Below are 576716 nucleotides of genomic sequence, written 5' to 3'. Positions count from 1 at the left end.
TATAATCAACACCCCATTTTCATATTTAAGTAAAAAAATATTGTTTTTTTTTCGAGAGGCGATTTCTCTTTGAAAGGAAACCTCTAAAATTGAATTAATTGCCTATTGTCCAATACATATATGCCTGGATTTTAAAAGTTAATTAAAACAAAATACCTTAATCTTATTTAGTCACTGCAGATCTGATCTTCTTGATAATGAAGGTGTTCTTGACAAACTGAACAGTCATGACAACCAGATCATGAAGTCCTAGGATAGATAGACCCAACCAGAGCCCCAAGCTACTGCCAACATCAATGATGTACTTGAACATATCATAGTTAGCCACCTTCTCTGTTACCAAAACTTTCTGATTGAAGGTCACAGAAGCCTGACTAATATAATAATTCTTTGCTCCTTTTTCATTTACTATATAAGTTTTTTCTTTGCAAGATTGTCTGCATTCCTCTTCAAATCTAATATTACTCATTATACCCACCATATCTATATAGTTGGGATAAAAAAGTTTTTGCAAAAATTGACCAAAAAATTTGATAACATCAGGGTAAGTTTGATTACATTGATTATTATCTGACAGCCAAGGAGGAACACAACTTATATTATTTCTTTCAAATTCCTCTTGAATCTTTTCGTCAACACATTTCTTAAAATCCTTCTCTGACATTTGTTTATCATCCTTCTTACAATTATATCTTTCTTGAATCTTAACATTTATGAAATGCTTTGTTCTTGGTCTTAAAAGTATTTCCTTTCCTACATGGGATGAAATATCAGGCATGAAATAGCTTCTGTAGCTTCTGTCTGTTATCCACACTCTGGTATCATCTAAATTGCCACTATACAATATCAATTTTTGATCATAATCAATGAGTGAGGTTTCTTTACAAAGGCCGAATCCTGGTATAAAAACTGAACTGTTTTTAAATTCTCCTCCTTCAATATATAATCTGTCAACTCTGGATGAATTAAGTATTTGGCCTTTGAGCTTATCAAAAGTAAGATTCTCATGAGCTCCCCAGGATGTACACAAAGTTGTTAAATTGCAAAAAGCATTTCCCAACAGAACACTTTCAAGATCATAAACATAACCAAGTTCCTTCAACCTATTGTAATTGGTCTGATTTGTGGGACAGATTGTAACAATTGGCAAATCATCTACAGTGATACTTCTTTCATTTGTAGAATCTACTGTTGGAGGGTTCATCAAGTTTAGGGTGGCAATGTTCAACTGGTAACAGAACATTGCAAATGAAACAAGAAAAACATTACACTTTATTATCTTTAGAAGATCCATTGCAATATTTCTAAATTTGAAATTAAGGCAATAAACTAGAGATTAATATCAGCTGATTTTAGGGACAGCAACTTAAAACTTGGTAAGGAAAGATTCTCAACTATTACTATGTTTTGTGACTGGTTATTATCCTTACTCTAGCAAGGCTAAAGGTTAAATGTACCAGATATAAGTTAGGTGTTGTGTTTATGAAAGTATTTACCATAGAAACATAAATGTTTATAGTTACATACATACCTTAGTAACATCAGGGTTATGGCAGAATATTTTTTAAAAAATTTTTTATATAAATTTAATTAAAATATCTTGTTTAATATTTTTTTAAGATATTATTATATCTTTTAGTGTATTAGAAGCCCAACTAACAGGAGGGAGTAACTCTAAGTATTCTTATCCTTCCTTAATCCTTAACCTTACCATTTGCAATTAGTTTTTAAAATAAAAGTAAAATATAATTTTTTGGGGAGATATATTTATTACTAGGGCCTATCACTAAAAAGGAGAGCTTCACTATAAAGAGAAACATATTGGTCCAGCATTTACCAATATCCTTTGGACCAAACACACAAACAGACGGACATCTTGTTATATTAGGTTATACATAGGTAGTAGCTACGAATCTAGAGGACTTTAGCTGCATGTGGGAGAAGTATAGAGGTTTGCGAGATATTTTGGTACAAGACAGACAGACATCCTGTTACTTATATATAAAAGGATAAGATTTTCTCTTAATGCCATCATTAGAGCAAACATAGTAAGGGGAAGCTTATCAAAATCTTGATAGAATTAAAACCTATTTGTGTAGGGTTGGGAAATTATAAAGTTTTTAAATAACTTAACTTAGTCTATAGAAAAATTTATTGTCTTTAAAAATCTTAAATTATTCAATAATTAGAAAAGTAAAAACCTTCACAACCCTAAATATGTTTTTGTAAAAATTAATTTGATTATGACTAACACTTAAAAATTTGTTTAACTAGATGTTGGGTTACTGAAAAATCTTTTTCTTTATAAAATCATAACAATGCTATTTAAATTGTTTTTTAATGGATTAATTAAACACACATTGCAAAAAAAAATTACGTACAGGTTCCCCTGGTAGGCCATTTAGATAAAATATTTTGTTTTTAGTCCATGTGCTTAGGGTATTAAAATAAGTCTTATTTATCCAGTTACTAAAAGTTAAAGGAAATAGCTGAAGATAGATTTTAATAACTTAATTGTACAATCTTAGTCACATGTACATATATATTAGCTATGCACTTTTCATATGTAAATATTTTATTGTCCAAAACTGTTTTGACTTTTTCTGACACTTTATTTATTTAATAATTATATCAATTGAACAACAAGTTGGCCCGGGAGGGATGGAATAAAGGGGGGATTAAGAAAGCTTTGTACCAATTTAACAAGGATTACATAAGTATTAAGTGAAAATTATATGAATATTTGAGAAACTTTAAATCACATTTTCACACAGGGTGCTTGAGTTAAAAAAATCACCCTTTTGGTGAAAATTGATTTCATGTCTTAATTAGTCTCTAGAATAAATATTTTAATTACGATCAATCTTCAAAATGAAGCAAACAAATGAACTGATACACTTCTTATAGAAAAGTTTTAAAAAGTATTGAGTCAACAAATTAAAAGCTTTCATAAGTCAAATAGTTTTTCACGTGGCTCAAACTTTAAACATAGTAAGGTCACATGTTTTATGAAAAACGCATAAGCATTGTTGTAACTTGTAAGGTATTGACTTGACAAATAAAATGTTTAACTAATGGGCGGGTAGAAGCAACCATCTATTGTTAATAAATTAATTTAATAAAATTCGTCATAAAAATTCCCCTTTAGGTTAAATTAAAAATATTTTTCTTCATGATATTGTTAATATTATGGAAAACTTTATAATGATTTTAGCTGAATTAGATTGCTGAAAATGTATGTTATTTGTCTGTATAAAAGCTCAACAGAGGACTGTAAAAATCCAAATAATTTGTTTTTAATCCAGAAGTACATAGTAGTCATAGAAGGATTATTAGTTATAAACCATACTTGGCTAAACCTTGCAGGTTCTAACATTTCCCTATAACCTTTTTGCATTATGACACAGCTTAGGCTAAACTACTGATATGACTCCTTTTGCCTTGCATTGTTTTTAAAAAGTTGGGAGCTTTAGAGGATTGTTTGCAAAAACACATTAAAAAAAATTTACTTCGGAAAGAGAATGGTTTGAAATTATTATTTTCTTATCGCTTTATATCCTTGAGTTTCCACAAGTATCAAATAAAAAAATTGCTAACCAAAATTCATTAAAAAATACTACTTGAAAATTGCAACCATTTTTTAAACCTTAATCCCCTTGGGCAAGCGAGACGTGATCTTTTTAGTGTTCATTCTATTAAACATTGTTAAAAAATTAGCAAAGATAAAATTTTGCTTAGTTGGTCTGTAAGTCTTTTTATTGGTCAGTAGTGCTATTGTTAAGCACTATTCCTTCTCTTTAACTTACTTTGTCTGTCCGTCGTTCCAGACGAAGCTCAATCTGTACCACTTTTGCACTACTTTTGATTCCTGTGACGTCATAAAATGAGAGGAGAAGTGGGAAAGGAAATCCCTAAAAAAGAGAAAGAGATGGTACAGATTGGGCTTCCTCTCGTTCCGGAGATATATAATATACTCTGCTGCTATCATAATTAGACGTCTTTTACAAGTTATTGATTGTTTAGTTCAAAGTATCTGTGTCCAAACTTTTCGATCAATAATTTTGATCCACATAATTTTATTGATCATCATTAAGAATGTACATATTATTTTATCCATTAATAATTCCTTGATAAAGTCTAAAAAGATTTTAAGCCAACGAATGAGAAACGTGTTTATTTCTACCGTATTTAGAGTACTTAAGTAACACACAAAAACACACATATACCTCCAATTACTTTGTACTTATTTTAATGGATTTATTATTACTTGGATCTTACACCAGATTATCATGTACTTAAATAATATATAAAATAAAACTTGTAGCGGGCTAAAATAATAATCCAACCCCCCCCCCCCTTTTATCCCATACTCTCCTCTCCTACTTGATGAACAAACTGACAAATAAATGACGAGGGAAATAGCAATATAAAATTTTCCTGTCATAATATCCACGTATATTCTACATCATTTTTCATTTTACTTATTTTTGCTTCAATGTGTAAATATGAAAATGTGGCCACTTGACATATAACCAAGAATAGATTTATAACCTTAGATTGTCAATCAGATACTAAAGTTCGTCAAACCTAAACAAAAATTAACAATTTTTTTGTATGTTTTTTGATGATTTTTAACATCAGCTTTATCAAAAAAAATAAAATATACTTCTTACAGCTGTCTTATCATATGTACCAAAATATGTAAGTTTTCTAACCTATAATGTGGACGGATTAATCCTACATTGTGTTTCAATTGGTCCAGTTATGAGATTGTTCATCTAGACTTTTTATATTTATATGACGAAGTTTATCACTTACACACCAATTATCAAAGATTATCAGATATACAGGGATGTGCCAATGAAGGAAAATTAATCTTCCTTCATATGTTTGCGTTTCTAATTCAGATTTTGCGTATTTGCAATTGTGATTATTGCATAATAGACTGATGTGTAGAATATTTTTTATCATTATTCTGTTTTATTATATCTATAAAATTTGTATTTATTACTAATTCACTTGCAAGATATTTATAAACTTTAAATTAACAACCCTCCCCCCCTTCCCACCCCAAACTTATGTAACCCTGGCATCCTTCTAATCCCACCCAGCCCCCTAAAAAAGCTTGGACATCCTTGGCAAATCTTATCTTGTCCCCTTGCTTCAAGAATTATAATCCAAAGTTCTTCATATATAGAGGGTTAAAATATGTTATATCAAAACAATATCCTCTACAAAGGGTTAAATGTATTTAAAATAAATCATCACCCTCAAAGGGTTAAATATTCATAAATTCATATGGTAAATTATAAAAGGTAGAGCGTTTCAAATATATCATGAAATTGTTACCTAGTTCATATAATTGGTTACACTAAATTTCAGCAAATTATTCTTCCTCTTAATAGCAAAACTACCGTAATAATTATTTTGACTGACTTTCATATCATCCTTTTACATAACGTTGTTAGTGTTTTTTTTGTCTAAAGCGTAAGATATCATTATCTACTGAATCGAGTGAGTTCTCTGTTTTAGTTAAACCGTACATAGATCCTGTGATGGTTTTAGGCTATTTTGTTTAAAGATTTAAGTCTGGTAATGGTTTTAAGCTATTCTAGAATACCGAGCCCCTAGAAGCTAAGGGCGTAGCAAATAGTAAGCACTAAAGTAACAGGATATTTTTGTGTTAGGTGACACTATTTTACAATTTTCAGAGAAGCCTTTAGGCTATTAACAGGGGGGGGGGGGGGGGGTACATCTTAGCTCCCCACTCTTGAAAGATCTTGAAAGATTTGTTAGAGGCGATTTTTGATTGAAACTTTCAGATCAGACAATTTTCTAGATCTTTACCTTCAGACAAAAAAAAGGATTAAAGTATAAAGTAATTTTACAAGAAGGCCTTTATAATCAAGCTTAACTAATTTATGTAGCTTAAGTGCTTATGTTATCTATTAAAAATGATTGTCCTTTAATACCCTATAAATGGCTTCTTCTTTAAACTTTTATAAAAGTAAATATTATCTTAATTTCATTATCAGAGTTAAAGTTTTTTTTTGCTTATTATGCTTACATAAATTTATATAAATAGGAAGCAAGATGTCTGTCTGTAATATGGGAGGGAGGGGACATTGGACTGTTTGTTACACTAGTCCCCAAAGTCCTATAATAACGCTTGGCTGTTGTTGGTTTAACAACCTTGGAAACTTTGATTGTATTTTGATTGGTTGGTTCATTTATTTGAATGTCCAAACGTTTTAACCACTAATTTCAATCTACAGAAAGTAGAATTTTGTGTACCATCATTGGGGATGTACATTAATTCATCGGCCATTGTCTTTTCCCTTTAATTATCCTCATATTTTGCTAGGTTGATATAACCACCCCCTTCTGCACGCCCCTGCATAGGTACTCAAATTCAAAACATAAAATAAGTACAATTTAAAATACCTTTTTGATGAAAATTATACTATCAAAATTCATTAGTTTTTTTGGGTTCTGTATGTTTGAAATAATAGGTGCATAGTTTCAAGTCATTCTACTTTGTGTATTTTTAGTCAGGGATCTTAATGGATAAGATAATGGCCTATAAATTAATGTAAAATAAGCTTACTGTTTGTCTTGAAAAGGTTTTAACCTATTTTGACATTTGTAAGATAATTAGATAGAAAAATCGATTATTTAGAAAATAGAAAAAAAATATTAACAAAGTATGTATAATTAATAACATTTATTCAAGACTGACAAAAACATAACAGGACAGACAGACAAAGGGACAGTATGAGAGACAAACAGACAGACGGACAGACAAGCAAATATGTAGACAGACTGACGGATAGGCAAGCAGACAGACAAACAGAAGAACAGACAGGTAAACAGTCAAACGGACAGACAGACATATGGACATACAGATAGACGGACAGACAAGCAATTAGAAAGACAGACAAGCAATTAGAAAGACAGACAAGCATACAGACAAACGAACAGACAGACAGACGGACAGACAAGCAAACAGATAGACTGACGGACTTACTAGCAAACAAAAAGACAGACAAGCCTACAGACAAACGGACAGACAGACAGACGAAAAGATAGGCAAATATATAGACTGACAGACATACAAGCAAACAGACACACAAACCTAAATACCAAAATTTTTCGATTTATTGATGAAAAGATCATGACTTTTAGTTTAGATAAAAATCACCGATTTTTCTTTATAAATTATATCAAAAGTAAATCATGGGGAGAAAAGTCAATGGAAAATTAATTGTTTTTCATTGAATCTGCCCCCCAATTTTCCATGTAACTAAAAAATGGATGTAAATACTTTTCGAAACCGATTAATATCCGCTGGATTAGAACCAGTTCTTAGTCATAACAAATCATCTGATTTTAAAATAATAATCCTCTGATTGCATTGATTACGTGGATCTTATTGTTTGCTTGGAAACTAATCAAATCAGGAATCTTAAAGGATAAGACAATGGCCGAGCATTGATGTATGTCCCTAGTGATGATACATAAAATTACCCTTCTGCAGATTGCAACTAGTGGTTGAAACTTTTTGACACTCAACTTAATAAACCAACCAATACAAATTTGATAAGGTTCAAAAAGTTGTTGAGACAATGAATAAGCAAAAGGTATTAAAACTTTTGGGACTAGTATAATAAACTGCGGTTTGTCCCCTTCCTCTCTGAATTTAATTCTATGCTTCTCTTCTGACCTTTTTATATTCATGTAAAAAAATCCATAATCATTAAAACTTTGAGGTTAATTACGTAAAGCGTAAAAACCCAAAATAGTTTATTTTATACACTGTATTTACTTAGAAAGTTCAATATTCAAATATTTGTGTTTTTTTTAAGTGCTCGGTAGAGTTATGACGTAAAAATATAGGAATGAAAAGGGATAAGACAATAGCCGATAAATTGATGTAGATCCCTAACGATGACACATAAAATTACCCCTTCTGTAAATTACAAGTAGTGGTTGAAATGTTTGGGCACTCAACTTAATGAGTCCACCAATCAAAATTCAATAAAAAGTCCCAAAAGTTGTTTAAGCATTCTCAGTATTTTCTTAGAAAGTTCAATATTCAAATATTTGTTTTTTTTGCAGGGCTCGGCAGGGCTATGACGTGTAAGTCAGAAATCGATAAATTGATTTAAATCCCCAATGATGACACACAAAATTACCCATTCTGTACATTACTATTTGAGGTTGAAACTGAATGAGTCAACCAGTCATAATTCAGTAAAGTCCCCAAAGTTGTTAAGCCAACGAATAAGAAAACGTTATTTTTAAACTTAAGGGACTAGTGAAATAAATATCCCATTGTCTCAACTCTCTGGTAAACTACACTCAACTAAAATTCACGGCTGACACCATTACTTATAGAGTAGCTTCACAATTAATATTAAAACAAGACTTATTCTCAGATATAATATTTATTTATTAAAAATACATGACAAAAAAAAATTATATGAGGCATTTAAAAACAGTATATTTGACTACATAACATACATATATGACAAAAAAAGGTTTAATTTGAAATTTTCGATAAAACTCGATAGTAAAGTTTTTAAATTACAAATAATAGACAAAGAATTTTATGATTTTGAAAAAAAAATAAATATAATTTCTGAATTTATAAAAGTTATTGATATATAAAAATCATGAATTTAGTTTTTAATAAAATATAATTAAAAACCTATAAGTTAAAAAGAAATAATGTATTGAAAAGATAAATTGATAATAGAGTAGTTATTTATCACATCGTATTATAGACAGCTTTCCGCGGATGTTAAAATGAAAAATAAAATTAAAACCAAGCTTACAACACAAGTTTAATTCTTATGATTTTGAATTTTACTATTCGCGAAAATTGTCTGTAACACGCATGCTATGCATGATTTTTCAGTACAGCTGAGAACCTGTTCTAATCCAGCAGATATTAATCGATTTCGAAGCCATACTGGAAAAAAACCGATAAGCAAATAGTGGAACAGAACATAAAAAGATTTAATTCATATAATATAATATTTGTATTTTTGTTGTCTTAATTTTCAATATTTTATTTATTACCCAATTTCGCCCACTTCTAGGATTTGGTTGACAATGGCTGAATAATTTATGTACATTCCCAATGATGATAAACAAAACTACCCATTTTGTAGATTAAAATTATCAGTTAAAGAGTTTAGTTGGACAATGCTAGTTTAATGTTTAAACCAACCAATCAAAATTTAATAAAGGTACTGAAAGTTTTTAAGCCATCATATAAAAAATAGGGTGTATAACTTTGTGTTTGAAAATATCGAATCGGTGGAAAAATGTCTCCAAGCCTTAAATGTTATTGAAATAAAATTGATTGAAATATAGCATTTTTTAATCACATACTTTCTTATATGGGGGTGGGGGGTAGGGATTGGACAATTATAATGTATTTTTCCAGCATGGCTTCGAAACCGATTAATATCCACTGGATAAGAACCGGTTCTTAAGCATACTGAAAAATAATGTATAGCATCGAATTACAGACAGAAATTCCACGAATAATAAAATAAAAATCATAAAATTAATAACATTTTTGATAGCCCGATCCTTCGGCCCCCATGGGATATTAATACTGGTTTTTAATTATAATATCCGTGGAAAGCTGCCTATATTACTATGCGATAAATAACTATTATTACATGGAAAGTTGCCTCTGGACAGATGAATAAAATTATTGAGAATGATATTTAAAAATTTCTTGATGTTTGTCCCTAATCCCCGAAGGACTGATAGATTCCTTTGCTAAAAGATAAATCAGGAATAAAATTGGGTCTTTTAAGAATTGCTTATTATTGAATACTATGCAGCATACTGAAGTAAATGGATGAGTGTGTGTCCTTCTGTCCGTGTGTATGTTACTTAAAATAAATGGCAGAAATATAATAAGACTTTAGTAATAACGACATTTTGATAAAACGTGAATTATTAATTCTTTTAAATTACGACAAAAATAATCAGGAAGGTATGGGAGAATTGAGTGTTTATTACAAAGTTTCATATCAATGTTTTCTTATTCGTTGAATTAACAACTTTAGGGATTTTTATTAGTTGGTTCATTAAGTTGAGTGTCCAAACGGTTCAATCCCTTATAGTAATCTACAGACGGGGTAATTTTGTATAACACCATTTGGGATATATATCAGTTTATAGGCCATTGTCTAATCCCTCTAGAATAATGGCATGTCGATAAAATGTTAGACATGACAACTTTTGTCTTATAAATCATAGCCTAACAAATTTCATTTTATACGTCAGCTAAGGCCGCAAACAATGTACATATTATTAGCTGGATCTTGCACCAGATTTTTATGTTCACCAATAAAATGAAAATTGTAGCGGGCTAAAATAACGATTCCCCCTTCCACTTCCTTCACCAATTCCCCCCCCCCCCTCACCTCATAATAGATGAACGAACTGACCATTAAGATATGTCTATATAAGTAAGTAAGTTAAATTGACGACAATTTTCCCCCTGTAATGGTATCCACGTTTATTCTACATCCATTCCGCCAATTTATTTCTTACCTATGGACATTATCGTTCTTGTCTTTAGAAAAAATTGCAAATCTTAAAAGATCTCCCTTATGGTAAAATCACGAAGCATCAACAAAAATTGAATGATTGACTTTCAGGCTTCAGGATATGGACCAGGGATTCGTCAATAGAAAATAAATTAGACCATCCGATATTTTTTTCAAATCAGAGGAGACATAGAAAGGCTACAATAACTTAATTGCTTCCAACTTCCGCAATGCAAAGGTGTTATTAAAGACATTACAATATATTAGTTTTAGATGTTTTCATAAAAAATAATACAATAAAAAAATTCACTAGCAGAAATGCTGGAGGCAATAAAGTTTTTCTTTGAGCGCATTATTTCATTCCCTATCAACACTGATCTTATTTTGCCTTTGGTAGTTGGTTAAACCTACAAAAGAAAATCCTCCTTTAAAAAAGAAGGTTAAGATGTTCTCAAAATACAATTGAAAATTTACTAAAATAATACTTAAATCTTTTGCTGCTCTGTTCTAAAATATGTTTTCAGAATATGTACTATTTTTGGAACAAGAAAATTTGTCTTGTTTTTCTTCTTAAATATTTTTTAAAAAATATTAAAAGATTTTCATTATTATTCATTAAATCTTAATTATGCTTAGTTGTAAGCCCTTTAATATTGACTATTTTTATGACTTATACATACATCTTTAAATGCTTTTTATATACTATGATAAATTTCATGACACAAAACCCTGTATATAAAAATCCTCATAATACATAGGTACTATAAAATAAAAATCACATAATACTTATTGTTCAACTTCTTTGATTTTCACTGTATATATAAATAGTTTTTATCACTTTAATTGTTTAATTTTGAGCATTAGATTAAAACTTACTATTAGTTTATGATGACAAAAAATACACAACATACTTTTTCATAAATGAACTTATAAAGTCATTTTAGACTTGTGTCACTTAAATAATATTTCATTTTTCTGAAAAGTCATGAGTTTTGACTCAAAGAAGTTTAAGTCAAACTATTAAAGTTTTGAGTTTTTACTCATAAATGTTTAAGTAATTGTTCATTTATTCATCAGTAAACAGATAATTAGACTTTTGTCAAAACTGAATTTGTTTTGAGTTTAGTACACAATATTATGAGTTCTACTCATATTCTTCAATTAAAATACAAAATTGAGTTTCTACTTAAAATTAGACTCATGAAGTTAAAGTCAATATCAAAACTAATTGAGTCATTACTCAAAATATCTGAGACAAAGCTCACTAATGATTGAGCCTAAACTCTTGATGCAGGGAATGAATCTAACAGGTTGCAGGATCCAGATTTGGCCTTCAAAGCATCCTTGTCACCTGAAATTATCATTTATTCAAATTTTGAGTAAGATTTTGAAATTATGCAACATAAATTGTTCAGAACTGTTCATTGTAGTAAATAAACGTCCAGGAAGTTTTGTAGACAAACACACGCTAAAAACAATACTGTATGCAAACAGGTTGTTTTGTCTTTAAATGGTCGTTTGAAAAATATTGAATAATTTAAAGAAATAGATACCTTTGAATCTGCTGGTAGAGTTAGCCCACAAGCCAGACTTCTCTGAATCACTTGAGCTTTCTGAAATAAAAAAATGTTTATTAGATATTTATATACATAAAGAATTAAATAATAGTTATTTATCTCGTCATATTATAAACAGCTTTCCGCAGATAGTAAAATGTACAGTTATAAGATTAAAATAAAAATGTACAATTATAAGATTAAAATAAAAATGTACAGTTATAAGATTAAAATGGTATATTTTTAAATTTGTAGAAAACTGATATAATATGATGCAATACATGATTTTTCAGTATGTCTTAAAACCAGTTCTAATCATTCAATTCAATCACTAATTCAGTTCAGTTTATCTAGTTTTAATTTTATTATATTCCACCTAATTATTGTATGGGATAAAATTTAAATTAACTCAATTAGGGAAATTGCTTAACTTAAAAGAGAGAGTTTATGAATTTAGTCATGATTAGATTAACCTCGATTTTTTATTTATTAATTTATTAAATGATTTTGTCGAAATTAAACTTTGATAAAAGAGGTAATATTGCTATTTTTCTTGCAAAGCTAAAGACATTTAAAAAAAAAAAAAAGAATGTAGGTCCAGGAGGAAGTTGTTGATGGGTGTTAGTTAACACCCTTAAATGGGCTGTTATTCCCTTTTTTAACCCCTTCTAGACCCACACCTATTGGGGCAAATTGGAGTGTAATTCCTTAAAAATGTTAAGGAAAGTAATTATGTATCAATTTAACCTTCATTGTGCTCTCCATTCCTTATTTGTATGTAGATCTTTGCTGATAGGAAATTGCTCTGGTTTTAACATACTACCAAAACTTTTAGGCTGTTTTTCACATCTGCAAAAGGACCTCTTTTTAGATCAAACAGAATTTCAAATATGCAAGACCAAGTTTCATGTGACAATGGATCTATTATTGGTTGGATCTTACACCAGATAATCATGCACTCTAATAATGTAAACCTTGTATTTGGCTAAACTATCGACCCCCCTCCCATTCACCCCCTTTACCCTTCCCCTCCCCTACCTCCTACTAGATGAATAAGTGATGTCGATGTTAGCAAGCTAAATTAACGACAATGTTTTCCCTGTCATAATATCCACGTATATTCTACATCCATTCTTAATATCGATAGTGTATTATAAAGTCATAACTTAATATATATTAACAGCACAAAAGAGCTGTTTTAAAAAAACATCTAACTTTTTTATACTCTTTCCACGAAAAATCATTAACAACAAATCATCAAATTGTCAGAGCAAAAGAGATAAAAACAATGTATAATAAATCTTTCCTTAAAATTTTGATGATTGAAATTCTGCCTTTATTGCCCTTCCAATATTGAAGCAAGAAAGGAATATAGATAAATTTTATCATAATTTTTTCCTTCCTCCCTGTATAAAGTAGGAACATGGATATTTTTTCAAGAATTTTATTATGCTAGTTGTCTGTTATTAGTTTGTCCAAAATCGCATCATCAGAGCTTTATTAACTTAATATAAAGTGGAATGCATTATCAAAAAAATATGAAACCCACTATAAATGGATTTACAGACAAAGGCTATGCCATTAAAAGGGGTTAACATCTATTTTTATAAACTAACGAAATATATCAATATATCATTGAAACCTCCTTAATTTGATGGATATAATTAAAACACATATTCAAGTGTTTTATTTTATTAAAGTATTACAAGCTTTAATTCGATTAAAAATTCATCATCATTTTTTATAGTGGTATAAAGTTTCTTGTTATCATTATTGGTAGGAAGAAAGGGCTGTAGATTTATTTCAAATTAATTATCCTTTTTACTCCAGACAAACTCTTACTTTCCAAACTTTTTTTAATTTTACAAAAAGAAAACATTGCTTGATTTAATCAGAAACAAATTGCCGAACACAAGTCCCCATCCTTTGGTATGTGGGTGTTTTATTTACCCTTATTAGTTTTTTCCTTAATCTACATCTACACGGGGCAGGAATGTGGTATCTATAAAGAAAACTGTCAGTCAAAATAAAGCTAGTTTGTAAATAGCTGTGTATTTGTTTCTTTAGTAATAGGGGGGGGGGGGGGGGTGTCATTTTATTTTGTAATTCTAAAGATTTGTCTCCAAAACCCCCCAAAATTGGCAAGACTTCAAATCTTTAAATTCAAGCTACAAAAAAATGGCTAGGGTTTAACCCTTTAACTTCCATTGCAGAACTTCAAACTACAAAAAAAAATGTTAGGACTCAAACCTTTAACTTCGAGATTAAAAGCTAATTTAAATAAATTAACTTTAACTTAATCTATTCATTTAAGTATTGACTTTTAATGTATTATGGACATGGGTTTATTAAATAGCAATATTGTAAAATGAAGAAATGTTTACTTTACTCAAAATAAGACCGCAAACAGTCGTAGATACTGTAGTGAATAGTGATAGAGTGTGAATGTCCGTCAGTAGATTAAAGGTTGCTTATAGAGTAGCTTCTCTGGTAAAAAATTAAGAATACACATTTCCTTAAACTATATAAGCGGATATTAATGTTAATAATCCATACAAAAGCAATGTTTAAACTATTTTACACCAAAATTAATATCCTTAAATGGTAAAAATTAATACATGTAAACTTATGACTTACAAATTTAATTTTTAAATCATACAATCTTGAATGTACATGTGAATGCAGATTACGTTCAACTGCTTTAGATTTTTGTTAGAATACCATTGGGTTTACTGGCGTGCACAGAGTTTTGCCATTGAGATATTACCCTTAAGTGGGTGAACAAATACAGGTCTTTCCAATTTCAATTTTAAGGGTGCCCCCTCCCCCCCCCCCCCCCACCTTACCCCCCAAAGAATATCGAAACTATGAATGAAAAATTAATGTTATTCCTCTTTCAAGATTAACAAAACTATCCCTTCTGTAGATTAAAGTTATTGGGGGAAAATTTGGAATACCAAAACAGAAATTATTTTTTTTATTTAAAAGCTAACTATCGATAGAAATTTTTGGAACCATTATGCAGTCCAATATCCCTTCACTCTCTAAAGACATCCTCCAAAAAGCAGAACGCAATCGGTTTAGTAATTGCTGATTCTTTATCGAAAGACAAACAAACGAACGTTGTTGTAATTTTTGCGAGTTATTTAATAAAATAAAGACAAGCGTATAGACATACATTCAAAGACTAGTCATGAGTAGCTTCGCAATTATAAATCAGTGTATCTGTATAACATATCAACTTAATCAACAAATTAAAGTTACTACTTCCTTTTATTTTAATTTTTATTTCTTGATTATTTCTTTATTTGTTGAACACTTTTTGTTTTCTGCTATGAATTAATTCTTTAATATGATGCCCTTATCGTCAAACCTAAGTGTGTGTAAAGAACAGAATTGCTCACAGGTTTAGCCATAGGGGGGGAGAAAATATCTAAGGAAGGTTACTGATTAAATATGTAAAAAACCATGTTTGAAAACATATTAAGGGGAACACAAAATTGAATTATTACCTGTAGTGTTCATGGACCCTTGGCCAGAATCATGGCCACTATCCTCGGGAGAGTCTTTCTTCTGGGTCATAGAGGTTATAGCCTCGCTCATCAGCAGGTCTGATACAACTAGATAGATAGATAGATAGATAGATAGATAGATAGATAGATAGATAGATAGATAGATTTGTGCGTTGCCCTAATCTCGCTGGCTTCCCAGTAGCCAATAAAACCTAACTAAATAGGGCCTAAATACAGTAATGATTTTCAATTTATCGACAAGACTCTTATAAGAAATTGCTTATGGATGTAATGTAGATAAATAGAATAAAAATCTAAACTTACGTGATAATCTATTGATGCCTTTTGGTATAATTTGATTGGAGCTATTCTGAGCAGATTTCTCACTAAAAAAAATATAAATACTTAAAGATTTACACAATTAATCACGAAACCTCTCATTGTAAAAAATAACAGATGACAAATTTTATATTCATTAATAGCGCAGCCAAAATAAGTAAACAATTATTTAATAATAAAAATAGTAGACCTAAATACAGCTATTTTTTCAGCAAGGTTGTTCTTTTTTGTAATTAAATTGTTGCAAATCTAAACTTGGTAAACCACCTTGGTAAGATAATTTAAGGTATCTTGGGGTTGAGCTAAAAAATACTGCAGATTGTATTTATTGGTTGAAAACTTACGACATTGCTAGTCTGAACCAGCAAATCAAGTTTTAAAAAGATATTCGTAATTTTGTATTTTAATTTATCGTTCATTGTCTTATCCCTTAAGATCCCTGGATTTATAAAACTATCCAAAAATCTTAGCAAAATCATTTTTCTAAAAAAAAAATAGTGTCTTTCTTTAAGAGATGGACATTTAAATATAATAGCTGCGCTACCATTAATTCAAACTTACTTTTCTTGTTCTTGAACACGAAGTCTTTTCCAATTATCTTCCCTGAAAAGTAAAGGAATAGTTACAGCATGCTATAGTATAATAAGTTGCAAAAGTCGATAAATTTTAAAATTTGTCTTGAACTTGTAAAAAATAATAATTTTTATTACTTTTTTCTGTTTAAAACAAAAGAAAATTCAGTAGAGGTTCAACTTACCCTCCCCCTCCCCCCCCCCCCCCTCTTTTACTCCAAGTTTCCCTAAAGGCCTCTAAGGGCATGGAATCTCGTATAAAGTTACCTCTTCTCCTTTGGATCCTGGTTATTCTGTTGCTGGCCGCGCCAGGTAGTGGCCGTCAGCAGGTCGGGATCCTTCACTAGGAACTGGCGGCGCCTCCGGCTTTCACTCAGCATCATCTAAATTAAGTTTAGGTTAAATACCAGAAAAATATAGAGATGGATGATTATTACACTAGTCCCCAAAGTTTTATCATAACGTTTTCTTATTTGTTGGCTTAACAAATTTAGGGACTTTTATTGAATTTTGATTGGTTAGTTCATTAAGTTGAGTTTCCAAATGTTTCAACAATTAATTGTAATCTAGAAAAGGGGTATATATGGGAGTTATATATCAATTCATGGGCCATTGTCTTATCCCTTTAGATCTCTGTAAATAAATAAATAAAGAGAGATCTATAGATAGACATATAGATAGGTAAATTGGTATTCATGTTCAACATAATTAAAGTTAGGTACTTGGAGCTCTTTTATAATTCATACTTAAAATGGATATGGATAAGTAAAATATAACTCATTAGAGATTTCAATATTTTACTAATTACAAATATATAATAATGGTTTTGGCAGTTTAAAGATCTTAAGGGATACGACAATGGATGTTGATTAAAGTACATTCCCAATGATAATAGAAAATTATTGGTTTAAAAGTTAGGACACTGCATAATTGAACCAACCAATAAAAGTACAATCGAATGAGGTGTTTGAACAAAGTGTCTCAAAAATCAGCCATGTGACGTCATAAAAATGAGGGAGATTAGACGAGAAAACTTCTAAAAAAAAAGATGGATAATCCCTCATTTTTTTTACGTCACAAGGATGATTTTTGAGACACTTTGTCCAGCTACTCGAATGAGAGTTAGTGTTCCTAAAACCAATATAATACATAGTCAAAATTAAATGTCCCCTTCCTCCAAATGAAAACTGCAGCCGAATCCGTGTCTAGAACTCCTATCAACTATTTTGCAGAAAACGTATGCCTTCCATTGATAAAATGTATGTTGATTAGTTTTAAATGACTTTGAAATGGTGCATACAACAAATCAGGGAAAAAGGGAGAGATAGACGATAAATTTAGTGTAGATTACTACTAGTGGTTGAAAAGTTTGGACACTCAATCAATCAAAGTCCCCAAAGATGTTAAGCCATCGAATAAGAAAACGTTATAATAAAACTTTGGAGACTAGTGTTATAAACAGCCCACTGTTCCCTCCCTCCCTGCATTTCTTCAGTGGTGTTGTTATGTTTAATTGGCATTACCGTTTATTCATTCGTGTTATGTTCTTAAGTTTTAGTAGCGGAGCTACTCTATAATTAGAGTTTATCTGTCCGTCTATATTCATACGTGTGATATACTTATCATATTTAGTAGCGCTGCTTCTCTATAACTAGGATATTTCCGTATATCCTTAAAGCTAGTGTTAACTTCCAATGTAGCGCTACTTATCTTTCAACAGCAAAGTTACTCTAAAATACTAAAATTGCCACTAAAAACTGCTTTTAAAATATTAGTTAATATTTGAAGAATATCTTTATTTGTGCTTTCAAACAAAGTGACTGAATTTTTGAAATACTTAAAAGTGTACTGAAAGACTAAGTTAATTGTGAAGTAGCTATGCTACCACTGGTCCTAATGATATGGGGCCTACCTGCCCTTAAAACATTGAAAATAATTACCCGTTTCAAAGCATTATTCATTTTACATGGGAAAATTGCTTAAATCGACAGTAGACAAATGATATCATACCTCCCTTTCATTTTTTTATTATTTAATTTACTCTATATGGTAATGTATTTTCTTATTTTTCTATTTGATATCTTTATATATATCTAGCCCCATTTTTTCTCTCTCTCTCTCTTTCTTTCTTTCTCTTTCACTTTCTCTCTTTAATTTTTTCTTTCCCTCCTTCTTTTTTTTCTTTATTTGCTACTAAAGAATATAATTGTTCTTGTTAAAACAATAAACAGCTCTAACCCTGCGGACCACCTTTAAATTTATAAAATCTAACATTGATTAAAAGAACACACCACAAAAAATATTGTTTTTTTTTGGGGGGGGGGGGGAGATAGGGACTGTTTACTATTAAAATGTGAGTTTTTGCTTTTTCAGCAGCCCAGCTTCTATACAATATAATTATAGCAAGTAGCACGTATGTTCAGACAATTATACAAACTCTAAAACAAGAAAATTTATGTGTATTCGAAGGGACTCCAGCGTAAGTATTATTTTTAAAATCTTAAAAGGTTAGCATTATTTGAAGTTCTAATTCTCTTAAATCTTAATTTCACTTTTGAAGTGTGATTCAGGAAGGGAAAGGAAAATTGGGCTGGTTATTACACTAGTCTCAGAAGTTGTATGATAACGTTTTCTTATTCGTTGCCTCAATAACTTTAGGGACTAATATTGATTTTGATTGGTTGGTTGAAACAGCTATTTTTAATCTACAAAAGGATTATTTTTGTGCTTCATCATTGGGGATGGACATTAATTTATCAGCCATATTGCCTTATCCCTATAAATCTCTGAGTGTGGCTCCTCTTTAATTATGATAAGACCGTAATTTAATCAACTAACCGTCACTTAATGATATTTATATAGCATTCTACAATCGACAAAACATTTTCTATTTTATTGTAGTATTAAGGATTCTTTTTTATCTTAATAATGCTGCGTTTTTACTGATATAATTATCCTTGTTTATGTCTTTATACAATACCTAAAAGAGGTTTTTAAAAACATATATTTGGCTTAATTAAAAATATGTAACAAGCACATGAGTATTTTTATTGTTGTTCTTAATTATGGAGGAAAAAAGTATATATTATACAAAGTAGAGTTATGTCTGTCTGTCCGTCTGTCTAGATGAGGTTTTATTTTTCTGTAACTACTAGACTTGATTGGGATGCTGTCTAAAATGGTGCAAAAAATGGGGACAAATTTCAAATTGATTTGACGGGGCTGTTTATTTACGTCACAAGTGAGGGGAAAGAAAAGGGAAGGAGGAAAGAAACCCCCTAGAAAAGAGATGGGGGTATGACGTCACACGCCAAAACAATTTGAAATTTGTCCCCATTTTTTGCACCATTTTAGACAGCATCTTGATTGGGTACACTACCTTTTAAAGAATATACCTATTGGCCATACCATGGTTTTAAGCTATTTTATGTGGCAGTTAGAACAATCCCTCCTGATAAAGATTCACCCTTCTATCACCACCCCCATCCCCACAAAAATAATTAATTAGGGTTTATAATATATTTAATATTTACCTAGACGTTACTGTTAAATAATCTGTTATTTGTTTCCCGAATAAAATTAGGCATAAAACATCCAATTAAGCCTATGGTAGATGATATAATATATTGGCAGTTGAAAGGGTTTAGAATCAATTCAACTATCCCTCTTCCTTAAAAAAAAAGTCGCCTAACAAATCCTTGGGTTAAAAAATTTTCACGCATGAAGGGACATAATATCTTAAATAAAGTTTTCCTGTTAGAAGTAATAGGACAGTATCCTTTCAAATTTTCAAGGTTTGCTAAAGCTAGAAGTTATAAAACTGGTGCACGAAAGGACCGAAATAATTATTTATGGGTATCTTCGCTACTAAAAATTCTTTAATGCCCTTCTCCAATGGATCTAAAGGAAAAGGACAATGGACGATAAGTTGATGTATATCCCCAATGATGAACACAAAATTACCCCTTTTGTAGATTGCCACACAACTTATTGAACTAACCAATCCAAAATAAGATAAAAGTCCCTTAAGTTGTTAAGCTAATGAATAAGAAAACATTATTTTAAAAATTTGGGGCCTAATGTATAAATCAACAGACCAATGTCCTACTCCCCATCCCTGAATATTTCCATTTAAATGAGATACCATAGTCATTTCCTTAGATCTGGTTGTTGCCACAGGATACAGGAATAGGACAATGTGTTAAACAACCCCCCCCCCCTCCCTTAAAAAATACAAGCTAAAGAACATGACAGTACTTTCAAATAAATCTAGGAATGTCTTTGATTGCATGACCTTGTTACAGAAATCCAAATAGGCATGGTAATATTAAGCTACTCACATAAAGATTGTACGCTAACGAAAATTCAGCAGTAATAAATTGGTAGAAGTAATATTCCAGTAGGGCCTCAAACCGATTTAATATATGCTTTATTTGAACTTGTGCTCGGCCATACTAAAAAATCATGTATACCATCGTATTATAGACAATTTTCATCAAACATTGAAATAAAAATCATTAGGTTAATACCCGTTTTGCCAGCAAAGGCAATTTATCTTATAATTTTTTATTTAATATCCGCGGAAAGCTGTCTATAATACAATGCTATAAATAACTATTAATTGATCACATTGGCCTATCCCTACGTCCCTGAGTTTTCCAAATCTTTTGCCTGTTTTCGGTTTTGTTGTTGAGCGCGCACAATTAATCCTAATGCCGCGTATCAATTTATGCAACTAACAAGATCAATTTTGTCCATTAGTGGCAGCACGTCTCATTTTTTTTAGATATATACTTTTCTACAAATAAGGTTGGTCCGTAACGGATAGCTCATGGGCATCAATTTAGGATTGTACATGACGATTCCTAGAACCTTTTGGTACAATTTAGACTTTGGAATTAAATTAAATCCTATTGATGTATTTTTTTAAATAGTGATTTCTATGACAATTAGGCACCAGGTTATACGAAGCATATCTATGTTTAAGTCTTTAAAAAGTTGGATTTTCAATATCAAATTTCCTGTATCTAATACAAATTATTTTTAAGTCAATTCATATTCCGTTAGCTGGGAAAGAGTATTGGAGATATTGACTTGCTTATATTAAAGAAAAGCTTCATATTTTTAACCCTGCGGACAAAATACACACACACATACAAACAAATGCATATTACGCTTTTGATTACAACGTAAGTTAGGCCAAAAAAATGGCGAATCCCCTCAGGGGTAAAGGAATATGTTAATGAAGAACAATTAAAGTACAACTCAATTAAATCTTTTTGTTGCTATATTTATTTATAAGATTTATGTGAATATGTCGACATATACAGGGTGGGGCAAATAAGACCTGACAAACTTTAAACGGCCATAGCGCTAAAACTACTTGACCAATCAGGACGTTTGACCCCACTATACAAAGCTTAGGTAATTACCTTTTAGCCAAAAAAAATCTTTGGACGAAGATGGGCTCGTACTCCGAGCTCGCCGCGCTTATGTTCAACAAGGCAGATTCGAAATGCGCCGGTGGAATAATCTGGATCCTCGATTAGGGCCCACTAAATCGGATCTCAGCCTATCTGTAGATGAGGTAGAGTTATGCAACTTGCTGGGGATACTGTTAGATACATAAATAAGACACTAGAAAAGACTAGAGCTCTCTATCTAAAGTGGCTTGGCTGTAGTACTCCGGCAAAGTGAAACGTGGTAGATTTTAAGATGTCAAAAATTGTGTGAAATCGTGAAAATTTCTCAGTTCTCGACGTTAGAGACCCATATGGAACTTAAAAACTCATTTAAGACTATGGATTGCGCTGACAACCCTAGCTGAATCTTAATGCCATTTCCAAAAATGTATAGAACGTCGTTCCAGCTCAACTGTGGTCCAAATAAGAGCCTCCGTATCAAAGGGTAGCTTTAAAGTTGGGTGAATTTGGATCCTGCGGTTACTCACGTTTCTTGGGAAATGGGGCCTCCCAGCAGCCCGATCTTAATTCAATGAACTTTTGGGCCTGGGGCTACTTTGAAGCATGCACCAATAGACGTGCCTATACAACAAAGACCTCCCTCATTGCCACCATCAAGGAGAAAATCGCCAGCTTGGACAGGGACATGGTGACCAGGGCCTGCGGGCGGTTCAGGGGGTGGGTGAAGGCGTTGATTGAGGCTGGCAGCGATTTTATTGAATAATCTAGTAGTTATATACCTATTATGCTTGCCAGTTTTTAAAATTCAATAAAATCTTTAAAATTGACGATTTTATGTTCATTTGTTTAGAAGTTAGAAGTTGTCCGGTCTTATTTGCCCCACCCTGTACATTATAAGGGTATGTCAGTCATGAATTCTTCATGTAAACTTAAAATTTTGAAAGGCATATTATTTATCTACTATTGCCCTATCCCTGTACTTCAGCAATCTTTTGGACACTAGGAAATGTAAATTTTTTCATAACCCTTTAAATTGGGGAGTAGGTTGTATTTTTCTCTAATAAATAAATATTTTTTTGGTGGCAGGAGATATTAATCCCCAAAGTTTTAAAAATACATTCTCTCGTTTATTATTTTAATAACTTTGGTGACTTTATTTAATCTTGATTAGATGAAACAAACTTGTTGTGTACAAACTTTTCCGCCAATAATCTTTATCAACAGAAAGGGAATTGTTGTTTATTAATGTACATCAATTTATCATCCATTATCTATTCCCTATTATAATCCTTGTTAAGGGAAGTAAAATATTGTTATTCTCCCAACTTGAAGTTTGCTGCTTTCATTCAACCCATTTCAAAGAATACAATTCCTTCTGGCCATTTCTAGCTAATAACTTCCCCTTATATGTAGTAAAGCTTCTCTTCAATAAGGTTATGTCCATAAGTTTACATAAAATGACTATATTTTTAAGGACTAATTTCTACAACAAGTGTACAAATGATTAAAATATAATTTAAGAACAAAAGAAAGATATAATCTTATATAAACAAATTGATTTAAAAAAAACATTTTGGGTAGCTTTTAATTCATAATTGTTTGGAATGTTTGTTTTTATGCAATTCCTTCTTATGTAGGGTCCCTGATGCTCGGCGCACAGCTACTAGTTCTATATGATATTTTATTTTATGATGTTTATTATACATTCACGTATCCTGGAATCTGGAATGACATGCATCATTTTGCAGGGATCTAAAGGGATAAGGTAATTGCCTATCAATTGATGTTCATCCCCAATAATAATACACAAAATTACCACCATTGTTGATTATAATAAGCGGTTGAAACATTTGATCATTCAACTAAATGAACTAACCAATCTAAGTTCAATAAAAGACCTCAAAGTTGCTAAGCCAACGAATAAGAAAACTTTATTATAAAACTTTGGGGACTAGTGTATTATACAGCATCAATGTCCCCATCCTCCCTGATAATTTTGTGTCGATAATGAAAAGTTTTTATTTCTCTGCGCGGGCACAATCAATTTTTTGTTGAATTTCTGGGGTGTTATTATCCTGATTAGTTTATTACTACCAGGGATCTTAAGGGATAAGACAATGAAGGATAAATAAAGTCCATCCCCAATGATGACAAACCTATAGTTTAATGGTTGAAAAGTTAGGCACTTCTATTTTGGACCAGGCTGTCAATGATTCATGAAGTAACCAACGTTTTAAGCCAACAAATTAGAGAGAGTTTATATCCCCAATGATGATACACAAATTCCTCCTTTAGTAGATTACAAATAGTGGTTAAAACGATTGGACACTTCAAATCAAAATTCAATAAAAGTCCAAAAAGTTGTTAAGCCAATGAATAAGAAAACTTTATTTTAAGACTTAGGGGACTAGTGTAATAAACAGCACAATGTCTTCTACCTTTCTCATTAAATTGGGTTGACAAAAAATCAAGTTATTATTCGTTCGTTATGTGCCTTAGCCTTGCCACTTTTTTCATGTTTTTATAAAAAAAAATTATGTATTACATAATATAATTTTAATCTAATTCCAAAATAAGATTAACTTCTTTGTATGTATGTAATTTATGCTTACAAACATGGATTGCAAAGGGGCATAGACATTCATTCTTAAAATTGACTGCCGCACTTTTAATATTTGAAAATGCTATATTTAAGCTGCGTGGCTAAGACTGCAGCTGACAAAGCCCTGCTTTCTATATTTTAATTATTGAAATAATTTAAGTCATAGTATCAATGATTTGTTTAGATAACAAAAGTTGGGAAGCTTTTCTCTTAATGTTTGTGTCTGTCTGTTTGTCTGTCTGTCCTTCTGTCTATCTGTAATACCAAACAAAAACCACTAACAGATAACAATCCTACTTATTTTTTAATTCTGATACATTTTTATATTCATTTTTAGATTAAGTAATCCCTCCCTCTGTTACAAATTTTGCTTTTTTTGTACGCATTTTGGTAGTCTGTTCTTTTTATGGTAATATGACACAATTACTTTTTATTTCCATTTACTGAGATGGACAATGGAAAATTAAATTTACACCCCAAAAAAAGTACAAAAATGTGTATTTCTGTGAGGATAGGAAATATTAGACTGTATTAAATAATACTAGTACCCAAAGTTTTAAAAGCTTTCTCTTTCATTTGTTGGTTAACAAATCTTGAGTACTTTCATTAATCTTGATTGGATGGTTCAAACTTTTTAACCAACAATGTTAGCTTTAAAAGAGGTAACTATGTTAATCATCATTGGGGATGTTCATCAATTCATTATCCACTGGCTTATCCCCTAAGACACAAGAAATAAAACAATCAAAAATATTTCCCTAAATTAAAACTATAACTTAGTAGACAGACAGACAGGTAAAAGGAGTTAAAGAGTAGATGCTAATTTGTCAGAGTATAATTCACAAAAACCCGTATTCTATCTTGAATAGCAGGCGAGCAAATAACATAGAGTTATGAGTCAATGTAGAGTAAAACGGACTGTTGGTCATATATTGTGAATTATATAGAGTAGCTTCGCTACTAAAACAAAGGAACATATTTTTTAATTGATGTAGAATACGTGGATATAATGACAGCAGAAATTTGATGTTAATTTAGGTTGCATAAGTGGACCTCATAGGCTCATTTATTTATCATTTGTTCATCAAGTAGGAGGGAAGTAAATGGTGTATCGTTATTTTAGCCAGCTGCGAGTATTACTTTATTAGTGTTCATGAAAATCTAGTGCAACATCCAAGTAATAATATATCCATTATTTTTTTCTAAATATTTTCCAAAGTGTGAATAAATAAAGAAGAATTTATACACAAATTTGATTTTGACATGATACGTGGAAAAGGGATCATTTTTTTCAACAAAAAGACAATTATATCCATAACAAGTCTCAAGGGATAAGACAATGGACGATGAATTAATGTACGACCTCAATGATAATAAATAAATTAACCCCTTTTAAAGATTGGTTGCACATTCAACTTTGTGAACAAATTACTATAAATAGAAGTGCCAAAAGTTGTTGCGATTTTTATGTTAATATCTGTAGAAAATTGTCTGTAATACGATGCTATACATGATTTTTCTGTAAGGCTGAGAACTTGTTCTAATCCAGCAGATATTTATCGATTTCGAAATTGTTTTAGGAATATGTATATCTCATCTCTGACGACAACTAAATATTTGATTGTCGATACAATGATAGATCATTCTATGTCTTTAGGCATTTGGTGATATTTTAAAAATTTAATTTCCTTTTAGGTTTGTTTTGGCTTCATTAAAACCCCCCTAAAAACTTTTAAGCTGCTATTATACAGGGAGACGAGACAATGGCCGATACATTGTACAATTACATCCCCATAGTGGATACATAAAATTATATCTTCTGTAGATTACAATTAGTGGTTGAAACGTTTACACACTTTATCAACCATCCAATCAGAATTCAATAAAAAGTCCCCAAAGTTGTTAGTTCAATGAATAAGAACGCGTTATTATAAAATTATGGGACCCAAAGTTTTGTAATCACTTTAGGTTCAAACTAGCAGTGTTCAAGCTATCCAACCAATAATAATAAGGCAGCATGGGTTATTTTGTTTAACTTCATTAGCCACTAAAATCCTAGGATAGTAAATACAATTTTTATGGGAGGGGGGGATGGTCGGTTCTTTTTCACATTAAAGGATATTTAAATATGTGAGATATTATGAATATTTTATAATAAAATCAAATACATATTGCATCGATTCAAATATTTTTTTGTCTTTGCATTTTTTATTATGGCTTAGAACCGGTTTTAAACTCAATGAAATTTTTTGTTGTTGTTTTGAGTAATGATTACAAGGACAACCATGTATACTCTTATAAGCGAAGAATCTCCATAGTAAAGTCATAAAAATGTAAGTATGTCCTTTAGCAGAATTCTGTAATTTGGCAATTTTGCAACAAAAATAAATGCACTTTTGTTTACATTTATAAATTTACATTATGCTTATAAAGTTCTAACACTATACTTTCAAGCGTTAATGTCCGTTTGTCATACCGTCTTCGCTTTAATGGATGTTGTCATTCTGATTAGATTATGAATTTTTTTGTATGTATTGTAATGACCTTTCTCAACTTGTATTGACATATCTCTCTCACTCAACAAAGAGCTCTTCATCTTAATATGGATAAACGGCCGTGGGGAAAAATTTTAAAAATCTGGGTTTCAAAAAAATGAAGCAAAAAAAATATGTTTTAATTGTTAATTAGGTTTTTATGGATTTTATAAAGGTTTCGAAAATTGAATTATTGATTAAAAACTTTTGTGTGCACTTTGCACACTCTCAGGCAAAACCCGATGCATGTGATGTAGTAAGTTTTTTTGTCTTGTATAGTTTAAAAACGATTGTTTTCTCCATTTCAAGGAAGCTTTACATAGGTTAAGGGAAGGTTCTACACAATTTGATTCTTAATCTAAGTCTTAGGTTGGTTTCATTCGCTAATATCATTAATTTGATGTTTTTAAGAAATATTGTTTGAAAACTTTTATGTAATCGAATTAGGCATTTTGACATTTATAAATAAAACCCAATCATTCAAATCAAACTTTTCAGGGGGCGGGATATATTTTCTGCTGTTCTTTTTAGGGGACAGGATTTCTGATGTAATCTTTGTGCTGGTATAATATCAACAAAGAAATGTATCCTATTACATAAAGTAGTAAGGTTTTTTTTATGCCAGAAGCTTAAGATTTCAATAACTACAGAACCGATATCTCCACTTTAGGAAAGCTTCATTTAGCTCCTCTGATTTGTTCTCTGTTTGTGCGTGTGTTTGTTCCAAGGATCTTGTTAACCCCTAAACCGATATGGTACTCCTTTACAGAGAAGCTTCTGATAGGTCCAGGGAAGGTATGTAAAGGTTTTAGGAAGGGTTACCACCTCCCAGAAAAAAAAAATATTCCCTAATCGCTCTTAGTTGGCAATGTAACTTTTTCTTATGAATGTTGTTCACAAAATTTTCCTGAACACACTTAAATTTTTGAATATCAATATTGAAATTTTTAAAGATTGATTTTAATCATTTAATGGTCCCCAGTTTAACTGTGGTCATGTGATTGTATCAACAGAATAATGTTACAAAAGTGTATACCTGGGTAGATTTATGTTTCTTAGTAGTAATTATTCATTAAGTATCAAAAGTGTCAAACAAATAGGTTTTTTTATGGCTTATTTTTAAATGCATTTTTTTCGACGTAAGATGCTAGGTTAGGTTTGGCTTCAGAAATTATTTTATAAAGAAAAAACTGTCTTTTATTTCTCAACTAGGAAATCAACTCTTCTAAAAATCTAAAATCTCTGTTTTCATTTTTTTCAGATTCTCTTTATTAATTTTAATTTATTGAAGGTGTAATCCTATTTATTACTCTAGTCCCCAAAGTTTTACAATAAATAATGTTTTCTATTTGTTGGCTTAACAATTATGAGGACTTTTATAAAATTTTGATTGGTTGGACTTTAGGTTGAGTGTTCAATTGTTTCAACCACTAATTGTAATCTACAGAAGGTGTAATTTTGTGTATCATCATTGGGAATGTACATCAATTTATCGCCCATTGTCCTATTGCGTATCTCATAATGCAAAATGCTTGACAAATGTATATATTTTACAGAACATATGTGAATTTGTTTTTTTTTTCTCTGTGCTGCATGTTTCTTTACATATTTGTAGAGGCTTCAACTACAAAAAAAATAGGGACATTTATTCTTAAAAAGAATAGTTTTTGCCATTTTTAGGGAAAGTTCTGGTTCCGAAGTCTTTAACAGCCTTAACCTGTAAAAATTTAACCCTTAACTCTCCACCAAATAGCCTAAATCCTGCCCCAGGCCAATATAAAACTTTCCTTAAAAAAACGAACTTTAAATTAAAGACAAACAGTTTTTTTAAAAGTTATAATAAGATGGAATGCTTTGATCTAAAACTATAAATATAGTTTTTTTTTCATAATACATGTTTCTATTCGAATTGAACCTAGTTGCATATGGAGAAAAAACAAGAATAAACGATTGCTTTAAAGCTGAGAAAACAAATTTAATTTTTTAGAAATATTTGTATATGTGGGCTAATTATACAATTTTATATAATTTTAACTATCATAAAATATAGAGGCAAAATGTTTTTTTTCTCTTGTCGAATTGTTCTAAACAGAAAATCAACCTGTTTTAAACGACCATTGTCCACAAGTCAAAACCCTGCAGATCTTTAAAATTCATCTGTTTACATATCCAGGCATTCCGTCAACACCTACTTTCAATGTCACGCGCCTTACATATTTCTACTCTGTGATAAATAAATACGGATATATAACGGATGTATTACCAGACATAGATACTTGCCCCCCTTTTCCAAAGACCTTTTTCGTCTGATATCAAATTGCTTTCTGCTTTTTTTTGTAGCGACTTGGATGTGTTAATATTTTCGACGCTCTTCGTTGAATTTCAAACTCCCAATTGAAAGTCGACACAAGGTTGACATACAGTTATTCCCCGTCTAGTTTTTTTACTTTAATCTGTGCTATGCCAAACAACCAAATAGTTGTAGAGTAGGTGGGCCCCTTTAAAAAGGTAGGAAAAATATGTTGTATCCTTTACACGACCAATATTAGTCAGGAATACAGGGGAATATACACAGAAAAAATCATAAAAGTTAGGGCTCTTATGTCCTTTAAGATCTCGATAACCACTGATACGATTGAGTCCTCCGTTTTAAGTAAGCTTCACAAAGCTCTTAGGATGGTTTAAAGGTTTTTTCATTACTAAATTCTAAATCTTTTAGACTAATTTTCTGACCCCCTAACCCTCACATTGAAACCAGAGCCCCGTAATGCTATGGGCGAAGCCACTATAGTTACCATAGTTCATTAATATAGTTTATTAATTGTAAAAAAGATTATGAAAATAATCTTGTGATACCAACTCTCTGCTTCTGTGAATATTATGATGTTTAGTTGTGAGTGTGTATATAACGGTAATGGATATAGAATAGGTGGATATATTGACAGGGGGAAATTTTGTCGTCAATTTAAGTTACTTATATGTTCCTCATTTCTAAGTCAGTTCGTTCTTCCAGTATGAAAAGGTTGGAATGAAATAAGGTACTGGATGGGAGTATCATTATTTTAGCCAGCTGTGAGTATCACTTTATTAAAGTACATGAAAATCTGATGCAACATCCATGAATAATATTTTGATGATAACGGTGAATAGTTCATCTTGCATTTTCTTCAATTGGTATATCCAACTGCGAGGCCACCAAATACGTCGCCACCAAATAAAAAATATTTTAATAACGTAATTTTTTTCCAGTATGGCTTTGAAACAGATTCATATCCGTTAAATTAGAACCGGTTCTCAGCCATGCCAAAAATCATGTTTTACGGGCAATTTTCCACGGATAGTAAAATAAAAATGATAAAATTTATACCAATTTTGATAGTCCGGATCTTCGGAAAGAAACTGGTTTTGATCTTGAACTTTTTCATTTATATATCAGCGGAAGGAAAGCTGTCCATAATACAATAATACAATTTTAGGTATTGATATCAATTAAGCATATTGTCGAAGGCAATTGGACTGAAGATTAAATTAGTACCCATAGATTTAATAATACGTTCTATTATTAGCTAAAACTATTGGGACTTTTATCAGAGGTGGGCTCTTAAAAAAAGGAATTACTGAATTGGCTATCGTACCCAAATCACTTAAATTATATACGTAAAATTTTTCTAAAATATTTTTTAAAATCTTCAAAAATTGGATAAAATTTGTTGATCTGGCTACCATCGCTGATTATGTTTTTAAGCTGCAGAAAAAGGAAAGGGAAGGAAAAACAAATGGATAGTCTCTGAGAAGGATAGGGGATGTTTTGTAAGGGAAGGGAATCTGAAGGGAAGACAAAGTTAAGGGAAGTGATGGGAAAGACTCTAACATTACGGAAAGAAATACATACAGACTTAAATATTTGTAGAGTAGCTTCGCACCAAAAATAAAATTTGTGTATATCACAAGCAAATAACTATAAATCCTATTGAACTAGCTAGTTTTTCAATTCAAATCTTAACAAGTTTGTCGTGAAATTTTTTATACATGACAGAAGGAAGGATGGTAGTTCAATCCAGGGCTCAATTTTGTACAGTACAATAAACAGAGTTGTACAATTATCAATTTACTAAGATAAAATAAGTGGCTTTAAAACAAATATTAATTCCGAAGCAGTATTTAACATCTGGAATCTAAAGGGATAAGACAATGGCCTATAAATTAATGTAATGTCCAATGATAAAACACAAAGTTACCGTTTCAGTAGATTAAAATTAGTAGTTAAAACGTTTGAACACTCAACTTAATTACCCAACCAAATAAAATTAACTGAAGTCCCCCCTAGCTGTTGAGCCAAGAAATAGGAAAACGTTATTTTAAAACTTTGGAGCTTGTGTAATAAACAGCCCATTGTCCCCTTACTCTCTGATTTTACATAGTGTTATTTGACTTTGTACTTTAGAAACTTGCGTACATTCTAGGCATACTGGGTGTATGTAATAAAGAGAAGATTTGCAATGTATTTTTAGCTGTGCAGATTTTCTACAATTCATAAGACATTGTAGTATAAATAGTAAAAGATCCCATACTTTATTTCACAGTACTGCTTAAAAACCGATTGATATCCGCTGGATTGGAACTGGTTATCAGCACCGTATGGGGTTATCCTCTTAGAAATTTTTTTTTCAATATTGAAAATTTGAGTACCTCCCCCCCCCGACAGCGAACTATGAACTCTGGCCGCAGCGCTCGGCTCCCTAGCCTGCCTAGCTGCAGCGCTCGGCCCCCTTGCCTGCCTAGCCGCAGCGCTCGGCCCCCTTGCCTGTCTAGCCGCAGCGCTCGGCTCCCTAGCCTAAAACCTAACCTAACCTAAAATAGTTGTTCGTCGGTAGTCGGGGGGTACAAAATTGAAAAAAAAATTTAAACAAATTTCTTAGAGGATAACGCCCACCGTATAGCAGAAAATTTTTCATCAATATTAAAATAAAAATCATAAAATTAAAATTCAATAAGTAAATCTGTCCTTTCGTGCGATCGTTATTAAGTTAGTTTAACTCAATTACAAATTAAATATGACTTTCTTTGAAAATATAATTTCTTGTGGATTAGCTATACTGAAAAATTATGTATAGCATCGTATTATATCCAGTTTTCCACGAATATAAAATGTACAATCATAATAATCAATATTAAAACCAGTTTTGTTAGCTCGTGCCTTCGGTATCTCGGGGCGAACAAAACTAGATTTCATCTTATAATGGTATATTTTTATATCCGCGGAAAGCTGTTTATAATACATTGCTATAAATAACTTATCCTTGTTATTTCTGCGCTTCCCATGGAATAATTTTTCTGTTACTTATCTCAAATTGAATTATATCATTAAACAAGCTTCGCTTATATTGCAACTATTTTATGCTTTTTTTTATATTTCTAGACATCTATAGAGATACGAACTTGGCAAATTACTTGTAAGTTGGTTTTGTCTGTCTATTCTTCATTAACGCACAACTTATTCTACACAACTTTAATCCTTTCAAAATCATTTTTTCTTCGATAATATGTCATTAGTAACTACTTTACTCAGGAATCTAAAGGGATAAGACAATGTACGATAAATTCATGAACACCCACAAGATTATTGGTTGAAAATATTGGAAACTCTGAAAGTTTGAACCATTTAATTAAAATCTGATGAGAGTCTCCAAAGTTTTTAGGCCAACGGAGATTGTGTTTATATAATTTGGGTACCAGTATAATTTACAGTTCTTAATAGAATAATAATCAAATTTATATAGTATAAGATATTTATGTTTAGGACTAAAATTCCAAAAAAAAGCCTTTCAAACCTTCTTCCTCGAAAAAAATGTTGAATTAAAATAAAATATTATTATGTTATTATAGCCCGTTTCATTTTTTTCTTGGGGTTATGTTTTAGGCTATTTTCTGGATAGGAAGGTATGCGATTCAACAAGATCTTCTACCCATTAGGTAAGAAAATTGGATTCCCCACTTCCATATTAAAATTGATGGAGGTAGCTTTTATTCTGCTTAAACTTAACCGCGAAAAATAGACTAAAACCTGATTTGAATCCATTTTAAGATTATTTCTAAGTGTGATTATAATTAAATCTGTCAAAGAGTTTCCGAGATCTTACATGCAGGGAGGGAGGAGACTTTGGGCTGTTAATTACACTAGTCCCCACCGACGTTTTTTTATTCGTTGGCTCAACAACTTTGGGGATTTTTGTTAAAATTTTTGATTTGTAGGTTCATTAAGTTGAGTGTCCAAACGTTTCGACCACCAATTTTAGTATACAGAAGTTGTAAATTTATAAGTTTGCAATTTATCGGGCATTGTCTTATCCCTTAGTCCCTGTCCTATAGGACAAACATACATACATCATACTACTTCATTATTTATTAAAATATTTTGTTTGGAACAGAAATTTCTGGTACAGGCTAATGTATATGATATCTTACTGCATTGAATCGCATGTTACATTTTATTCAAAATTCATTTTCTCCCAGTGGGGTTTAATATTATATTAGTTATTCATTGCATCGTATTATAGACAGCTTTCTGCGGATATTAAAATAGAAATTTTAAGAATAACAAAAATGGTATCTTATGCTTTTTATTTTAATATTCGTGGAAAATTGTCTGTAACACGATGTTATACATGATTTTGTTTCATATGGCTGAGAGTAGGTTCTAATCCAGTTTTAAAAACAGGATCTATCATTCGTTGCTTTAAAAAAATGGATATTTCAATCACATTCGGAAAAGATTTTTTTGCTGTTTTAAGTCAAAAATAATATAATACTTCATTTGTTATTGATGCTCCTACAATCGTTGTCTGGAAGTAATAACTTTGCATTTGAATGGATTGCACCTGTTAAGGGCCATTTTTGTACCCGATGATGTATGTCATATTGGTTTTAGGCAATTTTTAAATATGAAAACTAAATGCTATTTTATTTTTATCTAATCCATTTGTTTTAGAATAGTACAGTATTTTTAAAAAGCCCAAAAAGAGATAGCGACTTCTAGTGAAACATTACTTTTAATCTGTGCATTGTTCTTATATTAGATTTTATAAAGTGGATAAATGGTTTTTGGAAATATATATGTATTAAAACAAATAAAGCAAACAATCAGACAAAGGTCTTTAGGATAAAATGGACGATAAATTGATTTTTATCCCCAATGATGTTTAATATTTTACCTGTCGTAGATAAAATTATTAGTTGAAAAGTATCGATACTAGTTGTTTAACAACCAATCAAGAGATAGCCAACGAATAAGAGAACGTGTTAATATTAATTTAGTTCTATTTTGTTTATTATTTCACTAATACGTCAGGGAGGAACATACATAATTCTGTTATTCGTTGGCTTTAATATTGTACTAACAAATGATGATTGTGTAGTGTCCACTTTTCAGCTAAAGATTGTAATCTGAAGAAGAGGTTTTTCTGTTTATCATGATTGGGTAGTTTTTAAAATTTGTTTTAAGACACCAATAGCCACTGTGATGCAAAAATGATATCTCCATGGATTTAAAATATCCATTATAATAATCCTTAACTCGTGGAATGTCAACAGCTACTTTTCAAACCTATTATGGAGCGAAGCTTCTCTTTACAATATTTTTCTTTGCATTTTAGTCGTTTGAACAAAGAAAGATGAGTGTTTCAGAGAGGAAAGGGACATTGGGCTGGTTATTACACTAGTCCCCAAAGTTTTATATTAACATTTTTTAATTCGCTGGCCTATCAACATTCGGGATATTTATTGAGTTTTAATTGGTTGGTACATTAAATTGAGTGTATAAACGTTTCAATGATAAATGGGAATGTACAATGCACATCAATTTATCCCATCATATCACTGATATTAAACAGTACACTATATGTATGGTAACTAGGGATAAGACAATGGTCGTAATAGTTATTTCTTTCATCGTATTATAAACCGCTTTCCGCGGATATGGAATGTACAATTATAAGATTAAAACTAGTTTTTTAGCCCCGAGTTGCCGTAGTTTTAATCTTATGATTGTAAATTTCTATATTCGTAGAAAGCTGGATATAATACGATGCTAGACATAGTTTTTTCGTATGGATGAGAACCGGTTCCTATCCACCGGATTCGAATGAATACGAGAAATCGATATACATCCCCGATGATTTTTAAAAAATTACCCATTATGTAGATTAAAATTACTAAAACATTTTGGATACCAGTCTGAACAAACCAGTAATAAAGGTTTTTAAGTCAATTTACCAACAATTTAACACTTCTTCCTTTTAAAACCAGAACATATAGACCTACAACCCTTGCTATGAGTAGAGTAGCTTCACTTCTATCAATATGGCTGAAAAAAATGGCCAAAAAATCCGTTAACAACATGGAAATAAATCCATCAAAATTTGTCCAGAATTATAGAATTAATTTATAGTATTTCTTAATTTATAATTTAACTAGGGGCAGTGAATTTTAATTTTACATCTTAATTCTAAATTTATTTGGCTCCTACAAATTAAATTTTGATTTCAGATATACATTATTCAAAATTATGTTAAAACAAATACGATTACGCGCATTTGTTGCAAAGATTCCCAAAGAATTAGAGGGGAAAGAAACACCGGGGGGGGGGGGTTTACTGAAGATAAAAGAAGGATAGCGAGTAATGGATATCTGAAAATACGCATTGACGCCAAAGAGTACAAATGTTACGCCAATTGTGATCACAACTCTCACGTTTATATAAAAATGCAACATATAATAATAGCTATTAAAACAATTTTCAAGCATAACTTTTATCTTTTTAGGATAACAATTAAATAAGAAAAATATTTTTACCATATGAAATTCGTGATCAAACACCTAATTGAAAAAAAATGCAAGACATAGCTCTTATTTTAAGAAAGACTAGGGGCAACGAACGCCCCCAAGAAGCCTCTAAGTGTTCTTAAGGTGGGAGGGGTATAAGTCAACCGCCCTTCTACTTTTTAATTTGAGTTTTAATAAGAAATATTCAGAAAAAAAATTTTGTGGGGGATTTTAAATTGGGAGGGTGGAGATACGCTCTCCCAAAATAGTTAAAAACCTTCCCTGTACCTAAAAAAAAGCTTAATTGCAAAGGAAAACCAAACAGATGTTATTTTCAAAAAAATTTTATAAAACAAAAATTGGCGCATTTGTATGAACACCAGAATTATAGGTTTGAAAGGGGAAGGAAAAAAAGAGAGGGGGAAGAGAGGGGGTAAACTAGTTTGAAGATATCTGAGAATAGTTATGATCGCCATCTTCCACTATCAAAAGAAGGGGTGGATGGAGATAGGGTAAGGTGTTTTACCAAGAAAAAAAGGGGGCAGGGGGCATAAAAAAAGAAAAAAAGACTAACAGACAAACTTACACATTACACTTATAAAATAGAAATAAATTTAATGATTAGTGAAATTTAAGCCCTATTACAGCTTGAGCCAAAAGATATCTTTGATACTGTCCATAAAATCTTCTAAACAGCAATTTAACATTACAATTAAACGCTAAACAGACTACAATTACTGAAAATAAATCCTTTAAAAAATTTCCAAGGAAATCGTCGCTTTATTTGTAATCATAACCCAACCTAAAAGCATACTAAAACATTTTCTGGTCGATCCTTAAAAAATGTTAGACGTTAAAGCTTATACTACGTCATATCTAAGAAAGTAAAAAGGATAACTCTAAAAAACAACTTGGCATGCAATAAGTGGGGAAGTTTTTTTTAAGGGAGTGAAAAAAGGAAGGCATGCCCTAACAATTTCTATATTAAAAACTAGTTGCCTCTCTGTGGTTCTATATTAGGGCGAAGAGTGTCAAGAAAATAGCTTAAAACCACCAAATGACATTTATAAAGCTTCCCTGAAAAGTACAATAAATTGGTACTTCCATTATCGGAGATCTTTAGAATTGAGTAAAAATTATTTTTTCTTACAGATGTTTTTAGGTTGGAGCCCTAGACCCAATGCCAATACAGACAATACTTTAATTTAGATAAGAAAACTAAACGGTGTCTCATCACGGACAAGGATAGGACATCTGAGAATTAATTTACATTATGTAGGGATTAGCCCCCACAAAAAATTTGAATAAAAAAACGTTATAATTTGAATGATTCGAAGGGATATAAAAGGGTAGCAAATAACCTAAAACCATTCCAGACTTATTTTCAGAAAATATATAGCATTAAACTCATGATCTATGAGAAGCTTCACTGTAAAGGAGAACCATGTAGGTTCATTGGTTAACAAGATCCATCGCTAAAGACAAAAAAGCTTTCTACTTTATATAGAAAAGATATTAACAAACAGACATTTTTCCATAGTATAGGTTACTTAATAATACTTAATAAGTATAATAATCTTTTTAACTGACTGAAAAGTTAGATGCAATGTGGTTTTTATTCAGGTAAAATAGCTCTCATCCTTGCCTTTAAAGAACTTTAAAAAATTTTTAGGCGTTTTTGCCGTAATCTTCAATCGTTTTTTTTCGTGATAGGTATTAAAATGGATATAGAATATAAGTGGATATTATGGCAGGGCAAAAATTGTTGTCAATTTAGGTTTCTAACATTTTGGCCAGTTCATAAAGTAGGAATGGAGGGGAAAGGTAAATGTTTTAGAAGCTACAAGTTTCCCTTTATCAGAGTACATGATAATCTGGTGTAAGATCCAAGTAATATTAAGCCAGGTGGCATTAAAAAGAATACATGACATCTTTTGTTTGCAATTAGCGTAGCAACTCTATGCTTATGTTAGTTCGTTATACATTTTTATGTTTTAATCGCGTTCGTTTAAGTAACATAGTAACTTATTATTTATCGCATCGTATTAAAGACAGCGTTCCGCGAATATTTAAATAAAAAAATTGAAAGCAGTCTTGTTAGTCCAGAGGGGTCGAATGCTCAAACTACTTAAGGCCTAGTCTAAAATTAAACATCCATTGTCGTACCCCCGTTATTCATGGCTATGGCCTTTTTAAAAGCGAAGCTTTTCTATAATTAGGGTAGGTCCATCCATCCGTACGTCTTTTTTCATTAATTTAGGCATGTTAGAATTTTCCTATTGATTTTAAACTTTGCATGGTGATTACTGTAGTAGTTAGGTACGATTTAGCAAGCGTAGCAACTCTATAATCATTACCAAAATGTCCGTATTCCATTTTATCCGATTGTTCTGATTTTTGGTTTACTGATTCCTAGGACAACAAAGTTCATTATTATAAGCATAGCAACTCTATAATCAAGTCCTAAAAATGTAAGTATGTCCATAAACATTATCCTGTATCCTGAAGTTTTTCAACAAATTTACTCACAATTATGCTTTGACTCTTATTCATTTATATTCTTATTTTTCAGTTCTGACACTATACAAGTGTTAATGTCCGTTTGTCCTACCGTTTCAGAGCTTCGCTTTTATGGATGTTGTCATCCTTGTTTGTAATGGATTTCCTTAAGTTAATTTTTGTAAATATTTCATAAGGACGTTTACGTCCAATAATAGCATAGCTATTTGAGTAAATTAGGTAAAAAAAACAAATTAAATTCAAAATCAAAATTTTCTAGCTCTAGGAAATCTGTGAAATATATATTTACATAAGTAACAGATGATAGATTAGGAGAATAACTATCAAACGAACATACATTACCTTTACAGTATCTTAGCATCGAAAGAAATCATTCAATTTTCGTGTTAGGTATCATTTGAAACTTTGTATGTGGATAATGGATATAGAAATATGTCAGTCGAAATTAACTATAATGATTTCCTTTGCAGAACTTTATTCAACTTGAAAATAATTGATTCATTGAAGATTAATTTATCTGTAAGTAACCTAAACCTGTATCCTTCACAATAAAAGAACAAATTTATTTTCAATTACTTTACCTTTTAAGCTATGTTTTCAAAGGACGTCTAATCATTTTATTTTTGGTAGTTGAAGTTTACAAATCTGGAAAAAGGAAAGGGGTAAATTGGCACACACAGCCCGCCGAAATTTTTCTTTCACCTTTCCCCCAAATAAATAATCACCCCTGGGGTAAAATTTGCATGAGGGGAGTGGTAGCATTCATAAATCCTTTTTTGCCTTGCTTTTTCCACATTATTGGGGACGAAAGGGGGGGGGGGTGATTAAATTTATTTTACTATCCCTATATCGCTGGCTAATTAGGACAGAAAACAGAGCACAGTCGGTAATGCTGCGCATTCTTTATGCGCACTCAACTATCCGTACAATCCTGGTTAATTAGGACAGAAAACAGAGCACAGTCGGTAATGGTGCGCATTTTTTATGCGCGCTCAACCATCTCTAAATCCCTGGTTAATTAGGATAGAAAACAGAGCACAGTTGATAATACTACACATTTTTTAAGCGCACTCAACTATCACTTTACCCCTGGTTAATTAGAACAGAATATAGAGCACATTCGGCAATGCGCCTTCTTTATGCACGCTTAACTATCCCTATAACTCTGGCTAATTAGGACAGAAACAGAGCACAGTCGGTAATGCTGCACATTCTTTATGCGCGCTCAACAGAAACCCTTTAATGATCCGTATGAATACAGGGAGAGGAAAACGAAATATAAAATTAAAAGGACATCTATCTGCCTTTTCTTATTTTATATCAGAATTGAAAAAGTCATAACATTATGATCCTATAATATTAGTTAAGTTATATGATTATAGTATATCAAACTAATTTTGGTCTTAGTAACTAAGTTAATATCCAGGCAAATCTGCGCAACTACTCTACATAATTGTTAAGAGTCTTTCCGTAGGTCCTTCCATCATAAATTATCACTAATTTAACATTATATTTTAAGCATATTAAAATCATATAATCTCTCTCTCTCTATCTCTCTCTCTCTCTCACCTCTGTAATTATCTTCTCTATTACTTTTTCTCTAAATACTATGCCATTTCTGGATATAATTGTCCTAGTTAATTTAGAAGAGAAATTCCCATCCGTGTATAATGATTTAAAACATTCAATTTCTCATTTAGACATAGAAAAATGCGCATAGTAGGTTTACATATTCCCTCATTAGACCAACATTTAACACCCCCCCCCCCCCCAGTGTTTGTATTTCTTTAAATAAAATACCCCAAAATTATCCCGAGACCTATGTAAAGCTTTTCTAAAATGGAGAACTCAAATGGATTAGTATTATCGACATTTTAACGGACTAATAAAACTTACACTCTACTTTAGGTAAGCTTCACATAGAGTCCGCAATGGTTTTGGGCTATTTTATTTTTAGATTTAAATCTTGGGATGGTTTTAAGCGTAGTTTCTGTAGCCCCTAGATGCTAGGGGCACAGATGCCAGTGTTATTATAGGAAAAATTCTGCTGTAACCCACAAATGAATAAATTCGAAAAATATATAATGGAATTTCAGCTGGTTTTTTTTCGTGATTTTGGATGGAAGGCTTTGTAGTAAAGACGAACTTTTTATCTGCTTCCCAATTTTTATTTCAGAATTATTTCGTTTGTTGGCTATACCTTATTCCTGGCGATAAATTATATTGATATGTAATATATCATATGGACAAAAAAGGGGGAGGGTTATAATTAGACTATTGTTGAAATATTGGATTTAACTAAATGCATTACAGGGGCAAAAATCAAGGTCAATGTGTAATGGAAAAGAAACCAGTGTATCTTGTTACTTGTAATACATTTTAGCAAGGATATGCCACCATGATTAAAATTCATTTCACAATACATTTTCCACAAATCATAAATATAATGTTCAACAGTAAGATATTGATTATTATGATTTAATAAAAAAAATATTTGATCTCATCATAAGACATAATTTGATAAGACATAATACTAATGATAATTGATGAACAATTACAATCATTTCCTGAAAAATTATTAGTTGAAAAGTTTAAACTCTTCTAGTTTATAATAAAAAAATCAAGATTTGAGAAAAGTCCCTACAAATTTTAAGCCAACTAACATGAAACAAACTTTAAACTAATGTCCCCTCTCTCTCCAATAGATATAGGTTTCATGTTGGAATTACTAGTTTATATTTTAATTATTAAATATTATGTCACTTAGAACAAATGATAAAACTTATTTATAGAAGGGCTTTTCTATTAAAATTTAAATGTCTTCATTTGAAATACTAAAATTTAAGCAATTTAAAATTTTACTTTTGCAAATATCATTTAAATACTATTTTCATTTCATTTAAACAAAAAAAGTTGAATTAAAACAAAATTGTCCAAAAATCTCCTACGGGAAAGGGAAAATGCAACGAATAAAAAAATATAGTTTACTCCAACTATTGTCCCCAACTTATGACAAAAAAAAATTTTTCTCAAAAAAATAATATTTGTTATGAATTTTTGTTTCTTTCAATGCATTATCTATGGTCCATGGTTTTTGTTTTTTAGGGTAATCAAAAGTTCATGCAATTTTTACTAGCGCAGCTACTTAAGAAATAAACGTCTGTTCGTCTGTCTTAAAAATATTAAGTAATATTCTATTCCAGTTTTAGTTGGATTATTATTACTGCGCTAATTATGAACATTATTATCCTTATAATTGTCAAACGCTGAACTCAGCTGGAGTAGCTTTGCTGAAAACGGTAAAACTATGAAATTTATCCATTTTAAAAATCTTAAGTAACAAATGTACAATTAACACTACAAAAGGAATCATTTAAAACAGCACAGCTACTTTATAACTTCTAATATCTGCATTTTTAATGTTGAGTAGCTTAACCGTCTTGAACCTTAACTTTTTTGACATAATTGTCTCTAATGACTAATTATTTGTAAAAACGTAGCAACACTTTTATTCTTAAATGAGCCAAAGGGCTTTGAAACAAAATAATGCCTAATGAGTGTAGTGCAGATTAGTATGACTCAAAATGTTGAAAATAGTTTAGAGGCGTCTCACTTTTTCTATCTATAGACCCTTCTTAAAAGAGTAAACAAACAAGCGCAAAAATATTTCCCTCTCTTCTTATGTGTATTTACCTAAAAAGGGACAGTCTCTGGGCTCGACAATGCACTTTGAGGGAAACTACCTATAGATAAACAGAAGTAGATAAATGGAAATAAAACACAATTTTGTCAATATTAGCCCAAACTTTACCTAACCTAAAAGAAGCACAAAAAAAAATATCCGTGGGGTTAACAACCGTTTGAAATCTTTTTCAACCCAGTAGGGTTAACAACCCCACACACCTACCCCTAATAAATTTTGTGCAGACTACTGGAGGATTTATATTTCTTTTCATTTTGTGCCAGTCTAATGCACAATATTTTGGCATCCAACCAATCTACCATTCATTTTAAATGAATAACACTGGGATATGAATCTTTATTCTGTTTGAAAAAGTATCCTAATTTAAAGCAAGTATATTACTTGATACTTAACTTTATGTTTTTTTTTATTTTTAGAAAAAAATCTTTATGAAGAAAATTGACTAATTTCTGTGTATCTAAAGTGTTGTATTATACCTAATCAATATCTTTGATTAAATTTCTGAAGATTAAAGGTTCAAATGCTATTTTTGCAGTTGTTTTTTTAGACTTGGTCATCATCGTTTTTCAATTAGCATAAAAAAAGTTCAAAACAGTGTCGTGCAGAGGATTTTGCAATGTAGGTAAAAACCTTCAGGCCGTCTTTCCAAATTTATATTTTAGTGTTCCTAGATTTTTAAAAGCGAAGCTTTTCTATAATTAGGGTAGGTCCGTCCGTCCGTCCGTCCGTCCGTCCGTCCGTACGTCCGTCCGTCCGAGATAGATAGCTTTTATTCGTTAATTTAGGCATGTTAGAATTGTCCTATCGATTTCAAACTTTGCATGATTATTCCTGTAGAAGTTAGGTACGATTTAGAAAGCGTAGCAACTCTATAATCATTACCAGAATGGCCGTATGTCCATTTTAAACATGTTGATTTTTCTACTTTTTTAACAACAAATTTTTATGTGATCTAATTATCCGTTTGATCTGATTTTTGGTATATTGATTCCTGAGACAACTAAAAACAATATCATAAGCGAAGCAACTCTATAATCAAGTCTTAAAAATGTAAGTATGTCCATAAAAATTATCCTGTATCAAGCAGTTTTTCAACAAATTTACTTAGTATTTTGCTTCGACTTATACTTTTATATTCTGATTATTCAGTTTAGACACTATACAAGTATTAATGTCCGTTTGTCCTAACGTTCCAGTGCTTCGCTTTTATGGATGTTGTCATCCTTGTTACATATTGTATTACTAAATAAATGATAGTGTTCTTTAATTCTTTTATTAAAATTATTACAAGCTTTAATTATATAAGCTCTGTACAGACAATTGACATATTGGACTGTAAATTACACTAGTACCCAAAGTTTTATTATCACGATATCTTATCGTTGGCACAAAAACTTTGGGTACTTTTATTGTTTACACATTTTTAGTATCCAAACTGTAAACCAATAATTTTAATCTACAGAAGGAGTAATTTTGTTTATCCTTATTGAGAATGTATACTAAATTATCGTTGATTGTCTTATCAATTAAGATCATTGCGAATATAAAACAATATGCAGAAATGTGAAAATGAGCGCACACCTTTATTTTGTACCTAGTTATAATTTGTTCTAAAAATTGTATTGAAACAATTTAAGTATAATAAGATTAGCGTGAAACATTATGGAGTAATGGATGTAGAATACGTGGATATTGTGAAAGGGAAATTTTTGTCGCCATTCTAGGATGCTAATATGGTCCTCAATACGTTCCTTCGTGGTTAGGGGGGGGGATAAGGAAGAAGCATCAATGGTGGGCACGGGTAACGTTAAATTTGCCAGCTGGAGAATGATTTTATAAGGATATGCTAGAATCTCTTACAATATCCACGTATTCTATATCCATTGGCGTCCGTATATATTACAAAGAAATAGACATAAGTATACTGGGATCTAAAGGGATAAGATAATGAACGATAAATCAATGTACATACTCAATTATGATAAAAAATTATCTCTTCAGTAGATTAAAGTTATTTGTATAAAGAATTTAAGCCAACTAATAAAAAAAACATGTTTATAAAATTTGGGGACCAGTTTACTTTACAGACCAGTAACCCCTTCCTCCCTAAAAATAGCAACAACAAAAATGTTTAAAAATGTATGAAGGCAAATTTTTGTGATGACATATTTTTGACGTTTTAGCCACATTTATTAAAAATGTGCCAACGCCCCATAAATGGGTGTAGAATATATGTGGATATTATGACAATGGAAAAATCGTCGTCAATTTAGCTTGCTAATATGGGCTTCATTTGTTGGTTGGTTCGTTCATCCAGTAGGAGGGGTATATGGGTGGATGGGATAAAAAGGGGGAAGGAATAAAATAAAAGTATTACAAAGTAAATGATTTTAAAACAGGTTAATTAACAAAGTAACAGAAAATTATATTTAAAAAAAAAGAAATTAAACTTTTTTTGAAAATGAACAAGGACATTTTTAATTAGATTTACGACGCACAAGCACACCCTTGTTACAAAGTTGTTGAACCGCTAACATTGAATAAAAGGGGGGGGTATAGATATACCGGTGGTATAGTATAATTATCTAATTAAAGCGCCAAAAATTCGGGCATAATTATACACATCTATTATTACCTAAAATCATTAAAAGGTCTCGTATTCACGGACGTATGGATAGAAAATGTAGTATCAAAAGTTTAATAAACAACTTCTCTTATGCGGCTTTAGACTTTGGTGACTTTTCTTTAACCAAAATTTATTGGTTCAAACCTAAAATGTCCAAACATTTTCATCAATGATTTTAATCTACCGAAGAGATAATTTTGTTTATCATAATTGGAACCAATTATCTTACTACTTTTTATCCGATAGGGATCATATACTACGAGTCAAATGTCTCCGTGGGCCGTGGAAGGAGGGGACTTCGGGCTGTTTATCATAATGTTGACTTTGATTGGTTTATTAAGTTAAATGTCCAAACGTTTCAACAACTAATTATAATCTACATATGGAGTAATTTGGTGTATCATCATTGGGGATTGACACCAATCTATCAGCCATTGTCTTATCCCTGTAGATCCCTGCCTCTCTGGGCCCCTCCTAATATATCTTGAAAGTCAGACATATGTGTCATAACAAAAATTATAAAAACACTTAATTACGGTTTTTACACGTTGCCTGTACTAAAAAATGTATTTTTCCTTCGCAACTAGCAACTAGGGGACTTTGTATTTATGGGTTAAAAGGGTAAAAAAAGGCCTGAAATCATCTCAAGACTGAAAACCATTCATTTTCTATGTAAAGCAAAATCTTGTGTAAAAAGATACAATAGTTGAACTATTTTAAATAGTTGAAAAATGTAAGGCAAAAAAGTGCTCTTGAAGTGCAATATCCATATCCCTAAATAGGCCTATTTTTTTTAAAAGCGAAGCTTTTCTATAATTAGGGTCGGTCCGTCCGTACGTCACAGTTAGCTTTTTTCGTTCATTTAAACAAGTTAGAATTGTTCTATCGATTCCAAAATTTGCATGATGATTCCTGTAGTAGTTAGGTACAATTCAGAAAGCGTAGCCACTCTATAATCAATACCAGAATGTCCGTATTCATTTTAAACATGTCGATTTTTAACTTTTTTGACAAAATATAATTGTAAGTTAAAATTATCCAATTTTTCTAATTTTTAAAAAAATTATTCCTATTAAAACAAGGTACATTATGCGAAGCATCTCTAAAACAAGTCCCAAAAATGTAAGTATGTTCTTAACAGTATCATCTATTTATGCAGTTTTGCAACAAATTTACTTACAATATTGTTTGTACTGATGCATTAATATTCTGCTAATTCAGTTCTGACAATATACAAGTGTTAATGTTCGTTTGTCCTTCCATTTCAGAGCTTCGCTTTTATAGATGTTGTCATCCTTGTTAACATATGCCCTTATATACTATTTTACCCAACACTAATTTATATTTGGCTACAAGAATGTATACAAACTTTTAGGGTATATAGGGTATATAGTATAGGTAATCTATAAAAAAAACTCTTTTTATGGGATAAGACAGTGAAAGATAGAACCTAGTAATAGTGTCTAACTTTTTACCTTTGTGACGTAACAAAAATCCATCTCTTTTTTAGGGGTTTCCTTTTCCCACCTCCCCTCTTATCCTTCGATTTTTGTTACGTCACAAAGATAAAAAGTTAGACACTATTACTAGGTTCTGAAAGATGAAGTGATGAACAACCCCTTTGATGATAAGAAAACCAATCCTTTCTGTAATTTTAAATTATTGGTTGAAAAGTTTTAACACTTCTAGTCTAATCTAACCAATAAAGATTTAATAGATTCTTAAGTACCCAAAAGAGTGAAACGGTGATTATTTACTGTACCAATTACTTTGTCCGTCTGTCAATCATAGTTGAATAGAATAATTGTATAATTGACATAAAGGTTTCTCTCTTTTTTAAAATTCTATCTCTCTTCTTATGATCACTAAACATCTGCTCTACATCCTACTCTGTTCGTTTACCAGTCCATTATTTTTGTGCTTGTCTACTAATGGATATTGTTATCTTTGTTTTAGTATTTCCTACCCTATTCCTGTAACGGATAGCATAAATAAAAGTGGCGAAAGGTTTTTTTTAGCAGATGTGCAACCACTACCACAAAATATAAACTCGCAAAATTAATCGAAATATTATTTCTTGGATGTTGCACCAAATTTTCATGCACCCCCCCCCCCTTCCCCCTATTCACCCTCTTTACCCCGTCCCCTCCCCCGCCTATTAAATGATCGAACTGACCAATAAATGAGGTCCATATTAGAAACCTGAATTGACGACAAATTTTTGCCTGTCAAGTCAATATATCCACACGTATTCTATATCCATTGATAAATTTGATATAAAATATAAACGAAAGGGGATGTTTTAATAATAAGAATGAAGCAAATAAGTCATTTTGTGCTGTTTTAATAATTTGCATATTTTCTAGGTGATATGATACTTTTTGTGGATGTGAACGTGCATCTTTTTAGCATCCTTTTTCATTGTATACATGAACTTTAATAATTTATGACTGATAAAACCACATATTTAGGAAAATGGATATATTATTACTTGGATCTTACACCAGATTATCATGTTGTCTAATGAGTGAAACTTGCAGCGGTCTAAAATAACGATTCCCACCATCCTGGCCATATACTATCCCCCCTCCCCCCATCTGGATGCACGAACTGACCAATAAAAGAGTTCTATGTTAGCAGGCTAAATTGAGACAATTTTTCCCCCTGTCATAATATCCACGTATATTCTACATCCATTTTTAGGAAGGATGACACAACTTTAAATTTCCGAACTTCTTAATTTAAGCTAAAATGAACCAATCGGGTCACAGTTCGTATGAAGGTGCTTTGACTTTTGTGTCAGAACCTAAATTGGGACAGAGTCCACTAGGAGTTACAGCATAATCATGACAAGATGACAATCAATTTTGAACAACTTTGCTTTCATAAGGTCTGTCATAAAACCTCTCTATATATGATTTATTTAAGGCTGAATTTTCGTGACCTTAGCAAAGCAACTGATAAAAATGGCCATGAATCAACTCACTTAAGGAGTGGTTTTATGAAGAACTTTACAAAAGCAAACTTGTTCAAAATTTTAAATAAATAATCTTTGCTTTTCTTGTCATGATTATGCGGTAACTCCTAGTGGATGAAAATAGAACTTGAAATTTTCAAATCTAATTTTCTCAAAAACGCCTGCATTTTAGATTTTATAGAAAAGTGAAATGAAGTTACCTAACCTAGGGTAATGAAATGCACTATGTCCCAATTTAGGTTCTGACGCAAAAGTCAAAGCACCTTCAAACGCACTGTGGGGTATCTTCCATTGCCATGAAAATATCCAATGATTTAATGGAATATACATACATGATTGGTTGATTTTAGTGGAAATTTTAAAAATTCTGAAATTCAAAGTTGTGTCATCTTAGGAACAGGAAAGTCAAGGATAACAACAACCAAAACAATTAATCCTGATAAAAAAGTAATAGGGTGTCTACGTGTGTATGTGCACCGTTGGACCGATATGGTTCTCCTTTACATTGAAGCTTTGTTTAGGGCCTGGGAAGGTTTAAAACTATTTTAGGGGAGGGTACCATCAACCTCCCAAGAGAAACACACAAAGAAAAAATGATTCCTCCCGAAATTTTTTTTGAAATTAAAATTGAAAGAGGAAAGGTCGACTAAATTGCCCCTCGAGGCCTCTAGAGGCGTAGCCGCCAGTAATTTAAAGAGCTGACATGCTGATATAAATCAAGGTTATATCTTGTCATATTGTTGTTGCATAGGTGTGTAGTACTGGACATATGATTTACATTGTTCACACAAATGGATTTATGGAAAATTTGTCGTAAATTTAGGTTGCTAATATGGGTCTCATTCATTGGTCAGTACGTTCATATAGTAGGATAGGAGAGGGTGGAGAAAAGGGGTGGTTATGGGGTATTATTATTTTAGCCAGCTTGAGTATCACTTTAAAATCTGGTGTAACATCCAAGTAATTATATATTGATTTTTACTCAAAATACGATCAACATAAAAAGTTTGATATAATGCAGAGATGAAGGTAACATTTTACAGTAAATTATATTGAAACTATTTTTTATAAGTACGTTCCCATATTTGTTGCTAAAAAATTTATATGATCTTTATTAATCTTAATAATATCTATAAATATATTTATAACTAACAATTTTAAATTTATAACATATGATTCTCAAATTTCATATCAAAATGTTGCACAATTTATATCTTTATTCAATTACTAGCGGCTTCGACCCTAGAGGTTTGAACAAACCAATTTTCGTATTTTAGATTTAAAAGAAAAAGAAAAAAAAAATTTGGGGGGGGGGAATTATTTTTTTTTGGGAGGGGGGTGAGGTTAGTCGACCCTACTATTTTATTTTTAGTTTTAAAAAGAATTTTTTTTTTTTGGAGGGGGGGAATATTTTTCATTTTTGGGGGGGTTTGGGTTGTCCCAACCCCCAAGAAAATAGTTATAAACCTTCCCGGGACCTATGAGAAGCTACCCTGTAAAGGAGAACCCGATCGGTTCAGCGGCTAGCGAGATCCTTCGCTACAAACAAACAGACACACAGACAAATAAACAGACAGACATCGTTCTACTTTGTATTATAGATTGTTTATTGGTTTTGCTGCGCTATACATATATTGACACAATTGTCCTTGTTTCCCGGAGTAATAGACGTAGAATATACATGGATAATGATATTGACAGGGGAAAATTTATTGTCAATTTAGCTTGTTAATATGAACTTTATTTAATGGTCAGTTTCTTCTTCCAGTATTAAGGGAGGGTATGTGGTAAAAGAGGGTGGATGGGGGTAACGTTATTTTAGCCAGCTGCGAGTATTAATTTACCAGGGTACATGAAAATTTGGTACAACATCCAAGTAATAATACATCGATTCACGTAGTGTCACCATGAAATATCATAATGCTTACATTTCAAGAATAAACAAAGCTACTGTCAAAATCAACGTTTATAAAATACAGCTAAAGACCGTCGAATAAATACTTGTTTTAGTTAATCAAAACTTTGCAAATATTCGACTTAATTTTCCAGTATGCCTTAGGTCCATCGGGGTTAACATAACTGGTATTAATTTCAAGATTTTTATTTTCATATTCGTTTAAAACTGTATTTAATATGATGATATGCATGATTTTTCAGTATGGCTGAGAACCGGTTCTTATACATCGGATAATAATCAGTTTCGAAACTATCCTGGAAATAGCTTTTCCATTTTTTAGAAATTGACATTGCAGGAATACCGAAATGTTCCAAGTCAAAGTGAAACTGCAACACAATAGAAAATGAAAAAAAATTCTCGCACAGAGTGTAACACACAATTTTTAATAACATGATTTATTCAGGGTTGACGGGGATAGGGCAATAGAAAAAAAATCTTCTCGCAATAAAGGGAAAAGTCAATTATTTTAAATCTAATCTAGAATTAGGTACTATTTAGGCTAAGAGCAGGAATAAACATCTATTGGCTATCTATATAGTATATATGTATGTAATGGCTTGAATATAGAGTATATTCTTCGTTTCAGAGATCTTCAAGAATAAGTTTAGATGAATAAAACAAAACAAAAATATTGGGGGGAGTTGAACCCAACACGATCTTTCTGAATTAAAAAAGTATTTTGATGCTTTTTTATGTTAGGATAGGTATAGGAAAAAATGAAAAAGCCTCGTAGGCATAACAACCTCTAGGGAAAAGATCGTGAAGGGTCAAAGTCACTTCACGCGCCCTATACATAGACTTCCCAGTGATGGGGTAAAAGAGTTTTTTCCCCATTCAAACTTTGAAGCCACCTATTCTACCCCCCTCAAAATTAATAGAAATACATTATATGATCCCACTCAAAAAAAATAACGAGAGATGCGTTTTGGTCGTCCAAATTAGATTTGGGGGAAAGTACCAAAACAACACATACTAAGGGACAAACGTGGGACATCTCTTAAGTTAAATTTTTAAATCTTCCAAAATTTAAAAAAAACTTACTTTAGTACCTTTGTCTCTTAGTAGGTTTGTAGGTGTACCTATAATTCACATACATACAAATTACGGTGAGCCTTACCTGAATTGCCTGAAACCATTCCCTAATTCCGTGGGTACTTCGTAGGTAAATCCGTCCTTCCCTGAAAAAATAAAAGAAATGATTAGTCGGTGCTATCACACAAAGTACCCTCTTGATTATTGATTCTCCACTCTCATCCTATTTTGAAATATATTGAAAATAAGGTGAGACAGCGCAAAATGGCACCAAAAAAATTACGTCATATGATAAAATAACCAATGAGAGGCGTGTATTAATTTTACCATTTGTAAATTATGTATACTGGCCTCTCATTGGACAAATTGATTTTATGGCGTCATTTTTTGGTGCCATTTTGTGCTGTCTCAAATAAGGTTAGTTTTTTTCGTTAAAAGAAAAATATTTTAGGTTAGGTTTAAACACCGAAGGTTTAAGCACCTAAAGTTAGGAATAGATTAGACATAGAAAAAAAACTACCCCCTCCACTTATTTTAAATATGTATTTTTTTAAATAAAGAAGGGGGAGTAATCACTGAACAACCGACCACTTGTGGAAAAGCTCCTATAGTTAAAGAGATTCCATTTCATGAAAGTTTAATAATGTTAAAATCGTTTTATTAACCCTTACAGATCGGGCCCCAATTCCCACCTTAATAGATCGGGGGGGGGGGGGGGGGCTCAAAGAGCCCCCCCTCTATCTCGGCTCCTGGTACAGATAAAGACGTAAAATTTTTCTGGTGGTTCATGTGTATTTTTAGAGAAAATTACTTTTTCTTGTCATAGCGGCCAGACCGCTCCTTAGCCGCTTTTTAGCGGCCAGCCGCTAAATTTTTAAACAGCTGTAGAGCGGCCAATTTTGCAGCTAGGATGACCAAATTTTAGGACGAACTTTTATTTTTCATAACAAAAAAAATATTTTTTCTGATCATCGCCGAAAAACGGAAAATAACGGAAACCGCCATTTTCGGCGGTTTCGGCGGTAAAACGGCGGTTGGCGGCGCAAATTAATATTTTATCTATTTATTATTGCTCAAGGATTTACCAAAAAAAAATATAGGTCTCTAGCTGTAATAGAAGCCACGATATTCATGATTTATGTCTGTAGTAAAAGCCGGACAAAAATCGGTCATAAAGTCGGTCAGGGAGCGGTCAAACGGTCATAACACCACTTTTCTCAGAAGGTCATTGATATCTAAGTATTCACCAAAAAAATTTTAGGTTTCTACCTTATACACAAAAGTCATAATGTAGAAATTAAGATTTTTTGCTACCCAACCGACTTTGACCGGACACCACGACCGACACAGACCAGATATCCTAATAAAATCAACTCTTGCCGACGTATAATTACTAAACTTAAAAAGTCATGAAGTTACAGCTCTCCAACTTACCTACAAAAAAAATGAGATTGAAAAAACTAGAGTGGGGGGCTCTTTGAGCCCCCCCCCCCCCCGATCTGTAAGGGTTAATCTTTGTCTATGACAATAAGACGCAATGTCATTTAAAAGTGCTGAATTTGAGTTATTTTGAATATTAAGATTTATAATTATATTTTATTTGTAAAAAAAAACTAAAAGCCTAGATGATTCCTCCTCCCCCCAAACAACAAAAAAAATTTGGGGGATGAAATATTTAAAATTCCATTTATCTATCTCTCTAATGTCATTTTTAACATTTTAAGACATTTGACATAGATAATAGCAAGTGCTCCAATAGAACAACATGAGTTATCTTAAATAGCAAATATATCAATAGAATAGCCTTACATGGTAGTTATAGGCTACTGATATGACATAAAAATTGGTATTATTTAAATGTAAGTATAAGGCAAATAAACTAATATAAATTATGAAAAATAATAAGTCAGCAAAGACCAATTATAATTTATCACATTATATAAAATAGGCCAAAAATTTAACATAAAGTGTTATAACGTCATTTAGATTTGTAGTAATAATGTTTTTTTACCCTTTTTTACAGACAATCCATACTATAAGAGTAACTCTGCTTCAATAAAAAAATTAGAGCACACTGCTTTTTAGCTATTATATTTTACTAACTGTTTAGTTAAAACATCATTAATAAGACCCATAATATAACCTATAATATTGAATTATGCTTTTGGCATATTAGAGCGCAGCTACTCTAAAAACTCTATGAAATGTACGTCCGTGCTTAACGGTTACCTTCAGCAATTTTTCTATACACGTTTTTTAATGGTGATTTCTATGACGATTTTGTACAAATAGTTATACCATTAATGGAAGCTGTTTAATAGTGAATATAAAAAAATGACATTATAAAATACAAATGATAAATGATAGGCCAATACACAGACTAAATTAATAATGGTAGGCCAGTTTATATTTTAGTTGTCCAATGGTAGGCCAGTATGACGTCATTTTTATAGGAAATATAAAAAGCTTCCCATTAATGTCCGATTGTCTTTATGTTGAGCTTCATTTTTATGGATGTTTACATTCTTTTCTTAAGGTTATCATATAAAACAACCAATAGAAATAAAAAACGCATTAGGTTAATGGCGAAAATGCACCATACTAAAATGTTTAAAAAGATGACTATTGCTTACATGCTAAACGAGAGATGCTTATTATAAAAGTTTTGCTACTGTGTTAATAAACAAGCGGCTACGCTTATGCAGGCCTCTAGGAGCATTTGAGGAGAGGTTGGGGAGTCGACACTCCACTTTACATTGTACTTGTGAAAAACGAAGGTGTAATAAATTAGGAGGGTTGATTTTATTAGAAGGGTTGCGGTACCCTCAAACAAAATGGCTACAAACCTTACCAGGACCTATGAGAAGCTTCACCCTAAAGGAGAACCATATCGGTTAGCGGTTATCGGATCCTTCGCTAAACACAGACAAACTGTCAGACATTTTGTAACTTTTATATAAGGATTAGAAAGCTTTTACTGCATTGATCGAACGTCATTTGTGGCAGATTATAATTGAAATTAATATATTTTCTTGTCCGTCCAAATCAAATTTATATCTGTCAATCATTCCTTGGACAATTCTATCAATTTTATTTATTTCGGGGGTTTGCATTTATTAGTATGAGCGAATATATTCTACATATATACTGTCAATAGGTCATTTGGGTACGAAGTAAAGTTTAGCTCTAACTAAACATAATAATTGAAACCTTGTTAGAGTCAGTTAATAATTTTGATAACTAAGATTTCGCTAACTGCTAAATAATTGTACAGCTAACTTCTTATAGGTCCTGGGAGGGGTCTGAACTATTTTAAATATTAAATGTTTTAGTACAATTTTCAGAGAAAGAGGGAACAATGGACTGTTTATTACACTAGTCCTAAAAGTTTTAGAATAATATTTTCTTATTCGTTGGCTTAACAACTTTGGGAACTTCAAAGAATTTTGATTGGTTCATTCATTAAGTTGAGTGTTATAACGTATCAACCACTAATGGTAATCTAGAGAAGGTGTTATTTTGTGTATCGTCATTGGGGATTTACATAAATTTATCGCTTTAAAACTTTGCTTTTATGGCTGTTGTCAGCCTTTTTAGTTTACAAATACTATCTACTTAATTTAATTGCTAAAGCAATAATATTTAAATGCTGCGACTATTAAACACAAAGACCAATTTTTTGCTACAAAAATGGGGTTGCTAATTTGCTGGAAAAACAATAATGGGATCTACTGCAGTTCACGGTAAAATATTGCTGGTAACGAATATTGCTAAAAAATTATTAATTTTAAAGGCTGCTAGCTGCCAAACGGCTGAACGTACAGATCATGCCCGCACAAAGTTTTAAGCGGCATAAAAAGGCCTACAAATAATCTGGAATAGCCATTAATCAATAATGCATAATTATCTTGCAGTGCAGAGAAATGCGCGAAAAAGACCTATTTTATGCGGTTTTTCTTCATTGAAGCTTTCCCTGTGCATCATTGGATCTAGTCTATTCCAGATTATTTGTAGGCCTCCTTATGCCGCTTAAAATGGTGTGCGGGTATGATCTGTACGTTCAGCCGTTTGGCAGCTAGCAGCCTTTAAAATTCATAAATTTTTAGCAATATTCGTTACCAGCAATATTTTACCGTGAACTGCAGTAGATCCCAATAATGTGTACACTGGTAACGAAGCCTTATGAAAAGATGAGATAAACCATTATAATATTTTTTCGTTTTATTAACATTAATTGGCCCCATTATCGTAGTTATTTATTGCATCGTTTTAAAGACAGCTTTCCTCAGATATTAAAAGAAAAGTTAAAAGTTAAAAACCGTTTGTGTTTGCCCCGAGAGGCCGAAGGCCAGGTCTGACAAAACTGGTATTAATATCATTATTTTAATTTTAATGTTAGTAGAATATTGTCTGATATACGATACTATACATTATTTTTTCACTATAGCTGAGAACCGGTTCTAATCCAGCGGGTATAAATCGGTTTCGAAGCCATAATGGAAAAAAAATTGACCCAACCTAATTGAATGATCTAATGTGTGAACACTAAAAACGGACCAGTCTATTTGGCCCACTAAAAAAAGCAAAAAAATATGTGGGGAAAAACTAATGATTTGACCCAACCTAATCTAAAGTTAAAATTAAAAATGGCCCAGTCTAATTGGCCCAATAATACAGCTAAAAAAACTAATAAATCGATCCAACCTAATCAGATGGGTAACTATATTGTAAACCCTTAAAGTGGTCCGACCTAATTGGCCCCTTAATAGAGCACATAATATGAGAAAAAAAATAATATTTTGAACCAACTTAATCGGATGAAAAACTATGTGAACACTCAAATTGGTCCGACCTAATTGGCCCCCGTAATAGAGCAAACAAATCATTTGATACACAATAAAAACTAATAAATTAAACCCTGTAATTATCTGTTACAAAATGGCCGTTTTAATACTGGGTAAAAATATGAAAAATAGGGGGATGGGGCAATGAACGATAATAGTTATTTCGTTCATCGTATTATAAACAGCTTTCCACCTTCGGCACCTCGGGGCAAAAAAACTGGTTTTAATCTTATGATTGTACATTTTTTATTCGTAGAAAGCTGGATATAATACGATGCTAGACATAGGTTTTTCGTATGGATGATAACCGGTTCCTATCTACCGGATTCGAATGAATACGAGAAATTAATTTACTCACCTCAAAATTGTCAGACAGACAGTTAGATATCCTCTTTTATCCAGTAGAGATACTCCTTCCAAATGTAACAGTTTTATCTAAATAATAATAAATATAGTAAGCGTTACAGACAAATAAACAGACAGACAGAAAGACAGACAGACATCCTCTTTCATCCAGTAGAGATACTCCCTCAAATGTAACAGATTTATCTAAATAATAACAAATATAATGCAAGCGTTACAGACAAATAAACAGAAAGAAATACAGATAGACATCCTCTTTTATACAGTAGAGATACTCCCTCAAATGTAACAGTTTTATCTAAATAATAGATTAATCAAGCGTTACGGATAAATAAATAAAAAGACAGACATATGGCAGACAGACTGACAGACAGAGACAGATATCCTTTTTTGTCCAGTAGAGATACTTTTAGTTATATAGACAAATTAATAGAAGGACAGACATACAAGTAACTTCAACGATGTGTAAAGAAAGGTATCGTAAATTTACATTTTTTTTAAATAAGCAAAACTGACTTATAGTTTAATGGTGTTTTAACCAATCTTATTTTGAATGGTTTTAGGCTATTTACAGCACTTAAAAGCTATGAGCACAACCGTTGGTATCTTAAAAAGCCTGTCGACAATATGTAAACCATTACCCCTCATATTATATGTCAACATAATTCTTCAAGATTTAATAGGGAAGATTCTGTCGAAGGTTATTTTTGAAGGTGTTGGAAAAAATGCCATTAAAGTTTTAATTCATGTTTCGCCTGTTTTTTTTGTAATTTATTATCGACGACAGCGTACGGCGATTAAAAGACCAATAAAGACACCAACTGTATGCATTTTAAACCATAAAAGTCGATCAGAGATCTAAAGGGATAATTAAAGGAAAGATAAATTGATGTACATCCCCAATGATGATAAGTACAATTCTCCCCATTTCTGATGTTAAAAATTATTGAATAAAAAGTTTTAAAAATGCTAGTTTGAACCTGTCAATCAAGATTTTAAAAAGTACCCAAAGTAAAGAAATGGGATAACCTGCAACTAAAACTTTGGGTACTAGTACAATCTTAAGTCCATTGCCCCTACCTCCCAAAAAATTGAGCACAATTGGAGAGAACTACAGACTAACATACTTTTAGAGAGGCTTCACTGCTAAAAAAAATGTACAAAAACACAGTCTAGACATTGTTCCTCGTTTTATCAGCCCATATTTCAAAATTTCAATTTTCTATATCCTGTAATACGTCTTTTTTATGTCGTCAGCCACAGCTTAGCATGCTTACATACAGGGATATGACAAATAAATATTTTCCTCAAATTTAAAACTCTAGCTCAATAATTAAACAAGAAAACAAGGATGACAACATCCAAAACGTTCAAAAATAAAGTAGTACTATCGAACATTAACACGTGTAGAGTGAAAGAACTTAATAACAGAATATAGTAATAAAAGCAAAAGTATTTATTCTTTATAATTATGAATTTATTATGATAGAGGACTCTATTGGCTAAGCTTTAGATGCCTCTAGGGGCCCTTGGAGGTTGGAGAAAGTCGACCATCTCACACTTTCTTGTAGTTATAAACGTTCCCAGGTTCTATGAGAAGCTTCCCTGTAAAGGACAACCTAATTGGTTCAGTGGCGAGATCCTTCGGTACAGACACACTTTATTACTTTATTTTAAGGATACGTCGTTAAAGTCTTCCTTAATGGCACTCTGACGTCGTGAACGTACACACCCAAACTATAAATATCTTCGCTTTTCAAACTAAATCTTATACGAGATAAAAAAAATTCACGAAATTCTGTCTAAAAATCCTCAAAAATCTTAACAAAAACCAAATTAAAGGAGTTTCCCTTTTGAAAATAGAGAAAAGAACCTTTACGCTTAAATTTTTAATTCTAAAGATTGAATTTTTTATTTGGGGGGTATGATAAACGAAAGTTGACAAGTTTTCTAATAAATAAATATTAAGGCGAAGTATAATCGACGACAAATGATGTACATCCCCAATGATGATAAACAGAATTATCCCTTCTGTAGAATAAAATCCAAGGTTTTTTGCGCTATCCCTTTTTCAGCCAACGAATGATTATAAAATTTTGGGTACCAGTATAATTTACGATCCAATGTCCCATCCCTTCCTTATTTTATCAAATAGAGATCACAGTTTAAAGAAATGTATTGTAGATTATAATTTTATAATAAATTTTCATGAAAAATGTACTTTTTTTAATAGTGGAAAAGTTGTATGCAAACTTTATCTTTATCCAAGAAATATGATAAAAAAGGGACAAAAATTCCTCCTTAAATTTTTTTTATGAAAAAAGCTATCCGTCATTTCTAAAATTAAATAGGATATAAATGTCTTAATAAATCATCACGTTTGGGGGGGGGGGGGTTTCCATAAAATCTACAAAAGAACTTTTTATTAGTAGCGCAGCCACTATATAATTTAAGTACGTCCGCACATCTGTACGTAACTCCTATTATCAATAGCAAATCTACTATATAATTTAAGTATGTCCGAGCGTCCTTAGTTTACTCTATCAAAACTAAGAGTTACCAAATCAATTGAAATTTAGTTAGGGATGGGAAAATTGCATTAAAATAGATGTATTTCTCTCTTTCCCCAAAATGATAAAGATTTCAAATAATAGTAAGAATTAATCGATTTAAGGCTACTGTGCTCTCTGCTATTATTACTATTTCAACATTTAAAAATCATGTTATTTGTAATGAACACCTTCTAGGTTTTGAGCATTTTTCAGGGATACAAGGAGTTGGTCCTTTACAGCCTTGTAACTTTATAGACAGCCTTCCGCGGACTTTAAAATGAAAAATTATAACTTTCAGTTTAGCTGAGGAGCGGTTCTCATCTAGCGGATATTAATCGGTTTCGAAGTCATACTGGAATAAATCTATAATGATAACTTCAGATCTGGCATCATAAAATTCTGGCTTTAAGAGCAAAGGTCGTCCAAGCTTTTTTTTTGGGGGGGGGAGGGGCGAATCTCAAAAAACTGTAAAATTTAGGTTTGGATTTTTAACTGCCCCCCCCCCCCTTCTAAATAAATTCCATGAAAATTTATGTTGAATTAGAATTTAATAAACATATATCAGTTCAACCGTTTAAGATATCGTATAGGACATACACAAAATTGCGAATTTTTTTTGTTTTATTCAGATACCATCTGCATTCGTGAAATGTAAAAAAAAACATTAAAAAGCTCATAAGTTTAGGTTCAGAAATGTCGCTTTGACACCATCGCGGGTGGGGGTTATGTATGGGGAAAGGAATACGTGTTCGCTCAGTATCCAAAGTTTTATACTACGTTATCTCATAAAAACTTTGGGTACTCTGATTGAATTTTTATTGGTAAGTTCCAAAAAAGTTGTGTTTAAACGTTGCAACCGATAATTAAGAAGGGGTTTAGTTTATCTTATCTATCATCATTTGGGATATGTGCTAAATTAATTTATCGTCCTTTGTTTTATCCCTTAAGATCCTTGAGTATTCGAGGCTTTTTATGTTTGTGTAAAGTATACCTTAAATCTATTATTGTTAGAAAATTATCCAAAAATGTTAATAACCTTGGAATTAAGTGATGAAATAATGAACATTAGGCCTTAAGTAGAAATCAGCCTTTGGTTGCTAATATAATTTTGGTTGAAAAGAGATAAATGATTAATTCAAACATTCCTTTTGAACACTCTTTTTAAGATGGCAATTCTAATAAAGCCATAAAGGTATTTATAAGTCAATAAAAAAAAATTTTGAATTTGATCCAAACAGGTTTTACGCTATTTTTGAAGACGAAAACAGCCCTCAAAGAGTTAAGAGTCAATTGTGAAGAAACTTAAAAAGATATTTCAATCTTGCTACAATTTTGCGGATTTTTAAAGATCTTGAAACAGATTGCAAATGTTCACTTATTTAGGTCTATTTTTACCATAACAAAGATGTAATTTTGCAAGAGTTACGAATCTTTTTAAAATTATGTTACGTACATGAAACTCGCAAATAGATATTTCTAATTACTACACAGATCTATAGTATAGATGTATAAACAGATAACTACCTTCCCCCTTTTTAAAATGACCTTTTTCGTCTGCTAGCAAATTGTTTTCTGCTACTTGGCTGTGCAAATATTCCCGACCAAATTGGTTGATTTTCATTTTTGTAATTTGTAAATAAATTAATGTCTTTCAAATGTATTACAGACAGACGGAGAGTCTCAATATGAATTTTAGAGAAGCTTTGCAGCCGAAAATATCCACTTTTCTCCTAAAAATTATTATTGCAGTACTCTTATTGCACAAAATTGAGCACATTTTTAAAAGAAGGTTTTTTTCATAAAAGTTTGAACAAATTATTGGATTTTTGGTTGTTCCCTCTGTCCTCCATTTTTTTTGTTTTTCAGCTTACTTTTTTTGGTTTTCGGGGCTAATTATTATAAGGGTTTTAGTTGTTTCACCCCCCCCCCCCCCGAAAAACAGCTTTGAACCTTTCCAAGACCTAACAATGTTTGCAGAGCCAAAGGTTCAATGTTTTTGTTCTATCTAATTATATCACAAGATTATATTCCCAATTTTGCAACTTTTAAGAATGTTATTCTTGATTTTCGCCATCTGTTATATACAGGAAAAGGGGAATGGAAGATTTTACTACTATTAAAAACAACATTTGTTTAGAATTGAAGTGAGAATAAATAACCTTTCATTGTCCTTTCCCTTAATCCCTTTTTACAGGGAGGGATGGGACATTGTTGACTATTTATTACACTCTTCTCCAAAGTTTTATAATAACGTTTTCTTATTCGTTGGCTTACCAAATTTGGGAACTTTTACTGAGTTTTGATTGGTTGGTTCATTCAGTTGAGTTTCCAAATATTTCAACCATTAATTGAACTCTATAGAAGGGGTAATTTTATGTATCATCATTGGGGATGAACAACAATTTATGCACCATTGTCTTATCCTTTTAGATCCATGCTTTTTATCTACTAAAATCTTAAATAACTTTGCCTTCAGGGGAAAAACTAGTTCTAAAATTATCCCTTGAAAATAAGAAAAACCATTATATATTGACAGCACAGTACTATGCGTGCAGATACCTACATTATACTGTAATCTTTTGAAATTAATTGATCTAGGAACCATGCTTAAAATGCATTTTTCGACATATGTAAATTTCTTTGGGCTTCTCAATATCTTTTTCCTTCACACTTAAAGTGTGTTCTTAAATGCTTTGATTCCCTGCCTTCAGTATTACTGTTATTAATGTTAATTTTGCTTGTATTTTGACAAGCCTTTGTTCTTTAAAGCTTTTTTACAATTATGGTCAGTCCATCTATCGATTCAAAAAGATATTTTTATGTGTCAATTTAGGCATTTTAGAATCGTCTGGTTGATTTTAAACTAAGCATGATAATTCCTGTAAGAGTTAGATAAATTTTTAGAAAAATGATTCCTATGACAATTAGGTACACAGTTATAGTAAACATCTTTATACACATGACTTAAAATGTAAGTGTGTCAATAGAGTTTCCATCTATAAGTAAGTTTTTTGTTTTACTTTACATCTACTGCTATGGAATTTAAAACGCAGTTTATTTATATTTTTTTGTGTTTGTTTTTCTAATTTGTTAAGCTTTGCTTTAATGGATTTTTGTTATCTTTGTATAGAAGCGTATATTCAATTTACATATACTATAACATAAAGTGGTAATTTTTTTTTGTCTGAAGCTAAAGATCTTGGAAACTGTTTTTTAAACATTTAAACGTATTGGGCTAATTTTCTGAAATCTTCGCTCTTCCGCAGATGCTAGGGGCGAAGCTACTTGTAACTAATATAATACTTACCTTAAAAATAAAATCCCCCATTTCAGTGTGGGACGTAGTTGTTGACCCCTTCTTGAAACAATGAATATAATCTCGGGTCAAAATTACAAATCTCTCCTAAAATAAAAGTATAGTTATTTATCGCATCGTATTATAGACAGATAGAAAAATTAAATGATTGACATTATGTTTTTTCAATTTAATTTTCGTAGAAAATTGTCTATATTACTAACATACGATACATGATTTTTCAGAATGGCTGAGAACCGGTTCTAATCCAGAGGGTATTAATCGGTTTCGAAGCCATACGAGAAAACTTTTTGTTATTTTCTATTTTCCAGCTGTATTTTTATTTTTATTTCGACCCAACCTTACCTAAAGTGATATACAAATAAACGAAAAACTAACTATTCATTTTTAATATATTTTAAAGAAAGGAGGGGGGAGGGTATATCAGAGCTCAAGAGGGTACTTTTGTGATAGAAATGGATATATTAATACTTGGATCTTACACCAGATTTTCATGTTCTCTAATAAAGTAAAACACGCAGCGGGCTAAAATAACGATTCCCCTTGGGCCCTTTATCCCATCCCTTCCTTTTGAATAAACAAACTGACCAAAAAATTAGTTCCATGTCAGTGCGGAAGAGGGTACTTTGTGTAATAGCGTTCTTTGTTGTTTCGCTAATTAGGGTCATGATCAACCTTGTTTAATTTATATCAACATTTGCCCAGAAAATCATAATTTCACAGGGGCAAAAAAAATGCTATTGTGCTATCATTTCTGCATTATTAAATATCCACGTAAGTTTATATAGAATATCAAAGTCACAGTAGCGCATAATTAATAATTAATAATTAGATTTCTCGTATTCATTCGAATCCGGTGGACAGGAACCGGTTCTCATCCATACGAAAAAACTATGTCTAGCATCGTATTATATCCAGTTTTCTACGAATATAGAAATGTACAATCACAAGATTAAAACTAGTTTTTTTAGCCGGTGCCTTGGGCACCACGGGGCTAAAAAAACTAGTTTTAATCTTATAATTGTACATTCTATATCCGCGGAAAGCCGTTTATAATACGATACAAGAAATAACAATTGATATTAAAAACAATTTGTGTTATAGTAATAAGTTGCGGTTTTGATGATTTGATAATGGGATACAATTGGCGGAAGTGATAATACACTAAAATATGTTTAATTACCAATGACCAACACATTGAACTAATAATCCATATTGGTGAACAAGCACAATTATGTCTATAAGTAGCGTATCATAACAAAGCCATAACAAATTAATTTTCTTCAAAGAGCAGCAAAAAAAGGTAATAATAAATTTTCATCTACATGAAGCAAACTATATTTTAGATTTAAAAGAACAGTAAACTATATTACATAATTAATATAGAAAAATATGGATGAAACATTCAGAATATTGTTTTTATAAAACACTCTTTTAAATATTAGAATACTTTGTTTTCTTTCGCATCGTATTTTAGACAGCTTTCCGCGGTTAATAAAATGAAAATTATAAAATTTAAACCAGTTTTGTTAGACCTTGAGACTTTGCATATGATCAAGACTGTGTATAATATACTGTTGTCTGAGGAATCCTTTAGTAAGATACCGTCGAAATTAGTTATTAGCTAAACTAATAAAATATTAAATATACATAATTACTGGCTTAATAACGATCATTTAACATCTTGGAATAGTTTTTGGGCTTTGGGACATATATTTAATTTTATAGGGAGGGCAGGGGGTCATTAGAAGGGTGTGCATTCGATTCCATAATTGTAGGGATAGTTATTTATCGCATCGTATTATAGACAGATTTCGCGGATATCAAAATGAAAAATTATAAAATACACCCAGTTTTGTTAGTTTTCAAAGATTTTTTATTCAAAAATTTGAGGAAAATTGTCTGCAATACGATATTTTACATAATTTTTCGGTGAATTGGTTTGGAAGCAATAATAAAATTATAATTTTTACCTTCCAGCGGCTAAAAAGTTTATCCCGTTGTTGCCACAGAACTCCTTTCCTCACCGCGTGATTGGTGTCCGTCTCCAATTCACCCTCTCTCTGAAAAATAGATTCATACATATATGAATACATTTCTGTCTGTTTGTCTGTCTGAATAAATGGGGCATGAGCTATATGTAACTCTGCCCTACTGGCGGTACCCTGTCATGATTTTGTGTTCGATATTTGAAAGCAGTTGATAGCGTCAGAAATACCAACACAGCCAAGTCCCTATAAAAAGAACAGAAAGCAGACGAAAATGATCCCCATCTGGATTATTCATTTATACTTATACATTTTTTATATATAATGCATCTATCTCTTTTAATCTGTGTATATTGTCATACCTTTTGTGTTAAACTATTATCCTTCTCTTGTACTTGCTGTAATGGAACATCACGTCGCAGCAAACCTAAAATAAAAAATGCATACAAATCTGTATATTTAAGAGAATATTATATTATAATGATAACCAAAGTTTTACAACCAAGCTCTCTCATTAACTGGCTTACAACATTGGGTGCTTAATTAAGGCGTGATCGGCTGGGTCAAACTTTTCAATTAATAATTATAATATACAAAAGGGATAATATTATTCATCATCATTGGGGATGTACATCAATTTATCGTTCTTTGTCTGGTTTAGCTTTGGTCCAGGGCAGGTTTCAGGCTACTAAGATTTTGGTACGCCCCTACCCCCTTACTTCAAAGATAATATAAGAGATAGGTTAGGATATTAATTTTTTTCTTTTTTAAGAATAAAACTTCCTTTAAATATTTCTAAAACGTATCATCAATCATTATCATTTCTTTTTATCATAATAATAAAAAAAAACATGAAAAATATTACAAAAATTAATGTGCTGAATTTTTAAAGAAGCAAAAAAAGTCTGTGCTTAGAAAATCAAAAATAAATCTGAAACAATTAAGTTAAAAAAGAACAGTAAAATATAATGCAGTACAACAATAAAAAAATCTTGAATTTCCTATCTTTTCCTTACAATGACAGTGTGTGAAATCAAAGAAAACTACTTAGGGTGAAAAGCAATCATGAAAAATGTGCCATTTTCCTATCAAATTTCATTTGTGCATTCCCAAACCCCCCCCCCCCCCACCAACATGTAAAAATATTTTTTTTATTTTATTAATGTAAATTTTTGTACCTCGTTTTTAAAGTTAGAATTATTGGTAGAAAAGTTTGGACATGATAAGGTTTTGATAGTATCCCAAAGTTTTTAAGCTAGTGGGGGGGGGGGGGGTGAACCTGAGATCTTTTGTTTCAAACATATATACAAAAGGGGTGGGGGCTTATATAAATTTCTAAGGATTTTATTCCTCTAAAGTTTGAAATCAATTTTTCACAGATTTACTTTTTGTCGAGTCACATTGTTGACATGGATACAGAGATGTAACTTTGAAAGATACATTTATATTCTCCCAATAATTTCAATGTTAAGGATATAACACTTTTGCAAAATCCTTATTGCTTTAACTTTTACCAATATTCTTACAATTTAGTTTAGTTTATGGATATCGAACAGACTTGGATATTATGACAAGGTAAAAATTGTCATCAGTTTAGCTTCCTAACATGAAACTCGTTTATTGGTCAGTTAGTGCATCCAGTTGGAGGAAAGGGGGTGGAAGGAAGGAATCATTATTTTAGCCAATTGCAAGTTTTATTTTATTAGAGATAACATAAAAATCTGATGCAAGATCCATGTAATAATATATTCATTATGTAGCTATTATATCACTAAAAGTTCGTTAATTATGTTAATTATTTGTCAGTCATGAACACTTTTCATTACGTTCATTTTCGACATTAACCATTACATTGCATATTGACAGTTCCTTCAGAAATGTTCCTTTATTGAAAAAATTACAGCATGCTTGTATACAATAAAATACAATTATGTTTTATAAAAAGCAGTTATGTGCATTCCTATACAAATTCTCCTCCCTTAGTTTCCTATAATTTATAAGGTGGATTGGAGATCAATTTATCTTCTATTTCCCTATACCTTTATCCCTGGTTTGGCGCGGTTTTTCATTGATAAATTAGTTCTAGTGTTAACGAAAAATGAGCATATTCCTAAAGGAAAGAAGCTACTCTATAAGTTTTATTATGTCCAGGTACTAGGTACCAAAACATTATACAGTTTAACTGCAAAAAAGTAAATTTGATTTTAAAAATTATTTAGATAATCTTATAGTGTTGTAAGCAGAAACTTAAGTTTATAAAACAAATACTCATATAATATCAAAGGTGCTGAAAGTACCACAAGAGACCTCTAGGGGTACTTGAGAGAAGGGGGCACAGTGGGATTTTTGGTCATTTTTTAAATTTCCTCAATTTTGAGTTAAATGTCCCAGGGGCTAGTATTACCATTCAAAAGTTGCCATGCAACAGATTTTTTTATATACTACAAAATTAGGCAAAATACAGCCGTTTTGCTGAACGTGGTCAAAGGAATATTTTTAAAAAGTGAATTTTTTCATTAAAATCATCATACATTGCTTTTCCTACTATTTCCTAGAGTAAATTGGTGTAAAAATCTGATTAAATGATATGTAACAATATTTCATTGATATATACAGATGTTTCTACTTTAAAATGCAAAGAAAAATAAGAAAAGTTGTCATAAATCTGTAATTTAAAATCCAAGAACACCTAATATTGCATCTTAAAATAACATGTATTTTTTACGTTTAAAGGTATTTCTCACTTGGGGCTACGAGGTGCCAAAAGTTATTTAGGCCCTGATTAAATTCAAGTCTTCATAATTCATGATTAGTTCATAACTCTTGGCACCTCGTAGCCCCAAATGAGAAATCCAGCTTAGAAAATAGATACTGTGAAGTTGTATTAATACAAATTAAATACCATTATGAAGTCAAACTACTAAAAATTTATATAATTTAATAACACACATATTTAATCTTTAAAGGTTACCTTTCCGTTTTTAATAGCGAAGCTATTCTGTAAATGATACGTCTGTCTGTCGGTACATCTGTCCGTTAGAAACAGTATTAGGGAACGTGAATTTCTCGGCTGCTATTTAAAAGACTTTATTACCATACTAAGAAGCATCCAGATTATAATTTACTAAGTCCTTCAGTCTATCGGTAATGGTCTGACAACCAGTTGATTTATATTTGAACAAGGATGACAACATTTATAAAAGCAAAGCTCTGAAACGGGGTGACAGACAAACATTAACTCTTGTAGAGCGTGAATATGTAAAATATATATATAAATAAGTCTTGTCAAAATTTTTCATAAATTTGTTGCAAAAGTTCTTAAATATAAATTACTGTTTAAGGGTATACGGACATTGTTAGGAATTGATTATAGAGATGCTTCGCTTATAATATTGTACTTATAATATAAGGTAAAAATCAACATAAACGTATGGACATTATGGTTATGATTATAGGGTTGATACGCTTTACAGAACTAATACAGGAATCAATAGAAGAATTCTAACATGCCTAAGTTAACGAAAAAGCTAACGTTACGGACGCAGGGACGTACGGACTGACCCTAATTATAGAAAAGCTTCGCTGTAATTTTAGATAGACAGCTTTTTTTTTTGGGGGGGGGGGTAAAGATTTACCTCATTGATGGTAATCTACTCTATATAAAACTAACGTCTGCGCCCCTAGCATCTAGGGTATTCGCAGGGATATAGAAGGGCAGAAAAATAGCTTAAAACAATACCCAGGCTTATTTATAAAAATGAAATAGCCTAAAACCATCCTATAAGAAGCTTCCCTCCAAAGAAGAACCATATCGGTTCAGTGGTGAGTGAGATCCTTCGCTACACACAAAAAAAGCTTAGTACTTTATATTATAGGATATACTGAAAACATATATATAATGATTATTATGAAGTAGTTTTAGTAACAAAGGTGCTCAATTTTTATAAATGTGCGTATGTCTTCCTTTCTGTATTTCTGAAACATTTAAATTAAATTTGATTTCTAAGCCACTATTTTTTTTGTCTGTCCTTTAACTTTGTTTGAAATACTTAATTTATTTTGTTCTTTCCTTTCAATGGCCTTGGTTTCTAAATTTATAGTAGTCCCTAAATCCACTTTTATTTACTGTATTACTAAAATTTTCCATCCAACTATTAAAATTTGAAAATTGTAAGGATGACAACATCCATTAAAGCGAAGCTCTGAGACGGTGTGAAAAACGAACATTAACACTTATAGATTGTCATAAATAATCAGAGCATAAATGTATAAAAGTTGAACATAAATGTAAGTAAATTTGTTGAAAAACTTAATAATTACAGGATAGTTTTTAAGGACATACTTACATTTTTAGGACTTGATTATAGAGATGCTTTGCTTATAACATTGTACTTTGTTGTCCTAGAAATCAGTATTCCAAAAATGAGATCAATCTGATAATTATATCATATAAAAACTTGTTGTTAAAAACAGTTAAAAATTGCCATGTTAAAAGTGGACATTCTGGTTATTATTATAGAGTTGCTACACATTATAATTCGTGCGTAACTACTACAGGAATCACCATGCAAAATATGATAAGTTTGATAAGACAATTCTAACATGCTTATATTAACGAAAAAAGTTATCCGTTCCAAACAGATTGACAGACGTACGGACGGACCCTAATTATAGAAAAGCTTCACTTTTAAAAATGATTTTACAATATAATAAGGATGACAACATCCATAAGTAATAAAGCACCAAAAAACTTAGCATAAACAAAAAGGCAAATTGAGTTATAGAGCAGTTGTTTAACATAAAAAGAGAGAGATAATATGCAAAAACTCCTTTGAAGCATGACAGATAAACGGACAAGATAATGTATAGATTAGATGCACATATATTTTAGCTGTGAAAATTACATTTCCCCCATATAATTACGGACTGATATCATATGTTATATTTTTTTTAATGTTTAAAAAGTCATATTTGATAAGTAATAGCAGATAATGAAAAGAAAACGATCAACAAGGAAGTTAAAAAAAACTTTTGTAAAAGTAATACCACGATACATTAAAAAAAACTCTTAGATATCCTATAATATAAAGTGGTATGCTTTTTTTGTCCAAAGATTAAGATCTCAGTGAATACTGAACCGATTGGATTCTCTAAATTAATCCTGTGTTGGTTTTATGCTAATTTATTCTCAAATTTAAGACTTGGGATGGGTTTAGGCTATTTTTCTAGCGCTTCGCTGTCCCTTTTAATAAAAGCCTCTGGACTCCAGAAGAATAGAAGAATATATTTACTATAAACATCATTACTTAAAATCAGTATCGAATTGAGAATGCATATAAAATCTTGAAGAACATCACATTTTTTTCCTATTTTGTATGGTGTATGTTTGCAGGGCTCGGCAGCCTGTATACCTCAGGGAAACCATTTACAATTTTAAATATCAACTGAAAGTTCGAACCTGACCCAAGTATAACAATCCCTTTTATCAAAAATCTTTTAAAGCATCAAAATGGGTTTAAATTTACGGCTTAGTCACAGCTGATGCGCAGCTGCCGAGCCCTGTATACTATTTATTGATAACTTAGAATAATATATTATGTATATTAATCATATACACCTTAAAAACTCTCCAAAAGTTTTAATTGAGGTCTCAGTCGATGTTAAAATAATTTTTTTTTAATATGAATAATATCAGAAATTTCGAACTTTTAACTATATGAGTAGATTAGTTCTAGGGACATTTTTCTTATATAAAATCACAATAATATGTATATAATATGTTATATTACATAAGCTATAACCTGTATATGAAAGGTTTTAACTTTTTTTTTAGATAAAATAAGCTTTTGTTGGTATTTGTGACTCATAAAGTTAAAAAATCCCCAAAACATCCAAAAAACCCACTGTGGGGGGGGGGGATGTCGACCCTCTACTTTAAAATTTAGTTTTTAAAAGTTAAAGAACAAAAAGAGGAAGACATTTTTTATAGGTGTAATTTCTCTTAGGGGTTGGGGGTTAGTTGAAGGTACCCTCTCCTAAAAACGTTTCAATTTTTCCTAGAACTCTTAAGAAGAGTCTTCATTAAAACATACAGACACACACACTGACAGCCTGTTATCTTTAAAAATTATAACAAAAAACAAATTAGCAAATTATTACAAACTTAAGAATAACAACCTGACTTTTCATCTATTGTTATCTGTGTAATTATCAAACTTTTTGACCAATTAAGTATACCGTTTCCTAATTGTTTACTTTTTATTAAATGCAATTGAAGCTGCTTATGTTTCTTAAAAGCCACAAAACTGCTGAAAAAAATCATCAAACGTACAAGCTTGATATTTTTAGGCATCCTGAACATATTTTTGTTTAAATAAACTACAACGCCATGAAATCCTAATGTATAAAGTAGGTTTTAAGTCTAAAGCTTAAAGTTTTAGACTATTTCATTTATAAATTTGAGCATAGGAATGGTTATATGCAATTTTTCTTTCCCCTTCAAACCCATTGAAAACAGAGCCCCTAGATGATAGGGACGTAACCGCCAGTGTTGGTATATCATTTATTTTCGAAAAATATAAGTTTTTTTGCTTTTAGTAAATTTTGTTAAATTGGTAGAACATACTCTGTTGCATTACAGAATTAATTGTCAGATGTACATTAAGCTTACTAGCAAACAAATTGTTCTTACAATGAAACAAATTAAAAATCATACATTTGAACAATATTTTACTTCAATTTTTTGTTGAAGATTCTTCTGAATCATTGGCATCTACTTTTATATTTTTAATTCTTATGCTGTGCTTTGCTACTTATCAATCGTGTCAACCTTGTTTTACATCTGGATGAGATATCTAAAGAGTTGATAAAATATCAACAGACCAGATAATAGGGATTGTAGAATAGATTAGCTTATCCAGTATGGCTTCGAAACCGATTGATATCCGCTGGATTAGAACCGGTTCTAAGCATTACTGAAAAATCGAGTATTGTATAGTATTGAAGACAATTTTCTTTAGTACTAAAATATGAAATTAATCTTTTAACTTTTCATTTTTTATCTATTCTACAATTTTTGTAGGTTTATCTAGTGGCTGTAAGTAAAATAAGATGAAAATTGCATATCCCATGATTTGTGGGTCATTAGCTACCTTATTAGCCATCTCTAGCGACCTTATATTTAAACTTTAAACAATAGTTTTTCTTGTATTTTGTAGTATAATGTCAGCTTAATTGTATTAGTTTTGATATAAAAACCTTATATAAAAGTAAAAGGATCTTTGGCTGTTTGAACGAAAGAATCTTGCTAACCGCTGAAACGATATGGTTCTCCTTTACAATTTAGCTTCCCATAGGTTCTGTGAAGGTTTATAGCTATTTTTTTAGAGGTTTGTGGAATTTAACTTATTGTTATGAACCTAATAAGGGGTCGAATTTAACTCCCAAGTACCTTAAGTGCCTCTAAAAGCCTAGAGGGGCGTATGCTATAAAATTACGTCTATGTAGTGTATAACAAAACGAATCGAATGTTGAAAAATTAAAAAGCCTATTACAAATATGAATATTTTACACTAGAAACTTCATTTGAGGACATTTAAAAAATAAAATAACAAAAGTTGGTGTTTATAAAATCTTCGAAAAATATTGTTTGCTAGAATACTGGACTCTTCTTCCTAAGAATCATTAGATTTCTGCTAAATTATTTTTTAAAAATTTGTTTTTTTGTATGAAAATTGACACATCTTATATTCCTTGAATTCAACTCATTATTTCAATTTCATCCACTCTCTGTTATATACAGGTGGAGGGAGGGGGCAATAGTCTGTAAATTACGCTGGTACCCAAAGTTTTAAAACAATTTGACCTTATTTGTTGGTTCAACTGACGCGCAACCGTAAATAATTTAATGGCTTTCTAGATAATAAGGTCCCTTTTCTTTAAATTATATTTAGCCTGCTGTGCTACTTATGTATTTGTTCTTGTTTCATAAATTTAATGATAATTTGAAATATTAAAGACAAAGTAGTAATAAACTTAATGAGCAAAGAGACAGAGAAGCTTTAAACTGTCAAAAAAAAAACAAGGATGACAACATAAAGAAAGCAAAGCTTAACAAGTTGGATCTCCTAAAGATGTTTATCTGACTTTTATTGCTTTAACCCAATGTTATGCCTAGTCATCCCAAGAATCATAATTTAAAAATCACGTAAGAAAATTAAACGTATAGACTTTCTGTTTATTTATTATATATTTGCTAAGGTTTCTAACTTATGTTATATTATTACCAGAATCATTATGCAAAGTGAGCAATGAAAATGATAATTAAAAAAGACGTTATGGATGAACATACCGACCCAAACATGTAGACAAGCTTCGCTACTTAAAAAACTGCATTGATTAGATCCAAGAGGAGATTCGTGTTCAGATGCCTATCTTTAGGTCTTGGTGCAGCACATAACCTACTCTATGTAACTATACAGGGAATCAGGGGTAAGACAATGAAATTTAAAGTTGTTTCCAGCACTTTAAGGGAGCTGTAACCCTGTGGGTCCCTATCCATGTAGGTATCTATAACCTCTACATGACCCAATCTTACCTAAACAGTTTTTTTATGGTTCAATAATAGTTGTCGGGAAAACGCTCATCTATTTCCAGTTAAACAAGGATAACAACATCCCTGAAAGAGAGGCTCTAAAATGATAGAAAAGATGAACATTAACACTTGCTTATGAAATTTTTCTTTGTTGTTCTAGGAATCCGAATTAAAACAATTAGATCAATCAGATTATACGATTATAGAGTTGCTACGCTTTTGAAATAGTACCGATCTACTACAGGATTCATCATGCAAAGTTTGAAATCGATAGAACAATTCTAACATGTCTAAACCAATTAAAGTTACTGGCAGACTGACCATAATTATAGAAAAGCTACGCCTTTAAAAAAATAGCTGAACTTATTAATGTATATTAAAGTGCATTTAGAGAATGTGCAGTCCGTGTTAATCTATGGTGCAGTGCTCTTAGTATATCAACAATAAATAATATTAACAATGTTATAACTAAAATATACATAGTTTACATGGTAGATATAGGTTTTTAGAAAGAGTATAGGGATATGGAACGATAAGTCAATCGCTCATCAATTTAATGTTTGGATGAAAGAATTATTTACAGTCCATATTTCATTTTTCTGTCTCTATCCCTCTTTCTCTCTTTTCCCTCTTTCTATCTTTATCTCTCTTTCTTTCGCCCTATCTATTTATCTCCTTCTCTTTCTATCTCCCTCTCTCCCTTTCTCTCTCTCTCTCTCTCTCTCTCTCTCTCTCTCTCGAACACAGTAATAGTGTCTCACTGATTATGACGTAACAAAAAAAATTAGCCAATGAGAGGCCGTTATTGACCAATGGTAAAATTTATAGTGGCCTCTCATTGGCTAATTTGTTTTGTTACGTCATAATCAGTCAGACACTATTACTGTGTTCCTCTCTCTCTCTCTCTCTCTCTCTCTCTCTCTCTCTCTCTCTCTCTCTCTCTCTCTCTCTCTCTCTCTCTCTCTCTCTCTCTCTCTCTCTCTCTCTCTCTCTCTCTCTCTCTCTCTCTGTCTCTGTCTCTGTCTCTGTCTCTTTGTCTCTCTGTCTCTCTGTCTCTCTGTCTCTCTGTCTCTCTCTCTCTCTCTCGCTCTCTCTCTCTCTCTCTCTCTGTCTCTCTGTTTCTCTCTCTGTCTCTCTCTCTCTCTCTGTCTCCCTGTCTCTCTGTCTCTTTCTCTCTCTCTCTGTCTGTTTTTTGTTTTCTCTTTTTCTCTTTCTGTCTCCATCCCTCTATCTTTTTTCTTTCTCTCTCATTTTTGCCCACTCCGACCACTCTCATATGTCGACAAAAAAACATAAGAAACTTTATGTCAATCTAATACTCCTTGGTATAACAGGGAAGGAAAAGAAAACAATTTAAAAGCAACCTAGCTGGGTTTTTCTATTTTTCTAATTCTGACCCCCTAGAAAGAAAAGTAATGAATGCCTCAGGAAGTACAGGGATATTACAATGGAAGATAATTAAATCCTCCCCCAAAACTAACTTTAAAAAGAGTTAGTTTCTATATTTGGGGAAGAAAGAGTCGTAGATTTGTGTACTTTATAGTTAAGAGTGCATTATTAAACATTGGGATCTTGAGGGATAAAACAATGGACGATAAATTCATGTAAATTGTATATCCCCAATGATGGTTAACAAAATATTCACATAGTTGAAAACTTTAAACACTGCTAGTTTGTACTCACCAATCAAGAATAGTAAAAGCACGAATGTAAGTTATAAATCTTTTGGTACCAATATAATTTACATACCAATGTCCACTCCCTGCCTGATTTTACATAGTTTTTTTAAAAGGATGAAACAATATTATCTAGAAGTTGTGAAATAAAATAAAGAAAAACAATAAAATATAAAATACAATACAGTAAAAATAAAGAAAATTTCAAAGGTAACTATCAATAGTTTTAATATCTTGTGTTAATTTCCAAAAACATATTAGAAATGTATACTTTTGTCATAGACGTCCAAGGGTGAGGGTAAAGGGTTTTTAATCCACTCAAAATTTGAAACCTCTCATTTTACCCCCCTCAAAATTAAAAAAATACATTAAAATACCTCAGGAAACCTTTAAAACTCCTCATATTACAAACCTATAAAAAAAAAACCGCTTGGACGTCCCTGACAAATGTACAAATTGTACCACCCTTATTAGAATGCTATTTAGAATAAGGTCAAAACGTTCATTGAAATTCTTTAACGTGCTTTAAAAATATTAAACGTGCACTGGAAAAAAAAATTTAATTTAATAATTTTTTTTGCTATATGTAGATTTCTCCAGGGCCACCAAAGTAAATCTTACCTATCCCAAAGGTGGGGGTAAAGGTATGTTTAGCTCCCTAACACTTTAAAAACCCTCATTTAACCCCCCGTAAAATTTTAATAATACATACGTTTACAACCCTCAAACTTATGAAACACATCATTTTACCCCCCCCCCCCCCATAAAAGAAAAAGCTTGGATGTCCCTTATTCCTCTCTCCACTCTAAAAAAATTAAATTGCATGAAACTATTAGCTGCGCTGATAAAAATGTTTGGAAAGTTTTAATCAACAGTTGAAGAATCACTACTCAAAGTGTTTAGCCAACAAATGAGAGAACGTTTACATGGTTCTATGACAAACGCAGGAGTCCCAAACGTCGGAGTGGACACCTAACCTATTTTAGACCATCTTATAGGTTTTTTAAATGCCTAACCCCTGCGAGGGCTTTTTTGTTTATTCATATCTTAACCTAACCTAATCTGTATAGAAATACTTAATAAAATCAATATTTTAACACTACTGCGTTTGTCCACTCCGACGTTTGAAACTCCTGCGTTTTTCCTGGAACCTTTTACATTACCAATATCATTTACAATACAATTTAACTTTGGATAGATGATTTTTACAGAGCTAGGTAGTAAATAGTATTCTAGCAGAATTTACATCTATAGTGATTCATAATACTAGGGCGCGTCAGCCACGACTAAGCCTCAAATTTAAACCCGTTTGGAAGGTTCGAAAATTATTGTGAAAATTTGAATTGCCACATTTAGGTCAGTTTTAGACTTCCAGCTGATTTTAAAAATTGTAAATTGGTAAATGACGCGCTGCTGCCGAGCCCTGCATAATAAAGATAAATTTTGGTAGAAAATTTTACAAGGTAAATTTGGCAAAATTCACATTAAAACCGCCCAAAATTTTTTAAAATATTTTTGTAAATTTCTTTTTTTTTTGTTGTTGTTTGACAATCTTAACATATGTACAAGCAATGTATATTTTGAATATGGTTTCTATATTTTGACACACCCAACATTAGAAAGCTAATGGATATATTATTACTTGGATGTTGCACCAGATTTTATGTACTCTAATAAATTGATACTCGCAGCTGGCTAAAATAACGACACTCTCAATCCCAATCCCCCCTTCTACTTAACGAACGAACTGACTTATAAATGAGGTACATATTAGCAACCAAAATGACGACAAAGTTTACCCTGTCAATATATCCACGTATTATATATTCATTAGAAAGCTACAAACTACAACCAATGATGAATACGTTCTTTAGTAGCGCAGCAAAAACAAGAAAACATTTTAGGCAAAACTATTTTCCAAGTATGAGCAAGATGTAGTTTACTTGAAATTTTAATTGTTTAGAAGTCAACCCCCCAACCCACTCCCCTTACTGTCAATTTTAGTTTTTTATGAAAGAGAGTGTTGTTGTACCCACCCAAAAAATAGTTATAAACCTACCCAGGACCTATAAGAAGGAGAATGATATCGGTTCAGTGGTTATCGAAATCTTTCTGTAAAGACAGACACACTAAAGTACTAAAGCTTAAAAGGCATTAATCAAAAATAAATTATTAGACTTTAATTTGACTCAAAATTATAGGGTTTTTTACACTTAAATTTATAGTGTTGTTTTTAATTCTAGTTAATTGCTTTATTTATAAATCATTGGATTTAATAATACTGAATAAGATATTTTGGGTATATTCCCTGTCGTGGCAACGCCTCTTAAGAGACATTTCGTCGTATTTTTCACAGAAGCTTTTGATAGGTCATTTTAGGTTAGGTTAGGTGATTGCCCCGCAGGGGCTAGAAATAATGGAAAAGCAACTGTGAAAATACGACAAAACGCCCCTTAAGAGGAGTTGCCACGAAAGGAACTATACCCTATATTTTTAATCAGTTATTCTATAAACTTTTGAGCTGTTATTTCAACAATTATAACATAATCCGTTTGCTCTGTGAAAGAAATTGAGGAGAAAGGGTTGTAAATAATTTTGATTTATTCATGTTTTAAAAATCCAAAGTGTTTACATCTATATTAAAAGTTTGATCCAAAAATGAAATAGATTAAATGACCATAAACGGCTTCTTTTGTAGTAGTTTTACAGGAATTTAAATATAGGAGTATGGAAAAAAAAATTAATGTTCCTTTTTATTAAAAAGTATCAGATAATTGAAATTTGATTTTATTTTTAAAAAGAAAAATGGAAGAAAAAAAAAACATTTTGTTAGGGGGGGATGGGTTTCATTTTTTTCTTAGATCCTTAATACAAATTTTTATGATATTTAAGTCGATAATAAGTGCCAATTTCTAAAATATAATCCACAGAACGATATACTTACTATTTTATAAGTATACTAGCGGCTTCGCCCCTAGCCTCTAGGGGCTTTGCCCCAAGAGGTTTGATCAAACCGATTTTTCGTATTTTAGATTTAAAAGAAAAATAAAATATTTTTTTTTTTGGGGGGGGGCGGGGGTAGTCGACTTCACTATTTTAATTTTAGTTTTAAAAAGAAATTATTTTTTTAGGGGGGGGGATTTCATTTTTTGGGTGGGTTGGGGGTGTCCCACCCCCCAAGAAAATAGCTTAAAACCATCACATGACCAGTAGGTATAATCCCTGAAAAGTAGAGCCCAATCGGTTACTGAGATCTTAAGCTTCAGACGGACAGACAGACGGACAGACAGACAGACGGACAGACAGACAGACATCGTTCTACTTTGTATTATAAATTGTTGGAAAATATACAATAATATTCCATTTACCAATTCCTAAATCTCTGGTTTTATTTTTTAAGATTTCATTTCCTACTTTAAGATGGTTAGTTTCATAGGCGGCCATATTAATATATCTAAATCCTGTAATGTTTGTGTGAAAGAACGTTATTTTTTCTATTAAACTACAAATTCCTGGAATGGTTTGGGGTTATTTTTCTTCCTTCTTCTTCCCCCTCCGAATTCAGAGCCCCAGGCGCGCTAAGGTAATAACAATCCCTTCCCCCTGACCCCAATAGTAATTATGATAAAAAATAAGACTTCAGTAGATCAAAACTATTTGAAGAAAAGTTAAAGTTTCTTACTAACCAATGCCAGATTGTGTTCACTATTAAGATTGTATGTCAATATTGTGTCAAGGTTTGAAAAGAAATGGACAAAAAGGAAGGGGGGGGGGTTATATCCTGAAAATTCTCCCAAAAACGTTTTTGAATTGTGTTTTATGTTTGAAAATTTAATGAAGATTTTACCCAAAAAACTCATTTATAATGTTAAACAGGAAAAATCAGGGCAATTTTTATGCTTAAGTATTAAATATTTTCATTAAGGCATCAATCATTATTAACCAGTGTTTTCACTAAACAACAATTGAAAAGTTCAATAATCTATAGAAACTGATTTTAATTCTGTGAATGAATCTAGTCAAAGCTTTGGTAGGTTTTTAGTAGCGAAGATTTTCTTTTATTAACTTTGTCTCTCATTCTGTCCGTCAGTCTGTAAAGCTAGATCTCTGATTTTTTCTTCTCAACATTCCTATTTTAATGAGCCATATTTAAGTATATTAAATCCATACTACTTCAAAGCAGATTTTAGCCTCCTCTTATTTAAAGTAGTGCTAAATTACTTTTGAAAAATGAAGAAAATCTATGCTATTGAAAATGTTAATAGAAAACTATTGATGAATAAAACTACTTTAGTGAAATTGTGGTAAGACGGCAGCATACGGACATGCATTCTACAGAGTTGCTACGCAGCAGCTTATCAAATCAAGCCTTCAGCACTAATCCTATTATCACCATTTCACCCCTGCCCCTCCGGGGCCTTGCCGATACATCACAAGCAGCGGTCAAATTGGACATCTCTGATAGTGGGAGGAGCGTTGCCCCTCTACAACCCCAAGCCCCAGTTACCTGCCTTGCCGGGAGATGTCTACACCCCCTTGCCGCAGCCGGACCTTCCCCTTTCTCTGCCATCACCTGCCTACCCCAAGGAGGCAGCCTTCCCTCCTACCTTTGCGCCTGTGGACACAGCCCCCAGCTCAAAGGTACCCATCACCAGCTACCCCTCATCATCTATTATTATACTTCTATTTGCTATATAAACCTGTATATCTTTTGTAATGAATCAGTTCCAAATATATCCTTTAATCAGTAACTCCTTGCAGTTATTTATTGGTAGAATCTTTAAGGCTAGGGGCTCGTTTGAATCGAACTCGCTCAGTAGGGTTGAACTGCTTCACCCCTACCACAAAATATTTGTGGATACTAAACTACAAAATGGGGAAATCATGGATATTCAAGTAAATTTGAGCAAAATTATATTTATTTAAAACTATGTTATTATATACACTTGGAACACAATTAGAACACCTTATTGAGCTACAATGGTTTGAAATATCATTAAAAACAAAACCTAAAATTAACCTAAAATTGACCTAAAATGCCTAAAATGAAGATATCGTGAATCATTTAGTAACTTATTAAAAGTAGAGTCTTAGTTTTTAATTAACCAGCAGTTGCGCTTCTAGCTTTCAAGGGCTTTGTATGGAAGGTAAGAAAAATAGCATAAAACCATTCCAAGACTTTAATGTAAAAAATAAAACAGCCAAAAACCATCCCCAGACCTACGTGAAGTTTCCCTTAAAATGGAGAACTCAATCGGTTCAAAAGTAATCAAATTCTTAGGCTTCATACAAAAACCAAGACATTTGAATGAACAATTAACCCTTTCCTACCCTCTCAGGGCTTTGCACACACCTGATGAATCTCTGTGCACGCTATTGTAAATGTGTTTTGCTTAATTTAACCGAAACAAAACTGGCCATAAATATACGATTAAAACCATTTTGAAGGCCTGGTCAAAACCTGCTAAGGTTATTTACAATACAATATGATACAAGATTTTTCAGTATGGCTCGGTACCGGTTCTAATCCAGCGGATATTTATCGGTTTCGAAGCCATACTGGAAAAAAAATTTAAAAGCCCAAAAAACAGGAGTCTACTTTTAAGGAGGAAGATATATTTTTTCTGGAAATAATGAAAGGATAAAGATGGACGGACCTTTTTTTCACTCAACATTTTTCTGCCTACTTAATATTGAAGTGCATCGAAGAACATCTTTTTTAGCATGGCTGCATGGATTGATAACTTGAAGATATATGTCAATTCTATTTACTGCCATATAGGACAATGGATGATAAATTCATTCCCCCCCCCCCCTCCCTCCCCCAAATTACAGTGTATATATTTTCACCTTTGGTATATAAGAATAATTTTAGGTTATTGCTTAGAGAATGTCTTTTCTCGTATTCATTCGAATCCGGTGGTTAGTAACCGGTTCTCATCCATAAGAAAAAACTATGTCTAGCATCGTATTATATCCAGTTTTCTACGAATATAGAAATGTACAATCATAAGATTAAAACTAGTTTTTTTAGCCGGTGCCTTCGGCACCACGGGGCTAAAAAAACTAGTTTTAATCTTATATTTGTACATTCTATATCCGCGGAAAGCCGTTTATAATACGATACGAGAAATAACTATTCTAGTATTGCTTCGAAACTGATTAATATCCTTCTTAAAAATCATGTATAGCATCGTATCTCAGAAAATTCATACCAGTTTTGTTAGACCGGGCCTTCGACCTCCCACGGCTTGGTTTTAATCTTATAATTTTTTATTTTAATATCCGCGGAAAGTTGTCTATAATAATAACTGTAAAATAAACTATTTTTCCATTTTTTTTAGCTAGTTCTTATATCGGAATGTGTTTATAAAGTTTTAGGGGAAAGAATCAAATACAGTCCATTGTACCCTATCTCTCTCTTCTAGTTAATATATATATCATATATTAGATCCTAATGGCTACGATGACAGCAAAATTTGGCAATATAGCCTTAAATGTTTTGGCCATTAATTAATAGTTTATAATGGCAATTACTTACAGGTTTATATTGGGCCTTTTCAACCCCTCCATTTCATTGGTCAATTCTAGTAGTTGAATATTTGAATTTTTTTCTCAAGATATCTGAAATGGCTATAGATTAGCAGCACCACAAAAAAAATATTTGTAAAAAAATTCTTAGATTTTATTTAAAACACATTTAAAAATTATGTTTTTTTCTTTATCTAATATCTACTTTAAGTGTCTAAGTGCAATTTAAAGGCAAAAAGGGCACTAAATTATTTCAAAAGTTTTTAATATAAAAGTTCACTTTTAAAGTGAACTTAAATTCGTTTTAGAAGGCTGATTTTTATATTAAATTGTTCTATCGTATTATCTATTTATAAGCAAAAGTAACTGATAAACTGGATAATTTGAGAAGGGGAATTAAAAAACCTCAAATCAAATGAAAAGGAAACTACGGGGATAAATTAAGGCTATTTATATCCTAAAATGGTATATAAACGTCTTCATTTATTTTCTAAAGGCGTTTCTATATATTCATTTTAAAAGAAAAATCATTTTAGAATTTAATAGCTTTTTTAGAGGATTTTTGAGGAAATTTTTCGAAGGTCTTTTGATTAAAAATAAAAACCTTTAAAGCTTTATGGGACAATTGTTTTCAGAGGAACCATAGCTGTAATATAATATATTTTGATCAAACTTTGCAAAGGGAAAAAGAGTAATTTTTAGGGGTAAATCCCCCCCTTGAGCAGTTTAAGGGGGTACCCAATACAGTATGCAAGGTTTAAAACTATTTGGATTACTCTTTCACCGCATGTGCATAATATAGGGTTAATAATTAAATATTTTTGACCATCTAATATTTTCTTGCACTTTATGTTTGCATTAGATCCTGCCTCTAGCAACATATTCTTTTGTTGATTAACTAGTATCAATGATTTAACTAAAACTTTGCTATATGAAAATATTAATCTGTCATTATCACTATTTTTTTAATATTTTGACTAAAATAAATATTTGATGTTTACCTATTTGATTGATCTAATTGCTTTAAATAAAGATAGTAATAATGATTTTTATTTTCGTAGCTAAATAGGATCGAGAGAAGTAAAGTCAAGAATAGTAAAAGACGTACATACAAACAACGTTGCAAATGCAGCTTCGCTAAATTAAAACATGTTTTTATTATTTCAAGTTCTTTTTGATGGAGGCCTTACTTTGAAATAAATTTTAACATCTTTTTAATCTTATACAACATGGTTTGGTACATTTGTATGTCTTTAAAAAATGCTTAAATTTAACTTTTTAGCAATATGATATTTGCTAAAGTATGCTCTACTATTTTTCTGTATGAAAAGCTTAGACTTTCTTAATGACCAATCTTATTTATTGCTATAATGGCGGGGAGGGAGGGGACATTGGGCTGTTTATTACACTAGCCCCCAAAGTTCTATTATAACGTATATTCTTATTTGTGGCTTAATAACTTTGAGGACCTTATTAAATTTTGATTGGTTTGTTCAATAAATGAATGTCCAAACGTTTCAGCCACTAATTGTTATCTATAGAAGGGGTAATTTTGTGTATTATAATTGAGGATGTACATCAATTTATCGCTCATTGGTTTATCCTTGCTATGATAGACAAAGTTCAACATTCTATTGTGTTTTTTAATGACAAAAAATAGTTAAATTGGGTTATTTCTAGCTGGTTTGACAAAACACCCCCTTCTGGCTTGCGTATTTTTTTCCCTCACCTCTCATTTTCTGTGAATTTATGTAGCCCCAAACCAAACATCTGCAAATTTTGGACAATTTACTTTTCACGACCAAAGCTTTTTGTACAAGGAATTGAATTGCAGGTCAACTTTTTGACCGACTTCCTTGACAAAAAAAAACATACTATACTAACACAGTTTAAATATGACAACATCCATAAGAAGTTAAGAATAAAAAAATCATGGGCGAACAAAAGGACCGAGTAAGTGACACAACCCAATCTTTCCCGATTTTGTATAATTTTTACGGAACACGATTCCAGTTACGTCATATTTTTCTTTCCCGAAAAAGGGAAGGGGGGAAGAAAATCTCTTCAAAAGAGATGGGAAAACCCCCTTTTCTCCCATCTCTTTTTTTCCCCCCTTCCCTTTTTCGGGAAAAAAATATGACGTCACTGGAATCTTGTTCCGTAAAAATTATACAAAATCGGGAAAGATTGGGTTGTGTCGAGTAAGTTGTTGAGTAGATGTTCAGTGTCCATAAAAAGGAATAATTAGAAGAATATGTTAAAAATAGAAAATCACCAAACCTCTTAATGCAAATAAATGCATATGTCTTTTGAATCATTAATGACAGTAAGTTGTATGTATACTGGATGCTTTTTTGATTATTTACGCAAAAAATAAGCAGTCTATAATTAATAAGGCCAATAAAATCACATTTTTGGCTGTTATGGAATGCAAGACTGACTGGCGAACAGACTTACAGATGTACAGACAAAGTGATGTATACAGTATCTTCGATCCAAAAAGCTGCCCACTGTACAATACAATAAGGGTATAACTTTTTTTTTAAATTTCATTTTAATACTTAAACATTTTTCTTTGCTAAAGTCTTATAAAAAAAACTAGAAAGGCTTACCTCTCCTGTCAGTTTGGTGTTGCGAGGCCCTAATGGCGCCAAATAATCTTCTAGAATAGGGCCCCGCACTACTCGTTGGCTCTTCTGTCAGTGGGGTGGGGGTGTAGGGTTTCCTTAAAAGATAGATAGATTGATAGATGGATAGATAGATAAACAGATAGAGGTGTAAGAAAGGGTGGATGGATGGATGGATGGATGGATGGATGGATGGATGGATGGATGGATGGATGGATGGATGGATGGATGGATGGATGAATGAATGGATGAATGGTTGGATGTATGAATAAATGGATAAATGGATAGATTGGTGGATGGCTGGATGGATAGATAGACTGACATTCATAATATACAGACATACAAACTATTAGATGGATATATGGATAGATTTATGTTTAAAAAGGCAGACAAATTCATAGACATCAGAACATTTGAACATATAAATAAATGAATGATATATAGATACACAGACAAACAATAAGACAAATGTTACTAAAATGACAGACAGATAAAAAGATGAATACCTAGTAAAACCCTCCTCAATAAGGGGCGTGGGTGTATGCGCCCCCTTCCTGGAGTGAAACAGACTAGTGGATGGTGTCGAACTTGTATCCTCCTGGCCAGATCATGTTCATTATATTATACCATATTGGACTGGGTTGGTTTGTATTGACATTAATTCCAAGTTTTCATGATAATGTTATGCATTTAAAAAACGTATTAATGACCTTCATGTATGCTAAATTAATCTTGCCCCCATTTGCTATTTGTGCAAAAATATATCTTAATCATTTCTTTTAATATGAGCTTTTCCTTATTATTAGATTGAACAGGACCATACAACTTTCTAGAATATGGCCCATCATCTTCTAGAAACATCTCAAATGGGGTTTTTCTGGGCGGTGTATCCTAAAAAATATAAAGAATGAGTTTTTGTCATTTTTTTGGTTTCACTAAATTTTCTCATTTATGTAAAAACTTATATTTATATATATTAATTTATACCTCACAGTGATTTTAAGAGATAAACCAATTGGTGATAAATTAATGCACATTTTATATTTATGATAAACAAAATTATCCTGTGTAAAGATTAAAATTACCATTGGAAGAAGCTAGTAAAAGTAGGTGACTCAGATTATGACGTAAAAAATAACCAATGAGAGGCCACCAGGGGCGTCCAAGCTTTTTTTTTGGGGGGGGTTAAATTTTTTTTAAGGGGGGGATAATTCGGTTTTGGGGGGGTAAAATGGCGCGCGAAGCACGCCGCAAATTTTTTTTACCCCCCCCAAAATTTTTACCCGGGGGGTAATCGCCCCATTACCCCCCCCCCCCCCTTGGACGCCTATGGAGGCCACTATAGATTTTACCATTGGTATATTCAGTGTATACTGGCCTCTCATTGGTTAATTTTTTTTGACATCATAATCTAAGTCAGCCACTTTTACAAGCTTCCCATTGGAAAAGTTTGAAAAGGGATAGTTTGTACAGACCTATCAATATTTAGTAAAATACTTCAAAGCTTGAAAGAAGATGATTATAAAAAACCAAATAATATTTACAGTCCTATCCCATTGTAAAGATACACTTACACAAAATACAAAATTTTGTCCATAAGAAAAGTTGATATAAGAATTTGATTAGCTGAATAAAATACCTCACTCTCAGAGAAGTGACTTCAACTAAAGTATGAAACAGTATCGTAATGACAAATGCCATAAATTATAGCTACTATGTAAATTAGGGTATTACTATATAGTTATGTCTTTTAAAATCATTGATCAAATTAAATTAAAGTAATAGGTATAAAGATAGTTCATTCATTTTCAAGTACTAATGCTTATACATTTTATTAATTATCTATATATAATTACTTGAATGTTGCACCATATTTTCACCTACTCTAATAAAATGGCCTCTCCAGCTGGCTAATATAATCCCACTATCCATCCCTTTTACCCCATCACTTTCGCTCCTACTGTAGGAAATAACTGACCTGTAAATGAGGACTAAAATAGCAACCTAAATTGACGACAAAATTTCCCCTGTCAGAAAATCCATGTATGTTATATCCATTTTTATTAATAATAAGCTATGCTACTTTCATTAATAAACTTACTTGTTGCTGTTTTGTTTCAGGGAAAAAATATTGATTTTTACTGTATTCCGCTCCTTTGTATTTGAACACAACATCATTGCTGTTATAGTCAGTAGCCCTGAAATAATTGATATATAATTACTTGGATGTTGCACCAGATTTTTATGTGCTCTGAGTCTGATAAAGTGATATTCACAGCTGACTTTACCCATCCCCCCCTCTGCTACTGAAGAAACGAACTGACCAATAACTGAGGTCCAAATTATCTACCAGAATTTTCTCCTTTCAATATTCTATTCACATATCAACAAACAATACACCAAAATTAACCACTAAAGTAATTGATTTCTTTCTTTAAAGGAATAATTATAAAGAACCCAGGATGATTTTAAGCTATTTAAGCTAAGTTACACCCCCTTGGAAATAGAACCCCTAATTGCTATGGGTGCATTGGCTAGTATCCTATCCAGTAGTAAGTTATAAATGTGTACATGTTTTGTAAGATCTAGTAAACAGTTGAACCAATTATTCCAATATTCAGAGAAAGTTTTAGGCTAGATTGCATAGCCCCTGCCAAGAAATTTTCTAAAACAAATCATACTCAAACTAAAAATATTTTTTTTTATCTTAAATAGGTCCTATGAGTTGTGAAATTCAATTTGAAAACAATTTACTATTTTCTATATTTTTTCTTCTGCAAATAATTAGATTAACACTGAAATTCTTTTCGGATGTCAAACTAAGATTTTATTTAGATATCTTTTGTTTTGGTTTAGGTTAAATATTGATTTTCTAAAAAACTAATTAAAAGAAAATTTTTATTTAATGAAGTCAAAATAAAATTTGGTCTCCCTAATGGCCTTTATTTCTTTTTATCTTTTAACATTCTTTTATAATAACACAAAATGCCTTTCTGTTTTAAACTTTAATAATTTTTTATTCTTATCCATGTATTTTTTTGTTGCAACTTAAGTTGCATGTCTTTTTATATGCATTTTTGTTCATTTTTTATTACTTAACCAAGAGATAAATGTTCCAAAAATAAAGATGAAAAAAGAAAATCTACTAAAAACTGATATCCTTCTCTTCAGTAGAATTTGAAAATGACTATCTTTTATAAATCATTATAAATTTATTGAATTTAAGTGTGACTAATATAATCATTATTTCTAATGCCAAAATAAAAGATTAACTTATGTCGGATTTTTTTATTTAAATTAATTTCAGAATACTGGTCCTTTTTTTAGAAACCTTTTTGTTTATGTTTTATTTGTGTGCAAGTTAACAATAAAAATTGTCGGTTTTAAAGCCTTTTAAATAGCGAAGCTACTCTGCAATGTTTGGCATCACTATTCACTTTATTACCCTTTCTTGTTGTCTGTGAATCAAAATGATTGTATTGGGTTGGGTTGCTTGAGAATGGACTCTACACCCCTCTAAAATATCTTCGCTTGTATAAAGCATTAATTGTCTTGTTAATGAAAACAAGGATGACAATATTCATAAGTAGCGAAGCACAAAGACATCATGACAGGACATACGGATAAAGTGAGTTATTGAGCATATGTTCAGTGTTCATAAAAAAGGTAGGGAGATAATTAATATAAAAATTTTTATATTAAAATATATTTTTATCCTTTCCAGCGCGCGCATGAACGAGACATCAACATTCTAAGCAAATTAAAGATATACAAAAAATAGTCGTCTATCTTAAATAGGAGCCAATAAAATCAAGTAAATAGGTAGACATTAAGATAAGCATACAGGCTGATATGTTAAATTATAGAGAAGAATTAATCAGCTATCCAAGACAGAAACTATACTGTTACATTATAGCTTCAATAAAGTTAAAACCCGTCTTTAAAAAAGTAGAGGATGTTATAACTTATTTACATTACCAAGAACGATTAATGAGCAAAGCAGCTGAAAATATGGGTTTAAATTATTTCATTTTCATTATTGGAAACAAATCTAATACATAAGTTATGTTTCTTTGGCTATTTGTCTTAAAAAAAAATTTTAAAATCAAAATTGTAATGTACTATATTTTATTTGTTCATGGTCGAACTTAATGAAAATTAAATTTCCCAAAAAACATAATAGAATTACCCCAAAAAATATTTAATCTTTGTTTTTGGATTACGAGTGGTCAGAGATGACAAAATGAGAAAGAGAAATCGAAGCGAGCGATGTACTTGAAAATTAATTGCTTTTAATATAAGAAGTTACTTGCGGTCTAATAAAAGATACTCTAACTAAATCTTTTCTTAATTAGGAATGATGAAATCTTTGCATCATAGAGTATCTTTGCTATCAAAAATAAATACTGTATCATTACGTAAAAAGGGTAAAATTATAGAAACCTCATTTTTCCTGTCCTTTATTTTCTTTGAAACAAGGACAATTTTGTCCAATATTAGCGCAGCAGCAACCATATAATATTATCCTATTCTATAAAGTAGAACGGCATTTGTATGTGGCTTAAGATTTCGAGAACTACTGAACCGATTGAGTTCTCAATTTTTTGATGGTTTTAGGCTATTTTATTATAATATCACTCCTAGCAGATCTCCTAGATGCGAGGGCACCTATCAATAGTTTTTAAAGAAAAGAAAAAACATTAATCTCAATTGATTAGTTAGACTCCGATAAACGTACAAACGGACAAATATATTTATAGAGCAACTGCGCTACTAAACAAATTTCGCCAGTTTAAACGAACACACTGATTTTCGCCAATTTTACGCAACACGAAAATGAGTGTTTTTAAAAATAAACGTTCAACTTGGGGTCTTTAATTTGCTTATTTTAGCCGCAATATTGGCTTGTCTGTCGTTTATATATACAGGGATCTTAAGGGATAAGACAATGGACGATAAATTGCAGTACATCCCTCATGATACTAAACATACTTTATTATTATTTGTTTGAAATTTCAGACACTGCTAGTTTGAACAAACCAATCAAAAAAGTACCCAAAGTTTTTAAGCCAGAGAATAAGTAAGCATTAAAATAAAACTTTGGAGTCAAGTATAATTCACAATCCTATTTTCTCTTCCTCCCTGTATTGAAAGGAAAGACAAATTATTACCTTTAAAGAAAATAATACATACAGGGCAAGCAAAAAATTATGTATATGTTTATCTTATGTTACTATAGATACTTGTCCGCAGATTCTATAGGAATATTTATCTCATAGTAATATGGAAACTTGTCTGCGGGTAGGAAAATAAAAATGATTAATTTCTGTTTGTAGGCTCTACAAGATTGAATACCTTTACTTACAAAATAGGGAGAGATCCTATGATTTTTCTTTTCTTTTTCGTAGACAATTGTCTATAAAACAGTAATCTTTTTTTGCCTCTTTCTATAGTTTTAACTTCTTTGGTATGATGATGCTTTAAATAAAAAAGAATAATATACCTTAATAGTTTATGGCTTGATCTGAATCTTGGCAATTCGCGTCGATCCCTGAAAGCAAAAAGATCTCAGTAACGGCTGTTATTTATTTTTTTATAAAATTTTGTTCGCAGCAATATAAAAAAAGGCCTCAGTAGGTATTATAAGAGTGTACAAAACTTATTAATCTAAAAATGTCTTCTTTTTGCATTAAAGATTTATTGTTCTTTTTTTATTAACACAGTAATAAATATAAGATTGGGGTGATTCAGTATCCGATTTTATACAGCACAAAACATGCATAATAAAATAATATTTGTTTGCTTTTAGTTTTTAAGGCCTACTAAAACATTTAAAGGCAGCTAGTCAAACGGACAAACGCAAAACCCCAAAATATAGAGTAGCTCCACCACTCCAAATATTAATGATAAGTTTAATAAGGTTAACTAAGAGGTCAACCTTTTTTTTGGATGCTGCCAATTAATTTAGCTTTTTTGTATCGCTTTAATAGAAAACAAGGATGACAACATCAAGAAGTGTCGAAGCCATAAAACTCATAGATGAACCAACGGACAATGTGTATTATGGAGCAAACGTTCAATAGTCATAAAAGAAAGATATAAGAATATTTAAAAGAAAATCACGAAACCTTCAATAAAAATATGTATTCACAGTTTTTTTTTGACCATACTGTAAAAATGTGTTTTGTGTTGTTTTATAAAAAAAAACAATCTGCTGAGCCCCTAGCATATAAGGGCTCTGTAATCGAAGGAAGAGCGACTGGCTAAACCACTCCATGAAATTAATAAAATAGCATAAAACCAGAACGAGACCTATGTAAAGCCTTCCAAAGAGGGAGAACTTAATCGGGTATAATGTGTATAATGAGATCTTAATGGACAAATAAACGGAAGACGTACTACAAATAACATTTATTACATTTATATAAATTGTAATCGTAATTTTTAAACAAAATTGTTGGCAAATTCTCAAAGCTTACCAAAGACAGACATGTAGAGTTAGACAGATAATTTTATGTGAATTCGTGAATAACCCCAAAAAACACAAAAGTATATGTATCACTTGATTTATTTATTATTTGTTCACATTATGCTTTTTTCAGGAAATAAAGAATAGTTATTTGTCTCATCGTATTATAGACAGCTTTCTGTGGATATTAAAATGGAAAGATTAATACCAGTTTTGTTAGCCCCGAGTTGCCGAATGCCTGGGATAACCAAACTTGTATTTATTTTTTAGGTTTTTTAGTTAAGTTCCGTGGAAATTGTCTGTAATACGATGCTATACACGATTTACAGTATGGCTGAGAACCGGCTCTAATAAAGAATATTAATTGGTTTCGAAGCCATACTGGAAAGAATTTATACATGAAAATTAGTGGGAAATAACATTTTTTCATCTATTGTCCTATCCATTGATCCATAAAAAACGAGAGTACTTGTTTGCGTGTTTTATACCATCCGCCAAAAGAAGTCATTCTACAAAGAAGTTTTTTTGGAAAATCCGCAAATCTTCAAAATTAGCTAAAATTAATAGATCTTAATATTAGAGACGTTTATAAATGTACCTATTCCCCGTTGAATGACATTAGAAGTGGGAGTTTGTAAATCTTTTGGTCATTCGACTAATTTCACAATTCACTAAAAGGTTGGTTGTCTGTTTGGTGTTAACTAACCAAATTTTGAAATTCAAGTTTCATTAGTAACATTATTTTTGTTTAAACTTGCTCTTTAGCTTAAAGACAAAAAACCTTGTGTGGAAGTGCTACTGACTGAAATACGACAAGTTGAACCTGTTTATTGACTAAGGCATTGCCTATTGCCATAATAATTATATAAGAGGTGAGGGGATGGTGTAAAGGGGTATGGAAGAGGAAAATCGTTTTATTTTAGCCCGTTGCGTGTTTCACTATATTAGAGAACATGAAAAGCTGGTGAAAATTTTCATTGCATACATTTATCTTATATTTCTTTACTAACTCTGACATATAGACGGATAATTTAGCGTAAGTGTATAAACGTTGTCGCATGTTTATTGTGCTTGAAATCAAAGATCTATGGGTACTTGCTCTTTGGATTGGGATAAGGTATAGCAAAAACAAAAAGCACAACCAGGGATATTAAGGAATAAGACAATGAACAATGAATTTATGTATATCCAATTTTCTCCTCCTTCTCTGTGGTACAACATGGTTTGCTTCAAATCCTTATTACGGTAAAAGCCCCCCCAACCCCTGTAGGGGAAATGTAGGAGAATTCCTCTGTCTATAAACAGGTACAACATATTAGCATTTATAGAATTTTTAGCAGAGATCTTGAAATCAAGTGGTTGGTTGTGACTTGTCTATTGGGTGTTTCATTTAATTTTTTTATGCCTATGGAATAAACTTTGGATTTTTGCCATTGTCCTCTCCACGTCTTGAATATTTATTTTTTAGAACGCTCATCCGTTTGTCTTTTGTTGTACTTCTTTTACAATTATCCTATATGCTCATTAACATTAACCAGGTGTTATTAATGTTCCATTTCCATAAATTTAACATGAACTGATAATCACTAAATTATAAATATCACTAAGAGCACTTGAGGTATGGAGGGGGGGGGGGGGGGAGGGCATATCGATCCGGATTGTTTTAATTCTAGTTTGAAAATAAAAAGTAAACTTAATTTATTTGGGGGATTGGTCGTCATTTTTTTTTTGGGGGGGGGGCGATTTCTCTTAGGAGGTAAGTGATGCCTGTAAAGGAGAATAGTTACCCGTCTGCAGTCAGCGAGATTCTTCAGTACAGACAGACACAATGAGATCCTGTTGCTTTTATATAATGACTTGAAGCCTATAGGGGCCTAGGTTGGAGGTGTGTTAGTCGACCCCCCCCCCCTTCCAATTTTAAAAGGAAAAAGAAAGAATTTTTTGTTTGTGTGGGGGGTGTTTTTTTCTAGGGGCAATTTATTTTGGGGGGTTGTGGTGCCCATCCTTAAAATAGTTATAAACCTTACCAGGAGAAGCTACACTATAAGGCGAGATTGTTAGGTACAAACAGACAGACAGACATCCTGTTACTTTTAATTCATGATTAAAAGAAAAAAAATCCACTTGATTATTAAGAAGTATCTAGGGGAAGTAAAAGAAAACTAGGAAGAGCGAATATGAACATGTAATCTACAATTATTGGATTTAATAAACCATGGATAAGATTTAGATCATTTTATTTCCATTATCTTTTTGTTTGCATTCCTTTTTATATTCTACTTTATTCCACTTTTTCTGTCTGTCTGTCTGTCTGTCTGTCTCTATCTCTCTCTGTCTCTGTCTCTCTCTCTCTCCCCCTCTCCCTCTATCTCTTTGTCTCTACATATTTACATCTATCTATCCATCTCACGAACTCTTAATTTTTAAAGAAAAAACTAAATTCATATCCATCAATTTATAAATATTTTATATGATTAGACTCTTTGTGTGTGTTTGTGTGTCTGTATGTGTATGTGTGTGTGTGTGTCTGTATGCGTGTATGTCTGTCTGTCTGTAATGTTTGTTAGCAAATTTTTCCTGAGGAAAGCAGGAAAAAATGGTTCCTGTAAAAAAATACTTGGCCCAACAACTTTTTCCCAGTTGTTAATTTTTGCGGAAGGAAAAAATATGTTTTACATCATTCCAAGGTTGTTATAACTTCCAGGGAGGGAGGAGACATTGGACTGTTTATTATTTTAGTCCCCAAAGTTGTATTATAACACTTTCTGATTCGTTGGCTTTTTATTGAGTTTTGATTGATTTGTTAATTAAGTTGAGTGTTCCTCCAAACTGTCTTTCTATAGATATTTTACTGGTTATGCATCTAGATCTTTTATATTTATTAGCTTAGCCTCGTCGGTTATCCTTGAGGACGGAACTTGATTAATGATTGATCTGACAGCCAAGCCTTCGATTGTACGATCCTTGTCTTACAAGGCTTAACTGTGCAGTGTGCATGGTAAAGAGTTGCGCCTGTTTTGGTCCAAGTCATTCTCCCTACTTTAACTATGTATTTATGTGGTGCACATGAAATAGCAACATTATGAACCATTTTTAACATCTTTAGGTGAGATTCAAACCTACCACATCCCCGACGACAAGCGGGTCTATCTATCTACCTGAGTGTATCTAGCTGATCAATGCTGGCAGAAATTCTCTTGTCCAGTGTCTGCATGGTGCTGCGACCTGAGGCCCCAGTGTGGAAATCTTTCAATGGCCTAAAATTAAAGAAATTCAGTTAGTTTTAAGTTTGAGAGTGTGGGAGAAGTTGTTTTATAGAACATATTTTGAGTGAAAGAAACCAGGGCTTGGCAGCCGCGCGTCAGCCACGACTTAGCCTCAAATTTAAATCAATTCGGATGCTTTAAAAATATTTTTTGAAAGAGGGATTGCCATATTTGGGTTAGGTTTAAACTTCAGCTAATTTTTAAAATTGTAAAAGCTTGACTTCCATATGGGTTACAGGAGGCCAACATGAAGCTGACTAGCCGTAATAGAAATTTATATTGATATAGTTATTCATAACAAATTACAATAGGCAGTTTTCCGCAAAAGATGAAATAAAAAATATTGTCACCCTAGGAATATTTATGCAGTAATTTCAATTTCATATTTTTATATGACACTTTTTGAGTCGTATTCAAATTAACTAGCGGATAAGTTCTATTCAATTTGTGAGAACTTTCATACAATTTTATTTTCAAAAAAACAAAGATAACAACAACCATGAAAACGAAGCTAATCGAGTAAGACAGACATTCGAATATCAACAAGAACATACTTCCATTCTAAGTATTATTGAAAAGCAACTTTACTCTTTATATCATGTCCAATCGTCCTTTGAATCCGTATTTCAAAAATCATATTAATATATTTCATATAAAAAGTTTATATTTATTTTTAAAAGCGAAGCTTTTCTATAATTAGGTTCGGTCCGTCCGTACGTCCGTCCGTCCGTACGTCCGTCCGTCCGAGATAGATAGCTTTTATTCGTTTATTTAGGCATGTTAGAATTGTCCTATCGATTTCAAACTTTGCATGATGATTCCTGTAGTAGTTAGGTACGATTTAGAGAGCGTAGCAACTCTATAATCATTACCAGAATGTCCGTACGTCCATTTTAAACATGTTGATTTTTCTACTTTTTTAAAAGCAAATTTTTATGTGAACTAATTATCCGTTTGATCTGATTTTTGGTATATTGATTCCTGTGACAAAAAAGAACAATATTATAAGCGAAGCAACTCTATAATCAAGTCCTAAAAATGTAAGTATGTCCATAAACATTATCCTGTATCAAGCAGTTTTCAACAAATTTACATACAATTTTGCGTCGACTCTTATACTTTTATATTCTGATTATTCAGTTCAGACACTATACAGGTGTTAATGTCCGTTTGTCCTACCGTTTCAGTGCTTCGCTTTTATGGATGTTGTCATCCTTGTTTAAAATAGACATATGGAACTTTTGGTAAAGATTATTGAGTTACTAAATTGTACCTAACTGTCTCAGGAAACATTTCACAAAGTTCCATAGGACAATTTTATGTTCATAAAATCGAAAGAATGCAAACAGTTTTCACAGGGAAATTGTGGGGGAAAAATATATAGAGTAGGTTCACTCCTAAAAATCATGTAAACCTACTTTTTCTAAATTGGTGTATATTTATAAAGCACATAAGTGTTTCAAAAATACTGCGAAAATTATTTTTAGCAAAGACAATAATGTTCATTGCAACAACAAAAATTATTTAAATTAACAAAAAAAAACTTTTTCTTTGTTATAAAAAATGTTGTTTTTGACAGTTGACCGTGGATAAGAAAATGAATCTAAAAGTATTTTTGTTTACACAAAATCAATATTTCTTTTTAGTTATCCTTCACAGTTTAGAGCCGATTTGCAAGCGATTTTTATAAGAAATAGCCTTAAACCATATTATTAAACTCTATATTAATGCACAATTCATTTGATTCAGTGGTAAATACTAAATACCCATGTTTTATAGCTACTTTTCTGACAAAAAATATGGCTATTTTTATTAATTTTTGCTGAACAACAAGGACGTCTGTATATATGAAATTATTATAAGCGCAATTTCTTTTCACTTTTGACAACAAAATAACAGGAACTTTATAAAGGCAAACAAGGACACACTATCTACACAAGTAGCGCAACAATAACAAGCTAACCATAGCTTGTATGAATAAAAAAGAGCAGACTTCTCTACAGTATTGTAAATAAATCACTGAATATGATATCTGTCTTTAGAAATATAGCCTACCATACTAGGACTTAAATTTTACTATAAGATATCCTAAATAAAGGACCTATATAAAGATTTCCTAGAATGGAAACCTCAATCAGATTAGACGTTAGCGAGATTTAAACTGACAAACAAATAACTGATATATATGGTAGCTGCGGTGTTGAAAATTATGTATAAACAGAGATGATTTCGTTTGATAGTAGCGAAGCTAAAAACACATAAAATTTGAGTTATTACTTGGATCTTACACTAGATTATCATGCACTCTAATAGAGTGAAACTTGTAGCTGGCCAAAATAACGATCCCTCTTATCCACCACCTTTACCCTGTCGCCCCTCTTACTATATGAACGAAATGACCTAATTAGCAACCTAAATTGACAATTTTCCCTGTCAATACAGCTAAGTATATTATCTTCCACTTTAATCAATATGTGTAAAATTCTGTCTTTGGTAGTTAGGAGAGAAAATTTAATACAATTGTCCTCTCCCTACTTGAAACAAGATCAGTTATAGAGTAGCTGTGGTAAAGATTTTGTAAAAATTGTGAGGGTGAATTATTTTTTATAGAAAGTAATTTTATTATTATGTTATCCTTCCCATAGGCTATATACGCTTTATTTTATGTAATTGGATGTAGAATATACGTGGATATTATGACAGGGGAAAAATTTGTCGGTTATTTTGTTGCTAACATGCACATCGTTTATTGGTCAGTCCGTTCATCCAGCAGGAGGGGTGGGGATGGGGTATAGGAGGAAGATTGTTATTTTAGCCCGCTACATGTTTAACTTTATTAGAGTACATGATAATCTGGTGTGAAATCCAAGTAATAATACATCTATTGCTATATACGCTTTATTTTATACATGTTAATAGGATGGGGGGTTAATTTAGGGTCCAATTTGTAATGTACATATTTGTAAAAAATTTTATACTAAAACGTAAAAAAAACATTTCGTAAAACCAAACATAATGTAGACTTTTAGATGCAGTATTTTAGTTGGTTTTTTCTTGTACTTTTAAAACGTACATTTTTAGTCTTTTGGGTATCTTGTCATCATAAGTAAATTTTAAAAAAATAGAGAATGCTATAAATCGATCAAAATCGTTTAACATATGTCCCCTATCCCTTTGAAGAAGCAGATTTAAAAAGCCACCCTTGACCCCTTTTTGTAAATAAACCACTTTTTATAGCCTTTTATTGCAGATGTATACTCTCTGTTAAGTTTGATATTGTCATTATTTCGACATGAGTCTTTCCATTTATTGTAGGAATGGATGTGAATATACATGGATATTTTGACAGGGGAATAATTGTCTACAATTTAACTCGTTTATTGGTCAGTTCGTTCATTTAGTAAGGGGGAGGGGATGGGGTAAAGGGGGTGGATGAGTGGTATCGTTATTTTAGGTAGCTAGGAGTAAAACTTTATTAGTGCAGCATCATATATCAAATATTGTAGAATTAGGTTTTCGGTAGTATTGCTAAAATTGTCGTTTAAATTATCAGATAAATTAGCATTTCTAATATAACTTCGATATTATGTCATTTATTAACACTTTATTAACAGAAACTATGTAAAGTAAGACAATATTAGAATGTTCAGCAAGATATTATCGATAACATGTCAACTATGAAAGCTGAAGCTTTTTATAGTGCTTACAAAAAATTTACATAATACTGGCCTATCATTTGTCAATTAAAATGTATCTATCATTGGTCATTTGTATTGTATGGCGTCATTTTTATAGGCACAATAAAGAGCTTTAGAAAAAAAATTCTTAAGGGTCGATATATTACATAGTAAGTCAATACAATGCATCTTGATTAACAGGGTAGTAAAAGAAGGGAGTTTCAACGAAAATATTTTTTATAATTCTTTATTTAAATCATATGAACCGCCTTTTATCGCGTTAGTATTGCATTTAAAATCACATAAACGTCCTAGAAAGCGAAAAAATTAAGAAGCAAAGCTACTCTATAAATGATATGCTATAATTGTTGTCCTTCAGAAGTAAATCTCCGTCTGCAGAATAACTATTTTGCATACATAAATATGTTTATGTTTATGTTTAAAGGCAAACACATTTATATATCATTATTATTGGAAAAACCCGTCTTGTTTCTTTACATTTTACTGTTTAATACTTTACTGTTATCATATCAACATAGGATTTTGTCGTTTTTACTATTTTGTCACTTTTGCAGCCACTTTTTATGTCATGAAGTCTCATATTGTGGATAATATGTCAGCCGTGGCCATTTTTATTAAATGCTATACAGTCGACATAAAACATGAAAGTGTATGATAAATAAATCTTCAACAATAGTTATGTATAGCATCGTATTATAACAGCTTTCCATGGATATAAAAATGTACAATTATAAGATTAAAACCAGTTTTGTTAGCCCCTAGAAGCCGAATATACTGGATATGATACAATATGGTAAATGATTTTTCAGTATGGCTAGAAACCGGTTTAAATTGTTGATCTATCATAGCCAGAATTTTGATAATCAAGATTAATCTATCGTCCATTGTCTTATCCCTAAACCCTTAGAACTTGAATCTCGTTTGAATATCTTAAATATCATCTTTTTTTCACGGATTAACCTTTTATGAATTTACTTACAGTATAACATCCTATTTGCTTGGTTTGTTCCCCAATATAAACCACCTTTTTCAGGGATATTAGAGGATAGGACAATGAACGATTAATTGAAATGAGGATTCACTGTATTGGTTGAAAAGTTTGGACACTTCTAGTTTTGACCCAACCATCAAAATTCAACGACAGTACCCAACGTTCACGGCATTTCATAGAATACTACAACAAAGCATAGCCAGATAGACAAACTTATAAAATAGAGGTCCATTAAAAGAAGCTAAGAAATTATTTATAAAACCAGACCATCTTTCTTTTCTAAGCTGTTTCTATATCGTATTACTTCAGTGATACTGCAATGGATTTATTATTAATTGGATCCTACACCAGATTTTTATGTTCTCTGAAAAAGTAAAACTTTAAGCGGGCTAATATCACCATACCCCCAACCACCACCTTTACTTCATCCCCTCCCCTCTTACTGGATGAGCAAACTTACCAATAAACAAGCTTAACTGACGAAAAACTTTCCTTTTCATAATATCCACGTATATTCTACATCCATTAATAGTGCTAAATTGTTATTAGCGAATCTTCTAAAAAAGTTTAAATTGTTGGTTGGTTTTGTCTGTAATATCAGAGTCTTGTACTCATAAACGTCCATGGGTGGGGGTAAAGGAGTGTTTACCACACTCAAACCTTGAAACCCTTCATTTTACCCCCCTCAAATTTTAAAAACACAAAAGATCACCACCCTCACCACCTTAGATTATCCCCCGATCAAATCTTTGAAGCCTCTATGTAAATGTAAATTGATTTTGTATGTCTTAAAGGCTACGCCACAATAAAATAAACTCATTCTAGAGGGCAATTTGTATTCATAACTATGTTATTTGATATATTATAATGCCTAAAGAGTTTTAGTAGACTATAAAATATAATTTTAGCTTTATATTTTTATCGAAGTGTCTTTTAAGATGTTTTGCCTTTCCGCTATCTTTTCCAACTTTTAAGGTTAAAGGTTTTTAGGTTAAAGGCTTTCATAAAGACATACAAACAGACATAGGCAACTTTTAGAATAACTTTACATCTCATTACAAAGTGCATTGTAATAAGCAGTTGTTTATTGAATAGAGCCAAATGGACGTACAGACATATCCTTTTTATAGAGTTTCTTTGCTACTTCTTTAAACGTATGTCTTACCTTGAATCCCATTCAGAACTGAGGGCACGGTGAAATCTGGAACCATCTGAAATAGATAGATAGATAGATAGATAGATAGATAGATAGATAGATAGATAGATAGATAGATAGATAGATAGATAGATAGATAGATAGATAGATAGATAGATAGATAGATAGATAGATAGATAGATAGATAGATAGATAGATAGATAGATAGATAGATGGATAGATAGATAGATAGATAGATAGATAGATAGACAATTTGATCTTTTATTGTTTAAGAATTAAATTTATTAAACATTATCTGTAACACAGTAGGCTAACGCCAGGGAATAATGACCCCAATAAAAAAAAAACCTGCAGCCCTTCTTTCGTTATCAAAGGAAGTTTCACTCAAAAGATTTGGGGGGAGTAGATAATCGTTCATTGTTCTATATCTGTATTACAGAAGTGTTTTAAGACTATTCTAAAGACCAAAAATCCTCGTAATAAAAAGACTGATACTGGATATAGCTTAGCTTTTTTGGAGTGGGGACAAAACACCTAATTTAAAAATACCTAATTTAAAAATGCCTAATTTTATAAATGTCTAATGTGACAAAACACCTAATTTATAAATACCTAATTTAAAAATGTCTAATTTAAAAATACCTAATTTTAAAAACGCCTAATGTGACAAAACACCTAACTTTAAAAATGCCTAATTTTATAAACACCTAACTATAAATACCTAAGTTTAAAAATACCTAATTTTAAAATACCTAATCTAAAAAAACCTAATTTTAAGTATATCTTAAAACTGTTGTTAAATATATTAAACCGGTGGCTATGCCTCCTAGAGGCCTCTAGGGGCGATTGCAGTGCAGAGGGGAATTCAATTAAGTCTTTGGGGGGAGGGGGGGATTGAGTGTTCATGACCCCCCCTCCCCACCAGAATTTCAAAGGTTTAAGGACAAGGAAACAAATGAATTTTGATTTTTTTTGGTTTCTTCCCTAACCTAAGTAGCCGTAGCATCCCTTTTTTTTGCTTGGGGGGTGATAGTTAATCATCCCCCATTTTTGTTCTAGTTTGATAAAGAAAGATTAAAGAAATATTAAAAAACAGAGGGGGGGGGGGGGGATTTTTTCAAAGGGTGATTTCTCATTGGAAGGTGTTGGTAACCTCCCTAAAACCTTCCCAACCTTACATAAACCATCCCATGACATACAGGAAGCTTCATTGTAAAAATGCAGGGGCGTCCAAGCTTTTTTTTGGGGGGGGGGGATAAAATTTTTTAAGGGGGGGGATAATTCGTTTTTGGGGGTTAAAATGGCGTGCGAAGCGTGCTGCAAATTTTTTTTACCCACCCCAAAATTTTTACCCCGGGGGTAAAATTAGCTTGGGGGGGGGGGTAATTACCCCCCCTGAAATCTGGGAAAAATTTCTGGGGGGGGTAATTTAAATTTTATTAAATATTTAGTATTAAAAATGCAAGCGAAGCGCACAAACATTTTTTTTGTTAGAGATTTTTTTTTTTTTTTGGGAGGGTTTTTACCCCCCCAAAATTGATTGTGGGGGGTAAATACCCCCTCCTAAATGGTTGGGGTAAATTTTAAATGGGGGGGGGGAGGTTATCCCCACTTTCCCCCCCACCCTTGGACCTCTATGTAAAAATGAACCATATTGGTTCATCGACTAGCAAGATCATTTAGCAATAACAATCAGCCAATTGGATTAATGTTATTAAAATTTTAGGTATTTTAGTGAAAATATTTAATATTTTAGAATTAGGCATTTCTAAATTAGGCGTTTAGATAGTTTAAAATTAGGTATTTTTAAATTAGGCATTTTTAAAATTAGGTATTTTTAGTTAGGCATTTTTAGTTAGGCGTTTTTAAATTAGGCATTTATAAATTAGGTGTTTTTAAATTAGGTGTTTTTAACGTAGATGTTTTTAACATTAGGTATTTTTAAACTTAGGTGTTTTTAGTTAGGCATTTTTAGTTAGGCATTTTTAAATTAGGTGTTTTGTCCCCACTCCGCTTTTTTAATATGTTAGCTTTGAAACAATTTATACTTGTTAATGTGTATCTTCAGTGTCTTAAGAGTCTTATTTTTCACTTAAATTCCGAAAAACAAATTTTTCTGTATATAGCTAATTTTAGCTTATTTGGTTTAAAAGCTTCGCTGCTATCAAACCATCCTTGCTTTGGTACTTTTTAGAATAACCATTCTTTTGTTGTTTTGACATTAGGGCTTAATGCAATGCAATGTAAAAGAAAGGGTTTACAAATAATAAGATTATAAATTATTTCAAATGATTTCTTTCAAAATTTTATTCAAACAAGGATGACAACATCCAAATCAGACGTACAAATGAACATAGAGTGACTGAACCTGATCATATGGATGCTTTGCTTATTCCCTTTTGCTTATATATTACCTAACAATCTTAGGAATCGCAATCTTTAAATATCAAGGTTTGTGTTTGAGCTATGGATGTAGAATATATTTTGATTTTATGACAGGGGAAAATTTGTCGTCAATTTAGCTTCTTAACAAGGAACTCGTTTATTTGACAGTTCGTTCATTAAGTAGAAGGGAAAAGAATGGGGTAAAGGGAGAAGGGGAGTAATCGTTATGTAAGTTTCACTTTATTAGAAAACATGAAAATCAGGTGTAAGATCCAAGTTATAATATATCCATTAATAGTCGATAAAAAGCCATTGATATTGTATGTCAACGCTATCCTTCCACGTTAAATATGTTTGATTATGAATGGTTATATGGTTTTGATTATTATATGATCTGATTTCAACATCCTTTTTTTTGGCGTATTTATTCCATCCTTGTAGAATTACAGTATAATTTCAGGCTAGATGGCACAGAGAATGTACTGTCATACTTGGATTTTATTTTTTTATAGACCCCATCGCTAACAATAAAAGCAGAGATCCCTTTCACGATCTATTTATATTACGGGAGGGTTTTTATATTTACTTCCTTTTAGAACTACCTTATTTATTTAATTCGCATGGATCTAAAGGTATAAAACAATGGCCGATAAATTGATGTACATCCCTATTGATGATACACAAATTACCCCTTCTGTAGATTGCATTTATTTGTTGATACGTTTTGACACACTACTTAATAAACCAAACATTCAGAATTTAATAAAAGTTCCCAAAGATGTTTCGCCAACGAATAGAAAACTTTATTTTAAGACTTTGGGACTAGTAAAATAAACAGCCCAATTGTATTTTTATTTTTATGAATTTTAAAACTGGACTTTTAAGTTCATGAGTATACGGAATCTTTACATACTCTGCCAACGGTAATAGAGATAGTAAATAAAATAGATAAATAAACAGAGAGCATTGTCTGAGTCCCAAACGTCGGGTTGGACAAATGTAGGAGTGTTATTATATTAATTTTATCAAGTATTTCTATACAGATAAAGGTTAGGTTAAAATATGAATATACAAATAAGCAGCCCCCAGGGGTAGGCATTTGGAAAACCTAAAAGATGGTTTAAAATAGGTTAGGTTAAGATTTCACTCCTGCGTTTGTCCTCTCCGACGTTTGGGACTCCTGCGTTTGTCCTAGGACCCAATACCGGATCAATCTTAAGCTTACAATCTTATATAAAAGTAACAGGATGTTCATGTGTCTTACTATGTATCTGTCTGTAGATTAAAATCTCTCTAAACGCTAGACAGATATGGTTCTATTCTTACAGGGAAGCTTCTAATAGGTCATGGGTGAATTAAACTATTTTGGGGGAGAGTTACATCATACCTCCCAAGAGAAAAAAATTACCTCTTGAAAAATATACCTCAATTAGCTACAAAAGTTAAAATTTTAAAAATAGAACTTTGGGGGGAATTATTTTCTTGTCCCTTATTTAATCTAGTGGCGTACCAAGTGATTCACCAAGGTGGAGGGGAGGTGGAAAATTTCGAAGGTGAACAATAGAAGAGAAGGATCATCCAAATATGTATATAGATATAGGTGGTGTTGAACCCCCCCCCCCCCTCCTTCAACCATCCTACTCATACATATATTTAATGATAAAGATTTTAGAGAAAGAAATTTTAATTTTTGATTCTCTATATTTTTTACTATATCAATTTTATAATTTTGCCTTTTTTATTCATGTATAGTATATATGTATTTGCTTTTTTTATTATATTTATATATCCGGATTATGAAATAGTGTTAAAGAATGGGGATATATGGTTGTTTATTACACTAGTCCCCAAAGTTTATAATAACGTTTTCTTATTTGTTAACAAATTTTAGGACTTTTATTGAATTTTGATTGGTTGGTTCATTAAGGTGAGTGTCCAAACGGTTTCACCACTAATTGTAATGTACAGAAGGGTTATTTATGTCTACAATCATTGGGGATGTACATCAATTTATCGGCCATTGTCCTATCCCTTTATATCCCTGTTATGAAATAGTAGTAGAGAGAGGTAGATGGATATATCAATATTTCTTTCCAATTCTTATGTAAGGTTCTGCTTTTTGTGACTTTTTTAGAATCTAGATTAACTTTTTATGCCATTGCCATCCCCCTATCTGTTGTATTTTAAAAAGCGAAGCCTATCTACATTTACAGTCAAACCGCGACGGTCAGCTCTTATTGTTGAGTCATGTTAGTACAGTCCTATCGATTTCAAATTTGCATGATGATTCCTATAACGGTTAGTTACAGTATCAAGTCATTAACAGAAAGTAAGTATGACCGTCTCATTTCTTGTGTTTCGCTTATGTGGATGTTGTCATTCATTTTAATATTATACTACAAAACTACTAAAGCTTCTATTAATCGATATGTTATTACTTGGATGTTGTACTAGATTTTGTACTATAATAAAGTCATACTCTACAGCTGGCTAAAATAACGATACCCCACTTTACCTCATTCCTTTTCGTCCTTTTGGATGAATGCAATGAACAATATATGAGGTCCATATTAGCAACCTAAAATGACTACAAAACCTGTCAATATATCCACATATTGTAAATCCATTATTCCTATTAAACAGACCTATATAATATCCAAATTATAGAGTACCTGTGCAACTAATAACACACCTTTGACTACGGGGATAACAAATAGTTTGGACACCCAACCAACTCCCAGGGAGGGAAGGGACATTGGACTGTAAATTTCTCTGGTACTCACAGTTTAATAGCCACGTTATTTTGATGGTGGTTTTTCAACTAGTAGTGTCCCAACTTTTCAACATATAATTTTAATGTAAAGGAGTGTTAGTTTTGTTTCACATCATTGTGGATAAACATAAATTTATTAGCTATTGTCTTATCCCTTAAGATCTCTGCAAAAAACCTACTAGCTCGCAGCTATTTAACATCCAATTAAAGATAAATATAAATATGGAGTAGTTTTAATGCTTTTTGTCATGATATATATTTTTTAACAAGGAGAATTATATCCAGTAATGTGAAATGCGCATGACCTGACAGACAAAATCTAGGTTGAGAGTTACTGCACTATTAAAAAGCAAACTTATGTCTTAAAGAATATTTTTTTGATTAGGGGATAATTCAGGGTCCTATTTTGTGAACAGATATATTGCCTGAGTTTTTTATCAATATACTACAATGTACAGAACAGAAAGATTCTCAGAACCATACATAAATTAAACTTTTAAATCATTTTAAACCATCCCAGGACCTATGTGAAACTTCCCTAAAAAGAAGATTTCAATCAGTATATTAGGAATGAAAAGCTAAAGCTTTGGCTAAATAAACCTTTTTACTATAACTCAGAAATAGGACAATGGAAAATTATTTAGTTCTCTTGTAAAACAAATTATGCATTTTATAGTTTAAAAATTAAGGGTTAAATAATATATAATTTATCTTACATTAACCTATCTCTACATGACAAGTCTTGTATTAAATATGAATGTCAAAATTATATTGTTCTTTTTTTCAACGTTGAAAAGCACTTTAAAAACGTCTTTTTGTGGAACTTTTTTTGTTCACCATATATGGAATTTTTATTGTAATAAAATATCTAATATTAGATTTTAGAAAGAGGTTTTTATTTTTTACCTCTTTTAATGGTATATTATATTTACAAGGACGACTTTAACCTAAATAGCGCAGAATTTAGATAAGTTTTTTGGTCGAAGATAAGTTATAGAGTAGAAAAGCTATCATCCAAATTTATTTAAGCTTATATTAATGGTAAATATAAAAACGTTTTCTTGAAAAGAAATTGCATAGGAACATATCATATTTTTTACAGTTTTGTATACCTTTTTTATACCTAATTATTTGACCTAAATTTTGAAAAGATGATAATTTTACTGACTGTCAGATGAACACTTACCTATGAACCATAGTTATAGAGTTTATTCCAAATATCAAAAGCTTATTTTTTAACTTTTTGAACATCTAAATCCATTCTAATATATAATTTAGAAATAGCTAGCAAGCAAGTCTTTAAATCATTTTTTGTATATACAATTTTTAGATAAAAAAAACTGTCTCTTAATGTATAGATGTACAAATCCATTGGATGACCATTAATCAAATTTGTTACACAAATCTAAAATTTGTTATAAAACTAAAATTGACAACGGTTAAATCTTAAATCTGACAAAAAGATAGTGAAAAATCTGCCATTTTAAGCAACACCTTGCAGCACGCTCATGTGCGTGGATGCCGCTACACATATTTTACATATGTATTAGTAATTTGATATGTTAGATGCGCACGTATTAGTTCGTTAACTGTACAAGGATAAACATTCTCTATATCAATTGGAATACAATTTTTAAGAGCGAAAAAATATGGCCTGTAAAAATGAATAATTTTCTGTCGGACAGTTCAAAATAAGTATGCCTGTTTAACATTTATTGTCCAGAGTTTTTTCTCTAAAATGCCTTGCTGAGCAAAGAACTCACTTTATTTTTTAAAGGGAGTGTGAACGTAAATATTTCTCATCTGATTATCAAATCTTAACATTTTCTAAGCACATTTTACTACACTGATCAACCAAAAACGTCCTATTGTGGTAATACGACACCCATACGGACAGGCCCAATACAGAGTTGCTTCGCTGTGACTTATGATAACAAACCCACCGCACTAATCCTATTATATCACTATCCATCTCATGACCGCTGTTAACCCCGCACCCGGCGGTCAAACTAAGCCTGCCTAAATGTGGGGAGGGGACTTGAACATGCAATTATCACGAGTCCATCATGCACTTATATAATCGGGAGGCACTGCCTCCCCTTTTACCACCGCTGCCCCCACAGCCTGTCTACCGTCGGGCGCTAAGCCCTAGCGCCCCACACCCCCTTCAAACCTAACTATTGTCATATTTTTGTTGTATATATATAGTAAACCTAACTTGTAAATATTATTCAGTTTAAATATATAATTCTGTATGATTGAATCCTGCTTGTTTGTTTGGTAGAATACTTAAAGGCTAGGGCCCGTTGAATCCGAACTCGTTACCCCGTGGGCCGAGTACGCTCGGCTTACCAGAACTTGGTGTCAGCGTGTTTCAATCGAGCCTTACAGAACTAGCCTATTCTACCTCTGATTGGACCCTTTGGCAAGTAAGGGGACAATCAGCCGCCAACTGAGAAGCCAACTGACCCGTGAGACGGCCTTTTTAGGTCGAATTTCCATCATTTTGAACGCAATATGTGGGCCTCTGGCCTACGGCAAGCAGATTTAGCCTGCTAAAAGCGCCAGTTAAGACGCTTGGTCCGTGTCGTGTAGGAGTAGCGCTAGGTGCGCAGCCACGGCAACCGGATAATTTAGCTCAGACGGCTACAAAACTGAGTCTAAATTGGCAAGTGTAGCTGGGACAAGCCCCAGGACACCCAGGCCAAACCTACGAGACAGACAGCTGTGTGCTGGTCTCCCTAAGAAGGCAATGTGTGGCTGCGAAGCTTCAGCACACAAGTAAGCCCTACCACTGCGACGGATAGCAGATTTTGAGCCACAGGCACGGCAGGACGGGACATTCCCTGCCGCTGTCTCCCAGGATTCGAACCCGAGGCGCTGTAGGACGGGCCATTCCCTGCCGCCATTTGTCGGGATTCGAACCAGCGGCGCTGTAGGACGGGTCATTCCCTACCGCCGTCACCCCTCTGAACCTTGCAGGACGGACATTCCCTGCTGCCAGTGCTTCCAGAATCACACCTAGAGCTCCTAGTGATAACAACACATCATTGTGTATAGAAAGTCAACCAAGTGATAAAAATAAATATAAAATTGTTGACCAAGTGATAATTAATAAGCTCTAGTGATTCGAAGCTACAGTCTAAGCCACCATGGTAAGCGATACCACCATAGCTGCGGTGCGGCCACCACCAAAGTTTCTGCCAACCCCAGCCGAACGAGAGGCCCCCTTGTCTCAAGGGCAGGACCTCCACTTCCCCTGCCATATCAGGGTGAGGTTTCCTACTCCTGACCCTGCCCAGCATGTACAGGTTGATGCCATGGTTGATTCTGGCAACCGTGTACCAGGGTCTGCTGTAATTTCTGAGCACCTCATGCACGCAATGGGTGTGCAACGCATGTTGATTCCGGACAACACCCAGATCCTGACTGCTAATGAGGAAGGCCAGCCCCTCCAGGTAATTGGGAAATTAAAAGAGTTATATATGGCAGTTTCACACACTCTTATACTCCATCTATACCACGTGACTGTGGTCCGGAATCTCTCCCACCCTCTTAACTTGGGTGGGTATTTTCTCAAGGAGTTCGGAACTAGGCTCTGTTTCGACATGCAACCACCTTGCTTGTGGGCGCGTGGGGAGTTTATCCCACTCCGTGGCGTCCCCATTGACCGGGAGACAGCCGAGAGAGAGCTAAGCTATGAGGGGCCTCTGCCAGGCCCCCTGCCTGAGCAGCCGCGTGTGGTCGAGAAAGGCACACACTGGGTGGACGCTGAGCTCAACGCACACAAGGGCGCTAACCTGCTAGCCATGGGGTTGCCCCCAGTGCCCAAGGTGCCAAGGGAGAGCCTGCCAACAACGTTTCCTGAGATTGCCAGCCCTCCAGAACCAATCTTCTCCTCCGACATTTTTATCAACGGCCAGCCATGTCCACCTGGCCCCCTCTACCTGGGACCTCCAGCCAGTCCACCAGCCAAGCCCGAGTCCAGACCCGTCAAGTCGCGGTCTGATGTACCCGGAGCCACACTCAACTCTCAGGCCCCAGCCTCTCCCGGCGCCGTGCCCGTCAAGTCGCGGCCGGACGCCCACGGAGCCAAAGCTGGACCCAGCATTTTGGCCTCTCCCAACACCGAGCCCGTCAAATCGTGGCCGGACGCCCCCGGAGCCAAGCCTGGCTCCGACATGTCAGCCTCTCCAGAAGCCGAGCCCGTCAAGTCGCGGCCGGTGGGTCCCGGAGCCAAGGCTGACCCCTCACCAGCCACGTATAGGCTGAGCGCTGTCGCTCCAACTGACGGTCAACCACCCCAGCTCCGCACAGCCAAGCGGGTGGTCCTGCCTGGCCGCGGGGTTATGGCAGTCCCTGTTGAGCTAGTAGGCCATCGCACCAAGGATGCCATCCAACTAGCTGCCCCAGAACAGAGGTTTGGGGAGGACCTTGTTATTCCAGAGGGCCTGTATGCCCACAGGCCTGGCTCTGCCACTGTGTTTAGAGTACTGGTGGTCAATGAGGGGGAGGTGCCCCTCTTGCTGGATGCTGGCCTCCCAGTGGCAGGGGAGCTGGTCAAACCTGACATTCTGGAAGTCTCTGATACGCCTCCCCCGCGTCTCCACTCGGTCCAAGAACCTGCTGAGCCTATAGACATGCAAGAGTTGTGGGAGGCCTTGGAGATGGAAGACAATGAGTTCCTACGCAAGGACCCCTTACTCAAGAAGGAGGTCTGGACTACGTTGTCAGAGTACAGGGACGTCTTCTCCAATTCTACCCCCGGCTGCACAGATGTGGTTGAATTGCAGCTGCGCCTCAAGCCAGGGACCCAGCCGATCCGCCAGAGATTTAGGGATCTGAACCCGCGGCAAGAGGCTGAACTGGAGAAACAACTGGACACTTGGCTGCAGGAAGGAGTCATAGAGCCGTCGGACTCCGCCTGGAGCAGCCCCCTGGTGCCCATCAAGAAGAAGGACGGGAGCACCCGCTGGGCCGTCGACTACAGGGCCCTCAACAAGTGTCTGGAGCTGGACAGCTACCCCCTGCCTAGGATCCAGCAATTGGTGGAACGAGCTGGCGGGCACCGTGTCTACAGTGCTCTAGACGCGGTGGCCGCATACTACACCATCCGTGTGTCTGAGGATAGCCGGCCCTGCACCGCCTTCACCACCCCCAGGGGCTTGTATCAATGGAAAAGGATGCCCTTTGGCCTGGCTACGGCACCGTCTGTCTATTCCAGGTTTATTGCAGGGGTCCTAAATCCACTAGGCACAGCCAACCTCCAGTCATACCTTGACGACGTCCTGACCTTCCACCAGGATACCTGGGCCCACCTGGCCAGGCTCCGAGAAGTCTTGGAAGCCCACCGCAGGGGAGGGATCCGCCTCAAGCCAGCCAAGACCAAGTTGTTCCGGTCCAAGGTGGATTATCTGGGTCACACCCTCAGCCGAGAGGGGATAGCCATGCAAGAGGACTATATTGACCGCATCTTGGACTGGCCAGCCCCTAGCACCCCCAAGGATTTGCTGGCGTTGCTGGGCTTCTTTGGATACTACCGCCTGTTCATCCCAGAGTATGCAGACCTCACATACGAGATGAATCGGCAGAAGACGGCCAAGGCCCTAACCTGGACGCCTGAGATGGAAGCCCAGCTGCTGCAACTCAAGGACAAGTTCCGACAGGCCCCCATCCGAGCGCCGCCCAGGTTTGATTTACCAGCAGTGTTCCAGCTCACCACAGATTTCAGCAGCCGCGCCATCTCTGCCATACTGAGTCAATGCCAGGAGGGCAAGGAGAGGCTGATTGCCGCCGTGGGGCGCAAGACAACCGACCCTGAGACGCGCTACCCATCCTGGAAGGGAGAGATGGCCGCCATTATCTATGGGATCCGAAAATTCCACGGCATCTTGTCCTACCGCAGCTTCCAGATCAACACTGATTCCTCTGCCCTGCTACAGATGAAATCACTGAACACATCCACAGGGATGGTGGCCCGCTGGCAGGAGGAGCTAGCGGCCTTAGACTTTACCGTCTGCCACAGGCCTGGCACCCAGAATACCAACGCCGACGCCCTCAGCCGCCGGGAAGATGCCAACATGCCAACGGCTAGCGCCGAAGAATTAGCAGAGCAGGCTGAGTATATCCATAACCTGGCCCAGCTAGGGGAGCCCGCAGCTAGCCGGCCTCCTGCCGCCCGACTGGACTCAGCTAGAGTATTGGAAGCCCAGACACAGGACCCCCTCCTGCTCCGTGTCCGCCAATGGGTGGCTGATGGCAAGGCCCCAACCAAGGCTGAGCTGCGTGGCAAGGAACGAGACGAGCAGCAGTACGCCAGCCGCTTCTCAGCCCTGGGCCTTGACGAACATGGCTGCCTCACCACCACTGACCAGACTCTGACGGGAGAGAGGACAAGATACCTGCTGCCTTCGGCCCTCCAGCAGGATGCGTTCTTTCTAGCCCATGGGACCCCCATGGCTGGGCACTTTGGGATGGACGCAACTATCGCCCGCGTTGCCATGCACTTCTGGTGGCCCAACCTAGCCCGTGACGTCCGCCTGATGGTACAAACCTGCCCTGAGTGTGTCCAGAAAGTTACCAAGGAGAGGCTGAAGCAGGGGATCCACGTGCCCTCCCGCCAGGGGTATCCACAGCAAGTCCTATTCATCGACCTGGTGGGGCCACTGCCAGAGACTCCAGCTGGGAACCGCTACATCCTCACCTGCCAAGATGGATTTAGCCGGTTTGTCAGCCTCTACGCCATCCCCAACAAGCGCACCCTCACGGTGGCTGAAGCCCTGTTGCACCGCCACCTGGCCACGTTCGGATGCCCCCTGAAGATCCATTCCGACAATGGAATGGAATTTACCGGCCAGGTATTCCAGGAACTGGCCTCCCGGCTTGAGATTGGCCTGACACATCCACCACCCTACAATCCGCAGTCCAACCGAGTGGAGAGGTTTCATAGGACGCTCAACACAGGCATGCGCCTGTTCCTAGACAGAGACGATAACAACTGGGAGCCCCACCTGCCTGCCATCGCCTTTGCCTACAACACCAAGGCCTGTAGGTCCACTGGTGTGACCCCGTTCCTGGCCTTCTTTGGGAGAGAGGCCAAACTTCCGGTGGACATGGTGCTACGGCTGCCAGAGACCGAGTATGCTTCAGTTCCAGCCAACGTCCAAGCTCTGTTGCAGCGCTACTATGCAGTTTATGATGCCATCCAGCAGAAGGAGGAGGGAGCCATCAGGAGGAGCGCGGCAGCTTACGAAGGCACGGCCAAGTATGAGGTTGGAGACTTGGTCTGGTACCTGGCCCCTCGCCTGGTGCCAGGGAAGGCAGCCAAGATTACCAAGAGATGGACTGGCCCCTGGAAAGTAGTGAGGAAAGCGACAGAAGTCCATTATGTCATCAAACCTGCCTCTCCAGTAGCCAGGATCTCAGAAGTTACCGCGCATGTAGGCCGACTGCGCAAATACACTGGAGATGTGACTGCCCACCAGATCCCAGAGGACATCCAAGTTGACGTGGACGGCGACGAGGATGCCACCGAGCTGCCAGTTGGAGCGGCGGCGCCCGCAGCTAGCAACCCAGGAGAGTTCCCAGTGCACCAGCCAGCCGCAGCCGCCCCACAGCCTAGCGGCCAAGATCGTGACCCAGTGGAGGAAAACCTGCAGGAGCAACCCAACGAACCACCGCCGCCGCCGCCTGCTCCAGAGCCACTCAGAGATGCCATCTGGAACCCTGACGCAGACATGGCGAGCCTGCCAGCCAGCAGCGGACCTGTAGGAGAAGAGCCAGCCACTGCAATGGAAGAAGCCGCCCCAGAAGAAGAAGAAGAAGCCATGTGCCCCCTGCTGATGACAGCCATCCCCATCCGGGTAGGAGCTAGGAGGCCAAGCAACCTGACTCAAGCAGGCGCCCCCATGGAGTTCTATGCGCCCTTTGCCATCACCATTCCACCCTTAGGAACCACCAGAATCTGCCTAGGCCTCCGTGTCCAGTTACCAGCCGAGACAGAACTGATCCTGCAGACGAGGCAAAATTTCCAGCGGCGAGGCCTGGCCGTGGCCAACCCACGCCTAGAAGCCAACCAGGAGTTGACAATGCTGATCACCAACCACAGTCAGACCGAGCAACGAGTGTCCCGAGGAGCCTGTGTAGCCCGAGCTGTCCTCCATCGAGCTGTGCCCCAGGAACTGCCTGTCCGGCGCAGGAGCCGGCTGTCGTATCCCCAGGTTCAAGGCCTGGTGTCTCAAGAGCCACGCAACCCTTGAAGGGGAGGTTGTGGTAATACGACACCCATACGGACAGGCCCAATACAGAGTTGCTTCGCTGTGACTTATGATAACAAACCCACCGCACTAATCCTATTATATCACTATCCATCTCATGACCGCTGTTAACCCCGCACCCGGCGGTCAAACTAAGCCTGCCTAAATGTGGGGAGGGGACTTGAACATGCAATTATCACGAGTCCATCATGCACTTATATAATCGGGAGGCACTGCCTCCCCTTTTACCACCGCTGCCCCCACAGCCTGTCTACCGTCGGGCGCTAAGCCCTAGCGCCCCACACCCCCTTCAAACCTAACTATTGTCATATTTTTGTTGTATATATATAGTAAACCTAACTTGTAAATATTATTCAGTTTAAATATATAATTCTGTATGATTGAATCCTGCTTGTTTGTTTGGTAGAATACTTAAAGGCTAGGGCCCGTTGAATCCGAACTCGTTACCCCGTGGGCCGAGTACGCTCGGCTTACCAGACTATTAACAAAAATATCCAGAAATAAAGCCTTGATTTTATGGTATTTTGGAAGGGAAAAAGGAAAAAACAGGGAAAATCTGAACGTTTCTGTTTCTTATAATGTTTGTAGGAATATTTAACTTGTCATATATAGTTGAAACAATTTACTTACTGTTAAGGATTTATTTTATGATATAAAATTGCCAATTAGATTTTTTATAACGTAGTAATTAGGTAATAAAGACCTATTTTAAATTCGTATTATTGACAAAAAAAATACCTCACTGTCTACAAAGGGTTGAATCTCAAAGGTTATTTAAAATAAGAATATTCCTTTTTATTGTGTTGGACAATAAATAACCCACTTTCGAGAATTAGTTTACACTTTTATCAGACTGTTTATAAAGAAATATTGCGTCTTTATTATTTACAAATTTGTAATTAAAGGTGGGCGAGAGATGGGCCATCTAAAGTTAATTGGATACTAATAAAATAACCTGTTTCTAGATTTGTTATTGTATTTGGTTTTCAATAAAAAATATTGCTTATTTTTTCAATTTCTAAGTAACTATACATTGGTTTAAAGCAAGGATTATGTTAAAAGTCAGCTTAACCGTTAGGAAAAATCCAGAACTATGTGAAAAAGTTTAATTTTAGCTATAATGGGAGAAAAAAGCAATTTAATGCACATTTTATATAATACGGAAAATTTCTTCCTTTCCCTTTACCTTATAAAAATCGTCGGAAAAAGCCGTTTTTTAAGCAAACAAAAGCGCGTTTTGCTCTATCTGTGAGATAATATGAATGAGGTAATGTTAAGATATGATATTAAGATGAGAAAAATTTACGTTCACAGTCCCTTTAATGAATTAAATTGTTTGTTTGTTTTTTTACTTTATGTAAGGTTAGGTTAGGCTAGATTTTTGCAGTACTGGTTAGCCTTGCAGGGTTATAGGCCCGCTGCAAAGGTTAGGCATAGAAAACAACCCCCTCCCCCCACCTAATTTCTTTGATTTATATAAATAAAAGGGTGGGTTTTATTGCTCGACAAGCACTTAGAGTAAAACACGAATAACTTTTAATAATCTATAATCAAACTTTTCAATAAATATGTTTTTTCTTCATATATTTGTTCCTATTCTTTGAAGTTCTTTGGTGTTGATAGTTACAACATTAGCTGTATTTTTTGGACTTAAAGTCATCAAGTCGATTTTAGGGTCAATAGAAGTGAATAAAAACAGCAGAAAATGAGAAGAAAAAAAATTTAATCATTTTCAGCGTTACATTCATGTGTTGTAAAATTGTTTTTTTTATATCTGCAAGTGATATCAGTTTTTCAAAGACCAAATGTCATTAAATTATTTCCTGTTTCTTTGTTTAAAACTAGTGGCTTTGCCCAACCCCCTTAATATTTTGTTTTTTTAGAGGGGTATTTTTGAGACGAAGTACCACTACTAATCAGTGGCAAATAGTCTAAACCCTGCAATACATTGGTTCTCGAAAGTTGTGGGTTGACCGTTTACAAGATATCAGTGAGCATACACACAACTAACTACTTTACAAAATAGGATTGTGTTATTGTTATTGTAGTTATTAATACTATGCTACTTTTAGACTTTTTATTTGCATTATTGTTAGAACATTAAATTCAAGAATTTGGAATTTGTGGATGGATTTATCATGAAGAAACGGTAGAAATACTTAAGAATATTAAATTACAAATGTATTACCCCAATATAAAGTGGCGCAGCTACTCTATGATTAAATTATTAATGTCTATATGTACATGTATTATATAAAAATCTGTTTACTCTGTAATTTAATTTCAGTTTATGCAGTTCAAAAACATTTTATTTTACTATATTACAACTGGTGGCTTCGACATAGCATCTAGAAGTAGATGGGAAAGAAACCAGGATTGAAGGAAGGAGACAACGAATTGTTTATTACACTAGTCCCCAAAGTTTTATAATAAAATTTTCTTATTCGTTGGTTTAATATCTTTGGGGACTTTTATTGGGTTTACTGTCCAAACATTTCAACCATTCATTGTAATCAATAGAGGTGGTAATTTTGTGTATTATCATTGAGGATTATAGTTATACATCCATTTATCGCCTATTGTCTTATCCCTGTAGATCCATGGAGGAAACACAAATTGAAAACAATATAGCCTAAAACAATGCTGCATTATATTTTTAAGAACGGCAATAAGACGGACGAACGGCAAGAAATACACTAACTATGAAGAAGCCCTCGCTACTAATTTCTATTCACTTGACATAATAGATGCACCATTGCATTTTTAACTCTCATGTACTGTAAAAAAAAAATTCAAAAAATGTTGTTGTTTCTGAAAGCATATTAGGTAACAAACGTATTATCAAAATATTAAAAATAATTGAGCATTAACCAAAAAGTGATATTTACTTTTTGGAAAAACAAACAAGCATTTATATAATTAGTATAGGTCTTTTAAAAACATTTTTAAATATGTTAAGAGTACACAGTCTACATTATTTAGTGATTCTCCAATAATAAATGTTGTCAATCTTTTTTTTACAGTGGAAACTAGACTTTTAACCCCCCACTAAAAAGACTGAGCAGATAACAATCATCAGAATATTTTATTGCTAAATAAACTCAATGTATGCAAAAAAAATACTCTACCCTAGGAGGAAAATATTAAAGAGAGCTGGACATTGCGCGATGAATTAATCAACCCCCCCCCCCTCCCCTCTTTAAAAAATATTTATTATTTATTACACAGCATTTATTGGATAAAATAGTTATTTACTGGTTTCAAGGTTTGATTTTAGGTAAAGGTACCAGAAAAATCGCCCTTAGAAAAAAGGCTCCCCCCCCAAAAAAAAAAATGTTTAACTCTTATATTATATTATGGTTTTAACAAGTATATTAGACGTGCACATAACAGATCTTTAGTATAAATGTATATACAGACAACTACCTCCCTTCATTTTTCAAAGACCTCTTTCGTCTGCTTCTAAATAATTTTCTTCTACTTAATTGTGTTGATATAAGCGATACCATTGGTTGATTTTCAATGACCCAATAGGAAGGTTGCACAAGACGATTGCGATGGTGAGATACAGTTATTTTTCTCCCTCTAGTGTTTTACTCTAATGTGCACATTGTCAATAGAGGGTCCGATCTCCCTCTCCTCCCTTCTATCTATATTTGGATACTTCCACTTTGAGGAGGTGGGTGGGAAGGAAAATAACCTTCTCCCAGACCTCCAGACTAAATCATGTGTACACCCTTACTAATTAGAAACAGGTGTAGGGGGAAAATATTAATTTATTCAGAATTGTTTCAGTAGTACTAGAAAGAAGCTTTACTCTGAAATATTTATATAAAATCACAGACGAAGATTTAAGTTTTACATTGAAAAAAACTCAATATATCAGTTATTTATATCATAGTATTATAGACAGCTTTCCGCAGATATTAAAATAAAAAATTTGTAAGATCAAAACTAGTTCTAATCAAGCATATACTATTCAATAGTGGAAAAGCATTAAATATAATAAATATAACTATTATATACAGAGTGATTAGATATAGGCAGGGATGGAGGTGAAATTGGGCTGTTTATTACACTAGTCCCCAAAGTTTTATAATAAAGTTTTCATATTCGTCGGCTCAAAAACTTTTGATTGATAGGTTCATTTAGTTAAGTGTCCAAACGTTTCAACCTCTAATTATAATCTACAGATCATCATTGGATATGTACATCAATTTAACAGCCATTGTCTTATCTCTTATCTCTATGTCCCTTGATTATAAGTCTATTGCTAAGGTATAAGAAATTCAAGTTTCAAGAATTAACCCCCCCACTATTGGAATATAAATATTTTGGGTTAAGTTACAGTAATTCTGAATTAATTTACTAAATTTGCTGAATTAAGGGATGGGTGAATAGGATCTAATTATATCTCCTTAGTTATGATGAGATGTAAAAAATAATTATTTGTAGTTCACTTGGTTAAATGACATTCACTCGACTGCTATTAGAGATAAAAAGTTAAAATTTTGTGAGCATTTACTATATAACTAATTTTTTCGTTTGTCTTTACATAAATCCGGAGGAATCGAACATTACACATTTAGGGACACACTCCCTTTACTCAAAATACCAAAATCAGATTCCGTAGGAATCGCATATGACCTATATTTTATTTTATTTTGTACATTAGTGGATTATTATATCCCTTCTCAAGAAATAAAAATCAGATTCCGTAGGAATCGAAACCAATCATTACACCTTGTTCACTTAGGTACCTAAATACGTTATATAGGTACGGTTTATTATCTATAGACACATCATTAGAGTATCTTATTCTATTTTTTCTATTGGATTGGACCAGCGTTGTCGCGATATTTATCGTTACCCTGTAATTATTAGTGTGGAGATGTCCTTATACACGGACAAAACTCCACTCTGTAATGAGAATAATTTGTTACAAAGGAAACTGTCTAGGTAGAGCTGAAAAGGGATCACAACGGGAATAGCGACTTCTTTTGAAGGTTTTGGTTCCTTAATTGTTCCGAATTTATGCTTGGAGAAGTTGCAACTGATAGTAGGAGGATGTCTGAAATACACAGCAAGATATTGTATTTTATTATCATTATTGTTAAGATTATTTATTTGCACATATAACATTGTATCGGCTTGGCAAGCGTCAAAGTACACCAGTGGCTCCACAACCCTTAAAGGGTTATGCCAACTATCTGGTACAATGTTGCATGGAATTTTTCTGGTAAAATGTTATCTTTATCCTATTCGAACTGGCCTGGCAACTAGGTGGAGACGAAGTTCGGCCAATTCCATGCTAGGTACTTAATAATAGTTATTATGTAAATTGTTCTCAAACCTGCATCAAACATAACAAACCAGAATAATCAAACCAATCAAAGCATAGTAACTTAATGTATGATATATATCTAATAAAATATGTTGTACCTTTGAGGAAAATAAATCTTATCTTATCTTATCTTATCTAAGTCCATGAAAAAATAAATGTGATTTTCACTACTGCTCTTAGTGAAAGGCTTCAGATAAGCATCTACTCAATAAATAACTTTGTCTGTCTGTCTGTTTGATTGTCTTTTTACTTGAAATTTGATCTTATTTTTATGCTTAGATACTTTTAAATATTGCAATATTTGTTGTGATTTTAGAAATAAAATCAACAATTAAGAAATATTTAAGAATTTAAGTAGGAGTAAAATATCGAAAGAAAAATTTGATGATTTTATAAAACTTAAATTGGCAAAAAAGACAACTGACATCTGAATTTTTTTTTGTCAGATTGTTGGCATTTTTAAATTTAGTAAACTTTCTGCAAAACTTTGTCAGATAAAGGTCTTGATTTTTTTAGCAGAAATGTTTCTTGATAGCTTCGGTATTATTACAAAAACGTCTTTGGTTCGGCATGAAATGAATTCTAATTAACTTTTAATTCAAAAACGCGCCGACGAAATCGCTCATTTTTTCAAGATGTCTTTTTTTCCTTTTTTGGGGAGGGGGGGGGGTTCTTAAATTGGAATAATTTCCTTTGGACATCTTTATCTTGAATTTAATCTTGCTTTTTAATTCGAATAAAATTGGGAAAGAAAAATTATGTTTAAAAACGGTTTATTCATAATCTAATATCCTTAACAGGAGCAAAAAATCTTTAAGCTTTTGAAAGAATAAAAGTATGATTTTGAAACTTATGGAGTAAAACATAAGCGTTACGGACCGACCTACAATCAGAATGACACGAAAAATTTCTAGAATAGCTTCACTATTAAAAATCAAGGTCTGTCCTTAATAATTAATTATGTTCATTATTAAAATCGCAGCAACGTTTTTGTGTTATATGTCAGTCTGTTAGTAATTTCTATTGATTTCAAGTCCACATTGATTTTATGATTTTTATTTTAATCATTTCTAATCCAGCGGATATTAAACTGTTTCGAAGCCATACTGGCAAATAAATTAGCTTAATTAACAATGTTCCCAGCAGATCTATTTGACTTTTTTCACTCTTCTTGAATAATATACATTTTAAATTCAAAATTCCAACGAGAGTGTTATTTTGTATAAATATTTTCAACTTGTGTTTACTGCACTACCTATAACCATAATTGTTCTTGTTAAAAGCGAAGCTTTTCTTTCAATAAGTTTGGTTCATCCGTACGTCCTTCCATCCGTAACAGTTAGCTCTTTGCGTTATTATTTTCCTATCGATTTCAAACTTTTCATGATAATTCCTATAACAGTTGGGTACGATTAAAAAAGCTTAGCATCTCCATAATCGTTCTCTGATTTTTTATCTTTTTGGCAACAACTTTTTGTATAAGTTATTATTCTTTTGTCCTTCCTTCTGATTTAAGAGCCTTGGTTTTATGGATGTTGTCATCCTTGTTAAATAATAATCAGCCCCAGATTTTAATCATCCTATGAACCATTACTACTTAATTAAAACTATTTATTTCACCCGGCCAGTAAAACAGTTGTTTTAAAAACCAGTTCATGGCCGTAGAATTTATTGTTATTTATCGCATCGTATTACAGACAGCTTTCTGCGGATACTAAAATGAAATTCCCGGCAAAACAAATCTAAATTTTATATTATGAGTTTTATTTTAAGATACGTGAACATTTGTGTGCAATTCGATGTTATACATGATTTTCCAGTATGGCTGAGAACCGGTTATAATTCATCATGTATTAATAGGTTTTGAGACACTAATGGAAAATAGTTATACTTTTAAAAAATAAATTTGCGTCAGGAAAAAAAAAACTATGTATCTCTAGTTTCTAAAACTATCTTTCTTGTTTTTTTGAACATAATTATCAATGTTTTTCATTAAATGTTACTTCGGCAATTTTGTAAAATTAGATGGCTTTAGATTAACAGCGAAATTACTTTTCCATTTTTTAGAGAGAAAAAATATTTGTACAATTTTTTTCTTGATTACATTAAATCATTTTTATATTTAAATAGATTTAAAATTTTATTCTTTTTTATTTAAAATTTTTACATAGCACTCTTTATGGATAAGACAATTTTAAAAAATTGTTGCATAACCCTAACATACCAAAAAAACTTCTATAGATTAAAATTATTGGTGAAAAAGTTTGGACACAGCTAAATTGTTCCACCAATATCAAAATAGAGAAGCTGTGATATAAAACTTTGGGTACCAGTATAATTTACAGTCTACTGTTCTCCCCCCCCCCTTCCTGCATATGTGTAACTCTTGCATATGTGTATAAATCAACGCATTCTATATTCTAATTTTAAAGTGTGCCTACAGTATAACATTTAATTTTCATATTTCAGACGCTATTTGCTGATATTCAAAAGTCGGCACAGGGTCCCCACCTCGTAAACATTAAAAAGTTATTCAACCCCTGCCCTCTCTATTCTTTTACTTTAATGTTATATATAAACCAACATTATTTTGTCTGACCTGAAATTTTAAGAAGAAAAAAATTGCTATCCTAAAAAAAATGTTCGAAATGTTTGGACACCCCTATCTACATATTCTAGGGTAGAATTCAATTAGGGCTATACATGGGTGTGCATAAAATACAGCCAACCCCTATTTATTTAAACAGCGAATCTTTTTTATATCATTGCAAGTCTGTATTTTTATGTAGCACAGATTACTTATGTCTTTCATATTCATTCTAGAGAAGTTAAAATTGCTTTTGATATAGGCGATCATTACGTTATTAAAACTATAGAAGATATATTAGAACTGAAAAGATATTTGGCTATTTATAATAATTGGTTGTTTTATGTCAGAAAACCATACAAAATATTCATTAAACTATGAAAATTCATAATAAGTAACATATTTTATACGGATTCAGAGATATTTTAATGGAGAATAAATTAATCTAACCCTTATCCTTCCACTAATGTAAAATACAAAAGTTAAATTGATGTTAGGACTTTTATTTCAATATTCATCGAAAATTATCTATAATAAGATGCTATACATGATTTTTCAGTATAGCTAATAACCAGTTCTAATCCAGAGGATATTTATCGGTTTTGAAGCCATAATGAAAATAATAATACAAAAATACGATGTTTCTCTATTTTGCGTTAAATTATAATGCGCATTTACTATAAGCGCACAAGTTTTTCGCTAATCGAATTAAGAGTTCTTCATGTATAAGATAATGAACGAAGATTTGATGTAGATCTACAATCATAATAAATAAGATTACCCTTTCTGTAGATTAAAATTATTCGTTGAAAAGTATGAACCAACAATCAATGAAAGTTTTCATTAATTTTTCAATCCAAATGAATAAGAAAACGTGTTTACTGTATAAAACTTTGGGTACCAGAATAATAATAATATAATATAAGTCATATCCTAAGAGGAGTATTTTTACACCGTCAATTGTCTAATCTCAGTTATAAACCTAATATTCTTTATTTCGAGTAGTACAAAAGTTTTTCATTGGGTGATATGTCCCTGCCTCATTTTTGTAGAAAATAAAATAGCATAAATTTAAATTCAAATCTCCATATGCAAAAGGGTGTGACTTAAATGCCGCAAATGCTTAACATTTTCAAATTATTAGAGTAGCATTTCCGTTACACAACTACAGACGTCCAAGGGTTTCGAATAGAGGGGTGTTTATCCCCCTCAAATTTTAAAACCTCTCATTCTCCCCCTCTATCAAAGTAAAAAGCTTAGACGTCCGCTATATATCTTACCATTGGTCAATTACAGTGAATACTGGCTTCTCATTGGTTAATTGTTATTTTTTTCTTACGTCATAGTTCGACACTTTTACGAGGTTCGATTTTATATTATGCAGAAATGTATGCACATCCAAAAAGTTTTGTTTTTATTAGGATTTAATTTTAAATCCTGAATATTTTTTTTTATATTTTAGCTTAAATTCTATCCGGAAGAGGGGGGGGGATGGGTTATTTTTGCAACCCCACTCTCCCCTTAACATTAAAGCAACGCTTCTCTTTAACGTAAGTATTCCCGATCTACCAACCGATAACCAACAATTGCAGAATAACAATAACTTTCATTTACTACGTATATTTCAGGAATAAGACAATGAACGATAAAATTATACCTCCAATTACATACTATAGATTAAAATCATTGGTGGAATAGTTTAAACCAGCTACAAGAAGTAAAAGTACTCAAAAGTGACTTTTATTAAAACTTGATTGGTTGGTAAATTATAGAAGTGTAAAAACTTGTCAATCACAACAATCTAATTTACAGAAAGGGTAATTTTGTTTCTTTATAATTTATGATGTATAGCACTTTTTCATTTATTATCTTATCCCTTAAGATTCCTTATAGTATGCATGTATGGCAGTATTTATCTATGTGCTTTCAATAGAAAAAGTAAGAGGTAAAATAACTTTTTGGTAGAGACCTGTTTTAAAATGTAAATGAAGAAGTCATACATGTTTATCAATAAGAGTAAAACACTAGAGGGGGAAGGGGTTAAATAACTGTATGATCCCTGCCCAAGGACCTTGTGCCGACTCTCAATTGAAATCTTTTCAACACCAGTGCCATGTATTTTCTATGCTCATGCATTTAATTTGTCATTTATTGGCCTTTTCCTTTATCTCTAAGGCTTTCAAAATCTTTAGCCTCGGGTGAAACTGATTGAAGTTTTGACAAGACAAAGTTTTTTGCGTGGGTGGGGGGCCACAACACACCCTTCCCCCCAATATTATAAACAACAAAACAACAACATTAGCCAACAACATAAGAATAAGGATAAAACTTATTTTGAATTAAGAGGATGGGGAATACTCATTAGCCCCAAAAAGTTTTGGGGTGAGGGGGGAAGGGAGTATATGATAATCATGTAAATGTAACCAAAAAATGTAATTTTTTTCTTATTATGTTTTCTTGCTCAAATAATGTTATTTTGAAAGACAGAAAATTTCAAGGAACATTTTGTAAAAATACACTAAACATTTGATATAATAATAACAGCAGTCAATGTAGTATATTCCTTATACGGAACTAAAAATAAACTAATTGCTTTGGACTGACAAACGAAAGTAAAAATTTTAGAAGCTTTGCTTTTAAAGTTAGACATGTTTAGGGTTAATATTGATTACCCTAAGTCTATTTTCTTTATTTGTATTTTCTTTCTTTTTTCCAATTTTAAAAGCAAGGCTACAATACAATCAAAAATTTCTTTGGTTCATATCTATTTGAGTAAATTTAGGGATCTTAAGGGAAAAGACAATGCACTATATATTAATGTACAATGTACATCTCAAAATATTATAGACAAAATTAACACTTCTGCAGATTTAGATTATATTTGGAAAGTTTAAATACTGTTTAGTTTTACCAATTAAAATTCAATAAAATTCTTTTTAAAAGAATGTAAAAGCCAAAAGTTGTGAGAGATAAAAAATATCTAGCTAAAAATATCATTAAAGTCCTTTTTTTTATTTAAAAATAGTTTCATGATATTACTACTTTATTTGTTAAAATAAATCCAAATTACTTTATTTGTTAAGTTGAATTAGCTTCGCAACAATTTGTCGTTATTATCCTTGTTTTTGGATTAAGCAACCTAGAAATTTTTCCAGCAGAATTCTTTATATTGCTAGTAGAGCCTAACCCCTTGTTAACTTATGTGCTGTTTTATCTTAAAACATAAAGGAGTAAAGATTTTTCTTTGAAGTCAAAGATCTAGGGAATTGCTGGTCTTTTTCGGGAAAGCTTTTTAAATATCTTGCGGTGGTTTTAAGCTATTTTCTTTACCCACCCCTCATTGAATCTAGGGGCTAAGCAACAAGTATCAAATGAAATAGTTATTTGTATTGCTATTATAATTCAAGCGGCTGTGACAAGAGCTTCTTTGGCATCGCCTGTTTATTGATTCAAGCATTTCCACTACCTGTAACAATAATATAAAGTGCTATAAATAACAGGAAAAGATATTTATTTGTCAAAGTTATGACGGTGTTTGGGCCAGGATTCAGGCCCAATAAAGGAGTTATGGGTGGTCACCTCTCCCCCTGGTAGAAAAAAAGGAGGATTCTCCCAAATTTTGATTTCTGTATTCAACTCATAACATAGTTGCTGTGTGGGGTGCCTTTGCACCCACAGGGATATAGGGAGAGGACAATGCGAGATTAATTAGACTTTTTTCTCCCACAAATTAGATTATAACCCTTTTTTCATAAGATCCATTATGTACATAAGAAGCGCAGCAATAACTTAACAAAATTAATCTTATTCTGTAAAGTAATGTTTTATTGTCAAAAGCTTAAGATCTCAATAACTACTTTTCCGATTGGGTTCTTTTTTTTAATCAAGCTCAACAAAGGTCCAGTGATTGTTTCATGCTTATTCATTTTCATATTTAAATCTTTGAGCGATTTGTCTAGCCCCTCTCTTCTCTTTCGAATACAGGCTCCTTGCTGCTGAGGTCGTCGCCACTAGTATTCTATGTATATAGCACAACCAATCTATTTGAAGAGAACAATATTTTTCTCAATGCAATTTATGTTATGATTTTGACGGTAATTATAAGTAGAGTATTCTATTACTTAAAGGTATGAAGTTTATTTTATCTTGCATTGAGCATCCCTGTATCCATGTCTTGATACACAAGCTGCTAATAAAACATATTTCAAAAGGACAATATATGAATTAAATAATTCAAGGCGGTTTCCCTTCTATACTGCATCTTGACCATAAAAAGTTGTTCTTTTTTATGCAAATTTTAGGTAAGGTTGGGTTGAAAGCATAGACGTCCAAGGGGGGGGGTAATGGGGCGATTACCCCCCCCCCCCCCCATTTAAAATTTACCCCTACCCTGGGGGTGCCGTAGGCACCCCCAACCATTTAGGAAGGGGTATTTACCCCCCCCCCCCAAACAATTTTGGGGGGGTAAATACCCCCCCAAAATAGAAAATCTCCCCGGGGGTAAATTTTTCGGGGGGTAAACAAATTTTACCCCTGCCAACAGATTTCAGGGGGGTAAATACCCCCCTTAAGCAAATTTTACCCCCGGGGTAAAAATTTTGGGGGGGGTAAAAAAAATTTGCGGCGCGTTTTTGCGCCCCATTTTACCCCCCCAAAACTGAAAAACCTCCCCCCAAAATAAAAAGCTTGGACGCCCCTGGTTGAAAGAGTTCCGCAGGTCAAGAAATAGGTTAGAGTGAAAGCCCCTAATTAAACTAATCTCAGCGTGGAGGGGAATTAGAAGGTAAATTTCAATCTCTCGTTCGCTGAATGGGTTGTTCAAACTTTAATTTTAATCTACAGAAGGGATAATGTTGTTTATCTAAATTCATCATCCATTATTTTATTTCTTAAAACCCTTGCAAAAATGCTGGCGTGTATCAATAAATACAAGTGTCGGAGAGTCCTTTTAACCTGACAAGTTCAATCAAGAATATGGACAAATTTTCATATATTTAGATTCATCTAAATCATTTAGTGTTTGTGTCTTGGGTTAAATCAGAACTAGCGGATACGCCCTTACTAATACTATATTTGGCCATTTCTTTGGTTTAATGCTATTTTTAAGACCATCCTGGATTAAAATGTTCAAGGAGGGAGGGGATATTGGGCTGTTTTATTACACTTGTCCCCAAAGTTTTATAATAACGTTTTCTTATTCGTTGGCTTTACAATTTTGATTGGTTGGTTTATTAAGTTGATTGTCCAAACGTTTCATCTACTAATTGTAATCTATAGAAGGGGGGATTTTGTGTTTCATCAATTTAACAGCCATTGTCTTATCTCTTTAGATCCCTGGAAATGTTGAATGTTTGTCCCCAATCCTTGGGGGTTAGAATCCCATTCATTCATCAACATTCACTTCAGAAATTCTGGGTTTCTCTTTTTAGTAGCGTAAATACTCCTACATATGCCCATGGCTTTCCGCATGTCTATCTGTCAAAATGCATCTTTATTTTTCCAGTATGGCTTCGAAACCGATTAATATCCGCTGGATTAGAACTGATTAATATCAATACCATGCGATAAATAAATTTGATCTTTTCTTAAGAGTTTAGGGTTTACTACATCAAGAAGCACATCTACTCTATGATTAATTTCTTTTCGTCCGGCTATCCATCAATACGTATCTATTTCTCGAGAAACTCGGGGTTTATACTTTTGGTATAATAGCTACTTTATGACTAGTTGGTCTGTCCGTCCAAATGCATCTTTTTATCAATATTTTCATTAAGAAATTTGGTTTTTCTCTATGATGATAGCCAGGGAACAATTTTCCTAATCTATAGGGCTGCTAATTAATGGTGATTAAGTAAATGTATTTAAGAGAATTGTTTTGGTAAACTTGATGATTCCTGTAACTATTCAATTTAGCAACTCTACAATCATAACTAAAAAATCCACTTTAGCCATGTTGATATTTAGGTTTTTACAATAATCAATAAATTTCTTAATAAATTGCTGCACCACCTCAGGTCAGTTTTGTCCTCGTTTATATGTGTGTGTCAGAATCAGTGGGTTTATGAGGGCTTGTATCTGTGTAATTTAGTGTTGTGTGTGTGTATCTTTAAGCATGTCAGCTTTTATTAATATAGTCTGCAAATCAAATTTTCAACAAGGACAACTATGTTCATAACTATATCTAAACTGGTTATTATTGTTTTAGGGATCTAAAGGGATAGGACAATGGCCGATAAATTAATATGCGTCCCCAATGATGATACACAAAGTTACCCCTTCTGTAGCGTAATATTAGTGGTTGAAACGTTTAACACTCAATTTAATAAAACAACCAATCAAAATTCACTCAAGTCCCCAAAGTTGTTAAGCCACCGTATAAGAAAACGTTTACATAAATCTTTGGGGACTAGTGTAATAAACAGCCCATTGTCCTCGCTCTCTTTGCGACTATTTGGCAGTAAATAAAAGTGGCCATTGCTGACATATCATCAACAAAATAATTTTAGAATTAAATTTCACGGCCTTCTCATATATGTTGAGACTATTTCTATGATTTTAATGAGTTTTTATAAAAAAAAGTTTTACACTTTTAGGACACTTCTAACATATGTATTTTATTATAAGGTATGGTACAGTTTAGTTTTATCTCAAAAGCCTAAAGAATTTAAATTGTTTTTAAATATTTGTTTTAAATCAGAATTAGAAGGAGGATTTTTTATGAAAAGTGTTTCATATGCTTTTTTTAAAGAATAAAACTGGTTGGGGGTATTTAATTGCTATTAGAAAACATAATTTTTTGTTTATACATTTATATACATATATACAGACAGACATCATGTTACTTTTATAAACTTAACTAATAAATATCGAGGGAAGAAATAGTTACAGATTAAATAAACCTTAAATATGTCCAGAACCAATACAAAGTTTCTATCATAGACGTCCAAGCTTTTTATTTTGGGGGGGGTAAAAATTTTTAAGGGGGGGGTAAAATGGCGCGCGAAGCGCGCTGCAAATTTTGTTTATCCTTCAAAATTTTTACCCCGGGGGTAAAATTTGCTTGGGGGTGGTAATTACCCCCCCTAATATCTGTTGGCAGGGGTAAATTTAGTTTACCCCCACCAAATTTACCCCCGGGGTAAAATTTTTTGGGGGGGTAATTCAAATTTTGTTAAATATTTAGTATTAAAAATGCGCGCGAGGCACGCAAAAATTTTTTTAAACACAGTAATAGTGTCTGACTGATTATGACGTAACAAAAAAAAATTAGCCAATGAGAGGCCACTATAAATTTTACCATTGGTCAATAACGGCCTCTCATTGGCTAATTTTTTTTGTTACGTCATAATCAGTCAGACACTAATACTGTGTTCATTTTTTTTTATTAGAGATTTTTTTATTTTGGGGGGGGGTATTTGCCCCCCCAAAATTGTTTGGGGGGGGGGTAAATATCCCCTCCTAAATGGTTGGGGGTGCCGTAGGGTAGGGGTAAATTTTAAATGGGGGGGGGGGGGGTAAAATGAAAAATATTTTAGGGGTGCCGTAAGGTGCCAAAATATCGTTTGGGGGGGGTAATCGCCCCATTACCCCCCCCCCCTTGGAAGTCTATGGTTTCTATATTAATCCTATTATATAAAGTAATAAGGTTTTTTTGCTTGAAACTTACGATTTTGATGACTACTGAACCGATTGGGTTCTCAAGTTTCGGGAATCTTCGCTTTGGTCCCGGGATTGGTTTAGACTATTTAAAGATATAAGTCTTAGAATGGTTTTAGGCTATTTTTTCAATGTTCCAATACAAAGCCTCTAGATGCTAGGGGCGAAGTCTCTAGTCAAATATATAAGCCAGACAAACTAACATAAAGCCTGTTACTTTGTAGGTAAAACAATCTGGTACAGTTTTTGGAAAGTTCACTTTGCAAACGTCCAAGAAAACAAATTCGCGTAGGTGTTGAAATTTTGCAACAGATACAATATGTGCAAAATTGCAGGGATCTAAATTTTAAATGGGGGGGGGGGTAAAATGAAAAATATTTTAGGGGTGCCGTAAGGTGCCAAAATATCGTTTGGGGGGGGGTAATCGCCCCATTACCCCCCCCCCCCTTGGAAGTCTATGGTTTCTATATTAATCCTATTATATAAAGTAATAAGGTTTTTTTGCTTGAAACTTACGATTTTGATGACTACTGAACCGATTGGGTTCTCAAGTTTCGGGAATCTTCGCTTTGGTCCCGGGATTGGTTTAGACTATTTAAAGATATAAGTCTTAGAATGGTTTTAGGCTATTTTTTCAATGTTCCAATACAAAGCCTCTAGATGCTAGGGGCGAAGTCTCTAGTCAAATATATAAGCCAGACAAACTAACATTCAGCCTGTTACTTTGTAGGTAAAACAATCTGGTACAGTTTTTGGAAAGTTCACTTTGCAAACGTCCAAGAAAACAAATTCGCGTAGGTGTTGAAATTTTGCAACAGATACAATATGTGCAAAATTGCAGGGATCTAAAGGGATAGGACAATGGCCGATATATTGATGTAGATCCCCAATGATGATACACAAAATCAACCTTTCTTTAGATTAATATTAGTGGTTAAAACTTTTGAACACTCAACTTAACGAACAAACCAATTAAAATTAAATTAAAGTCTCCAAAGTTGTTAAACCAATGCATATGTAAACGTTATTATGAAACTTTGAGGACTAGTGTAATAAACAACCAAATGTCCCCTCCCTCCCTGGCAAAATTGTAAGAGAGATAAATATAAAACAAGAATAATTATGTCCATAAGGAACGCAGCTAGAAAAAACTAACAACATTTCCAAACTTAATAGTTTAATGGTAAGTAAATTAGTAAATATGCAAAATTGCTTACACCAAGGCAATTTAGCTAATTTTAGGAGGGTTTAGTTAAGTAAAAGAGGTAGCATTACAGTAACTTTACAAAGTGTCTCAAAAATCAGACATGTGACGTCATAAAAATGAGAGATTATCCATCTCTTTTTAAGGGGTTTATCTCTTTTTTAGGGGTTTATCTCCTTTTTGGGAGTTTTCTTTCACACTTATCTTCTCATCCCCCTCATTTTTATGACGTCACATGGCTGATTTTCGAGACTTTTAGTAAAGTTACAGCCTTCCAGCGTTAAAATACAAACTATAAAAAGTATTTACCCAGATTATAGAGAACGTAACTTTAAGAAAGCTATGCTCCTTTAAATATTTGTTTTTAAATATACAAAATTGTAAATCAATATCAATTGTCAAAAGAAACCTATAAAAATATTTTTGATACTTTAAATGTTTCAATTTTTAATCTAATGTGCATTTTATATTTGATTTCACTCTATTTTAAAATGTTTAATGCAGTTTGTACTAAAATGTACAAATTTTGAAGCTCTTTATAGTGCCTATAAAAAAATGACGTCAAACAATGCAAATGACCAATTAAAGGCCAATACACAGACTAAATTACCAATGGCAAGCTAGTATACATATCAATTGGCCAATGGTAGCCCAGTATGGCGTCATTTTTTAAAGGAACTATGAAAACCTTGCAATTTTTAAAGTAAATCTATTCAGCATTTTAGGTATGTCAGTATGTGTTTGTTCGTCCGCTTAACGCATAGCCAGAAATATAAATGAAGTCATAATGAGAGCTTTTTTCTCAAAAATCTGAGAAAATGATTCCTGGAGTAATTAAAAATTATCCAAAAATCATTAAAACATTTTCGATTTAAAGCTGTACCTTTTAACCATTTTCAAAAATTTCTATGACATTTATTTAGTAACTATATACAAGGTAAGTATGTAATTAAGCTGATTTCTTGTTGTTAGCTTTACTCTTGTAAATATTATCATCCTTGTTATGAAAACATATTTTGCTTAAAATGTCATAAATGATTTAAATATTCGAATTATAATTGTTTTGAATTTGCAGTATCATCTAATTATTCTTTATTTGAAAAGCAAATTTCAATTAAATTATAGTAAAACAGAGAAGAATTTGAATGTACTAATATGTGCTTAAGTAGATTTGCAAAAATGTAGAAAAGTTCATATAGCTCAAAACATTAATTTAACCAGGTTAGAATCGTCTTATCAATTTAAAGATTAACATGATGATTCCTGTAACTGTTAAGTACAATTTATAAATTTACATTTACATCCTAATTGGTATGATCGAGCGAAAGCATATGTTTGAAGGATAAAATCCCCGAAGTTAATTAAATGAATACTCAATATCGCGTTTTTTCCAGTGGAGTGAAATCTTAATGAGACTGTTTTCTACTTAAATGCCTAACTCATACTTCATAATTAAATTTCAAAACAAATAATTATGACAGTTAGGTTTAAGCATGAATACCTTATATAAAGATTAGTTTTTCAGTATGTCTTCTAAACTGATTTTTAGCCAGACTGCAATATCATGTATCGCATCCCATTCTAGACAATTTTCTACGAATATTGAAATCAATCTTATTATTTTAATTTTACTCTCCGCGGAAAGCTGCGTATAATACGGTGCGATTCTTAATGGTTTAACAATATTTTAGAATCCATAAAATAAAGGTAGGTAAACCTATCTTAGAAATATCTGAATCCGAATCTATAGAAACAAGGATGACAACATCATCAAAAGTAAAGCTCTGCAAATAATACGGTCATACACACGAACATTATCAAATGTAGAGTAACAATTAATATTCAAAATTAAGTCTAAACTAAAAAATAGTAATGATTATACAGTTACTATGCTTTCTATATTGTACCTAAATAATACAGGAATCATCAAAATCATGCCAAGTTTGATATTGAAAGGATAATTATATCATGGCTTTATTAAGCTATTCGTTATCCACAGACCCTAATTCTAGAAAAGCTTAACTTGAAAAAAGTTCCTCATTCACAATCAAAAATGTACATAATAAATCAATAAGTTTTTTTTACATAATTCATTTAAAATTCAATTTATTATGATTTAAATTTGTATATTTAAATTCATGATCTATTGAAACAAGAACAAAACATCCATAGGAAGCGTACCGTTCAAAAAATTACCGAGTAAGAATCTTTTTTAAAGTTCTTGATATTTATTTATCGAATTGTATTATAGACAGCTTTCCGCAGAAATAAAAATGAAAAACTATAATATTAAGCAGTTTTGTTATCCCCTAGGGGGCGACGACCCGGGCTAATATTGGTATTAATTTTATTATTTTTATTTAATATTCATAGAATATTGACTGTAATATAATGTAGAAATGTTATACATGATTTTTCAGCATGGCTGATAGCTGGTTCTAGTCCAGCGGAATAATTAGTTTTGAAGTCATACTGAAAATATTGTACCTTAATTTGAGTTATAGAGTATTTTTGCAGCTAAATAAAATAAAAGTTTGTAATTCATTTAATGATACATAAATAGATCAAATTATTAAGACAGTGATTTTATATTAACTGTTGCTAAACATGAATGTAAACGTCCAAAGTGAGTCCCTTTAATTCCTTATATGAAAGTAACAGGATCTGTGTCTGTGTGTATCGAAGGATCTTTGTAACAGCTGAAGCGATATGGTTCTCCTTTAGTTTCTCATAGATCCTGGGAAGGTTCATGGCTATTTAGGGGAGGGTACAACGACCCTCCAAAGAAAAATAACTACTAGAAAAAAATTCCCCCACCTCCCCAAATAAGAGAAAAAAAAATTCCGGAACGATTTCTCTAAGGAGGACGGAGGTACCCTACCTCAAAATAGTTATAAACCGTACTGTAATGTAAAGCTTCACTGTCCTTATTTTGTATGGTAATGATAATTTTATTTAACTGTTTCATTTAATTCTTATTAAGTGTAATAGTCAATGTTAAATGGATATTGCATTAGAAGAAAAAATAGATTTAAAATATAACACTTTTGCTAATTGTCTCATGAAATTTTGAGTATCTACTACTGCTATATCAAGATAGTAATTTTATATGCAATTAAATTAAAATAAATTCTACAAAAGATGCACAGTTAGGACAAATGTCGTGTGATTAAATATGCTAGTTTTATCATGATGAGTTAACTATCTAAGATTTAAGTCAATTCATACGTCAATTTTATTTAATTCTAATGACACATCCCTTTCCTCTGTGATAGTAATAGTTCTCCAATCATGTATAAAATTGTTGGTCATTTTAGCACAGTTGGTTTTTTAACGGCGTTCTCATAAACCCATTGAAAATAAAGTTTTAGCATCTAATAACCTCCAGAGAATGGATCCAAAAAGCTGAACCTGGATAACCTCTAGAAGATTGGTATATAACAATGTCTTATTTTGGTGTATCTAAACCTGGATAACATCTAAAGGATTGGTACAGCAAAGGTCTTATTTTGGACCTGAACCTGAATAACATCTAGAGGATTGGTAATCTACAAGGTCTTGACTTTGAGCACCAGAACCTGGATAACCTCTAGAGGATTGGTATATAACAATGTTTTATTTTGGTGTATCAAAACCTGGATAACATCTAAAGGATTGGTACAGCAAAGGTGTTACTTTGGCATACCTGGACCTGGATAACCTCAAAAAAAATTGGTACACCGCAAGATTTTATTTTGGGTGTACCTGAACCAGGATAATCTCTAGAGGATTGGTACACCACAAGATCTTAGTTGTGTACCTGAACATGTAGAACCCTAGAAGATTGGTACACAATAAGAACTTATTTTGAAGTACCTGAACCTGGATAACAGTTAAAAGGTTTGGTACACCACAAGATTTTACTTTGGTTGTACCTGAAACTGAATTACCTTTAGAGGATTGGTAGTTTAATGGTTTTATTTTGGTGTACCTGAACCAGATTAAACTCTAAACAGACTACCAACTCTTAATTGAACAAGCCTCTAAATATCCTTCAGACAGCTGACAATATTGGAAAAGCAAAATTAAATTCCTTTGATTTTGGAAGAGACCAGAAAGTCCACACAGTTATTGCTAAATTATCAAAACACTTTAATAAAAATCAAAACAGTAACTGACTTGCAAAAACAATCAAAAAAGGTGATTCCTTTTAACAGCAGCCATAATATAATCACAATAGACTTTTATATAAAGTTATTCTAAATGGTACTGTAATAATTGTAAAAATTATTGGATCTTTAAAAAATGAAACAGTGCAGTGTTTAATTATATTTTGTTTGTATTGTGTTTTGTTTTACAGAGAAAAAGTAAAATTTAAACTGTCGTTAATATTATTATCTTATCATTTACTTGTATAATGATTCCAGTAACATTTAGGTACAATTTAGAAAGCTTAGCAAATCTATAATTATTACCACAAAGCCCTTATATGTTCATTTTAAATATTATGATTTTAAAGTTTTTTACTTTGCGCCGGAGTGATTTCTATTAGGACACCCTCCTCCAAAATAGTTATAAACCTTCCCTAGACCTATTAGAAGCTTCATTGTAAAGAAGAACCATATAGGTCCAGCGGTTAGCGAGTTACTTCCGTACAGAAGGGCATCCTGCTACTTTCCTCTTAGTATTTACTAAATATTATTCGATTTTAATCTATTATTAAATTTAACATGAAGTTTAAAGTCAATTTTATGTGTACAATAATTTTCACCCTAATTATAGAGTAACACCACTAATATTAAGTTGATCTATTTTATGGCAAATTAATCTTTCGTTTATCTTATTATTTTTCACATGAGTTAGAGTCTAATAAGCAATCAAATCAAATATGTAATGTTTTATACTATACAATCTAACCAAAAAAACAAACAAAAGTTTTCGCCAATTTAATATTTCACAATAAACAAATTGAATAGAATAGAAGCTGATATTCAATTTCGAATATAATTTTAATATTTTTCACACAAACTTAACCTATCCTAACCAAAAAGATATCAAAAATAGAAGGAAAAAACACAATATATTCCTTTAAATATTATGTCATAATGGCCCACCATTGGTCAATTAAATTTATACTGGCCTGCTATTGGTAATTTAGTTTGTGCTTCGACCTTTGGTTTACTTTCTTAAAGGCATTATAAAGAGCTTCATGCAATATGTATAAGAACAACTTACAAAGAAAATATGAAACTTTATAAAATGTACAATAAACAAGAAAGATTTGACGTACAACCAATAAAGCTCACTGTTTTGTTACTTGATAAACCAACTGTGCTACGAAAATATGATTTTGCGGATTTTTAGCTAAATATTGTCCTAACCGCGGGAACACCAATTCAATATGATGCTGAGATAAATTAAAAATGTAATTATAAGATGTAAGTGTTGGAAAGGGGTAAAGGGATAGGATAGTACAATATAAATAGATCTTCCACCCAATTTAAATTGAGTTAGTTTTAGATAATTTCTTTAATTGTCCTTTTTCTACATAGCTCCTAGATATAATTTGTCAACATCAATATACATTAGGATATACCATATACTCCATTTTAGATTAATTTGGATATATTTCCAGTATGAATTCAAAACTATTTAATATCCGCTGGATTAGTGCCGGTTCTCAGCCATATACTGAAAAATCATGTATAGCATAGAATTACAGCCAATTTTCCACGAATGTTAAAATATAAATCATAAAATTGATAACAGTTTTGTTACCCTGGGCCTTTGTCCACTGGAGCCGAACAAAACTGGTCTTAATTTTATATTTTTTATTTCAATATCCACGGAAAGCTGTCTATGATATGATTCTATTACCAATTGACCTATCCCTTGAATCCTGAAGTTGATCAACACATGACGTTGTCAGAAATATTTTCACATACATTCTTTGTTTGTTTGTTTGGACTATTTATCTGCGGGTAGGGATGGGGAAATTGGACTGTACATTGTAATGGTACCCAATGTCTTACAGACATTTGTTGGCTTGTAAACTATGGGGACTTTTAATAATTATTGATTAGTTTGTTTTCAACCATTAATTATAATCTACAGAAGGGGTAATTTTGTTTGTCATATTTGGGGTAAATTATCCCTGAATTATCACAAAGCAAAAGTAAGATCCAATTTTATTATTTCTAGTTATGACAAGGGATCTAAAGTGACAAGACAATGGCCGATAAATTAATGTACATCCCCAATGATGATAAACTAAGTTACCCCTGCTGAAGATTACAATTTGTGGTTGAATTTTTAAACTTTCAATTTATTGAACCAACTAATAAAAATCTAATAAAAGTCCCCAAAGTTCATAAGCCAACGAATAAGTGTAAAACAGTCCAATGTCCCCTCCCTTCCTAATTTATGACACAATTTAAACCGAGACTCGAAATCATCACCTTCAAGTTTTAACCTTTATTTTAAAAAATTTTATATGATAAATTTGACAAGTAGAATGAATTATATTTTATTAAATGATATCAAATTAAAAACAAAGCAATTAGCAACAGTTTTTTTTGCTGTTTTCATTTTCATACAAAATTGCTAAAATTTTATTTAGCAAAACTTTTAATATTTTAGAAACTTATATCTGTGGATTTTTTGAATTCCAAATTTGATATATTTTTCCAGTATGGCTTTGCAACCGATTATTATCCGCTGGATTAGAACTGCTATACTGAAAAATTATGCATAGCATCGTATTACAACAATTTTTCATGAATATTTAAATAAAATTCATAAAATTAATACCAGTTTTGTTAGCCAGGGGCCTTCTGTGCCCCGGGCTAAGAAAACTTATAAATTTTTCATATCAATATCCGCGGAAAACTGTCTATAATACGATTGGGTTCTTGTTGTTTTGTGTGGACATTATTTGTGCTATTTTGATAATTATGGTTCACACCGTTTAATTGTAAGGTGGGGTCTTTTTATTTTCAGTTTTTAATCATTTCTTTGCCCATAGAGTAATCTATAGAAGAGTGAAAACTTAGATGACTCCTCTGTGGCTTCACACAGGTCTGACGATAGTTTTAGGCTATCTTAATCTTGGGATGGTGTTATGCTACTTATTGCCCCCCCCCCCCCCCATTCCTAGGTACTAAGAGAACAAACAGTAATTCATCAATTAAAATAAATTCATGATTTAAAAATACAAATTTTGTTAATTTCACACCTTTAAAACAACCTTAGCCCCAAAAAATTCACTGGGCGAAAGAAAAGCTTTAAAAAAGCTTAAAGTTCTTTGCAAATATCAACAACCAAAAATTATTTTATTGGAATGCCGAAAAAGTTAAATGCAAGTTTTGTTTTGTGAATTTTAAAGATTGTTTACTCTTGTAATATTTTCTCTGTGTTAATTATTTCTAATTGTTTTCTTGACACAAAGGTTAAGTAATTTTTAAACAGCCAGCTTTTCAATATTTTGGGTGTGTTCGTCCTTACGCTTGCAACAGATTGATTGAGGCATGTTATATTAGTCCTCACATTGTTAAACCTTTAATGAAAGCAAAGAATAATCATGTAAAAGTTTTAATTACCAGTACGTACGTCTATCTTAAACATATCAATCAATTTAGCTCTTTTGACACCATGTATTGATTTTCTTAAAGACGATTCCTAGGACAATAAAACACAACCTCACAAACCTAGCAAACTCTTCGAGTGTATCTTTAACTTTTGTAAACACCAAAATAAGATTATGTTTTAAAAATCTAAACCACTCTACATATTAAATATATTTGATGTTTGTATGTCATACAGAAGTCTGATTTGTTGGACTTCGCTTATATGGATGTTGTCATTCTTGTTTAATTTAAACAATTACTACACTACCCGATAACAAAAAACAACATTTACAGATAAAAATTGACAATTATAACAATTAGTAGCGCAGCAATAACAAGATAATAATCATTTTTATGTAATCAAGAGAATGATAATTAATACAAGACAAGGATAATTAACGATACCCTTTTCTAGTAAACCACAACAAAAGTAAAAACAGACTGTTATAAGATCATCGTATATGACATGGGAATCTTCATAGTATAATTTAGAAGCTGAAAGTTAGCTATGTTTTAGATGCTCATTGGTCAGGCGAATCTTCAGAAGAAATTTCAGAAGCTTAAAGTTGGGTATTTTTAAGATGCTCTTAATAGATTTATCAATACTTGGATCCTACACCAGATTTTCATGTTCTATATTAAAGTGAATCACGCAGCGGGCTAAAATAACGATGGTCTCCCTCCACCCCGTTTACCCCATCCTCTCCCCTCCTACTAGATCAACGAACTGACCAATAAATGACGGAGTATATAGCATCCTTAATTGACGACAATTTCCCCCTGTCATAATATCCAAGTATATTCTTTATCCATTTCTGTCTTTTATTTACACACAGAATGGATTTAGAATCATAAAGTAACTTCGCTACTGAAAACGTTAATGCCAAACAAAATATGAAAAATTAAATGAAAGGAAAATTTGAATATTATATTAATGATTAATATAGGTTTTAATATCTATATTGGTTTTAAGTCAAGGGCAGGCATAAAAGCACTTTAGGCCTACCATCAAAAGGAGACATTTGGAGATATTGTAAGGGAAAAAAAACGTTTTGCCTCTATATTTTCCTCAAATCAAAAATTATTATATGATATGATATAAAAACATGTATTCTAAGGTTTTATTAAATTCTAAATATTACGGATTTTCCATTTTTAAAGGTTTTCGCAACTACAGCCTCTAAAAGCCGCTGTAGCAGTCAAAAATAGTCTCCTTTCAATTGGTATAGAATATACGTGGATATTATGACATGGGAAAAATTTTCGTCACATTAAATTGTTAACGTGAACTTTATTTATTGGCCTGTTCGTTCATCCAGTAAAAGGGGGGGGGTATAAAGAGGTGGTTAGGAAGGGGTTATTATTTTAGCCAGCTACAAGTTTCACTGTATTAGAGTATATGAAAATAAATAAGATACAAATGGTAATAAATTCTCCTGTCAATAAAGACCCATTTAAAATCTTGAGGTTTTAATACAGGCGCATACAGAAAAACAGGTAAAAGGGGGTTTCTTCTTGGTTTTATATATCCATAGGGTTAGAATGTTCCTACACTACCGTTAAATTTGTTATATCACTTGCTCGAATTATGAACTATTAAGTAGTTTTCATATCCTCAGAATAAAGATTTAGATTTAATACTGAATTGCCTAAAACCAGTCTGTTATCTATATGAAGCTTTCCTTAACCGGAGAACTAAATCAGTTCAATGGTTATCGAGATTTTAACCGACAAACAAATAAAAAATTACTAAATTATGTCATAGGATAACATCTAAAATTGCTCTTTTATCAACATATGACATATAACCTTTTATAACTGACATAACCGATAAGATGTTATTTACTGCTAAATTATTCCTTTGGCTTCATTTTGAAAACACTTTTGTTTGGTTTGAATTGGTGGTTGTAATCCTAGCATTGTGGTTAGATAGATAAATAGATAGATAGATAGATAGATAGATAGATAGATAGATAGATAGATAGATAGATAGATAGATAGATAGATAGATAGATAGATAGATAGATAGATAGATAGATAGATAGATAGATAGATAGATAGATAGATAGATAGATAGATAGATAGATAGATAGATAGATAGATAGATAGATAGAGGGATATACTGATTGAATCGTCCTACCTGTTTCAAAATCAATATCAACCGAGTTTCTCATTTGTTTGCTCTGATTTCTTATCTCTCTGAAAAATAATAAGGTTTTAATCTATTTTTCTAGTCCCTCTTCCCGTCAAATACTCTGCCCTTAAATGGATACAGTGCAGCCACAAGTAAAGTTAAAGAGTAGCTGCGCTGCTAGAAATTTTGAAAAAGGGCAGAGTCTCAATATTTATACTCTAACCCTGCTGGGCCATATCACTACGGAGCAATGACCCCTCGGGGTTCTTATAATCCTTGATCAACCTAACTTAACCTAAAATATTCATTAAAATTACGATTATTTTTACAAAATTCATTTAAGGTAAAAATTTTATATTATTTAATGCCTTAATTTACGGACTGACCGACTTACGAACAGACCATGGTTTTATAGTAGCAGCTTTTCCTAAATTATTTTTTCGTAATATTTTTAAAACTTTAAAATCATCAAAATATTTATACTGTAAATTTATAATAATATGTAGCAATGAAGTGTTTTCTTTGAAAAAGGACTTTATATTTCAATATTTTTCACACAATATAGCTGAAATTATAAAAAATCATTGAAGGGTATATTTAAAAGCTACAAGAGGCACTTTTTGACACACAAGGATAAGTAAAGGGGAAAGATTAATTTATCGGGAAAAATGGGTTCTAGAACAAATACAGAGTGACAAACGTCAGAGTGGACAAAAAAACAAACATAATCTATTTTAAACCATCTTATTGGTTTTTTAATGCATAACCACTGCGGGGGCTTATTTGTATATTCATATCTTTACCTAACCTAACCTGAATAGAAATGTTTTATCAACTTAATATTTTAGACTCTACTGTGCTTGTCCAATCCGACGTATGTCACTCCGGCGTTTGTCCAAAAAGTATTATTCTCTATTACTCCCTGAAAAAAATGTATATCTTTTAGTTTTTAAAATTTAAAAAGGCAGTCCTTTTTTAATGCAAAATTGTTTTTGCAAGACCTTATCAGTTTTATTTCCCAAGAATATTTTCATTATGATTGACAATGGCCAGGATTGCACGGTTGACCGACAGGCCGACCGTCGGAATGTCCCTCCCAGTCATAGACGTCCAAGCTTTTTAATCTATGGGGATAAAATGGAAGGTTTTGAGGATTTTGAGTGGGTAATCTAATGTATTTAATTTTTATTTTGAGGGGGTAAAATGAGGATTTTAAAAGTTTGAGTGAGGGTAACCCCTCTCCCCCTTTAGACGTCTATGCTTACCAGTATTAGTTAAGTAATTGTACTCATGTATGCAATAAGAAATCTCTCAAAAATCTCTGTTTGCCTAAACCAGTGAAAATCTGTTGCAAAATTTGAAGGAAAAAAAGATGCTTTCACCCAAAGTTTATAACGAGCAAATATACTAAGGCTACCATTATTATACCACTTCCCAATATAAACTAAAGTAAAATTATTTCAAATAAAACCAGAGAGGAAGGGGACTTTTTAATTGACTTTAAAAGTTTGGGTACTTTTAATGAGTTTTCATTGATTGTTTCCAAACTATTAGAGTTTAAACTTTTTAACTAATTATTTTAATTTACAGAAGGAGTTATTTTTTGATCTTCATAGAGCCTGTTCTTGTCTTTTTTCTATGGGTATTTAACAAAGTTTGAAAATCATACTAATGCGCAAAATGCATATAAATATCAAATTTTCATTATGATTGATATAAATCCTTCAAAAATTTAAAATTTCACCGTGTGAACCGGAGGCGAAGTAACAAAAAAAAATTGAAAAAAGTTTCTCATTAAATTTTTTTCAAACGTAAATGTGGCCCGCTGAAAAAAAAGTGGTGGGGAGAGGGGGGGCGTTGAAAGTGTTTTTGTGGTGACACCAAATTTTTAAAACTTTAGTCCATTAAAATTTTAGAAACAGCTAAATCATTTAAAGTCATAAATACTACTATTACAAATTTTTATCTCGTTTGAGCTTTTAAGGCAAGCCTAATGCATTTGGACCTCCTAAATTTTTTTACGGGGAGAAAAAGGGGTTACAATTTGTCATACTTATTGTTAAATTATTGTGCTGTTTAGAAAAGTGTCATGTTGATCACTTTGAGAGAACGTTTATGCAAAGAAGGAAGGGTTACTTGATCTACCCCGGGGGTATGGTAGCTGCCTCTTGATTATTAGTAGCGCAGCTACGCTTTATTTTACTATCTGTTCGTCCGTCCGTCTGTCTATCTGAATGTTTGCTAGCTTGATCTACCCCGGGGGGTATATTGGCTGCCTTATAATTATAAGTAGCGCAGCTACGCTTTATTTTGTTATCTATTCGTCCGTCCGCCTCTCTTAATGCAAATTCTAGCTATAGTCATGTACTGCCTCATCATTTTTAGAAGCACAACTTTTCTATGATTACATGTCTGTCCGTATATATCTGGTAAAAAGGGTCCAAATGTGATAGTTACTCTAAAATTGTAACTAATTTTTTTCTCTATATCAAAAAGGCGTAAGAGGTCATCTATCTACCTTTTAGTAACACGGCTAAAAAAGAATTAGTACTTTTTGGCTAAGGGAATAATAAAAAAAAAATTTTTTTAGTGGCCATATTTCAATGGAAAAAAAACACTAACCTCCGTTTTCTTATCTGAACCGCAGTCGTAGTCTGGCGAAACTTGGGTATCTTTGATTTATCCATTTTAGAAACCTGTTTCACTAAGTTCTAAATATTTTTTCACTAATTATTGAAATTTCACTGAGTTTTTCATTTATTTTCACTTGTTAAGAGTTATTTCCAAATTATCTGAATTGTAATAAGCAAATCAAACATAATTATCTTTTTTTTTAAAGTGGTTTCGTAAATTAACGAGAACGATTATATCCAAAAGTTGCAGTATTTCAATACGTACTTGCGGCAGTACCTCGAGCATCTCAGGGCTCTTTATTTGAAGTTAGTGGGTAGGGGGAACAAAAAATAGCCTAAAGCTATCCTAAGACTCCTAAGAAAATAATACTCAAATGCCTATTTAACATGAGTTAACTGAAGTCTTAAGGTTTTATCATTAATTTTAAAAACCATACAGAAACATTCTTGATTTGTTATAGTACTAGTCGCTTCGCCAATAGCATCTTGAGGCGTCTCCCAAAAAAATAATGGAAAGCCCCCAACCTATAAGAGAAGATCTTAAGCTTCAGACACGTCGTTCTTTTTTGTATTATAGATAATTGTACAAAAATACACCAACAAACCCCAAAATATAATAATTGCAGAATATAAAAAATGGTTGCATCAGTCCAGGACAGAAAATTAGCTTTTTCGCCAAAAGCTATAATTTTGAGTAATATTTTTATCTGCAAATATTTTCTTCTTATCTATATGTCTGTCCGTCTGTCTTTCTGGTTAATATCCGATGAATTAGAACTGGCTCAGAGCAATCATAAAAATCATGTATTGTATTGTATTATATACAACTTTCTAAGAATAATGGAATAATAATCATCAAATTCATATCAGTTCTGTTTTTCCTTTTTACTTTCCCCGGAAAGCTGTTTATAATACGATGCAATAAATAACTATTAAAGACTCTCTTGAACCTAATGTATCTCTTAGATCAACAGTATGCATGCATTTGTCTTTTAATTGTTAAAAATAGCAGGTACTAGTGGTTACACCCCTAGAAGCCTCTAGGGGACTTTAAAGTGTGGTGTTAGGAAGTCCACCCACTCCCCCCCCCCTCCCCCACCTCAATCCCTTTTCAATTTAAGTTTTAAAAGAAAATTTGCTTTAATTTTGGGGGCCCATTTTTATGGGAAGGTGGATTTACCCTCTCCAAAAATAGATAAAAAAAACCTACATGAACCTATTATAAAAAGCTTTACTTAAAGGAGAACCAAATCAGGTCAGCTGTTATCGCTACAGAAATAATCATATTGGTCAATGATTTTTGCAATTTTGTTTTTTTTCGAATATGTTATGCAGAGTTTAATGAACACCCTCTGAAGTTTGCAAAATATTTTTTAAATTTGATTTGCTACTAACCCTGTCCGTAACACAAATGGCAAAAAATCAAAACTACTGAATTTTCACAAACTGGTGTTTCTTCATATCAACTTGAATTTTAGGTTTTTTTTGAAAGCGAAAATATTCTATTTTGTTGGTCTGTCTGTCCATGTAGTTATGTCAGGAATAGGATAAAAATATATTTTCAAGTATGGCCTCGAAACCGATTAAAATCCGCTGGATTAGAACCGGTTCTCAGCCAAACTAAAAAATTAGGTATCTTATCGAATAATAGAAAATTTTCCACAGATATGAATTTTAAAATATCAAAACTGGTTTTAATCTTAAAATTTTTCATTTTAACATATGCGGAAAGCTGTCTATAATACGATGCGATAAATAACTATTTGCTAGCTTAATCCATAACTTCGATTTTGTACAGTGCACATTCTAAACCATTGTAAACTAGAGAAAACATCTCACTCATCCAACTACTCTAGTTAACATGCCTTAACATTTTTAGCTATTTTTGACGATTCAGCTGTTTCATTAAAACACCGGCTAGGAAACCTTGAGTCTTGAACTTAAATCTGAACCAGAATTGTGTAGTTTTTTTTTCTTTTTGGGGGGAGGTTGCACCGTTGTTGGGTTGGAGTGGGTGCCTGCAACTTCACATTTTTATGTTTTTTTTTCTGAAATACAAAAAGTTATGAGATTTGGTGGTTTCTTACGCCAATGCTTGCGTAATAATAATGGATATAGAATATACGTGGATATTATGACAGGGGAAAATTGTCGTCAATTTAGATTGCTAACATGGACCACGTTTATTGGTCTGTTCGTTCATCAAGTAGGATGGAATTGGATGGGGTAAAGAGGGTTGATTTGGGGGATCGTTATTTTGGCCAGCTACAAAATTCACTTTTTAAGTGTACATTACAATCTGATGTAAGATCCAAGTTGTAGTAAATCCATTAATAGGACATGTCACACATTAAAATCATTTGGTTTATGGAAGAATGCAGGCCTAGCTATTCTAACAATCAATACAAATACACGAAACCTTTGGAAGTTAGGTGGGAGTATAACTTGTTTTTTATATAACTGAAGAGGTGTGGGTAAGAAGGGGAGGAAAAGGGGAAGGAGGTTGTTGGGAAATTTTTCTTTAGAATTGTTTGTCAGAATCACATTCCCTTTTCCCTGCGAAGAATGGATTTATAAAAACTTAAATCGTATACCAGATTATCATAAAGTGAACCGGCAGGAAAACAATCCCTCCCATACACCCCTTTGCCCCTTCCCCGCACCTCCTACTGGATAAACAAACTGACCAATAAGTAATGTCCATGTTAGATACCTTAATTGACGACCATTTTTCCCCCTGTAATTATATCCACGTATATTCTACATTATTTAAAGCTAGGGAAGTTTTATTAGGTATTTAAAATAGGCAAAACCTTAGCTTATCATAAAAAAGTAAAAGATGTACAATCCAGAGACTCAGAGATTGCTTGATTTTGTACTTAAATCTATGTCTGTCTTTGTTACAATGGCGTGTACAGTGGTTTACCAGGGGGATGTGATGCCTTGAAGGGTTGTAATGTAAAATTTAATATTAAGGAGGTGTTGACACCCACCTACACCCTCGTTATAAGATTATGCTTTGTTCTTATAATCAATAGCCCTTTAACAAAGTTTAAAAAGTCAACAAGAAAACAATAAATACATTGGACAAGAATGATTTAGTTGTCGAGTAGCGCTTCTAATTTTTACACTATCCTTAAAAATAAAAGAGAGAGGGTTGTCAAAATATTTAGGGGGGCATAAATTGAGTCTGGGGGTCATAGATGTCCAAGTTGGTGGGTAAATGGATGTTAACCCCCCTTAAACTTTGAAACTCCTCATTTAATGTAATTTTCAAAAGTTTTAAAATTACATTAAATAAAAATAAAAAGCTTGAACGTTCCTGCTGAGGGTATTTGTTTTTCTTACACATCGTGATGTTCATGAAGTTTTTACTACGTCTCTGTTTTTAATACAAAACTACCATTATTTTACCTTTCTTTGTTTCTAACACTCATAGTTTTTTTTGCTTAAGACATACCTAAAAAGCGAATTAAAGAGTTGCCCTATCGCTTTGAAACTTTTATGGTCACTAACGTTCAATAATCTTTTCTTAAAGAAAGCTTTTATAAAAAGTATAAATAAAGACTTTTAAAAATGGCTTTGTCATTGATTAACTCTGTTAGAAGGGTGATAATATTTTTCTTCCCTTAAAAAGATTACTTTGTCCAAACTTTTCCACCAATGATTTTGATCGAAAATGTGGGCTATACATCACTTTATTGTTAATTCTATTCTTATCCCTTAAGATCCCTGCATATTAACAGAACATATAGCATAGATGTATATACAGACAACTACCTCCCTTTCTTTTTCAAAGACCTCTTTCGTCTGCTTCTAAATTATTTTCTGCTACTTGGCTGTGTTAATACAAGCGAGACCATTGGTTAATTTTCAATGACCCAATAGAAGGGTTGCACAAGGTGGTCGCGATGGGAAGATACAGTTATTTAACCCTTTCTTCCTCAAGTGTTTTATTCTTATTAACTCCTAAATAAGTTTAAGGAAATAAAATTATTTTCATCCACCCAACTGTTATATAAGAACTTATAAAGATTAAAAGTTAAAATAGATATCAAAACTAACTCTCCTATTGAAATCGATGACTTAGATGACATCAATAAGAGCGCAGAGTCATTTCACAGCAGAACTAGGGCAGTTATATCCATAATTAGCGCAGCTATGGCAAGATAATAATGTATTTATTAGAGAGTTATTAAGGAGCTTACAATATATTTAGAAACTATAATTTTTATATGCCATTAACTCAAAAAAAAAACATTTCTGTTAGCTGTCCATATAGCTCTACTGTGGACAGACAGACTTACAAATGCATAAAACTTGTAGAGTAGCTTCTTTGCTAGATAAAAAGGCAATTAGATTGAATTTTTGGGTTCTTTATATTGGATTTTGAAGTAAACTTAAAACCCAATTGCTGATTTCATTAGTACTAGTGGCTTCGCAATATGCCACTAGGGCTTTTCTCCAAGTTAAAGGTGGGGGATAGTACCCTACCCCCTACATTTTACTGAGGGGGTTATTTTTTTAATTTGGAGGGTTATTATGAGGGTTAATACCCCTCAAAGACTACCTTTACCTGCCTTATAAAAGAATACCTTAATTTAAAACTTCTCTGAAATTTATGAACGGATCTTATAGGACAAACATAGAGACAGAAAGACATCTTGTTTATTTTATAATTTGACAGACGAACAATCAAAAGCACATACATCCTATATCTTTTATAAATAGAATTATGAAGAATAAGGTGTATAAAATCAATGAATACAGCCACCCCCCTCCCCCCCCCTCCTATTGTATGAATCTATATCCTTCTTCCTCATATATCTATGAAGAAGGGATTTGTATATGGAAGATAAAAAATATCTATAGACGTACGTAGGGGTTTTTGGGGTGATTTAAACTTAAAATTAGGAAAGCATTACTTTCCCTTCTTCATCCCAATAAAAGTCATCCCACCCTATACTGTGCACCACCATAAAACCCTTTGCACGCTACTAATTACAAAACTTGAATTTGTTAGTTTGTCTGTCTGTGAAGTTTTATATGACGTCACATCAACTAACCAATCTTTTTGAAAATGACATTAAATTCAGTTGAGGTGCGTATCTCTATTTGACTATGCAGTCCAGAGAATACGGCCACCCTGTTCTTCCAAAAAGTCCTTTCCTTGACATGAGCTTTAGCTTTTCCCTATGTCAATTTAATTTGATTAGGTCTTTTTAGGAAAGGACGTCGAATCCTTGAAATTAATAATTATGTAGTTTTAGGACCAGTCTATTGGATGGCTAAATAAATATGCACGATTTTGAGACAGTCTATTAGTGTGTACCCAAAAAAGATTTATAGACATGCATGATTAAATAGAAATAATCAAAAGTCACACAGTCGTTTCAAATTGGATAAAATCAAAATTCCAATATTTATTAATCGCATCGTATTACAGACAGCTTTCCGCAGGTATTAAAAAAATCATAAGATAAAAACAAGTTTTATGGGTTTTTTTTAATAATCGAGGAAAATTGTCTGTAATACGATGATATAAATGATTTTTCGTATGGTTAAGAACTGGTTAAATCAAGCGGATATTAATCGAAGCCATTCTGGAAAATCATGACAAGAATTATATTAGAGTTGAATATTAATAGTAGATAAATTGATCCTCTCATCGTTCTCACATTCGTTGTCAGAGACGTCAAAGCTTTTTATTGAGGGGGGTAAAATGAGGGGTTTCAAAGTTTAAGAGGGGTAAATAAACTCCCTTTTATCCTCCCCATGGACGTCTATGTTTGTTTGCTTAAAAACTTTGGGAACTTTACTAAATCTTGATTGGGTTGTACAAACCAGCAATGTCCATTAACATTTCTAATCTACAGAAGGGACAGATTTGTTTATCATAATTGTGGATGTACATAAATTTATCTTCCATTGTCTTATCCCTTTACCTCCATAAATTTGAATACAATCGACTTTTCTTTAATTTTTCCTTGCAGCCAAAATTACAGGAAATAATGTGTAATTGAAAACACGGAGACGTCTATGGAAGATAAATTAACATTCTAGTATGGCTTCATAACCGATTAGAACTGGTTCCCAGCCATACTGAAAAATCATCTATAGCATTGTATTACAATTTTCTACGAAAAATGAAATAAAATCATGAAATTGAAATTGATACCAGTTTTGTTAACTCAGGCCTTCGGCTCCTCGGAGTTAACAAAACTGATTTTAATCTTATAACTCTTGATTTTAATATCCACAGAATATCATTTTAATATACGATGCGATAAATAACTGTATTAAAGTTTTCAACTATGTATACTATTATATAAAGTAGTAAGGAATTTATGTCTTCCCACATCCTCCCTTAGAGGCTAAAGACGAAGCAACTATTTGCTACAATTCAACTTCATAAGTTGCTTCCTAGTTTATTTTTTTAAAATCTATTTTATTGTTTGCAATAATCTTTTTTTATACTAAAAATAAATATTTGTCTAAAAGAATTCCGGGTTTTTGTATTTTTTCTTTTGTTATTGATGTTTTATCTTCGATTTTTAGCAAAGCTTTTCTATAATTAGGGTCGGTCCGTCCGAGATAGTTAGCTTTTATTCTTTAATTTAGGCATGTTAGAATTGTCCTATCGATTTCAAACTTTGCATGGTAATTCCTATTGTAGTTAGTTACGATTTAGAAAGCGTAGCATCTCTATAATAATTACCAGAATGTCCGTACACCCATTTTAAACATGTTAATTTTTTTACTTTTTTAATTACAATTTCTTTATTTGATAAAAACATCCGATTGATCTGAATTTTTTATTTCTGATTCCTATTACAATAAAGTATAATATTATGAGCAAAGCATCTCTGTAATCAAGTATTAAAAATGTCAGTATGTCCTTAAACAGAATTCTGTATTTATGAAGTTTTGCAACAAATTTACGTACAATTTTGATTTTCATATTTTGTATATTCAGATCTAAAACTCAACAAAAGTTAATGTTCGTCGGTCAAATCGTTTTAGAGCTTCAATTTTATGGATGTTGTCATCCTTGTTATTTAGTAGCGAATCTATTATATATTTCTTGCTATTCTTATTTTTCAGGCATCATAGGGGATAAGATGATAAATTGATGTATTTGCCAATGATGATAAACAAAATTCCCTTTTTAGATTTGAATGATTTATTCAACCAATCGATCAAGATTTGTTTTTATGCTATATAAAATCCCCTTGTTACAAATAGAAGCCTTTTATAGTGTCTATAAAAAATGACGTCATACTGGTCTACTATTGGTCAATAAAATACAGCTAAAAATATCATAGAGGAATGGGACAATGGGATGTTTATTACACTAGTCCCCAAAGTTTTATAATAAAGTTTTCTTATTCGTTGGCTTATCAACTTCGAGGACTTTAGTGAATTTTGATTGGTTGATTCATTAGTTGGGGTGTCTGTCCACTAATTGTTATGTACTGAAGGTGTAATTTTGTGTATCATCATTGGGGATGTACATAAATTTATCGGCCATTGTCTTATCCCTTTAGATCCCTGACCCAATATCCATATTTACTTTGTCATAATGTGCATTTCTTCGGTGGTCATACACAAGTGTACAAAATTTAGCTGTTATGGAAGCTCTTTATAGTGTCTATAGGATAAATATGAAGCAGCTGATAGTGTCTAATAAAAAATTACGTCTTGCAATACAAATGACCAATGATAGGCCAGTATACATTTTATCATTGGTCAATTACAATGTAAACTGCTTCATAAATTTGCAAACTTTTGGCCGAAAAATTGGGAATGACGTAATATTAGAATAATGGACTACTCTAATATAACATCATTAGGGAATGGGATAAACCGGCCAAAAGTTTTAAATTTATCCCCTTTTTTATAGGCAATATAAAAAGCATCATGTAAAAATCAGGTCGATAAAATGTCAGCCATAGCTACTTTTCATTAATCTCACATAGTCGACGTAGATCATTTACATTGCATATCGATAATTTTGATGTAATTTTAAATGATATTTATCGTATTCATTCGAATCCGGTGGATACGAACCGGTTCTCATCCATACGAAAAAACTATGTCTAGCATCGTATTATATCCAGTTTTCTACGAATATAGAAATGTACAATCATAAGATTAAACCCAGTTTTTTTTAGCCGGTGCCTTCGGCACCACGGGGCTAAAAAAACTAGTTTTAATCTTATAATTGCACATTCTATATCCGCGGAAAGCCGTTTATAATACGATACGAGAAATGACTATTATTATTACTTGTTGGAAAAGGAAGGTCATGGTTAGTAGAAAACTTATAGAGCAGATTCGCTATCAAAAAGCAATTACAGAAAACACCTAGTAGCTACGCTACTTATTTAATTCGCTATTAAAATAACAAAATAACAAGTAAGTCCGTATGCACACCTCAGACGCGCGTAGCGCGCATAATAATAATCAAGAACAAATATGGGCAGCAATGGAATAAAATACCCAAATAAAATCATAGTAATAATCAGATAATATAAGGTATATGGAATTTAGGAGAAAATTTTCGTTTCAATAATGATTATATTTGGTTTGCAAAAATTATAAGTTAATAAGAAATGTAAATAAATTCTTTAAACCTAAGAAATAAGATAGCGTTAAATTACTTATATTGCTATATATATTAAGCTTTTTAGCTGAAAAATACAGCTTATATATAGCTTTCCGCGGATATTAAAATGAAAAATGTAAGAATAAAACCAGTTCTGTTATTATTTGTATTTTAATAATCGTTGAAAGTTGCCTGTTAGACGACGCTATACATGATTTTTTAGTATAGCTTAGAACTGATTGTAATCCAGTGGATATTAATCGGGTTCAAAGCCATGCTGCAAAGTTTTATACTAATGTATTATCTTATGGACCCTGCATGCATGGAGAGAAGGGACATTAGGCTGTTTATTACACTAGTCCCCAAAGTCTTATTATAGCATTTTCTTATTTGTTGGCTTAACAACCATGACCTGGGGACTTTTATTGAATTTTGATTGGTTGGTTCATCTAGATGAGTCTCTAAATTTTATGTACCATCATTTGGGATGTTTATCGGCCATTACCTTATCCCTGTAGATCCCTGCCCTGTATGCCTATAAAATCGTCTAATGATGTGATATTAATGATATATTTGCCATAAAACCTTTACACAAACTTACAGAATTTTTTTGATTATCAAATAGAATAGATGACCCTTTCAAAGATCACTTTTTCAATCGATTAAATTAATTGGTTGAGAAGTGTAGGACTTATTAATTGAATATTTTTTAAAGCCAACAAATGAGAGAACGAGTATCTAAAACTTTGTGGGCCAGAACAATTTAGTTCATGTTCAATGGTTAAAGAATTTAACATTTAGAAAACTTACTAATTTGTGAAAATAAGGGTTTTTTGCTAGAGAATTTGAACATCTATTTTATTACATATGATACCCTTCTATGGCTTTCATTAAATTTAAATTGAAATTGTATATGATCATATTTATAACAAAGAAAATTTTTATGTGATTTTTTTTCAAATTCGGTAGCCAACTGTATATATAATTGGTTTATTTTTAGGCAAAAACAAGGATGACGATGTCAATAGCTTAACTAATCAAATACAAAGTGATAAATTGCCCTCCAGGGGCGTCCAAGCTTTTTATTTGGGGAGGGAGGTAAAATTTTAAAAATAAAAATTTTGGGGGGGGTAATCTTTATTTCATAGAGGTTTTTTTATTTGGGGAGGGGGGGGGGGTAAAAATTGAAAATCCAAAATTTATTTTGAAATAATTTGAAAATAAGTGAAGGGGGGGTAGTTTACGTTGGCTTGTTTATAACTAAAGGTCAGGTTAAGTTATATTGGGTTCTGGGTAGCCACGCAAGGTTAGGGCACCGCAGGTATATGCACCACGTTATTAGACCCTCCGCAGGGATTAATAATAAGAAAAATACTAACCCCACCTTTTACATAATACCTAATTGTTTCAGTTATCTTTTATTTGTTTGTCTAGTGGCAGAATATACATCTAGATTATTGGTTGAAAAGTTTAGACATTGCCAGTCTGATTCTAACGATCAAGATTTCATAAAAGTCCCCAAAGTTTTTAAAAAACTAATATGAGAATTTGTTCATAAAACTTTGGGTACCAGTATAATTTATAGTCTAATGCCCCCCCCCCCTTTGGATAATACTACCAGAAAACCAAAAGAAATTAGATTAAAGTGAAAGAAGAGTTGTAAAACTTGAAATTAACTTTAATTGTTGTTGGTTATTTTTTTTATTGTTTTTACAGTTAATATGGTGTTAAATTTTAATTGTTTTTGTGTTATAAGAGAAAGTTTATGAAATCTTAATGGGCAAGCAAAGGCATATCGTATTATATAAAGTAGTGAGAGTTTTTTTTCTGTAGCTTAAGTTTTCTGAGCCGATCGAGTTCTCAATTTAATGGAAGTTTCACATAAGTCCCGTGATGGTTTTGGGATATTTTTTTTAAGCCTTGGGTTGGATTTAGGCTATATTTCTTTATACTACCCTTCTATGCAAAGCCTCTAGATGCTATGAGCACAGCTGCTAATTTATAAACAAAGTAGAAGGATGTCCGCCTGTTGGCGTGCGGTTTAGGGAGGTGTCAACACCCCTCTTTAATCTAAACACCCCTTGTTAAATACCTAGTGTTAGAATATTGTTTGTGGAGGAGTGATACTATAATAGCATATCTATATAATTTGTCAGTTTTAACCAACTTAACTAAATGGCATATAGTCAACACTTACCTTATAAATTTTGAGTCAAAACAATGTCAAATTAGAGGGAAGTATATCATTAAGATATTTTTATAACTGTGGTTTATTTATTTTAAAATGAAAATCGTGTAAAATTAAACATAATTAAAGAATAAAATAATTATCAAATAGAGAGAACAAGGAAGACAATATTCATAAAAGTGAATTTATAATTTAACAAAAAATTGTACTAGTCCCCAAAGTTTTATTAACTCGTCCTCTCATACTTACGCTGAAAGCCTAAAATCTTGTAGTGTCCAAACTTGGGGTAATTTTGTTGATCATATTAGGGATGTAAAAAACATTATCGTCCATTGAAATATCACTTAAGATCCCTGATAAGTGTAAAATCTGCCGTTTGGGAGATCCTAAAGGTTAAAAATAAAAAAGAGTACATATATCTCAATGCAAAGAATAGTTTTACTTTTTTTTAAAACGTGGTCTTTTTTCGTCTGATTCAATTATATAGCTAGGTAGTATAATAAACATACAATAATTACCGACTTAGAGGCTTCCCAAAAAGCATAAATCCAACGGTCCAGCCGCCAAAGCAAGTTCTAAGGCAACACAAAACAAAAAGCAGAAACTCCTTTGTGCAAGGTCTGTTATGTCCATTAGTAGCGGAGGTATAAAATATAACATATTTTGTTACAAAATGTATCATGAAAAAATTGAATATATATGGTGGTTTTAGGCCAGTGTTCATACTACCCTCGCCCTTCCCTAAAGACTAAGGGCTTAGCAACTGGTATTGTATATAGTACTAAGTTTTTTTTGTCTTATGTTAAATATCTCAATGACTTCTAAAGCTTTTTTCAGAAAAGCTTCTTATAGGTTCTAGGATAGTTTAAAGCTGTTTTATTTTTAGATTTGAGCCTTGGGATTGTTTATGGCAATTTTTGCCCCTTCTTACCCCTTCAAATGCATAGCCTCTGTATGTTAGGGGCGCAGCTGTTATTACGCAATAAGTTATTTAATTGGACGGACGGACGGACATACCCTAGTTGCAGTATAGCCACGCTAGGGTTATCAGGACAATTTAAATAGCCAACAGGCAAACAAATGCCTACGACAAAATTAGATATGCTAGAAACAGTATTTAATCATTTCTGCAAAAGAACTTGATTATTTACATATTGTTGATAGTTATATAAATCACCATGTTATTACTTTTGAAATTTATAGGGATCTGAAGGGATAAGATAATAAAAGAAAACAATTATAATGAACAAAATCACCCCTTATGTATATTAGAAATGTTGATAGAAAAGTTTAAACTCGGCTAGTTATTACAACCCAATCAAGCTAACGATCCAACAAATTGCAAATGATTTTTTTTATATTATTTGGGGAACAATATGATAAAATCCAATGTCCCCTCCCTCTCTGAATTTTTGGCGTAAATGTTAAAACACTAGTATAGACAGGTTAACGCCATGAAAAATTATTAATTCTTATCCCAAACATTCGATACATAGATTACAAGGACCCAACGACACGAGATTGTACGCATGTCTAAAAAGTACAAGGGCAAACAACCTTTAATTCACTTCTAGAAGTAAAAAAATTAACTTCTTTGCTTTGTACATTTTAGAAAATACACATTTTTTCTAAATATGAAAACTAAAAAACTATAGAGGAGACATTAGACTGTTAATTGTTAACTGGTACCCAAAGTTTTACAACAACGTTATCTCATTAGTTGGTTGTTCAAAAATAGCAGTGTAAATACTTTTCTTCCAATAATTTCAATCATCAGAAGGGGTAATCATCATTAGGGATGTACATGAATTTATTGTCCAATGTCTTACCCTTTAGGACCCTGAGATAAAACCTATATTGAAAGTACAAAATTGTATTGTACAAAATAGGACCCCAAATTAGCCTGGCATCCATACATCTATAATATTTATCTTAATACCCGTACTAGCGGCTTCGCACGTAGCACGTAGCCTCTGTTTTTGTCTGTTCGTTAAGATCTCTATAACTACTGAACCGATTGGGTTCTCGATTTTAGGGATAATTCACATTTGAGACAAATTCACTAATAAAATAATAAAACGTACTTTTTTCCCCTTGCAAAATAACTTATCCCAAAAATAACTGCAAATAAAATTTTCGATAAAAATCTTGGGCTTTTTCAAACCTTGATAATCTTGAAATATTTGACATAAATATTGTTTTATTTGTAGGCATTTTCAGGCCATATTTTTCAAACGGGATAAAAAGGGCAAAATAAAATCTTATTTTAGCATCAAGTAGACAATGAAAATCTCGTTATTGTTTCTTTCTTTTTTCCAAATGGCCTTAAACCTGCTCTTGGCGACTATAAAGCATACTTTTTAAAAAATGAGAAACAATCTCATACAATTTGTCTCATTGATTACTATTTTGGACTGCCAATATTGGAGACAAAATAATTTTTCTGCATATGCCACGTTCCTTTTTCTGGATATTTTATTTATTGTAGATACAAGAATTAAAGAATAAAAAATAAATTAATCTTCAACCTGATACTTAAGTCTAATACAGCTATTATTACTTGGATGTTGCACCAAATTTTCATATACACTGATAAAGTAATACTCGCAGCTGGCTAAAATAACGATATCCCCCATCAACCCCCTCTACCCCATACGCTACCCTTCTAATGAATGAATTAACTGACCAATAAATAAGGTCCATATAAGCAAGTATATCCCCGGAAATCCTATATCCATTAATACTTTGATAAAAATTTTGAGGAACGGTTGAAGCTAAATATAATAGCCATTGTCCCCTCCCCTCTTTCAGAAGCTATAGCTATATGAAAAAAAAATGGCCGTTATCCTTAAAATTTGCCACATAAATCGCAGAAGAAAAAAATATTTGAGAACAGTATTTTTATCTAAGTATGGTGTTCATAAAAAATAGCAAATCCTTTTTTGAAAAAATGCTAAAATGTATTAAATGCCTAAGGTTCATTAAATCTGAATCTGAATTTCTGAATTGACAATCAACCCATTGATTGAACGACCTTAGTCTAGAAGTACTAACTTTGCAAAGTAATGGATGCATATTTTTGCTTGCCAAGGCATTCCTCAATTTTAAAGTCACAAGTGGGGCATAGAAGTAGTGTGTACTATTTCTAATGTCTTAAGGTTTGACGTGGTTTGAGCAGAGATTAAAATTAATACTCACCAGATAACTAGCGAATGTTTTATTGTTTTGTCGTTTTAAATGCACACTTTTTGTATTTGATTCATTTTTAGAAGGATAAAATTGTAACCTGTGAATTTATTCATTTTACTTTTTTTGTGCGCTTCATTTTGGTAAATTTTTGACTTGATACTATAAGCATTTGAGGGAGGGAGAGGTCCACTCTCCACTATAAATTTTGGATTTAAAATAAAAGTATCAAATATTGGGGAGATTTCTGTATGGATAGTAGAGGTACCCTGGAGGTAAGACAAACAAACATCCTATTGTTTGCGTGGTGTCAATTTGAGTGCATGTGCCTGTTGAATAAAGAAGGAAGCTACTCTAATAATAAGAGCGTACGTATCACTAAAATCTAAGTGTTATTACCTCAACAAAAAGTAGGAGGTTTTCCAGTGAAAAAATGATAGGTCAATTGAAGAAATAATTCTAGGGTGTTTCTGTGAGGGATATTATCCTATTGAATAAAGTAGTAAGATTGTTTTGTCTATAGCCTAAGATTTCAATTACAAAGCAATTGGGTTCTCCATTTCAGGAAAGATTTATATAGATTACATGACCTATAAGAAGCTTCACTGTAAAGGAGAAACATATGAGTAGAGCGGTAGAGCATGATCGTAATCTACAAACATACAACAAGCATCCTGTATTTAAGATTTATAAGTATTTAGTGAATGATTTATCCTTCATTTACCTATTCCTTAGACCCTGGATCATATTTGAATTATTTTATTTTTGAAAATTGTCCTGTGTACATTTTTTATCCTTTGTTTTAAATCTTCATTATATCATTTCATGAGAATCCAAAAAACAGGGATCTAAAGGGATAAGACAATGACAGATAAATTGATATACAACCCCAGTAATGATACACAAAATTACCCCTTCTGTAGATTAAAATTAGTGGTTGAAACGTTTCAACAAATCAAGTTTAAAAATCAACCTATCGAAATTCACTAAAGTACCCAAAGTTGGTAAGCCAAAGAATAAAAAGCGTTACTATAAAACTTTGGGAACTTGTGTAATAAACAGCACATTGCCCCCCCCCCCCTCTCTCTCTCTCTCTCTCTCTATAAAAAAAGACTTGGACAATTACTTCAGTGAGTAGCAGCGAGGAAGGGAACATTGAACTGTTGATGACACTAGTACCCAAAGTTTTATAATTACATTTTCTTTATCGTTGTTTAAAAACTTTGGTTACTATTTTCAAATTTTGAATGGTTGATTCTTTAAGTTCATCCAAACGTTTCATATGATTAATTTTAAGAAGAGAATTGTGTTTATATTCAAAGAAGATGTAAAACACTTAATAGTTCATTGTCTAATCCCTGATAGTTATTTAGAATTGTTCATCATTGGTCAGAGGAATCTTCACTAGAAAATGCAGATGCTTATCACATATAGCAACCTATTGATAAATTTATATGCCTCAAAGTGTTATGAACAAACTTACCGACAAAGTGAATTATAGAAAAGATGTTCAATAGATTTTCAAAGATGGGGGGGGGGGACATTGGACTGTAAAAATTAATGGTCCCCTTGTTTTCTCATTCGTTGACGTAAAACTTTAGATACTTTAAAAGTTAGAAATGTTAAAAGAACAAAATGCATTGTACAACTAATGGATGTGATCGTGCTTGTTTTAGTGACGACAGTTTCCCAGTAGACCAAAAATGTACACAAAATTAAAATGCACTTACAAAACACTGCTTTTAGTTTTGAAAATCTCTTTGATTTGTACATTTAGGTAAATAAACCTTTTTTTTAAAACATTTTTAAACCTGTGGAAACCCATGTACATAATATGTTCTGTACAAAAATGGACACTGAATTCCCCCCCCCCCCGCCCCCAAGTTTGGCTTATTAGGATGATTACAAGAAACAAATATAAGTATGGGTGGGTGTTTTCTTTCTTTTTTTCTTACAGGCGTATTCCGTCAATTTTAGTGGGGGGGGGGGTGCTCTTCAATTTAATTATAAAAAACTACCGGCTGCGCCCCTACCATATAGGGACTCGGTTTTCGAAGGAAAAGGGAATGAAGAACAGAAATATGGCCTTAAAATATCCTAAATATTTATCAATAGAATAGTCTAAAACCATCAGGTGAAATCTGAAATCTAGAACCCAATCGGTTAGGTAGCTATATGTATCATAAACTACAGACTAACAAACTTAAATAATAGGATATCATTTGACAAGGACGCAAAAGCTTTTTTAGGGGGAGGGAGGGGGGGGGGATAAAATCTAAGCGTGAATTTAATTTCAATGTGCCTGTACCCCTACTTGCTTCGTCTACCCCCTCTATACGCCTTTATAGTTTATTTAATGTTGTAGTGTTGTTTTTTTGGGTAAGTAATAGTTCCGCCCTATGTTTAGCTAGTGTCCTTGTAATATAACAAGCACAAATATATCTATAAGTAGCGCAGCAACAACAAGTCTTGTTTAATGGTAAGTATAGCCCTATGTTTAACTGGTGTCCTTGTAATATAACAAGCATAAATATATCCATAATTAGCGCAACAATAACAAGTCTTGAATTAGGGTAAGTAATAGTTCCGTCCTATGTTTAGCTGGTGTCCTTGTAATATAACAAGCACAATTATGTTAATAATTAGCGCAGCAACAACAAGTCTTGTTTAATGGTAAGTATAGACCTATGTTTAACTGGTGTCCTTGTAATATAACAAGTACAATTATGTTAATAATTAGCGCAGCAACAACAAGTCTTGTTTAAGGGTAAGTATAGCCCTATGTTTAGCTGGTGTCCTTGTAATATAACAAGCACAATTATGTTAATAATTAGCGCAGCAACAACAAGTCTTGTTTAAGGGTAAGTATAGCCCTATGTTTAGCTGGTGTCCTTGTAATATAACAAGTACAAATACATATATTAGTAGCGCAACAATAACAAGTCTTGTTTAAGGGTAAATATAGCTCGATGTTTAACTGGTGTCCTTGTTAATAATTAGCGCAGCAACAACAAGTCTTGTTTAAGGGTAAATATAGCCCTATGTTTAGCTGGTGTCCTTGTAATATAACAAGTACAATTATGTTAATAATTAGCGCAGCATCAACAAGTCTTGTTTAAGGGTAAATATAGCCCTATGTTTAGCTGGTGTCCTTGTAATATAACAAGCATAAATATATCCATGAATAGCGCAACAGTAACAAGTCTTGAATTAGGGTAAGTAATAGTTCCGTCCTATGTTTAGCTGGTGTCCTTGTAATATAACAAGCATAAATATATCCATAAGAAGCGCAACAATAATAAGTCTTGCAAAATGATAGTTGTGCGAAAGTGCTTCTAATGAAAAAAAGTCCCCCACTTTGTATGGAAGGTGTACTAATAAATGTATAGGTGTATCAAAAAGACATCTAACTGGCCCAAGTGGTGGCGACCTTATTCGACTGCTAGCAAATTACTTTCTGTTCTTTTGTAGCAACTTGGCTGTGTCAATATTTTCAATGCTTTTGGCTGATATTTTAAGACCCAATTAAAAGTCGGCACCAGTACTTTAATATCATTAATAAAAAAGTAAAGTTATTAGCAAAAGGCTTGGATTAACTCTTATTTAAATGTTTCATTCTACTTTGATTTCACATAATTCTCCTTGTTTTCATTAAATTTTGTACTTAACGTTTAACTTCTTCTTTTTGTTGTATTAAAAAGAGACAATTTGCTAAATAGCGCTAAATTTATTGAACATATTTTTTGGATAGCAGACAAGTAATCCTTATAAAAAAGAAACGGGATGTCTGTCTATCTGTCTCGATTTATGTAAAATAGTAAGATTTTTTAGTCTTTAGTGAAGTGAAGGATCTCGTTTACCAATGAACTATAGTTTTCTTAAGTACTGTGAAGATTTATAATTATTTTGTGGAGGGTACCACCTCCTTCCTAAGATATATTACCAATAGAAAAAAAAACCTCCGCCATAAAAAAAAACTCAAATAAATAGGACAAACAAAAATGGCAAAAATAGAAATAGAAAAAAGTTTTTTTTTTAAATCTGATTAATTCTTATACTTGTTATTTTTAGCAGCCTAATAATTTTAGGAAGAAAAATAGAGTTGTAAATTATTAAATTTTTGTGATGTTTTTAGGTCTATTATTTCGAACAGACAACCAACTCTTTGATTGCACGACCTTTGTAAAGAGTTGTGCCTGTATTGGGTTAAGACATTCACAATACTTAATCATCGTCGCGTTAAACAATGGTCACCGATTAAACCAATTGTATTTTTTTGTGTAAAACCTGCCTCCCATCTCTCTGTTAGGATAATTTTGGGCAATTCTTTACGACTCTGCACATAATTGGTCCGAGATAATCCGACGTTTACAGCCTCCCACAAATTTTTGACTTCATGGCCTTTGTCTGGAAGTCCTAATTGTACATTACTGGGCTAATTAGGGATCTTAAAGGATTAGACAATGAACGATAATGAATATTATTATCTATTCAAAAGATTAAATGTATTTGTTGAAAAGTTTAGACAAAATTAGTCTAAACCAACTAATCAAAATTTAAAAATATCCAAAGTTTTGAAGTATAAAATGATTCTAAAACTTTGGGTACTTGTAAAATTTACAATTAAACGCCCCCTCATTACTTGGAAATTCTAAGTTTAAAAAATTTGCTAAATCACAAACCCTTTATTTTAAGTATTATTATATGAACACTCCCCCGGTTTAGCAGCAACACTGTAGCTAGCCCATCTTTTCTAATGAGAATAATATTTCAACAGCCAAACAAATCAGGGAGGGAGAGGACATTGGGCTGTTTATAAAACTAGTCCCTAAAGTCTTATAATAACGTTTTCTTATTTAAGGCCTTTATTTAATTTTTATTGTAGTTTCTAAACGTTTTAACCATTAATTTTGATCTGCAGAAGGTGTAATTTTATGTATCAACAATGGGAATATACATACATTAAATAAATCGGCCAATGTCTTATCCCTTTAGATACCTGCCAACAAATAGGGTGTTCCTGCCTTGTCGCTAATATTCACACATCTAATTTAGCTAGAATAAAGTTTACAATCCCAATTTAGCATGTATGTTAATATAACAACAACAAAAAGTCTAACAAGGTAACAAAAAGTTTTTCCTACGTAGCTTTAAAAATTGATGTGAGTCCTAAAAAAACTTATTTTTAAAGTTATTACTTATTTTAAGTTTAGTTTAAATTCAATTATCATGTCAACAAGAAGCGCAGTAATATTAAAAAATATATAATTGAATATATGTATATGGCTTGATATAGATTGGTTATAATTTTCCTTTTAATTTGAATCCTTTTTCTCTTAAAAATATCCCCTCCCTGAAAAGTATAGGGTAGGGTCAGTTAAGTGTGTAAACACTCATATAGAAAGGGGGGTACCAATTAAGTATAGCACACCTACTATATAATTCTTTAAGTCAGTCTTTTTAAACTTTGAAATGGTAATTTATCGCATTGTATTATATACAGCTTTCCGCGGATATTAAAATGATAAGATTATATGATTAAAATAAGTTTTGTTAGCCCCCGATGGGCCGGAGGTCCGGGCTAACCAAACTGGCATTTATTTGATGATATAGGGGCTTCAAAACCTATTGATGTCCGCTTGATATGAACCTGTTCTCAGCCATACTGAAAAATCATGTATAGCATCGTATTACAGACAAATTTCCACTAATATTAAAATAAAGATCATAAAATTAATACCAGTTTTGTTAGCCGTGGTCTTAGGCCCCTCAAGGCTTACAAAACTGGTTTCAATCTTATAATTTTTCTTTTTAATGTCCGCAGAAAGCTGTCTATAATACGATGCAATAAATAATGATTCCCAGAATTTGTTTTGGAAATTGACATCCTTGTTATGTGTTACTTGTTACATGGTAAAACACATTAAACAGTAAGGGAGTTGAATCCATTTTTATAGAAGCAGAAATATAATCTATGATTATGGTTTGGAACCTCTAAAACTGCAATCTACCCTTCCACTTTCCCCTCTCTTGGTGAAGATATCTTTAACACCGATACGATTTTTGAAATATAAGATTCCACTTTTGTCTCTCTTGTTGAAGATATCTTCACCAAGAGAGGCAAAAGTGGAATCTTAAATTTCAAAAATCGTATCGGCGTTGAAGATATCTTCACCAAGAGAGGGGAAAGTGGAATCTTACATTTCAAAAATCGTATCGGCGTTGAAGATATCTTCACCAAGAGAGGGGAAAGTAGAATCTTACATTTCAAAAATCGTATCGGCGTTGAAGATATCTTCACCAAGAGAGGGGAAAGTGGAAAGGTAGATTACAGTTTTAGAGGGTCCAAACCATAATCATAGATTATATTTCTGCTTCTATAAAAATGGATTCAACTCCCTAACTGTTAAAAATATTAAATAAGTTTGCATATTTTTCCAAACATTCCGTTAATAACAAATAGACAGACAAAACAAAAAAACAGTATACATAATATGTAATACATTCCATGGGGTATTGGGGATTAGGAGGGTGGGGAAGGTGTACGTTCGCCCCACTGACAAAATTACGAGGGGTAAACTAATTGGGATCTTAATGAATAAGACAATGGTCGATATTAGTTTAAATAATATTACCACCACTCTCTATTGAAATTGTTAGTTTAAACTACTAGTTTGAACCAACCAATCAATATTAAATAAAAGTAACCAAAGTTTTAAGCCAACAAATCAGAGAACGTGCTGATAAAACTTTGGGTACCAGTACAATTTCAGGTCCAATGTCCCCTCTCTCCATGGGTAAACTATAAAAAAAAATTCCAGAGGGTTTTATACACCCTCCTACAAATTTTCAGAACAATTTTCATCTCGCACACCTCGGACAAAATACAGTGCAACTGCCTGTTATAATGCTGTGTTAATAAAACAACAGCACAGCAGATAAAACGGGAGTTTTGAAGGGAGGAAAAATATAATCTAAGATTATCTGTTTATGATAGAACAAGGAAGATTATGTAGAATACATAGTGGCAAAGCTGTTTAAAATAACAAGATAAACACATAAGAGAGAGAGAACGAAAGAGAAAAGGAGAATAAAAGACTGGAAGAGAGAAAAAGAGAAAGAAATGAAGAGCGAAAAATTTAAATATGAGAGATAGAGAGAGAGAGAAAGAAAGAGACAGTATGAATAAAGAGAGTAAGAAAGAAATAGAAGAAGAAAGAAAGAGAATTAAAGAGATAAGGAGAAAGAGACAGGGAGAGAGAGGGAGAGAGAGAGAGACAGGGAGAGAGAGAGAGAGAGAGAGAGAGAGAGAGAGAGAGAGAGAGAGAGAGAGAGAGTGGGACAGAGAGAGAGAGAGAGAGAGAGAGAAAGAGAGGGACAGAGAGAGAGAGAGAGAGAGAGAGAGAGAGAGAGAGAGAGAGAAAGTAAGAGATTATGTGGGAGAGAGATAGAGATAGGGTGAAATAAGAGAAAAAAAGAGAAAAGCGAGAAAGAGGAATTGAACTTCTATATTCAAATAAAAATGAAGTCCAATGAAACATTACAGACCGACAGAAGAAAGGACAGATAACTTACAGACAGACAAACAGAATAAAAAATACACCAAAGAGTAGCTTTGCTACTAAAACATCTACACTATAACATATAATGTTTCATTATATGTCAAAAAAAGCATATTTTCAAACAAATATCTTTTTTTACTGAAATCTACCGATTTCCATAAAAGGGCCTAAAACAATAATCATATGACAAAGGGCCCTTTGAAAAAGTGATACGATCTGTTAAAGGGAACATTATACTTGATACCAAAGTAGCTGGATGTATGTGTGTGTATGTTGGGTTTCCAGTAGTATCTTGTAAACAGCAAGATTCAAATTCAAAGTGGGGCCAGGTTTTAAGCCATTTGTTGTGTAGTAGGAGGAGGGAGAAAAGATCCCTACTCCCTCAATGAAAAAAAAACTCCAAAAGCTAGAATTTAGTTAGAAAGATATCGAATTCAAAACCTTTTTCTCCATGCATGCGTTTGTTTGATTTTTTCAGTTGTTAATTTTTTGTAGAAGTTTTATACCTTTTTTTGTAAATAATAAAAATGTCTCGGTCTATTTAAATCTTTTAAAACTGTTTATTTTATCTTGTTTTGTCGTAACCTTTGATATTTTATGATTTATTATTTTACATTCCCAATGACGATAAACAAAATTACCTCTTCTGAAGCTTAAAATTATTGGTAGAAATTTTAGACACCACTAGTTTGTTCCCAAAGTTTTTTAGTCAGCCAACTAATCTTGGGTACCCTACTTCACTAAGTTTTACAAATACTTTGAAATGTTTATTTTTGTAGTCATTTGTTTTTTTTAACTTGCATACATTCTTGGTCTACTAGGTAATAATAATCTTCCATTGTCCACTCCTATCCTTGGATTCCTAAGATCATAAAATTTCAAGAAATTGATCATTTAAATTGCCAGTAGCAGAAATTTGATAAGGATTCTAATAAATAAAGACGATTAACTTCAATTGTAGCTAGTTAAGTAATCATATTTAAAACTAGCAGATCCGCCCCTAGATGTGGTTTAGGGTATTGGGGGGGGGTTAGGGGTATTGGGGGGGTCATATACGATCCTCTACTTTTTATTTTAGTTTTAAAAAGAAAAAGTAAAAAAAATCGGGGAATATTTTTCCAGGGGGGATTTCTCTTGGAAGGGTGCCCCCCCCCAAAAAAAAAAAAAGTATAAACCTTTTTAGGATCTTTGAGACAGACATCATACTACTTTTATATAAGGATTAAAAAAGAAAAAAAAGGAACTCTATATAGTACTAGATATTTTGAAGAGACATATTTCATAAAAAGTAAAACTATTTGCCTTTTTAAAGTTAAAACCAAATTCTTTTTTTAATATAATATTAATTTCTGTGTTGATAAAGTTTACAGCTTTATATTGTTAAAAAAAAACTATAAATGTTGATATTACACAAAATAACAGTGTCAAAACTTTTCCACAAATTATCATAAAAAATCTATTAAAATTTTATCTTTTGCATCGTTGTTGAAAAAACAAGTGTAACAACATCCATACATTTGACGGACAAGAAATTTGTATGGACCGACGATCATAATTATAGATAATCTTCATTTTCAAAAATTTTGAGAAAACTTATCCCTAAAATGATAGTTTTTCGGTGAATACGCGTGCCAAAGAAAAATCATCAAATTTTCACCTTCAATAAATCATAGAAACATGGATATATAAATAGAGGATTGATATTATTTGTTTGTTTCAATTGGATTAATTTATCTAACTTAGTATTTACCTACTTTTTATTTTAAATTTTTTTATCTATTTACCCTCTACCCCCAACCTCAGTTTTTTTCTATCTAGGGAGATGTGATCACATATTAATCATTTTACCCCCTCACCCAATATATTAATACTCACAAAAGCTTTGACTCACAAAAAAATCAAAAGGTTCAAAGCTCTTAGTTTTTACAATTCAAGTTAAATTTTCAACCCCCTCCCTCACGGGAAATTTCTAATGGATAGGAGGGAGGTAGTTGGTGACTTATCACCCCCTTTTTCCTCCAGCGAAAATGGAGTGCACGCTCTTGTTTGCTCTTGAAATTTATATGGAGAAAGATAATATTAACTTTTAAAGAACGAGAATAATTAGAAAAAAGTGAGAAAAAGAGAAAGAGAGAGAGAGAGAGAGAGAGAGAGAGAGAGAGAGAGAGAGAAAGGAATAAACAGAAAAATTAAACAATAAATATAAGAAGAGATAGTATAGGAAAGAGAAAGAGAAAGTGGGGAAAGAGAGATAAAGAGTAAGAGAGAGAGAGAGAGAGAGAGAGAGAGAGAGAGAGAGAAAGAGAAAGAATGAAAGAAAGATAGTGAAACTGAAAGTGAGAAAGAAAGGGAAAGTTTGTGGTAGAGAGAACGAAGGTGAGAGGGGAGAGTCAGAGGGAGACAGAGAGAGAGGGAGGGAGACAGAGACAGAGAGAAGGAGGAAGACAGAGACAGAGAGAAAGAGAGAAAGACAGAATCAGAGAGCGAGAGAGAGAAAGATTGAAAACTAGGTGAATATAAATAAGAGGCGTATATGATGTATTAAGATATTATCATCATATGGGTGTACTATCACCTCCGTGAAAATTATGAGAATAAATCAGAATAAAATAGCAGGAATAGATACTTGGATATATTGAAATAAACATGATCAAAGTCCCTCTCCACAGATTATGATGTCATACGATAGAATAGCCAATGAAAGGCCAAGATATAACATAATTGACCAATGGTAAAATTTATGCTGGCCTCTATTCTATTCTAATTGTCTATTCTATCGTATGACGTCATAATCTGTGGAGAAACTTCTATTCATCTTCTATTGAAATGGAAAATTTTTATCATTTTAGGTTGAAAATATGAACCTCAATTATTGGTCAGTTCATTCCTCCATTAGGAAGGGAGGGGATGAGGTAAAGAGTGGATGGGAGATATCGTTATTTTAGCCCGCTGCAAGTTTCATTTCATCAGAGAACATGAAAATCTGGTGAAAGATCCAAGTAATAATATATCCATTATTGTAAAGATATGATGCGCTGTTAGTGATTTAAAAGTGTGTTTAGAAGAAGGAATAGTATACTGTAAGGAATTATGTGCGATACAATAAAACCACATATTTACATAATCATGGGTAGGAATAACTTTTCTATTAAACAAGGACAATTATGCCCATAACTATATCCAAAAGTAGCGAAGCTCAAGTAAGCAAGAAAGTCAAACTGTAATTGGACCCAAAAGACAATCTTCAAACGCAAGCAATGAAGCACTTTTAGATTCTTATAAACAGGTAGGGAAGGAATATTGGACTGTAAATTATACTAGTACCCAAAGTTTTATAAATAAGTTCTCAAAAAAACATGGGTACTTTGACTACAAAGCACTAGCTTCAACACTTTTCTTCCAATTATTCTATTTTACATAAGGGGTAATTTTGTATATCGTCAATATATTGTCCATTGTCTTATCCCTATATGTAAATATTCAATACGAAATTATTCATATTGTCTATATACCTAAATTTCACGGTGCGCGATCACTTCTGCATATTGTCATGCACATATGAATAATTCAAAAAAAGCAGGGATCTAAAGGGATAAGACAATTGTAGATAAATCGATGTACATCCCCTATGATGATTCACACAATTACATTGAAGACCGACAGACAATGTGAATTATAAAGTATCTGCGCTAATATAAAAATGTTGCGCTGTTGAAAAAATGTGCAGTTTTGATGATTTGTTACTTTTGCGGTACTGAATGCACATCAAATTTCACGGCTTTTCAATTATATGATGTGTCTTAATTCAACGTATAATCTATTATACCCACATATATGGAATTAGAGTAAAAGCATAAATAGCTTAAAACCATATTATTTTCATGCATAAAATTTAGCGAAGATTTATTTATCGTTAATAGCGATCTACTAAAGAAGTAAACTGTGCATTTTATTATATTTGTTTGTATCCATTTGTTATTTGATATCTAGAAAACGGCTAAATTGGTGTAATGAAAATAAATTTGAAAAGTACTTTTTAATTTTCGTATCCCCGGATAACTGTCTACACCAGAAAGATATGCAGGGAGGGAAGGGACATTGGACTGTAAACTAATTGGTACCCTAAGCTTTATAATCATGTTTTATTAAACAATGAGTACTTTTATTGTATTTAATTTAGGTGTTACAAACTGATAGTGTCCCATCAATAATTTAGTCTACTAAATGGATAATTTTGTTTATTATCATTGGGGATGTAAATCTATCTAGTATCTACAGTCAATTGCCTTATCCCTTAAAATCCCTGAATATATGTAAACTCTTATCTGACCAAATTGTAAAAAGATTTGAATTAGTCTGAACAAGTATGTCTCAGTATAATTGTGCGAATCTTTTTTTCTACATTGTATATTATCATTGTAAATAATAAATAAAATCTTTCCGTGGATATTGAAATTAAAAATTATAGGATTAAATCTAACTTGTTTAGCAATCTCATGTTAATAACCCTTCTATTATTTTATTTCATTTTTGTAGATTTTTTATGTGATTTTGGAGGATTTTTCACAAAAATAATTTTGCCTCACCAGCGATGCAGCGACCTTATTTTTTAGAATCCACCTCTGGTATAAATTTTATTATTTTTATTTTAATATTCGTGGAAAATTTCTGTACATGATAAATACATGATTTTTTGTTCTAATCCACCGGATATTAATCAGTTTTAAAGCCATCCTGGAAAAACTTTATAAAATCTTGGTTTCTGGTTTAATAACTCTGACTTGTTTTTTTTAATATTATAACAAAATTTACAAAATAAAGACATCTTTAAAACCAAATATTGATTCAACTTTTGTAACCCACTGGATATTTATTACCGATTGGCAGACATACCAACATGTATGTATAACCTATTGAGTAGCTTTTCTTGAAAATAAAATGGCAACTCACGAAGGCGTTACTTAACTAACTCCAATACATACACATATTTTAGTTTTACGTTTATTTCCAGTATGGCTTCGAAACCGATTAATATCTACTGGAAAAATCATGTATAAAATCGTATTACAGAAAATTTTCCATGAATATTAAAATAAAAATCATAAAAATAACAGTTTAGATTGCCCTAACAAAACAAAATTGGTTTTTATTTTGATATCCGTGGAAAGCTGTCTATAATACGATGCCAAACAAAATCTATTATTATTACTTCCTTGAATCTGTGATTAAATCTTTGTCTTCTCTGTTCTAATCATTGATTGGAGGGATATTGGACTGTAAATTATACAGGTACCCAAAGCACATTAAAATATTAAAAATAACTTTCATGGAACTTAATTGATAAGACAATGGACAATAAATTAATGAACAATCTTGATGATAATAATCAAAATTACCCATTTTGAAGATTAAATTAATGGTTAAAAAGTTTAAACACTAACTAGTTGGAAATCAACCAATCAAAATTCAATAAAGGCCCCTAAAATTTTTGGTCAGCGAATATGATAACGTGGTTATAAAACCCTTCCTGAAAACCTTGGGAACTTCATAATAATATAAAATTATAATTATAATTTTATAAATTAAATTTTCAATTTAGGCTGATTTTTCCATCGTATTACTAGAATATGCTTAGTTTAAAAAAACTGTTATGAATAACCCTTAATTTACTAAAGATAGGATTCTTTAAGAGTAGGGACAGTACAATGATCTACAATTCATTCTTCATCCAAAATTGAAATATATATTTTTAAGAGGAGATGTTGATTTTTCATTAATAGTAGCACATTTTTAAAGATACAATTTTGTCGTCAGAGAGGTGAAAGGTTCTATTCCTAGCCTAAGTAGCGTTATAAATAAAGACTTTAAATAATGTGCCTACTACTGATTTGTCAGAAATCTGATAAGGGGGAATACCTTGACGTAACTCACATCAAGGCACGTTTAGGACTTCAAAAAAGATCTTATAATTAAAGGGTAAGTTGTTTGTTATAATTGGGATGTTTTTGCCTTTGGAGCTACTATAACAACCGTCTAAAGAGGTATTTGGGAGGAAGGGGATGTTGGACTGTAAATTACATATGGTACTTTTTTTTAAATTTTGTTAGGTTGGTCAAGGTATCTAAGTAAGTTGGTTAATGCTATGCTTTTTTGGAGCAATGCGACTCTACAAGTGTATCTAATTATTTTAAAAAGAAACTCAGACAAAAGTTATGAAAAAGGTACTTTAATAATATTTATATAGTTGCTTTGTTATTAAAAAAGATATTTCTAGGTGACTTTAATGCCTCTTAAGAAAGCCATCGTAAATATTTAAACATAAGTATTGTTCATGGACTGACAAACAGACAAGTATAAATAGAGTAGCTGCGCTATTTAAATATACATAAAGTATTTATTGCAACTCTTAAAACAATATCTATATGCAAAATTATGGGAAAAATCTTTTAGCCTTCTTTAAAAACCCCCAAATAATTAAAATAGCAAAATTAAATTCGATGAAGTAATAAGTTGTATATTTATATATACATATTTATTTAATTAGTAATATCTCGAAAATGGTTACATTACAAAGAAATTTATTTTTTTGTAAAATGACATGCTACATCATTCGTTGCAAACCTTAGGACACAGTAGCTAATATAATTAATTTTTTTGCTTTTTCATTAAAACACCCCCCTAGTTAAAAAAGGCCATTTAAAAACGTTACCTTTTTTGCAAACGTAAATCTGCGGTGGCTTTTATGAGCTTTTTAAAAACAAATACATACATTAAATCAGGGAGGGAGGGGACATTGGCCTGTTTAATACACTAGTCCCCAAAGTTTTGTAATAACATTTTCTTGTTCGTTGGCTTAACAACTTTGAGGACTAAAAAAAATTTGATTGGTTGGTTTATTAAGTTCAGTGACCTACCGTTTCAGCCACTAAAAGTAATCTACATAAGGGATAATTCTGTGTATCATCATTGGGGATGTACATAAATTTATCTACCATTGTCTTATCCTTTTATATCCCTGCATTAAATGCAAAAATAAATATAATATTGTGCTTATGTAGCTCAGCAACAACGAGCCAACAGTATTCTTCAATTAAGAAGAAGAATAAATTGTCCCACATTAAAGTGTTCCTTTTTAAATGGTGGGTATAGTCAATAAATCAATGATTTTACTAAATATTTTACCTTACTTTTTTGCAACGCTTTTTTCTATTTTGATTTAAAATACCTTTAGATCATTTTTATTCATTTTAATCTGAAAAATAGAAAGATTTTGATACTAAATTTAATAATATAGAGATTTATTGAATAGTGACTTCGCCTCAAACCCTGGGTTGTTCTTGACCCCCCTCCCCTCCAAAAAAAAATATTTTTTAAACACTCCGTCAAAAGTAACTTCATTTATTTGGGTGGGGGGGATGGTCAATTGTAACAGATTTGGGGTGTCCTACCCACCATAAAAACAGCAACTACCAACATTAATATTATATAAGGCAAAGCCTAATGGGTCCAGTGATTAGTGAGATTCTAAACTTCATTTAGATGGAAGAACAGACAGGCATAGTTATACTTTGTAATAAAGGTAAACTTACAAAAATATATCTATTTCTGTGATAAAATTAACATATTAACGTAGAAAACCATGCATTTTGTTGTTATTTAAACCTCAGTATTTACAAAAGGAAAAGTATAGTAAATATTAGAAGAAAACAATGAAGAAAAGAATTAAAATCGCATGACTAAACTTATTGAAAAGAAGGACGATTTTATTAATGAGAGCATAGCCTTTTTTAAGTTCTGTGACTTAAAAACTTTTGGGACTTTAAGCAGAGTCCGAACAATATTAATCTACTATATTAGGGGTAATTTTGTTAATAATAATTGTGTATTGCCTTACCCTTAAGATCCCTTAACAAACGAAAATAATCCTAATGAAGTAAATATTGCGACGGATGGCCTTACAGACATAATAGCAAGTTATATAGTTGCTTCGCTGCTAAAATACAGATGCAAAATGGAGTGTAAAATTTTCCTCTGATTGTCTGATCAACTTTTTATTTAACAATAATTTCTTTTCTCTCCTGCTTAAAGCAAAGATTTTCTAGAATACGAGGATGTGTTCGTCCATCTGTCTGTCCGTAAAGGATAGCTAAGATTTATTTTGATCTAATAATTGATCATGAAAGAGTTAAATTATCCCATTTTTAAATAGTAAATATTAAAATAGGTGGATATATTAATAAGGAAAATTTTGTCGTAAATTTAGGTTGCTAATGTAAACCTCATTTATTGGATAGTTCGTTCATCCAGTAGTAGAGTAAGGGATGGAGTAAATTGGGTGGATGGGGAGTATCGTTATTTTAGCCAGCTGAAAGTATTACTTTATCATAGTACATGAAAATCTGGTATAACATCCAAGTGATTATATATCTATTATACTTCACCATTTGGCCCAATGGCATAGCAGCTTCACAATTACAACTTAAATGGTAAGTAAAGCATTAATATTGAAAACTTTGTTTCTCCACAGTTGGACTTCGCTTTAGTGGATGTTGCCATTCTTTTCATTTCTCGAAGAAAATTCAAATTTTATTTAGAATGTGGGAGGGAGGGAGGGGACAGTAGACTGTAAATTATACTGGTACCCGTAACCAGAAGCACGTTTTTTTAACTTTGGGTACTTTCATTAAAATATTCAGTTTGGTTCAAACTAGAGCTGTTCAAACTTTTCAACCAATAATCATATTTTTCAACAGGAATACACAAACATTCCATAATCTAAATCGCTTTCCAATTTTTAAAATTAAAACAACAAAAAAATCGGAATCCCTGAAAATTTTAATCTTTGTTTTGTTACAAGAAATTTTATTTTGACCCCAATAACTTTTTCATGAGTAAAATTAGCAAAGGGGTAAGAATTGATATATTATTACTTGGATGTTGCACCAGATTTTCATGTACTCTGATAAAGTGATGCGCGCAGATGGCTATATCCTCCAATCTACCTCTTTTACCCCATCCCTGCCCCTCCTCTTGGATGAACGAACTGACCAATAAAAGAGGTCATAATTAGAAAGCCAAATTGACGACAAATTTTACCTTGTCAATATATCCAGGTTTTTGCAATATCTATTGGGGTAAGCATCTAATTAAATTATGCTTTTATAGTATCACAGCATCTCAATAACTAATCTTTACATTTAAAAATATTTGTTATTTTTCGCATCGTATTATAGACAGGTTTCCGCGGATAGTCAAATGAAAAACTATAAAAAGTCATGAGCTGCTATATAGCCAATTGAAATTGCCGCAAAATTTAATATTTTGTCGGGGTAAAGTTGGTGTATAACTTGTTTTTTTATGTAAGTGAAGGGAAGTGGAAAAGAAGGGGATAAAAAGGGAAGTGGATTGTGGGGAAATGTTTATTTAAAACTGTTTTTTCAAAATCACATTCCCTTTTACCTGGTATTAATCTTATGATTTTAATTTTCTTAGAAAATTGTTTGTAAAACGATATGCTATACATGATTTTTCAGTACGGTTCTTATCCTGCAGATATTAATCAATTTCGAACACAATTCTAAAATAAGTTTAAAGCTAATTTAGATAATTAAAATTAAATCAGCAATTAAATCTTTTAGAAGATTTTCTATTCCACCCTTTTATTTTCAACATGCAACATATTAATAAACCTAAATGGATGTAGAATATACGTGGATATTATAACAGGGGAAAATCGTCGTCAATTTAGGGTGCTATTTCCCCTATCATTAATTTGTCGTTTCGTTCATCCAATAGGAGGAGGGGAGATCGTTATTTTAGCCCGCTACAAGTTTCACTTTATTAGAGTAAATGATAATTTGAGCTGGATCTTTAAATCATTTTAATGGTGCGCCAAATCGGGTTAGGCCGAATTTCAGCCAATCACAGCGCGGCATTTCGTAAAATGCTGTGCTCTTATTGGTGGAAAGTTGGCTCACCCCGATTTAGCGCACAATTGAAATGATTTAAAGATCCAGCTCTGGTATAAATTAAAAGTCAAAATAATTCACTGGACACGGGGCTTAATGAAAACAAGGGGTTTTTAAGGGATAAGACTATGGACGATAAATTGATGTACATCCCTCAATTTGAAACAATGAAAAGTTAGAACACTAAAGGTTTGTCCAGCTCAAGAAAGATTTAATAAAAAGCCTTTACAATTTTGAAACCATGAATGAGAGATCGTGTTCATATAACCGGTTTAATTTACAGTGCAATGTCACCTCTCTCCCTCCCTCAAATAGTCTAACCAAAGATAACCCTGTTTTTGCGCCAAGACATTCCTCCCACTCTTACGGTTATTGTCAAGAAAATTGCAAGCTGTCTACTATTTTCAACATCTTAATATGACAACGTTTGTTTCATAATTGAACACATCGCCACCTGGTATATTCTGTATATTTGGTTTGTGGGTATCCTGCATTCTGAATATCGACCCACAAATAGAAAAGTATTTTTAAGGATAATTTTAAGTTAGGTTTGGTTAAGTAAAGGTTTGAAGGGCTCCACAGGAAAAATACCCCATTAGAATGTGCCCAAGAGGGATTTAAAACACTTTGTTTTCCAGTTTAAAAATAAGGGGTAGGGGGTCAATCGTACTAAAAAGCCCCCGCCGTACGTTGTTCTCCATTTAAAAATAAGGGGGAGCCCGGAGGGGGTTAGTAGTACTAAAAATAGTTTATTAAATACACCTTTTGTTTTTTATAGAATGTTGATTCCGCCCTGATTTATATCGATTCAGGAATCATCATACTTGAATAGAAATTGATTACCAATACAAAGGGGAAAAAAGGAAACACCAAAACACAATCCTTTTTAGGGGTATTCCTCAAAAACCACCAAAAAAATAATCGTCTAGGCTCTACTACATCCCATGATGTGAGTAGTAGGGAGGGAGAGAACATTGGACTGTAAATTACACTGATGTCAAATGTTTTGTAAACACAATCTGTCATTCGTTGATGATAAACTTTGGTGACTTTTATTAAATCTTTATTGGGTTGAACAAGCCTTACGTCACAAAAAATTTCCTCAAGATTTCTGGTGATTTTGTTTAACGTATTTGGGAATGTACATCAATTTATCATCCATTGTCTAACCCCTTCAGATGTCTGGATGGGTGAAAATTTTCTTTAATTTTTAAAAAATTAAAGGGGGGATTAATCGGCTATTTTTAAAAGAAAAATTTGATTTATGGAGTGAACATAGTTTTGAATGTTTTTGATTATTCAAATTAAGATAAACCCACTTCCTTAATTTAATTTCAACAGATAGATATTTCTCTTATCCATTCATGATCAGGGATCTAAAGGGATTAGACAATGGCCGATAAATTAATTCACAATCACATCCCCAATGATGAGACACTAAATTATCCCATTTGTAGATTACAATTAGTATTGAATCGTTTAGACACTCAACTTAATGAATCAAAATTCAGTAAAAGTCCTCAAAGTTGTTAAGCCAACTAATAAGAAAACATTATTATATAACTTTGAGGACTAGTGTAATAACCAGCTCAATGTCCCCTCCTTCCCTGATTCTAGATATAGTTATAGTTATACCACCGTGAAGATAGGTATTCTTTATTTCAAAGCTGTCTAAAAAAATAACCTTGTCCTTAAATCACTGTCTGTCTGTTTGTTTGTCATGTTCTACTACTTTTTATAATAAAATTGGTCCTTGATAAACGACATATGTGCATATTAGAAGAATGTTCAAGTGCAAAGAAGCGCACCTAACTAAATTTAAAAATCAAAGTATGAAAACTTGCATATCGGAACTAAAATTTTTATAAACAAACTCTCTTATTCATTTGGTTCCTTTTTTTGAAATATTGATTAGTTGGTTCAACATTCAAACTTTCAAACTAATACTTTTAATCAACAAAAAGGGGTGCTTAAGTTTATTATCATTGGGGATGTAGATTATTTTATCATTCATTTTCTTATCCCCTAAGATCAATGGGTAATTAATGAGGAGGAAAAGAGGAGAAATCATAGATATGAAAGTTATTAACAGTGATCTTAAGGGATAAGACATTGGACGATAAATTGATATACATTCTCAATGACTAAATTACACTTTCTGAAGATTAAAATTATTACCTAAAAAGTTTAGACACCATTAATCTAAAATCAACCAATCAGAGTTCGATAAAAGTTCCAAAAGTTTTTGGGTTAACAAATAAGATAAGCAAGACATACCAACAAATCTTTCATAAGTGTTGAGAGGCTGCGAACTTAAAAAAAACTAAACTTCCACTAAAATTGTCAAATAAAAAAGGTTGACAAACAATACTTTTCAAGTGTGGGAAGAAATATGTCAAAAAAGTTGTCGCACAATAACTCAAAAAAAAACTTTAAAGGCTACAAATGGTTAATTTTGTTAATAAATCATTCACTCACACAACCAAAGACTGAAACTTTATTAACGAGGTTTATAACATACTAAAATTCCACATCTTCTAGCCAATACTACACTTTTAACGACAAATTTTTTGCTGTTTTTTTTAAACATTTTGTTGTTGTTTTTTTGAGACACCATGTCAAAAATGTTGTGCTCCACTTCTTGTTTCTCACTCTCAGTCAAACTTTAATTGGTAATCTTCTTTATTTGGTAGCATAGCTACTCTGTAACTATCTGAGATTTTAAAGGATTAAAAGAGCGTACAGTGTCCAATAAAGAATGACGTCATACAATACAAATGACCAACGTTAGGCCAGTATACATTGTAATTGACCAATTGTAAATTATATACTGGCCTATCATTGGTCATTTGTATTGTATGACGTCATTTTCTATTGGATACTTTATGCTGTTTTATTTTAAAGGATAGGATGATTAAAGATAAATTGATGTACATCCTCCATCTAAGTTGAACAAAATTGTCCCTTATGTGATTAACAAACAAATCATGATTTAATAAAAGTCTGTATAAAATTCTGATACTAGAACAATTTAAGGTTCAATTAAATATCCAGTCTTTGGTGGATAACTATGATATTCATGTCCTTGTCCTTAATATGCAATATACACGTTCGTTCTTCGGTCAGACATACAGACATACCTAGAATATAAAACAGTTTTTAAAATAAAACTTTTAATTTTTTGTATTCATGCATTTGTTGTGGGTTTGTTTAAAAAACATATCCTTATAATAAAGTAACAGGATGTTTGTGTGTCTGTGTGTTTGTGTGTTTGTACCGAAGGATCTCGCTAACCGCTGAACTGATCGGGTTCTCCTTAACAGGGTATATTCCCATATGTCCCAGGAAGGTTTATAACTATTTTGGGGGAGGGTACCACCACCCTCCCTAGAGAAATTAAATTTTTTTTAAATTTATCGATTTTAGAAAGAGAGTTCAACGAAAAATAAACGTCAAACGTTAAATAGCTATATTTTGAATATAAATAAAAACAATTAAAGTGCCACTAGAGGCCTCTAGGGGCGTAGCCGCTAGTATAAGATACAAGGTACATCATTAATATAATACTAAGCACTACTGACATACAGCACAATATGCAGAAATTATAATAGAGTAGCTTCGCTACTAAAAACAACTGAAAGTTTGCAGAGCTCGTGATTAAGTTGTAAAATGAGCACAAGCCTCAGCCACACAGTTAAAAATAAACATTCATACATTAGGACAAAGTAAAATTTTTAAGGGATCTAAAGGGATAAGACAATGGTCCATGAACTGATGTACATCCCCAATAATGACACACAAAATTTACTATTCTATAGATTAATATTAGCGATTGAAACGTTTGGACACTCATCTTTGTGAATTAACCAATCAAAATTCAATAAATGTCCCCAAAGTTATTAAGCCAACAAATAAGAAAACGTTATTGAAAACTTATTAATGTCCCCTCCCTCTCTGAAAATTTTGAGGCAAACCTCAAATAAATAAGAATGACAATATCCATAAAAGCAAAGCTCTAAAATCAGACCTTAGGACAATCGAATAACACTTGTAAATTGTCAGAACTTGATAAGCAGAATATAAATTTATGTATAAATATTTGTTGCTTAATGCTTAAACTTAGCATGCTGTTTAATGTCATCCATACCTATTTATAAAACTTTGAAGTAAAGAAAGTTAATTAATATGTTTTAAATGAACTTACGGACTTTTTGATAATAATTTGCTACGCTGCCTATGCTTGTCTAACTTTTACAGGAATCATCATGCCTAGTTTGATATCGATAGGAAAATACTAACATTTCTAAAGTAACTAAAAAAGCTCTTCGTTACAAACGTTCGGACCCTGATTATAGAAAGTTTTTAATAATATTTAGTATCGAAATGAGTTTTGCCTTTAAAGAAGCTTTATCTACAAAGATTAAGTAAATTTCCTATCCCAAATTTTCTGGATTCTTTATACAGTTAGGGAGTTGAATCCATTTTTATAGAAGCAGAAATATAATCTATGATTATGGTTTGGACCCTCTAAAACTGTAATCTACCCTTCCACTTTCCCCTCTCTTGGTGAAGATATCTTCAACGCCGATACGATTTTTGAAATATAAGATTCCACTTTTGTCTCTCTTGTTAAAGATATCTTCACCAAGAGAGGCAAAAGTGGAATCTTAAATTTCAAAAATCATATCGGCGTTGAAGATATCTTCACCAAGAGAGGGGAAAGTGGAATCTTACATTTCAAAAATCGTATCGGCGTTGAAGATATCTTCACCAAGAGAGGGGAAAGTAGAATCTTACATTTCAAAAATCGTATCGGCGTTGAAGATATCTTCACCAAGAGAGGGGAAAGTGGAAAGGTAGATTACAGTTTTAGAGGGTCCAAACCATAATCATAGATTATATTTCTGCTTCTATAAAAATGGATTCAACTCCCTAACTGTTATAACGGATGAGATTACCTAAGATGTGTCTGTTTAAAGGGGTAGTTTCACGAAAGGCATTTAAACTTAATTTAGTGAACCGTATATGTTTTCCTGGTTAATTGGTTAAACTACATTTATATGGCATATATTCGAAAGAATTTCAATTTTCTACCACGTAGTTTTTAAAATATCAAGACTTGAAAATCGTTTTTTTAAATTGCATATATCACAAAAAGACGATTTTCAAGTCTTGATATTTTCAAAACTACGTGGTAGAAAATTGAAATTCTTTCAAATATATGCCATATGAATATAGTTAAACCCATTAACTAGCAAAAAATATGCGGTTCACTAAATTATGTTCAAATGCATTTCGTGAAACTACCCCTATAGTTTCTCTAAATGGCATTGCAAAATAATAACTTATGATTCACATTAAAAGATTAAGACTTCCTCTGGTGGGTTTTGTTTATCCTAATATATAAAGTTGTATTTTTTTTGTCTGAGACTATAGATCTCGGAAATTGCTGGTCTAAGTTGGTAGGCTTGATAAATGTGTTGGGATGGTTTTAAACCATTTTCCTTAATTCATCCACCCTCCCCTAGAGTTGGCTTCTGGAAATGATGAGGCGCCAATGGATATAGGAAATACGTGGATGCATTGTCAGGAAAAATGTGGCTCCAATTTAGTTTACTTATATGGACCTCATTTATTGGTCAGTTTATCCAGTAGGAGGGTAGGGAATGTTATAAACAGGGTGATGTGTGAGTATCGTTATTTTAGCCACCTGTGAATTTAACTGAATCAGAGTAAATAAAAATCTGGTGCAACATCCAAGTAATAATATATCTATTCTCAAGTGGCTTTGGCTAAATGTGGCTCCTTTAAGCTAATTGACTGAATCCATCTGATTCTACTAAACCCTGGTATTTTAAGACAACTATCAAATTCCTAACTAAAGAAATAATTACATTTTTTCCTTGAATTTTAAAAACCCACCAAGCATCATACGACAGTTATTTGTGTGCTCAGTGGGCGCGATTACTACCGACATTTATGCGACATCTAACAATATTCTCTACGCATTTTTTATTAAAGTATTACATAATAAAGGAGATATTTTAAGACACTTTTTAAAACGTGTAATTAAAAATTGAAAATGCTATAAAAATGGCAACTTATGCTTATAAAATCTATAAAAAAATAAAAATCAAATAATATTTTTTTCTGGCAGCTTTTTATAGATTTATGATTTACACTTTAATATTCGTGGAAAAGTGTCTGTAATAATATGACAACATGATTTTTCAGTACGGCTGGAACCGGTTTTAATCCAGCGGATATTAATCGGTTTCTAAGTAATACTGCAAAAAAATTGTCTCCTTTAACAAAAACGGCAATGAAAGTGAAAAGGATTTAGAAATCTAAAGGGATAAGACATTGGCCGATAAATTAATATAAATCCCATTCCCCATAGATGATACACAAAATACCCCATCTGTAGATTACAATAAGTGGTTTGGACACCCAACTTTATGAACCAACTAATCAAAATTCAATATGAATAAAAAACGAATATGAAAAGTTATAATTTGACCGCTGAGGAGTAAACATCTGGATAAAAAAACGTTTGGGGACTAGTGTAATAAACAGCCCAATGTCCCCTCCCTCCCTAAAAACATTCCCTGTGCGAATTTATCTTTTTTATAACCCACAATTTCTAGAAATTTTCTCTTTTAATTTTAAATCCCAATGTCTATCTATCATTACGTCTGACTAAATCTAATTCTGGAAAAACATGATTTTTTCTCTGCTATTATTAAAGATAGTCGTCAGCATATTTGTGAAGATTCAATTGTCCTTCTGAGTTATGAGGGAAAATTTCTTGTGAATAATCTCCAGACAAGAATTACCCGTAAGTCTATTTTCATGTTTGCTTTTGTGCTTCGCTGTTATTAATGTAGATATTATAAGACAAGTTTGATATTAAAGAATAGTTTAAATATTAGAAGAAAGGGTTAGATTATAAACTAATCAGTAGAACTGTGCATTGATTTTCAAAAATTAATAGAAATTTTGTTGTATAGGAGTATAAAGTTACTGACAAACTGTAGGACTGACATACAGACAATTAAAGAGTAGCTTCGCTACAAAAATTATTATCTTGTGTAAGAATATGAGAACACCTGTATCAAATTTAGCTGGCAGCATACTCTGTGTAAGAATATGGGAACACCTGTATCAAATTTAGCTGGCTGCATACTTTGAGTAAGAATATGGGAACACCTGTATCAAATTTAGCTAACAGCATACTTTGTGTAAGAATATGAGAACACCTGTATCAAATTTAGCTGGCAGCATACTTTGTGTAAGAATATGAGAACACCTGTATCAAATTTAGCTGGCAGCATACTTTGTGTAAGAATATAAGAACACCTGTATCAAATTTAGCTGCCAGCATACTTTGTGTAAGAATATGAGAACACCTGTATCAAATTTAGCTGGCAGCATACTTTGTGTAAGATTATGAGAACACCTGTAACAAATTTAGCTGGCATCATACTTTGTGTAAGAATATGAGAACACCTGTATCAAATTTAGCTGGCAGCATCCGTTGGCAAGTTTATATGTAGAATTTATGAAATTAAGGAAATAACTTATACCAATAGAAATACCTATGCATAAGTTGTAGGGAAATGTAGATGATCTAAAAAAAAAAATTTTTGTCAAACAAAAAAGTGCTATTAGCCGACATATAAACGATTAGCTTGTATGGGTGCGAATTTGCTTGATATTTACATTAAAAACTATATCGACCAAGTAACGCAATTGTGATCAGGACATTACGTTGGTAAATCAATCTAAAGGTAGTTTGAAGTTTAAAGGTCTAATATTGCATCTGTACCAGATGATCTTTTTGAGAAAATAAAAGAAACGTAATTTTTAATGTGTTTTTTAGGTTAGGTTAAATAAAGGTTAGAATAGCCCCGCAGGGATAGTACTCTGTACGTATAGGGCATCAATTTGTTATAAGGGGTAGGTTAGGGTTCAAAAATAAACTAGAACTCTATCAGGATCTATGTGAATCTTAAATTAGATAGCCTAAGACCATCCTGGGGCCTATATCAAGCTTTCCTTAAATAAAGAACTAATTCAGTTCAGTGATTATCGAAACCTTCAGACAAAAAAAAACTTTACTATTTTTTTCTTATTTCTCACGTATTATTTAGTCTCTTTAAAGGATTCAAAATGCAAAGACATTTATTTTTTAACTCCTATTTTATACATCTTAATTGGAATTGATGATCTATTTAGTAGTGTTGTCTTTCATTAATAAAATGTTAAAAAATAAATTGTGTTTATATTTAATACTTTATATAATAGGATAATATTTGAGCCCAACTACTTATTACTTTATCTAAGTTGCATAGGTGTTAGAAAATCATCCAAATAAGGAATCGATATAGCATACATTAAAAATCATTAGATAGGACAAATATAATAGTTATTTATCGCACCGTATTATAAACAACTTTCCGCAAATTAAAACCAGTTTTTAAGCCACGGGTGGCTGAAGGCCCGGTCTAACAAAACTGGTAATTTTAATATTATTTAAAATTTTCTATAATACTAAGCTATGCATGATTTTTCAGTATGGATGAGAATTGCTTCACTACTATAAATTACAGGAAGGGAATAGGACATTAGATGTAAATTATACTGGTACCCAAAGCTCAATAAAAAGCTTCAAAACTAAGAGGACGTGCAAAGCTGTAAGAAGACTGTTTTTAAACTTTATGAAAAATGTTAATTTTAAAATCTAAAACTTTTTGATCTATGATAACTTATGATAAGATTTAGGATATAAGGTGTTATATTCTTTATATCTTTCTCTCTCTTATTCTATCACCCCCCCCCCCCGGGCCCCCCCCCCCCCCAATAAAACAGTGATCATAAGGATAAGACAAAGAAAGATAAATTGATATAACAACCTAATTTCTATAAAAAAAAATACACTTTTTGAATAGGATTATTGGTTAAAAAGTTAGGACACTACTTGTTTGTACCAACCAATCAATATTCAGTAAAAGTTCCCAAAGTTGTTAAGCCATCGAATGAGAAAAACTTTGTGAACCAGAGTAATTTACAGTCCAATGTCCCCTTCTTCCCTGCCAATATATGCTTTTATTTATGAGTTTTTACCTAACTGCTGGCAATATTAATTCAGCAAAACTTTTGATTAAATTTAAGTTATAGATTAACTTAAATCCTCTTATATGAAGTAGTAAGGTTTTTTTGTCTGAAGCTTAAGATTTCTATAACCATAGAACTGATTGAGTTCTTCTTTTTAGGTAATCTTCACACAGGACTCCTGAGGGTGTTTTATCATTTTTATATTTAAGCCTTGGGGGATGATGTTAGACAATTTTATGCCCTTATCTTACCTCTTTGATGAGTCCTTATAATCTAGAAGCACAGCCGCTAGTAATTCTATAAAGAACAATTGCATTTAAAAGTAGAGCTGCAATAAACGAAAATAGTAATTGTAAGAAACAATTTCAAGAGGAGTAATATTTTGGAATCTTTAAATAAATAATTTGGAAGGTTCAATTTTTTTTTGCATGTAATTTTAAATGAATGAAAGAATATAACATATTATCAAGTTAGCACAAAAATTTTTATGCTATTAAGAAGAAAATAATATAATTGTATGTTTCTTTTAAAACTTTGTTTTAGACAACAACGTAATTTTTGCAGTATTTAAAAATAACCTCCTTCATTTTTCTAAACATTTTCCAAATCTTGCCTTATTTGGTAAAAATTCAACATACATTTTTTTAAATTCTAAAAGCAATGCTTTTCTATAATTGGAACTTGGCCGTCTTTGAGCATCGAGTTAAATTTTCTGACTGAATGAATCGTTCTAGGCATTATAAACTTTGTCAAAAATAGTTTCGAATTTTAATGGTTTTTTTCAGGGATGTTCAGGGATAAGACAATGAACTTTAATTGATTTAAACTCCCGATTAGGAAAATAATACTTAAGCTTATGCTTATAGGTAAAAAAATTATTAGCAACTAATCAATATAAAAAATAGACATGGCTTTTTATATATAACTAAAATCAATTATACTATGGGCGTTTTATGTTCTAAGCATTTAAGAAAATATAGCTTCGCTCAGATGCATTTTTTTATCCCATCAAAACATTTTTTACCAACATATATGTGTAGTGTAGGAACAGGCTTCAAGCTATGATTGTAGCCAACATTATACCCTTATGAAATCCTTATAGAAAACAAGGATGATATATATGAGAGATATTGCACGGAAAAAAATCTTTATCCTTTAAGTTTGAGAGTATGGGGGAAGGCAGGGATCCAAATGGATAAGACAATGGCCATTAAGTTGATTGACATCCACATTAATGAGACGCAAATTTCCCCCTCTTATAAGATTACAATTAGTGTTTGAAACGTTTGGACATTCTACTAAATGTGCCAATCAATCAAAATTCAATAAAAGTCCCCAAGGTTGTTAGGACAACGAATAAGACTTTGGGGACCAGTGTAATAAACAGCCCAATGTTCTCTCCCTTCCCTAAAGGGAGGGAGTGATAATCATAAAATCTTATATTGATCAAAGAAAACCTTTACTTTGATGCTAAATGTTAAATTGTTATTTTTTAGAATTGTTTTAAATTACTCAAAATTATCGTAATTGATAAGCAATATAAGATTAAAAGCAAAAATAATTACATTTGTGAATTTATTGAAATGTTTCTAAGAAATTGATATATTATTAAACTTGGATGTTGCACCAGATTTTAATATACTCTGATAAAGTGATGCTTGCAGCTGGCTAAAATAAAGATACCTACGAACCACACTCTTTACTACCCACCTACTGAATAAAAGAACTAACCAATAAATGAGATCCATATTAGCAAGCTAAATTAACGACAAATTTTCCCCTGAGAACCAGTTCCAATCCACCGGATATTAATATTTAGAAGCCTTGCTGGAAAATGTTTTGTAATTTTTTAACATAAAATGTCTTCATTTTAATCAAAGAAAGTTAATTTTTAAATCTTTATGGTTTGGTTTATAGGTCTATGATTTTATATTTTAGCATCCTTATAAAACCTTATAAAAAAGGACAACTTCTTCATAAGAAGCAAAGCAAGGTTAATTTGTAAATAACAAGGGTTTTATTTACCATAAGTAACGCATCAATTAAGGATATTATTATTGACTGTTTTGATCTGCCAATAAACAAAAGAAGATCAAATTAGTATTGTGTACTATTAGTCGATAATAATTACTCCGAAGTTGCACCATATTTCTATGTACTATAATAAAGTGATACTCGCAGCTGACTAAAACAACTCCCTTTACCCCATCTGAACTGACCTATAAATGAGGTACATATTAGCAACTTAAATTAGCGACAAATTTTCCTCTGTCAATATATCCACGTATATCCTACATCAATATATAAAGCAGCCGTGCATATATTATAATTATAGAGTAGCTGTATCATTTTAAAACAAGACATTAAAAAACGAATAAAACAAAGTATTTAACACAAAACAGAATAAAGATTCTTATAATCAATCATTTACACTATGGAGAAATTAATGATTGATGGCTTTGAAACCGATTAATATCCGTTGGTTTACAGCCGGTTCCCAGCCATTACTGAAAATTCATGTATAGCATCGTATTACAGTCAACTTTCAGTCATTATTAAAATATAAATCATAAAGCTGGTTTTTAATCTTATATTTTTTCATTTTTATATCCGAGGAAAGCTGTTTATAATACGATGCGATAGATAACTATTATTAAATCTCAATTAGTCGACATAAAAGTATATAATTTTAAGTTAATTCTATGTTTCAACGCTCAATTTGGAATTTTATTTGGGAATATGTGTCGCCATTCCTGAGATATTAAGCGTCTATAATTATGCTAACCATACGGAACAGTATTCTTATTCATAAGAAAAAGGTTGTCCAACATTCTAACCAAAAAAAGTAAAGGGCTAAAACATACGTGGAGATTAATGACAGGGGAAAAATTGTCGTCAATTTAGGTTGCTAACATGGAACTCGTTTATTTGTCAGTTTGTTCATCCAGTTAAAGGGAAGGAGATGGGTTAAGGGGGATGTATGAAAGGTATTGTTATTTTAGCAAGCTACACGTTTCACCTTATTAGAGAACATGAAAATCTGGTGTAAAATCCAAGTAATAATAAATCTAAACAAATAAGTCAAAACTTCGTACCGTTATTATGTCAATATGGCGTAAATTTATTGGAATATCGTTAGGTTAAAAATAACCCACCAGTAAATTTCCAAGTTTTTAGGTTGGGGCTGTTTAACTATTTACAAATTTTATCGTTTTAATAGAACTCCCAAATTTTGTGTATAAAAAGTTGGCTTGTATATCTGCTCACGGAGGTCATTAAGTAGTTTATTGCCAAAATATTAAGGTATTTAAACCCGGGGATAGGCGGCTGCAGCCGCTAGCCGCTTTTTCTACCGCATCAGCTAGATAAATGACTTTATAATAGATTGTAATGACTTACTTAAGGTAATATAATTGTTTCCCTCCTATATTGACCAAATACTGACCACAAACTAATAGTTTTTAGAAAAGTATTTTAAGTTTTTTTAACGAGTAGATTAGGTTTTGAAATGTTTAGAGAGACCCCACATGTTTAAAGCCGCTTGCAAAGGCTAGAAATATAGTTTGTTTAAATCTAAAATAGTATGAGTTCAAAAAAATAATTGAGTGAAATTACTGTCTATTTTAGTGGCGTGCAGAGCAATTTTCCAAGGGGGTGTCTATATCTAGGGGTCAAAAAAAAGGGAAAGCTGGAAAGATAGAGGCACAATAGTTTTAAATAAAAAATAAAATAAAATAGTAATATTTGTATTTTTTAAAATTATCCGCCATATTGAAAATGGCGGCTGACAAACCATTTGAAAAGTGTTTTGGCTGTAATTGATAAGAAGGAAGGATTTGAAAAAAGGATTAAACATTAAACATTAATTATGATCAGGTTTTATGGAGTTTTTGACATTTAGGGGCTAGGATTTAGGTAATTTGGCAGCGTAGCAACTCTATAATATAATTAGAAGGGTTAAGGCATAGTTTAGAAGCAGTTAACAAAATTAAAAGCGTAGCAATTCTACCAGATCATTAGTATTTCATGTGTTATAGCATCATTTGGGGAATAGGCTTTAGGTAATTTGCCACTCTAAAGTGTCATAAAAAGGCCATTATGCAGAGTTTTCTTACAATTTTAAAGAAAAGTACAACATAGTATAATACTTTTTAAAAGTTTTTTTTTTCCAGTATGGCGTCAGAACCGAATAATATCTGCTGGATTAGAAGCGGTTCTCATCCCTTCAGAAAAATCATGTAAAGCATCGTATTACAGACAATTTTTCATGAATATTGAAATAATACCAATTTTTGGCACGGGCCTTCAGGGCTAGAAAAACTGGTTTTAATCTTATATTTCTTTTTATTTTAATATCTGCGGAAACTGTTGCGATAAATATATTAACTTCTTTTATTGCATTTGTCGCGTAAATTAATCAAAAAGGGGAGAGATATAGTGAATTACTGAAAATTAACAATAAAAATGAGGGACAAATAAAACTGAATTGAACACAAACAGACACTTTTCTGGTACCCGAAGTTTTATATTAATTTTATCTTATTTGTTGGCTTAAAAATTTAGATAGGTACAAAATAGCATTGTTTTATCCAATAACTTTAATCCATAAAAGTGATAATTATGTTTATCATCATTAATTATGTATATTTATCGACCATTGTCTTATCCCTTAGGATCCCTGTATACATACAAACCTAGAATGACTGATTGCTGAAAGTTAAAAGATAAGAGAGAAAGAGAGAGGAAGGATTGATCAATTGGGGAGTTTTTTTTCACTGCTTCGCTCCAAAGTGCGACATGCCATTTTTTAGGAGCAAAGCTACTCTACAACTATGATATATACTTGAGTCTTCCGTCTTTCCCTATTAACCCATAGATTTATGTTGACTTTATGCAGGGATCTAAAGGGATAAGACAATGTAAGAAAAATGTATATACATCACCAATGCTGATTAACAAAATTTCCTTGAGATCCTCTGAGAGGCTAATCAATCAATCAATCAAACAAAATTTCCTCTTCTGCAGATTTAAATTATTGGTTAAAAAATTGGACACTTCTAGTGTGTAAGCAACTAAAATCAATAAAAGTACCCAAAATTATTGGGTCAACAGAGATAACATGGATTTAAAACTTTGGGTACCAGTGTAATTTACAGTTTAATGTCCCCTCCCTCCCTGACTATATGTCATTAATTATAATTTATCAATGCTGACATATTATCGACAAGTTGTTTATATGTCATTTATATATAAAAGTAGTTATGACTGACAGAAAAAGCCCAATCTGTACCACTTTTGATTCATGTGACGTCATAAAATGAGGGAGATGAGAGGAGAAGTAGGAAAGAAAACCCCTAAAAAAGAGATGGAGAATCCCTCATTTTTATGACGTTACAGGAATCAAAAGTGGTGCAAAAATGGTACAGATTGGGCTTCGCCTGGCTGACATATTATCGATATAACTAATCTAAAATTGGTGCACATACTATAAGTATACATGTTCTTGTTCTCATAAGCTACATACTGCAAAGCATGCGATTTTTTTACTCAAGTAAATATGCCCGTTCTATGTATTTTTTAGGCCACAATATAACAGTACAGTAGAAGGTTTTCAAAGACAGAAATGTTATAGTAACTAAATACTATTGTAATATACGTTAAAACAAACTACAAGGGCATTTTTTGGTTGCTTTTCCTTACTATATCGTTTTTCAAGGCAAACGTTTTAAGGTCTTTTTTTCGTTTAAAGTCTGATAATTGTAGGACTTTTTTACAGTTTGGCTTCGAAGTCGATTAATATCCACTGTTTTAGAATCGGTTCTCAGCCACAGTGAAAAATCATGTATAGCATCGTATTACAGACAATTTTCCACGAATAATAAAATTGAAATTATAAAACTAAAACCTGTTTTTCTAATAATTTACGTTTTAATATCCGCGGAGAATCTAAAATACGATGCGATAAATAACTATTATATTTAACCCGAATTTCCACTTTTTATTAACAGAATGAAGTACTCATAAACCCTAGTTATAGAGTTGCAGCGCTACTTTAAAAATGAAGTGTATTTAAGCCCTGATACATTTCTAAAATGTGCAACTAGCTAAAAAGGAAAAAATACTTCACTAAGGCATTAAGTTAAAATACATAGAAGATTTTTTAAATAGAAGAAATAGCAGGTTTTTATGAATACAAATTTACTCTACAAGTCTGTCTGTATGACTTGAATATTGTTGATTCTATTTGACATCAATATTTTTTTTAGACGCTTTTGAGTGTTTTTTTAAAAAACTCAGTTGTACTACAATTAGAACAGTCCGTATCGTTAAGCAAAAGATAAAATTTACTTTAAATATTTGATATTTTTGGACATAATTATCCTTACTAATATTTCGAGGTATACCTATCTTGAATTCTATATATTTCCATGAAATTTTTGAGTGTGCAATGTTTAAATCTAGGTAGTGATAAAAACTCTTAGAAAATTACTAGTTGATCAATGCTGACAAACTTTAATCTATAATTTCATTTGGAATAGAGATTTAATAAGCACTTGAGGATACAAAAATTATCTAAATTATAAAATTATCATACCTAGTAATATATATATATTTTTTTCTGGAACCTTTCTGTTAGTTAGATAAATATTAATGATACTAAATAATTTTTTCGTAATATCATTGTGCATTGGTGTAATATCTTACTTTGAAAATATACTAAGAAAATATTAAAATACTATACTATTGGTGCAATTTTTGTTGAAAAATTGGGGCCATATAATCATTCTTCAGATGCCAATTCCCTGTTGCTGTGTTGCAGTTAGTGGTGCCATGATTGAAAACTTGCAAAATTATGTAGCGTGTGCCAATTTTATATGTATGTGTGTAATGCTTTCCCTTTAAGTGTGAATGGACCATTTGACCCCCCCCCCCCCTATCTCCTCTACTTATTTTAAATGAAATATTAATTTGAGAGGTGATGGTTGAACGGGATGAGGAGACTTTTTCCTGTATATGTATGTGTGTAGTGCTTTCCCTTAAAGTGTGTCTGGACCAACAGAGCCCCCCCCCCCCCATCTCTTCCCTGGTAGCCGTTGAAGGTCAGGAAAATAGCCTAAAAGCATTACAAGACACTTTTAATGCTTTCCTAAAAACTATAACTAATTCGGACCATATTCCGAGATCTTAAGCTTCAGACAAAAAAAAACCTTACTGCTTTATATTATAGGAAAAATAGAGGGGTGGGGGTAAGAGAAAGAGATTAGGAGAATTTTACAGAATCCATGCTATTTATTTTCATTTTTAAAATATGCTGTGCAAGGGGTGTTTAAATGCTCCACATGGTTTTTAATGATTTTGCCAATGTGTTTCAAAAAGGGATTAGGTAAATATTTAAATCCCCCCACCCCCCTCCCTCTCAAATATTACAATCTATTTAATAATATTTCTTACAAATGTACTGTAGTATATAAAAGGCAAGGAGAGATATGAACCTTAAAATTGCACGAGTAGCCTAATTTCGATAAACATGCTCACCCATTCGTTGGCTTAACAACTTTGGGTACTTTTACCATATCTTGATTGGTCTGTTCAAGCTAACAGTTTTCAACGGAAGAAATAATTTTGTGTCTCATAATTGGGTATGTAAAACAAATTATCGTCAAGTGTCCTATCCATTTGGATCCTGAAAAAAAGTTAAGATGTATATTTGTCTGTCTGTTTGTTTCTTGAGAACTCGAATTAAGACCCCTTCCTTTTGAAATACCACATGAAACTACGGGGCGAAGCCTGTAATAATCAAAAAAACTTTTTAGAAAAGGAATTTAGCCTAAATTTGAAAACAAATCTATGATTTTTTGTAAATAATTAACATATTTTCACAATAATTTTTAAAGGATTTTAAATATGAATTGAACCACGACAATTTTAGAGAAATCATTATGACAAAAATTCTTTGTTTTTTTACGCGTAGCTTTTCTAATATATTCCATGATGTACGTCAATTTAGATATTAGATTTAGAATACTAATCTATCGCATCTTAATAGAGACAGATTTCTGCGGATAGTAAAATGAAAAATTATAAGTTTAATTCCAGTTTTGTTGGCCCAAAGATGTAAATATTATGTTTTTATTTTGTTATTCGTAGAAATTTCTACTATACGCTGCGATATATGATTTTTCATTATGGATTATAATAGGTTCTAATCTAGCAGATATTATTCGGTTTCGAAGCCATACTGGAAAAATAATTTTTTAACAAATAATATAAAAACTTCTCAATACCATTTTCTAAATATGTCATAAAAAACATTCAAATTTAGTTTCGTAAGTTATAGACATTATTATTCTTGTTTTATTTAAAATAAGATGAATCATTTTGATATCGTTACTAATGATATTTTAATTTCTAAATATTTTAATAAATTTGTTATTTTGTTGCAATTTTCCATGAAATATTTTAAAATTATCATTATTTGTGATAAATTATATTGACTTCCAGAAAAGAATTAGAGAGAAAAAATTATATAATAATGTTAAGTTAGTTGCGTGTACAGGATTTTCTAGAGAGGTTTATTTCTTAAGAGGGAACGCATGCCTTCCAAATGTACATCAATTTATCGGCCATTGTCTTATCCCTTTAGATCCCTGACTACCTATGTACTTTATTGTCCTTGAAATATAGTAAACAATACAAAATCTTTGCTGTCCTAATTAATTACTATTAGGGAGGGAGGGGACATTGGGCTGTTTAATTCACCCCAAAGTTTTACATATAATAACGTTAACCGTTGGCTCAACAACTTTGGGGGCTTTTATTGAATTTTAGTTGGTTTATTAAGAGTGTCCAAACGATTCAACCACTAATTGTAATATACAAAAGGGGAAATTTCGTTTGGAATGGACATAAATTTATCGACCATTGTCTTATCCCTTTAGATCCCTGAAACAGTACACAATCTTTGCTGTCCTATCAATTACTTTTTCATAAGAAAAAAATTAAATAAGGTCACTGTTTTTTTCACTCTCTCTCTCTTTTTCTCTCTCTCTCTCTCTCTCTCTCTCTCTCTCTCTCTCTCTATCTATCTATCTATCTATCTATCTCTACCTCTCTCTCTTTTCTTTTTCTTTCTTTCTTTTTAACTGCCGAGCCTTTTTCACGATTTTCCAATTTTCTATCATAAGTTTTTTTGTTTAAATCTTTGAATTATCAAGGATTGGTGTAGCTATTCCTAGATTTTAATAACTTTATATCATGTAATGTTTGCGTGCTAATCTTATTTGAACTCCAGTCTCCGTAATCCATATATATAAAAGTTAAAGGATGTCCTTGAGTTTGTCTGTACCAAAGGATATCGCTAACCACTAAACAGATATGTTCCTCTTTTACAGTGTAGCTTCTTACAAGTCCTGGGATGGTTTTTATCTTTTTGGGGGAGTGTACGACCACTCTCGCAAAATACGGTGCCTCTAGAAACAATGATCCCCCAACTCTAAAAAAAATTACATTTCCTTTTTAAGAATAGAATTGAAAGTGGGTATAGGGTCGACTCCATTCCTCCCCCCCCCCAAAAAAAAAAAAATTGCTGAATATATATCCCTAGTCTCAAAGCATAATTTTTAAAATAAAAGACATTTAGGCAAAAACTGGGTTCCCCCTGTAGCAGTTTTTTTTCATAGTTATTCGGGTGTCGCATAGTCAGATATTTTACCGTAGAAAGCAAAGTATGTGTACTTGAATTTTCTTAATTAATTAGTATCCATTTCCACCACTTAAAATATCCACTATTTGAAGCACAAGGAATATTTTTTTGTTAAACTGCAATATTAAGCTATAAAATGCCCGTTTCGACAAATCTATATTACGGAATTACTAAATAAAAAAACGACACCCTTGTTTTTATCATATCCATTTAAATTGGTCTCTTTTACTTTGAAATAGAGCTCTAATTTAGGGTGGGAGAGGACAATGAATTCTAAATAAATCTACATCCCTGTCTTTTCCCCCAATATCTGACAGCTACTATGGAATAGGGATTCAATTATTGTCCTTTGTCCTATCCAAGAGTAATCCGAATATCCTGCCTTCAACTTTTCTGACAATTAAAAATATTAATAAAAAAGGGGGATTGTGTTTCTATGCTCGCTAGGCATTTTGAGGGAAATCGCCATAGATTAAGATACTCAATGAATAATAAGAATATCTACCTAATAACTCACTTGCAAGTCCGTTTATCAATTGTTTGTTTGGTAAATTGTTTTATATGTATGAGCTTTGCTACTTATGGATGTTGTCAACCTTGTTATAATATACAAATTGTTTCTTCATCAACCAAAATAAATACAGATCACTGTAGAAAAAAACACACCTGAAATGGAGATTTTTCTGTTCAATTTCAATATGTACTGAAAATTAGGGGAGGGGGAGTACAATGAAGGGCAAATTTAGGCTATCCTTGATCCACAGGACAAGCACTTATTTCAAGAGTAGAGTAACTATAATTTATATACTCTACCCCATTTAAAATTGTATTTTGATACATGTTTTTGTAAGGTTAAGTTATGATATAGATAGCCCATAAAGACTATAGCTAATAATAGCTAGAACATAGTTTTTGGAAAATAATGGAAAAGGGTGTAGAATATTCCGTTAGAAAAAAAGGATTTTTTTATTTTTTATATCTTTTAGAAGCAAATCATTCTAAAAGTATAGTTCATCCGTTTATTTATTGTATCTACTCTAGGTGATTATTTGACGTGTTGTCATTTAAACTTCCATGAATATGCCATGGTAAAAAATCTTAGAAAAAAATAAAAAGAACCAATTTTCTGATTCCAAATGTCATCATAATTTTTAGAAAAGAGAGACTAGAATTCTTAAAATTTAAAGAATTTTGTGCAGGGAGGAGGGAGACATTGGACTGTAACTTCGAAAGTTTTATGAAAACGTTCTCTCATTCGTAAGTTTAAACTTAATTTTATTCCTTAAAAGGGGTAATTTGGATTATCATCATTGCAAATTTACAGTTTATCGTCCATTGTGTGTTCCTGGCTGATATAGTATCGACATATCGGCAGTGTCTAATGAAATTATAACTAAATTCTTATGTTGACATTTTTCGCAGCAAATAGTTCTCTTTCCCAAATTGTTAACATCTTTTTATATTGATTTCATCAAATGAAACAAAGAAATAAATTTTACCTGCTAGTTTTTATGAAAAAAGATAAACATTTTTCCAACGCAGCGAAGTTAATACAGAAAAGTATACAAATTTAAGTATTAGGGTGTACATATGTTTGTGTATGTTTTTGGCCTTTACTTAAGATCTCCTAATTAAAAAGAATAATCTAAGCTAAGCCACAACGACGTCCAATGTGGGGGGCAATAACTTTGGGGACTTGATTTATATAAACCACTAGAAGTGAACAAACTTTTCTACCAATAAGTTTAATCTAGCACAATATTAGTTATCTCAATCTTTATTTATTCAATTATAGTTAATATATAGTTAATAAACCTAAGAAAAATAGCTGAAAACCATCACAAAACCAGGTATATGTCCTGTAAAACATATCCAAATTGGTAAAAAAATAGCCAAAACTTTTAAAAGCTAACTACTTTTTTAACAATGAGTTTTTTAACCAGTAGACCGAGAATGTACGTAGGTATAAAAGTACAATCACAATCTACTTCTAAAGTTTAATCAATATTTGGTTTTAAAAATCTCTTTGCTTTGTACATTTAAGTAATTAACTTTGTTCAAATATTAAACTCATTAAAACCCATATGTACAAAATTTATACTGTATAAAATTTAACACTGAATTTGCCTGTCATTGATTTTCTTTGATCAAATATATACAAAATTATTTTGAGCTTCCTGAATTTTCTTAAAGGCAGCGACAAAATCATGGATGCCGAATTTTAAAAATATATTGTTTTTGACAAAAATAATAGTAAATATGGCTTGGTATTTCTTTTTGTTAATTTAATAATATAATGTAAACTATACGGAATTTTAGATTTTTTTGATGCAGATTTTCTCATATTTTTTTGGCAACCCCTGTTTGAATAATCTTTAAATTTATGGAAATTATTTTGAGAAAATTTCACATATGTGAATATTTCTTTAGTTTTTAGCATTTTCTTTATATATAATTGTTAGAAGCTTCACCCCTAGCCTACAGGAAATAAGGGTTAGGGTTCCCTACCACCAACCCCTCCAAATCACCACCTATATTCTATTTCATCTCCTATTGATCTATCCCTGACTACAATTTATTAAAATTATATGCAGACAAAATTTAAAGATAAAAATAATATTCGGGTAACACCCATTTAGAAATTTAAACAATTATTCTCTCAAAGGGCCTATTTGTGCACAGCACCCCCCCCCCCCTCCCCCATTCCCTTATTTTAAAATTAACCGGGTAGGGTAGTTTTTTGTGTTTGATTTTTGCTTTAGGTAAGGGTATATTGGGTATCCTTGCAGGTCCTATGTTAGGCATAAAGAAAAAAACACCCTCCCCCCCCTCCCCAACTTTCTTTCTTAAATGTGTTATACTTTTTGGAAAGTATCCTTATTAAGAGGATAAATAAGGCTAGTCTTTGGAAAGGCAAACCAAACACAAAGCCAAAGCATTTAACTGGATGCTATAGCTAAGGCACAACCACTATATATCCTTTTCATTGAAGCAGTAAGTTGTGTTTATGTGTGTTTGACAAAAGATCTCATGAAAGGCCATATCAATCGTTGCCTAGTTTTTCAGGAAGTTTATTCATGGTCCTAAGAAGGTTTTATGCTATGAAACCCACAGACTCCTATAGAAACGAAATCCCTGATTATATTGACGAAAGGACTAGGTTTTTAAATAAAGTATTCAATAAATATTTGCTATTTAAATGCATAGTAATACAAAACTAATCACATTTCTCTGCCCCCACTTTAGTTTATGGTAGCGAAGCTACTCGTCTATTTTTATTGTCTGCACGTCAATGTTGAACATTCAGAATAAGTTCGATGAAAGATAAAATAATCTTTTTCCGAATAAGATTCCCTGTTAAAAAATTACGCTGTTTTCATATTACTATAAGTATAAAGTCATAATTTCATTATAATATTGTGATATGTCGATATTAAACCGGCCATGACCAGTTTTTATTAAAGTCATAAAGTCGACGTATACTATTGAAAATCTTGATTGGTTGATACAAACTATCAGTATCAAATTTTTTCCACTATTAATCTTAATCGGGCCATATATTATTTCACCTCCATTGGCTTACCCCGTAAGATTACTTTAAATTAAGAGATGCAACAATTTGTTTTATGGATGTTTTCATCCTTGTTTTTATAAATATTATTCAAGGATGGATAGATTTCATGGGGAACATGGGTAGATGTTCAAAAAAAAATTTCAGCATTTTTTTATATGAATCTAGCTTAACAAAACATAATTTCATCAGTCATGTAACAATGGGTAATATTTTTATCTTTCCTCATATTACTATTACTGTCAATTTTTCTTTACTTATATATTTTTAATTTAATGCCATGAATTCGATGTAAATAATGGTATTATAAATCCTAGCAGCTACGCCCCTAGAGGCCTTTAGGGTCACCTGAGGATAGGGGTTGGGGAAAAGACACCCCCACTTTTAATTTTTGAAAAGCTATATTGTAAAGGAGAACCATATCGTTTAGTGAGATTGTACACTACAGACGGAAAGACACACATACAGATCCTGTTAATTTGGTATATAGATGGTATTGTGGTAATACGACACCCAGACGGACAGGCCGTTTACAGAGTTGCTTCGCTGTGACTTATGATAACAAACCCCCTGCACTAATCTTATTATATCACCATCTATCTCATGACCGCTGTTGACCCCGCACCCAGCGGTCAAACTAGCCTGCCTAAATGTGGGGAGGGGACTCAAACATGCAACTATCACGAGTCCCTCACGCGCTTATATAACTGGGAGGCGTTGCCTCCCCTTTTACCACCGCTGCCCCCACAGCCTGTCTGCCGTCGGGAGCTAAGCCCTAGCGCCCCACACCCCCTTCAAACCTAACCATTGTTATAATCTGTTGTATATATATAGTAAACATAACTTGTAAATATTATTCAGTTTAAATATATAATTTCTGTATGATTGAATCCTGCTTGTTTGTTTGGTAGAATAATTAAAGGCTAGGGCTCGTTGAATCCGAACTCGTTACCCCGTGGGCCGAGAACGCTCGGCTTACCAGAACTTGGTGTCAGCGTGTTTCAATCGAGCCTTACAGAAACTAGCCTATTCTACCTCTGATTGGACCCTTTGGCAAGTAAGGGGACAATCAGCCGCCAACTGACCCGTGAGACGGCCTTTTTAGGTCGAATTTCCATCATTTTGAACGCAATATGTGGGCCTCTGGCCTACGGCAAGCAGATTTAGCCTGCTAAAAGCGCCAGTTAAGACGCTTTTCCGTGTCGTGTAGGAGTGGCGCTAGGTGCGCAGCCACGGCAATCGGATAATTTAGCTCAGACGGCTACAGAACTGAGTCCAAATTGGCAAGTGTAGCTGGGACAAGCCCCAGGACACCCAGGCCAAACCTACGAGACAGACAGCTGGGTGCTGGTCTCCCTAAGAAGGCAATGTGTGGCTGCGAAGCTTCAGCACACAAGTAAGCCCTACCACTGCGACGGATAGCAGATTTTGAGCCACAGGCACGGCAGGACGGGACATTCCCTGCCGCTGCCTCCCAGGATTCGAACCCGAGGCGCTGCAGGACGGGCCATTCCCTGCCGCCATTTTCGGGATTCGAACCAGCGGCGCTGTAGGACGGGTCATTCCCTACCGCCGTCACCCCTCTAAACCTTGCAGGACGGACATTCCCTGCTGCCAGTACTTCCAGAATCACACCTAGAGCTCCTAGTGATAACAACACATAAGTGTGTATAAATGTCAACCAAGTGATAAAAATAAATATAAAATTGTTGACCAAGTGATAATTAATAAGCTCTAGTGATTCGAAGCTACAGTCTAAGCCACCATGGTAAGCGATACCACCATAGCTGCGGTGCGGCCACCACCAAAGTTTCTGCCAACCCCAGCCGAACGAGAGGCCCCCTTGTCTCAAGGGCAGGACCTCCACTTCCCCTGCCATGTCAGGGTGAGGTTTCCTACCCCTGACCCTGCCCAGCATGTACAGGTTGATGCCATGATTGATTCTGGCAACCGTGTACCAGGGTCTGCTGTAATTTCTGAGCACCTCATGCACGCGATGGGCGTGCAACGCATGTTGATTCCGGACAACACCCAGATCCTGACTGCTAATGAGGAAGGCCAGCCCCTCCAGGTAATTGGAAAGTTAAAAGAGTTATATATGGCAGTCTCACACACTCTTATACTCCATCTATACCACGTGACTGTGGTCCGGAACCTCTCACACCCTCTGAACCTAGGAGGGTATTTTCTCAAGGAGTTCGGAACTAGGCTCTGTTTCGACATGCAACCACCTTGCTTGTGGGTGCGTGGGGAGTTTATCCCACTCCGTGGCGTCCCCATTGACCGGGAGACAGCCGAGAGAGAGCTAAGCTATGAGGGGCCCCTGCCAGGCCCCCTGCCTGAGCAGCCGCGTGTGGTTGAGAAAGGCACACACTGGGTGGACGCTGAGCTCAACGCACACAAGGGAGCTAACCTGCTAGCCATGGGGTTGCCCCCAGTGCCCAAGGTGCCAAGGGAGAGCCTGCCAACAACGTTTCCTGAGATTGCCAGCCCTCCAGAACCAATCTTCTCCGCCGACACCTTTATCAACGGCCAGCCGTGTCCACCTGGCCCCCTCTACCTGGGACCTCCAGCCAGTCCACCAGCCAAGCCCGAGTCCAGACCCGTCAAGTCGCGGTCTGATGTACCCGGAGCCACATTCAACTCTCAGGCCCCAGCCTCTCCCGGCGCCGTGCCCGTCAAGTCGCGGCCGGACGTCCACGGAGCCAAAGCTGGACCCAGCACTTTGGCCTCTCCCAGCGCCGAGCCCGTCAAAACGTGGCCGGACGCCCTCGGAGCCACACCTGGCTCCGACACGTCAGCCCCTCCAGAAGCCGAGCCCGTCAAGTCGCGGCCGGTGGGTCCCGGAGCCAAAGCTGACCCCGCACCAGCCACGTATAGGCTAAGCGCTGTCACTCCAACTGATGGCCAGCCACCCCAGCTCCGCACAGCCAAGCGGGTGGTCCTGCCTGGCCGCGGGGTTATGGCGGTCCCTGTTGAGCTAGTAGGCCATCGCACCAAGGATGCCATCCAACTAGCTGCCCCAGAACAGAGGTTTGGGGAGGATCTTGTTATTCCAGAGGGCCTGTATGCCCACAGGCCTGGCTCTGCCACTGTGTTTAGAGTACTAGTGGTCAATGAGGGGGAGGTGCCCCTCTTGCTGGATGCTGGCCTCCCAGTGGCAGGGGAGCTGGTCAAACCTGACATTCTAGAGGTCTCTGATACGCCTCCCCCGCGTCTCCACTCGTTCCAAGAACCTGCTGAGCCTATAGACATGCAGGAGTTGTGGGAGGCCCTGGAGATGGAGGACAATGAGTTCCTACGCAAGGACCCCTTGCTCAAGAAGGAGGTCTGGACTATGTTGTCCGAATACAGGGACGTTTTCTCCAATTCTACCCCCGGCTGCACAGATGTGGTTGAGTTGCAGCTGCGCCTCAAGCCAGGGACCCAGCCGATCCGCCAGAGATTTAGGGATCTGAACCCGCGGCAAGAGGCTGAACTGGAGAAACAACTGGACACCTGGCTACAGGAGGGAGTTATAGAGCCGTCAGACTCCGCCTGGAGCAGCCCCCTGGTGCCCATCAAGAAGAAGGACGGGAGCACCCGCTGGGCCGTCGACTACAGAGCCCTCAACAAGTGTCTGGAGCTGGACAGCTACCCCCTGCCTAGGATCCAGCAGTTGGTGGAACGAGCTGGCGGGCACCGTGTCTACAGTGCTTTAGACGCGGTGGCCGCATACTACACCATCCGTGTGTCCGAGGACAGCCGGCCCTGCACCGCCTTCACCACCCCCAGGGGCTTGTATCAATGGAAAAGGATGCCCTTTGGCCTGGCTACGGCACCGTCTGTCTATTCCAGGTTTATTGCAGGGGTCCTAAACCCACTAGGCACAGCCAACCTCCAGTCATACCTTGACGACGTCCTGACCTTCCACCAGGATACCTGGGCCCACCTGGCCAGGCTCAGAGAGGTTTTGGAAGCCCACCGCAGGGGAGGGATCCGCCTCAAGCCAGCCAAGACCAAGCTGTTCCGATCTAAGGTGGATTATCTGGGCCACACCCTCAGCCGTGAAGGGATAGCCATGCAAGAGGACTATATTGACCGTATCTTGGACTGGCCAGCCCCTAGCACCCCCAAGGACTTGCTGGCGTTGCTGGGGTTCTTTGGATACTACCGCCTGTTCATCCCAGAGTATGCAGACCTCACCTACGAGATGAACCGCCAGAAGACGGCCAAGGCCCTAACCTGGACGCCTGAGATGGAAGCCCAGCTGCTGCAACTCAAGGACAAGTTCCGCAAGGCCCCCATCCGAGCGCCGCCCAGGTTTGATTTGCCAGCGGTGTTCCAGCTCACCACAGACTTCAGCAGCCGCGCCATCTCTGCCATACTGAGTCAATGTCAGGAGGGCAAGGAGAGGCTGATTGCCGCCGTGGGGCGCAAGACAACCGACCCTGAGACGCGCTACCCGTCCTGGAAGGGAGAGATGGCCGCCATTATGTATGGGATCCGAAAATTCCACGGCATCTTGTCCTACCGCAGCTTCCAGATCAACACTGATTCCTCTGCCTTGCTACAGATGAAATCACTGAACACATCCACAGGGATGGTGGCCCGCTGGCAGGAGGAGCTAGCGGCCTTAGACTTTACCATCTGCCACAGGCCTGGCACCCAGAATACCAACGCCGACGCCCTCAGCCGCCGGGAAGATGCCAACATGCCAACGGCTAGCGCCGAAGAATTAGCAGAGCAGGCTGAGTATATCCACAACCTTTGCCAGCTAGGGGAGCCCGCAGTTAGCCGGCCTCCTGCCGCCCGCCTGGATCCAGCTAGAGTATTGGAGGCCCAGACACAGGACCCCCTCCTGCTCCGTGTCCGCCAATGGGTGGCTGATGGCAAAGCCCCAACCAAGGCTGAGCTGCGTGGCAAGGAACGAGACGAGCAGCAGTACGCCAGCCGCTTCCCAGCCCTGGGGCTTGACGAGCACGGCTGCCTCACCACCACTGACCAGACTCTGACAGGAGAGAGGACAAGATACCTGCTGCCTTCGGCCCTCCAGCAGGACGCGTTCTTTCTAGCCCATGGGACCCCCATGGCTGGGCACTTTGGGATGGACGCAACTATCGCCCGCGTTGCCATGCACTTCTGGTGGCCCAACCTGGCCCGTGACGTCCGCCTGATGGTACAAACCTGCCCTGAGTGTGTCCAGAAAGTTACCAAGGAGAGGCTGAAGCAGGGGATCCATGTGCCCTCCCGCCAGGGGTATCCACAGCAAGTCCTATTCATCGACCTGGTGGGGCCACTGCCAGAGACCTCAACTGGGAACCGCTACATCCTCACCTGCCAAGATGGATTCAGCCGGTTTGTCAGCCTCTACGCCATCCCCAACAAGCGCACCCTCACGGTGGCCGAAGCCCTGTTGCACCGCCACCTGGCCACGTTCGGATGCCCCCTGAAGATCCATTCCGACAATGGAATGGAATTTACCGGTCAGGTATTCCAGGAACTGGCCTCCAGACTTGAGATTGGCCTGACACATCCGCCACCCTACAACCCGCAGTCCAACCGAGTGGAGAGGTTTCATAGGACGCTCAACACAGGCATGCGCCTGTTCCTGGATAGAGACGATAACAACTGGGAGCCACACCTGCCTGCCATCGCCTTCGCCTACAACACCAAGGCCTGCAGATCCACTGGCGTGACCCCGTTCCTGGCCTTCTTTGGGAGAGAGGCCAAACTTCCGGTGGACATGGTACTACGGCTGCCAGAGACCGAATATGCTTCAGTTCCAGCCAACGTCCAAGCTCTCTTGCAGCGCTACTATGCAGTGTATGATGCCATCCAGCAGAAGGAGGAGGGAGCCATCAGGAGGAGCGCGGCAGCTTACGAAGGCACGGCCAAGTATGAGGTTGGAGACTTGGTCTGGTACCTGGCCCCCCGCCTGGTGCCAGGGAAGGCAGCCAAGATTAACAAGAGATGGACTGGCCCCTGGAAAGTAGTGAGGAAAGCTACAGAAGTCCATTATGTCATTAAACCTGCCTCTCCAGTAGCCAGGATTTCAGAAGTTACCGCGCATGTAGGCCGACTGCGCAAATACACTGGAGATGTGACTGCCCACCAGATCCCAGCAGACATCCAAGTTGACATGGACGGCGACAAGGACGCCACTGAGCTGCCAGTTGGAGCGGCGGCGCCCGCAGCTAGCAACCCAGGGGAGCTCCCAGTGCACCAGCCAGCCGCAGCCGCCCCACAGCTTAGCGGCCAAGATCGTGACCCAGTGGAGGAGAACCTGCAGGAGCAGCCCAACGAACCACCGCCGCCGCCGCCCGCTCCAGAGCCACTCAGAGATGCCATCTGGAACCCTGACGCGGACATGGAGAACCTGCCAGCCAGCAGCGAGCCTGTAGGAGAAGAGCCAGCCACTGCGATGGAAGAAGCCGCCCCAGAAGAAGAAGAAGAAGCCATGTGCCCCCTGCTGATGACAGCCATCCCCATCCGGGTAGGAGCTAGGAGACCAAGCAACCTGAATCAAGCAGGCGCCCCCATGGAGTTCTATGCACCATTTGCCATCGCCATTCCACCCTTAGGAACCATCAGAGTCTGCCTAGGCCTCCGTGTCCAGCTACCAGCCGAGACAGAACTAATCCTGCAGACGAGGCAAAATTTCCAGCGGCGGGGCTTGGCCGTCGCCAACCCACGCCTAGAAGCCAACCAGGAGCTGACAATGCTGATCACCAACCACAGTCAGACTGAGCAACGAGTGTCCCAGGGAGCCTGTGTAGCCCGAGCTGTCCTCCATCGAGCTGTGCCCCAAGAACTGCCTGTCCGGCGCAGGCATAGGCTGTCATATCCCCAGGTTCAAGGCCTGGTGGCTCAGGAGCCACGCAACCCTTGAAGGGGAGGTTGTGGTAATACGACACCCAGACGGACAGGCCGTTTACAGAGTTGCTTCGCTGTGACTTATGATAACAAACCCCCTGCACTAATCTTATTATATCACCATCTATCTCATGACCGCTGTTGACCCCGCACCCAGCGGTCAAACTAGCCTGCCTAAATGTGGGGAGGGGACTCAAACATGCAACTATCACGAGTCCCTCACGCGCTTATATAACTGGGAGGCGTTGCCTCCCCTTTTACCACCGCTGCCCCCACAGCCTGTCTGCCGTCGGGAGCTAAGCCCTAGCGCCCCACACCCCCTTCAAACCTAACCATTGTTATAATCTGTTGTATATATATAGTAAACATAACTTGTAAATATTATTCAGTTTAAATATATAATTTCTGTATGATTGAATCCTGCTTGTTTGTTTGGTAGAATAATTAAAGGCTAGGGCTCGTTGAATCCGAACTCGTTACCCCGTGGGCCGAGAACGCTCGGCTTACCAGAGTATGTCGATACTATATCAGCAATGACCATCTCGCAGAATATCTGTATCTATCCCTGGTTCTCATTTAAAGTGGGTGTTGAGAGAAATTTCAAGAGCTAAACAAACACCCAAAAAAATCTGAAAATTCCCCACTTATTTCTGACTCTTAACCTAACCCTAAGTGCCCTACCTTCAATGTATAGCTTCAATGGTTTGTAACGTGCATATGTTGTCATATATGGGACGTGCAGAAGGGGGATGTAACTGTAGGGTAGAGTTTTCACCCTTCTGGCGAATTATGTAGGTAGATACACTCCCCTGGGTGTTCTTTCCCCCTAAAAAACCCCATGACAAGTATCTACACCACAAGAATAAACCCTCCTAAAACAGGCAAGTAGGGTGTCAAGCTAAAAATGTCACACCGCCTTTAGGTTTAGGGAGGGTGTCAATATTTTCGCTTCTCGCTGGAAAAACCCTGTCACGCTACTGTTGTCATATTGTTGATATTTAGTTGTTTCCTTTTTAAATATCCTACAATATAAAATGCAAAATATAAGTTAGGGGGGGGGGGGTTATAGTCTAAATTAAGTTATAAAAATAATGCTATAAAAATGGTATAAAGTTTCACCATTTATAAAAAAAATGGATGATATAGCATTTTTATACTTTTTATAGAAAATCATTGATTGAAAAAGGATAACAACATCCATTAAAGCAGGGCCCAAAAATTAGATTAGAGACAGAATAATCTAATTACCTTTTTAGTATTATACGAATTACTGGCTATGTCCCCAGAGGCATATAAGGCACCTTAGAGTTTATTTATATTATGAAAATAGAGGTTCACATCCCAAAAATGAATAAAAACCTGTCGAGAACCTACAAGAAGCTTCAATGAAAATGAGAGCTATATATTTCCAGCGGTTTTAGAGATCTTTAGGTACAAACACATAGACACCCATGGATTTTTTACAAAATTATAAAATCTATTCTGAAAAAGTCGTTTGAAGTAGAAAAACAATTCTAATAATTTGTTTCGTTTATTCAAACAAGAACTTCCACATTTTTTGAAAGCGCGGCTAATAAATTAAATTAGGAAACAACTAAAAGCAGCCAACGAGCATTAAAATACTAAAGCAGTCCAGAGTCAATCTAGCTGCCCAGGGAGGGAGGGGACATTGGGCTGTTTATTAAACTGGTCCCCAAAGTTTTATAACAACGTGTTTTTATTCGATGGGTTACCAACTATGGGGATTTGTTTTGAATTAGTTGGTTGGTTCATTAATTTGAGTGTACAAACATTAAAACCACTACTTGTAATCTATAGACGAAGTAATTTTGTTTTCCATAATTGGGGATGTACTTCAATTTATGTTTTATCCCTTTAGATCCCTGCCAGCTGTCAGTATTGTTTTTAGCTTGTCATACGTTCGTCTTTGCAAGATGCGTTTAAAATTCACATGCGTTGACTAACAGACAGACATACGGATTGTAGGGTAGCTTAGCTATTTTAATTAATCTTAAAATCTCAGAAAGTCAATGTTTTTAATTTTGAAAGATTGACAGACAGATAAATCCCAATTATGAAAAGGTTCGCTTCTAATAATTGGTTTGCATGTCTTGGTACAAATAGTCAATATCAAAGGACATTTAGATAGAAAATATTTAGCTAGATAGAAAGATAGAGAGCCAATATTCAAAGGATATTTAGATAGAAAATATGTAGCTAGATAGAAAGATAGAGAGTCAATATCAAAGGACATTTAGATAGAAAATATGTAGCTAGAAAGATAGAAAGATAGATAGGCAATATCAAAGACATGCATTACAAGGACAACAAGATAGATAGATAGATAGATAGATAGATAGATAGATAGATAGATAGATAGATAGATAGATAGATAGATAGATAGATAGATAGGCAGATAGGTAGATAGATGAATTTACATGAAAAGACAATTATAAGAACAAAAGAAAATACTACCAATTACTTTTTGATTGACATTTCTTATAAATTTTACTATTGTATTCATACATAAATTAAATGAGATAGATAGATAGAGAAAGAATGATAAAGATATAGAAAAAAAAGAAAATCAAACTATGGGGAAAAAGTAATTTTCTCAGTTCTATTGAAGATAGACAGCTAAAATTTTCAGTAAAGATTCCTATGACATATTGCATCTAGTCTGAAAATTGTTTAGTCCGTCTGTCTGTTGGTAAAGCTTCAAAAGACAAACACATTACTTTTTGATTTTTTATGCTTCGTTACATGTCGCCGTTGTCATCCTTGTTTTAGTTTAGATATCCTAAAAAGGGTTTTAGTGTATTTTCTTACTAAACAAGCTTCAAGTATTTGAATGATAATTTATTTTTTGTACCATATTTTCTACATTTAGTTTCACTTTTAGGTTTTTTTTGTGGATTTCTGGACCAAAGCAGGGATGACAACATCTCTGAAAGAGAATCTAAACAAGCAGACTGTTGGACAAACGAACATCAACAATTATAGAGTGTCAGAACTTAATAAGTTTGAAATCAGTAGAACTTCAGCCAGCCAAATATACAGACGGCAAGACACTAACTATGAAAAGGCTTTGCCTTCAAAATATTATATAATTGTTGTTCTTAAATATAAATTGCAATAAAGGAGCAATAAATACTTTATATACGTTTTTGTTTAAAACAAGGATGACAACATCCATAATAACCAACAGAAATTATGAAAACGGGACAGAGCTTTTAATATTCAACAAACACATATTTAAGATGTAATACTACGATTAAAAATACATTTCCTAATCGTTCTAAGAATAACCTTTTTAAAGATTAAAAAGGAGAATTTAAATAAAATTAATTTAAAATATGGTCTAAATACACTTTATAGGTTATACCTTATTGTTGCAGGAATACTCATGAAAGGCTTGAAATATAAAGGACAATTCTTAAAAATCTTCATTAAAAACTAAATCCTACTAAAACACATCTTAAGCGTAAAAAATCAGGGATCTTAAGGGATAAGACAATGGACGATTAATTGATGTATGATCCCAATGATTACCCCTTCTGTAGATTACAATTAGTGGTTGAAACGTTTGGACACTCAACGTATTGAACCAACCAATCATAATATAATAAAAAGTACCCAAAGTTTGTAAGCAACGAATAAGAAAACGTGTTTATAAAATTTGGATACTTGTGTAATTAATAGTCCAATGTCCCATCCCTCCCTAGAAAAAAAACTGCTTTATATAATTAATGTGAAGATATAATATTAACAGCTTGACTTCAACAATTCAATAACAACAAAAAACCCATAACGGAGGTTTTATTGTACAAATTAATATAATGTTTTGGGTACCTTGCAATAAAACAGGGTCTTTTGTGTTCATGGGCAACCAGATATCTTAAGGGATAAGACAATGTCCGATAAATTGATGTACATCCCCCATGATGATACATAAATTTACCCCGTCTGTAGATTACAATAAGTGATTGAAATGTTTGAACACTTAACTATATGAAACAACCAATCAAAATTAAATAAAAGTCTCCAAAATTGTCAACGAATAAGAAAACGTTATTACCAAACTTTGGGATCTAGTGTAATAAACAGCCCAATGTCCCCTCCATTTATGATGGGAAAACAGCATGTTTATTTGACTAAAAAGGTAAAACAAAAAGTAGGACTTGCAGACAAACGTCGTGAAATAAAAGTTTTTGTTGTCAGTAAGATAAATGCAATAAAGTTAAGTATACAAATATATAAACTTTTTGGTTTTAAAAAGTCGAAAAGTTAGACTAGATCTTTTACTTAGTTCGTTACTTGACTAATTTTTAACCACTTCCTTAGACCATTTTTTATATCAAATACCAATTTATTTAAAAACTGCTAAAATTTCAGTTTAGCAAAAGTAATGTTGAACTCTATTTTTAGATTTCAACATATTCCCTAGATCTTAAAGAATAAATAGATAACCGACATTTACCTCTTACATTAAGTACAAAGGCGTTCACAGTGATTTTGTATGTTAGGGGTATAAACCTTTAATTTTATTTATAGATAGTTTTCAATATGGCTATTGGATAGCTGATATTTTTTTTGTATACTATAAAAACGTTTATTATCGATATAATCTAATCGATGATCGACAGTGCATATTAATAGAAAAGCTATTTTCAGTATTGCTTCGAAGCCAATTAATATACGCTTATTAGAATCAGTTCTTAGCCATACTGAATAATCAGGTATAGCATCGTATTACAGACAATTTTCTATGAATATTAAAATAAAAACCATATATAAGTAGCCATGGTTGACATATTAACGATATTTTATGACATTATGATTACAGACCTGTGTTGATAATGGATATATCTCATTTATTGGTCAGTTCGTTCATCCAAAGGAGAGGAGATAATGAGGTTAAAAGGGTGGATGGAGGCGTATCTTTTTTTCCAGCTGCTATTATTACTTTATCAGAGTACGTGAAAATCTTGTGCAATATCCAAATAAATTATATCGATCGTATTGATATAACACGGTGAGGGGGACAAATTGTACATTTTATTAGCACCAACTGTTGTTCTTTCATATAATCGTTCATCCATTTATCCATTAATTGGCTGTCTAATCTTTAAAGGAAGGTTTTGACGGATGGGAAGCTTCACGGAAAAGAACAAACAGTCGGAAAAATCAAATTATAGAACAGACATTCAATTTTATTAGGAACGTCAAATAGATAGTAATTTGAGAGAGAGAGAGAGAGAGAGAGAGAGAGAGAGAGAGAGAGAGAGAGAGAGAGAGAGAGAAAGAGAACGAGAGAGAGATAGAGAGACAGAGAGAGAGAACGAGATTAAAAAAACTAAAACATTAAATTTATTTTTATAATATACATCCCTGTTGTTAATGTTTTATAAAAAAAATTGCCGCGTTTACATTTATTAGCTTTTAAGTATTACTAGCGACTGCGCCTTTAGCATCTAAAGACTCAAAGGGATAAGAAAAGACAGAAAAAGGCATAAAACAATCCTGAGACGTAAATCTAAAATAAAATAGCCCAAAACCATCCTGTTACCAATGTGAAAATTTCCTATAATGGAGAACTCAAATGGTCCAGTAGTTATAGAAATCTTAAGCTTCAGATAATAAAAATTGTATCAGGATTTAAAAAGTACATCATGTTCAAAAGCCATCAATTTAACTTTCTTTATATTCTAGCTATAATTTTGCCAAGGGGTGATTTATCCCAAAGGATAGTGAAAACCCTTCCCTGGACCTTTAAGAGGCTATACTGAAAAGAAGAACTATATCGTTTCATATTTATATAAGGATTATCATACATTTAACACAGATTAAATTTAAATTTTAAAAAAATTTCCAGTACGACTACCATACTGGTTCTCATCCCTACTGAAAATGCATGTATACCATCGTATTATAGACAGTTTTCTACGAATATTTAATAAAAATCATAAAATCAATATAAGTTTATTAACCCTAACCCTTGTGCCTCTCGGGGCTAACCAACTTAGTGAAAGGTTGTCTATAATACGATTCTATAAATAACTATTACACAACTTTTTATACTTATGTAACGATACGCTATATTTCTATTCGTTCGTTTGTCTCTCCGTCCAAATAAAACAAGGATGACAACAGCCATAAAAGCGAAGCACTGAAACGGTAGGACAAACGGCCATTAACACTTATAAAGTGTCCAGAACTGTATATTCAGAATATAAATGTATTTGAGTCAAAGCAAAATTGTAAGTAAATTTGTTGAAAAACTGCTTGATACAGGATAATGTTTATGGACATACTTACATTTTTAGGACTTGATTATAGAGTTGCTTCGCTTATAACGTTATACTTTGTTGTCCCAGGAATCAACATATCAAAAATCAGATCAATCGGATGATTAGATCACAAAAAAAATTGTTGTTAAAAAAGTAAAAAAATCAACTTGTTTAAAGTGGACGTACGGACATTCTTGTAATAATCATATAGTTGCTACACTTTCTAAATCGTACCTAACTACTAAAAGAATCACCATGACAAGTTTGGAATCGATAGGGCAATTCTAACATGCCTAAATTAACGAAAGAAACTATCCCTCTGTGACGGACGTACGCACCGACCCTAATTGCAGAAAAGCTTCGCTTTTAAAAAGCTTCTTCCTAGGGCACACCTTACCTGAAATTAGTTGAGTATTTAGAATTAGTTAGCAAGGAAAACAATAGTCCAATAGCAGCGAAATTTTATTTCTTACCTTTTTCCAGGAATCTAAAGAGATGAGACAATAATAAATTGATGTACATTGTATATCCCCAATGATTATACAAAAAAAACATACCTACTGTAGATTACAATTAGTGGTTGAAACTTTAGGACACTTAACTAAAAAAAAACAATCAGAAGTTCCAACGAATAAGAAAACTTTATGATAGGACTTTGGGGACTATGCAAATGCCTCAAAAAGAATTGCGCTACTATTGGACATTTTCGTTTTTTTTGTGCATTTTCCATTTTTTATTAACACAATTGAAAACTAAACTGTAACAGAAAAAATAATTTGTCATTCGAAAAAATGCATTTGTTCAAGTGTATTAGACGATGAAAAAGCATTAAAGAGTTGACTTTTGTTATAACCCACAATCAATCAATAATCTAGATACCCTTATCTTTCTTTTAGGTATACCTATCCTATTATATAAAGTAGTAAGCGTTTTTTGTCTGTCCCGAAGGATCTTGCTAACCGCTGAACCGATATTGTTCTCCTTTACAGTGAAGCTTCTTATAGGTCCTGCAAATGTTTTAAACTATTTTTGGGGAGGGTGTCTTCACCCCATCCCACCCTCAAAAAATATTTTTTTTACTCTTTTTAAACTCAAATTTAAAATGGGATAAGGTCGACTTTTCCCCCTCCTACCTTTAGTGCCCTGGTAAATGATTTCATTTATGCTTTATTTATGCTTTAAAGAAGAGTCGAAATTCCCTAGGGAGATGTAGGTATTTAAGCACGCTTCGCGCTCGTATCTTCAATAAAAAGCATGGAAATTGATCGGGAACCGAAATTAAAATGAAATTAATGTAATAATCTGTGTTAAAACAATCCACTTTAGACAAAACACAAAGAACAACATTCTTTATTATCATTCAGAGGATCACATATTCGGAAAAATTATGTGTTAAAATAAGGATCAAAAGAGATAGGACAATGGCCGATAAATTTATGTACTTCCCTAATGAGGATACAAAAAAATTACCCCTTCTATACAATTCGTGGTTGAAAAGTTTGGATACTCAACTTAATAAAATAACTAATCAAAATTCAATAAAGTCCCCAAAATCATTTAGCCAACAAATAAGAAATTGTTATTATAAAACTTTGAGGACTAGTATGATAAGCAGCTTAATGTCCCCTCCTTCCCTGTTAAAGACATGTGTTAAAACATACAAGGTAATATGTTTAGAAACATTCTCTAGACAACCAACCATTGCATTGGATCAAAATAAATTTTTTTTGGAAGGTAACCTATCTTTATTTAATAACCAAAAACCACCGGACCATGACCAATACAGAACATCTCTAAAAATTGTGAACCAATCCAATTGATCCTTTGGTTTCCAAGATCTTACACAACATACTAGTCTCCAACCACATTCACATTCGTTGGCTTAAAAATTTCGAGGATTTTTATTTAATCTTTCGCGCATTTTGGATCAGTTTGAATCATGTGAAGTTTGTCTGTGTTTGAGCACATTGCCAGTGGTCTATTTAAGTTGCAAAACCAATTAGTTTGAAAAGCAAATGAATTACTTCAAACATTAATCAAAAAAAAAGAGTTGAAAATAAAACATGTTCGATTGTGTCCTTAAGTAGCGCAGCAATAATAGGCTAATATATATATATATATATATATATAAGTTTTATGGTGGTTTTAGGATATTTTACTGACCTCCCTAGATGTTAAAGGCGCAGCCGCTGTTATTAGAAAAGTAAACAGTTTGTTTGCACAAAAAATCTGAAATATCAACCAAAGTGACGTACAGACTTTAATTATATTGCATGTAGCTACGCTTCTAAGAAGTCATCTTTAGATTAAAATTTTAGATAGCAAAGCCATTCTAAAATTAAATTCATAAGTCTTGTCCGTGTGTCTGTTCGTTAGTAATGCACACGCTCTATTTGCGGGGAAATACAGTTGGCAAAAAGAACATTATTTTATCTTCCTATTTTTAAGATAAACCATTTTCTTATATGTAGTTGTAACATTTTCTGTATTAATATCTATTATAGCAAACTATTGAAAAATATGAAAGTAAAATTTTTAAATGTCATTTTCCAATTTTTTTTATTTTGGGTGCATTATCCCTGAAAGCAATTTCACTATTATATTAAAATATCTATGGTGGTTAAATTAAGCTACAACCCTTTCTTTCAAAAACAATCAATAATCATTATATCATACATAGAAATTTAATTCAGAGGAAATTCAATTTATATTCCAATATGGCTTTGAAACGATTAATATCCAGTGGTTTAGAACCAGTTCTCAACCAAGCTGAAAAATCATGTATAGCATCACAATACAGACAATTTTTTAAGAATGTTAAATTAAAAATCATAAAATTAATATCAGTTTTGTTAGCCCGGGCCTCAGCCCCCTCGGGGCAAACAAAACAGGCTTTATTATCATGATTTTTCATTTTACAACGTAAAGCTGTCTAAAATATTATGCGATAAATAACTAATATTAATATCACATGGGAGAGGAGGGACAGGCAAATGAAGGAAAATTAATTAATAAACCAGCTACCAAAAACAGAATTTCGCATCTTAACTGGGAAAGCTAAATTAATTTTCCATTATCCTATCTCTTATTTCTTGATTATTATAGTTTGCAAATTTGAGGCAATAACATAAACATAAATAAATTAAATTTTTGCATAAAAATATAAAAACAAGGATGACAACATTTTCAAGTTTTTCTAAATCTTATTATAGCCTTTCAAACTTTCAAACTGATAATATAGTATCTAATAGGTCTAGGAAAAGTTTACAAATATTACGGTGGGGGGGGGGGGGGGGGGAGCTTGGGTAAATCACAACCCTCCCAAGAGAAATCGCCCATAGAAAAAAAAATTTCCCTCCCCAAAACAAATTTTTTTTTGAACTTTTAATTTACTTTTAATTAAATGATGAATTATAGACAAAAACTATATTCGAAACTTTCAGGTTTGAGAAAGCAAGCTTTTTTAGTTTTACTTTATTTTTTACTATCGGGTACGCCCCTTAAGGCCATTGGGTACATTTTTGTGAAGGGTTGGATGGAGGGAAAGCCGACCCTTTACTTTTAATTTTTGTTTAAGAAAAAAAAGAAAAAAAAAGCTTTTTGATGTTGGGTATTTTTTGTAGGAGCGATTTTTCTTGGAAAGGTGTTGTTACCTTCGCAAAGTAGTTATAAACCTCCAACAAATAGAGTAAATACAGACAAACCCTAGTTATTGAGTAGCTTCGCTCCTCAGAGAAATATAAAAATGGAGCAATAACCATTTCTAGAAAAAAAACATAAGTAACAAATTGTAGGAGTTTGCATTTTTTACATGAGTAATGAGAGAAAAGAGGTAAACTGGCCCGTATTAACCCATATCATCGATATATCATTACTTGGATGTTGCACCAGATTTTTATGTACTAAAGTTATACTTGCAGCTGGCTAAAATAACGATACCCACTATATACACCCTTTACCATTTCCTTCCCTCCTACTGGATGTATGACCAATAAGTTTTCTTCATGGTGCTCTTGATTCCCGACAAAAAGAAAGTAATATTGCCATCTTAGCTACTTACTCTATGGCACTTGCGGTTCTTATCTTTCTTAAAAACATGACAGTCCATTAAAAACTTTTACTTTTACAATTTCATGCTGCAAGTATGTTAGATTGGTTCAATATTACTTTTTTTAGAAAAGGTAAATTTTGGAAATAATTAAACCCACTTACTCTTGAAAGAAATTATTCATTTATGGTAGTTGGGCAAAATGTCTCGTAAAATCAGCCTTGTGACGTCATAAAAATGAGGGATTATCCAATTATTGTTTAGGGGTTATACTTTCCCACTTCTCCTCTCATCTCCCTCATTTTTATGACGTCACATAGCTGATTTTTTAGACACTTTGTCCAGATACCATTAATGTGTTTTTTCCTCATGTCTAAGGCATTCACTCAAAAACACAGCCAGTATTCTTTCGATTCTCAATTTCAATAATTTATGTCTACTATATGGCTTCAAAACGTCCATGACTGACATAATAACGACTTAACGGTAATGTAGAAACATAACTCAATACAAGTTATGAGATAGTTATCCTATTATATAATATAGAAAGCTTTTTTGTTGGTAGTGAAGAATCTCACTAACCGCTTAACAGGATGCTGTCTAAAATGGTGCAAAAAATGGGGACAAATTTCAAATTGTTTTGGCGTGTGACGTCATACCCCCATCTCTTTTCTAGGGGGTTTCTTTCCTCCTTCCCTTTTCTTTCCCCTCACTTGTGACGTAAATAAACAGCCCCGTCAAATCAATTTGAAATTTGTCCCCATTTTTTGCACCATTTTAGACAGCATCTTTTAGGCTATTTATCTTCGAATTTTCTGTCTACCTATTTTTTTTACTTTTTGAGCCAGTCTAAAGTGCAGGTTATTTTTGCATGGCTGTTGCGTTTTGACTACACAAATTATCCGCAACACAGATAGGGATGTCAGGGATCTAGAGGGATAAGACAATGGCCAGTAAATTGATGTACATCCCCAATATTATGATACACAAAATTAGCCCTTGTGTAGATTACAATAAGTGGTTAAAATCTTTGGACACTTAAATTAATAAATCAACCGATCAAAAAGTCCTCAAAGTTGATAAGTCAACGAATAAGAAAAAAATTGTAGCATGTATCATATTATTAAGAAGGTGATACAGTTTTTCGTTATAAAACTGTTCCCTATACTAACACACAAAGATATAATTTGATAATGGTTTAAGCGTTTTAGAACTTTATCAGGGACAAGCGGGGTAAAGTTATTTATCGCAACGTATTATAGATACCTTTTCGCGGATATCAAAATAAAAAATCACAAGATTAAAACAAGTTTTGTTAGGCCCAAGGGGCCGAAGGTCCAGGTTAACATAACTGGTTTTGATTTTAGGATTTTTATCTTAATATTCGTTGAGAATTGTCTATAATACGATGTTATACATGATGGCTAAGTAACAGTTATTAATTCAATAACTTAATAATAATTTTTGAAAACATGATTTAGAAGTATTTCTGACATTTCAAATGCCTAATTCCTGAAGGGTCTACTCTATATAAAGACATTAAAACGTGTATGTGTACAAACAATCTCACAAGCAAATTAAATTTTATGTTTTAGGTTCAAATCCAAGTGTAAGTCCTGTATGATATACTAGCGGTCACGCCCCTAGAGGCCTCCGATTGCACCTTAAAGTTAGTGGGGAGGAGTTAAGTTCAATCGACCACCTTGAATATTAGTTTTAACGATTAAAAGTATGAAAAAATTTCAGTGAGATTTTTTTTATGCTTTTAAAAACCTTTTCACTAATTGTGTTGTATTCATGAAAGCTTTATTTATGTCCTTGGCAAGAGTTGATCTCATTTACATATTTAGGAACTAATCTTACAAATCTTGTATGGATTTGTATGAATCTATTAATCCCTCTACCCGTCTGCGAGGTTGTAAGGAACAAATCATGGCATCAACCTTTTACATTTTTAAAACTCAGCTGAAAGTCCAAACCTGGACCCAAATATGACAATCCCTCTTTGTAAAAAGAAATCAGAGTATCCGAACGGGTTTAAATTTGAGGGTTAGTCGCGGCTGACGCGCAGCTGCCAAGCCCTGATTAAAATCTGCCTTGTTAAAATATTCACCATTGACAAAAGCTTTTCAGATTAATCATTTGGAAAGAAATCATCGCAAATGTTTTATTAAAACAGCACAAAAAATTATTTTAGCAAAGATTCTTTCTGTATAATTGTACTAGCGGGGTTCGCCCCTAGCATTTAGGGGCTTTGTATTAAAAAAGTTAGGGAAAAATAAGGAAAAATAGCCTAAAACTATCCCATTAACTAAATCTAGAAATAACATAGCCCAAAACCATCCAAGGTCCCCTGTGAATCAAACATTTTTTGTGCAATGGTTATTTCAAAAGCTAGATATTTTTAAAACTTCATACACCTAATTAATCTCCCCCCCCCCAAAAAAAAAAAAAAAATACTATTTCTATGGGGCACTCCGTTTTTTAATACTTTTGTATTTTGCATAATAAATGTATAAGCATAGACGTATAACCCAGACAACTACCTGGCCTAAGTGGTGGGGACCTTTATTGTCTTCTAGAGAATTGCTTTCTGTTATTTTCTAGCGACTTGTCTGTGTCTATATTACCCATGCTATTGGCTGATATTCAAAGACCCAATTGGAAGTCAGCAAAGGGTCACCACCCTGAGGGTAGAGTTATATAAAACTCGTACCCCCTTTATTACTTTTACTTAAATTTTTGCATAATGATAAGAACTCCATTTAAAATCATTGCATGGCTTAGTTTTGAATTTTTATTCAGGGAGGGAAAAGACAATGGCGGTTAATTACATCTACAACCCAGTTTGGCACTAACTATTTTTTAGTTGTACAAAATGCAAAAGTTTTATTCTCAAAAATAATGGGATTTTTTTCATTTTTTCATTGTCCTATACCTGTTCCCCTGGTTTTGATTGAAGATGAATTGTTTTGATTCATCAAACAAAAACTCAGACTTCAAGATTGGGGGGATACAGCGTGCAGGGATGCAGGGATATGTTAATTAATCTCCCCCGTTACTCCAGAGTGAGATTTCATTTTTAGGATAAATACACATAGGTCCTAATGGTTTTAGGCTATTATATCATTAGACTTAATTTTTAGGATAGTTTTAGGCTAATTTTCAGCACTTTGTTCGAGTATGCTAGGGGCGCAGCTACAAGTTCTTATACAAAAGTAATAGGATGTCTAACTGTGTGTCATATCCTTGTCAGTGTGTCCAAACCGAAGGATCTCAAAAACCAAAACTAAAATCTAAAATGGGAATAATCGACTTCCCCCCCCCCCCCCCCCAACTTCAAGTGTCCATAGAGGCCCCAATGGGCGTAGTCGCTAAACTTTCCACCAATTAATTAATAATATGATAATTGTGTAGCTAAAAAAATCCTCCAATGACTTATTCCTAAATCCCTGCTGTCGAATTATAGTAGTCGTTATATGTAGAACAAAATGTCGATTTAAATTCACTATAAAAAATATAATTTTCAAAATTAAATATTTTGTAGCATAGGTTCTTTTCAATTCTAACATGTTGGTCAGTTCGTCTTCCCTTCCTTTATCCAAGTTCGTGATAATTGTATCTGTGTGTTTATTCTTAAATCACACTACAAATGCCAAAAAAATCGGGTAGGGAGGTGACATTAGAATAAATATTATAATGGCACCCAATGTTTTAAAAACACGAACTTTCATTCGTTGGATTATTCTTAAATATCGCAGACAATTAATCGTCCACCCAGTGACGTCCAAGGGGGAGGGGGGAGGGTTGATAAAAAAAGCCCCCCCCCAAATTTCAAATTTTTAGCCCCCCCCCCAAAAAAAAAAAAATAAAAAGCTTGGAAGTCCTTGCGTCCACTCCCTTCTCGTATTGGACTACATCGTCCTTCTTTACATAATCAAAAAAATTTTTACAGTTGAAATAAAGAAAAAAAACGTGCATTTTTTAATCATTAAAATCAAAACAAAAAATATTTAGCATACATACTTTAAATTTGAATAAAATCATAATAAAAATATATGATTATTTTAAAAATAAAGATGAAGAATTATTTTCATGTAGGAAGGGGGGACATTGGGTTGATTATTACACTAGTCCCAAAAGTTTTATAACTTTTATATAACTTTTTCTTATTTGCTGACTTAACAATTTTAGGGATTTTTATTGAATATCTTTTGGTTGGTTCCTTAAGATGCGTGTCCAAATGTTTTAACCACTAACTAAAATCTACAGAATCATTAATATTCTGAATCATCATTGGGGATATACATCAATTTATCGCCCATTGTCTTATCCTTTTAGATACCTGATTATTTTACAATTTTAGCGTTTAACGAAAAAGAAGACAGTATCGTAATGGTAATTTATCGCATCTATTATACACAGCTTTCCCCGGATGGTAAAATTATAAATTATAGGATAAATTTCAGTTTTTTTTAGCTCCGATGGGCCGAAGTATTATTACTTGAACTGGAAATGTCCACTAATATCTCAGGAAAATATTAATTCTTGACGGGTTTTAAGCTATTTCTTCACATAAGGGTAAAATGGTCAATTTAAGAACATACCTCTTCCCCTAATAATTTTCCAACCTAATTTTCAAAAGAACAAATTTTATATTTTAATAAAATTAAAGAGTTGCTACGGTTATAAGATTTTAACACAAAACAAATATTTGCAAATAAATATAACATAGTGGAAATTGTGACAAGGGATTTTTTGTCGTTTATTTAAGTTGCTAATATAGTCCACAGATATTAGTCAATACATTCTTCCACGGTCAGAGGAGGGGATGGGGTGATGTCATAAGTGGAGTATCATTACTAGCCAGCTGGGAGAAATATTTCACCAGGGTATGCGAGAATCTCTCAATATATCCACATATTCTTTATCCATTTATTTGCAACTATTCACATTCGGAGATATAAACCTATTGCTAGGTTTTGAATTTACTAAAAGGCTAGAGAGGGGGGAGGAGGAGTGGACATTGGACTATAAATAATACTGATCCCCAAAGTTTTATTAAGACTACCTCTCACTCGTATACTTTATAACCATGGTGTGCAAATTCAGTGCCCAAACTTTTTCACCAATAATTTTAAACAAAAGAAGGGGGAAATTAGTTTATCGTTCTATGGGTTGTTTATCAATCTATCTATCGGTATCAGTCAATTATATTTTCAGCTATTTGTATATCTTTGTCTTGTGTATCTTTTAAGGGATGAGACAATGAAAGATTAAAATTATTCGTTAAAAAAATTTTACACTTTTAGCTTGAAACCAACCAATCAAAATTTAGTAAAATGCCCAAAGTTTTTTGAGTCAACTAATAAGACAACATGGTTTTAAAACTTTGGGTATCTGTATAATATACAGTCCAACGTCCTCCTCCTGCCTGATCATTTACCAGAAAAGTAAAGTAATACTAAAACCATCAAAAAATACAAGCAAACAAACAAAAATTATTATAAAAAACTGCTAAATTGTTTAACGCATCGTTGCTTGAACTAAATAGTAAAATATTTAAAAATTTCTTTGAATTTTTTTCCAACAAAAAATTTGCATAGACGCTCATTAAAATAATTTTATATATCTCTGGGAGGTGATAGGTTTGAATCTCGGCTTAACACCGCGTCACAGCAAAAGATGTTTAAAATGACTCCTACTGCTACTATTTCAAGGGGAATGTTTTGGCCCAAAACAGGCGCATCTAATTACCATGCATATCAAGACTTCCAGACAAACGTCGTGCAATCAAAGAGTTTGTTGTCTGCTGAATGTTTCTCATCCTAACACTAATTACTAATGAGTTAATATACTTTTTATTCATTTACTAAATTTGTTAAACTCCTAAAAGAAATTCTGTTTTTTATATTTTCCTTAATGTAGCCTTAATTATAAAATACATATATTCATAGCAAATAGATGAATATTTAATGACCAATACTAGGCACTTCTTAATATTACATCAATAGGACTTTTTATCCAATAACAGCAAACAACTAATGTATTTTAGTACTAATAAATGTTTTTTTTTGTAAATTACACTAGTACCCAAAGTTTTATAGAAGTGGTTGTAGATTAGTCTAAATGTGATAGTTCTGTCCCTCCCTGTTAAAAAATTATAAACTTATAGTTATTTATTGCATCGTATTAAAGACAGCTTTCCGTTGATATAAAAATAAAAAATTAAAACTTAAAACAAGCCGAAGGCCCGGGCTAACAAAACTAGTATTAATTTTTGGATCTTTATTAAAATATGCTATACATGATTTTTCCGTATGGCGGAGAACCGGTTCTAATCAAGCGGATATTAATCGGTTTCCAAGCGATACGGGAATATGAATTATAAACTTATAATACAAATTATATATAAACAGTTATATGTGTTATAAAAGACATGTTTTTTAGTGACATCTGTACATTTCAAATTCCTTACGTTTTTCCGTTAACAAACATTTTTAACATTTTGAATTTTTATGCTTTATTTGTTATTTTTCTGTAACTAGCGGCTTCGCCCCTAATACAAAATAGCTATAAACCTTACTAGGACCTATGAGAAGCTATATTGTAAAGGAGAACATATTGGTTCAGCAGTTAACAAGATCCTTTGGAACAGACAAACAAAGATCTTGTTATGTTTATATGGATAAATAGAATTGACATATTTGTTTTTTAGTATCATAAAATTCAACGTTAGAATAAAAAATCAAATCTTTATGTTGTTTGAAATCATTGAGAAATTGAAAACGGGAGGAAAGAATAATATATCCTTCATTAACCTATCACTATAACACTGCTAGAATGGATATAGAATATGCGTGGATAAAATTGACAGGGAAAAATTCGTGCATACATGGACCTCATTTATTGGTCAGTTCGTTCATCCAGTAGGAGGGGAGGGATAAGGTAAAGGGGATAGTTTTGGGGGTATCGTTATTTTTGCCCCGCTCAAGCTTCACTTTTAATCCCATTTATGAAAATCTGGTGTAACATCCAAGTAATAATATATCCATTATTGGAATTCGCTAATACCAATTCACGCATCTGTCAATTTGTGTTTGTCTTTGTGTTCAATACTCATAAGAGGACACTCCTAGAGTAACACTTTTATGGTATCACAACTCACAAGGGATCTAAAGGGATAAGACAATGGTCGATAAATTGATGTATATCTCCAATGATGATGCACAAAATTGCCCCTTCTGTAAACTACAAGCGAAGAGTGTAAGGAAAATAGACTAAAACTACCGAAAAACATTTATAAAGCTTTCCTTAAAAGTACAACTACAATTAATTCAGACCACCAGTTTCTTTAGATCTTTAGCTTCAGACAACAACAAAAAAATGGTTACCTTTTATCATAGGATTTATTTACGTGTTAATATTGAAAGTAAAAATTAGCTATGTAGTTTATTTATTTCACAAAAGGTAAAATATAAGAGTTTACCTTGAAATTCGTGAAATATTTTGCGAATAAGACATTAGACGTTCACTGGCCAGTTCAATATTGATGTGCAGCAGGGATAGGTCAATACGAGAAAATAAATCTTTCAAGCTAAACAAGGATGGTATAATATTACTAGGAGCTGCTATTCAGCCAATTAATTCCTATTGAAAATGCCGAAGGTTATTAAAGTCCCTCTACAGATTATGACGTCATACGATAGAATGACCAATGAGAGGCCAGCATAAATTTTACCATTGCATTGGTCAATTACAGTGTATACTGGCCTCTCATTGGCTATTCTATCGTATGACGTCATAATCTGTGGAGGGACATTAATCATCTTTGATAATGCCGCAAAATTTAATGTTTTGTTGGAGTAAAGTTGGAGTAAAAGTTTTTTTTCACGCAACTGAAGGGAAGTGGATAAGAAGGGGGAGAAAAAAGAGAAGGAGGTTGTGGGGAAATTATCCTATAGAATTGTTTGTCAGAATCACATTCCATTTTCCCTGAATATTACACTTTAAAGTAAGAGAAAAAATATTTTTGAATTGAAAAACTTTGGGGGATAATAAGAAATCTAAATTGGGTACAACAAAGTAACAGTGTTCAAACTTTTCCACCAATAATTGTAATTAAAACAAGTGATAAAAATGAAGAGCCCTGGGGTGTATTAAGTGTCTCAACCATTCTATTTATAGGAAAGGAGGGGGGGGGGGGGGGCTTTAATAGTAGCTTCGCCTATCCTAATTAAATATATCTTAACTGCTTTAAATTACAAAATTTTAATTTAATTTATGAAAAATTGCTGTATACATCATTTGAACAAAAAACAAGAAAAATTAAAAATAAGTAGCGAAGTAAAATAATCATTTTAAAAAAGTAACTTAATGTCTATGGGTGTGTCTGTAGATTAAGATCTCGCAAATCCCTGAACTAATATGGATCTCCTTAGAAGTGAAGCTCCTTATAGGTTCAGTAAATGTTTATCACTATTTTGTGGGGGGGTACCTTCGACCTCCCACGAGAAATTTTTAAAAAAACTTTAAGTAATAACATTTATTAGAACAAAATCAGTTCGTCATAATTTAAAATGAAATGGACGTATAGACAATTGTAATACCCTAATTATTGAAAAGCTTCGCTACTAAAAATAATTATGTAATTTTAGCCTTCATTTTAAATAAATGGCAGCGACGCAACTTTTGGACTTTTAGAGTATGTCCGTCAGTACGTCTGTCCTTAATTCTGATCAGCAGTTACCGTTTTTCCTTTTTTATTGGCAGTTTTAAAATATAATATTAATAATGGCTTTACATTATATTACATTTAATTATGAGCCCTGTTTTATAAAGGTTAGGAAAGGGAGGAATATAGCTTAAAACCCTCTCAGGACCAATGTAAAGCTTCCCAAAAATAGAGAACTAAATAGGAATAAGATCATTAGTTATCGAAATCGTTTCGCTGGAATGAGACAAAACTGTCCTTGGTTATAAAACTGATTTGGTCAAAAAAAGCCCCCGAGCCCCGGGGTAAAATTAGACCAATTTCAGGGAGGGAGGGGACATTGGACTTTAATTTACACTGGTGCCCAAAGTTTTATAAACCATATTTATTATTCGTTGGTTCATTAAACCAAGTACTTTTATTGAATTTTGTTGGGTTGGTTCCAAACTCGTGGTGTCTAAAATTTTCCGACAATAATTGCAATCTACAGAGGGGGTAATTCTATTTATCATCATTGGGTCAGTACATCAAATCAACGTCCATTGTCTTATCACTTAAGATCCCTGACCAATATGAATGGTTATATCGTGAATGCTTACTTCAACATGAACAATGTTGAAATTAAAATTTTGTACATTCTAATTTTTTAACCAAGCAACAAAAAAAGGTGTGTTAATTAGCTTGGTATACCATGCTACTTTATAATTAAGGTAAGTCCGTACATACGTTTATCGTTTAGTTAGTTAATTATGAAACCTTGTAAAACGAATGTTTGTTAAAATATAAAAGTGTACATTACATTACTGGCTAAAATTGATCATTGCTAAAATGGTTTCAGACATGAAACTAAACACTTTAAATCCTGTAACCTATCCTTTTAAAGTAGTAAGGGTTTTTGTCTGAATCTTGAGATATTAATGACTGCTGAACCGATTTGTTTCTCTTTATTAGGTCCTGTGATGGTTTTAGGCTATCTTATTTTATATTTTATAGTCTTTGGACGGTTGTAAGATATTTTTCTAGCCCCTCTCTGTCCTTTAGAGTTCTTAGATGCTAGGGGCGTAGCCGCAAGTCTATAGTAAAAAGTAGAACCATGTCTGTCCGTCCGTGCGTCTTATACGTTTATTGATCAGTTTGTTCAACCAGTAGAAGGAGAGGGGTTGGGATAAAGGGGAAAGAGATTGGGTGGAGCTAGCCAGCTACGAGTTTCACAATATTAGAGTAAATGATAATCTGGTGTAAGATCCAAGTAATGATAAATCCATTCTGAGGTTACATTAAACAAAAAAATATTTTCAATGTTGAATCAGACCATAAAAATGGTATTATATGCTTTTTTACATTTTTACGATCAATTCAATGTTTATAATTCAATATAAGAACAGTAAGGTTTTTTATATTTTCAATGCTATTTTTAGTAGCGAAGCTACTCTATATGTTAAACTTATCTGTCTGTTTGTATTTTATGTAACAGACAAGCTGAGAGTAGTTACAAATTGATTTATTGTTACTTTCATCTTACACGAGATTTTCATGTACTCTAATAAAGTGAAACATTTAGTTGGCTAAAATAACGATGTCTCCTATCCACCCTCTTTACCACATTACTTTTCCTCCTACTGGATGAACGAACTGACCATTAAGTGTTGTCCATGGAAGCAACCTAAAACGACGAAATTTTTTCCTTGCATCAATTGGATGGAAGAATAATTCAAAGAAATTAAAAAGAAAAAAATGACCAAAAATGCTTCGCTACTATCTTTCACAATTCGCCTGTAAGTATATTATGTTTTCATTGATTAAGAAATGTAGTTTAGGGCTAAAAAATCATAAAACAAGCACAATTTTTATCCATAAGTTACCAGATAGGAAGCGGAAATTGTGCTGTTATTGTCCCCAAAGTTTTATAACCACGTTTTCTTATTCGTTGGTTTAACAACTTTGGGGACTTTTATTAATTTTGATGTGTTGGTTCATTTTGTTGAGTGTCCAAAAGTTTCAACCACTAATTTTAATCTACAGTAGGTTTTTTTTTCGTATTATCATTGGGGATGTACCTTAGTTTACCAGCACTTGTCCTATCCCTTCAATTATCAGATAAGTGGCTCAAACGAAGCATTACTTTACAGGAATTAAGACAGAAGGGAAACGTACCTGAAAATAGAAAACAAATTTAATTAAATTTGTATGTGATTTTAGAAAACACAGAAGTAGAATGATAGATTCTATATCACATTAAATAAGTAGTAAGCCTTTTTTGTCCTATAAATTTGACCCCCCTCCCCCAATTTTTTTTTACTCTTTTAATCTTACATTGATAACTTTAAATGTCCATATAGGCTTCCAGGGGCGTTGCAGCTAGTATTGATACAATTTAATAAAAATACTTTAAACAACCTATTACTTAAGAATAAAAATGAATACTTGAATGCGTTTTACTTTGAAAGGAAACAGCATAAGACTGTAAATTGGTCTGGTACCCAAAGTTTTTACTTAGAACTTTCATTAAATCTTAAAGATTGGTTGCAGATAATAGTGCCCAAACTTTATTCAGTAATTTTAATATACAGAAGGGCTACTTTTATTTATCACCATCTAGGATGTACATGATTTTATCGTTCATTGTCTTATCACTTTAGATCCATGGTTTTTTATTACAAAATTACAGTCTATAATAAAATTATAATGTGTATTTTTAAAAGGGAAATCATATTCGAATTGTAAAAAGACTGTTTCCCCCAATGTTTTTTTCCAATTTAGCCATTAATAGATAAGTCAGAGGCAAATGATGTTTGCCTTTTAATATCTCTAAAACGACTGTATGATATTGTCCTAAATTTTACACAAAGGATAACCGATCCTAGAAAAATGGAGAAGATATGCAAAATTTAGCAGACAAGCAGACACACAACCATCATACTACTTTAGTAGATAAGAGAAAGACTAAACTACATAACTTTTGTGTCACTTTTGAGGAAGACGATTCCCTTTTCTCCCATCTCTTTTGAAGAGATTTTCTTCCCCCCTTTTTCTTTTCCCTGATAATGAAAATCAGATAATTATTAAAATAAGACGAAATATAGTTTTTTAAGACTATAGTTTTAGAGGTCCTTTGGCTTTACAGTTTAATATTTTGAAAAAGTATAAAATATTAAATGTACAGTCCTTTTAAATCTAATAATATACTATTAAATTTCTTAACAAAAGTGATATTCAAATTAGGGTTGGGCCGGATACTTTTTTTGCCGGATACCGGATACCGGATATCCGGCTGATTTCAAATGCCGGATATCCGGTAACCGGCCGGATATCCGGCCAACGCCGGATATCCGGCAAATATCCGGTTATCCGGCCAAATTACCGGATATCCGGCCGGATAACCGGCCAAATTACCAGATATTAAAGTAGTAAAAATTTTTTTTTCAGAAATCTTATATAAATTTACATAAAGTTAAACTTATTCAGAAAAAATGTTCTTCTAGCTTCAATAATAAGAAAATTATAGCCATTTAAGATTTTAAAAAGCAGAGATTTTTGGTGTAAAGTATAAAAAATTATAGAGCCGAATATCCGGCCGGATAGTTTCAATATCCGGTATCCGGCCGGATATTGAAAATTGCCGGATATCCGGCCGGATATCCGGCCACACCGGATATCCGGCCCAACCCTAATTCAAATGTTTATTGACTAATAGGAAGCTATATCAGCTTAAGGAACAGATATTCAGTCAATTTAATCAATTTCGATATTGTAACTTTTATTGTTTTGATATATTTCTTGACCCAATTTTCAGTATGACATCGAAACCGATTTATATCCGCTGTATTAGAACCCGTTTAGAGACATCATGTATAATATCGTATTTCATACATTTTTCCACGAATATCAAAACAAAAATAATATAAAATAAAATAAAATTAGTCAGTGCCTTCGGTCCCAAGGGCCTAACAAAACAGGTTTTAATCTTATAATATTTCATTTAAATATCCACGCAAAGCTGTCTATTTGTATTATGTTTCTATAATGATTTTTTTAAAGAAGGTGTATCAACTTTTTTTTATAGCTAGACGGTTCTTTTAGTAAGTAGTAGATGTAAATTTTTTTATAGAATTCAGATATGCAATCGGTTTTTTTGTAGACCTCTTATTTTTAAAATAAATTAAGTTTTTTTTTAAAAGATTAAGTCGATTTTAAGGTACTAAAACGCAACAAAAAAAAGGAAGAAAATGTCCATTATGTACAAAAATAGTAAGATCTTTAATTTGACACCTTACTTTTTGAATTTTGTCAGGTAATTATTGAAAAAATTGATTTTTTTAAACCCACGAGAATAAAAACTTTAAACTTAATTTTATCATTTCACAGGTAAAAAAATATGGGTTCATATATACCTTTAGAATCAGAAAAATATTACGAATCCATTGTAAGCAAAATTGAAAAAAAGTAAAAAAATAAAAAATAAACAAATGGCCAATTATATTTTTTGTTCAGGCAACACTTTTGTCTTCCCTTTTTTACCCCCTCTTTACCCCCTTCCCATTTTTATACTCAATTCAAGAATTAAGAAGTTGCCTGTATAATATAATATGATATTTTCATATAATTTCTTTTATTGTAGTTTATATACTATATTGTAAACTTTTTTTTCAATTTTGCTTACAATGGATTCGTAATATTTTTCTGATTCTAAAGGTATATATGAACCCATATTTTTTTACCTGTGAAATGATAAAATTAAATTCAAAGTTTTTATTCTCGTGGGTTTAAAAAAATCGATTTTTTCAATAATTACCTGACAGAATTGAAAAAGTAAGGTGTCAAATTAAAGATCTTACTATTTTTGTTCATAATGGCCATTTTCTTTCTTTTTTTGTTGCATTTTAGTACCTTAAAATCGACTTAATTTTTTTTTAAAAACTTAAATTACTTAAAAAATAAGAGGTCTACAAAAAAACTGATTGCATATCTGAATTCTATGAAAAATTTTACATCTACTACTTACTAAAAGAACCGGCTAGCTATAAAAAAAAAGTTGATACACCTTCTTTAAAAATCTTTCTAGGTTTCGCTTAAATAAAAAATTGTCATTCTTGTTTAATTGATGCTCAAGTATTAAATTTCTATTGTTATTATGTATCCAACTTTGAAATTTTAAAAAAGAAAGTGAGATCAAAAACTAATCTTTCCCTTTCTAATATTCAGTACTAGCGGCTGCGCCCTTTGAATCTAAGGGCTTAGTGCACATAGGGGGTAAAAAGGCCGGGGCAGAAAAATAGCATAACAATTCCAGGAGTTAGATTTAAAACGAAAATAACCTAAAACCACGCATGTGATACTTTCCTCTTAAGGAGAGTTCAATCAGTTCAGTAGTTATTAAAATCCTGAACTTCAGTACTAAAAAATCATATAATGATATTAGACGGCAAGGCTTGGCTGGATTATTTGCAGCCCTAACTGCATTCAGCCGCACCGCAGAAAAGATGCCGCATTCAGACGTATTTTCATAAGCGCAGCCACAGTTTAATAAATACGTTCTCTCATTTGTTGGCTTAAAAACTTTTATCATTTAATAATTACATTAACTAGCAGTGTCCTAATAATTTACAATAATTTTAATTTAGTGGGGATGTACATCAATCTATCATCTATTGTTTTATCCCTTCAGATTCCTTACAAAAAATGCTTCTTGGGTCCTTAAAATCAGCTTATACCAACAGAGAAAGTATATCGGAAAAAATCACGAAACATGTTTTTCAGCTGTCGTTGGGGGGCAAGACATACTAAAATTGACGATCTCTCTGTTTGGCCCCCAAATATTATTTTAGATTTATCTTGCTTGTTGCTTATACCTTTTACCTGCCTTAAAATTAAGACTGACGGACAAACTAACAAACATTTATAATTGCAGCGTTGCTAAGCTTGTAATAAATCAGTATTACTTGGCCCTAATCTACCTAAGCCTGTCTAGGAAGTGATATCAATTTCAATTCATATAAAAAAGATTCATTTAGAATATTTCAAATGAAATGGATATATTATTACTTGGATGTTGCACCAGATTTTCATGTACTTTGTTAAATTGTTGCTTTCCATCCAACAAAATTTTAATTGACCAATACATGAGTATTAGCAAAAAAGACTGCAAATTTACCCCTATCATTATGCCCACGTATATCCTATATCCATTTTTATATGAAATGGATAGGTATTCGTTGAACAATGACAATTATATCCAAAAAAGCCAAAATGCAGGGATCTAAATTTTAAAGGGATAAGACAATTGCCGATAAATTTATGTATTTCCCGAATAATCATACACATAATTATTCCTTCTGTAGATAACCATTAGTGGTTGAAACGTTTGGACACTTAACTTAATAAACCAACCAATCAAATTTGACTAAAAGTCCCCAAAACTGTTAAACCAACTAAAAGGAAAACGTTATTATAATACCTTGGGGAGTAGTGCAATAAACAGCCCAATCACTCCTCTCTCTTTGGGGAAAATGTAAAATTTTAATTCATAAAAAGTCTAAAATTGAAATCTGTATCAAAGAAGTAGCATAATTAGTGATATATTTATAGTAACCTATCTAAAATTAAATTAACATTTAATAATACTTCTTTGATCATTAGTAAAATGGTGATTGGTTTGTTATTGCTGCGCTGGTTTTGAACATTTTTTTGCTTGCTAAATTAAGAGTAGACGTGTACAAAAAGTTTGTCTGTAAAAGATGCTTCAGATTATTGAATTACAATCTAACTGGGTCTGTCTGTTTGTCTGTCAGTCTCTTTATCTGTATGTTGGTCTGTCTGTGTTCTTTATGTATATCCATATGTCTGTCTGTCTGTTTGTATCTATGTATGTCTATCTGTTAGTCTATGTATCTGTATGTATATATGTCTGTCTGTCTGTCTATTTGTATCTATGTATGTCCATCTTTCTTTCTATTAGTCTGTGTGTCAGTAAGTTTGTATGTCTGTCTGTCTGTATGTATGGCTTTCTGTTTGTACATTTATATTGCTAAAAGATTAGGATTAGGAAAACTGATGCCTATTAAAATGAAAAAAAAGACTGCTGTATTAGTTTTGGGGATGGGAACGTGCCTTAACCCTCCTAAGAGAAATATTGCCCCAATAAAAAAAAATTAACCTCCAATTCCTAACCCCGTTTTTTACTTTTTCTTTTTAAAGCTATATTGTGTCAATATACCCCTATTTCATGTGTACCTCTAGGCCTATTGGGGCGTAGCCGCTAGTCTACCTATTTTTTTCTATGTATCTATCTATCTATAGAGCTGGATGGATGGGAGATGGTTCTCGTTCCTCAACCCTCCTGTAAGAAATATTACCTCTATAAAAAAAAATCACCCTCCCCCATCACACCTTTTTTAACTTCTTCTTTTTAAAACTAGATTGGGTCATTCTCCACCTTTTTAATGTGCACCAATAGGCCTATTTGGGCGTAGCCGCTAGTTTATCTAAATATATTGTATGTATCTATCTATCTATCTACCTAACCAGAGGTGGATTCTTAAAAAAAATGTGGCTCTCTGCATCACTGTTAAGGCAAAATTGTTTTTGTGAAAAATCCTCCACAATCACATAAAAAATCTACAAAAATTAAATAAAATCTTATATTAATAACCCTTCTATGATTTTATTCAATTTTTGTAGATTATTATGTGTTTTTTGAGGATTTTTTACAAAAACAACTTTGCCTCACCAACGATACAGCGACCCTAATTTTTTAAGAACCCACCTCAGGAGACACCTTTCTTAGTTAATGAATAATCAATGTACCGTACAAAGATACCTTTTGATTTATAGGGCTGTCGTTAACACTATAAAAAATGAGAAGTAAAAAAATACAGGAATACATTTTTATTCAAGGTATGGTTTCGAAATCGATTAATATCCGCTGGATTAGAACCAGATTTGAGCAACAATGAAAAATCATGTATTGTATATGGTAATAAATAAAAAAAATTTATTTTTCTATCCGTGCAAAGCTGTTTATAATACGATTCAATAAAAGACTAAAATCGATTAAATCAAGATTAAATAGTAGCCATGGCAGACTTACTATTATTATTTGAGCTGATTAGACTGATATTTACATAGACATGCATAACTACTGGATATTTATTTGGTGGCTAGTTCATTTTTAGGTTCATATCTTTATAGCTTAAAACCTTTCTATTAGAAAAACAAACTTTCATTTCGAAAATTGTCAATAGAATGCCATCTCCATTTCCGTTTTGAGATTTTAATTGACATTTTTAAAGTGTCTATTTCTAATCTACGTGTGTGTCTTGCATTTTATATTATGTATGTAGACTACAATGTATGGTAGAGTCCCATTTTTCAACCAATGCATCCCGAATAAAAACTGAAGATGGTTTCCAGTAAAACCGATAGATATACGCTGGTTTATAGCTGATTCTCAGCCATACTGAAAAATCATGTTTAGCATCATAATACAAACAATTTTCCACAAATAATAAAATAAATCATAAAATTATTACCAGTTTTGTTAGTCCAAACCTTCGGCCACTGATTTTATAATTTTTCATTTTAATATCCGCGGAAAGCTGTCTACTATGATGCGATAAACTATTACAGCCACTGTAAGCATTTCTAACTTAACCTTATGGAAACATAATTAATGCACTTTTAAGCTTTTTAAAGATACATAGCAGAACAATGTCTGTCTGTCTATCCGTCTAAAATTTAGAGATCTCGGTAACCGTTGGACCAAATAATCTATATTTCTCAGAGATTACACACACTAGTTTTAAGCTATTTTCTTACGGGCATATTCCTTTTTCAAAACGTTCAATTATACCGATATATTAACTTAGCGAACTTTCTTACAAGTTCTTCGAGGGGGGAGTCGATGGTTAGTTTAATGGAGAAAAAAAGGGAATTTGCCCAATATGCATACACAAGAGACGAATATGTATATATTTTATAATAAAAAATTAAATTATTAACTTTTTTGCTTATTGACTGATTCTATTTATCTAATAATATTTTCTCCGGTGTTATATGCTATAACCATTGTGCAGGGCAATAATAGAAAGAATATGTGGAAATGCTTGGGCCTAACTTAGGCGCATTTCAATACCATGCATAGTTGAGACTTCCAGACAAAAGTCGTGCAATTAAAGTGTTATTGTCTTAAATAGATGGGATGTTAGTACCATAGGACCTATTAAAAGTTGTCTTTGATATTCTATTGACAAGTTTTGATATTATTTATTTCTATCCCCATACATACTATGTAGTGTATATATACCACTATAAGTAAGAATGCAGACAAACAAGTATAAAAACATCCATAAATTTATATATTTTAAAAATATTTATATATACATCTATTGGGGAGGTAGGTACATTTTCCCTGTTCAAAATATCATTATCATGTTGAAAATATAGCAGCTATTTGTTGCCAATTTAGATTGCTAATATGGACCTCATTTATTGATCAGTTTGTTCATCAAGTAGGAGGGAATGGGGGGTATTGTTATTTTTGCCAGCTGCGAGTATCCTTTATTAAGTACATGAAAATCTGGTGCAACATTCAAGTAATAGTAAATATCGATTATTTTATAGAATATTAACGTAGCTCCATGGTTTAGGGCTACTTTATGAAAGGGTTGAATTGAAAGCCTATTGATAATAAGGGGAAACGTCACTAGTGAAAATAAGATTAAGAGAATCTAAGCCATATACAACACTTGTCGCGTAAAATATGCATGGCTAACAAGTTAACAAGCGTATACTATACTAAATTTAAATAAAAAAATGTATCGAATGGAAATTATTTAAAAAGCTACTGCTGAGCGATTATGAATAATTTAATATTTTTTTAGAGACATACGCGTGAGGGATCTAAAGGGATAAGGCAATGAACGATAAATTCATTAAAACCCCAAAGATGATAAACAAAAATTACCCCTTTTGAAGATTACAATTAGTGGATGAGACGTTTGGACACTCAACCTAATGAGCTAATAAATCCAAATTCATTGAAAGTTCCCAAAGTTGTTAAGCAACGAATAAGAAAACATTATTATAATACTTTGGGGACAATAATAAACAGCCCAATGTGCTATCTCTCCCTAAATACGAATATTTAGTAGCAAAGTAACTCTATATTAAATTTTGTATTCCCTTTATGTAATAAATTTTAAGAGACTAAAATTTGATCTTTAACAATATTATCGCTTCTAAAGTTAACAATTATTGGTTTAAAAGTTCGGACACTGCTATAGTTTTAAATAACCAATCAAAATTCAATGAAAGTACCCAAAGTTTAAAGCCCACTAATGAGACATCATGTTCAAAAACTTTGGATACCAGTATGATTACAGTCCAATGTCCTCATGTCCTCGCTGATTAATTTAATTACAAAGTTCTGATTTGCACTAAGTTGATATTAAATTTGAATTTATCGGATGCTGTTAGAGATTTGTGCTTCACATTTTTGTGAATTGCCTGGAACCCGGTATTAGTGTCGGACTGATTATGACGTAACAAAAAAAATTAGCCAATGAGAGGCTACTATGAATTTTACCATTGGTCAATAATGTCCTCTCATTGGCTAATTTTTTTTGTTACGTCATAATCAGTCCGACACTAATACCGGGTTTATTGCCTGCTTTGTTCGTTTGTCCGTCCGTTCATATTGAATATTCAAAAGGAGTTAAATTGGCTGGTATATGAGCTTCGCTACTTATAAATTTTGCTCTCCTTGTTTTATACATATTGTATATTATTATTTGTAAAGGTTGAGGTTACTTTTTGGTGCTTAATTTACATAAAGTGATTGTATTTAAAGAGATATACAAAAAAGATTGATAGATTTAAAGAGTTTGAAAAATAAATAAGGCGAGAGAAATATAGATAGAAAGAGAGAGAGAAAGAAAAAATGATAGTTGAAGAGTGGGATAAAGAGAGAGAGAGAGACAGAAAAAAGAATAGAAAGAAAAATAGAGAAAGAAGGAGATAGTGAGAGAGAGAGAAAGAAAAAATGATGGTGGGAGAGTGAGATAAAGAAAAAGAAAGAGAGAGAGAGAGAGAGTGAGAGAGAGATAGAGAGATAGAGAGAGAGAGAGAGAGAGAGAGAGAGAGAGAGAGAGAGAGAGAGAGAGAGAGAGAGAGAGAGAGAGAGAGAGAGAGAGAATGAAGAGAGAGAGAGAGAGAGAGAGAGAGAGGAAGAGAAAAAAGAGTGTTTATGTAGAAAGATAGAATAAAATTTAGATAGAAGTGAGAACAAGAGAGAAGAAAAAAGATAGACAAAACCAAAATTATTAAAAAGAAAAAATATATAGATAGATAGATGATTTGATAAAAATATAGATAAACATCTAAAGCTCTTTACAAATCGTTGTCTTTTAATCGATTTACAATAAATTTAATTCTTTTTCGTTGTTTAATTTTCTTGCAATAAATTGATTGATAATTTGATTAAAATTACCAATAATTGTTTTAAAATTCGATTACTACTTTCAAATTATTTACTTTTCTATTAAAATAGTGGCTGTTCCACTAGCAATTAGGGTCTTCAAGTTTTAGAAAAGTGAAGCAAAAATCTATTTTTGGGACTATGTCTTTAAAGGGGGCGTTTACTGAATTTTGATTGGTTGGTTAGTAAGTTGAGTGTTTAAATGATTAAACCAATAATTTTAATCTAAAAAGGGGTAATTTTGTGTGTCATTATTGGGTATGTACATTAAAACATCAGCCATTGTCTTATCCCTTTAGGTCCCTGGTTGCAATCTAACCCTTTCTCCCTCCCCCCCGCCCCCCCCCCCCAACACTAAAGCCAAAATTCTAATCTGTACTCATACAAAGCTTACCTGAAATTTACAAACACACAATTGTTAATATCTCCATTTTAAAAAGAGCTTCACTTTTGTTAATGCAGTCTTCCATGTTTTGATATAAAAAAATATTGAAAACAGTCATGAATAAGTAAATGCATTAAAGAAAACAAAAACCATTTAAATTACATGTTGCCTACAGCGAGTGGAAATTTTGTTATGAAAAATATTCTAAGCACTTCGTCAAATATCTCGTATTGTCCAACAACCAAGGAAAACTAAGGGGCTAATGTCTTATTTTCTGTCCAAACAACCACGGTGTCATGAAAAGTAACACCAACCAGACAACAAAACCCTTGATTGCCCGACCTTTGTCTGAAAGTTCTTATTGTGCATGTTAATGAGATATGCCTGTTGATTGGCCAAGGCATTCTCAAACTGTTACTATTTACACAAGCCTGATATATATGTAGTATGTACCATTATTAACGTCTCTAGTATTATACAGTAAATAATATCCGCCTGTCTGTCTGTTTTTTGTGATTTCTTTAGCTAATGAAAATGTACTTTTTACTACATTTTTCCCGTTCATAATGCTAATGTACAAATATCTATAATACAAAGTAGAACGATGTCTGTCTGTCTGTCCGTCTGTCTGTCTGTCCCTTAAGATCTCGGTAACCACTGAACCGATCGGATTCTACTCTTTAGGGTATCTACCTATTGGTCCTGTGGTGGTTTTAAGCTATTTTCTTGGGGGGTTAGACACCCCCAACCCCCCCAAAAACCAAAAAATCCCCCCTTTTTTTTTTTTTTTTTTTTTGAAGGAGATTTCCAAGGTCCTTTCGATTTTTGCCATATTTTTTTTTTATAACCTCTTGGGGCAAAGCCCCTAGAGGCTAGGGGCGAAGCCGCTAGTAAATTATAAAGCTGCTGTTAAAGATATGCTTCTGATATTTCTAGTAAAGAATCTCCTTGCAAAAAAAATCATCTATCAAAATTTGGTAAATTGCTCGGTTCCTCTAAACCCACAAAAAATAGATTTCCTAGAATGACTTAGAAACACATTAATATCCACTGGATTAGAACCGGTTCAAAGCCATACTGAAAAATCATGCATCGTCTCCTGTTGTAGACAACTTTCCACGAATAATGAATCTTAAAATTAATGCAAGATTTGTTGGCCGCAAAGGACCGAAGGCCTGGGATAAAAAAGGTTTTGTTCTTATATTTTTTAAATTTAATATCCGCAGTAAGCTGTCTTTAATACAATAAATATTAAGAGTAGCTTTGCTATTCCCAACATAAAAGTATTAAATGGATCAAAATTTTTAATGAAACGAAATGAAATCTCACGATCAAGATGAAAGCTGCTCTTTAATCTATAGAGTTCTATTAATGATGTAGATGTATAGTAGGGTGGGTCGATTTTGGACATTTTTATCTGAGACCATAGCGGGAACTTGCACAGAATTTAATAAACCTCTGGATGCTTTAAAATTTATCTTAAGTATAAAATCATAATAGTTATGTAGATGAGCAAAGTAGATAGATAGACATATGGATAAATAGGTAGAAGAATATTTATATAGGTATCAAGATAGATAGATAGATAGATAGATAAATATATATGTATATAGCAAGATTGATGGATACATAGATAGATAGATAAATGATGTTAAAGTTAATAAAGTTACATTTATTAGATCGATTGATTGGTAAATGGCTAGATGAATCGACAGATAGATTAATTGATGTGTAGATAGACAAATAAATAGATACAAAGATAGAATAATTGATTGGTAAACATAAAGATAGATAGATGTAGCTAGATAAATAGATAGATTTTTTGATTGGTAGATAGATAGATAAATAGTCAGAAAGAAATATAGATAGATATTAAAAGATAGAAAAATTGTTATAGTCAGATATCTATAGAGAAGGTAGATAGAAATTTAAGATAGAAAGATAGATAGAAAATCAAGGAGAGATAGAAAGATAGAAAGTCGGTGTAATTCCTCAAATCAAAGGGAGCAAAAAATAATGAATAAAGGAATCGTTCTTCTTATGTGTGTGTGTGTGTGAATGTGTGTGTGAGTGTGTGTGTGTGTGTGTGTGAGTGTTTGTTTTTGTGCATATAGGTTGATTATAATATAAGGCCGTATTCATTAAATTAGACAAATCAAACAAAAAGAATTAAGTATAATATAGTAGAGTGTAGTGATTAATATTCAATTTATCTAGCTTAGTAATCTGATTTTGCTATAATTATATTAACAAAACATAATAAAATAGTCATAAATTGTAATATCATTTCAAGTATGGCTTTGAAACCGATTATTATCGCTTGATTAGAACCAGTTCTTTGCCATACTGAAAAATCATGTAAGTATCTTATTGCAAACAATTGTCCACGAATATTTAAAATAAAAATTAAAAAATTAAATGTCATAACTTTAATTTTATAATTTTTAATTTCAACATCCGCAGAAAGCTGTCTATAATTCGATGTGATAAATAACTTTCTGAAGTAGATCAAATAAAAAAAAACGTTTATTGCTTATACAATATAGACAGGCATTGGTTCTATTCTAATGACATTATAAATGTCGACTGTATAGCATCTTATAAAAGTTGTCATGGCTGACCTAATACGGTATTGGCTTCCATATAATCTCGATTCCCTTTAGTTGAGAACTCAATAGGTTCAGTGGTTAGCGAGATCATATCAGACAAACAAATATTATAGGATAACGCCATGTAAGGTAATTGAAGAATTCGGCCTGTTTGTTGATTTGCATGAAATATGGAGAATATTACCAATACGAGAAAAAAACAAGGACGATAGCATCCAATATAGGTATTACGTTCTTTTTCAATAATATTGACACATTTCATAAATGTTAGGGAGAGGGACTTAAAATCAATCGGGTACCACAAAAATAAATAAACACGTTTATCATTAGAAACTTTGAATAATTTATTATATCTATTTAAATAGGTTGCTGTGTTTGAACTTTCAAACCAATAACTCTAATTTACAGAAATGCAAATTTGTATCATCATGATAAATGGAATATTTTTATGAGCCAAATTATGCCCCCTATAGCTTTAAATTTACTGAAAATTTGTCAAGATCTTCAATGAATCTACATCCCGTTCCTTCCTCTAATAATTAAAAGATGTCAATAGAAAAGATTATTTTGTCGTCGATTGTCCTCAACCTGTATTGACAGACGCATCAAGTAACTCAGATGTAGAGTTGCTTCGCTTCCAATAATATCAACATAATCTAATATATAGCTAATATGATATGTAGATATATAGATATGTAGATAGATGGATGGATCAATGGATGGATGGATGGATGGATGGATGGATGGATGGATGGATGGATGGATGGATAGATGGATAGATGAATATATGGATGGATGGATAAATGGATGGATAAATGGATGGATGGATGAATGGATGAATAAATGAAACAATGGATAGAAAGAAAGAAAGATAGATAAATGATATATAGTAAAAATATAATGATATAACAAATATATAAATAGAGATTTATTGACTGAGGCATAGAGTAGCTGCGCTACTAAAATATCGGTCCATCTTCCTGTTTCCTGATTGATTGAATTAAAACGTCTTTATCAAAATTTAGATCTAGATTAGACTGGGGAAAACTTCGTATAAATGCAGGAATCTAAAGGGATAAGACAATGGCCGATAAATTGATGTTCATTCCCAATGATGATACACAAAATTACCCATTTTGTAGATTACAATTAGTGGTTAAAAAGTTTGGCAATCAACTTATTGACCCAACCAATCAAAATTCTATATGAGTCCTCAAAGTTGTTAAGCCAAAGAATAAGAAAACGTTATTATAAAACTTTGGGGACTATCTGGTGTAATAAACCGACTAATATCCTCTCCCTCCCTGGTATAAAACCTATAGCCACTAAAACTTCTTCCTAAGGCCAACTGAATAAAAAATTATATCACAAGAAATTATGTTCAAAGTAGCGCAGCAAGATAAAAATATTATTTGTGAAAACAACATGGGCATCTACGAGAACTAAGCTAAGAGTGTAAAAATGGTTTGATATAAAATAAAGTTTTCAACTTTATAGTCATGGGAATCTACACTAAAAATCGACTATCAAAGCAGATGGGTATTAGGTAAATCAAATGTCAAGACTTAAGCAATGCTTCCCTTTAACATACAATAAAATCTTTTTCTCATAAAATTATACTTCCTTTTTTATTTTACACAATTTAGGGTAAAAAATTGGACCAATCTATAACCTGCCAAAAATCCTTTAAATTGGCCGTTTCAACATTTTTACTAAAAACATTTTTTTATAAAAGCGCAGCTAATGTATTTCTTTTATTATAATCAAATATCTATATAAACTCTAATGAGGGTGGTGATACCCATCCCCAAAATAGTTATAAACTTTCCAAAGACCTATGAGAAGCTTCTATATTAAGAAGAACCATAACGGTTCAGTGGTTACCGTGATCGTACAGTACAGACAGACACAGGTCCTGTTACTTTTAAACAAAGATTTTACTATTATTTCAATAAAAAAATACTAAATTTTGGACATTATTGTCATTTTCTACATATAATTTTGCTGAAAAGGAAAACAGCCCCAAAAAATGTTTGGTGCGGAAGTATTTTGGAGTTTTCACAAATACATATCTATAATATCTCAAGGATGGGAATAAGAAATTTGAAAATTAATGTGTTTTTCAGTATGGCTTCGAAACCGCAGGATTAGAACCGGTTCTCAGCCATACTGAAAAAAAACATGTATAACAACGTATGACAGACAATTTTCCACGAAATGTAAGGTAAAAAAACTAGTTTTTATCTTACTATTTTTCATTTTAATATCCGTAGAAAGCTGTCTATAATACAATGGGATAAATAACTATTATCAATATTGAAAATAATCTAATTCAAGCTCATACTAATTTAAAAATGGGGTTTAAATAAAGTATTAAAAATATTTTTTAAAAGGTTTATTTAGTAAAATCTTAATTACCTTTTTAGAAGTAGTATTGTAGTGGATTTTTGCCTTTTATACTTTTCAACTTTCGTACATTTTTGGTCTTATTGCTGTACAATTTATTAATATAATTTTCCAAATGTGGCTAAACATATAATTGGTTAAAATGAAGGAACATCTTTAATGCCACCAATAGTATATACATATAGGACTAGCCAAATGAGCCTAATAGTCAGGGATAAGACAAAAAATGACAAAGCCCAAATTGTGTTAAAATTGTGTCAAAAATGATCCATGTGACGTAATAAAATGAGAGAGATAAGAGGAGAAGTGGGAAAGAAAACCCCTAAAAAGAGATGGATAATCCCTCATTTTTATTACGTCACATGCATCATTTTTGACAAAATTTTAAAACAATTTGGGCTTTGTTAAAAAAATCATTTATGATAAACAATATTAACCCTATCTGTAGATAGAAATTATTGGTGAAAAAGTTTAGACACTGCTAGTATGCATTTGTCAAACAATATTGAATAAAGTTTCTAAGAAAACGTGTTTATGAAACTTTTGGATCCAGTATAATTTACAGTCCAATGTCCCCTCCTCCCTGGAACTAGTATATATAATAATATATACCTCATAACACCCAAGAACAGGCGGTGTTCAAATACATCAAACTTATTTTCTCTAATAGCGAAGCAACAGTGAAGATTAAGATTTCGATGACTTCTGAATCGATTAAGTTATCCAACTAAGGGAAGCTTCACATAGGTCCATAAATGGTTTTAGGCTATTTCTCTAAAGATTTAAGTCTTAGGATGGTTTTGGGCTATTTTTTCAATCTTCGATAACAGAACCCATGGATCCTAGGTTCGACGCCGCTGATGGCTTACTAACAGTGGCATAATATCGAAACACAATTTTATATTACATTTTTACAGTATTTACATCGACTATATGGCATTAATTAAAAGTGGTCATGTCTGACAAAATATTGACATTATGACTAAATACTTATTTTGAGATTAACAGCGGAGATTTTCTTTAATTTGGTTAGATCTTTTCACTAACTTAGATATGTTGGCATTGTCCTATAGATTTCAAACTTTGCATAATGATTCCTATAACAGTAAGGTACAATTTAGAAACCGTAGCAACCCTATAATTATTACCAGAAAGTCCGTAAGTCCATTTAAAACATGTTATTTTTTTACTTTTTTGACAACCATTTTTCATGTGATACAATTATCCTATTCATCTGATTTTTGTAATATTGATTCCTAGGACAACATATTGATGTTGTCATCCTTGTTTACTACATGGAATGCTCATATCTTTGTTTATTTGCTAATGCGTAAAAACGACTAATTTTACGTTACGCATTTTGTGCGTATCAATAGCTTGATTGACGCATGAACTAAAAACCAAACAAAATTTGTGTTTATACTCATGTCGACGTAATATAAAGGACACTTTGGCAGGGAGGGAGGAGACATTACGCTTATTACAATAGTCCCCAAAGTCTTATAATACCGTTTTTTTATCCGTTGGCTTAACAACCTTGGGAACTTTTATTGAATTTTGATTGTTTAGTTCATTTAGTTAAGTGTCCAAACGTTTCAGCCACTAATTGTTCTTACAGGGGTAATTTTGTGTGTCATTATTGGGGATGTACATCAATTTATATGCAATTGTCTTATCCCTGTAGATCCCTGAGACTTTGGCCTATTATAGAATAGCTAATACGTTCCACGTAATACACAAATACTTTTGATTTGTTATTATATCGACGTAAGAATCAAGCTTTATTTAAGCATGTTTAAATCGTCCTATCAAGTCAAAACTTTTCTGGATGATTCTTGTAACAATAAGGGACAATTTAGAGATCGTATCAGTTCTATGATAATTACCAAAATTATCTACGTTCAGTTTAAGAATGTTAATTTTAAAATATCTATTTTGGCAAAATATTTGCATTATATAATTATCCCATTATGTTTATTTTCGGGATGGCAATTCCTAGGAAGGCGAAGTATTTCTATAAGTTTTATTATCTTTAATGTTCGTTTGTTTCTTTAAATGAAATTTGGAATGACTATATTTCTTCTTTTTTCACCCCCTATTGGTTCCATATTTCTTTTTATAAATCGCTGTATACGCCACTGCATACCTATTATACAAAGTAGCTTAAGGTTTGTCCGTCTGAAGCCTAAGATCTCGGTAACCACAGAACCGATTTGATTTTACTCTTTAGGAAATATATCTACTGGTCCTGTGGTTGTTTTAAGCTATTTTCTTGGAGGGTAGGACACCCCTAACCCCCTAAAAAAAAATTTGCACCTAGAGGCTAGGGGCGAAGCCGCTGGTAATATTAGAAAAGCCTAGAGATATGTCAAATAATTATAATATAAAACCCAATGTGAAAGTTATAATTAAAACTTGACACATATATAATTAATATGAAAACAAAGGAACAAAGATTTCAAAATGGAGCAATATGGAAAAAATTTGGTTTTGGGTGCGTGGCATCTCTATAATTACTTTGTACCGTTTATAAAAAAAACCTTTTCTCTCTTTCTCTTTATAACTCTTTCTCTCTCTCTCTAAGTCTGTCTTTTTTCTGTCTTTCTCCTCCGTCTCTCTCTCTTTTTTTCTCTCTCTCTCTCTCTCTCTCTCTCTCTCTCTCTCTCTCTCTCTCTCTCTCTCTCTCTCTCTCTCTCTCTCTCTCTCTCTCTCTCTCTCTCTCTCTCTCTCTCTCTCTCTCTCTCTCTCTTTCTCTCTCTCTGTATCTCTTTCTCTCCCTTTCTCTCTCTCTGTCTATCTCTCTCTCTCCCTCTTTCTCTCTCTGTCTATCTATCTCTCGAACCTCTCTCTCTCTCTCTTTATCCCATTAAACTAAACAAAAAAAATAGCTAAGGCACCTTTGAAAGTATTTGTTCTAGTTTTAACTGTTTCTCTCTATTTTCTATGTTATCATATGCAAAGTTATTCTAAATAAAAAAAACCTCCATACCACAAAAATTGGGCTGGGTTTCAGTAAATATTCAAAACTAGCGGCATTGCCTCGTAGGTTTAGGTTTAGAATGAAAAGAATCTTAAAGGGTATTTTGATAATGGGAGGGGGATTAACAGTATTTAAAACCCAATAGTAATAGCCTAAATCCTTCATTAGATCTGACCTTAAAACATTCTCTTGTTTTATATGTAATTTTTAATCCCCTAAGGGCTTTATGTATGTTTTTTAAATAAAATTGAATATTTCGTTGGTCTATATTTATTAAATATTTGAGAAACTTCGTAATATGTGATCCTATTTAGATTAATAAAATGTATAGAAAAGGAAAAACAGACATGGTGAGTTATAAGGTGTTAGATGCTCAACAATGAAAGAAATCTATTTTAAACTAGAGCATTGACGATGGATCAACAGACCAAGCAAATTGTATAATAGATACAAGTTGGTAAAGGTAATCTTCAAAAAAAAATCATAATTAAGTAGATGCTCACCAAATATCTTTTTAAAACTAGATCATCAACAATGATCCGACGAACAAAGTGACTTATATACTAGATGTGCATTGATACAGTGAATCTTTACAAAAAAATCAGTCTTCTATTTTAAATAGCAGCTGAAAAAAATAAGTTTCTCATTTAGCGAAGTGTAGGACAGTCAGACATGGACTTATATTAAATTATAAGGTGGCTTAGCTATTAAACAATTAGGCAAGGCCTGTTTAAAGCAGTGCCTGAAAATTATATTGTTTCTATTTCACCAAGCAAAGCGTGAAATCTATGTCAATTTAAGGTTGTGTAGAAATGGTATCCTTTTTTATGTACAGTATACTTCTTAAGCTAAATTTAATATCAAATGTTTTAATATAAAAGTTTGAGGGAAACTTCAATTTAAGCCAAATTTTTATACAGGAAAAAGTTAATTCAATTCTTAAAGATTCTTGACAATAAATTTTTGAAAAGAAAAGTATAAAAGTCATTGAGGTAGAGGACATTTTTTATACAAGTTCCCAAAGTTTTATAGTAACGTTTTCTTATTCGTGAGCTCTACAAAAGGGTTAATTTTGTGTATCGTCATTGGGGATGTATATTAATTTATCGGCCATTGTTTCATATATTTATATCCCTGATAAAACTAGAGACCATTTCACCACAACCAAAAATGAATTCATTTTAGCACTGCAATCTTAAGAAACTGCAGTGTTTGAAAGAATCTCTCATTTTTACTGTAAAAAAAAATATTTCGTATATATTTAGTATGGATTCGAAACCGATTATCTCAGCTGAATTAGAAGCGGTTCTCAGCCATACTGAAAAATCATGTATTAGTATTACAGACAACTATCCACTAATTTTGTTATCCCTGGACTTTAGACCCTTTGGGCTAACAAAACAGGTTTCAATCTTTTAATTTACATTTTATTATCCGTGGAAAACTGTCTGTACTACGATAATATAAATAATTATTTTGTAAACATTAGCTTTTATCACAAAACAAGTATGGCAACATCCATATGTACTAGTAGCAAAGAATGAAAAACATTAGGACGAACAGGCAAATTAAGTATACAGCACCAAAGACTTTTTGGAAGGACAAACGGACAAAGTAGGTTCTAAAAAACATGCTCAATTGTCATAGGAATCAGTCAAATACCTTTAATAGCTGCCGAATAAAATATTTTTCAGAAATCTAGTTACCGAGATTTGTAGAATTACCGACAGGCGTTATATGATAAGTGATTTACTAATTCTTATTCAATCATTGTTGAGACAAGCCAGTGTTGAAAAAAGACATACCTAAAATTTAAAGATATTTAATAATTTAAATTTTTGCAGTGTGAAAAATGTTATGTCCACTTCAAAATTTATCTTTGCCTCGAAATTTTTGAATTAACATACATAATGTTTGTCAATATCTACTCTAGGTTCAATGGACATATAATATGTGGATATATTGACAGCGGAAATTTAACTTTTAACCCATGCCCTCCCCAATTAGATCTACAGTGTGTTTTATTATGAGAACTTTTTTGAAAGCAATTTTACCCCACTTATAGTTATCAGAATTTAATTATTAATGGCTTATTTTCTTCGTTTTTTATTGTAGTTAATAAAACAACAAAAAAATATTTCAGTTTTTATTCAAAAAGTACAGTAAAATGTAAAATTCAAAACTTAGGTGTCAACATCTAAAAATGGTTTTAGCGCATTTTTCTTATGTTAAAATCTTCTACCTTTTGCAAGAATGGCTGCAAAAGGCTTCAAAGTTGAGATATTGAGCTAAAACTTGATACAGATACTATTGGGGACATGTACTATAATATATCAAAGGCCATACATCAATCAAGGAGGGAGTACTGGCCCCCCAAAGTTGACTACTGGAAATCCATTTTTTTTCTTGCAAAGGGCGGAAGATTTGAGCATAAGAAAAATGCGCTAAAACCATTTTTAGATGTTGTCACCTAAGTTTTGAATTTTACAATTTAATTAAAAAACTTAAATATTTTTTTAAATGTTCTATTAATTGCATTAAAAAACGAAGAAAATAAGCCATTAATCATTAAATTCTGATAACTAGAGGTGGAGTAAAATTGCTTTCAAAAAAGTTCTCATAAAAAACACTGTATATTACCATTATAAATGAACGACAAATTTTCTCCCGTCAATATATCCACGTATTCAACATCCATGATAATAAGTTAACTCTTCTAAAATAGTAAAGTTTCTGTAAAGCCATCAGATTTTCAAACATGCATCTATTTAATGGTTAGGTTGCAGTTAGATTGAGGGAGGAAAGGATCTAGAAGGAGATAAAGCAGGGAGGGAGGGAGGGGACATTGGGCTGTTTATTACACTAGTTCTCAAAGTTTTATAATACCGTTTCCTTATTCGTTGGCTCAACAACTTTGGGGACTTTTATTGAATTTTCAGTTTTAAGTTCAGTGTTCAAACGTTTCAACCACTAATTGAAATCTACAGAAGGGGTAATATTGTGAATCATCATTGGAGATGTCCCTTTAAATCCCTGAAGATAAAGTGAGATAGTTAAAAAAGAAAGAGAGAGAGAGATTATAAGTAAGCAGGGTAGATAAATTGAGAGAGAAATACTTATTCCAAAATTATATGCAAATAGGTTGAATACTATTTCAATATCAGCCCAACTAGAGTGTCTCAAAAATAATAATTTAACAAAAAAATTAAACTTTTGGAAGTACGTGTTTTTTGTCAAAAAAGAAACTATGGGTCTTAGGAAAAGCTTTACCCTTTATTTAAAAAGAGTTGAACATTCTCCCCTCAGGTTTAAAAATTCTAGAGGCTTGTGGCGTACTAAAAATGTCGTTACCACAAGCAAAATATATTTATTTGTCTTATTTTTACATATTTTACTAGAATTTCTTGTTTAATGAAGATAAAATTGGGACACCCTAAAAGCTCTAAGCTCCAAAAACGGATTCGAGATGCAGTGAAAAAAATATTGAAAATGTGAGTAAAGTAGGGCAGCAAGCACAATGGATATATTATTACTGGGATATTGCACCAGATTATCATGTACTCTGATAAAGTCATGCTCCCAGCTGGCTATAATAAAAATACTCCCATTTACCCCATTCCCTCCCTCCTATTGAAGGAATGAATTGACAAATAACTGAGGTCCATATCAGCAAGCTAATTTGGCTACAAATTTTCCCCTGTCAATATATCCATGTATATCCTATATCCATTGGCAACATAGATAACTCTTTCGTGATCTATACAAGGTTTTATATTATGGTGGAAAACTTTTGGTACAAGGATTTAATCATAAGCGTACAGAAGGGGAGTGTGTCAACACCCTCCTCAATTTTAAAGGCCTACTTTTCCCTTTTTTCATGCTCAAAATGATCACACACCCCCCTTGAAAAAGTCTGTATGCGCCACTGGATTTAATAGATGAGATGGGGGGTTATTTCATATGAAGAAAACAAATATGCCTCTATTCTTCTATCGAGCAGTGTTGTTATTCAAAATGTGTCTTATTTTAAATAAAAAACATAATAATATAATTGTTATTTAAAGATATAATGAAATCTTATAGTATTTTTCAATAAATAAATGTTTAGGTTCCCAACTAAACATAAAAACATTTAAAGTTTCACGATCCCAACTGAACTAGATGATAAAATGATTAAAGTTAAGATAAATTGTTTTATCAAAAATGAAACTCGCTCGAGGACAATTTTTTTTGATAGCAAAGCTTTTCTTTATTTATTAAATGTACGTCAGTTTAATTGAAATAAATGTTATCTCTTTTAAAGATGTTTATAGCAACGTTTCATACAGCTTTTCGCGGATGTTAAAATGAAAAATTGAAAGATTAAAACCAGTTTTGATAGCCCCGTGGGGCCTAAAAATCAGGCTAACAAAACTGCTATTAATTTTATGATTTTAATTTTAACATTTGTAGAAAATTTTCTGTAATACGATGTCATACATAATTTTTTAGTTTTAACACTTTTAATCCAGTGAATATTTATCGGTTTCGAAGCCAAACTTGAAAAAAAAATTGAAATTATGGCTCGTCCTTACGTTTGCTTGTCAACGCTCTTGCTTATTGATGAATTAAAATAAGAGAAAGTTTACTAAAAATAATATGTAACATCATTTATAAATTTTTAGATATTTTTTTTTATATAAAAATTGTTATTTTTCCTCGGGTTGATTTATATATAAAAAATTAATCCGTCTAAAGACCCATAGAATTTTACGAAAATATTCTATAGTAATAAAGTATCAGCGAACAATACACAATCTAAAATAGTTTAAATCTTAGACAAAATTGCTAAAAAAACTGATTAAAAACAACATATGTCCATACATTTTCACAAATAAATAAATATAGCAATCATAATATAATGATTATTATCGACATTTGTCTATAATTAGACTTAAAAGTGGTCTTGACTGACAATTTATCGAGTTCTTCTAATGGCATATTGATTTAGAAAGTTTGGGGACATTGGACTATAGATTATTATGGTCTCCAAAGTTTTCTAAACACGTTCCATATTCCCTAGATTTAAAAACTTTGGGAACTTTTATAAAATCAATTCTTTAGTTGATTTAATATCATAATAACATTTTAAATATATAACCATTGACAATAAAAAAAAACAGGATTTTCTGCAAGAATAATGAGAACCTAACAATACAATAGCTGTTAAAAATATAAAACAGAAACGTCTATGTAAAAATTTTAATTAAATATAATAGCTAAGATTCTATAGGAAAAATGTTTTGCTTGGCTGCTCTTTGAGCAAGTTCGTCTAGGGTTTATTATGGGGACATTACCACTTTATCAAAACTTGTACCAGGGAGGAAGGGTACATTAGGCTACATAAGGGGTAATTTTGTGTATCATCATTTGGGATGTACATCAATTTATCAACCATTGTCTTATCTCTTTAGATTACTGAACTTGTTCACCCACTCCGAACCCCCCCCCCCCAAAAAAAAAAAGGTGTCTGTTTCACATAAACACCGCAATAATGTTATACAATAATAATACAACACAGACAAACACGAACACAAACACGCTAACACACACACGCACACATACATACACACACATGCACGCACAACAGTAAGACAATCGGAAATCAACTTTGATCAGGGAGGGAGGGGACATTGGACTGTAAATTTTTACTTAGAGTTTTTAATTTTAACCTCTTTTGCTTAAATAAATTGGAAACTTTTAATAAATGTAGCAGAGTCAAAACTTTCCAAGCATAATTCAAATCTACTGAAGGAATAAATGAAAAAAGCAATCTCATATTGGCTTAAACTAAGTTTATGGATTAGGCCTTAAAAATTTTGTTTTTTGACTTTAACGAATAACAAAAAAGCACCGTAAAGTAGTAGGGAAGCTTATGTTGTCTGAGCAAAGGAACTCGCTAACCGCTGAGTCAATATTGTTCTCTTCTACATTAAAACTTACATATACAGGGAAGGTTTTTGACTGTTTTGGGGCTGGTTATCTCCACTCCAATAAAAATATTGTTTTCACTTTTTCTGTTTAAACTCAAATTGAAAATTAAGGGGGAGCTGAGGGGTCGAATTTTTCCCCTCCCATCTATTTTTGGCCATTCTATTTTCAGATTTTAGTCATTTTAAGCCATTTTTTCTAGCCTCTCCTAAAACTAAGGGCGTAGTTGCTAGTTCACAATAAAAAATTATTTAGTTCAAAAATCTTATTTTTTCGTTGATATTGTTTTTCATTTACTATTGTATTTCTATAAATGTCTTAATTGTTATTTCCGTGTTTAAAAAGATAAGTTTTCTTAAAAACTAAATTATTATGGAAATTAAATTTTAACAAGGATGACGACATTTACAAAGCAGTGCCCGGCAGCTGCTTGTCAGCCGGCCGTAAGCCTTAGGGAAATCAACCTTTTACAGCTTTAAAAATTAGCTAGAAGTCTCAACCTGACCAAAATATTGCAATCCATCTTATCAAAAAAAACTTCAAAAATCCTAACAGGTTTCAATTTGAGGCTAAGGCGCGGCTGCAGAGCCCTGCCACAAAAGCGAGGCGAATCTCGACAAAATCTGAAATGTATGAAATAGTTATTTATTGCATTGTGTAGTAAACAGCTTTCCGTAGATATTAAAATCAAAAAAAAAATATGGGATTAACACTAGATTAAAATGCTCAGCCTAACAAAACTGGTAGGTATTAATTCATGTTTATATTTTCATATTTGAGGAAAATTGTCCTATCCATTTAACATTATTTTGTCGTTATTACAGTTAGGGAGTTGAATCCATTTTTATAGAAGCAGAAATATAATCTATGATTATGGTTTGGACCCTCTAAAACTGTAATCTACCCTTCCACTTTCCCCTCTCTTGGTGAAGATATCTTCACCAAGAGAGGGGAAAGTGGAATCTTACATTTCAAAAATCGTATCGGCGTTGAAGATATCTTCACCAAGAGAAGGGAAAGTAGAATCTTACATTTCAAAAATCGTATCGGCATTGAAGATATCTTCACCAAGAGAGGGGAAAGTGGAAAGGTAGATTACAGTTTTAGAGGGTCCAAACCATAATCATAGATTATATTTCTGCTTCTATAAAAATGGATTCAACTCCCTAACTGTATTAAATATCTTTAAAGAAACATTGTCAATTTTCCATGTTAATTATTTTTCCTATATTGTCTTTAATAATTAAAGGGTAACACGCCAAGAGTACAGTGATATGTCATTGGAAAATAATTTAGTCTTTCCCCAAATCAATACTGCATAATAATTATTTTATTATGGCTTTGAAACCGATTAATATCTGCTGGATTTAACTGTTGATCAGCCATACTGAAAAATCATATATAGCATTGTGTTACAGTTAATTTTCAACGAAATTGAAGTTTGGCATTTAGCCACTAGGGACTAACAAAAACCATTTTAATCTTATAAATTTTCATTTTAATAACCACGGAAATCTGTCTATAATACAATGCGATAAGTTTTTAAACTATCATTTGCCTATCCTACATCCTGGTAGTAACATTGTTTTTAAAAATTACATAAAACACAAAAAGTATAGATTTTGTAGCGAAGATACTCTATACTTAAAAAAGAAAACATTTCTTGGTTTTGATATATGTCTTTAATACGAGGCTATACATGATTTTTCAGTATGACTGAGCACCGGTTCTAATCCAGCAGATATTAAGCGGTTTCGAAGCCATGCTGGAAATTATATAATTAACGTTTTGTTACAAGTTACTTGAATATGTGTCTGTCCTATTTCTTAAGTATTTTTTTTATAATTTTCCTTGTAAAACGGATGTATTACCAATAAACTAGAATCGCACGGCAGGGGACTCCATATTTTATACATGGAGAGAATATCATATCAACATAAATCCCAAAAAAAGCAGACGCCTATCTCAAATGTCAGACACTTAAGAAAAAGGATTTAGATTTAGGAAGTTGAGGACATTGGGCTGTTTATTACGGTATCCTACACATTTCCCTAATTTTATTCCCACTGTTTAGATTCCCACAAACGGATTCCCCGAAATCTGATTCCCCTAATGTTAAATATCCTTTGTTATTCTTTTCCCAATGACACTTTGGCCTGATGCACTTAGCCTAAACGTCTTAAAGCAATGAGATCATATTCCCTCTTCTACAAATTGCCGCATCTAAAGATATCCATTAAAACAACATTCTTTTATTGGCTCAAGTATTCTCTTTTGACATATGATTGTTAAATACTCTAATTACAACTCATGAGATTTAAATGGCGGGAAATTAAAAGGAATGTTAACAAGAAGTTTTAGCTTTCTAACTTTTATAGGAGATGAGTAAATCCCATTTCTCCCTAGCGTTATGGACTGATGGACGGACAGACAAAATGAATTATAGAGTAGCTTCGCCACTAAAAATAATAGTTAATATCAATCTTATTTTTGTTGCCATAACACTCTGTCTGTCCTTCTGTGTGTCCGTCTGTCTTATCTTCTGTCTGTTGCAATGTCATGAATTTCGTTTCTATTGGAAATAAATTATTGATTTCTTTTCAGATTTTTTCATTTTCAAATTACTTTTTTCCTTCTTGTCGGTCTGTCCATCTGTCTGCATATCTGTCATTATGTCCGCATCTCTGTCCGTATGTCTGTGTGTGTCTATCTGTTTGCTTGTCTGTCTGCTCTCTGCCCGACTGTCTTTCCGTCTTTTTGTCTGTCTTTGGGGACTTTCAATGAATTTTGATTTGTTGGTTCATGGTTTCAACTGTAATCTATATAAGATCCCAGATTTAAATTGCCTAATACTTGTCTGTATCGATGGTAAGGATATAGGTTAATGGTTGAATTTATTAGTAAATATTAAAGATAACTGTCATTGTGATTGCTTTTAAGAAAAATAGGGATACAGTGCATGGATCTAAAGGGATAAGACAATGGCCGATAAATTGACTACATCCCAAATGATGATACACAAAATTACCCCTTCTGTAGATTACAATAAGTGGTTTGGGCACTCGATGAAAAATCCAACAACAATTCTTTAAAAGTCTTCTAGGTTGTTAAGCCAACGAATACAAAAACGTTATTTTAAATCTTTGGGGACTGGGACCTGGAAACAGGGATAGGCCAATATCAAAGATAAAACATGGACAATTTTGTCCATAAGTAGCGTAGCAAAATATTACACAAGTAAAAATCACTGTTTTTAATGTTTCTAATAGAAATGTTATTATTGTTACATTATTTATAACCAGCGGCTTTGCCACTAGCATCTAGTGGCTTTTTTTTATACTAAGGGATATGGAAGGTAAGATGAATAGCCTTAAACCTTACCCATACTATTTTTTAAAAATAAAAAAAGTCTAAAACTATCACAGAAATATAAGAATCTTCACTGTAAAGAAGAACCATATCGGTTCAGTGATTAGTGAGATCCTTCGCTACAGGCAAAAAATCTAACTTCTTTATATAATAGAATAGGATAAATCAAAATATTGGCTTTAGTACTAAAAAAACTATGTAGACTATGTAGACTTTGAATTAAACTATAATTTCGGCGACTGCCCAATCTTTTAATATTCACAGCTGCAAAACCAGCAGCTGATGTAAACAGACCAACATTATCCGCGGCCGGCTGTGAGCTGTTTCATTAGCGGTTGTCATGTCTTGAAATTTATAACAATGAAGACAAAAAACCATAACTTTTATAAACATTAAGACAAGCGTATACAATTTTTAGCATAATATTATTAGACTGGTAAGTGGGTAAAACTATGAGAACCTAACCAGTGCAGTAGAGAGAGGGGACATTGGGCTCTAAAATTACACTGGCTAAAAAACCTTGGGTACTTTTACTATATTTGCGTTGGTTACTTCAAAACTAGTAGTATAAAAGAGTTTTAACTATTAATTTTTGTCTACAGTAAAGGTGATCTTGTTTATCATCATTGGGTATTTATAAATCAATTTATCGTGCATTGACTTATCCCTTAAGATCCCATAAACATATCCGAGAATATTTTGTCTGGTAGTCGTGATGTTAATATTAAGCAAATCTTGGAGGAATCATCTTGTCAATTTTTTTTTATCAGGAAAAGAATAGTTATTTATCGTATCGTATTATAGACAGCTTTCTGTGGATATTAAAATGAAATGAAGGCTCGGTCTAATAAAACCGGTCATAATTTTACGATTTTTATTTAAATATTCGTGGAAAATTGTCCGTAACACGTTGCTATACTGGAAAGATTTATATCATAACAATCCGTATAATAAAGTAATAGGATGTCTTTTTGAAAGAACTGCCTTTCCCTTTTACGCCCCTTGATAAATTGCTGTGCACGCCATTGATTAAAGATTAAAATTAAACAACACAATTTGAACGTTTTAAAACTTTTTTGTTAAAAAATATCAAAAATTCTTACCTTGTTATAGTAAAACATTTATATAACTTTTCATAAAAAAAAATATTTAAACTTAAAAATCACTATTTCATTATAATTCCACTAAATATCTTTTTAAAAATCACCAATATCAAATATTTAACTTATAAAAAAAACACAATATTATATGTATTCACTCTCAAAGTCAAAATAGAACTGAGTAAATCTACGGACGATTATGACGCGCTACGCGCGAAGCGTCGTAAGTCAACAATCCCCCAAAATGAAATACGTCGCGTCGCTATCGTCGTAACGCACGTAACTCAACAACGTAGAGCGGTGTTCATACGCGCAAGTCTAAATATTAAACAGCAAAACAACTTTTCAATATTTGCTGCTCTTAATGAGTTAACATAAACGTTAGCTGTGAAATTGAATTTTAAAAATAATTAACAAAGATTTAATTAACTTAAACCCCTAGCCTCTAGTGTTGGGGGACGTCCAATTGAAGGGTGCATTATAAGGGTGATTACCCAAGAAACCCCCCCCCCCCCCAAAAAAAAATCAAGATTGCAGATAACTTTTTATCACCTTTCCTATTGAGACATAGGCAGAGAGTCTACGCTCAATTAAGAACATTATTAAAAGTGAAGCTTTTCTATAATTAGAGTCGGTCCGTACGTCCGTTCGTTCGTACGTCTTTCGTAACGGTTAGCTCTTTTCGTTAATATATACATGTTAGAATTGTCCTATCGATTTCAAACTTTGCATGATGATTCCTGTAATAGTTAGGTACGATTAAGAAAGCGTAGCAACTCTATAATCGTTACCAGAATGTCCTTACGTCCATTTTAAACATGTTGATATTTAATTTTTAAAACAACAATTTCTATGTGATATAATCATCCGAGTTCTTATTCATATTACAATAAGGTACAATATTATGAGCGATGTATCACTATAATCAAGTCCTAAAAATGTCAGTATGTCCAAAAAAAGTATTCTATATTTTAAGAGTTTTGCAACAAAGTTACGTATATTTTGTCAAACTTTATTTAATATCTTTTGTATATTCAGTTCTAACACTCTATAAGAGTTAATATTCGTCTGTCATACCGTTTAAGAGCTTCACTTTCATGGATGTTGTCATCCTTGTTTAAAAATAAATTGCTATTGTAATCTATATCTCTACTTTATTACTTGGATGTTGCACCAGACTTTCATGCACTCTGATATAAAATAACATTCGCAGCTGGCTAAAATAATGATACCCCACCCCCCCCCCCCTTATTATATCCTTAGCTAAATAGACAACAGATTTTTTCCTGCCAATATATCCGAGTAACTTAAAATACAGAACGCAATCTTAAGATTCAGACAAGAAAACAGCTTAAAACACCACAGAACCAGTACGTAGAGCCCATTTAGTTTAGCGGTTACCGAAATCTTAAGCTTCAGACAGATGGAAGGCCAGGCATTAAGCTACTTTGTATTATAGATTAAGTTTGTTCATCATTGTCTTTTTGTCACTACGGTGGGGAAGTTGTGCCTATTGTTTTATTGGAGAAGATACAATCATCTGATTATTGTAAAAATAACAGATCTATTGTATAGATGTATATACAGACAACTACCTCCCTTTATTTTTCAAAGACCTCTTTCGTCTGTTTCTAAATTATTTTCTGCTATTGGCTGTGTTTATTTAAGTGTCACATTGGTTGATTTTCAATGACCCAATGACCAAAATAAGGTTGCACACGACGGTTGTGATGGGGAGATACAGTTATTTAACCCTTCCTCCCTCTAGTGTTCAACTCTAATGTAAAATTATCTATCCTTTTTAAAAGCTTCAAATATCCAGAAGAGATTTAGTGAGTTTTAAGTGTATTAGGATTTTAAGAAGTCAGGTTTAGCGATTTTTAAGAGGTTTCGTGGTTAAAATGTAAACAATCAAAATTTAAATAAGAAAGCAATAAAGCAAGGATGACAACATCCATTCTTTTATTTATCATTGCTGTTCTGTTTATGTACAAACATCAAAGAATAATAAATCTAAGTAATATGCTCTTAAGAAAATGGAACCTTCACAAAAAATTAGCAGAGAAAATCAATCGAAAATATACGAAATATCGAAAATAAACTTTTCTCATTTCATTTCTGGGACAAAAAATCCCTTAGAATGACGGGAAATTTGATTTTTATTCTATTGAACACAAAATTTTTGGAATTCGGAATTAAACAAGACAATTAAAAATAAAAGCAGCTTTAAAGCAGTTGATGGTGCTATTGATGGTGGATAATATGCCCCATGATAAGGCTACACCGTCTAGCTTTAATAGCAGCTGAGTAAATCACATTCCTCCATAGCATTACGGACAGACAAATTTAATTTCAGAATAGCTTTTTAATCCGCACCCGTGGCTCAACACGTAGCGCAACCGCGCGCCGTCGGGGAGGTGTTAGGTTCAAATCTCGGTGCAAAACTGTTCAAAACTGCGTTAAAATTGGTTCTTACTGCTATGTCACTATGTGGAATGTCTTGGCCCATAAACAGGCTCACTCATAACATGCAACTGGGACTTCTCACACAAAGGTCGTGCAATCAAAGTGTTGGTTGTCTGTCGGATGATACTTAACCTAATATCCTAGAGTGTTACGAGTATCGCATCCATCGATTTACAAGCGGATGATGCTCTGAATTCTCTAGATGATCAATGAACAAGGATGACAACATCCATATAAGCGAAGCTCTGAAATGGAAGGTTAAACGAACATTAACACTTGTAGAGTGCCAGAACTTATTAAACTGTATTATATTAATGCATATGTCTGTACAAAATTGTAAGTAAATTTGTTACAAAACTGATTAAATACATGTTACTGTTAAAGGACATGCTGACGTTTTTAGAGATGCTTCCCTTATAACAATATACCTAGTTGTATTAGGAGTCAGTATTCAAAAAAAATCAGATGAATAGGATAATTATAACATTCAAAAATTTATTGTCTAAGAAGTAAGGAATCAGCTTATTTAAATGGACGTACAGAGTTTCTGGTAACGATTATAGAGTTGCTGCGCTTTCTATGTCATACCTAACTGTTATAGGAATCAGCATGCAAAGTTTGAAATCGATAGGACAAATCTAACCTGTTAAAATTAACAAAAAGAGCTAACTGTAACGGACGACGTACGGACCGACGCTAATTATAGAAAAGCTTCGCTTTTAAAAATCGAAGGAGAATCCCGCGCTTAAGGTAAGGTAAAAGGTATGGTAATATAATAGCTTCGATACTAAAAATTGAAGATAGCATAAAAAAAAACATGAAAATGAGTTCGACTTATATTGGTAAAAAATGAGACAATAAAAGTTTTTTTTTCTTGATAATACTATAATATAATTATAATATTTTAAGTTTACATATCCAAATATTTTAATACAATAATATAATCAACTTGTCAAATTTTTATAGCAAGGGTTTAGAAAAAATCTACATAATTTTTTCACAATATAACAATTTTTTAATAACTAGATCTTACTTCTGAATTAAAGGATTTTCTACGATTATAAAATATAAGAAAACAACAAGCTTCTTTTTAATTTAAATTTAAATAAGCATAACCATTTAAGATTTTTTTATTTATTTTTTCTCTTTCTCCTTAACAATGTGATAGATTAAAAAACTTACCCCAATCAAAGCTTTTCTAATAAAATTGAGTTATTTTTTATTTTATTTTTTTTTATATGTTATTTGATAAACAGATCTATAGTACCTATAGATCTACAATTGTTATCTGCTACTTGGCTACTTCTTAATATTCCCGACACTATTGGTTGATTTTCAAAGACCAACTTAAGAGTCGGTACAAGGTCCTTGAGATGGGGACATACAGTTATTTAGCCTCTTCCCCCTAAAGTGTTATACTCTTAATATTTGATAGATAATAACCGCAGTAAATCCTTTTGATAATTAAATAATATACTTAATGTTCATAATCCAATGAGAAGGGGTGAATCTAACTCGTTTAAAAGATATTTATCTGATACGTGTTTTTATGGCTTTGTCAATGCTTTCCCTCGAAGTGCTTGTCGAGCACTGAAAACCCCTTTCCTTGTTTTTAAACAATTGAAAATAAAAAGGGGGTAGTTTTTTTTCCTTGTGCCTAACCACTACGAAGGGCTCTAACTCTGCAGGGGGTTTACCAGTACCCAATATAACCTAACCTAACCTGACCTAAAGTAAAAACAAACAAACGAAAAACTGCGCTTTAATTTTTTTCAGATTTATTTTTTTTTAAAGAGAATTGTTTCTTTCATTGACTAAGCACTTTGGGGAAACCGCCAATTCACATATTCTCATATTGACTATTGAAATTTTATTTTTTTATTGCATCAATCAAAATTGAGAGTTAGATTCACTTTAATATAAAAGATTTTTTAGGCTTCAAAAATTTTTGGGTTTCCTTGTTTGTTTGTACGTTAAGCATATAAATATTAATACATTATACACAATGAAAACAGTAGAAATAGACAGAGAAAACTATCATTTTATAAAGCACTAAAGTTTAGTAGAAATCCTGCACGATAAAGAAAATTTTATTTTCTTGGTTTATTTAAAATACTTTGGATAAAGATTTACTTGTTTTTTTTAAATAATCTTGATTTAAGACAAAAAGGCCACTTCTTGTTGAAAATTTTATTTATTAATATACTGGTTTGGTTCAAACGATTATCATTTGATTTTTAATAATCCCTTAAGTTAAATTTTGATATTTGGACTTAATAAAAAAATACCCTGTAAAAACTAAAATGATTTAAACATGTAAAGCTAAAAATTATTTTTAGTTTAAAAAGACTTGTTTACGATTACTAAAAATGACAGATAAAAACTTTTGCTACCATGCGATTTTTTGGTAATTTTTTTGCTTAGATATCAAACTTTAAAATCTGTCAATGAAATCTACAAACTATTTATCAGGGATTATGGAGGGAGAGAAATATCAGATTTTATTTACTGGCTATATTAATATAGTCTTTACAAATCTACATTCAAACTTCAGAGGTGGGTTCTTAAAAAATCAATAATCGCTAAATCGGCTTTGGAATGGATGCCATATCACAAAATTTTATTTTATAGGTACAAATTTGTCTATAAATAAAAGTGTTCTAAAATCATAGCAGAGTTAAGTTTATTATATGATTTTGGAGGATTTTTCACAAAACATTTTTTTGTGATATGGCTACCATGCATAGCCGATCCAGCGATCCTATTTCATTTTAAGAATTCACCAGTGTTTTTTTGGTAAAAGAGGTGGTTTTTATAAAAACTACTTACAAATTTTTCTTTGTTTTCCGTATCCATAAAGCTGTAACCAGTCAATCAAAATCTAATATTAACCCCCTTAAATCCATGAGAATTATAATGAGAAGGTTAACTTGCAGGATTTTTATTTCCAAACTTTTAGTCACAACTTCATTTCTTCTAAGTATTGCATAAAAACATGAGTGTTGTGGTTAATTTCAGCACATTTGCAAAATATGTTGTGTTTAAAATAAGATATTGTTCTATATTGATAAAACACAGGTAGGGAGTGGACATTGGACTGTAAACTAAACTTGTAGTCAAATTCTTTTTTAAAAATTTCATTCATTTATTGCCTTCAGACTAGAAGGTTCCAAACTTTTCCACCAATAATTTAATTTAGTTTATCATAATTGGTGGCAAAACAAGCTTACACACATTTGGGGGCAGTAACATTTGCAGTCCAGTTTCCCTTCTCTCTCTGTGTTATACCCTTTTAAAAAGTTAAAAAAAAAATAATTTCATAGATTGCTTTTTCTGTTTTTTTAGATTTTTTTCCCTGGTTGCTTAATTTTTAACTTTTTTACGTAAAACAATTCGGTGGTTATAAATAAGCTTAATGCCAAATAATCTTAGGAAAACATTTAGATAGAAAAACATTAATAATATAAATGAATTATCAAGTATAATATCATATGATACTAACCATCCCATTCAAGTATAAATGTTGTGATAAAAAGTTTGAATTGTCTAGAACAAATACATAAGCAACTATACACAGCTACTAATACAGGCATCTAGTGAGATAATAAGGCGATAGTAAGGTTCAGACAGTAAATGTATTCTCAAAAAAACTACAAATCAAGGGTGTATATTTTGCACAGGTTTAATTTCTTCCCGGCTGCAATTTTTCTTATTTTTTGTACCCCCCTAGTTTTTTCCCTAAGATTTTCCCTGGATTTTTCCCCAAGAAGGGAGAAAAAATGTTTTTTCATTTATTTCCCCCTCCTACATATTTTTTTATTCCCCCCTCCTCCTTTACCAGGGGATCCCGTGTATAATATACACCCCTGCTACAAATTGTGCATTTTTCAAGAATACACTTACAGATTTTTGTGTCATTTTTGCTTAATTAGAAAAACTTTTAAAAAACATTTTTGTAACATTTTATGAGCGACAAATAATACTTTGATTAATGATATAAAAAGTCATAAAATTCAACATGAAACGTCAATTTTTCAAAGCTTTTATCAATAACATTGAGAATTTAAATTTTATATTTAAGACATTGAAAAGACGTTCACTATTTCAAAGGACTTTTCTATTTAAAAATTAAATTCTTTCCTTACGTACCTAAGTATCATAAAATATTTTGAAAATTTTACTATGATTTTTGTGAGAAAATAAAAGTTTTAGGTACATATTCATTTTTTAAATGTTAATTATACAAAATACACTTTCTTAATTTAGCAATAAGGGTCCTAGTCTATGAAAGCGAATTAAAAAATTTTAATTTTAGGATATATATTCATAGATCAATTCTTATTTGCAACGTCATGAATAATAGTGTTTAATTCTAGTAATATACTATTATGTACAGTACTAAAAATAAAACCATTTGTGCACTATCAAAATAAGTGAAAAAAAATGAATAACAGATGAAAAAATCTAATTCAAACTTTCTGTTATACTAGGTATTTTAGAAAATTTTAACCTATTAAAAAATAATAGGTAATGCATAATGGTATATTACTGTACTATTTTTTGTGTAATATGTAAGTACAATAAATGTAAAAAATGTATTAAATAGGAGTTATTATTGTATTATTTTAAGGCTTTTGTTGAAGTGATTTGTTTGATGAAGTAACAAAAAATGATGAAAACATACAAATTAGATGAAAAAATGTATTAAAACACTAGAAAATACTGTAACTCATTGAAAGGCTGATGTTAGTTACAAAAACAAATATAACAAAAAAACTTTGGCGATAAAAATATAATGTTAGAATCTCATTCTACAAAGCAAAAAAATATACATGAAAATAATTCTACTGTTCTCAACAGTTTAGCATAGCAGATAATTATAGTTCATAATCAAATAAGTAGATTTAAGTATTTTTTAAAGAAGACTTCATAAAAAATGAATAGACAAATAAAAGAATTAAAAATTCTTTTTTTTTGGCAAACTTATAATAATGTTAAAAAACCGGAATTTTGGAAGAATTGAATCAAAATTAAATGTTTTGTGCATTTAAAAAGTATTTTTAAAGATATTTTGTAAATTTAAGTCGACTTGGTTTAATATCTTTTTTTTTGTTTCACAAAATAATTCACAACTGAGATTTAAATTAGTACCGCATGGAGAAATGTATTGGTATAGGATAAGCACTACTGAAACATAGAGCAGATATTTAAAAATATGGCAAAGATTTTGTTAAGTAATTCTTTCAAATCTTGATTTTGTTTAAAGCACTTGGTTAATGTTATGGTTCTTCAAATCAAATTCCACGCCACACGAAAAAGGCCAAGATGTTTTTTTAACAACCATAGTAATAAAAAGGGAATTAAGCTTATGAAATAACTTGTACTCATTGAAACTTTTTTTCCAAAACCAGCTCTTAAAGTTGCACAATTCTGTTCTAAAGTATTATCAATAGGTAGAGACATTGTTTTTTTAATAGCTCTTAAAATACCTATAAAAGTTTAATCTTTGGGTTTTAAGGGGTGAATACTTAAATTTGTCTTAATTTTTTTCCCCATAGAATTGACCACGAAAATGAGCAGAAATATTATTTTTTTGACAAATTAGTATTATGTCTTAGGTTTAGGCCGTATTAAAAATATTTTTTTTTGAAAGGGATGGGGTGCTTGTAATACATTAAAAAATAAGAAGATCCATATTTCTTGATCACAAAAATGATTACAATCTAGAAATCATAAAAAAAATCAACAAAAAGCATAAATGCTTGTTTAGTAAAAATCTCACTCTTTCACTGAAAAAAATGTTTTAACTTATGTAAAAAAAAGTTCACATAATACCTACAAAAGATATAAAAAAAATCTGTTTTTTAAATCACTAGTCTTCTATTTATAAAGAAAGGGAAGCTAGAAGTCCTCCTTCAATCTTGTGAATTGTATGGATTATTCTTTATTTCAATTGCTTTGTTTACATTTTAGAGTTTTTCTTACAAAACTCTCAACAATGTCATGGGGGTAACTTTTTATGTTTGGGGATGGATAATAAGCAGAAAAAATGGTGGATGTGGTAAGTTTTGTGTGTTTGTAATGGGGGAGTGGTGTTGTGGATTTATTTGGTAGTTCTGGATGTTGTCTACAAGCTGCTGATGCATAGATTGAGTCTCATTATTTGGAAGCATTGAAGAATCATGATTGGAAGGTGGTGATGTCTCTTGTGTTGGTTCAGAAGAATTTTGGAGTGTGGGTAAGGGATCATGCGGGTGTGCAGGTGGTGGGGGGAGGGGTGGGGGAGGGGTAAGTAATAGTTAATGCTGAGCTGCTTTTTTGTTCTTTTCCTCTGCACTGGCGCCCTCCTGCAATTTAAAATCGGATTAATAGGTATAATTTAAGAAAGTAAAAATAATATAAAGTTGTAAAACAAATTTTAGGAAATCAGATTTATAATGTTTCTTCTGATTGAAAATTTTAAAAAACTTTTTGGAGAGACAAACCCAGTTGGACATTGTACTGTACAGGGGTGTAGCAACTACAGGGATGTAGCATTTACAAGGATGTAGCAACTACAGGGATGTAGCATTTACAAGGATGTAGCAACTACAGGGATGTAGCAACTACAGGGATGTAGCATTTACAAGGATGTAGCAACTACAGGGATGTAGCATTTACAAGGATGTAGCAACTACAGGGATGTAGCAACTACAGGGATGTAGCAACTACAGGGATGTAGCAACTACAGGGATGTAGCAACTACAAGGATGTAGCAACTACAAGGATGTAGCAACTACAGGGATGTAGCAACTACAAGGATGTTGCAACTACAAGGATGTAGCAACTACAGGGATGTTGCAACTATAGGCCAGGGATGTAGAATATACGTGGATATTATGACAGGGGAAAAATTGTCGTTAATTTAGCTTGATAACATGGAACTCCTTTTATTGGTCATGTTAGTTTATCCATTATGAGAACTTGAGAAGAAGGAATGGATAAAGGGGGTGGGTGGGGGGGAATCGTTATTTTAGCCATTTACGAGTATCACTTTATTAGAATACATGAAAATCTGGTGCAACATCCAAGTAATAATATATGTATTATCCTAGGGAAGGTATGCTACTCTTGACATACTTACCGCCAGAATGGTTGTAATCTCTCCTTGCATAAAGGCCCAGGGAATATTTGATCCTGTCAACGGACATCTCTCCCCACTCGGACAAAACACCTGCAAACAAACAAATTGTTATCCGCGGACATTAAAATTACAAAAATGTAATATTAATTCCAGTTTTGAATCCCTGAGGGTTTTTATTTTATATTTATTTATCATTTGTATAAGATTCTCTTTATGCCTAGGTATACGACCTATAATTTTCAGTATGGCTAAGAACCGTTTCTAATCTAGCGGATTCAAAGCCACACAGAAAAAAATGTTATCAAGTTTTTCACACAATAAACATTAAACACATAAACTTAAGACACCACCTGGTCCTAGATTAAACAAGGATGACAACACCTATAAAAGCGAATCTTAACATATTAAGAGGTGAGAAACTACCCGTTGTGGACAGATGTATATTGTACATAAATCTGATCATATAAAATTAATTCCAAAGAGCAAAAGTTTAAAGGGCCAGTGAAATATCAAATTAATAGTGACAAAAATAAGCCTTTGGTCTGTTTATATATCATTTGATGGATAGATTTATTCTATCTGCCAACGGGTTGGGGGGGGGGGGGGGGGGGGTGGTTAAAAATAACAACCAGTAAAGACAATTTTTCACGTTTCGCCTCCCTTCCTACCTCATTGTTAGGTCCTTGTTTTTTGATGCTGTCAGCTGAACACGGGAAGCAGAACTTGTGATGAGAATTGGTTGGACACTGAAAAGGAATTAAATTAACATAATAACAAAATGGATGTAGATTGTAGAATATACGTGGATGTTATGATAGGGGGAAAACTTGTCAATTTGGGTTGCTAATATGGATATCATTTATTAGTCAGTACGTCCATCCAGATGGATTGGAGGGGTCGCTATTTTAGCTAGCTACAAGTTTTACTTCATATGAGTAAATGATAATCTGGTGTAAGATCCAAGTAATAATAAATCCATTAATAACAACATGGAAAAGTAATTTCTATCAGAAGAACATTTTTGTTTTGTAATTACTGGATAATTTCTACAGACTACAACAGCTTTAACTTAACTATCTTTGTCTTTAAGTCCTTACTTAAAATGTTAAGAAGTTGCGTCAAGGCATTTCCCAATTTACTAATTTGCGCCAACTCTACATACCCTACCTGTACAAAATGTGTGTCTTCCAAGCGCTGTGAACATATTGTACATTTCAGCAGAGGATTGTTTGGGATTCCGTCTGTTACTTCTAAAATAAATGAAATATATTGTTTTATTTTACCAAAAAAAAATGTCCAATAGGTAACTTTTATTGTTTTTTTACATTGGTGTTGGGTTGCACACAATTAAATCAATGTATTTTAACAACTAAAAAAAAAAAAAAAAACTACCTATTTATAGTAAAAGAAATACCTAGCTAATATACACATATTCAATATTAGTGTTTCTTTAGTTAAGTAGCCCTCATGCCAAACGAACATATTTAATTTAAACCAAGATGTTTAAAAGTTGCAGACCCTTTATTAATACGTGTTAATACAATGGATATAGTATAATTGGATATATTAACAAGGACAAATATATCGTCAATTTAGGTTGCTAACATGACATAATTTATTAGTCAGTTCGTTCATCCAGAAGGAGGGAAGGGGATGGGGGGTATAGTAATTTGACCAGCTGCTGTGAGTATCACTTTATTAGAGTATTTGAAAATCTGGTGTAACATCCAAGTGATAATAAATCCATTAATTTCGTGTTTATTGTGTGTAGAATACAGGGTTTCGGATCCGCATTGATTTTTTGCGGATCCGGATCCTCCAAATTTGGTCAGTGCGGATCCGGATCCTTGACAATAAAAATAAAATCACCAAACTTTTCAAAAAATATTTATTCTTTAATTCGAAGTCAAAAATACTTTTAATTTTCAAGTCTGACCCTAAACCTTAAAGATTGGCTCTCATCAAGAGAATGTCTGAGATTTTATATAAATTTAGGTATATTTTTCCATTTTTCCCGCATTTTTTTGAGTCCAAGGATCCGGATCCGGATCCTTGGACTCGAAAATATGCGGATCCTTGCGGATCCGGATCCGAAACCCTGGTAGAATACATGCAGTTTTAACTAAAATAAAAAAAATATAAAAATTATCTAGACATATCAATTGCAAACAAAACAAAATGAAAACGTGCATATAAACATAAGATATAAAGAAATAAAAAGAAGTTGTTAAAAGGGTCCTAAGACAAATGCAGGAGTCCCAAACGTCGGAGTGGACAAACGCAGGAGTGAACACTTAACCTAACCTATTTTAGACTATCGTATAGGTTTTTTAAACGCCTAACCCCTGCGGGGGCTTATTTTTACATTCATATTCTAACCTAACCTAATCTGTATTGAAATATTTAATTTAAAAAATATTTTAACACTCCTGCGTTTGTCCACTCCGGCGTTTGGGACTCCTGCGTTTGTCCTGAAACCGTTAGAAGGAAAGTCCCAATGTCATTACAAAACAATTTATTTTTTTCCAATAGTTCATCAACATATTATTCTAGTTGTTTATAAATATGTTTTATTTGTATGATGTAAAAGACCTTTACACTATTTTAAAATGTCCAAAATGTTAAAGAAAATAAACCTCATTATAATAAATGTGCAGTAAACATAAAGTATTAAATTTTTAAGATTATTAAACCATATTGATAATCATAAATTCACTGGAGTAAAAAAAGTTCTTTCTCTTCATAATTTATTTAGAAATATGTTTCGGTTAACGTGGCACCCTCTTCAGTCTAATGCAGTTCATTTATTTTTCTGGGCCATGCAGTGCAAAAAAGAAATAATTAGCAATAACAATACTCTGAGGTCATTATTTTTTTTTCAATTGGTGTACTGTACATTGATCAAGAAAGATTTAAGACCACATAACCCAAGTGTTTATGCTCCAACCGTGTTATGTTTAAAAAAATACATAATAGTCACACTTTTAATTAAAAAGTAATATAAACATATCAATCATCTACAGAACAGTTTAAATTTTCGAGCTTTATATACAGGATACATATAGAAACCAGTTTGAAGATAATATACTTCATTTAGATCTAACTAAAAAAATGAATTTTATCTATAGATATTTAAGAAACACACTGTACATTACAATGTTCTCAAAGCAACAAAATACCCTAACCAAAAAGACAAACATTCACCAAGAGGTTATACTATGTTTACTATGTGTTTAAATTCAAGTCTACAAGAAAATTGCAAAATAATAAGTTGAAGTTTCTTTTTCAATGACGCTGTACAAAGTGTACAAAAAACTGGGACTAATAATCCTCTAATCCTCAAGTTGTACAAAGTGTACAAGCTACAAGGGCCAATAATCATCAACTTGTACAAAGTGTACTAGATATTAGGACCAATAGTCATTGAAATGTACAAAATGCACTAGATATTTAAACCAATAATCCTCAAAATGTACTAGATACTAGGACCAATAGTCATCAATTTGAACAAAATGTACAAGATATTAAGACCAATAGTCATCACCTTGGCTTTTCTCTTTGTTGTTGAGTTCTGAACTAGAGGACACTTGCCTCGAGCCTCCAGCCAAACCTAAACAGGAAGTATCCTGTTAGTCTTCAGGACAACCTTTCATTTCCCATATTTTTACCAGATTAATGCCTCGTCGGGAAAGGGTTGATGGCATCAATTTAGGGCCAGACCTTCGTAGTACTCAATTACTCCTTTACTCCTTTTACAGAAGCCTAGTATATCAACAAAAAAGGCTAAAAGGTGTTGTATCACCTACTTACATTTGTGTCTACTTCCCACTGGTAGCTAAAAATTCCCGATTGGAATAATCTATGAAAGTCATGCACAATTAGAATTTAAAGTAAAATATCAGTTTTAGTATTAAAAGAATGTGATTTTGTCCAACAGTAGCAAAATAATTTTATAATATTATACCTATTAATATTGAATATAAAACATCATGTTTTTATTAAATCAATGTTTTCTTCCCTTATCTATTTCATTCATTTTCGTTACCCATTCTTAACCTAGCTACAAGTGGCTGACAATTATGGTTGGCATATCGGGCGGACGGTTTTGGGCGGGCAGTTTTAGGCCGCCCTTTATCGGTCCTTTTGGGCAGATTTGGGCACCCACCATTTTGGACGGTGAAAAACAGGGGTGGGGTCTTATTTTTTGTGTGATATTAACTATTATATAAATTAGTAAGCTTTTTTATATCTAGAGAAGGATTTCACTAACCGCTGAACTGATATGGTTCTCCTTTCCAGTGGAGCTTTTATAGGTCCTGAGATGGTTTTAGCCATTTTTTTTCTAATAATAAGTCTCGGTATAGTTTTAGGCTATTTTATATGCTTTTTACGACATTTGCCCAAAAGGGTGCCCAAAACCCCTTTTTGGTCGTCCAAAACCCTTTTGGGCAATCGGGCGGCCCGATATCTAAAAAAGTGCCCGATATGCCAACCCTGAATATGACAATTGACTAACAACCAGACCATCCAACACACCAACATGTAAAACTTGTAGAATAGATGTGAAAAAAAAACAGAGAAAGGACAATTGGTGATAAATCAATCCTAACTCCAATTCTCATTTGTTAAATTTTGATAGGTATATTGAGAATGTTCGAGGAAAGTATGGGATTAGATTAATTTATTTGCCATTGTCCTCTCAACTATCCTTGAAAAATCTATGAAAAGAAAGGCAAATGAAGAAAATTGAAGCGTATGTACGTGCAAAATAATTAAAAATATAGTTCTAGTCAGAGAGGTAAAACGCGAGCAAATACAATTCAAACTTGAAATTTAAAGTGTGCCATTGTTGATATGCATTCAATTCCGCAAATGAATCACATTATTTTAGCCTATTAGAACTGAATATTGCTACAATAAAGCCCTTACTTAATACTCATGCTTCACTCTTAGGGGAAAATATTTTCTTATTTGTATGTTAACAATTAAAAAATAACTTGGGGGTTTAAAAATATGCGAAAGTAAATGAACACCGTTATAATTTTGGCATTATGGAGATAAATGTTTTGAATTATCAGATAAATTTACATTCTTCCCCCAAAGACAATATTACTACTTTTATAGATTAAAGTTATTGGTTGAAAAGTTTAGACACGACCAGTTTGCAAACCTAATCAAAATTCAAAAGAAGATTTTCAGCTTTGATGCCTATGAATATGTGATTCTGATGCCTTTTGGGAAAGCAATACATTTTCCGGAAGAGATGGCACACAGATTACAAGACTTAAAAGTACTACCAACCCCCAAAGAAGGGGGGGGGGGGAAGTTCTGACACATTTGCGTAAACCTGGTGTATAGGCTTTATCTTTGGACTGAGAGGATAGGTTATTAGGGATAAAATCATTCTTATATGATGAATTACCCCCAGATTTAAGATTTTTGGATAGGCGTCCAGGTTCCGGAGCTCCAGGCCTCCAGGTGGTCTCTGTACAGGTAAAAATGAAAAAAAAATTTTTTTTTTAAAGAGTTAGATGTCAGCTTACGAGTTAAAATATGTATATTTTTTCTTCAAATATGTGAATAACAATCAAAAAGAAGCATATTTTATTTTATAAGTTAACCTCTAACTCTTCAAAAAAAAATCTTATTTTTAATTTTTACCTGTACAGAGACCACCTGGAGGCCTGGAGCTCCGGAACCTGGAGGCCTATCCAAAAAATCTTAAATCTGGGGGTAATTCATCATATAACAATGATTTTATCCCTAATAACCTATCTTCTCAGTCCAAAGATGAAGCCTATACACCAGGTTTACGCAAATGTGTCAGAACTTCCCCCCCCCCCCTTAAAGCTTTGTATTTATGGTAAAAAAAAAATTTTATTTCACCTCTCCGAGTTTTAGTGATTAATAGAAAAGAAAGAAGAAAGAAGGCTAAAAGAACTAAAGAATAAAGCAATGAAATTACAAGATTTTTTTAATTGTGTGATCATGGTCTGTTTTGTTACGGTAGGTTAGGTATGATGTTATGTTAAGTTAGGTTAGATTTGATTAAGGCAAGCTCTGCCTGCAGGGTTAGAGATAAAAATAAGACTTGAAAGAGGAAAGATTGTGTATTTTTTAGGGTTGGCAATTAGTATCCAGAATCCGGAATCCGAAAATTAGCGTCTTAAGTTTTATCTTTCAACTCCCCTTTTTTGAAGGCAAAGATTGTCATCATTATATATAAAATTTTCTAAAAATCTGGCTTAATTCTCGGAAGTGAATTATAGAGAGCAACAAGAACATTAATTTTTAGGACATATGTAGCACTTGCTTATATTAATTTTAAAAAAAGCCTTTCAAAATATTGCTAGAATCCGGAATCAGAATCCGGGATCCGCCACAAATAACAATCCGGAATCCTCGCCATTTTGTTGGACGGATTCTTGTAAGAATCCGAATCCGGTCCAAAAATTTAATTAAACTACTGTATAATGAAAAGGGATAATGAGTAAAAAATGGCTTAACCGTATGAATTGTTTAAAGAAAAGTATTAATTGGGTCGTGTGGTGGAGTTGGATGGCTTTAGGATATTTTTTAAAGATTAGGATATCTCTTAGTCACTAAAAGCAAAGAGAGAACTTGCTAAAGGGTACTTAAGGTGAGGGAATATTAATATCTAAACTAACAAAAAGGTAAAATAGAAATGAGGATGTTTGTTACATACCGACCTAATATTTGATGTATCATAAGTTTTGTAGACTGACAAAAAATAAGCTTCTACCAAAAAATATTTTGTTAATCTGAGAGTCATACCTTGGTTGCTGTTTGATGGTGTGTGAGGGGAATTAATACCGCCAGGATCACTGTTGGGCCGCGAGTTCAGGCCCGTGCTACCAAGGTCTGAATGTATAGGAGTGAGATATAAAATAAGATATAATTTTTAATATTTTGCAAGAAAGTTTCTTACGAATGAAGAATCTAGTATGCAGGGATAAATCGCCCCCCCCCCCCCCCCCCCCAATTAATTTTAAGTAACAATTACAATTCGCTCTCCCCTCTCTATTTTATGACAAAACACGATTAAGATGGTTAATTTAAAGAAGAAAACAATTATAAGAAAGAAATATAGATTTATTCAATTGTTAGATAATTTTTTAAAGATTAAACTATTCAAGCATATAGATAGGTAGGTATTACTATAAGTATTCAAAGAAAAGAAATTCCAAAACCCATTGACTAGTGGAGCATAGTAAAAAAACTCCTCTAGATCATTTCTTCAGGGGATTTTTCGGTGTTATACTTATTATAGGATTCATGAAGAAGAATCTATCTACTTTTCTTGCACGATTAAAGTTTCACTAGGTACCTTTTACAACTGGCAAAAAATAGGAAAAGATTTCCAGTATGGCTTTGAAACCGATTAATATCCACTGAATAAGTACCGGCTGTCAGCCATAGTGAAAAATCATGTATAGCAGACAATTTTACAAGAATATTGAAATAAAAATGATAAAATAAATACCAGTTTTACTAACCTAACAAAACTGGTTCTAATCTTGTAATTTTTCATTTCAATATCCGCGAAAAGATGTCTACAATGCGATGCAATAAATAACTATACCTGTGTTGCCTGAACTTTTGCTGCCATCAAAACTGTTTCCTTTGATTAGGGCTGCTTTCACCTGCGCCAAATTATTAATAACTTTTCTCCGAAGATTTTTTTTTTTTATGAGATATAAATTAACCAACTATACATAGTAGTAAGATTTTTAGTGTGAAAATGCTGGTCGTAATTGGTTTTACATTTGAGGAAAGCCGCCTTCCCATAAAGTAAAGGGGCGAGGCAACTATTGTAAAAATTATTTCAATTAAGATTACTACTATTGTGTTTAGTATATTTCTTGTATATAGGAATTAGCTAATTATTAGGAAAACCAGAATTTTGAGTAGAATGAACACGTGATACATAACAAAATAATTTACAATTTTACCCCAAAAATATTAAAACCTTAAATTGCCAAAACTTGTCAAATTGTATGCCTACAATTGACTAAGCAAGGCTTGCCCTTAATATGCCAGTTGTCCTGCAAACTTATGGGTAAAGTAAATTATTACTTTAGTTTTTAAAGTGTGTTATGGTTAGACTCGAAATATCTATTCTCTAAACTGTACAAACTTTCAATGTTTTATGTTTTGAATAGAAAATAGCTGATTTGCCCTATATATTATGAAAAGGCCTGAGTAATTAAAGTAGGTATTATGATTATAAATTTACACTATAATTGATTTATCATAACAGCTTGAATTTTGATAGCACAGCATTTAAAATCATCCAAAAATAGCTATAAATTAAAGTCCTTTCTATCAATTTTGAAAGTGTTTAACCAAGTTTCTTAGTGTTTCAACCTAAGTAGCCAATAAGTAGGACGCGACACTTTTCTTTAGCCATTAGGGCCAGCTCACAAGTTCCACGTTCAAGCACCAAATGACTGTCTCATAGGAACACCTCGTTGAGTATGGCAGGTGTCCCAACTTGAGTCACCGCATAGGAACATGGGCTAATGTAGTAATACAAGTAACAAAGGTGTTACAATAGAAAGGGGGGGGGCGAAAGTGACACTTTTTGAAACCAAAACTAAAAGTCAAAGGAACTCATCTAAAAAAAGAGTTACAGGTCTGACATTTTGCATGGCAGTTGCTTTATAGAGGTACAATATGGAACTGTGAAGAAACGGCGGCGCAACCGCCGAAAACCGCCGAGAAAAGGCAACAAAAATTACGGCGGGAAACGGCGGTTTTCGGCGGTTGCGCCGCCGTTTCTTCACAGTTCCATATTGTACCCCTATAAAGCAACTGCCATGCAAAATCTCAGACCTGTAACCCTTTTTTTAGTTGAGTTCCTTTGTTGACTCTTAGTTTTGGTTTCAAAAAGTGTCACTTTCGCCCCCCCCCCTTTGAAACTTTTGTACTTTTTCATAGTAAAATCTTGTGACAGGAATAAATATTATCAAAAACAATAAAATGAGTAAGGAAAAAGAATGCGAGTTGTCTAGAAAAAATACTAGATAAAATATGGAAAAATCTACTTATGTATGTCTATTTTCCTAATAAAAAAACTTATCCCAGTTAGGAGAAAGATGCGACACTTTATGTAACCAAAAGAAAACCTTAAAAATGAGTTACAACACTGGAATTTTGTAAGGTAGTTGCTTTAATTAGTCCAGAATATTATGTTTTTAAATAACTTGACAGTGATGTTTAATGAAATAAAAGTTATTTTCCTTTTCTGTCTGTGCGTCTATACTTGACCTGAAATAGATGAAAAAAAAAATTGTCTTGAAATTTCCCCCTAAATCACAATGGCAACCATGTACCTTTATGATATAATCATGCATAGGATACGTCCAAAGGTGGGGGAAAAACCCCTCAAAATAAAAAAAAATTAGATTACCACCCTAAAATATTTAAAACATTTTATTTTATCCCCCCCCCCCCAATCAAAATAAAAAGTTTGTACGTACGTCCTTGTAATGAGGTGGCTCACCTTATTGAATTAATCCCCCCCCCCTTATTTTCTTAAGGGGGGGGGGGGGGGGGGGGTTTAATGCAACCATCTCGTAATCAATGATTAAATGGCACTTAGAATTCGAATTTCGATCTGAAATTTTGCATGAGTAATTCTTGGTAGGTCTATTTTCCCTAAATCGAGCAAAAAAGTTGGAAAAGTAACGGCTAACAGCTGGCGGCTCAGCCGTCTTGCCATTTTTTGGATATGTTAAGAGTAAATTAGTTACGAAACACATAATACTTTTAATTTCTCAAAAACATTATCAAACGGTTCTAGCCGGTATCTGTTGGTACTAGAAGTTTAAAAAATGGTTATTGCTATCATTTAACATGAATTAAACCAAAAATATGTTTTAAAAAGTTGATTCCTACGTAATTATTGATGAATTTGCCCTGAAAATAGGAAAAAAAACGGCTAAATGGCTGAGCTGCCAGCCGTTGCTTTTCCAACTTTTTGTTCGGTTTAGGGAAAATAGGCCTATCAAGGATTACTCATGAAAAATTTCAGATCGACATTCGAATTCTAAGTGTCATTTAATCATTGATTACGAGATGGTTGCATTAAAAAACCCCCCCTTTATATAGTGCCAGCAGATTATGTATTTTAGCCCGACATACCAGCAGTTTTTACCAATAAATCAAGCCTGTAAGGCAACCGGTTCGAACCCAGTACCCATAATAGCATATTTACTTCAGGCTAGGCCTGTGCCAAAGAAAAATTCCACTCACCCATTAGGTTGTGCTACAATACCATTCATAAGGCCTCGAACTCCATTTAATCCGTCTAAACAAAATACAAAAAGTTAGGTACCTAGTAATGGAATTTTTATCATTTTTGTACCTAACTGCTTTTTTATTATTTTAACTTTTAATTCATAAGGGGTATGTTTTTATATGAAGTGCATTTTCATAAGTCACCTGATGATAGAGCAATAAAACATTAAGTAAAATCCTCAAATAATTTCATATCTTAGAAGAGAGTAATTTCATTAAAAATCATTAAAACTTTAAAATAATTCTTATTCAAAGGGTAGGAGGTACATATAAATAGCTTTAAACATCCCGAGACATATGTGTTGCTTCCCTAAAGTGGAGAACTCAACGGGTTAAGTGTTTAGGAGGCTCTTAACAGACAAACAATAATAAATCTTTTTTATTTAATGAAACAGAATTTTCTCCATAAATACATTATATATTTCAGTGTTGTAGAGCCGAAGCCGCCATATTTTGCCGGAGCCGTTATTTTCAGAGCGGCTTCAGCTCCGGGGTTAGCTAAAGAATATCTGGGGGGGGGGGGGGGAATTATATACCTTAATTAAACTTAATGTTTAAAATTTAAATTTTATAATTTAGAAACCCCTTTTTGTGCTTTAAGTCCATTTTCTCAAAAATTAAACTTATAAAACCTTCAAAAGTCTAAAATAGACTTGAATTTTTTTTGAGTTTTTCATGATTTTGAGTAAAAGCCGGTCGGAGCTGGAGCCGTTATTTTTAGAGGCGACTCCGCGGAGCCGGAGCTGCAACAAAATCAGACAACTCCACAACACTGATATTTCTACTTTATTTGTGTATAATAAAATGAGCATTTCACCAATAATATTTTATCAAGACCTAATCAAAGTAAATAAAATAGGAGAAAGGAAGGAGAAAAATTGCCCAAATAATTATAATAGCAGTTGAATTTATTAATTTGACATGGTAGATTTTTTTAATGTATCAAATGAAATTGTTAAGAAAGTCCAAATCTCACGTTGAAAGTTTTGTTGTTGACTATTGAAAAATAAAATATTATCAAAAATTCTCTATAATTTACCATGTTGTTCGTGTGTCTTGGTTAGGGCTTGGTGGTGCCCTTGGTTTCCTACGATAAGATTTATTTAAGGTTATGCAAGGGTTTGTACCCTTGTTGTGCTGAACAAGGAAATAAGATCCAATAGAGCTTGGAATCTAAAAATTGCCTTACTTATAGGGAGTGAGAGTAAATAAAAATCAATAAACAACATTCAAATAGACTAAAGTTAGTTTATTGCAATTTAAACTACTTATGTGTTACATAATAATAATATTTAAGGATTTCTAGTCTTACAAGAATTTTCGGTTAGGTAAGGATAAATAACCCAATAGATAACCCCCCCTCCTCCCCTCTTATGAAAAAATCTTACCTAAGGACTGATTGGAGGACAATTGTGATCTGGACAAAAATTCAGAATTCGGCATTTTCCGCTGATGCATACCACCGCTGCTAGAATCTTCAAGCGGTCGTTTTATTCCTCCAAACCCGCCGTTTCCCGCTGAAAGGTAGCGGCTGCCGCCGTTTGTGGAATAGCCTGCGCCGAGTGCGGCCATAGCCGACGGCGGTAGTTCTGTGTTGCCGTTCATATATATTTCACGGTGAACGCTTGGCGGTCGGGAACCGCCACTAGAGATCATTTCCGCCGATCGGCGGTGATGGCTGTCCGCCATTGCAAAGTTGCGCTTCATTTTACGGGCTTGCTCGATAATACCGTCGATCCTCTCGGGTCCCTAATGTAAAACATTTAGATTAATAAAAATATTAGCGTAATTGTTTTTCCTCCCTTTTCTAAAATTCCTTACTACAAAACCATTTATTTTCGAGGCCTTAAGTGTAAAATTGCGTAAAATACGTTCCATGTTGGTTTGATTAGCACTCTTAGATAAAGTTTATGAAATCAAATGATAAATTCTTGCATTCCAACAAAATCGGATAAAAACTTGTCAAGAAGTTTCATTACATAAACCAAATACTAACCTCATAATTAACACAGCCTCTGCAAACGGGTTCACTGAATTCCATAAGAACAGCCCAGGGATAGCGGGGCATGTCACATAGGTAACATAGTACCTACAAACATAGAAAGAATAGTAATAGCAAGAATAATATATCATAATACATAGATCCCGGTATGGTTTTAGGCTATATTATTTCTAAATTCAGCTTTTGGATGGTTTTATGCTATTTTCTGCACTCATCTTTTCCCTTTAATAAAAAAGACCCTTGATGCCGCTTGTATTTTACAATACATATAGTATGATATATTAAAAAAAAATAAGTTAGGACAGATAATGAGTACCTAGATAGAAAGCTAAGTATATTTTTTGATATTTTATTAACATGTTAAAAGGAAACAGGTTATGTAATGTTTAACAAGGCATCAAAGATAGTTTTAAACAGATATGGAATCAAATTATCTTAAATCAGCATATATTAAATAGTTTTTTTTTAAATAGATGAATCTGTACAACTTTAAGCTGTAAATGATCTCAACCTCAGACTTTGAAACCTAACAGTAGTTATAGTTGAAAAAAACTAAACTCAAAAAAACTACATACAAACCTTCTGAGTAACCTTACATAATGTGTTTTTCCTTGCCTAATGAACAAATAAAAGTAAAACGTAGTGAAAATCAAATATTTACCTATAAAATATATCTTTCGGGCAAGGCTGCTGTCCAAACACCCGAAGTGTTAGGTTATGTAACACCCAAGTCTTTGTTAGCAACGAACTTTGTCTGGAAGTCCCAACTGTGCATGGCAATGATTAAGATTTGGCAAGGCATTTCCCCTTTCCTTACTATCAATGTTGCGAACCTGACATGGCAGCAGTAAGAACCATTTTAACGCCTTTAGTTATGACGCGGAATTAGGCAGAGATTCGAACCTATCACCTCCCATAAAAATCAACTATTTAAAGAGTAGATTTTTAACAAAATTATAAATGTAAAATACCTTTTTGCTAGCTGTCGTAGCCATAATGTGTGTATGTTTGTGTTTTTTTTTGTCTCTCTCCTATTTAGTTTACAATCAGTTTACAACATCTAGTACGAACACATCTGAAAATTTAAAACAATTTAAAATAATATTAACCGGCCGTTGGATAAGAAGAATAGGAATTGTTAGTTTTCCTTAAAATATTCAAGAGATAATTTGACCCAAAGGGTCAAGATTTCAGCTAAAAATCTTTTTTAAAAAGACCTATTTTATAGAAATTCTTTGAAGGAAATTATTTATATTTAAAATCTTTATTTTTGGGGTAGACATAATTTCAAAACAATTAAAAATGCACTAAAAAAATTTCTAAACTTACAGAACAAAAACAAAGCTTTATCCACTGTTAAAAAATCAAAATAAAGAACTAAAATTTGAAAACTTTAAAATTAAATGAAATTAATGTCTAAATTGGTAAGAGACAAAAGAATTTCCGGAATATAAAAGGCGTTATATTTCAAACAATAAACCAATTTTTTAAATAAGCACAAATATAAAAATATTAAAAAAAAGGACAAAATTATAATATTTATGCAAAACTTTCAATTTTAAAATTAAGGAATCGTTATATAATAAAATGTTGAAACAATTTTTTATTGCTGTTTCCACGAAATTTAATACAAGATCATGATGAATCATAACTAACAAAGTCAACAAAATCACCCTTTTTTTTATAAATTTCTATAATATTAAACTCTAATTTCTTCACTTTTAATTTCAAACTTGTACAAACTGTGTTCAAACAAGGACGAAAAACGTCCGTAACATGGATAATTAGTTTGTATAATAATATTACTATTTACATTTATTTACAGACGTCTTCTTTTTCACTAGTTCACCCCCCATAGCCCATTGTTTTTAATATCATAAGACAGAGGTAACAACTTTTATTTCGCACATTTTATTTTTATAATTTGGTGGATTTTTAATTTTAAAAAATCTTCTAATTATTTTTCTCATATTTTTCGTAGATTTTTTTGTTGGAATTATTATAAATAAAATTAAATCATAAAAAGTTGTATACTCTGTATATCTAAGAAAATAGGGCCGGATTCATTTTGAATTAGAAAGTACAATGAGACAAAGGTACTAAACAAGGGCGTAGCCCTCTGTGTATAATAGTCGGGGATGCAATAATTAGGGGGCGACTTTAAACTCGTACTATACATTACAATATTATATTTATTATTCGTTTTGATTTTGTTTAAACTGATAACAAAGTAATTTTGCTTACCTTTCTCTTTTAGATTGTGTAATTAATGAAAAATAGATATTTTAAACCTAAATAAGAATAAAAAATAACAATGCACCATACGAAGTGAAAATTGTAGAAATATCGAGTTCTAGCTCAAAAGATTTATTCTTAATTAACAGAAAATTAAATGTACATTCTTTCTTTTTTATCAGGGAGTAAGGGAGGGGACAATGGATCGAATATTCAATCTTTAGGAGTCTCAGACTTTGGGTACTGGCCTAAAGGGAATATGCAAGAATTTAGCAGTTTCTGACTGAGTTTGGGTACTTACACAAGAAATGCTGCTACTCACTGTGTTAGTTTTGAATATATATAGTTTTGCAGACAGAGAGTAGTTTAAATATAAATACACGGCCCCCCTCCCATACTCTATTTCACTCCCTTCTCCCCCAACTCCTTTTTTAAAGTAGACGAGAAAGGGAAATGGAAAAGGGAGGTGGAGAAATAAACAGGATAAAAAGGGGCAGGAAGGCGTGTGGGTCATATTCTTGCCCAACCAGCTAGCAGTTACCCTAAACGCCTGCCTGCCCCTTTTTTCCGTGTTCACATCACTTGCCTCCAAATCTCTTTTCTCTTTCCAGGGAGATTTTTCTAGTAATTAATTACAGAATGGTTGTCAGTCTGTAATACTGGTCATCTAATTTTTAAATGATTGCTTTTTTCTTGGAACTTTTGGTAGACGAGAAAGGGAAATGGAGAAGGGAGGTGGAGAAATAAACAGGATAAAAAGGGGCAGGAAGGCGTGTGGGTCATATTCTTGCCCAACCAGCTAGCAGTTACCCTAAACGCCTGCCTGCCCCTTTTTTCCGTGTTCACATCACTTGCCTCCAAATCTCTTTTCTCTTTCCAGGGAGATTTTTCTAGTAATTAATTACAGAATGGTTATGTCAGTCTGTAATACTGATCATCTAATTTTTAAATGATTGCTTTTTTCTTGGAACTTTTTTCTTAGTTTATGGTTTTCTAGATTTAATTAACAATCACTTTACAATTTCCACCAAATTTTCTGGATTTCATGGCCTTTCTTCAAAAACTCTTAAATTGAATTAATTGCCCATTGTCCCCTCCCTTACTCCCTGCTTTTTTATGCTTAGATATTTTCGACTGCATGTATATACTCAACAAAACTGTATAAAACATACAAAATAGACACCCGGCATTGTCAAGATCTTACTGGATACACACACGCACTATAATAGAACGATATTGATCAAAATGATCCTAAATAAATATTTGGGGGAGAATGTTTCCATGAAATAAAAATGAATCCCTCCCAACTGCGCCTGCGCACTAGCCACAAAATTAAGCAACATAAGGAAAAGAGAGATTGTACATATATTCCCAAGCATAAAAGTAGATATAATATATAGCTACGTAGTTGTATAACAATTTGTTGACCCCAATACCTTGCTTGCAAACACTCACACCCACACACGCACACAGCTTCGCTTGCTTCATGGCTTGGCGCGCATCATGGAAAGAACTGCTTGCTCTGCCACTTCAACAGCAAGTACAACCCTCCTTTTACCGGCAAACTAGTTACTTACCTAGAATCCAAAATTGCACCATCCGCCATTCTTGATTTTTAAAACATTCATGCATAAAACCAGCCCTCTGAATAAAAATATTGTCATTCATAAATCAATAACCATTTTGTGAATCATAAATTAATAATATTATTGAAAAAAGATGAATATAGTGGTTTGAAGTGAAATAAATGGGAATGTGCTGCAAATCAGGCCGTATCCGGCTATCAATACAAGCAATGCTTGACATGACTCAGCATTTTTTATTTGTTTACATTGACCCAGGTTAGGGCTGGCCTGTGTTTTGTATGCCAGTAGCGGCTGCGCCCCTGCTCCTAGAAGTTCTCCATAAGAATATGGGTGGAGTACAGTGGCGTGCGAACCGAAGGGGGCATTTGGGGCAATCGCCCCCCCCCCTAGCCACCGCCCCCCCCTAAATGTTGAAAAATGCCCCATTTTGCCCCCCCCCCCTGGTCAACAAAAATGCCCCTTTTTGCCCCCTACCCTACAAAAAGCAAATCTATCCCAGTTTCCAACAAAAAGATCAAGAAATACTCAAAAAAAAAATTTTCATGGGGACTGTCCCCATGAAAACAATTCTGATAAATTCTCCTTAAGACTACCTGTTCAGGGATACATCAATTACTAAAATCAGTCAATAAATAAGGAAATTATGCCCCAAAACATAAATATCCCTGTAATAAGGTTTCCCCTCTGGCATACTGGATTTACTTGATTTACCTCACTCAACTTTCTGGCGTGTTGTACTGTGAAAAAACTACCCCCCCCCCTTATTTTTGATTTTCTTCAAAATTAAGGGGGGGGTTAAGTCTTTGCCTTGCCTTGCTTTTTTCCTCCTTGCCGTTTTCCAGACATTAAAAAACTACCCCCCCCCCCCTTATTTTTTATTTTTGTCAAAACTAAACGGGGGGGGGGGTTTCGGTGCTCCGGTCTTCACATGTAAGCAAGCACCAAATCACCTGACCTAACTTAACCTAGAATAACCTATTAAAAGCTACTATGAAAATATGACGAAATGCCCCTTAAGAGGCATTGCCACAAAAGAGACTATACCCCAAAGTTTTCCATATTTCTAAGAGATTTTTATATCTGTAGATGAAAGAACAAGTATTTTTTTAAATTTTTTACATAGTTCTTTGGTTTTTATGGTACGATAAATTTTTTTGTGGATTATAATGTTAAAAAAAAAATTTCTCGCTGTTTCGAGCATCCAGTATGTAATTTACTTTGACTGTCATCACACAACATACAGGAAACAGGATTTGTGACTTTTTCTACCTAAAATATATATCTATTTCAACAGGTGCTCTTTAAATCTACTTTTCTGTATTCTTATTAATGATTTTTTGTGCTTTGCTACTTAAAGATGTTGTCATCCTTGTTGTCATACAATAAAGAAATATTTAAAATCAGTTTTACATATTAGGTTAATTTTTGGTAAATTATTTCCAAAATGAGTGTTTTTATCTCCCCCCCCCCCCAAATTTTTTTAATGGGGTTATTCATCCTTCCTGCTGAGATTTTATAACATCCCCTTCCACCCATAAAAAATGTTTTGTGGTGGGGGGGGGGGAAGGTTAAATTATCTTCTGTACTTTTTTTTCGAAGATGCTTTCTAGCTCCCTTCCCTTCGGTCATTGCAGGGTGGGGAGAAGAGATGGGGGGGGGGGAGAGATGGGGGATATAAATGGGAAATAGGGATGGGGGAAGGGATGGGGAAGAAGGGATAAGGACTAGAAGGCCCATAATCAAATAATCCCACCCCTTAAAACGCCCTTATTTAAAATTAGAATATATGATCAAAATGCCCCCCCCTAAAGCAAAGTGCCCCCCCCCGGGGCACTTTGATTTAGGGGGGGGGAAAATTTTACAAAATCTTCAAAATGCCCCCCCCCCCCCCTAGACAAAGTGCTTCGCACGCCACTGGTGGAGTATACAGAAAGCATAGTTAAAACCATCCTAAGAATTAGATTTTAAAAAACATAGCATAAAAAGCACTAAATGAACTATGTATGTGAAGCTTCCATAAAATGAAGACTCATATATTGGTTTAATAATTAGGTAATTAATGAAATTTTAAGCTACTGGCTAAAAACCTTTTATGTGCTTTATAGGATGAATAGCTGGGATGTCTTTCTTTCTGACGCAGCCAAGAAAATCACCTTTTTAAAAATAATTTGATCTTCATTGCAGTATATTGGACATGATGACAAAGTTACTTTCAGGGATGAGGCTCTTATTTGTCACTCACAGGAATCAATTTGCAAGCTCATATAGCAGCCTATCAGTGTTATTTCACCGAGCCGAAAATGAACGGCTTGGTGAACCAAGCAAATTATATGGAGCAGATGCCACGGATCTAAAGGAATAAGACAATGGCTCATAAATTGATGATGTACAAAATCACTTCCTAATTCTGTGGATTACATTTAGCGGTTGAAACGCTTAGACACTCAACATAAAGAACCAACCAATAAAAATTCAATAAAAGTCCCATAAGATTGTTAAGCCAACGAATAAGAAAACTTTATTATAAGACTTTGGAGACTTGTGTGATAAGCAGCCCAATGTCCCCTCCCTTCCTGAGCAGATGCATATTCTTCATAACTCTACCTATGTTTCAAGAAACTTCAGCAACCAATCTCATCATGCAAACAAAGCAATAAATATCTCCCATACAAATATTCAGGGATCTAAAAGATAAGACAATGGCTGAAAAATTGATGTAAAACCCAATCATCCCAAAAATTAACTCTTTTTATATTACAATTTATGGTGCTTGCTTACATGTGAAGACCGGAGCACCGAAAACCCCCCCCCCCCCGCTTAGTTTTGACAAAAATCAAAAATAAGGGGGGGGGTAGTTTTTTAACCCCCCGCTTAGTTTTGACAAAAATCAAAAATAAGGGGGGGGGGGTAGTTTTTAACCCCCCCTTAATTTTGAAGAAAATCAAAAATAAGGGGGGGGGGTAGTTTTTTCACTGTACAACACGCCAGAAAGTATTTTGCGCAAAATTAAAACCTTTTACTGGCCAAAGTCAATAAATAAGGAAATTATGCCCCAAAACATGAATATCCCTGTAATAAGGTTTCCCCTCTGGTATACTGGATTTACTTGATTAACCTCACTCAACTTTCTGGCGTGTTGTACAGTGAAAAAACTACCCCCCCCTTATTTTTGATTTTCTTCAAAATTAAAGGGGGGGGTTAAGTCTTTGCCTTGCTGAGCACTTTTCCTCCTTGCCTTTTCCAGACATTAAAAAACTACCCCCCCCTTATTTTTGATTTTTGTCAAAACTAAGCGGGGGGGGGGGGGGGGGGGTTCGGTGCTCCAGTCTACCACATGTAAGCAAGTACCCAATTTATAGTGATGGAAACAGATACACTCAACTATATTAACCAAGCTATTAAAATTCAATTAAAGTCCAAAAGGTTGTATAGTCAACGAATAGGTAAACGTTACTATTTGACTTTTGGGACTAGCGTAATAAACAGCCCATATCTATTCCCTCCCTGCAAATATATGAGCCCCCAAATCGTTCTAAACGTGTATGTGGATTGATTTGAAATGGAATTAATTTGCTGAGTCACAACCTCTTTTAAAATTTTATCCAAGGTTTTAAATTGTCTGTCTTCTTAGAAACTACTAACCAAATGAACCGATTGGGGTCTTCACACAGTTATGCCTTTTAGAAAAAAAGGCATCTTATGTCCACTTCTTCCACCAATTAAAAAAAATCAATGCTTGCTCGTCGTTTTACCAGATTGCTATATAAAGTTTAGTCTTGTGGTACTTTTAGACTTTTTTTTGTCTTCTTTCCCTTCCAAATAGAGATCCCTTAGATGCTACATTCGCTTGTAATTATTTTTGCATCAATTTCTTTTGTAAAAAGTTACTCCTAAGGCCTAAGCTGCAAGTTATATAAGCGCAGCTACTCTACAATATAATAAGCAGTGCACCCCTATAATCAAACTGGCAGCAACCAGTAGCTAAATACTGAATATACGAAAAGCTTATTACATTTACTGTATTACAAATGACTTCTCTCTTAACAAAGTGATAAATTACTACTTACTAGCATTTTGTAAGTCCGCTACTTATGGGTATAGTTTTACTTGTATTTGATTAGCAATTTAAACAAGGGATATAAAGGAAAAAGGCAATGGACGATAAATTAATGTACATTGTACATACCCATTCCTCAATGATAATTAACGAAATTACCCTTTTGATAGATTGGACAATCAACTTTATGAATCAACCCTCCAAAAAAATCATTTAAGTCCCCAAAGTTCTTTAGCCAACGAAAAAGAAAACATAACTATGAAACTTTAGGGACTAGTTAAATAAAGCAATGCAAAGTATTAAGTCTATGTAGACTGTAAAATAGGCCAGAACTTTCCTCACGAACTAACATATTTTAGTTATAGAGTTGTTATGCTCCCAAAGATTGAACCGCATGTTTAATTGGCCACGAATTCAATTTATATAATTACAGTTATATGATAGAAAATTTGGCGGGAATTTTTTTTGCATTTCATGGCTCTGACTTTGTACTTTATGTACAGTACAAATTGTGTCAATTTTAAAATTATTTTTTTTGTATGACTAGCAGAAACAAGGACGTTCAAGTAGGGGTGGGGGGGATGAGTTAAAAATAGTTTTTAGTCCCCCCGCCCCCCCCCCCCAAAAAAAAAGGCTTGGACGTCCTTGAACAGAAGACCTTATTCTCCAAAATAAAGTTTATGACACAAACCAACAACCATATATAATTTGCCGTAATAAGAAAAAAACAACCAGATTCTTTACTTGATGAGTATACCTGTTATATGATCCTTCTGTAGGGGAGTCTCGCAAAAAAATTCTATCTGACAAACCAATCAAGAAAACCTCATGAATGAAAGGACTACTCTAGTTAAAGAGTAGCTCTGCAACTAAAAATGTTATTATTGTAAATTTATTTTGACAATACCTGTGTTTTCTATACAAAGTTTAAAGAGTAAATGTATAACAATGTCCCAAAATTTAAGTAAATAGTGCTCAAAAAATGAATGACAACATTCATATAAGTGAAACTCAACAATTTATACAGTCAAAAGGTAGTCGAGTAACACAAGAATGAGGTATAGCCAAAAAGCGAAATAAATCTAAAATAATATTTTTTGGGCAGATTAAAAAAATCAATTCTATTAAGCGTTGCCCCTGGACGACAGCTAAAAAATCACTAATAGATTTTGAGATTTTTTTCGAATTAATTTTGTTGTTGAAAAAAGCAGAGATAACAGATCTTTTAACATTGAAAAAAAAGGAATATTTTTAGAAGACTTCATTAAAAAGGAATGACCAGCTGATTTCTTTCAGGAGTTAACCAATTTAACAATTAAAGAATTTTATTTTGTACTAAATAACTTTCGTTTAAAAGTATTGCGTTTCATATGAAAGGACATTAATATAACAATTTAACAAATATAAATATATATTTAAAATATTACTGTTTCATAAAATAAGATCTTATTCTGTACAATAAACAATAAAAATATTATTTCCATGGAAGCCACTTAATTTTAGTACCAAAGTTCATAGAAGACATCTTGTTTTCTAACACTCAAGCTAGCCAAACTTCGCAGCATGTCCCTAAAAATAACATACAATAAATAACATACAATTATTTTAAAACAAGGATGACAACATCCATAAAAGCGAAGCTCTGAAAAGGTAGGACAAACGGACATTAACACTTGTATAATGTCATAACTGAATAATCAGAATGCGAATGTATAAGAGTCAAAGCAAAATTGTAAGTAAATTTGTTGAAAAACTGCTTGATACAGGATAATGATTATAATCATACTTACATTTTAGGACTTGATTATAGAGTTGCTTCGCTTATAATATTGTACTTTTTTGTCCCAGGAATCAGTATACCAAAAATCAGACCAATCGGATAATTAGGTCACATACAAATTTGTTGTTAAAAATGTAAAAAAATCAACATGTTTAAAATGGACGTACGGACATTCTGGTAATGATTATAAAGTTGCTACGCTTTCTAACTCGTACCGAACTATTATAGGAATCACCATGCAAAATTTGAAATCGATAGGACAATTTTAACATGCCTAAATTAACGAAAAAAGCTATTTTAAAAAGTAAAAAAATCAACATGTTTAAATTGGACGTATGGACATTTTGGTAATGATTATAGAGTTGCTACGCTTTCTAAATCGTACCTAACTACTATAGGAATCACCATGCAAAATCTGAAATCGATAGGACAATTCTAACATGTCTAAATTAACGAAAAAAGCTCTCCGTGACGGACGGACGGACGGACCGACCCTAATTATAGAAAAGCTTCGCTTTTAAAAAGGATGACAACATCCATAAATAGAGAAGCACAAATTGATCATGGATAGAAAAACGGATTAAGAGCAGCTAGATGTTAAATGAGACAGAGGGGATGTCCAAATATGTATTTTTAAATGAGATTGAGTATATCAAGTAAATTAAATTCTGTACGCTCATTATTACAGAGAATCATCACTAAAAATTTCAGACGCCTATCTTAGATATTTATTTTTATGACACACATAACAAGTAATAATAATAACAGTATTATAATACAGGTATTAAATATTCATATACAATAAAAAAATTTAATATGAATAAAAAGTTAAGGGCAGATCAATCAAATAATAATTATGTACAGTGTCAAAGGACTAAACAATCTTGTCAAATAGGAACCAAGAAAACACACTTAAACCATACATGTAATGCTCTGCTTCTAATGTGTATCCTATATAATTATACCATGTCTTTACAAAAAAGAGAAACGAGAGATTAATTATAATGAGAAATCATAATGGATTTATTATTACTTGGATCCTACACCAGATTATCATGTACTATAATATAGTAAACTTTTTGCTGGCTAAACTAACATTCGCCCAATCCACCCCCTTAACCTCATCCCCTCCTCTCCTGCTGGATGAACGAACTACCCATTAAGTGACATCAAATGTTATTAACCTAAAGTAACGAAGTAACGACAATTTTTTCCTCTATCATAATATCCACGTATATTCTACATCCATTGAAATCATCGAGAGATGAATTATAAAACAGGCATAGCGGAATAGACAAATCCAAAAAATATCTTCCCATGATAACATTACGCTAAATATATTATTTCTTGAATCTTAAACCAAATATTCATGTTCTACAATGAAGTAATTCTCGCAGCTGGCTAAAATAACAATTCCCCCTTCCACTCCCTTTACTACATTCTGGATAAACGAACCGACAAATTCAAACTAGTTCCATGTTAAAAAGCTACATTGACGACAATTTTTTTTCTCTGTCATAATATCCATGTATATTCTACATCCATTATCCCTGGTGACAAAGTCAGTGGGGTAAAACAACTTTATTTGCCCTCTACTTTGCTAATAAATTATTTTAAGCCCTAAATTTGTAACAGATATCATATGTTTGTATTTAATACAATAATACAGAACACAGAAAATAATATGAGTAACAATAATGTTGATATAAATGTAACTAGTGTCATACCTGATACCAAAGGTTTTTTAATCATCTAATTCCTTATCAAAATCAAGGGGGTGTTGAATGCACCCCATCCCCCACCCACAAATATCTACACTAAAAGGTGTTACATTCACCTGACACAACCCTATAAAACAATAATAATTACCTAATAATAAATGCAAAGTTTTTTTTTGTAGAAATGAAAACGTTGTTTATTAAGCCAATAAAACTGGCATAACCAGTGATGGGGTTATTTTCAAATCCGCGGACAATTTTGTGTAACACGAACCTGATCATGTTTGGAGGACCACACAAGTAAACCAGAGTTCTCTCATCATTTGTTGAAATTTCTTCATATGCTTTTTTCACCTAACAATAAAATTTTGACATTTATCTTTGGAGTGTTGGGGTACCTTCCCCCAAAATGGTTATAATTTAAACCTTCTCTAAACTTGTGGGAAGCTTCACTGATAACAAAAAATTATAACGGTTTTGTGGTTAGAGATAACCATCGGTACACAAGTAGGGACAGACAAACATCCTGTTACTTTTATATTTATATGAAGATTATTAAATCCGCTTGGGGATGCCACGTGGATTTTCTTGAACTGTTAACATTATAAGTTCTAACCTGTTCAAAATCTATTCTTCCAAATAAGCAATTTTCAGATTTAGTCCTTAAAATACAACACAGTTTATTTGTTAAATCTTAACTGTTTTTCTTGCATGTTTGGTTCGAGTACATTAAAATCTTTAAATTGGGTAGTCTATGAGTTTTAACGTTGTTTAAAACTTTTAAGCAGGCTTTTAACCATTTAATTGGGTACATTACTACATACCCTCGAAATTAGGTAATCTTAAATGACAAAAAAAGAAACTAATATTACCTTGTTGTAAAATAAGTAGATTTGAAATGAGAACTTTCTTTAGATGCTGAATCAATTATATCTCTAAAAAATAAACAAGGATGATTACATTAGAAATAGTAAAAATTACACAAAATAAATGTTTTTAGGTCATGCATCAATGTTAAATTTTAGGCCAAAATTTAAAAAGAACAATAAGAAAATATTAATAAATAACTTTTTAACTTAAGATTAAAAGCAGGTTTTATGTTCTGAAATCCATCAATAAATAAAGAAACTCACAGTTTTAAATAGAGAAATCAAATGTATGGGCAGTAAGTTGACTAGCAAAAAAAGTTAAAGTTAAAATACATTTTTTTACATTGAGTAGGTAAAATTAGGATTATCAACTAAGGGGGGGGCCGGGGGGGGGGGGGGCGAAAGTGACAATTTTTGAAACCAAAACTAAAAGTCAAAGGAACTCAACTAAAAAAAGAGTTACAGGTCTGACATTTTGCATGGCAGTTGCTATATAGGGGTACAATATGGAACTGTGAAGAAACGGCGTCGCAACCGCCGAAAACCGCCGAGAAAAGGCAAAAAAAATTTCGGCGGAAAACGGCGGTTTTCAGCGGTTGCGCCGCCGTTTCTTCACAGTCCCATATTTTACCCCTATAAAGCAACTGCCATGCAAAATCTCAGACCTGTAACTCTTTTTTTAGTTGAGTTCCTTTGTTGACTTTTAGTTTTGGTTTCAAAAAGTGTCACTTTCGCCCCCCCCCCTTTTTAAAATACCTGAAAATAAGTTCTTCCTGGTTGACGGCAGAATACAGGAGACTAACTTTGGAAGGTTTATGTTCTTGTTCTGTTCTATGTAAATGCCTAAAGTAGATTATGTTTATTTTATTTCTATGCTCTGCGACCGCCGATTCTCAAAGCGGCTAGGTAGTAAAGGGTTGGCTTATCTTCGGGTTAATGAATATTAGTTGCTTAGCTGTGAAGATTGTTGTTTTCTTACGACTGGCCAACTGGGGTTGAATTTTTAGCCTTATCTGCAACATTAGCAGCTGCAGCGCGGTTAAGACTTTTGGTTTTCTGAAAACTGCAATTATCCAAAAAGTGAGGCCACAATAAAATTGTTTTAAACTACTCTTTTCCTAATAGATTAGTTAATGCAATTGTTGTTGTAATAAAAATGATTTTAAGTTTGACAAGACTATAAAAATATTTTTGAATCTTTAACTTTGTGCACCAAATCCTTGTGTTAAATAATATTCTTATAGATTTAGAATATTTTCCAAATGCCAAGAGGGAGCTAAAAGAACTTTATTTTCAAGTATATTATTCATATTTCATACCTTGCGTGTAGCCATATTGATAGAAGTGGGTTGATACCAACCCCTCCCCCAATAAGTAGAATACTGTGTGGCTCTAAAACAAAAGAAAAATACATAACTACGTTCAGGGAGGGAAGGGTCATTGAGCTGTTTATTACACTAGTCCCTAAAGTTTTATAATACCGTTTTCTTATTCCTTGGCTTAATAACATTGGGGACTTTCAATGAATTTTAATTGGTTGGTTTATTAAGTTGAGTGTCTAATCGTTTCAACCACTAATTTTAGTCTAAAGAAGGGGTAATTTTGTGTATAATCATTGGGGGATGTACTTCAATTTATCGGCCATTGTCTGAACCTAAGCCTATGGTAGCGGCTACACCCCTAGATGCCTCAAGGGGGACTTGAGGGGAAAAGAGGCGGGGAAGCCTACCCTTCACTTTCAATTTTAATTTTAAAAGAAAAAGTAAACAAAATATTTCTTATGAGAGGGGCTTCTAGACTCTAGAGTCGATATCTCAGGAGAGGGCGTGGGTAACCTCACTCAAAAATACTGGTTACAATCCTTCCCTGAACTTATAAAGAAGCTTAATATTTAAGAAGATTCATATTAGTTCAGTGGTACAAGGATTTGGTGATCTTTCGACTCAAGAAACGCGTTTGACAAAATTTTCGTATATTATTAGTAAAATCTAAATATTACATTTTACTCTATTTTTTTACTAGCGGCTACGCCCCTAGAGGACACACAAACACAAAGACATCCTGTTACTTTAGTATATGGATTAGCCTACCTATCTTATACAAAAGTAACAGGATATTTGTACAGTAAGACTCTGCTAAACCGATATAATTCTCTTTTATGGTAAAGGTCCCGGGAAGGCTTTTTTCCCAACGCCCTGTCCCCCCAAATTTAAATTTTTGTTGGTAGATTAAACAACTACCCCCAAAAAATTATTATCTTACCTTTATTTTCAACTACAGAATCAGGAGGGTAATAGAAATCTCCACCAAACCTGTAAAAAATATAATTCTCATGAACTACAATAATTGCAAATATTATGAAAAAGATTTAAATAGTCTCACATTAATTCATCTTTCATATCACATTTAGAACAAGAGTTAACTTATACAAATGAACTTATTTTTGATGCATATTGTAGGTTAAGTTATATTAAGGTTAGAAGAGTCAAACAGGGATAAAACCATTTAAGGATAGTTCAATCATGGGCTAGAAACTTAAAATAACAAAAAAGAATTGTTGTTTAAGAAATATGAATGAAAACAACAACAAAGTAATCAGCCACTTAATAGTATTAAACTAAAGAAAACCCGAATTTGGAAGTATATTGATGACAGAAAATTTTTTATTTTTAATTTGAATGATATATACATACATAAACATTATACAGGGCGACCACTCCAAAACCAAAAAAATATAGTATATTTATGGGTATAGTCCTTTTCACGACATCCCTCCATAAGGAGCGATTAGTCGTATTTTTAAAATGGCTTTTTATAGGTTATTTTAGGTTAGGTTAGGTTATATTGTGTTAGGTGAGTGCCCAACAGGGTTAGGTAATTGGCCCCGCAGGGTTAGAGCCCCCCCGCAGGGGCTAGAAATAGGAGAAAAGCTACTGTGAAAAATACGAAGAATCGCTCCTTATGGAGGGATGTCGTGGAAAGGACTATACCCATATTTATAGTATATTTTTTCCCCCCATATAGTATATATAGTATATTTTTTTTTACTCATATAGTATGATATATGTAGTATCTGACTAAGACTTTGAATTATTTAGTAAATCATAGTATATACTTAATCAATAATACCTCAAAGCAATGTTGTAATCAAAGCAATCTCACATATAATTAAGTTAAATCTATGAAAAATAACTGATATTTAAATTATAATTACAAACAACAATATATTTTAAGGGATTTTCTCCATCTCTTTCTTACTGTAGCAGTGGCGTGCCAAGCACTTTGTCTTGAGGGGGGAGGGGGCAGTTTGAATATATTGCCAATTACCAATACATACCAATTTTAAATAAGGGCGTTTTAAGGGGGTGGGATTACTTGTTCCCTTTCCATTCCCCCATCTCTTCATCACCATCCCTTCTCCCCACCCTGCAATGAATGGGAGCTTAAAGACATCTTGCAAAAAAAGAATATTAACCCCCCCCCCCCCCGCCACTCATTGAATTAAAACATTTTTATGGGAGGGAGGATGATAAAAAAGGATGATTAAAACAGTAACAAGCCCTTTTTACTCCACAGGTGGGAGCATAGGCCGCTGACAATTCATCAGTGTTTCTGTAACAATGTGGCTTATGGATATGGGATAGGGTTGTCAGCCCTAAGCCCTATGATTGCGGTGTAAAGCGTCCATTTGCCATCAGATAACCAACCCTTTGATTGCACGACCTTTGTCTGAGAAGTCCTAACTGTGCATGGTAGTGAGTTGCGCCTGTTTTGGGTCAAGGCATTCCCCCTACTCTAACTATTTATGTCGCGCACGACGAGCGGATACGCTACGTGTTGAGCCACGGTCGCGGGATGATTAACCCACCTTAAAAAATTAGGTGGGGGCGAGCTAAAAACTCATTTTGGAAATAATTTGGAAAATCACATTTCCCACATTGCATTACGGACTGACAGACATAGTGAATTGTAGAATTACTATCGGTTACGCCCCTAGAGGCCTCTAGTGGCACTTTAAATGTTTATTTTTTTATTTCAAATATCTAGTTTGAGAAAAAAAATTCTATATTGCGTTCAGATCTCTACGTAAATAATTTAATTTTTAGTGATTTCTCTTGGGAGGGTGGTGGTACCTTCCCTAAAAATAGTTATAAACCTTCCCAGGACCTATGAAAAGCTAATCTGTTAAGGAGAACCCAATCGGTTCAGCGATTAGCAAGATTCTTCGGTACAAACTGACACCCCTGACAGAACTATGACTCTGGCAGAGAACAACTATTTTAGGTTAGGTTAGGTTATAGGCAAGGGAACCGAGCGGAGGAAGGGAAAAAAATCTTCAAAAGTGAAAAAAAATATTACCAAGATGATAATGCCAAAAGTTATATCACCATCTCCCACCCTTTTAAATGGCACATAAAAAATTTGACACTTTTTAAAAGCGAAGCTTTTTTATAATTAGGGTAGGTCCGTCTGTCCGAGATAGTTAGCCTTTATTCATTTAATTTAGGCATGTTAGAATTGTCCTATCGATTTCAAACTTTGCTTGGTGATTCCTGTAGTAGTTAGGTACGATTTAGAAAGCAACTCTATAATCGTTACCAGAATGTCCGTACGTCCATTTTAAACATGTTGGTTTTTTTTTTACTTTTTTAATAACAATTTTTTATGTGATAAAAGCATCCGATTGATCTATTTTTTTTGTTTACTGATTCCTATAACAATAAGGTACAATATTATGAGCGAAGCACCTCTATAATCAAGTATTAAAATGTCAGTATGTCCTCAAAGAGAATTATGTATTTAAGAAGTTTTGCAACAAGTTTACATATAATTTTGTCAAACCTTATATTTTCATATTTTGTATATTCAGTTAATTCTGACACTCAACAAAAGTTAATGTTCGTCTGTCATATCGTTTCAGAGCTTCGCTTTTATAGATGTTGTCATCCTTGTTTAAAGAGGTGTTTGCAAGGATTTGTTAGGGCGGTGCGCGAAACGCTCTTAGAAAATTTTACACCACCTTTAAACAAAAATATTGGTGTCTTTTAGTTAAGGAAGTATACAAAAAAAATGATAATCTTTACTGAACATCATGTGATATATATGTATTTATATGCTCAGGGGCGTCCAAGCTTTTTCATTTGAGGGGGGGGGGGAAATTTAATGGGGGATAATTTGGTTTTGGAGGGGATAAAATGGCGCGCGGAGCGCGCCGCAAATTTTTTAACCCCCCTTATTGGTCATAATTGGCAATTTCGTAATATGGTAAGATTAATGGAAGCTTCATCATATCACAGTAGCTTTTGATAGGTTAGGTTAGGTAAAATAAAGGTGAATGATTGCCCCGCAGGGGCTAGAAATAGGAGAAAACCTACTGTGAAAATAAGACAAAACACTAAAGAGGTGTTGTCACAAAATCCGTTTTTTGTTATAAAAATATAATAGGTATTATATTGTATATATAGTAAATTTTGGTCAAATAAAGGTAATAATATATAGTATATATAGTAAATTTTTGTCATATAGTATGATATAGTATCCAAATTAATCCTATATAGTATATATAGTATGCAGTGGTCGCCCTGATTATAGGTATACATTGACTTACCTAACTTGAACATTGTCCCCTTCTTGACATTTCTTATGCACCCAATAAGCTGGTGGCCATTTGGATTCCTAGGGACAAAAACAATCATGCAATAAAATTGATCTTATAAAAATATTTACCTAAACTAGGTATTATATTAAGTTAATGAAAGATTCTCCATATTTGTTAAACCATTGATCGAAAAGTTGGAGGCAAAAGTTTATTTTTAAGTACTATAAAACTGCCCTGACTATTCCCCAAAGAGGATACACCAAATTACTCCTTCTGTAGTTTAAAATTAGTGATTGAAACGTTTGGACACTAAACTTAATAAACCAACCAATCAAAATTTCACTAAAGTTGTAAAGCCAACAAATAAGGAACCGTTATTATTAAACTTTGGGGACTAGTGTAATAAACAGCCCAATGTCCCATTCTCTCCCTGTCTATATTGCCATTAATCAAAGTAAATAGAACAATTCCATCACCTTTACTGCCAGTTCAATTCTGTTATTATCAGAGAAATCCTGCGGATGATTCCACATGGAAAATCCACCCACTTGTGGCTCGCCAGGTATAAAGAAGTCCACCCACTGGCCTGCCTGAAAACAACACAGGTATAAAGAAGTCCACCGACTGGCCTGTCGTCAATTTATATTGCTCATATGGAACTTATTTATTAGTCAGTTCTTTCATTCAGTAGGAGGGGAGTAGATAGAGGGTATCATTATTTTAGCCTGCTGCGAGTTTTACTTTATTAGAGAGCATGAAAATATAGTGTAACGTCCAAGTAATAATAAATCTCATGCCTAATCCCTGCGGGAGCCCTAACCATGCAAGGCCTGTGAGGCTTTCTAGTATCCAATATAACCTAACCTGACCTAAAGTAATAAATAAACAAAACAACGAAAATTAACCCCTTCATTATTTTAAATTTACTCTAAGATAAGAAGGAGTATCAGTACTTAAAAGGGTACTTTGTATTAAAACGCCAAAAAAATGAATATTCCACCTTGAAGTTAATTTTCTTGGGGTTTTGTGCTTCAAGCGTCAAGGCTCTAACTGTGGGACTTATATCTTGGACTTTAGATATTCTGCAGTCTAACAAATCTGGTATCTAAATTAAGTAAGATTTTACCTCATAGCAGCAAAGCTATAACATATTATTGGCCTGATGAAAGCTGGAACCTATAGTGCCCCTAGAGGCCTCTAGGGGGCGTAGCCGATAGTTAAATAAAATAGCAGCTGGATAGATAATTTTGTTAGTATTTACTCCAAATAAGACTGCTAGATCTGTTTCATATTTTAACCCTATTTAAGCTTGGGAGTTCTGAATTCTAAATAGATGGAATCACCAATTATTTAAACATACCCTATTGATATTTGCTGTATGTTCTAAATGTTCCTTCTTCTCCATTTTACTAGCTGTTGTACAAATTCTCTTTGTAAACTAAAATACATCTTAATGGATGTATTACCCTTAATGGATGATAAAACACAACAATCCGTCTAACTAGCATGCGAAGATTTGTGTTCATATTTAGTCAAATATGAATCAATCTTATAATCAGAGAGACGCAATAATAGATGATAACTTCCCAACAAGCAAATCATTTATTTATTTAAGTCAGTTTTCCAGAAATTCATAAGATAGATTTAATTTTTGTGAGAAATCTACAAATAAAATTATGAGTTAAAATCTTATATTATGACTTAAATCATGTGAATGATATTTTTTACTTTGCTATGAAAGTATCTTTCTTATAACGACAAAAATATTAACTAAAGGGTAATTCCAACTGTACTAGATTATGGATCCAGCGGTTACCAAGATCTAACGGTAAAGCCAGACAGACATTATTATTATTATGTATAGAAGCTGAGTGTTCGTATTGCACTCTATTAATTTTTTGACAATATTAGTTTAATTTCAATAAAGTACTAAACGTTTCAGACAGCGAATAGAATAACGTGGCAATTAAAACTAGGATATCAACAGTTCCCATTATTCCAAAAAGTTTGCCATCATTGAACTCATTCATCCTTGTTAATTAATAGTACCTGTATGTATGTATTTCTAGCTAAATAATCTCTACTAACAATTCTTAACAACGACATTTTAATTTTTTTTTAAAATATCTATTTCATCTGAAAATGAATATGTATAAAATGTATAAAAAAGAATTGTATAATAATAATAATCAGGAATATGGGGATGTGACAATGGTTAGGTATAAAATTAACAATTGAATTTGTCTTATATAGCGCAACTTTTCTTATTTTTCCTCTTTTATTACATTTTGGGGTAAGAGCGCGTTAATGCCGCGCTATCAACTTATTATTCTAGGAAACGGACCTTTCTCAAAACAACCCAAGAAGAATTAATTGCTCCATTGTCCCATCTCTATATCCCATAACAGTAATATATGTATAGATGATAAGCTTCAATTCAAATTGTACTTAGGAATAAGTTACAGTCTTTTTAACTTTTATTACTACTGGGTAAAATATTCTGATCAATAAGGTTATACGATGGAGGTATTTTCCAGTATTGCTTCGAAACTGATTTATTATCTGTAGAAAGCTCTCTATAATCTGATGAATCCAAAACTTCACAATCAAAATGGAGCAAGCAACGCAGCTTTCAAAGATTTTTTCAAAAAACAATACTCTTCTTCGTATAACTGATATGATCCGAATATTCCATCTAAAGACAAACTTTTCTGGCAGTCAAAAATTACTATTTACAAGAAGTTGGAAAATGAGAAGTCCAAGGGTTGGGGTAAAGGGACTAAAACTTTGAAACCCCTTCAAAGTTTTAAAAATAATACATTGTATTAACCCCCCCCCCCCCCTCAAACCTTAAAACCAATCATTTCCCCCTCCCCCCCAAAAAAAACAAAATAAAAGCTTGAATATCCCCATTCTAGTCCAGAAAATGGTAATTTTTGACTGTCAGAACTTAGTTTAAGATCAGATGTCATATTGATAACTAGATATTAATCATCATATACCAACAACAAATAAGAAAAATAATAATAATAGATAATCATATAAACTAAAGTAACAATATGTCCGTCTGTCTTCTATTTGTCAGTTAAGATCTCCATAATGACCGATCATTCCTCATTTTTTTAGAGAAGTTTTACATTGTTACTGGGAAGGTTTTAGACTATTGGGTCATTTCATAATATAGATCAATGAAGGGGGGAGGGGAGGAGTTCCACCCTACTACCTCTAGAATCAGAATTAAGTAAATGAAACAAATTTTTTAGCAGCGTCTCTATATGCTCACACTTTTTTAATCACACAAAGAAAAGAAGAATACTGATTTAATCACAAAAAGTTTGGTTCATAAAATTACAAAAATCAATTGTGACTATTTTTTACTGCAACATAAATACAATATTTTTCTATTAACATTAATATTTTTCATGCTATAAATAGCAACGTAATTACTATACAAGTTCGTGTTGGCAAATTCGTCCATGTATTCATTTTGTCTGTCTGTCTGTAAGGCACTTGGTAAGTTCCTGAACGGATAGTGGGTAGTATGAAAAAATACACCACAAAAAAAGAAAGTGGAGACATTGGACTGTAAATTAAACTGGTTACAAAAGTTTATAAATAAGATCTTATTTGTTGGCTTATAAACTTTTGAAAATTTCATCATGTCTTAATTGGTAGATTCAAGCAAGCAGTGTCTTACCCTTTCAACAACCAAAAAGTTTAATATACAGAAGGGATAATTTTGGGGATGTACATTAAATTATCATCCATTGTCTTATCCCTTAAGATCTCTGGCCACACTTATATTGGATATAATTGTATTTGTTGACCAGCAAGCATAATCCAGTTTAAAAATAAGTAAGAATAAAGATTCTTGGACAAAGTAGCTTCGGACAAAGTAGCTTCGGACAAAGTAGCTTCAGACAAAGTAGCTTTGGACAAAGTAGCTTCAGCACAAAATAGCTTCAGGACAAAGTAGCTTCAGGAAAAAGTAGCTTCAGGACAAAGTTTCTGGACAAAGTAGCCTCCTAAAGAAAAGTAGCCTCCACTGTTAATAAAGGTCATGTCCGCAGCGCTCGGCCCAATAGCCTGCAAAATCCACGAAATTAAAACCACCTATGTATTATTAGTTGATGATATTTTTCTTTTAAAAATGTTCTGAGGCTAACATAGGTTAGGTTAGGTTATAGGCTAGAGGGCCGAGCGCCCGCAGCTAGGCAGGCCAGGGGGCCGAGCGCTGCGGCCATATTGGAGACTATTTTTCTTAGGAAGCTACTTTTCTTAAGTAAATGTCCTCAAGCTACTTTGTCCGAAGCTACTTTGTCCAAGATCCTTCCTTAATGATATGTTTAGCAACAGGTTTTAGGACTCGGCAGCCGCGACGTAGCCTAAAATTTTAACATATTTGAAAGCTTTGAAAATGTTTTAGAAAAAAGGGATTGCCATATTTTGGTCAGGTTTAGACTTTCAGCTGATTTTTAAAATTGTAAAAGATTGACTTTTCGAGCCTTACAAGTGGCTGACGCGTGGCTGCCGAGCCCTGGTTTTAGTAAACATTGGAAGTGTTTTTTTTTAATCTTTAAGAATTCAATACAACAAAATAATATTAAAATGACTTTTAACTGTTATAGCATAATCTATTAAATTGAAACACTTTTTTTTTACAGGGAAAAATGTAAAGATATCTATCAAAGTGTCTATCGAGAACCAACCTCCCCCCATCCAAATTTAATTTTTAATTTTTAAAAATAAGGTGAGGAAGTTAGTTTTTTTCTTTTTCTAACCACTGCACGTTAAGGACCATTAACCCTAACCTATCTTAACCTGATCTAAAATAATTACAAACAAAATAAAAACTATCCTACCCCCTTATTTTCAATCTAATTAAAAATAAGAGGGGGGGGGGGGGTTTAGTGCTCAATAAGGTACTCTAGGAGAAACCACCACAATCGATTAACATACTATAATAATCTCTAAAAATCAATCAATCAATCACGGTTACAGGGCCTTTCTCTCCTTCTTCTTCCTGTTGGCGGCTTCGCTCCTAGTGCTGACATACTCGAACCACATGATGTTGGGGATGGGAGTACAGTCACGGATCAATAGGAATTCTGATATCCGCCATCCTTAATAGTAGACAATTATGATTGGTCTTTTATAAATATTCATAATATATTCACCACTACCAACAAACTAATACTATTTTAGATATTATTGTATTCCACCTCATGATGTGTGAGTGTAAAAACGCCCAAATTTAATATTTCCTCACAGTTATGGAATCTCGACCACAAAGATTTTTTTATCCAATCTTGACAAGTGAGGTATTTTTGGAAAGAGGAATATAAATAGAAAACGCCTATGAAAATTAGAAAATCCGCAGAAATCATATTTGCAAGTTATTTGCAAAAATCTGCAATGCTAATTTGCAAAATTAATTTCATGCCTTAAATGACTTATTTAGAAAAAGTATGAAAATCTGAAGAAAATAGTTCTTTTTGCTTTTGATATACATACCAGATAAATGTATATAAAATTAGTGATTAAAAACTATAAAACATGTTATAAGTTTTTTCAACACTGTCATTGATTAAATTGCACTTTTAGGTATAAGAATTACCGAAGTAGTGCATAAAAACTCTTTTTATGGTGTAATTAAACATAATAAATGCCAAAAAAAAAAAACTACAAAATAGTCTACTGCATTATAAAAAACGCCTAATTGTTGATTTGAATTTATTTTGTTTGATAACTTAATAAAAAGAGTTTTTATGTGCTACTTTGGTAATAAGTAAACCTAAAAGTTTATTTAAATCAATGATAGGGTTGAAAAAAATTTAACTTGTTTTATAGTTTTTGATCACTAATTTCATATACATTTATCTGATATGTAAATCAAAATCAAAAAGAACTATTTTCTTCAGATTTTCATACTTTGCAAAAATGTCTTGGTTACTTTTTGCACTATATTAGCTCTAAAAAGGATTCTATATCTGATTTTTACATTTAGGATGATAGATTTTATGCCAATTATTGTGTTTACATCAAGAAAAATCATATTTTTTGTTCCTATACCTTTTTTTTTATCATAAAATGTGAGAAACTGCTTTTTTCATATGTAAGGTGAAAAAAGTAACACTAAAGAAATTTTTTTTGCCCTAAGTATGTTCTAAACTTATAAATAAACACATTTCATGAAAAGATTTTTTCTAAATAAGTCATTTAAGGCATGAAATTAATTTTGCAAATTAGCATTGCAGATTTTTGCAAATAACTTGCAAATATGATTTCTGCGGATTTTCTAATTTTCATAGGCGTTTTCTATATATATTCCTCTTTCCAAAAATACCTCACTTGTCAAGATTGGATAAAAAAATCTTTTTCGTCGAGATTTCATAACTGTGTCCTAAAAGGAAGAAAGAATACAGCTGTTCTTTTTATATTGGGAAGGGTGTAATTCTTTCAGGTGTAGGACGACCCATCCTTCAGGAACATGTTATTGCTAGAAGGTATATTCTATGAAAAGCCAGGGAGGAAGGGAGGGGACAATGGGCAATTAATTCAATTTTTAGAGTTCTTACTCAATATCTTCAAAACCAGATATATCTGGAAAATTCCAGAAATTTAGATATAGCAATCTTTATTAGATTTGTATAATAAGAAATGATTAAATACTGAAAGAAAAGTATTTAACATAAGGTTATCCTGTCTTATTTTCCTGTGAATAGTCTGTAATTTATTATAAAAGGTATGACCTCAGTACTGGCAGTTTCTTTCAAAATAATACAATAAAAGGGGTTTGTTTTCATATTTGACAAGGGGTTGATTTGAATGGATAGTTACAGAAGTATCACAGTAGAATTTCTGGTTTATCCCACCCATTCTCAGAAGAAAATTATTTTGTTTAAAAACCAAAATTGTCTTCAAATTGTCTGCTAGTTTTTGTTTTTGGTTAGTTCAGTAAGAGTCGTCTGCTTTGGGAATAATTGGTTTAGCGTCATTTTTTGCTCTGGTACCCAAAGTCTCTGAAATTTAGTACCCAAAGTCCAAGACTGTCAGAAATATGAATTTTAGATACATTGTCCCCTCCCTTCCTCCCTCATGAAAAGCCTATTTCATATATCAGTTCGCTTTATTTGGACGACGACTAACAGACAGATAAACAGAGATATCGTTCAAATTTGTATCATTAAGCAAGGGGGGGGGGGGGCACATCTGACACTTTTGCGTAAACAGGGATTATAGGCTTTGTCTTAGGAGTTATAGGATAGGTTATTTGGAGGAAAAGTTTAGTTTTTGGGTGTATTTTCCTTATATTTAAAAAAAAATTTGATAGGTCTCCAGGTTCAGGTGCTGCAGGCTGGAAGGTCACTTCTGGACAGGTATAAATGAAAAAAAAATTTTGTTTGAAGAGTTAGAGATCAACTTATTAAACCAAATATGCATCTTTTGGGATGTTATGAGCATATATGAAGAAAAAATAAAAATCAGCCTCCAGGTTCAGGTCCTGCAGGCCTCCAGGTGAATTCTGGACAGGTAAAAACTGAAAATTTTTAATTTTATAGTTAGAACAAAACTTATTTTACAAAAGTTGCTACTTTATGGATGGTATGAACTAATTTGAAGATAAATTTGAAATCGGGCTCCAGGTACAGGTACTGCAGGCCTCCAGGTAAATTCTGGACAGGTAAAAACTGAATTTTTTTACTTTTGAAGTTAGAACAAAACTTATTTAACAAAAGTTGCTACTTTATGGATGGTATTAACATATTTGAAGATAAATTTGAAATCGGGCTCCAGGTACAGGTACTGCAGGCCTCCAGGTAAATTCTGGACAGGTAAAAACTGAAATTTTTACTATTGAAGTTAGAACAAAACTTATTGAACAAAAGTTGCTACTTTTTGGATTGTATTAACCAATTTGAAGAAAAATTTGAAATCGGGCTCCAGGTTCAGGTACTGCAGGCCTCCAGGTAAATTCTGGACAGGTAAAAACTGAAATTTTTTACTTTTGAAGTTAGAACAAAACTTATTGAACAAAAGTTGCTTCTTTATGGATGGTATTAACATATTTGAAATCGGGCTCCAGGTTCAGGTCCTGCAGGCCTCCAGGTGGACAGGTTAAAACTAAAATTTTTTTAGCTAATTAAAAAACAAACAAGCTTGTTTAAAATTATATAGTAAAGTTTCTAAGCTTCTATGGCATCAAATAAAGATTTTAGTTTGGAATACACTTTTTTAACTCTCTTCTTTCATATCCCTTTTTTTATACTTGATAGTTGAAGAAAGCCTGCAGAAAATATGCCGCTCTAATGGCTGAAAGACTGCCACAATAAGGCTTAATACCCCAAATTTGAAGCCTGCAGCTTCAATAACTTTTTTGTATCAAATTGAGGGTATTGTGTTGGATTTTGATTGGATTTTTACCGCAGTTAGAGCAGTGTATTTCCTGCAGGCTTCCTTTAGTGACTGACCTGTTGACAGTACGTTTTTTTTATATATATTCTAGTCAATGCTTAATATTTTTTTTGCAGATATAATTCAAAATGTAACAAAATGGTTGGATTCGACTTGAACCTTGAGCCCGATTTCAAATTTTTCTTTGTATTAGTTAAATAGATATAGTTCTAACTCTTAAGTTAAATATTTTAATTTTTACATGTCCAGAATTCCCCTGGAGACCTGCAGTACCTGATCCTGGAGCCCAATTTCAAATTTATCTTCAAATTGGTCAATACTATCCAAAAAGTAGCAACTTTTGTTAAATAAGTTATGCTCTAACTTTAAAAGTGAAAATTTTTAGTTTTTACCTATCCAGGATCCACCTGGAGGCCTGTAGTACCTGAAGCTGGAGCCCGATTTCAGATTTTTCTTTAAATGAGTTAATACTATCCATAAAGTAGCAACTTTTGCTAAAGAAGTTATGCTCTAACTTAAAAAGTAAAAATTTTTAGTTTTTACCTGTCCAGGATCCACCTGGAGGCCTGCAGTACCTGATCCTGGAGCCCGATTTCAAATTTTTCTTCAAATATGTTAATACCATCCATAAAATAGCAACTTTTGTTCAATAAGTTTTGTTCTAACTTCAAAAGTAAAAAAATTCAGTTTTTACCTGTCCAGAATTTACCTGGAGCCCGATTTCAAATTTTTCTTCAAATTAGTTCATACCATACATAAAGTAGCAACTTTTGTAAAATAAGTTTTGTTCTAACTTCAAAAGTAAAAAAATTCAGTTTTTACCTGTCCAGAATTTACCTGGAGGCCTGCAGTACCTGTACCTGGAGCCCGATTTCAAATTTTTCTTCAAATTAGTTCATACCATCCATAAAGTAGCAACTTTTGTAAAATAAGTTTTGTTCTAACTATAAAATTAAAAATTTTCAGTTTTTACCTGTCCAGAATTCACCTGGAGGCCTGCAGGACCTGAACCTGGAGGCTGATTTTTATTTTTTCTTCATATATGCTCATAACATCCCAAAAGATGCATATTTGGTTTAATAAGTTGATCTCTAACTCTTCAAACAAAATTTTTTTTTCATTTATACCTGTCCAGAAGTGACCTTCCAGCCTGCAGCACCTGAACCTGGAGACCTATCAAAATTTTTTTAAATATAAGGAAAATACACCCAAAAACTAAACTTTTTCCCCAAATAACCTATCCTATAACTCCTAAGACAAAGCCTATAATCCCTGTTTACGCAAAAGTGTCAGATGTGCCCCCCCCCCTTATCTGAGCCTGTTGGTTCCGTTCAGATATATACCTTGAATAGTTTGAAAGAAAGGAGTGAGGCAGTATTTAGTTATCAAGAACCAAACCAGGGCAGACAAACTTCCTATCCAGGCACCAGCTATCACCTAAATAATACATGTTAGAATCGTTCTATTAAATCAGAGTTTCAGGGTGGTTTTCGATTTATGTCAGTCTATTATATTTAAATAGCAGGATGTCTATCTGGGTGTAGCTTAAAATCTCACTAACCTCATCTGACTATTATCTATTAATAGCCTTGTGTAAAGTAACAGGATGTCTGCCTGTCTGAATGTCTGTCTGTAGTTTAAGATCTCATTAACTTCTGGGCCGATATGGTTTTTCTTTTACAGCGAATCTTCTTATAGGTGGCGTTGCTACAAAAGACCAACACCTACAAAAGACCTACAAATCTACCAACCACTTTTTGTAAAATCCATGAAATTCTAAACTATAACTAAGTTAATGTACATTAAACATTCATACATATAGGTTAGGTTATAGGCAAGGGGGCCGAGCGCCCGCGGCTTCGCAGGCCAGGAGGCCGAGCTCTGTGGCCATGACCTTCTAGCATTACGATTTTTTTAATGTTGGTCTTTTGTAGGTGTTGGTCTTTTGTAGAGTTGGTCTTTTGTAGCAACGCCTTATAGGTACAGGGAAGTTTTGTAACTATTTTTACCCTCCCTTGAGTAATCACCTAAAAAAAAAAACCCGCCCCCTTCAAACTAAAATTAAAAATGGAAGGTCGACCCCCCACCCCCTTAAATTAAGTATCAATAAATATTTTATAGTATTTCTTCGAACCTAATTAATATCCGCTGGATTAGAACTGGTTCTCAGCAACACAAAAAACGCATGTATCGTATTATATCCAGTTTTCTACGAATATAAAAATGTACAATCATAAAATTAATTTTAATATTATAATTGTTTACTTTTATATCCGCGGAAAGCTATTTATAATACGATGCGATAAATAACTAAACCTGATCCACAGTATGATACTGTAGGTAGACCCGAGAATAAGACATGACCAAAGCAGCGACTAAACAGCTGCCAGCAGCCACAATCTTCCACCCAATTTCTGTCAGCTGTCGGCCGTGGTGTAATCGATACTAAAACAAAATTATTATCAAGAAAATCAAACAAATCAATTTGTATGTCCTTTTGATAAGCACTTAGCGATAACGCCCCCTAGAAGCCTCTAGGGGCACTTATGGTGGAGGGAGGGATGGGGGGGGGGGGGGGAAGGAAACTCCCTAATTTTAAATTTAAGTTTTAAAAAGAAAAAGTTAAATTTCTAAAGCGATTTCTCTTAGTGGGGGGGGTTCTTCCCCCCAAATTTTATAAACTTTCTCTGGACCTATAAGAAGCCTCATTGTAAAAGTTTAATTTTATCATTAAGCGCTGTAGACAAAAAAAGCTTATGTTGATTTTTCGGATTTATTCAAACACTTTTTACAAGCTATAATTATCCTATCATCTTGATTTTAAAAATAGTGATTTTTAGAGCGATAAGACACACAGTAATGTCAACGAAGCATCTTATCAAGTCTTAAAAATGTAAGTATGTAAACAAGTGCAGTTTAGAATAGTCATTTATAACATCGTATTATAGACAGCTCTCCGCGGACATTATAATAAAAAAATCAGATTAGTTCCAGTTTTGTAACGACGAGGGGCTGAAGGTTAGGGCTAATAAAAAAGGTGATTAAAATTATGATTTTTATTATTATATTACTTTGAAAATTGTCTAGAATACAATAAATAACTTTTTAGTATCGGTTTTAAAGCCATATTAGAAATAACGATAATTTAAATTCAACAACTCCCCCCCCCCCCCTCCCCACTAAGTCTTATGTATAAAGTTTGGCCAATGGTAGCTGGTAAAATTCGGGTAAAAGAAGGATTGTAGATTAAATAAACGGCTACCCTCCTGCCATATTGCGTATTTTTAAGTGTGTGTGTGTGTCATAAAACTCGTTTCTAAGTGCGTGTGTGTGTACGGTGCGTGAACGTATTTGATTTTTTGCTTATCATCCCCCTGCTAAAAGAACAAAAGTTTCTAAAAAACAAATAACCAGTAATTTTTTTAGCAACTTGTTTTCCAATTTATAAAAAGAAATTACGAAGAAGGCTATCGTGTAAGCTAAATCAATTTTAATAAAACAAGTGGCTGCGCCCCTTTAATGCACATAATTAATATCAAAATGGGACAAGAAATACTCTCAATCCATCCCAATACAAAAAAACAGCCTAAAACCATCATAGGTCCTATGTAAAGCTATGTAAAAAAAATAGATAAAAAACAATACTAAATTGTAAAAGTAAAACTATTTCAGTAGTAACATATTTTACAACAATATTGTAAACATACAATAGCTCCTCTTTTTCAAAATATTTTGAAAATTTGCTGTTTTTATACAAAATAAATTGGTTAGATTGTAGAACAAAACTTAAGTTTCTTTACAACTTTCTACGATACCTCCGTATTTTTACCTTTACATAGTTAGTTATATTTTCAAGTTAAAATGTTAGAGAAAATAATTCAATTCTTACGGCGAAAAGTTATAACATACAGAAATATTCAAACATTTTTGTTGATCATATTATGCTGTTGGGGTTTTGTTGTTATAAATAACTCATCATCAAATGTTATAGGTAAAACATTTACTTATTATTTTGGTATTTAAAAAGTTAATTTATTCGGTGGAAAGTCGGTTAAACTCTAATTATAAAGTAGCCACGTTATCCTATAATATAAAGTAATAAGCTTTTTTTTGTCTGTTGCGAAGGATCTCGCTAACCGCTAAACTGACATGGCTCTTCTTTACAGTGAAGCCTCTTATAGACTCTGAGATGGTTTTAGGGTATCTATCCCCCCCCAAAAAAAAAAAAAAAAATTTCATATTTTTTTCTAATTTTAATGTTTTTATAAATTTTATATTTTTTTTATACTTTTTTATATTTTTTTTTGTATTTTCAATTATTTTTCTTCTTTTTAAATTTCTTTTCTTCTTTTAAACTTTATTTTATCAAATTCAAAAAGATTTTTAAACCTTCCTTTTCCTGTAGGGGTGAAGCCCCAAAAAGGCAAATGGCAAAGAAATTAAAAAAAAAAACAATATGAAAAAGAGAAAATTCAAAGGTTTTAAATAATATAAATCAATATGAATAAATATAAAAAGTTATAAAGAGTTATAAATGTTATAAATTACAGAAAATAACTGTAAAAAAGTGTAAATAAAATTTTTAAAACTCTCCACTGAACCTTCAGAAAAAAGCCCCTAGAGGCTAGGGGCGAAGCCGCTAGTTTAATATATACTAGTGTCATATATTTAAGTAATAACTCCCTTCGTAAAAAACTATAAGTTTTTATAGCATACCTACATTCTAAATAATCTTAAAATTTGACTTTTCTTTCAAAAAAAATTTTAAGCGAAGCTTTTCTACATTTAAGGTCGGTCTGTCCGTCCGAAACGCTTAGATCTGTTTGTTAAGTTAGGCATGGTGTAAAGATCATATTGATTTTTCGAGCAATGAGATATAATTCAGAAAGCATAGCAATCCTAGAATCATTACTAGAGATTCCAACATTATTGTTAAGTATTAATGTACGTTTGTCTCACAAGTTAATTTGTTATTCTTAGAAATTTATGTTAATTAGGTATATCTAAAAAAAATATCATATAAATATTTTTAATCTAAAGAACTAAATTTTGTTTTAGATGGAGTTGATAATAATTATGGGATAGATTGTGACGAGCTTAGAGAAGTTATTCAGGTTATAGATAGATGCGATAAATATCTATTATTTATGAGAAACAAATAACAAAGAAAGTGAATAGTGCCTAATTTACAATTTTAATTAAAACAAGGATGACAACATCCATAAGTAGCGTAACCAAAAAAAAAACATGGAAAAAGTGAATTGCAGAGCAGATTTTCACTAACCATAAAAAAGAAATAGAGGATACACAGGAAATTAAAATAAATCACGAAACTTTAATAATACAAAAAAGTTTTTTTTAAATTTCTTTTAAAGCATAAAAGACAGACAGGCGGACAAAGCAATGTATAGACGAGATGCGAACAGAAATAGGAATCTTCACTAAAAATATCTGAGTAGCATTCAAGAAATTTCCACATAACAATAAGGATTGACAGACTGGCGCACGGACGGACAGAAACAGCGAATTATAGAATAGCTTCGCTACTTAATTTAAGTTAGAACTAAAATCTTCATAATATTTTTATTTAGAAAAATGTGACCCAAGGGAAAGACACAAAATTTGTGGATATAACCTACAACAATGTCATTACAGTTTATGACTCGGTAAGAACAGGGATAGATCAATGATAGAAAAATCCAGAAATCTTATTTTTTTTTTTTTTTGGGGGGGGGGGCCTAACAGTAGCTTTTCTCCTATTTCTAGCCCCTGCGGGGCCAATTACCTAACACTGTGGGGCAATCCCCTAACCCAATATAACCTAACCTAACCTAAAATAACCTATAAAAAAAACATTTTAAAAATACGACGAATGTTACGAAAGGGACTATTCCCGAATTATCCTATTCATTTGTTCTGACCGTTTGATTTCAGAGCTTCGCTTTTATGGATGTTGTCGTGTTTGTTTAACAAAGATCTTACAATTTCAGGACAAGCCAAATGACAGAAATGCAAAAATAGATTTGGTATCTAAAATGAGGTAGAATAACTAATAAAAATTACAGCGACTGTATCGTAAAACGTAGCGCATCCGCTCGTTGTAAGGAAGGTACTAGGTTCGAATCTCGGCCCAACATTGCGTCATAACTATAGACGTTGAAAATGGTTTCTACTGCTCGATAAATATAGCGTGAGTACCCCCTTCTTGCCTGTCTATGCTTGGCCATATACAGGCACAAATTTTTAACATGTACTGCACAGTTAGGACTTCCAGACAAAGGTCGTGTAATCTAAGTGTTGGTTATCTATTGGGCATTTGACCACTTATTTATATAAATAAATATAAAATGTAATTGAAATTGATGGGTTTACATAAATGGCCAGTTTTTGTAAAACCAAATGATTTCAAAGATTTCATACAGAAAGGTATTAAAAAGGCGACCTTTTTAAAATTTATGTCTTATTAAATTATGTCAGAATTTGAATGTTTTTAAATGTACTGAACATGATTATAATATCATATTTCTTTTTAGGCCATTGTTGAATTGCTTAGATCCTGATGAAATATATTTATCAGGTTAAGTATTTATTACTGTATAGGTAGTATTTCATATAGATTCATATCTACCCCACAGATCTTAGGGGATATGACAATGGTCGATAAATTGATGCACATCCCCAATAATGACATACTAAATTACCCAGTCTATAGATTACAATTAGTGGTTAAAACGTTTGTACACTCAACGTATTTAACCAACCAAAAAGAGTTTAAAAGGTCCCCAAGGTTGTTAAGCCAACGTATTAGAAAACATTATTATAAAACTTTGACTCTTTGAGACTAGTGTAATAAACAGCCCAATGTCGCCCTCCTTGACCTCATTGTCATTTTACACGCCAAAAATAATCTATACTTTTTAAATAAAAGTAACAGGATATCTCTCTGTCTAGTGTAGCTCAAGATCTCACTAACCGCTAAAATAATATGGTCATTATTTACAGTTAATCCTTTTCTAGGTACAGGGAAGGTTTAGAACTATTTTTGGTAAGGGAAACTCTACCCTCTGAAAAGAAATCACCAATCTGAGAAAATTACCCCCCCTACCAAAAAATATTCTTTTTAAAACTGAAATTTAAAGTAGTGGGTCAATTTCTTTCCCTCTATAGGCCTCTAGTAGCGTAGTCACTAAAGGGGGGGGGGGGGGCGAAAGTGACACTTTTTGAAACCAAAACTAAAAGTCAACAAAGGAACTCAACTAAAAAAAGAGTTACAGGTCTGAGATTTTGCGTGGCAGTTGCTTTATAGAGGTACAATATGGAACTGTGAAGAAACGGCGGCGCAACCGCCGAAAACCGCCGTTTCCCGCCGAAATTTTTTTTGCCTTTTCTCGGCGGTTTTCGGCGGTTGCGCCGCCGTTTCTTCACAGTTCCATATTGTACCCCTTTAAAGCAACTACCATGCAAAATGTCAGACCTGTAACTCTTTTTTTTAGTTGAGTTCCTTTGACTTTTAGTTTTGGTTTCAAAAAGTGTCACTTTCGCCCCCCCCCCTTTTATACATATATAATAAAAAATGAAAAAAAGAATATTTTTAGATATATTAAAAAAGGACTATTTTGTCCCACCAGCAAGAAGAGATGAAAAATATGTTTTAGAAAATGAGAAATGGTTGGGTAAGAAATTTAAACACATAAAAACAAGGATGACAACATCTATAAGTAGTGATGCACAAAATAATCATGGAATGGACAAACGGACAAAGCGAGTTATTGAGCAGATCTTCATTTGTCATAACAAAGAAATGAAATAACTTAGGGGGGCCGGAAATCAAAGAGAATCGCAAAACCTTTTTTAAGTTTGTCTTTTGAAGCATGACTGACAGGCAGACGGACAAAACTGTCTGTCTTCAATAGCAGCCTAGAAAGTCACATTTACGGAAAAACAAAGTGAACTAAAAAGCAGCTACACTACTCTTTAGGGAATTCACGAATGTTAAATTGTTAGTATAACTTGTTTTTTTTACAGATATGAAATATGAACGGAACCAACAAGCATTGGATGTAATGCAAATGGTTTATAAAAACAATCTAACAGTAAGTCTTAAAATAATTCATAGCAAAAAAAGTCAATCTCCATTTTAATAAGATTAAAAAGGCAAATTCTTTAGTGTGTTAGATTTGTATTTCAGAAGCTGTAAATTATACTGATATCCAAAGTTTTATAAACTATTTTTCTAGTTGTTTAGCTTGAAAACTTTGGGTACTTTTATTCAAGCTGGCAGCGCTCAAACGTTTCAACCAAATATTTTAGTCTATTTGGTTATTTGGTTGAACTGCATAGGGGATGTATATGAATTTATCGTATTCTCTTATCCCTTAAGATCCAAAGATCTAATTATAAGGGGTTAAAATCAACTTCTTAAAATTAACTAGCTGATTTCGTCGTAATTTCACAGTAGCTTATGATAGGCTATTTTAGGTTAGGCAAATATTAATCATTACCCCGCAGGGTTATAGCGCCCGGAAGGAAAAGGAAATAAGAGAAAAGCTACTATGAAGATAAACGAAACCCGCTACTTCGTTTTTTTCCATGATCCAACTTGTGTTTAGGGAGGATTTTTCGTGGAGGCTGGGGCTGCCGACTGTGAATTTTCAGTCTCACTTCCTCTAGAACATAACTACAACTGGACAGGTTATTTTATTTTTAACTAGCTTATACCTTATTTATGAGTTCATTTTACTTTGATAACTTTCATTTCTTATTAGCAATATGAATAACAAAGTTACTCTAGGTATTAGAGTAAAACACTAGAGGGAAAAAGGGATAAATAACTATATCTCCCCATAGCAACCACCTTGTGCAACCTTTCTATTGGGTCATTGAAAATCAACCAATGGTGTCACTTAAATTAACACAGTTAAGTAGCAGAAAGTAATTTAGAAGCAGACGAAAGAGGTCTTTAAAAAAAGAAGGGAGGTAGTTGTCTGTATATACATCAACACTATAGATCTGTTATCTAGGCATTTCAAATGGCGGGCCAAACAGCAAACAACGAAAGATTACTTTTTTGAAAACATTCTTTATTACTGATATAATCAAGGATATGCCCAAAAACTGGCATTTTTTGTATTTGGGTATTCACAACTCTTTTGAAAAAAGAAGGGAGGTAGTTGTCTGTATATACATCAACACTATAGATCTGTTATCTAGGCATTTCAAATGGCGGGCCAAACAGCAAACAACGAAAGATTACTTTTTTGAAAACATTCTTTATTACTGATATAATCAAGGATATGCCCAAAAACTGGCATTTTTTGTATTTGGGTATTCACAACTCTTTCCCATTTTAATAAGAAAAGTTTATCAAAATTTATCCTAAGTGCAGTTCCAAATGATAAATAACCACTATTTTTTTTTTAGAAAATTAAATATTATAAATTTTAGGAGTTTTGATTGAAACAACTACAACCTTCTTTAACAAATGTAAAAAGGTAGGTGAAATGGAAATTTCATAGTACAAAAAAATATTTCAATGAAAGAAAACTGTTATATGTCAAAAGAATTTGATCTTTATTCTATCAAAAGTTTATCCGATTATTCTTAAAAAATAAAAAGTACCAAATTTTAAGGGACTGTTTGGAAAGCTTGATAAAATGATAATCAATGAATGTAGATTGTAGAATATACGTTGATATTAGGACAGGGGAAAAATTGTCGACAAATTAGCTTGCTAACATAGAACTCTTTATTAGTCAGTTCGTTCATCCAATAGGAAAAGAGGGGATGGGGTAAAGGGGTGTATCGCAGGGTTGGTAAAAAAACAGGGTTTTTTTAAAAAAAAAAAGAACAAACCAGTTTTTTTTTGTTTAAATCGTTTTTATTTTTATAAAAACCAGTTGTTTTTTTTTAATAATATCCAAATTATAGTATTCTAATTTAGTATAAAGTTGAATTTTAATGGAACTTGTTGAATGCTTTAACTTAAATACCTAAACAATGTATAATAATGAATTTAAACTTCTTTAAAAAAATCATTTGCCTTTAGAAAAGTATTAAATTGTCTAAATTGTCTATTAGTTATAATCACCAAGTACAAGATTTAAACTTTTAAAAAAAATTTATATCAGGTATTTAGGTTTTTGACACTTATTAACTGTATTATTTACATTATAAAAAGATATAACTGGAAAGATACCTAGGCTTTGTATAAATATTTTTTTTTTAAAACCATCCCCACCTTGGTTTTTTTAAAGCTTGGTTTTTTTTGGATTAAACCCCTTGGTTTAAACCAAGTGTTTTTTTCTTTAATGCCAACCCTGGTGTATTGTTATCTTAGCGCGCTGCAAGTTTCACTTTATCAAAGAACATGGAGATCTGGTGTAATATCCAAGTAATAATATATCCTTTCCCTCCATCTCCATTGATTCCAAATATTCATTTTACCACCTTTTCCATTTTTTTTTTAGAAAAGAAGGAAGTCATATTTATTGAACCACTGCCTTGGCACACAGACTAGAGCTCATTTTACTAAATTCAATTTTTACAGGTATGGGGAATAGTCCCTTTCGTAACATCGCCCCATAAGGTCCGATTCGTCGTATTTTGAAAATGGCTTTTTATAGGCTATATTAGGTTAGGTCAGGTTATATTGGGTTAGGTGATTGCCTCACAGGGTTAGGTAATTTGCCCCGCAGGGTTAGAGCCCCCCCGCAGGGGCTAGAAATAGGAGAAAAGCTACTGTGAAAAATACGAAGAATCGCCCCATAAGGTGCGGTGTTACGAAAGGGACTATCCTACCCCAGGTATGGAATAAGATTCATTTCAGAATTTGCATTTGACAAGTCTTGTAAATTAGTATTTTTGATCTTTGGTCTTTTTGTAAACAACTATAGGTATTAGGTACTATGAAATTTCTTGAAATGTTGAAAAAATCTAAAAAAAAGTCATATTTACCTGTAGAATAAATTGATTTCAGTTCCAAAAATATGTACATAAAAATAAGATGATATTATCAAATAAAATGTACTTTTGTTATAATTGAATGAAATCTTATTTAAAATATCCCAATAGGAATTATATTTTGAAAGGCTAATACAGACAAAATTTAACAAGAACATTATTATTCAGTGCAGGAAAAAACAAGGATAATCAGCCTGCAATGGCTGGATTTAGTGGGGGTGAGGGTGATAGTACAAGTGCGTATGTATTTCCGGTAGGTGCTAGTTTTGTTCATCTATTTATTTTCATGTTTTTATCACGTTTTAAAATAATCACTTCAATGAGTTGACTAAAGTCACCAACTTCCAAAATTATACATTTATCCTTTTACTACCTTAGCTCATTTATATTTAAAAGGCATCTACACTGTCATTAAGTACCACACAGTAACAGGCATATGCTTTGACTGATTTTGTTATAAAATAGTATTATTTTGACCACAAAATTTCTTGTTCATGTATTTATTGTAACAAGATTGAAAAAAATCCCTTGCATGATTTATTGCTTCAAATTTCTTTAATGTGATTCAACTAAATATGTAGGTGCAATGTTTTAATCTTGAGAGCATATTACAAGCGGCTGGCAAGCCTTCTGTAAATCTGTTCATACTGGACATTGAGGGCTGGGAGCTGGCTGTACTGAGAAGTATCAACTGGGACCATGTAGACATTGAGGTAAGAATTATCAGGGATCTAAAGGGATAAGACAATGGCCGATACATTGATGTACATACCTAATAATGATACTCAAAATTACCTTTTCTGTAAATTACATTTAGTGGTTAAAAAGTTTGGACACTCAATTTAATGAACCAACCAATTAAAATTCCATAAAAGTCCCAATGTTGTTAAGCCAACGAATAAAAGATGTTATCAAAAAACTTTGAGGATCAGTGTAATAAACAGCCCTATGTCCCCTATCTCCCTGAAGAATAGTTGTACTTAAATACAAGTATCTCTGTATCAGAATAAGATACAATTATAAGTAAGAATCTTAGCAAATTGGTCCAAATAGTGAATCTGGGGGGGATTTTACTGTTACTTTTAGCTGTTGTTTGGTGCAGTTAATCTCTAAAAAAGAAGCTGGGTGTTGGTAAAGGTCCGATTAAGTTTTTTTTAAAGGGTGGGGGAGTAGCAGGATCGAACCTTTCTTGCCAACAAAATAAACACTCATAACTAAATGATCTTCAAATTATTTTTTAAAATCATTTGTGAGAAATTAACTCTTACATATGGCTTAAAATGTTAAGGTTCTATCTGTAGAAACTGGTTTGGCAGGCGAATTGATGAAAGGTATACTTTAATCAACTTTAATCATTAATAAGATATAAATATTAAGTAATTTTGAGTCTTCATTATTATCAAACAATTTTATTTTGTTAATTTAGAAACATTCTAGACAATTGAAATTTAAAATATATCTTTAGCATTAGAAGCATTTGTAAATTAAAATTTGTTTAGTCTGTTAAAATATTTATTCAATTCCAAAATGCATTTTTAAGTCAAAGAAAATGACACTTTTTTTCTCTTGGTTCAATATACATACCTATTGAACAATGTACTTATGGATATGTAGAATATGTAATTGTTTTAAATTACCTTCTTACTTTATTCAGATTCATCCCCACAACTGATCATAGACTTTTTAAAATACAAGGGATACACCAGGTATATGCCTTTTCATTTGACAATACCTTTCCTTACTTATTATAACTGTCGTTTAATCACCAAATTCCATTTGAAATTGGTAAAAAATTGGCATAACTTGTTTTGTGATTTAACTGAAGAGAAGTTAGTAAGAAGGGGGGGGGGGGGGAAGAGGGAAGTTGGTTGTGGGAAAATTATCACTTAGAATCCCTTGTCCCTGTTTTCTACATGCTGAATAAAGCATGATATTACTTTACTTAATTACAAATATAATGTCTTATAATTATTAACATTTCTAACTCAATTAGTGGTCTCCCAATTAGCCAGTAGAGACTTTGTTTCATAGAAGGAGAAGTCACTCTTTACGCATACAGGGTGGGGCAAATAAGACCGGACAAACTTTAATCGGCCATAGCGCCAAAACTACTTGACCAATCAGGACGTTTGACCCCACTATAAAAAGCTTAGGTAATTACTTTTTAGCACAAAAAAAGTTTTGGACGAAGATGTGCTCGTACTCTGAGCTGGCCGCGCTTATGTTCAACAAGGCAGATTCGAAATGCGCCGGTGGAATAATCTGGATTCTCGACTAGGGCCCACTAAATCGGTTCTCAGCCCATCTGTAGATGAGGTAGAGTTATGCAACTTGCTGGGGATACTTTTAGATACATAGATAAGACACTAGAAAAGACTAGAGCTCTCTATCTAAAGTGGCTTGGCTGTAGTACTCCGGCAAAGTGAAACGTGGCAGATTTTAAGATGTCAAAAATTGTGTGAAATCGTGAAAATTTCTCGGTTCTCTACGTTAGAGACCCATATGGAACTTAAAATCTCATTTTAGACTTTGGATTGGGCTGACAACCCTAGCTGAATCTTCATGCCATTTCCAAAAAGGTATAAAACGTCGTTCCAGCTCAACTGTGGTCCAAATAAGAGCCTCCGTGTCAAAGGGTAGCGTTAAAGTTGGGTGAAATTGAATCCTGCGGTTACTCACGTTCCTAAAGGAAATGGGGCCTCCCAGCAGCCCGATCTTAATTCAATGGACTTTTTGGCCTGGGGCTACTTTGAAGCATGCACCAATAGACGTGCCTATACAACAAAGACCTCCCTCATTACCACCATCAAGGAGAAATTCGCCAGCTTGGACAGGGACATGGTGACCAGGGCCTGCGGGTTGTTCAGGGGGCGGGTGAAGGCGGTGATTGAGGCTGGCGGCGATTCTATTGAATAATCTAATAGTTATATACCTATTTTGCTTGCCAGTTTTTAAAATTCAATAAAATCTTTAAAATTGACGATTTTATGTTCATTTGTTTAGAAGTTAGAATTTGTCCGGTCTTATTTGCCCCACCCTGTATAAAGCTTCTCTGAAAAGAAGCCAATCGAAAATGACATTTCCTCATTTTTTTGCTCAAAAGTAAAACTAAAAACACTTCCTTCTATATTTTAGACTAGTTGCTTTGCCCCTTGCCTATGGGAGAGTGGGGGAGGTTATGAATAGCCTAAAACCACCTAACACATTTATAATTTCAGATTTAAGCACAGAGAAGGAAACTACAAAAGCCCGAAAAACAAGCCACAAAATGATATGTTTGTTCGTAATGACATTGTTAAAAAATATAATGTTGTTCAACTACTGTGATAATAAATTTAGACAAACAAAAAAATTAAATTATTAAGTATGTATAAACCCGTAAAACTAAGTGTCAAGTACATTTAGAATATTCAATATACCCCCATGTTACATTGGGGAAGCAGGTTCAATTGACAGCGATTCGCCAGGGGGGTGTTTGTCTCGTCCCTTAGTTACTAGAGTTCTGAGCTCATTTTATTAACAAGGATGACGACATTAATAAGTAGCGTAGCTAAAAAATCATGGTTTGACTGGACAAACAGACATGGTGAATTATAGAGCAAATTTTCAGTTGTTTTTAAAAGAAAAAAAACGAAGAGAATAGCAATATTATAAGGAAAATAAGAAACCATAATAAAAAATAGGTATTAGTTTTTTATGCATGACTGACAAACCAACGGACCAAGTAAATTATAAATACTGGATGCTTATTGTACAGGGAATCTTCAACAAAAATGTAAGCTATATCTTAATTTACAGCCTATAAAATTACCAAATAATGTTACGGACATACTGACAGAAGCAGACAAAGTTAAAATTATAGAGTAGTTTCTCTAATAAAAGTTCTTACCCTAATAAAAAGAACGCAGTACATACAGACAAACCACATGTATTGACTATGATTCGACGGCCATCCATATTTCTAAGATTATTACAAACAACTTTGAAAAATATTTATCTTAAAAAATCTACCAATTCTTAAAAATAAAATATTTGAAAAATTAGGTACGGATTATAAATAGAAACAAATTTGCTCTTAGGATATTTATTATACAAAGTATAACGATGTCTCTTCGTCTGTCTGTCCGTATAAAGCTTAAGATCTTACTAACTGCTGGTCCAATTAAGAAGTGAGTTTTATAGGAAATATGACTAATGACCTACGAAGGGTTTAAGCTATTTTCAACAACAAAAATGTTGAATGAGAAAATCCTTGGAGATCCAAAAATAGACTTAGTACGTTTTGGTAACAAATAACGTAACAAAAAAAAAAAAATTCAGTGCATGCCGTAAACAATGTTTGTTAATATTCCTCAAGGACAACTTCTCTAATAACAGGACGTGGTTCTGCATACACTCGTTTCAATATCTGAACAAAAGCGAGAGTTAGATTGCATCCTGTAACGGTAACTTGCATGGAAAATCTTTATTGAAAAGTAGCAATTTGTCTGTGTGTGCCTTAAGATCTCGATAACCGCTGGTCTGACATGTTACTACTTTTCAGTAAAGTTTCTTATAGGCCCATGGAAGGTTTGTAACTATTTTGGGAGAGGGTACCTCCACTCTCCCAAGACAAATCACCCCTGGAATAAATCCCCTCAATGTCAATGCCCCACTTAAATCTATAATACAAAGTAGAACGATGTCTGTCTGTCCGTCTGAAGCTTAAGATCTCAGTAACCGCTGAACCGATTGGGCTCTACTTTTCAGGGATTATACCTACTGGTCCTGTGATGGTTTTAAGCTATTTTCCTGGGGGGTGGGACACCCCCAACCCCCCAAAAAACTAAAAAAAACACCCCAAATTTTTTTTTTTTTGCAGGAGATTTCCTTGGTCCTTCTTATTTTTTTTACGAATTTCACCTTATCTTTTTTTTATCATCTCTTGGGGCAAAGCCCCTAGAGGCTAGGGGCGAAGCCGCTAGTATTTATATAAGTGATAATACCTTGGTTCCAAAAAAGACGCAACTCAATACTATGCACACAGTTAGGACTTTCAGACTAAAGTCGTGCAACTAGAAGGTTAGTTGTATGTAGAAATGCAACAAAGTAGTATCTAATGGTTTATTCCGTGCTCTTGAGGTTATCCAGGTTAGATAAGTAAAGTTATTTCTCTGATCCATAACTACATAGGTAAAACAAAGAAACTAAGGCTACACGCACAGTCACACACACACAAAATTACCTGATTCAGGAGATGATTAAGAATAACTCCGAGGCTCAGGGTTGCCGTGTGTAAATCTCTTCTTGATACAAACAGAGTAAACAAGACTATGGCTATGACCAGGGGTGCCAGAGAGTATATGGCGAATATTTTACCCAATTTGTCTCCTTCTGTATAAAAATTAAGAGTTGTTTATAAAATTTCTTGTCGAATTAGATCATTTAAATCAAATCTGAAAGTAAAACCTTCCCTTCTTTATGATTTTGCAATCTTAAGGGTAATAGCAATAGATTGATGTATCCACCCAATTACAATAAACATAAAATATTCTTTTTTAGAAAAAGATTATTAATTTAAAAGTTTAAGATTTGTACCACCCAAAGTGCCTGAAAGCAGCGTTGCGGAGCCGTTTGATTTTTGTGCGGCTCCGGCTCCGCGGAGCCGTCTGTCATGGTGGCGGCTCCAGCTCCGACCTAAAATCAAGAAAAACTCAACATATTTTTTCCCCACGTCTATTTTTGACTTTTGAAGGTTTCAAAAGTTCAATTTTTGATAAAATAGACTTGAAAAACTTAAAAAGGGCATTTGCACATGACAAAACAGAGTTACCAAATTATAATTTATAAAAAATCTCTTTATTTAGGTATCTAGTTCGGATTCGGAGCCGTTTTTTAACCAAAATTACAGCTCCGGCAAAATATGGCGGCTCCACGGCTCCCAGCTCCGCAAAACTGCCTGAAAGTTCAAAGGTCAACAACTGGGAAAACTTTGGGTACTTGTATCCTTCCCCCATTCCTAGATCTTTTCAGACAAGCAACATCAATTTCTTTTCAATGGGGGATGGGGGGGGGGGGGGGGGTGATTGACCTAATTTTGATTGACCTATCTCTGACAAACACTCTTATTCTTCCCTGGATATTCGACATGAGTAAGGCTCAATGTTTTCCATTTAACATTATCCTCAGTTGGATTAAAATCTGAGGATTCCATTTTTCTTCTAATTACAACTATCTAGGTACCTAAACAAAGAGATATATTTAATGTTCCCCAATTGGAAATAGAATACGTGGATATTGTGAGAGATTCTCGCATACCCTGATAAAATGTTTCTTCCTGCTGGATGATATATAGCTCTCATCCTTATGAATTTACCCCACCCCCTCCCTTTACCATGAAGGAACGTATTGACCAATATCTGGGGACTAGACATATTAGCAACCTAAATTGACGACAAAAAATTGCTCTGTCACTATATCCACGTATTCTATATCCATTGTAATTAAGTAGCGCACCTACTTTTAAAACAGTATAATTATTCGACTGAGCTAGTCGGCAAAGATATCCTAATATCATGTTAGGTATGTTCTTAACATTCAAATTTTATCGTTGCTGGCTTGTTATAACTGAGCTGCTTATGGATATAATTATCCTTGTAAGTAATAATATACATATATTTCAAAGGTAGTAATGTACTACACACCACCTTAAGGGAATTTCATGGCCCACCTTTGTTCTATAAAAAATTTATTTTAGTTCTGTGACATTGGATATATAATTATATACATAGGCATATTGGCAGGTGAAAATTTTTCGTCAACTTTAGTTGCTAACATGGACCTCATTTATTGGACAATTCGTCAATCTAGTAGGAGGGAGAAGAAGGGGTATTGTTGTTTTGCTAGCTGCGAGTTTCGCTTTATAAGAGAATGTGAAACTCTGGTGCAATATACAATGATACATGTTATAATATATCGATTTATGTGTCCGTATTCTTAAGAGATGGAAGACCAGTTACGTGCACGCCGTCCATCCTGCACCGCGCATCAATGATCCTAGGAGCTACACCAGAAGAGTCCTACTGTGCTGGAAAGGTCCTAGGGTAGATGCCAGACTGAATTCTGGTCACTTCCCCCAGTTCAGGGGGTTTGGGTGGGGCTAACAATCATTCCCTAGAAAAAACCTGCTCACGTTCAATCTGCACAAAGTAAAGACCAATTTAACTTTGGGCTCGGGAACGAAGTAGAGGTTGGAAACAACAATATGATGTTTGGCTGGGAAACCGCTAAAGGACCAGTCAGGCGGATGATTCTGAATTCCCGCAGACCAGCAAAAAAAAAAAAATTCTTAAGAGATCAATAAGTAACAAACAACACACCTCAACAAAAGAAATCTACCTGTTGAAAATCAGGGATAAGGGATGGGAAACCTGGCCGAAAATTAGGTCTCAGCCTCCTTTTAAAAGTGATGGGGCAACTTTTCTTTTTTGCCTATAAAATCAACTCATTTTCGCCAGTTCATTATTGGCTGTAGGCTAATATCCAATAGCCTGAAACTTGCTTTTAGCATTAACCAATTATTAATAACAAACGCGTCCCCCAGTTCATTATTGGCTAAATTAATTCAAGCAAACATAAATTTCTGCTATTAGAAAGACAACAATGGAAAGTTTTGTTCTGACCTGCATAGTATTTCAGCTTGACTGCCCACAGGTAGAATTTTAAAGTTTGTTTCTAGCCATTCTGTGTTGACTTCTGCAAATATTTGAACTTTATTTACACACAGTTTCTTATTCTTATTCAATAGTTTCTTACATCAATGGTGCGGTAAACCTAAAAAGAATAGACCATTAGACTAATCCAGATATCCTTTACAATAAATATATGCATTTGATTTAAAATTTAAAATGTTTAAAATTGATAAAAATAAAACTTTTGGAATGATTTTGAATTGAATATTTTTTAGTGACAGAAGGTCAAACTTTATCTGCTTTTGTAAAAGAAATTGATTGAATTTGAATTATTGAAGAAAGAAATTAAAATAAATTGGTTTACAATAATAATTAAACTTACATAGTCTTTCTCAAGCATCTTTTACTTCAACATTTCTTGGCTGTCAACATCAATAACTTCATCACTCATAGCTTCTTCATCATTACTTTCATCATCATCTTTGGTATCATCATCAACTATATCATCATCTTTGGTATCATCATCAACTATATCATCATCTTGATCAGATCATCAGCAATCAACTCTTATCTCATCCTCTAGTACTTCTTTGTCAATTGGTGCTCCTTGTCAGCTTGTGATTGTCAGCAGCTGCAGCTCTAAAAAAGATATACTTGAGGAGCTGGAAGATGATGATAATGAATCATCAGTTATTTTAAAGACTTGACTTAAGATTCTTTTGTTCAACACTATTAAAGATGACTTACAGGACTCAATTGCTGATATTTATGAAATTGCTAGTTTCAAGGCTCTTTAAATTTGACTCTTAAATGTATGTACCTTTTTCAAGTGGCAGTTTTGCTTGTAGGCCACTTCTTGCAGGGTTCCCTCTCTACTGGGCTGGCTCCACTCCAAGCCACTCCTAAAGATCATCAGATTAGGATTGAATGGATACATAATCATCAGACAATTTAAACTATTCAGTGCCAGATTCAATTTTAAGGAGATCAACTTTGCTTGCATGAATTTGATTGCTTTAAACATCAGATAGCATTAAATTAAACTTTACACACCTGCAAGCTTCCCAACTCAAGCTCAACCCTTGTTTGGTAGGGTGTTGGGGATTTGAGTGCCAGACATTTATCCACAGTTGACCAACTCTAGTGTTGCTTGATCCTCCTCTCTGAACTCTACCAGATCATCTCTGTCACCATCACCATCAGCAGCAACAGTCCTTAACAAGACAAGATCAGGATCAACATCAACAATGCCTCAGCCCCACCTCTCTTGGCTACTGAGCAAATTGTAAAAAAGAGTCAAAATTCTACCTTTTTAAATCTTTGGTTTCTTTCAGATTGTTTCATACATTCATTTTAAATAAAACACTTAGGATATCTGGAAATAAAATTAACAATTAATAAGGTCTATTCATAGATTATCTTTCCTGCCTATGACTGCTAATTTAAGTTAATTTAAGGGAATTAAATGCAGCAAAAGCAAAATCAAGAAAAGAATCATTTAGACTTTTACATTTACAGTTACATAGAATCATTAAGATTGGCATCCTATTTACATAAAGCCTTACTCAAGCTAAACAAGTTTAAATAATAATTTCATAACTAAATCTTCTTGATCTTTGGTGGAAATAATCATCTGGAGGATCCTCTTGACAATGGGGACTCTTCTGCCAATGATGATCTAGAAAATTCAGAAGATTAAGGTGAAATTCCATTTTGCTGCTCTAGATGTACATTCTGTACAGTCCCACCACAGAAAGTTAGCCACAATGGAATTTCAACACTCCAGTACTTGAATCTTGACTGAACTCCAGCTCCACTTTGATATGATTTGGTTATTTGAGCTTTGATTAGTTTGTTTAAAATCTTTAAAGGTTTCATAAAATGTTCATAAAATGACACAATTTGTGCCAACTATAATAGAGATAGAGGAAAACATGGAAATAAACAAATATTTAAATGTCCTTTGTTTCACATATCAATTCATCAGATTCAAAGTTTTTCTTACAGACTAAGTGTTCCAACAGACTTATAATAAATTCATCAGATAAAATCACTAAAACTAGGAGTGCCATAAAGGCTGACTGTGGCATAGATGTTTTACACAGTTCAAAATGTATGCCAATTCACTAATAAGAAAGGACATTTAAAGTTCATAGAAGAAGAAAGATAGAGAGTTCATGCTGTACTTACAGTATTGATGGTCAGGTTGATGTTGGCTCTGGCAAGGGCTTCACTCAATTGGCCTGGCAAATCCAACTCATCCTCAGATTCCAACACAGCAATCTCTCTTACAGATCTCTTGGTGTAGTAATACTTCCCTCCAATCTTGTTTCTGTACTTGATACTCACTGACCTGGCAATACCATCATGAGATTCTTCCAAATTTGCAACAATACCAACTCTCCATGATAATCCACCAAGCTGAACACCAGTATCTCTCAGGAAAATAACAACATCACCAACCTTCACTATTGGGATACCATCACCATGCCATTGTCTTGATTTGGGAATATAATCAGCAATTCTCTGACTTGCCCAAACTTTCCACCAACTCTGCTCAACTAACTCCATATGCTTAAGCATTTGGGCTCCTGATGCCATTGTGATAGAACCAGCTGGGGCACACCTGTTGTTTCTTCCTAGCAACAACCTGGCAGGGGTGATCAAATCCATCTCATCCAAATTTGTGTACCTGTTCCCCATACACATAGGCAAAGAATTGAGTTCATTGGTAATCCAACAGAAGGCAGTCTCATAGTGAAGAACATCCAACTTCAATCCCTTGAACACAGCATTAAACAACTCTTTAATCCTTCCTACAGCTCTCTCAGCACCACCAATGAAATTATGGGAACCAGCAGGACAAGTTTCAAAACTAAGCTTTGTCTTAGTTTTAGTGTTGATGGTCTTGGTGAGGTCAACAACAGACAACTCCATCTTCTTGCAAGCAGCAACAATCTGTGATCCTTGGTCAATATACACATGATTGGGATAACCATATCTGGAGCCAAATCTGAGAAACACATCAACAAAATTCTCAGTGTCATATGCTTGCATAACAAATGCAGCACAAGCATTAGTTGTAGAACACTTGAAGACAACACCATACACCTTGATTGTTGATCTCCTGCCATGTTTGCAGTGAGCTTCAAAGGGTCCAAAAAGATCAGCTTGACTTGAGTAGAAAGCAGGAGCAATAATATATCTTGATGGGTGAACTTTGGCCATCTCTGCCTCTAGAAGTCTGGCTTTGTATTTCTGACAAAACTTACAGGATTTCTTGATCTCAGCAGCCAAACTGTCAGCAAGAAGAATGAATGCTATATCTCTGGAAGCTCTCAAAGTACTCTTGATTCCACCATGATGAGTGACTGTAACATGACAATATGTCATAATGCTATAACTTACAGGGCTGTATCTGTCCAAGATAGGGTTGAAGAAGGTGAAGGGCTTCAGATCCACCATCACATTGGCAACATTGTCAGGCTCATCCCCTTCAAGGATTCTTCCATCATGTCTAAGAACACCATCAACAAGTTTACCATCAACCAACTTGGAAGGATTATTAAAATGTTGCACTTCCTTAGTTGTAACTTGGAACAGATACCTTTTAGCATGTTCTTCATCTTCATTATCAACAACTACAACAACCTTCTCTGCTACTACTTCAAGACTCTTAGCTTTCTTTCTCCAAATCTTGGTCAATCTAGCCAATATTGCCAACTTCCTCAGAACTTTTGGCCAGGTGGTGGAGCAAGGATCAATTATATATCTGGAGAACTCATACCTTTCAGAAACCTTAGCAACCAAGTTTGTCAGAATGATCCCTTGAATATCAGAGCTTCTGATTTCTTTGGCAACAATCATCTTCTCCTCCTTGGACAAGGTCATCTCTTGAACAGTCTTGACAGGCATCTGTTGCTGGGGCTGCTTCATCCACTCATGTCCAACCTGCCAAATTGATCCTTCCATTACATCAGAAACTTTGCAAGGCCTTGTACCAATATCAGCAGGATTAAGTGCAGATTCAATATGTCTCCACTCATTAACATCAGAATACCTCCTTATCTGGATAGCACAATTCCTTACTCCAACTTGCAATGGCCTGCTGTCTTGGTGAATCCATGAGAGGGCCACAGTAGAATCTGTCACATACAGACATCTCTTGATTAAACCATTAAACTGCTTCTTGACAACATCACCAAGAACTGCTCCCATTGTACAAGCCTTCATCTCTGCCCTAGGCACTGTCAACTTTGATGTCAGCTTGGACTTTGCTGCTATCAACTGGCAAGCAAATTCTCCATTGGGACAGAGGAGTCTAACATAAACAGCAGCAACTGCAACAACTTGGCTGGCATCAGTAGCAATCAGAAGCTCAATGTTATCAATGTCAAGACCTTCTTTTGGGAAGATTGTCCTAGGGATTCTAATATTTCCAAGCAGCTGAATACTAGCAAGATTCTGCACCCACTTGTCAAGATGTTCATTTGGCAAGGAATCATCCCATCCTTCAGACAGCTTGCACATCTGGCTAAGATCAACCTTCAAGTCAGCAGTCACTGGAACAACAATACCCAGAGGATCATAAACTGAAGCAACTCTACCAGAAAGAGTTCTTCTTGTAAATGTTTTGGCAAGAGCTTCCTTAACATCACCTGTGACAAGTTCAGGCATTTTCCCCCTTTTCTTTTTACCAAAAAAGAGAGGTTTTATGTCTAGTCCAATAGTGTCTTCTTTGGGGTTCCAAACATATCCACACACTCCAACAGATTCTCCATCAGCAGATACTATATCAGAAGGATCTTCCCCATTCTTGGTTATAGCTTTAACACCCATCTGACTAAGGGCAAGAGAATCAATCAATCCTTGTGCAGCAAGATCTCTGGCTTGATCAGTTAAATGAGAAGACATAGCATCATCCATATACAACTTCTTCTTAAGCACAGCAGGTCCACCAGTATATTCAAGCTCAGGGATAGTAGCAGCAAAATCAGCAGTTTTCTTGAAACCAACCATAGTCTGATTTCCACTGGGTCTTACTCCATAGATAAGTGTACAAACAACCATTTCCTCAGCTGGGTTCTTAGGGTCAAGATCTTCACACCAGAGATACTTTTGATATTTCAGGAACTCTGGCTCCAATTCAACTGCATTGTAAGCCATCTGAACATCTGCTGTAAAAGCAGAAGCACCAACTCTAAACTGTATCAGAAGATTTACAAGTGTTGCAAGCATATTGGATCCTTTGGCAAGAATACAATTAAGACTATAACCAGTGCTTGTTCTTGATGATGCATCAAAGACCATTCTGCATGGTGTACTCAATGATGATGAGAATACACATCTCCAAGGTATAAAATATCCATCCCCTCTTGCTAACTTCTGGATTTCTGGAGGCAGCTCTGAAATCTTCTTTACAAATCCTCTTGATCTTAGCTTCTCATGGGAATGTAAAATATCAGGAATCATCTCAGGGCTTTTACTGGCAATTCTCAATTGTGACTCAAGGATCTTTACAGCAATATACTTATTATCAGCCAAATACTTGCTAGGATCAAGGATAAATGGCAACTTAGCAGTACACTTCTTCTTGGTAGGTACATAGGTAACACTGTCATGAATTAGCAAATCCTCATGCTCCTCCTTAAGACTAGCTTCCTCAAGAGTCTCAGCATTCTTGCAGTCTTGGCAATTTCTGCATTTCTGACATCTGTAATTATCCTCACCTCCATATTCTTCTAGTAGCTGGAATTCCTTGATCTCTCTTTTAGGGGAGTTGGCTGCAATGGTCACTCTTACCTTGTAATCTTCATAATCCTCCTCACACTCACACACTTGACAAATTAGTGGTTTGGTGAACTCCTCAGAACACTCCATTACAGGAAAAGTAGGACCATAAAGAGTAGAGTTGACAAAGTTGTATGTTCTCATTTCCATGGTTAAGAACATCTTTGGACCCATCATTTGAGCAGCATTCCTTGCATTCCTCCATGAGCTATGTGATCCTCCAAGGACTCCTTGCTTGCCATTAACTCCTTTAAATCTGGCTGTAAAGATGGATAATCCACAACTTAAGGAAAACTCATACACAGGAAAATACTTGAGATATCTGATCCCAATCATCAGATCAACTGTGGCTCCACCTATCTCATCCTCAACAGTAGGTAGTGGTTTACCATCAGGGTTATCATTGTTGTAGGATTCATTCAATTCATCCCAGGCTTCACAGAGTCTCCAAACAGGAAATTCAGAGCTGACTTGGTCCATCCTCAGCATAGTCATTTCAGCAACCTTATTAGGATCATCCTTGGCAACAAGTGGTAAATGAACAGTATAGTCGCCATATGGAATCCTGACAGTTCCACCTCCTGCTACCTCCAATACTGTTGGTCCTGGTCTTGTCAATGAAGAATCAAGTATTGAAAAGGCTCTTTCAGACAACACAGCTCCCATACAACCACTGTCATAAAAGCAGAGCAACTTTTCATTCTTGGGTCCAGGTACATATTGCATCATATAAATTGGAGGACTATCAACATCCTTAACTACAGCAGGATTTTCAGGTACATCATCAGAATCAATCTTATTGTCATTGAAGAAGATGGGGAAACTGCTGAAGTGGATCTCAGCATTAGCAGGCATATACTTGGTGTCTAAAGTAGCAATATATTCCTCTTTCCTTTTCTCATTCTCCTCATGATGAAACTTGCACAATAAAATATGATTCTGTCTCCATGGCTCCTTGTCTCTACATATCTCTTGATCACAAACATACTTATCAAGACAATATGGCTTATGCTGCTTGAACCATTCCTCTCTCTTATCATATGTAAATCCAGCATCCATTCTCAGGCATCTTATGCAGCTCCCAGTAGCACATGCTTGCTTAAACCTCTCATAGGACTTGTTCTTCAGAAATCTTTTACAGTATGACAAGTGAGTGTGTTTCTTGTTGCACCAAGAACAGGGGACAACTTTAGGATCCTTGGCTTGATTCACTTGATGAGCAGCATTCTTAGACTTATTACTACTTTTCTTCTCTTTGGCAGCAGTTGGACTGTTGATTGGAGTACTTGTAACAGGTTGAGAAGGGGTTGCAACAACAGTACCAACAGATTGACTTGCTTGAGTAGGATTATGATCATCACTATCACCAGTATTATCATTGACTTTAGCTGCATATGACTTGCCACTCCTGGTTGATTTAAGGCTCTTCTTGCCAAGATCAGTAATTGTCTTCCCACAGATAGAGATATCATATTCAAGCTCAAAGGTAGCTTCATCAACCATAGTTTGTAAGTATTCAATCTGTAACATCATCAGTTCTTCTCTGCCAGGCATCAATCCACCATAAGCTCTCCTTTTACTTTTAACTCTCTTCTTCAACTCTAGCACATCATGAGGAAGCATATTCTGTTGCACAATAGACAGAATATCAGTAGATCCATAAACATCAGTAATCTCATGCCTGGTAGCCATCTGGTGCAGACTAGACAATTTGTGTTGCACATTAATAGCCCAATTTCTCCTCTCAATATAACCTGTAGGACACCTACCAAACTCTTCAATTTCAGCAGCCTTCTGACTAAAGAGAATCTTTGGCTGACCATAAATTGACTCCAGCAACTCCATACATTCCAAATATGTTGTCAATCCAGCACAGGCTTCCTTTGGAGTTTTGTGCAAGCACTCAGTTGTTAGCTTCAGGTACTTCTCATGATCACTAAAATCTCCTTGACAATCAAAGTAATCATTCAGCTGAGTAGAGAATGTGAAGTAGTCATTTCCTTCCTTATAGTTGCCAGAGAATACAGGAACCTTGAACTTGATATCTGCCTTACTCTTAGTGCTTCCTGGTGTGATTCCAAGCTTCTTGGCTGCAGCCTTGAGAGCAGTTTTAGCATCCTGTTTAGCATTCTGAACTTCAACAGACTTCAGATCTAATCTATGAACAGCTTCTCTCTTACCAGCAGCAATAGCATGTTTAACAATGTCATCAATCTGATTCTTTACTTCCCTGGCTTCCATTTCAGCTGCCTCATAACTAGCCTCCATAGACTTATAGTTAGCCATTGTCTTGACAGATGTCTCCTTCACAGCTTTCAACTCTGCAAGGACATTATCAACCAATTTCAAGACTGGGGCTTCCAAAGCCAAGGCTCTTTCACCAGAAATCTCATCAGATATGGAGTTTGAAGAAGTGTTTAAGGAAGAGGAAGGTGTGGCATGCTCTGCTTCATTAGCTGCTTTGATAAAAGTAGAGAACTTCTTCCTCAGCAGGTTAGCTTCCTCTAATTTGTTTTCAAGGAACTGATCAGAAGGATTCTCATTGAAGAAAGTGATAACTTCTCTGGTCTTAGTTGCTTGGTCTCTTGCAATTTCAACCAAGCCACTTCTAGCAGCTGCTGTAATCTTAGTAGGATCAACATCCTCAAAGTCATCTTCCCAGACCATAGAGGCATCAAGCAGTTGGGTGAGATGCTTCTTAATTGTTTTTGCCATAGTTTTGGAGACTGTTTTCTTTACAACAACTGTATCTGTGTTTTGTAGAGAAAGAGCTGAGTTGTTGGTTGAGGGTACTGGAGTTGTAGGAGCACTAATATACCTTTCAAGATCCCTAATGGTAGCATTAGCTTCATCTTCCTCAGTACCATCAGTATCAGAGACAAAAGCTATTTGTAGAGGAACACTTGTTTTATTACCATAATTAACAGGAGGATCTTCAACAATATACTCAGTACCAGTAAGATCTATATCATAATCATCTAATCCTGAGGCACTTCCAACAGATGATTCTGGTTCTGTTTCAAGAGCTTCAATCCTTCTTGATAATTCCAGTGATATGTTGATTGCTGTTTCAGTTGATGATAGGCTAAATCCATGTGATTCAGAAGCATCAGATTCAGACATTGGCTTATAGTAACTGGTCCACTAGATTTACTATGTTTACTGTTCTGACCTGCATAGTATTTCAGCTTGACTGCCCACAGGTAGAATTTTAAAGTTTGTTTCTAGCCATTCTGTGTTGACTTCTGCAAATATTTGAACTTTATTTACACACAGTTTCTTATTCTTATTCAATAGTTTCTTACATCAATGGTGCGGTAAACCTAAAAAGAATAGACCATTAGACTAATCCAGATATCCTTTACAATAAATATATGCATTTGATTTAAAATTTAAAATGTTTAAAATTGATAAAAATAAAACTTTTGGAATGATTTTGAATTGAATATTTTTTAGTGACAGAAGGTCAAACTTTATCTGCTTTTGTAAAAGAAATTGATTGAATTTGAATTATTGAAGAAAGAAATTAAAATAAATTGGTTTACAATAATAATTAAACTTACATAGTCTTTCTCAAGCATCTTTTACTTCAACATTTCTTGGCTGTCAACATCAATAACTTCATCACTCATAGCTTCTTCATCATTACTTTCATCATCATCTTTGGTATCATCATCAACTATATCATCATCTTTGGTATCATCATCAACTATATCATCATCTTGATCAGATCATCAGCAATCAACTCTTATCTCATCCTCTAGTACTTCTTTGTCAATTGGTGCTCCTTGTCAGCTTGTGATTGTCAGCAGCTGCAGCTCTAAAAAAGATATACTTGAGGAGCTGGAAGATGATGATAATGAATCATCAGTTATTTTAAAGACTTGACTTAAGATTCTTTTGTTCAACACTATTAAAGATGACTTACAGGACTCAATTGCTGATATTTATGAAATTGCTAGTTTCAAGGCTCTTTAAATTTGACTCTTAAATGTATGTACCTTTTTCAAGTGGCAGTTTTGCTTGTAGGCCACTTCTTGCAGGGTTCCCTCTCTACTGGGCTGGCTCCACTCCAAGCCACTCCTAAAGATCATCAGATTAGGATTGAATGGATACATAATCATCAGACAATTTAAACTATTCAGTGCCAGATTCAATTTTAAGGAGATCAACTTTGCTTGCATGAATTTGATTGCTTTAAACATCAGATAGCATTAAATTAAACTTTACACACCTGCAAGCTTCCCAACTCAAGCTCAACCCTTGTTTGGTAGGGTGTTGGGGATTTGAGTGCCAGACATTTATCCACAGTTGACCAACTCTAGTGTTGCTTGATCCTCCTCTCTGAACTCTACCAGATCATCTCTGTCACCATCACCATCAGCAGCAACAGTCCTTAACAAGACAAGATCAGGATCAACATCAACAATGCCTCAGCCCCACCTCTCTTGGCTACTGAGCAAATTGTAAAAAAGAGTCAAAATTCTACCTTTTTAAATCTTTGGTTTCTTTCAGATTGTTTCATACATTCATTTTAAATAAAACACTTAGGATATCTGGAAATAAAATTAACAATTAATAAGGTCTATTCATAGATTATCTTTCCTGCCTATGACTGCTAATTTAAGTTAATTTAAGGGAATTAAATGCAGCAAAAGCAAAATCAAGAAAAGAATCATTTAGACTTTTACATTTACAGTTACATAGAATCATTAAGATTGGCATCCTATTTACATAAAGCCTTACTCAAGCTAAACAAGTTTAAATAATAATTTCATAACTAAATCTTCTTGATCTTTGGTGGAAATAATCATCTGGAGGATCCTCTTGACAATGGGGACTCTTCTGCCAATGATGATCTAGAAAATTCAGAAGATTAAGGTGAAATTCCATTTTGCTGCTCTAGATGTACATTCTGTACAAGTTTCTGCTATCAGAAGGACAACAATATATATGACGTTCAATCACATCAACTTATTATTAAATCTACACATTAATAAATGTCCATATAGCAAAACATAAATTGAGAGATCGTTTTTTGAAGACTGAGTAGGATTCAACATTTTATACTTTAGAACAATGTGAAAAACTCATTGTCTTTAGACAATTTAAAAGTTACATTTCATGTGGAATTGATAACCCACCTAAATGATTACAAATACAAAACTAGTTCAATATGTAAATAAAAGTGTACTGTGTTTTGTTAAAAAAAAATTTTCATTATATTTGGTAAAAATTATTGCACACTTAATTGAACTTTTCTGTTAATATTTAACGTAAAATAAATTTTTTTAAAAATTCTTAATTTATATGTATGCTATGGAAAAATTAGTTGATAGAATGTTACCCATGTACTTATTCAAATCTACTTAATTTATTTATTAAAGCTGGGGGGCTAAAGCGGTGTTTATTTCTAAATACAAATTTTGGGGTGAAGTAGATCCCCCCTAAAAATGTTTGAAAATAAATCAGATTTAGAAAAACTTTTTTTTTAAAGGGGGGGGGGGGGGGTTGGCGAAGTAATAACGGGATTCTACTTAAAGCTACTAACATATTGGTTCTTTGGAAAGTTTTTATTATATTTTATGATTGGTGAAATCAACTACCTGAATTCTATTCTATACTTTTTTTCTTTGCTTTCATATAATAGCTATTTCATCATTGTTCATAGTTTTCAAATCTAACTACTGCGTCATCTCGAAACTAGTTTTTTAGGCCTAGTTGGAAAATAGGCCTGGAATAATATTTTCTTACGTTTCCCATCCCTTATCCCTGGTTGAAAATAAGCTAAATGCACTAATTGAATGATATTTAGCAACTGTTATACTAATAACATTATGTTCTATTCTGAAACAATAAATCCAGGTAAAAATATTTTTATTATTTTATTTTAATCTGTATGAATTTTAATTTATTATACAGAGATTAAAAACAATCTCATGGATTTTTTATTAAACTTAATACCTATGCTAAGTATTTTTTAGAAACAGGAGAGCCCATGAAATAAGTTAATATTTTAATAAAAGTAGAACCAATTCTATGCCATACTGAAATCATGTATCGTATCGTATTATAAACAATTTTCTACGAATATAAAAAATCATAAAATTTGCATTTATGTTTGTCCTGTTTTACCTTTTGTCAATTAAGTTTAATAAATAATCAATTTTTATAGTTTACATGCAATATAAATTTGTAACTACATAAATAACTGACTGTATTATTATTTTAACATTACTAAGAAATAGACTTTAATGGAATAAAATCTAAAAAGACTTTAAAATCAATGTTATTTCACTTCTAAAAGGGAAGAGAGGGGGGGGGGAGGTGGCGGATGTGACCCTTTTTAGGATGGCAGCTACTTAAAAGAGGTACACAATGTGACTTCCTTTGATTTTTAGTTTTGGTTGAAAAAAGTGTCACATCCTCCCCCCCCCCTCTTTATAATCTTAATACTTATTAGTCCATTGAAATCTATTTAAAAAAATATTAATTATAATTAAAGCTTGCCCATTTTGGTGGCCCGTCAGGATAAAATTCGTCCCATCCTGTTGGTTTCTGGGGCCTAAAAATAACAAAATTAAACAAGAAAGATAATATGATAATCATTCTTGATTATTAAAGCCAAAGGGTCTCTGTACAATCTTACAATATAAAAAAAATAACAGGATGTATATTTGCACAAGATTTATTTATTCCCCCTGCTGCAAATTTTTTTTTTTTCCCCTCCTACTTTTTTCCAGCAAGGAAGGGGATAAAATGAAAAAAAAATTTTTAGAACTCTTCAGGTATTTTATTCATATTATGCCCCCTTCCACATATTTTTTATTTTCTTTTCATCAAAGAGGGAAGAAAAATAGAAAAAAATGCTTTCAGTCCTCTTAATTTTTACATTTTTTCCCCCCCAACCACATATTTTTTATTTTTTTGATAATATACACCCCGAAGTGGGGGTATTGACATACACTTCCTCCCCCCCCCCTACTTTAGGTGCCACTTGGGGCGTAGCCGCTAGTCTTAATAAAATAATAGACTACAAATATCTACACTACAGTTCCCCTTTAAAACTTTATCCATAAATATGTGAAAAAAGTTAGAAACTAGATTCTCAAAGGTCACAAGAATCATTAATGTATCCCTCATAAGATTACTGACGTCCAAAGATAATATTAAGTATTTTGGAGTAGCTACGCTACTAATTGTCTAATAAGCTTTAAGATAACCTGTAATTTCCTTCTTTATCCAAGGGCGGGTCTGCCCCAATGTCCCGTTTAACAAAGGCACCCCTCTTATATCTCTGGGTCTTGATTCCACTCTCTCTGTAGTGACTTCTCTCATTTAGATACTCCTCTTTCACAGCCTCCTAAAACACAGAGAGGGTTAAATCAATGGATATAGGATATTGGATATATTGACAGGGAAAATTGTCGTCAATTTAGGATGTTAACATGGACATCATTTAATGGTTCGTTCGTTCATCCATGGGGAAGGGAGGGGATGGGGTAAGGGGGTGGATTATGGGTATCGTCATCTTAGCCAGTTACGAGTATCACATTATTAGAGTAAATGATAAAAGCTGATGTAAGATCACAATAATAATAAATCCATTCCTATACAATCATTTTGACCGGCGCCCAAAGTTTTATACTTAACAAATTCTCTCAATTGTTCGCTGAAAAACATTCGATACTTTAATTAAATCATGATTGGTTGGTTCAGACTATCAGTGTCTAAACTTTTCAACCGATTATTTCTAGCTAACCTGAAATTGTGGCTTTTCAAACCATTGCTGCTGACATTCCACCATTTTATCTTTAGCTTCTCTAAATATCAACAATTTTATAATTATAGATCCAGGGACAAGGTAACGGGATTTGGACAAACAATTATATGAGTGAAATTTTCCCACAACAAACTTTCTCCCCCCCCCCCTCTTACCCACTTCCCTTCAGTTACACAAAATACTGTTTTACGCCAACTCTAAGCCAACAAATATTTAATTTCGGCAATTTAAAATGAAATTAGTTGGTTGAATAGCACACCCAGATAATTATATTTCCAGGGACAAGGGAACAGGATTCGGACAAACAATTCCAAGTGAAAATTTCTCCGCGACCAACTTCCTCCCCCCGGACGTCCCCTTCTTACCCACTTCCCTTTAGTTAAAAAAAAATTTCCAGCAATTTCAAATTGATTTAATCTGCTGAATCACGGTCCCTATATATTTCGAACTATTTATTTTTGTGGACTAATTACGTTACACAGCAGTCCAGAAAATAAGTAAATATATACTCCTTTGCGTTATAATAAGACGGACATAGTAAATTATAGAGTATATTACCTCATTGGATAAAAGAATGCAATCAAGTAAAATATAGATTGTTGTACTTATAAAAAATGCTTACCTACAGAAAAATATCATTGAAAATCCATTGTCCTTAGAACATTTACAAAACTCTTCGTGTTCTCTATAAGAACATTTTTTCATCTATTTATATATTTAAAGATTCCAATATCTAATCAGTGCCATTTCTAATTGATTACACATTAAAGTATTTGAAAAATATAAATAAAATCACAATAGTAAGGTTTGTGAATCAAATTAATTTGAAAAATACACGATAGAAAAGGCTAAAAAAAGGCTGTATCAAAGTAGAATTATGTCATGGTAAGGTTAGCAGAGAGAGGGGGGAAATGGGCTGTTTGTTACACCAGTCCCCTAAGTTCTATAAAAACGCTTTCCTTATTGCTGGCTTAAAAACTTTGGGGAATTTTAAATGGTTGATTCATTAATTTATTATTTGTAATCTACAGAAGGGGTAATTTTGTAGGGATGTATATCAATTTATCAGCTATTGTCTTATCCCTTTAGATCCCTGCAACCAGGGTGTCGGAGCCGTAAAATTTTGATGCGGCTCTATCTCCGCGGAGCCGTATTTTGAAATACGGCTCCGGCTTCTACCTTTAAATTAATATATCAATTTTTTTTCATTATTGAATTTGATAAAATAAAATAAATAATATAAAATATTTTGCTTTTATTTGATTAAAGCTACATAAAAGTGGAAGGATGTGTGTCTATTTGTTAAGTAACAATAGTTTTTCAGTTTATTATATGGAAATAGACCGTTGCCAAAGTTTAATATTACTTTAAAAAATCATTTTTAGCTAATCCGGAGCCGTTTTTAACGAAAAATACGGCTCCGGCTCCACCAAAAATGTTGCTGCTCCCGGCTCTGAAACACTGCCTGCAACAATAGTCAATACAACATGTAGGTAGTTTTTGTGTTAAAAAAATATAAGGATTTCTTCAATTAAATCAAAGCAAACATTTATCATAATTATATTTTATTTTAATGGATGAAAAAATGCCTTGTGCAAATTTGTGTTCTAGTGATGTCTCTCATTCTCTGAGGAATCAGAGGATCTTCCTCCATCTTGGATAACCCCCTGAAAACAATGTTGATTATTATTGATTGATTGTAATTATGTAAACCGCGGCATTAGCATTAGTATATCTATGGTAGCGTGCACGCTAAATAACATCAGAGGTTTTGAATTCGAGTCTGGTGCACACCGCATCATACTAAATTCATTGAAAATGGTACCAACTGCTGCTATGTTTGGCACGTGACAGTAAATGAAGGTAGGGAAAATGCATTGGCCGGTAAACAGGCGTTACTCATTACCATGAACAAGGTCGTGTAATCAAAAGGTTGAATTTCAGCTTAGTTTTATTGAGTAGCTTTGCTAAGGTAACATTACCTAAATTCTGGATCGCCGAGGCCCTTAGGGCCACCATATCTGTGCTGGGGTAATATTCTACGCTCCGTGTAAATAGCCTCTTCATTAATATCCCCGTAATGCTAAAAATTTTAATAAACATATTAGTTTTCAATATTTTATCATTTAACAATTTGAAAACAAATCCAAGGAAGTGTTTTTCATAGAAATATATCTTTTCACTCATATAAATTCAGGGGTAGCTATTCTAACAATCAATTCTACAAAAAATCACGAAACCTTTTAAAGTAAGGTGGAAGTATATTTAATTTTTTATGTAATTGAAGAGGGGTAGGAAAGAAGGGGAGGAAGAGGGGAAGGGGGTTGTGGGAAATTTTTCTCTATAATTGTTTGTCAGAATCACATTCCCTTTTCCCTGAAATTGTTTAATAATAATGTAATCTTATCAATGATATTGATGTAAGCTTTAATCCAATACTTTTAGACTTTGAAAGGGCGTTTAATAAGACTTAATAAATCAATCTTTTAAATATACAAAAACAGCAGGGAAAAAAGGGACATTGAACTGTTTATTACATTAGTCCCCATTATTTTATAACAACGTTCTCTTATTGATTGGCTTAAAAACTTTGGTGACTTTTGTTGAATTTTGATTGGTAGATTAATTAAGTTAAGTGTCTAAATGTTCCAACCACAAATTGTAATCTACAAAAGGGGTAAATTTGTGTATCATCATTGGGATGATCATCAATTTGTCGGCCCGTGTCTTATCCCTTTAGATCCCTTCAAAAACCGACGAAAAATCAATTTATGTTATCAAACAATACAAATCAATGTCATGAATATCACCCTTACCTTAGTTTTATCAAAATCATATTTCTTCTCCTCACCATCCATTACCCGCTGATTAAATATCATATTCCCCATTTTTATATCTGAAATTCATATGAAAATTATTAGCAGTAAATTCAGAATAGGGGTAGTTGCACGAGATGCATTTTAACTTGAATTTATAATATTCTTGTAATACAAAATTGTATATATTAAGGTTCACTACTCTAAGCACCAAAACTTGTTAAACACTCTTCATGCAACTATCCCATTTGAAACGATTTGTTAATATATATGTATATAGTTCAGAGACGAGAAAGGTCAATGAAAGATATATTTATCTTCCTATGGACCTATTCATTCAAAAATTCCCACATAAATAGTGAATTGGGGTGGGGGGAATACATTGGAAAGAATCATTTTAAACATTACTTTACTTAACCTTAGTAAAAATTGTTTATTTTTAAGTTGTTGGCCAGTTTTTTAGCCCCTAGGGGTCGGATACCCGGGGCTAAAAAACTGGTATTAATAACATGATTTGTATTTTATTATTCATAGAAATTTGTCTTAAATACGATACGATACATTATTTTTAAGTATTGCTTCAAACCGGTTCTAATACAGCAAATATTAATCGGGTTCGAAGCCATACTGGAAATTTTCTTATTCGTTTTTCTCCTTGAGTTTTTCTTTGATTCCATCTAGGTATTTCAAACTTTCTCCGTAGCCTTCAGCCTAATTGAAAAACAATAACGATTATGTCCAATAGTTAATAATAGAATTTAAGAATAATATCAATAATTTTGTCTGTCTGTTGTGTCTGTTTATCTTTCTACCTCTAATCTACCTTGTTTTACCTCTAGCATCCAAGACAGAGCTACGAAGCACGATGGTCATAAAAATGACCAAAACCCACCCTACAACATTTTTAGAGACCCACTGAAAAGTACCAGTAATGTCCAAGAATTACAGCTTTCTGACACCCAAAAAAAGAATATCTAAATATATATCTATCTGTCTTTCATAAGATGATAATGTCTAACTTTATATGTCTGTAATATATCTATCAATCCAATTATGTTTCTAATATTATAATATTTAGGTACCCTTCACCAAACTAGATAAAAACATTTTCAATACCCCTAAGAAGCTTCATTCCAACGAAAAGTCATAGTGTTCCATCGATAAGCACTAAGCAGCCATATGTTTCAGTACAGACGGACAGACCAACATCTTGTTACTATAATATATAAATTACCTCTAATATTTGATAGAAATTGGGCTCAATTTCACCATCTTCTCTAATGTGATAATGACTGGGTTCACCGAAAATGTCTCTCAATATTTTGTTCCTAAATAAAACATAATAAGTGTGTCATCTATTCCCCAAAGTTTTGCCATAACGTTTTCTTATTCGTTGGCTCGTCAACTTTGGGGACTTAAATCGAATTTTGATTGGTGGGTTCAATAAGTGAGTGACAAGTTTCAACCACTAATTCCAATCTTCAGAAGTAGTAATTTTGATTATCATCAATGGGGATGTAAATCCATTTTTCTACCATTGTCTTATTCCTTTAGATTCCTGCATTATTACTGCATAAAAAGCTTTTTCAACTGAATTTAATATAAATTCGAGGAATATAAAAAAATCTAATTTTAATATCCGCGAAAAGCTGTCTATAATACGATGCGATAAAAAAGCAATTATATCATCTAATCTTATAAAAAATTATACCTTTCCAAGCATTTTTGGTAATATTCTTTTGCACATTCTACTTCTTCCTCCGTTCTAGAAAATTAACATAAATTTATTTTTAATTAAAAAGGGAGACATTTTTTCGCGTATTTACAATAAAGGTGTGTGTTTTAAGACTTTTAAGACTTTTAAAACCGATTTTTTTTTTATTTTTCTCGCCAAATTACCAAGACAATGTTAGATCATTTGAAACTAACCCTTTTCTATAAAATTTAATTTATATTTTCACATGACACTTGGGACATGTTTTTAAAATTAAATCACGAGTGTCAAGAGCAAATAAAACGTCAACTTTATAATTAGAAAATAATAAGTTCATACTGAAAAATTATTAAAAGACAGTTCACCTGACAACAGCATCAATTGCCCAGATATGAGCATAATGTTTGATCTCATTCCAGATTCCAATACACACCAGTACTGTTGTGGAAAACAGGAATGCCTGAAAACCTAACCTAAAAAAAGACGGCTGTAACCAACATCTGAATTAATTCAACAAAATATTTGGTGATTCAGCTGGTTTTTTTTTCGATTTTGGGGGGTAACGCTTCTTATGAAAATTTGAAGAGTTGCCGAGTTGCATAATTAATGTCAGCCTAGTAATATAGTTTTTTTAAATTCAATTTTACTGATGGTTTTAGGTTTTCAGCTATTTTTTTGAGGGAGGAATTAGATGATTTAAAAATCATGTTTACACAGTATTATATATTACGAACTTAGATATCATCCGATCCCATATAGAGTAACATGATGTTTATCTGTCTTTGTCTTTGTACAGAATGATCTCGCTATCCACTGTACTAATATGGTTCTCCTTTACAGTGAAGCTTCCTTTAGACCCGAGAAGGTTTATAACTTTTTTGAGACAGGTTAACGCCACCCTCTAAAGAAAAATCTCCCCGAGAAATCGACCCTTACAAAAAATACTTATCAAATCTAAAATGTATAAAGTAGAGGGTAGGGCCCCTTCCTTCTCTTAAGTGATTTAGAGGCATAGCTGCTAATTTAATATTAACCGTCCAAACGAAAATTACATTGCAGAGAAGCTACAATACAAAAAAAGCTTACCTATACCATCTGGGCTCCTTAAATAGGTTCAGCTTTTTGTTAATATTGGCTCCAAGATAATAGAAGTATAAAATTCCAAAAGCTGAAAAAAAGAAAAATCTTACTACAGTATAGAATAGGACACAAAAATGAGGATAACTATAATTTTTATGTAAAGAAATGTTTAATATCTATTGCTAAAATGTAATACTAGTGTTTTCTTGTAACTTAAGCTAACAACCATTTTTCTGAAATGAAAACTTTTACTAACACATGACACAAACCATATTTTTTATAGCATATCAAAAAACGGAGTGGCAAAGTTCCTTTTGATTTTTTTAAAAAGTATCTTCTAAACTAAACTCGTCAAAATTACACTTCATGGATTTATCCCTTGAAAATTTACTAGAATCTATTACTATACTTACATGGTATAGAACCACAAGCATAAGTTGGGTAGCCAAAAGAAGCTTTCTTCATCATGTAACTAACTGAAATTATATTTATAGTATTTTATAGGTAAAGTAATACATTTTTGCCTAAAAAAAGACAAAATTAAGTATATCATTTTTGTTACTTGTGTACTTTGCGTGTGTGCTTGTTTGCAGGTGGGACCAGACAGTAACTTAAAGTATATTTGAATTTAGAGAGAGCATTGTACTTTGTAAACAAAATTAATTATTGGTATTTTTTCGATGATTAAGACAGGCAGACGGATAAATATCCAAATTAAAGAGAAACTACGCTTCTGAAAATTAAATAGAGCATTGCACGTTGAAAGGAGATCAACCACAGAAAATTAAAAATTAACTATCAGTTACCTATAAACTCTCTAGCCCCAGGGGAGAGAACCAGAGACTCTTTCAGTTTCTTAACTTTGTCAGGGTTCGCGTCTTCTGGTACTTTGTAGCCCTTAAAAGTGATTTTTATTTCTCGCCTAGTATACACTAATTTAGTAAGTGTGGACTGATAAATACTAATATAAAAATAACAGGGTTTATGTGTTTTTCTTTGTCTGTAGCAAAGATCTCACTAACAACTTAAACAATATGGTAATCCTTTACAGTGAAGCTTCTCATAGTTCCAGGGATGGTCTGCAACTATTTGGGAGAACGTACCTCCAATCGTACAAAAGAAATCACCCTGAAAAAAAGTCCACCATTCCCCCAAGAAATTAAAAACGTTTTCTCTTTAAAACAAAACTTATATCATATATCATAAAAGTTTACAGCTAACCGTTAAAAACATATGTGTACGGTTGGGTGAACCAACCCTAGATGTAGATTAGCTTCGATTCTAATCAAACCATTAAGTTTCTAAAACGCGCAAATCCTATTCTTTCAGAGTTATTGCCTGTACATCAATTCTTACCTGGAAGAGTGGGTTCCAGTGGGTTTTAAAGTAGACAGAATCCAGGTCCACTTCGTCCTGATTTCTCCACATCATGTGGCGGGGAAACCCATGGGATGCACCATTTCTTTAAAAAAAAATCATTTCATATTATTACAATCGATATTATTTTAATTGGTTGTTGCACCAGATTTTCATGTACTCTTAATAAAGTGATGCTCGCAGATGGCTAAACTAACGATACCATCCATCTCTTTAACCCATCAACTCCCCTTTACTGGTTGAACGAACTGAACGACTAAATGGGGTCCATATTAGCAAGCTAAATTGACAAATTTTCCCCTGTCAATGTATCCACGTATATCCTATATCCATTACTATTACTAAAAAAAAGAAAAGTTAACTAATAAACATCAATACAACACAAATTTTCTTGTTGTACATTCAGAAAATGTAAAGGGTAATATTTTTATGCTTTAAATGCAAAATAAAACATTTTGTTTGACAAACATATACTAAGGGGGGGGGGGGAGTTCTGACACATTTGCGTAAACGGTGAGTATAGGCTTTATCTTTGGACTGAGAGGATAGGTTATTAGGGATAAAATCATTCTTATATGATGAATTTCCCCCAGATTTAAGATTTTTTGGATAGGCCTCCAGGTTCCGGAGCTCCAGGCCTCCAGGTGGTCTCTGTACAGGTAAAAATGAAAAAAAAAAATTTTTTTTTTAAGTTAAAAATCAACTTATAAAACAAAATATGCATATTTTTTCTTCAAATATGTGAATAATATTAAAAAAGATGCATATTTTGTTTTATAAGTTGACCTGTAACTTAAAAAAATTTTTTTTTCTTTCTTCAATTTTACCTGTACAGAGACCACCAGGAGGCCTGGAGCTCCGGAACCTGGAGGCCTATCCAAAAAATCTTAAATCTGGGGGAAATTCATCATATAAGAATGATTTTATCCCTAATAACCTATCCTCTCAGTCCAAAGATAAAGCCTATACTCACCGTTTACGCAAAAGTGTCAGAACTTCCCCCCCCCTTATTAGAGTTGGCAATCCGAATCCGGAATCCGAAATCTGTCCAATTATTGGAAAATTTTGGAATCCAGAATCCAAATCCGGAATCAGTTCTTTTAATAGCAGATTCGGATTCTCAATTGTTAGTTTTTTTTGGTCCGAATATTTCACAGTAGCTTTTCATGCTTATTTTATGTTAGGTTAGGTTGATAAATGTAATGGTTAGAAATGGCCGCTTAGATTCTTCCCAGAACCCGGTAATATTTAATCCCTTATTTTTTTTAAAGAGGTATATAAAAAATCCGGAATCCGTAAAAAAATAAGAATCCGGAATTTACGGATTAATCCGGTTTTTTGGCAGATTTTTGTTAGAATCCGAATCCGATCCAAAAATTGGACGGATTGCCAACCCTACTAAGTATTGAGTAGCTTCACCACAAAAACAGAATACACTTTAAAATTAAAAATCTTACTTTCTACCAGTCGTTCCAATGGTCAATGGATCCATCAATTCTGAGACAAAAACCTAAAAAACATTTAAAATTGCATTATTTTAATTTATTTAACATGCATATGAGTCATATTGACAATAACCTAACATAAGAATTCAACTTTTACCAGTTTCTGACCGACAAAACCTTATTCTTTCCTGACCTCACTTGAGCTATTTTGTCCACCAATTCGATCCTTTCCCTCAAAGCGTCCATAGAGCACTAAATCCACATCCTTTATTTTTGAGAAAAAAATTTAAGGAGGGGTATTGTTTTCCTATATATTATCTAACACTAATAGACAAACAAAAAACTACCCCCCCCCCCCTATCCTTTACTTTCAATTTATTTCAAGGGGCCGGGGAGTTACTGTGATCAACAAGGCATTTTGAGGGAAACCGAAAATACCAGGAAAATTAAACCAATGCAATGTGCGGCTATACTCAAAAAACGCCTATCTCAAAAATCCTACAAAAAAAAACTAAGTACTTACATTAGTTCGCTCGTGTTCTACCTCATCCAGTTGTGCTCTTTGTCCCAATTTCGAGTATAACATCACTAGACAAATGGATATATTTTTAATTGGATCTTACACCAGATTATTATGTACTCTAGTAAACTTGTAGCTGGTTAAAAAAAAGATCTCCCTATCCACCCCCTCCACTTCAACTGGATGTACAAACTGGCCAATATGTGATGTCCATGTTAGCAACCTTAATTGACGACACTTATTCCCCTGCCATAATATTCACGTATATTCTATAATATCCATTACTATACAATCACAAAAAAATGAAATAAAACACCTATATGATCCTAAATACTAAATAAGTAACAGGATGTTAAATGGTTATGTTTATGTAGTGAAGCTTAAAAAGAGTTTCTTGGCTTTTAATTTATATCTTAACTTGTGGCTGTGCCCCTAACTCATAGGGGCTTCAAAATTGGAATGGGCAGAATAATAGCCCTTAAACCATTCAAAGGACCTTAAATGTAAAACTCAATCGGTTTAGTAGTTATCGATATCTCAAAGTACAGACATAGAAACCTTACTTTTTTACATACATAAATGCATCCTGTGCTTCGCTCCTTAGAAAGGTTGTCATCCTTTTTGTATAACCAACAAGGACAAACCTAGTTCTTTGGAGGGCTCCACTTGATCTGCTTCAAATTTGGACTCATGCAACTCTATTCCGCTTAACTGTGCAGCCTTCTCTGATAGATTAATAACAAATAAAAATAATAAATTAATAATAACAATCGATTTATTATTACTTGGATGTTACACCAGATTTTCATGTACTCTAATAAAGTCATACTCGCAGCTGGCTAAAATAACGACACCCTATCCCTTCCCCTCCTACTGGATGAACGAACTAACCAATTCATGAGATCCAATAACATAATACCAAATAGGTCTAAGAAGAAATAGAAGCTTTTGAAATTTTCATACACAAGAACAAAAAGTGGTAAAAGTGTTTATTTGAGGGGGGTGAATGGTATTTACCCCCTTATAACCCCTGAAACCCTGAACAAAATTTTAATTGAATTATGAAGCGCAGCTGCTCTAAAAGTAATATTTTATTTTTATTTATCATTCCTGGGTCCCGTTCAGCGTATTTATGCTAAATATTAAATAACATTTTTTAAAACTAAGAAAATTTTGTGATAAGAATTTACTGATTAGTGCAGAGAAAATGTTGCTATCACACAAAATGCAAAGAAACCTTGCCCCAACCCTTTTTAAAATAAATAAATATTAGTTGTTTCATTTGTTTGTTAATTACTTTGTGTCAAGTTAGGCTAGGTTTCATGGGATACCGAATAGACCCACAGGGGTTAAACACAGGAAAAAACTAACTTATTTGCAATTTATTATAAAAATACGGGGTGGAGGTTTAACAGTACTCGAGATAAGAGAATACTTTGTGTAAAGCATTTCTTACTCTCAACTGTAATAAAACTCCTTTTAAAGATAGAGATGTTTTTTCTGTTGATAGCAAATACATACACTCATGCATGCTAACAATACATTTGTTCTTTTTGAATGGTCGAAAAGAGTGTTTTTACGCGAGGCCTTCCTATACTCAAGTCTTAAAAATAAAAGTATGTTTGACACTCGACAAGTATTATTGTTCGTTAGAGCTTCGCTTTTATAAACTTTGTCATCATTCAGATGATTATGCTAATTTTAATAAAAATGTTATTTCCCATAATTCTCCAAGGCATGAGCAATTCCAATGCAATGCCAAATGAGGCCATGATTGCACCCATCCCGACGGCATTTGCAACCTAAAATACAAATCAAAGTTAATTAGAGAGTTCAGGTACTTGGGGTAGTGAAAGTTAAAATATTTTGGAAAAAAATATAAGTTTGGGTTAACAATAAAGTTAGGCATTGAAAAGAAAAATTTGCTATTACTTGACAGTTTGAGAGATAAAACTAATGATATCCAGTTTGTTAAAATATAGGTTTCCATATCATAAAAATGATAGCTAGCACAAATCACAAGAATACCGTTTTACACTAAAAGTTTTGTCTTGTTGTTTTGGATGAAAAGATGCACAGGTATATATCACAAGAGAATATTTTTGAAGTCTTAATTTTATTAAAAACTATAACATAGGCATTATAAAAAATACATTTTTGCATTTCTATGCTTTATACATCCACTAGCGGCTACGCCCCTAGAAGCCTCTAGGGGTACCTAAGTTGGGAGGGGTAATAGTCGACCTCATTTCATTTTAAATTTGAGTTTCAAAAAAGTAAAAAAAAATTGGGGGGGGAGGAGGGGGGTGAAGACACCCTCCCTAAAAATAGTTTAAAACCTTCCCAAGATCTACAAGAAGCTTCACTGTAAAGGAAAACAATATCGGTTCAGCGGTTAGCTAGATCCTTCGGGACAGACAAAAAACGCTTACTACTTTATATAATAGGATATAATATCATAAAATAGGAAAAATACTTGGTTTACTAATTTAAGTTTGAATTTATTTCGTTCCAAATGAATACCTTAAACCATATGGCCTCAAATTATCCCGACCATTTTTGCTTTGTAATTTTGTCTAAAACGACCAAGCTAATTTTGCTTGATTCTCTTCTACAAGAGACAAAATGAATTGAAAATGATTGCTTAACTCGAAATATATCTTCATGTCTTAGAATAATGTATTTTTCTAAAAATAGGTTAAAAAACATACAAACTTTAAAATTACGACCATTTTTGGATACCTAACCCTCATTTGAACAACCTTTTCATAAATTTCCATGACCTAGTTTGTTGGCCCTGAGGGGCTGAAGGCTCATACAGACATAGATGAAAAGATTAGGTCTTTATTTCAGTTCCGTGGCCAGTTTTCCATTTTTCTTCACAATTCAGAACAGTTTTTTAAATATTAAAAATAAATCAGCAAAGAAAAATATGTACTCACTCTTTGCCTTCCCTCTAGGGATACTATCCAGTCAAAAAAATTGTCTATCCGAGATTTTCTGAAAACAAAAATGATAAATATTGACAATTGCGTCGAAGAGAAAATGAAAAAAAAACAGGAATCTAAAAGGATAAGATAATAGCCAAAAAATTGATTTACATCCCCAATTATGATACACAAAATTACCCCTTCTGTAAATCCAATTAGCAGTTGAAACTTTTGGACACTCAACTTAATGAACTAACCAATCACAATTTAGTAAAGTCCTCAAAGTTTTTGAGCCAACGAATATGAAAACTTTGGCACTCCCTCAAATTGAAAACTCCCTCAATGGCAAAAAGCACTTATAATTAAATATTATTTAATGATTAGGTCTAGTAGATAAGTGTAGTTTGTTTATATAGTTGCAAACATGAAAAAACGTCCTAGGATCCTATGCTTTTGTAAAAATTAGAAATTCTAGCTGTCCCACTAAAACAAAAATCAAACCTACCTATTTTTCTTGGGGATTCCTGGTAATTTGGGAGTGTACGCCTTTTCTAATTCTTTCAATGGTGTTGCTTTATTTGATAGATTTCTTAGTTGAATAAAAATGTTTGGAGCATTTTTGGATTTAACTGTTTGAAGATTTCTTGTGGTAAATGTTTTCATATTTGCGATTAGACTTTTCTGTATTTTGTTGTTTTGTTTAAACCCTTTGCATCTTTCTGTTGCATATTTTAACCTAAATATAAAAATATTTTTAATTAGATTATAGATGTTTCGAAGGCATCTGATATAAATTGGGATAAATATTTCGTTATTTAGCGTTTTTTTTTTTGGAGGAGCCTTCTTTAGTAGTTTTTAATTTAATATGGCAGACTCCAAAACAATGGTTTCATTTTGTTTGTTTATTATTTTAGGTCAGGTTAGGTTATATTGGATAATGGGACACCCCCCCCCCCCCCCACCGCAGGAGTAAGTCAAAAAGGTAAAAACTGACTTCCCCTACTTTCTATTTATTTCAAAATATGGGAGGGTGGATTTAAGTTCAACCAACAGATCTATAGTCTAGATGTATATACAGACAACTACCTCACTTCCTTTTTCAAAGACCTCTTCCGTCTGTTTCTAAATCATTTTTTGCTACTTGGCTGTGTTAACATAAAATCGACACCATTGGTTGATTTTCAATGACCCAATGGAAAGCTTACACAAGGTGGTTGCTATGGGGAAATACAATTATTTAACCCTTTCTCCCTCTAGTGTTTTACTCTAATGTTCAACCAGCATTTCATGGGAAAGCCCAAAGATCTTTGCTTGAAGTCTTTACTAATACTGTCCATGTTAATCAAATAAATCAAGAGAAAGGAACGCTACCTTGATAAACTATCTCTCAGTTTTATTAAACCCAACATTTTAAAATCTGAAAAATATATAAAAATAAAAGTTTTATAATTTTATTTCAGTCTTTTATGGTAAAATGCAGAATTAATGACAGCTTAGCTACACCCAATGCAATGATATTTTGTCTGAAGATTTGTTTTTGCCTCAAATTTAAAAGGCAGAAAAGCATAATGTTTTTATTAATGGACTAAATTATGGGGGAGTAAGGAGACATTGGACTATAAATTACACTGGTACCCCAAGTTTCGATTTCTTATTTGTTGGCACAAAAACTTTGGTTACTCATATTAAATTTTAATTTCTTGGTACCAAACTAACAGTTACAAACTTTTCAACCAATAATCATAATCTACAGATTGTGTTTTTTTGTTTATCATTAGGCATAAACAATAAACATCAACTTATTGACCAAAGTCTTATCCCTTAGATCCCTGTAAATTATGCTGTAATTGTTAATGACAAATCAAATAAAACGTTATTGTTATTTTGATTGGTAAAAAAAGTTCAAAGCATTTTTCAGACAAAATATCTTACACTTAGTTAAAAAAAACTGTTATTTTATCACAATTGAATTATGATTTGAGACTCTTTAAAAATGTAAAAATCATAAATATATAGGAGTACTATCACCTCTGCTTTTCTTCATATTCAAAAAGTGTTTCAAAATTGCAAAAATACAAATTGGCAACAAATGGAAATAAATAGTACAAGGCTGAGATTAAAGTAAATAGGTAAAAGAGGGGGGGGGGGCAAATAGTGCTGTTGTTATAATTTGAAAAACTGATGACTTTATAGTATAATATATTTTGCAGAAGTGATAGCATACCTAAAATATATAAGTTTAGCTAAAATTACTAAAAGTAATGGTTGGTTAATGATCCTATCTTGTATAGACTTCGTATTGATACTTGATTCCATTCTCCTCCTAAAATATATATTTGATTAGTTTTTGCTCAAAAGATTTTTTAGGGGGGGAGATAGGTTAGGCTTTATTTCAAGCATCAGAATGGAAAGATTATTATAAATGGCTTAAGCGACAGTCTGACTTACAAAAAGAAATCAAATCAGCTATAAAGAATCTGTGCTACAAACCATAATAGAAAAAAAGGTTAAATATTGACCTGAATTTCAGAGGTTACTTTTGGGTCATTCGTCATCTTCCATTCCGAGGGAATAACAGGGAAAAATGTATCACAGTCAAAGTTCTGTCATAAGTTTTAGCAACATTAGAATTTAATAACTAGGCTTAGAATTAAAGGGGGGGGGGGGGGGCGAAAGTGACACTTTTTGTAACAAAAACTTAAAGTCAACAAAGGAACTCAACTAAAAAAAGAGTTACAGGTCTAAGATTTTGCATGGCAGTTGCTTTATAGGGGTACAATATGGAACTGTGCAGACGGCGTCGCCTTTTCTCGGCGGTTTTCGGCGGTTGCGCCGCCGTTTTTTTCACAGTTCCATATTGTACCCCTATAAAGCAACTGCATGCAAAATGTCAGACCTGTAACTCTTTTTTTAGTTGAGTTCCTTTGACTTTTAGTTTTGGTTTCAAAAAGTGTCACTTTCGCCCCCCCCCCCCTTTGGAAGAAAACCTGTTTTGAAAAATTTAAAGTAGTAGGTAATGTTATTGCATAAAGCTTTACAACTCAATAACTACTGAACTGATTGGGTTCTCTATTTTCGGTATGCTCCACAAAAGTCACGTTTTCTTTTTCGGATTCAATTCTTGGGATGGTTTTGATAGGATATTTGTCTAATCCCTGTCTGCCCTTTTAATACAAAGCCCCTCAATGTAAGGGGAGTGAAAACCATACATAGACATAGGCATGTAAAGATAATTTAACCCCCTCAATTTCTTGATTTATCTTACATTTTCTTTTTTAGTTCCAAAGGAATCTTATAGGTACAATGGACGATATTGAATGAACCTCCAAATTATAATAAACATAATTACCCTTTCTGTACTGTTGTTATTGTACCATGTGTATTTCTTAAAGTTTTTAAGCCAATGGATGGCAGAACCGCACCCTTTGAGAATTCCCAACCATAGCATAGCTTTAATTTCTAAAATTGCTATTGCCTGATGAATCTTGGTAATGTAGAGACTGTTCAATTGTGAACTTTTTAAAGATTCAGCATAAACAGAACTGCCTCCAATCACCCAGCAAGTTTCTATTTCATCTGAATAAAAGGTTGCTTTAATGTATAGGGATAAGATACTATCAACTGGACTTTAAATTAAATTCTTCTCAAGGATTCGATGGAATAGCCACCACGAATTCGAATAACAAATGAATGGATATAGGATATACGTTGAATATATTGACAGGTGAAAATTTGTCGTCAATTAAGCTTGCTTATATAGACCTCATTCAATGGTCAGTTCATTCATCATGTAGGTGAGAAGGGGATGAAGTACAGGGGGTATAAATATTAAGCTATATTTAAGTATCACTTTATCGGAGTACATGAAAATCTGGTGCAACAACCAAGTAATAATATATCGAATGACCTGCCATATTGTCCAGTAGATCCATTGCAGTGGAGAAATTTGGACAAACGCAAACGGATTCATCTTGGATCAGGTTTGGCTAAATTAAATATTAGAAACAGATTAATCCTCCATTGTCACATCCATACCTACTTAAGATAGGCTTTAGAAGTTTGGGTTACCAAAAATACAATTAACAGTCTCTTGTCCTATCCATGTAAATCTGTCCTAAATAGTATCCTGTATTTAAGCAATTTTGAAACAATTTTACTTAGGTACAATTTTGTTTAGACTTATGCATTTTTATTCTGCTTTTTCAGTTCTGACACTCTACAAGTATTAATGTTCGTTTGTCTTACCGTTACAGAGCTTTGCTTTTATGGATGTTATAATACTTGTTTTCTAATGTTTCACGATCATTAGTAAAAGTTTCAATAATACTTACATTTGATGTTAGAACAATGTTGATTCTATCTTTGAGAGGGCGAAACTTTTCAGGGATGGACTCCCAAGTCTTTCTTCCCATTAACACAGCATTCTACAAATACAACGTCTTTTTATGATTTTCTAATTTGAATACAGATATTTTCTATAGGGTTGGGCCGGATAGTTTTTTGGCCGGATACCGGATACCGGATATCCGGCCGATTTCAAATGCCGGATATCCGGTATCCGGCCGGATATCCGGCCAACGCCGGATATCCGGCTAACTACCGGATATCCGGCCAAATTGCCGGATATCCGGCCGGATAACCGGCCAAATTACTGGCGTCTTATTATATAAAACTGGCGGCTACGCCCTTAGAGGCCTCTAGGGGCACTTGAGGGCGGAGGGGAGTTGAATTTTGGGGGACTGACTTATTTTTATATTTAGTTGAAAAATTAAATAAAAATATTTTTTTTTTTGGGGGGGGGGGATATTTTTTTCTAGGGGCAATTTCTCTTGGGAGAGTGGTGGTACCCTCACCCAAAATAGTTATAAACCTTCCCAGGGCCTATGAGAAGTTACCCTGTAAAGGAGAACCCGATCGGTCCAGCGGTTAGCGAGATCCTTCAGTACAGACAGACAGACAAACTTATAGACATCCTGTTACTTTATTATAAGGATTCAGGTTAAAACTTAAAATTTATGTAACTATTAAATGATCTTTCTTCTAAGCAATTAATCTAATAAACGATTACTACCCTCAATCTGTAATATTAACCCCTGTTGGAGGATGGGCGGGGAGGTGTCATTGAACGCATGCCCCCCCCTGTGCATTTTCTCTGTATAAAAGGTAGAGGGCTATAACTAAATAACTTTTGAAATATGGGTATGACACATAACTGAGAGTTGGAATTTTTTGAATACCTCCTTCCTGGCGGGCACAGGATGCCAGCAAACCTGGCAAGGTCATTCAGGTTAAAAGTAAAAACATTTTTTTTACTTAAACAAAGCATTTCATGTTATCAAATACTTAAATATTCTAAAGTCGTACATCCTCATAAGAAATATAGGTGTTCAAGTCGATTTCAGGTTCCAGGTATAGTCCTGCAAGTCCTGAACCTACAGGTCTCCAGAAATCTTTAAACGGTTCCTGTGACAGCAATTTTTGACTTAGACACTTCAAATTTTAAATTTAGGCTTTTTATATGTCTTCATGACATATTACAATTTCATAAAATCCGTTGGTGTTTAACTGCCGACCGCCAGTTTGAGGCTGGCAGCTGCCAAGAACTGCTGCCCCCGCCAAAATTTATGTTTTGAGATTTCTAATATAAAATTTACATAAAGATAAACATATTCAAAAAAAATTGTTCTTATAGCTTCAATAATAAGAAAATTACAGCCATTTATAAGAAAAAAAGCAGAAATAATTGTTGTAAAATATAAAATATTATATTGCCGGATATCCGGCCGGATAGTTTCAATATCCGGTATCCGGCCGGATATTGAAAATGGCCGGATATCCGGCCGGATATCCGGCCTCACCGGATATCCGGCCCAACCCTAATTTTCTAATATTGAAATTGAAAAATAGACTTAAACCTATTATTAAAACGGTTACTCAGTACTCTACAAGTTAACATTATCGAAATGTTTTAAAGCTAAGGTGATAGCAATTAAAAGCATTTTCCCCTTGCAGATATCTTTTCTCTTTCTTATGTTTTTTTTGATCACTGCATATTCCCCTGAGGGAAGCCTCAACCATTAGAGGCTACCCAATATAAGCTAACTAAACCTGCCTAAAAAAATAAAACATTAAAAAATATTCGGTTTACCCCCCCCCCCCCCTTAATTTCAATTTATTTCAAAAATAAGGGGCGGGTAGCTAGGTTTTAGTGATCGAAGGAATACGCCCGTATAACTTTTTAACGCATTTAAAGCCATTATTACCTTTTTGTCAGGGTTATTTGTAGCTTTGGTGAGGTTAGCAAAATGTTTAAGCTCAGCTTTTAGTTTCCAGGGAAGCTCGTTGTTTTTGCCAATGCCACGATTTTCACTAAAATCACGCAAAAAAAATAAATCATTATGTCCATGAAAAGCATAAAAAGGGAGGGGGTGGAAGTGACACTTTTTGAAACCAAAAATAGCTCTGAGATTTGACATAGCAGTTGCTTTAAAGAGGTACAATATAAAACTGTGAAGAAACGGTGGCGGAACTGCCGCTCCCGCCGAAAACCAAAGCGCCGATTTTTTTGCCTTTTCTCGCCATATTAGACAATTTTCAATCATCTGAGATAATGAGCTGTAACTCTATACCTATTTAGTTGAGTTCCTTTGACTTTTAGTTTTGGTTTCAAAAGTGCCACTTTCGCCCCTTCCTTTATAACTAGCAATTAAAGATCTTGACATTTTTAAAAACCCTCAGATATCTTTAACGATAAGACAATGGACGATAAAATAAAGATAGAAACTTACTCCCTTTTCAGTATATTTAAATTATTGCTTGAAAAGTAAATACTAGTTTAGAAGCAACCAATAAAGATTCAAATTTTGAGACACGAATACGATAACATTCTTATAAAACTTTGGGTACCAGTGTAATTTACAGTCCGATGTCCTATCCCTCCTTGAGAATGATACAACTATCTTACACAGATTGAATAAGTGATGTAAGTAACGAACAGACAAACCATAGTTATAGAGTAGATGTTCTACCCAAAAAGAAGGGATGGTGAAGTGGAAAATAAAGGGGGGGGTTTTTAATGCAACCATCTCGTAATCAGTGAGCAAATGGCACTTAGAATTCGAATTTCCATTTATAATTTTGCATGAGTAATCCTTGGTAGGTCTATATTTTCCCTAAATCGAACAAAAAGTTGGAAAAGTAACAGCTAACGGCTGGCGGCTCAGCTGTTTCGCCATTTTTTTGATATCTATATTGCAAATTAGTCACGAAACCTCTCTAAACACAACACTCTTTTCTACTCCAAAACGCTATCAAACGGTTCTAGACGGTAGCTGTTGGTACTAGAAGTTTTAAAATTGGTTATTGCTATCATTTAACATGAATTAAACCAAAAATATGTTTTAAAAAGTCGATTCCTAAGTAATTGATGATGGATTTACCCTAAAAATAGGCAAAAAACGGCTGAACAGCTGAGCCGCTAGCCGTTACTTTTCCAACTTTTTGTTCGATTTAGGGAAAATAGACCTACCAAGGATTACTAATGCAAAAGTTCAGATCGAAATTCGAATTCTAAGTGTCATTTGCTCACTGATTACGAGATGGTTGCATTAAAAACCCCCCCTTAATCTGCCCCTGAATACTTTGTATTTGCTGGTTAAGTGGCAATTTTACAAACTTACCAATGGATATGGAATATACGTGGATATTATGACAGGTGGAAAATTGTAGTCAATTCATGTTGCTGACATTGAACTCATTATTGGTCAGCTCGTTCATCCAGCAGAGAGCATGAAAATCTGGTGTAACATCCACGTAATAATAAATCTATTAATTTACCTAATCGCTACAATCAAGCTAAGCCTAGGTCCGTGCATTTTCATATTCTGAAAAAAGAAACAACTCAACTATAAAGTAGCTGCGCTACTAGTAAAAATTAACTAGGAATTTTTTATTACATGTTACTTGAGACGATTTGAAAAAATATGTTTATATAAAAATAATACATATAACTGTTGGGATATTTTTTATACATACAATTTTGGCAGATTTGGTAGTTTATGATTTCTAATCATATTTTTATATTTAGCTATTTGGGCATTAAGAAGTCTTGTAAGAGATTTATCAGTATCGCTTCGTATCCGATTAATAAATAGACTAGAACAGGTTCTCAGTCATACTAAAAAATCATGTTTAGCATCGAATTACAAGACAATTTTCCACAAATATTACCTATATTAGACTAAAAATCGTAAAATTAATAACGGTTTTGTTATCCCGCACTATGGGACAAATGTATATGTTTTGTTTCATTTTTCCCCTGCATAAGATAGAGATATGAAATATGTTTCGATTATAATCTATGGACTTCAAAACAATATTCTTTTTAAAAAATATCAAAAAAGATTATTTATTTGCTGTTATTTTTCATTTTTTCATAATTTAAATTTTGCTATGCACAATGACGACATACCTAATTCATTTCGTCTTCTTATGTAATTTTAAAGGGTTGGGATACAAAATATTAGTTTGAAATTATATTTCATCAATTTGATTTTTTACTTTTCTTATTTTTTAGAATCTATTATAAAATGTTTAGCATTTGTTGATATTATTTTTTACATTTAAAAGTCAATAGTTCAATAATCTCATTTATATTAAAATACCTTTTTTATTTTAGTGCTTCTATAGAAGAGATTTTGTCACCCCAAAAAACTAGTTGAGTTATCTTTAAATGTACCAATCTTTTTAATATTCATAAATAATCACACTTGCTAAAATAATTAAGAAAGTAATAAAAAGTAATAGGAGAGAAAAGTGAAAAGTGAAAAATTAAAAATTTTCTGTTTAATCATCTTATAATTATTATTCTCGTACATCTCTATGTTTATTTTATAATGTACTTAAAGGTTATAAAATTAAATATATTAAATATAATTAAGATATCAAACTCATTTCTAAGTTTTAAAGTTTGCTAATTGAGAGCTGTATTAATGACATGTTTATTACTTATTGTCTTTAATTCTAATTATAGAAATTTTACAATCTTAGAAAACTTGATATTTCCTGTCCCATCTTGGAAATTTGAGGGGGTGGGGATTAGTTATCTTCCAGGGTTGTTTTACATTTTAGCAAATTTTTTACTCATTTTAGCAACTTCAAAAACTTTAAGAATAAAAAAAGAATATTGTATTCCATTTGTCTCTAAAAATTTAAAATTGACAAAATTATAAATCATAAAAAAATATTATTAGTATTGTATAAACACCAGCAGATGCATATGGTCATAGGGGAATTTAATTTCAAGAGCTAAGAGTAATCATATTAGACTTAAAAACTTTTAATAAAGAATAAGGTTCTATTTTTCTGGGGTGATTCATTATAAATTAATCATTTATAAAGATTAAAATTAAGGAAGTAAGTAAGCAAGTCTAGTTGAATTATTTCTTATTTTAAAGAACGTAATTTTAGAGGGAAATTTTAACAATTTACCCAGTATTTAACTTTTAGATTAAAATATCTTTGATTATAGAAATTAATACTTGACAAGTAAGTTCAATCTCGGTTATTGAAGATTAATAACTATATGTTTCAAAAAGTTTTCATCTAGTATTTTCCCTTTCTTCGGATAGTTACTTTTTACCCTAATTCTTGAAAATCCCCACCCTTTGACACTCCCCACCCCCTATTTCTTGAGACGGTCAAAGCAACACATAAATATTACGCAAATGAATGTCGTTGCACTTAAATTTAGCGTTAAAGTCATTTACTTTTTTACAAAAACTTTAAACCTAAAAAAAGCATAATAGTCGGGACTTTTACCTAAAGTGGATGAAATAAAGTCAAATCTACTCATCAAAAGCTACACGTTCATGTAAAAAAAATCTCTGATAAACTCTGATAAAAATCTAAAATGTTTTGAAATGTCCCATAGTGTCCCGGTTCTTCTGGGCTAACAAACCTAGTGTAAATCTTATAATATTTCATTTATATTTAAATAATATCCGCAGGAAACTGTCTGCAATACGATGCAATAAATAATTTTAAAAAATTAAAAATATGTGGTTGGGGGGGGGGGGGATGTAAAACTTAAGGGGACTGAAAGCATTTTTTTCTATTTTTCTCCCCTTTTTGGTGAAAAAACTAAAAAATATGGGGAAGGGGGCATAATATGAATAAAGTACCTATAGAGTTCTGAAAATATTTTTCCATTTTATCCCCCTCCTTGATGGAAAAAACTAGGAGGGGAAAATTTTTTTTAAAAATTTGCAGTAGGGGAAAAAAATTAATCTTGAACAGAATATACACCCCTGTATTATCGACAACAATTGATTAGATCATATAATATTTGTGTAATAAAACTTCAGAATATGCATTCTGCAATGCAAGTTGGTGAAAAGAGAAGTAAACCACAAAAATAAAAGTTGATTAAAATCACTGACAATTACTTAAGATTCTAGTTTAACTAAAAAATAATACTGAGTACATAATACATAAGATTCTACAATTTTTTTCACAAGGATTTTTGGAAATATGATTCAAATAAATGCTTAAAATCACATCATGTACTTTAAGTCAGTGAGGACTGAGACATTAGTCTGTTTATTACATTAGTCCCAAAGTCTTAAAATAAAATTTTCTCATTGGCTGAACAAACTTTCAAGCTTTTATTGAATTTTGATTAGTGGGTTCATTTAGTTGATTCAGGCACTTTTTGTAATCTACAGAAGGGGTAATTTTGTGTATCCCCATTGTAGATGTACATCAATTTATTGGCCATTGTCTTATCCCTTAAGATCACTGACTTTAAGTACCTCTTTTACACAAACACTATATGTTTCAAGCTGATAATAGTTTCTTTTATTATCCCGAATTAAAACATCACATGAAATGTAAAATTAAATTATAATATTAAAAATAGAAGGAAGCAGGGATCTAAAGGGATAAGACAGTGGCCGATAAATTGATGTACATCACCAATGATGTTACACAAAATTACCCTTTCTGTAGATGAAAATTAGTGATTAAAACGTTTGAAACTTTGAACACTCAAATTAAAGAACCAACCAATTAAAATTCACTATAGTCCCCAAAGTTTATTATAACCCAACGAATAAGAAAACGGTATTTTAAAACTTTAGGGACTAGTGTAATAAATAGCCCATTGTCCCCTCTCTCTCTGGGAAGGAAGGATATATTTTTATCTCTCATAATTTTAAATTACAACTTTAAAATAAAATGTTTGTTTAGAATCTTATTGAATATTTTGAATTGTGCAGTCTTGAATTCTTCTTAAACCAGCTCGAGAACCTAAAGAAATATTATAAATCCTTACAAATGGATATCCGCATGATGTGCATGGTCAAACGTCTTTCAGACAACCATCCCTTTGATTGCAAGACGTTTGTCTAAAGTCCTAACTATGCAAAGTATGGAGTTTTGCTTGTTTTGTGCCAGGCCCTTCCTCTTACTTTTTATGTCGTAAACTGGGTATAATAATGGCCACTATAACATCGCTGATCTGTTTCCAGCAGACAGCGGATACAATATGATTACCTTGATAGTTCCCTGGCTGTTGGCGGCTACTATAACATTGCTGTTCTGTTTCCAACAGACAGCGGTACAATATGATTACCTTGATAGTTCCCTGGCTGTTAGCGGCTAATATAACATTGCTGTTCTGTTTCTAGCAGACAGCGGATACAATATGATTACCTTGATAGTTCCCTGGCTGTTATCTCTGATAGAATCCGGAATCCGCCAAAAATAAGTTCCCTGGCTGTTAGCGGCTACTATAACATTGCTGTTCTGTTCCCAGCAGACAGCAGATATAATATGATTACCTTGATAGTTCCCTGGCTGTTGGCGGCTACTATAACATTGCTGTTCTGTTTCCAACAGACAGCGGTACAATATGATTCCCTTGATAGTTCCCTGGCTGTTAGCGGCTACTATAACATTGCTGTTCTGTTCCCAGCAGACAGCGGATATAATATGATTACCTTGATAGTTCCCTGGCTGTTAGCGGCTACTATAAAATTGCTGTTCTGTTTCCAACAGACAGCAGATATAATATGATTACCTTGATAGTTCCCTGGCTGTTAGCGGCTAAAATAACATTGCTGTTCTGTTTCCAACAGACAGCGGTACAATATGATTACCTTGATAGTTCCCTGGCTGTTGGCGGCTACTATAACATTGCTGTTCTGTTTCTAGCAAACAGCGGATACAATATGATTACCTTAATAGTTCCCTGGCTGTTGGCGGCTACTATAACATTGCTGTTCTGTTTCCAGCTGACAGCGGATACAATATGATTACCTTGATAGTTCCCTGGCTGTTGGCGGCTACTATAACATTGCTGTTCTGTTTCCAGATGACAGCGGATACAATATGATTACCTTGATAGTTCCCTGGCTGTTAGCGGCTACAATAACATTGCTGTTCTGTTTCCAACAGACAGCGGTACAATATGATTACCTTGATAGTTCCCTGGCTGTTGGCGGCTACTATAACATTGCTGTTCTGTTTCCAGATGACAGCGGATACAATATGATTACCTTGATAGTTCCCTGGCTGTTAGCAGCTACTATAACATTGTTGTTCTGTTTCCAACAGACAGCGGATACAATATGATTACCTTGATAGTTCCCTGGCTGTTAGCAGCTACTATAACATTGCTGTTCTGTTTCTAGCAGACAGCGAATAAAATATGATTACCTTGATAGTTCCCTGGCTGTTGGCGGCTACTATAACATTGCTGTTCTGTTTCTAGCAGACAGCGGATACAATATGATTACCTTGATAGTTCCCTGGCTGTTAGCGGCTACTATAACATTGCTGTTCTGTTTCCAGCAGACGGCGGATACAAACTCGTTCACATCTTCCTCTTTCCTGAAGAAGCATTTCATAAGATATGCGTTTTTTTAAGACAGGTGTTTTTTAAGATATCGTTTTTTGTGATGACCTCACAAAAGCAAAAATTTAAATTAATACCACGCAAACTTAAATAAAAGATCAACTAAAGATTCAAATTTTGCAATTTTTGTTGACAAGGATTGTTGATATGTTGATAAATATTCTAAGAATAATTTCAGGATCAGCCAAGTTAGAAAGATGGGAAGATTAAAACAAAAGTTTGTCCTTCTGATATGCCCAGGGAAATTTTATAACTATTTTGGAGAAGATGCCTCCTCCCTACCAAGCCAAAACGATCCTAGAAAATAACCCCCCCCCCCCTACCTCTTTATTTAAATTTTTTTCTTTTAAGAACTAAAATTAAAAGTGGAGGGTCGACTTCTCCCCCGCTATTCAATATTCGTACCAGACAGTCAACGTTAGGCTTGTATTTTTTACTACACAAGACAAAGTAACACTTTTGCAATAAACAACACAAAAAGAAATTTTACCTATCTTTATCCAGGAAAGATCTCACAGCATCAAATCTAAACTGGAACAAACTCTTGGACAGACCCTAAATGTATTAACTTTGTGTCAAGCAATTTTAGAGAAAATAGTCAGGGATCTAAAGGGATAAGACAATGCCGATAAATTGATGTTCATCACTATTGATAATACACAAAAGGGGGGGGGGGGAAGTTTGTACACTTATAGGAAATGAAATTCAGTACCAAAGTTTGGGAGGGTCGTATGGGCTTGTTTTTAAAGTTATCAACCTAATTCTTTTTGTAGGCTCTCTTATATGACTTGATATACACGGAAAACTTTGAAAATTTAATTTCGGTACTTTCCGTCTAGGGGCTTGTGGAGCAAAAGACCCCCCAAAACACTAAAAATATGAGTTCTGACCTTATTTTTAAAGATATCGACCTGATTTTTTCTTTATAATACTTTTTTAACATACCCGATTCAACGAACCATTACAGATTTCATTTTGGGACTTTCCTTCTAGGGGCTTGTGGAGCAAGAGACCCCCAAAACACAAAAATATGAGTACTGGGCTTATTTTTGAAGATATCGACCTGATTTTTTTATAATACTTTTTTAACATAACCGAATTAACGAACCATTACAGATTTCATTTGGGACTTTCCTTCTAGGGGCTTGTGGAGCAAGAGACCCCAAAAACACAAAAATATGAGTACTTGGCTTATTTTTGAAGATATCAACCTGCTTTTTTTTACATAAAAATAATATTTAAACATAACCGAATCTACGAACCATTACAGATTTCATTTTGGGACTTTCCTTCTAGGGGCTTGTGGAGCAAGAGACCCCCAAAAATCATAAAAATATGAGTTGTGGGCTTCTTTTTTAAGATATCAACCTGATTTTTTATATAAAAATACTATTTTAACATAACGGAATCTACGAACCATTACAGATTTCATTTTGGGACTTTCCTTCTACGGGCTTGTGGAGCAAAAGACCCCAAAAACACTAAAAATATGAGTTCTGAGCTTATTTTTTAAGATATCAACCTGATTTTTAAAAAATAATACTGTTTTAACATAACCAAATTAAGAAAATATTACAGATTTCATTTTGGGACTTTCCTTCTAGGGGCTAGTGGAGCAAAGATTCCAAAACCACTAAAAATATGAGTTCTGATCTTATTTTTAAAGATATCAACCTGATCTTCTTAAAATAATACTTTTTTAACATAACCGTACTAAGAAACCATTAAGTATTTCATTTTGGGACTTTCCTTCTAGGGGCTTGTGGAGCAAAAGACCCCCGAAACACTAAAAATATGAGTTCTGAGCTTATTTTTTAAGATAACCTGAGAACTCAATTAATTTTGTTTTGGAGGTGTTTTACCCTACTTTCCCCTAAAAGGAAAGTGCCAAAATGAAATTATTAGTGGCTACCTAGTTCAAACATGTGAAAAAAGTTTTACATGAAAAAAATCAGCTCAATATCTCTAAAAATATTTTTTGGGGGTCTTTTGCCCCACTAGAAGGAAAGTCCCAAAATGAAATCTGTAATGGTTTCTTAGTTCGTTTATGTTAAAAAAAGTGTTCCTAAAAATATCAGGTTGATATATTCAAAAATAAGGTCAGAACTCATATTTTTAGTGTTTTTGGGGTCTTTTGCTCCACAAGCCCCTAGAAGGAAAGTCCCAAAATGAAAACTGTTATGGTTCGTAGATTCGGTTATGTTTAAATAGTATTTTTATATAAAAAATCAGGTTGATATCTTTAAAAATAAGCTCAGAACTCATATTTTTAGTGTTTTTGGGGTCTTTTGCTCCACAAGCCCGTAAAAGGAAAGTCCTAAAATGAAATCTGTAATGGTTCGTAGATTCGGTTATGTTAAAATAGTATTTTTTTATTATATGAAAAAATAAGGTTGATATCTTAAAAGAGAAGCCCACAACTCATATTTTTATGATTTTTGGGGGTCTCTTGCTCCACAAGCCCCTAGAAGGAAAGTCCCAAAATGAAATTTGTAATGGTTCGTAGATTCGGTTATGTTTAAATATTATTTTTATGTAAAAAAAGCAGGTTGATATCTTCAAAAATAAGCCCAGTACTCATATTTTTTGTGTTTTGGGGGTCTCTTGCTCCAAAAGCCCCTAAGAGGAAAGTCCCTAAATGAAATCTGTAATGGTTCGTTAATTCGGTTAAGTTAAAAACGTATTATAAAAAAAATCAGGTCGATATCTTCAAAAATAAGCCCAGTACTCATATTTTTGTGTTTTGGGGGTCTCTTGCTCCACAAGCCCCTAGAAGGAAAGTCCCAAAATGAAATCTGTAATGGTTCGTTGATTCGGGTATGTTAAAAAAGTATTATAAAGAAAAAATAAGGTCGATATCTTTAAAAATAAGGTCAGAACTCATATTTTTAGTGTTCTGGGGGGTCTTTTGCTCCACAAGCCCCTAGAAGGAAAGTACCGAAATTCAATTTTCAAAGTTTTCCGTGTATATCAAGTCATATAAGAGAGCCTACAAAAAGAATTAGGTTGATAACTTTAAAAACAAGCCCATACGACCCTCCCAAACTTTGGTACTGAATTTCATTTCCTATAAGTGTACAAACTCCCCCCCCCCCCTTACCTCTTTTGTAGATTACAATTATTGGAAAACGTTTGAACACTCAACTTAATGAACCAACCAATCAAAATTCAATAAAATTCCTAGTAGTTGTTAAGCTAACAAATAAGAGAACGATTTTAAAACTTTGGGGACTAGTGTAATAAATAGCCTAATATTCCATCCTCCCTGGTAAAAATTATCAGATTTATAATATGAAGATTAATATGTTTAGTAAGTATGGCAATAGTTTGTATCAATGTGATTTATGATTAGCAGAGTATGCAGACTTTTGGCAATGAAAAAATTTAAATAACATCAGCTAATGAGATCGAGTGCTTGTAAAGTTATTTATTGCCCTAAAAAAAGTATTTTACCTTTCAAGACTGAAAGTGAAAAGGCCTTTCTAATTTTAAAATTGTTGTAACATTACACCCTTAAGTCTCTAATATTAAAATATCTATGGCAGCAATTTTGATGTGATCTAAAAAGACAACATTATTTAGTAATATCATTTTTTGGCATACAAAGATATTTTACCTTGTAATAAATGTAAAGGCCATTATTTTCCGAGCCACAAGTAATATAATCTCCATCTGTAGCTAATCCAACAAAATTCTTCTCGTTCACATGACCTAGAGTTATGAACTTTTAGTAATTTAATTAATCATTCAAGAGAAAAAACATAAGTAAAAGTCACATTTAAACCAAAAGGAAAATGATAAGATGAAGATATCTTCCTGAACTAGCTTTTAATGGAAAACCTTTTTATTTTCAGCTTATGTTTGTAAATAGAGGACATTTTAAGCAATTAAATCATATTTTATTGTTTATTTCTTTTATATTCAAAAGAAATTGTAATGAATTAGAAAATAAATTCTGCTAGAAAAAAAATTGAACTGAACATGTCATTAAACACTTTGTTTAAGTCTAAACTACATTTAAGATTCGGATTAATGGTAAAAAATAACGAAAACACATCAACAGTAACAAACAAAAGCGAAGCTACCGTACTTATAATACATACCTTCAAAGGATCTGACATAGTTTGGCTGTTTGATATTCCATAACTTGAGCTGGGAGTCAGTCGAGGCAGATACAAGGTCTTCATTATTGAGAAACTTGACATAGCTGACAGCCTTTTTGTGACCCTTTAATACATTCAGTGCCTTCTTTGTGTTCCTAGGAATAATATTGTCCTTGTTTAGAGTGAAAAAAAAAACAATTAGATTATAAACCTACTAGCGGCTCTGTATTCTAAAGGCAAGAAGAGACAAAAAAAATAGCCTAAACCACCCCAAGGCTTAAATCTAAAAAAAAAATAGCTTTAAACTTTCATGATTCTATGTAAAGTTTTCTTAAAAAGAAGAACTCAATCAGTTCAGTAGTTATTGAAATCTTCGGCTTCAGACAAAAAAATCTCACTACTTTATATTTTAGGATTATATATGATTTGTTTTGCTTAGGTAGAGATCTTTGAATGATCCAGTATGTCAAAGCTTTCATAATTAAAATCTTCTTTTGTTTAAAAATGCAAGTTTACAAAAAAAAATCAGCTAGGTAATCCAAATAAAATTCGTCGTCTTACCTAAGATCATAATAGTGTACGCAATGATCAGCTGATCCAAAAGCCAAGTTGTACGGTGAACCAGGATTGAACTTGACACAGCAAACATTGGCTTTAGCCTCCAGGCTGGCCACTAAATTTAGGAATAATCAATACGGAAAACATTACCTAAACTTAAAATAAATGATAATTGTCTTATTTTTATTCATGAGATGCTGAGGGTAATGAAAAGTTATAAACGTCAATATCAAATGCTTTATTGAGGTCAAAGAACAACATTACTTAATAATTTAAAAGTATAGAGTAGACTTAAAAAATGAGTTTGTCTCTTCATATTCATGCAATGTTTTTCTTTTTTTTGTATGCAAATAACAATATTTCAAACAGAAGCAAAACCGGTTTCAGTAGATATTGTATTTTTATTACTAATTCAGTCACACTGAGCAAGTTTTAAGATTATGTACAACTGTTCTATTTGATAATATACATACATATATTTGCTGTTCTACTCTTATTATGATTGTCTTAGTTTGACAGGTGATTTACCTGAGTGAGGTGAGTTGACCGTCCAGAGTTTGACCCTAGCATCATCACTACCACTGGCTATCAACTTGGTGTCAATCTGATTGAAATCTACGGACCAACATCTCTTTTCATGTTCCTGTAAGAAAAGAAACAATTATTTAACAAGCGGCTGCGCTTCTATTATCTAGGAGCTCTGTATTCGAAGCAGGGAATATAGAAAAATAGCCCAAAACCTAACTAGTTAGGTAAATAGTTTAAAGCCATCCAGGGACATATAAGAAGCTTCCATTAAATGGAGAACTCAGTCGGTTCAGTATTTATCGAAATCTTAAGCTACAGACATATAATAGAATGAATTTACAGGATAAGTCAATTAAAGAATATGAGAATGGATTCTAAATCAACATACAACTCTTTCATATCTCCAATAAATATGATAAACTAAGAAAATGAAAGTATCTCCTATTACTGTATCCTGTATTTACGCAATTTTGCAACAACTTCATGAACAATTTCGTTTAGACTTAGAAATTATTGTTCTGCTTATTGAGTTCAAACACTCTTTAAGAATTATTGTTCGTTTGTCCTTCTTCTGATTTTAGAGCTTCGATGTCGTCATTCTTGCTTATCTAATATATACTTGTCTCGAAAGAGGGTAGGGCGGGACAAATCAGCTTTTACCAATAACGAAATTAATTCGGAAAAAAATCACGAAACCTATACGTGTTTTTCAGCTGTCGTTGGGGGCAACACATCGTAAAATTGACGACCTCTTCATTTGCCCCCCAAATATTATTTTATATTTATTTTGCTTGTTTGTTATACCTATTACTGGGGACAAGTGGCTTCGACAATAAAAAATTACTAAAATATTTATAAACCTGGAAGACTGATGATTTTTGGCCGGTAACAGTATCCCAAACAATTACTGTGCCCTCGTAATCACTAAAAAAAATAAAAATTACATTATACAAAAATAGAACAAGATTTGTTTCCCATAAAACTAATGTCATTTATTAATGAAATAAGATTTTTGTTTTTTGTGAACCAACATACAAACCCATAAGAATGTTTAGAAGATTATAAATATTGAAACACAGATAATCATCTTAAAGGCCGTTATTTTAGAGGTCCTAATGGTCCAACAAATAATAAGAAAGCATTATAAAAACTATTTTATTTGGTAGAAAAGGTAAAATTTTTATTCTTTTTAAAAAAATATACCTATGAATATAAATGAATTTTTAAGAATAAAAGGCATACTTAAAAATTAACTGAAATTTATATTGAGTGGTTCCATTATTAAGATTTTATGAATAGAAAAATTTAAATTTTGGGAATATTATTCCTCCACCTAAAGCCCATACCTGGAGGCCAATGTACTCTTATGGAAGGCAGACCATGAAATACAGGAAATCTTGGAGGAACAAACCATCTCGCTGCTTGGGTAATGGATCTCTACCATGTCCTGATAAAAAATATATATATTGAAGTTTTTATGTTATATATGTTTAAACCTTATGTAAGTAATGCTATTACAATTACATAGATGGTATTTACCACAAAATAAACAGAATTGATTGACACAATATCACTTCATTTAAGAGCCTTAAAAAGATTGAACTTGTTTAGTGGAATTATATTATTTATATTGTACAAGACTTAGTGATCTAAAATAAATATTCCTCCAAAACAACAAGTGAACAATGAGTTAGCTTTCAACAATTTATTGGCAAAATATAAAATTTTTGGATAGATATTTCTTTGTATGATGCTTTCCTTCAAAATTCCTGTTAAGCGATGAACCCCCCTTGAAAATTAGGGGTCTACCCAGTACCAAATATAGCCCTACATAACCTGCATTAAAGTAATGATTAAACGAACAAAAAACTTCATTTTGAAATAAGGGGAGGGGGTATCAGTTCTTGACAAAGCATTTTAGGGGATATTGTCCCTTCTATTGCTCTACATATGGAATTAGACAGTGAAAAAAACTATATTTAGTTTACCTTAAGAACATTATTGTAAGCATAGATCTTGATTCTCTTTGTGACACCAGCTATTGCAAAGAACTCTTGATCTTTGTCAAACTCAATACTTGATACTGAAAATAATAATAATACAGACACACAGAAGTAGCTTTGCTAATGAAGAGACGGCTCTACAAAAAGACAGCGTATTGTGATTGGTCTTTGTTATGTAAATAATAATGTGTCGGCTTGGTGTCGAGGAGGTGTCGGTTTCGAGCCTAGCCGATACTGCATCATACTAAAGACATTAAAAATAATACATCTCTGCTGTTTCAGAGTATAAGGAGTGCCTTGGCCCTTAAACATGCACAACTCATTACTACGAACAGATAGGACGTCCAAAGAAAAGTAGTGCATTTAAAGGATTGGTTTTCTGTTGGCTGTTACTTTGTCTAATATTCCAAGTGTTTGGACAAAAAAGGAATCATTTCTCCCCTTGGTTGTTAGGCCTGACGTTACAATGTCAAGGACAGCAGTCTTTCTTTGAGGTAGGTAGGTTGTTGAGAAAAATTACCTATGGAAGCACTATTAAATATGTCCGTGGTGTAATTCAGCGTGGAGAGACTTCTGACAGAACTGTATCTTGTTAAACAATGGAGACTTTCAGAAAATGAATCCAATCCACGCCATTTCTCTGGAGTATCCTATAAACAAGAAAAAATGAAAACAAAAATTACAATATATATGTCAAAGAATGAAATTAAATTGTAATAAGTTTTTAATACTAACTTGATACAGACAGATTAAAACAAATAAAAATGTTGACTCTTAAAAATAAAGATCCTGTTTGAATTACATAGCTATCAATTTTGTTTAACGTGGCACTACTTTCAAACTAACCGACAAAAAAACTTACTTCTCGTTCTGGGGGCAGAGATTCACAGGGCCCAATAATTTCATCAATTCTTGAGGATTGGTAACACTTGACCAAATCATCAAAGTGATGGTGCATCCTGAGACGACGGGCGGGCAGGTCGTTTGGCACACCAACTAGAACACCCTTGTCTAAAAATGAATAAAAATGTTCCAAGCAAGAAAACTGTAAAAAAAATATCATACTATTCATTCAATTCAATTATAATAGCTATGTTTAACTAGCTTGTATTCAAAAGAATTTTAATTTTCTATAATTGAACTAAGTTTCGAATTATATTCAACTTTATACCTAAAGCGTTTTATTTTTAACATATCAGCAACACGACTTTTTTTAATTGGAGTTTTGTTAAGTTTCATATCTATAATACAAAGTAGCTTGATGTCTGTCTGTTCGTCCGTCTGTCCCTTAAGATCTTGGTAACCACTGTACAGATCGGATTTTACTCTTCAGTGTATATACCTATTGGTCCTGTGGTGGTTTTAAGCTATTTTCTTGGAGGGTAAGACACCCCAAACCCCCCCCCCCCCTCCCCCCATTTTTTGGTTTCTGGGGAAGTTAGTTCACATAAACTACGTGCAGCACCAGTAGTACTTAATTCTATTTTATTTTTATTTTTTTTAATTACCTTTTGGGGCAAAGCCCCTAGGGGTTAGGGGCGAAGCCGCTAGTTAATTTAAAAAGAACTATTCATTTTTCCGTGGTAATTCTATATTTATGCAAATCAATCATAATATCTCTAAGTCATGGACATATGGTTAAAAGCAACAACAATCGGGACATGCGCGCTTACACTACTAAAATAACAAACCTTGTAGCATGTTGAATCCAGCATTTGTGGAATTTTCGATGGAGGGAACAACACTAGTATCTGAGTTAGAATTCTCTCCTTAAATAAAATATGAATGTTGTTGTATAGGGATGAGATCGAGATATAGTAATTTTGTTTTTGGGTTCAAATGAGAAACATAGAGTGTAAAAAATTCAATTATGTTGGAAAATAGGTATACCTAAAGCCCTGTTATTTTCCCTAAAAATCTAAATTGATACAAAAATAATCATAGTTTTACAGACTAGTACACCCAAACAAAACACACACACAATTACCTTCAGGATCTAGATGAGCAGCGGCCCTGGGAGATCTGGGTGTTTCTAATTCTCTCAGCAGTTCATCCACTCGGTCCAAGTCCTGCTGGATTACAGAGGCTTCCTAAAAAATCATTGAAATGTTCAAACGGGTCCACAGGTTGATATTATTACAATGTAAAATGTCCAATTAAAGACATTAAAAAGATAAAACTCATTACCAAGCACATTTGATACTTTTAGGCTAAAAGGAATAAAAGAATTGGTAATCTGAAATTAGTTGGATTCCACTGTGCCTTTACAAACGACTGTCCTGTACATAAAAAATCCAGTAAAATAAGATGATTTATTATATTTTAGTCCAGGGGAATGTTTATGATGTATTAAATGACAATTTAAGTCTCACACTTTTTCATAAAATATTTTAACAATAATAGGAAGATACCTTTTGAAGCTTAAATAGTTCTTCATCCTTTTGTCTTTTTAAATGCTGTAAAAACTCCCTAAAAATTAAAAAAATCATAAGTATATTACTTCTATAGTTAGTAAAAAAGGACAACTAACTCCAAAATAAACAAAACATTAAGTAATAGTTTGGAGAGAAGCAAACAAAAATTATATACGGTATGGGGAAAAAATCAGCAGCAAGTTACAATTTTTTGCGACTGTCGTCTGATTATCATTCTCTAGTTTTATAGTAGATGCAATAGATTGCCAATATCTATGTGACAATTTATATCTATATGGAATATGCTTGGATATTATGACAGGAAAAATTGTCGCAAATATAGGTTGCTAACATGAATATCACTTATAGTTCAGTTCATTCATCCAGTAAGAGGGGAGGGAGTGGAGCATTATTTTAGCCAGCTCCAAATTTCACTTTATTAGAGTACATGATAATCTGGTGTAAGATCCAAGTAATAACAAATCTAAGACAAACTTAGAATTGCTGCTTGACAATTTAAATACCTTAAAAGTTGTTGTTGAGAGAGGAATGATTGAGCTTCTAGCTGGTCTTTTCTTGTTGACAGGATAGAAATCATATAGTCAAGCTCAGGAAGGCACATTGTGTCAGAATTCCTAAAAACAACCACATAAGTAGGGCGACAAAAACAGAAGTAACAGGATGTGTGTTTGACTTGACTATCTGTGTGTATCAAAGGATCTGAAATAATTTTTGTTTTTTATGTGTTTTGTGTTTTTCAAGAGTTTATTTTCTTTTATGGGGTTATTTATCCCCCGAATAAAAAAAACCTAAGACAAGACGACTGGTTCCAAAAACAGGTTTGCTAGTAAACTGGAGACCTATCGGTTCAGTGGTTTCCAATATCACAAACTCTACTATAGGTGAGTATTTAGATTTAACACCAAAAACTTACTTTTTCAAAAATTCTCTGACTTCATTAAGCTGAAAATTTTGTTGTGTTGGGCAAAATTTTAGTTTGGTCTGCATGTTCTGTTTGTAGGCTGACACAAGTTCGTTCAGCAGAAAATTTGGGAAGGTGTCGGCTATAGATTCCACTGCATAACTACATTTGGGACACCTGCCATAAAAATGATAATTTAATTAATTCAAACAGTAGGTACAAACTTTCAAAATAAAAAAAATTCCTAACTTGACCACTCCCAGTTCTAAAGACATTTAAAATTAATTATGAAATGAAGGTGTCGGCTATAGATTCCATTGCGTAACTGCATTTGGGACACCTGCCATAAAAATGATAATTTAATTAGTTGAAACAGTACAAACCTTCAAAAAAAATGAAATTCCTAACTTGACCACTCCCAGTTCTGAAGGCATTTAAAATTAATCATGACATGATACAGGACAAAATAACACGCCAACCAAAAATCAATCTAAAATTTGAAGAATACCTAGGACTCTGTTCAATGGTTTTCTGTAGACAGGTATAACAAAATGTATGTCCACACTAAATAGCAGATATTTTCATATTTCAAAAAATAAATTTTTCCATTTGATAAACACTGATAAATGAATCAAACACTGATAAAAAATATATTCACAAAATATTCTAAGTAAGAACTGTTAAAGAATATTGAAATGATCGATTTTTATAGCCAGTCAGATAATTAGTTAATTTTAAAATAGCAAAGAGGTATATTAGTGTTTCCTTAAATTAAATAAACATTATTCGTTAGGTACATGTTAAAATGAAAATCTTTCCTTTGTCATGTATGGTTCTGTAAGAATATCAAAGCAGATTGGGCAGGAATAATTGACATCCGTATCTTGGTGCGAGGGACCACATCTGTTGTTTTATCAGTTTCCCAGCTGAAAAGTGAAACCAAATAAAATAACCACTCTCTCTATATGTCTAGTACCCTTTTTGAGTTGGTTAGTACATAGTCTTAATCTTAGTCCTAGTTATAATGCAAGGGGTCGAATATATGATTTAAGATTCAAGTTTAAATTTGAGTTCTGAAACCAAAGTTATCTATCATAAGGATGGTTTACTTTCCACTTTTCAACTGGATGGATGCCTAGGATTGTGTTGACTGCTGGTTCCAGCTCCAGAGTTGCGACCTGTCGCTCCAGAACTTGAATTATCCCTAAATCAAAAATAAAACACTGTCAAAATATTTGTAGAGCCTAATCTGCTCTCTTAATTTTATTACTTGTTTATTTTACAAAAAAAATACCCTTCATGTCACAATAATTGATAATAAACTTGTAAAATACTTAATTGGTCATAAAGTAATAATTAAGAAACCTACCTAATAAAATCATTAACAAAACTTTTACCTTTTCATCCGTTTTTTCGGCATGACGCCTTCGTCCATCATTAATATTCTCTAATGAAAATCAAATAATTAATTGGTTAAATATATAGGTATCTTTAATATCAAGTACGACTTATAAACAGGTTTTAAAATTAGTATTTCAATATTTAAAAAAATATCATTGTCACCATAAAAATATGAAAGATATATCTCCAAAACTAAAGCTTCAGACATAAACCTTACTGCTTTATCCAATGGGACCGATTAGGATCTCTGCGCTATTTTATATAGGGTAAGCTTCATATATAGCTAGGCCGATCCTATCTTTGTTTTCGGATATTTTCTCTTCAGATTTAAGTCTGGGGATAGTTCTGAGCTATCTTTAAATAATATAATACTGGGATAAACTGAAATATTAAAATATGCAAACATCAGAAGGCTATAAAAATAAAATAGCATAAAACCATCTGGTGCATTATTTGCCAAATGTACCACTTTTCTGCACTACCTCTCCGATTTTGTTAATACTCTATATTTTGGTCCGTTGGGTCATTCAAGGATGCTGGATGGCCAAAAAAAAGTTTCAGAGTCCCTGGATGTCTAGATATCTAGCTATCTATGAAGGTAGGTAACAAAATTGTAAAAAACACCCATTTTTTCACAATTTTAAAAATTATTTTTTTCATCAATCTTACATCCAATCTATACATTTTATACACCAAAATGATCGTTTATTCATGTAAAAAGCGCACATAATGCTATTTTGGCCAAAACTCTAATTTTACAGGGTGTCCAACAAAAAGTGTATTTTGGATATCTAGCGTAATACCCAAAATACCTGTCCGAAAAAAATCATTTTTTTTGGCTTAAATCCTGTGTTTTATCTGTGTGCATATGTGGTATATAACGGTTCGGACCACCCGGGACTATAAGGTTGTCAAATTTCACTTTGGGACACCCTGTAAATGTGATTTTTGCGTCTGTAGAGCTAAAACTTGGTCCAAATTGGCTATTTTTTTCAAATTACTCTAATATGTGTCTTAGTATGTTTGGCCATAGTGTTTTCTGACCAGATCAATAATTTCATATTTTTTGGACACCCTGTATTTTCAAAAAAAGATTAAAAAAAAATTTTGTTTTTTTAAAATTTTTTTTTCTATTTTTAAGTTACTTAAAACTGTCATATAGATACAGATTTTGACTAATAACAATAATATTTGCCTATTTTACATTTTTTTACACTTTTGGGACACCCTGTGCATGTTTTTGAAAAATGATGGTTTTTGCCCATTTTTGGGGGGAAGGAGTCGTTTTAGGGCCATAGACTATTTCTTCATTTTTGTAGAACTTTTCAAGACACATCATTTGTTATTTATGCAAAAACCGAAAAAACCGAACCGTTTTGCCGTTATTCACCGCCAAAGGCAGAATTTTTTACGTTTTTTGCCGTTCCCGAGGTTCTAATGGGCATTTGTGGTAAGAAGACGTTGATTTATCAAGATAACCGTGAAATACTTTTATTTAAGCATTTTAATTTACTAAATTTCATGTGAAGTAAATTTTTTTGTATATCCAACCGATTTTTGTCAAAAGGAATTTCAAATGCACATGATTTATGTTTCTTTTATCACTTATGTTATAGCAATTATTTATGTTATATTCACTTAATTTTCTTGTTTTAACAATTGAAATCCATCTTAACGAAAAACGGTTAGCTGCACAAAAAATTTTACTTAATATGAAATTTAGTAAATTAAATTACCTAAATAAAAGTATTTAAGAGGGATCTTGATAAATCAACGTTTTCTTACCACAAATGCCCATTACAACCTCCGGAACGGCAAAAACGTAAAAAAATTTCGCATTTGGCGGTGAATAACGGCAAAACGGTTCGGTTTTTGCGGTTTTTGCATTAATAACAAATGATGTGTCTTGAAAAGTTCTACAAAAATGAAGAAATAGTCTATGGCCCTAAAACGACTCCTTCCCCCCAAAAATGGGCAAAAACCATCATTTTTCAAAAACATGCACAGGGTGTCCCAAAAGTGTAAAAAAATGTAAAATAGGCAAATATTATTGTTATTAGTCAAAATCTGTATCTATATGACAGTTTTAAGTAACTTAAAAATAGAAAAAAAATTTTTAAAAAAACAAAAATTTTTTTTCTCTTTTTTTAAAAATACAGGGTGTCCAAAAAATATGAAATTATTGATCTGGTCAGAAAACACTATGGCCAAACATACTAAGACACATATTAGAGCAATTTGAAAAAAATAGCCAATTTGGACCAAGTTTTAGCTCTACAGACGCAAAAATCACATTTACAGGGTGTCCCAAAGTGAAATTTGACAACCTTATAGTCCCGGGTGGTCCGAACCGTTATATACCACATATGCACACAGATAAAACACAGGATTTAAGCCAAAAAAAATGATTTTTTTCGAACAGGTATTTTGGGTATTACGCTAGATATCCAAAATACACTTTTTGTTGGACACCCTGTAAAATTAGAGTTTTGGCCAAAATAGCATTATGTGCGCTTTTTACATGAATAAACGATCATTTTGGTGTATAAAATGTATAGATTGGATGTAAGATTGATGAAAAAATTAATTTTTAAAATTGTGAAAAAATGGGTGTTCTTTACATTTTTGTTACCTACCTTCATAGATAGCTAGATATCTAGACATCCAGGGACTCTGAAACTTTTTTTTGGCCATCCAGCATCCTTGAATGACCCAACGGACCAAAATATAGAGTATTAACAAAATCGGAGAGGTAGTGCAGAAAAGTGGTACATTTGGCAAATAATGCACCATCTATATAAAAATGAAAACAAAAATGTTCGAATGTGAAGCAGACAGAATGCGCATTTGCCGCGTAACAATTTTTTAGCGGCATCGTGCGCAGCATGGTTTTCAACTTTCAAATAATTATTGAAAATAAAGTAACAAAATTCCATTTTTTTATGCCTTATGGTCAATTTTAATGCTATAAAAAGTCAGATTTGTAAATTTACTATTTTTTCTATGTATACTTGGTAGTTTTCTGGCCAAAATTATCAATTTTTCGGTAATAAAAACTGACTTGTTGGCAGAAATATTTTATAATTTGGCAACCATAACTAGTCGCGTTTAAAGTTTGTTGTGAATTTTATAATTTTTTTGTATTTAATTAGTTTTTTCATGTTTAAAATGATAATTTTATGTTGTTTATTTAATTATAAGTGAAATAAATTGCTGTCTTATAATCTAATTTTGATATTTTTCTAATAAAATATATCACTGAAGTAGTTTTAAATCATATGATTTGTTTTAGAAAAAATATTTAAAAATACTCAAAATGGCAACTTTCTAGCTGCTTTTGCTCAGATACAGTTAAAAATTGCTTAGAACTAAACAACTTTTTGTTGAAACTGTAAAAACTAGAAATGTTGGCTAATTCTAAACTAATTTTTCGTTGTAGTGATTTGTTAAAGTTGAACCACCTAAAAAAAAGTTTCCGATATGCATCAACACATAGAGTTGTCGGAACATTCGGAGAAACTACCCAAATACTACCTGAGGATAAAAAGTTTGTAGTCCTTCCGCCAAACGGTCCAAATTCATCTGATTCGAAACCTTTGGTGGTTTTGTTTGGCTGGGCCGGAGCGTCTGTTAAGAATTTGTCAAAGTATGGAGAGGTGTATAGAAATTATGGCTGCCCTACTATTGAGTACATTCTGCCAACACGATTTATCTTTAGGTAGGTCAATACAGACTTTAAGTGCAAAATGTTGATTTTTTTTTTAATACGGTAGTTAATTTGTTAGCTTAATATATATTAATAGTGACATTTTGCACAATAGGACAAAATAGATTTTTATTTCTTTGCTGGACCTATAGGCTGTATAAAAAATTAGATTAGGTTGTTTTGTGTAAACTTTATTACTTATTTTTTTTATATATTAATAACTAAAAAGATATAATTCCCTCATCGTTCAATTGAGAGTGTTATTGCTACCTTACCTATGGTAAAAAATTCTTTTCTCTATAGGTATTCTTGTTAATTTGTCTTTTTATTAAGGCATTCAGAGCAAGCTTTTCAAGCTGTTGAAGGCGTTTTTACAGAATTAGAAAAGAATAAAAATCGTAAAACCATCATTCATTGTCTGTCTGACACAGGTGTGCTAACCTTCCAAGGGCTAACCATCGCGGCAGAAATGAAGGACAAAACTTTTCATCCTTCAGGCATAGTGTGGGACTCGTGCCTTGGTCCCAGGCCCAATGTAACCCTACCCCGAATGATTATATTAACAGCAATTAACTGGCTATCACGCATGAGAGATGGGATGACTTTGGCCGAAGCTGTCCGTTCGAGTGCTACAGACTTCCGTGACCTTGGTTGGAAGAACTTCATTCGACGCCTGCAGGGGTTGGAAACTAAAATTAGCTGTATGAACGATGTATGGGCTGGATACTGGGCAAGAGATCTAAAAACAAATATTCCAGAGTTGATCATCTATAGCAAGACCGACCTTTATATTCCATATAAACATATTGAAGATATGATGTTGCCCAATCGCCAAAAGAATGCCAGTTCTTTAGATGTTTGCAGGTTTGATAAATCAGATCACGTTGCCCATTTGCTCAAACATAAAGATGTTTATATCAAGCATATCCATCAACTTGTTGATAAAGTTGAAAAGTCATAAACAAGAATAATCCTTCAAATGTTAAAAAAGAAGTTATTTATGTGATATTTATTTTAGAAAAGTTTTGCTATATATTTTATTAGAATCTCAAATATTTTAGTATTATAGATATGTTAATTTATTAATAGTTTTATTGAGTATATTATTCCATTTTAATTCTTTAGTTTCTAGTTTGTTCATTTTAGTTAAATATTCATTGCTTTTAGTATACTAGCGGCTACGCCCCTAGAGGCCTCTAGGGGGTACTTGAGGAAGGGGAAATTAAATTCGATAATCCATTTTTTTAAATTTTAGATTTTGAAAGAAAAAGTAAAAAAAATATAGGGGGGGGGGGGTTTGGGGCGATTTCTCTTTTGGGGATTGTTGGTACCCTCCCCCAAAATAGTTATTAACCTTCCCAGGACCTATGAGAAGCTACCCTGTGAAGGAGAACCACATCGGTTCAGCGGTTAGTGAGATCCTTCGGTACAAACAAGCAAACAGACATCATGTTACTTTATTATAAGGATTTTATCTATTTATTTAATATGTTAAAAATGTGATTTATTCTTTCATTTGTTTATAATAAGATTAAACAAAGAAACATTTTGGCTGCAAGTAGCAAATCAACAACAATCTAACAAGAAAAAAGATGTTGTATTAAAGGGCCAAATAATAAATCTTGTGATATATCGTGGAATTGAAAAATCAAATCATATAACCGCAACCCAGTTTATGAATATGCATATATTATATATGTACATATGTATTTCACATTTTTTGGAGTTGCTGCGCTATAAAAATTGTTATTTAGATAGTTATTTCAAAATAGTTTCAGAATACAAAGAAACTTGAAAGATGGGAGTTCCATCGTTTTTTCGATGGTTGATGAGAAAATATCCGTCTGTTATTATTAATTGCATCGAGGAACAGGTAAAGGGAAGATTTTTTAACACAACATAGACAAATACATCACAAAAAAACCTACCGACTGAAATTTTTCCAATTCTAAAGCTTTAGATTCTAGATGAAGACAGATCCTAGCGAACGCAGATATTTTTTTTTTCATATTGAAATGTGGATTTTATAAAAACTAGCGGCTACACCCCTAGAGGCCTCTAAGGACAGTTGTGGGAAGTAGGGGCCCTCAACTTTACATTTTAGTTTTTTAGGGGCTATTTCTCTCCTAAATAGTAAATAAGTTCTAGAATTGATCTTTCTTTGATGCTAGCCAGCCTAATCCTAATAATATTTAGAGTAGGGATTGTTATGGAGTTGAAGCTCCTGTTGATTCTAGCTAGCCTAATCCTAAAATTATTTAGAGAAGGGATTGTGATGGAGTAGAAGCTCCTGTTGATGCTAGCATGCCTAATCCTAATGGAGTAGAGTTTGACAACCTTTACCTGGACATGAATGGTAAGTTCAGATGTTTTAGCATTAATCTGATATGAAAACTTGGTGACTTCACACAAAGTACCCTATCGAGTACTGTTAACTTGCCAGTCTTTAAATGTTGTGTGTATTACTTAAAATTAAGTTTGAATATATCTTAGACCTATTTCTAAAATAAGGGTTTTTTTTCGGGCGGGGGGGGGGGGGGGGCATTTAGTGGAACAACCGTAAATTCAATATAAAGTTATAAACCAAAAGATTTAAAGATTTCCAATTTTCATGAAGATTGTATGAAAACAATATTTTGGAAAACTAATAGGTACCTAATTTGGTGAAAAAAATGCATCCAGTACCTACCTACGTTTTCTTTTTTATTGAACTTTGTTACTTCAATCAAAATTTTAACTCAATTATTACACCTATAGGTATTATCCATCCGTGTACCCATCCCGAGGACAAGCCTGCCCCCAAGAACGAAGATGAGATGATGGTTGCTATCTTTGAACATATTGACAGGTACTACAGTAAAACACCTGCCATAATATTGGTTAAATTAAAATATCTAGGTATTCGTTTTTTGTATATTTAAAAAAAATCTTTTCCCATATCGCTTCGAAGCCGATTAATATCCGGTGGATTAGAACCAGTTTAAAAAATGATGTATAGCTTCGTATTACAGACAATATTCAACGAATATTAATCATAAGATTGATACCAGCTATGTTAGCCCAGCCCATCGTCTATAAAATGATGCGACAAATTAAATACCTATTTGTTCAGATTGTTTGCCATTGTGAGGCCCCGTAAGCTGTTGTACATGGCTATTGATGGTGTCGCACCCAGGTTAGTCACAAATTGTATATAAAATCAAATATAAGATTGCAATTAAACATACCTGCTTGCAGAAATAGAAAAAAATGTTTTCATGACTGTTTATTTCTTTATTTTTTTCCCTTTCTACATATTTTTTATCACCCCCCCCCCCCCTTTTAGCAAGGTAAACAATGCAGAATAATTATACACCTCTGTGGTGCAATTTAAGTTCCCATTTACTGAATTTACTCATATTTCTATTGATAAACTATTATCTGTTAGTTTTAGACGCTGCGCTACTTATACACAATATTGAACTTTTACCTTTGTATTATTTGAATATAAAACTCATAAACAGATGATACATTGCTAATTTTTGTTTAAATATTACATTTACTGAATATTTTATAAGCACTTGTTCCGTATTACTGTTTTTCATTCTTACTAGTACATAGATAAGCAACTTTATAGGTATTCTTCACTGCGTCTCTCCTTCTATCAGTCCGATCCGATCGTATATCCATAAGTTTGTAACGCTATGTAAGAAATGTGAATTTCTTGGCTGCTATTTAAGATGGACTGGACATCTCTCCAAAGATAGTCCAGTCTACAATTTAAATGGTCTGTCGGCCTTGCTACAAAAGGCATGTATCTACTGCAATTCACATGCTTCAATGTTTATGCCATGAAAATTTGACATAATTGTCTTTGTAGACTATTTTATATTTGTCTAGAGCTAAGATGAATCAGCAACGGTCACGTAGGTTCCGTGCGAGCAAGGAGACTGCAGAAAAGATTGAAACTATGGACAGAATCAAGTAAGTAAAATTAGGTTCAAGTAGATATCCTTTGATGCTTAGTATAACACACTTACGTATGGTGTGGGGGGTGATAAGGTTACAATAAAATCAAGAGGGTGACATTAGGCTGTTCATTAAACAAGTCCCCAAAGTCTTATAATAACGTTTTCTTATTCGTTAAATTGAATTGTGTATTTTGATTGGTTGGTTTATTTGGAGTGTCTGAACGTTTCAACCACTAATTGTAATTTATAGAAGAGATAATTTTGTGCGTCATCACTAAGGATGTACGTACATATATGTATTTGGCATAATTTGGCAAAAAATTTCAGCAATTATTTTGGATTTCATTAGGTATTTTTAATATTAAAATACTCAGTAATTAGCCTAAATGCCATTCATAGGTCGCAATTAAAAGTCTTATTAATTTTTTAGTGTAATATTTAATAAGAGACTCATGTTTTGTATTTGGTTTTGTATTCATACATAAAATTGTTCTTACATCAACTTGAATCTATCTTTGTGCCAGGGAGGAACTAGAGTCCAAGGGGCTGTACCTGCCCCCGCAGAAAGCCAAGGAGTCGCACTTTGACAGTAATTGCATCACTCCTGGCACCCCCTTCATGGCCAGGTTGTCTGTCTGCCTGCAGTACTATGTTCATGATAGGTTGAATAATGATCCTGCTTGGAAGAATATTAAAGGTATTTTTTTAATTATGATTTATAAGTAGCATAGCTACTCTACCTCTAGAGTACAGGGTGCGGCACATAAATCCGGACATTTTTTAAACGGCCATAGCGTCAAAACTACTTGACCAATCAGGACGTTTGACCCCACTATAGAAAGTTTAGGTAATGACCTTTTAGCACAAAAAAATCTTTGGACGAAGATGGACGTGTACACCGAGCTGGCCGCGCATATGCTCAACAAGGCAGATTCCAAATGCGCCGGTGGTTTAATGTGCAAAATCACAAAACGTAGGGTCCGACAGGGAAGGAGTTGAAATCTTGACCCCAAATTTTGTGAGTGTCTTAGGCTCATTGAGACACACATTTTGCCGTGTTTAAATCCATTTTAGCTCAATACTAGCCGAAATGAGGTCGATTTTTCAAGATTTTGAGTCTTAAGAAATCACAAACAGTAGGGCCCGACAGGGAATTTTTTTGTGTGTCTTAAGCTCATTGAGACACGCATTTTGAGTACTTAAAGTCCACTGTAGCTAAATCCTAGCCCAAATGAGAGCAAAAACATGGATTTTGTCAATTTGGCGGTTCCTCATTTCCTAAGGAAATGTGGCCTCCCAGCAGCCCGATCTTAATTCAATGGACTTTTGGGCCTGGGGCTACTTTGAAGCATGCACTAATAGACGTGCCCATACCACAAAGACCTCCCTCATTGCCACTATCAATGAGAACTACGCCAGCTTGGACAGGTACATTTTGACCTGGACCTGCCGGCGGTTGAGGAGGCCGGTAGAGGCGGTGATTGAGGCTGGCGGCGATTTTGTTGAATAATCTACTAGTCATATACCTATTTTGCTTCCCAGTTTTTAAAATTCAATAAAATCTTTAAAATTGACGATTTTATGTTCATTTGTTTAAAAATTAGAATTTGTCCGGATTTATGTGCCGCACCCTGTATATTTCCTATTTAAGGTTTCATTATTTTTATCAAACAAGCATTTGATACCTATCCTGCATTGTTTGATTTTTTGTTTAAATTAGATTGGGGAAGCTAAATAAACGAGGAAAACGATGTTGGGAGAAAAGATCTAATGGGACAAAGACTTAATTTTTTGGGGGTAATACCTATACAATGCGATGCACTATACCGGCAAGGGCTAACCTCTACCTATTATAACGTAACCTAACCAAAGGTATAAAAACAAAAAAAAATGTTAGGTCTTTTGTCCTAACGTCTGAAGAACGCAGTTTGTATTTTTTTTTGTAAATTGTCAGCATACAATTCATTAAAATCCTACGGTTTATCCATGTCCTGTATTCTGCAAAATTACACTATTAAAATAAGAAAAAAAAGGGTATAATATAATAAAGAGAGAGAGAGAAAGGGGACAATGGGCTGCTTTGCTCATTACACTAGTCCCCAAAGTTTTATATTAACGTTTTCTTATTCGTTGGCCTAACAACTCTGGGGACTTTATTGAATTTTGATTAGTCAATTTATTAAGTTGAGTGTTTAAACATTTCAACCACTAATTTTAATCTAAAGAAAGGGTAATTTTGTGTATCATTATTGGGTATGTACAACAATTTATCGATCATTCTCTTATCTGATATGATTTAGTTGTGCTGTCTGATGCCAATGTACCTGGAGAGGGTGAGCACAAGATCATGGATTATATCAGGAAGCAGAGAGCTCAGCCACATCATGATCCTAACACACAGGTGAGCACAAGATTATGAATTATATCAGGAAGCAGAGAGCTCAGCCACATCATGATCCTAACACACAGGTGAGCACAAGATTATGAATTATATCAGGAAGCAGAGAGCTCAGCCACATCATGATCCTAACACACAGGTGAGCACAAGATCATGAATTATATCAGAGCTGGATCTTTAAATGTGTAGCCGTTGGCGTGGCTGTAGCCGTGGCCGTAGTCATGGCTGTGGCTTTAGCAACGCTTTAGCCACACTAACGGACTGTGGTCACTTTTAGCGTGGTTAACCACGCTACGACTACGACCACGCGTTGCCAATATGATTTAAAGATCACATTTTTTTTTGTGGCCACGACAACGCGTGGTTAATATGATTTAAAGATCGCTATTAGGTTGGTGGCAGTAACTCTGACCACGACTACGGCAACGGCTACGCTTTTAAAGATCCAGCTCAGGAAACAGAGAGACATCATTATCCTAATACACAGGCGAAGCTTCCCTAAAAAATATCAGGAACGTCCAAGCTTTTTTTTTGAGGAGTGTTAAATGAGTTGTTTCAAAGTTTTGAGGTGGCTAAAATAATGGGTTTTTATTTTTGAGGGGGATGAACACCCCTTTACCTCCACCCTTGGACATCTATGTCTGATATGCCTATACATAATTTGACATCTTATTTTGATGTACAATCTTAAAAATTAACCATAGCAGAGATAATCTGAACATGTTGCTACTTTATGTAGGTATTAGATGAACATTTTAGTAAAACATTAAAGTGACAAAATATAAAAATATCTTCAGTTAATATTGTAGGTATTATAAAAATATGTTAGGGCTGGCTACTCATGAACCTAACTGTTATTTTATTTAGCACGTGTTGTGTGGATCGGATGCAGACTTAATTTTGTTAGGGCTGGCCACTCATGAACCTAACTGTTATTTTGTTTAGCATGTGTTGTGTGGAGCTGATGCTGACTTGATTATGTTGGGGCTGGCCACTCATGAACCTAACTGTTATTGTATTTAGCACGTGTTGTGTGGAGCGGATGCTGACTTAATTATGTTAGGGCTGGCCACTCATGAACCTAACTGTTATTGTATTTAGCACGTGTTGTGTGGTGCGGATGCTGACTTGATTATGTTAGGACTAGCCACTCATGAACCTAACTTTACAATCATTAGGTAATATATCTTGCCTTTTGTGAAATTATTTTGTGTTTCCTTCAATGTGCCTTGTTGAGCACTAAACATTTTACCCTTATTTTTGAAAGAAAGGGGAAAGATAGTTTTTTTGTTTCTATTTACTTTAGGTCCTGTTAGATTATGTTATATTGGTTATTAGATAGCCCCTAATTGATAGGTTCCTCCGCAGGGGCTACGCGTAATTTATTTTTATCAAAAGTAAGCAGTGGGGGAGGGGAGGGGGGATTGTCAGTGCTCGTTAGGTACTTAAACGGAAAGCACCATAATAATCTAAATGAATCACCAAGTTTGATGAAATTAAATCAGTTCTTTAATCTTTGATGGCTCATAGATTTATTATTTTTTGCAGGGAGGAGTTTAGACCGAACAAGCCCAGGCCCTGCGACCTCTGCAGACAGATGGGCCATGAAGTTCATGAATGTCAGGTAAAACTTAGAAATTGTTGCGGCATTTGCACATTTTCGCGCCAAATTTCCTTGATATACCAAAGAAAAGAAATATGATTAATAGTTTCGCGATTACGTTGCTGAGGACTTTTACTGAAATCATGTATGCCAGGTTGAAATTATAATTCTTTACGGAATTTGTACATTTTCCCGTCAATTTTCCGTAATAAACAAGTAAGAACAAATATCGTCAATTTTCCGTAATAAACAAGTAAGAACAAATATCATTGCCATTAGTCACGTAGCTAAGGCCTTGTAAATAAAGTATATGAATAGGTAAGGTTAATATTTTTCTAGGGCAATTGCACATTCATCAGCTAAGAACAACAACTATTAGAAAGTTTACAAGTATCATAATTATTAAAAGCGAAGCTTTTCTATAATTAGGGTCGGTCCGTACGTCCGTCCGTCCGTCCGTCCGAGATAGATAGCTTTTATTCGTTAATTTAGGCATGTTAGAATTGTCCTATCGATTTCAAACTTTGCATGATGATTCCTGTAGTAGTTGGGTACGATTTAGAAAGCGTAGCAACTCTATAATCATTACCAGAATGTCCGTACGTCCATTTTAAACATGTTTATTTTTCTACTTTTTTAACAACATATTTTCAAGTGTTCTAATTATCCGTTTGATCTGATTTTTGATATATTGATTCCTGGGACAACAAAGAACAATATTATAAGCGAAGCAACTCTATAATCAAGTCCAAAAATATAAGTATGTCCATAAACATTATCCTGCTTCAAGCAGTTTTTCAACAAATTTACTTACAATTTTGCTTCGGCTCTTATACTTTTAAATTCTGATTATTCAGTTTAGATACTATACAAGTGTTAATGTCCGTTTGTCCTACCGTTTCAGTGCTTCGCTTTTTTGGATGTTGTCATCCTTGTTATTTTCACATATTACCTCCCTTTAACAAAAATATTTACACTTTGTCCATTTTAGGGAGCTCCGAAACCTTTGGATGGTGAAGAATATGTTGGTGAAGATCAAAAGGAAAAATACCTAACACAATAAATTTTTTTCTTTTTATTATACAGCACTCATCTTTATAGAGCTATTTCTCTAGAATTATTGGAATCATTTTTTAACCCCTGACTTCGTTGTTACACGCCTAATGTTAGGGCTGTGTAATTGTGCGAATCTCGGTCCATGGTTGGTTGTCTGATCGGTGTTTGACCAAATACGCAAGATTTGCTTCAGAGATACATCACAAATAGATCTCGTGGCGTATCCCATCCTCTATGGGCTATCCGAGGCTAACACATTTCGTATTTATAATTTTAAACAGCACTCGTCTTTATAGTCCTATTTGATTCTCCAGAACTAAGGAAATTGTTCTGTTTACAAAGACCTAGGTCAAGCCCTATATTTAAAACTACTAGCGGCTTCGCCCCTAGCCTCTAGGGGCTTTGCCCCAAGAGGTTTGATCAACCTAATTTTTGGTATTTTAGATTTAAAAAGAAAAAGTAAAAAAAAAATTTTTTTTTGGAGGGGGGTACATTTTTTAGGGGGTTGGGGGTGTCCCACCCCCCAAGAAAATAGCTTAAAACCATCACAAGACCAGTAGGTATATTCCCTGAAGAGTAGAGCCCAATCGGTTCAGTGGTTACTGAGATCTTAAGCTTCAGACGGACAGACAGACGGACAGACAGACAGACAGACATCGTTCTACTTTGTATTATAGATAGTTATATTGATAGTTTAAGATATTACATAGGACACCTATATTTATAAGGGTGAAAAATTGAAAATTGTGTGTTACTTTAATTAATAGGTTTATGAAGAACAAAAGTTTATCTTTGTCCGCTTATGTGTACTTAGAGAATATCTCAAGTAAGTATTTTTTAGTAGCGTTGCTACTCTATATTACTCTTCTTGGTCCTTTATTTTTTTGTAATGTTGGACGAATGTTTCAGAATAAACAAAGGAATTTTATTGGATATTTTCAGTTAATTTATGTGATTTTTGGGTGCAATACTTTTTTTTTATCAACAACCGAATATTACTGTTAAAAACACATTTTTTTAAACTTCGTATCATTGTAATTCACAATTTTTTCAGGAAAGATCTGGTGATGCCTAACCTTCCGTTCCCGTATGATTTTGAACGTGTCGTCGACGATTGGGTATTCATGTGTTTCTTTGTGGGAAACGATTTCTTACCGCATTTGCCAAGGTCTGTATGTTTTATTATTTGCTTGATTATTTGGCATTCTACATAGAAACAACCCTATAATGTAATTTTATAACTATATTCCAGTTATCCTTATGCATTAAGTACCTCACTAATATTATTTATGTCATGCGCCTGATGTTGAAGAAACAATGAAATGATATATTGTTATTGCTTATTATTAGTAAAAAAAGCCTTCTTCTGTAACATAAAATTAAAGGTAACACAGCTATATTGTACTTACAAACCAATATCAATATTTGGTTAAAGTTAAAACTTTTTAAAGCAAACCCAATAACAGAAGATGTTATTAAAACTTTGAGAACCATTTTAATTTAGAATTTAATGTCCTCTTACTCCCTGGAAGACAGAGCTGGATCTTTAAATCATTTTAGTGGTGAGCCAGATCGGGGTGAGCCAACTTTCCACCAATGAGAGCACAGCATTTTATGAAATGCCGCGCTGTGATTGGCGGAAATTCGGCTCACCCCGATCTGGCTCACCACTAAAATGATTTAAAGATCCAGCTCAGATAAAACTTAACCCAAAATTAATTTTAGTTTGGAGATCCGTGAAGGGGCTATTGACAGACTGGTCAATCTTTACAAGAAATCAGTCTATAGAACAGGGGTAAGTAGCTTTTTTTAGTAGTTCTTTGCCTCTGGTCTTTAGTAGGGTAATAAGATGTATACGTATATATTATGACAGGGGAAAAATAGTCAATTTAGGTTTCTAAAGTGGACCTTATTTATTGGTCAGTTCGTTCATCCAGTAGGAGTAAAGAGGATTTGATAAAAGGGGTGGATGGGGGGTTATCGTTATTTCAGCCAGCTACAAGTTTCACTTTATTATAGTACTTGATAATCAAGTGTAAAATCCAAGTCATGATAAATCCATTTGTAATATACCTTTCTTTGTTAATAGTAACACTATAAATTAATAGTTTTTAAGATCTTATTTGTTATATATTTATTGACTATTGCTAGATATAACAAATTTTTTTGTAATATCACAAATTCCAACATTGGACAACCATTATTTACCCCTGCCTACTAAACTTGTAATTTTTTTGGGGGGAAAGTACCATCCCTTGTATTTAAATACGATCAAAAGGTTAATGTTTTAGGACTTAAAAGTAGAGCTAAAAATAAAGGGTTGTAAAGGTGTCAAGGTGGTCCAACAGCGAATTAAGTGATATTGCTAAATTTTTTATTACATGGGTGAGGGAATGTATTTTGATATTTCTGACATTGATAACAAAGATATGGCACCTGGATTATTTACCTCCATATTCAGCATTTTTAAGATATTAGATTATTTACTCTGCAAATAAAGTGGAAGAAAACTGGCGTCATTAAGGTGTCATTTTTTCCTCTAATAAATCAACATTTGAACTATTACATTTAGATTTCAAAATATTTTGAATTTTCGAAAAAGAAGAAGATTTTTATACAAATAACTTTAGATTTTGGCACATTCCAAATATCGTTATAATATGAAAAATCGGACCATGGAAAGAAAACGAGGAAGCAGGTTTCGTCGTATTTTTACAGTAGCTTTTGATAGATTAGAAGCCCCCACAGGGTCTAAAAATATGAGAAAAGCTACTGTGAAAATACGACGAAACCCGCTACTTCGTTTCATTTCCATGATTCGAAAAAACTTTAAAATCACAGTATAAATAGTAAATACAATATTTATAAGTTAAAAAGGATCAAAAAATACATAGTTTTTTAGACTTAAGTTTAGGTCTTTTCGACACATTTTTTTTTGTGTATATGGTAAAAATTTAGGAAAAAAGAATGATTTCCAGTATGGCTTTGCAACCGATTGATATCCGCTGGATTTGATCCGGTTCTCAACCATACTGAAAAATCACGAAGAATATCGTATTACAGGCAATTTTCAAGGAACATTAAAAAAATGAATACCAATTTTAGATGATTTTAATCTTATAATTTTTCATTTTAATATCCACTGAAAGCTGTCTATTATACGATGCGATAACGAACTGTATCCATAATACAAAAACAAATAATGAAAATTTTGATTATTTTTTGTCTTCTTTATTTTTTGCTGGTTTGTATTCTGACTCTCCATCATCAAAGAAAACACTTTTATACCTGAATAAAAAAATAGGTAGGTATAATTAGGGATATTTTATCTTTAAGAAATACAGTTTTCCCGTCAAAGTTAACTCCATAAAATCTACTGGTTTCTCCGCCCCTAGCCTTTAGGGTGAGGAATGACGCCGGAGGGGGAGGGGGGTGTAACTGAAAACCAGCTCAAGACATTTACAACGCTTCCCTTAAAAGTACAACCCATTCAGACCAGTAATTTTCGAGATCTTAAGCTTCAGAAAAAAACTTGACATTTTTAATGTATTACCTATGCTCTTTAATACAGCAATTTTATCTATTTTCTTATATCATGTGTTTTGAACACGAATTAAAGCTCAGAATTGAAAACTGACCACAATCTATTTCAATCAATAATGCTAGCCTCTTTATTAATAAGGACAAATCATTAAGAAAAATAGCCCAAATCTGCCCCTTGGCATGTATAAAGCTTCACAAGAAAGCACAACCATTTTGGCAAATGTGTTTAAGATTATTTTGCTTCGCATATTTTATTTTATTGGATTACTAGCGGCTACGCCTTTAGCATCTATAGGCTCGAAAAATAGTTTAAAACTATTTAAAATTCTTAAATCTGAAAATTAAATAGCCTAAAATCATTACAGAACCTTTGCAAAGCTACATAGCAAAGGAGAACCCTATCGGTTCACCGATTAGAGAGATCCTTTACTACAGACAACTTACTAGGATGATATATAATTTACGTTCTATTATACTAAATATTAGGGATGTTTAGATTATAAGGAAGCCATACATCAACATTAAAGTAAATAATAAAAACAAATTTTAATCATATTATATGCATTTTCTTTAGAAGAATATAGGATGTTCCAAAAAAAGTTAATTTTGTTAAAATTTGGTGGAGATATTTTTGGTCATTTTTAATAGACCATTGAAATTTTCTTAGTAGTATTTTAGTAGAGGATAACGCACACAAAAAAATCAATTCATTAGATTATAGCAATGACTTTATGTAAAAAAGATTTGAAACCATCCTAATTGTGTGAATGTATGCCTTTTTTATTGCAATTTTATATTACGCAATTCAATTTACTAAGTACATTTGATAGTAAAAAAAATATTATGTAATTTATTGATCTTGATAAAGACGGATTTTGCTTTAAACACATTGATATAGATTTTAGGGGGAAAAAAAACTTTTTTTTGCCTCTGACATAGAACATCCAAGCTTTTGTATTTAGGGGGGGGGGGGTAATCTTTAGCTTTTTTATTTATTTTTTTTTGTGGGGGGGTTTAAATTTAAAGATTTTCCTACGGCACCCTCAAATTCATTTGGAGGGGGTAATCACCCCTTTACCTCCCCCCCCTTAGATGTCCTTGCCTCTAACTTATCTGCCAGACAAAATTAACAGTAATATTATTCAGTAGTACTTTGTGGAAAAATAATTTTTATATTCAATATCCTTATATTTATTCTTTGTTTTAAGATTAGATACAAGGCATGTCAGATTAAGCCTTAAGAAGTAGCATTTAATTAGATAGTTAAAATTTTAAATGTTTGTACTATTATTAAGCAAAAGTTTTGTATAAATCATATATTTTGCTTAGTCCCCAAAGTTTTATAATTACGTTTTCTTATTCGTTGGCTTAACAACTTTGGCGACTTTTATTAAATGTTGATTGGTAGGTTCATTAGGTTAAGTGTTAAAACGTTCAGACACTAATCGTCATCTACAAGTGGTAATATTGCGTTTCAACATTGAGGATATATGTATATCAATTTATCAGACATTGTCTTATCCCTTTAGATCACTGTGCATTGACAGTCTAAAAGGAAGGTTTTCTTGGTTTACTGACTGACCCTTTCATTGTACAATCTTTGTATGGAAGTTCTATCAAAGCTCATTAATGATATATTACTGCCAAGGTGTACCCTCCTTATAATTAATGTCATGCATAGGTCAAACTATAATAGATTTCAGTTATGATGCAGTTTTGACCGAGATTTGAACCAAACATTTAATTTTCATAACATAGGGATCTTACAATGGACGATAGATTTATGTTGATTATGATTAACAAAATTACCCATTCTGTAGATTTAAATTATTGGTGAAAAGTTTGGTTTCTAAAGGTTTGTATTTCAATGATAGTACGCCAAGTTTTTAGGTCAACTATTGAGATATCTTGTTTATAAAACTTTGATTAATTTACAGTCCAATGTCCCCTCCCTACCTGACTAAACATCTGATCAATTTACCTTTTCCTCCATTGAAAGCACAACAAGGATAATCTTTTCTCTTGGAGGGTAACTCTGGCCAGGTTCTGGTTGCCTCTCTGTAGATCCTCCTAAAGGAGGAGAAAATATAGGTACTTCAGAGTTAAGGTGCTATATAAAAGAGAACCTGTAGGGTTATTAGTTTTAGTTGCGAAGGTGTTTAATAGGTTTTGATACAACGTAATGGATATAGAATTCGTGGTTATATTGTCGAGGGAAAAATTTGTCGTCAATATAGGTTGCTAATTTGGACCGCATTTATTGGTCAGTTCGTTCATCCAGTAGGAGTGGAGGGAATGGTGTTGCTGAGGGGTATTGTTATTTTATCCAGCTGCGAGTATCACTTTATTTGAGTACATGAAAATTTGGTGCAACATCCAAGTAATAATATATCGATCTAAAACTTACTATGGTTCTTCAAACCGTCAAACTTAGCTGAAAGTGTAATATCAAAAAACCCAATTGTTTAAATTGTTAAGATCATATAATACTGAATAATACTTCAATGTTCTTTCTTCACTAAAAATGCTCTCAAGTTGTTATTGTTGCACTACTTATACACAAAAATCTAGATTTGGGTATAGTCTCTTTTGTAGCAACGCCTCTTTAGGGGCGTTTCTTCGTATTTTCACATTAGCTTTTCCCCTATTTCTAGTCTCTGCGGAGGGCTCTAAACCTGCAGGCCAATTATCTAACTCTGCGGGGCAAACACCTAATCCAACTTGACCTAACCTAACCTAAAATAACGAATAAAAACTAATAAAAAAAAAACGACGAAACGTCCCTTAAGAGGCGTTGCCACGAAAGGGACTTGACCCCAAGATTTTTCATCTAATTTTCTTAAAATAAAATTTGTCACCTGATATGTTAATCTCTCAATGGCATCAAAGTCAACAGATCTAAGAAGTCTGTCTGCTGGATTTCGCTCAGGTTTTCTCCTGAACAAATTATAATAAGATTAACAATAATTCAATTTCAAAGCAAGACTAATTGGAAAATCTTGGAACTTAAGCTTTCATTAGCCAAAAGTTATCAACTTCGGGGACTTTTATTGAATTTTAATAGGCTGGTTCATTAAGTTTGGTGTCCAAATGTTTCAATTGTAATCTACAGAAAGGGTAATTTTGTGTATCATCATTGGGGATGTAAATAAATTTTTCCAGCCATTGCATTATCTTATCCCTTTATATCCCTGCAAAAATTACAATAATATGTAGAGAGTATTGTATTGTAACTTCTAAATTCTCTACCTGGCAATGGCTCCGTGCAGTGCTCCAGACGAGGCTGCTCCTGATGTGCTGCTGTTGCTGTAATACCCTTGGCTGCTTCCTTGACCGCTGCCCTGGCCACCACTTCCTCGTGTGTAGCTTTGCAACTCCATGTCACTATATTAACAAGTTGAAAAAATTGTCAATACACAATAAATTACTATATATCACTTATAACCAGGTATCTAAAGGGATAAGGCAATGATGATACACAAAATTATCCCTTCTGTATATTACAATTAGTGGTTTGAAAACTGAACTCAAATAAATTAACCAATCAAAATTCAATAAGATTCCCAAAAGTTGTTAAGCCAATGACAAGGAAACGTTATTATAAAATTTTGTTAACATGGAACTCATTTATTGGTCAGTTAGTTTATCTAAATAGTAGGAAGGGTAGGGATGGGTTACAAGGTGTACAAGGAGGAAATCGTTATTTTAGCCAGCTGCGAGCATTACTTCGTCAGAGTACATGATAATCTGGTGCAACATCAAGTAATATTATATCCATTGTTAATGTTCATTACCTTAGTGAATTTCTCATTCCATCAACATCTGCATTGCCTGGATTTAGCCGACTTGTTGAGGGTCTAAATATGGTTGATAATCCTTATATAAAAGTAATAGTATGTCTATTTTGGGGTAGGGTACAATCACCCTCCCAAAAGAAATAACCCTTAGATAAAATGAGCCCTCTATTTTTTTCTTTTTGCTTTTAAACTAAGATTGAAGGGTGGGGAGGGGGGGCTAATTTGCTTCTAGAGAACTCAAGGGGGTCAAGCCGCTAGTACTACATATTGCTGTATGTAGAAAATTTTCGTTAAAGTGCTATGGTACAATATAAGATCTTATTGAGATTCAACATATTGTCTTTAATAATCCAATTGATGATTGGATTCTCATTTTTTTTTCAAATATATTAGATTTTGTTTCTGTATAATTATTGATGAATGTTAATGATATTTTTTTCTCACTTAATTATGTAATAATTTCATGCAATTACTCTAAACTAGTTTAATATTTGGAAAAGCTTACTTTTAAATACAAAAACCTTCATCCAATTATTTCACGTACACAAAATGTTAATTTGTGTATGTGCATCGTATTATAGACAGCTTCCCGCGGATGTTAAAATGAAAAATTATACCTAAGATTAAACTATTTTTGTTAGCCTCGAGCGGCCGAAGGCTAGTGCTAACAAAATTAATTTTATTTTTATGATTATTATTTAATATTCGTGGGAAATTGACTGTAAAAAAGATGCTATAAATTATTTTTCAGTATGTTTGAGAACCGGTTCTCATTTAGCGGATATTAATCGGTTTCAAAGACATACTGGAAATGCCAATTTTTACCTTATTTTCATTTTTGCATCTGTTTTCTTTTTCTCTATCACTGCATCTGAAATATAAAATAGTAATAAAAAGAATATTATGACAGGGAAAAATTTGCCTTTAACTCAGCTTGCTAACATGGACCTCATTTATTGGTGAGTTCGTTCATACAGTAATAGTATGAGGGTAGTGGATATCGTCATTTTAGCCAGCTGCTAATATCACTTTATTACAGTACACTAAAATCTGGTGTAATATCCAAGTAATAATATATCGATTAATGCACTGTTCACCAATAGAAACATCCCACTGAAACTGAAATGAAAACACAATACTAAGTTGTCCCACTTCGTTAAAACCTAGTTTGTAGACTGATCTTGTAAACATTTTTCAAAGTGTACAAACAAATATTATAAAAAATAACTTCATATACAAAATAAGTTTGTTATGTGGCACTAATTTTAAAAATAATTCTATTATATAAATATAGATTTTAATAACTACTGAACTAATTGGGTTCTTTATTTTAAGTAAGCTTCACATAGGTCTCGTGATGGTTTTAGACTATTTTATTATCAGATTAAGATCATGAGATGGTTTTAAGCTTTTTTTTGTGCCCTTTGAATACAGAGCCCCAAGAGGCTTGGAAGCAGCCACTAGTTTTAAAAGCAATATTTTTACAGAGGAATTTTTTGGGAAGATTAATTTATCGTCCATTGAGAAAGCTATTTATCTATAGATTTATGCTGTTTATTGGCTATTTTATGAATATAAAAACACTGTTTAAAAATATATTAATATTAGCTATAATTGCGCAATCAGACACAACTAGAAATTCATGAACAACATAGAGAGAGATGGGTATATTGGAAAAAAGAATAATTTTGTAGAAATCTTTAATTTTGTAAAAGTATCATAAACAATTCTTTCTATTAAGTATTTAGTAAGGTTTTAGGCTATTTGGCATGGACGGGGAGTGTTGGGGTGACACCCTCCGAGAAACAATAACCAAATACACAAAGAATTATTTCAAAACAAAAATAACTGGTTGGGGCAGAATCTAAATTCTTTTTTTTCAAAACACAAATGAAGATGATGGTTACTACCCTAGAGGCAATGGTGAAGCAAATACTTATAAGAAGAGAGTAGTGCTATGAAGATAGCTTAATCAAAAGTTTGTGATTCTTGCATAGAATAAGGAGGAATAGAAATGAAAACCCTAAATATTTCTGGGAAATTTGAAGGAATCTTTGACTTGCGCAGAAAAGACAATAATTATAAAGTACAAATCACAATGACTAGTTGGACAAAACTAGAAAAGTTTAATTTGTATCAACATCTAATATAAGAAACATAAGAGCGCAACCTAGTTTTATAATATAAATACTGAGAACAATATTTTGTTGTAAATTTTCTTACATAATTATTTTTTTAAGGCTTAATATGCACATTAAATTCATTTTTAATCCATTGTGAATAGGGAAGAGGAAGCTGGATTCTTGGCTACATGGCTTTTAGTAAATCATTGGAAAAGAAATTTATTTTGAATATTTTTTCTGAATAATTACTGAAATCATGTTATTTACTAACAGCCTTGTAGCCGTTTTGGTCTTTCAAAAGTTCCAATTTTACTTCAGGCTAGCCAGGCAGAATCTTCTACCTGGATTCTATTCTATACTTTATCTTCTTTGGATTCTTGCTTTACTAAAATTTACGCAAGAGTATGCATGCAAGTGCAATCGATATATCATTACTTGGATGTTGTACCAGATATTCATGTAATCCGATAAAGAAATACTAGCAGCTGGTTAAAATAACGATAATCGCTCTCATTACCCGGCCCTTACCTCATCCCCTCCTTTTCTACTGGATCAACTGACCAATTAGTGAGGTCCATATTAGCAATCTAAATTGACGCCCATGTCATAATATCCACATATATTTTATATCCATCACTTCTATTTAATGGAACCATGCCAATTTCAAAACCTGTTAAATACTATTTAGATTATTTATTCCTTGAATGAACTGAATAACAATGTATAAGCTCCAAATAAGTTTTCTTTCAACTAAAATTTTTATACATTTCAAAAAGTTAGATTAATTTTGATAACAATAAATAATTGTCATAAAATCCAAGAATTACGTAGTAGCATAGTACAAATCAAAGCTATTTGGATAAGTTTATGGTTCCAATATGTCAACACGCAGGGAGGGACATTGGTACCCAAAGATTTATAACCACGTTTTCTTTTTCATTGGCTAAAAAACTTAAGGTACTTGAGTTGTTAATTTTATTGCTTGATTCCCCACCAATAGTGTCCAAACTTTTTAAAAAATAGTTTTAATCTACAGGAGTAATTTTGTATATACATAAATTTATCGTCCACGGTATGATATTCATTTTGCACAGTCGGATGTGTGACTCTTACCAGGGAGGGAGGGGACATTAGGTTGGTTTATTACACTAGTCCCCAAAGTCTTATAATAACATTTCCATACTCGTCGGCATAACGACCTTGGGGACTTTTATTGAATTTTGAATGGTTTGGTCATTTTTTTCAATGTCCAAACGTTTCAATCAATAATTGTAATCTCCAGAAGGGGTAAATTTGTGTATCATCATTGGGGATAAACATAAAGGGGGAGGTCATTTTCTAGTAAATTCCGTAAAGGTGTGTGTGTTATAAGGCCTAAAAATAGTAGTAGAACGATAAGGTGCTCTATATATTTGTATTCCCTATTGAATAGAACAATAGGGAGCACCTTATCGTTCTACTACTATTTTTAGGCCTTATAACACACACACCTTTACACACTTTTACGGAATTTACTAGAAAATAACCTCCCCCTTTATCATATTTGTCTTATCCCTTTAGATCCCTGTAATCTTACCTAGTTTATGAGCCTCGCTGTTGACCCCTTTGTATTCAGATTTCTCCTCTTTACTGAGCTCTGCCTTGCTACTTTCATGGGTAGAACTATAATATAAACAAGGAAACATCCATATAAAGCAAAATAAAAAAAGGAGGACAAACGGACAAAGTGAATTATATAGAAGGTGTTAAGTTAATAAATATGCTATAAATCATAGAAACAACGAAACGTTTATGAAATTATAATAGTATTTTGAATGCCTTTTGATGACAGACAGACAGACGTATTAAAATATGAAGTAGCTTTACCACTAAAAAAAAATGGTAACACACATAAGTATTACAGTATGAACAAACTTACAATAGAGATTATGGTATTCGTTGATATTCTTTAAAATTTCTTATCAACTTTCAGTCCATTTACGTATCCACATACTTCTAGCTATCATTATTAAATGTGCAGTCAGAAGTATTAATTGTCAATATTTTGATAATTTAGAATACTTGTACCTAAAGGCTGGCTTTAAAAAAGCAATACTTAATTTTGAATTTTATCGTTATTTTATTTTATCTTTTGATTTTGATTCTTACCCTTTACTATGAAAGTCCTAAATGTACTGCAATTAAAGTTCTACTGAGAAATATTTATCCTTTTTATATATCCATCAAATGTAGTATGGAATTATTTAGTACCGCAGCAGTGCCAATGAAAAAGAACAGTAAAGTTAATGAATTATTGCAATGTTTCTTTGGCCGGGTTAAGATATAGAAATGATAATGTGTTAGCTATTGTATGTTTAATGATATTTTATTAATGTTCTTTAATATAGGTCTTAGAGGCCTCTAGGGTCACTTGACCTAAGGATTGGGATGGGGTCAATCCCTAAACTGAAAATTTTAGTTTTAAAAATAAAAGTATAAGAAAACTTTTTCTCTTTTTTTGTAATGGGGGGGGGGGGGCATTTTTTTTAGAGATGGTGGTGGTGCCCTTCCTAAAATAGAGAATAGCTTCAATGTCAGGAAGAACCATATCGGTTCAGTGGTCGGCAAGATCCCTAAGCTACACATACACACACAGACATCCTGCTTTTTATAAAGATGAATTCCTGGATTTTTTTTACAAAAATTGGGCGATTCTATATGAACATTAATCAAGGATTAGTATTTTACGATTTCATGATTTTCTATACGGATTAGATTCTTAATAAGCAGGAATTAGATGATATTAGGATTATTTTATGTAGTACAAAAATTAATGATATTATTTCCAGTATGGCTTCGTAACCGATTAATATCCGCTGGACTAGAACCGATTCTTGGCCATACTGAAAAATCATGTATGATATTGTATTACAGACAATTTTCCAAGGATGTTTAAATAAAAATAATAAAGGACCTGGGCTAACAAAACAGGTTTTAATCATATTATTTTTTATTTTGATACAAAGTTTTTCTTCGGTTTTCAAAAGGCTTCGCTACCTTTGAACTTACTTGTAAAAGTTTCATTAAAATTTACACACATTTCGAATATAAGGGGGGGGGGGGGGGAAGTTTGTACAGTTATAGGAAATGAAATTCAGTATAAAAGTTTGGGAGGGCCGTGTGAGCTTGTTTTTAAAGTTATCAACCTAATTCTTTTTGTAGGCTCTCTTATATGACTGGATGTACACATAAAACTTTGAAAATTGAATTTCGGCACTTTCCTTCTTGGGGCTTGTGGAGCACAAAACCCCCCCAAACACTAAAAATATGAGTTCTGAGCTTATTTTTAAAGATATCAACCTGATTTTTTTCAATAATACTTTTTTAACATAACTGAATCAACGAACCATTACAGATTTCATTTTGGGACTTTCCTTCTAGGGACTTGTGGAGCAAAAGACCCCCCCCCCCCAAAAAAAAAGTGCGTTCTGAGCTTATTTTTTAAGATATCAACCTGATTTTTTAAAAATAATTCTTTTTTAACATAACTGAATCAACGAACCATTACAGATTTCATTTTGGGACTTTCCTTCTGGGGGCTTGTGGAGCAAAAGACCCCCCAAAACACTAAAAATATGCGTTCTGAGCCGTGTGGGCTTATTTTTATAGTTATTAACCTAATTCTTTTTGTAGGCTCTCTTATATGACTGGATGTACACATAAAACTTTGAAAATTGAATTTCGGCACTTTCCTTCTTGGGGCTTGTGGAGCACAAAAACCCCCCAAACGCTAAAAATATGAGTTCTGAGTTTATTTTTAAAGATATCAACCTGATTTTTTTTTAATAATACTTTTTTAACATAACTGAATCAACGAACCATTACAGATTTCATTTTGGGACTTTCCTTCTTGGGGCTTGTTGAGCACAAAAACCCCCCAAACACTAAAAATATCAGTTCTGAGCTTATTTTTAGAGATACCAACCTGATTTTTTTAAATAATACTTTTTTAACATAACTGAATCAACGAACCATTACAGATTTCATTTTGGGACTTTCCTTCTAGGGGCTTGTTCAGCAAAAGACCCCCCAAAACACTAAAAATATGCGTTCTGAGCTTATTTTTAAAGATATCAACCTGATTTTTTTCAATATTACTTTTTTAACATAACCGAATCAACGAACCATTACAGATTTCATTTTGGGACTTTCCTTCTAGGGGCTTGTGGAGCAAAAGACCCCCAAAAACATTAAAAATATGCGTTCTGAGCTTATTTTTAAAGATACCAACCTGATTTTTTTTAAATAATACTTTTTTAACATAACTGAATCAATGAACTATTACATATTTCATTTTGGGACTATTCTTCTTGGGGCTTGTGGTGCAAAAGACCCCAAACACTAAAAATATGAGTTCTGATTTTTTTTTTAAAGATATCAACCTGATTTTTTTTTAAATAATACCTTTTTCATAACTAAATGAACAAACCATTACAGATTTCATTTTATGACTTTCCTTCTAGGGGCTTGTGGAGCAAAAGACCCCCAAAAACACTAAAAATATGCGTTCTGAGCTTATTTTTAAAGATATCAACCTGATTTTTTTCAATAATACTTTTTTAACATAACCGAATCAACGAACAATTACAGATTTCATTTTGGGACTTTCCTTCTAGGGGCTAAGACCCCCCCAAAACACTAAAAATATGAGTTCTAAGCTTATTTTAAAAGATATCAACCTGATCATCCCAAAATGAAATATGTAATGGTTCGTTGATTTGGTTATGTTAAAAAAGTATTATCTAAAAAAATCAGGTTGATATCTTTAAAAATAAGCTCGGAACTCATATTTTTAGTGGTTTTGGGGTCTTTGTGCTCCACTAGACCCTAAAAGGAAAGTCCAAAATGAAATCTGTAATGGTTCCTTAATTCAGGTATGTTAAGAAAGTTTTCTTTAAAAAAAGTCAGGTTGACATCTTTAAAATAAGCTCAGAACTCATATTTTTAGTGGTTTTGGGGTCTTTTGCTCCACAAGCCCCTAGAAGGAAAGTCCCAAAATGAAATCTGTAATGGTTTGTTGATTCAGTTATGTTAAAAAAGTATTATTAAAAAATTCAGGTTGGTATCTTTAAAAATAAGCTCAGAACGCATATTTTTAGTGTTTTTGGGGGTCCTTTGCTCCACAAGCCCCTAGAAGGAAAGTCCCAAAATGAAATCTGTAATAGTTCGTTGATTCAGTTATGTTAAAAAGGTCTTATTTAAAAACAAGTCAGGTTGATATCTTTATAAATAAGCTCAGAACTCATATTTTTAGTGTTTGGAGGGTTTTTGTGAAAAACAAGCCCCAAGAAGGAAAGTCCCATATGAAATCTGTAATGGTTTGTTGATTCAGTTATGTTAAATAAGTATTATTTTTAAAAAATCAGGTTGATATCTTTAAAAATAAGCTCAGAACTCATATTTTTAGTGTTTTGGGGGGGGGGGGGGGTTTTGTGCTCCACAAGCCCCAAGAAGAAAAGTCCTAAAATGAAATCTGTAATGGTTCGTTGATTCAGTTATGTTAAAAAAGTATTATTTAAAAAAAATCTGGTTGATATCTTTAAAAATAAGCTCAGAACTCATTTTATAGTGTTTTGGGGGGTCTTTTGCTGAACAAGCCCATAGAAGGAAAGTCCCAAAATGAAATCTGTGATGGTTCGTTGATTCAGTTATGTTAATAAAGTATTATTTTAAAAAAATCAGGTTGATATCTTTAAATATAAGCTCAAAACTCATAATTTTAGTGTTTGGGGGGGTTTTGTGCTCCACAAGCCCCCAATAAGGAAAGTCCCAAAATGAAATCTGTAATGGTTCGTTGATTCAGTTATGTTTAAAAAGTATTTTGAAAAAAAAATCAGGCTGATATCTTTAAAAATAAGCTCAGAACTCGTATTTTTAGTGTTTGGGGGGGTTTTGTGCTCCACAAGCCCCAAGAAGGAAAGTCCCAAAATGAAATCTGTAATGGTTTGTTGATTCAGTTATGTTAAAAAAGTATTATTTAAAAAAAAATGAGGTTGATAACTTTAAAAATAAGCTCAGAACTCATATTTTTGTGTTTGGGGGGTTTTTGTGCTCCACAAGCCCCAAGAAGGAAAGTGCCAAAATTCAATTTTCAAAGTTTTATGTGTACATCCAGTCATATAAGAGAGCCTACAAAAAGAATTAGGCTGATAACTATAAAAACAAGCCCACACGGCCCTCCCAAACTTTTATCCTGAATTTCATTTCCTATAACTGTACAAACTTCCCCCCCCTCCTTAATTGACCAATGAATTTAAAAGAGTTGCATAATAAAATTCTTCAGTTTTGAATGTAGATAGATAGGCAAGGAGGGACATTGGGCTGTTTATTACTCTAGTCCCCAAAGTTTAATAATAGCGTTTTCATATTAGTCGGCTTAACTACTTTGGGGACTTATATTGAATTTTAATTGGTTGGTTTTTTTAAGTTAAATGTCTAAAAGTTTCAACATATATAAAGTATAACATTTTATTTAATTAATCTTAGTAATTCCAGTTTGATTACTGTAACAAATTTTTTGCTGTTGTCAAATCCCTGACAATATTGAATATATTGCATAGTTGCAAATATTTGCCTTTTTCTTGCAACGTTTTCCTCAAGTCGCAATCGCAGATTTTAACAGCGTTCTAATATTTAGTAATTTAGTGGCAAAGCTACACTTAAATTTCACTGTATCTGTCTGTATCAGTCCGTCCTTAATGTTATGATGGATATGTGATTTTCTCGCCTGATAGTTCAGATAGACAGTTAGAATTTTTGGTGAAGATTTTCTTAACCATTGAATATCAAGTCTATTTATTTAGTCCGTCAGTCTGTCGGTCATACCCAAAAGACAAAAATATTCTCTTTTTATCTTTTTTATAGTATCTTAAAATTTTCTCTTTATATTAATTTTCCGACAAAGTAACTAAAAAATCAGCCACGTGATGTCATAAAAATAAGGAAGATGAGTGGAGAAGTGAAAAGGAAACCCCTTGTTTTATAAACTTTTTTGTCTTTGAATTAAGAAACTCTTGCAATGTAAGCAATACCATAATATGCTCAGGACCAATGTATAGCATTCTTAAAAATTGCATTATAGATAATCTTTTTAAGAGATTTTAATAAACACACAACATGTTTTTAAAAGCATATTTAATTTTTTTCAATTTTTCTGTTAAAACTTTATAAGTAAGAAAAATGACATTAAGATATTTGTATTATCTTCTATTAACCTATCATTGTTTTAGATTCACATTTTTGTTGCGCAGCATCTTAATTATTAGCTTGGACGTTCGTTCGTTCGTCCGACACTGAAAGTTTGATGTTACCTTTTAACCTGGACGGATAGTTGTGTAGAATCAGAAAAGGTGTCTTGAGAACTTATATCCCTGCAAAATAAATAGGAATTTGAAATTAATAAATTTATGATTATGCATTTAGAATATGTAAGTTTAAAGAATATATATAGAATATACGTGGATATTATGACAGGGAAAAATAAGTTTTCATAAATTTAGGTTGCTAACATGGACATCATTTATTGTTCAGATCGTTCATCCAGTAGGAGGGAAGGGGATTGTATAAAAAGGGTGGATGTTGGGTACTTTTTTTTAGCCAGCTACGAATTTCTTTTTATTAGAGAATAGGATATTCTGGTTTAACATCCAAGTAATAATAAATCTATTGTTTAAAGTGGCATAATTTCCTAACAGGACATGATAAAGCATATTGATATCATATTTTTGTTTATTACAAGGGATAAAGGAATAGGCCATTGTTGATATAATAGTTGAAGCCAGGGACCATAGGGATAAGACAATGGACGATAAATTTAAGTACATCCCTATGTCTGACAATTAAAAACAGTCCCCTTGTTTCTTATTATAGCCTAAACTGTTTGGCATAAGCTTTTTAATCATTAAAATTAAGCTTTGTTTTAGGAAGTATTTACTTAAACAATTGTGTTCTGTCCTTTAACTGAACTCGAGGCATCATGGTAATCATAAGAATCTGTTCCTACTACAAATGAAAATAAATTAAAGATACTTACACAACTTCATCTATTTGTTCAAGTCTCTTCGCCTGGTTTACCTGCAAATTTTGAATTAAAAATTGTACAAATTTTTCTTTTCTTGACATGAAAAACTGTTACTTATCATCCTATAGACAGTGATTTAATTGCACGGCCCTTGTCTTAAATTGCTAACTATTCAGTATTTACTATTTATGTCATGCATCTGACCAAGCAGCAGTCGGTACTATTTATTCTTATTTACCCATGCGCAAGGATTTAACCCCCCCCCCCCCCTCTACAAAGACTAAAAGTATTAAAGTGCCATACCTTGTACAGATTTTCTGGTAACTTCAGGTTGGACCAATCAAAGTTGGAATCTTTGTAAGAAAACCCAGATTCCTCGTAGCACTTGTGGAATAAACTCTGAAAATTAAAGTAAATAAAATCGGTATTTCTGAAACTGTTTTTTAAACCTTTTGATTAAAAGATACTTTCATAGTTGTAACCATTTCAAATAAATGTGTAATCAGGGAGGGATGGGACATGTATTACACTATTTCCCAAAGTTTTATTATAACTTTTTTTTTACTCGTTGGCTTATCAACTTTGGGAACTTGTAATGAATTTTGATTGGTTGGTTCATATATTTAAGTGTCCAAATGTAATCTACAGAAGGGCTAATTTTATGCATCATCATTGGGGTGTAGATCCAATTATCGGCTATTGTCTTATCTCTTTAGATCCCTGCGTTTAATTCATTGAAGACATCTTTTTGTTGAAAACCATAAATATTCAAAGCTTTATTTCGCCTTTACTTTCACGTTTTTGCTAAACTTTTATATTGATGTAATTCTTGCTAATGCCACACTTAAAGTTGGTAATATAAAGTAAGAAACATGTTTTATGTTATTTAATTTAGTATGTTAATCAGGGATCTTAAGGGATAAGACAATGGACGATAAACTGATATTCATCCTCTATGATGATAAACAAAATTATCTACTTATGATGTCTCTAAAAATTATTGTTTGAAAATATTGGACACTACTTGTTTGGAACCAACCAATCAAACTTCATTAAAAGATACTTTTTTTTTTTACAAATTTAGGTACCATTGTAATTTACAGTCCAATGTCCCCTCTCTGCTGATAATAATTCCAAAGCAACAAAATTATTTTGATAAATGAAACCAGTTGTCTTTCTTGATATAACAGGATATAACAAGAAAGTTTATAATGTTTTTGGCTGTAAAAAATATCCTATGATATAATGTAGTAAGGTTTTTTAGTAGCGAAGCTACTCTTTAATTCGAAATGTCCATCCGTCTGAGACAGAAAGGGGGAAACGTGATTTTCTCGGCTCCTATAAAAGATAGAGAGCTGAAATTTTCAGGGATTAAGGGGGGGGGGGGGAGTTTTGACACTTTCGCTTACTCCGTGATTATTGGGCTAGGTATTAAAGTTAGACTATAGGTTATTTGGGAAAAAAGTTTACTTTTGGTTAGTACTTCACGGATTTTTAATCAATTTTTGGATAACCCCACCCCCTAGCCCCCCGGGGCTCAAAATCCCCCTAAAAATGAAATTAATTTTCTCAGGAACCATTTGACCAAAAGAGATTATTTCTTAAACTTAAGCTTTTATGCCTATAAACTAACTTCTGATTTAGAAGTCACCCCCCTGAAAGTGTCAAAACTTCCCCCCCCCCTCCCCCCTTATGTTAACAGTCTTCAAATTTTCACCACGTTTCATTAAGATTCGTCAATTAGTTGGGGTGCTAGATCGGTTCCTATATTTTTAAGTTTTCATGATTATCTCAACTTCAACATAGACGGCTGAAATTTTCCGGGATTGAATACTTTCATATTCTGCATACTTTTATTAAGTTTTATCGAGATTTGCTTATTGGTTTGGGTGTTAGTTTGATTCCTAGAATTTTAGGTTTTCATAATTTTCTTTACTCCTATCTGAGATAGACGGCTGATATTTTTAAGGATTAAATAAGTTCACAATTTACTTATCCCCACAAAGTTTCATTGAGTTTTGTTAATTTGCTGAGGTGCTAGATCGATTCCTAGATTTTCACGTTATAAATCGAAGGGTTTCGTGATTTTTTAGTTGAGTGTTTTTTTTTATGAAACTGCAATAAAGTTAATTTTTTTCCGGATATCCATCCATAATTTTTTAGCTTCGCTACTTATGGATGATGTCATCCTTGTTTTGTTTGAATCTAGAAATCTAAAAAACTTATGAACTCATTGAGTTCTCTTTTTAGGGATGCTTAACATAGGTCCAAGGGTTTTTAAAGGCTTTTTAGATTCAAGATTTTGGGTGGGCTAAGGCTATTTTTCTTGTCCCTTCTTATCCTTTTGAATCATAGCTCCTAGAATGCTAGTGGCGAAGCCGCTAGTATATAAAAATCACTAATTTTTAACATGTAAGAGACAATATGAAGCTTCACTAACAAAACTAAGGTTTTTAGATCAAAAGTCACGACACGTTAAACTTCCTAAGTTTAGGACTTTCACATAATAATACTTTAATATTTTTCTAAAACACCGAACTTTTAACTTATTCATTAAGATTTTTAAACACACAGAAACGGTTAGATACATGGATGGATTAGTATAAATATGAAAAATCATGTAAAGCATCATATTACAGACAATTTTCTACGAATATTAAAACAAAAATAATAAAGTAAGTACAATTTTTGTAAGTCCTGGCCATCGGCCCCTTTGGGCCAAAAAAACTAACTGTACTCTTAATATTCATTTAAATTTTCACGGAAAGCTGTCTATAATACGATAATATAAATAACTATTTAACTGAATATATGTAAATACAAGAAATTCTAGAATAGTTGCGCAACTATGAATTATGCCTAAAAGGTTGTAAGCTTTGAATGCAACTGAAAACTGAAACACAAATGCTCAAAAATACTTTCCGACGCACGTCGTGGCGTGCACAGAAATGGACAGATATTCAAAAGTTTTACTCGAGTTAAATCATCTTATGTTTGTGTTACTTTAATTTTTTATTTATAAAAGTGTTATATATGTCAATTTGGAAATCATAATACATTTTCCAGTATGGCTTCGAAACCGATTAATATCCGCTACTTAGGAACTGGCTATAAGGTATACTGAAATATTATTCATGGCATCGTATTTCTGGTAATTTTTCACGAATATGAAATTAAAAATCATTAAACTAGCCCGTGACTTCGGCTCCTGAGGTCTAAATAAACTGGTTTAAATCATAGATAATTCATTTTTATATCCACGGAAAGCTGTCTATAATACGATGCGATAAATTATAACTATTAGATAGAAAAGAACGTTATTAAGAGTAGAAATTTTTAAAATCTTTTAAGTAACATTAAAGCCATAGAAAGTTTTTTTTACTTTCTCTAACTTACTGATGCGATGCCTTATGGAAAAATCCTAGTTGTAGATACACATCGCTAGTAAAAATACTCACAAAATTTATGATTACTAAAGATTAAAATCTACTGATATATGTCTCTGTTGCTCCATGTGAGGAAAAAATATTGTTGTGTGTTTTAACAGGGATGACAACATGCATTAGTAGCAGAGTATGGAAACATTTAAATGTATCGTTGTGATAAAGAAAACTACCAAGTTAAAAGTATTTATGGTCGATAGAGGTTTCTTGAAAAAAAGCACATAATTAAATTTATCGCTATCTTTAAATTTCCCAGTGAAGAACATTGGAATGTAAATTATAAATATGTTTTCTTATTCGCTGGCTTAAAATACTTGAGAACTTTCATTAAATCTTGCATTGTCTTATCCCTTAATTTACTGCAATTATATAAAAAAAATTCTGTGTTTTATTATGTCAAATCAATATTTTTATGACACACTTATAATATTTAAGTTTTAGAGTAGCTATGCGTTTTAAAAATTCAGGAAGCAATACAATGAATATAAGATAACTGAATAAAACATTTCAAGACTTAAAAGTTTGAAATACTAAAATTAAGTTATAACTTCACAAGTCATGTTTATTATTCGGTCGGTCCAGGGACGCCCAAGCTTTTTATTTTGATGGTGTTAAAATGAAGGGTTTGAGGAGGTAATCTACCTAATGTTTCTTTAATAAATTTAGAGGAGGGTAAACAACCCTTTATCTCAACCTTGGACGTCTATGGGTCTGGTCTGTCGGTCGGTAATTCACTTAATAAGCACTTGTCTTTCCCTATTAAAACCAATAATGGAACTAATTGGCCTTGTTTTTTTTTGAAAGTTTTCACTTCTTTGTAATTTATCCATTTTTATTATATCTATTATTATATTTCCATACCTACAGCTTATATTGTTAGAACAAGCGCATTTTCTATTATGACTTTAAAACTGTTATTTAATTATGTAAATGACCAACAACAGAACAAGGATGATTAGTATTACGTCATTAGTAGCGAAGCTAATAAGACGGAAGCTTTTATGGGTATAAACTAACTTTTAGTTTAGAAGTCACCCAAAAAATCTGCTCTATTAATAAAATATTTTTTATTAGAAAATTAAGGTTAGGTTCATTTTTAGGGGGTAGGGGCAGGGGGTCACTTCTAAATTAAAAGTTAGTTTATACCCATAAGATCTTAAGTCCAAAAAATCTGCTCTTTTTATCAAATGGTTTCTGAAATAATTAAGGTTAAGTTTTTATGAGGCCTTTGAGACCCAGGGGGCTAGAGGGTGGGAGCATGGGGGTGACTTCTAATGGAAAAAAAAAGATAGTAGTAACAAATTAAACGGTGCACGTGGCGGTCCCAAAATAGGTTTGAATGAAAGAACCGATTTTTTTTTGTTTTTTTTCTAATCTTTATTGCTATATATATATATACTAGTGGCTTCGCCCCTAGCCTCTAGGGGCTTCGCCCCAAGAGATGACAACAACAAAAAAATTCAAAAAAAAAATAAGAAGAACTAAAGAAATCTTCTACAATTTCTACAAAAGAAATCTACAAAAGAATTCTTCCACAAAAGAATATTTCTACAAAAGAATTCTTCCACAAAAGAATATTTCTACAAAAGAATTCTTGTACAAAAAAAAAAAAAAAAAAAAAATGTGGGGGGGATTTTTTGTTTTTGGGGGGGTTGGGGGTGTCCCACCTTCCAAGAAAATAGCTTAAAACCACCACAGGACCAATAGAAATATACCCTGAAGAGTAGACTCCAATCGGTTCAGTGGTTACCGAGATCTTAAGGGACGGACGGACGGATGGACAGACGGACAGACATCGTTCTACTTTGTATTATAGAAATACCTTGTTTTTTTTACCAGATTTTTCCTGTAAATTGATTATTTTATGCGCAACATTATTGTTTTGACAGAATTGTCTTATTGTTTTAAAACTACATTGTTTTTTTTATATGTTGCTTAAAATTACCGCAAATTATTTATCATATGTCATTTTTTTTTATTTAAAGAAGTAAGTTTTTTTTTTGTCTGAGTTAAAGATTTAAATAACTGATGAACTGATTGAGGATTGTTTTTGGCTATTTTTATGTCCTTCATTAATACTTCAAATACAGAGCCCATAGATGCTAGGGAAGCATCCGTCAGTACAGTACATATTATTTTAGTCCTAAAAGACTATAAATTGACAATAAAGGTAAATTCTTAAATTAGGGGGGAATTTGTGTTTTATTAATTTTTGTATTTCTATTCTTTTATCAAGTAACTTTATAAAATAATAGAAAAGTAATATAGATTGTGAAACAGATTAAGTTATCTCCTATTAACCTATCCCCATAAAAAAAAAGATATTTTTTAAAGCGGGCAAACAATATCTTTATAATGACCTCAAAAGTTGGGAATGACATTTTCATTACTATGTTTGTAAAGGATAATATGTGTCTAGCGTTTTCACAAAATTTAAACATTTCTTGCAAAAATTGCTGATTTTTTTACCGTACAAATTTTAAATTAAATATAATAATCTCGGAATCCAGTGACCCAAAGAATAAAACAGTTTTGTGTTTAAAATTATAATTATTGGTCCAGTATTGTAAATGGATTTATTATTACTTGGATCTTACACCAGATTATCATGAACTCTAATAAAGTAAAACTTGTATATGGCTAAAATAATGATCCCCTACACCATTCCTTGGAACTGACCAACAAGGGATGTTCAAGTTCATATTAGCAACCTAAATTGACGACAATATTTCCACTGCCATAATATCCACGTATATTCTATATCCATTATTGTTTGAATTATGCACCATCTATTTCGGATTTTGAAAACCGGTAACAAAATTACTACAAAAGATTTTGCTGCTATATATGATAGAGGGCGTGGAATGTGTATTTTTTACAAAGTCATTTGTGTACGTAATTAGCGCAGCATCAAGAAACATTTTAGCAAAAAAAATTCCTAGAAAATTTTTAACTATACCTGTGGTGTCCTTAGCCTTAAGGGAAATCGCCTTTTGTTTTTATAGGGTAAAATTCGTCACTTAACCAAGAAGTTACTTGAATTTAATTGAAGGGAAGGTTTTATTGAAATAATAAATTCCTAGCTAGAAAGTAGCTGCGATACTAAAAAAGAATCATTCTCTTTTGAAGCATTGGAAATTCTTGGGTAATTTCTCATTAGTGTGACTTGTATTCATTTTATACCCCTACTCTAATTTTTATAATTAAAAAATTAATAAAGCCATCCTTTTTTTCTATATTACCATTTTATTCGATAGTTTGGATGGTTAAAAACTTTTATTATGCAATAACGTCTAAGCTTTTTTTTTGGGGGGGGGGGGGTTGATGATATCCCCTGTTACAAGAACAACAACAACCCCACCCCTTAATCTATTATTGTTAAAATTAAAGAGCGAAATTGAAGAATTACTAAACAGAAAGATTTTGAGCGGCCATAACAAAGCTAGAGGAAATTTTCAAAATTCTTTTCTGTCTGTTGCATTCATATTGATTTGAGATTGTTTTTTAAACAACACATAGTTCTATGCATCAGAATTGCAGCTGCTCTATAATCAGGGTTTGTCAGTAAAGTTTGAACTTAAAAACGAATTGATAGTAACTTATTGTCAATACCTGCCACACATTTTGATTATATTATGCAAAATTGACGACCAGAGTTCATATTCCGTGGAAAGTAGAGCCTAATCGGTCCAGTGGTTATCCAAAACTTAGGCTTTATCCGGACACACAAACGGACATACATCGTTTTACTTTGTATAAAAAATTATTTTTTTTTACTTTTCAATAAAGAAGTAAAACGTATACTAATAACTCTAATGATAATAAATTCAACTTAGCTTTCTTTTTTGAATAAAAATGGATAATTATTTTAAAAATATGAATGATTACATTTGATAGAAGTAATTGCGACTGTTGCACAATTTTTCGGGTACTGTTTATATTGGTCCTGGGAACGTTTAATGCTATTATTCATTCATTTTATGAAAGTAATAGAATGTTTCTGAGTGTGTCTGTTTGTACCGAAGGATCTCGCTAACAGTTAAACCGATATGGTTCTCCTTGGGGAATGTTGCTTCTCGTTGGGGGTTTTTATATTTTTTTTTTTTTTTTGGGGGGGGGGGGGTCCAACACCCTCCGAAGAGAAATCGCCCCTAGAAAAAAATGTTTCTTTAAGTTTTTATTTGATTTTCTTTTAACACTAAAATTGAAAAAGTTGGGGGGACCTCAAGTGCCTCTAGGGGCTTTTATTGGCATAACCGCTAAATTGTTACGAGATTGGACACCCTCCCTCCCCTAAACCAAGAGGTATTTCCTATAATGCTATGCCTAATAGATTGTATGTACAAAAACATTGTAAGTTAAAATCGTCAAAAACCTTTATTTTAATAAGAAAACTTATTTCTGTCTGTGCTATAATGTTCACAGTAATTGTATTTACTTACTGTTATTTTACTACATATATGTATTGTATTATGCATTAATATCAGGGATCTGCAGGGATAAGACAATTGACGATAAATTTATTTAAATAACACTAATCAACTCTCCTCTACAGATTAAAATCCGTTTTAAAGTTTTAACTCTTCTTCAAACAAGAAGTTCATAGAAATAAAAATAAAAAGTTTTTAGCCAACAAATAGGAAAACGTGCATTAAAAAGAGTATAATTTACAGGCCAATGTCACCCTTCCTCTTTGATAAACTATGTTTAAGTTTAATTTTTCAGGGCTATGTTTTTTTTGATTGATTAGCCATAGTCTCTTGGGGTTTGGACCTAAGTAGTCATGGAGTAGGCTGAGACACTTTTGTATAGCCACTAGGGCTATCAAGCTCCACGTTCAAGCACATTATGACTTGACCCGCTATCTCATGAGAGCTACTCATTATTACCTCACCCTCGCCGAGTATGACAGGTGTCCCAAATAAAGTCACCGTAATGAAAGGGTAGTACTGATATTATGTACTTGACTATGTCAATTTTTATTGAAAATATCTTTTTTTATAGGGGATTTGAATCGTTTTGTTTTAAAGGGGGGAGGCGGATGTGCCACTTTTTGAAACCAAAACTAAAAGTCAAAGGAACTCAACTAAAAAAAGAGTTACAGGTCTGAGATTTTGCATGGGAGTTGCGTTATAGGGTTACAATATGGAACAGTGAAGAAACGGCGACCCATCCGCCGAAAACCGCCGAGAAATTGCAAAAAAAAATTCGGCGGGAAACGGCGGTTTTCGGCGGTTGCGCCGCCGTTTCTTCACAGTTCCATATTGTACCTCTATAAAGCAACTGCCATGCAAAATCTCAGACCTGTAACTCTTTTTTTAGTTGAGTTCCTTTGTTGACTTTTAGTTTTGGTTTCAAAAAGTGGCACATCCGCCTCCCCCCTTTAATCTCCTTATAAAAAAGAAATACCAAATGACATTAAAGGAAGGGTTAAGATAAATAAATATCTAAGCTAAATGAGAAAACTGATACTACACACGAATTTAACAAGATTCGAATTGATTACATTTCTTACCCAAAATGATATATCCATAATTATTCAAGTTTGTACATTTTATTGTCACCAAGCTTACTGGGATATAAGGAGTAGACAATGGAAGATTAATAAATAATCCCCATTTTGTTTTAAAGAAGATTAATTCAGTACATTTAACATGGAAAAATTTAGAGGATATGTACACCTATAAGATCTTGCTTTAGTGTATTTTAAAGTATGAATAAATTAGGTAAATGCATATTTACTTGACTGACCAACCAACCTTTTAATTTTGTTTTCTAACTTTGACCGATTTTAATCAACTTGGCACTGCTAACATTGCAGCTGGATGGGGCTTTTTTAATATTTTTATTATGACTAGTTTTGGCTCCATTTTATTCCAAAAATTTTAGTCTATTGTCCTATCTCTTTATTCCTGCTTGGCTTTTTATTCGAAAACATACGCAATAGTAGTTACATGGGCCTAAGTGTTCATATTTTAGTCCTTTTTTTTGCTTTAGCTACTATGACTCATTAAAAAGACTTCAAATAATCAAAATTCAAGAAAAGTTCCAAAGGTTGTTTATCCAGCGAATAAGAAAACGTTATTTTAAGTCTTGGAAAATAAACAGGCCAATGTCCCCTTCCCCAATGAGGACACCACTATTAAAAAGCTATTTTTTTTATTTCATGCTTTTTATGCAGATAAAATTGATGTCGTTTTGTAAGAAAATACTCAAAAGTGTTGCCTACTTTTACACACATTTTGTTGTTTCTTTCAAACTACAAAATAACTCAAAGCTTAAAATAGCAAATATTTCAGTGATAAAATAATCAGTATTTAGTTCATTAAAAAGGTACTAAATTCCAAGGAGGTAGGGGACATATTATGCAAATTATACTGGTCCCCAAAGTTTCATAACTACTTTTTCTAAGCTTTGGCTTAAAACTTTGGATACTTCTAGTGAATTGTGATTGGTTGGTTCATAACTATATATGGACAAATTTTGTCCTTCATAATTGGGATTGTAATTTTGATGTAAATGATGCATTTCAAAATTATTAGGTATGGGGGTCTTTACTTTAACTGTCGTATTTTTCTACTTTGTAAAAACACTTGTAATTTGTAAATTTGTGTATATATTGTCAAATTATACTTAACTAATGAAGTTTTATCATTAATTTGTATATGTAGAATAGGACAATGTTGTAAATAATGTACATATTTTGATTTTGAAAAGGTAATAATAAAAGAAAAATATATATTTAATAGTTCGATGTTAGATTGTATAGGTTTAAAGAATGTTATCCAAGATATCTTTAACAGCTGATCCATTATGTCTACAATATTTAGGAAAGGTTCTCTTTGGTAATAGTCAGGTTTTTAGCTATTGCAATTTTAATCAAATAGGAAAGTGGTAAAAGATAGCCTAAATTATATATCTAAATTCATTTTGTGGCCACAATTTTTTTTTTTATATACAGAAATTGCTAATTTTTTTTAAAAGACCAATGTACAAACTTCAAGTTTAAAGATTGTTTCTAAAAAACGATGTAGAAAGCGTAGCAACTCTATAACCATTACCAAAATGTCCGTACGTCCATTTTAAACATGTTGATTTTTTTACTTTTTTAACAACAAATTTTTATGTGATCTAATCATCCGATTGATTTGATTTTTAGTATAGTGATTCCTGGGACAACAAAGTATAGTGTTTTAAGCGAAGCAACTCTATAATCAAGTCCTAAAAATGTAAGTATGTCCATAAACATTATTCTGTATAAAGCAATTTTTCAACAAATTTACTTACAGTTTTGCTTCGACTCTTATACATTTATATTATGATTATTCAGTTCTGACACTATATAGGTGTTAATGTCCGTTTGACCTACCGTTTCAGTGCTTCGCCTTTATGGATGTTGTCTTCCTTGTTTTAAATACAGAGCCCATAGATGTTAGGGATGCAGCCATTAGTAGAAGGGATGAGAATTAATTTATCTTCTATTTGTTGATACCCAAATTTCTGAATATTCATTCACAATTTCACACAGTTCTGATATTTTAAGCAGATGAACTCTGCTGGGAAGTAATTTTTCGGCCATTATGTTTTTAACAAAAGCTTAGAAAGATCTAGGAATGTGTAAGATCTCACCCTTATATATTAAGATAATATTTTTCATAAAGAAGTAAAATGCTTTATTTAGTAAAAATTTAAATTAATTTAAGACTCAGTATATTTCTTTTTAAGCCATGTGAGTTTTGAATTTTCACTAGCAAATCAACTAATTTTGCAAATAAAGATGTTTCAATAAAAATGGTTTTAATACAAAATACTATCAATTGTAATATTACATCCAAAGGAATCTAGTGAGATGTAATTAGACCCTGACAAATGTAGTTTAAATCCTTTTATCTGATAATTTTTTGGTTGTTTTATAAAAACTCCATGCATATTTTAGTTTTGAAATTGTCTTATTTGCCAAAACGTGACTTGGGTGATTCAAAGACTTTATTCGCTTATATTAATGAGACTATTTTATGAGCAAATCAATGAGTTGGACTTATCAAAACCAAAACCTAAAAAAAACAAAAAATAAATAGGGGTTTACATATTTTCAAGATGATCTATGTGCTTCTTAATCTTGAATTAAGAAATATTGAACACACTTCCCTTCACACCTTTCTTATTATCCACAAAATATTCTTTTATTGTGTCATAAGTATTAGTAAATGACACAACAAGGTATTTCATTTTCTATAGCTATTTTCCTGGGTAAAATGTACTTTTAAATGGAACCTAGTTATTGAGGTTTAGAAAGAACAATTTTACAAAGGTTGTTTGAATGGAATGAAATGTAGTTGAATAAATGTACAGATGACTGTCACTCTTTTAAGAATAGGCATCACATAAGCACTAGCGAGCAAAATTGAATATTGTGTACAGACTCCCATCTTAAAAGGCTGTATTTCTACTATGGTTGGCAAATCCGGAATCTGCCAAAATTAAAAATCCGTAATCCGTGGGAATCCACCATTTTTTTGACGGATTCTTGTAAGAATTCGAATCCAGTCCAAAAATTTGACGGATTGCCATCCCTAATTTCTACAAATATGTACTAACCTGTATGTGAGTATAATCTGGAGCATCTTTGAAATCTAATTCCTTGGCATACTTTAAAAATTCAGCAAACTGTGGAGGAGCTCCCTAAAATTGAAATTAGAACTTTAATATTTATTTCTTGCAACATATTATAAACAGCTTTCCACCTTTTGCATCTTGGTGCAAAAAAACTGGTTTTAATCTCATAATTTGACATTTTTATATTTGTGGAAATCTGGATATAATACAATGCTAGACACAATTTTTTTGTATGGGTAAAAACTGGTTCTAATCCACTGGATATTAATCGGTTTAATACGAGTGTGAAAAAAAGATTTTAATAATTCCAAGAAAATTTAATTTTATTTTAGGTATATTTCATTTTATTTAAAGTAATCTTAATTTGAATTGCAAAGAGCCTACAAATACTTTGATCTTTGAATTATATTCATAGAGTTTACTTTCTATATTTATACCTTACAAAGAGCTTCAACGGGATTGTTCTGTTTTGCAGTTTTTATCCTCTTGTATTTCTCTTTTAGTGTTGGTGTATTAATTCCCTGGTAATAAATAGAATAAAGATTAAGTTTACATATTGTTCTGTCATAAAAAAGAATAAAAGAATAATTTATGTAGATATTTGATATTAAAGTCTGACATGGCAAGGATAATCACCTGCCAAGGTAGGGAACCATTGAGCAAATACATCAACATGTAACCTAAAATATATTTGTTTTAAAATTGCAAAAAAAAACTATTGATGTATTCCAAATGTGCAAGTTCCTTAAACACTAGGAAAGAGATTATGATGCTTATATTAAATCTTAGCCAGTAAGTATAAAGTAATTACAAACCTACAGATTCCAAGTCGTCTCTTCTACTCTGGCACTTTCCTTGATGAGCATTCACTGACATGTACCTAAACATAACCTTTTTTTTAAATGCAATTTTTCAATTTAAAGCAAAATTTCTCAAGGACGTTCACGCCTTTAAGTAGAGGGGGGGGGGGGGGGGGGTGGGTTATTGTATCTTTTTTATTGTTTAAAAAAGTTCTGAATTTGTATTGTTGTATACCTTGCAGTTCCTGTCATTATCTTGGAATTCTCATAAGGTAGATGGTTTCCTAAAACACAAAGAAGAAATGAATATGTTATATTTACACAATTGAAATTCTAAAAGTTCAATAATAATTCCTTTTTTAAGATATGATCATTTCTTTCCAGTCAGAAATACTCTAGCCATGACTAAGTTAATTTATCAATCTGTAGTTGCTTTTATTTAAGTGTATAAATTATTTTTTGAATCCGAATTTCATTTGTCAGTTTGTCTTAAGTAATCCTTGGAAGGTCTATTTTTCATTGATTGAATAAAAAGTTTGATAATAACGGCTGGCAACTTAGCCTCATGTTTCTTTCTATTAATCATTTCAGTACGACATGTTTTTTTTGTAATTAAGTCACCTTTGATATCAACATAAGTAGTAGCCAGACCAAAATCAATCATGTGGATCATATTGAAATTGTCTCCATCCTTCAATCCAAGCACAAAATTTTCTGGCTTAACATCTCTGAAATAATAAATTCAATTTATTTTTAACAAACATTGAAATAATAAAGCACAATTTTAATAAAACTGTAAAATTAAGACTTTTTAAACATTATCAAAGTTGTACCCAAGTATTATCCCAGCGGGACTCCCAAGTATTATTTGATTTGCTCTAAAATAATTTAAAATTTTTACCTGTATAAGATTCCCTTGCTATGTAAAAACTCAATTCTGTCCAAAACCTGAAAAAAGTACTTGATTTATATTTTGTTACAAAAATGTTTTGAAAATCCATACATCCAATATTATCAAATATCAAGGTTTTTTTTCAAGAGCAAATATTACGAATAAGGCTGATAAAATTGGGTTGTTCTTTGTAGGGAAGTTTAAATTTTGACATGGGGTATTATAAGGCTTTCTTTTCCCTACAGAAGCTAAGCCATTAGATGCTAGCGGGGTAATGCTACTTGTTTAAAGAAATGAAATTAAAATAACCTGAAATGCCACCATTATAATTGTCTTGAGTGAAAATTTTCCTCCAACAAAATGTAGCAATTCTTCCAAGTTAGGTCCCAATAGTTCCATCACAAGGCACTCAATTTTCCGGCATAGTCCAAAGAATAATAGTTCTGGGAATCCTTTGGCTTTTCCTGAATTTTAAAAATATTTTTATATCCATACCTAAAGTTTAAAATTAAGAATTTAGTTTTGATTAATGGTAATGTCAGCTTAAAGCTTTAATACATTAATTTACTTCTTGGTCTAAACATAAATCAATAATTGTTCAAAAGTAATTGAAAAGAAAGTTTGTCAATTGCCATTATGAAGTCAAACTGTTGAGAACTATTTAATATATAATTTTCAAACGTGTCTTTTATCAAGATTGGATACTTTTTAAATTTAAAAACAGTTGTATCCTCCAACTTTAACGTCACTAAGACTATCATTGTTATGTGTTTTTTATGCTTTTATTGTTATCAATACAGAATAGAACAAAAGTTTGATCCTATAAAATGTTATACCTCTGAAACTTAATCCAGGTAATTTTTACGTAGCACAGCATTTCTACAGTTAATAGCTATTTTTCACCTGTGGCGTGAATCCTTTTTAGTATTTGGCTTTCATGTTCAACACCAATTCCTGTCTTCTCTTTTTCTCCAGTTCTACTTCTTTCTAGCTTGATGGCTACCCTACAATTATTGTAGGTGTTCTTGTTAAACATTAGGTTTAAATGTACTGAAATCTTAGTGATTCCATCAAAATACCTATCGAGCACTGAGCTCCTCTCCCTTTTTATTGATATAAATTGAAAATAATAGGGAGATACTTTTTTTCCTATGCCTATGGGGCACTAACTTTGCGGCGCTACCCAGTAAGATGTAAACTAACTTGAAGAAACAAACAAAAATAACCCCGATCCCATTATTTAAAGTAATTTACAAAGGGAGAGGTAGGTTTCGGGTAAAATCCGTAAAGGTGTGTGTTTTAAGGCTTAAAAATAGTAGTAGAACTATAATATTCACTAAATATGTGTATTTCTTATTGAAAAGAACTACCTATAGACAATTTTTTTTTTAAAGTTAACATAAATTTTTATCGTTCTACTACTGTTTTTAACTTATAATAACACATAACCTTTACGGATTTTACCCGAAACCTACCTCTCCCTTATTAGGGGTTTATGTCACTTTCAGGTAAATTGCTGAATTTTCCAATGTTTTTGTGAACTTCGTAATAATTCAATAACTTAGTCCATCTGCCTGTTCTAACATCACCTTTTATATATATAGGCTAGTCAACCTATTTCTAATAGTAATTCTAACTAGTAATTACCTCTTATTTGTTCTTGTATCAATGCCCAATCTAACTTCACCAAAATTTCCTGTACCCAATTTTCCACCAATGATCCTTAAAAAAAACAATTATGATAATCAACAAAGAAGTACTTTGCCTGTCTGGTTGAATCTGTAAGTGCTGAGTCGATTAGGTTTTGCTTCTAATAGAGTATACCTATTAGAAAAAGAAGCCCAAGTCTAAAGTTGGCATAATAAGCTGTACTGTTGACGAACTATACAAAGTGTTTACTCTTTGTCGAACTAAAAATTGATTTCAGCTACCAGTAAACACAAATTAAGTAGGTATGATTCAGAAAAATTTTAGATTTTTATTTGAATCTTTTTAATTCTTCTAAAATTTAAAGCTTATTTTACCTATAATGGTCCCCAACCTTTTTGTCAGGTGCCAGTTTTTCACTATGAAAAAAAATCATTGCTGTAATTTGAATAAATAAAAGGAATTTAGAGATTATTTTTTGTTTTGTTTCTAAACTGTTTATAGCAAATTTACCAGAAAATGCATTTTCATGTATATTTAGATTGGTTAAAAATATATCAAAAGAAAGATAATTTATGTAAAACAGTTTTAAAGCTTTAAGTTTTAAACAATTAGCTTGTGTGTCTAGGTATTCAAGTTATAATTTTGAAGAAGTTTAAGAAAAATATTGCATATATCCCAAGATAATAAGTAATGACTGCAATGTTGTTTTCCTGAGTCGTTTTGAGGATAAAGTATTCTTTGGCATTTTCTCTATTATTTGAGTTTTTTTTATAATTCATTACATATATGAATTTTATTCAAATAAGTCGAAATTATTTTACTGATATACAATTGAATGTTGCTACTCTTATAAGTTTTTTTTCCAGGGATCTAAATGGGTAAGAGTAATACAATGGCCGAAAAAATGATGTACATCTTCTATGATAATACTTAAAATTTCCCTTTCTGTAGCGTAAAATTAATGGCTGAATCGTTTAAACACTGAACTTAATAAACCAACCAATTAAAATTCACTGAAGTTCCCAACGAATAAAAAGACGTTCTTTTAAAACTTTGGGGACTAGGTTAATAAACAGGCCATTGTCCCCTCCCTCTCTGTTTTTTTTCATACGTTTTCACAGAAATATTTTTCTTTATTTCTTTTCGTTTTTATTACACAATCAAACCTTATTGACTTTTATTACTTTTCTTTAAAAAAGGTTTCCTAAATATATGTAGTGTGTACAGCCAAATTTGATTATAGAGTAGCTTTCCTACTGATATAAAATATTATATAACATATTTAAACGATAAATTCATATTCATTTATTTGTCTAAATTATTAAGTAAGTTATTAAGAACTGAAAGATATTTCTTGTATGCGAAGCCATACAAAGTCTTATTTGGCTTAAAAGGACACTCCTAGATTTTATCATGTTAAAGGTATAACTAACAAGTAGGGAGGGAGGGTTTTTTTCGGCTGTTTATTGCAATAGTCCCCAAAGTTTTATGATAATGTTTTCTTATAAATTGGCTTGATATTTTGGGGGACCTTTATTGAATTTTAATTGAATTAGTTCTTTAAGTTGAGTGTCCAAACATTTTAACCATTAATTGCAATCTACGTAATGGGTAATTTGTTTATCATCATTGTGGATGTACATCAATTTATCGGCCTTTGTCTTATCCCTTTAGATCCCTTTACAACAAGGCTAAATAGATAGGTGGTCAGCCTAGTCAATGGCATAGAGATTACTTTTTCTTAATAAATAAAATAAACACTTTAGGGCTAAAGCGTCTGCAAAAGGGTTTAAGGGGATATCAACATTAAGATATATAAGTTTTCCGGAATTTTAAAGTTAGGGGGAGATTTGAAATCTGCATCAAATTTTAAGGATTTTTTATAAAATTCGTTTTTTCTATAATTCTTTATCTAAAAGCGGAAATGCATTTTAAGTTAATTAATTTTGACCAATAGGATAGGTGGATTTTAAACTACCTGCGCTCTAATTGGTTGAATGATGTACGCCATCCAATCAGAGCGCAGATTTTTTAAATCCACCAATCAGAGATGCCAAAATTAATTAACTTAAATTGCATTTCCGCTTTTAGATAAAGAATTATAGAAAAAACGAATTTTATAAAAAATCCTCAAAATTTGATGCAGATTTCAAATCTCCCCCTAACTTTAAAATTCCAGAAAACTTATATATCTTAATCAACATCCCTAGATATAAAATTGGAAAGGTCTGCCTTCCTATTCTTTTCCCCTCGTCTAGGGTTTCACCCTTCTGACTAAACCCTGCACTGTACACGCCTTAGCTTTGGTACTCTATTTGGCCTAAACCATCCTATATATTGCCCCTAGTCAAGAAAAAAGGATGTAGCAACCTTTAGGTAGCTAAAAGGGGGGAGGCGGATGTGCCACTTTTTGAAACCAAAAGTAAAACGTGCATGATCTCAGCCCATAAAAGAGTTATATCTCTAAAATTCGGCACAGCAGTTGCTTTTGTGGAGAACAATATGGAACTGTGAAGAACCGCCGCTCCCGCCGAAAACCGCCGAAATTTTTTGCCTTTTTTAGCCAAATTAGACAGTTCTCGATCATCTGAGATAAACTTTTTTTCACATAAAAATTTCCCTTATATTTTCACGTGACACTTGAAATATTACAAACACATCATTATTAAAAATATTGCAATATTGCAAAATCTTACAAGTGTCAAGTGAAAATATAAGTGAAATTTTTATGAAAAAAAAAAGTTTATCTCAGATAATTGAAAATTGTCTATTATGGCGAGAAAAGGCAAAAAAAATTCGGCGGGAAACGGTGGTTTTCAGCGGGAGCGGCGGTACTGCCGCCGTTATTTCACAGTTCCTTATTGTTCATCACAAAAGCAACTGCTGTGCAGAATTTTAGAGTTGTAACTCTTTTATGGGCTGAGATCATGCACATTTTACTTTTGGTTTCAAAAAGAGGCACATCCGCCTCCCCCCTTTCAACTGAACTAGTTTCCCATAGATTATATAATTCATAATGGATTCATTTCACTTCTTTATATCAAACATAGTTATTAACTTTCTTATTTAACATATCATGATCTAAAAAAACAGAGTAGACGATGTATGTTCTATAAGATCTCGCAAACGGCTGTTATTATTGATGAAACCGTGGTTTTAAGCTATTTTCCTTGACAAGGAAATTGAAAGTTTGTATGGCTTGTTAAATGTAAATGGAAGATTAAATTGACATCTATAAGTGTTTCGGAACGCAATGCCTAGCCGTTCTCGAAATCTTATCTCCAAGCCCTCCGAATGACCAACATAGTGAAGTTTACGAATGTGTATTTATTACCATGAAAACAGTAAGTCTAAAACAAAAATATAAGAATTAATTACATAAAATTAATGGTTATTATTTTTGTAACATCGAGGTTGCGTGATTTCAATTTAATAAAAAATATTAATTTTCTAAAAATCTTTAAATTGGCACGAAACATATTAAATCGCATCAGAAATTGATAAATTTAGAATCAAATGATCAATAATATAAAGGAAAATATTCGTATGTCAAAACTTAGCAGTTAAATGGTCTATTTGTTGAAAAATTAATGATTTAAATTTCTTCATAAAATTGTACCATTCTACGCTTATTTTCAAGAATTAAAAGATAAATTCTTACCACATATGATGTCAAACTAAGCAGGAAGGCTTATTTGAGATCTTCACACATCAGAGCACATGTATATTCAAGCAATACATTATTTTCATTCACGTAGCTCCTCACGTGGGACTTATCAAAGGAAAAGTGCGCGTCTCTTTTGTTCGTTTACAAGCCACGCGCCGCGCGGGGATAGTTAGGAATGCCGCGTAACACACTCATTCTCTGGGGAATTCTGGTGTAAGGAAACAGGGATTAATGGGTTCAAACTTGCCAGGGAATACAAGAAATACATACCAAAACACACCCGTCTATTCACTGGGAATCGAACACAATACCTCATCTTTGCAATATGTGTGCAGACAGTGTCCACGAAATCACAATCTCACAACACATAAACCACAAGAGTTTAAAATGTCATGGCCATAAGGCCTAAGATTAGTTATGGTAACTTACGAATACCACATAACTCAAACCGACTCCACTACCACATAAGGATAGGAATAAGGAATGGGAAAAGCATTCAACATTCATGAATTGCACATTTACCACTCACACATCTCATTATATCATGGCCTCATAATCTCAAATAAAATTAGAATTACAGACCATGTAATTGCGAATACATGAATTAATAATCATTAGTACCTAAACTTCAATTAGGTACCTACATAATAAAATAGGTAAATGATTTTTATACTAAAAATCGCATCGATAATTAAATAATCAACTCAAACTTTTTTCATCAAAAGAAAGAAAGATTAAATAATGACATTTTTTCTACTAAATCTTTTTGCTAGAAAAGAAAAGTAAAATTGCATAAAAAACTTCTCAATAATTAGAATTTTTCTCCGACGGAAAAATACTTGCTTACATCTAAACATTTTTCAGATAAGATAAGTAAGATCCTTAAATCTAAACATGTTTTAATAAAATAGATACTTAAATCTAAATAAATATGACTGTAAAAAATCATCAAACTTCGGAAAATTAAAATTTCATAATTTTAAATCTTCGTGAATCAAAATTGCGTAAAATTAAAATTGCAATTGAAATATGCAAATCAAATTTACCAAAATAAAACAAAAGCTCAATATAAGAAAAGAACTTCTCTAAATGCTGAATTTGCAATTTCTCTCTGTTTTAAGAAGAAAGCAACATATACATATTCAAACAGTCATAATTAAAGGCAATTTGGGGCCTCAGTCAGAATGAATCCCTCAAGATACAAACTAACAAATCCATCAAATATTAATAAATGCCATGTTCCAGCTATCCTGTCGGACGTTATGACTTTCCATCACATCTTTTGATACTGCATAATTTCTAACAGGATTTCTGGCGCAGGGCTACATCAACTGAACAAACATAATTAGTGATGTTTAATTCAAATCAAAAAATAAAAAGAATCATGAAATAATTCAAAGAAACTTTTAAAATCATCAATCAAAGCAAATCGAAATTAAAATAAATTATCTTATGCTTTAGTTTTGCCGTTTTGCGGCATGCCTGGCCGAGGAAACAGAGCTAAGGTACGCCGTAAAGCGGTCTTATTAAGCTTAATTCTACGATACTCAAAGAATCTACTTAATTCATCGTGAAAAAATCTGCATTTTTTCTTTAGGTACATCAGTTCAAAGGTAAATAGTAATAATTTTAATATGCATGTAATATTAAATTATTTAAGTGATTGTAATAAATCTTAAAGAAATATTTAAATGATGTAAAACTCTCATTTTGTTAATTTCTTATCATATCAAATTTCAATCCAACAAGGATAAAAATATTCATATCTGCGTAGATACCTAGGAAATTTTCTGCGAAAAAAATCCCTGGTCCCGGAAAGACTTAAATCATTGAAAAAACTTGCGAAAACGTATAAAAAACTTAAGTTTGCATTTCAAATGAAAAAAATCTTGCATCGATTTGAAAGTTTAAACGAAATTGTATCAAAATTTGCGTTACTTATAATCTTAAGAAATGATGAAATTACCCACTTCTTTTAAAAAAATACTGCTTCAATTTTAATATATGCGATAAAAATGAAGGTAGAGTTAATTTAAAATATGCATAGTTTATCTTAAATTAATTCTATGACATTCAATAAAATAATAATCAATATTTTAATAATATCATACATCGTGTTCATTATTATAAATGCTTAAACATGAACGAAAATATGTGTACCTAGGAAAATATTTGCTAAAAGTATTTTCTCAAGGTTTAAAATTGTCCGAAATCGCTAGGTACGTATATTACTACGAATCTCTGCTCTCGGAATGAAAAAAAATCTTTACGCGTGGATTAATAGGAATCCCAGCTCCCGGAGTGAAAGAAAAACTTTTGTACGTGAATTGTTAAAAATCTCTGCCTCCGGAATGAAAGAAAATCTTTGATTTGCTTACAAATTTAAACAAATATCTTGATTTTTTGCGATAATCTTTTAAAATAATAATGAGGAATATCTTAAACATTATCATAATAATATTACATGTTGTGTTCTTTACTTTAATGCATTATTTCATATGAGAATCTGAGAAATAACATTTTTTAAGTAAACGTGAACCATAAAAAAATACATTTTTCGAGGTATTTTAATTCTGCAAAAATCATTTGGTAGTTAATTCACACGAACTTTTGCTTTTCAAAATCATACTTAAAGAGACAAAATCTTTTAAAATCTGCTTTTAAAAGTCTAAACAGTTTTGTAGAATTTTTGTGCTTAGGTATGAACAATAAAATTAGTTGAATAATGAATACTTATTCTTTACAGAACCGATTTAGGTTCCTTTCACAAGCTCAACATATAACTTGTAATATTTTTTCTTTAAAGATCATTTTCACATAAATAGTTTATGTTGTAGATTAGATATGTGTGGTTTGAAATTTTTCAATGACTTTCTGGCGGCAACACCCGCCATATTTCCACCCGCTATATTGCAGGCCTCTTACCCTGTATCGGGCGGCAAGGTTGGCAGCAGCCAAGTGTGGCTGTCATAAAACTTAGAATTATCTACCGGCTTTTGTCCGGCCGGAACCGAAACTCCCGTCGGCTCTTGTCCGGCTGGAACCGAATCATTCAACGGCTCAACACCCGCCGTAACAATATTATCAACGGCTACAGTATCGTTACCAATATCATCAGGATTAACTGCAGCACAACTAACATCATTATCAATATTAGCCACGGCAACACCCGCCGTAGCCATGTTGTCAACGGCTGCGGCATTAGCAGAACCAAAAGGTTCATCAGCAGCGTTACAAGGAGAACCAACAGGTTCAATAATAGCATCACAAGCAGCACCAACAGTCGGCTGCGGCTGAACATCTGAGCTTTCTGGTTTTAAAAACCCTATAGCTTCACTTTCCAACTCGAAATCTGAGCAGACAACATACCTACTCTTTGCTAATCCATTAGCACTAACAGCAAAATATCCAGATCCAAACAGGCTGGAGTAAAGCATGGTTTCTCCTACTGAACGTTTAGAGTAGGGAAACATCGACGGGCAGAGATGCCCAATGAGCAAATCCACCTGCCCATTAACCAAAGTAAAATCTTCAGGTTTCATATCAAACAAAACAGCTGCCTCCACAGGATTCATGGAGCAGATCGCCTCTTTTGGACCAATGAGAGGCACTACCACAGGTTCTAACATGTGATAATTCTTGTGTCGATCAACTAAACATAGCTTGACCGTCGGGAGACGTTTAACTTCACCATCAGCTAGAGAAATTCTTGCTGAACGTCCAGTAAAAGGTAACTGAAGTTTATTAACAAGTGACTGGGTTACCATTGAGGTAGTTAAACCAGTGTCCCACATGGCGTTCACTGGGACCTCCTGGCGATTAATATTAACGACGTCTAATTGTTGTAACATTAACATTAGGTTCGCCTCAGGGGAAGTATGTGCTTCATAGACGGCGGCAGCCATATCAACGCTCTCATGGAGAAGGTTGTTATGGGTCATACCACAATTATCCACTTTGCATCCGCCTATTACATCTGCCTTCGGGCAATCCACAGATTTATGCCCTTTCTGCAAACAAAGCCAACAGCATCCAGCACTCTCCACAATACTCTTCCTGTCTAGCACTGACAGGTCATGAAATTTTGGGCACTTGTAAAGTAAGTGCATGTCATCACAGCCATTAACAAAACATGACTGCTTCATCTTAGATTTACCAGGTTTACCTACGGCGGTAGCTGCTGTCGCAGGATTACCCTTCTTTTTAGAGGTGGTGTCCATATCAGTTGAACACCTCATTAAAATAGCGCCCCTCTGCTCCTCGATAATCTGCATCAACTTTGGCAGATTTGGGACATCCATCGAGCCCAATGCTAAATTAAGCTTATCTTGAAAATCTCGGGGCAACTTCTTGGATAACATCTCCAGAAGTATCACGGTCAACCACTGGCTTGTGGTAACCTCATCATCTTCATCATCTTTAGTCAGCTGCTCCAGCTGGCTAACTGCACCACCAAACTCTGCTAACACAGTCACAATCTGGTTGGAGTCCGACGGTTTAGACTTCTTCTCCCATTGGTTGAAAAGGCAGAGCATCTGACGTGTCTTGGACTTGAAACGCGCATCAAGGTAAGCCCACTGAGATTCATGCGATTGAATCTGAATTAACTGGAGTCTCAGCTCTTTATTTTTACAGACCTTTTCACTGCTCAACAATAACTGTAAATACGACGGGTCCTGTCCTACAGTAAGCTTTTTAAAATTGTCTTTGAAACTTACGTAGGCTGCTTCCTGGCCGTCGAAGGAGGGAAGTAAACGTTCGTCGACACGATTCATATATCCTGGCGTGAACATAGAACCGGTGACGAACTGTGGTGTGCCAAACGGTGACACAAATGGCGATGCTGTCGAGGCACCCGCCGTCGTTGTGGGTGGCTTCACAGGTTCAAGCTTAACCTCAGCCAATCGTTTCATCAAAGCAGACAAAGTGTTTATAATTGAATCAGGCAAGGGAAAATATGGCCCTTTAATAACTTTCACAATCTTCAAACATTGATCATAAAGTTCAGCCTGATGGTTAGGCAAATTATCACCAACAACATCAACAACACTTTGAATGTCACTAAGCTCTTCTATAGCATCAAGAGCATCTTTCAAGGCACTATAGTCTTTTTGCACAGTAACTATATCAGAATAAATGTCACTAAACTCATCAAGCTCTTGGATTCTCAAACCAAGCTTGCTAAAACCGCCCATGATGCTGTCGAACGTTTCGAACTTGTCGTGGACAAGGATTGACTCCTTAGTGAGATGTCTAACATCAAGTTCTGAAGTATCACTGACCAACTTCATCACTCTACTTAGCTCACTGGTTAGGGCATCAACGGCTGGACGCAGCCGCTTACTCAATTGTTCACCTTTATTCTTTTTAGGACCCATGATTGTCACTAAAGTTAACTGTACTGATTACGACTATAATAATGTGTGTTAAGGTATCACAACCAACACATTCACAAAACTTCACAGATTCTTCTTAGCAACATCTGTTCTGTCTTGTTTTCATTGTTTCGGAACGCAATGCCTAGCCGTTCTCGAAATCTTATCTCCAAGCCCTCCGAATGACCAACATAGTGAAGTTTACGAATGTGTATTTATTACCATGAAAACAGTAAGTCTAAAACAAAAATATAAGAATTAATTACATAAAATTAATGGTTATTATTTTTGTAACATCGAGGTTGCGTGATTTCAATTTAATAAAAAATATTAATTTTCTAAAAATCTTTAAATTGGCACGAAACATATTAAATCGCATCAGAAATTGATAAATTTAGAATCAAATGATCAATAATATAAAGGAAAATATTCGTATGTCAAAACTTAGGGTAAGGGGGGGGAAGTTTCGGTAAGGGGCTATTCTCGGTAATTTCGACCTACCTTCATTAAATGACCTTTTTCTCCATGTTCCTTTCAAATGACAGAAAAAAACATAAAAGCAAATTTGTTCCTTATTAAATTGCCTACAAAAAAGTATAAAATGAATTTTTTGTGACATGAATATTAAGGGTACTTATTGGGTCTCAAAGTCGGACGAAAATTTTTTTTTTTCCAAAAATTTTTTAGTAGGTGTGTAAAGATCGACCTACACAAAAATTGGTAAGACCTAGAGCTGATCTGAAAAACTTTTTGAACTAGAAATTGCCCGCTTTTTCCAAATCCGTTGAGAGCTTTAAAATCGGGTTAATATTTTTTTCAAAAATGACCAAAGTTGGCGCCGGGGGAAAAATCGGTAATTTCAAAAGAAATTAAAATTCAACTTTTAAGGTCATGTTTTTATGTTTTCTTTTGTCAAATCTATTATTCCATATGGACTTTTTAAGAATTAGGCCTAAAAATGAATAGAACAGATAAAAAACAAAAAAAAAATTAATTTTATTTTTTGAATCAAAATTTTGCGAGGAAAAAATCAAAATTTCTGGTCCTTTGAAAAAAAAATATTTTTGACATAGGAGGAATAGTCCGATCTTTATGAATTTTTTTGTGGTTAATCCCAATCACCTATACTAATTATGATTTATTACGCTTGTTTGGTCGTTTGGCCTTTTTTCATCGATTTTTTTAAGGTTAAAATGTAGTCAAGATTTTTTGCAAAGATGACACTTTTGCTTCAAATTCAATTTTTGAGGTCAATTTTTAATCAATTTTCATGTTTTTTGGGCTAAATCTATAGTTCAATGTGAGCTTTTTTAGGATCAGGCCTAAAAAGTAATAAAATACGTTTTTTTCTTATGTTAATTTTAAGTTTTTAAAAAAAAAATTTTCGAAAAAAAAATTCGAAAATTCGCGTCTTTCAAAAAAATTCATTTTTAACATAGAAGGAATAGTCCGATCATTATGAAACTTTTTGTGGATAATCCCTATAACCTATACTAATTATGATTATTTATGTTCGACTGGCCGTTTGGCCGTTTTTCATCGATTTTTTTTAGGTTGAAAAAAATTACCGATATTTCCCCCGGTGGTGGGGAAATATCGGTAACTTTTTTGCGGTCAATTTCGGCCAACTTCTAAAAGTCCTAGGATAATGTCCTTTTAGGACCTGATAGTCCTTTCCGTAAGCTTTCTACTGGTCTTGGTTTCATTTGAAAATATTAATATTTACCTCATTTTTTTTCAAAAAAACCGAAAAAAAACCGAAATTTCCCCCCCCTTACCCTAGCAGTTAAATGGTCTATTTGTTGAAAAATTAATGATTTAAATTTCTTCATAAAATTGTACCATTCTACGCTTATTTTCAAGAATTAAAAGATAAATTCTTACCACATATGATGTCAAACTAAGCAGGAAGGCTTATTTGAGATCTTCACACATCAGAGCACATGTATATTCAAGCAATACATTATTTTCATTCACGTAGCTCCTCACGTGGGACTTATCAAAGGAAAAGTGCGCGTCTCTTTTGTTCGTTTACAAGCCACGCGCCGCGCGGGGATAGTTAGGAATGCCGCGTAACACACTCATTCTCTGGGGAATTCTGGTGTAAGGAAACAGGGATTAATGGGTTCGAACTTGCCAGGGAATACAAGAAATACATACCGAAACAATAAGGTTTATAACTTTTTTCGGGGAGGTTACCTGAAATCTTCTAAGAGAAATCGCCCTTGAAAAAAAATTAATTGTAAAATGGATGGTCAAAACCTACTAACCCCCCCCCCCCTCTCCTAACCACAGTAACCATAATTGACCCAGTAGGCCTCTAGGGGCGGTATGAATTATCAATCTTTATTTACCTACCCTAATCTTCATAAAACTATATCTTTTCAGGGTTTCCTAACCGACAGTGGTATGGTGAACCCCGAGAGGGTTCAGCTCATTATGCAAGATCTCGGTGAAATGGAGGATAGTATCTTCAAAGAGAGACAGAGGAGGGAGCTTCAGTTTAGGTAAAGTTTTTATAGTCCCGCACCGCAGGGGTAGCAGTAACATAAAGACATTTAAATAGGAATATATGTAGATAGAAAGATAGTTTTATGAATGTTAGATTTAATTTTCCAGTATGGCTTCGAAACTGATTAATATCCGCTGGATTAAAACCGCTTCTCGGCCATTCTAAAAAATCATGTATAGCATTGTATTACAGACAATTTTCCACAAATATTAAAATCATATTATTCTTTTACTATTTGTAGGCAAAGGCAGAAGAGAGACCAACAGAGGAATAGTCGTGGACATCTAGATAAGGTAAATACCAGGGATAAGGGATGGGAAACGTAGGAAAATATTATTTCATGCGTATTTCAAGCATAGGCCTAACAAAAACAGTTATGGGATTGCGCAGTAGTTCGTTATCAACGCTAATGAAAAAGCTGTGTGTGTGTATAGATAAAGTATAAAATAAAATTCAGTTAGCTAGTCTAAAGTAAAAATATATACCTATATTTTTATAAACCAATATATTAATGGCTTTTGTTAAAATTACGTTATGATGTTTTTTGTCTCCCATTTTTTTTTTTTTTTTCCGAAAAGTTATCATTGGGTTTGCCTCAGACAGATAAGTAAATACTACTTATGATAATAGCTACTCTATAATTAGAATAGATCCGTCAGTTTTTGTCCTTAGAAATGATTTATGAATACATTCTCCAAACAGTCCTTTTTTTTGCATCCCTAATCTAAAATTTGTTATTTCATGTTCAATATGCTGAAAGTTTTTTATTTATTTTTACTGTATTACACTTTACTGCTATTTTCAAATTATACGTTACTCAAAATACTTTTACTTTGACTAAATCCTAATTTAACCTTACCTTACCTGAAGTAATAAGCAAACTTACGAAAGGCAATCCCCTCCCCCCCCCCCCTTTTCCTTATTTTAAAAATTAGAGGGTTTGCTTCTCTGCTCGAACAGGCGCTTTTAGGGAAACCGCCAATTACACCGTTATCGTTGCACTATTTCTTATACATCAAATTTTTGCCAAAGTCAAAGTTACACAAAAACTAAATTTTTTTTAGGCTCCTGCCTGGGTACCACAAGGACAGTTTGCACCCAAACCGCTGCTGGGCGGCGGCAAAAATGACCAGCGGGTGTCTAATGTTCGTCAGGAGGCGGCGGAAATGAGAAAACAGGCGCGGTTTAGGGGATAAATAAATAAGCACAAAGACTAGATATTTGTATTTGCAGTTGTTGAGTTAACTATTTTATTCTTGTGTTTGAAATTAAGATGGCAAAAGTATGAATTTTTCATCGCGTCCAGTTACCTTTCATTTGTGACTTTCTGTTTATAATTTTCTGTACGTCCGATATGTTTGTTTGTCCATCTGTCTTATCTTGGTCCGTATGTCTTATCTTGGTCCGTCTGTCTTATCTTGGTCCGTCTGTCTTATCTTAGTCCGTCTGTCTTATCTTGGTCCGTCTGTCATATCTTGGTCCGTCTGTCTTATCATGGTCCGTCTGTCTTATCTTGGTCCGTCTGTCTTATCTTGGTCCGTCTGTCTTATCTTGGTCCGTCTGTCTTATCTTGGTCCGTCTGTCATATCTTGGTCCGTCTGTCTTATCATGGTCCGTCTGTCTTATCTTGGTCCGTCTGTCTTATCTTGGTCCGTCTGTCTTATCTTGGTCCGTCTGTCTTATCTTAGTCCGTCTGTCATATCTTGGTCCGTCTGTCTTATCTTGGTCCGTCATTCTATCAGTAATACTCTAAAACTATATTTTTCTCAGCTTTTATCAAAGATAATCTTCTGAATTCTATGTAAAGATTCATATGACCTTTCTGTAAGTTGCTTTATTGTTCTTATTTTTACACTTTGGTGTAATCAATGCTTTTTCTCTTATATTGTAATTTCGTTATTGTTTCGCTTCTTATGGACATAATTTTTGTCTATTTGATAAAGCTTTTTTAATATTAATCCTTTACCCGCGAAAAAAAATTAGGGTATGCACACGTCAGCTGCTGGCAACAGTGGAGGTGGTGGAGAGGGTAGAAAAGGAGGTTCCAGATGGGATAATAATGGAGATACCAATGACCATCAACGAGGTAATTTTTTTTTCGTGCAGCTGTTGTATTATAATGTCTTTGTTTGTTCGTCTGTCTTTCGGTCATGCTATAAAAGACATAAACCTTATTTTAAAAAGGTTTCGGGATTTTATTTCAGTTTTTGTATATTCTTTTTTTTCTATGTTAAAAGAACTGATAATCTGCTCTTTAACTGACTTTGTCCGTTTGTCGATTCCATGAGTTTGTGCTTCGCTACTTATAGATGTTATCATCCTTGTTTTTACATTTATTGCATCAAATTATGTTTGTAAATGTGATAGGTTGAGTTAATTTACAAATGTCTGTTTTCCTATGAGAATGTGTATTTTTTAGAAAGCCTATACTTGTTAGTTTGTAGCAGAATATTTAATATTGTTTGATTTTATTTTAATAGGTACCTAATGATTTTATTATTTTCAAAATCTTTAGTTAAATGTATTATAGATATTTTTTTTGTTTCTAGCTTTTGAAAAATGTCATACATTAGGTATTTATTTTCCTCTTCAATTTTTAAAATGCTTAGATACTGTCATTCGTCTTGTGTCAGTCTTTTACACTTAAAGAAATGTTTCAGTTATTCCAAGTAATATATCATCAAAAAGATTGCATGAATAACTTCAATATTTGCTCCAAGGTGTGAAGCGTAAGCACGAGGAAGAGAGTGAAAAGGAGGACGAGGGACCTCCGGACGAGGTGAGGCTCTGGGAGGACGGGTTCAAGAGCAGATACTATGAATCCAAGTTTGATGTTAAGAGTGATGATATTGAGTTCAGACATAGGTATGTTGCTATGATTGTAAAGAGAAGTATGCACGAACCCGAGCAAGTGATTATAAGCACCTTCCAGCAGTGATTCTAAATGTTTTTTGGTGAATATACTAAGGTTATGTTTAATATCGTTATATCAATTTTAAAAAATAAGTTTCACCATAGTTTTTTTATATGAAAAAAATTGAAATGTTACCTAGGCATTTTTTGACTAGGTATATATCAAATGTTTTGTTGAGTTTAAACTGCTATGACACAAAAATAAACTTTTTCAATGAAAAATGTTAGTTTTGAAAAAGGGATGGTAACTTGTAATATTGTAAACAGTTTTATTAGTGTACTTTCATAATTTTCAGCATTTGGTTATGTTTTGGTGTGTTATTTTATTTGAACATTTGATCTCAACAAACTATTTGATGACATTTCATCAAAAAATCCTTAACATTTTAAAGTTTTATTCATAGAAACCCATGGTGAAACGTAATTTTTTAGTTGGTAGAAATATATCAAACACTAGCGGCCACGCCCCCTAGAAGCCTCTAGGGGCACTTAAGGTAGGAGGGGGAAATGTCGACCTCATTTTAATTTAAGTTTCAAATGAGTAAAAAAAAAAATTTTGAAACCCTCCCAGGAAGTATAAGAAGCTTCAATATAAAGGAGAACAATATCGGTTCAGCGGTTAGCGAGATGCTTCGGGACAGACAAAAACCGCTTACTACTTTATATAATAGGATAAACCTGGTATATTATTATTATATTATTATTTCTTTATTATTACTTTAAAGTTACCTAGTATGTTTTTTCGACCTATTTTTCAAAAAATTGTCATCACATATTCATTATTTTTCAGGTATGTATATTTTTCTATATTTTAAAAATGTGTTTTATAAAGCTATGCTGCCATAACTCTCATATTATATGTTACAATTAACATTTTAGGGTTGCAGCCGAATATACTCTTGGTCTGTGCTGGGTTCTTAGATATTACTATCAGGTAAGAAATATATTGGTAATTTTTTTGTTCTTTTTATTAAGGAATTTTCCGTGTTTATATTTCCAATGGTATTAGCTGATTTCAAAGGTTCCCCGCCCTGTGGACAGAGTTACATATATCTCATGTCCCTTTTCTTTTTTTTATTATGAAAAGTTATTGCCTCTTATGTTGAATATCCTAAAAACATTTTTGTAGCCTTTTTTTTTTTCAGACATAATACAAAGCATATTGGTGCTCTATATTCGAATGGGTAGGTAAGGGCAGAAAACTGGGGCCTGAAAATAAAATAGCTTTGACTCATCAAGGGATATATGTGAAGCTTACCGATGATGGAAAACTCAATCAGTTTAGAAGAAATCTTAAGCTACAGACAAAAACGTTACAGATGCTAATTCCCCCCCAACCCCAAGAGGATATAGGCAGTAAAAAAAAAACCGCAGGGGGCACAATTTTCTAACGCTTCTTTCTCATTTAGTCTTTAAAAAGGATTCAAAATGCATGGACATATAGCTTTTTAACTCTTATTTTATACATCTTAATTTGAACTGATGATCTATTTTTATAGAGAAACATATGTATTTCACCAATAAATAGTTAAAAAATTAAATGTGTTTATACATATAATAAAAAAAAAATACTTTATATTATAGGATATTATCCATTTGTTGTTGGTTAGACTTTCTCAAGGCCTTTAATAGCTCCTCTTAGTTTTCTAATCAAGATAGCATTACTTTAATTATCCTTTAAGCCTTTTTTTCATAGACAATACATTTTTAGGGTTGTGCCTCATGGGAATGGTACTTCCCCTACCACTATGCTCCGTTTGCCTCGGACTTTGTTAACATTGGGGACGTCAGGAATGAGTTCAAGACCGGGACTAAACCCTTCAATCCTCTGGAACAGCTGATGAGCGTTTTCCCGGCCGCTTCCAGGTATTATTTTCAATCATTAACAGGTTTTTATATATTAAAATAAACAGAGTGGTCCACCTAATTTATCAATCAAAATACTTTGAAAATCCGCAGAAGTAAAGAAATAATATTTACAGGTTGACAAAAATATGTAAGTATTTTGTTTTGATTTTGAATTATTTTGAAATATACACCTATACATACAAATTAGATTTCTAATGTGGCTTCGTATTTTATTCTATACCTACAATTATAAAGTACTTTTTTATTAACTAAAAGTAGCTAATTTTTCTATCTTGTCAAGATACCCATTAGGCCGACTCAAGATGCAAAATTTTTTTGGCGCGCTATTTTAACCCATTCTATTCATAAATATAAGACTATTGATACCTTTAAAAGTGTTCTCAGACTATTTTTTCAGCAATATGTCAAATTCGAATTTCATAAAAAAGGGGAAGGTTCCCCCCTGGGGGGTGAATTTTTTTTTTTTCAAACCATGGCTTTATACACCTTCCTGAATTTGTCTTAAAGAGTACATTAAGAATCAAAAAACGTTTTTTAAAAATATTGATCCCAGAAAAAGTTATCCTCAAATAACCGTCAAAATCACCTGATTTTGCTAAAATGGCCAAAATTGTTAGTTTTTTGAGAATAGCTCTTGCTATGATCAAAATATTTTAAAATCGTTTTTTGATCCTTAATGTACTCTTCAAGACGAATTCAGGAAGGTGTATAAAGCCATGGTTTGAAAGAAAAAAAAATTTCACCCCCAGGGGGGAACCTTCCCCTTTTTTATTAAAATCGAATTTGACATATTGCTGAAAAAAAGCTACCAGAACACTTTTTTTGGTATCATTGGTCTTTATATCATAAAAGGAATGGGTTGAAATAGCGCGCCCATTAAATTTCAAAAAAAGTGGTAATTCTGAGTCGGTGTAATACCCATGGTACTTAATTAACTATCTATCTAGGAAACATTTACTTAAGTACCAATAGCCTATCTCTCTAGAACCTATGTACCTAATAATCAATCTATCTAGGAAACATGTACCAGATGCTTGGGGTGAACTTATGATTGATCCCTTGGGACCTATTATCGACTTCTACCCAGTAGATTTTCAGATAGGTAAGTTTTAAATGAAATGTTTTAATTATTTTTTGGTTACCAAGGGATAGGATAATTGATATTGCATATCCCTTAGTTCTCTTGTATTTTATGGGGGAGGTAATAAAAAGTTTTATAGGTATTAATTTAATTTTTATTTTTTTCCTCTTATGTTAATTAACTATGATGATCCTTTTTTAGACTTGAATGGAAAGAAGTTTGCTTGGCAAGGAGTAGCTTTGCTCCCTTTCGTAGACGAAAACAGGAAATAACCAACGCCTTTTTCTTCCATTTATTTTGATTTTAACATTATACTTGAAAAATATCAAGATTTCTCACTTGATTTTAAAAAAGGGTAGTTCCAAAGAAAAAACACACAATTATGGATGTATTATTACTTGGATCTTACACGAGAAAATCATGTACTCTACTAAAGTGAAACTCACATGCAGCGGGTTAAAATAACAAATATGAATGAACTGACCAATAAATGATGTCCATGTATGTTATCAACCTGAATTGACGACAATTTTTCCCCTGTCATAATATTCACGTATATTTATACCTATCCATTATTACAAAGTTGCATAAAATACAATATTACAAGTTAGATTGTACAAACATACAAGGTTAACGTTGGTCATTATTTTTGCACAGGCTTCATAAAGCACTTGAACCCGTTTATCCCCTTCTCAGTCCAGATGAAATCGCCAGGTAAACTTAAAAAAAGAAAATATTTATTGGTGTCCCTTAGACGGACGTTTAATGAATACATGTGTGAATTCATAAAAAATCAGTTCGTGCTATCAGAAGAGACCAATATTCTGTCAAACAAGTGAAAATTTCTCCACAACCTACTTCCTTCACCCCACCCTTTCTTACCCCCTTTCCTTTAGTTACAACACTAGTTTTATGCCAACATTATGCTACAAAAATATCCAAATTTTCATTATTGTCAAATGGATTTAATTTTCACAATCCTAATAATAATTTGTGATTTGTAATTGATATTCACCATAAATTATGATAAACAAATTTCTTCAGATTAAATTTATTGGTTGAAAAGTTTAAACACTGCTAGTGTATACCAACCAATCAAGATTTAATAAAAACACCCATAGTTGGAAGCTAACAAATAAGAAAAAGTATTTACCAAACAAACATAACTCAATGTTCCCTCTGTTTCTGCAAATAACTCTCTTATTCTGATCAAATATTATTTTACAGGAATGTGAGAGGAGATGACAGATTGTTTGTACGTAAAGGTCATCCTGGTTATGAGTTATTATCCAGGTAAAAAAAATGTTATCACTGTTAAATTGTTAAATTTAGAAACTCCAGATATACCCACCGCCTGCCTTCCCCATTACATTGTACATCAAATCCACCCCCCCCCCTCCCTTCTAAAAAAAATTAAATAAAAAATCTTGGACGTTCTAAGCCTAAACCAAACGTTATTATTCTAAAATCTACAAAAGCTAACCTATACTTTTCTCCAGTGTTTCGGAGCCGGAGCCGGGAGCAGGAACATTTTTGGTGGAGCCGGATCCGGAGCCGTATTTTTCGTTAAAAACGGCTCCGGCTCCGGATTAGCTAAAAATAATTTTTTTAAGTAAACTAATATTATAATTTGGCAACGGTCTATTTCTATATAATAAACTGAAAAACTATTGTTACTTAACAAATAGACACACATCCTTCTACTTTTATATAGATTTAATCAAATAAAAGCAAAATATTTTATATTATTTATTTTATTTTATCGAATTCAATAATGAAAAAAATTGATATATTAATTTTAAGGTAGGAGCCGGAGCCGTATTTCCAGATACGGCTCCGACACCCTGCTTTTCTCTAAGTAAAATAAACTTTTAATCATTAATATATATTTTGTGGCTTTCCTTTAAAGGCTTATTTTTTCAATTTATTTCAAAATAAGAGTAAACTAGCCACTTTGAGGTAAAAAGCCGACAATTTCTTACAAGAGAACATTTTTTAGTATATGGACAGAGGAGATGGAAAAGGATCAGGAGATTGACATTGAGGGTCAGAGATTCCAGGTATCAGTTCATTTCAGTGATAGGATAATAAAAAATATAGTTATTCAATAAGAGAAATTCTGCTTTTTTTTCTTTTCTAAAGAGTAGCTACGCATTCTAAGTTATTCCTGACTGGTACATGAATCACCATGCCTATATTAAGGTTAAGAGCTATGGATGTACTTCGGATGGGCCAACAAAAATACAAGAAGTTTCCATAAAACTAATGGCTGAGTCCAGCTATTATTTGGATCTTACTGGGCATCTTTTTTTTGTAAAGATTTTTGTTTACTTTTAGGGAATGTTGGGAAAGGTTTTATGGAGCAGAGATTGCATAATTCCTGGAGGGTAAGTTATTAGGTTTTTAATGTTATGATCCTTTGTTACAAATTGTCCTTGTTTCGAGAAAGAACATCAATTATTTTGTAAATTTTAGTGCAGCTAAAATAGTCATTTGTTGATCAGACCATAAACCTTAAGTATGGCCATAAAAGTCATGCAATGAAAAGGTTCGCTTCTGTTACGCAAAGCTTTTGAGATTCATTAACTCGTCTATATTTCAAAACTAGAAAAGTTCATAACTTTCGTATTATAGACAGCTTTCCCTGGATATTAAAATGAAAAAAATTTAAGATTAAACCCAGTTTTGTTTAACCCGTGTTTTTTTATGGGAAATTCATAAATTTTAATAAAGCTAACTGGGAAAAATTTACCAACATCACCGAAGAAAAATTCCAGAACCAACCTATTACAGACAACATACATCATGCGGAAAAGAAGTTCAGAGACATCATAAACAAAGCCTCCAAAAGAACAATACCTGGAGGCCGAATAAAGGATGTAATACCTGAAATCCCTACTGCCACTGCAAACAAAATAAAAACTCGTGACTCAATTAGAACAGACAACCCGAACTCTCCAGAAATTGCCATCTTAAATAGAGAAATCCTGAACGAAATAAATATCCAAAGGAAAACAAAATGGAGAGAGAAAGTTGCTGAAATCAAATGCTCATCCAAGCTATTTAAGTTAATTAAAAACCTAAATGGCAAAAATGGCCTGTCAAACAACAACCAAGCCATCAGATTCAAAGGCAAATATCTTTCATCTGCCAATGACATATCTAATGGTTTTAATAAACAGTACACTTCTGTTGTAAGACATCTAAGCTCCAAAGACTCCAGGACCATATCAAAACAGATCAAGAAAAATGATCTAGTTGAGGATGACTTGATATTTACTCCCGACCAGACTTGGAAAGCCATCAAAGCTGCTAAAGCTTCCAAAGCTGCTGGCCCCGATAACATCTCAAATTTACACCTTAAACACCTTGGACCCAATGGTGTAAAATTCCTCACCACAATTTTCAACATGTCCATAAACACCAGCACAATACCTGATATTTGGAAGAAATCTGTCATTATTCCCCTTCTTAAACCTAACAAACCTGCAGATTTGTCCGACTCCTACAGACCAGTTTCCTTACTTTGTCCAGCAATAAAAATCCTAGAAAGACTCCTACTTCCTACTCTTAACAACAATCTAGACATTCCAAACTTCCAGCATGGCTTTAGAAAAGACCATTCTACAGTCACTGCTTTAAATGATTTCAATGATCAGGTAACAAATGGCTTCAACAAGAAAAAGTCGGCCAAACCTGACAGAACTGTTCTCTTGCAGATTGACCTAAGCAAAGCTTTTGATATGGTCAATCATGACAAGCTTCTGAAGGATCTGAACGAAACATCTCTTCCTTCAAACCTGAAACGCTGGTTTTGCTGCTACCTTAAAGGACGGCAATCACAGGTGAATTTCAGAAATGCAAGATCTAGCTTTCGAAATGTAAGGGCAGGTGTTCCACAGGGGGCAGTTACATCGCCCATCCTTTTCAACTTTTATTTAAGACACCTCCCCTCACCTCCTAAGAATGTTCAGATTATCCAATATGCTGACGACATAAGCATATATGCGACAGGAAACCCCATCGATAAATTATCTGATGCTATCAACAACTATGTCCCAGCTGTAATGAAATTCTTAGAAGAAAGGGAACTCCAAGTCTCACCCACTAAATCAACAGTGACACTGTTTACTACTGACACTAAAGAATTCAAGGTTAAACCAGTTGTTGAAATGAAAGAAGTACAGGTTCCACATGAACATACTCCTAAATTACTGGGGGTAACATTTGACACCATGTACTGTTTTGCCAAACATGTTCAAACAGTAGCTGAAAAAGCAAAGACCAAAATCAACCTGATGAAGTCTATTGCTGGATCCACCTGGGGACAGGATAAAGACACACTATCCATGACCTACAAAACTATCTGCAGAAGCATAATGGAATATGCCGCACCCATCTGGAGCCCCATAATCTCAGATACAAGCTGGGGGAAGCTTCAATCCCTCCAGAATCAGGCTCTGAGACTTATAACTGGCAACCTCAGAATGGCCTCTGAACAACACCTTCACAGAGAGTCTAAGATTCTTCCTATTAGAGATCACTGTAAAATGATCTCAAACCAATTTCTTTTATCCAACCACATCAACAACCATCCAGGAAATAAGTTGACATCTAAACCTCTTCCAAAAAGAAAAATTAAACCTTCAATACAGTTCTACAGACCAGCAATTAAAAACCTCCTTCCTGTTCAAAAAGAAAATTTGAAATCTAAATATAAGGCTATTCACACATCAGAGGTCAAAAATATTATAGCCAAATATCCCCCAAACAAAGTTCTCAAAAGAAACCCGCCAGAAGTTAATAGTGAAGAATCCAGCCTTCCCAGAGCTACCATATCACTTCTCTCACAATTAAGATCTGGATACTCTAGACTACTCAATTCCTACCTACATAGAATAGGTGAAACCACAGAGACAAATGTCCTAAATGTAGAATTCACACGCACACACATCTCATCTGTTTAAATGCCCACAGAACCCGACAAATCTTACTGTTTTATCCCTCTGGACTCAGCCTATTATGGCCGCGAAGTTTTTAAATTTTGACACGGGCACAACAAGAGATTCAACAACTGATGACCTGTCCACTGGAGGCTAATCAATCAATCAATCAATTGGGAAATTGGCTTTAATACGATGTAATACATGATTTTTTAGTATAGCTGAGAACCTGTTCTAATCGGTTTCGAGGCTATACTGAGAAATACTTTCTTAAGCTTAATATTTGAGCATGTCGTTAAAAGTCGTGCAATTTATGGTTATGTTTCTGTAACTCAAGGCCTTTTTTTAAATGGACCATTTACCATATGGTTTTTATTTCAAAACAAAACAAATCAATATTATACTATACTAAACATCATTGGCTTTCAAAGCGTTTCACCTTAGGGGTGCGAAGTCATGTGGGTGTAAAAATAGAGTAAGGTAGTCCCTATACCACACGCAACTACTTAAGATTCATTATTCTGCTAGTTATAATACAGATATTACTTTCTACTAATGCCTAATTATAATTATCTATCTCTGTTTTAGAGGTTTTAAGACTCCAGTAGCAGCGCTAAAAAGTATTGGTAACAATAATGTTATCACAGTCAGATACAGGAAAGTTATTCATTTAATAAATGTATAAATATTGATGTATAATACAGACAACTACTTGGTCCAAGTTGTGGAGACCCTTTTCTTCTGCTAGCACATTATTTTCTGTTCTTTGGTAGCGACTGGGCAGGGTTTATATTTCCGACTCTATATGCTGACTTCAAAGACCCAATACATAATCGGACCAGGCTCCTCGCGCTGTGGGCAGAGTTGAATATTTTCCTCGATTTTACTTAACCTAATACTTATTCATTTTACACTTTCCTCAACATTTAATAATTATATAGGTAGGTATATTTTTAATGTGTTTACATAAAGTTTAAAGAGGATTTAATATTTAATGGAGACATTTTTATGTAGGTTATCCATCCTATTATATAAAGTAGTATTATATAAAGTAGTAAGCGTTTTTTGTCTGTCCTAAGGGATCTCGCTAACCGCTGAACCGATATTGTTCTCCTTTACAGTGAAGCTTCTTATAGGTCCTGGGAAGGTTTTAAACTATTTTTGGGGAGGGTGTCTTCACCCCCAACCCCCAAAAAATATTTTTTTTACTCTTTTGAAACTCATATTTAAAATGTAATGCAGTCGACTTTTCCCCCTCCTACCTTAAGTGCCCCTAGAGGCTTCTAGTGGGCGTAACCGCTAGTAATCTTTATATAGTATAAATGAATAAATATTGGTGTATAGAGATCCAAAATATCCAGAAGGCTTCATCTTTCCAGCCAAGAGGTTACCAGGTGCCATGGTAAGTAAATTATCTTATTGTGGATACGCCCCTAGTGTCTTCTAAGGGGGTGGGGGGGGGGGGGGGGGTCGAGTTAACACTCCACTTTATATTTTAGGTTTGAAAGGAAATGGAAATCAATTATAGTGTTTCTAATGGCGATTTCTCTTAGGAGAGTTTAGAAACCTTAAGCAATAGTAGTTAAAAATTTTGCATAGTCCTATGAGAAGCTTCACTGTAATAGCAGAACCATATCGGTTCAGTGGTTAGCGAGATCCTAGACTTGCCTTGAATTATGCTAGTCCCCAAAGTTTTATTAACACGGTCTCTTTCGTAGACATAAAATTTAGGGGGGAGTTCTTTGCTAAATTTTGCAACCAATATAATTATTTTTAATTTGCAGACGTCGTTATTTCGTCGTCATAGGGAATGTAAAAATTGTAAATTCTGAAAGGTATATATTAACATTTTATGCCTTAGTCATACAAAGCTAAACTTCATGAGTAATTTTATTCTTTTCTAAGGATCCGCCAACAGTATTGAAACCTGGAGATCTGTCACAGGAACAAAGTAGGGACTGGAAACCTAGGATGGGTTTCAATGAGAGACGGGATCAGGTATAGTTCTATGGATAGATAGATAGACATATATATGGACATTTAGATGGATAAATAGAAACTTGGAGATCTGTCCCAGGAACAAAGTAGGGACTGGAAACCTAGGATGGGTTTCAATGAGAGACGGGATCAGGTATAGTTCTATGGATAGATAGATAGACCTATATATGGACACTTAGATAGATAGATATATAGAATATAGATAGATAGACATTTAGGTAGATGGACTGTCGCAGGAACAAAGTAGGGATTGGAAACCTAGGATGGGTTTCAATGAGAGACGGGATCAGGTATAGTTCCATGGATAGATAGATAGACATTTAGATAGATAGAAATATAGAATAAAGATGGACATTCAGGTAGAAAGATATATAGAATATAGATAGACATTTAGAAAGATAGACATACAGAATATAGATGGAAATTTAGGTAGATAGACATACAGAATATAGATGGAAATCTAGGTAGAAAGACAAATAGATTATAAAGAGACATTTAGGTAGATAGACATACAGAATACAGATGGACATTTAGATAGATAGACATATAGAATAAAGGTGGCCATTTAGATTGGTAGATTGACAGAAACACAGAAAAGTTTTCCATCAAGAACTATCAAAGTAGATAGATATAAACCTTCTCTGGAAGCTTCACAGTAAAGGAGAACCATGTCTGCCCAGAGGATCCTTTGGTACAAACACACGCATCCTGTCACTTTTATATGTTTTATGATAATGTTTTAGGCTTCTTTGGGTGGAGCAGGACACAGAATGGTTGGGTTTCACGCAGGTATAATAGTTTTTAAACAGTGACCTATAATCAAGAGAGAGAGAGAGAGAGAGAGAGGGTACAATAGGCTGTTTGTTATACTAGTACCCAAAGTTTTATTTTAAAGTTTTCTTATTCATTGGCTCAACAACTTATAGGACTTTTAATGGATTTTGATTAGTTGGTTTATTAAGTTTAGAGTTTAATGGTAATCTACAGTAAAGGTAATTTTGCTTATTAACATTGGGGATGTACATCAATTTATCCACCATTGTCTTATTTCTTTAGAATAGATCCCTAGACATATTCTATCCTACCATACCTAGTATGTTAATAAAATAATTACAGATAAATTCACGGGGGTTGAAAAAGTCTTTTACTCGAAATAGATTTGAATTTTATTTCGGTGAATTTTCACCATTCCAGCACCCCCCATCGGCATCCTTAGGTGTCAATGACAAATCATAAAATAATAAATATAAAATAAAATAAAAATCATAATGATATACTCTACATTCATATTTTCATGGAAGCTACATTGCCTAAGCCTAAATTATCAGCTTTCAGAAAAATAACAATATTTTAGGTGGAGGTAGGGGAGGTGGAAATTTCGGCAGGGGCGGAGGCAGAGACAGAGTAGGAGGGGATATGAAAGTCCCCATGATTCAGGGAGATTTTGTATTCCAGGTAAAGATTTCAATTTTATAATCCAGAGCTGGATCTTTAAATCATTTTAGTGGTGAGCCAGATCGGGGTTAGCCAACTTTCCACCAATTAGAGCACAGCATTTTATGTAATGCCGCGCTGTGATTGGCTGAAATTCGGCTCACACCGATCTGGCTCACCACTAAAATGATTTCAAGATTCAGCTCAGCTGATGACAATATTTTATTTAAACAACCACATGTTACGCCCCGTAGTGTTCTAGTAGCTCTGTCTTCGATGAGGCTGAGAAGGGCTAGAAAAATAGCTTAAACTATCCCAAGACTATATCTAAAAATAGAATGACCTAAAACATTACAGGAGCTATTACAATGTTTAAAACAACATTATTGCGTAGGTAAATTAGTTGCATCTATTGGAAAGAGAAAAAAAATTTTGTACCAACCCTAACTTGATTCTTATTCATATTTGACTGACATAAAAGCATAGCATTTTGGCAAGGGATATAGAATTTTTCTCGGCTGCTGCAGACGTTCCCTGCTAAAGAATTCGTGCAAACAAGGCTTTTTATGCCAAACCCAGAGGAAAATTATTTATGAAAAATTATTTTTTTTCTAGGATCAGGAAATCAGCTATAACAATCAGAGAGGTGGAGGGGGACGGGGTGGTGGTGGTGGTGGTGGTGGTGGTGGTGGTTATGGTGGAGGGGGAGGTGGATATGGAGGCAGGGGAGGTGGGTATGGGGGAAGGAATGACCAGGATCAAGGGGGATATGGGGGCAGAAACTATGGCGGTGGTTTCGGAGGAAATAATGTAAGTTCTTTTTGCAGAATTTTGCGGATTTTTAACAAAAATTACATGAATCAAATAATAAGTTATTGTTTTTTACCAAGATAGGTACTTAATACAGTTTTATACAATACTTATTTATATTTTCATTTTTTTTTCAGCGTGGTGGAGGTGGAGGCTACAACAACGACAGAAAAGGGGGAGGGTTCAATGACCGAAGAGGAGGAGGAGGAGGTGGAGGAGGCTATGGAGGCGGGGGTGGGGGAGGCTACAATGACCGTCAGGGTGGCAGGGGAGGCTACGGCGGTAGGGGTGGAGGCAACAATGACCGCCAGGGTGGCGGCGGCGGTGGATATAAAGACCGGCAACAAGGCGGCAACAGAGGCCCCGGGCGTGGCGGAGGCGGTTATGGATACTATACATCTAATTATAATAAAAATTAGATAATTTACAGGGTGTCCAATCTCTTCCACAAAAATGCACTCTTTGTGAAGGTGATTGCACACCATTTACAGTACCTGATACAGGATTATTATTTTTTTTTCTTAAAAATTTTGGCTAAAATTTCTGAAATTAAATGTATTTTTTAATTTGGGCACCAAGTGCTCTCATTTTATTGTAATTAAATTTCAATTTTGACTTTTGACGCATTTTTTGTGATAAAATTCATCTGAAAACTTTTTTGTTGTTTATTGTTATTTTTTGTTATGCAATATTTTGTCAAAACCAGGTAGTTTCTAATCAAAAAGAATAACTGTTGTCTTAACATTTTCCGCCAGTTAGCAAAGATAAAAATCAGACATGTTTTAATAACTGGCAAAAAATCTTGTTAAAGATTTTTAAAACTACACAATCTTCACATTAAAATAATATTAAATTGTATTATAAAGCTTTGTTATTTTTTCTTGTATTTAGAGAAATTTAATTAATTACATTTATACCTCATTTGTTTTCAGATTTAGAAGATTTTTTTTGGAAAAATGGCGGATTTAGAAGGAGATCAAATCAGAACTTTCAAAGATTTTATGGTAAATTAAATATTTTATTTTTCTTAATTAAAATGTTATATACTTATATAATCTTTAGGTATTAAATTTGTCTGGAATTGAGATCTTAATTTCAATTAGCATGATATTAATGTTTCAAAACCATACTGGAAATATATTTCCAAAGCTATTAGTTTATCTTTTAATTGCAAGCTATTAATTTGACGACAACCTTTTTCAGGCAAATTATAATAAATTGAGTGAGATTTGTTTTTCTGACTGTGTTTGGGATTTTACCACTAGAAAAGTAAGTTAATTTTTTAGACTGATTTCAGTAGCAAAGTTACTTACTAACTAGGTATGATTGCTTGGTTTACAGTCTATAGGTTCCCTTAGCATTCACTGAAACTAATGATGAATAAGATAATCCCTTCTGTAGATTAAAAATATTTGTGGACAAAGTTTTAGACACTGAAAGTTTAAACCTACGAATTAAGATTTTATAAAAATACCTAGTTTTAAGCAAGCGAATAAAATGTTTTTAAAACTTTTGGTGACTGAATTAATCAAAGTAAATTAAAATACGCAACTCATGAACATAGTTATAATGAATTTTTTTCTAGGTCTCAAATGTGGAGAATTCCTGCGCCATTAACTGTGCTGAAAAGTACCTAAAAATGAACCAGAGAATATCAACAAGATTTCAGGTACATTAAATTATTAATAGTTATTTCTCGTCTCATATTATATCATTCCGCGGATATTATAAATGATATTAGTGGTAAATAGTCTGTAATACGATGCTATATCATTCCGCGGATATTATAAATGATATTAGTGGTAAATAGTCTGTAATACGATGCTATAAATGATTTATCGGTATTGACGAGAACTGGTTCTAATTCTGCGGATATAAATCGGTTTCGAAGCCATACTGTAAATTAAGTTCCAGGATTTTAAAAACTCACTTAAAGTACATATTAGCTACTTAAAGGGACCTAATATATATATATATTTTTTTTTTTGGGGGGGGGGGGATTCATGGCTATATTATTATCTAATTGCACTTAACTGTTTTCGTTATATTATAATTTCGTTTAGCAAGTATTTTGTATTTTCTTTTAATAACACAACTACTCTTAACTTTTTATTTTTTCAGGAGTACCAAATGATGAGCAATGAAAACGCTTTAGCTCAGGTCTCGAAAATGAAATAGAAAAAATAATTTTCAATAAATCTCTAGTTAATTTTTGTGATAATTACAGTTTTTGTTATTTGTTATTGTGTAATTCTTGATATTATGTGGTATAATAATCTAAATGGCATTATAGAGATTAAAAATGATCCTATCCATAGCTAAACTAATTTGTGTATCCCCCATAAGACATTTTGTTTTACTATTTTATTTTTTGAAAATAAGCAATCAAATTCATACAATACATGATTCTAATATCAATTTTTATCCACTTTTCCATATAAAAATGTCATAAAATGGTTTTTTTTAATTTTAGAAATATTCTGAAGTATCATTTTTTTGCATTTTACTTACAGATTTATATTTAACATGTAAAATGTAAAAATGTATAAAATGGAAGGTATAAAAATGAACCCACAAGGAGTCGACGACAAAGTTGTTATTATAAGTCACAACTGTGATGAAAATGTTAAGATTGATGCTGATGTTACCACTATTAAACAAGGTCTTAAACCCGTGATTTAATTTCAAACTATATTTGATCAAAATAGACTTAAACATGCTGAGGCCATTAAAGGTTTAAATTGATCTAAAAGGTTATAGGACTACTATCGGGGACAAGTCAAATTTTTACTCCAATTTGTCTCTAGAAGAATCAGTTAAGTGTAGAATTAAAGTCAAATTATATAATTCTTATACTGCACGACATTTACTGTAAGTATTAACGGATGATGTAATAATCCTGAATTCCCCCCCGTGACTTGGGTAAATATAAATAAAGTGAGCACTTCCCCTTTAAGTAATTAAAATCCAGAAACTTAAAAAATGTTCGCTTCAGTAGTTATACATATTCCTGGCTATAACTCGAACCAACAACAGCCTTTCATTCCAAGTTCAATGATATAGGATATCATATACATGAACATAATGACACGGCAAAATTTGTCTTCAATTTAGCTTGCTTATATGGAACCCATTTATTGGTCATTTCGTTCTTCCAGTAGGAGGGGACGGGGTAAATGGGGATTATCGCTAGTTTAGCAAGCTGCGAGTATCACTTCATCAGAGTACATGAAAATCTGGTGCAACGTCCAAGTAATAATATATCAATTTGTCAAAGTCAAATTGTTGGCTAAGATAGATATTGTTAACAGACAGACACAAAGACTTCTAGGCACTTTGCTGGAATAAATTTTGTACCTGCTGTTTATACAGTGTGTTCTTCAAATCTGCTTCCTGTTCTTTCCAGCCTCTGGTCCTCCAGTATCCCGGGTTACCACTGTGGTTGTCCGGGCATATGTTTCTGGAAATATGAAGGTCGTGGTAGTAGGGGGCAGGTTGATGTTGGTTTGCTGAAATTAATAAATATTAATATGTGAATCAACATTTGAAACCTAAAGCTTTATCCTAGCTACCAGCCTTAGTTTTCCCTCCCCATAATTTAGGTACAATATGGGTTAAGGTACAATATTTAATTTATAAAGAGAAATGGCAGCTCTACCTGTATCAGTGTATATTGGATAGTGCCAGCCTAGATTTCTCTTAAGAGCCGGCAGACATTATAGATAGACGGTCTGAAAAAAGTTTTGTTTTTGAATGATTGGAAAAAAAGAAAGAACAGACCGATTATTTATAATATCTGCCGCAGTAGACTGAAAGCAACCTTCTGTTCTGGCTCGACCTAAAAATGGACAGCCGTTAGATTGGACTGCACACAATTCAAGTATCACGAGTTTAACAATCAAGGAGATAACCTAGAAGATGAACAAGACAATAATGAATGTGATATTGATTTTGACTGTTTGAACGCGGAGAATTGTGCTCAATTGCAACAAAATAATGATGAAAATATTCGTTTAGAAGTCAAATCCAGGAAAAATATCTTTCATAGTATCAGCAGGGTTGTATATTCTGCACAAGATTCATTTTTGTCCCCTGCTATAAATTGTTAAATTTTTTTCCCTCCTGTCCTGGTTTTTTTCAATCAAGGGGGAAAAAGAAAAAAAATAACCATTTTCTCTAAAGTTGTATTAGGTAGTAGCTGCGCCCCTTGCAACTAGGGGCTCTGTATTTGAAGGTTAAGAGTTAAAGAAAAATGGCATAAAGCCAACCCTCGACTTAAAATCTAAAGAACAGAAATGAAAGAATTTTATATCAGTATAAGAAATATCCAACAACTGAGTATTGTCAGTGAAAACAGGATATTTGAAATTTTTATTGACAATATCTATCATTCCAGTATTCAAGGGATAACATTATTATTTTCTCATTAGATTACATTATTAAATTCTCGGTAATAACTTTGTTACCTTCTGAGGACTGGTGCGCCACACGGTCTTATTTTGGTGTAGCTAAAACAAATATTTTTAAAAGCGAAGCTTTTCTATAATTAGGATAGGTCCGTCCGTCCGTCCGAGAAAGATAGCTTTTATTCGTTAATTTAGAATTGTCCTATCGATTTCAAACTTTGCATGATGATTCCTGTAGTAGATAGGTACGATTTAGAAAGCGTAGCAACTCTATAATCATTACCAGAATGTCCGTACGTCCATTTTAAACATGTTAATTTTTCTACTTTTTTAACAACAAATTTTTATGTGATCTAATTATCCGTTTGATCTGATTTTTGGTATATTGATTCCTGGGACAACAAAGAAAAATATTATAAGCGAAGCAACTCTATAATCAAGTCCTAAAAATGTAAGTATGTCCATAAACATTACTCTGTATCAAGCAGTTTTTCAACAAATTTACTTACAATTTTGCGTCGACTCTTATACTTTTATAATCTGATTATTCAGTTCAGACACTATACAAGTGTTAATGTCCGTTTGTCCTACCGTTTCAGTGCTTCGCTTTTATGGATGTTGTCATCCTTGTTTAATTGAATTTAATTTGAAACATCTAAAATGTTTTCCAGTATGGCTTCGAAACTGATTAATATCCACTGGATTAGAACTGGTTCTCAGCCATACTTAAAGTTAGTGTATAGAGCGTTGTATTACAGAAAATTTTCCACAAATATTAAAATTAAAATCATAAAATTAATACCAATTTTATTAGCCCGGGCCTTAGGCCTCTCGGTGATAACAAAACAAAACTAATATCCGGGAAATGCTGTCTATAACACGATGCGATAATAACCCTCTAATGCATCTAGAATAACCAATTAAATAAACTTTAAAAAATAAAAGTTATAAACAGGAGACTTATTGGATGATTTTGAAGATATAAAAGTTTACGTCTACAAAATAAAAATTCCTCAACAAACAAAAAGTATCAGTTTACAAATACCAGGTATTTTTTATTAAAATGGCTATAGAATAAACGTGGATATTATGACAGGGGAAAAAGTGCTATCAATTTAGCTTAATATGGACCTCATTTTTTTTGTCAGTTTGTTCATCCAATCAAGGGGGGGGGGAGATGATGATAAAAAATTATAAATCATTTTATCAATATATTTTTTTTATTGTGTAATTTTTATTTTATTTCATTTAGGTGTAATGAAATCTGTCTGGATTTTCAAAATAAAAGTATTTTTATCAGGAAAGAATTTACATCATTTTTTAAATTTAGTAATTAGCGAAAAGGGGTAGTTGAACGAAATGCATTTGAACTTAACTTAGTGAACCGCATATTTTTTCCTGGTTAATGGTTTAAACTACATTTATATGGCATATATTTGAAAGAATTTCAATTTTCTACCACGTAGTTTTTAAAATATCAAGACTTGATTTTCGTCTTTTTGTGATATATACAGGGTGACCACTGTGTACTATATGTACTTTATGTACTATATAGTCAAAATTTTGTACTATATGGTACTATATGACAAACTAGGTACTATATGTACTATATGAGTTAAAATTTTGGTACTATATGAAATTTTTTTATACCATTTTAAAACTTATTACCAACCAAAGTATTATAATATTGTTTGTAATATTACAATGTACTTTCAGCTCTAATACATACTAATATAGATAGTAGTGATTTGGGTATGTAAAGTAAAATTATAAGCTTTGAAATATGCAATGACTCAGGGGCGTCCAAGCTTTATTTTTTGGGGGGGTAAAATTTTTTTAAGGGGGGGGTAATTCGCTTTTCGGGGGGGGGTAAAATGGCGCGCGGCGAATTTTTTTTACCCCCCCAAAATTTTTACCCCGGGGGTAAAATTTGCTTTGGGGGGGTAATTACCCCCCTGAAATCTGTTAGCAGGGGTAAAATTTGTTTACCCCCCCCAAAATTTACCCCCGGGGTAAAATTTTTTATTAAATTTTATTAAAAATTTAATATTAAAAAAATTTTTTGTTAGAGATTTTTATTTGGGGGGGGGGGTATTTACCCCCTCAAAATTATTTGGGGGAGGGTAAATAATACTCCCTCCTAAATGGTTGGGGGTGCCTACGGCACCCCCAGGGTAGGGGTAAATTTTGAATGGGGGGGGGGGGGTAAAATGAAAAAATTCGTTTGGGGGGGGGGGTAATCGCCCCATTACCCCCCCCCTGGACGTCTATGCCATGACTCTTAAAATCACCTTGATCATATATTTTTTTGTTTCAATCATTTTTATTATTTCTTATAAGATATAAAACTCTTTTTGTTCTTCATATTTTTATGATTGCTGAAGCGGCTAAATACATTGGCTAAATTTTTAATTAGTGCTTTTCCTGTATATTACTAGATGACCAAGTTAGGTTAAGTAAAGAATGCCCTGCTGGGTTAGGGTAGGACCTTGGAGGTGTATGTATAGTAGACTGACTCAAAATGCAAAAAAAAATTGGCGCACTATTTTAACCCATTTCTTTTATGATATTATGACAATTGACACCAAAACAAGTGTTCTGGTAGCTTATTTCAGCAATATGTCAATTTGATTTTCATAAAAAAAAAGAATTTTTGTTATGGCTTTATACACCTTCCTGAATTTGCTTTGAAGAGTAGGATCTACTACAGTTCACAGTAAAATATTGCTGGTAAGCAATATTTCCAAAAATCTTTCAATTTTAAAAGCTGCTAGCTGACAAACGGCTGAATGTTCAGATAATATCCGCACACCATTTTAAGCGGCCTACGAAGGCCTACAAATAATCTGGAATAGCCAAGATCCAATTATGCACAGGGAAAGCTTCACTGAAGAAAAAACGCGTAAAATAGGTCTTTTTCGCGCATTTCTCAGCACTGCGAGATAATTATGCGTTATTGATTTATGGCTATTCCAGATTATTTGTAGACCTTCTTATGCTGCTTAAAACAGTGTGCGGGCATGATTTGTACGTTCAGCCGTTTGGCAGCTAGCAGCCTTTAAAATTTATAGATTTTTGGAAATATTGCTTACCAGCAATATTTTACCGTGAACTGCAGTAGATCCGAAGAGTATATTAAAGAATTTAAAAAAACGATTTTTAAAGATTTTGATCATAGAAAGGGCTATCCTCAAAAGACTGACAATTTTGGATGTTTTAGCAAAATCAGCAGATTTTGAGTTATTTAAGGATAACTTTTCAAGGGTCAATATTTTTATAAACCATTTTTTGATTCTTAATCTACTCTTCAGGAAGGTAAATAAAGCCATACTTTGAAAGAAGAAAAAATTTTCTCCTCCAGAGGGAACCCTTCCCTTTTTTATGAAAATCAAAACTGACATATTGCTGAACAAAAGCAACCAGAACATTTTTTTTTAGTATCAATATTCATTATATCATGAAAGGAACTGGTTGGAACAGCACGCCCATTGAATTATAAAAAATTGGTAATTCTGATGCGGTGAAATGTATAGGTTTAGATCCTCACTGTAAATTTTAATTAATACCTTTATGTGCGACATCTTTAAAGGGATTGTGGACATAAAAATTTCTCATCTGATTATCAAATCTTAACATTTTCTAAGCACATTTCACTACACTGATCAACCAAAAACGTCCTATCAACACTCACTGTCTACAAAGGGTTGAATCTCAGAGGTTATTCAAAATAATAATATCCTTTTTTATTGTGTTGGACAATAAATAACCCACTTTGGAGAATTAGTTTACACTTTTATCAGACTGTTTATAAATAAATATTGCACCTTTATTATTTACAAATTTTTAATTAAAGGTGGGCCATCTAAAGTTACTTGGATACTAATAAAAAAACCTGTTTCTAGCTTTGTTATTGTATTTGGTATTCAATAAAAAATATTGCTTATTTTATCAATTTATAAGTAACTATACATTGGTTTAAAGCAAGGATTGTGTTAAGAGTCAGCTTAACTGTTGTGAAAAATAGAGAACTATGTTAGTGTTAGCTATAGAAGGAAAAAAAGACAAGTAACCGCACATTTATATAGTCGGAAAATTTTTTCCCATTCCTGGACATAATTTGATTATCTGATGAGAAATTTACTCGTTCACAGTCCCTTTAATTACGCAATAAATGTCCATTTTTAGGACTTATTTGAAAAAAAGTCTTCTAGTGTTCGGTTCTTCCACAGGGAGTAAGGGAGGGGACAATGGATCGAATATTCGATTTTTAAGAGTCTCAGACTTTGGGTACTGACTTAAAGGGAATGTGCACGAATTCAGCAGATTCTGACTCACTTTGGGTACTAGCGCATCAATGCCCCGCTAACTAGCTGAGTTAGATTTAAATATGCAGACAGAAAAATTTGAATTGCAGACAAGTATTAATAAACTTAATTTCTAGCAGACAGGCTGGTTTAAACAAATATATTTTCCCAAGAAAATGTCAATTCATTTATAGAAGCTCTACTGTGATATACATGTATTAAATAATCTAAGAACCGCTTGCATTTAATTTAGGGGTCAGTAAAAAATATATGAAAGGGTTTACATAGCTCTAAACAAGATTTTTCTAGTGATTAATTACAGAATGTTTACTACATTGTGATGTATTGATAATTTAATTCTCAAGTAAATGATTTTTTTCTTAGAACCAATTTTGTTCTAAATTAGATTACCATGATCCCTTTACAATTTTGGTAAAATTTTCTTGATAAATCTAGTTTTCATTGCTTTTCAGCGAACCCTCTTAAATTGAATTAATTGCCCATTGTCCCCTCTTTTACTGAAAACTTATAGTATGTATATTCCTGAATTCTGAAAATTAAATAGCCCAAAACCTACATACGACCTCAGTGAAGCTTACCTAAAATTGCTAACCCAATTGTTCAGTAGTTAATGAGATGTTAAGCTTCAGACATAAAAACCCTTACTACTTTATTTAATAAGATATATAGGTACTATTTTTTAATATTTGGTACTATATGGTATTACTACATAATTAGTTAAAATTTTGGTACTATATGGTATTATATTAGTTTAAATTTTGTGTACTATATGGTACTATATGAAAATTTTTATGTACTATAAATGTACTATATATTTGTAAGTTTTGAGTGGTCACTCTGTATATATAATTTATATAGCTTGCTTATTTTCACATCATCAGCATTTCGACTAATTCAGTGATGTCTAATTGCTTGGTATTTATTGTAACACAATATTAAAAATGTTTGATGGTATAATTGTAACTTTTACTTGAAATATTTTTTTCTGAAATGTTCTTCAGACAACTATCCCTTTAAAGATTTTAATTAATTTGGTGTTCATTACATAGTCGATTTGTATGCAATTGTCGCGTGATTTTCAATGTTATATGCATATAACAAACTAAATGATAATTAGCAGGGAAGGAGGGGACGTCTGGCTGTGTTATACTGGCTCCTAAAATTTTATGCACACGATATCTCATTCGTTGGCTTAAAAAAAGTTACTTTTATTGGATTTGGGTTGTTTTTGGTACAAAATAGAAAAATTTAAACTTTTCCACCAATAATCATAAATATCAAAATCAGAAGGGCCATATAATATATTATTCATCATAATTAATGACATGCATCAATTTATCTCCATTGTCCAATCCCTTACGATTTCAAAAAAAGTTTTAAAACGAAAAGGAGGAAGGTAATAAATTTTCAGCTTTGCTACTATTGAATGTTATCATCCTTTCATATTTTTTTGTAATTAATGTAATGAATACAAGAGTTTATACTTAGGCCAAGAGTTGAAATAAATGTAAATTCTGAAATAGATCAAGTAAGCAATACATCAAAATTAAAAAATGGTAATTTTGACCTTTCCTCTGTTAATGAGCTGCTGGCCAACAAACAACTATCCAAAAATGCAGAAAGTTTCAAGCATGTTTTCCAATCATTCCAATCTACAAATAGCTCTCCTGAATTGTCTTTTGCGGCACTGGCGGCTATGCAGATGTCAAGATCAGCTGCGGATAAGTCAAGACAGCCACAACAGCTGCCATTTGACATATCAATGCTTGAATATATGTCAAAAATTCCATTTGATTTGTCAAAACTTCCAATTGACAAGTCAAAACCTGCACCAATGCCATCACTACAACCAAATACTGACTCCAAAAGTGATTATAAAATAAATGACACTCAAACTGTTACCAACTGTGATAATACATTAGAAAATTCTCCAAAATTTGAAGACTTACTGAAAAATCCTCCAAAATTTGAAGACTTACTCAAAAATCCTCCAAAATTTGAAGACTTACTCAAAAATCCTTCAGCTCTTACAATGCTTTCTCAATCAAAACAAATATTTCCACCAAAATATAAAGATGATTCTAATATGAATGATGATATTAAGAAATATATTGATGCAAAGTTTGAAGCAATGAATAATAATTTACTCGAAAGAATAGAAAAATTTGAACAAGAAACTAACAGAAAATTAGATTTGATTTTACAGAAATTGGAATCGAGATAGTAGACAAGACAAACCTTATTTCTTAGAAAAATAATTTGATATAATAAAAATTGGACCAAGTCAAAGCACAAAGGAGAATTTCTTTTTCGGTAACAATCATTGAGGGATGGAACAGTGGGCTTTAAATAAATTATACTAGTTCTGAAAGTTTTAGAACTCGAATTAATAATAGTTGGCTTAAAAATGTTTGATGTTTAAACATTTTTGATAAGGCTGTAGTGTACTAAAAGTCATGTTACCGCCAAGAAGCCTTAATAATCCCAAATAAATATCTTCTTATTTTTGGCTTGATCCTTAAAATTATATGTATAATGTATATTGTTTAAAATCAAGATAAAAAAAGATTACCTATTATATTCCGTTAATTCTAAATTTATCTAAGACTTAACGAAATTGATTTCAGAAATTATCAGAAATGAATGTAAAAAAGGAGAAAGAAACTGAAGAAATGAAGTCTGAGCCAGGCAAAAAATATTTGTATTCTTTTTAGTGATGGCAATCCGTCAAATTTTTGAGCTGGATTCGGATTCCGGATTCTTAAAAGAATCCGTCAAAAAAGTGCTACATATGTCCTAAAAATTAATGTTCTTGGTGTTCTCTATAATTCACTTCCGAGAATCGAACCAGAATTTAAAAGATTTTATATATAATGATGATAATCTTTGCCTTCAAAAAGCGAGAGTTGAAAGAAAAAACTCAAGACGCTAATTTTAGCATAACAATTAAGAATCCGGAATCCGCTATTAAAAAACGGATTCCGTATTCGGATTCCAAAATTGGCCCATAAATTGGGCGGATCCGGATCCGGATTGCCAACCCTAATTCTTTTAAAATGAAATGCGGAATTCATAATTAGATCTACATCAATATACTTTTTTTTATTCCCACTTATTTATAGACATAACAAGCAGCTTCGCCCCTAGCCTCTAGGGGCTTTTTTTTTGGGGGGGGGGGGTTGTGGGTGTCTCACCCCCCAACAAAATAGCTTAAGACCACCACAGAACCAATATGAATATTCCTTGAAGAGAAGATCCCATTCGGTTCAGTGGTTACCGAGATCTTAAGCTTTAGTCGAATAGACATCAAGCTACTTTGTATTATAGATATATCTATAGATGGTCTATCTGACCCAAACACAAACCTTTGTTTATTTCAGAATACAATTTTTAGAAAGCTAACTTTATCCTAAGAAATTCAACTATTCCCAGCTTATTTATAGGTTTTGTCATGTGCTTTACACTATACTGGGAAGTAAAGGGGGGAAGTAATGCAATACAAGATATAATTTACCCAAGAAAAGCTTTATCCTATTGGATTATTTAGAGAGTATGTTTTAAAATTATTTCTATTATTTTAACTAACCTAAATCTTCAAGGACAATTTTGTCATAAAGGAGCGCAACAACAACGAATTTGATTGAGATTACAAAACAGCTTTTAATAGAGTTATAATGCGTAAAGACTGTAAAATGTGCAGAGAAAATTTATGCGGTTGAGTCAAAGTGACTGGTTTAAAAAAACATGCTTTAGTTATACTATACTATAGCTAAAGCATGTATTAGCTTTATACTATACTATAGTAGCTGGATATTAAAATATTTTTTGTATTAACAGATGCTCACATAAGCAATCAAATGAAAAGAAAATGGGAGGATTCTCACAATGCCAGTGGCAGCAGCGCTGGACCTAGAACCAAACCCGAACCAGATGACCCCTATATAACACCTTTGTTTGATAATGTCACCAAGATTGAAGGTGGGTTTCATTTTAATTAACTAAAGGGGGAGGTAGGTTTTGCTAAAATTCCGTAAAGGTGTGAGTTTTAAGGCTTAAAAACAGTAGTAGAACGATAATATTCACTAAATATGTGTATTCCTTAGGTATGGAAAAGAACTTTAGCCAAACTAAACTGTTTTTAAGCCTTAAAACTCGCACTTTTACAGACTTTTAGCACAACCTACCTTCCCCCTTTTTAAAAATGCCAAAAATTATAGCTACTTTTAAAATCATAGACTAACATAATGGTTTTCTAAAATGAAGAATTTAAGAGTCAGCGGTCAGCATGATCTTAACCAGACAACTTTAAAAAACCTTACAACTTTATATAATACAAAAGTTTTAATTCATTGCTGATTGACCCAATCAATTGTCTTTAATTTATAAATATTTGATTGGTTTTTATAACCTGTAATTTAAATTTTGTTTAAGGGTATGAAGAAGATACAGAAGAATTGTCAGTGATTGCAAGTATGGGACTACCAACAGGATTTACCAATAGTCAAATGCCTGGCAGCAAATCCAGTAAACCTCGCAAGAGGAAGTTCTGGTGCCATCTGTGCGAGTGTGAGTTGACATCTGTCGTAGCTAAAGATGATCACAAAAAAGGAACTTCATCATTTTAGGGTTATCTAATGAGGGAAGAGATATATAGATTTGATTTTAAATTCGTTGGTGCAAACTAGCCGTGTCCAATCTTTTCAACCAGTAAAAAATCTACAGGAGTAATCTTGTTCTATATAAGGGGGGGGGGTTAATGCAACCATCTCGTAATCAATGATTAAATGGCACTTTCGATCTGAAATTTTGCATGAATAATCATTGTTAAGTCTATTTTCCCTAAATCGAACAAAAAGTTGGAATAATAACGGCTAGCGGCTCAGCCGTTTTGTTATTTTTTGGCAAATTAAAAGCAAATTAGTCACGAAACCTATCTCCACATAATACTTTTTTGTCGCTCAAAAACCTTATCAAACGGTTCTAGCCGGTAGCTGTTGGTACTAGAAATTAAAAAATGGTTATTGCTATCATTTTACTTTAATTTTTTTAAAGTTGATTCCTACGTAATTAATGATGAATTTGCCCTAAAAATAGGCAAAAAACGGCTAAACAGCTTAGCCGCCAACCATTATCCAACTTTTTGTTTTATTTAGGGAAAATAGACCTACCAAGGATTACTCATAAAGAAATTCGAATTCTAAGTGCCATTTAATCATTGATTACGAGATGGTTGCATTAACCCCCTCCCCCCCCCCCTTTACTAGGAACTACGGGGGGAGGTTTCATTTTTTCTAGGTGCGATTTCTCTAGGGAGGTTGGTGGTACCCTCCCTCAAAAAAGACATAAACCTTCTCAGGACCTTTGAGAAGCTACTCTATAAAAGAGAACCATTTCTGTTACTTTGTACAAACAAACAGACAGATATCCTGTGACTTTATTATAAGGATAATTTTTTCCCCTAATAATAGGTATGTTGAAGTATTGTTGTAACAGGAAAACCGCATCAGAAGCTTTTAAGTATTCAGAAGCAGAAAATGGTGGACCAGGGAGATGGGTACAGTGGCCAGGAACCAGAGGGGAGCAAGGGGTGTAAGAAGAAAATACCTGTCCGTCTGGCTGTTAAGATTGCAGAATCCCAAGAGCCTGTAGTGGGCTTGAATTTCATAGACGAGTATATTGCTGTATCTAATACAGAGATGGAGCCAATGTATGAGTGCAATCTTTGTCCTGGACACAAGGGAAGAAAATATCATATCAGAAAAAAGTCAAGCTCAAATTTCCTATTATTGAGCATGTTTGTGTTTTGTATTAAAAGTTTAGGGGATCCTTGTGGGGTTCAGAAACTGCTTTTTTTTGTAAATAATGGTTAGGGGATTCCCCCACATACTGCAAAAGTAAAATTAGGTAAGCTGATTATATTTTAAATTCAGTCAAAAGATATTTTCTTTAAATAATAGGGCAATGCCAACGGCATGTTCTCACATCTAACTGGAAACAAACACAGGCAAAACTTTTTTGAGCATGAAAACCCTGATGATCCTAACTTGTCACAGAAAAAGAGCTATGAATATGCCCTAGCACACATGGAGAATGATGACATTGATGGCAGAATTACCACTAAAGAGAGTGATACAGAATATCCATGGCCTAAGGGATTCGAACCCTGGGCACTTGAGAATGAGGGTACAGGTGTAGCACCCCCTTGTGCTAATGAAAATGTGGGGAAATTTATCAGCACAATTGCTGAGAGGAAAGAAATTCTACCCCACCCCACAGAATTAAAGGCCCCCCAGAATGCTCAAGAGTATGAAAAATTGCTCGTGTTCTACACTGAACTAATGGACAAAGTCACTGATTATGTAAATGGTGATAAGGGTGAGAAGTTGAAGGTTGCTCACCATAAAGAAGTTGCTTTGATTCGAAAGAAAAAAGGTCTGCCAAATCTTAAGAACGTGACTGCGGCATTTAGTGATCTTAATAAAGAATAATTCTTCAATCTCTTGAACCACTGCCATATATATCCAACAAATTAACCAACACGTCCCTAAGTACCTAATCTTAATAAACAGCATTTCGTAGTATAACTTTGTCACTTTAATTATAATTATATGGTTCACAGTTTTACTTAATAATTACATAGAGTCTTATTTTCATTATATTTCAAAGGGTATGGTGCAAAAATCTTTTTCCAAGAATGTCCCTCTCGTTCTAAACACCTTTAACTAAATTCCTTTGGAGTAAAAATTGAAGTTAACAGATTAACAAATTTTGGAGTTAAATGACCAATCTGGATATATTATGTCTAGTTGTATATCAATCCATAAGATCACAGCTTAAAACACCAATTTTTACCAAGAAAATCCAAGTCTCCACCAATAGGTAGCCATTATTTAGTGCAATGTCTGCGGACTTTTCTATAAAAAGCCTGATTTTTGCCGAGGCTGGTAGCCATGGCCTATTACAATAGCACAGTCTCACTCTAGAGTAACCACCTGATCTTGGTTAACCTCCTCGCCGGGTAAGTGTAAATGTGTACATACACATATGTGAAAATTGATATTTGTTAATATTTCAGGTAAAGTCAATCATGGCAATCAAAGGTTAATGTAAATTTTAAGTGTTTGTCCATCAATCCATGAATAAGAAATTTAGGTACTTTTTTCTTGTATTAAAGGGATTATGCACGAACGAGAGCAAATGATTCTAAGCACCTTCTAGAAGTGATTCCAAATATTTTTTTGTGAATATACTAGGATGATGTTTTACATCATTTTATCAATTTAAAAAATTAAGTTTCACCATGGTTTTCTATGAATAAAACTTTGTAATTTTAAGAATTTTTTGATGAAATATCATAAAATGTTTTGTTGAATTCAAAGGTTCAAATAAATTAACACCTCAAAAGCTAATCAAATGCTGTAAAATATGAAAGTACACTCATAAAAATATTTACAATATTACAAGATTCTATTCCTTTTTCTAAATTAACATTTTTCATTCAAAAAGTTTACTTTTTGTGTCTCAACAGTTTGAACTCAGCAAAACATTTGATGGTCTAAAAAGGCTTTAAATTTTAAACTTTTTTTTCATCTAAACCATGGTTAAACTTAGTTTAAATTGATATAATTAAATGAAACATAACCCTAGCATATTTTTAAAATCATTTGTCCAGTAATATTAAGCATTATCTTTTACGCATTTCAAATAGGGTAAATAACATTTTAGGTTGTTAAAATTGTAAATCCTGAAATATTTTTCTTGATATTAAGTCATTAAACAAAATTATTTTGTAACTGATTACTCAATGATTTGTTTAATTTAAAAGCAAACTAAGAATCTGTAAATTCTCTGATATTTTCTTTTCTTTTTTATAAATATTTTAAACTAAACATACCTTAGCAGTAGAAAAATATCAGAAATTGCATTTCAGAAGTGAAAAATGGTGGAACTAAATGCAGAGCACATTTTCAATGGCGTGCTGGCTTTTATGTGGCTAGAGTTTCTCTGGGAGGCTTATATTGGCTCCAGACAGAGGAAAATTTATAAGGTGACCATTGATTTGAGAGATTTTAAAAAAAACTTAGATATTTTTATATAAACTAATTCAATGGATACCTACCTACCTAATATACAAGAGTGTCAATTTAGCTAAATGATATATTAATCCTAAAATATTTTTCAGTCAAGTTTTAATTTAATTGAAATAGAATATAAAGATTTGATACCATATTAAAGGTATTTGTATATTTTTTGCTAAACACAAAAAAAGATATCAAAACTACCTAACTTCATTGTTGATTCTTTTTTAAAATGGATTAAATAACTCGATTATTTACTGATGAATAACCAAAAAGGAATAAAAATAGTACTTTTTATCAAATTTCTTTTCATGGAGTCCTCCTATTTCAGACCCAGACAACAGTACCCAAAGAGTTGACAGGTATTCTGGACGAAGAAACTTTTACCAAAGCCAGGTATTGTCATTTAAACAAGTGCATTTATATAAAATTAAATTGGGGCCCTTGCTAATTGGGTTGGGGAATGAAAAATTTCTGAATGGGGTAAATTAAAGAGTACAGAATACATTTAGGGGAGAAAGGGAAGAATCTTAGCTACTTCATTTTCCCCCTTCCTTGGGGAAAAAACTAGAGGGGGGGGGTGAAATATTTTTGCATCCGCGGAAAAAAATAAATCTTGTGCAGAATATAAACCCCTGATTTAAAAAAATAACAATGTTATATACTTTAAGTAGGTAGATTATATTGGTCAATAAAAATAAAGCTGACATAAACAGTTTTGACTATTGCCTTTAAATTGAGCGTTAGAAACATATTTCTTATATTTTGTCGAAATATTTTTTTAAGATACTAAAACATTTTTTTTCTAATTTCAGATTATATGCACTAGACAGATCATCATTTGGGTCCATTCAAGGACTTTTTAGCCAAGTTCTATCCACAGGAAACTTACTTTCTTTAAATTATCATTATTTTACCACAATTTTTAATCAAGCTCCACCTAAACTCTTTAATTGCATATTATTTGTCCCATATTGCAATTGATTTAATGGAGTACAATTAGAAACTTTGAAGAAAGTTTTTAAGAAAGTGTACTTTTTACAAGTTAAATTTAGCAAGAAATATCACCAAAAAAATCGGCGTTAGCTAGCTGAATTCGGCGGCAGTGGTGATTTCGCCGCCATTTCTTAACAGTTCCACATTTAACCCTATTAAAGCAACTGCCAGGCCCAATCTTAGCATGTCATAGAACACATAAATTTACGCCAAATTAGCATTATTAACCTCCCCCCCCCGCCTTTCCTTATTACGTAAGTTTTTAATAAAGAAAGTAAATGTTCCATGTCCCAGGATTATTGTTCGCCGCTGGATACAAAATCTTTTGGGATCTGGCGGGAGATTCTCTAGTTTCTCTAGATTATTCAGGAATCGTTTTTTTAAGTGTTATAATTCTACCTTTGCCAAATCGTCAATAATTTTGGTGTTAAAGCCGTCTAAAACAGTGCTTTTCTAAAAGTTTGTCTGTCTGCATGACTGTCTTATCATCATTGTGCCCCATCATTTAAATTTTAACTGTACTTCCTTTTTTTCCTTCTGATATTATTAAATAAGAATTTGAGAAACCTTCTTTCCGTTGGATTAGAACTTAAAAATCATGCCTAGCATCATATTACAGACAATTTTCTACAAAGAATACAAAGTTAAGTTCAGTTTTTGTTAGCCTGGGCCTTCGGCTTCTTGAGGCTTACAAAATTGGTTTTAATCCTATAATTTTTAATAATTAATATCAGCGGAAACCTAAGTTTATTAGAATTTTTTCTGTAGGGTCATTTATATCTTCAATATTTTCAAAAAAATTCTTAAGCTTACAAAAAAAAACTCCACCAGGCTATGAGATCCTGCAGTCCTTGTTGTTCAGCCTGTACCTGAGCTTATTCAGTACTGTCATCAGCACACCATTTACTGTTTACAGTACATTTGTTATTGAGGTAGGTATTTATTTTAGTTAGGTACCTAAATACAAATTTATCTTGTTATTGTGAAAGATATTATTATTAAGTACTGTATTAAGCATTTTTTTTACTGTTAACATTGCAAATATTGAGTTAGGTATATCATTGTAATTTAAGGTACAGATATAAATAAATCATTAATACTATAGGTATTGTTTGTACCTTGACTAAAAATAAATATTTGGTACCTACCTATAGTTATTTACTACTGAGATTTGCATAGTATTTAGGTACTGTTTACAGTACATTTGCTATTTATGTAGTTATTTTTTTAGCCTTGTACAATTTATTGCTTCCCTCAAAGTGTCTTTAAAGCACTGTAACCCTCCTCCCCATTATTTTTTTAAAAAGGAATTAATTTTTGCATAAAATATTTGAGGAAAGACATGGTTTCAACAAGCAGACTGCTGGCTTCTTTGTCAAAGACCAGGTATAGCAACTTCTAGTTTTATTAAGTACTAAGCTATTATTGATCTTTTTATTCACTTATCCTCAGGGAGGGGGTGACATTGGACTGTTAATTACTCTGGTGGTACCCAAAGTTTAAAATCCACGTAATCTGATTTGTTGGATCAAAATTTTTTAGTTTTTTATTAAATAAAATTTGATTGGTTGATTAAAAAATAGTAGTATATTGTCCAAAAATTTTTAACTAGGCATTTAATCTACAGAAGGGGTAATTTTGTTCTATCATTATTGGAGATGCATATTAATTTATCGTCTATTCTATCATCTTTTAAAATCTTTTTTTTCCACTTATATCAATGTGATATTGGAGAAAATAATTTGCAGTTTTTACAAAAAAAATAATTAGGTACCTATGAATTAAGAAACAATAATGAATTTATTTTATATTTTGTAGATCAAGAAGTTTATCATCGGACAACTTATTCAAGCCCCAATTCTTGCTGGAATTATTAAGGTAAAACAAATTGAGGGACGGGATGTATTGCCTTAGGAAGCGTTCGCAAATCAAATTACCTATGCAATAAATAGTGTTGTTTTTTCTCCAACCTAGTTGAATTTCTATCTCGCACCACTCTTTAGTTACATCTGCAATTTATATAGTAGAAATACGGAATATTTCCCTATTTGAATATTTTTCCCCGGGGGGGGGGGGGGGATTAAAGAAAACATACTGCCAATAATATTTAAAGGTCTTCAATAATGATTTATAAATTAAAGCAATCAATATTTTTTTATTTTACCATTAATATTAGTCTTAAGCAACTTATTTGCGTTTATGATTATTGACTTTGACAAATCTTTCATATGGTAGTCTTTTTGAATGTGAAAAACTAATTTCAAATTGGTGTTATTTCAAATGTTTATAACAAAATTGTTACATCTTAGATTGTGTACTGGGGAGGAGATCATTTCTACCTGTACCTGTGGCTCTTCGCCATGTTCATGATGCTCTTCCTCATGACTGTATATCCAGATTTCATTGCCCCGCTCTTTGATAAATACACTCCTTTGCCAGAAGGTATTCTTATTGTTAGTAGAACACAGAGAGGGGAGGGGGGGGGGCATTGGTTTTTTTATGACACTAGTACCGAAAGTTTTATGAAAAAAAAAACGTTTTCTTATTCGTTAGCTGAACAACTTTAGGGACGTATACTGAATTTTGATTGGTTGGTCCATTAAGTAGAGTCCAAACGTTTAAACCAGAATGGGTAATTTTGTGTACCATATCATTGGAGATCTACATCAATTTATCGGTTATTGTCTTATCCCTTTAATCCCTGTTAGTACAGCAACTTTAGAATCATTGCATCGACTTACACCAGTCAATACGACCATTCTTGAGGAAAATATATTAAATCAGCCCTTTGGGTTTAAACTAGAAATACATTTCTAATGAAAAACATTGTATTTATTTTAGATTTAGATTAGCATTATTTTCTTAAGTAAGATTATCTTTCCATTTACTTAATATTTAGTAAGATTTTCTTATAATTTAGGTGATTTAAAGACAGGTATTGAAGAACTGGCAGCAAGTGTCGAGTTTCCTCTGTACAAGCTGTACGTTGTCGAAGGCTCTAAGCGGTCATCACACAGCAATGCTTATTTCTATGGATTCTACAAGGTATTTCATTTTCATATCATCTTAGTTTGTTCAAAGGTCTATTAAAAAATTGAATTTGGTTTATTTAATTCTAATTGTTTATTATCTTTATAAACATCAATAGTGTAAAATAGATTTCTAAACTTAATAAAAAAATTGAAAATGTTTGAAATTTTGGATCAAGTCAAGCTGAGTGTGCCAATAGCAACAAGTAAAACAGAGCGTGCCAATATTCCCCCTAGTCAAGTAGAGTATGCCAATATTCCCCCAAGTAAAACATAGTATGCCAATATTTCATCAAGTAAAGCATAGTATGCCAATAGTTTATCAAACAAAGCAGCATGACAAAAAAAAGATGAATTTAACATATTTTCCGATTTATATTATAATAATTCAACCTACAAATTTACTACTTTATGTACGTAAAATATATAAACTATCAGTTGCGTCCCTAGCATCTAGGAGCTCTCTATTCTAAGTAGTAGAAAAGTTACGAAAATTAGCCTAAAACCATTAAAATTTCAAAATAAAAGATCTCACTAATCGATGGACTGTTATGGTTCTTCTTGCAATGAAGCTTCTTATTAGTCCTTTTAAATACCATGATTTTGTTTTTCTTTTAAAACTTAAATGTAAAGGAGATTTTCAGTTCTCTCCTTCACTCAAATGCCCCTAGAGACATCGAGGGAGGGGGGCGGGGGTGGAGTATATATAGTATATATACATAAACTATTTAAAAATTTTAGAAAAAGCATATCTTGACAAGTAAAGCAGAGTATGCCAATATTACGCCAAGTAAAGCAGAGTGTGCCAATATTCCCCCTAGTCAAGTAGAGTATGCCAATATTCCCCCAAGTCAAGTAGCGTGTGCCAAAACAGGCTATTGGCATACTCAGCTTGACTTGATCCGAAATTTTATATTTCATATAGTCATGATAATATCAGAAAATGAATTTTTCAATTGCAGATAAGTAACTTAAAAATTAAACATAAATAGAAAAAGGGCATTTAAATTATTCTTTCTTGAGAAATAAAATGTATAAAAAGCAATGGTAAAAAAATGTACCTATGAATTATGAAAATTTAATTTCTCCTAGTTTAAACGTATTGTCCTGTTCGACACCCTTCTGGAAATTTCTGAAAGAAAGAAGATCAAGGAATCAATCGGAGAGGAATGGAAGGTAATTTAAGTTGTAAAGGAGCGTAGCTACTATGTTTTTTTTGTATTTAGTCAGTTTTTTGTTCTTAACTTCCTATGATTCTTATGAAGGACGGAAAATCTTGTAAAATAATATTTATTAGTTGGGGAAAATTCAGTAAAAGTAACCAAAGTTGTTTGAGCCAACGAATAGGGTAATCAGTGTAGTTTACAGTCTAATGTCCCCTTCCTTTTGACTTTATTCTTTTATAAAAATTCAATGTTTTCAACAAGATTGCAATAGAGGGTGTAAAAAAATATATTACATTAAACAGAAGCATTTCTTTTGTCACTATAAAAGCATTGGATAATGGCACTGAAAATATTTTTTTTTCATTTTACCCACCTCCTCAGGGAAAATAAAACCAACCTGACTACTTTTCAGGAAAGTGATGAAGATGAAAAATCCGCCAAGGCTGGATGCAACAAGGATGAGATACTTGCTGTCTTGGGACATGAGCTGGGACACTGGAAACTAAATCATATCCTCAAGAATTTGATTTTAGCCCAGGTATAAATCAGGGATGGAATGTCTTGTTATTCGTTGGCTTAAGAATTTTGGGGACTTTAGTTGAATTTTAATTGGTTGGTTCATTAAGTTAATCTACAGAAAGGGTAATTTTGCGTATCATCATTGGGGATGAACATCATTTTATCGGTCATTGTCTTATCCATTTAAATCCCTGGGTATAAATAATACATGGGACTGTGTCATATTAAAAGACGATTAAAAAGTCTGTTATGTAAAATACAGGATCTGAAATTTCGATTATAGATAATGGCAAGACTTGATAACAAAGGTCGTTATTAAAGAGTTTGATGTTTGTAATTGTTATTATAAGTACAAATTTTACTTGGGTCCCAATGTATTACTAAATTATTTCTCATTGTAACAACTTCCTAGACTAAATTAAAAACCTAAAGAGACTAGGGGCATTGCTAGGAGATTTACTAAAAATCTTTTTTTAAGGTTCAAATATTTTTGATGTTTTTGCTGTTTGCCTTCCTATCTAAATCGAAACCTTTGTACGTAGCTTTTGGATTTACAGACTCACAACCTGTTCTTATAGGTAACAAGATTTTTTTTTACAGATTTTCAGTTTGGTAGGGCTGTTTATTACACTAGTCCCCGAAGTTTTATGATAACTTAATCTTATTTGTTTGCTTTATGAATTGAGGGATTTTTATTGAATTTTCATTAGTACGTTCATTGAGTTCAGTTTCCAAACGTTTCAACCACTAATTGAAATCTACAGAAAGGGCAATATTGTGCATCATCGATAGGGATGTACATCAATTTATCGGTCATTGTCTTTTATTTTTGGCTATTTAAAAGTAAATAAAAAGCGTGGGTTTTTATATGAAAAAGAGATAAAAAATTCCAGTTCTATAAACAAACCTTAATTTAACCAAAGTAATTTTAATTCAATTTAGGTTTAATGATTGTTCTTCAATACATCCTGGCTCCGTATTCTGCCGTGGTCAACTTTTTGATGACTGTCCTCAGTAGGAAGTTTGAGTTCCAGGTTTGTTAATATTAGCGCAGCTACTCGATAATTATTTATGTCTTGTCCGTACGTACGTCCTTTAGTCTTACAAACTAAACGATTATAATGTAGGGTACCTTATTAGTAGCGAATTTACTCTAGATTTTTTAAAAATTAGAATTTGGCTTCTAGCTTCAGGTTCTGCAGGCATCTGAACCTGGAGGCCAAATAAAAAAAAATAATTTTAAGTAAAATACATCCCAAAAGGAAATCTTTTTGCCAAATAACCTATCCTCTCACTCCTAAGACAAAGCTTGTACTCCCTGTCTGCGCAAAAGTGTCAGAACTCCCCCCCCCCCCCCCCCTTCCATTCCCCTTATTTTCAAGGTGGTCCTGGGTCCCTTTCTAAGAATATATTACCTACATCACTTAATTTTTAAAAAATTGTTAGCTATTTATAATTTTTTCCTAGGCTGACACCTTTGCTGCTGAACTAGGACGTGCAGATGCACTGAAGACAGCCCTGATCAAGCTCAACAATGATAATCTAAGCTTCCCAATCTTTGATTGGTTGTACTCGGTAACATTAAAATTTAATTATAAAATCATGATGTTAGGTGTAAAAGATAAATAGCTATTTGCTATAAATATTGGATGTAAGATTGATTTTATCTGTGTTACTGTCCTCTCTTTCATTTTATTTAGTTGTTAAATTATTAAAGAAAAAGAATCGAGGGGGCATTAATTGTATGTTAACGGGGTGGGAACCTTGTGCTTACTTTTGATTGGGTCTTTGAATATCAGTCAATAGCGTCGGAAATATTAACACAACCAAGTCGTTATATCTATATTCTATCTTTATACATTTATCGTTAAATTTTAAGAGTAGATCTATCAAACACCATTTTAAGTCTAAAGAGCATAAATGAAAAAGTATAGAGTCAAAGAAATGTACATAAATATATAATGAATGAAAGTCAAACAATTTTTTAAGAAATGGAGAAAAGATAAAAGTTAGACAAATTGAAAAGAATTCAAGTTCCAGGCAGAGAGCATCGTAGTTAACAAAACAAGGATGAAAACATCCATAAGAGTGAAGCTATGAAACTGTAGGACAAACAAGTATTAACACGAAATCGACAGGACAATTCTAACATGCTTAAATTAACGTTAAGAACCATCCGTTACAGACGGACAGACTTACCCTAATTATAGAAAATCTTTACCTAAAAAAAATGTTTTAGGCGTGGAACCACAGCCACCCACCCCTGCTGGAGAGAATCGAAGCTCTCAACAAATATAAATAGATCACAATATTGGTTTATTAATACCCAAAGTAAACAATTAGCATGTAAATGCATAATCAAGTTTATGTGGGGGGTGTTGCACATGAATATAAACTGGTTTTCCTCCAATTATATCCACAGTTTGGTTTGTCACAAGAGTTCTAAACTTAACAAAAAATATTTTGAAACTTTTTGGGCAAAATTTTCAATACACTAAACTCTTCAAAAAAAAAGTGCTTACCAATTAAATTATTGTATACTATGTATATTAGTATAATGTTGTTTTATTGGGTTTGAAATTTGGGGCATTTATCAAAATTATTTTGTTGATTTATCAAAAGAAAATCGTCTAGGGTAAAAATTTGAATGTGAAGTTTTGTAACTTTTCAATTAATTTTTATTATAGGGAAAGTTAATGAAAGATATCATTATGTCCTGTCCCTCACACCTAAAATCTGTACTTTTAGATTTCCAAAGGTACATTTTGTACTTTTCCTTGGGATAATTCATCTTCTATTAACCTTTCTCTGTAGCATAAATTGTTGCACAATTTAAATCATGTAATGTGTTGCTTATTTTGTTACTAATCAAGTTTTTAAAAAAACCTTTTTCAGAATTTTAAGGTTGAAAATGTCTCAAATGAATCATGTGCAGAAAGTTCGAATGTTGTATAAAGCTTGCTTAAAATTACATAGGTAGGTAATGGTATTAAAAACAAAAATGTTAATTTGAAGAAATAAAGATAAAATGAGATAGGAAAAATTGTCAAAATAACAAAATAACATGTTTCAAGCATTGTAAATAAATTCTTTACGAGTTTCAAAGAGGTGCATGTATATTCTGCCAAAGAAAAGGGGGGGGGGGAAATGAATAAAATTTAGAGTACTGCAAACATTTTCCTGCCTCCTTGGGGGAAAAACTAAGAGGAGGGGGGGGGGGGGGCTGAAATATTCCGAGATGGGGGAAATTATACACCTCTGCAGATTTATATTGCTACAAAACTTGCTGAGCAATAAATGAAAAATTGTGCATAACCAAAATCAGGTATTTGTAAAACTGTGATTAATTATAATTCAGAGGTTTACCACTAGAAATAAAAGCCATTGGCGATTCCTATGTTAAAGATGAATTTAGGTAATACATTTTTTAAAAGTATTTTATAATTAGTACTCACTAATTTCTGTTAAGCATAACTCTTGCAATTTATGTATTGCATCATTTATCAACAGCAATAACTTTACTCTGCACATAATTCATATTCAGTTTTTAAGACACAACATGAAACGGAATTCGCCATCAATTTGTTGAGAACATGTCGAGTTGACCAAAACTTCGTCATTCTAAAGATATCGAAATATTGCATCGATCTTTGTTTTGAAACTCCCATTATTTCTTACAGTATGGCTTTGATACCGATTAATTTCCGCTGGTTTTCAGCTGTACTGAAAAATCATGTATGGCAACGTATTAGAGATAATTCTCCATGGAAATAAAATAAAAATTATAACAGGTCTAACAAAACTGGTCTTAATCCTATAATTTTTCACTTTAATATCCGCGGAAATCTGTCTATAATACGATGCGATAAAAAAATACCATATTTCAGGAGGCATAAAAAGGCAGATACTCAACAGACCCAAATCTTTATGGAAGCATGGGCTGTAAGTTTTTTAACAAGAGGGGGGGGAAGTTTTGACACATTTGCGTAAACAGTGAGTAAAGGCTTTTTCTTTGTACTGAATGGATAGGTTATAAAAATCATTCTTATATTATGAATTTCCCCAAGTTTTAAGATTTTTTGGATAGGCCTCCTGGTTCAGGAGCTGCAGGCTTCCAGGTTCAGGAGCTTTAGGCCTCCAGTTGGTCTTTGGACAGATAAAATTAAAAAAAAAATTTTTTAAGAGATGGGGGTCAACTTATTTAACAAAATATGCATCTTTTTTGTTCAAATATGTAAATAACATTTTTAAATATGTATATTTTGTTATAAAATGACCTCCAAATCTTCAAATACAAATTTTGATTTTGGTTTTTACCTGTCCAGAGACCACTTGGAGGCCTGCAGCTCCTGAACCTGGAGGCCTATCCAAAAAATCTTAAAACTTGAGAAAATTTATCATATAAGAATGATTTTATCCCTAATAACCTTTATCCTCTCAGTCTAAAGATAAAGCCTATACTCACTGTTAACGCAAATGTGTCAAAACTCCCCCCCCCCCCCCTCTTATTAGTAGCGGAGCTATTCTATGTTTTACTATATCTTCCATTTTTAAAGTAAATTGTTACATTCTAAAGAAAATAATCGATTGCACGACTTTTGCCTTGGAAGTCATATCTGTTTGACATAGCAACAGTAGGCATTATCTTTGGCGTTTTTAGTTTGACGCGGAGCGATGTTAGGCGTAATGGAAGATCTTTGTACCCACATTTACATGTCTTTATCTTTCCTTTAAATAGAAAGTAGTAAAATTTTTTGTCTGAAGCAGAATATCTCGAAAATTGCTAATCCAAGTGGGTTGTAATTTTCAACATAAGATTTATAAATGTCTTGGAATTGTTTTAAGCCATTTGTCTGACCTCTCCACCCTCCTCAAAGGGCTAGGGGCGAAGCAACAAGTGCTTACATGAAGTAGACAATCGACTATTTAAAGCTTTAATTTCAGACATATGCCATTGACCTGACCAAACAAATGGGAATTAAAGGCCCTCATACAGCCAAAAAATTGGGGAAACCTATTGGTAAGTATATTTTCCATTTTTGTGACATTGTCAAGATCATACTAAATGGGAAATTATATCTGAATGATCGCACGACGTAAGTTAAAAATAATAACATTTCCTAAGATTTTAGATCCTGACAATTTCATAGAGGAAGTTTTTTTGCCCATGGCCCTAGGGTTTCAAAGAGAGTTAAAATTAAAATTATGAAAATATAGGAATGGAATTCTAAGATTATCTCATAATATAATTATTATTTAGTCTCTTCATTAAAGCATGGAAATTTTTATGTATCCGCTCATTAAGGAGCATAAAGTGACCATTACAGTTGAGTTTCATTGAAATTAAATTTTTGATTTTATATTTCAGCCCCAACAGAACTTGATAATTTTACTAATGAACAAATAGCCCAACTTTATGAATTACATCAGGTACTATATTCTTGTGATATGTGCAATCAAGTATTCTTTAATAATTGTAACTTTTGCAGGCAGGAAAAAAAGGTTAAAAGAAGAAAAAAACATTAGTTTTTAAGATTTGTAAAGTTTAGAAAAAGTAGAAGCCAAAGAAAATCATATTGTCTTAATTATTCTGCTATTAGAGTAAAACACTAGAGGGTGAAAGGGTTAAATAACTGAATCTCCCCATCGCAATCGTCTTGTGCAAGCTTCCTAATGGGTCATTAAAAATCAACCAATATTATTAACATAGCTAAGTAGCAGAAAATTATTTAGAAGCAGACGAAAAAGGTCTTTGAAAAATGAAGGGAGGTAGTTGTCTGTACATACATCTATACTATAGATCTGTTATTCTGTTAGTAAAGAAGAGAAATCTCTTTAAATATTACTCCTTTAAAGTTTATAATATAAGTGTTCACTGAAAGAAAATTTTAAGGCTTGCTAATATTTTTAAATGCAATTTCTTTTTTTTCAACGAAAAGAAATTAATGCTCAATAAATATTAAGTATCTAAATCTTTTTTAGGAAGCTACGAAACCTGTTGATTTAGAAAAAGATCCACATTTAGGCAAAACATAGTTTTGAATATGTAGTATAACTTTTTGATAGTGAAACTACTCTGTAATTGTTTATGTCTGTTCTTGCCTCTGTCTAGCTGTAACACTACTGTATTTGATTATATCTCCTTTTCTTTTTCTCTATTTAAGTGCTCATATGTATGTATTGCATAGATGTTACATTTTTTGTGAAATAACTATTAAAATCAATTTTATAATTCTAATATACATTTAATTCTGAATTCATTTTGTAACAATCTATTGAAAACTAATAAAAACTGTACAATACCTACCAATTTTGTATAATCAAAACTATGTTAATATTTCAGCGCCAAAATAAACAAGAAGATTTTTCAAAGCTTTCCAAAGATAGAAAAAGAAGAAATAATAGAAGAGTATTTTTATAGGGTTGTAGTTTGTCACCAAGTTTTCCAAATAAATTTTTTGAGTTATGTATAGAAGACGAAGTTTTTCCAAAAAAGGTACCTAATAATACTTTACTTTCCTAAGATTTGACCTCAGATGGGCTTGTTATGAGCTGGATTCGATGTTAAGGTGTCTATAGGAGCGTCTTGACATGCTTTACAAATAACTCGAAAAAACTCTATATTTAAAGTACTTTGTATGTGTTAAATGTTTGAAAAGGTAGCTTCAAACAAACAAAGTACTTGAAATATCAGGTATAGACCCTTTGATATCATTGATTCCATTCCATGCCCTTCTGAGGTCAAATCTTAGGAAGGTTATTTCTGCCCTTTTTCGTTAAAACTTCGTCTTCACATAATCCATTTTTTCCTAGGGCACATGCAATTTTGATCAAAAATAAAAAATGCCTTGGTGAAAAATCACTAATCCCCTTTATTACTTAGATATTCTATATTGTGTTTATTTTTATATAAAATTTATATTTGTAAGTTTACTTGTTGTTGCAGAAACAAAATGTCAGCTGATAAAAAATGGCAGGTACCGGATTTTATGAAGGAAAATCAAGTGGATTCCATTTATAAGTTTCTAGCCAGTGTAAGTTTTTAATTTCTTTATATTATACTTATGACTACGCCCCTTGGTCCTCTACAGATGCTTAAGGTTTTGGGAAGGCTGGAAGTTGACCCAGTCCCTATATTCTATTTTAGTTTTCTATGAGCTATTTCTCTTTGTAGTTGGTGGTACCCTCCCACAAAATAGTTTTAAACTTTTTAAGGACCTACAAACAGCTACACAGTAAAGGAGAACCATTTCGGGTCTTCAGTACACATCTAGACATCCAACTATTTTAAGAAAAGGTTAGAGTGATGTAGGCTAATTTTGGACAGTTTCAAATAATAAATTTTGGCATATTAATCATTAATCAACCAATAATCTGAATCTAAAATATATTTTTCTATTTTAGATTGACTGGACAGAAAGATGGTTGCAGTACATACTCTGCTTTCATATTGTACTCTGTCTCCTTATTATTCTTACAAGAAAATTCCTTAAAACTCAGATCGTAGTTTTTACTGTGCTGTGTAAGTTTTTTTTATGAGATAAAATCTGGGCTCGGCAGCCGCGCATAAGATTAAGTGAAATAGTCATATTACAACTTTAAAATTCAGCTTCATGTATAAACATGTTCCTAAACAGACAATCCTTCTTTTTGTAATTGAAAATTTGAGGCTTTCGCGCGGTTGGCAAAAACACTCAATAATTTTTGTGTGCTGGTTAGTTTGTTAGTCTGATATAAATTTATTAGCGGTTGTTTCCTTAGCAAGAAGGGCTTTGTATTTGAAGGGTTATGGAGGGGGCCAGACAATAGTCTAAAACATCGTATGGCGTGGATTTAAGTAACAGACTATTCTGGGACCTAAAACAAGCTTCTCTTAAATGGATAACGAAGTCCTGTCATTGGTTTGCGAGATTTAAACGGACAAATAAACAAACCTTGCTTTTTTGTATGTTATGATATCTTTGTATTTTAGTAAATTCTACCTAACAATATTGTTTTCAGTATGTTCTGTGCTAAGCGCTGAGAAGTTAAACGAGCTGCTCGCGCAAAACTGGGCGGTATTTGCGCGCCAACAATACTTTGACAGGAACAAAGAAATTTCAATATTAATGGCGGGAAAAAATGGGGAATAATAATTGTAGATATAACGTAATTAAATTGAGGTATTAAGGATATTTATTAACAACTATAAAAGAATGCTTTAGTCCCAATAATCACTTGGAAGTAAGAGGTATTGTCGCTTTCCCTCAAAGTGTTTAGTCGAGCACAGAACCCCATATCAAATATATAAGTGGAGGGGCGGGGGGGACCAGTACTCGATAGGCACTTTGAGGGAAAGCACTTGGGTATTACTTGCCTTACTTAGATTAAAAATCTACAAATGCCGATCAACAGTATTTATTAACATTAAATCTGTTTAAGGTCCGCTTTGCTAATTCAAAAGAGACACTTATTAGAAATATTCAGCAGCCTTTTAGCATTTGAAATATGATGAATTATTTCTATGCATAAACATACTCATACCTCATTCTCATTAAAAAAAAATACTTGAATTTATAATCCCCATGAATTAAATTATAATTTCTTTATGTATGTATAGTAATGGAATGTTCATCTCATTGGTTTGGAGTTTACCTGTTCTTATCAATGCTGTTATCATACTTGTAAGTTTTCTGTTAGGGATAGCACAAAAAAATAGAATAATCCTACACAGACAAGTACGAAATTCTGCCTTGAAAATTTGGTTATTTTACCGAGCTCTTAATTTTTTAACACTCCTCTAAAAGTTTATCATTTAATGAAAGAACTCACTGAGGGAGGGGACATTGGGCTGTTTATTACACTAGTGTCCAACGTTTCAACCACTAAATGTTATCTTCAAATGGGATAAATGTGTGTATCAACGTTGGATATATACAGTACATCAATTTATCGGTCATTGTCTTATCACTTTCGATCCCTGGGATGAAATGCTTTACAAAAAAAATTACCTATAGAATGAAAAAAGAAGAAAATTTTCTTTTGGCTGAACAAATTTATTTTTAGATAAACTGGTTCCTATATTCTGGAAATATGTTGGTAAAAGTGAAACGAAAAGAACTTGAAGAAAAGTCCAAGAAGGAATAATTTAATATACGAAGAAGATTGGTAGGATCTTTTAATTTGCTAGTAGACTGAAATACCCCTCCCTCCAACTTTTTATAACTTTGTCCTCTGTTAGGACTGTAAAACTAATGGATATATAATAGGATATACGTGGATAACTTGACAGGGGAAAATTTTTCGTCAATTTAGCTTGCTATCATGGCCCTCATTTATTGGCCAGTTCGTTCATATACTATTAGAGGGGCGGGATGGGTTAGAGAGTGGATGGGGAGTATGATAATTTTAACCAGCTTCGGGCATCACTTTATCAGAGTACATTTTAAAAATAAAAATCTAGGACAGGAATTGTTAAAAAGAGGTTAATTACAGGGAGGACAGGGATATTGGCCTCTAAATTACACTGATGTCCAAAGTTGTATAACCACGTTATCTGATTCGTTGGCACAAAAGATTTGGGTACTATTAAATTTTGATTGATTTATTGCAAACTTGTGTCCAAACTTTTTAACCATATTTGATTACATAAGGGCTAATTTTGTTTATCCCTAGATTTGCTAGCAAAATAATGGATTCTACCAACTCTATGTTGATAACTGAAACCATAGCTCAATAGTGTATTGCAATAATATTTATTATTTGTTTTTTTAGTTGCACTGATTTTTTTATACGCTTCTTGAGTTATTATTTATCCACGAATATTTTTTTAATATGATCTCTATATCCTACTTATGATAATTCATATTTTTAAAAGAGCTTAGCTACTCTAAAAATAGTGTTTGTCCGTTAATTTTACTTCAACCTTAACATTATACGTATACTAGAGAACCATATCATTTGTTTGCAAGATCCTACGGCACAGGCAGTCAGAATTACACACACAGAGACATCCTGTTACTCTTATATAAGGATTTACCAAAACTTTTTTGTATATGTACTGTATAACAGTTTACCATTGTTGCTTCGCTAATTATGGACATGTTTTCCCTCTTTTTACACATTGCATTTGTGAAAAGTTTGTCAGATTTAAAATTACAATTATACACATTTTATAGTATTTATTATGTATCGTATTTAGTATAAGGTTTAAGTAAATATGCAGCTTTTAAAATCATTAGCTATATTTGAAATTCTTTTATACCTAGACAAAAGGTTGTCCTATATCAATTAGAAATAGATAGGTATCCTTTACTATAAAGTACTAAGGTTTTTTTTGTTTGAAGCAAAAGATCTCCGAAATTGCTGGTCTAAATAGTTTGTAATTTTGGGGAAAGCTTTGTAAATAATTTGGGGTGGTTTTAGGCTATGTTCCTGACTTCTTCCACCCTCCCATAGAGCCTAGGGGCAAAGCAACTAGTGCTAATACAAAGTGATTAAAATTAAACTAGGAATTACTATTCAGGGTGAGAGGGAGACATTGGACTATAAATTACACCAGTACCCAAAGTTTAATAACGTTTTCTTATTCATTAGCTCTAACATTGGGTACTTTTATAGAATTTGATTAGTTGGTTTCAACCAATAATTTCTACATGAACAATTTTGTTTTTATTGGGGATTTAATTTCGTCCATTGTCTTATCCCTTAGGATCCCTGATGCCTATCTCATAATATTTGCTAGTCTTGCAGTACTTTTGCATTTATTTATCACAATTAAATTAAAGTTAAAACATTAAAAAAAGTATTGTATTTCCAAAGAAGTTTTCCTTCAATTTCAAATGACCTTTAAAAATTATTTAAATGTTACCTTTTCTTATATCTTTATCCAATCCATTCCAAAATTTTAGTTAAACAATTGTACATATGTATACTAATATCTAATGAATTTGTTATTTTTTGTTATGAATTTCAATGAAATTAAAAGGGATGTTTCAAAAAAACATGATTTAGTTTAATTAAATACAAGTTTGCATTATTTTCTTATTATTGATAAATATATCAGCATGCTTATGTACAAAAACAATTTACAATTAATTTAATATATAAAGGATAGATTTTCTTTAGTTTCATAATCCATGATTATTAAGTTGGAATTGAATTAAAGGGATAGTTCTATGAAGTGTATTTAAAGAGTTAAGGTACTTAGAGTAGTGAACTTTTATATGTCTTAGTAGAATATATTAGGCATTGGATAGATATGATTATATGTTAAAGAATTTTCAACATTGACCAGACCAAACTTTTTTTATTTGACAATATCGAAAAAAGGTAAAGTGATTTGCCACATAAATTACATGAGAATGGTCTTTTTTTCCAAATATGTATAGCCAAAACACCAATATCAGAGATTCTTTTTCCACATATTTCACAAGAGTTATAAAAAAATTGAACAGGGGTTCCCCTTGGGACAGGTTACTTAAAAAACATAAAAAATAACGTCCGGTTCATTATAGGACAGGTTTTCTATAGATTCTTTTTTTTTTAAAAATAAGAAAACCGTCCGGTTTACTTACAATATACAAATTATCTCACGCGGAAATACCAACTAACCATACAACATATATATATATATAAAAAAAGACCATTCTCATGTAATTTATGTTACCTTACCTTACCAGCCTGTTGAATCCAATTTGTCAGGATCTTAGGCCATGCACCAGATCTCTCCATTCCTTTCTCTTCTCCGCCAAGGTTTCTGCCGTGTTCAGGTTTAAGTTTAGCTTCTCCAGCTCTTTAGAAAGCTGTTGTCTCCAAGTCATTTTTGGCCTTCCCCGTTTTCTTGTACCTTGTGGGTTCCAGCTTAAAGCCTGTTTTGTAATGTCATCAGCAGGTTTTCGCAAAGTGTGTCCTAACCATCTGAACTTTTTCTTCTTGATTTGTAAAGAGAGGGCTTCTTGGCTTGTTCTCTCCCATAGATTTTTGTTACTTATAGTTTGTGGCCAAAAGATCTTTAGTATTCTTCTGAGACATTTGTTTAGAAAGACTTGTAATTTGTTTTCTAGGGTCTTTGAAAGGAACCATGTTTCTGACCCATACAAAAGAATAGATTTTACATTAGAGTTAAAGATTTTAAGTTTAGTTTTTGTTTTAACAGCACTCGAGTTCCATACTTTTGATAGTTGAGCAAATACTGCTCTAGCTTTATTTATTCTGGCTGTTATGTCTGCTTCTGTACCGCCACCAGGAGCTACAATACTCCCCAGGTAGCAGAACTTGTCAACTTCTTCAATTTGTTCATTATTGGCTAATATTGGGTTTGGATTGTTTGTATTAATCTTCATAACTTGTGTTTTAGATACATTCAGCTGTAGACCTATTTTGGCTGAATTTTGGCAGATAGCTTCAGTTTTTTCTTGCATCTGTCTGTGGCTATGTGAAATAAGACCTATGTCATCAGCGAAATCCAAGTCATCCAGCAACTCAGTTAAAGTCCACTGGATGCCTGTTCTCTTGTCACTTGTGCTATTTTTCATGATCCAATCAATACAAAGTAGAAATAAGAATGGTGATAATAGGCAGCCTTGTCTTACACCAGTGGCGATCTCAAAAAATACAGATAGCTTTCCTTTGTAAAGAATTTGTCCTCCTGAGTTTGAATACATGCTTTTGATTAGATTAATCAACTTGTCAGGGATGCCATAGTGTGCCATTATCTTCCATAAAGTCTTCCTATCAATTGAATCAAATGCTTTGGAGTAGTCTATGAAATTTATATAAAGTGGACTGTTAAATTCCATGGACTGTTCAATGATAATTCTGAGAGCAGCAATTTGATCAGTGCAAGATCTGTTTCTACGGAATCCAGCTTGATTTTTCCTAAGTAAAATATCTACTTCATCTTTCATTCTTTCAAGAATAATTCTGCTGAGGACCTTTCCTGGAATTGATAGTAACATAATGCCTCTGTGATTTGTACATAATGTTAGATCACCTTTCTTCGGTAGAACTGTTATGTGTCCATTTTTCCAGTCATTGGGATAAATTTCTTCTTGCCATATTCTTTGAATTAAAGGTAAGAGTTGATTAGCAGCAGTTTCGACATCAGCTTTGAGTAGTTCAGCAGTAATATTGTCTGGACCTGCTGATTTATTGTTTTTGAGATAACCTATTGCTTTCTTAATTTCTTCCAAGGAAGGAGGTTCACAGTTTAACTCTAGTCTCTGATCTGCTGGAGCTATGTTGGCAGATTCTTGAGGAGGGGGCCTATTCAAAATAGAGCTAAAATGCTCTACCCATCTTTGCTGTGTCTCGTCAGGGGTTGTAATAAGATTGCCATTTTTATCTTTAATGTGAGCACTAGAAGCTTGAGAGTTTTTGCCTGATAGCTTTTTAGTAATCTGGTATAAATTTCTGAGATCATTTTTGTCAGCAGCTTCCTGGCCTTTTTTTGCTAAGTCCTCTGTGTAGGCTCGTTTGTCCTTTCTGACAGAACGTTTAATGATAATATTCAGCCTGCTGTAGTTTTCTTGAAGTTGTTGCCTATCAACAATATTTGAGCTAATTATTTGTTCTTTTACTAATCTTCTTTCTTCAATCAAATCCAGAGAGTTCTGAGAAATCCATGGTGTAGCTTTTCGTTTCTGGATACCTAGAACTTCTTGACTGACATCTTTGTAAGTCCTTTTGACTTTGTCCCAGTCATCATTGATGTCGTTATTTGCTGGTTGATCTTCATGGGCAAGCATTTCGAACCTATTCCTAAGAGTAATTTGAAATTGGTTTCTTGTTTGTTCATCTTTTAAGGCATCTGTATTGTATTTAATCCTGCTGTTTTTCTCGTTTTCAATCTTTTTAAGTTTAAATTGAAGTTTTCCTATGACAAGCTGGTGGTCAGAGTCAGCATCAGCACCTCTGTAGCTGCGGACATCAAGAAGAGATCTTCGAAATTTTCTGGAGATACAGATGTGGTCAATTTGGTTTCTGGTCACACCATCATTTGATATCCATGTTTCTTTATGGATAGTTTTATGAGGAAAAACACTTCCACCAATGACTAAGTCATGTTCCAGGCAAAAGTCGGCAATCCTTTGTCCATTATCATTCATTTCACCAAGAGCATGTTTACCCATGATGGTTTCATAGCCTTGATTGGAGTTGCCAACTTTGGCATTCATATCTCCAATAAGTATGGTTAGGTTTTTGTTGCTATGTTTTTTAGCATATACAGCAGTAAGCTCTTCATAAAACTGGTCTTTTTCTTCATCTGAGGCATTATTTGTTGGAGCATAGCAAACGACAACTCTAAGATTGATCTTTTTCTGTTGTGTCCTGAAGGTAGCTTCAATGTTGCAAATCACTAACTTTTTTAGATATTGTCAAATAAAAAAAGTTTGGTCAGGTCAATGTTAAAATTCTTCATCACAATCATATCTATCCAATGCCTAATATATTCTACTAAGACATATAAAAAGATCACTACTCTAAGTACCATACTAAATATTTTATTGATCATTCTTTGTTGTTATGTGTATTTTGTTGTATAAAAAGTTTGAAGTTCTATTAACTAGTAAATGCTATCTAAAGTTGTATTTATGACAAAAAAGTTTTTGCCATATATAACATGCAACGAAGTTGAAAACAAAAATGAAAAACTCATTTTTAAAGGAAAATCCCTGGTCAAATCTTTTAATTTTAATCAATAACTTTATATTATGCACTACTACGTTATTTGAAATAGAAAAAACTTACAGTTCACTATTTTTTTTAAATGCACTTCGTGAAACTATCCCTTTTTAATTGAATGAAACATCCCTCGTCCCTAGTTTGACTTGAATAAGAGTTTGTTTTTCAAATTGTGTGCCAAAATTTTTTAGATATTGCCTTGTTGAGGCAAGTATAAAATGTCTGAGGGACAAGCAGATACAGAATGTGAACAAAATGCAGCAGAAGGTACGTGTTTTATCTATAATTCACTTTGTCTGTCTGTCAGTCCGTGACGCTATGGGGGAAATATGATTTTTGTCTGATGCGTCTAAAGATATTTTTAAGGTTTCGTGATTTTCTTGGAGTTTTTGCCTCTTCTCTCTCTTTATTTTATTATTATGAGAACTGAACATCTGCTTTAAAACTCATTTTGTCTGTGTTTCGCTACTTATGGATGTTGTCATCCTTGTTTTTGTATGTGTAGCTATTAAACATGTCTATTCAGCTTGTTTGTCTGACTGACAGTATTATTATACACCTTACAACTTGTCATAATCCTTCCGTTTTATGCAGAAAGTCTTGTAAAGTTATTAATAGTTTTATTATGAAATGTTAAAGACGGGTTTGTATTATTATATGAGTTTAAGCATTCAGTAATCTCTAAAACCCCAAAAATAAAGAATTCCCTTTAAAAATTTAGGCTTCCTTGTTAATTAAGGTTAAGATTAATTGTCTGCAAATGGCTTATCCCTGTTTGATGATAATAAATTTTCTTATTTTCGATTTCAGGGGATGGAATTGTAATAGAGGAAGGAGTAACATGGACTTCCAACCTGCAACCATTAATGGATTGTCTCATTTACTGCCAGGATGGCATTCTTATGACGTCACAGGTAATATGTCATTTTTCATGTTTAGATAAGATCATGGATCTGAAATGATAAAGCAATAGATTAAAGTTATACACACATCACAAACTAATGAAATGAGAAAACGTGTTTATAAACTATTTAATAGCAGTAAAATAAGCATTCCAATGTCCCCCTCCTCCATGGAGTTTATTGGAACTGAAATTTATCACCTCTCCGATAACTTTGAGCTTTAACTTTTCAAGTCACCTGAATTTTGCACTAATCAGAGAGAAATATAACCTACATTGACTTATCTCTTTTTCCCTTTTTCTCTGACATAACTCTGAATCTGTTTTTAGGTAATGGGTTTGTTATTACTTGGATCTTACACCAGATTATCATATACTTTAATAAAGGGAAACTTGTAGCTAGCTAAAATACCCCCCCCCCACACATCCCTTCATCCCATCCCCTCACATCCTACTGAATGTACGAACTGACCAATAACTGATGTCCATAGTAGCAAACTAAATTTACGACAATTTTTCCCCTTTTATAATATCCACGTGTATTATACATCGATATTTAAGGTTCAATTGGCCGCAGCAAGCAGCTGGCTGAAACAGATGTTGCTAGAAATTGGAAACTCTGAGGAGAACAGAATCAAAACTATTATTCTTCCGTTCATACAATCAAAACAAATGAAACAGGTTAATTTTTATTTCAATATTCTAAAGTAGTTAGGTATATAAGATCTCTCAAATAGTTTGACAAATTGGACTCGTAATAGAGAATTTATTAGATAATTTAAGGCCACTGGCCAGTATGAGGGTGATTTTTGCTTAATTTTCAATCTAAATTATCTGTTTTGCTCTTCTGTTTTATTTAATTTGGTTTTATTTGAGATATCATGTTTAGTTGAAACATTTATATTAAAATATAATTGAAATTTAATCAATATCATTGACAATGACAAAAATGTAACTACTTTATACAACTTTATATAATACAACTCTTTTTATTTAGGTTTTAGATTTAATGAGTGGTGGAAATGTAATATTGAATAATAGTGAAATCCAAGAGTTGGTGCAAATTTCCATGCTTCTGGGATGCACAGCAGATATGATTAAAGAACCCAAGGTGATCATTTGTTTTCTTATTTTTTTTATGGATCATAGATTCACTGAAGTTATTCCCTCGGTTTGTATGTACTAGTGGCTACGGTCCTAGAGGAAGAGGCCTCTGAAGTGAAAGACGGTAGTGGGGGGGGGGGGCGGGGTGGCGGCTTAATTCAATACTAATGGATCCTCTAAGGGCCTATACGAGAAGCTATATTGTAAAGGAGATCCATATTGGTTACAAACAGATAGACCCATGCCACAGACTTCCTGTTACTTTTATATAACGATATGAGACTTCAAAATTTTCTTGAAAACATTGTCCTGATTTATAAGCAGGGCATATCAAGTAAAATTCACTTTGTCCGTCTGTCTGTTTGTCAAACAAAGTGATGGAAATGTAATTTTGTTTTCTAAGATGCTATGCAAGATTAGAGTTTTTAGATTACAGAATGATTATACCTACTAAAAATCTAATATCCAGGGAGACAGGGGACATTGGGCTGTTTATTACACTAGTCCCACAAAGTTTTAAAATAACACTTTCTTATTCGTTGGCCTAAGAACTTTTATAAAAATTTTATTGATAGGTTCATAAAGTTAAGTGTTTAAACGTTCAACCACTAATTGTAATCTACAGAAAGAGTAATTTTGTGAAACATGATTGGGGATGTACCGTATATCAATTTATCGGCCTTTGTCGTATCCCTTTAGATACCTGAACATTAACATAAACAATATTTTCAGAGCAATGTACCTGACCAAAAAACAGACGATTCTGAAAGTGTTCAAGCAGAGGTGAAGCTGTTAGTCCATCAATTAAATGCAGACAGAAGTATAGACACAATTTTAGAACAGATGCAACATATACAGGCGGAAAAATTACAAAAGTAAGAAGTTGTTTTTTCTAAGAATAAAGTTTTATAAGCAATAAGTTTAGGTTATAATACGTAGTAGACCCTTTAGCTCCAGATGGACACAACGAAAGGAATTGATTTGATTTTTATACTAAGAAGCAAAGCTTTTCTTTATTTTGAATATCTGTTGGTCGATCAATTAAGAGCATGGCAAATTATCTATTTACAACTATTTCTAGCTGTAGAAAAAGGTTCTTGATGTTTTGCTTTATATAGAATTTTCCCTTTTTTGTAATTTATTTTCTCTTTGTTTTATGCAATAATCCAGCAGGAAACATTGAACCGTAAATTGATCTAGTACCCAAAGTTTTATATTTAATTCGTTGGTTCAATAACTTTGGGTACTTCACAGATTTTTTATTGGTTCATTCCGAACAAAAAGTGTTGAAACTTATCAACCAATGATTTTGTTTTAGTATGGAGAAAATGCTGGAATTTGAGAAAACTGTTTCTAACATAGATTTACAAGCTAGAACCATTATTCAAACAACAGAATATGCAAAGGTTTGTTAGTTTTCCACCCCTGATTTTTGTAGTAGCTTTGCTGCTCTTAAAAGGTTTGTGTTATGTAAACTCATCATTATAAAAAAGTTAAGATTTTTATAATTACAGATTGCCCGCCTGTCCCCAAGAAATCTGCTATTGGCAAATTTACAAATCTGTAAAATATTTTTGGTTATTTTTTCATCAAAACATCGTTAGCTTGTTATTGCTGATTTATGTGGATGTTATGAGAGGGGAAATTTTCTCGACATTTTAGTTTATTTACATGGACATCACTTATTGGCCAGTAAGTTTAACTATTAGGAGAGAAGAAGATGGTGGTAAAGTTGGTGGATTTGGGGAGGGGGGTCGTTATTTTTGCCAGCTACAAGTCTCACTTAGTACATGATAATCTGGTGTAACATCAAAGTAATAATAAATCTATCAATTTAACATATTCATTTTCTAGGAAGAGATAGAAGATTATAAGGATATGTTAAGTGAAGATGATTTTATTGTCAGTGACACAGAGTTCAGTGATTACGAGGGGTAAGCATGTGTTTTTAATATGGTTGGCAATCCGAATCCGAGATCCGCCCAATGTTTAGTCAATTTTGGAATCCGAATCCGGAATCCGTTTTTTAATAGCGGATTAGGATTCTTAATTGGTAGGCTAAAATTAAAGTCTTGAGTTTTTTCTTTCAACTCCGCCTTTTTGAAGGCAAAGATTATCATCATTAAATATAATATCTTTTAAAATTTATTACTTCAATGAAACTGAATATTATGACAAAACTCATTCACCCTTTTATTTAAAACGCTTGATTTCTGAAAGCATGATTTGAATTAAGATCTCCTTGATACATCCAATGATACATTTGACATAGTAAATATAATGCCATTATGACGTCATTTATTATATAGATTATCTTTGTACTTTGACTTTGTATATGACTATACATACAAGGTGGGGCACATAAATCCGGACTTTTTTAAAACGGCCATAGCGTCAAGACTACTTGACCGATCAGGACGTTTGACCCCACTATAAAAAGCTTAGGTAATGACCTTTTTACCCATAACAATCTTTGGACGATATAGGACGTGTACTCCAAGATGACCGTGCATATGTTCAACTAGGCAAATTCGAAATGCGCACTTTGCTCATGAAACTTGCTGAAGGTACTGTTAGATACATAAGTTAGGTACTGGAAATTACTAATGCTCTCTATCCAAGTTAGCTTGGCCGCAGTACTTTGGAAAATTGACACATAGCAGATTGTGAGATGTCAAAAACGTCAAAATCTTGAAAATTTCACGATTCTCCTCTTCAGGGGCCCATATGGAACCTTGATTCTCGTTTTAGACTATAGGTTGCGTTGACAACCCTAGCTAAATCTTTGCCATTTCCAAAAATGTAAAGAACGTCGTTCTAGCTCAACTGTGGCCAAAATAAGAGCCGCCGTGTCGAAGGGTAGCTTGAAAGATGGTAATTTGGATCCTGCGATTACTCACCTCCCTAAGGAAATGTGGCCTCCCAGCAGCCTGATCTTAATTCATTGAACTTTTGGGCCTGGGGCTACTTTGAAGCATGCACCAATAGAGGTGCTCATACCACAAAGAGCTCCCTCATTGCCACTATTAAGGAGATCTTCGCCAGCTTGGACAGGTACATTTTGACCTGGGCCTGCCGGCGGTTGAGGTGGCGGGTAAAGGCGGCGATTGATCCTGGCGGCCATTTTTTTAATAATCTAATAGTCATACACCTATCCTGCCTCCCAGTTTTTAAAATTCAATAAAATCTTTAAAATTGACGATTTTATTTTCATTTGTTTAAAAATTATAAAAAGTCCGGATTATGTGCCCCACCCTTTATATGAAGTAGATGAACAGCTGCTTTATCTTTGTACTTTAAACTTTGTAATCTTTGATGATGTTAACTTCAGGTTCACCTAAACATTGACATTATTAATGTTTAGAGACTAAAATTATTTTTTTAGAAGAAAATTATAAAGAGAATCTTATCGGTTCAGTGGTTGGCAAGATTTTTCGGAACAGACAGACAGACACAGATCCTTTTGATATTGATAATTTATAACTACATTTATAGGTCTTCTGGCTATAAATACGGGAAAAGAAGAAAAGAATCATTTGACTTGGAAACTTTTGAAGAAAAACTGCTGGAGTTGGGAGAATCTACAGCTTCAAGGTGAACATTCGGATATAATCCCCGCTGGGTCTAACAATTCAAGCTAACTCAAAAATGAACTTTTATGTCTATAAACAAAGCAGCAATAACAACAGTTTGATGAAAAAAAAGAGTTGTAGATTAGTACCTATTGACATTTTTAGATTTTTAAGAAACTCTTAATATATCCTTATATAAAAGTAACAGGATATCTGTGAGTCTGTCTGCCTGTGTGTACCAAAAGATCTTGATAACCGCTGAACTGATATGGTTCTTCTTTCCAGTAAAGTTTCTCATAGGACCAGGGAATTCGTCTCTGAAAAAAAGTTCTTACAACCCTCCCCCCCCCGCAAATTTTTTTATTTTATTTTAAAACTAAAATGTAAAGTGAAGGGTCAAGTGTCCCCAGAGGCCTTAGATACAACATTAAATTTTTTAGTTTTTAAAATCCGTCCATAACAATTAAATTATTATTGTTTAGCAATAGCATTGAATTTTATAAACAAAGACAATGATAGTCATTTTCCAAGAGCTGGAGAAAGTGCTTTAGAGAGACAGGAATATATATGCTGAGTAGATGTGCTAATAATAATATTTTAACAAGTACAACTGTATTGTCTAGGGGTGGAGCTCTTGTGGATTGCGGCGTATGTGATAAAAGTGTAAAAGTACCTCAGTTGCCGACAGCTAAAGCAAGACTGAACCATTTCAAGAAAACTCATTATAATAAGTGAGTTATTTAATAATATTTGATTAAGGGGGGGGGGGGAAGTTTTGACACATTTGCGTAAACAGGGAGCATAGGCTTTATCTTTGGACTGAGAGGATAGGTTATTAGGAATAAAATCATTCTTATATGATGAATTTTCTAAAGTTTTAAGATTTTTTGGATAGGCCTCCAGGTTCCGGAGCTCCAGGCCTCCAGGTCCTCCCTGTTTACGCAAATGTGTCAAAACTTCCCCCCCCCCCCTTATGATAAGCAAGGTAACAAGCCTTTGTGAAGTTTAAATGCTGCCTCCTCAAAGTTATAAATACGGCTTATCTTCCCTTTGATTGCACAACCTTTTTATATGGTTTTGTTGGTTTATGTGCCAAGGCTTTTCCACTACTTAATTCTTTTTATTTCACGTCTCTGATATATTAGCAGTTTTTGTTTACTTTGAATACCTTAAAAACATTAAATAGTTTTAGTCACACACCATTCAATTAACATACAGCCAAAGTGTAACGTTCAAACAAAAAGTTAAATGAATATGAAGGAGGGAAATACATCATGTCCACCTCTATGGTTGTTTATATAATCAAGAGAATGATCTGAGTGAAAAAAATTATTTCTAGGTATTATTTTCTTTTCCCTCAAAGTGACTAGTCGAGCACAGAAACCCCCCTCTTTTATGTGAAACTAGTGCTAGACCCCTAGCATCTAGAGGAGGATGGGGATTGGGGAGGTTAGGAAATTGGCCTAAAACCATCTCAAGACATTTCTAAAGCTTTACTGAAATTAACATCCAATTCGGGCCAGTATCTTTTCAGATCTTTAGATTCAGACAATAATACATCACTACTTTATATTATAGGATAAATTTTAAATAAAGGGGAGGGGATTAGTGTTGGATATGCCTCTACGTCCAAAAATGACATGAGGCAGTTCTGTTCATAATTTAGTCTTTTTTTTAGTTGTAAGCATAAAAGAACCAAAGGATCCACAGATACAACCAAAGATGCTGACAAACAAAATGCAGAAACTGACCAGGATGATTTGATTCAAGTTTACAAGTAAGAACATTACTCATTAGTTGCGCAGCCACATTTTAACCATATTTCTTGATTTTACTTAGTAATGAAGTAGAATATACGTGGATTTAATGACAGGGAAAGAATAGTCGCCCATTTAGGTTGCTATTTCTCTTGTCATTTGTTGGTCAATTCGTATAATATACTAAAGTCAAAACTCAAATGTGGTTTGATCTTTAATATATCAGATATGTCAAATTTAAAAATACCATGTAATAACAAACCTCTTTTTTATACTGAAATACGTTTATAGAGGGAGAAGACCCAATGTCTCTAGATACGGTAATTCATTCATAAAAACTTTGGGCACTTTAATAAGATGATTTATACAAACTAGCAGTATAAAAACTTTTCAACCAATGCTTTTAATCCATAGAAAAATAATTGTTATACAACTTTTTACAGTAAATTCGTTGGTTTGAAGAACCAAGAAGAAATGGATGTTGGTCATACTACTGGCAGAAAAAGGGCGGAGGTTCCACCAATTCAAACCATTAGGTAAGGAAGGACACGCAGACCATATTGTGACATTAGACGGAAAAATTTAAGACATATGTGCGAGTCTATCAAATAAATTAGTACCTACGGTTTTTCTTGTTTGTCCGTTAAGTTAAGGTTTTGGGATTGTTTCAGGCCATTTTTATGTCGCTTTCATCTTTTTTTGAATAAAGACCGTCTAGGTGTTAGGGTCACATTCGCAAGTTTACAACAAAGAAATTGCGAATAGTCCAAATAGAAAGGACAAATAGACACATAAAAAGAATAATATAACGACATAACATATTTTTCTAGAGCTGTATTAATAAAGATCTACTAATTTTAGATCATTTTTGGAGGCGGTTGGTAATGCTATGATTGTTAACGGTGGCAGTCAGGAAATTTGAAATCATTAAATTATCTTATTTCCACTACTTACAGTACTGTTTATAGCAACAAAAAGCTAACAAATAAAGGAAAAACATTGATAATATCTCCAATAAAAAGTTAATACAATAAGTAGTCAAGAAATAACAAAGCATAATCTATAACTTTTAGACTTTCTTGATCTAATACTTTTCAATGGACATTTTAATTTATAGAGTAGCTTCGCTACAAAAAAAACTCCTCAAACTTTTAAAAAATATATTAGATTACCCCTCTAAAACCTTTGAAACCCCCCATTTGATTTTACCTCTCTTAGAATAAAAAGCTTCGACGTCCCTAATAATAAAAGAAGCTGTATTATGATTTAATGACTTTTAATTAGATAAAATGCGGACTCTGCAACAATAAATTAAAAGTTAACCCGGACCGTCCTATTATGGGTAATATTAGGTAATATTTTTAGATTATTTGTAGATTTAGTCCTTATACTCAGAGCTCGGCAGCCGCGCGTCAGCCGAGATTAAGACTCAAATTGAATCTTTAAATTTTTAAAAAGAGAGACTGTCATATTTGGATCAATTTTAGACTTCAATCTGATTTTTAAAAATTGTTGAAGGTTGATTTTCCTAAGGCTTTAAAACGGCTGCCTACCTCTGCTTAATCTTATAAATAAACTTATTCCTGATTATGAAAATTAAAAGAAATCTTTATGAAAACCCCACATGATATATCCTTTTTAGCTGTTTGGAAATTTTTTGTTGTTTTTTTAGATATTTTGAGAGAACTCATTTAGTAAGATGTTCTGTTAACTTATCCATCAGTGGAAAACCAAAAGAATTAATAAGGTAAGTTTAAACCAAAACATTGCAAATGTAAATCCCTGTATAAAAGTAGCAGGATGTGTGTCGGTAGCTTAAGATCTCACAAATTACTCCCCTGTAGTGTCTCTATATAGGTCAAGGGAAGGTTTAATTTTTTAGGGGGGAGAGCACCTGGACATCCCCCAAAAGTCGCCTTTAGATAAATTACCAAAATTTACTTTTTTCGGAACTAAAACCTAAAGTGGGGGTCTACTTCTATTCCCTACCCCTAGCCCTTAGAGGCCTCAAGGGGAGTAGCCGCTAAAATATAAACAGTGCGCAAAAAATCGCAGATTTTTAATATTCAAATTCCTCATCTTGTGTTAACAACAGCTATATCTGTCCTATCTATCCATCTGAATATTTTTCTGCTTTCAGTGAGAACTTCCTACCTGGAAGATCCAGTAATGACCGGGTGCTGAAGACCATAAACATGTTTGACAATGTGAAGGCCTCAATAGTTAGCAAACTAATCGCAGAAATTGAAGGATCTGTTGTAAAAAGGTAATTGTCTTTTTCTGTATCTTTTTTCAGTACCAGATTTTCATGAACTCTAATAAAGTAATATGCGCAACTTGCTAAAATAACGCTACCCCCCATCCCATATTCCTACTGAATGAACGAACTGGCCAATAAATCAGGTCCATATCAGTAACCTAAATTGACGACAAATTTTTCCCTGTCAATATAATAATATCCATTCTTCAGACGTCCGGGAAGACCAAGGCAAGACAAGGAGAATGAGGAAGATGGGGAAACAAAAGAAGGAGATGGGGAGGGGGAAGGTGGAGAAGGGGATGGAGAACCTAAGATCGAAGGGATGTTTATACACTAAATAGTTACACAGTGAGGGAAATCAATAAATTTAAAGTATAAATATGTAACCAGGCAACTGACCCGTATCCCCCTGTTAATGCCTCTTTTCGTCTGCTAGCCAATTGCTTTCTGCTCATTTTCCGAACTAAACAGTAAGCTTTTAACATTACCAAGAACAATCTTTTTAAAGCAATGTAATTTACTTGATAGCTTTAAAAAGATCTTTCAATGACGGGCATTCGTATTTACATAAATTGTGTATGAACATATAACATGCAATTAGTTGGTGGCAGCCAATACCATAGTAAAAGAAAACAATGTCTTGTAGCCTCAAGAACTTGCTTCAAGTGTAAAGTAGTTTTTGAATCAGGTACAGGGATAGATAGATGGATTGATAGCTTGCTACCAGATAGATAGAAACATAGTCAGATAGGAAGTGAGATAATAGATAGATAGATGGTTAGCTACTGAATAGATAGTAGGATAGCTGGGAAGAGATTGCCAGTTATAAAGGTAAACCAGTAGATAGATAGATAAATGTCTATACATAAACATATATTACATACAATACATTGATATTATGAAAACAAGTTACCAAATAAAAGGCAAAAAGATAAATAGATATATAGATATAAAGACCATCTTTTATATAAAAAATTCAAAATACATTTTTATTTAGGAAATGATATTGAAAACCATTTTGAGACTGATCACTCATCCTCAGAGAGTTTATTCCATTGTTTAGCTTGTCAGGTATAACTATCTTTTTTCTATCTACCTGGATATTTATCTATCTTACCAGCTAATTTCATATCCGATTTAGATTGCATCTTCAATCGTTTCGCTTGAAATTAATTTTCTATACCCATAATACAAAGTATACCTAACAGTCTGAAACCTAGGATCTTGGCCAAACCTGATTTGACGCTTTTCAGCTATTATTTCTACTGATCATACTGGGTTTAAACTATTCTCTGAAAAAAAAATGCCACTTAACATTAAAAAATTAAATTTAATTCTTAAAGAGGGAAAAAATCTACTAAGCCACAAATATATTTTTAAAATGATTTTAGGATACCTTTTCAACATATGAAGATTTAATATCCCACTTGGAGACGGATCATAACTATAAAGATAGTTACTCTTGTAATTTTTGTGGGAAGCAGGGATATTCCACTCAATATAAACTAAATAGGTAACCATTAATAGATAGATGATAGATAGATAGATGTATAGATAGATACTCTTGTAATATTTGTAGGAAGCAAGGATATTCCACGCAATATTATAAATAAACTTAAAAGGTAACCATTAATAGATAGATAGATAGATAGATAGTTACTCCTGTAATATTTGTGGAAAGCAAGGATATTCTACTCAATATAAACTTAAAAGGTAACCATTAATAGATAGATAGATGTATAGATAGTTACTCTTGTAATTTTTGTGGGAAGCAGGGATATTCCACTCAATATAAACTTAATAGGTGAGCTTTAATATATAGATAGATGTATAGAATAATGATATATACATAGATAGATAGATGTATAGATAGTTACTCATGTAATTTTTGTGGGAAGCAGGGATATTCCACTCAATATAAACTTAATAGGTAACCATTAATAGATAGATAGATAGATAGATGTATAGATAGTTACTCATGTAATTTTTGTGGGAAGCAAGGATATTCCACTCAATATAAACTTAATAGGTAACCATTAATAGATATATGTATTGATATTTTAATTAAAAGATTGATAGAACTAGCTAGTAGAACAAGAATTCATTGATAGACAGAAACCCTCAAAATATCCTTAAACAATTGTCAAAATCAGCTGATTTTTCAAAAACGGTCAAAATTGTCAGTCTTTTAAGGATCGCTCTTGCTATGATCAAAAATTGTTTTTTAATTCTTAATCTAATCTTCAAGACGAATTCAGGAAGGTATATACTTTGAAAGAAAAAAATTTCTTCCCCCTTTTTTTTATAAAAAATCGGAATTGACATATTGCTGAAAAAAAGCTACCAGAACAAATTTTTTGGTATCAAATAGTCATTATATCATAAAAGAAATGGGTTAGAATAGTGTGCCAAACCTTTTTTGCATTTTGAGTTGGTCTGTTTTACATGTCAGTGTTAATTATCATCATGTAATTGATATTAGTAAGTTAAAAGTCCTTCACTACTTAATAATTTTTAAATTAAGATATTTTGTTTTCTATTTCAGGCATATATCAGAAAAGCATCCAAATGAAGAAACAGTATTTCTTTGCTCTATGTGTACAAAAGGTGATGAATATGGGGTATAGTCCCTTTCGTGGCAACGCTCCTTAAGGGGTGATTATTCGTTTTTTTCACAGCAGCTTTTCTCCTATTTCTAGCCCCTGCGGGGGGCTCTAACCCTGTGGGGCCAATTGCCTAACCCTGTGGGGCAATAACCTAACCTAACCTTGAATAACCTATTAAAAGCCATTTTAAAAATACGACGAATCGCCCCTTAAGGGGCGTTGCCACGAAAGGGACTATTCCATCAATATGTTTAGTTTACCAATGCTACTCTGCTATCTACCTCTTTTGTTACTGTTTTTTAGTAAGTTATAAATAAGGATCTTAACGGATAAGACAATAATATTATCCAAGGTTATTTGAGTCAACAATTGAGATAATAGTCAAGCAGCTTAAATCAGTGAATTCTAGTGATAATCACCCCTCCCACAACCCTATTTTTTGGATAAATAATAAAGAGGGGGTAGTTTTTCATTTGTTTCTTTAGTCAGGTGAGGTTAGATTTAATAGGTATGCACCCAAAAGTAGATCTGAACTGATTGCAATGAATTAAGGATATCTTGATATCAACAAAGCATTTGATTGGGTATTTCAGTAACTCTTCATTCAGAACGAATATTTTTTAAATTTAAATTCTAGATACCAATCTCATACCTCAGATTATTACTTCGAATTGGGAAAGTCTTAAATTTATTTCATAATTATAATATGAACTGTGTTTCTTTTATTTAAGCTGATTTTTGCAAAACTCTTTAAAAATATTTTATTATGTTAGTACTAGTGATGGCAATCCGTCGAATTTTTGGGCCGGATTCGGATTCCGGATTCTTAAAAGAATCCGTCAAAAAAAGTGGCGGATTCCTTGCGGATTTTGGATTCTTATTTTTGCGGATTCCGGATTCGGATTCCGGATTCTAGCAATATTTTAAAAAGCTTTTTTTAAAAAATAAAAAATTTAAGTGCTACATATGTCCTAAAAATTAATGTTTTTGTTTTTTTCTATAATTCACTTCCGAGAATTGAACCAGATTTTAAAAGATATTAGGTATATATAATGATAATAATCTTTGCCTTCAAAAAGGGGAAGTTGAAAGAAAAAACTCAAGACTTTAATTTTAGCCTACCAATTCAGAATCCGGAATCTGCTATTAAAAAACGGATTCCGGATCCGGATTCGGATTCCAAAATTGGCCCAAAAATTGGGCGGATTCCGGATTCTGGATCCGGATTCCGGATTGCCAACCCTAGTTAGTACAGTGTGTTTTTTTTATGAGAACTTTTTTGAAAGCAATTTTACCCCATTTATAGTTATCAGAATTTAATGATTAATGGCTTATTTTCTTCGTTTTTTAATGCAATTAATAAAACATTAAAAAAATATTTTAGTTTTTTAAGTAAAAAGTACAGTAAAATCTAAAATTCAAAACTTGGGTGACAACATCTAAAAATGGTTTTAGCGCATTTTCTTATGCTCAAATCTTCTACTCTTTGCAAGAAAAAAATGTATTTTTATTAGTCAACTTTGGGGGGCTAGTACTCCCTACCTGATTGAGATATGGCCTTCACACTTTTTTAAATCCTAGTACATTTCCCTAATAGTATCTGTATTAATTTTTAGCTCGTTATCTCAACTTTGACACGTTTTGCAGCCATTCTTGCAAAAGGTAGAAGATTTGAACATAAGAAAAACGCGCTAAACCCATTTTTAAATGTTGACACCTAAGTTTTGAATTTTACATTTTACTGTACTTTTTAAACAAAAACTGAAATATTTTTTTGTTGTTTTATTAATTGCATTAAAAAACGAAGAAAATAAGCCATTAATCATTAAATTCTGATAACTACAAGTGGGGTAAAATTGCTTTCAAAAAAGTTCTCATAAAAAAAACACTGTATATTTTATTTTTTTTATTTTTATAATATACTTTGATTTGACTATTTTATTTTTCTCATTTTATTTAAGAGAAAATATACACGATTAAGCGAATATTGATAACATAAAGTGTACTTAGTAGTCTAATTTAGCGAAAAAAGGATTATAAAAATTGGCGGGATATGCCGGTTTACATCTCAGCGGCGATTCGCCACCGTTTCTTTACACTTCCATATTGTACTATATTAGAGCATATTAGCGTTTTACTCTTGTTTTTAAGTCTTAGAAAACATACCTTTACGGAAATCCGCGTAATAAATTTATTCTAGGATTTTCATCATTCAATGCTCTGAAAGCCCACCAGAAAACCCACCAGGGGAGTAAACCAGATATGATGCTGGAACCCAGCCAAGTCAAGGATGCTATTATAGAGGCTCACACCTGCAGGTAATGATGCTGGAACCAAGCCAAGTCAAGGATGCTATTATAGAGGCTCACACCTTCAGGTAATGATGCTGGAACCCAGCCAAGTCAAGGAGCTATTATAGAGGGACATACTTGCAGGTATTGATGCTGGAACCCAGCCAAGTCAAGGGAGCTATTATAGAGGCACACACCTGCAGGTAATGATGCTGGAACCCAGTCAAGTCAAGGAGCTATTATAGAAGCTTACACCTACAGGTAATGATGCTGGAACCCAGTCAAGTCAAAGAGCTATTATAGAGGCTCACACCTGCAGGTAATGATGCAGGAACTTAGTCAAGTCAAGGGAGCTATTATAGAGGCTCACACCTGCAGGTAATGATGCTGGAACCCAGTCAAGTCAAGGATGCCATTATAGAGGGACATACTTGCAGGTAATGATGCTGGGACCCAGTAAAGTCAAGGATGCTATTTTAGATGCACACACCTGCTGGTAATGATGCTGGAACCCAGTCAAGTCAAGGACCTATTATAGAGGCTTACACTTGCAGGTAATGATGCTGGAACCCAGTCAAGTCAAGGAGCTATTATAGAAGCTTACACCTACAGGTAATGATGCTGGAACCCAGTCAAGTCAAAGAGCTATTATAGAGGCTCACACCTGCAGGTAATGATGCAGGAACCCAGTCAAGTCAAGGATGCTATTATAGATGCACACACCTGCAGGTATAACAGTACAGACGGAGTAGGAGATAGACATTGGGGGAGAGGGTATATTAGGCTATTTATTACACAAGTCCCCAAAGTTTTGTTATAGCGTCTTCTTATTCGTAAACTTATAAACTTTTGGGACTTTTATTGAATTTTAATTGGTTAATTAGGCACATTCATTTACATATATGAAGTTCAGAAAGAGTGCCAGACAGACAGTTTCAGCTGCTGCTTGTAGTTGGAATTAAAAGCTGCTTCAGATTATCAGCACACAATTGCGGCACGGCTATGGTTTGTCTAAAATTGAAGCAGTGGCTTCGGTTTTAGCTTTGGCTTGATGAACAAAAATATCTGTAATAATAATAAATATATTTATTCTTGTTTAGATTTTGTGGAGAGTGTATCATGCATGGCAAAGATTTAGACTCTCATATCAGGCAATACTAACTTTACTAAAAGCCTTACCTAGCAAAATTATATGTACACAGCAGTGTTAGATCGTCTCAAAGGGGATTTTTAAAACATTTAAAATTAAGTTCTCTACAAAACCTTTATCATCTTTTTTCTTCAGCTATTTTATGCAATATATTATATTAAGTTACTTCAAGAATAAAATAGAAAATATTTGGTAAAAAACCAAGTTTGTATGATGCCTAATCAGAGTGAAGCATCTTGATTCTGATGATGATTACTTTTACCACTGCAACCTTTGTCCTGCAGCCCTAACAAACAAGTTCAAACTATTTTACTACTTTGATCTCCACCTTAGGAATATGAATCATTTATTTTGTTTTAGACTATACGTAGTATAAGTATTGTTAATTTTTTGGTCATAAATAAGACACAATTTTTTGTCATAAATAGGTATTTGAGATTCGAGATAATAAATTTCTTGGTTGTCTGTAAGGCTACTCTTCAGATCTTTAGAGGAAGCGACAGTAGCTTAACATAAAAAGTAAATGATATACTCTAATTGCTATACCAGCTACACAAGGCTGGGGAGAGGTGAGAAATTTCAATCCCTCCAATTTAAAAAAAAGTTGTTTGGAGGGGTTATTTTTTGTCTATGGGCGACTTCCAAAAACAAATGATTTATATTTCCCAGAGAACATGGAGTATTTATTGATAATATCTGCAGACTTTGTAAGGATACAAGTCTAAATAGAGCTAAGTTTAATGATCATTTTAAGGTTTGTATTTATTTTTTTAAACAGTTTACTAACTAATTTCACCGTGACCTTGGCTCGTAGCGTAGCGTATCCGCTCGTCATCGGGGAGGTGATAGGTTCGAATCTCGGCTTAACACGTTGTCATAACTAAAGACGTTAAAAACGGTTCCTACTGATGTTATGTCAGGTGCGTGCCATTAACATTTAAAGAAGGGGGGATGCCTCGGCCATCAAACAGGCACAACTCATCACCATGTAGAGACAAAGGTTGTGCAATAATAGAGTTGGTTTTCTAATTAATGTTACTTAATCTAATACTTCGGGTGTTTCGACAGAAAAATAGAAATTTGGCTCCCCTTGGTTATCCTGGGATGTTAGACCTGTCGTTTAAGTGTCTTAAACAGCAGCCACGCCCGTATGAGGTAATTGATAGGTAGTTCCAACCCCAGAAGTGTTTATGATTACATAACATCTGATTTCAGACCATCCACCCCCAAGAGCAACCATATGACTGTCCCTGGCCCGGCTGTAACAAAATGTTTAAAAAGAAACAATTACAAAATGAACATGTTACCTCACATAGAGTAAAGGTAAGTTCAAAGAGTATTTAAATTGCAATTATTTGATATTTACATGACCTTGTGTTTTGTCATAGCTTTTTTGAAATAGATATATATTATACATAGATATGATATATTGTGCTCGTAAAGTAAGTATGAGAGTATCTTATGCTATAAATGTATATGGTTATTTAATTCAAATCAATGGTGAAATTATTGAATTCATTCAATCATTCTTATAGATATATTCTTAGGTTATTTTTAAAATTTATTTTAGAAATTATATGTATACAAACATTAAAAACACAATTAAACAAATTTACAGCATAAAATACACACACAATACACATTATACTACACAAGTATGCTAATACAAGATGATGTATTACTTTAAAATTAAATGAATAACTGTACTTTATTAAATAAATCTCAGTTAATTCTATCCAATAAAATCAACCTCTGAATATTCTTATAACTGTTTTCATAGATAAGAGTTTTTTTCTAGCTTATATGGATTAAATTAGTTTTTAGCTGTCTAATCTTATGTTGAGAATACTGCCATGCCTCTTCATGGCAGTACAGCCACAAGACAGGCAACACATACAGGATGGTCCTTGTGATGGTAACAATACTATTTATCAACAACATTTTCCCTTGCTCTGTATGCACTACTAGCCTTAGTATATACAGAATTGAAGCAATAAATGATGCCAGAATGTAAACTATGACAAAACTGTAGGAGAGCTGTTCTTTTGGTCCATATGATTTGTTTCTGGTTGCTTTTAATTCAGATTTGGAATCTATCACTGATTTTACAGGAACTGGTATCAGATTACTTGGTAGTTTTGATTCTTCTGGAAGTTTTGATTTACAATCTTCTCTTTCTACCTTGATGCCAGATGTATGGTTGTCTTGTTCTGTTACATTTATGATACAGGAGTTTGGTCTGACATGCTGTTCAACATTGTATGTCATGTTTTCATTTGCACATAATTCATTATTAACCTCCATTTCAACCTTAGGCTCTTCCTGCTGTGTATTTTCCTGATTTTCTCCTTCACCAGATATAACTTGTCTGCGGTCATCCAATCTTTGTGTGTTACCCTGGAATTTTATAATGTCTGGCATGTTCAGTTGAATAATATGTGGTTCCTTGTTGCAACTTACCTTCAACACTAAGGGATTAATGGAATTTGGACAATATTTTCTCTTCAGGAACAACACAATCCTGATAATGATTTCAAGCACAAAAATTCCTATTCCCATTATGTAGAGCAGGGGAAAAATGTCACGCTGCTGAACTTGAAAATAATATTCTCTTTCAATGGATATATCTTTGATTTCATATATTTCTATGATGGTCCACAGAGTTCCAACATTACAAATGTCCTGTATTAATCATCATTATATGTTTATTATTTTATTCATACTGTTAAATAATACATATTTTTGATTATTTAAAATTGAATTTCTAAGCAAAGAGGAATATATAAGAAAATGTATGAAAGTGAAATAATAGTGAAACAAGGATGACAACATCCATAAGAAGCAAAGCTTAAAAGTTTTCATAGATAAGAATACGGACAACAAGATTAGTTAAAATTAATCATGAAACCTTTTTCACATATTTACGTTTTGACTGATAAACACCAAAGAGATGGGGATATATTTGAAAAATATAAAAGTAGTTAATAACCGGCCTAGAAACAGTTCAACAGCCATGGATGTTTTATACCTAATTATGCTTCATGTTGATAGGAACATTGACAAGAAATTTCAGTTGTCTATCATTTATAGGAGCCAAGAAAATCAAATTTCTACTAAATGTTTCAGACAGACATTTTGAATTATGGAGTAGCAGCACTACTAAAAATAAATTGTAATGCAAAAATGATTACCTTAAATACTATGAGTTCATGTAGAAGGAGAAGCAGAGGGAGGAACATGAATGCAACACAGATTAGTTTGATCTGAAAATTGATAAAGAAATCAAATGAAGCATTTATGTTTTGGTTATAATAAAAGGGATAGTTCTACGAAGTGTATTTAAAGAGTTAAGGTACTTAGAGTAGTGAACTTTTATATGTCTTAGTAGAATATATTAGGCATTGGATAGATATGATTATATGTTAAAGAATTTTTAACATTTACCAGACCAAACTTTTTTTATTTGGCAATATCTAAAAAAGTTAAAGTGATTTGCAACATAAATTACATGAGAATGGTCTATTTTTTTCCAAATATGTATAGCCAAAACACCAATATCAGAGAATCTTTTTCCACATATTTCACAAGAGTTATAAAAAATTGAACAGGGGTTCCCCTTGGGACAAGTTACTTAAAAAACATAAAAAATAACGTCCGGTTCATTATAGGACAGGTTTTCTATAGATTCTTTTTAAAAAATAAAGAAAACCGTCCGGTTTACTTACAAAGTTACAATATACACATTATCTCACGCGGAAATGCCAACTAACCATACAATATATATATATATATATATATATATATATATATATATATATATATATATATATATATATATATAAAGACCATTCTCATGTAATTTATGTTGCAAATCACTAACTTTTCTAGATATTGTCAAATAAAAAAGTTCGGTCAGGTTAATGTTAAAATTCTTTATCACATAATCATATCTATTCAATGCCTAATATATTCTACTAAGACATATAAAAAGATCACTACTCTAAGTACTATACTAAATATTTTATTGGTCATTCTTTGTTGTTATGTGTATTTTGTTGTATAAAAAGTTTGAAGTTCTATTAACTAGTAAATGCTATCTAAGGTTGTATTTATGACAAAAAAGTTTTTGCCATATATAACATGCAACGAAGTTGAAAATAAAAATGAAAAACTCATTTTTTAAGGAAAATCCCTGGTCAAATCTTTTAATTTTAATCAATAACTTTATATTATGAACTACTACGTTATTTAAAATAGAAAAAACTTACAGTTCACTATTTTTTTTAAAATGCACTTCGTGAAACTATCCCTTTAGTAGTGAAATAATAATTATCATACATTTTTAGTAGTTAAACCAAGAAATTTTAGTGGAGACACCATTAATATAATCTTGAACATGAGCATCTCTGTTGTAATCACAAACCATGGGCCAATTAAGATCTTTTGATTTAAACAACTGCAGACCAACAAGAAATTGTTTTCTAACAGCTCAGTAAACCACTGTCTAGTAATATTTCTTAGTAATGAAATTAGAAGAAACACAATGACTCCAACCATCTTCATGATGATGAATGCTTTAATCAGAAAAATCATGATTGTTCTCCTAAAATTAGAATTATTTCTTAATGTTATTTATTTAGTGTTAGCAATGCTTACTGTAAAATATTTTTATTGGACTGAAATTTTGTAGAGAGGTAGGGAGAGGTCAATGGGCTGTTTATTACACTAGTTCATTTGATTGGTTTTACAACTTGTAGTACTTTAGATGAATTTTAATTGGTTAGTTATGTAAGTTAAGTTTCTAAACAGCCACTGCCTTATCCCATTAGATCCTTAGGAATTTGAATATTTTCAAATTTTTATCACCTGGAATGCTTAATCTGCAGAAAATACTTGTAAAGAAACATCAATGAAACACATGATACGATTGAGCCAACAATATTACTCAATCCTTCATAGATGTTATTTTTTGGTGTTATGTATATGATGATAAAGTAGAAAATGAGAAGCTTGTCTTTTATTTTCATGGCTATCATTCTTTAGTTTTTTAATAAATAACTGGACTATCTACAATAAGGCACTTTAATTGTCTTTTCATTACTTGCTTAAACTTATCTTAAGCAAATTATTAACAAATAATTAAATCTTCTTTTAAATTTCTTGCAGATTTATTGTTTACCAGGGGCTGCTATTTAGCCAATTAATTCCATTTGAAATTGCAGAAAATTAAATGTTTTGTTTGAGTAGAGTTGGTGTAAAACAAGGGGGGGGGGGAGAAAAAAGGGAAGGGGTTGTGGGGAAATTTTCACTTAATATAGTTTTCTAAATCACGTTCCCTTTTCCCTGATTGTTTACATAATTTCACAGTTCTTAATATTACTAGGTATACTTAGTTGTTTTTTTTTTACACTAAGAGGATTTAGTTGTTAACTTATAACTGAGAAAATCTAATGTGAGTGGCTGTTTATATATTCATGTGAAGTGTGGGATTAACAGAGATAATTATTTTTTTTCAGAGCATTTTTTTTATAAGAAATGGAGGATGTGGTGCACATTAAAATATGTAACACTTCTAAATCAATTGCATAAACTACTATTTGTTTTATATTTTTGCTGGATGTTTATTAACTAGAATTTAGTGCTAGCTGCTGTTTAATAGTGCTTACTTTAGAAAAGAATTAACACATTTTTTGTCTAGCAGTTTACAAAATATTCTAAAATTGTACTCTTTTAACTCTAAACTTAATAATTTCTTTTCATAATAATCCTAATCAATAGAAATTTAAAAGTTAGTATCTCTTAAACTTTCTCAAATTAGTTCTAAAAAAAAAAAAAAAAATTATTAATTTTTTTAATTTCCTGTTTATAAATAATCAATAAATAACATGAATAATAACAATAGATTTTAATTTCATTTGATAAAACTATAAGTAACTAATAAGTTTTCAATATTTAAGAAAAAATATTACAATACATTATCTTTGAGCTAATACCATGGTTAAAGCCTTGCATTGTATTAGGGTAAAGTTTAGAAAAATAGAAATTCAAAGCTATATGAGTTATTCTTTCTCTAAACTTGAGGATTGATAGAAGCACATTATAAAACAAGGATGACAACATCCATTATAGCAAAGTTCTGAAACTAAAAATATACATCAACACTTGTTAAATTTCAGATATAAATAAGCAGAATTTAAATGTATAAGTCCAAACAAATTTGTAAGTAAATTTGATGCAAAACTGCCTAAATACAGGATACTGATTATGGACATACCTACATTTTTAGAACTTAATTATAGAGATGTTTCGAATTTGAGTATTCTTTAGGCCAACTGCACCATCAAAAGGTTCAAAGGATAGAGAGGGCCAAATATTAAAAAGCTTACATCAATATCATAAAATTAATTATTTTGTAGGAAGGCGACATTACAGACGACATGGTGCATTCTTGTAACGAATGTGGAAAAGTATTTTACTCTAAGAAGAAGTATGAAACGCACATGAAACATGTTCACGAGGGCAAAGGATTGAATATTCCGGAATGGTAAGTAAAAGTACTAATAAGCAGTAGTTATACTTTTTTTGGTCTGAAGTTCTAGATTTCAAAACTACTGAACTACTACTGAGTTTTCCTTTCTAGAGATGGTTTTAGGCTATTTATTTTTTTATCTAAGCCCTCCGATGGGTTTAGGCCGTTTTTCTGCACCCTCTATTACCTCTTTAAACACAGAGCCCCTGGGTACTAGGGGCGCAGCTGAACAGATTGATTTCTTCAATTTAAAGAAACCTCACATAAGTCCTGGGATTGTTTAACGCTATTTTGTTTTTGGATTTAAGTCTTTGGATGGGTTTAGGCTATTTTCTACCCCCATCTAATTGCATTCTTTTCTAAGAATACTTACGATACATTACTTCTAAAAAAGGAGGATTGAAAGTGATTAAAATTTTAAGACTTTTATAATGATTTAATAATGCGTGGTTTTAAGGCAATTAAATTAAAAATAGAATTTAAATATGGATAATTACAGACTTTATTTTATAATATGTCTTAATCTCAGATTATTTTTGATATAAAGAATAGTAGTATAGTTTTTGAAATAAAAGTAGCAAAAGAATTTGAGCCTGATCTTATTTATGCTGATGCGAAGTAAATATAAATGAAAAATATTTATGAAAATAATTTAATTTAATTTTTTTCATGTGTTACCTAACAATTTTTATTTTTCTCAACTAGAACAGTCATTTATCGCATCGTATTATAGACTGCTTTCCGCGGATATTAAAATGAAAAATTTGGATAAAAACTGGAAATTAATTTTAAAATTTTCATTCTATACATAATTTTTCTGCATAGCTAAGAACCGGGTTTTATTAAGTGGATATAAATCGGTTTAGAAACCATACTAAAAAGGTAAATAGTTTTTTTTTTGGTTAACTCTTTTAATTTATTTTCCATCAAAACAAGATATACTGTAGGGTTGGCAATCCGTATCCGGAATCCGCCCAATTTTTGGTCAATTTTGGAATCCGAATCCGGAATCCGTTTTTTAAACGCGGATTCTTAATTGGTAGGCTAAAATTAGCGTCTTGAGTTTTTTCTTTCAACTCCCGCTTTTTGAAGGCAAAGATTATCATCATTGTATATAAAATCTTTTAAAATCTGGTTCGATTCTCGGAAGTGAATTATAGAGAACACCAAGAACATTAAGTTTTAGGACATATGTAGCACTTAATTTTTAAAAAATTTTAAAAAAGCCTTTTAAAATATTGCTAGAATCCGGAATCCGAATCCGGAATCCGCCAAAAAAAATGATTCCGAAATCCGCGGGAATCCGCCATTTTTGTTGACGGATTCTTGTAAGAATCCGAATCCGGTCCAAAAATTTGACGGATTGCCATCCCTAATAATTAGGAAAACTATTTTCAATCGATCCAATTATGAACGAGCAAGAGCAAGTGCTGATTTACTGTTGAATATTAAGAAAAAAACCGTTGTTTTATGTTGGAGAAAAAAAAAGATTGTTACATTTAGCAAAAAATGCTTAACGTCACTTTCTCTTTAAAAATCAGCTGGAAGTCTAAACATAACCCAAACGGGTTAGAAATTCGAGGCTTAGTCGCGGCTGAAAAAGTAAGATTTTTTTAGCTTAAAATTTCGAAAACTACTTAACCGATTGAGTTATCTAGTTTAGGAATGCTTCACAAAGGTCCCAGAATTGTTCTTTGATATTTTATTTTTATTGGGATGGTTTTAGGCTATCTTGTCAATCTTCGAATACTGAGCCCCTAGATGCTAGGGGCGCATACAGCAGTTGAACAAAAATTACTATTGAACTATTTCGCCTCTCTTTTAGTAAATGTTACAAAACAAAATAAATAATATTGATTAAAAAATATTTTTTTTTTATTAAATTGCTTTTCCAGTATTTGAATTCTATAGTAGAGTTTTAGAGAATAAACAGGAGAGGATATGGAACTTTAAATTACACTAGTCCATACATTTTTATATACTCGTTTTCTCATTTGTTGGCTTAAATTTAGGGGACTTTCATTAAATCTTGATTAGATTTTACAAAATATCAGTGTCAAAAATTTAATAATATTTTTAGAAGATTTAGTGTGAAGAATTGGTTGTTGTAATATCTTATGTTTCTTTTGCATTTTTATTTTAGTTAAGTAAGGGATAGGAGAGTCCCGTAGGGTTTAGAGAGAGGTTTTGACGTTTTGATGAACATTTGACTTTTTTTATGATTTTAACATGTTTTTAGGGATAAGAAAAGTAACAGGTATCAATGTGGTATTTGCTCCAATTCCTTCTCTTCAAAATCATTACTACAGGTATAGTCCTTAAATATTTTTTTTTGTAGCGAAGCTACTCTATAGTTTACTTTTTATGTCCGTCCGTCAGTCAGTCTGTAACGCTATGGGGAAATTGTGATTTTCTAGGCTGCTATTAAAAATAAACAACTGATATTTTGGGTATAGTCCCTTTCGTGGCAACGCCTCTTAAGGTGCGTTTCGTCGTATTTTCACAGTAGCTTTTGATAAGTTATTTTAGGTTAGGTGATTGCCCTGCAGGAAAAATCTGCTGTCAAAATACAACAAATCGCCCCTTAAGAGGCTTTGCCACGAAAGGGACTATACTTGAAATTTTTAGTGAAGATCAAGTTATTCCTTTTGTTTTGTTCTTCACCTATAGTTTTTTTAATTAAAACTTTCCTTATTTCTTTATTATTTCTAAATTGAATATCTATAAATCTGTCTTGAGTTTCTGTCTCAACCTACTACATTACTACCTGTATATTTATCAACCTGTCCATCCACAGTAATCATATATATTCATTATATTCAGGCCCACGCTAGAAAACACGAAAATAATCCAAGTTTTATGTGTGACCACTGTGGTAAAGCATTCTATAGAAAAGACAGGTTAGTTTTAGATAGATAAATAGATAGATAGACAGACAGAAAGACAGACAGACAGACAGGGAGACAGACAGACAGAAAACATGAGAATAACCCAAGTTTTATGTGTATAGACAGATAGATAGATTATTTGACAAGGATAACAACATCCTTAAAAGTGTAGCTCTGAAACGGTAGAATATAAACACCTAGTAGAGTGTCAGAACTGAAAAAAAAATAGGAATATAAAAGTTTAAGTATAAAAATTGTAAGGAAATTTGTTGCAAAACTGCTTAAATACAGGATACTTTTTAGGGCATACTTACATTTTGGGACTTGCCTATAGAGATGCTTCGCTTATAACATTGCACCTTGTTGTAATAGGAATCAGTATTTAAAAAATCAGATGAATCGGATAATTCTAACATATAAAAATTTGGTGTCAAAATAGTAAGAAATCAGCATTTTTTAAATGGATGTACGGACTTTCTGGTAACGATAACCTAACTGTTATAGCAATCATCATGAAAAGATTTACATCGATAGGACAATTCTAACCTGATGAAATTAACGAAAAGACTGTTCGTTACGGACATAAAATAGGTTTATTTTATTTTATTTATTAATTTTAGATTAGCAGTGCATACCCGAGCCGTCCACCTGAATCAGAAGAATTACGAATGTGACATATGCCTGAAAAGATTTATGGATAATTACAAACTGAAGAGACACATGAAAACTCACATCTCTGGCCGGGCAGCTAATACAAGTATTGTTCTTGTTAAATATGAATTTAAATGCACATGTAAATAGGGGGTGATTACAAATATAGAATATACAAAGTTTGAAAATAGAAATGTGAAAATATGGTGGTCGAGTGGCGCAGAAACTCGACTCCCCGCTCTCCTCCCCCCCTACCGCCTTATTTAAGATGGTTTTTAGTGTGTTTTGTCTGGTTAGGTTAAGTAAGTTCATATTGGGTACAGGATAGCCCCCCAGGTATAAGTCTGTTAAGGTTAGGCCTTTTGTAATCGCCAGGGATTTTGTGGGAAGACCAAAAACCACAACAGTAGCATAAGCAAGGGGGCGGAAAATTACGCCGAAATTAACCTGTAGAGCTAACATCTGATTTGCTTTAAAAAATCGCCATTGCCAAATTCCGCAGAAAACCGATATCGCAAAATGAGGCTATTTAAAGAGAAAAAAAACACATTTAATACCTTAAACAATCTAACCTTTTGCAATATGATATTTTTTAGGCATGGTCATAGAACGACCGGCTCATACAAGATCTTTAATGGTTCTTTCAGAAGATAATGAAGGTACATTATTTATTCTCTAGCGGCTAAACCCATAGAAGACTCTAGGGGCACCTAGGGTTAGGGGGGGGCCCGGGGGGGGGGGGGGAGGGAAGTCGACACTCCCAATTTTCATTTAAGATTTAAAGATAAAAAAAGTTGTTTTATGGAGGGGTCCTTTATATTGGGAGGGTGGAGATACTTCCCCCCAAACATAATTAAAACCTTCATTGGACTTTTAGAAGCCTCACTGTTAAATAGAACCATATCCGTTCAGCGGTTAGTGAGACAAAAAAGCTTACTACTTACTTATAGGATATATTTGTTCGGTCTACAAATAACTATCTATAAATTTAACTTTTATATATCTATAGATCACCTGACCACTACGCTGTCCACAGATGACTCGGAGCTGACAACTGCGCTGCACCACGCCACTGTGGACGAGAACGGGCAGGTCGTGGTTCAGGTGCCGGCACACTATGAGATCGGTCCCAATAATACAATTATCAGGTAATAGAGCCTACAATAACAAAATTGGCAATTTCACGCACCATTTGATACTTAACACCTCTCCCCCCCATTACCCATCTATTTGTTTTAAAAGGTACTTGCGAAGCTTATTTTAGGTTAGGTTAGGTAAGATAAGGTTAAAAGGAAAAGGATTAGAGCTTCTATAAACTAGTTGTTTTTAAATATTTTATCTGAAGATAAACTAACTCCTGCAAAAACGGTTATAAAAAAATCTCAAAAGGTGGATAATTCAACAAATACTTTTTTAGTTTGGGGGGGGGGGGGATAATTTTGAGTGTAAATTGTCCCATTGATTTTGATTTTAAAAGGTCCTTTTAATTAAGCTGTTAAATTATAGAACATAAGGATAATGTTAAGGCATAATGAGAAACTTCTTTAGGTATAAAATATAGACACATGAATAAATTATCAACAAATAAAATTTTTTAAAATTATTTTATTTTTAGAAAATTGGATGGAAATTCTGTCATTCACATGGTCAACAATCAAGCTATATTACAGGTGCATTTTTATTTATCGTTGATTTCTCATTTTTTATATTTGATTTCTCAATTTTTATATTGTTATATGTAGAGCTAGCGGCTACGCCCCCTGGAGGCCTCGAGGGGCACTTGAGGAGGGGGAGTTGAATTTGATGATTCATTTTTTTATTGTAGATTTAAAAAGAAAAAGGAAAATAAAAATTTTTTGGTTAAAATTTTTTTTGAGGTGGATGCCCCTCATTTTTAATTTTAATTAAAAATGAATTTTTTCTAGGGCGATAACTCTTAGGAGGGTGATGGTACCCTCCCTCCAAAATAGTTATAAACCTATGAGAAGCTACCCTGTAAAAGAGAAACTTATTGGTTCAGCGGTTAGCGAGATTCTTCGGTACAAACATACAAACACACAGACAAACAGACAGATATTCTGTTACTTTATTATAAGGATTTTAAGGAAAAAGACAATGGACGATAATTTTACATCTATGACAAACAAAATTAACCCCTTCTCCAAATACAAATTATTGATTGAAAAGTTCTGACACTACTAGTTTGGAACCAACCAGTCAAAATTCAACAATAGAACCGAAAGTTTTGTAACCAACGAGTTAGACAACGTGGTTATTAAACTTTGGCTACTGGTGTAATTTAAAGTCCCCTCCTTCCCTGCTAATTTAGCACAATATGAAAGATTATTACTAATCACGAGTCGACATTAGGGTATCAAAAGTCTACTTTACCAAATTCATTGTTTTTAAAAACTTGTATATTTATGCCTCCCGAATGATCTTTTAGGCAACAATTGTAGATCAGCTTATCTATAGACTTTAAAAACAATACGAGTACAAGTTTCAAAACTATATAGAAATTCATAAAAAAACTCTCATATTTGTATAGACGTATTTACGTTCATTACCAAAGAACAAAAAATCTTTTTAATTTGTCCCTTTTTTAGATTAATACTCCAGTTACTGGAAAAGGAACATCAAGTCACCAAGACAACCTTATCAAATTTGAGGTGATTAAATAAATATAATAGTTATTTTAGCCAGCTACAAGTTTCACAGGAGAACATGGTAATTTGGTGTAAGATCAAAGTAATGATAAATTCATTTATTAAAACCCCTCTGCCCCTTTACACTATCCTCTCCCCTCCTACTGTATAAACGAACTGACTAATAAATTCATGTTAGCAACCTAATTTGACAACAATTTTTCTCCTGTCAATATAACCACGAAAATCCAAACCTATATTAATTATACATGCATATGACACACGAAGAAAACCATTTTTCTATAAATTTTAAGACAATCTTCTTTGTCTAAATAATGATTATTTTCAGACAGAAGAAGGTGGGGATGAATCAACCCCTGTCGACTTTACCCAGGGGGCGGAGGAACAACGGTTTATATATGTGCAAAATTATATTGAGAAAACAGATTAATACAAGAAAATGTTTTAGACAGAGAATAATATTTATTTATTGCATAGTGTTGTAGACAGGTTTCCGCGGATAGTAAAAAACTTTCTCGTATTCTTTTGAATCCGGTGGATAGGAACTGGTTCTCATCCATAAGAAAAAACTATGTCTAGCATCGTATTATATCCAGCTTTCTACGAATATAAAAATGTACAATCATAAGATTAAAACCAGTTTTTTTTAGCCGGTGCCTTTGGCACCTCGGGGCTAAAAAACTAGTTTTAATCTTATAATTGTACATTCTATATCCGCGGAAAGCCGTTTATAATACGATGCGAGAAATAACTATTATTTAATTTACTATTTCAAATTCACGTGTAATATTTTCTGCAATACGACGCTATGCACGATTTTTTTTAGTATGGATGAGAACCGGTTCTAATACAGCGGATATTAATCGGTTTCGAAGCCATACAGTTTAAATGGTACATTTGGATTTCTAATAAATTATCTTTTTAAATATTAAACATTTTAATGATCTATCAATTAATCAATTTTATTACCTGTAGTTTATATTAGCTTAATTAGAATTGATGTATTATTATTGTATTTTTGTATAGATAAAATATGTAATTTAAAAATTGTATGATAGTTAAATATAATTTGCTTATTTTATTGCTATTAAAAATAAATTGGTAAATGATATGAATCTGCTTTTATCATGATATTAGATCAGCTCGGGGCTACTTTACAGTTCGTCTTTGTTGGTATGTTGATCTGTTCGATTGGTCAGTTCGACCATCAAGTGGAAAGGGATAGGGCAAATGCCGGAGTATAGTTATTTTAGCCAGCTGCGAGTATCATTTTATGCATATGAAAATCTGGTGCAGATCCAAGCAATAATATGTGGATTAATACATGTGAGTTAAAATCCTAGAAGCGGTTCAACGTTCAACAAGGTTTCCAGAGTTTCTCTACCCCTTTTGAAATTTATTAACCAAAAATTAACATTGAAAATCTTCACATAAAAGTCTGCCGTAAAATTGCCAGTCGAGATAATTTCGTTTTATCATCCGAAATGCTTTAAACAAGTCGGTAGTTGAGCCTTGCTACTATAGAGAAATAAGTAGTTAAGGAATTAACAGAACAGTTTGTAAGACAAAATATTGCTAAAATACAGGATACTTTCATTTTTAGGATTTGATTATAGAGATGTCGCGCTTTTAATTTTGTACTTTGTTATCAAAAAAGTAAAAAATCAGAATATTGCAAATAAAACTACGAACTTAATGGTAACTATTGTAGAATTGCTACGCTACCTAAATCGTACCTAATTGTTTTAGGAGTCATCATGCAAAGTTTGAGATCGATAGGACAATTCAAACATGTCTAAATTAAAGAGCTAACTGTTTTGGACGGATCTACCCTAATTATAAAATAGCTTTGCTTTTAAAAATCTATCAAGAGTCAAAATAAACAACAGACAACAATCATAAAAAAATGACCATCCAAAAATCCATATTGGTAAATATTTAATATTTTCTCTAGCTGTTTCTTAAAACAATTTTGTCACCCCAGTACAGCAGTAAAGTATCATTATTAGCCAGAGCAGAAATTGCACTGTGATTTTACACATCTATGGATCATTTACTAAGTATATTTGCGATAACTTTTATTTAATGAAACCTTCCAATTTTTAACATGTACAAAACGGCCTGCTTAATTGCTTCAAGATCCATGTCAGATCTATATAGGAAATAAATGTCTATAAACAAGCTCAAGTTTTCCAAGGAATATTTGTTAAAAACTCATAGTGCTCCAATAATCCATAATAAACTCTCATTGCCCAGAACAATAAGACCCATTATTTTACTTTATTAAAAATAAATTCCTTTTTTTAATTTCATGTTGCTATTTACCTTATATTGATGTATTTAATTTCTAATAATAAAAAAGAAAATTTAAATTTATAATATAATAAATTTAAGAAAACTCTGTTTTAAAAGAATTCGATTGTGGCGACACTTTGTGTGTTCAAATATTAAACTAAAATTGTAATCATCATCATTAACCCTTTGGTGATGGTAATGTAAAGAAAAAATATAATTTAAAAAATCTTTTTAAAATCACTTAAATTATTAAATATTTACTTTCTTTTAGATAGTAATGCCGGGTGAGGAAAATATATTTATTGAGAAATAGATATGCATATAGAAAACTAGCCAATAGGGAGATAATTATATCGAGCCAACTCTAGTATTTAATATTGTACCATATTAAAAAAATCCTTGGGTGGACACCGAGATAAATTCAATTCCCGCGTTTTTTCAGTCATTTAAGAAAAAGCTAGCTTTCCTCGCAACTTTTGCTCGATAGAATATACAAGAGGGTTGTTGTAAAAATAAAACACCAAAAAATTTAATAATCAATTTTTCTGCACTGACAAAAATGTTCCTTTAGTTCGGGGTGATTAAGGAATGGGATACCCCAATTACCCTTGCAAAAAAATTTTTTTTTTTGGGGGGGGGGTCGAATTTCCATAGCATCTCTTGAGTCGAAGCTCTAGAAGCTAGAGGCGAAGTATTTCTAGGTTTTTGTCAATTCAAGAACCGAATAACTCTAACATTGTCTTACTATTTTTGTTCTGAAATCTGAAAGTTTTTAACAAACTATAATTAGTTAAAAGTCCCTAAAGGAATTAAATTCGCCTGCTAAAAATTTTGTAATTAAATAATTATTAAACTTAAAGATATAAAGATAAAATAGAAATTTAAGAATATTTAAGTAAATCATAAAGTTGCTTCACTAGTAAGAAAAGAAAACATCAAAGAAAAATGCATTTAAATTTGTATTAATAAAACTGTTAGTTGCACTTTAACCTTGAGGCTAGGGAGAGGAATAGATATTATGCAATTTAAATTCTGTTATGTTTGTGTTAGGTCCAAGGACAAGGGAATGATATTCTGACAAACAATTATAATGGAAAATTTCCCCACAACCCCTTTACCTCCCCTTCTTACCCACCCCTCTTCAGTTAAATGAAACACTTATAAAGGTTTCGTGATTTTTTGTAGAAAACTTAAAAAGGTTTTGTGATATTTGTAGAATTTATTGTTAGAAAATCTACCCCTGGTTAGGTCAGTTGTATGCATAAATATCTGCAGAATCATGTGAGTCAAGTAGGATAGTAGAAAAGAATGTACGTTCTTTTTCAATTTATTTTTTTTGAGGGGGGGGGGTCATTTGTGCAGAATGTAACTCATTACCTTGTTTAGTTAGGACTTTTAGACAAAGGTTGTGTAATCACTTTACTATTAACTAGCAGAAACGGCCCTAGAGGCCTCTAGGATACTTCAGGAAATGAGAGAGGTGGTAAAACCTCTTGCTCCTATTTACAGACATACCCATATCAATCCAGTGGTTAGCAAGATTCTTCTCTGCACTGTGCAAATAGACAGGAAGTTAGACAGACATCCTATTACTTTTTATTGAAGAATTACTGTCTCCAATCTTGATTTAGGCAAGGATCAAATTATAAACTCTAAACACACTGCCGTGCAGTTTTACACATTTTAGAGAAAATTTTAGTTTATGACAATTTAAAGCTTTAATTTGTATTAAGATTTTAATATTTAAGTCTTACATAATTAAATTTAATATCATTTGATCTAAGAATAGGCTGACAACAGCCATAAGTAGAATGAAAATACAGACAAACCTTTCACACGTTAATTTATACGTCTTAATTTTATGTTTTTGTGGCATGACATACAGACCAACCGATCAAGTAAATTATATACTGGATGCTCATTAGGGTTGGAAAATTTTGGACATTTTTATCAGAGACAAATTGTATGTGTGGTAGCCAATGGTTTTTAGACATAAGATAAGTTAGTTTATCCATATGTGTATTATATTCATAAAAATCATGTGCAAGTTCCCTCTTTGGTCTCAGATAAAAAAATGTTCGAAATCGACCCACCCAAATGATCATTTTGGTATTGATAATGCCTACACATATTTTGTTGTTGTGGGTAATTAGAAGTTCAGGCAGATTTTTAAGTTGTGGCGATATTAAAGCTAACAGATCATGGAAAGAAAACAAAGTAGCGGGTTTCCTTGTATTTTTATAGTAGCTTTTCTCCTATTACTAGCACCTGCAGGGGGCTCTAAACCTCCGGCGCCTATTTCCTAACCCTGATGGGCAATCATCAACATTTACCTAACCTAAAATAATTTATCAAAAGCTTCTGTGAAAATCCGCTACTTCGTTTTCTTTCCATGTACAAAGCTGACTCTGGAATAATCGAAGGTAAAAAAATCCCTGGCTGGGCAAATATTGATGTACAAGAGATATTGACATGCAGTAGTTTGAAATGGTGTTCACACATTGTCGTACAATTCATATAATTAGCTCAACACCCGTCAGACAACCAACCTCTTTGCCTTTCAGAAACACCAAAGACGAAACACCCAACAATATTGAAGTTTAAGGATACCTCTTTTGAGAAATGACAACAGAAAATCTGTTCAGTATGGCTTAGAAACCGACTTATATCCGCTAGATTAGACCCAGTTCTCAGCAATACTAAAAAATTATGTATTGCATCGTATAAGATAAATTTCCTCGTATAATAAAATCAAATTATAAAATTAATACCAGTTTTGTTAGCTCGGACCTTTGGCTATTCGAGGCTAATAAAAACTTGTTTTAATCTTACAATTTTTTATTTTAAAATCCGCGGAAAGGTGTCTCTAATATGATGTCATAAGTAACCATTATTTTTTTTTTAAGTTGCTATTTTTATTTATTTGTTTGATCATGTCAACTTTTTAGTTGCATGATAAAATGTGAAACATGCCGTGAATTTAAACAAAATAGGATACAATAATGGCATCCTTTGGTTGGTTTACATCCTTGTTTTACAGCAAAATCCATGGTCTGGATACCCTGCTTTTCTATTGTAATTCTACTGAGAATTTTAGTTTTGGAAAACAGAATTATAACAGATCAAAAGGGCTATACACTATTAGCATTGTTTTAGATACAAAAAAACAAGGATGACAACATCCATAAAATCGTAGCTCAACAAATCAGAATATAAATTATCTGTATTAAAATACAGAATGTTATATGCATGAATATGCTTATATTTGAAAACTTGATTATTATAATGCTCCGTTCAGAACATTGTATCATATCGTCTTAGGAATCAACATGCCAAAAAATTAACACGTTAGGAAAATACAAATTATAAAATAAAAAGTTTTAAAGTTAAAAAATGTAAATCATTATGATGAAATGGACATATGGACCATCTACTCTCTCTAAATTGTATCTAACTTTAACAGGAATCATAGTGAAAAGTTAAAAATATTGATAATTGATAAAAGCTAGTTTCATAACAATATTTATGAGTATTAACATATATAGAACAATGGACAATTATTAAAGAACGTGTTCTAACATTTGTTATTTAAAAAAAAATAGCTAGTCCGTGTTTTTAGTAAGTAGTAGATGTAAAATGATCCATAGACTTTAGATATACAATCGTTTTTTTTGTAGACCTCTTATTTTTGAAGTAATTTAAGTTTTTTTAAATAAGTTGTTTTTAAGGTACTAAAACGCAACAAAAAAAGAAGAAAATTGCCATCATGAACAAAAATAGTAAGATCTCATATTTGACACTTTACTTTTTGAATTCTGTTTAGTAATTAATGAAAAAATCTATTTTGTTGAACCTCGTTGAATCAAAACTTTGAACTTTGGGAGCTTAAAAAATCATAAAAGTTAGGACACGTTCTTTGAATCATTAAAAACCAATTAATCCTCTGCTAAATTTTATATTGCGCGGTGTTCTACTTTTGTGTTCTACTGGGCTGGATATTTAAATCATTTCAATGGTGCACACCCCGATTTAGCGCACCATTGAAATGATTTAAAGATCCAGCTCTGTATTCTAATTTTAAGTTGCCAAAGGTAGAAACTAGTTGAGAAGAATTGGGAGGAAGATTAAAATAGTGAAGTGTGTTTTTTAAATTTTTAGTCATACTCCTTCATTTGAGAAACAGGGCTCGGTAGCTGTACATTTTTAATGCAGATCGGAGCATCGGATAAGGATATTCCAAAGGATGATAAATGCCATATCTAAAACTGCAGAAAACTTTAAAATCGACTGGACCGCTGGATATTGTTTTTCATTTGGAAATGCGGATTTTGTTTTACAGTCTACTAAAATGAGGATGCGGCAGCCGAGCTCTAAAAAAATAATTTTGCAAAATTATTCGCAAATGTCTTTACTAAAATGGAGAATTCAAATTATGATAGAGCTGTTTCTACATTATCACCAGACAAAAAAAATTCTATAAAGTAATAAATTATTACCTTTTCCAGTATAACTTTGAAACCAATTGATATCCGCTGGATTAAAACGGTTTTCAGCCATACTATATAATCATGTACAGCATCATATTACAGACAATTTTCCACGAATATCAAAATAAAAATCATAAAATTTATAACAGTTTTGTTAACCCGGCCTTCAGCACGTCAGGTCTAACAAAACTTGTTTTGATCTTATAATTTTTAATGTCCGCGGAAAGCTGTCTATAATACGATGCAATAAATATCCTTTACAATTTCACTTGATATGTTAATTACGGACATAATTGTCCTTGTTTATCAACCTTTATCTATCCATGTATCCCTTCGGAAACCCTTTCTTATTCAATTTAATTTTTCCTCCCTCTCTCAATTTTTATTCTTTCTTTTACAGTTAATCACGAAAAATTTGACATTTTGTGGTATTCGGCAGCCGTGAGCCATGTCTATGGCAACCCTGACCTGGGTTCGGAGAAGGGCTGAGGGCCCTCCCCCGAGTCCTGGGGAAGGGGTCAGCCGACCCCCTCCCTATGCCTAAAATTAATGATAGATTTTGACAGCCTTATTATGGTTAAGCTGTATTGTTAATTCCCCCCACCCTTTCCAGGGATGGGGGATCATTATTGCCCAAACTGATTATTGTATATGTATTATATTGATTCTGTTTATGATTACTTATTCCAATCTGTGTATTTATTGTTTGTTGTATATAACTTTAGTAAACCTTAGACCCTGAATAAAGGAACAACTGAATAGACTCTGTTTGTTACTTAGTGATTACTAGAGAAAAACTACGTTAACTCCAAGTATCCTGAGAGGCTACAGCGCAGCCACCCATCTAGAAAAACAGATATTATATCAGATTTTAGGGATTACCACCCTGGTGTGAAAGCTGAACAATAGATTTATGGGCAAGGCTTGGTAAACAAATTTGTTGTGTATTGTGATAAAGCCAAAAATAGAACCTAGATGTAATATAACAATGCATTGGTAAACAATCTGACCCCAAGCCTTCAGCACGACAAATACACCCCCTTATCCCAACGGAAGGGGAGGGGCCCACCATAAATTGAAGCAAATACAATTGAGGTGACATAACAATAAGCTCAGGATTAAGGAAAAGGCACAATTACCTCACCACCCAGTTACTTCAAACCTGCAGCACCCCCCTCCCCATAGGGGGGAACGGACGGTTTTACCCTGTCCCCTCAAGCACTTCCCCTTCTACCCACACTTGAATAAGTCCGTCCACGGTGCGGAGATAGCGACCGGGAGAACAGAGCGCCATTTACGGGTCGCGCAGCGGAGCTTGGGACGCAACAAAAATTCAACGGACGAAGGAGATAAAGCGGACCAATGAGAGAGCAGATTGAGGGATAGGTGCGCGTTTTACCTGTGTGCGCAATCTGACGGCGCGTAGGCGCGTTGCAAGGAAAGGAGATTCCACGCACACACACACACACAGGAGCGGAGCTACTCCATAGCATACAACAGAGATATTTTTAGAAAAAAAAGACTTGCAAGCTCCTCCCTCCTATCTATAGTGTGATAAGGAAAACCAAATCAGTTCCTGACAGCAGTTCAGACCCTCAACAACTATCTACACCTACCAGCCTACCTTACAGCTCAGAAGCTAGTGACAAGTACTCTAGTGTACACCTATTTTAGATCTTTGTAGTTTAAACTACCAACCTAGTGATAAACAGTGTTGGCTGCTAGGCTAGAAAGCCATAAGTGTAAACCACCTATAGTATTGACTTAAAACTTAGTGTCCCGCAAGGAGGCGACCAGCTCCAAGGATGGCTCCAGGACGATCCCCAGCCGGCTCCAGCCGAGTACCGCAAGCTGATGCTGAGTAACCTGCCGGAGTACCGAGGACCGCCCAAGCAATCCTGGAATTCCCACATCCGGAGACTAGAAATGTCATGGGCGGCTTACCGTGTGCCCCCCCATGACACACTGAATCGCCGCAACGCCCTCTTACTATCCCTGGCGGGGCAAGCGGCGGAGATGGCCTCTCATCTGTTTGGAGAGGCAGGCCAAGCCTTGACATACGAACAAGTCAAGGCCGAGTGTGAAATGTTATTTCGTCCAGCCTATGAGTCTCAGACCCTGAAGCAAGCCTTCAGAGACTACAGGCAGCACTCGACAGAGCCTATACAAGCCTACATATCCACAAAGTGTGCGCTGTACCGGGAGGCCTACAGCCACGAAGACCTGGAGTTATTGATAGATGAACTAAATCGCGGCATTCGTAACGCTAATGTGAAACGCGTTATGATGGGTCATGAGATCGCCTCGGTACCTGAGTACACGAGGCGAGCCATGTTTACCGTGACCATGATCACCAAGCAGCTGAAGGAGGGTGTGTGCCTAGTGGACGCCACCGACGGGCTCACGGGATCGGCCAGCGTCCAGTTGCCCCAATACGATGAGTCGGAGCCAATGGAGATTGGCGCCTTGGCTCCGGGTCTCCACCAGATGGGGAAGGTTGCCCCAGACGACAAGATTCCAGGCCGCTGCTATCGCTGCCATGGGAAGGGCCACCGAGTCAGAGATTGTCCTACGCCTATGGAGGTCAGCCTAGAAGAGAGACGCACCCAGCCACGCCGTGACCGTCCTGCTAAATGTGAACGTTGCCATTACGCAGGCCATACGGCAGCCGAGTGCAAGGCTGACTGGGACCAGGTAGCCGGCCAGAGACGCATAGCTGACAAGGGCGCTCACTCAGGAAAGCCCAGCAGAGTAGCCAACATGGAAGGGAGCACGCCCCCAGCAACACTCCAGCAAGCAGCCACCCCCAGCGCAGCGGGCCAATCCGAAGGAATGCCGCAGTTTGGGACCGTCCCAGCTAGGATCAACGTGCTAGGAGGAGCGGCTGAACCCAACCGGGTTGGCCTGGGCTTCAGCCTCAACCACTTGGGACCGGAGTTTGTGCAGCCAACCAACATTGCGGAGCCAGAAGTCCTGAGGCCTCAACCCTTCAGCCTCAACATGATGGGGCCTGCCAGACAGAGTCTACCCAGCAACAGCGGAGGGGCGCTACCCAGCGCCACCGAGACAGTGTACGGGGAGGCCCTGGCGGCCGCTGAGCGAGAGAGGCAAGAGGCGCTAGCCAGCGCATCGGAGTCGATGTATGGGGCACCATCCGGCGCCGCCCCCGCACCCCCAAGCTGATGTCTGGGGCGGCAACCGCCGCCGCCACCTGCGAGGACTGGGGGGTGCTATCCAGCGCCCCCACACTGGTGCCTGGGGCAACAACCGTCGCCGCCACCAAGATACCTGGACCCTGGAACGAGCCAGCCGCCCCAGAGGGAGGGGTGACATCCGTCACCCCCAGTCAGCCCGCGCCACCAGCCAGCAGGGAGAGTCCAGCTATCCATCATCCAGCGCCACCAGCCAGCAGGGAGAGTCCAGCTATACACCATCCAGCGCCCCCTGCCAGCAGAGAGAGTCCAGCTGTCCACCATTCTCAACTGAGCCAGGATAAGTTAAAATTGACAAATGTATTGTATCCAAAGTATTGTAACCCTCCAGCCTTGCCTGTGCCTCCCGCACCAGAGGCTGGGGAGATTGAGATTTGGGGTTATCAGGACTTGCCTGTGCCACATGCACCTGAGTTCCTAGGGCAGGGGAGGGATGTAATACAGGGCAAGCCTGTGCCACACGCACTCCAGCCCCATGCCACTGGGCATGCCATGGACGAGGGAAGGGACCCCTTGGGGCTAGGGGAGCCGACACCCAGGCAGGCGCCAGTCGCCTGTCAGTCTGTCATTGGGGAGGGTATTGGGACGCCCCGGGCGTCCAAGGATAACACTCAATGGAAATTTATATCTAGCCAGGAGCAGCCCAGCAGTGTCCAGCCCCAAGAAGCAGTTGTGGCCCGAGCCGAGGATCCCCAGATGCGTGCGCGAGGTCAATGGCTGTCTGGTTGATTCTCACACTGGTGGATGGTCCTGTGGGGCCTACTGCTCGCAGCTGTGTGGCCTACAACTAGCTATGTCTTGGTAGGGTGGGACTGTGCCAACCCCACCCATGTCACCGCCTACAACAAGGAGAAGATGTGTAGCAAGGAGCCGCTACACCAGGAGGTGCCCTTGGGCCATGAGATACATGTCCTGCAGCAAGTCAAGATTCTGGAGACCACGGGATATAGCTGTCAACTCGCAGTGTCCCAGTGGACATTTAGGTGTGGAGTCTGGGGCCACCTAAAGGTGACCTCGGTCCCCACCCTCATGCGGCCAACCAAGATTGACCCAGAAACGTGTCGAGACCTGGCCAGGAACCGAGTCTACACTCTGCCAGGCAAGACCCAGCCATTGACGTTCCAGCTGAACCACCCCCTGTTCTTTACCCTCGATATGGTGGGCGCCTTGGTCAACAGCCCCGAGGGGGTGGGTTGTGAAGGGGAGGACGTCCATTTCGAAGGCCAGCTGTACCGCAATGAATTAGTGCTCCAGGAGCGACGGCTGCTGGTCAAGGAAGAGACCTACGTAGTCGAGAATGGACGGGTGGAGTCCCAGTCTGACCACCTGACCCTAGAGTGTCCCCATTCCGAGCTGTCCTGTATCACTGGAGAGGCCACATACGTGTGGGACCACCTGGGGAGAGATTGCCCCTTGAGGCTGATCCGCAGCCTCCAGCCCAGCCTGGTGATGGATGCGTTCCTGGTTGACCATCAAGCCCAATTCTTCATCAACATGACTACCCCCACCTCAATAGTGAACTGCGACTTTGAGGCCCATGCCACCAACCACCCAGCATTGTTCGTGGCAGCCGACCCGGCCGCGGCAGTGTTGCCCAGAGTATCGGCCAGGGACGTGGATGTCCCCCTCCAGGCCCAGATACATGCAGGTTACATCGGATTTACCCTGGAAACTCGAAAGAGAAGCGCAGCAGCAGAAGAAGTAGCGGCCAATTGCTGGAAGCTCAGCAGCTAGACCCGGCCCATCCGGTGCGCGTCCAGGGGAGCACGTTCTCTGTTTTGAGGGGAGATGTATTGCTCCAGCTTACCTGCCAACGTAATAAGTACGTGGTCAGGGAGAGCAATGAATGTTGGGACAAGGTGCCGGTGGAGCCCACAGGATTTGTAGATGCCATGACATAGGTGTATAGCGGCCACGCCACCAAAATTCCCTGCTCCTCCACCTACCCCCTAACTGTACACGCTGAGGAAGGATGGATAGAGCTAACTCCCGCACCTAAGAAGAGGCCGCCCCCGCTGGATACACCCAAGCAGCTGCTGACCGAGCCCTTGGATGACTTCAGCTCGGGAGGATTGTATTCGCAGGCCGAGCTGAATGACTGGCAGCAGCTACTAGCGTTTCCAGCGTATAAGGCCGCCATGCTGACCGGCCTGTCGTATGGCTCATGCGTCCAGCAAGGTAGCTGTTCAGCCACCGGAGACCATGGGATCGTGTCCTACGATATTGACCGACTGGCGGAGGAAGGAGAAGCAACCCTGGATGTCTGGGCTGGGTTCAGACAGGCTATTCACGAGTGGGGAGATGGCGCAGCCATACTGTGTCTGCTGTTGTTGATCCTCAAGCTGCTGGGAGACTTAACCATCATTTCCCTGGCAGCCGCACAAGGAGGTGTACGAGCCGCCATGAACGCGATGTCACAAGTATTCCTGTACCACCCAACCTTGTATCGCAAGGCCTTGGCCAGAGCCAGGCTCACCCATGCCAAGTCCCGGGACTTTTCAGTGGACTGGGATGCCATTCCTATCGGCCGGGAAGCAGCCAAGGAGATGGTATCCATGCAATCAGCCGATAGTGGAAATGACCGCCCAGGCAGGCCTGGGCCACACTCTGGAAAGCCCCGCGGCCCCTCGGGAGGCCAGGCTGTCGCCCAGACGGTCAACATGGTAGCCAGTGCCCCAGCCGCTGCCAACAACAACCAGAATGCCCCGTTGCTGACCGGTCCCGCAGCGGCTGCGCCCCATGCCAACCTGACACCCGCTGGCGCCGAGCTACGTGTCCAACAAAAGCCAGCCTCTACCTTCTATCCCACGTTGGGGGCCCATCAGCCCTGAAAATCACCACTAGGATTCCATTGAATCATTATCGCTTGTATATATTAGCCCCTAAGGAGCGGGCCGAAGGCCTCAACCACTGTCGGAAGTCTGGCAGGGAAACCCCCTCCCAGCCTTCCGAGGGGAGAGTTGTGGTATTCGGCAGCCGTGAGCCATGTCTATCGCAACCCTGACCTGGGTTCGGAGAAGGGCCGAGGGCCCTCCCCCGAGTCCTGGGGAAGGGGTCAGCCGACCCCCTCCCTATGCCTAAAATTAATGATAGATTTTGACAGCCTTATTATGGTTAAGCTGTATTGTTAATTCCCCCCACCCTTTCCAGGGATGGGGGATCATTATTGCCCAAACTGATTATTGTATATGTATTATATTGATTCTGTTTATGATTACTTATTCCAATCTGTGTATTTATTGTTTGTTGTATATAACTTTAGTAAACCTTAGACCCTGAATAAAGGAACAACTGAATAGACTCTGTTTGTTACTTAGTGATTACTAGAGAAGCATAGCTTCTCTATAATATATGTGTCCACGTCTGTTCGCACTGCCGTAGTCATTTGAACTCGGGTGTCTGCCATTTAACCGAGGCGGATACCACAATTTCTTGGCACCGTTGGACTTCATTTTAAGGAGTCAAAATAGTCCTCAAAGTTTTAAAATAAAATTTTTAGGTATAATTCCTTTCATGACAACCCTATATAAGAAAAATTGTTAACAGGGATTATATCGTCAATAATTGGCGAAGCTATACAATCATGGATTTATTTATAAACAGACCTTTTATCAAACATGTATCTACGCGGAAAACTCAAGGAAAAAATTAAATTGGTATGGTAATAGTTATTTGCTGCATCATATTATAGACAGCTTTCTACGGACATTAGAATAAATCAAGTTTTGTTAGCACCGTAGGGTTTTAATAAATGAATTTTATATAATATTCATGAAAAATTGTTTGTAATACAATGTCAACATGATTTTTCAGTATAGCAGAGAATTGGTTTTAATCCAGCAGTTTAGAAGCCATACTGGAATTTTTTCATTTCCTTTGGAAAAGTCAGAACAGTCCTGTAGTGAATATTATGCTATAAAGGCATCTTTCATTGAATGAATCCAAAACCATACTATTACACGGTATCCGTAGAAAACGACAAATATTCAATTAACAAGGACAACTATGTCCAATATTAGCGTGTTTTTGGATGAAAATGATTTTAAAGGCAGAAACCTTAACTATGAAATATCAAACCTTTTGATTAACGCAAGTCTAATAATGTGCTTTAATATACAAATTTATATTGAGATGATAACACCAACAAAAAATTTTAACATAGCACAGGAGGACAAAAAATATTTTTAACATCATTTGTATGACACTGGAAACTTGTTACCTTCGGTGTAATGTGAAAACACCTATTCTACTATTTACCCTTTCTAAGATTGTTATAACACTTCAGCAGAGTTTTCTAACGTCATGAAAGCAATGCTTTCGTAAATATCACATCTTTTTGTCTTATATAGAACTAACCCCCAAGAAAAAAGCTTAAGACGGACAGACAGACAGAGGGACAGACATCAAGCCACTTTGTATTATAGAAGTCATTTTCGCAATATCTTCAACATCAATAGTGTGGCTATTCTACAAGGACGTCCAAGGGAGGGTGGGGGGGGGGGGATAAAGTGGTGATAACCCCCCCAAACGAATTTGGGAGTGCCCCCAAAATTTTTTCCATTTTACCCCCCCCCCCCCCCATTTTAAATTTACCCCTTCCCTACCATTTAGGAGGGGTAATTACCCCTCCAAACAATTTTAGGGTGGGAAATACCCCCCCCCCAAAAAAAAAAAAAAATAATCCCTAACAAAAAAAATTTTGGTGCGCTTCGCGCGCATTTTAGTATTTGGGAGGGGGTAATTACCTCCTCAAACAATGTTCTAATGAACTTTCGGACACACTATAATTTCAGAGTAGCTGCACTCCAAAAGTTTATTTGCAATTTTCAATAAACATATTTCTACCTGTCTTTTTCAATTTAATTTACCATTTTATCTTTCCATAAATAGTTTCTCATCAAACCTCTTCTAGTAAATGTCAATATATATTTCTATTACGACCTAGAATACGATTAATTTCTGCCGGACGCAAACCGGTTTTGTGCCATGTTGGATAAAATGTAGGTTATAGAGTTATAGACATTGCCTACGGAAACTTACATAATTAATCATAGTCCATAAAATGGTTTTAATTTCAATTCAGCAGTCAACAATTTCTCTAAAAGGAGTAACATTTTATTAGTATAGCTCAAGTCCGATTCATTACAGGGAGGGAGGGGATATTGGGCTCCTAATTACTCTAGTCCCCTAAGTTTTATATAAAATAAAGTTTTCTCATTTGTTGGCTTAATAACTTTGTTGAATTTTGATTAGTTGGTTTATTAAGTTAAGTGTCCAAATTGTTCAACCACTTATTATAATACACAGAAGGGCTAAATTTTTGTTTGTCAATGTCTCATAAAGCTTTAGATTTAATAGCATTTTATTAAAAACAGTTCTGAGCTATACTAAAAAACTTTCCTATATTATTTCATTTTCTTGTCTGCCAAAAGCGGTCTATAATGCGACGCTAACCGGTTTGATTTCGTATCAGAAAAGGATCAGTTTCATAGCAATGGAATAAATGATTTAGGATTATATGGATAGGACAATGAAAAGTGGAAATTTAATTAAATTCATCCCCACACAATTAATAATGTTTTATTTTATATGCAATGAAACAGAGATTTTTTATTTTCTTTTGATCTATGTATTACTATTTTATATCCCTTAAAAGTGATAAAAACCGTCCAACGTCGACAGACAACAAAAACAGGTTAAGAGTAGCTGTGCTTATTCTTGCATTCATATATTTGAATTAATCTAATTGTCATGTATTTATGTTTCTTAGAAGCAAGGCTACTTTAGAAGTTACTCGTGTTTGTCATCCTTGTTAGTGGTTCTTTGAAAGAAATTTATAATTACAAGGGAGGGAGGGGACATTTGACTTTAATCTAAACTCGTACCATAATTTTTATAAACACGCCCTCTCATGTTGGCTTAATAAGACTAAGCCCAATCTGTACCACTTTTGCACCACGTTTGACTCCTGTGACGTCATAATGAGAGGAGAAGTGGGAAAAAAACCCCTAAAAAAGAGATGGATTTTTTACGTCACAGGAATCAAAAGTGGTGTAAAAATGGTACAAATTGGGCTTCGTCCTTAACAACTTTGGGTAATTTGAGTATTAAATTCTTATTGGTTGGCTAGCAGTTCCAAAATTTTAACCAATTCTAATCAACAGATAGTGTATTTTATTTCTCGTATTCATTCGAATCCGGTGGATAGGAACCGGTTCTCATCCATACGAAAAAACTATGTCTAGCATCGTATTATATCCAGCTTTCTACGAATATAGAAATGTACAATCATAAGATTAAAACTAGTTTTTTTAGCCGGTGCCTTCGGCACCTCAGGGCTAAAAAAACTAGTTTTAATCTCATAATTGTACTTTCTATATCCGCGGAAAGCCGTTTATAATACGATGCGAGAAATAACTATTCTCGTATTCATTCAAATCCGGTGGATAGGAACCGGTTCTCATCCATACGAAAAAACTATGTCTAGCATCGTATTATATCTAGCTTTCCACGAATATAAAAATGTGCAATTATATGATTAAAACCAGTTTTTTAGCCCGCGCCTTCGGCACCTCAGGGCTAAAAAACCTGGTTTAATGTTATAATTGCACATTCTATATCCGCGGAAAGCCGTTTATAATACGATAAAAGAAAAAACTATTATCATCGTAGATGAAAGAACTGTAACATCATAATATTTTCCTGTAATTTCCCTGTAATTTTGAAAGTACTTGCTTTTATTGTTGTTATCATCCTTGTTAAGAATGAAGATGTTGGTTATGTAATGTGTTACTTGAAAAGATCATCATATTTAAGTTGATACGCTCTTACTTTCATATTTTGTACATATTTGTATGAATGAATATAGAATGCGTGGATATATTGACAAGGAAAAAATTTGTTGTCAAGTTAGGTTGCTAATATGGAACTCATTTATTAGTCAGTTCATTCATCCAGTAGGAGGCGGAAGGGGGGGGGGGAGAAGAATGATTATAGTGGATGGATGGGCAGTATCGTTATTTTAGCTAGCTGTAAGTATCCCTTTATTAGAGTAAAAATTTGGTCCAACATCCAAGTAATAATGTATCAATTATCGTATGTGTCTATGCATTTGTAGTAATTGAATTTTAAGAAATGTTTAGAAATCTTAGACGTTATTGCTTTTATAAAGGTATGAACCTATCTTTGCTTTTTATGGTTTATAGGCTAAAACGATAAAAATACAGAATACGGCGAAAAAATTTCTATAATGAAGTTAAAATGTTTTTTTTTTGACTAAAGCTAAAATTCTCAAAAAAGTTGATCCGAATTTATTGCACTATTTATTTAAGCTTTAAAGTTTATAGGAGTGGTTTTTATCTATTTTTATCTGAACTCCTTCGCACTCTCCTAGAGACTAGGGACGATTCTACAAGTGTTGTATAAAATGCCAAATTTTCTGTATTACCATCCATAAATGAATATGACATTTGTATTATTATTATTACGTAATTGACACTTTAAGTTTTAATTTTAAGATTAAGTCAAAATGAAAATCTCTGAATGATATGTTCATTTTGTCATAGACGTCCAATGGTGGGGGTAAAGGGGTGTTCACCTCCCCCAACCCCAAATTTGAAACCCCTCATTTTATCCCTTATAAAAACTTTTGTAAAAATAGACTAAAACTAGACGTTAAAACTTAGTTTCTACATTTGAATTGCTTTACATTTAAAGAACAAGGGTAACAACATCCATAAAAGTGAAGCTCTGAAACGGTAGGCCGAACGAACATTAACACTTGTAGAGTGTCATAACTGAATAATCAGAATATAAATGTATAATTTAGAAACAAACTTTTAAAATGATAAAATACATAATGCATAAGGACATACTTACATATTTACATATTTAGGACTTGCTTATAGAGATGCTTCGCTTATAACATTGTACTTTGTTGTCCTAGAAATCAGTATTCCAAAAACCAGATCAATGGAATAATTATGTCACATAAAAATTTGCTGATAAAAAAGTTAAAAATTAATTTATTTAAAAGGTTACCTCGATTGGGGGGAAGAAGGTGTCTAGAGTGCCCTTTAGGAAAAATACCCATTGGTCAGACCTTTTATTTTTTGGTCAGAAGGGTATAACACAACCTTACTCCCCATTACAGCCCCTTAGATTAATGTAACATAGGATTAACATAAAAACTTTTGATAAACACACAAACTCTATAAACTTGTAAAGTAGATTTGGTTTAAATAAAAACTTTAATTTGAATTAATCATTTTGTTTTGAAACAATGAAGAAACTAAAAATGATAAATATAGATACGCTTATCATCAAATCATAATGTTTTGAACAAAAAAGTTCCATTTAACGAATTCGATATCTTAATTGGGTTAGATCACATATTTCACCAATGAACCGTTTTTAAAAGCCACTCTTCTTAGGCCTATCAAATAAAAATAACATGTTTAAATAGACTGTGTTGATTATTTCATGATAACTAGTTTGAAATCAAGATTGCTTTTTTGGAGCTGTCTTTAATACATGGATCTTAAGTGATAAGACAAAAGACGACAATTTAAAATTATCCCTTTTGTTGATTAAGAAGATTATTAAAAGAAAAGTTTAAACACTGCTAGTTTATAATTCCCAATTAGATTAAGTAAAAAATCTACTATTAGTTATTGAGCCAACGAATAAGATAAACTGTTTATAAAATCTATTGAGCTTAGACTCTTAAGAACCACCAAATATTTATAAGGGAAAAGGGTTACATGAATATTGTTAATGATATCAGAGATTTGATAAAAAGTGTTTTAACAATATGTTTAAAGTTTCTAAATAAAGATAGTGCAATTAAAAGGTTGGTTGTTTGTTGGCTAGAGTAAAGAAGTGCCATGGGCTGAAGTTACTAATTGAAAATTAGTTGTGTACATTACAATGACAGACAACCAGTAGACCAGAAATGTACGCTAATTTCAAAGTAAAAGGGAATCTACTTTATAAAGGAGAATCATGTCAGTTCAGCGGTTACAAAGAGCCTTTGGTTCACACAAACACATAGACACACATCCTGTTACTTTTATTAAAGTACAACTTTATACCAAACTAGCGGCTACGCCCCTAGAGGCCTCTAGAATAACCCAATTTCTTAATTTAGATTTTAAAATAAAAAGTACAAAAAATTTCGAATGTAGGAAATTTTTTTTTTTTTTTTTGGGGGGGGGGGTTGCCATTTTAGTTAAAAAAATAAAATTGAAAAAAAAAACATTTTTGGAGGGGTTAATTTTTTTCTAGGTGTGATTTCTCTTGGGAGGGTGGTGGCACTCTCCACCATAATAGTTATAAACCTTCCCGGGACCTTAAGAAGCTACCCTGTTAAGGAGAACCCGATCGGTTCAGCGGTTAGCGAGATCCTTCGTTACAAACAGACAAACAAACAAGCAGAAAGACATCGTTCTACTGTATTATAGATAGCTCTGAAACTAAAGGATATAAGTTATTTTATCATCTAAGCTAGAAATAGATTTTTTGTGCATTTAAAAGAACATAGTTTTATATATAGACAATATATATAACAATGGGCCAATTTCAAGGGCAAATTTGTTTATTTTTATCAAGAGATAAAGGAATATGACAATTGAATTATAGATAAGTCTTGCTTTTTGTGGAAGTATTTGGAAAAAAGGGGGTAAGATCTTTTTCGTAATAAATGGAATGGGGGAAATTGTAATTTCTCGGCTGCTATTTAATATATTTGGTTGATTTTTTGTATGAATATTTTCCATACCAATAAGCATCCAGTCTGTTGGTCTGTCGGTAATGATAAGGAGGACATCGAATTTTACTCAGCTACTTTTTAAAGAAAAAAAGCTGAATTTCATAAGAAAATCGCCTGACCACTAAGCATCTACTTTCCATAAGTCCATTTGTCTGCCTGTAATGCGCTAGATGACAACAAATTTTGTCTACAGTGGAAAAGCTGTTATTTTAGATTTATTATAAAATTTTTGTTTTATAATTAATTTTCGGTAATTATGTCTTTAAATTATTAAAATTCGTCTGTTAGATAGATGTTATATCTATTTATTTGGTCTATTAGGTAAAACAACGAATGTAAAGATAATGTAATTTAAAGGGGAGCTGCACAGCCAAAGAAAATAAAGTAAAAAGCTGCCATAAATTACTGCAAGAATTTTGTGCGATATTTTCGCATTTTTTAGCCTAATTTATCATGCTCTAAAAATTTGCGCTGAAAAAGGTCAGCAATATTATTTACTTTCAGGGCTAAATGAATAAATAAAGAAGTAATTGAATTTATCCATTTTTAAGTCTTAATTTTCAGTACGCCCCCTGAAGGCCTCTAGGGGCACTTTTAACAGGGAGTGTTTAGACAGTGGTGGCATAATATTTTTATTTACTTGGCTCTGATATGGCTAAGACCCTAAGTGACGCTTTAAACTTGGAGGGTATTTAAATGGGGGGGGGGGGGGGATTTTAGGGGCTTTTTTCTTGGGAGGGTCTTGTACTGAAATAAACAAAGACAAAAATTCACTTTGCTTTTCTCATGCAATTTAATTTGTCTGTCCCTTTCTATTCGTCCATTTCCATCAATTGTACCTTAAAAAAAATGATGTGTTTAGAGAAGAAACGTAATTATAACCCCCTTTGTGGAATTTTTAAATCTATGTATACCTTTCTTTTTTTCCCTGCAGCATATAACATTTTTGTATATAATCAAATAGATAAAATATTAGAACTACATAAGTGACCAAGTTGCAAAATTTTGCAGCAATGATACTCTAGAATTGTATATCCCTCGCTTACTGATATAGTTTTACTGATCATTTTAACTTGTTGCTTGAATGCTTGATGTAATGTTTCTTAGATGGTATTTACAAGATGTTACAAGATGTTATCATAACTGACTTCCCATCTACTTGTTTATCATATAAGGTTGTTGTTTTTTCCTTCAATTTTTACATTCCATCGATAATGTTTCAATGGTTTATGTCGATATCGACACTCCATTTTTTGAATAGTTTTTTTGAAAACATATAGTCCTATAGTCGACTTTTGGTTTATAAAGTTGAGTGTCCTAACGTTTCCACCTCTAAATATAATCTACAGAAGGAGTGATTTTGTGTATCACCATTGGGAATGTTTATCATATTTATCGGCAATTGTTTTATCCCTTTAGAACCCTGGGGCAAATTGCTTGCAATAAACAATTTTTGGAAATGATAGGCTATTTATTGTATAAGCAGAATATATTTTAAGGAATTAGAAATATATAAATCTTCCCTGAAGAGCCAAACATAGTTGGTCCAACAGTTTCTGAGATCTTTGTTGTTTTAAATTTAGGAACATAAATGCATAAAATCTAAATTAAAGTATAAAATCAAAAATGACATTTACATTTAAATATTAATATTCCCTTTGATAAATATAAAAGAGCAACAAATGGTGATTCCTAAGGCGATAACTAATCTGACAATAACATCAGAGTATCGGTCAGGCCAAGGCTTAAATCCTACTGTGACACAGCACTGTGAGTTAAGGATGAAAGTCATTTATTGAAGGGGAAGGAAATATCAATTATAGGTTATTTCCTTGTCGAGAATATTAGAGTAGGCATAGACTATTTGTTCTAGTAGTATTACTTGCCCTTTTTAAACAGTGGCGTTCACAGGGTTTTGCTATGGAGATGTGCAAAGCACAACCAAAAATTTTGACGCCGTTCTAATAATTTTTATATTTTAGGGAGGTAAGATAGAGGAGACAATAAATAGGGTGAAATTTTAGTGCTAGGTGGGTGAATACACCACCCTAAAGAGCACTACATTCATAACTAATACACTTAAAAGTAAAAAATCTGATATATTGACGCACAAAGCTTGCATTTTTTTCACATCCGCCTTAAATTAAACAGAGGTGTGAATTTTTAGCCTTGTAACCCCCCTTGGCTCTTTTTGGGGGCCTTAGAGGGATGGACAACTATGGGAATGTTTTTATTTTTCCAGGGAGTGGATACATCCCCCTTCTGCATGTCTATGTCTAACCCTCCTATTTAAGCCCCAATGGGATAGGGCCCGTAGTATAGCAGCAGTTATGTTGTGTACATCAAAATGTTATTACAATACCAACATAAGAATTTTAAGACAGTTTTTTTCCTGTAAGTTTATTTTGAGCACTGAAACCCCCACCTTAACATTTCAAATAAATTAAAAATAATAGTGGGGGTTCAATTTCAAACTTTGCCTAACCCCTGCAGGGAGCTCTAACCTGATAGGGTTTATACCTGCAGTGCCCGAATCCTACTGGCCTACACAGTATCCAATATAAACTAAACTAGCCTGACATAACGTAATAAACAAACAAAAAGCTTTACTCCCCCCTCCCCTAAATTTTAAAATAAAGGGGCGGGGGCGGGGGGTGTTTCAGGACTCAACAAGGAAAAATGCCATAGAGCCATTAAGAAGTTAAAAAGCTTCTTATTATCAGTCTTCGACTAAATTGTCTAATATGATGTCATAGTTAATATTTTGTATTTCTCCGAAGTTGATGATAAATATATTTGTTTCTGTGTGCAGCAAATGACATTATTATTGTTCTCAAGTGATTACATATGTATGTAAAGTGTCAGGGTAGTTACGCTGCATGCCATGCATGTCGGTCTGTCCGTCGGTCTGTAACGCTTACGTAATAAAAGAATTTGCCAAGTTTTTTATTTGATGCTTGATATAGATCCAGATCAAGCATCGGAGAAAATCAAAAAATCCACTACCGCCCCCCCCCCCCCCCCACCACAAGAAACCATTTAAACGCTTTTTATTTTTACTGATCGATAGTGTTTTTTTTTCATTGAAGCTCCATATAAATAAGTCGTGTTTAAGGCTATTTTTCTTTTGAAGCTAAGACCCTAGTTGATAGAGGTAATACCGCTATCTATTAAAAATCCATAGATACTTACTAATACTTTACTGATAATCTTTGTATAAAATTCAAAGTCTATTAAAGTTAGTTTTAATAAAGATTTTATCATAAATATGCTGTTTTTAAAGATATATTTTCATTTTATTAAAACAGCACAAAAAATTCTTCCTAAACTGTGTATTTACTGTAATAAATTTTTTTAAAAACTTTAGGAATGGTCTTACATGTTTGTATTTAAAGTTAAGAGGATAGTCTTTAGTTGTGACAACTTCGAGTATGTCCAATACAAAGTCATATTAGAGATGTTAAAAAAGTACTCACTGCTGTTCATCAGGTTGTGTTATAAATGGTAAGAGTTAGGGAAAGCCTTGGTTTAGAAACTTATTACACTGTACAAACAGAACTATTAGACAAAGTACATTCAATAATGAAATAAACCTGGATTGGTTATTTATCGCATCGTAGTTATAGACAGCATTCCACGGATAGAAAAATTAAAAACTGTCTAAAATACCATAGGAAACATGATTTTTCAGTATTGCTCAAAACCGGTTCTAATCCAGTGGATGATAATCAAACGCATCAACGTTACAGAGATTCCTCTTAAGCCGGAACCCTAATGTTATTTTGCCGATATTTTTCCCCCTTTTTTTTGCGTCGTACACATACAAGCAATATTGTTAATGTTTTATTTTCGTTCAAGATTTTGGTACCTAATAAAAGAACTTACATAAAGATCTAAAGGGATAAGACAATGGCCGATAAATTAATGTACATCCCCAATGATGATACACAAACTTACCACCTCTAAAGATTACCAGTAGTTGAAACGTTTGGACATTCAACTTATTGAACTGACCAATCAAAATTCAGTCCCTAAAGTAGTTTAGACTGAGAATAAGTTCAAGTAATAATAAAACTCTGGGGACTAGTGTAATAAACAGCCCAATGTCCCATCCCTCCATAGTTCTTTTATGAGAATACCTTGGCCTGTAAACTGATGCCACATATTACCATGCACTGTTGAGAGTTTTGCACAAAAGGGTTGGGTGTCTTAAGGATGTCATCTTATATTGATGTTTATAATTGAGTTTAATTTTCATAAGTTTAATGTGTACCTTTCAATTGAAGTTTTTTTTAGAATTTTAAAAAATGACTTAAACAAAAGAAATGAAAAAAGAAAAAGATATAGAATTTTGAACGTAAAAATACACAAATTCGTTGTTCAAAGACAGTCAAATCAGCAGACCTAAAGAATAGAAGAAGAAAAATAATTGGTACCAAAAACTAAGATTAGAAAAATATGTACCATTTTTTCGCTTTGACTTTTAAGACGTCTATACCTTATTGTTGGGCGGTTAAAGACATTTTTCTAATCTTAACAAAGTTAATTATGTATATTTACCTCGTAGCAATAACAAGCACCTTGTTCTTTTACCCTCTTATGGTAAACTAGAGTCAATCTAACATTAGCTTAGTCTATCATAAGATATGAAAAGGTCACCAGGTGTTTTTCCTTTAAGTGCCTGGCAACACCATACAACCCCCCATCACCTTTTGAAATAAAATTGAAAATAAAAGGTTGTGGTTAGCTTATATTCTAAATGTCTAACCACTGCGGGAGTCCTTAAACCAGTGGGAATATCCTATACCCAATATAATATAACCTAACCTATGAGTAACAAGAAAAACTACCATTTTTAAAAGTTCATTTCAAAATTAGGAAAGTCAATGGTTCTGTGGTTGCTAACCACTTTGAGGGAAACTGACTTACACCCTAACCTACCGTTATCATATATTAAAACATAAACTAACTCAAAGTGAACTATTATAAGAGAAGAGAAATAGTTTCAACTACCGAACCTAACTTACATTATTAATAACTTCAAAATTTTAAAATTTCATATTTTCAATGTTTTTGCTTTCTTCTTATTTTTCTTGGAAAATTGATTGGTTTTCTAAAAATGAAATGTTAGAATAGGAAAGAAAGTAATCACAGTTGATTATTTGACCTATCCAAAGTGATTTAAACGGCGAAGGTACTATACAATTGAAATTTTAATTTTGTCTTTGTGTTCGCAATAGAAAATTTGATGCGCAGCTACTCTATAAACAATGTTTTTTTGTCCTTCAATGTCAAACTTTTTGTTGGTTTACTAACTTGCAGCGTCATATTTTCTAAGGAAATATCTAATGAGAGGATGGTTTTACCCTTAGACCTTCATTTTAAAGGAGAACCATATCATTTCAGCGGTTAGCGAGATCTATATCTACACATACTAGCATTCTGAAACTTTTATACAAACAATATGCCATACTTAGTCAGGGAGTGAGAAGACATTGAATGTAAATTACACTAGTACCTAAAGTTTTCTAACAACGTTATCTTATTCGTTGGCTCAAAAGCCTTGGATATTTTCATTAAACGTCAATTGGTTTGTTTTAAACTTATGGTATCCAAACTTTTCCACCAATAAAAGTCTCCTGTATAATTTTCTTGTTTTCAAGAAAACTTATCCAAGTTGTTTTCAATGTTTTAATATTTCAAAGTTTAGTTGTGTTTTAGATTTAGCTTTACAACATGTGTTATTCCGAATTTATATCCTGTATAACTGTGTGCTGTTATTACATCAACAAAATTAAAAAGTTTTATTTTGAGTAAAGAACTCTAAAAGGTACGTTCTATTGTCAATGTTTATGACCAAAGCTCTAAAATTAGACGGTAGTCATGACATACAAAAATAAATTTTTGTAGAGTGTCAGAACTTAAGTTACAGAGTAATAACATTTTAGTATATTCCAATTTTGACTAAAAATTGCATAATTACAGGATACTTTTATTTTTAGGACTTGATTATGGAGAAGTTTCGCTTTTGATATTGTACCTTGTTGTTCTAGGAATCAATATTTCAAAAATCATATGAATAGGATACAAAATGTTGTCAAACAATTAAAAATCAACATGCTGCATTAAATGCTATATTTTCGAAAACCCGAGTCCCAAAGGCTCTACTTAACCTAACCTTTCCTAATTAAATAAAAATTAATTCTAAAGGTGGGGGGGGGGGGGGGGGGGGGCCGGGGGAAGGGGTTATATTAATAGACTACAATTTTTAATTTAAAGGATTTTAGATTTTAATATTAAATGAAATGTTTTAAATGATTGATGTTTGTTTATTTATTCAAGATTTTTAATTTTAAAAGAATTTTCTCAAAATTTTTCAAATTATAATTCTTTTCATTTTTATGAACTTGAAAAACTATGTCTGACTGTTGTCTATCTCTCTGTCCATATGCTCGTTTGTCTGCTTGTCTATTTTTCTATCTGTCTATCTATCTACTATCTATTTGTCTATCTATCTATCTGTCTATTTGTCTATTTAACTCTTTATTTGTTTATCTGTCTATTTGTCTATCTGTCTATTTGTCTATCTGTCTATCTGTCTATTTGTCTATCTGTCTATTTGTCTATCTGTCTATTTGTATTTCTGTCTATTTTACTATCTGTCTATACATCCACCTATCTATTTGTCTATCTGTCTATTTGTCTATCTGTCTATTAGTCTATCTGTCTATTTGTCTATCCGTCTTTTTGTCTAGCTGTCTATTTGTCTTTCTGTCTATTTGCCTATCTGTCTATTTGTCTATCTTTAAATTTGTCTATCTGTCTATTTGACTATCTCTCTATCTGTGTATTTTTGTCTATTTGTCTATTTTTGTCTATCTGCACATTAGTCTATTTGTCTATTTGTCTATCTGTCTATCTATTATTTGTCTATCTGTCTATTTGTCTATCTGTCTATTTGTCTATCTGTCTATTTGTCTATTTGTCTCTCTGTCTATCTGTCTATTTGTCTATCTGTCTATCTGTCTATCTGTCTATTTGTCTATCTGTCTATTTGTCTAACTGTCTATATTTCTGTATTTCTATCTGTCTATTTGTCTATCTGTCTCTCTATTTATTTGTATATCTGTCTATTTGTTTATCCGTCTATTTGTCGATATGTCCATTTGTATATTTGTCTATCTGTCTTTTTGTCTATCTGTCTATTTGTCTATCTGTCTATTTGTCTATCTGTCTATTTGTCTATCTGTCTATTTGTCTATCTGTCTATTTGTTTATCTTTCTATTTGTCTGATTCTTTATTTGTATATCTGTCTATAAATTGTATTCTTATTCTGTCTATTTGTCTATCTGTCTATTTGTCTATCTGTCTATTTGTTTATCTTTCTATTTGTCTGATTCTTTATTTGTATATCTGTCTATAAATTGTATTCTTATTTTTGCCTCTCTGTCTATCTATCTATTTATTCATGCATCCTATTTTTGTCTATAGCCTAGTTATTTAAGATCCCTAAAACGTCTCGGCAAAAGAGAACATTATTTAAGGGAAGCTTTTTATTGGTCTAAGGACATGATAATTTTATTTAGGGCTTTATAGAAGTAAAATATGTATGTGAATATTATGTCAGTAATAGTCACTTTTATTTATTCCATATTGTCGACATATAACCTTTGAAATTTTATGTCAGAAAACTGTCCATCGTTTCGAGGGAACCCCTTAAAAATGGCCTAAATCATGACCAAAAGAGACACATAAACAAGTCAATAAAATAGATTTGATAGCATATAATTTAAAACTTTTAAAACACTTTAATTTAAAAGGGCGAATCTAATGAATTTAAATTGCTTAGTTAAATGGTGATTTAAATGCGCGATAGTTTTGTCCGTGAGCGTAAGACTAGTGTGTGAGCGCAATGGCAACGGTTTAACGCGCGTTATTTTGCCTATTGCGATTTTATAGTTTTAGCGGACTTTTTGAATAGTGTATCCTATTATGCTTTTTTAAGTATTAAACTCTTGAAAAGTAACTGATATATTTTAATCATTCAATGTTTTTTTGCTGGTATTAAACAACATCTGAAGATTAATTAAGCCGGATATAAGGATATTGTAATTTTGATACAGGCGTGGCTTTTTGGCTTCTATTAAAGATAGATGTCTTTAATTTAGTTACAAAATTTCATGACTATTGTGCATCTACTTAATAACAGCTGTTTTTTTTTATATACATTTATGTGCTTTGCTGGATGTTTAATCAGGGATCTAAAGGGATAAGACAATGGCCGATGAATTAATGTACAGGCCCAATGATGATACAAAAAATTACCCCTTCTGTAGATTACATTTAGTGGCTGAAACTTTTGGAAACAATTACTCAACTCAATCAACCAAAAAAATCAATAAAAAGCCTCCAAAGTTGTTAAAAACGAATAAGAAAACATTATAATAAAACTTTCAGGATTAATGTAATAAACAGCCCAATGTCCCCTCCCTCCATGTGTTATATTCCTTGTGTATATATTATTTGATAATGTTGCTGCGCTAAATTTAGACATTATTTTACTTGTTTCTTGGCCTTATACGGATGTTTGCGGATAATATATGCTTCTTAAAAACTTAGGCAAATATAAAACCTTTTTCCATCAGACTTTCGAGGGATAAGGAACAAATGTATAAGCATAGATATATAATCCAGATAACTATCTGTATCCAGTTTTGTGGACATTTTTCGTCTGCTTGCAAAAATTTTTGCTCTTTTTTACGACTTGGCTGTGTTAATATTTGCGGCGTTAATGACTGATATTCAAAGACCCAATTGAAAGTCGGCAGAGGGTCAGCGGGGTCGGGACATATATTTATTTAACCCTTCCCCCTCTAGTGTTTTACTTTAATGTTTAAGGAATCAAATATAATGTTTTTCTGTTCATTGTATAAGATCTCAGTAACGGCGAGTTAAGTTTATAGCTTAGAAATACTGTTTCAAATTTTAGTAGCGTATTGCTCTAAAACTAAGTTAGTACGTTAACCTGTTACTTTGTTCTTAACCAGTAATCTGTTATTTCAATATTATTTTTTTTCTGATGTAAAATCCCTCACATTTTAATAGTTATTTCTCGCATCGTATTATAAACAGCTTTCCGCGGATAAAGAATGTACAATTATAAGATTAAAACCAGTTTTTTTAGCCCCGAGGTGCCGAAGGCGCGGGCTCAAAAAACTGGTTTTAATCTTATGATTGTACATTTTCATATTCGTAGAAAGCTGGATATAATACGATGCTAGATATAGTTTTTTTGTATGGATGAGAAACGGTTCCTATCCACCGGATTGAAATAAATACGAGAAATAATTTTTAATGGTTACTCAAAATGGATGGACAGGATTGGAGATCAGGGATAAGACAATGGGCGATAAATTGATGTACATCCTCAATTATAACACACCAAATTACTCCTCTGTAGATTACAATTAGTGGTTAAAATGTTTGGACACTCAATTTAATGAATCAACTCGTCAAAATTCGATAAAAGTCCCCAAAGTTTTTAGCTAACGAATGAGAAAACGATAATATAAAACTTTGGGGACTATTTTAATAAACAGACCAATATCCCCTAACTCCCTGAATGGAGAAGCAGCGTAAAGTGCCTACAAAACAATGACGTCATACAATACAAATGACCAATGATAGACCAATAAATACGGGTGACTTAAAGAAATGCTCTCCTCTAAAATTGCCAACACATTGTAAATAATTATTGAAAACATTTAAACAATTTAATAATAATAACAAAGATAAGACAAGGATGGTTATGATCAGCAGTAGCAAAGCTTTCAAATGAAATGTAATCAAATATTAAAAACAAGAAAATGTAATGGACGGGTAATAACAAAAATCACTCTTGTGTACAAGGGAGGGGGGGGGGGGTTAAGATGGTGTTGAGTTCAAGTTATGACATATTTTATGATATACAAATATGTTCTTGAACTACTGACTGACAGAATGATATACCAACAGACCAACAAATTATTATTGGTTGAAAATTAAGGACACTAATGGTTTAGAACCATCCAATCAAAATTAAATGAAAGTACCTTAGGTTTTAAGACAACGAATAAGGTAACGTGGTTATAAAACTTTAGGTACCAGTGTAATTTAAAGTCTAATGTACCCTCCATACATGCTAACAAACTAACCGATTAAGTTCTCCATTTATATTCTTAAATATGCCTTCGAAAACAGAACTCCTAGATGAAATGAAGGTACATAGAAAAGCTTTGCATCTAAAAAACTTATCTTGTAATCTTAATTTTTGTTTAGCCTTTACAGAGATAGGAATGCACGGGGATTTGTGGATTAATAATCAATAATCTTAAATCAAATTATAATAAAGGGGGGGTTTCATGGAGAGAGGAGACATTAAAATGTAAATTATACTAGTACACAAAGTTTCATAAATATGTCCTTAATGGATAAAAAAACTTTTGGTACTCTAATTTTAATCTTGATTGCTTGATTCAAACCAGCAGTGTCCAAACTTTTCCAACATTTATATAAAATACAATAGGGGTTATTTGTTTATCATAACTGTGGATGTATATTGTATTTCCCTTATCCCTTAAGATCCCTTATTAAAACTCTCATAAAAATAGCTGATTATATGTCCCCATTCAAAATTGTTATCTATCCATTCATTTATTTAATGAATATATACAAGATCAATTTATTAATAGATTAAAATAAATCATTTAAAAGAATATTTATTGTATATAATTGAGTAGTTTGATGTATGTTTGTTTGTATGTGTGACTTAAAACCTCAACGGTTGACCATAGGTTCTTTATAAGAAAGTTAATTTTTTAACATATAGAAAATTTCAAGAAATTTCTTACCCTTCCTTATAATATAGACAAAAACCTGCTCTAGAACAACATGAATCTTCCCTGAAAAGGAGAAATAATAATGTGTAAGATCTGAAGTAAAAGACAGACAGATATGCACCTTATATATTCTTCTACAAAATTTTATAAATAATATGAAAACTGTGCTTTATCACAAATTAATGGTTGAGCACTGTAATCCCATCTCTTATTTTTAAAAATAATTGAAATGATAAGGATTTTAATTTTTTCCATTACCTTACCCCTACAAGGGACCCTAACCCCTTACGTGTCTTATACCTGCGGTGCCTTAACCCTGCGGGGCTTTCAAGTAATAAACAAACAAATAACATTTGGATGTTGTTATTCTTGTTGTTTATAAAAAGATTGGAAGGTCCAGAACTGAAGATTTTTATCTTGGAATTTTTAAATATCATTCCAGCTTGTACTACAAGGTTGGAAAATTGTTTTATTAAGAAATGGAAACATTGACAATAATTTATGATTGGATAGTATCCTGGATAAATTGACAGGGAAAAAGTTGTCATCAATTTAGTTTGCTAACTTGGACCTTATTTATTGGTCAGTTCGTTAATTTAGTAGGATGGAATGGAATGGGGTGGATGGGGAGATTTTAGACAGCTGCGAGAATCACTTTATTAGAGTACATGAAAATCTTGTGCTACACCCAAGTAATAATATATCGATAAATTTATTTCGACTTTATGGCATTGTGAATAAATAGACCAGGATCTTAAAAGATTATAAATGGTAATATACGATGAATAAACAGAAATTCCACCTTCTTTAGTTTGAATTGTTGATTAAAAAATTTGGTCCAAACTAATAAAAATTTCTATAAAAGTACCCAAAGATTTTTAGCTAACATATTTATAAAATTTTGGGTACCAGTGTGATTTACATTTTACTTCGATTCTGATACATTTCCGCTGGATCAAAACCGGTTCTATAGCTTTACCTTCGGCCCCTCTAGGCCAACAAAACACTTTTTTTCAACCTTTGAGTATTACAACTTTTGCCATGGTAAACTTTTTCAATCTCTTCCTTTTTCCCTTTGTCATTCAAAGATTTTGTTGGAATAATGGATTTATTATTACTTGGATATTAAACCAGATTTTCATGTACTCTACTAAAGTGAACCGTGTAACGGGCTAAATTAATGATCTCTCCGACCCCCATTCTTTACCTCATCCTCTTTCCTCCTACTGGATGAATGGCCCGACTAATAATAGACAGGGGAAATAGCAACCTAAATTGAGGACAATTATTCCCCTGTCATAATATCCACGTATATTCTGCATCTATTGTTAGAATGGGCATGAATATGGCACCTGCAAATTAACTTCTTGCCGCCAACCTTTTCGCTAGCCATACATCATTATTTATTTTTTCAATATAGTTTCATTTTCTTTGTTTTTTAGAACTTTTAAAATGTAAACTTTTCTGCAATAAGGATTAGTTCGTCATTCAGTAACGGATAGCTCTTATAGTTAATTTAGGCATGTTAGAATCGTCATCAATTTCAAACTTTTTATGTTGATTCCTGTAAGAGTTAGATACAGTTTTGGAAGCGTAAGAACTATGTATATATGTGAAACATTATAAAAAAAAAACAATTTTGATAATCGTTTGTCCTCTCTTTTTAAAGCTTCGCTTTCATAAATATTGTTATCCTTGTTTTCATTTAATCAGGAGTAAGTACAAACAAAACAATAACATATATACAAATAAAGATGCTTCGCATCTAAAGATATTACTGTTTTGTTCTAAGATATGATTTTAATTTGTTTTTCAACACATTAGATTTGTTTTCATCTTGATTTTGGTAGCGAAGCTTTTCTACAAGTAATAACCTTAGGTCTGTTTGTCTGTCACAAAACTACTCTGCAATTAAGGTCATCAATGGACTTATGGACAGTAGTTATCCTTTAATTACTTAATTTACAAAATTATAATCATATTTCCTTATACAAAGTAATGAGGTTTTTTTGTCTGTTGCGAAAGGTCTTGCTAACCGCTGAACATATATGGTTCTCCTTTACAATGTAGTTTCTCATATGTCCTGGGAAGGTTTTTAATGTTTTGGAGGAGGGTAAAACCACCCTACGAAGAAAAATCGCCCCTAGAAAATAAGTTAGAAGGTCTACTTCTCCACCCTCAGGTGCAACTAAAGACATCTAGGGGCGTAATTACTAGTCTGTTGAAAAGCGAAGCTAATCTTCCTTGTTTTTTCTATTTTATTGCTTTTTTATGGGTTTTCAGGTTTCATATTTTTATGCTTTGTTAGGTGATTTTCATTTTCTCACCCTAATTTGAAGAAAAATTTAAAATATATTTAGGGAAAAGGTATATGAAGATAAAAATTATTTTGCCTCCAACTTTTGTATTAGAGGCAAAATATATACTTACTAGCGGTTACGCCTCTAGAGGCGTCAAGTGGTAGTAAATGGGGGTGAAAATGGCTGGGGGGAAAGGTTTTAAAAAGAAAAAGTAAAAGATAATTACAAACCTTCCCTAGACCTATAAGAAGCTATTTTTTAAAGGAGAACCATATCGGTTCAACGGTTAGCAAAATGCTTTGGTACAGGAGACATCCTGTTACTTTAATGTAAGAACAATTAAACAATTATTTGCTATAATTATTACAGTGATCTATAAATAGTTTTATTTCTCAAGATAATTACCACATTTATTGGTGGAAAAGGTGGAAGCCAATAAATTATCTTGAGTGGCTTTATCCTTGTCTTGGAAAAAAACGTTATAATCTTGTGTTTCATTGGTTTAGAAATTTGTAAATAAGATTGTGAAAAAAATCCAATTAAACATATTTAGAAGCACAGCTGCTCTTCAACTCGATCATGTTCGTACGTCCATCTGTCTTGCTGTTATGGAGGGTCACGCAATCTACACTCTAATAACGCAATTTCTTTTTATTTAATACCTATATTTGCAACAACTTTTACTACACAGAAACTCCCAATTTTTAACAACAACAAAATCCCTGCCCCTCTCGGAGAGCCTCGAACCCGCAACATACGGATAAGGAAACCAACATTCTATAAATGAGCTATATTGGAGACCAATTATCAGTTGTGAAAAAAGACAATGTATACAAAAACTTATTTCTTAGAGTATACTTTAAAATTTCACATTCTTCCATGTCTGTCATCATAGCTCAGGGGTAGAGATGAGGTTCCATTCAGAGAGTTTTCAGTTCAAAACTACCCAAACACCAAATTTAATTTTCACTGTTTGAGATAATAAGTAATACAAAATTTTAAAATATTTTTAATCATTTACATTATACATTATAAAGTCACTTAAAATATTAAAATATTTTTTGGATTTGTTTTTAGTGAGACTCGATCTTGCATCCATTAAACCAAATATCAGTGGTAAAACTAATTATTTTCTCACCAAACCTCCAAATCTCTACTGGGGTATGTGTGTTTTGTAGATTTATTGTTTTAGTCTTACTGTAAATGCCAAAATATATAAGATTGAAAAAAATATTGTTTCAGTGGTGTGTCTTGAACCACCATCCTTGACATCTGAAATCTGATGCCTTAACCAAAAGAGCTAATTTAGCATAAGACATATGTGAGTGTTCAACAGTCTGATTTTAAATGCCAAAGTATATAATATTGAAAATAATAGTTTCAGTGGTGTGTCTTGAACCACTATCCTTGACATCTGAAACCTGTTGCCTTAACCAAAAGAGCTAATTTAGCATGAGAATTATGTGAGTGTTCAACAGTCTTATTTTAATTGCCAAAGTATATAATATTGAAAAAAAATTTGTATCAGTGGTGTGTCTTGAACCACCATCCTTGACATCTGAAACCTGTTGCCTTAACCAAAAGAGCTAATTTAGCATGAGACATATATGATTGTTCAACAGTCTCATTTTAAATGCTAAAGTATATAATATTGAAAAAAATATTTGTTTCAGTGGTGTGTCTTGAACCACCATCCTTGACATCTGAAACCTGTTGCCTTAACCAAAAGAGCTAATTTAGCATGAGACATAAGTAAGTGTTGAACAGTGTTATTTTAAATGCCAAAGTATATAATATTGAAAATAATATTTGTATCAGTGGTGTGTCTTGAACCACCATCCTTGACATCTGAAACCTGTTGCCTTAACCAAAAGAGCTAATTTAGCATGAGACATAAGTGAGTGTTAAACAGTTTTATTTTAAATGCCAAAGTATATAATATTGAAAATAATATTTGTATCAGTGGTGTGTCTTGAACCACCATCCTTGACATCTGAAACCTGTTGCCTTAACCAAAAGAGCTAATTTAGCATGAGACATATGTGAGTGTTCAACAGTCTTATTTTTAATGCCAAAGTATATAATATTGAAAATAATATTGTTTCAGTGGTGTGTCTTGAACCACTATCCTTGACATCTGAAACCTGTTGCCTTAACCAAAAGAGCTAAATTATCATGAGACATATGTGAGTGTTCAACAGTCTTATTTTAAATGCCAAAGTATATAATATTGAAAATAATATTGTTTCAGTGGTGTGTCTTGAACCACCATCCTTGACATCTGAAACCTGTTGCCTTAACCAAAAGAGCTAATTTAGCATGAGACATATGTTTGTGTTCAACAGTCTTATTTTAAATGCCAAAGTATATAATATTGATAAAATATTGTTTCAGTGGTGTGTCTTGAACCACCATCCTTGACATCTGAAATCTGATGCCTTAACCAAAAGAGCTAATTTAGCATAAGACATATGTGAGTGTTCAACAGTCTTATTTCAAATGCCAAAGTATATAATATTGAAAATAATAGTTTCAGTGGTGTGTCTTGAACCACTATCCTTGACATCTGAAACCTGTTGCCTTAACCAAAAGAGCTAATTTAGCATGAGAAATATGTGAGTGTTCAACAGTCTTATTTTAATTGCCAAAGTATATAATATTGAAAAAAAATTTGTATCAGTGGTGTGTCTTGAACCACCATCCTTGACATCTGAAACCTGTTGCCTTAACCAAAAGAGCTAATTTAGCATGAGACATATATGATTGTTCAACAGTCTCATTTTAAATGCTAAAGTATATAATATTGAAAAAAATATTTGTTTCAGTGGTGTGTCTTGAACCACCATCCTTGACATCTGAAACCTGTTGCCTTAACCAAAAGAGCTAATTTAGCATGAGACATAAGTAAGTGTTGAACAGTGTTATTTTAAATGCCAAAGTATATAATATTGAAAATAATATTTGTATCAGTGGTGTGTCTTGAACCACCATCCTTGACATCTGAAACCTGTTGCCTTAACCAAAAGAGCTAATTTAGCATGAGACATAAGTGAGTGTTAAACAGTTTTATTTTAAATGCCAAAGTATATAATATTGAAAATAATATTTGTATCAGTGGTGTGTCTTGAACCACCATCCTTGACATCTGAAACCTGTTGCCTTAACCAAAAGAGCTAATTTAGCATGAGACATAAGTGAGTGTTAAACAGTTTTATTTTAAATGCCAAAGTATATAATATTGAAAATAATATTTGTATCAGTGGTGTGTCTTGAACCACCATCCTTGACATCTGAAACCTGTTGCCTTAACCAAAAGAGCTAAATTATCATGAGACATATGTGAGTGTTCAACAGTCTTATTTTAAATGCCAAAGTATATAATATTGAAAATAATATTGTTTCAGTGGTGTGTCTTGAACCACCATCCTTGACATCTGAAACCTGTTGCCTTAACCAAAAGAGCTAATTTAGCATGAGACATATGTTTGTGTTCAACAGTCTTATTTTAAATGCCAAAGTATATAATATTGATAAAATATTGTTTCAGTGGTGTGTCTTGAACCATCCTCCTTGACATCTGAAATATGACGCCTTAAGCAAAAGAGCTACCTCAGCATGAAACATTAATGTATGTTTTACAGTCTTCTTATAAATGCCAATGTACAAAAGATTGAAAAAAATATTGTTTCAATGGTGGGTCTTGAACTACTCTCCTTGACATCTGAAACCTAAAGCCTTAAACAAAAGAGCTATTTCATTATGACAAATATGTATTTGTTCAACAGTCTTATTTTAAATGTCAAAGTATATAAGATTGAACAAAATATTGTTTCAATGGTGGGTCTTGAACCACTCTCCTTGACATCTGAAACCTGAAGCCTTAAACAAAAGAGCTATTTCATCATGAGAAATATGTATGTTTTGAACAGTATTATTTTAAATGTCAAAGTATAAGACATAAATATATGTTTTATAGTCTCAATTTAAATGCCAAAGTATATAACCTTGAAAAAAATATTGTTTCAGCGGTGGGTCTCAAACCACCCTGCTTGACATCTGAAATCTGATGTCTTAACCAAAAGAGCTATTTCAGCATGAAACATATATATATGTTTTACAGTCTTATCTTAAATGCCAATGTATATAAGATTGAAAATAATATTGTTTCAATGGTGGGTCTTGAACCACTCTCCTTGACATCTGAAACCTGACGCCTTAACCAAAAGAGCTATTTCATTATGAGAAATATGTATTTGTTCAACAGTCTTATTTTTAATGTCAAAGTATATAAGATTGAACAAAATATTGTTTCAGTGGTGGGTCTTGAACCACACCAGTTGAAACTTGATATCTGAAACCTAATGCCTTAACCAAAAGAGCTATATAATCATAAGACATATATATATGTTTTACAGTCTCAGTTTAAATGCCAAAGTATACAAGATTGAAATAAAATATTTCCCCTTGCCTTCACCTTTCTTTTCCTTCTCTGCATTAACACAGCTTGATAAGAACCTACCTCTGTTTATGTTACAACATGTTGTGATGAACACAACATGTTTTCAAAAACATATTTGATGTTGTCTTTTTTTTTAAATCTAAAGAGAGAGTGAAATAAAGTGTATGAATTAAAATTTCAGTTTATAAAGGTTAGTAAATTAAATTCTAAATTGGTTATTAAATCATGTCAATTCATTATAAAGATTCTAAGAAATGTAAAACCAATTTGGGCAAGTATTTTCCAAGAAAATTATCTTATCTTAAGATTTTTTTCTATATTTTCTAACCTATAGGGTGACAACAAAATTGTTCTATAAGATCATAATAGGTAACTAGCCAATAGCGAGATAGTTATATCGAGCCAACTCTAGTATTCAATATATCCAGTAATTGATACCAGGAATAAGGTATGACCAACACGCAAAATTAATCTAAAATTATATTTGGGGGTCAAATGGAGAGGTCGTCAATGTAACGATGTGTTGCCCCCCAATGACAGCTGAAAAACACGTATAGGTTTCGTGATTTTTTTGGAATTAATTTTGTTATTGGTAAAAGCTGAATTGATACATCCAAAGGTAATGGGGAATTCCTCCTCCCCTCCCCCACATCTTTTTAGTGGTTTTGATATTATTTTTTTCAGGGGGCTTTGTCCCTGGGGGTGGTTGAAGGTTTCACCATATTTATTTTTGTTCTTGGTTTTTGTTTAGGGTGTCATATTCTTAAAAAAGTCATACTATACATGACCGGTATGTACATATATTCCTTTTAAAAATATCTTAATCTGTTCAACGGTTAGCTAGATCTAAAGCTTTACCCGGAGAGTCAGACTGACTGACAGATATTTTCAATTGAGTATTATAGATTACTATTCTTTTCAGTGGCGTGCGAAGCACTTTGTCTAGGGGGGGGGGGGGGCATTTTGAAGATTTTGTAAAATTTTGCCCCCCCATTTTAACATTTGATTATATATATAAATTTTAGATAAGGGCGTTTTAAGGGGTAAGATTATTTGATTTTGGGCCTTCTAGTCCTTATCCCTTCCCCCATCCCTATTTCCCATTTATATCCATCCCCCATCTCTTCCCCCCCACCATCTCTTCTCCCTTATCCCTTTTCCCCACCCTGCAATAACCGAAGGGAAGGGAGCTAGAAAGCATCTTCGAAAAAAAAGTACGGAAGATAATTTAACCTTCCCCCCCCCACCCACCACAAAAAAAATTTTTATGGGTGGAAGGGGATGTTATAAAATCTCAGCAGGAAGGATGAATAACCCCATTAAAAATTTTTTTGGGGGAGGGGAGAAAAAAACACTCATTTTAGAAAATAATTTACCAAAAATTAACCTAATATGTAAAACTGATTTTGAATATTTCTTTATTGTATGACAATAAGGATGACAACATCTTTAAGTAGCAAAGCACAAAAAAGCATTAATAAGAATACAGACAAGTAGATTTAAAGAGCATCTGTTGAAATAAATATATATTTTAGGTAGAAATAGTCACAAATCCTTTTTCCTGTATGTTGTGTGATGACAGTCAAAGTAAATTACATACTGGATGCTCAAAACAGAGAGAATTTTTTTTTTAATATTATAATCCACAAAAAAATGTATTGTACCATAAAAACCAAAGATATAAAGAACTATGTAAAAAATAAAAAAAATTACTTGTCCTTCCATCTACAGATATAAAAATCTCTTAGAAATATGGAAAACTTTGGGGTATAGTCTCTTTTGTGGCAACGCCTCTAAAGGGGCATTTCGTCGTATTTTCATAGTAGCTTTTAATAGGTTATTCTAGGTTAAGTTAGGTCAGGTGATTTCTCCGCAGGGTTAGGCAATTGGCCCCACAGGAGCTATAAATAGGGGAAAAGCTACTGTGAAAATACGACGAAATGCACCTTAAGAGGCAATGTCACAAAAGGGACCATACCTGAAATTTAGAAGATACAAAAATAGCCGAAAACGTCTTGAAAAGCAGTCCGACCTCCATGAATTTTTAATAGTTAATTATACTCCATAATGATGGGAATGTTAACATTAAGTTTTAGCCTTCTATCTTTAATTGCAGTTAAAAAAATCACATTCCCCCCTTAGCATTACGTACTGACAGCCATAGTGAATTATAGAGAAGCTAAAAAGTAAAAAGTTATATCAACATATCCTACCCTCTTTAAATGGCACTTTAAAAATCTGTTAATTTTTCATTAAGTGGTGTTTCCAAGGATTTATAAGGGCGGTGCGTGAAACGCACCTAAAAATATTTACTCCTCCTTTAGACTAAAATTAATTAAAGACAACAAGAGTGGCATATTTTATCAAGTTAGGAATATAGAGTGTAGTTAGTTTAAGGGGTTTTTAATGAAAATTGCCATAAAAAACATGTCTTTTTGTAAGGGTATGTACACAAAAATGATAAACTTATACTGAAAATAATATGACATCATATATAGTTATTCATTTAGACAGACATACAGGTTGAGAAAAAGGCTTAGAAAAATATCAATGCTGTTTCTTTTTTATATAAAATAACTTTTTTGATTAAATATTTGTTGTTTACAAATGTTTTTATAAATAATATGGAAGGGCGCGACGCAATTTTTTTTCTTCAAATATGCAGGGAGGGAGGGGTTTTTGGGCTATTTATTACACTAGTCCCCAATATTTCATATAAAATTTTCTTATTCGTTGGCTCAACAACTTTGGGGACTTTAATGGAATTTTGATTGTTTGGTTAATTAGGTCGAGTTTCCATACATTTCATCCACTAATTGTAATCTATATAAGGGGTAATTTTGTGTATCAACATTGGGGATGTACAAAATTTCTTTGGTAAAAAGTTTATATTATACAAAATGAAATACTTTCTATTACCTGGTTTGTTATGTTCAGTGAAAAAAGATTATAACCTAATTTCTACACTAATTAAACAAGGATGACAACATCCATAAAAGCGAAGCACTGAAACAGTAAGACAAACGGACATTATCACTTGTATTTTGTCAGAACTGAATAAGCAGAATATAAAAGTATTAGAGTCGAAGCAAAATTATAAGTAAATTTGTTGAAAAACTGCTTGATACTTGTTAATGTTTATGGACTTAGTTACATTTTTAGGACTTGATTATAGAGTTGCTTTTTGGTCGCTAGGGGGGGGGGGGCGATTGCCCCAAATGCCCCCTTCGGTTCGCACGCCACTGATTCTTTTTAACCTAATCTTGTTGTTGTTTTGCTTTTTATGAACAAAATTATCCTTGTTTTAGTATGATTAAGTAATTTGGTAAAACTTATGTTTCGATTCATTGGTTAATCAAAGATTATATTATGTTTTTTTCTTATGAGGATTTTAAGTAGCAGAGCTACTCTATAGTCTTATGTTTCCTTGTTAAGCATGGGGTAGGGGGACATTGTACTGCATATTTTACTGGTACCTAAAGTTTAAAAAGCAAGTTTCTCATTGGTTCAATTAAAAACTTTGGTAAATTTCTATCAAATTTTGATTGGTTGGTTCTAATCTACAGAAGAGTAATTTTGTTTATCATAATTGGGTGTGTTTATCAATATATATCCATTGTCTTATCCCCAGGGAGAGTGGGGACATTGGGCTGTTTATAATACTAGTCCCCAAAGTTTTATAATTTCATAATTTTATTGTTTGTTAGCTTAACAACTTTGGGTACTTTTATTGAATTTTGATTAGTTGGTTCATTAATTGAGTGTCCAGCCGTTTCAACCACAAATTTTAATCTACAGAAGGGGTAATTTTGTGTATCATCATTAGGGATGTACATTAATGTATTAGCCATTGTCTTATCCCTTAAGACCCCTGCTTATCCTCTCTTTTGCTGATAATTGTCCGTGTTCTTCTTCTTGGAATCCAGCATTCATTTCCCGTAGACAAAAACTGGCATAAACAATCAATAACTGAAATCAGTGTCCATACATTGGGTTTAAGTCCTTGGATTTAGCAAAAAGTCTGACGAAGCTAAAGTAAAACAATAGAGGAGGAAGGGGTTAAAAAACTGTATGTTCCCGCCCCGTGGACCCTTTGCTGACTTTCAATTAGGTCTTTGAATATCAGCCAATAGCTTCGTAAATATTAACACAGTCAAGTCGCTAAAAAAAGAGCAGAAAGCAATTTGCTAGCTAACGAAAAAGGTCTCCAACACTGGATTTAGAGTGTTGTCTGGGTTATACATCTATAATATAATCAATTGAAAATTGAAGATCTTAGATTATACTTTGGACATGGTTTGCCAAATATTGCCAAATTTTGCCAATAGAATAGAACTATGAGAGGGTGAAAAGTGGTAATGAAAGCTTTCAAAATTTTATTTTAAAAGGGCATGTTGACACCTAACTTCTTCACGCCTATGATTAAAAATCTAATTTCTTAATCTAGTTTTAGTGCCAGTTGTCCTAAGATAAGAAATAAGGTATATAATAAGGATTATTTATCAACAATCAAAAAAGTCATTAACCAAATTTCTTTGCACACTTTGAATTGGATATGTTAGGGGCTGTGCATGTTATTTTTTTACTACTTTGAATAAACATAATCTAAAAAAGCAATAGTGAAAGGGTTCAATTGTCTAAAACTCTCTCTGATTTATACAAATCTAGAAAATTTAGTTACTCAAAAATAACAATAAATTTGGTTAAAAACCATCAGCTTCTCAGGGCTAACAAAATCGGTTTTTCATCTTAATATCCGCGTAAAGCTATATATAATACTATGCAATAAATATCTATTGATAACTCTATTTAAATTTTTATTAATTTTAAGACAAGGGCCTTGTTTCATCTTCTTCTTCTTATTCAATAATTTATTCCTTTAAGAACAAACTATACATAGTTAAATCACATAGTCTTGAAATATTAATATATAATTATACAGTTTATAAAATAGCACATAAATTGTTAATAACAAGAGATATTTTAATATATTGTAAACAAATTAACTAATTATATTTGGAGACAGTTTGAAAATCAAATACTAAAATATTTTGTGTTGTCTTTATATTTCAAAACAAAATTAATAAATTTTTCAATAAGATATGTTGATATACCACCTTTATCTAATAATTTTGTACAAAATTGAGCTAAAAGCAATGTTTGACTAATTTGCTGCTCTTAATATGCACTTGCTTTTTTTCAAAACTCATTGAGAGCTATCTACAAAAATATTGATATGTTGTTATAAATCAGATTTTGACGTTCATGTATTTCAACTAAAAAATCTAAAAGTCTAAACATATTAGTTTTATAAACAGTAATAGTTACTTTTAAATTTTTTGTAGTTTTATTTTTGTATGTATTCGTTAAAATTAACTTTTGTATCTTCTTATTATTTCTTTCTTGTAAGCTTTTTTCTGAACTTAAAATTCGAATATAAAAAATTCTGTATTACATTTTACTTTTCTATCTAAACTGTATCACACTTTTAAAAAAAGTTATAGAAGATGAACTTATTTATATTTTGCTGTTGTTATTTGTTTGTTTTATCAGAACACTATAAATAGATTTCTTTTCTCGCTATGTGCAGATCTAAAAGATATCATCAGTCATGAATAATAGATACATACATACATATCATACAGACAAACAGACATACAAAAGTACACAGACAGATAGACATACATACAGACAGACATTTTGCAGACAGATAGATAATGATATACATACATACATATCATACAGACAGACATACGTATCTCTTCATACATGCATACTGTCAGACAGACATACATAAGTACACAGACAGATAGACATACATAATACAAATATACTTTACAGATAGATAAACATACTTACAGATACATACAGGCATGTAGACAGACATACAGACATTCAAACAGAAAGATACACATACTTACAGATACATAGACATACTTACAAATAGGAAGACATGTATACATACAAACATACAGAAAGACAGACAGAAAGACAGACAGAAAGTTATACTTACAAACAGATAGACATACAAGATTATAGACAATTATACTGTTAGACAGATAGACAGACAGACAGACATAGGTAAATACAGACAGAAAAACAGACAGCTTTACAGACAGATAGACAAACAAGCTTATTGACAAACATATATATCAAACAGATAAACATACATACATACGTTCATACAGACAGATAATAGACAAACATGCTTTTATACAGATTTTAAGGCAGTAAAGTTTTGTTAGTCCTTAAAAATCTTACTAACTTATTTTGTTCTCCATTTTGGAAGCTTCATATATGTCTCGGGATGGTTTTGAAGTTGAGTGCCCAAACGTTTCAACCATTAATTGTAATTTACAGAAGTGGATATTATATGTAACATCATTAACCCGTACATCAATTTATCGGCCATTGTCTTATTCCTTTAGATCCCTGAAAAATGGGACAAATCAAAACACGACTAAAAACCCTAATTGTTCAATTGTTTATTATTATGGTTTTAGGAAACAACTTTAGATTTTTGTTCCTTTTAATCGATTTAAATCATGTTATGCATGGCATTGACTGATTTCATTTTTGATTGTTATCAAAAATGTTAAAAAGCAGCAAGTTTTAAATTAAATGGTAGTGATTAAAGAGTTGCTACGCTTTCTAAATCGTACAAACTTTTGCAGGAATCATCATGCAAAGTTTGAAATCAATACGACAATTCTTATACGACCAAATTAACGATGAGAGCTATCTGGCACGAATGGACGGAAAGACGGGTGGACGTACGTAGATAACCTTATAATAATGAGCTTCGCTTTAGAACAAGGATGACAACATTCATTAAAGCGAAGCACTAAAACGGTAGGACAAACGGACTTTAACACTTGTATAGTGTCAGAACTGAATAATCATAATATAAATGTATAAGAGTCAAAGCAAAATTGTAAGTAAATTTGTTGAAAAACTGTTTGATTCAGGATAATGTTTATGGACATACCTACATTTTTAGGACTTGATTATAGAGTTGCTTCGCTGATTGCATTACTTTGTTGTCCCAGGAATCAATATACCAAAGATCAGATCAATCAGATGATTAGATCACATAAAAATTTGTTGTTAAAAACATATTTTAGTGATGATTATAGAGTTGCTACGCTTTCTAAATCGTACCTAACTATTAAAGGAATCACCATGCAAACTTTGAAATCGATAGGGCAATTCTAACATGCCTAAATAAACGAAAAAAGCTATCCGTTACGGACGTACGGACGGACCGACCCTAATTATAGAAAAGCTTCGCTTTTAAAAAGGCAATAGAAGAACTATTATAAAATTAAAACAAATGACAATTGTCTTAAAATTGTAGTACTTAAAAAAATTATTATTGTAAAAATTAAGAAGATAAATTATACCCATAAAACACAGGGATCCTAAGGGATAACACAATGGACGTTAAATTATGTTTTATCCACAATGATGATAAACAAAATTATCTTTTCTGCAAATGATAATTATTGGCTAAAAAGTTGGAACCAATTAATCAAGATTTAAAGTTTAAAATTTGTTTAAGCCGAAAAGGTGATAAAACTTTGGGTACCAGTGTAATTTACAGTCCAATGTCACCTCTCTCCCTGATAAAACAAAAGGTTTTACATCCAAAATCATTTAAAAGATTTTATATTTTTGTTGTACTTAATTTGCAAACATTCGCTTATATTAACCGCTGCAAGGAGCTGCCGGCTGCAGAATGTTGTAAACTAACAGGATGCTCGGCTTGGTATGCTGATATTTAGATCACTAGCGGCGGCAAAAAATTTTTGTGGAATAATGTGCAACAACTGCAGAATATTGACTTACTAACAGCTGCAGTTGCAGTTTTTAGGCTTTCAGTGCATGAATCTAAAAAGGCCGATAAAATGAATTGATGTACATCCTTAATGATAACACATAAAATTACCCCTTTTGTAGATTAAGATTAGTGGTTGAAACATTTGAACACTTAACTTAATGAATCAACCAATCAAAATCACTGAAGTCCCCAAAGTAGTAAAGCCAACAAAGAAAGAAAACGTTATTATAAAACTTGGGGACTAGTGTAATAAACAGCCCATTGTCCTCTCTCTCTCTGCTTTCAGAGGATGTTACTTAAAATAACTTTAGTTCCGACTGTAGCTTTAACAAACATAGCTCAATGTGACTGCCGAGCCCTGAAAATTTTAGCACCCAATGATGATTGATGCTTTTTGTTATACACTCTTCTCTTGAGCAAGAAAAAAAGATTCAAATTACAAGCATAACGAATTTTTTCTTTTTAGCAAAGCATTTTTTACTACAAGCTGTATAGCTATGCTATTTATTATATTTATACGTCAGTCTGTCTGTCTTTATGTTTTAGTACAGCTTCCTTTTTAATTATCACTTGTATATTCAATTTTTTAAATTTCAATGCGAACTTTTGTGTGTAATATCTATGATACAAAGTATAACGAAGTCTGTCCAAATGTCCGTCCGTACATTTCTTAAGATTTCGCTAACAACTGAACTGATTGGCTTGACGACATGTGTTGGTTTAAGCTATTTTCCTTTAAATGGATTTTTGAAGAAATAACTAGTATTTTTAAATTACATTTACTTAATTTGCCTTTATTTCAACATTATTTTTGCTCAGTTTAAAGTTATTGTTGCGGCCAAGGTTTTTATTTTTAGGGGGGTAAAATAAGGGGTTTCTAAGGTTTGAGGGGGTTAATCTAATGTATTTTTGCTAAATTTAAAGAGGGGTAAAATAAGGGGTTTAAAGTTTGATGGAGTTACCCCCAACCTTGGACAAAATTTATCTTGTTTTTTTACACTTTGAAAATATTGTTAAGAAGGCCAAATTTTTACAATTTCAAAGACATAAACACAAAAGACATTTTTATTTTTTTAAGAAGAAATCAGCAAAAATCGAACATTTCAATGAAAGATTTATAATTATTCTTGCCTCTTATGTCCTTATTTATTTTAATTGTCCTATCAATTTCAAACATGGCATTATGATTCCAGTAACTCCGACTGAAAGCAGAGCAACTCTATGAAAGTTTCCTGAAAGTCCATATGTCCATTTTTTAGCCTAATGATTTTTAGCTTCTCTGACAACACTTTTTATTCAAAATAATTATCTCCACATTAAGCTTCGCTTTTATGGATGTTGTCATCCTTGTTTTATTACACATATCTTATTACTGTCTAATACTATATTTCCTTTTTGGATTTTTATTCTTTTCAAATCAGGGGTAAGGGAAAGGTAACTGGAAGATAAATTTATTCTACCCAAATTTTTTTTACATTTTCAAACTTAACTTTTGCATTTTTGGTTTAGAGGGAGAGACAATACTTATTTATCGCATTGTAATGTAGATAGTTTTCTACTGATATTAAAATGAATGACAATAAGATTAAAATCAGTTTTGTTTTAGTATTCTGTCTGTAATACGATGCTTTGCATGATGTTCTATTAGTTTGAATAAGAACCAGTGCTAATTCTGCGAATATTAATCGGTTTCGATTTCATACTAGAAATTTTTTTCTTATTTACCTATCCCTGTAGTGTGTTGGGAGTTATCGCAAAACCGTAGTTTTAATAAAACAGAAAAAAAAACAAATTTATAGCATTCTTCTATCAGATATTAACAATCTAAAAGTATTAATGAATAGTAGAAAAGTTGAAGGCATAGCTTTCATTTCATCGACTTTTTTGCTATTTTCAATATTTTTTTATATTGTAAAAACATATATTTTGAAAATGTATCAAGTATCTTTTTTCTTGAATATTTTATTTCTTTTGAAAACTGATCTTATTTATTTATATGATATGTGTATTTATAATCCTAATATGAAAGAAAGGTGTAGGAGGTATGTTTACTGCTTAAAACCTCTTAAACGGCTAAATCGATTTCTGTTCATTCTTTTAGAAACTTTTTTGAGGTATAATATTGGTAAAAAAATTCATTATCCTCGAAATATTACCTTAAACGAGTATTTGAGTTTTGTTTGCACATTGGAGATGTACTTAAATTAAAAGGCCATTGTCTTATCCCTTTAGATCCCTGCTAATATGTCTGCTTTCTACAGTTTTTGTTATAATCTAAGCTATGGCCAAAAATGGTAGTATTGTTATAAGCAGCGTAGCTTCTATATAATCTACTAGCGGCTTCGCCCCTAGCCTCTAGGGGCTTTGCCCCGAGAGATGATAAAAAAAGTTAAGGTGAAATTGGTAAAAAAAAAATAAGGACCAAGGAAATCTTCTGCAAAAAAAATAAGGACCAAGGAAATCTTCTGCTAAAAAAAAAGGACCAAGGATATCTCCTAAGAAAAAAAAGGGGGGGGGGGATTTTTTGTTTTTTTTGGGGGGGTTGGGGGTGTCCCACCCCCCATGAAAATAGCCTAAAACCACCACAGGACCAGTAGGTATATTTCCTGAAGAGTAGAATCCGATCGGTTCAGTGGTTACCGAGATCTTAAGCTTCAGACGGACGGATAGACGGACAGACGGACGGACGGACGGACGGACGGACAGACATCATTCTACTTTGTATTATAGATTATAGGCTTCGCCACAACAGGTTTAATGACGATTCCTTCCAATTAAAAAAAAAATTATCAGGTCTACAGATTATCCAATTGTATGTAGAAGAAAATAGTATTAAGCTCAATTAGAATGTTAAGGGACAAGACAATAGGCGAATACATCCCTAAAAATTACAATTCTACAGATCAAAATTATTGGTGAAAAAGTTTAGACACTACAATTAGGATTTTATAAAAGTACCCAAAGTTTTGATGTTCTCAAATATCGGTCTAATCATTCTTTAGATCTTATTTAGATTTAATTTATAAGTCAGTTATATTGGCTTTTCTAAATAATAAAAAGGTCGACAAAACTATTATGATTGTAAGTCAACACACAACTTCCAGTTCCATATGATATAACTATTATTTGTTTGTGGGAGCTTTTTAAAATGAAGAATATAAAAAAATGACGCAATGTAAATGACCAATGATAGGCCAACACACAAACTTAAATTACCAATGGATTGTTCAGTATACATTTTAATTGACCAATGGTAGGCCAGTATTTCAACATTTTGTGTAGTCACTATAAAAAGCTTCTCGTCTGTGCTACCCTTTCCATGGTTATTATAGTTCTTGCTGTGTTTTAATATTCTTTGCTTTTCTTCATACTTCTTTGTATCTAGACAAGTTAGAAAAATCAACCACTTTCGGACGAGCATAAATACAATGGATTTATAACTACTTGGATCTTACACCTGATTATCGTGTACTTTAAACTTATAGCGGGCTACAATATGGATCTCTCCACTCCACTTCCTTTACCCTATCTTCTCCTTCCTATTAAACAAAATGACCAATAAATGGGAGGGGGAATAGCAACCCAAATTGACGACAATTTTTTCCCTATCATAATACCCACGTTTATTCTACATCCATTATGTATACAAATGAGTGTTGGTATGTCTCTCGGTCTGTAACACTAGAGGACTTGACAAAGCCATAGGTTTTTTTTATGTATTTCTGAACCTTAGTTACGCGTCCATACGTCCTATCGACATTTAACCCTTTGATGAAACGACAATTGTCTGGAAGTCCTAACTTGATATGGTAATAAGTTGAACCTTATTTGGGCTTTCTACCTACTCTCTCAATTAATGTCATTAAGTTGACATAGCAGCAATAGAAACCATTTTTAACATCTTTAGTTATGACACGCTGTTTGCACGAGATTCGAACCTATCGACTCAATTTGCTTAATTTTGCTAGATATCTTGAAGCATCTATCTTGTCCAAGCTATCCAAAACAATCTACAGTTAAGATATCCATATAAATAAGTATTAAATAAATTGATGCCCTACACTAAACACCAACGTTTTAAAATTTTTGAAAAGAATATATATTCGAAAATTGAAGTATGTCTGATAGGCGAAATAGCTTTTATTCATGGTTAAAATGCACACACATAAACTCTGTACAGATCTCACATACACACACACTCACACACAAACACACACACACACACATTTTACCCATTCACTGAATTGTACATAAAGTTAGTACCAATGATTGATCCTATAATAAAAAGAGTAGCATTATGTAGGCTGAACTTACTAAAGTCATTCGTCTTCATAAAATTTGACGGTACATTTTAAAAAGATACAAGGACATTTATGTCCATTAAAGCGCAACAATTATTGCAATGAAATATTCGGATCTTAGAAAAAGTAGCTTTTCTACTATTTCTAGCCCCTGCGGAGGTTCTAACCCTGTAGGGCCCCATTTTTCTAGCCTAAACTAACCTAACAAAAGCTAAAGCTACTGTTAAAATACGACGAAACCCTATACTTCGTTTTTTCTACATTATCCAAATATTCTAATACATATGATAGTAAGTTTTTTTACGGTCAGTTCAGGATATTTTTAACCACTGAACCTATCAAGTTTTTGATTTTAAGGAAGTTTTATATAGGTCCACATGAGGGGTTTCATAAGTTTGAGTGGTTATCTTATGTATTTTTAAAAAAGATTTAGGGGGTGAAATGAATAGACACCCCTCTACCCCTCACCATTGGACTCTATAAACGGACAGATTGACGTTACAAAGTGTGGTACAAAAAACTTACAGTTTTAAAAATAAACCACCATAGATAACAAACCACGTAACTTTTTCTCCATATATTAGATATTAATACTTATGTATGTATAGTAAATTTCATTTTTCTAATCTAAACAAAAAATGGAACTAATAGACAATGGATAGTAGGAGGTCTCTGTCTTTCTTTATTTCCCTCTCAAGTAGCTTTGCTTCTATTGGACATGGTTTTACTTGTTTTCAATTGAAATTACTTTTCTTTGATTTTGAGCCTTAGAAATTGATATTTTATGCATTTAATGATGAATTGTTTATTCTTGATAAATTTTGACAGATGCTTCTATTATTAAACGTTGTATCCACATAGTTATTTTTTCCATATCACAAAAAGTTGTCCATTTAAAGATATCAAGATGGATGGGTGCTTCGTCACATGTGGGGCGTAACTATGGGGTGTTGGGGGGTTAATACACCCCCATTTAATGATATCGAGATGGATGGGTGCCTAGTCACATTATTGGCGTATCTATGGGTTGTTGGGGGGTTATTACATCCCCATTTAATGATATCGAGATAGATGGATACTTTGAACATTAGGGGTGTAACAAGGGGATGGTAGAGTAATGATACACCCCCCATTAAAGATATCAAAGTAGAGTGGTGCTTCGTCACAATTAGGGCATATATAGGGGGTGATAGAATGAAGGTACACCCCACATTAAAGATATCAAAGTAGAGTGTTGCTTTGTCACAAGTGGGGCGTTTATAGGGGGTGGTAGAGGATTTGTAATTGTACACCCCCCATTCAAAAATATTAATATAAATGGGTACTTTTATAAATTATGGGCGTAACTATGGGTTGGTATAAGGTTTGTACACCCCCATTTAAAATAATCAAGATGAATTGGTGCTTCGTTACAAGTAGGGCGTAACTATGGGGTGTTGGGGGGTTATTACACCCCCATTTAATGATATCGAGATAGATGGATACTTTGAAACATTAGGGGTGTAACAAGGGGGTGTTAGAGGGATGATACACCCCCCATTAAAGATATTAAAGTAGAGTGGTGCTTCGTCACAAGTGGGACGCATATAGGGGGTTGGTAAACCCCTCATTTAAAGATATCAAGATGAATTGGTGCTTCTTCACAAGTGGGGCGCATATAGGAGTTAGGGGGTTTGTAAACCCCTCATTTAACCATATCACGATGAATTGGTGTTTTTTTTACATTAGGGGTGTAACTAGGGGTTTCTGAGGGTTTGTACACCCCCCATTTAAAGATATCAAAAAAGATGGGTAGTTTAAAATAAGTAGACCGTATTAGGGGGCAGTACAGAGTTGTTATGGATTTAGTTTTTGTCCAGCCGTTTACGAGAACTTTTGGGACATACAAACATATTATTAACTACTTTAAAGAGTATTCTTAGTAAACTTATCCTCCCCCCCCCCATAATAAACAACGAGTATATGCCCTTGCTTTTTGAGGCACATTATGATAGTCTCGCTTGCCTGACCTTATATGCGCAAACGCAGACGACGTCTTGGGACAACAACTGCCATAAGATTTAGAATTTATTTATTTATCTCTATATAACAGTTTACTGTTTTTTTCTCGTTCAATTTACTTTCCGTGAATTTTATGGTTATAATTGCCCCCTAGCATCTAGAGGCTCTGAATTCTAAAAGGTAAGAAGGAGCAAAAAAAATAGCCTAATACCAACTAAAGAATTAAATCCAAAAATAAATAAGCTTTAAACCATCCCAGGACCTATTAGAAGCTTCCTAAAAAAGAGAGTCCAGCCAGTCAAGTAATCTTAAGCTTCAAACAACTATGGGTAAGAATATATAAAATAAAAAATCTTAATTTAATTTTTAAAATGTTTGAATGAATAAAAAATGAAAAATGTATGAAGTTTATTCTAAGAACGTCATGTATAAGAGTAGGGATAAGTCTTTAGAAAAAGAATTGGACAAACAAGTTAGAAAAATGTTATTGATGAATTTGGAGTGATTGAGAAATAGTAAGAGTAGGAGGAGTGCCGTGGCCTATAAACAGGTGAGCAGTGCACTACTAATCAGGGACCTAAAGGGATAAGACAATAAACGATAAATTTATATTTATCCCCTATGAGGATACACAAAATTACCCCTTCTGTAGAATACAATTAGTAGTTGAAACCTTTGGACACTCAACCTAATGAACCAATTCCCCAAAGTTGTTAGTCCAACGAATAAGTAAAAGTTATGATACAACTTTGGGGACTAGTGTAATAAACTGCTCAATGTCCCCTCACTAACTAAAAATGCAATCTTGTAGAAAATACGTATAAACAGTCACCTACTTTAATATATTGGATACTTATTCTTAATTGTGTGGCCGGGCTGAAAAATTATATGTTTCAGTTCTGCCGTTTATAAAATCTTAAAGAACACACAAATGAACAGTGAAATACTTTATTATACAGGATAATTATCCCCATTTGTGTGGCCAGGCTGAAAAATTATATGTTTATTCTACCTGTCATTACAAATATAAATATTCAATCAAACAAAATGACAAAAATTATTTACTTTTTCAAATAAGTTGCAAATATATTAAAAATCTTACATTAAATTTATCTTAAATTAAATTCTATGTACTAAAATAACTTAGTGGCCTCCAATTTTCAGGGAAGCTTTAAATTCGCCCTGATATATATAGAGTAAACACCATAGATTCATTTCATACAGTTTATTTCCACTTATAGGAGTACGATTAAATTGCTCAAACAGGAAACTTTTATAATATAAATTGGTATACATTTATAACAATGATACACAAAATTAACCCTTCTTTAGATTAAAATTATTATTTGAAAAGTTTGGAAACTACCTATTAAAAGTACTCAGAGTATTAAGGTAAACTTATAGTACAAAGTGCTTATAAAATTTACAGGCCAATGTCCCCTCAACCCCTGACAAACACCAACTCACTGCACTGGCGGAAAAATTGGATGCAAAACATTTTTCTTCACATGATATATCCCCAATTTCCAATAAAATCTTTCATTAATGAAATAATTGTACCATGAAAAAATAATAAAGTGTTATATTAGAATTTAAGAAAATCATTGATATAGATAGATATTCATATAAAGTATCTAATAATATAATCAAAGATAAATTGATGTACATTCTAAACAATGAGACACAAAATTACTTCTTCTGTAGATTACAATTAGTGGTTGAAACGTTTGGACACGCATCTAATGAACCAACCAATAAAAAAAGTCCCTAAAATGTTAAGCCAACGAATACAAAAAACGTTATTTTAAAACTTTGAGGCCTATTGTAACAAACAGTCCAATGTCCCCTCCCTCCCTCCCTCCCTAGATTTCCCTAAATCAAAAGTGGGGCACAAAAAACCAAACGTTAGTTAGTAATGATATGGCTTTTGATATCTAATTAAATTAAATTTTGGTCTTGCCAAAGAGGGACATTGGACTGTAACATATACATAGTGGTTTCTCATTGGTACTTTTATTATATCTTGATTGGTTGGTTCAAACAAAAGGTGTCCAAACTTTTTAACCAATAATAAGCATTAATTTTGCTTTTCATTATCAGGGGATTTAAATCAATTTATCATCCATTGTCCTGTTCCTAAGGTTTATGACGTCAAACACATTTTTTCTAATCTTTATTCCTTTTCCATATTTCCAGATGCCAAAATTTTTCAAACTTTTGGGTCCCTTGAGGGTTAGAGAGGAAGAGGTGGGGCTACAAAGTAGTAAAAAAGTCCAAAAGAAGACTAAAACCTAGAATATAGGAATAGCATTTATTGCAAACCTTGCATTTTGTTATATCAGGGAGGGAGAGGACATTGGGGCTGTAAATTACACTGGTACCCAAAAACAACGGTATCTTATTATAACATTGGGGCCTTTTTTTGAATTTTGATTGGTTGGTTCTTTAAGCTGAGTATCTAAACGTTTCCACTACTAATTTTAATCTACAGAAGAGTTAATTTTGTGTATCCTCATTGGGGATGTACATTAGGGTGGGTTCATATCGGAATTAGACAAAGCGGGGATATGCAACAGATAAAATTAACCTTAAAAACATTTCTGACCGAAAAAGAATTTTAAAAAATTCTGTTTTAGAACACGACCACTTAAAAATATAATTCATTACTTATTAGTATGCAAAGACGACATTAAAAAATTTGTTTGAATCAGAACTATGGCTTCATGGTGCTCCCTGGAAAGGCCTTGAGGAGCTGAATCAGGAACTTTTGTCTGTTTCAAAATATCTCGTTCCTAGCCTTAGAAATCACTAAAAAAACCAAAAATTTTTAAGGTTTATTGAGAATTGTCCAATTTGTAGAGGTTTTTTAGATTTTCTCAGGCTAGGAACGAGATTTTTTGAAACGGACAAAAGTTCCTGACTCAGCTCCTCAAGGCATTTCCAGGGAGCACCATGAAGCCATAGTTCTGATTCAATAAATTTTTGACTCCCATTTACAAATAGCTATACAATTGAATGTCTGGTCGTCAGCGGTTTTAAGACTTAGGATAAATTTTAAATCATCCAGAGGTGTATTATATCTATATAAATTGAGTGCAGATCCCCGCTTTGGCCTCAGAAAAAAAATATCCAAAATCGACCCACCCTAATGTACATTAATTTATTGGCTATTGTCTTATCCCTTTAGATCCCTGATATTATTGATTGATTAATTGTAACCCTTGTTTTTTTTCAAACTGTAATTATAACACTACTCTCATATTATATCAGAGAGGGAGGGGACATTGGGCTGTAAATTACACAAGTACTCAAAAGTTTATAACGACGATAACTTATCCATTGACTCTTTAACTTCGGGTATTTAAAAAAAAAAAATATTAATTGGTTCTAAACTATTAATTTCAAATTTGTCAACCCATAGTTTTCATTTAGAAAATGGGTAATTTCGTCTATCAGCATCAAACAATAATGAATCTTCCATTTTTACTTAAACTCCCTTCATTTTGTGTAAATATTTGTATTCTTTATTCCATTCCCTCCCCTCTCGTTTGATGAAAGAACTGACCAATAAATGATGTCCATGTTCGCAACCTAATTTGAAGATAATTTTTCCCCATTAATAATATTTACAAATATTCTATATCCATTATCAGAACTTCTAATTCTAATTAATTTCACATGTATTTTTGTATGACTACCCTCCCTTGAGTAAGATATATTTATAACATGAAAATATAGCCAGTAGCCCGCCAAATTTTATTGCTGTTTCTTCAATTCAACTTAAGTTTTTCTTTTTATAAATTTGCTGAAATTATCCTTACTTATTTGTAAAATATTACAACTTAATACTCATTTAAAAAAAACTATATATAAAGACAAAATACAAAATTATCTAAAATTACTTATCATATTATTTTTATGAATCTAAAGAAACACCTCTTTCCTAAATTCTCCCTTTTCTAATTAGCCCAAAGCACAAGATCTTCCCTTTTTTTCAGACTGCCTTTTCCTTATTACCCCCCCCCCCCTTGCAACTGCATTTTACTTCCCCTTTAACTCCTAGGGGCGTCATGTCTCCTCCTATCGGAGCTGAGAATAACGTTTTCAAGTGTTAATATACTTAAAGGTTTCTTAGCAAGATGAATATAATTTATGGCACTACTAAACTGATTTAGTTATCTTTTTAAAATAAAGCCTTACATAGGTCCCAGGAAGGTTTTAGGCTATTGTCTTATTCCTTTAGATCCCTGATTTTTCCTTTAGGCTTGTGGCACAGGAACTTGTTTAATCATAAACAAATTCATGAATAGGTGTAATTAACTTTCATGTAAATCTTTTCAATACCTGTAGTACCGTGTGTTTTTCAACCTATCCCTAAAAACTCCTTGGTTACTTGAAACCGGAAATTCTGGCTCCCCTTACAAAAAAAATCTTAAAGGTTGGGTCCCTTTTCTTAAGGGAATTAAGAAAAGTAATCCAGTATCATAAAACAAGTAAAAAACCTCATCACTCTTTTAAAAGAATAAAGTCTAACCCTGTATGAAGCTAATTTGGCTAATATTTACATCGACATTTTGACCTGCATTATGTAAGTTTAATTTGTTTCTTTAAAAAAAATATTTAAAAATAATAGATCATATTTCATGAAGTCTTAAACATTTTATTTTATTTGATCAAGTAGGAAGCTTTCCTTGAAAACTGAATCTAAGCAGTGTAACTATTACGACGTACGGAAAGAAAGACTGACAGATAAAATTACATGCAGAATAGCTGCAACTCTGAATTTAGACCACTTGGATGCTTTTCTATATTCTGGGACGTACGTCCGTCCGAACAGCTATCCGTAACTAATAGCTCTATCGTTACATTAGCATGCATAATTGTCCTTCGTCAGTTTAGAAAACGTAGAATAATAGACTTTATTTATTCATTACTCCTAATTTGTCAATGTTCGTTTGTTTGACCAATGGATTTATTATCACTTGGATCTTACAACAAATTATCATGTACTCTAATAAGGTGACATATGCAGCTGGCTAAAAAAACCGATTATCCTTGATCCTACTCCTACTGGATGACAGATCTGACCAATAATTGATGTCCATGTTAGCAAACTAAATTTACTACAATTGTTCCCCTTTCATAATATTATATATTCATTGTCTGACCATTGTCCGATACTAGCTTCGCTTTAATGTATGTTGTCAGCCTTGTTGAAAATATATTTTAGTTTGCATTATTATATATAAGTACTTGAGACGATTTCGAGATCGTTCTCTAAAAGAATTATAAAACCTGTTTATAATTATGGCGGTTTCCATGAAAGTGCCTAGTTAAACTCCAAACCCCCTTCAATTATTTTGAAATTTATTTGTGAAAAAATGAAAAACTACCCAATCTCTTATTTTCAATATATTTCAAAAATGAGGGGGTGGGGGGGAAGTTATGTGCCCGCTAGGTTCTTGGAGGTAGAGCCCTGAATTATTTGCATGGATCACAATAAAGTAAAATTAATATATTTATATCTTCAAAGAATCAAAAGGAAATATAGCAATCAATAATTATTGTTTATTGTTGTATTCCTTTAATTCCTGATATGTTTGTCATTAATTTTAATTTGTCTCTATCTCCATTTTTGCAGTTTCAAGTTATTCAGGGAAACAAGGATAGGACAATTGATGATTAATAATTACTCTTCTCCCCAGCATCTATTCGCCGAATTCTTCATTAGTAGTTATATTATTGGGGGCAGACAGGGTTGTAGAATAATTTAATTGTGACTATCAATATCCACATATTATAGGATACTTTTATTTCCTATTATTTACGTAAGGTTTTTTGTTTGTCCGTTACTATCTTGCATACAACCCAACCGATTGAGTTCAATATTTACATTGATCCCGAAGGATTTTAGTCAGCTTTTTATGCCCGAACCCACTCCTCCATCCCCTCTCCTTCAAATACAAAGGCTCTAGACGCAAGGGGCACAGCCGCTTGTTTTAATGAAAGGTATTATTCTTCTTTACATGCGTGACTTACCGACATTATTGTTTTTTGTAACGGTCTGTACGTGCGAACAATTCCTAGTTATAGAATAGCTTTGCTATAATAAATCCTTAAATTCCTGATTTAGTTCTAATATCATGTTATTTTTTATAATCTAAGAATAAAGAAATCCTATTTATGTATTATTTATCCTATTTATTTATTATTTATCGACTAAATGAAAACTTAATGTCTTTAAATCTGTATCTGGGCTTAAAAATAACTTAGATTGTCAGTTGCGTAGCTTCTCTATAAGTTTAAGATCCGCGTAGGTCGTTGTTTTTTGTATATTCTGAAAATTCGAAACGTAAATTTCTTTAAATCATATGAGGTAAGAAACAATAATGTCATATTCAGTGATTTATTATCAATTTCTGTGTGAGCAAGGATGTTGCCGTTCTTAATTTTTATGAAACAATGTTATTGCTGCACTACTTATGGATATTATGGTCTCTGTTAATATAATAGATTACAATATAGTTTAATGGCCTGTTTATTGATTCCGTTCTTTAGGGGATAGCTTCATTTTTGTCGTTTTAGTTGTTTCCTCTATGCAAAGACTAATGCTAAGCTTACCTAAAAACTGTGAACCGATTGGTTAGGAGATTCCTCCATCCCCCCATCACACAAACAAAAAGGTGTCCCACCTCCTAGAATAGTCAATCCAATTGGTCCAGTGGTAAACAATACAACGATAGCAAACAAAACCTTGCTAGACATTTTAAAAGGTTAGAGAGAACCAAATGGGTCCAGCGGTTGCCAATTTATTTGATAAAAACAAACAGACAGACAGATAAAATTTGTTTTTATTTTGATGATGTCTATTCTTCAAGATGAAATTTATAGCGTGTGTTTAACTTATTTTAAATGGATATTTGATTATAGTAATACAAAATGCAAGCAATAGATATTTATTAACTGCGAAGCTGCTCTATTATTAGAGCTTGTCAGTACATTTACTGTGAAGTATGGAATAAAAAACAATACCTATTTATCAGGATGATAAGCCAAAGGAAAATTAATTGATGTACATTCCCATTAATGGTAAACAAAACTGCCCCTTCTGTAGATTAAAACTAATGGTTAAAAAGTTGGGACACTTTTAGGGTGAACCAATCAATCAAGATTTAATATAATTGGACACATTTGGATAGTAATAGTTTTAAGTAACCAAGATTTGATAAAGTACCCAAAATTTTTATTTCAATGAATTGCTTTGTAAGATTTATGTTCTTGTTATTTATAAAGCAATTGATTTATTTATATAAAGTATATGTAGATATAATAACAAATTTAAAGGGTTTCTTTACATAAAAGTCTTGAAGCAACATAAACATTGTTGCTTTAACTTTTATGCCAAATCGACCTATGAATCAGCTTTCAAATTACTAGAAAAAATCTACATTTTTATTGGAAAAAATAGACTTTAGTTTATCCATTTTAGAGTAGCTATGATTTTAAAATTGTTACAGGAATCCCCCGTCGAGGCTTTAAAATAATAGGGGGATTCTAACACATTTAATTTAACAATTCTAATATAATCTGATATTAAAAGGAAGTGTTGGGACAATGGACTGTAAAATATGTTGGTCCCCAAAGTTTTTTACACAAATTCTCTCTTTATTTGATTGTACAAGCTAGCAGTGTAGAAACAGTGGCATAATTTTGTTTGTCATAATTTGGGGTGGACATCAATTTATCATTAATTGTCTTATCACTTAAAATCCCTAAGTATTTCTTTATTATATTTTTTAACCCCTTAGTTTCTAATCCATAGCATAAATAAATACATCTTTTTTTTGTATGCAAAATAGTTTTTAAAAGTTGATAAATTAGGGGCTCAGTTAGACATCAATTTATCTTACAGACTTTCATTAAGGCAGTGTATACTAGGGGTGTGCAGAAAAAACAGCACAGTAAATATTTTGTGTTATGTAGCTTTATTATTTCAGAGAGAAATGGAAAAATGGGCTGTTTATGAAAATAGTTTCCAAAGTTTTATGAAAACGTTTTCTTATTCATTGGTTTTACAATTTTTTGGGGACTTTTAAAGAATTTTGATTGGCTGCCTCATTAACCCCTTGCCGCACCTTAATCAGTCAACGCCCCCCCCCCCCCCTATTATCTCAGTTCCTATTAGAGCTAGAGGGCTAAAAAAATTTGTGCAAGTCCCCTATGTTATGATGAATTTCCGACCTTAAGTAAGTCAAGGTCAATTTTCGCTTCCTTCACCCTTTTATTTAACAACCTTTGTTTTTAGGTCCTTTTTTACTTAAAAATTTCAAACGGCTGTAATTTTTTTTATTTTTGAAGCTAGAATAAAATTTTTTTTGCAGAAAATGTTTATCTTTATGTAAATTTTATATGTGAAATATCAAAATACAAATTTCAGCGGCCGCAGCTGTACTTGGCAGCTGCCAGCCGCCGCAGTCGGCGGTCGGCGGGAAAACGGCGGCGGATCATTATGAAATTTTTATACGTTATGTAGACATATAAGAAAAGCTTAAGTTTGAAATTTGAAGTCTCTAAGTCAAAAATTGCGGCCACAGGAGCCATTTAAAGATTTCTGGAGACCTGGAGGATCAGGACCTGCAGGATCATACCTGGAACCTAAAATTGACTTGAACACCTGTATTTAATATGAGGATGTACAGTTTTGGCTCTTTATCTTTCACACACAGAAAATGAGATAGAAAAAATCGGATGGGGCCCCCCCCCCCAACCGTTAAGGGTTAAGTTAAGTGTCACTGTCCAAGCGTTTCAACAACTGATTGTAATCTACAGAAGGAGTAATTTTGTGTATCATCATTGGGAATTTATATCAATTTTTCGAGCATTGTCTTAACCCTTTGGGGGTGCCCAAAATTTTTTGAACAATACCCCCCACAAAAAAAAATTACCCCTACCTTGGGGGTGCCGTAGGCACCCCCAACGATTTTGGGGGGGGTATTTACCCCCCCCAAACCATTTTGGGGGGGTAATTACCCCCCCCAAAATAAATGTTCTTTAAAAAAAAATTTTTGGGGGGGGTATTTACCCCCCCCCCAAATTGAATGTTCTTAAAAAAAAATTTTACTGAAAATTTTTTTTTGGGGGGGGGGATCTATGATGTAATTGTAAAGCACTGAAGATTCCATAAAATAGATACCTAACTAAATTAAATATTTCATTAAATAATGAAAAAGAATTTCTATAGGCGATTTCTTTTGGGAGGATGTCAGGGTGTCTCAAAACTAGTTATAAAACTTACCAGGACCTATAAGACGCTTCACTTTAAAGTATAATCATATTGGTTCATTGGTTAGTGAGTTAATTATTGTATTTTTATGTTCTAAAGAATGAGATACTACTATATATTTGAATAGTAGTGGCGCCCTTAGCATCTAAGAACTCGTGTTTTCTAAAGGGTAAAAAGGGAGGAGAAAAATAGCCTAAAACCACTCAAAGGACTGACCTATAATAGTGTGGAACCATCATGGGATCTATGTGAAGCTTTCCTAAAAAGGAGAACTCAGTATTAAAAGTAATGAAATCTGAAGCTATAGTCAAATAAACCTTACTTACTACTTTATGTTATAGGATAGTACTTATTAACTTAATAGATTAGGTAGGTGCTTTTTTTACATAATTAAATTACCCCCCCCAAAAATTTTACCCCTGGGGTAAATTAGTTTGGGGGGGGTAATTACCCCCCCCAACAGATTTGGGGGGAGTATTTACCCCCCCCCAACAGACTTTAGGGGGGGTAATTACCCCCCCCAATCAAATTTTACCCCCGGGGTAAAAATTTTGGGGGGGGTAAAAAAAAATTTCGGCGCGCTTCGCGCGCCATTTTACCCCCCCCAAACACGAATTACCCCCCCCACTAAAATTTTTTACCCCCCCCCAAAAAAAAAGCTTGGACGCCCCTGCATTAAATATAGGTTTTTTTCAGACTTTTAAATAAAAGATGTAATACTCCAAACTTGTTAATGACTGTAAGTAAGTATCTTTTTTTAGTAGCAAAGCTACTCTATGATTCACTTTATTTCAGTCCGTGACGCTATGGGGGGGGGGGGATTTTTTAGCTCCAGTTCAAGATACAGGGCGGATTTTTTGGTGAAGATTCCCTATACGAATGCTTTTTGTGCTTTGAAAATCTGACTGACTGACTGATATATATATAAATTAGCTATTTACAAATTTAAAATTTCACAGTTTTGCAAAAAGACCACTTTAGAAATAAGGTACATCATATTTAGGGGAATCTTTCTTCAAGATGATATGTGTGTGTGGGTTGGGGGGGGGGGGGGAGGGCATTTTGAATTTAGGAGAGGGGGGATTTAAAGCTTGGGAGGGGGTGAAAAAGGGTTCGTATGCCTCCAGGGGGTTAATATTGGGTCAAGAAAGCAGTTTATTCAGTCGGCAAAATTATAAATTTTAATTCAACATAATGAAAGTACAAGCGTTTGTAAGTTATTAAAGATCTCAAAAATGGTTTTACGTAGTATATCATTCTTAATCTTCTATGAAATCAATCAGAGATTATTAGTCCATCTTTTTCAGAGATCTTTTGTTTCACACAAACATAAAACATACTGACCTTTTTTATTAACAGACATACGGACATATAGTCATAGATCGATAAATCTACAAGATAGACCAAATTGCTTGAGTCACTTCTACAAGAGAAAAAAAGAAATAAATATATCTTCATATCTTGAAAAATAAGTTGAATAGCATTATAACGTTAAACAAGATAGACAGAAAATGGAGTACTTTATAAACTAATTATAATTTTGGCGTTTACAAACTAAACAAACTTTTAAAGTCTTATAATTTGCTATAGATATCCAAACTCTGTCTATCTATCTTTCTCATTTCCCACTTTATATGACCCTCTCTCTCATCCCATTTTTCTCTCTTTCTCTCTACTATTTTAATAATTCCCCTCCCACATATGAAAACCCCAAGTTCCCACACACCCATAAGACAACCCGCATATAAGTATAACAAGGATGACAACATCCATAAGTAGCAAAGCACTCAGAATCGTGGATGGAGTGAGATAATGCTGATAATCCAGAAACTTTGATGAATAATGTCTTTTGTAGCATGGCTTACGTACAGACCAGCGGACTATTAAATTATAGTATGCTGTATGTTTTTTTTATACCAGGAATCGCAACACAAAAAAAACTGCAGTCCATCTTAAATAGGAGCCGAGAAATCAAATATTTTCCTCAATAAGTTTTTAGACTGACTGACAGACATACAGACGGACAATTTAAATTATTAACTGCCTTGCTTATTAACAAATAAGTCTTTTCCATTTACCCCGCTGCCCTGAAAAATCCAAGGCAAATTTTAATCTATGAAAATAAAATAAAAAGGAAAATCCTTCTAATCTAATGTTGTAAACACTTTTGGGTAATGGAATTCACCAAATTGATTTAAATGCGAAGACCTCTAAATAGACTTATTTCATCTTCCCTGTTTAAAGCTTAGATTTTCTGTTTTTAAAATATTTTTATCTTATCTTTGTGATTAGTTTAAAAATAATGTTTTCACTTCTTTCAAAAGTAAACAAAAAAGTTTTAAAAATTCAGGCAAAAATGGATATAGAGTGATATAAAGGCAATTTTAATCAAACTAAACCACTCTCCTTATTTTTTATTAGATTAAAAATGAGGAGAAGTGATTCGTTTGCTTGTTTGTTACTTTAGGTTATGTTAGGTTAGGTTATATTGGGTATTTTGTAGCCCTGCAGGGGAAAGGTACCGCAGGTAGAGGCCCTGATAATTCGATTTTTATGGTCTATGATTAGCAGTAGCAAAGAAACTTTAGCTCTTCGCGAGAACGAAAATTCTCTGCAATAATCAATTGAAGCCTTTTCAGGGACTTTTTTGTTTCATCCTTAAACATTTTATAATGAATGGAAAAGAGTTCTTGAACAATTATTCTATCCCAAAACAATGTGCCAATAAATTTGCATATCTAAACATGGTCTCAGGTTTAAACAAAAAAAAACAAAAAAAACAGTTTTTTAACAGTTAGATGATATCCCTTTATCTCTGATAAAAAAAATTGTATTACTTTGTATGGGTAAGTATATTTATCACCTTCTAATGACCTACCTAAAATTCAGGAGAGGAAAAAAGTATATTGAAAAATAATCAGTGGCTCAGAGTAGACAAAGATTTTAGATATAAAAAAGTAAACAATAACAGTTATCCCTGTCTAAAAATTGTATCGTTATAATTTCATTTGACTGTTGAAATAATGTTAGACATGACCACTTTGAATATAACCATTTAGGCGATGTAACTTTTAACATTTGAAACATTTTTATTAAAGCTATATAGTAGACGTAAACTCTTGTAATTGCATATTGTCAACAATTTTGGATAGAATTATCTCGCTAACCGCTGAACCTTTTTAGTTAGCTCTATTTTAGATATACTTAAATCTTTAGCAAATTTGTCCTTTTCAAAAGCTATAACAAATAATTAGATTCTTTTTTGCATAATACATATTTAACAGTTTGTTTGGTGCGTAAAAACTCTACAACAATACTCTCGTCCGTCTGAGAACGAATGTAGAATTTTTAAAATTCATTAAAAATTATAATCTTCTAAATTAGATTTAGTTTTCTTTTAGTAGATAGTAATTAAAAAAAAAAATGGTTGTTAACTTGTTATAGGTTCGATTCTTTGGGGCATATTAGTTCTAGTCTACTTATAAATGAAGGTATTGAATTTGTCGTAAGTTTTTGTTTGTTTATAGATTGGCACATGTTCAACGACAGTTTCAATTACTTTTATCGACAAATGGTCGTGGCTGACATATTAAAGATGTTCTGCTTTTATTTAAAAATAATACTGAGCGGCGTAAAGTCATTTTGAGATCCTAAATTTAACCATCAACATTCAAATACAAATTGCAATAAAATAACAAATTTTGGAAGATTTTTTTCCGAAATTTTTTATTAGTTTAAGACTTTTTCATCTTTGTTTTTTGGACCTAAATCTGCATATAATGTTCTCGGCAATTTTCATTAAGTGGACCACTAAATTATTTGTAGGGATAGGATATGGAAGATAATAATTCCTCCCCCCCCCCCCCCGAAAATGTCTTAAAAAATGGGATTGAGTATAGATTAATTCTATATTGTGTTGGATATGTTGAAACCGGTTTGTGGCCATTTCCCTCTCCCCCTTTATGGCCTGAAAATGGGGAACACTTTCGCTTTCATGAAAAATCTTAAAAATGGTTTCAATAAGTGGGCTCGTATTAACCCCTTAGCTGACGATAACGTGAACAGTCTTAAATAATTTATTTTAAAAATGTTTTTTTATTTTCATTTGGGGTTTATGGTTTTTAGTGTCGTTTTTTACGATTGTAATAAGTTTTTTTGTATTCATGTGATATTAATGAAATTTCATACAGAGACTACCATCTACTCTAACTAGCTATGTTTAAAATTTCATCGATCTACATTGAAAGGCCAATGAGTTAACAACACTCAGAGACAATCAACATTTTTTATTTAATAGTATAAAAAAAAGACTTTTTTAAATGTAGTACCTACGGACAAAGATTGCATAATTAAAGGGATTTAAACGTAAAAATCGATCATGAAGCATGAAAGAACTGCGATTGTCATTTGTCTAAAGAATCTACACAAAAAGTTTCAGACTCCTATCTTTATTTTAAGTGTTTTTTTTTTGCACGAAAAGTTAACGTTAATTTTGTGAAAGGAAAAAATAATTGATCCGAAATTTAAACAAAAAACCTATGGACAAAGATTACATAACTATAGGGGTTTAAACGTAAAAATCGGGCACAAAGCATAATAGAACTGCGATTCTTATTTGCCTAAGGAATCTACACAAAAAAATTCAGACTCCTTTCTTTATTTTTAGTGGGTTTTTTTTGCACGAAAAGTTAATGTAAATTTTGTTACAGGAAAAAAGTAATTGATCCGAAATTTAAACCTAGTAAATGAAAGCTAGCATAAATCCTGCCATGTGGGTCTGCCCCCAACCCCTTACCCCTTACCAATAAATGAGGTCCATATTAGCAACCTAACTATACAACATGTTCTACCTTGTAAATATTTCCATGAATGAGGGATCTTTTATTTTTTCAGTACAGCTTTGCAACCGATAAATATCCGCTAGATTAAAATCAGTTCTCAGCCATACTGAAAAGCATCATATTACAGGCAATTTTCTCTCTATTAATAAACATATAATAAATAAGGCAAACAATACTAAATCAGGACTAATTGGTACCCAAACTTTTATAACCATTAGTAAAAATTGGTTTGTAAATTACATTTGGTACCCAAAGTTTTATAACCATTTGTAAACATTGGACTGTAAATTACACTCGGTACCCAAAGTTTCATAACCTTTAGTAAACATTGGACTGTAAATTACATTTGGTACCCAAAGTTTTATAAACCTATATGGCTATATCCGCTAGATTATAATTGGTTCCATGCCATACTGAAATGCATCATATTACAGACAATTTGGCACAAATATTGTAAGTAATTTAATGGCTTTAGAATCGTTTTCACGTTGTTTTTATGTTAAAAATCGTCCAATTTAACAATACTTTTCAACAAATATTATTAGTAATTTAATGGCTATAGATTAACGTCTTTTAATCCTTTTTTACATGGTCTTTATGTTAAAACCGTCCAATTTAACGATACTTTTTATAAAAATATTTTTAGTAATTTAATAACTATAGTATAACGTTTTTTTTGAATAGTTTTTTACATCATGTTTACGTTAAAACCGTCCAATTTAACAATACTTTTTAACAAATATTGTTAGCAATATAATGGCTATAGAATAACCGTTATTTTAATAAATTTTTTACGTTGTTTTTACGTTACAAACCATCCAATTTAACGATACTTTTTAACAAATATTGTTAGTAATTTAATGGCTATAGAATAACGTTTTTCACTTCATTTTAAGTTTTTAACTCTTGTATTTCTATTTTAATATCTGCGGACAGCTGTCTATAATACGATGTGATAAATATCTATTCCAGTAAGGCTTCCAAACCGATTTATATCCGCTGGATAAGAAACTGTTCTAAGCCATATTGAAAAAGTCATGTATAGCATTGTATTACAGACATTTTCCCACAATTACTAAAATAAAAATCCTAAAGAATAATGTCAGTTTTTTTAGCACAGGCCTCCGGCCATTTGGAGCCCACAAAACTGGTTTTAATTGTATACTTTTAATATCCGTGGACAGCTGTCTATAATACAATGCAATAAATAACTATTCCAGTATGACTTCCAAACCAATTTATTTCCGCTGGATAAGAACCGGTTCTAAGCCATACTGAAAAATCATGTTTAGCTTCGTATTAAAGTCAAATTTCCACATTTTCCCACGATTACTAAAATAAAAATCATAAATAATAATGTCAGTTTTTTTTATCACAGGCCTTTATTACAAAACTGGTTTTGATCTTATAATTTTCCATTTTAATATCCGCAGACAGCTGTCTATAATACAATGCAATAAATAACTATTCCAGTATGGCTTCAAACTGATTTATATCCGATGGATTAGAACTGGCTCTATGCAATACTGAAAAATCATGTTTAGCTTCGTTTTACAGTCAAATTTCCAATTATTAAAATAGAAATCATAAAATAATGTTTAATTTTTTAGCATTGGTCTTAGGCACCTCAGGGCAAACAAAACTGGTTTTATTTGTATATTTTTTTATTCTAAATAACTGCGGAAAGCTGTCTATAATACCTATAAATACCTATTCCAGTATGGCTTCCAAATCGATTTATATCCGCTGGATTAGAACCGGCTCTATGCAATACTGAAAAATAATGTTTAGCTTGGTATTACAGTCAAATTTTCACAATTATTAAAATAAAAATCATAAAATTAATGTTAAATTTTTTAGCATGGGCCTTAGGCACCTCAGGGCCCACAAAACTGGTTTTATTTGTATATTTTTTCATTCTAAATTACCGCGGAAAGCTGTCTATAATACAATGCAATAAATACCTATTCCAGTATGGCTTCCAAACCGATTTATATCCGCTGGATTAGAACCGGCTCTATGCAATACTGAAAAATAATGTTTAGCTTGGTATAACAATCAAATTTCCACAATTATTAAAATAAAAATCATAAAATTAATGCTAATTTTTTTACCATGGGCCTTAGGCACCTCAGGGCCCACAAAACTGGTTTTATTTGTATATGTTTTCATTCTAAATAACCGTGGAAAGCTGTCTATAATATGATGCGATAAATTGATTAATTTAAGCATGTTAGAATTGTCCTATAAATTTCAAACTATGGATTTCCAGCCAAAAAATTGTTGATCAACAGTGCAGTTACTCTTTAATTTATTTGCCTTGTGGCTTTTCTTGGATGTAATTAAATATATAGGTTTACAATTCAAATATTATGCTTATTTTATTCTAAAATCTTTTTATCATTTTTAGTCTTTTAAAATCGCTAGGATTTGTAGTTGCACTTAAAAAAAGAGCGAATAATGAGATTTTCCTTTTATTATTGTTATTATCATGAACCGGTTAGAAGATATATTTTTCATGTCAGATATACTTTATCTACAACCAAAAATGGATAATGTGCTACCCCCTTCCATTACTCATTTAGTCACGTATTTCTTAATTATTACTTTTATACTTTTTGTCATTTATTGGATATAATTATTAAAAACAAACAAACATCTTTAAACTCTTATTTACATTGATACGCACCTGACATAGCAGCAGTCAGAAATACAGCACCCATGTTGCATAGGACAACTATGTCCCCCTTAATTGATTTTTATTTTGTTCCCATAACTTTCATTGTATAGATTAGGCCCCTATGATCTTACTATTTTTACAAGTTAGGGAGTGTTCCTCAATTCTTTCTAAAATTATAACTCGTAATTTTAGCGAAAATTTTGAAAAGAAGAGAGAAGGAAAGAAACCAATATAGGATGAATTAATCTACAATCCTTTATTCCATTAAACATAAACTGTTACTAGAAGGCGAAATAAAATTGGGTGGAGATGAGTTTTGCTATGCCCTATAGAAACTGTGTCCTATCAAAGATAATAAAAAAATACCTTCGTTTGATAATCATAATTGGAAACTAGAGGGAATGTCTTAGCTGAGAATAAGGTTCAATAATTCTTCCACAGTTTAAACTTACAGATGATTATTGACTAATTAGGGAATGGTTTATTATACTTCTTTTCAAAAACCTTGCCAATATTGAGAAGAATTTGTTTTAGTTCAAGTAATGACGATTAGAGTAAAACACTAGAGGGAGAAAGGATTAAAAAACTGTATCTCCCCATCGCAATCGGCTTGTGCAACCTTTCTATTGGGTCATTGAAAATCAACCAATGGTATCAATTATATTAACACAGCAAAGTAGCAGAAAATTATTAAAAAGCAGACGAAAGAGGTCTTTGAAAAATGAAGGGAGGTAGTTGTCTGTATATACATCTTTACTATAGATCTGTTTAATGACGGACGTATGTATTGTTTTTTGTATGAACACTGCATAAAATTTCGCATCTCTACAAGTGCCCCTCCCCCTTATTCCCACAAGTCTTACCCAAAATTAGATTCCCTCCCATTTCCCATACGAGTGTTACTAGTAGTACACCCCCCCCCCACTCCCCTATTATAAATTAGTACACCCCTCCTTCCTTGTTGATCTAAGAATTTCTCATTAACTCGTTACAATTTCGGGATAGAACAATGGACGAGAATTTAGTCTTCCTCAAATTCAGGGATTTTGATAGATTTAAATTTATACTATTATTTCCACACTTATTATTACTTTATCTGCAAGCTAATTTTCACCCATAAGGATTGTTAGAAACCTAAGATCTCAAATACGATTTATACTTTTTTAGGAAAGCTTTATATGACACCAACTTTTTAAAAAAAACAAGAAAGTATTATTCATAAGTATTACAGCTATGGCAACTTATCACAGAAAAAAAACTGGCGATTTACCTCGTCTTGCATATGGACCAAAAACGACGTGTTTAAATGCTTATTTCATGTAAGGTTAGGTTGACCCCTCTGGCTAGTACCCCTTTTTAGGGACAGGGCCTTGAAGGGATGGGGTTCTTCAATAAACAAGAGTGTTTGACAGACGTACTCAAGGTCCAATTTTGAACAGTAGTTATTTGTACATTTTTGGACTTTAAATAAACATAATATAAAATTTTAGAAGCAGTATTTTAGGGGTTATTTGTCTCTGTACTGGCATACATTCCCTGAACACTGGGTATCTATGATCATAAGCACTTGCATACATTCCCTGACCACTGGGTATCTATGACCATAAGAACTTTCATACATTCCCTGACCACTGGGTATCTATGACCATAAGAACGGAATAAGTTGGAATACCAATACGAAGAATACGATAGAATCTAAGATATTGTGACAGGAGAATTTTTATCGTCAATTTAACTTTAAGTTCTAATTTAGTCCTTGGATATATAGCTTATAGGTTCCTCCATGGTCAGAGGAGGGTATAGGTATCGTTATTTTAGCCAGCTGGGTGAAACATTTTATTGGGGTATGCGAAAATTTCTCACAATATCATTATACAAGTATTTATATATCAATTGGAATAATTGAATTTACGTCCTCTGTTACAGAGTAGCTGCGCTACTTTAAAAAAACAGAA

General features: G+C 33.0%; 21 protein-coding genes across 63 annotated transcripts; 12 read left to right on the top strand and 9 right to left on the bottom strand.

Annotated features, from left to right (window-relative positions):
- Positions 1–11331: 11331 nt before the first annotated feature.
- On the bottom strand, positions 11332–141567 carry LOC145332167 (uncharacterized). Its single transcript, XM_080177118.1, has 20 exons — positions 141406–141567; positions 138790–138848; positions 98830–98875; positions 92868–92966; positions 88744–88791; positions 85342–85438; positions 84038–84131; positions 83747–83840; positions 83226–83338; positions 64176–64240; positions 63799–63888; positions 61817–61912; positions 55953–56029; positions 50836–50896; positions 16824–16939; positions 16546–16587; positions 15970–16031; positions 15646–15753; positions 12131–12190; positions 11332–11928 (listed from the first exon to the last, which is right to left on the bottom strand). Exons 1-20 carry the CDS (start codon positions 141468–141470, stop codon positions 11855–11857), a joined length of 1566 nt encoding a protein of 521 aa, XP_080033244.1. The 5' UTR covers positions 141471–141567; the 3' UTR covers positions 11332–11854.
- A 113233-nt stretch (positions 141568–254800) lies between these two features.
- Positions 254801–274509, bottom strand: LOC145332145 (interferon regulatory factor 2-binding protein 2-A-like). 13 transcript variants are annotated; one of them, XR_013884041.1, is made up of 15 exons: positions 274403–274509; positions 273426–273518; positions 272818–273178; positions 272469–272516; positions 271385–271439; positions 270372–270397; positions 268710–268772; positions 267902–267988; positions 264651–264716; positions 262274–262356; positions 261775–261852; positions 261107–261196; positions 255897–260330; positions 255427–255493; positions 254801–255018 (listed from the first exon to the last, which is right to left on the bottom strand). XR_013884041.1 is itself a non-coding variant. In XM_080177088.1 (13 exons), the coding sequence occupies exons 1-13, from the start codon at positions 274424–274426 to the stop codon at positions 260283–260285; spliced, it is 1122 nt and encodes a 373-aa protein (XP_080033214.1). In that variant the 5' UTR covers positions 274427–274509; the 3' UTR covers positions 254801–260282. The 13 variants fall into 13 exon arrangements, 3 of the variants coding, with proteins under 3 accessions (XP_080033214.1, XP_080033216.1, XP_080033215.1); XR_013884037.1 differs by having other exon boundaries at positions 255427–260330; XR_013884039.1 differs by having other exon boundaries at positions 254801–255493.
- Positions 274510–282702: 8193 nt separating this feature from the next.
- On the bottom strand, positions 282703–293423 carry LOC145332151 (oxidoreductase NAD-binding domain-containing protein 1-like). The gene is made up of 12 exons (XM_080177100.1): positions 293325–293423; positions 292636–292713; positions 292276–292380; positions 291752–291865; positions 291285–291352; positions 287939–287988; positions 286996–287068; positions 286433–286519; positions 285680–285742; positions 285424–285469; positions 285082–285161; positions 282703–282878 (listed from the first exon to the last, which is right to left on the bottom strand). The coding sequence occupies exons 1-12, from the start codon at positions 293379–293381 to the stop codon at positions 282809–282811; spliced, it is 891 nt and encodes a 296-aa protein (XP_080033226.1). The 5' UTR covers positions 293382–293423; the 3' UTR covers positions 282703–282808.
- A 2778-nt stretch (positions 293424–296201) lies between these two features.
- On the bottom strand, positions 296202–329958 carry LOC145331283 (dolichyldiphosphatase 1-like). Its single transcript, XM_080175901.1, has 8 exons — positions 329885–329958; positions 316767–316873; positions 315874–316025; positions 314995–315057; positions 314539–314610; positions 302007–302135; positions 301034–301127; positions 296202–296398 (listed from the first exon to the last, which is right to left on the bottom strand). The coding sequence occupies exons 2-8, from the start codon at positions 316840–316842 to the stop codon at positions 296271–296273; spliced, it is 714 nt and encodes a 237-aa protein (XP_080032027.1). The 5' UTR covers positions 316843–316873; positions 329885–329958; the 3' UTR covers positions 296202–296270.
- On the top strand, positions 303510–314099 carry LOC145332150 (uncharacterized). The gene is made up of 15 exons (XM_080177099.1): positions 303510–303681; positions 304749–304804; positions 305282–305356; positions 305681–305730; positions 306224–306267; positions 307286–307363; positions 307716–307783; positions 308300–308381; positions 309135–309181; positions 310157–310236; positions 310818–310902; positions 311231–311362; positions 311938–311980; positions 312304–312355; positions 313868–314099. Exons 1-15 carry the CDS (start codon positions 303552–303554, stop codon positions 313974–313976), a joined length of 1131 nt encoding a protein of 376 aa, XP_080033225.1. The 5' UTR covers positions 303510–303551; the 3' UTR covers positions 313977–314099.
- On the bottom strand, positions 329955–334804 carry LOC145332152 (uncharacterized). Of its 3 annotated transcripts, none has more exons than XM_080177102.1 (8): positions 334709–334804; positions 333875–333975; positions 333482–333559; positions 332515–332577; positions 331872–331932; positions 331333–331472; positions 330566–330674; positions 329955–330346 (listed from the first exon to the last, which is right to left on the bottom strand). In XM_080177102.1, exons 1-7 carry the CDS (start codon positions 334778–334780, stop codon positions 330599–330601), a joined length of 591 nt encoding a protein of 196 aa, XP_080033228.1. In that variant the 5' UTR covers positions 334781–334804; the 3' UTR covers positions 329955–330346; positions 330566–330598. The 3 variants fall into 3 exon arrangements, with proteins under 3 accessions (XP_080033228.1, XP_080033229.1, XP_080033227.1); XM_080177103.1 differs by having other exon boundaries at positions 329955–330347; positions 330576–330674; XM_080177101.1 differs by having other exon boundaries at positions 329955–330674.
- LOC145332149 (uncharacterized) lies at positions 334780–345199 on the bottom strand. The gene is made up of 16 exons (XM_080177098.1): positions 345146–345199; positions 344280–344510; positions 343787–343844; positions 342567–342646; positions 341958–341980; positions 341489–341572; positions 340848–340912; positions 340337–340389; positions 338859–338964; positions 338309–338399; positions 337916–337978; positions 337509–337590; positions 336788–336895; positions 336420–336473; positions 335943–336036; positions 334780–335419 (listed from the first exon to the last, which is right to left on the bottom strand). The coding sequence occupies exons 1-16, from the start codon at positions 345181–345183 to the stop codon at positions 335348–335350; spliced, it is 1302 nt and encodes a 433-aa protein (XP_080033224.1). The 5' UTR covers positions 345184–345199; the 3' UTR covers positions 334780–335347.
- Positions 345191–351723, bottom strand: LOC145332154 (dihydrofolate reductase-like). Of its 22 annotated transcripts, none has more exons than XR_013884050.1 (9): positions 351611–351723; positions 350038–350143; positions 348106–348198; positions 347682–347760; positions 347250–347350; positions 346294–346377; positions 345961–346097; positions 345707–345812; positions 345191–345271 (listed from the first exon to the last, which is right to left on the bottom strand). XR_013884050.1 is itself a non-coding variant. In XM_080177104.1 (7 exons), exons 1-7 carry the CDS (start codon positions 351652–351654, stop codon positions 346053–346055), a joined length of 552 nt encoding a protein of 183 aa, XP_080033230.1. In that variant the 5' UTR covers positions 351655–351723; the 3' UTR covers positions 345724–346052. The 22 variants fall into 22 exon arrangements, 1 of the variants encoding a protein (XP_080033230.1); XR_013884049.1 differs by having other exon boundaries at positions 345191–345266; XR_013884062.1 differs by having other exon boundaries at positions 345999–346097.
- LOC145332148 (E3 ubiquitin-protein ligase COP1-like) lies at positions 351656–368728 on the bottom strand. 5 transcript variants are annotated; one of them, XM_080177096.1, is made up of 23 exons: positions 368616–368728; positions 368354–368422; positions 368039–368121; positions 367727–367784; positions 367231–367395; positions 366821–366931; positions 366294–366351; positions 365870–365972; positions 365574–365651; positions 364745–364893; positions 364403–364532; positions 363868–363962; positions 363226–363326; positions 362740–362803; positions 361880–361994; positions 361355–361466; positions 360794–360948; positions 360307–360401; positions 357181–357245; positions 356572–356665; positions 354917–355081; positions 354220–354369; positions 351656–351928 (listed from the first exon to the last, which is right to left on the bottom strand). In XM_080177096.1, exons 1-21 carry the CDS (start codon positions 368654–368656, stop codon positions 355064–355066), a joined length of 1959 nt encoding a protein of 652 aa, XP_080033222.1. In that variant the 5' UTR covers positions 368657–368728; the 3' UTR covers positions 351656–351928; positions 354220–354369; positions 354917–355063. The 5 variants fall into 5 exon arrangements, with proteins under 5 accessions (XP_080033222.1, XP_080033223.1, XP_080033218.1 ...); XM_080177097.1 differs by having other exon boundaries at positions 354220–354356; XM_080177092.1 differs by having other exon boundaries at positions 354220–355081.
- Positions 368729–371407: 2679 nt separating this feature from the next.
- LOC145332134 (transmembrane protein 53-like) lies at positions 371408–373287 on the top strand. The gene is made up of 2 exons (XM_080177080.1): positions 371408–372337; positions 372659–373287. The coding sequence occupies exons 1-2, from the start codon at positions 372024–372026 to the stop codon at positions 373284–373286; spliced, it is 942 nt and encodes a 313-aa protein (XP_080033206.1). The 5' UTR covers positions 371408–372023; the 3' UTR covers position 373287.
- Positions 373288–373791: 504 nt separating this feature from the next.
- Positions 373792–440740, top strand: Rat1 (5'-3' exoribonuclease 2 Rat1; the record flags this gene model as incomplete). The annotated part of the gene is made up of 32 exons (XM_080175900.1): positions 373792–374198; positions 374588–374681; positions 375083–375173; positions 375438–375500; positions 376205–376288; positions 376800–376972; positions 378576–378676; positions 379775–379851; positions 380222–380297; positions 381268–381319; positions 382101–382158; positions 382387–382500; positions 383058–383127; positions 425686–425804; positions 426051–426102; positions 426874–426987; positions 427793–427895; positions 428530–428674; positions 429602–429656; positions 430434–430588; positions 431608–431693; positions 431874–431938; positions 432331–432386; positions 432900–432965; positions 433672–433732; positions 434010–434059; positions 437204–437272; positions 437960–438017; positions 438521–438613; positions 439357–439402; positions 439968–440068; positions 440663–440740. Coding segments are annotated over exons 1-32 (2700 nt in total), but the record flags the coding sequence as incomplete, so codon positions are not given.
- Positions 383452–415018, bottom strand: LOC145332133 (casein kinase I-like). Its single transcript, XM_080177079.1, has 22 exons — positions 414968–415018; positions 414630–414673; positions 414253–414327; positions 413509–413609; positions 412915–413069; positions 412615–412661; positions 412335–412441; positions 411949–411997; positions 411729–411793; positions 411550–411593; positions 411351–411434; positions 410896–410979; positions 399158–399253; positions 398867–398907; positions 398145–398204; positions 392372–392457; positions 389498–389543; positions 388670–388732; positions 388125–388259; positions 387734–387812; positions 386857–386945; positions 383452–384620 (listed from the first exon to the last, which is right to left on the bottom strand). Exons 1-22 carry the CDS (start codon positions 414998–415000, stop codon positions 384548–384550), a joined length of 1656 nt encoding a protein of 551 aa, XP_080033205.1. The 5' UTR covers positions 415001–415018; the 3' UTR covers positions 383452–384547.
- LOC145332131 (uncharacterized) lies at positions 440736–441790 on the top strand. The gene is made up of 2 exons (XM_080177076.1): positions 440736–440857; positions 440995–441790. The coding sequence occupies exons 1-2, from the start codon at positions 440742–440744 to the stop codon at positions 441278–441280; spliced, it is 402 nt and encodes a 133-aa protein (XP_080033202.1). The 5' UTR covers positions 440736–440741; the 3' UTR covers positions 441281–441790.
- Positions 441763–443371, top strand: LOC145332132 (mitochondrial import inner membrane translocase subunit Tim9-like). The gene is made up of 4 exons (XM_080177078.1): positions 441763–441861; positions 442061–442126; positions 442443–442526; positions 442979–443371. The coding sequence occupies exons 1-4, from the start codon at positions 441814–441816 to the stop codon at positions 443033–443035; spliced, it is 255 nt and encodes an 84-aa protein (XP_080033204.1). The 5' UTR covers positions 441763–441813; the 3' UTR covers positions 443036–443371.
- Positions 443372–443379: 8 nt separating this feature from the next.
- Positions 443380–451885, top strand: LOC145332130 (uncharacterized). The gene is made up of 6 exons (XM_080177075.1): positions 443380–443519; positions 444761–444887; positions 445173–445262; positions 446220–446311; positions 446516–446563; positions 451112–451885. Exons 1-6 carry the CDS (start codon positions 443399–443401, stop codon positions 451810–451812), a joined length of 1179 nt encoding a protein of 392 aa, XP_080033201.1. The 5' UTR covers positions 443380–443398; the 3' UTR covers positions 451813–451885.
- Positions 451886–453428: 1543 nt separating this feature from the next.
- LOC145331012 (uncharacterized) lies at positions 453429–454328 on the top strand. The gene is made up of 2 exons (XM_080175602.1): positions 453429–453566; positions 454020–454328. Exons 1-2 carry the CDS (start codon positions 453446–453448, stop codon positions 454211–454213), a joined length of 315 nt encoding a protein of 104 aa, XP_080031728.1. The 5' UTR covers positions 453429–453445; the 3' UTR covers positions 454214–454328.
- A 3173-nt stretch (positions 454329–457501) lies between these two features.
- On the top strand, positions 457502–466273 carry LOC145332115 (CAAX prenyl protease 1 homolog). The gene is made up of 15 exons (XM_080177056.1): positions 457502–457635; positions 457998–458062; positions 458482–458551; positions 458959–459032; positions 459495–459594; positions 459998–460048; positions 460481–460540; positions 460972–461104; positions 461583–461707; positions 462784–462867; positions 463270–463395; positions 463855–463954; positions 464319–464410; positions 464844–464951; positions 465616–466273. Exons 1-15 carry the CDS (start codon positions 457528–457530, stop codon positions 465676–465678), a joined length of 1359 nt encoding a protein of 452 aa, XP_080033182.1. The 5' UTR covers positions 457502–457527; the 3' UTR covers positions 465679–466273.
- On the top strand, positions 466236–470330 carry Sdhaf3 (Succinate dehydrogenase assembly factor 3). Its single transcript, XM_080177061.1, has 7 exons — positions 466236–466352; positions 466735–466791; positions 467264–467318; positions 468321–468396; positions 468745–468806; positions 469359–469401; positions 469720–470330. The coding sequence occupies exons 1-7, from the start codon at positions 466288–466290 to the stop codon at positions 469728–469730; spliced, it is 369 nt and encodes a 122-aa protein (XP_080033187.1). The 5' UTR covers positions 466236–466287; the 3' UTR covers positions 469731–470330.
- Tmem18 (transmembrane protein 18) lies at positions 470324–474898 on the top strand. Of its 4 annotated transcripts, none has more exons than XM_080177059.1 (6): positions 470324–470410; positions 470781–470898; positions 471378–471462; positions 471976–472039; positions 472422–472523; positions 473087–474898. In XM_080177059.1, exons 1-5 carry the CDS (start codon positions 470330–470332, stop codon positions 472500–472502), a joined length of 429 nt encoding a protein of 142 aa, XP_080033185.1. In that variant the 5' UTR covers positions 470324–470329; the 3' UTR covers positions 472503–472523; positions 473087–474898. The 4 variants fall into 4 exon arrangements, with proteins under 4 accessions (XP_080033185.1, XP_080033183.1, XP_080033184.1 ...); XM_080177057.1 differs by having other exon boundaries at positions 473031–474898; XM_080177058.1 differs by having other exon boundaries at positions 472422–472544; positions 473031–474898.
- Positions 474899–478211: 3313 nt separating this feature from the next.
- Positions 478212–487986, top strand: LOC145332114 (uncharacterized). The gene is made up of 16 exons (XM_080177055.1): positions 478212–478307; positions 478851–478954; positions 479503–479622; positions 479939–480052; positions 480778–480920; positions 481364–481451; positions 481900–481979; positions 483541–483639; positions 484241–484348; positions 485296–485394; positions 485818–485910; positions 486236–486287; positions 486659–486726; positions 487047–487121; positions 487515–487640; positions 487845–487986. The coding sequence occupies exons 1-16, from the start codon at positions 478259–478261 to the stop codon at positions 487969–487971; spliced, it is 1545 nt and encodes a 514-aa protein (XP_080033181.1). The 5' UTR covers positions 478212–478258; the 3' UTR covers positions 487972–487986.
- A 201-nt stretch (positions 487987–488187) lies between these two features.
- Positions 488188–507031, top strand: LOC145332113 (uncharacterized). Its single transcript, XM_080177053.1, has 18 exons — positions 488188–488322; positions 488632–488705; positions 489026–489147; positions 490180–490241; positions 492441–492558; positions 493632–493682; positions 493907–494014; positions 494351–494435; positions 494897–495004; positions 500098–500225; positions 502450–502519; positions 503034–503110; positions 503719–503855; positions 504346–504408; positions 504759–504897; positions 505365–505419; positions 506356–506418; positions 506744–507031. Exons 1-18 carry the CDS (start codon positions 488226–488228, stop codon positions 506843–506845), a joined length of 1659 nt encoding a protein of 552 aa, XP_080033179.1. The 5' UTR covers positions 488188–488225; the 3' UTR covers positions 506846–507031.
- Positions 507032–576716: the final 69685 nt, after the last annotated feature.

The sequence above is a fragment of the Acartia tonsa genome, chromosome 11 (genome assembly GCF_053477335.1).
Source record: "Acartia tonsa isolate MP-2025a chromosome 11, ASM5347733v1, whole genome shotgun sequence".
In the NCBI taxonomy this organism is placed as follows: Eukaryota; Metazoa; Arthropoda; class Copepoda; order Calanoida; family Acartiidae; genus Acartia; species Acartia tonsa.
The sequence above is the reverse complement of the archived record's forward strand: the minus strand, read 5'-3'. Positions and strand labels throughout refer to the sequence as shown.

Coding starts and splice junctions, on each gene's coding strand:
- LOC145331012 (XM_080175602.1), top strand. CDS start 453,446: ATGAAAAGAAAATGGGAGGATTCTCACAATGCCAGTGGCAGCAGCGCT. Junction 453,567..454,019: donor TAATGTCACCAAGATTGAAG/GTGGGTTTCATT, acceptor ATTTTGTTTAAG/GGTATGAAGAAGATACAGAA.
- LOC145332134 (XM_080177080.1), top strand. CDS start 372,024: ATGTTGGCTAATTCTAAACTAATTTTTCGTTGTAGTGATTTGTTAAAG. Junction 372,338..372,658: donor CCAACACGATTTATCTTTAG/GTAGGTCAATAC, acceptor CTTTTTATTAAG/GCATTCAGAGCAAGCTTTTC.
- LOC145332130 (XM_080177075.1), top strand. CDS start 443,399: ATGTATAAAATGGAAGGTATAAAAATGAACCCACAAGGAGTCGACGAC. Junction 444,888..445,172: donor CGTTTAGAAGTCAAATCCAG/GAAAAATATCTT, acceptor ATTTTATATCAG/TATAAGAAATATCCAACAAC. Junction 446,564..451,111: donor AATAAAAGTATTTTTATCAG/GAAAGAATTTAC, acceptor ATTCTGAAATAG/ATCAAGTAAGCAATACATCA.
- LOC145331283 (XM_080175901.1), bottom strand. CDS start 316,842: ATGGAATCCTCAGATTTTAATCCAACTGAGGATAATGTTAAATGGAAA. Junction 314,611..314,994: donor AAGTTGTCCTTGAGGAATAT/TAACAAACATTG, acceptor TAATAATCTTAG/AAATATGGATGGCCGTCGAA. Junction 302,136..314,538: donor ACTGCGTTCTTTTTATTAGG/GTAAGAACTTTT, acceptor ATTTTGTTTTAG/TATCGATTACACCACGGCCG.
- Tmem18 (XM_080177059.1), top strand. CDS start 470,330: ATGTCAGCTGATAAAAAATGGCAGGTACCGGATTTTATGAAGGAAAAT. Junction 470,899..471,377: donor CGTAGTTTTTACTGTGCTGT/GTAAGTTTTTTT, acceptor TATTGTTTTCAG/TATGTTCTGTGCTAAGCGCT. Junction 471,463..471,975: donor CGCCAACAATACTTTGACAG/GAACAAAGAAAT, acceptor ATGTATGTATAG/TAATGGAATGTTCATCTCAT.
- LOC145332150 (XM_080177099.1), top strand. CDS start 303,552: ATGTTAGAGAAAATAATTCAATTCTTACGGCGAAAAGTTATAACATAC. Junction 306,268..307,285: donor TGATGAAATATATTTATCAG/GTTAAGTATTTA, acceptor GAATATTTTTAG/ATATATTAAAAAAGGACTAT. Junction 308,382..309,134: donor ACATAACTACAACTGGACAG/GTTATTTTATTT, acceptor TATAAATTTTAG/GAGTTTTGATTGAAACAACT.
- LOC145332152 (XM_080177101.1), bottom strand. CDS start 334,780: ATGGGGAATATGATATTTAATCAGCGGGTAATGGATGGTGAGGAGAAG. Junction 333,560..333,874: donor CTCGGCGATCCAGAATTTAG/GTAATGTTACCT, acceptor CATTGTTTTCAG/GGGGTTATCCAAGATGGAGG. Junction 331,933..332,514: donor TCAATGATATTTTTCTGTAG/GTAAGCATTTTT, acceptor GTTGATATTTAG/AGAAGCTAAAGATAAAATGG.
- LOC145332131 (XM_080177076.1), top strand. CDS start 440,742: ATGGTGGAGGGGGAGGTGGATATGGAGGCAGGGGAGGTGGGTATGGGG. Junction 440,858..440,994: donor GTGGTTTCGGAGGAAATAAT/GTAAGTTCTTTT, acceptor TTTTTTTTTCAG/CGTGGTGGAGGTGGAGGCTA.
- Sdhaf3 (XM_080177061.1), top strand. CDS start 466,288: ATGTCTCAAATGAATCATGTGCAGAAAGTTCGAATGTTGTATAAAGCT. Junction 466,792..467,263: donor TATGTTAAAGATGAATTTAG/GTAATACATTTT, acceptor ACCATATTTCAG/GAGGCATAAAAAGGCAGATA. Junction 468,397..468,744: donor AAAATTGGGGAAACCTATTG/GTAAGTATATTT, acceptor TTTATATTTCAG/CCCCAACAGAACTTGATAAT.
- LOC145332115 (XM_080177056.1), top strand. CDS start 457,528: ATGGTGGAACTAAATGCAGAGCACATTTTCAATGGCGTGCTGGCTTTT. Junction 457,636..457,997: donor GACAGAGGAAAATTTATAAG/GTGACCATTGAT, acceptor CTCCTATTTCAG/ACCCAGACAACAGTACCCAA. Junction 463,955..464,318: donor CTCACAACCTGTTCTTATAG/GTAACAAGATTT, acceptor AATTCAATTTAG/GTTTAATGATTGTTCTTCAA.
- LOC145332148 (XM_080177092.1), bottom strand. CDS start 368,656: ATGATGGACGAAGGCGTCATGCCGAAAAAACGGATGAAAAG. Junction 365,973..366,293: donor AACTATTTAAGCTTCAAAAG/GTATCTTCCTAT, acceptor ATGATTTTTTAG/GAAGCCTCTGTAATCCAGCA. Junction 357,246..360,306: donor GCCTTTACATTTATTACAAG/GTAAAATATCTT, acceptor TAATACATTTAG/GGTCTGTCCAAGAGTTTGTT.
- LOC145332145 (XM_080177088.1), bottom strand. CDS start 274,426: ATGGCTACGACAGCTAGCAAAAAG. Junction 268,773..270,371: donor TATAGACGCACAGACAGAAA/AGGAAAATAACT, acceptor ATAATTTGGCGC/AGGTGAAAGCAGCCCTAATC. Junction 262,357..264,650: donor CAACAAAGAGAAAAGCCAAG/GTGATGACTATT, acceptor CATTTATTTTAG/AAGTAACAGACGGAATCCCA.
- LOC145332114 (XM_080177055.1), top strand. CDS start 478,259: ATGTCTGAGGGACAAGCAGATACAGAATGTGAACAAAATGCAGCAGAA. Junction 483,640..484,240: donor GGAGAATCTACAGCTTCAAG/GTGAACATTCGG, acceptor TGTATTGTCTAG/GGGTGGAGCTCTTGTGGATT. Junction 487,641..487,844: donor GAAGGATCTGTTGTAAAAAG/GTAATTGTCTTT, acceptor TCCATTCTTCAG/ACGTCCGGGAAGACCAAGGC.
- LOC145332151 (XM_080177100.1), bottom strand. CDS start 293,381: ATGTCGTTGTTAAGAATTGTTAGTAGAGATTATTTAGCTAGAAATACA. Junction 291,353..291,751: donor GAATTGAACTGGCAGTAAAG/GTGATGGAATTG, acceptor TTTTGTCCCTAG/GAATCCAAATGGCCACCAGC. Junction 285,743..286,432: donor CAGGAAGAACTTATTTTCAG/GTATTTTAAAAA, acceptor TTTATTTTTTAG/AGATATAATTGATTCAGCAT.
- LOC145332133 (XM_080177079.1), bottom strand. CDS start 415,000: ATGCCAAAGAATACTTTATCCTCAAAACGACTC. Junction 413,610..414,252: donor GATACAAGAACAAATAAGAG/GTAATTACTAGT, acceptor CAATAATTGTAG/GGTAGCCATCAAGCTAGAAA. Junction 398,205..398,866: donor GAACAAATAGATGAAGTTGT/GTAAGTATCTTT, acceptor TTTATTTTGCAG/GGATATAAGTTCTCAAGACA.
- LOC145332132 (XM_080177078.1), top strand. CDS start 441,814: ATGGCGGATTTAGAAGGAGATCAAATCAGAACTTTCAAAGATTTTATG. Junction 441,862..442,060: donor GAACTTTCAAAGATTTTATG/GTAAATTAAATA, acceptor AACCTTTTTCAG/GCAAATTATAATAAATTGAG. Junction 442,527..442,978: donor GAATATCAACAAGATTTCAG/GTACATTAAATT, acceptor TTATTTTTTCAG/GAGTACCAAATGATGAGCAA.
- LOC145332167 (XM_080177118.1), bottom strand. CDS start 141,470: ATGGATAAATCAAAGATACCCAAGTTTCGCCAGACTACGACTGCGGTT. Junction 88,792..92,867: donor GATCAGCTAGATACACTCAG/GTAGATAGATAG, acceptor TTTTGCTTTCAG/GGATCGACGCGAATTGCCAA. Junction 16,588..16,823: donor CAGGATCCAAAGGAGAAGAG/GTAACTTTATAC, acceptor TTTACTTTTCAG/GGAAGATAATTGGAAAAGAC.
- LOC145332149 (XM_080177098.1), bottom strand. CDS start 345,183: ATGTTGGGTTTAATAAAACTGAGAGATAGTTTATCAAG. Junction 343,845..344,279: donor GGAATCCCCAAGAAAAATAG/GTAGGTTTGATT, acceptor TTTTGTTTTCAG/AAAATCTCGGATAGACAATT. Junction 340,913..341,488: donor GGAGCCCTCCAAAGAACTAG/GTTTGTCCTTGT, acceptor CCATTTGTCTAG/TGATGTTATACTCGAAATTG.
- LOC145332113 (XM_080177053.1), top strand. CDS start 488,226: ATGCAATTAGTTGGTGGCAGCCAATACCATAGTAAAAGAAAACAATGT. Junction 503,111..503,718: donor GCATTCTATAGAAAAGACAG/GTTAGTTTTAGA, acceptor TATTAATTTTAG/ATTAGCAGTGCATACCCGAG. Junction 506,419..506,743: donor ACAACCTTATCAAATTTGAG/GTGATTAAATAA, acceptor GATTATTTTCAG/ACAGAAGAAGGTGGGGATGA.
- LOC145332154 (XM_080177104.1), bottom strand. CDS start 351,654: ATGAAAATGCACGGACCTAGGCTTAGCTTGATTGTAGCGATTAG. Junction 347,761..348,105: donor ACATTGTTCTAACATCAAAT/GTAAGTATTATT, acceptor TATTTAATTTAG/CCAAACCTGATCCAAGATGA. Junction 346,378..347,249: donor ACATTACCAAGATTCATCAG/GCAATAGCAATT, acceptor AACTTATGACAG/AACTTTGACTGTGATACATT.